The sequence below is a fragment of the Pleurodeles waltl genome, chromosome 12 (genome assembly GCF_031143425.1).
Source record: "Pleurodeles waltl isolate 20211129_DDA chromosome 12, aPleWal1.hap1.20221129, whole genome shotgun sequence".
Classification (NCBI taxonomy): Eukaryota; Metazoa; Chordata; class Amphibia; order Caudata; family Salamandridae; genus Pleurodeles; species Pleurodeles waltl.
Genome location: NC_090451.1, coordinates 272,158,789 through 272,735,504, shown reverse-complemented (window position 1 = coordinate 272,735,504; position 576,716 = coordinate 272,158,789). Strand labels below are relative to the sequence as shown.

Sequence of the window (576,716 nt, the reverse complement as noted above, 5' to 3'; positions counted from 1 at the left end):
AATACATCACCTTGCCTACGTTTTACGCAGCCCTACATCCTTGTAAGGAATAGAGACTCCATCTCCTGGACAGAAAAAGAGAACTGGCATTCTACTTTGATCGTGCAAAAGAGTTCCAGGTGGATGATCAGCTCATTGTCGGTTATGTGGGTGTGAAGAAAGGTTGGGCAGTGCAGAAACGGACCATCTCCAGGTAGGTTGTACTCTGCATTAATATCTGCTACACAGTGGCCAAAAATCAACCCCCTGCAGACTTGCATGCTCATTCTACTTGAGCTACAGCTGTGACCACTGCATTAACATTCAGAGTTCCAGTCCATGATATCTGTCAGGCGGCAACATTGGAATCCTTGCACACTTTTACCAAACACTACTTACTGGACAGTCAGGTCCTAAGCAACAGATACTTTGTCTGTTAGGTCCTGCAGTACATTCTAGAATGATTTTGGTTTGCAGACCTACCTCCAGAGATGGTATAGCTTGGGTATTTATTCAAAGGTAAGGAATCTGCAACAAGAAGTCCCTGTCAAATGAACAAGTTACTTGCCTTCGGTAATGCCTTATCTGTTAAGAGATATATGTATAATTTGCAGATTCCCATCCTCCATGCTCTGCAAACTGATGTCTAGGGGCAGGGACTCTCCTTTCAGGGCCTTAGTCCATGTTCTTCATGGCTCTTCGCTTCTGGCGTGGAAAGTTGTGAAACAAAACTGATGTAATTGCGCCATGGTGGCACCTATATAGGACCCTCAATGTCATATACTCTGCGGACAATGCTGATGACAGATGCGGAGCCGATCAACACCACCTAACGGCATGCAGGAGTTTTGCTCAGAATGTACTCCAGATGCAGTCTGATGCCTGGGGGAAATTCAAAGGTAAGGAATTTTCAACTAGAATATGTGTCTACCAGTTAAGGCATTACCAAAGGTAAGTAACTTGGTAATCTGGTCGCCACGTACAACACAACCACAAGGTGGCATATCTAATAGCCAAGGTGGTGTGGGCTCATGCCCTCTGCATCAAGAAGCACTGACGCTATAGATTTGGGCTCAGGCTCTGAAGATCGTATTTGTACAACAAGCAGGCTCCCTGAACACGAGGGCTGATGACCTCACTTGGCATCTTCATCTGAAAATGGTTGAGCCCATCATTGCCCTCTGGGGCACACCACTAGAAGACCTTCTTTCCACCCAGGAGAAAGCTCACTGCCTGCTGTTTTGCACCCTTGTGCCAAAGGTGAATGGGGAGCATCCATCCTATTCTAGGTTATCAACTGCTCAGTACATTCTTCCACAAAGGCAAGATGATCACTTTGGCCCATGTTCTTTCTGCTACTATGATAGAAACATCAGACCTGCAGGATGCTTATTTTCACATCCCCATCTTATAGTCCCACTGATGTTACGTGCTATTCAAGGTGGGTTACGAGCACTTTAAATTTGCCGTGCTCCCTTTCATCCTCACCAGTGCCCATTTGATGTTCACAAAGGTGATGGTGGTAGTCGACCAGCAGGATGCATATTTTCCTGTACCGATCCTGCCTGTGTCGTATGGTGGGTTCTACGCACCACCAGTCTGCAGTCCTTCTGTTTGGGCCGATACTGCACCCGGAATTCCAAGTTGATGGTGACACATCTTGGCACAGTGGAAATATCCTATTGCAGTACCTAGATGATTGGCTGGTAAAGGCAGCAGCTGTTGGATGGACTTGCAGACAACATAAATATTTCTCTGGAGGCTGCAAACAGACTTATGTAGTGGCCACTGGTGTGACATTTCGTAGGTGGGAAACCATTCTGTCCTCCACCAGCAGTGGTTGCAGTGGTGACAGATGACTGCACTCTAGGATGTGGTGGACAATAGGAGTATTTGGAGATTTGAGGAATCAGGTCTCTAGGTGAACTGAGGTGTCATGTCATGTCATGTCTTAGACTTGAGCCACATGTTATCTTCCTGACAGTAAAGGCGTTTTTCCCATCCCTTTCCTGTCAGTCATATCTGATAGAGACTTCCAGTTGCAGATTCCTTCCCTTAAATTTTTCGGCAGGTACAGGCTGGTTCTGGAGAATTTTCAGAGCAGTACCCCCGTGAGCCGTTAGGTGGTAATGATCTGCTCCACCTCCATCAGCTCTGCGTCCTATAGGATGTTGCAAGTCCTATTTAGGCGCCACCCCAGCGCACTGTCAGTTCTTTTATTTCTGCATCAGCTAGCGCTGATCCAAAGAGTGCTACCTCTGTCATTTTTTTGCCTGGATTTTTTTTTTTTTTAACTTTTGGTTGAAGAAAGATGTTTTCTATTTTTCACCTCCTTGTGCGATGAGGATGTCATTGAGGAAGACCGGGTTTAAGCCCTGCGGTTCCGGTCAGCAGCCAGTGTCCCTGACGGATTCATACCTAGCCTCTTTTGTGTCTGGAGCACGACCCGAAGTCGTGCTACGGGTGCCGGGCCATACATCTGAAGGCTTTGAGGGAGTGGTCCATAAAGCTGATGTTGCCCCGACGCTCGACTCCGCGTAAGTCGAGATCCCTGTCAGATGAAGATCCTGGCATCGGTTGCAGAGTCCTCCATCGTCACCGCCTCACTCCAAGTCCTTAGGTAAGTCAAGGCACAAGAAGGAAAGCAGAAAGTCTAAGCATTCTTTGACTTCTAGGTCTTGCTCTGTGGAGCCTGTGTCTGGGCCGACTGCGCTTCCGAGCTTGCTAGAGCCAGAGCAACCGCCTGCCCAACTTGGGGAGTTTTATGAGGCCATCATTTTTGGACAGTCCACACCGCTGGAGCTCCTTTAGGCCCTTTGGAGTCAGAGGGGTCCCCTTCGGGTTTTGTGCCGGCGGTTTCGGCGCTGAGGGCACCAGTGGATACAGTCTTGGATCTGGAGCGATGCCACACTGACCTATACTGATGCTCCCGGTGCCGCCCATGGGCGGCACCATCCCCATTCTCATTGCTGACTGACACAGAGCCGGATGGGCGTCGTATGATCCTAACTCAGACTCCGGCAGGAGCTTTGCCTCCTATGTTGGATCCTGAGCAATGGTAGGGGGCACTGGACCCTTTAGAATACCAGATCCAAGACCCTATGAACTGGCACACAGACATGGGTGAGGCCAGTAGACGGGATACTTCTCCAGATACTGTCTTGATTTCTCCCCCTACCACAGCTACAGAGGTGGTAGCTTCCTATTCCATGTGGTGGTAAGAGCAGCTTAGGCCTTGCACCTTGAGTTGCCTTCGGTGGCTGTCAGGACTAACATCCTGACAGAGGTGCTTCATCCTGGCACTTCCTTCTCGAACCTCATGCTCCCCTTTAATAAAGCCCTTACAGATACCCTAATGGGTACCTGGTCCAAACCCAGCACAGGGGCTCCCGTGAACAGGACCATTTCCATCGCCATCGCCCCGCTCCAGGTGACCCAAGTTGTCTGAAGCAACACCCCACCCCTGACAGCTTGGTTATTCAAGTCTCTGCTTCCCAGGGCGCGTTCCATTCCCTGCTCCCGGATGGGGAATCCAAAAGATTGGGCACACTTGGGAAGAAGATTTTTTCTTTCTCCAGCCTAGCATTGCGGTCCTTGAACACCATATGTCTTTTGGGCTGTTACTCCCACATGCTGTGGGATACGGTTGTGCAAGTGCTGCCACAGGTCCAGGAGGAGGCCCGGGCTGTACACTCTTAGGCAGTTGCAGATGGGAAAGACGCAGCACAGTTCACCATTAGTTGCGGATTGGACACAACCACTCACTAGGCAGAGCGGTTTCATTGACAGAGGCCACAAGGTGCCACGCCTGACTGAGGATGTCTGACTTTTCAGGGGATGTCTATTCTACTTTGTTGGCACCCGTCTCTTCAGAGACAAGCCAGACTCGGCGCTGACTGAGGATGTCTGACTTTTCAGGGGATTTCTATTCTACTTTGATGGCTTTTGATGGCACCCTTCTCTTTGGAGACAAGCCAGACTCTGCGCTGACGTTCTCATGCTACCGCCAGGTCTTTGTGTCTTGCGGCAGCCCCTCGTGCTCCTCAATCTGCCTTTCGCCCCTTTCCTGGCTGCGGACACCTCTAGAAGACCTCCTTTCCACACAGGAGAAAACTCAGTCTGCTGTTTTGCACCCTGCAATTTCTACTGCAGTGAGCATTATGGGACGTGTTTTATGTGAAATGGGGTTTTCCCGCTCCATAAGCGTTCCTTCCTATCCTTCTGATTCCTCCAGTTCTGAGGGAATTGTGTCGGGACTGGTCACAGCAGATTGATGATGCTGAACTGTCCGTAGAAGGTATGGTACACGGATCATGTATTTCTATGTCCTTTTCTCCCACTTCTGCTCAGAGTGGACTTCCTTTTGCGGTTGGAGGGGCAGGTTCTGCACCTCAACATCCAGAGCCTCCACCTTAATGTATAGAGACTGAGCATGGCCAGTAAGGTTCATTTGGTTTACCTGCAGAAGTATTTGACTTAATTCAGTTATCTTGTTGTTCCACCACTAAGTCGGTCTATTCTAGATGTTGTTCCTATTTTGTGTCCTGGTGTGCCATAGAGAATGTTGACCTCATTAAGGCACATCTATTGGATGTGTTGTTCTTTGCACATTATCTAGCCTGGCAAGAGTTTGTAGTCACACTGTGAAATGTTATCTTTTGGCCCTTCTTAGTTTACCTGACAATTCTTTGCAGTTCAAGTTGTCATGGAGTGTCTCAAATAATTGACCGATATATTTTCTCTACTTCATCATTCATCATGCCTCAGTAGCATTTTTGGTTGGTACTCTGTAAGGAAATGCCTCCTTGGCATGGTTGCCCCCTGACTTTTTGCCTTTGCTGATGCTATGTTTACAATTGAAAGTGTGCTGAGGCCTGCTAACCAGGCCCCAGCACCAGTGTTCTTTCCCTAACCTGTACTTTTGTATCCACAATTGGCAGACCCTGGCATCCAGATAAGTCCCTTGTAACTGGTACTTCTAGTACCAAGGGCCCTGATGCCAAGGAAGGTCTCTAAGGGCTGCAGCATGTCTTATGCCACCCTGGAGACCTCTCACTCAGCACAGACACACTGCTTGCCAGCTTGTGTGTGCTAGTGAGGACAAAACGAGTAAGTCGACATGGCACTCCCCTCAGGGTGCCATGCCAGCCTCTCACTGCCTATGCAGTATAGGTAAGACACCCCTCTAGCAGGCCTTACAGCCCTAAGGCAGGGTGCACTATACCATAGGTGAGGGTACCAGTGCATGAGCATGGTACCCCTACAGTGTCTAAACAAAACCTTAGACATTGTAAGTGCAGGGTAGCCATAAGAGTATATGGTCTGGGAGTCTGTTTTACACGAACTCCACAGCACCATAATGGCTACACTGAAAACTGGGAAGTTTGGTATCAAACTTCTCAGCACAATAAATGCACACTGATGCCAGTGTACATTTTATTGTAAAATACACCACAGAGGGCACCTTAGAGGTGCCCCCTGAAACTTAACCGACTGTCTGTGTAGGCTGACTAGTTCCAGCAGCCTGCCACACCAGAGACATGTTGCTGGCCCCATGGGGAGAGTGCCTTTGTCACTCTGAGGCCAGTAACAAAGCCTGCACTGGGTGGAGATGCTAACACCTCCCCCAGGCAGGAGCTGTGACACCTGGCGGTGAGCCTCAAAGGCTCACCCCTTTGTCACAGCCCAGCAGGGCACTCCAGCTTAGTGGAGTTGCCCGCCCCCTCCGGCCACGGCCCCCACTTTTGGCGGCAAGGCTGGAGGGAACAAAGAAAGCAACAAGGAGGAGTCACTGGCCAGTCAGGACAGCCCCTAAGGTGTCCTGAGCTGAAGTGACTCTAACTTTTAGAAATCCTCCATCTTGCAGATGGAGGATTCCCCCAATAGGGTTAGGATTGTGACCCCCTCCCCTTGGGAGGAGGCACAAAGAGGGTGTACCCACCCTCAGGGCTAGTAGCCATTGGCTACTAACCCCCCAGACCTAAACACGCCCTTAAATTTAGTATTTAAGGGCTACCCTGAACCCTAGAAAATGAGATTCCTGCAACTACAAGAAGAAGGACTGCCTAGCTGAAAACCCCTGCAGAGGAAGACCAGAAGACGACAACTGCCTTGGCTCCAGAAACTCACCGGCCTGTCTCCTGCCTTCCAAAGATCCTGCTCCAGCGACGCCTTCCAAAGGGACCAGCGACCTCGACATCCTCTGAGGACTGCCCCTGCTTCGAAAAGACAAGAAACTCCCGAGGACAGCGGACCTGCTCCAAGAAAAGCTGCAACTTTGTTTCCAGCAGCTTTAAAGAACCCTGCAAGCTCCCCGCAAGAAGCGTGAGACTTGCAACACTGCACCCGGCGACCCCGACTCGGCTGGTGGCGATCCAACACCTCAGGAGGGACCCCAGGACTACTCTAAGACTGTGAGTACAAAAACCTGTCCCCCCTGAGCCCCCACAGCGCCGCCTGCAGAGGGAATCCCGAGGCTTCCCCTGACCGCGACTCTTTGAATCCAAAGTCCCGACACCTGGGAGAGACCCTGCACCCGCAGCCCCCAGGACCTTAAGGACCGGACTTTCACTGGAGGAGTGACCCCCAGGAGTCCCTCTCCCTTGATCAAGTGGAGGTTTCCCCGAGGAACCCCCCCCTTGCCTGCCTGCAGCGCTGAAGAGATCCCGAGATCTCTCATAGACTAACATTGCGAACCCGACGCTTGTTTCTACACTGCACCCGGCCGCCCCCGCGCCGCTGAGGGTGAAATTTCTGTGTGGGCTTGTGTCCCCCCCGGTGCCCTACAAAACCCCCCTGGTCTGCCCTCCGAAGACGCGGGTACTTACCTGCAAGCAGACCGGAACCGGGGCACCCCCTTCTCTCCATTCTAGCCTATGTGTTTTGGGCACCACTTTGAACTCTGCACCTGACCGGCCCTGAGCTGCTGGTGTGGTGACTTTGGGGTTGCTCTGAACCCCCAACGGTGGGCTACCTTGGACCAAGAACTAAGCCCTGTAAGTGTCTTACTTACCTGGTTAACCTAACAAATACTTACCTCCCCTAGGAACTGTGAAAATTGCACTGTGTCCACTTTTAAAACAGCTATTTGTGAATAACTTGAAAAGTATACATGCAATTTTGATGATTTGAAGTTCCTAAAGTACTTACCTGCAATACCTTTCGAATGAGATATTACATGTAGAATTTGAACCTGTGGTTCTTAAAATAAACTAAGAAAAGATATTTTTCTATATAAAAACCTATTGGCTGGATTTGTCTCTGAGTGTGTGTACCTCATTTATTGTCTATGTGTATGTACAACAAATGCTTAACACTACTCCTTTGATAAGCCTCTGCTCGACCACACTACCACAAAATAGAGCATTAGTATTATCTCTTTTTGCCACTATCTTACCTCTAAGGGGAACCCTTGGACTCTGTGCATGCTATCCTTACTTTGAGATAGCACATACAGAGCCAACTTCCTACATTGGTGGATCAGCGGTGGGGTACAAGACTTTGCATTTGCTGGACTACTCAGCCAATACCTGATCACACAACAAATTCCAAAATTGTCATTAGAATTTCATTTTTGCAATTTGAAATTTTTCTAAATTCTTAAAAGTCCTGCTAGGGCCTTGTGTGTTAAGTCCCTGTTTAGCATTGTCTTTTAGAGTTTAAAAGTTTGTTAAAAGTTTGAAATTAGATTCTAGAAACAGTTTTAGATTCTTTAAAAAGTCTTCCAACTTTTAGCAAAATAATGTCTGATACAGAGATGAATGTGGTGGAACTCGACACCACACCTTACCTCCATCTTAAGATGAGGGAGCTAAGGTCTCTCTGTAATATCAAAAAAATAACCATTGGCTCCAGACCTACCAAAATTCAGCTCCAGGAGCTGTTGGCAGAGTTTGAAAAAGCCAACCCCTCTGATGATGACATCACAGAGGAAGAAATTAGTGACTTGGAGGCCAATGTCCCTCCTCCAGTCCTAAATAGGGAGAACAGGACCCCTCAAGTCCTGTCTCCAACTGTGTTAGTCAGAAATGGTGAGTCCCTCACAGGAGGGTCCCACATTTCTGAAATCACTGAGGATGCTCTCAGTGAAGATGACCTCCTGTTAGCCAGGATGGCCAAAAGATTGGCTTTAGAGAGACAGCTCCTAGCCATAGAAAGGGAAAGACAAGAGATGGGCCTAGGACCCATCAATGGTGGCAGCAATATAAATAGGGTCAGAGATTCTCCTGACATGTTAAAAATCCCCAAAGGGATTGTGACAAAATTTGAAGATGGTGATGACATCACCAAGTGGTTCACAGCTTTTGAGAGGGCTTGTGTAACCAGAAAAGTGAACAGATCTCACTGGGGTGCTCTCCTTTGGGAAATGTTCACTGGAAAGTGTAGGGATAGACTCCTCACACTCTCTGGAAAAGATGCAGAATCTTATGACCTCATGAAGGGTACCCTGATTGAGGGCTTTGGATTCTCCACTGAGGAGTACAGGATTAGGTTCAGGGGGGCTCAAAAATCCTCGAGCCAGACCTGGGTTGACTTTGTTGACTACTCAGTGAAAACACTAGATGGTTGGATTCAAGGCAGTGGTGTAAGTAATTATGATGGGCTGTACAATTTATTTGTGAAAGAACACCTGTTAAGTAATTGTTTCAATGATAAACTGCATCAGCATCTGGTAGACCTAGGACCAATTTCTCCCCAAGAATTGGGAAAGAAGGCGGACCATTGGGTCAAGACAAGGGTGTCCAAGACTTCAACAGGGGGTGACCAAAAGAAAGGGGTCACAAAGACTCCCCAGGGGAAGGGTGATGAGACAACCAAAACTAAAAATAGTAAAGAGTCTTCTACAGGCCCCCAAAAACCTGCACAGGAGGGTGGGCCCAGAGCCTCTTCACAAAACAATGGGTACAAGGGTAAAAACTTTGATCCCAAAAAGGCCTGGTGTCATAGCTGTAAACAGCATGGACACCAAACTGGAGACAAGGCCTGTCCCAAGAAAGGTTCCACTCCAAACTCCCATCCAGGTAACACTGGTATGGCTAGTCTCCAAGTGGGATCAACAGTGTGCCCAGAGCAAATCAGGGTCCACACTGAAGCTACTCTAGTTTCTGAGGGTGGGGTGGATTTAGCCACACTAGCTGTCTGGCCGCCTAACATGCAAAAATACAGACAGCAACTCTTAATTAATGGGACTAGAATAGAGGGCCTGAGGGATACAGGTGCCAGTGTCACCATGGTGACAGAGAAACTGGTTTCCCCTGGCCAATACCTGACTGGAAAAACTTACACAGTCACCAACGCTGACAATCAGAGAAAAGTACATCCCATGGCAATGGTTACTTTAGAATGGGGAGGGGTCAATGGCCTGAAACAGGTGGTGGTCTCCTCAAATATCCCAGTGGACTGTCTGCTTGGAAATGACCTGGAGTCCTCAGCATGGGCTGAGGTAGAACTAAAAACCCATGCAGCAATGCTGGGTATCCCTGAACTGGTGTGTGTGAAAACAAGAGCACAGTGCAAGGCACAGGGTGAACAAGTAGAGCTGGAGTCTGGAAGAATGGCCCAGCCTACCAAGAGAACAGGAAAGTCAGTTGGGAAACCAACTACAACACAGCAAAAGAAAGGGAACCTCTCTTCTCAGGAAGAAGTTCTGCCCTCTGAGGGAACTGAGCCTTTGGAGCTTGAACCTTATCAGGTTGAGCTCTTAGGCCCAGGGGGACCCTCAAGGGAGGAGCTGTGTAAGGGACAAGAAACCTGTCCCTCTCTTGAAGGCCTTAGGCAGCAAGCTGCTGAAGAGTCCAAAGGCAAGAAAAATGGAACGCATAGGGTCTATTGGGAGGATGGGCTCCTGTACACTGAGGCCAGAGACCCCAAACCTGGTGCCACTAGGAGAGTGGTAGTGCCTCAGCTGTTCAGGAAGTTCATCCTAACATTGGCCCATGACATTCCCCTTGCTGGACATTTGGGACAAACCAAGACGTGGGAGAGGTTAGTCAACCACTTCTACTGGCCCAATATGTCCAACATGGTTAAGGAGTTTTGCCTCTCCTGCCCCACCTGTCAAGCCAGTGGTAAGACAGGTGGGCATCCAAAGGCCCCCCTCATTCCACTTCCAGTGGTGGGGGTTCCCTTTGAAAGAGTGGGTGTGGACATAGTTGGTCCACTAGAACCTCCCACAGCCTCAGGAAATATGTATATCCTGGTAGTAGTGGATCATGCTACCAGGTATCCTGAAGCTATTCCCCTTAGGTCGACTACTGCCCCTGCAGTAGCCAAGGCCCTCATTGGTATCTTTACCAGAGTGGGTTTCCCTAAGGAGGTGGTGTCTGACAGAGGTACCAACTTCATGTCAGCATACCTAAAGCACATGTGGAATGAGTGTGGAGTGACTTATAAATTCACTACACCATACCATCCACAAACTAATGGCTTGGTTGAGAGATTCAACAAGACATTAAAAGGCATGATCATGGGGCTCCCAGAAAAACTCAAAAGGAGATGGGATGTCCTCTTGCCATGTCTGCTTTTCGCTTACAGAGAGGTGCCACAGAAGGGAGTAGGATTCTCACCCTTTGAACTTCTGTTTGGTCATCCTGTAAGGGGACCACTTGCCCTTGTTAAAGAAGGCTGGGAGAGACCTCTCCATGAGCCTAAACAGGACGTAGTGGACTATGTACTTGGCCTTCGCTCTAGAATGGCAGAGTACATGGAAAAGGCAACCAAAAACCTTGAGGCCAGCCAACAGCTCCAGAAGTTTTGGTATGACCAAAAGGCTGCACTGGTTGAGTTCCAACCAGGGCAGAAAGTCTGGGTTCTGGAGCCTGTGGCTCCCAGGGCACTCCAGGACAAATGGAGTGGCCCTTACCCAGTACTAGAAAGGAAGAGTCAGGTCACCTACCTGGTGGACCTGGGCACAAGCAGGAGCCCCAAGAGGGTGATCCATGTGAACCGCCTTAAGCTCTTCCATGACAGGGCTGATGTCAATCTGTTGATGGTAACAGATGAGGATCAGGAGGCAGAGAGTGAACCTCTCCCTGATCTTCTGTCATCAGACCCAAAAGATGGCACGGTAGATGGAGTGATCTACTCAGACACCCTCTCTGGCCAACAGCAAGCTGATTGTAGGAGAGTCCTACAACCGTTTCCTGAACTCTTCTCCTTAACCCCTGGTCAGACACACCTGTGTACCCATGATGTGGACACAGGAGACAGCATGCCTGTCAAGAACAAAATCTTTAGGCAGTCTGACCATGTTAAGGAAAGCATCAAGGTGGAAGTCCACAAGATGCTGGAATTGGGAGTAATTGAGCGCTCTGACAGCCCCTGGGCTAGCCCAGTGGTCTTAGTCCCCAAACCTCACACCAAAGATGGAAAGAAAGAGATGAGGTTTTGTGTGGACTACAGAGGGCTCAATTCTGTCACCAAGACAGATGCTCATCCAATTCCAAGAGCTGATGAGCTCATAGACAAATTAGGTGCTGCCAAATTCTTAAGTACCTTTGACTTGACAGCAGGGTACTGGCAAATAAAAATGGCACCTGGAGCAAAAGAGAAAACAGCATTCTCCACACCTGATGGGCATTATCAGTTTACTGTTATGCCCTTTGGTTTAAAGAATGCCCCTGCCACCTTCCAAAGGTTGGTGAATCAAGTCCTTGCTGGCTTGGAGTCCTTTAGCACAGCTTATCTTGATGATATTGCTGTCTTTAGCTCCACCTGGCAGGATCACCTGGTCCACCTGAAGAAGGTTTTGAAGGCTCTGCAATCTGCAGGCCTCTCTATCAAGGCATCCAAATGCCAGATAGGGCAGGGAACTGTGGTTTACTTGGGCCACCTTGTAGGGGGAGGCCAAGTTCAGCCACTCCAACCCAAGATCCAGACTATTCTGGACTGGGTAGCTCCAAAAACCCAGACTCAAGTCAGGGCATTCCTTGGCTTGACTGGGTATTACAGGAGGTTTGTGAAGGGATATGGATCCATTGTGACAGCCCTCACTGAACTCACCTCCAAGAAAATGCCCAAGAAAGTGAACTGGACTGTGGAATGCCAACAGGCCTTTGACACCCTGAAACAAGCAATGTGCTCAGCACCAGTTCTCAAAGCTCCAGATTATTCTAAGCAGTTCATTGTGCAGACTGATGCCTCTGAACATGGGATAGGGGCAGTTTTGTCCCAAACAAATGATGATGGCCTTGACCAGCCTGTTGCTTTCATTAGCAGGAGGTTACTCCCCAGGGAGCAGCGTTGGAGTGCCATTGAGAGGGAGGCCTTTGCTGTGGTTTGGTCCCTGAAGAAGCTGAGACCATACCTCTTTGGGACTCACTTCCTAGTTCAAACTGACCACAGACCTCTCAAATGGCTGATGCAAATGAAAGGTGAAAATCCTAAACTGTTGAGGTGGTCCATCTCCCTACAGGGAATGGACTTTATAGTGGAACACAGACCTGGGACTGCCCATGCCAATGCAGATGGCCTTTCCAGGTTCTTCCACTTAGAAAATGAAGACTCTCTTGGGAAAGGTTAGTCTCATCCTCTTTCGTTTGGGGGGGGGTTGTGTAAGGAAATGCCTCCTTGGCATGGTTGCCCCCTGACTTTTTGCCTTTGCTGATGCTATGTTTACAATTGAAAGTGTGCTGAGGCCTGCTAACCAGGCCCCAGCACCAGTGTTCTTTCCCTAACCTGTACTTTTGTATCCACAATTGGCAGACCCTGGCATCCAGATAAGTCCCTTGTAACTGGTACTTCTAGTACCAAGGGCCCTGATGCCAAGGAAGGTCTCTAAGGGCTGCAGCATGTCTTATGCCACCCTGGAGACCTCTCACTCAGCACAGACACACTGCTTGCCAGCTTGTGTGTGCTAGTGAGGACAAAACGAGTAAGTCGACATGGCACTCCCCTCAGGGTGCCATGCCAGCCTCTCACTGCCTATGCAGTATAGGTAAGACACCCCTCTAGCAGGCCTTACAGCCCTAAGGCAGGGTGCACTATACCATAGGTGAGGGTACCAGTGCATGAGCATGGTACCCCTACAGTGTCTAAACAAAACCTTAGACATTGTAAGTGCAGGGTAGCCATAAGAGTATATGGTCTGGGAGTCTGTTTTACACGAACTCCACAGCACCATAATGGCTACACTGAAAACTGGGAAGTTTGGTATCAAACTTCTCAGCACAATAAATGCACACTGATGCCAGTGTACATTTTATTGTAAAATACACCACAGAGGGCACCTTAGAGGTGCCCCCTGAAACTTAACCGACTGTCTGTGTAGGCTGACTAGTTCCAGCAGCCTGCCACACCAGAGACATGTTGCTGGCCCCATGGGGAGAGTGCCTTTGTCACTCTGAGGCCAGTAACAAAGCCTGCACTGGGTGGAGATGCTAACACCTCCCCCAGGCAGGAGCTGTGACACCTGGCGGTGAGCCTCAAAGGCTCACCCCTTTGTCACAGCCCAGCAGGGCACTCCAGCTTAGTGGAGTTGCCCGCCCCCTCCGGCCACGGCCCCCACTTTTGGCGGCAAGGCTGGAGGGAACAAAGAAAGCAACAAGGAGGAGTCACTGGCCAGTCAGGACAGCCCCTAAGGTGTCCTGAGCTGAAGTGACTCTAACTTTTAGAAATCCTCCATCTTGCAGATGGAGGATTCCCCCAATAGGGTTAGGATTGTGACCCCCTCCCCTTGGGAGGAGGCACAAAGAGGGTGTACCCACCCTCAGGGCTAGTAGCCATTGGCTACTAACCCCCCAGACCTAAACACGCCCTTAAATTTAGTATTTAAGGGCTACCCTGAACCCTAGAAAATGAGATTCCTGCAACTACAAGAAGAAGGACTGCCTAGCTGAAAACCCCTGCAGAGGAAGACCAGAAGACGACAACTGCCTTGGCTCCAGAAACTCACCGGCCTGTCTCCTGCCTTCCAAAGATCCTGCTCCAGCGACGCCTTCCAAAGGGACCAGCGACCTCGACATCCTCTGAGGACTGCCCCTGCTTCGAAAAGACAAGAAACTCCCGAGGACAGCGGACCTGCTCCAAGAAAAGCTGCAACTTTGTTTCCAGCAGCTTTAAAGAACCCTGCAAGCTCCCCGCAAGAAGCGTGAGACTTGCAACACTGCACCCGGCGACCCCGACTCGGCTGGTGGCGATCCAACACCTCAGGAGGGACCCCAGGACTACTCTAAGACTGTGAGTACAAAAACCTGTCCCCCCTGAGCCCCCACAGCGCCGCCTGCCGAGGGAATCCCGAGGCTTCCCCTGACCGCGACTCTTTGAATCCAAAGTCCCGACACCTGGGAGAGACCCTGCACCCGCAGCCCCCAGGACCTGAAGGACCGGACTTTCACTGGAGGAGTGACCCCCAGGAGTCCCTCTCCCTTGATCAAGTGGAGGTTTCCCCGAGGAACCCCCCCCTTGCCTGCCTGCAGCGCTGAAGAGATCCTGAGATCTCTCATAGACTAACATTGCGAACCCGACGCTTGTTTCTACACTGCACCCGGCCGCCCCCGCGCCGCTGAGGGTGAAATTTCTGTGTGGGCTTGTGTCCCCCCCCGGTGCCCTACAAAACCCCCCTGGTCTGCCCTCCGAAGACGCGGGTACTTACCTGCAAGCAGACCGGAACCGGGGCACCCCCTTCTCTCCATTCTAGCCTATGTGTTTTGGGCACCACTTTGAACTCTGCACCTGACCGGCCCTGAGCTGCTGGTGTGGTGACTTTGGGGTTGCTCTGAACCCCCAACGGTGGGCTACCTTGGACCAAGAACTAAGCCCTGTAAGTGTCTTACTTACCTGGTTAACCTAACAAATACTTACCTCCCCTAGGAACTGTGAAAATTGCACTAAGTGTCCACTTTTAAAACAGCTATTTGTGAATAACTTGAAAAGTATACATGCAATTTTGATGATTTGAAGTTCCTAAAGTACTTACCTGCAATACCTTTCGAATGAGATATTACATGTAGAATTTGAACCTGTGGTTCTTAAAATAAACTAAGAAAAGATATTTTTCTATATAAAAACCTATTGGCTGGATTTGTCTCTGAGTGTGTGTACCTCATTTATTGTCTATGTGTATGTACAACAAATGCTTAACACTACTCCTTTGATAAGCCTACTGCTCGACCACACTACCACAAAATAGAGCATTAGTATTATCTCTTTTTGCCACTATCTTACCTCTAAGGGGAACCCTTGGACTCTGTGCATGCTATCCTTACTTTGAGATAGCACATACAGAGCCAACTTCCTACATACTCATTTTCTGGTGGGATCTCCATTCAAGCCAATGCACCGCTGTCTGTTTTGGTGGTTAACTATTAAAACAGTGTTTCTCTTTGCAATTACCTCAGATCAGTGTGTTGGCAAGCCCAAGGCTCTGCTCATCCACCATTCACCACTTTTTTCTAAATAAACAGGTTCTGGAAATGACCGCTTCGTACCTGCATGCAATCCCACCTCCTCCCTTTACAGAGGCTGACATTCAAAGCTGCAGTATTGATTATGATCTTAATGAAAGCTTTTCCTTTTATTAAGAGGATTGCAGATATTAGACATAGAATTCTAATTCTTTCTAATTTTGCAGTTTAAGTTCAATATGCTTGTTGGACATGAAGGCTTTGTGCAGCCTGACGCCCTTTCAGTGTTGCCTAATATATCAGTGGCTTCATCATCAGGGGGAGTCTCTTGGACCAAGTGCAGATATTCCACTCTGACCTTCCAGACCTCCATTGGTAGTTGTGCCCTTTCAAGCCCAGTTGCAGCCTACCCTTATTAAGGACACCTCATTTGGCTGGGACATTCACCCTGATGACATAACAGCCAGGGCCTTTGCTCCTCATTGGGGCAACAGCTACACTTAATTCTGTTAGAGCTTCCACTAGTCCACCTGATCCTGAAGGCCTTTCTCCTTCCATCACCGAGAGTAACATTTAGGCCACATTGACAACTCATCCACTGTCCACGGTATAAACATGGTAGTTGGGTTCCTCGACCCTGTGGTGGGAGGCCTCACCCCCACTTTTAACCCTCGATATGAGGGTGAATGCACTGAGATGTGTCTCTAGAGGACCCGTGAGTGAGAATGCCATCAGATTTCGTATTCCTTGGCCAAGGCAGACTCTGGTTGGCATTTGTGCTCAAACCGCAAGGGCTATTGCTGCTTTACTTCTCTCATTAGTGGCATCTCAGTGTTTATTCTTAGTTGGGCTTCTACTTCATCTTGCTTACCTACATTTACTAATTAGTTTTGCCTCATAGCTCAAGCATGCAATGACAGATACTTTGCATAGCTGTGTCAGGTGACTTCTTGGTTAATGTGCACTGCTCTGTCCCACATTCTGCATAGTTTTACTTTGGGACTTCTACAGAATGTAAAAAATCTGCAGAATGAAGTGTCCATCCATGAAAAATTACTTAGCATTAGGAACAATATTTCTGGTTGATAATGTATCTTTCCTCACAAACCTCCCTCCTCCCCTCATGAGTCAGTGCCGTACTTAATAAGATCACAAGGTAGGCAGATGCATCATCTGTGATTGTTGCTGTTGTTAAAAGTTACAAGTCACACTTCCAGCCATCCCATTGCCTCCTCTTCATTGGCCAGAGCTGATTATGGTCTCCATCAAGGTCTTTCCAACTCGCCAGTGGTTTAAGGGTGTTCAGGTTATGATCATAGTGTTCCAGGAAGGAGCTCTGCTTCTGGACCTGACAGTGTGCCATCTTTTGGGCCTACTCGCCTTGTGTGTCACGCTGGTTACCTCACTCGATGGCACATGTGCACTCTTGTGGTGTTTTTTTAGTAACCCCAGCACTGTGGACACCTGATAAACAGCATTTCCAAATACCCAGAAGCAGCTAGAGATCCTACAGGAAACCCTTATGCTAGCCACAAAGGTCACTGATTCCTCTTAACCTGGGTGGATTGGTCATCCACCCAGGGTCCTGCCTTTGGGGCAGAGATTGCATATCAACCTGCTCAAGCTTTCGTCATTGTGCCTGGTCTTCAAGTTTTTGTTGCCTTCCGCCCATGTTCAGTGAGTTCAGGTCCTGATGACAATATGAACACAATCTGCTATGCCACATAGCAGGTGAGCATGTGTGTGCTTCCCTGTGCCTTCACGCACTGAAGCAGTGGTCTTGGGCTCTGGCTCTCAATGTCTTGCTGATCATGTGTGTTCATTGAACATGCATGCTGACGATCTCAGTTGGCGGCATCTTGCTGATCACGAGTGGTGTCTTCACCCGGAGGTGGTTCAACCCTTCTTCGCCTTTTAAGACAATCCTATGATGGACTCTTAGCTTGCAGTTCTGCTCCCTACAGTTTTCAGTGCAGAGACTCTGGTAGATGCACTCCACTAAGGTGGGATTCCCATCTCCACTATGCTTTTCTTCCCATCACTCTTATTTCTCAGATTCTGAGGAATTAGATGGATTTGCAATTGGCCTTAATAGTGCTAGACTTTTCCAGACAGGGTGTGATACTTTAATCTGCTCTCCCTGTCCTTGTGCCCTTCTGTTCCGCTTCCACTCATAGATTACCTTGCAGTGGTCCTGCATCCGAACCTCCTGAGCTCCCACTTTAATGCCTGGAGACTGAGTGGTGGCAGACGTCATTCTGTCAGCTTGTTGCTCCTCTTCTAAATATGTTTGCTGAAATCTTGGTTTTGTTTTATTTCTGGGTGTGCTGAGAATGAATCTGATTCCCTCTCCCCACCTTTTAAAGACATATTTATCTGATGTATTGCTCTTGGTGCTTTCCCTGGCCCAGCAAGAATTTGCTATGGGCTGAGCACTGGTAAAGGTTGTTTGTCAGCTCTTTGTGCTTTTTTTGTTTCTGGGATCAGCTGTGGTTATTCAAGTCTGCAATTAATTGCACCTTTAGGCAACCTGTGTACCCAGTTGCCCAACAGACAGTTGGGGAAGGAAGACAAAGCCCTTTAAGTTGTCACATATGTGGGAGATGACTACATTTCAGGCTCGACCGCAAGGTCCACATTTTCTTTCCTGAATGTGTTCCCTCTTAATTAAGAATCTTTGTGCCATCAGAATAATAAACAAAAATCCTCCTCCACTTGCTGTCATCAGAAAGCCTTGAGAGAATTTAACATAAAAAGAAAGTAAGAGATAATCTAAAGCCTTCTCATCAGAGAATGTAACACTTAATGCTAAATAAGTCTGACACGCCACCCTGGAACTAACCTTGATCTTTTTAGATAAAACAGGAATCTTATGCATGCCCTCTAAAGCATATAATCAGTCCATGGTGGAGATTTCGCTTCTTATCCATCTTATGACTGCTACATTGACTTCGACTCCCTTGATGCAGAAGTCTTCGTGACAGTTACATCTGTCCATCTCTAATCTGCCAAGAGTACAGCACTGTCAATGTTGGATATCTCATCTGGATCAGCTGAAGTAGTGTAGTGTTTGGTGTGGGTGGACCCGCCTTGCGGTATCTTGTCATGTCATTGTTTGGCCCCATTATTAAAACAACTATGAACAAATAGGTGGGCATTTCAACTACGGGTGAAGATGGCTTCTTAATTCCCATATGATTTAAACTGCGTGTACTCACGGGGTTTCTTGATGCTGCTAAAGGAAGCTGGAGAGCAACAAGTAAGGCAGTGAATGGAAGGGCCAATGTAGTTCATGCTATGACATCAAAAAGAAGTCTACATTTTTTCTAAGTGACAGACTATAGAGTAAATGGACCTCAGATTAGGGGATGGAGTTCTAGACCATGGAGGCTATCACACTAAAGGCTCTATCACCAACTCTAGCCTTTCTTGTTCTGAGATTAATGGAATACAGTGTGTATTAGGAGCGACCAGGCTGCTGAGTATAAGAAAATGTGTGTAAGGAAGAAGCTGAATGGTGCACTGTTCTGTGTACAAAGCAGATAGATGTGAACATTTTAGGTTTGTTAAAACAGCTTAAATGTTCCAGGGCTGGAGGCATGTAATCTCACAAGTTATTTTGTGGCTTTTTAAGTACACTGCAACTACAGCATCAACCATTTGGAAGTCCAGGAAATTCTGCTATTTCCATAGTGCATCAATGCTGGAAAAATCATACACTACCCTGACTGGACATGCTCTAGCTGTTGTAAGTGCATGAAACTGGTTTTAGTCACCAAATGAATTTGTATTTTCAGTCTTTATCCAAAAAGACTGCTAGCTTTTTGATACCTTCCACAGGAGCATGGCAGACACCAAGGCAGGAAAGCCAGCATACCCAGGCCCAAATTGAGCAGTCCAGATGTAAGATCTAATTTTTAGATGGATTTAATTTTAGGTTCTGTCGGCTGCATGAAAAATACTGTTATGATGCTATCATAATAATGTCACCAAAGGGATCATATAGAGATAGAATAATAGCTGCAAAAGAGATAGTCCATATGGGAAGCCCCTGATTGCATTTTTTGAAGAGGATTAAGAAGTTAGGATTATTACAATTTGAGACTGTCTATGAGAAAAAATGTCAGCCACTTGAGAGCAGAGTTGGTGATGATGGGTGTCCTTTAAACAACTACTCACAAGGGTGTGATTAATAGTGCCGAAGGCTGGCAAGAGATCTGAAGGTGAGAGCTTCAACACCAGCATAACCCAACTCCATTTCGAGCTCATCAAGGGCAACTGCGCAATACTCTTCCCAGCCCCAAAACCTATCTATCTGATAGAAACTTCTAGTTGCAGATTCCTTACCTTTGAGTTTTGCCAAGGCTTCAGTCTGGATCTGGAAATTTTTCTCGAGCAGCATCGCTGCGTGTTGTTAGGTGGCGTCAGATGGCTCTGCATCCATCGTTGGCTCGTGTGCACTGGATACAACATCGCAGAACCTATATAGGCGCCACCATGTGCGCAGACGTCAGTTCTTTTCTTTCCATGCCAGACAAGCGCAGATCCGAAGAAGAGGTACCCCTTAGTCACTTTTTGACTGGTCTTTTTTTCGGTGTGGCATCAAAGATTTTTGACTGTCTACACTCCGGGTGCATCGAGGATGTCATTGCTCAAGACCATGTTCAAGCTCTACGGATCCTGTCATTGGGTGATGTCTGTGACAGACCCGCACCTCGTGTGCTTGTGGTGTTTGGAGCGCGACCTGAAGTTGTGCTCAGAGTGCCAGGCCATGAATCCAAAAGATTTGAGGGAGCGGCCCATAAAACTCGTTGCGGCCCGGCACTTAGCTCCGCGTCGTTCTCTGTCGAGAGGAAGGTCGCGAGAACAATAGCGGAGCCCCCATTCTTCATCATCCCACTCCAGGGCCTCGGGACGGTCGGGTAAGTCAAGGCACAAAAAAGTTGAAGAAGAACAAGTGTTCTTTGATCTACCCCATCCGTCAGCCAACATAGGAAAAGGAGCATTGTCGTTCCAGGCTTCCATTCTCAGAGCCTGTATCTGGGTCGACTCCGTACCTCCCTGAGTTTCCATGAGCTGGAGTGACCCCTGCCCAACTCTGTGAGTTCTATGCGGACATCCACCTCATATTAGGGCATTCCAACTCTGCTGGAGTGCCTTTGGCCCTGTGGAGTCAGCAGGGGCCCCCTCGGATTTTGCTTTGGCCTCTGCTCAGTGGGAGGTGGGGGGGGGCACCCATGGATCCATTCCTGGATCCAAACAGACGATGGTTGTGCCAACTTGACCTTCCCCGATGATGATTCCAATGTCCACGTTCCTGACTGCCTGTGCCCACGTCAGCGTCGACCCTATCTTTATTGCAGACTCCAACACAGAGCTGGACCAGCGTTCCACAACGCAGATTCCGACTTCCACAGGGACCTTGCTTGGGCCCTGACTCTTATTCTCTTGAGGTAGGGGTACAGTGAGGACTGGGAGGGGTCGCTGGACCTTTTGGAATACTAGAAGATCTCATGGAGTTGTGGACGGACCTGGGGGTGAGGCCAGTGGTCTCGACATTAACCCTGACACTGGCATGCTTTCTCTCTCTACCATGGCTACGGAGGAGGGAGCTTCCTACTCCATGGTGGTGCGGAGAGCGGCCGATGTCCTGGGCCTCCAGCTGCCTTCATTGACAGTCAGGACTAACCTCCAGACAAAGATGCTTCAGCCTGGGGCTTCCACTTCTGAACACCTTTTGCCCTTTAATAAAGCCCTCACTGATATCCTGCTAGGGACCTGGTCCCAACGCAGCACAGGGGCTCCTGTGAATAGGACCATTGCCTGTTGCCAGAGACCAGCTCCAAATGACCCACTGTTCCTAACGCAACACCCAACCCCTGAGAGCTTTGTTATCCAAGCCTCCACATCCCTGGTCACATTTCCTTCCTCACCCCGGATAGGGAATCCAAGAAGCTGGATTAGCTTGGGAAGGAGCTGTTTTATTTCTCCAGCCTGGCATTGCTGTCTGTGAACATCCCTTGCTTTTTAGGCCAGTTCTTTAGGCCTCACAGCTGCTCCTCGTCCCCCTTGATCTGCTTTTCGCCCCTTTTGTGGCTTTGGCAGGGGCACCGAACCACGTCCAGTCCCCTCCATGGGATCCAACATCCTCATGCATCAGGGAGCCAGTAGCATAGCCAGTCCACTGCCCCCCTCCCCTTGCGGCAGCCTCCAAACCTTTCTAGTTTGACTCTTCCCCACCAGGGACCAGTTGGAGGCAGGATTCACCATCACCTGCCCTGCTGTCAGTCCGTCATGTCAGACAGGTGTGTTTTGCAAATAGTCTGAAGTGGCTTCTTCCTCCTCTTCAAGACTGCCCTTCCATCCATGCCACCGTCCTATGATTGAGTAATGGAGGATCTCTTGGCACTTCTCCGCGTGGAGGTTACAGCTCTCTTGGCCAAGGTAGCCATAGAGAGGGTCCCTGTGCCAGAAGTATGTTGTGGTTTTTACTCCCAGTACTTTCTGGTACCCAAAAAGGATAAGGTCCTCCACCCTATCTTAGACCTTTGGTCCCTCAATCTCTTCCTCAGGGAGGAGAAGTTCTAAATGCGTTCCCTGGCTCAGGTTCCATCTTCCCTGGACCAAGGAGACTGGATGTTAGTGTTGGACTTGCATGGTTCCTATTTCCATATACCCATCCTGCCTGCCCACAGATGTTGTTTGCGATTCACAGTAGGCCATGAGCATTTTCATTTCACCGTGCTCGCCTTTACCCTTACTAGATTCCCTTGGGTGTTCACCAAGGTGATGGCGGTGGTTGTAGCTCATCTGCACAGATCAGGGGTTTCAGTCTTCCCATCTCGACAACTGGCTGTTGAAGGCAGGCTCGCCCCAGGCTGTCATCTCCCATCTCTAGACTACGGCAGACCTGCATTCGCTGGGGTACTCTTTAAATTTGACGAAGTCACACCTGACTCCCTCTCAGATGCTCCCTTTCCTCTTGACACAGTGCAGTTTCGGGCTTATCCTCCCGAGTGATATTCAGGCAATGATACAGATATTTCAGCCTATACCCTGGATTTGAGTGAGGCTGACTGTGAGGCTGCTGGGCCTCGTAGCATCCTGCTAGTGTCACATGCCAGATAGCATATGTGGGCTCTGCTGTGGGACCTGAAGTTCCAATGGGCGCAGCATCAGGGGAACTTCTCCACCGTGATCCAGATCTCTAAGGGAACTGCTCTAGATCTGCAATGGTGGCTAATGAACCATTTTTTGCTGAGCTTTATGGGAATCCTCGCTGTTGGGAAGTAATTTCCAGATTCTTGGCCACGCTCAAATTGGCTTGGCTGCAGAATATAAGGAACAGTAGACCTGCCTATGAATTCCAATCAAATTTCCCAAACCATACAGTTGCTAAAGTATCTGAAAGCGCTTAGACATGGTGGCATCCCTGCTACCTTTTATAAAGTGTGGGCAGGCAACATTTGCCCTCAGATATTTGTCTTATCCCAAAATGTGAATGAACAAACTGGTAAATTCTAATTTCTAACGGTTACTTATAACTAAATATTCCTGGTGCTCTCTTATTCTGCATCTCAATGATCTTGTTTCTTTAAAATATTGTTTCTATTTTCATAAACCTCCTTTCTTCTCTGCTTTTGTAAATTTCTTATAATGTCTCTTAATAATATTTCTACATTATGACTATCTTTGGACAAAACTTTGATAATTTCTATATGATCATATCTTTCTCTATCAATGTTTAGGTTCTCAAAACGTATGTTTTCAAAACTTAGACTATTATGTCTAGTTTTTGTTGCTTTTCGTTCAATAGATCATGTCATTTTTGTTTGCTAATCTGCAATTGTCAGGTTTGTAGATGCTTTGTTATAGTACTGGTACAGCCTTCTTATGATTCTCTTTTAAATATTTGTGAGGCTTCAATTTTCCTGTAAATTTAATTGGGTCAATGCAAGATAATGCATAGTCAAAATAGGTTCCTGGGCAAGAGTTATTGCTGAGGCTTTTTATTCTGCTTAACATTTTCTGTGAATTGTTTTAATCTTTTTTTTTTATTTTCCTCATGCCCTCACCAGATCTGGTGCACCGTCTGATGTGGAAACAGATTTTTAGCTTGTGATCTTCTTACATAGCGGGAACGTCTTCCGTCGCTTGTGTTTTTTGCTTTAGACAAAAGTGTAGAAAGTGCATCTCATCTAAGCTATTGTGTCAATCTGATTCCATCAGCCTCTGAATTATGTTCTGTTGTAGGTAATTCTTGACTACCTGAATTGCTCATGATTTTCCTGCTTCTGAGAGACTCAAAATGCATGCAAGTTGTGTAAACACATTACTTTACATTGCCTTTCTGACCTGTGAGGCACGTTTGCTGTTTCCTAGCGTTAATTTCCTGTCTGTTTTGTGAATTGAATTTTCACCTCAGGATAATCGTTTTAATTTCATCAGCGTGTACTATTCAATTTACAGAGTCTTGAACGCGTCATTTAATCATGACAGCCTTTTCATGTTCTTTTCCGTCATAGACATTAAGTTTGCTTTTGTACAATGGCAAATGACCTCTTCAAGAAGGGGCAACACAAATAATGCATCTTTTTGGAATGTGACTGTTTAAATTTAATTAAAAAGAATCTGGGAAAGTTGCAACCAGTCGGTGGCAAATCATTGTGACTACTAGTGGTGATATGGCTCATAGTTCAGTGCTTATATCGGTAATACTTATATTTTATTGATAAAGAGCACAAGCAACCAATGGATTTCAATATTGATCAAAACTTGCATCAATTAATACATATATGAACTGAGTTAATACATGGTTCAGCTGTAGATAGAAATGCTGGGATTTATGTTTTACATTCCTGCCACACTAAGCTCACTTGGTTGTACTCATCTGAAATTTAGTATGTGCACGTGAGCAAAGACTGAACTATAATGATCTTGGACTAATCTGCAAAACGCAACAAACAAAAGGAGTTGGGGATTCCTGTGAGTTTCAGACTCATTAGGTAACAGATTTGTAGCAGTATTCCGAATACTTGAGTTACTCACTGAGGCACTCTATCTGTATTGAACGAAAAAACATTTCACTAGCGGTAGCTTTGGTTTGCGCTTCTCATGCACGCATTCCCCGGTGTTTAAATTTTTTTTTTTTGTTTTGTTTTAGGTCAAGCACCCAAGCGGTTTGACCTGTTGAATATACTGTGGACTTTTAACCACGTCCATCTCACGGCCATAACTTTAATTCGTTCCTGGGCTTGCCTTTCAAAAATCACTTGATGTAATTCGTAATTGCTTTATGTTTGTCCCGCCTTAAGGCCGTTTTTGTCATGCCTTGCGGACTGCTTCATTACATGGATTATTGGTTGATTGCCGAGATACTTAAGTGAGGGCGAACTATTTATTTTCTCTCCCCTTCATGCTGCATGGCGGCCATGGTGCACGTAGCACGAACAGGCACAACAGCTTGAACTCGATCAGCGTTATTGAAGTGTTGGTCATATTATTCATAGTTACCTAATCAGAGTAATTTCTTGTGGCTCTCCCCTTAAAACACTTGAAATTGGTAAATGCTTTACATAAAGCAGAAATTCTCAAAGGGAAAGTGGCTCTTCCAGCACATCCAGACAGCCTATACTACTATATTCACTGCACTCAGGAAAACTCAACCCATAATGCTCTGCAAGTATTCTTTTTCAGAACATTTTTGCCCATAACTCAGCCTGTGGTGGTCCTAGGACAATGGGACCACCACCAAAACGTTCAGCACAACATGCTCTTTCTGTCTAGGTTAGTGGGGACCCCAAGATAATAATCCTCTCACCATTTAGTCTACTTTAAAAGCATTCTTATTGCTGGGACTTTTGTTTTTTTTTAGCTGGGAATAGCTTGTGTTTTAAGGGCCTTGTTTATAATATCATCGTTATAGGCCTGTTACACCTGCAAATACATTATGCACTATGCTCTTAGGGGCTATACATGCGGTTACACTGTATTAATTATTTCCATTTTTTTGTATTCTTTATTGCCATTTTCTTTTCATGTGCTTATGCCCTCTAGAGGCTAACTGTATAGTTACATGACTGTGTTTCTTAAAAATGCTATTTTCATTGTGATGTCCTCTAGGGGCTCTTCTAAGCATTACGGTCATATCAACATATTACAATATTTGTGGCATGGAAACCTGCCCCATAATGCTTTGCAGGACATTACTTTTACAAAACATTTTTGCTCATAACAGCTTGTGGTGCTCCTAGGTCATTGGGATCACCTTGAAAACATTGACCACGTTGTGCTCTCTCTCTGTCTATATCATCTCTGGGTCCCCACACTATGTTAGTGAACGCTGCAAAATAATAACCTTGATCATTCAATGTCTTTTAAGCTTGGTCATAGCTAGAACTTTTCTTATATAGCTAGGAGAAGTTTTACTTTAAAGGCCTTGTTTGTGATATTGTAATAGGCCTGCTCGCTCTATAAACACTCTCTAGGGGCTACGTATATGGTTACATAGCATTATGTTCTCCAGTTTTTTCTTGGGGTTATGTCGTATAGGGGCTAACGATATGGTTAAATGACCATGTTTTATACAAATGATGTTTTGTTATGGTGCTCTCTCTGTGTTGTTTTGAGCATTACAGGCTAATACCAAAAGTTTATTTCTGATAAAGGTTTATGTGATAACTTTATGTGTTTAAATAGTCTCTCCTTATTACAATTATGGCCATATTTCAGGCCAATTTATCATCCTTATTATACTATGACTGAACATTCTTGATACGTTTGGATGACCCTGCTTGTTTATTTCTCCTCTGTGGCTGTCGTGTGTCTTTTTTTGGGGAACTGTGTTAGCCAGGCAGCAACTTTGATGGGGTGGTGAAAGTGGTATTTTATTGGAATTAGCATGGCAGATTTAAATTAGGATGCTAAATGACAACATTTTCATTGTTTGATGCAGATAGAGGAAGAAGCTAAATGGAAGTGCTTTAAAATATGTCAGGAAACGACAAAATTATGCAGCAGGGTTGAACAATGTATGTGGCAAAAAAAGTCCAGTTATGAATTTACAATGCCAATTGCTCTAACTCAAGCAAATGCAATACCTGTTGCATTGTAAATGCTTGTTTTTAATCTGGCATTAGTTTAAAGGTTTATTTTACTATACTTATTTTTTCAGAATATATCAAAAGTGAGGTATGGATGTAATGCCTGAGTTCATCTCAGCCTGCAGCAATTAATCAACTGCTCTCTGCACTTAATGAGCGATCAGAAGAAATCAAAAATTAGAAAGCTATGGCCTTACACACCCCCTGGGTGCCATGCTTCATCATCAACCATCCTACCGCGCTACCACATTCTCAAGTGGTGGGTCAGAAGATAGATTGACATAAGGTCTTGCATTGATCTTATGCAAACCCAATGGTAAGGTCCGCAGGCTCTCCCAAGATTGTGAAATATCCCTATGGTAACTTAATGGACAATGTATTGAGGACGTAGCAACATACACATACCTGGGGGTTAGGATTGACTCAAAAGGTACGTTCGCAGGCCATAGAAAGGTGATAAAGGAGAAGGTACAAGCTCTAAATCGTGCTTTTGGAAATCTAGCAAGGTCAATCCTTGTGCACCCTCTTAAGCCAATGACCATGATAATGAGAGCTAAATTACTTCCGACACTTTCTTATGGTACCGAAATAATGAGGGGGGCAGAGAAGGTTTTGTTAGATAAGCTAATAGTTAAATTGTATAAACTAGTTTTCTGGTTACCCAGGTCGGCCTCTCAAGCCCGTCAGACTAGAATTCTCCTTAGAAGAGCAATCAATGGCCAGGCCAGCAGCTTTTATCGAGGGCTGTTATAAACTATATCTTGCCACTATAGGGACTCTAGCCAACTTAGAATGGCAGGAAATCAGCCTTGAGAGGGGTAACAGCAGCTTTAAGGAGTACTTGGGAAAAAAGCATAGCACACCTGGTGCTGGGTGACCTGTGGGGTATTACATTGCGTCCCCCAGTCTTTAGGAAAGCAGTAAATAAAGCAGTTAAAATCCTAAGCTGGTTAGAAGATAAGGAAGCGTTAACCACATGGTCTCATGGGTGGTTGGTTTTAGATTCATATGAACTACGTAAGGAATCGCCCACCTTGCCTGCTCCTCTCTCCTTAAGAGCCAAGCAGAGGCGTTTGAGGCTACGATTAGGAGACATTCCAACCCTTGATTTTCTACCTAAATGGAAAAAGGATGCTGTGATAGAGTCCCAGGAATGCAGGCTATGCCATCAGACTAAGGGGACGCTGACCCATGTGGTCTGTATATGTCCAGTTCTGGCCAGCCAGTAAAAGGGAATTGCTGAGCAGGGAATTCAGTGCCCTCGAGGTCGTAATCTGTAGATCAGCCGTCATGACAGCACATGACCCAAGCAATGAAATGTTAAACATTAGGCTAGTCCAGTTTCTGAGAATGTTTGCCTCCTTGGTTGCTCCATCCCGCTCCCATTAATGAATAAGAAGGGGTTGTTCAGATAGAAAACTTCATCTCAGTTTTTAAGGTCATTGGCATAGGAGATGTTTTGTTGCCCGACAAACCAACCATATGTTTAGGGAAGCAAGGGCCATAGATGCTTTTTTAAGATAAAAGGGGATAAAGTTGGGAAACCATACTATCTAACATTTGTCCCCAGCCCTTCAGGTATCATGAAGTAATAAAGTGATTGCCGGACGATTTTTATATTAGTGCTGTCCCTGGGCACTGGGCAATTTTATGATGATTGTGTTTTATTATAATGGTGATTTATTGTTTTAGCATTGGGTGTTTTCTTGACACCTTCGTACTACATTTGATCAATATCTGTTTAACAGTCTTGTATGTCAGTTGTTAGGATCCAGATGGGTATGGGCGGGCTAATGGGCAACAATACTTATGGTTTCGACAAACAGGTCTGCCTCTTCTTGGATAAAAATGGTTAAAGTTTGGGAAACATCCTATCTAAGATCCCCACCTAGACCATCAGGCATGGTGAAGTAATAATGTGGTGAATAGGACGTCCTTTACAATGTATTGTCTCCGGGTATCAAGCTTTTTTACCATGGTGTGTTTTTATCATGATTGTGTTTTATTCGTTTTAGTATATGGCTGTTTACTCAATACTTTTGCATTGCACTTTAGCTAGACAATAGTTTGTATATTAATTGGGAGGTTTTAAGGATGGCTATGGGTGGCCAAATGGGCAAGAATACTCATGGTATTGTTAAACAAGTCTTCCTTTTATCGGAATGTTGTACTGTGATCAGAGTTTTATGGTTTTGATTAACTCATAAAATCTTTCCTAACTAAACAAATATCCCTATTGTAACTTGAGTGTGCCTTATGCGCCTTTTTCAGTTTTGCAGAACATTTTACAGCCTTTATAAGAACTTCCTTTAAGAAATATAAATTATGAGCATCTGAAAGTAGTCCTGGATTCACCCATTTACCTCAGAAGATTAGACTGTTCCCTGAATACTACTCAACAATAAAGTACAACCTGTTTCTGACAGTGACAGTGATTGTAACTTCCAAGAACCTCCCTCACCACTTGGACACCATCCACTTGGTGACTGCTAATGGAACCTTTGACCAAGGAAGTACATTGAACTTTCCCTTGAAGCAGCCAGCTAATGTCAGTAAAGGGGGTGACCAAGTGAAATTTTGTTTGTGAAATAAGTATATGTTGGGCTTCTGAAATTTGAATAACAATGCTTGTGATTTGATTCATCAATTTTCATGTCACTACGTTCTAATTTGTAAACATCAAATGTTTTTATTAGTGTGCATATTTTGTTATCTTTTGCACGTGGAAAGTTGAAATACATGATACAGTTTCAGTGACATCATGTTGGGTCGTACTACAACTGTACGATTTATCGTGAGAAAATATTTCTCTGCAGAACACATATTTTGCAGTACTTGAAAGCTAGTTTTGTATTGCTTTCACAGCTGAAGTATCTAGACTTTATAGCCTAAATAATTTCTATTTTCTCGCCATCCTACCAGTCGTGAGAGGTCTGGGCAGTTCTAGTCACTAGTCTCCGCCATCTTACTCTGCGCTGTTGAGAGAAATCTACTGACGTGAACGTATCTAACCCTGAGAGACAAGCAAGATGTCAGCCAAGTAGAGTTTGGAAAAGTGGGGCCCTCCCTGTGTACACACAGTCGAATATGAATGAGCTGAACAGAATCCTGCCAGCAAGAAACATTCTTCCAATCACTTGTCAGCATGGAATCGTAGAGGAAGGTAACTGAAATGGACGATGGGCGTGAAGGAACAGGCCCAATTCTGGTATTGTTGCTGCAGCTGGTGTTGTGAATCATGCCGACAAAGAACACATCATATTATTCGGCAATTTCACTACACCAGGGTTGCATCATACCATTCAACTTCAGCAAACAAGGCATGCTGGCATTCAACTTCTCTTCACCGCATGAGGTGGCCATGGAGGGGTCTGCTCTGCAGAGGTAAGAAATCTTCAGTGTTTGTGCGCTGTAAGTGTTTACAGGCTTGGTGTTTTATGGATTTGTTATCCAAATTTAACAGTGTTCGGATAAGTAAAGAAACTACACCCATTGTTGAATGTTCATCAATGTCTCCATAAGCAATGGATTCTATAGCTTTGTATGGGTGATACAGAATTGTAGAGGTTCGTAACATGGTGGTCTGGGGAGGAAGGAAAACACTCATTTAGGAAAGATGGCCATGAATATAGCTTGCATACAATTATGTAAGAAGAACAGTTGTGTAGTGTGACCTGGAGGGTGGGGTGCGTGAATTTTTCCAGGCTCCTCTCCCTTGCAGTATATGGACCTGAACACTCAACATATCAAATATCCTAGCATCATGTTTAAATGCAAATGGTCTAGTCTTGTAAGACTTGAGTGTATGAATATATCATACTTAATGCAGTCAAGCAATGTAATGTCCTCAAACCACCTCCCTTTGGGTCTGGAATTCCTGAAGCATATGCTCCTGCATACTGGCGGGGCTCTGTTGGACTTCACATTGACCCTGTGCCACCCCAGAAGTGACGGAGTAGAGCCTCCCCTCCTCGGTGATGTCAGTTCCTTTCTTTGAACACCCTTCAACATGGACCTGGACCTTCACTCTCAACTTTGTCAGTTCTACTGATGCAACCCAAAAAAAATGGTTTTCCAAGGAAAATGTCTCCCATTTCCACCCCACCCCCTACTCGGTAGAATGAGGTGAGTGGTTTTAAGATGTACCATGACTGCCGGAATCAGATGCTCGTCACAAATCCATGCAACATGTGCCTCAATACTGGCAATGACTTGTCATGCAACAAGTGCACTGTAATGCACTTGAAGGTGAATTAGGCAGCAAGAAGCAGAACACGAGGCCACACTAAAGGCATTGTTCCTGATCCTGCTCAAAATCAAGGGGCCATTTCCTCACCAGGCCGTGGTCGTGGGCAAAGTCTTCCCGTAGGTCTAAGGCATGTCACAAGAGCACTGGACTCTTACCAACCTTGTTGCTCTTGTACAAGGTGGTTGGAGTCCAAATAAACATCAGCTCTTCCTGAAGGTAGTGGCTAACAAAGACTTTCTTCGTCTTTGGGCAAAGAGGAGGGAGTGCTTTAGATACCCCTACTCCGAAGAAAGGCAGAGGGTCACACAGACTCCCCTTGCCATTGGGCGAGTTGTAGAGGGCCTAGGGCAGATAATACCTCCCTCCACTGTCGCACAAGTCATGGGGGAGAGAGGGGACATTTAACAAGACACCTCCTGTTCTTGGGCATGGAAGGACTTTAAACCCCTTCCCTCAGCATGGGTTTAGGGTCAAAGTACAATTGAAAATCTCCCCACACCATGTATGGCCCAAGCCCACTTTTTTAAAGTAAATGCTTGTTGTCTAACAACATCTCCTGCATGTTTTCCACCCATCTCTCCCAGAAAAGATATATATTCCCTTAAAAAATAAAGTTGAGGGGCACTTAAGGCTTCCAATGGTGTAATTGTTGCAACAGCACAAAACCTAAAAAGATATGAAGTTCAAACGTTAAAGTAGTACCATCATCTTGGCTCCCAGTGCCTTCCACCCTCACTGTAGTCAATCAGCTTTATCTCCCATTCCAAAATCAGGTGTGGGAAATGTAAATCATTTGCAAATGAGTAACTGAATAAGTATGTGGATGAGTGGGTAAGAGTTTATATGATGGTATGATATTTTATAAATGTTTTTATTTAACGTCTGATTTGGGTTTTTTAACAGCTTTCCACTCACCTGCTGTTCAGATCAACTCCATCAATATTCAAACATAAATATCCTCAACTGGAAAAACAGGCAGCAATCTTGGCAGAAGTTCATATATTCTTTACTACCAATTTACAAATATGTGTATTTATTTATGTTACTTTAAACCTGGCAGTCCTGGAAGCACTGTCACAGTACAGGGTGATGTGGTTGGGTTTCTGACAGTGCAGTGGACGTTTTGCTGGATGAAAAGGTGCTGGATGTGGCGGGGTTCTCGTTTGATAAAACAAGCAATTTTATATCATGATACTTTCAAGCCACGTTGGGCTTGAGGAGACCAAACTTGTAGTTTATAATAATATTTTTTCTTTTTTCTAGAGTTATACCGAACATGGACCAAACCTGTTCAACCATGGGGGCATTATACGGATTGATAGCTATTGAGAAATACATGTATTACAGTGTGATGTATATTAGGCAACATGCCATGCTCATCTGACCTTCAGTGGGCTACTCATGAAACACGAGTAAATCTGATTTGGAGTTTGATTTTCTTAAATTTACCATTGCTAATGCCTTGTTTATTTATTGTTTCAGTTGATTAAAACCACAACAATTTTGCCAGATTACATGGTAAAAACATTCTGAAGAAAGGAAGAAATTAAGATTGTAATACAGAGAAATTAGATGTAGGTTGAAAGTTAAGAGTTAAAAAAAAAAAAAAAAAATGTTTAAAAAACGTGACTCCTTTATGGTGGAAGATAAAAGATATACAGGCCGGGAGTTTGAGATGTCTTTAGATGGTAGAAATACATTTCTACTGTCCTGGCCTTAGGAAGTGTCATAAATGCTTATGGGTCTCCCGTGGTGTACGACTGCCTGACTCACTGGAGCTAAATGCCTGAATCGCTTTTTACGTAACATATATCAAGATCTTGATAAACTTACAGTTTAGCTGTGAGGAACAGTATGCATGGCGTGTTTCAAGAACTTGACAAACTTGCAGATTAGCTGGGGGTCGTGCGGATTGAAGCAGACTACTATGGCTCCCCTGCAGGTCCTGTTGCCTCTGTCGGTGAACATAATTTTAAGAAATCTCTTTCAGATATAGCAGGCCCGGACAGATGCAGATTGTGTGTATTAGATCTTCCTTTTGGCATGCACAGTGTCTGCACTGCTGCGAGGTGATGTTCTTCCAGGACGGAGCATTGGCCAGGGTTGGTAGGTTGCGTAGTCACGTTGTCATGAGATTGTTTCATGTGTGGTGCAAATGTTGTGGAGAGATACGAAGCCGGTTCAAGTTTGGCATAGTGTTTTATGGTCATCCATGCATGTGCCTGGGTGCTGAATTTGTCTTTGTCTTCTGTGAATGAAAGGATTTTAATGGCCTTAGAAGCCCCACTTGAAAAAGAATTGTATGTCAGGGCTGCCTCCCACAGATCTTTAAGTTGTAATTCCGACAGTTGATGATCCAAAGTACTTATGGTAGGCTGAGCGCTAGTCATAGTCTGGGGCCTGCCAAAGAGCCTTGTTCAGTTTGTCTGCAGAGTGACTGATTTTGTACCAGGTTTTAACCACCTCTGCTCTTGCGGCCAAGTCTTGTGGTACAATTCCGAATTCAAGACGGAGCTGCGCCGGGGAGGTGGACTTTGGTCATTTGAAGACTCGTCTGAATACTTTGAGCTATGCTTTGCCTATCAGGGGCTCATCTTGGCCGTGCATTGCTACTCTTGCATAGGTTAGTGTGGGAAGCAGTTTGGATGAAATGACTGTTAACAGAGGACGAAGTGTTGGACCATGTAGCCGTTTGGAAAGTAGGGAGAAAGCGTAAATTAGTGCTGGAACTCTTTGCGCAATGTATTTCTTCTATTGATGGAAGGAGCCCTGGGCGTCTAGAATTACTCCAAGATATTTGTAGTACAACACTATCTCTAGTGACACATTGCTTAAGGCCGCCCTTGATTTGAGGGTGTGCTTGCTGCCTACACACAATTGCGATTTTGACGCATTATTTTCCTGCTGGTTGGATTGAAAATAGTCTGCAAGAATGTTTAGGGGTCTTTGTAGCCCGACCTTAGTGCAGCTGAACAGTACCAGATCATCCGCTTAAAGTAGGTGTGTCAGTGAGAGCCCTCCCAGGCGAGGGGGGTGAATGTTTCCGGCATCCAGAGCAGGGCTTAGGTCTGCCATGAATAGATTGAACCGATTCGGGCGAGTATGCAGCCTTGTTTCAGGCCGAGGGTTGTGGAGATTTTCCTTGAAAGCCTTGTGCCATCGCCGATCTTTATGCGTACCCATGTATCTGAGTATAGAACAATTATTGCGTTGAGGAGGGGGCGCGGAAGGCCCCATTGCTTCAGCTTACTCCAGAGCAGATGTTTGTTCACTCAGTCGAAGGCGGCCTTGAAATCAATAAAACCAAGATGTAGTTTCCTGTGCTGCAGTTTACTCTGCTCTGCCAGGAGTAAAGAAGTTATTATGATATTTGTTGTGGTACCCACTCCTTTCCTGAAGCCTGTTTGGTTGTTTGGGATGATTTTATGTTTTTCAGACCATGTTGTTAGTACAGCAAAGAGCAGGGAGGCATAGGTCTTTGCCTCAACGTCAATAAGGGCGATTAAACTGTAGTTCCCCGGATTGGCTCTATTGCCACTCTTGAAGAGTGGATTGATTATAGAGCCTCGCCAGCTCTCAGAAATGCCTCCTCCTAAGCTTGCTTCTAGGTATAAGAAGGATAGCACTTCTGACCAGAACACTGCTTCTTTCCTAAAAATGGCTTGTGGAAGCCCGTTTGGCCCCGGGGCTACTTCCCTGCGGGCGTTTAGGAGTGCTCAGTATGTCCTATCAGGCGACTGGATGAGTTTGATCGTCCCCCCGTCGTCCAAAGAGATGTTTCATGTGGAGCCCATTCTGGCAGTTGAGGGGTGTTTCCACTGGGGTTGTGCTTTGCTGTGAAGATTGTCTTGAAGTGACTCACCCAGGTCTTTTCCGGGATGTTTGAGTTGTTAATTGAGTTCCCCCTTGTATTTAGATTATTGATGATACTCCAGAATTCCCTGGGATTTTTCCCTTTAGCGGCATGTGTTATTTTTATCCAAAAGGAGCTTGTGACTTCGGCCTTGTTTTTACGTATTTGTCTTTTGTACGCTTTCTTTGAGTTCTTCAGTTGTTCTCAGAGTAGCAGGCTGCCTGGCGGGCCTTCAGAAGTCTCACAAGCTTCCTTTAAGCTTTTTTTGAGGAGTTGAGCTTGTTTTGAGAGGCGGGCCGGAGTGACTTGCAGAACTGGCCGTGATGGGTTGTGATGGGAATATTGGTTCAGTATTTTCACTTGGAAGTCCTCCCAGGCATCCATTATGTGTTTGTGGGTTTTAAGGCTCTCCAACATCTGCAATTTTTCAGATAAAGATAAGGCTTCTATTGTGGCAGATGACCAACGTAGTCTCTTCAAGCTTGTTGACTCTATTGGCCCCATTTGTGGCCGGGCAGGTTCGTGAACAGGAAAGGAGGACTTTAGGGTCAAGATTTTATATGAATGGTCACTGGAAGTAGTATAGTGTATTTGAAATTGCTGTATCAAAGGGATCAGTGGTAGTGTGACTAGGGTGTAGTCTAGAATAGACCGTGAATTAGGGGCATTGAAAGTGTGGCTTGGGGGGAGTCACCAGTGAACCTCCTGTTTAATACCTGTAGTATGAGGTATTCCAGTGACGTCACCAACTGTGCTCCCTGTTGATCATGGCGTGGAAAGGTCGATGACATCTCTGTCTGGACGTTCCAGTAGGAGTTGTCGGCGCTTAGTATTTCATCTTCCTCTTGAGCCTTGAATAGATTTGAGTTGAAGTCTCCTGTCAAAATTAGGTCCCAATCAGGGTGGGTCTGGTGGTAGTACGTAATGATGGCTGTTAGGCTTTTTATTGCAGCTCGTTTGCTGGAAGAGCTGGGGTGTCTGTAGGCATTGACAAATAACACCAGTGGACTATTGGGGAGTTCTAATTGCAGGGTTTGAGCACTTGCAGTCTTTGTCCTCTTGTGGAAGCTGTTCTATGTCCATTTTCAGGGTTAATGAGAGGTAAACTGCTAGACCCCCACTTGGTCTCCAATGCTGCTTGTGCTTAACTGAGTTTTATTTTAAAGGACGTGAAGCCTGATGGCAGAAAATACCTGTTGTGACCAGGTTTCCTGGAGTGCACTTATATCCATGGTGTGCCAAGCTTTTGGTGGTGAGCCTGTTTCCAACAATGATTGGGCACCTCCTATGTTCCAGGATAGCAACCTTAGATGCTCCTGGTCTGGACATTCCCGTGATGGTTGTGATTCTCATGCGAGGCGGGGACATTAAGGGCTACCGGCAGCCACTCCCAGCTTGCTTCAGCGAGCGGAGTTTGGGTTTGAGTCGGGTGGTTTCTTTGATTACCAAAAGGTGTGGGAGAGACTTCTAGGGCGCCCCTCAAAACCGTTGTTGGAAGTTCGTCCACTACTATGGAAGCGTTAGTGCTCAAAAGCGGATGCAGATATCTGACCGGCTTTGGCCTGACTATAGAAATCCCCCAAGATTCAAAGTGCGGAGCAAACATCAGAATGTGATCTACTATTTGTGCTGATTCCCAGATTGTTAGGTTGGCTTCTGGTTGGTTGTTGTCCTTAGCTGGTTGGAATTCTACAGATATTAGTTCTGTGGAGGACAAGGTGTTGAGCTCTTGGATTGCTTTTAGGAGCCTCACAGTGTTCCCTCTATTCAGGATGTTGTGGTTCCCCTGAGAGGTATAGTGTGATTGGAACTGCAGCTTGAGGGTGAGTCCATCTTGCATTGATGGCTGTGAATGCTCTGATGATACATTATGTGCAAGTGCTGTGCTTGGTATTCTGTACCACGCAGGAGGGTATGGAGCCTTCTAAGTTAAGTGTGCTGTCGGGTTTTGCTGGGGCTTGGGATGGTGGAATTTGGTTCCAGTAAAGAACGGTGGCTGTGTGCGCGAGTGGATCTTGCCTTGGAAGAGTAGCTGGTTTTACCACAGCTGCGCAGCCATGGGTACCTGCGTTTACTGTTTACCTACTGTTTAAAGGCTGAGCAGTTGCTTGTTTCGCTGTTTTGGTTCTTAGGGCATCTGTGTTAGCGGGTCAGTGATTTAGGCCAGATTTATGGCCTGCAGCCAGTGGATTTAGATTTTTTTATCTGGCATAAGTTTGTTGGTCATGTGGCCTCTCAAGAGGGAGAGAACTGTGTGGTTTGGTTGTAATTACATTGCTTCGCACCTGACGAGGGGCTGGGAGAGGGCTGTAAACCTGGAGTGATTTTTGTTCCTACTGTGGTTGGTAGAATACAGTTGAGCAGGTATGGTCTGAGTGGGATTATGAGATGGATGTTACCCTTTTACGACAAGGGCAGATTGCTTGTCTACATTATCTTGGACTCTGGTCCTGTGATTTGAGATTGTGGGGTGTGATTCCGGTGGGGTGGCTTGGGGATGGGGATGGGCTGTCGGTAGTTTTTGATCCTCTTGCGAGCCTGTTATACTGCACACATGGTGGTGGGCTGGTGTCAGCTTGATCTTAATCTCGAGTTGGTTGGTTTTGGGGAGGGCAGTGGTGTCTAACATTGAGACTGACAGGGATGAGTCCGCCTGATTGAACAGGCTGCTGCAGTCCGGTGTGCTGGTGTCTTTATCTACCTTCTTTGGGACTGCGTTGGGAGGTTGTTTAGCAATAAGGGGGTATATTGTTTTGCATGTTCCATCTTTATGATAGGATTGCTTCTTCCTGGCTTTCCTTAAGTGTTTATGTTGTCTTTTCGTTAATTTTGGGTGGGCAATTTTGTTGCTGGTCTAGATTTGCCCTTCCGGTACTACTTCACTAGGGGATAGGTCAGAGGTAAGATTGGTCTGAGTGATGGGTACTTGTGAGTCACAGATCAGCTCGTGTTGGATGAAGTTCACATCCAATTTTTGGGTAGGGCTTACAGTAGGCTGTATCAGTATTACTTCCTGTTTTTTGGCAGGCTGCAGTGATTTTAATATGTTCAAAAAAATGTCTGGAAGTACAGCTAGTTTATCAATGATTGGGCAGCTGGCGCATTGCTCTTGGTTCGGTGTGGGGCCTGCTTGTAATTTCACTATGGGAGATGTGAGGGTTTCCATTTTTTGGTTTATTTCCGCAATTTGCTCAGCCATTAAGTTCATAATGTCGATCTGTGTGTCCAGTTTGTCCGGCTGGAAATTTAGGACTTTGATTAATGATTGCTGGGCTGCGAGTAGACAGTCCCACAACAACGGGACGGTTGGCTCTCGATTGTCTACATGATCAGGTGCTCGTATTAGGTGTTGTTTGATTATGCTGCCACAGAGGGGAAGTGGTTTTCTGAATGTTTGGTAGGCCCGGGTCATTGCCGTCCTGCGAGGTGTGCCCTGCTTTGGGTGGTAGACTGTGGGGGTCCTTGTGTCGGGGGGATGGCTGCATGACTCTAGGCAGAAGGGTTTCCAGCTTGTGATCCCCTTTGGTTGAGTCAGAAGATGACGGGGTCATCTTATGTTTGCATACACTGTGAGGATGGGCCATAATGTTAGCTGGGACCGGACTTCCTGGGTAGTTTGGGGGGTGGATGTCCTCAATATGAATAGTTTTGTCTTCTAGTGCCTGTAACAGATTTTCATTGTTTGAAAGAGAAAGCGAGCAGGACCAAAGTTGATCTGTGTGTGGGCTGTGCAAGGGCTGCTTTGCTGTGTTTGCCGCTGACGGACTGATTACTACTGAGGCCTGTGCTGGACCATGTGTTGAAGAGAGTAGATAAAGATTGTCATTTGCCGTTATGAAGGGCCGGTGAATTTGAGCTACTGTTTCTAGAGTTTTTGCAGAGACAGGTGCTGTGATTGGGTGGTGTGAAGTTTTGATCTTGTTTGGCTGCTAGTGGGTTTATAGGTTTCAACTGTGAAGTTAACATTTGACGTGAGCCACATAGACCACTTGTTTCCTGTGTAGTGCTCCTCTTGATTGGAATGATTGGACTGGGGAGGGCAAAAGTGTAATCTGGTATTGTGTATATTGCGGCCATTGGGTCTTTCCAGAAAGGGAACAGCTTTGAAGTTGGCGGCAGCGGAGGCTCCAACTCAGTGGTGTTGTTCACAGTTGTTCCCTTGCTGAACGCAGGGGGGAGCTTCATGGTGAGCTTCTTCTGTGGCTTGTTTGCAATTTGCAGCCGATTCTTGCCACATCTCATGATCCAACTCTTGGGATCTGCTGGTGAACTTTCAGAGTTGATTGGGGGTGGATTGAGGGTGGAGGTGAAAGTCAGGGCGGCGTGCCCCCGGCCACAAGCCGCACCAAGGCCTGGCTTGGCCGCTTCCGTGGCACAGAGCTCAACCTACTTATAGAGGGGCCAATGCTGCCTGAGCCCCACTGAGTCACCTTGGCTGCGGCCTGCTGTTACCATTGCTACTGCTGTTGCTTTGTTGCTCAGTGGAGTACTTGATAAATGCTTGGTAGTGCTTAGTGGTGCTTGGTAGGATGCTTGATGGTTATGTCAGGTATTATACCGCAAGCACGTACATGGGTCTGATTATTTATTTATATATTTATTTTGCTGTCCAAGCCCTTCTATTTCTGTGAGTCTCCTGGAAGTTTTCTGTTTTTTTTTTAGGGTTAGACCTTGACCTTAGTGTTTTAGCGTGCCCAAGGTGTTTCTCCGTGTTCCAGGAAGCACCTGTGCCACCTCACCTCCCCGGCTGCCCCTTTGCTGGAGAGAGGGTGGAAGGAACACAAGCATGCTGGTGCAGGGGCATCTTCAGTGTTATCCTAAAATTGGACCTTGACCGAGTGCTCCAGCACGTCCAAGGTGCTTCAAGGCTTCTGGGTGTTTCGGTCTCTTCCTATGTCGCCTCTCCTCCCTGTCTTTCTCCCTTTGCCTGTGATTGGGTGGGAGGGGCACGAGCACGCAGGAACAAGAGCTGGAGCACCATCAGTAGAGATCAATGGATTCAAGCGAGGTCAAGCAGGTCGGAGTTGAACCGAGGTTCTGGGTTCTAGATTCAGCGGGATTCAGTAGAGCCGATATGAGGCTACATAGGTAGAAGGTTGGGTAGAGGTTGAGCTGGTGTAGGCTGATTTGGAGTTAAAGTAAGTTTTGAGGAGGGAGGACTGTGAGTGTGACGGCTGCCGCGGGGTCAGTAGGGACGGCTGGGGTAGGCAGCACCAAGCAAGCACAGCCGGTGCGGGTGGGGGCAGTCAGGCTGGCAGTGTGTCAGCAGTTTTATCAGCAGTCTTAACCCCCTCCATCTTAATCCCGCTCAATAAGATGAAGGACAAGGATCAGGGTGGTCTGACTGGGGAGTCAATGCCACCACGGCCCGCCGCGGCACCCCTGACTCACCCACTTGGACCTCCTCCAGCGTCTTCTATCTGTCATCTGCCCGCAGAGCCATGGTGCCACTGTGTCCTGTAGTGCAACCCGCCAAAGAAGCAGGGAAGCAGACTGTTCCAGGCAAATGCTGAGGCCAACCGCGGGAGAGAAGATGTGGAAGCCGCCAGGGATGGAAAACTAAACCTACGGGGTGGAGTTGACTGGGGGAGCGAGCAGGAACATGGTCCGCTGGGGACATTGGTAGATACAACCTGGAAGGTGAAGCTCATACGAGGAGACAACATTGAGGAAGGAATGGTAGGCGAGGTATTGGTGATAAGGTGGCAAAACACCAATTATCAAAGCGACATGTCAGTATCATGATAAAGGCCAACGGTAAGAATGAAGGTGGTGAGGGAGGTGGTGGCAGCCATATAAACAAGCCCCAAAGGTCAAACTCAAGGGGAGAGAAGTATCAATCAAGATCCACCGAGTAAACTGGAGTCGGGGACGGAGGCAGCCTTCCAAGGTGCTTCATGAAGTAGGGGGGCCTCAAATGTCAGTCAATAAATGTTCATGGTCATTTAGCCGGTAGATTAGCGTTTCAATGGCTTTTGTGGTCGTCACACTTTCAAGCCAGTCCTCCTGAGTGGGAATGGCCTGGGTGGACCACTGTCGGAGGATGCACAGCTTGGCTGCAGTCAGTAGGGAGGCCACCCAGCGGACTTTATGTGAGGTGACTGCCGGGAGGCCCTGTGTGTCATAAAGGATCGCCAGCGTATTTGTTATTTAGTTGTGTAAAAGTTCTGTGAATTTTGCACAATTGATTAAACCTATGGACCTGATATTTAAAGCTTGCAGGATAAGTCAGAAATTTCTACATGTAGCCTCTTCCCACATTTGGAGTAACCTTCTGACTTTCCATTAATTTTTAGAGAATACCTTGATTTGTCTTCGTCCACTTACTGGCAGATTCCCAGAAGGAATGAAAGGTAGCAACTGTGTATTTCTGCAAGTGGATATGTGATGTGAATTTGGACTAAACACTTTCTTGTAATGGGGGAAATTATATTGGGCCCTGTATATAAATCCCTTTCCAAAAAGTGTTATCAATTTGGTGAGGTGTTTCCTTCCCTTTAAGGCACTCAATATGTATTTACTCAATCCTTTGACAGGAGTAAATCTACACGTGTTTTCAGGGTGGAAAACTACACAGAAATGTTCTGAGAAACCCGGAGCGCCCACAATCTTACCCCAGGTGTAATCTGATCTTTCATATACTTCATCATATTGCCACAATTTCTGTGTAAATCTAACTTACACAGGCAAAATCACACTATTATTCTTTCAAATAACAGAATTTTGTGCACCCGCTGTTTTATTAGGTCTCAAAAATGATTGACTTTTGGTCCTTCTGATTCTGTAAATCTGATAGTGCAATTATTATTTGTGCAGTAGCGTTGAACCTAAAGGGGCCGTCCAGTGAATGATGTCACAATAGGTCTCAAGACTCACACCAACATCATCAAACACAACATTCTATGAGTCCTAGTTTGGTGTATTTTTTTGTATTTTATTTTTTAGGCGATCCAGGGCTTTGCAAAGGAACTGTTTTTCACCAACACTGGCTGGCCCCTTCATATGAGCGAATTGCTTTGTTAATGGGTCTGTGTAGAATCAGATTTGCCTTTTTCGTCCTTAAACACTGCAGTCCTTCTCGGAGATATTATCGCTTACTATACAGCGCCCTCTTTTTCTCACTTTTAATTAAAACAGTTGCTCGGCCCGCACCGCAGGGGCCTTTGTTATGCCACTGTTCATGGATTGACTAGATCGCCACTGTTCATGGATTGACTAGATCGTAATGTACCAACTGGCAGGATCTAGCTCCAGCTGATGGTAGCCAGTATGTAAATCCAATTGGGAGAAGCATTGGGACCCATTAAGGTGTGCCACCTTGTCAACTTCTGTAGGTGTGATATGTCGTTCTCTCCAGATGGCTTTATTAGGTAGTTGCATGTCCACGCACAGCCTGATGGCTCCTGGTTGTTTCGACTTTGGCACGATCACCAGTGGTGGGACCCAGTGGGTTGGGCTAATGACCTTCTCGATCACCTCTTGCTACTCTAATCTCCTCAGCTTTTCCTGCACCAGCGGCCTCAGGTGAAAAGGGACCCTCAGGTGTCATCAGGCTGTTGGCCTCACAGTTTTGTCTATGTGCAATCAATCAAATCTTGATGACTTTTAGTCGACCTAGCCCTTTGAACAGTTGGGGGTACTCCATCATTTTGGCAGCAGTGTGTGACTCATGGATATGCCAGGCAAAGAAAATGAGTCCTAGGTTTTCCGCTGTGTGGCAAATCAGGCTTTTGTTGCTCTTCCTTTGCTCACAATTTCAACTTTGACTACACCCATCAAAGGCAGTGGCTCTGTGCCACAATATATGTAGATTTGTGCTTTAGTTGGTGCAAGCTTGGGGCGAGGTACCAACCGAACAAACTGAGACAAGTCCACACATTGACAGAGGCCCCAGTGTCAATCACTGCCCTGAAGAATGTGCTGCCAGTCTCCACCATGCACATTGGCGGGGCCTCTTTCAGTTGCCCTCTTGCCCCATGAAGGAGATGGTGAATACCTCACAGCCGTCCTTATCATCATCTGTGTATAGTCTGTGGCTGCCACTTGCCAGCAGTCCCTCTGTATCATCCTCCTCAATTGACAAGTGTCGCAAGGTGGGCCTCATCTTGCCCCTGCTCCCAGAGCAAGGCCCCTGCCCCTTACTACAGAACACCTCAGTGAAGTGGTTCATGCGCCCACGTTTGGAGCAGGACCGACCTCAGGCAAGACAGTTCTTGGGTATCTGGTGCACTAGGCCACAGTTGCCACACCAATCCTCTGATGGTGTCCCTCTGCCAGGAGCCTACTTGGACCTCTTTGGATGGCATTTTCTTGCTCCTTCATCTTGACGGTGCGGCCATGCATGCCTGGAAAGTCTTTTTTGCTAGGGCCATTTCCATTTTATCGACCCCTTTGCCAGCCAGTTCATGCGATCGCAACAGTACCAGTATGGCCTCCATGGTTATACCCAGTTGCCGCAGGATTAGCCAGCAGAGGGCTGCTGACTTGCAACCTTGTGAGAGGTGGGACCTGGTTTAACTCTGCTGGTTGATGTCTGTGCACGTGCTTGCCAGCTTCCTGAGAAGTGCATAGAGTAGGCTACTGATTTGTCTTCTTGTTGCCTGGCCTGGCGCAGCTTGAATTGCTCATAACCAGGATTGAGTTGGGGGTCAAAGTGTTGGTTCAAGGCTACCACTGCTGCGTCACAATCCGCATCAACTCCTGTGTTGGGCAGGGTTTCAAACAGGTCATAAAGTTCTGCCCCGCCGAAATGGAGCAATAGCGATCTTTTGACTGCACCATCTGTCTCTCAGGTGCTCGAAAGTGGTGCTTTTGGCGCCCAACCCACTGTCGCCATCGTCGTGCAGCAGTCACTGGGTCACTCAACCCGCTGAATGGAAGCAGCCCTGTCACTAAATAGTGGGTCGCTGTCTTTTGAAGTGCTTGGTTTGGCTGCTGCACTGGCATGGAGGGACAATGCAAGCGTCTGTCTGTGCTTGCATGCTGATGTTACGTCTAGACTAGTGCCTAACTGCTGTTGACCTCTCTTGGTCTTCGGCTTATTGTATTGGTGTCTTTTTAGGTCGAGCGCACAAGCGCTTTGACCTGTTGTAAGTATTGTGGGCTTTTAACCACGCCCACCTCAGGCCCATCACTTTCATTCGTTTGTGGGCTTTCCTTTAAAAAATCCCTTGATGTCATTGGTAATTGCTTTACGTTTGTCCTGCCTTGGGGCGGTTTTGTTACCTCCTTACAGACTAACCCTGTTAAATGGATAATTGCGCAATTGCTGGTATAATTCAGGGTGGATGAACTTTTTTTTTTTTTCTCTCCCTTTCAAGCTCCATGGCAGCCATAGCCCTCACAGCGCCAACAGCGCAAACTCCATTCGTGGTGTTGGAGTGCTGGTCAGCATTGTTCACCCTGTTACCTAATCAGAGTTGTTTCTTTTGGCTCTCCCCTTCACACTCCATAGCTTTCCCAAAAACACTTATAATTGATAACTGCTTTACTAAAAGACACAGAAATCCACATCTGCACTGCTCAGCCAGGACCCCTTGCGATGTCAGCTATGCAGTGCAGGTGAGCCTCTCGCTATCAGCTATGGAATGCGTAGCCATCCTCATTGCCATCGTAGACGGGGCCGGGGAATTCAATGGCGGTAGGCCCCAGTTCTCAATGGCGCTGTCCATAAATGGGGGCGCACACAGTACTGGGATCCGAGTATTGACCACGAGCGGTCGCTCCTCCGTTTATTTATGCCTTCAGGCCACACTCAACCCTTAGGATGCAAAAGTTTAACAAAGTATTTTAGAGTCTGAGTGGCACTCTACACATGGCACTATTGCCCCCTCCTTGCTTTCTCGGCTCGCTTGATCCATCTGGTCCTGTCGCCCACAGCTCCATTATACTATTCACTTGCAATGCAATGAATGAACTTCTACTTTTATGCCAATGCCCCCAATCAAACGAGCCACAAACAATGCAAAGGTTTTAGATAGCAGTCCTTCCCAGTGCTCCCACCCCAGCTCTAGCTGCTAAAGTTAGGGGTTTGTGACGCCCCTGATTATGTATCCCCTCCAGAGCTCTTGATTATCTCAGTACACCTTTGTGTATATAGTCTACGTGCACGTATCAGTGCATACATGAACGTGTGTACCGGGCAGCAGGATGCTAGTTAATGCCAGCCCGAGTCTGTAGAAAAGGAATTCAGATGATGGCTTTCAGTTGAAACGCAGCCCGAGGCTTTGCAGAAAACATAAGACATTTTCCATTAACTTTCCCTTGCCTAGGCGAGCAGCGGTAAATCCCGGTGTCCGGCAGGCTCCACTTTATTAACCTCTTTTTTTTATTGTCTAGAAAGATTGTATCTATTATGAGCCATTAATAGGCCATGTGATTCAGACCCTCACCCTAGGCAACAGCCCTTGAAAGACCGCGGGTGAACGTTTCACCTGGATGGTCTCTGGAAAATGTAATTTATCGATTTCACAACCTCGGGCTTAAATCTGTCAGTACTGCCTGAATAAGGTCTGTGCAGCGCTATAGCGGTTAGTGGGATCACAGCTATGTGGCTGAAACACATTAAGTAACAGAGTAAAGTTTTTTCCATGGGGTTTGCTGTAAACTGATTGCTTCTAGGCGCGTGGTTCCTATATAAAGTCAAATTAAGAGTGCTGCATGCGGCTGCCAGCCAAGATTTGCGCGCCACTTCACTCAAACATCTATTCTCAAAATATTTTCGATTAGTATGTGAGCAGTTGTGGTTTAAGACCAGAGCCACTGAAATTATGCAATTCCGCACGTGTGGGGTTTTCCACATGATTCTTGATTTGTCATATAATCCATCACCTGCTGCATAGTTGGTGTTTTTAACAAAAAATGTTTCTAGCTCAGAGACCAGAAATCACTAAAATGTGGTGACATGTTGCTACACAGTGGAAGACTCTACACGAATGTTTGCTGACCACCTTTCAGTTGCTTAATGGTGTATTTGGGGTTAAACTGGTTCTAATGAGCAAAAACCTTTGTCCAGACTGTTATCGTGTAAAATTGACACACTAATGAAGTAATACTAGCACAAAATGTGCTCATTATGCTACATAATTTGCCTTTTCTTTCTCGATAATTTGGCCCTTTCCTGTCGCATAGTTCCAACAGCCTTGCTTAAGGCGCAACCACACAAAGAAGCTTTGTGAGTCGGACCAATTGGGGCCACGAGGGAGGGCGGGGAGGGAATGACGGGGACGGGGTGTGCAGTATGGGAGGAAATGAGAAAAATTATATTTTAGAGCTGCTCTATTACTTACCTTCTGAACATCACACACACCTTGATTTCCTAAATTATCTAAGAGGTTACTCGTCTGTGAAAACCTTTGGGTAGATGTATGAGGACGGAGTGGGTCAAGTGCAACTTTGAAATCTTTCTCTGACACTGGCTACTTTGGGCTCTGCAGTGACACCCTGATTGTGTTTTATTTATCCACTGGTACTGTGGAGGACTATCCTAGGGGTAATGAAGATTTACCGGTAAGTAATGGGTGTATTAGCCCGCTTGGGAAGTCAATCAATCATAGTATTTGTAAAGTGCACTACTCACCCACGAGGGTCTCAGGGTGCTGAGGGGAGGTGGGGCTGCTACTGCTCGAACAGCCATGTCTTGAGATGTCCCCAAAAGGTAAGTAGGTCCTGTGTCTGACGCAGGTGGCTGGGAAGAGTGTTCCACATCTTGGCGGCAAGGTGGGAGAACGATCTGCCCCCAGCGGTCGTACTGTTGATGCGTGGAACGGTGGCGAGGGCAAGGTCAGCGGAGCAAAGCTGTGGGGTCGGGGTGTAGAAGGAGAGCCGTCTGTTGAGGTATTTTGGTCCAGTGTTGTGCAGTGGCTTGTGAGCATGGGTGAGGAGTTTGAACGTGATTCTCTTGTTGACGGGGAGCCAGTGTAGGTCTGTCAGGTGGGCTATGATGTGGCAGTAGTGGGGGATGTCCAAGATGAGGCGTGCGGAGGCGTTCTGTATGCGTTGCAGTCTTTTCTGGAGCTTGACCGTGGTTCCTGCGTAGAGGGCATTGCTGTAGTCCAATTTGCTGCTCACGAGGGTTTGGGTGACCGACCTGGTTTCAGTGGGAATCCATTTGTAGATCTTACGAAGCATGCGGATGGTGTTGGAGGAGGAGATGGAGTTGACTTGCTGGGTCATTGATAGTGATGGGTCCAGGATGAATCCCAGGTTGCATGCGTGGTTGGTGGGTGTTGGTGCGGTTCCCAGTGTGGCAGGCCACCAGCAGTCGTCCTATGCGGGGGGGGCAGAAGATGAGGACCTCAGTCTTGTCGGAATTCCTTTGTGGAGGTTGGTCTTGGCGATGGCGGGGTCATGGTGAGGGAGAGGATCAGCTGGGTGTCATTGGCGTATGAGACGATGTTGAGGTGGTGCGATCGGGCGATGTTAGCGAGCAAAGCCATATAGATGTTAGAGAGGGTCGGGCTGAGGGATGATCCATGGGTACGCCACAGATGATTCTGGGGGATTCAGAGCAGAATGGAGGGAGGCAGACTGTCTGAGTTCTGCCGGTGAGAAGATGCTCCACTCCAGGGCTCTGTCGCAGATTCCTGCGTTGTTGAGGCGTGTACGCAGGGTGTGGTGGCAGACGGGGTCAAATGCGGCTGAGAGGCCCAGGAGGTGGGGGCCACGGCTTCGCTGTTGTCAAGTATGGTCCTGATGTCGGTGGCGGCGATGAGGGTGGTTTCGGTACTGTGGTTGCTGCGGGATCCGGATTGGGACGGGTCCAGATTGTTCTCCTCGAGGAAACAGGTCAGTTGTTTGTTGACAGTTTTCTCTGACTTTTGCCGAGAAGTGGAGCAGGGAGATGGGCAGGAAGTTCTTGAGGTGCTTTGGGTCCGCCTTGGGTTTCTTGAGGAGGGCGTTGATCTCTGCATGTTTCCAGCTCTCTGGGAAGGTGGCGGTCTCGAAGGAACTGTTAATGATCTTCCGGAATTGGGGTGCATGACAGAGCTTGCTTTGTTGAAGATGTGGTGAGGGCAAGTGACCTGCTGGAGAGGCGTGGCAGCCTCAAACGTAAGTGCGATAATAATGAGGACGATGACCCATGGGGGGTTTGGTAATGAAGATAGATTGACTTAAGAATGTTTTCTGGACTCTCTTGAGGTCTAAGCCCTTAAATATATACCGTTTTAATAACATTACCACGTGCAAACAATGGACGGGTGATTTTATCTTTTTAATCTGAGCATTTAAGATCTTTACTCAAGTCACAAATGATATTTAGTTGATAGCTTTAGAATATTTCGATACTGGAAAAGAAGGTTTTACTAATGTTTACCATAGTGGAAGGGGCTGCTTTTTTTTTTTTTAAACAAATGTCTCCTTTGTCTGGCATCAACGTTTTGTGTATTACCCTTTGAGTTTGTAGCTTCCTTTTTTTGTCTTCCTCATCTTGTCACCAACATCATTTCTCTTCTATTTTTCTTGTCATCCTTTGGCTGTCATTTATTTGGCTTGAGTACCAAGGGTTAGAAGGTCTTAGATACTCTTTTTTTTTTTCTCTCAAAAAATGTATTGTTTTCACAAGAAATACACATAGAGGCCAACATAGAAAGAAACATAAAGCAATATAATAAAGTAACAAAAGGAAACATCTCCACACAGCACCCTCAGACACATTTCTAGCAATATGAAATGGAAAGTGTCCAGTAACCAGATTACTTGGTCCTTTCCTGCTCGACCCCCATCTTATCCCGTAAACAGACGACTTTCATCAATCACAAGTTGTCGTAACAGAGCAGACAGATTCCAGCACGAAGCCCTTGTAGTCTGCTAATGCCTGCCACATCTTCGGGTGCTTTTGTGGTCAGCCCCGGGCCTTCTGCACCGCCACCTCCAAACCCATACAGTGAACCATGCCTCTTTTTCACCTTGCTATGGACATTTTTTTTGGGGGGGGAGAAGGAGGGGAGGGACTGTGGCCTTCCACTCTCTTGGTATGTTACTTTTCACCACAGTTTGACCAGGGAACAATAAGGGCAGCTGATATCAATTACTTCCTAGTGTATCTGTGATGTGAAGGAGAGTGAGTTCTGGGTCCATTGCGATTGTCCAGCTCAAGACCTCACCCAAACAAGAAGTCTACCGCACCAGAACTGATCTAATGCAGGACAGCCCCATACCATAGTCAAAATTGTGCCACCCCCTGCGTCACAGGAAAACAGGTCGGGGAGGCAATCACCCTATCCGCTAAAGCCAGTGACAGGTGAAATATACCCTGTAGAGATATTTAAACTGGATCAGCCTAAGCCTGAGTACAATGGCCAAAGCCCTTAGCTCCCTTACCCCCCATGAGCCCCAGTCCAGTCTTCATTCTCCAGAGCCCCAACATCAGCCTCCCATGCCCATTTGAGGGCGATGAACGCGTCTAAATGATTGGAGATGAGGGTCTGGTAAATCTTCGCAATCTTGTGGTTGCCCAGATCCTCCATGACTGGAAGGTCAGTTAGAGCAACAATGTATGGGGTCAATGTATGGTGGAGCTGGAGGTAGCGATGAAACTGGCTACAATGGAGTGGTATTCTGCCTGCAGGTGCTAAACAATGTTGTGTGACACTGCCATCAGAGTTTGGAAGCTTGTGAACGCCGGAGATCAGTGGGACAGGGCATGCAGGACCAATGACTTTAGATGGTGACGGGCCCAACAAACCACATCAGTGCAAGCAGCTGTCAGATTCTGAATGCTCAACCATTGACAGGCTTGGAGCTAAGCTCAATTGGAGAGATTGCTGCAACTGGGATTGAAGGGTTCAGTGTCCTTGGTTCAAGGAGAAAGCTAGAAACTCACCATGTCTCCCAGAGTGCCGATCCCATTCAGGTCCCATCTCCTGAAATCCTCCAACACAGTCACCTGCGGCAGTAGACGGCCCTGCCATAGCGCTACCCCATCCGTTTGAGTTAGTGCCTCCACTGACTCAATACTACTCTAATTGCCAAAGGAAGACCACCACAGTCACCCACACCATATAGGTATGAGAGGAGGTGAGTGTCCCCCATTGCCAGTGTTTTGGACGCATAGTATTTTTAGTTCTAAACAAGCTCTTTTGTTTGCAAAGTTAGTGCCCGGATGTCCAGAGAGGATTAGTACCTCATCTATTTTGTGGTATTTTTTTTAACTTACTCAATAACAATCCCAAAGTGCGTCCGTCTCCTCCAGGGTGATGTGAACCTTAGTTTTTTTTGTCTTGGTTGTGAGCGTGTTGTGACCGGTTTTTGCAGGAGGGATTATTACGAAATTCATCGCTGAGTTTCACAGTTTGATAAAAGTTAGCAAGAAGATCGAAGTAGGGGCTGTGGGCATTAGCACAGCTCACCCCTGCAAACCCACTGCAGCAGTCTGGAATAAATATACAGTGCCCTCCTTGAATAGTAAAAAGTGTGCCTTGAACCCCTGCACACTCCCTACTCCACCCTTCCACACCCCAGTATGTCTGCTGCAAAGACCTAGCAGCAATTCTTAGAAGTCTGGTGTCTCGAGTGCTTAACTTGTCAAAAAAAGGAAGTGCCAGGGCCCTTGTCAGAAGGCCACTGCAGCTTGCACCTCCCATTACACCTACTATCGCTGCCAATGGCAGTACTATCACTACCAGCCATCACACTCATACAAGTGTAACAATTCAGACTTTAAATATACATTTAAATGACTGATACATGCTGCCCAGCTATTCTTATACCTTTGGGTGTCGGGGATGAGTGATTTTAATGTATGCTTAATTATTAAACAACCGTTGTGCTTCTCAATAAATAAGACAAGCAGCGCCACCATGTGTCAAGCTGTCATAAGAGCTGGTGTTGACAATAAAGTGCTGGTGCTAAACACTAGAAACCACAGCCTCAAATTAAGCGCTGGGTGACTCCGAGCATGAAATCTTTGGGTCCAGAGTTTCTGGTCCTGATAATTGCAGGCCCTAACTCTCTCGTAACTTTGACTGCCATTAATGCACATAGAGTTAACTCTCTGGATGATATAGCACTCCTCATAATGAGAGCCCTAAAGTGCTCCCTTTCGAACTAGCAATAAGTTGCACATTTCTACTAAGCGCTGAAGTGTGCAATAAATGTAAAAAACAGATATTTGTAACACCTTTGTATGACAGAAACAAGGGGGTATTTTGGAATATAATGTAAATGCAAGCACACCGACTCACATGAAGAAAGGAATACTGCCTTGCAAATGTAAAACAGACAGTGTCTGCCAGTTCAGGGGGCTTAGTCTCCCAATAAATAGGACTAACATGAAATTGTAGGCTTCTGCCTGCAATTTGTGTACTATAACTGCTGTTTTTGGGATTGAGACAGTTGATACGTCTATGTTGGGGAAGTTGCATTTTTAGTTTTCTACAAGTACACCCATCAGTTATAACCCCATCCCTCCCTTACATTTGCGTAAAATATAGAGACGTTCTATACCTTGTCCCACCATTAACAGCACCACTTACATGTAACTTTTGTAGGTCACATTTAGCACCTGCCTGCAAAATTCAAGTTTTGCATGCATACCAATCTCCCAATAAGCATTTTCCTAAATTACATTCCTAATACTCTTATTCTTAAGCAATCCCTAACTATCGCTGAGAACACACACTTTTGTAAGACATTGGGCCTTTACTCTTGGTTGGTAAATTTCTGTTGATTACATTTTCATTTGAATGTCCTAGCTAAATACAAGAAGAAAAACAAAAGCAGTTGTTTGAGACTTTCAATGGATAGACATGTAGTGTGATCTTGATCAAGTTTTGTTATTTTATATGTATTTGTAGAGCGTACGACAACCCAGGAGGGTTTCCTGGCACTGATAGCAGGAGTTGTGTCGGCGCAGCCTGGGGCGAGGCCAGTCAAAGAGCCATGACTTCAGTTTCTTGTGGAGTTCAAGATCTGAGAAGGTGACTCTGATATGACTGCAGGATCTAGTTCTGCAAATGGGGGGGATGTGTGAGAGTAGGAGTCTGGCCCAATTGAGGTGTCTGGTAGCTATGTGGAAGTTAATGCGATCATTGAGCTATGTGGAGCTGATGTTGTGCAAGGCTTTGTATGTGTGCATGAGGAGTTTGAAGAGTGCATCTGTGGATGGGGAGTGAGTGGATGACTTTGAGGTTCAGGGGGGCAGTCAGAGTGTGACTTTGACTGCTGAGTTCTGTATATACTGGAGGCTTCTGATACGTTTTGCATTAATTCCTACGTAGAGTGCATTGCCATAATCCAGATTGCTGGTGATGTTTCTGCAAGTGTTGCAAGGAAGTCTTGAGTGTGTGGAAGCAGGAGGTGAAGACTGCATTCACTTGGTCAGTAATAGCAAGTTGATTGTTGACCAATATTCTGAGGTTCTTCACATGATTGGATGGTTTGGGTGTGGATCCACGTTCAGATGATCACAGTGTGGAGCCCACAGTGAGGCCTCTTTGCCCAATATAATTATGTCCATCTTGTCTGTGTTGAGTTTGAGGCAGTTGGTTTTCATCCATCTGGCGACTTCAGTGCCTGCAAGCTGTGATGTTAGGCCAGATCTTCAGTATTTTGCCTAAGAGGGAGAGGATGAGCTGGGTGTCATCTGTTTAGATATAAGGTTGATGCTATCACACAAGTGATGCTGGCTACTGGAGCCATGTGGGCATTGAACAATATGGTGCTGAGTGAGGATCCTTGTGGTACTGTGCAGATGAGCTGTGGAGAAAGGAGTCAGGCTGACTGTCTAGGTTCGACCAGAGTGCAAGTCCTGGAATGCTGGCTTTGTGTAGGTGTTGAATGAGGATGCAGGGGAGACTGTGATGAAAGCTGCAGGCAGCATTCAGATGTTGCCGTGGCACAGTGAGGGTGGTCTCTGAGTGGGTCACTCTGAATCTAGATTGAGTAGTGTCAAGGAAGTGGTTGTTGTTAAGGTCAGCAGCCAGATGTTTTTAATGAATTTCATCACAGCTGGGAAAGGTTGTATTGATATAGGTCAGTAATTGGTTATATTCTTTGGGTCTGCTAACAGTTTCTTGAGAAGGGGGAGAAATGTGATGTATTTCCGGGCAACTGGGAAAGTGGTCTTGTTGATTAAATCATTCAGGGTCACAATGAGAGCAGTGCTGGTGGGGTCCAGTTATTTAGTGAAGACGTGATGAGGGCAGGGGTCTGAGGGTGATTCAGAGTTTATGGACAGCATAGTCACCATGGTTTCGTGTGTGGTGATGGTGGGCCAGGTGGTCAGGGTAGTAATCAGGGAGTTGGAAGTGATGGGTAGAAAGGGCGAAGGAGTCTGGTTAGGGCTCCAAGCTATCGTAGATGCTGATGCTCTTGCTACTGAATAAGGGGAACAGCTGGGTGCAGTGGTCCTGTGATGGAGTGATGTTGGTGGAGCTTGCTGCCAGAGAGCTCATGTCAGTGTCGTCCAGGCTGAATCTTCATCTTCATTCTAGTTGCTTGGAGTGGTGTTTGGTGAATTTAAACTCTTCTTTGTAGGACGTTGCTTGTCGTCTGGTTCTGATGGTCTTGGTGGTCCTGAGTAGGGTCAGGGTATCGGCGCAGGAGGCGATCCAGGCCTCAAAGTTGGAAGTCATTGATGCTTTGCCATTGGTGGTGTTAGAGCTCTGAGGACCAATATTATTCAGAGATCGTGTTCCAGTCACATTGTGAATATTTTACAATGATGTTACTGCAGTGGTGAGGGATGGGAATATCGAAGTGGAAGAGGGTGTGGTTGGACCAGTTGATGGGTGCAGGCTTGTCCTTTGTGATTTCATTGAAGCTGATATAATGGGGTTCAGTATGTGTCTGACGACATGGGTGGGGCCTTCCACTCTCTGGCTGCGTCTGAGGTAGGTTAGGTCCTCCAGGAGATTGGCAGTATTGGGATCAGTGAGGTCCTCCACGTGGTAATGAGGTCGAGGATGAGGGTGCTCCAGTCAAGTATCAGGACAACAAAGTTCACAGTTGTGCTTCCGGAGTTATGTTATGTTCCAGGGGAGTCGGAAGACAAGGGTACCACTATGGGTGTAGTTGACAGTGATGGTTAGTTTGAAAGTCAGGTGTTCCCTGTTGCTTTTGGCCAAGGTAGTGATGCCCTGGATGTATTCTTTGAGGATGATGATGAGTCCGCCAATGGGTCTGTTCGTCTGGTCCTGTCATATGATCTTGTATCCCTGGGGGCTAGCTGTGGCAGCATCGAAGGAGGACCGAGAGTCAGCCAGGTGTTTGCATGGAAGAGCAGGTCCTGTGAGTGTGCCAGATTCCCAGGTTCGTGTGGAAGAGCAGGTCCTGTGAGTGTGCCAGAGGTCCCAGATTCTTGCAGCATGTTTGGTGAGGGATCAGGTGCTGAGGAGAAGGCAGGATAGGAAGGAGTGGGAGCAGGAGTGGTGCTGCTCAGGTGATTTGGACCTTGTGTGAGATGTGTGTTGGTTGTGATGCGGGGGAAGAAATCGGGGTACACGAAAGCGGCAAGCATGGAATAAAAAAGGCAAAGAAAGAAAAAAAAGAGGAAAAGAATGAAAGGTAATGAGTGAAAAAGGAAAAAAAAGCAGAAAAAGGGTGATAAAACACAAAAAATGTAGCAAAGCCTAAACTAAATGCAGCAAAGAATGAAAGAAAGAGTGAGAAAAGAAGAAAAATCTGGCAGAGAGTGAATGAGAATAGGTGAGGTGGCACAAGAGCGGCAAAGAAAAACACAAAAAGCAGCAAAGAATGAGTGAGCAAAGCACAAAATGGGGAAAGAGAAAGGCACAAAAAGCGTTAAAGAATGAGAAAGGCACAGAAAGTGACAGAGAGAAAGAGCGGAAGGTCGAGGAAGAGAGAACGCAAGTTGGGTGTGGAAATGGGTTATTATGCAGGGCTTGTATGGCTTGTTATTCCACCGGACAGTTCTCTGGTGGGTTGGAGCAGGGAGTTGCCAGAAAAACATTAAAAAAAAAAAACAGTTGGACCTGCATCCTGGATAGCTGCGAACGAGGCCGTGTCTCTTTCAAAGGGGTATCTTTTCATATTTTCTACCTTTATCTTTTCACTTCCTTCTTCTAGCACTCCCTCCCTCTAATCCCCCTTTTCATCTCCTGTCCCTTCCTCATGTCTCCCGTCTCCTTTTATCTCTTCCCTTTCCCATTTACACCACTTACCCTCCTTTCTTTTCATTTCTTTCTTCCCTACAATCTTCCTATTTACTACTACCCCCTCCTTCACTCATCTCCCTCTGCGAGTTTTGGCCAATCTCTCACTGTCAATCACACATTTGTCTCTACCCTCACCTCTCATCCATCTTTCTAGTCCATTGGTTCTCTTCCCTTTTCTCTCTTTTCTCACCTGTATCGCATCATCCCATTTGTCTTTCTCTCCATCACACCCCTCCATATGGCCCTGTTTTTCTCTCTCATCCTTCCTTTATCTTTCACTCCCTCCCCTCCCTTCTGGACAGTTGAAATAACAATAAACATGTTTTGTGCAGTGTGGTACCCCTGATTTATGCCACATGTTTACTAATGTGGGTTGAAAAGTAATGCAGTTGAATAAAAGCAGGTTAGGCAAAATGATGGCATGTATGGTATTTTTCCTCCATACTTTGGGGGGGGGGGAGCGTTATATAAATATTAAAAATCAAACAATAGCCGTGACAGGTGCAAATGAAGTTCTAACGCTTTCTACAGGGAGCTGTATGCATTTCTGGTGTTATAAAAAAGTGTGATACAGTTTCTGCAGTCCTAAAAGCCTGGTAGTGGAAGATGTTTTCGGTATTATTCTCAGTTCTTATTTTTAACCTATTCATTACATAAGTATACTTTTAGTGCTTAGGAAGAGTAGAAATATGTTTTGAACCTAAAGGAACTGGGTTTGAAGAATGTAGGTCAATCGTCCTACATGGACAAAACACTCCAGCTGAAGCAGGTCATTAAAAACGAGGAGGGAGAATAGGCCCCTGTCCTTTTAAACACAACTTTTTTCCGACAGTGGTGCTGGGACAGTTTTCAGAGTGGGACTGAAGCCATCAATATACCATCACTAAATTCATGCAGATATTGAAAAATTCAAGTGTTACACAAAGACCAAGTGTACAAAATGAGCTATGTCTATTCAACTTGAGAGTGGTGTGGGTCTGGTATGTAGCTGGTGGTGTGTTTAGGATCACACTGTCACAAATATATTATTAAAGCATTGTGTGGTAGCACACTGTTATTTAGAGACAGCACATCCTCCATTGAAATTGCCACTTATTCATACAGACATTTCACTGCTAAAACTATATAGCGCACAAATGATAACACTTGGAATTCGGTTTCAGCAAATATTTTTCAGTTGCGCAACACCAAGTAATTGATTTGTTCTGAACCTATTAAAACCATTGTTTCCATCATACTTGGAATCAAACAAAAAACTGACTATTTTGAGCATTCGTGACTACTAATACATTTTAACCATTTGTACAGTTCATTTATAAGACACATACAGCCTTTCCTTTCACACCAGCAAGATTGACAAGTGCTTCACTTTTCAAAATCCTCTCACTTTGCAATGGAGGAAAAGTAAACGGCAAGTTGCATGTTCAAAGAATAAACATTAATTTGTCAGAAATAGCCTGTCATTTGACCTCTATCTTTTACAGCAAAAGTGAAGTGACAGGCTAAAACCAACATTTGAAGGCTTGTTCACTGCTCATTCACCGTGGTTGTTCTGGGCATGCTACAGAATCAATATTTTTCTAGAATTTGTGACAAGAATTTTCAATTCTATTAAGGACACCGAGGCTAATGCTTTCCCTTACTTCACTGTCAAGACACAGCAGCCAATTAAAAAACAATACTACATTTCCCAAGAACCCAACAGCCTCGATATGAACCCCAATTAGGGCCCACCGTCTACTATATAGTCCTTAAAACGTCCTCGTTCTTTGCTCAGCACAATCCAAAGATAACATATGAAAAGAACCAATCCCACCGACCAACATAGCTGTTAGAACCATTCCTTGGTCTGTTCTCTGTTGAGTGGTAACAAATCAGCACAACTGGTGCAACTTAGAACCCACTCTTCGTCATTTCGAACTTCCGGAAGAATTCTCCTGAGATTTCTTTAATTTGTTTTCTCATCTGCAAATGAAAATAATGCTGTAACATCTCAAAACTAAAGCATAATGCATATTGGTACATGGGGGGAGGGTTTGAAACATTTATCATAAAACAATATGATACTGACATGAAATGTTACCCTTGTCTTGGGCAGGATAATCCTCACGTCTGTGTCCTTAATAGAATTGAAAATTCTTGTCTCAAATGCAAGACATTTTTTGATTCTATGTCAGGACTGGAGGCTTCGGATTATGCTAGTTTAAAGTTGAGCGATAATACATTGTTCTGTAGGCTGAACCTTGTGATGCTAAATGGGACAAAAAATTAGCAATGATTTACACTGAGGCCCCCAAGGGATCCACACCCCTCTGACTGCACCAATCCAACCATAGATTACAGGCAGAGGAATATCTCTTATGTGTATTAGGCACCAGGGATTGAGAGAGGAAGAATCTAGTGTTATCTGAAATTTCTGAGATTTGCTCTGATCCCCTGAAATCCTCCATGCCATTAGCGACAATTGCTCCAGTAGAATTAGAGGATGTGGATGCCCCATCGGATCCTCTGATCGCAGGATCTGCACCGGGGGAGCACAGCACAGATCCAGTGCCACTGAAATCACAATTGAGGTCTCCAGCATAGGGTTACCAGAACCATCTCTGCTTTTTGACAAAGAGCATGGGAGAGAACTCTGTGAATCATGGAAAATGGAAGAAACGCATAACTCAATTACTGCATCCAGGATTGAAGGAAGGCATCTGAACTGACTGCCGGCGGATCTGGTCTCCAACTGTAAAACCATGGAAGGTGGGTATTCAGGTGGGACGCAAAAAGGTCCACCGCGCACGGGACCCAAAGATGATCGAGGGACTGGAATAATCTGGGGTGTAATCACGAACCTCTGGCATCCTGGAGACACCGAGAATTCCAGTCTGTGACTACATTCACCTTGCCTGGAATATATTCCACTGTTATTGAAAACTGATGCTCCAGACAGAAATGATAAAAATCCTTCACAATTTCCAATACCATCCGGGACCGCACTGCCCAAGCTTGTTGCTGTACCTTACTACCGATATGTTGTCCATCCTCAAAAGGATACAACATTTAGTCTTGACTGGGGACAGTGGCTTCACTGCAAAGGACCCAGGCAGAAGTTCTAGACAACTGATGTGCAGTTGAAGCTCCTCAGGGGGACCACTGTCCTCCCGTCTCCAGCTGTCCCCATCTGGCCCTCCAGCCCCATCTGCTGGCATCTGACTATTTCCGGAACTGAGGCGAAAATCGCCTTGCCATTCCAGGCATCCCTGTGAGTCAACCACCATTGAAGTTCCCTACGGGCTTCCTGTGACAAAACAATCAGTTCCGAGTAGGGGGGACCTCTACGTAGATGTAGAATCTTCAACCTCTGTAGAGCCTGATAATGTAACGGACTCAGAAATATGGCCTGGATGGACGAAGGTAGGAGGCCTACCAATCGGGCAAGTACCCTCAAGGAAATCGAATGAGCAGGCAAAGCTTTCCTCAGTTCCTTCTTGATAGCTAGCCTCTTGGTCAAAGAGAGTTTGAGTTGGGTCAAAATGGAATCCATCCTGAACCCCAGAAAGTCTATACGCTGGGTCAGCGCCAAGTGGGATTTTTCTATGTTTATAATGAACCCCAGATCCTAAGGCAGCTGAATTGTCCAGGAAAGATGGAGAAGAACAAGACGTTTTTCCTGTGCCATGATGAGAATATAGTTGAGATAAACTATCGGATGCACTTCCTTCTCCCTGAGCCACTGCAATAATGGATGCATAATCTTGGTGAAACACCAAGGGGCACAGGATAGACCGAATGGGGCTGACAACTCGTAAACTTGTCTTGCCAAAAGAATTGAAGGAACCAGCGAAGAGGAGCAAAAATAGGAATGGTCAGATTTGGGTCTTTGAGGTCCAAACGCACCATCCATCCCCCTTTAGTAATAGGTCTCGGAGGAGGTGAATGCCCTCCATTTTGAAATGCCGGTAAACAATCCAAGAGTTAAATTGTCGAAGATTGAGCACCAATTGAGAGCCCCCTCCCTTCTTTTGAACCAGAAAAATCGTACTCCTGAATCCTCTGGGATGGGGTTGAGTAGAGACATTGGCCCCTTTTTGAAGAAGAGCTTCTACCTCTTGATCTATCAAAACACTCTCTTGATGGGAAAAACTGAGAGGAGGTGGAATCGAAGTTTGGCAGGGAGTTGAATAAAATTCCAGACGATAACCTGCTGTCTAGGACCCATGAATCTTGCATAATTAGTAACCAGTTCTGTGCAGACATACTCACTCTGCCCCCCAGTATAACTTCCCCGGAAGGAATAATTGTTACCTGCTTGAGAGGAACTCTGGTTATGTTGTCCTCCTCTGTGCGACCCTCTGGGATTACAGCCTCTATAACCTTGGTCTCGCAATGGGTAGAAGTTGGAGTTGCTTTGAAAGCCGGAGTCCCCTCTGTGGTATGGTTGAGAGGTCTGGGGGCTGAAGCGGCCTGATGCTCGACCTCTGGAGTGTCCAGCCCTGTGAAAAAGGCCACTATTAAAAACCTTCTTGATTGAAATTTGGGCCTTATCCAAAGCTGAGAAGGTGGCCACATATTTGGCTAGGTCCTTTAAGAACTTGTCGCCAAACAAAAGCCCATTAGCCGCTGGACCCGCATCTGAGGGAGCCAATTCTGCCAATTTGGGATCAATGCATAACAAAAATGATTTTTTTCACTCTGTGGAAATAGAACAATTGGTATTTCTTAAAAGGCACATTGCTTTTTGGGCCCATTCCAACAGGACATCAGAGCAATGGATTCCTGTGCGTCTTTGGCTTGTAGGTCTAGGATCTTGGTGAAGCATCCTCACCAGACTCTATCAATGCCTTTTTTTAGGATCCTTAGCATACTTCGAGGAAGGTCACCATGTGAGGGTCTAACTCTGGGGTCTCTGCTACTTTGCCTGAGAGCGCAGCGCGAGGACACCCTGACCACATCGTGTTGTGAATGTCTTTCTCAAAACTATTTCTAAGGAGTGACTGAACATATACTGCCACTTCCGGACATGGGGTCTATTCTGTGGACCTGGGTGCACAATATTATCGGGATCAAATTGTAAATTCTTACTAGGAGGAGGATTAGGTGACTTCTCAGTGTTGCATATCTTGCACTTACGTTTGCCCTTTTGTTTCTCAGAAGAATCAAAAGAAGAGGACTCATCGGTGGTATGACAAGATGCCTATAAGGAAGAAGTGGCTTTCTGACTCAGAGAGCAACCATAACCATAGCCATGATCATTCAGGACCGACTCAATGGTCTGTTCAAGGGGGCAGAGTTTGAGAAGCCAGGCTCATTTATATTGACCTCTACTCGAGCGGGGGAACCCCGAGCCTGCGCCAATGCACCTAAAGCCAAAGTTAAATATAGGTTGTGCAAAAGCTTCCACTAGGTGCTCTACCATGTGCTGATCATCCTGTCCAGCAGCATATTCCCCATATTGCTCACCATCTGGGAATTGTTGGGCCATTTTTTTAAGGTGCAATATTTTCTTTTAATTAAAAGGAGGTCCAAATCTTATTGCACTGCAACTTTCGGGGGGGGGCACCCAGAAGCTAAGAGGGCAATAGACAGGCCCTTGCCAGTATTTATTCAATGAATCAGGAGAAAGGGGCACCAGAATTCCCTAGAGCAAGGCTCTTGAAGAAATATTGCAGCCCCTTTGGGCGTAAGGCAGGGGCGCATGGAGCACAAAGAATTCCCTTTCTGCCAGTGAATCGCGTTTGCACAACCCAAAAACGGGGCTGTGCACATGCGTAAGACGAACGGCAGAAAGAGGACTGCTCCACACTAGTCGCACGGCCTCCCCAATTCCGCTTGTCACTGGCTACACTTAATTTGGCAATGAACAGTGTGCCGATATGTAATGCCAAAGGTTGCGCGCTGAGCAAGCTATGGAAAAACAAGTAAATGTTAGGCGCCTGAAGGCAATAAGCCGCAATGCGATAATTAAACCTTATGAAAAGTATACTAAGCAAATAGAGGAAATTTACTTAGCTCTGTGTTAAGCAGTAAAGAAAGAGGATGGACTATGTCTGTTATGGACTGTATAGTAGATGTTGGGCCCTGGTTGGGGGTCATATCGAGGCTGTTGGGTTCTTGGGAAATGTAGAATTTGTTTTTTATTGGCTGCTGTGTGTTGGCAGTAAAGAAAGAGAAAGCATAATCCGAAGCCTCCGGTCCTTGCATAGAATCGTCTACCTTCCCGCACCTATGCTATTAAAACAAAGCAAGACTTCAGCTATGCAAGCTGAGACTGTGTTGGCTGTTGGAATTTGTCTCACAGTTTCTCTTGAGAGACTATCCGGCACGTATAGCCCCTCTGGGAGTTGTAGTTCCACACAGGCAAGCCTTCAAGAAGAGGAATGGGCTTATGGACTACGACCCCCCCCTAAACCTCACACACTGCCACAAACAAACCTAACAGGAGCTTTCGGTCAGCGTCAAGCTCCTGTCGGTTCGGCGCAAAGTGCCCTGTTTATCCAGTAGCATCTTCTTTTCCCCCCGTTCAAATTGCAGGAATGAGAGGTTCACAACTCAGTTGCTGGAACCCTCAGAGGCAGGTTTTGAAACCCCTAAGCTACCACTGCTGCTTCTGTAACTTTCCACAGCTTCCCGATGTTAGAAGACGAGGGATAGTGGAGAAGAGAAAGAAATCGGAGTGAGAGGAAGGGAGCAGCAGAGAATGGATGTATGGAATTTGAGGGCTAGAGAAGGGAGTGGGTCTGGTCTGAGCACTTTTGCCTGGGCTACTGTTGGTTTCCAAGCCCTGTTATTATGCACAATATTTCCAAGAAGAAACATATTAAATTGTAGTTTAAGCTGCATTGAACACCTTTTACATAAGCAGATATTACACCCACTGAGTGTAATTCCCCAAGTATTCAATCAATCAATCAATCAATCACTGCATTTGTAAAGTGCGCTACATACCCGCGAGCGTCTCAAGGCGCTGGGGAGGGGGGTGCTACTGGTCGAAGAGCCAGGTCTTGAGGAGTCTTCTGAAGGCCAGCAGGTCCTGGGTCTGTCGTAGGATGGTGGGGAGAGTGTTCCAGGTCTTGGCGGTGAGGTAGGAAAAGGATCTGCCGCCGGCGGTGGTTTTTCGGATGCGGGGGACTGTGGCGAGGGTGAGGTTGGCTGAGCGGAGGCTTCGGGTGGGGGTGTGGAAGCTGAGTCGTTGTTGACGTAGGTGGGTCCGGTGTTGTGCAGTGCTTTGTGCGCGTGGATCAGGAGCTTGAAGGTGATCCTTTTGTTGACGGGGAGCCAGTGCAGGCCTCTCAGGTGGGGTGTGATGTGGCTGCGGCGGGGTACATCGAGTATGAGTCGGGCCGAGGCGTTCTGGATGCGTTGGAGTCGTCTCAGGAGCTTGTTTGTAATTCCTGAGTAGAGGGCGTTCCCGTAGTCGACTCTGTTGGTGATGAGGGCCTGGGTAACGTTTTTTCTCGTGTTGAGGGGGATCCATTTGAAGATCCTGCGGAGCATACGGAGGGTGTTGAAGCAGGACGCGGAGATGGTGTTGACTTGCCTGGTCATGGAGAGAGTGGAGTCGAGGATGACCCCAGGTTGCGTGCGTGGTCTGTGGGTTCCGGGGCTGTGCCTAGTGACGTGGGCCACCAAGAGTCGTCCCAGGCTGATGGGGTGGTCCGAGAATGAGGACCTCCGTCTTGTCTGAGTTCAGCTTCAGTCTGCTGTCCTTCATCCAGTCGGCTACGGCCTTCATTCCTCGGTGGAGGTTAGCTTTGGTGGTGTGGGGATCTTCGGTGAGGGATATGATCAGCTGGGTGTCGTCGGCGTAGGAGATGATGTTGAGGTTGTGTTGTCGTGCGACGTGGGCGAGGGGGGCCATGTAGATATTGAACAGTGTCGGGCTGAGGGAGGATCCCTGTGGGACGCCGCCGATGATCTCGGTGGTTTTGGAGTGGAAGGGTGGTAGGCGGATGCTCTGGGTTCTGCCGGAGAGGAAGGATGTGTTCCAGGCCAGGGCCTTCTCTTGGATACCGGCGTCATGGAGGCGTGCTGATAAGGTGCGGTGGCAGACCGTGTCAAAGGCTGCTGGTAGGTCCAGGAGGATGAGGGCGGCTGTTTCTCCTTTGTCCATCAGGGTCCGGATGTCGTCAGTGGCGGCGATGAGGGCGGTCTCGGTGCTGTGGTTACTGCGAAAACCGGATTGGGAAGGGTCCAGGATGTTGTTGACTTCGAGGTAGCGGGTCAGCTGTTTGTTGACAATCTTCTCGGTCACTTTTGCCGGGAAAGGGAGCAGGGAGATGGGCCGGAAGTTCTTGAGGTCCTTGGGGTCCGCCTTGGGCTTCTTCAGAAGGGCGTTGATCTCGGCGCGCTTCCAGCTTTCTGGGAAGGTTGCTGTCTCGAAGGAACAGTTGATTGTTTTCCGGAGGTGGGGCGCGATGGCTGCGCTGGCTTTGTTGAAGACGTGGTGAGGGCAGGGGTCCGATGGGGATCCGGAGTGGATGGAGTTCATGGTTTTGATGGTGTCTTCGTCGCTGACGCTGGACCAGACGGTCAGGCGACTGGTGCGAGTGGTAGTCGCAGGGGTGGTGGACTCGGTGGTGGGTGCGGGGGGGGCGGGTTGAAGCTGTTGTGGATGTCGGTGATCTTGCGGTGGAAGAAGGTGGCCAGGTAGTCGCACAGGTCTTGAGATGGCGGGATGTCGTTGGTGATGGGGCTGGGGTTGGAGAGTTCTTTCACGATGCTGAAGAGCTCTTTGGTGTTGTGTGCGTTGTTGTCTAGGCGGTCCTTGAAGGCGGTCTTCTTGGCGGTCCTGATGAGTTGGTGATGTCTGCGGGTGGCGCTCTTGAGGGCTGTGTGGTTGTCTGGTGTTCGGTCGTGGAGCCATTTCTTCTCCAGCTTCTGACAGGTGTGCTTGGAGATCCGGAGGTCCTCGGTGAACCAGGCGGCTTTCTTGTTGGTGTGGTTGGTTGTAAAGGTCTTGAGAGGGGCGAGGGTGTTGGCGCAGTCGTTGATCCACTGTGTGAGGTTGGTCGCGGCGGTGTCTGGGTCGGTGGGTGGTCTCAGGGCGAGGGCGGTAGTCAGTTGGTCCTCGGTGACCTTGCCCCAGCAGCGGCGTGGTAGCTGTTGGGTGCGGTGGTGTGTGGTGGGTTTTCTGAAGGTGAAGTGGACGCATCTGTGGTCGGTCCAGTGTGGTTTGGTGGGGTGGTTGAAGGAGATGTGGGGGCTTGCGGAGAAGATGGGGTCGAGCGTGTGTCCAGCGGCGTGAGTGGGTGTCGTTACGAGCTGTTTGAGTCCAAGGTTGGCGAGGTTGTCGATCAGGGCAGTGGAGTTGTTGTTGTTCTCGAGGTGGAAGTTCAGGTCCCCGAGGAGGATGTAGTCCGTGGAAGCGAGGGCGTGGGTGCTGATGAGGTCGGCGATGGTGTTACTGAACTGTGGGCGGGGTCCGGGAGGTCTGTAGATGAGAGTTCCTCTGAGGGTGGTGTTGGGGTCGGTGTGGATCTGGAAGTGCATGTGCTCGGCGGTGGTGAGGGTGTCATCGGTGTTCGTTGAGATTTTGATGGAGTCTTTGTGGATGATGGCGATTCCTCCTCCCACTCGTTGGTGCGGTCTCTGCGGGAGATCTTGTAGCCCTGTGGGATGGCTATGGAAATGTCTGGTGCTGAGGTGGCGTTCAGCCAGGTCTCCGTCAGGAAGGCAACATCGGGGGCGGTGGAGTCTAGGAGGTCCCAAAGTTCGATGGCGCGCTTGCGAGCGGAGCGGGTGTTGAGGAGGATGCAGCGGAGGTGGTTGGGTTCTCTGGCTGGTGGTGTGGAGGGTTGGATGCTGGTGAATCTGCAGTTCCGGCAGGTGAAAGGCCCCTGGGTGCGTTTCGGGGTGGCCCGGTAGCAGGGGTGGTCTCGTCTGGTGTTGAGTGCGTGGAGGGTGCTTGCATCGTAGTGCAGTCTGGCGTTGCGGGGCTGTGGGTTCCAGGGGTTCTGGTGCTGGGTGCGGTCCAGGTGCGGACGGGCACAGGCGGGCTTGCCTTAGGTGCACCTTTGGCGCGCCCGCTTCGCAGCCTCCATATGAGGGCAGAGGGAGGGAGGGAGGAGCAGCTGGGAGGTGGGAGCGGGCGGCCAATGGGAGTGAAGGGGGCAGGGCAGCAGGGGCTCAGCAGCAAGGGAAAAACCCAGGGGAAAACCCGGGGAAGAAACGGCGGGAGAGGGACAACAGAGCACAGGAGTACAGAACGCAAAACACCGGGGCACAGAATGAAAAAACGAAGTGGCACAGAAGCCAAGCGCAGGGGTACAGAAAAAAGGGAGCGAGTAGTCAGGTGGCAAAAGCGGCAACGGAGGTTCAACCCACAGGGGGCTGCGTGGCAGATGGGGGGAGCGACCTCCCTGGTGACAGGGTCAAAGGTCGCTCTCTACCACCGCTTCGCGACCTCCATATGAGGGCAGAGGGAGGGAGGAGCAGCTGGGAGGTGGGAGTGGGGCGGCCAATGGGAGTGAAGGGGGCGGGGCAGCAGGGGCTCAGCAGCAAGGGAAAAACCCAGGGGAAAACCCGGGGAAAAAACGTCGGGAAAAGACGTCGGGAGAGGGACAACAGAGCACAGGGGTACAGAAAGCAAAACACAGGGGCACAGAATGAAAAGACGAAGTGGCACAGAAGCCAAGTGCAGGGGTACAGAAATAAGGGAGCGAGTAGTCAGGCGGCAAAAGCGGCAACGGAGGTTCAACCCTCAGGGGGCTGCGTGGCAGATGGGGGGAGCGACCTGCCTGGTGACAGGGTCAAAGTATTCAGCCCTAAATATTCCATAATCTTAGTTCTGTAATGATCGACCTTGTGGATTCTTCATGAAGCATTCCATGCCACACTACCAGTTGAGGTCTAAGATACCACGCTAGGATCTTTCAATAGATAGCCCAGGTCCAGTCCCATGTTTATTCCCCCTTAACAATCAGGGTAAACAAGTGAGAAGGGCAGATAAATGTTTTACAAGCGAAAAATGATTGTCAGGTTAAGGGCTATGTCCTAAACACAACACAATACACATAGGAAGAGTTACTCGCTGAATGTTTACATTCAACCTTTGTCTGAGCCCAGCAAAAGTTCAACTGCAAGGCTGGTGAAATAAGAATGTTTGAAAGTCTTGGGTAATGACAGTTCATAGCTGCTAATAAACACACTAACCGTGAATGGAAAACAACTTTATCAGTTCCAGTTTGGTCTATTTAGCAGAGTAACCTCAGTTGTTTTCCTATTGATGGATGAGCTTTAATGGGACTTGGAGGTACTGGAATCTCAGATTTGGGAAGAATCAAAGGACGGTTGTCAATTCAGACATGTAACCTAAAGTCTTGTCTCCCACAGGCCACTCTTAAGCCTGTGACCCAAGACCTGACTGCATGGCAGCAGCTGTCGAGGCAGACACACAGGACCTATGTAAACAAATCCCTAGAGCCTTCTGACACATGCAGACTCCTCTAGACAAACTGGGAGCTTCTATTTATCTCTTCTGCTGATAGTGTGTCAGTTGTTACCATCATATCAATGCCATATTTCATAGAAAATTCTGGAAGGCTCTTCCTTGCAATGACTACCTCATAATCACTTGGGCTGAATCATCTTGCCCAGTACACCTCCAAGGTCCTGTCTCTTGAGGCAAATACTAGATTGTTATAATAAGAAATTTTCTAATCCAGGAAATTACCAAGTACCGCTTTCATAGCCTATTGGATGTATTTATTTGAAGTTGAGAATATGGTCCACTTGTATACAGGCACAAGACACACCAGTATCACATAGGTATACATCTACTGTTCCCTTCCCTGCACTTAAGGTTGAAATCACGAATCCTACCACAACCTTGCCAGCTTGTTCTCCTTAACAGATGGTCCCAATACAGGCTGGCACCTAGAAAACCATGGATTAACATATAAAGCCTAATTTAGCAGGGCAGAAATGTATACCTGAGAAAGTTTGGTAACCACAATTGAGCACAGACCTGCGTCAATGGAAAGTAAACATGATGATCACAAAAACACAGCCATGTCCTGCAGATTAGAGGTCAATTACACACATAAACACAACACTGAGAATACACGGTTAAACAGCATACCAAAAAGTATAACACTGTGTATGGGAATTGTTGCATAACCATGAGGGCTTCTTGTCAGAAAGAACTTCAACCTAATATTAAACACAAAATACACACAAAATACACAACAGAGTGAATAACACACATACACAAGAATCCCACCAAAATGCTCTTTCCATACACCACAACTAAACTGTCATCAAAGTCAGCCTCCCATGTATGAACATTCCATACAGCGAGGTGTGCACATACCCAAAAAGCTGCTTAAAAACGAGACCACAATGTCAACAGACTACATTGCCCACTCTTGGACCAACTCTAACACGAAGAAACATTAATATGTACATGCAGCATCACAAGACAAAATATAGATAAACTTATTTTATTTACATACACAATTGAATTGCATATACACATCCAAATACCCCTATCAAAAAATATTAAAGGACAGAAAAAGTTTCAAAAGAACAAGTGCTCGTGTTCAAGAAGAAAGAGAAAAAAAGTCAATCTCGCACCTAACCAAATAAAACCGGAATTTGTAGGACAGCCTGTTGGTTCAACTTTTAACACATTGAATCTTGTAGTATAATTGTAGGAGTATTAAATCCTTAATATAGTCCTTCTTGTATCCTAAAAACAAAATACACATCCAGGCTCAAAACATCATCGTCGACGTTTCGACCCCCTCTGGCTCTCAGGCTACTTCTGGGCTCACATACGGGTCTTCATCAGGACTAAAAAGATAAGGGACCAACTTATTATATATTAAATATATATGTCATACCACAGTGTGTACTAATAACAGTATTAATGTAACTGCTGATCTATACACCAACTCTGGGACAGGGCAGCACATTTGTAAACAACTTGACCTCTACAATTCAACCAATGAATGCCCCTGTACTACTGACCTGAAGAAGCAATATGCCAAGGTTAGAGACTACTCCAACCAGAAAATAAACACATTAAAAAAACTAAACCTCTCCTAGTGAAGACCCAGAACATGTTAAACACCCTGAACACAATCTCATCACCGCCAGTTTTGTGTCTTGCACACATCTGCAACGCATAGCTCAATTGTAAGGGTAAGCCACACAAAAAAGCAATACAAAAAAATACCGAACAACCATTTCACACAAGATGCAAGATTAGTGATCTGAAAATTATGCGGATATGCCTGCTTGAGTCATTGTGAAGCACATGTGCAATCTTGAAAAATCACGTATTGCAGGACAATGTTTCTCCTCCCATAAAAGATTAGCACACCAGAAGACTAAGATGGTAGTGTCTGGTACCATGAGGAGTGATAGGAGTCAGAGCAGCCCCGACATCCTAAGGGATCTATGGACCTCTCAGATTCGGTGATTCCCAACAGGAAGATGCCTCCGTAGGTATCCTAGGAACTTACTGATAAAAAGGCTGACACCAGACCTGCTGTGGGGGAATGGACAAGGAAATCTTGAGTACGGACCTCGTCACACAGCAGTAAAAGGGAAATCATCTTCTGTGAGGCTCTCTAGGAAAGGCGTTCCCCAAAGACCGAACCAAAGAAGCAGTAGGACAGCCCTTTATTAGATGTCCCTGCGGATTTGTCTCAAACCTGTATGTAACCTGCAATTGCTATATGGCCCTCTGGAGTCAGCAGCGACATGCTAACTCCATAGAGACAACTTGGAACACCCTTTCTTATTGCACCTATTATTTTTAATAGATGCATGTATGTATGGAAAGACAGTAATACAAATATTAATTATGATAAAAATGACTGTGGAGCAATATTAATGTGTATTCAGCCATTTTTTGCATCATGCACTACGACCACAGGAAAATTGACACAGGATATGGTTGTAGGTCACACTGTGCCCAGAGCAACATCCTATATGCTCCGAGGGCTTGAGGGGCAGAGGGAGTGATCACAAGATATGACCATTGCAACTGGGCTCAGGGACAGGCTTATTAAGGGCATGACATGGTTCAAGGCTACGTCTTATACCTAGAGCCTACTTAGCCAAAGGCCGTGAGCAACGCTGTTTGGTGACTTGGGGAACCAGTCATATGGTGTGGCTGAAGGCCAAGCGAGTACAGTATATAACCAAATATTGTGCACAGTGGTTTCTGTGAACCGTCTGCAGCAGAACAAAATGTGAATTGGAAAGTTGCAAATTATGAATTTAAAGGAAAATGAAAAATTTTAAATCGTGATTTTGGCGCAAAGATCAAATTAGCTACATTAATAAGCATACAACTGGGCTGGAAGAAAGACTGTGTGTCCGGAGCCTGCTGGGCATGGTAAAAGGCTGCCCACAGTGGACTGCAGGGGTAAAGAGTAATTTCTATGTGCAGTCCAAATGCCACTGCAAGTGCTCAGAGCATAGATCAGGGAAACTGGATTGCGGGTAAGGCTAGATGTAAGATCCTGCACCCAGTGCCCATTGGCTATTGCAATAAGGAGCCAGCAAAACGAAATGTACTCTAAAAGGGGAACTGTGATTGACTACTGAGATCATAAAATAATGTATGAGGGGCTCCAGAGGCCCAGCGTGCAAGAGGGCCACACTTTGAGGCTCCTGTAGTTGGAGACAGACATCAACCAAAATCTGCCTCCACTGCCAAGCAACTGGGTTTTTTGCTGGGTGAATATTGGTGAATGCTGTGGTGAAGCAGGAAGCTGTACCAAAAATCAAAGAAGATGGCAGCCTGCTGTGGTGAATAAGGGAGCTGTAGGAAAAATTAAAGAAGATGGCAGCTGCAAGGAAGCACAGTGGTGGGGAGTGAGTGCCATACCACATGCCATTAGTGCCCGCTTGATGAGAGACAGTACCAGTGGCCACCCCATGCACAATCTGAGTGGCAGGTGTGGGCAGTCACGCTGCCTTTGGTGAAGGAGGACGGCACTGTGGCCATGTGTCCTTGACCAGCTGGAGAGGGCTGTGGGACGAAACCAATCGGTGAGTGCGGCCACTGCTTTGCAGGGGGCCCAGATCACTGGGTGACCCCCCTATTGCAGTGAGTAGCTGGACAGGGCTGCTATGGCTGATCATAGGGGGGGGGGGGTTGAATGAGAATGGTCGCCTCCCAAACAGGCCCTCTCAAAATCACCGGACATTAAAGTGCTGTGGCGGCTGGAGCTGTGTGAGTGACACATTACGCTCATAAGAAGAACCTGATGCGCTTTCTACCAGCTCACTTCACACCTTAAACATTATAGCAAGGACATGCCCATGGGAACCCAAATGATCTGCAATTTGGCAGTCCGAGAGGAGATACACAGGAATTAGGGTCTGCTCATGTCCCCCTAACCAATGAGCCAGCGAGGACAGGTGCAGAGATGAGGAAGGACTGCTACTAACTTCAGAGAAGATACGGAGACTACGCCCCAGTGTCCAACTTTCTGGTCTTCTGAGTGAGCAACTGGCATGTTCATTTTGGACTGAGTGATTGATAGTGGCGATTAGTGGTATTTTAAAAGACATTATCCTCCTCCCTGTGCCTAGAGCATTAGCAGCAGTCCTGCGTGGAGGTGGGACAGTTGGATGGGCATCAGCAGAAACTAACTTTTGAGTCACGGAGAGGCACAAAAAAGACTGCAGCAGAACAAACAGGGTCCAAGACGAGTGTCTGAGGATTGGGAGGGCTCATCGGGTCTCGACTGACAACAAAATGGTCAATACAGAAGGGAATCAATATCAGGGAAGCTCGAGAAGCATGACAATAGACTGAAAGGTGCAGAACACAGAATTTCCACAGCCGAGGAAACACTGATGGCCAAATAAGAAACAGGTGAACACTAGTGATATACAAGGTATGTGACAGCAGGATAACAACATATCTCAGTTTAGAGGTAGAGGACACGGTGTAGAGATAGATCAGAGTGGTAATGCGGTTGGTGTCCAGTCAATGAAGAAGCTGAGCCCTTGTCATGCCTGTGGTAGTTTAAGCACTGGAAACAGAATTATCTGTACAGTAATATGAATAATTTGGTGCAGAATGATGATGTTGCACGGACTGTGGACGATAGGCAAATTCCAATTCAGAGAATTCAAAGACCCCAAATTCAAAATGTGACTGTTACTACTGGTTTACAACAGATGCGGGTCCCGCAACAAGTTGAAGTCCCTCAGCAAATGCAGATTCCTCGTTCCTCAGCAAAACATGAATCAGAGAGCAAATGTAAATCAGTTAATCACAAAATACTCATTATTTGATTTCAGTGATGAAGTTTCAGAAACATACAACAGTGACAGTTCAGATGAGGGTGAATATGTACTGACTGTATCCTTAGCGGTGGACCAGCGTGGCCCCTATGTAAATACAAACATTATGGGACATGATGTTGCATTCCTGGTTACTCTGGAGCATCACGTTCTACTGTCAGAACTGCTCAAGTGCCAAATGTGCCCTTTTCAGGAAGACAAGTACGGGTGGTAGGAGTAGCAAATCAGCATTTAATTTACCCAATTACACAGCATATCCAGTAAAAATAGGGTCCTTTGTGGATTTGCATCAATTTGTAGTTTTCAATTCAAGTCCTGTAAGTATTTTAGGATTTGCAAATTAAATTGTTACACTAGTTGTATTCACAATGGAATAGCAATTCATACAAATAGTGATGATGAGAGGTTTAGCAAAATTGATGAAATGTATCCTCTCATTAAGTTTTTCCCAGTGATGACAGATAACGATTTGCCTGAAGAGTTGCGAGGAATAGTGATGGTTTGGGATTTTTCAGGGAAAGATATTAGACTCATCAGAGATTTTGAGCCATTCAAAATAACAAAACAGCCAAATGCAGTGTTTCCCAACATCCCTTAGTATAATGTGGCACCAGAGGTGATTGCAGAATTAATCCTGTAATTGAAAGGTTTGTTGAGTAGGGAGTCGTGAAGGAAGTAATGGAAAGCTCATGCAATTCTCCCATCATGGGACTGCTGAAGCCCAATGGAAAATACTGCACAGTCGAAGATTTGAGAAAGGTGAACAAAGTTGTTGTTCCCCGTTGTCCTGTGGTACCGAATTGTGCTGTGATTTTTTTTTCAGATTCCTTGTGAAGCAGAATGGTTTCCTGTCATTGACTTGTGTCAGGCATTCTTTTCCGTTCCACTCCATGAAGATAGCCAGTTCTTATTTAAGTTTGGAAGCCATATATATTCCTGGTGTCGTACCCTCATGGGTATACAGAGTCACCATCCATTTTTAATCAGATCCTGAAAAAGAATTTAGAGTCCCTGAACATGCCATTTCATTCAGTCCTAGTTCAGACCATTGATAATTTGATGGTCGCATCATCACACGTGTCTGTAGGAAAGTTACCATTGCCCTGTAGAACCATTTAGGTGGGAATGGGCATAACGTTTCCCCTACAAAACTACAGTATTGTCAAGGAGAAGTGAAATATTTGGGTCATCACATAAACAAAGGAGCAAGCAACATGTCCCAAGAGAGAATTGCAGCAATCATGCAAATGAATCCACCCGTGACACAGACAGATGTCAGAATGTTCCTGTGAATGGTTGGCTACTGCTGCCAGTGGATCCCAAATTTTTCAATGATTTCCAAGCCATTACAAAAGTTGACACACAAGGAAGTGTCTGTTCCGGTACCATTTCATGACATGCCTGAAAGCCTTCTCCGAGCTGAGAGAAAGCCTGTGCAGAGCCCCAGCTCTGGGAATGTCTTATTACAATAAATGTTTTTCATTGTTTTGCTATGAACGAGATGGTTGTGCACTTTCTGTTTTGCCGCAGTTACATGAAGGGGTCAACAGACTAGTGGCTTATTTTCTGCCACAATAGACCCTGTAGCTGCTGCTTTGCCAGGCTATTTAAAAGCTGTGGCTTTGGTTGGTTTCAGCATTGGATAGTGCAAAGGCATTGTCATGGGTCACCCACTCTGTTGAGGTCCCTTTGACCCAAACTAAAACCCAATATTTGACCAATGCTCGTTTGACCCATTATGAATTAGCAATCCTTGGTTCACCAGATGTTAATATCAAGAGATGTACTACTCTTAATGCTGCAAAGCTCTTGCCTGTGAATGTTGACAATGTTAATAATGAAGATGAAGTGGAACATGACTGTCTTGATGTTACTGAACAATGCACCAAACTTATACCTGATATTCAAGATACCCCCTTAGACGAAAATGACTATGGCCCTCAATATGACCCTGGCGGTTGGTGATAAAGTGGCAGTAATACGGTCAACATGCTGGCTGTAAGTACCGCCAAATTATGACCCTGGTGGTGATATTTCTGAAAGACAGCCAATGTACAACACCGACCGCCAGGGCAGAAACACAACAGCCACCACGGCGGTAGCCGCCTACAGCCAGGCAGAAGACAAACGTCCGCTCACTATATTATGATACAGGAAACCGCCACCTTTTCCGGGGCGGTATCAACGCCATCAAAAGCCTGGTGGAAACAGAGCACAGAAGTCAAACAACTCACCATTGGAGACACAGGGAAGAACCTCGCCGCCATGGAACCTGAACTGCAAGTCTTTCTGATGATCTTCTACGTCAAGCTCCACCACGAACACCAATGCCGGCGAAGACGACGACAGTGAGTACAGCTGCCTAGCACACAAGGGAGGGGGGGAGGAAAACGACACTGACACACACACGCACAACACACACCCCACACCCCACACTCACCCACCATACACACAACCAACTGCACAAGAAAACAATTTATTCCCCAAAATTGGCTGAATAATGCAAGGACACCAGGAATTGACTAAAGTGACTGTAATAAGATCAACATCAAAAATAATAAGTCGATGTGGCAATGCAACAGATATGTACAAATGTGCAAAAAAGGGATTCTGCCCAGTCCACAGTTCACAGGGGCCACATGGCCACAAGGCAAAGTCCAAGGCCCCACTCGATCCCTCACCAATACGGAGAGAACACTGCAGGGGCATTAGTTGGCAAATAGTCTGGCACCTTAGGGAGAGGTGGGACACCTCCGCCGGATGCAGAAACAAGACGACTGGTTCTGGAAAGGGCAACATGCTCATCGCTTGGTCCTGGTAAGTGCAAGGCCACAGTCTCTCAAGTGTGTGACTTGCCCACTGGTTCTGGATGGGGAACATGCCCTGTGATTTGTCCTGGGGAGTGCAAGGCACAATCTCTCAACTGGGTGTCTTTCCCACTGGTTCTGGAGGGGGCAACATGCCCTGTGCTTGGTCCTGGGGAGTGATGGGCGACAGTCTCTGGAGTGGGTATCTTTCCCACTGGTTCTGGTGGTGGCAGGCCGTACAGCAGCCCATGGAGGCTGGATCATATGGCGTTCGTTGGCGATGATGGCTGCACTGTGGTGGTGGTTGTGGGAGGCTCCAGCTCAGCCCCTGCACCCTCGCTGCACTGTGGTGGTGGGCGTGGGAGGCCCCAGCTCAGGCCCCTGCATCCTCCGATGGCTGCACTGTGGTGGTGGTTGGGAGAGGCTTCTGCTCAGCCCCTGCACCCTCCGATGGCACACTGTGGTGGTGGTTGGGGTTGGCTCCTGCTCAGCCCCTGCATTCTCTGACAGCTGCAAACCACGGCTCTGTGATAGCTGCTGGTGCAAGCTCCTTCCCCTTCTTGCTGGCTGGGGCAGGCTCCTTCCCCTTCTTGCTGGCTGGTGCAAGGGGTAGGGAAGAGGTCAATCGTGGAAAGGAAAAGCTTTTTAGGGACATTGGGGCAGGAAGAGGGAGGAGTAATGGGAGTGGAGGATGAAGGAGTGGTTGTTGGAGGTGTTTGTTTGCTGGGTTTGGGTGCAGGTTCATGGGTTGATATGCTGTTGTGAGGTGGATGGCTTTTGGGTGTCTGAGTGCTGGCATTTGTGTACTTTAGGAGGGGGGCAAACACAGTGCAAGAGGACACAGGGGACTTGTGCATGGATGTTGTGGAGGTGTCTGCCAGTGAGGTGTGTGTTCTGCTTGGTGTGGTGATGATGCAGGTGGTGGATAGTGATGTAGTGCATTTAGGTGTGAGTGTGGACGTAACTGGGTGGGAGGTGGAGGGGGAGACTATGGAAATTGTGGATGATGTTGTGTCTGCAACTGATCGGTGTTTGCGTGAGTGCCTGAGGGATGAAGTGTGGTGCTTGTGTTTGCCTGTGACACACTTGGGTGTTGTCTTGTGTGCATGCTCATCTCGCTGTGTCCTTGGGATGGGTTGGGGTTGAGAAGAATGGGACTGGGAAGTGGAAGTTGGAGGGGGATGGTAGAAACAGGGACAATGGCTGCCTTCAGAGAGAAGGCCAGAGCCTGGATTAATCTCTGTTGGGCCGCCAATCCACTGTGAATGCCCTCCAGGAATGCATTAGATTGCTACATCTGGGCTGCCAGCCCCTGGATGGCATTCACAATGGTTGATTGCCCTACGGAGATGGATCTCAGGAGGTCAATAGCCTCCTCACTCAGGGCAGCAGGGCTCACTGGGGTAGGACCTGAGGTGCCTGGGGCAAAAGAGATGCCCACCCTCCTGGGTGAGCGGGCACGGGCAACTCGCTGAGAGGCTGCTGGGAGGGCAGTGCTGGTATGGGGGTGGCGGCTGTACCTGTAGCTAGGGTGGTCACAGAAGTGTCTACCACCACCAGGGAGCTCCCATCAGAGGAGGTATCTGTGTCGGTGTTGCCTCCTCCTGTCTCCCCCGTGGTGCTCCCCTCACCCTCCGTCCCACTGGTACCCTCAGCGTTGGTGGACTCTGCCTCCTGGGTCCTGTGGGATGCAGCTCCCTACGTCGCCGGTGCCTCTGCTCCTCCGCCAGATGATGTTAATGCACATAAGGCAGGGTGACAAAACAAAAAGGGGAAGGAAAGAGTCAAAGGATACACTGGGTCAATGGCTGCACCAACACCACCGTTGGCGTACACAACACACTCACACACAGGGTACCGGCGTACTCAATATGCATTGCACTACCAGTGATATTACTGGCCACCAAGGCATACTGAGGGGCACACACCGCCAAATGCAGCACACCTGGGACCCACGCAGCCCTGACCAGTAGTGGATGCCTACGAGCTAGGTAGCAGGATTATCCATTCAGGACCATTGCCACCGGGGGACCTACTCTGCAATGTGAGGCCTGGCCTAGGGGCACCCACTGACACACATCCCCCACCCAGATACCACCCTACCATGCGTGGGTTGTGGTGATGGGCACTGTACTCACCCCCTTGTGGCTGCTGTGATGCCCTTAAGTGCCCATCCAGCTCTGTATAGGCCACCGCCAGTATGCAGGCTATCGGGGGGGGGCAGTGTCCGACAGGCACCCCTTCCTCGTTGGGATGCCATCCCCAGCTAGGCCTCTAAGGTCTTCCCTGCCCAGCGTCTCAGGTCCTCCCACTGTTTGCGACAGTGGGTGCTCTGCCTGCCATAGACCCCCAGGTTCTGCAACTCCTTGGCGATGGCATGCCATATACCCTTCTTTTGATGGGCGCTGACCTGCAGAGGCAATACAGACAGTAGAATACCATTAGACAAACAGTCCAGCCAGTAACACGAATGACCAACCATACCCGTTTCCATCACCATTGGCACACACATAGCCCAGCACTCAACGTGTACCCACCCAAGAGGACATCTCTCCCCCCTTACACGATACCTTCACACACATCTACATGCATTCATGCCACATGCATCGTGCCCACAGTATACTCATATGTTGGTCTGGAGGCCCATACAGCTGTCCGTACTGGGGTAGGACCCCATCCACCAATCTCTCCAATCCCTTTGAAGTGAAGGCTGGGGCCCTTTCCCCGGTCACACAGGCCATGGTAGGTTCCAGACACAGGTCACAGCAGCACCTGCAGTGTAGGTCCTCTCCTATGGAAGGTCAGGAAACAAGTGAAGAATCAGAAGAAAAATGGCGGTCACGTCTGCGGCGGTGCATACCGTCACCACCAGCGTAGATCACCATTGGCCACTGTACCCCATAGGCCCAATATTAACCAAAGAGGAATTGCACGGCGGTTCCTGACCGCCTCCCGCCATGGCGCCCAACGTCAGTGGCATTACCTTACTTACCCCTGTCCCTCCACACAGGACAGATGGACGCCATTTCAGGGGGGGGCAGGTCTATGGAATGATGCTGCGTCACAGGATAAATAGGCACATACTTGACAAATTACACTGTCCCATAACATGTTTACAGATTGCGGACTACTGACTGGATAGGGCCACAATCACACAGCTGTGTGCCCAATTGGAGCCTGACCTGATATCTGCTATCCGTCATCCCACTGGGATCCCCCCTCTTGTGCAAGTGCTATCATTTCCTGGCAACTGGTTCTTTCCAAGTGACAGTGGGCTTGGCAGCAGGAATGTCACAGACAATGTTCTCAATAGTGCTGACAAGAGTGTTTTCTGCCCTGATAAAACGCATCTGCAGCTACATTGTATTCCCCCAGGTTGAGGATTTGGCTACTGTGAAGGCTGTGTTTTATGCAATGGGATATATCCCCAATATAATTGGGGAGATTGACAGAACACATATTGCATTTGTCCGTCCCCCGCCAGAATGAACAGGTGTTCAGGAATCGTAAGAGTTTCCACTCTATGAATGTACAGATGGTGTGCTTGGCAGACCAGTATATCTCCCACGTCAATGCTAAGTATCCAGGGTCGGTGCATGATGCCTGTGTCCTGAGGATTAGCAGCATCCCAAATGTGATGGCCCAACTACAGAGGCACAGGGTGCATCTAATAGGTGAGCCTTGGTTCCCACCCAGTATATGTTGTTGTATGCCTATGGTGTTGGCCCTATAGGATAGTGTGTGGCTAAATGTTGTCCCTCAATATTTGCAGGTGACTCTGGTTACCCAAACCTATCATGGCTGCTGACCCCTGTGAGGAATGCCAGGACAAGGGCAGAAGAACGTTATAATGAGGGACATGGACGAACCAGAAGGATCACTTGAAAGGACCTGAATGTTTTTTGGAATGTCATTTTACTACCTTGCCCTTGTTTTTAAGTTCGACATGTCCTTGAGTCCTGAAGAGGCCCATACTTACACGGGCCGAAACGCGTCGACTTTATCATAAGGAGGTTGCCATATAAAAATTAATGACATATGGACGTTGATTATAGTTTACATCCCTCCGTTAATAAGTGCTTTGGGAAAGCAGGATTATTGGATGTGACCACATTTGCAACCATTTTTCCTCTATGTGGATTATAGTTTCAATATACTTTTAACCACATTTCTAAATTTTGATGGAGATCGATTAAGATATATTAAAGAAAATGTGTATAGGTGCAAACAAATTGTTGTAAATACTTGTATATAACTTTATGTAGAGAATTTTCAGTTTTTTTAGTTTGTTCATCACTTAGGGTGTTGTTGTCCTCAACATTTGTTACAAGTTTGCTGTAATTAAAATACATTACCAATGTTCAATTGAGAAGTTTATTGTGAGCAAGTCATTTGTTGTATCTGTCTCTACTATTCACCACTTGTGTTATTTTGAATCTAATGATTGCTGAAGCAGCTAAAGAGTCTGATCAAAGTGACAGAGAGAACAATACAGCAAGGAGACCAAAAGAAAAAGGGTGGCAAGCTGCAGGTACTCCGCACCCAAATGGACTTATTTTGATGCAAATGAATGGGAGAAGGAGTTAATTGCCTTTTGTTTTGACCATGCAGATTCAGCTGAGTATTCTGGAACTTGAAATTGCTCTTGAATTGAACTTTGAAAAAACTTTGCCAATTGATGAACAGACACTACATGCTGGAAGTGTTAATCAGTGATTACCAAACAGTAATTTATTAAAGACTTCTTTTTCCTTTCGAACATTGAGAACTTGTTAGTAAAAACTTGAAGTACTTTCTAGAAGTTTAAGAACTGTTGTAAATAAGTACAAAAAGAGTTTGAAGTATTTTTGATTATGTTTTTGCTTTGCTCATGTTAAGGATAAAAAACATTTAAAAGCTGCTTTACAGTTTCATTTTTGATTTTTGAATTTGGTATTTTTGTTCTGATTCTAGATAAGTCATAAATCCGGATCAGGATAAACTGAATAAATGTGTGTATTGGTTTAGTATAAGTATGGGTATGTGTGATTGTGAGCATTTTAGTGATTGTTGGATTGAGTGTGTCAGTGAAGGACAATTTAGAGAGCACAGTTACACCAGTGCATGAGGAGACACATACAAAACAAGATCAATTGTATGAGGATGAGAGATTGCTTCATCTTGACGACTCAAAGGAAGATGTATACTACAGATTACTGTATGAATACATTGAAACTATGGTTGGGCATGATTGTTATGTTTGTAAACAGATTCCTTCATCTGTACCGGAAGGAATTACATACCATTGTCTGCCTTTGACTTATGGTATTAGTTGCAGTTTATTATTAACACATCTATATAATCAAAAGGATATTCAGTATTTTTATTCTAACTTTGACCTCATCTTTCTCTTTGTGCCTAATAACAAGCATTTGAGTAGCACTGCTAAAGCTAAAAACATTGAAATAGTGGAAGGTTTCTTTGAACCGTCACTAACCATTGGTATGGCTTATGCGCATAAGAATACTTTAACCTGCATTCTTACACAAGTAGAGAAGAGCTTCATTTATCAAGTGGATGACAGGAGAAAGGCAAAGGAATCCAAAATAGAGAAGGGAATAGTTTTACAGGATTGGCAGAAAGATGCTACACATCTTACAGTTAGTAATGCACAAGGATGCTTAGCTTTAGATTGGCAACACGTAAGAGGCTATGTATATATAGGCCGCAATCAAAGACTGATAATAAGTTTGTAGGACCTAGTGAATGTAGACATTTATTTTTGTTTAAGAGAGTTTGGACTTTTATGCTAAATGGACAGGACCCTGCTGTACTTGGAATGTATTTCATTTGTGGGAAAAATACCTATTACAAGCTGCCGAAAGGCTGGTATGGTACATATTATTTAGGGGAAGTTTTTCTGAAAATCTACCATATGGACAATTTTTCCTGTCTGGAAAGGATAATCTAATTCCAGGACAAGAAGAGGAGCCAATGCAGCAGAGATTACCGTGACATTTTTGGTGCCATTATTCTGTCAGTTGGTGTGATCTTGAATGACATCAAGTTTAGAAAGTTATCAACTATTATAGATAAGATGTCAACTGATTATGCAGGTGCTATGCTTTTTGTGGACACAAACTATGAGATCAATGGTTTTGCAAAATCGTCTTGCGTTAGACATCTTATTTGCAAAGGAAGGCGGAGTCTGCAAAGTTTTGTAGGTACAACATTGTTGCACATACATTCCAGATAACAGTAAGGAAATAAGGAGATTTATATTGAACATGGAAAAATTGAAAAATTACCTGAAAGACCTGAAGGAAACAAACGTCTATGAAACAGTAGGTTAAGGAGTTTTGAATGTTGGATCATAGTTTGGAGATCTGGGGCAAGGAATAGTGAGAATGATCCTGAGCCCTTTGTTGATTGTGACTGTGTGTGTTATAGTCGTACTTGAATTTTACAAGCAATACAATTTCTGGAAGATAAAAAGAGCTAGGAATCAACAGAGGAAAGAGGAGATTGAAATAGAGGAAATGAGGAGCAGTTATTACAAGAACCTGAAGAGCATTGAGAGTTTCAGTAGACCAGGGCTCTTAAGTTATCAAACAACAAGGCTTTCAGTTGTTTCTTGTAAATGAGAATGTCCTTTTGTGACAGCATAATTTGCCATCATAGGAGGGATTGTTGGAGCGTACATTTTAGTAATGCTTTAGTGGCACAGAAATCAGCTTTAGGCGACTTTTATATTTGCATTTAAAAGTTCAACATAGACAACTGCACTAACATGTATTTTAAAAGTGTACGCGTTTTAATTTGTGGTGGACACTGTGCCTACCATAGTAAATGTTGTGCCTACCAGAAATGATAAAATGCTAACCTGATTTAACAGTGTTGAAATATATTAATCATTAGAATTAATTATGAGTAGAAATTGATATGATTTATGTTGAATTATGATTAATCAGTTTAAAGTTACAGGTGTGCAAAAAAATATATGCATCATCTCTGTCATATCTAGTGAAATGCTTTAATAAAGACTGCAATTAATATTGAAATGCTTTTGCATATTTTTATGATATATTATTAATGATGAATTTATAAGTTTGCATGTTGTGTGTTTTATTAATGATGATATTAAAGCATTTAAGTTCTTGCGTTAGCATAACTAGGCCTGAAGTTTTTATAATGCAGTAACATGAAAGTCATCTTCTTTTCTTCTAAAATGATTTTTTTATTATATTGTTTCACATGAATACTAAAGAGTCCTATTGTATTATGTGTGACCTTCATTCACAGCAACCTTGGGTGTTTCAATGTTAGAACATGATGACAGGAAAGTAAACCAGCACTATTGTTTAACTGGTAATTCTGATGAAAACCATTGGAACTTTCATGAGCCATGGGAAGATGTTAGAATGTATCAAGTAATGTATAGAGTTGTTAGTTATTGCCGGTGTCACACGGAAGGAGAGATGACTTCACCCAGACCTGGGAATCTTCATCGTTGTTGCAAATTCATCTTGTGTTCTCATTTTCATTGGATATTGCCCTTTTTGCATCATGTGGACTCATCATACTGACCAATCAAATCGTTTTACGAATTTTACAATAGGGATGGACATTCTAAGTTAGAGTTCAGTTTCCACTTGTCTCCCACTCTGCTAAGATGTCCTCTCTTGATTCTTGTCCAGTAGCAGATCGCTTCTGAAACATGCACTGTTAACTTCTCATCTTGGATCTTTTCAGTTTCCTATGTGCAGCCAGTGTTCTGCGCTCTCCTCCTGATGGTGCTTCTAGTGGACATTGCCAAATATTCCTTATTCTGCTGATGAATCTGAATTGTATGCTTATCCCAGGTGAGGTATATTCAAATGCAATGCTAATGGTCCCCTTGCCTTGCTTTTCTATTTAGAGTTAGGATATTGACACCTGACTATTTTATGTTGGGCTAACTTAGCTTGAGATAGATTACATTTCCAAATTACTTTTGTCTTCTTTTTCTTTTTGCACTTTGTGTTAGCCCATTCCCACACATGCTTGTCCTAATTTATGATAATAGTAGGTTGTCCCTAAACTTGTCCATCTAATTTGATATATTGGTATGTGAAATTGGCTTGACTAATGTCATCAACAAATGATTAAATATCTGTTTCCATTGCACAAATTGTTTCTTTGCTAGTATGTGTAATTCTTTTGGAATGGTTAAGGGTGCTGATATTGAGCAGATTAAACTTGTTTCATAAATTTGATCAGCCTAAGGGTTTCTTTTATCTGTATAACTTGATCTTGCACATAATTTGTGTTACTTTGGCTCTGTGGTTATAATACAGCTTTGAAACTTTTCACAGATTGGAGTTTTGTTTCTGTGGCCACATTGGTCATGGTGTTTAAATTTGTTGTTGTTTTTGATTGAGGTTGGAATGATTGTATGCAGTTAACCACACTCCTCACTGGGTGCAAAGATCCCATTGACCTCAAGGAAAGCGTTTTCGAATCCTCACTGGGAGGAAAAAACGCATTAGCACAAGCTTCCCCGGCACGCTGTGTTAGAGCAACACAGACACACAAATACGCTATTAAGATGTCTAACATGGAAAGGCAGAGGCTTTATTAATCCCTGAAACGTCTCACAGGGGCTAGTTTACCTTGACAGATATCACATAATCAATGCTCTGCTTCAAGAGACCCATTTCACATTCACATATTTTGCTAGCAGATGAGCATCCTGTTGTGTGTCCTCGTCTTCCTCTTTTTTGTCTGAAAGGCAACCATTTTAATAAAGAAGGGAGCCAAGTTAAGAATGATGGATTCTCTCTGTGATGAACCTGGCAGATATTTCATTGTGTGGGGGCAAATTAGGGCTTACCATTATTAATACCTATGCCTCAAACACAGGCAACCACGTATACTATGACACATTATGGGCTAGAAGCCTTACCACAGAACAACACTCACTGATTTAGGGTAGGTAGTAATTTTAATTGCACTCTACAGGAGTAGATGGAAAAGTCTCAAATCTACTCACTTGAAAGCTATTATGCATGATCATAATTTAATAGATATATGGAGCCACATGCAGCATCTAGTCAGTGAAGGTATGTTCCATTTGGCTGTGCACTATGTTTGGTCAAGGCTGGAACACTGTCTCAGACTACGCACCAGTACTCCTCTCACTGAAGACTCTGGGTCCCGCACTGTTGAGGGGTCTATGGCACCTGAGCCCAGAATCATTATTAGATAGGATTTTTTGCTGATGATTTTACATCAGACATTCTAGAATATTTTGAGATAACTCTAGGTACGGTAGAGCATTTTAATCCAATTTGATATGCTTTTAAGGCAACAATTAGGGGAAAATGTATTGTAAGCATAATGAGGTGTAGAAAACACTAGGTTTGCTCCCATACCTTCTGGAAATGGGAAGTAAGAGTCTAGAAAAAAACACAAGAGAGTGGCTGCCCTATAATGGAACAAATCAAGGCTAAACCTATAAAATACACCGAGCTGGCACTAGGGATTGTAAACATTGCTGTAAATGTGCACTAAATTTGCACATGCCAAGGTGTACAGAGAGAGAGGGAGGCCTGGCACATCTCTTGCCATCACGATCAAAAAGCCATGGAGAGCCAGTATTATTTCAGAAGTTAGGGCACGCATGGCACAGTTTGTCAAGATACAACCCAAATCCTTACTGTATTTTTCAAGTACTTTTTGAGAACTTATAGACATCCACGGGAACAAGAAACCTTACTCAGCTGAATACTTGGATAACTAGCACTATATTGACGGGGAGATGCACAATGCCTCCTCCTTGAGAAGCCTTTCACACTTGTGTGGTTGTCCTCAGACCTCCACTCTTGCAGTGGCTGTCAGACCTCCACGGTTGTGGTGGTCTGACCATCACATTACGAGGTTGGCAGGCAGCCCCTCCAACCTACTGCAGTCGCTGCCGGGAAATTCAATCCTGACAGACTGATGGTGGCGGAGGTCAGAATCAGCCATGGGGGCCCTGAAGACAGCACTGCCCTGCTGATTATGACCTGTTTTTTTCCCGCCAGCCTTTTCATGGCGGTTTCACCACCATGAAAAGGCTGGCAGAGAACAGCCCCTGCACTGCCCATGCACTTGGCATGGGCCCCCCTGCCCCACACCCTCGCAATGATAACTGTCTGCAGACTGTGGGCAGCAGCTTTACCGCCTGCTTGATTACGAGCCGGTGACAATGCTGCGCCACTTTCCAGCTGGGCTGATGGGAGGAAACCTTGGTTTCTGCCCGCAGCCCAGCAGGAAAGTCGTAATGGGCATAGCGGGGAGGTAGCCAGTATGACGGCAGCCTCCCTGTTAGAGGGTGGGGGGGACGGGTCATCCCGTCTGCTGAACTCAAAATCAGGCCCAAAATATTGGAGGTTGTTAGCTGACTCCCCACTGGCAAAATGCAATGCTCGGACAACCTTCAGCAGAATCGTACACACAATATGCAGATGTACTGGCCCTCATTGACTTACTGTGTTTGAGGAGGCCAAGGAGCAGCAGATTCTATCCCCATCAATGCGTGAGGCAATATTGCTGTGCCACTGAAGCCGGGAAAAACTGGGTATCAATGTGAGTTATATCCACTATTAAGATAACTGAATGACAGTGCCAAAATACTGACAAAACTGATTGCTAACAGGCTCTCCCTACTCATGACCAACCTTGTGAGACTGAACCACTCTGGATTTATTCCTAGTCACTCAACGGCCCACAATCTACGTACACTGTTCACTCTGCTACATGATAAGAGCCCAGGTCCTTATGCTGCTGCTGTGTTTTTTGGATGCCTCAAAGGCGTTTGTCTCCTTGGAGTGGGAATTCCTATTTACCATATCTAGATTGGCGTCACCTCCTCTATGTCTCTCATGTGGGACCTGACAGGGCTGTGCCCTTTTCTGGTGGCCCTGCAACTGCTGGCCGCCAGGCTCTGTCAACACTGTTCAGAGCTTGCACTATGATATACTAGCTGACACATCCTAGTAACCCTCTCTGCAGATGGCATGACCCTCTAGAGTAGAAAACCAAGCAAATGCCTAAATGCAATCCTCAGAGAATACATTATATATGGGGCATTCTCTGGCATCAAAATTAGGTGAATTAAGTCACACATTTTATGGCTACACTGCATAGGGAAATAGTCATGCATGAAAATTCAGGTGCAATGATAAGGGAATCGCAAAACCGATCGCACAATGGATTTCCTTTCTTTTTTCACTAGCTGTCTGGATATTGGCTAATGAAAATGGGATGCTTATGAAATTCCATTACGACTTAAGTAATATATCCCTTCCACTTGCCAAGTCACTCTTGCTCAATTGATTTGATTAACTTGGACTGATGAACAGCCCAGGATCAAATGGTACACTCTTCCTTTTCACTATGGTTGATTCGATGCACCAAACCCAGAGCCCTGTTATTTATGCACTCAAGCACACTTTGCCAGATACTGGTACAAGCCATCACCTTTCTTACTGCACTTAGCCATTGAGGCGGTTGAAGCTGCACCTGTCACACTTCCGTCAATGATTCGCACACCATTTCCTTGACACATCTGTGATATGGCCACCACTGCATGCACACTGACAGCATGGGATAGATTACGTAAGAGGGTGGCCCTAGACCTAGTATATTCTCCTCCTCTGCCCTTATGCCACCACCCACTAATACTTGTCTCTCAACAAACAAAAGCATTAGCCCAGAAACTCATGATGTGGGGGACCTGTATAAAATAACATGTATATTACATTGGCAGATCTTAATGGAATGATCCCACACACTCACCTTGATGTCCTCCCACATTACAGGCTAAGAGGTATGTGTAAATCTGCTTTCCCCAATTTTCCAGATAAAAAGGTAATTTCTTATACTTCAGAAAAGACTACAAGTACCAAACATTTAATATTATAATATATTACTTGGCCCATGAAGTGCTAGCTCTGACAACACTAACATCCCGAGCAAACTGGGAGGGAGGACTGAGAGTAGAACTGCAAGAAGAGGTATGGAAGTTCTAGTAGCAGACTGTTCTTCATACACAATAAATTCATAGTGCATGCATATCGTACTCTACTAGAATTTTGGAGGTTGGGTCCTAGAGAGGGCTCAGAATGTACTCAATGTTGGGTCCCAGATTTAGGACTTCTGCACTTGGCATTGGACTGTGCGGGGTTCCAGACATACTGGCCTGAGGTCTTGCCTACTGTGTCCACCATAGTGAAATGTAAAATATAAACGGATCCCAGTACTGCACTCGGACTAGGTGAAGTAATTGGAAACGCAGCACAAGAAGTTAATTGCACTGGTGCTCCCGCTAGCCAAGAGGTGGTTGGAAGATCATCCAAATGTAATAATGGTTAAACAACTTCAGGGCAAGGTTGTGCAGCATGCAGCATGCCACTATTATCTGGTAGACCTTCTTGGGTGAGTAGCACAGGGATCCACCTGTTAGATGGAGGCACCGAAACCTGGCCTTCAAGAGGCCAAAGGTTCTTTCTATGATCCTTCTGGTTCGCCCATGTGCCTCATTATAACATTCTTCTGCCCTTGTCCTGGCATTCCTCACAGGGGTCAGAAGCCATGATAGATTGGGGTAACCAGAGTCATCTGCAAATATTGAGGGACAGCATTTAGCCGCACACTATTCCATATGGCCCACACCATACCCATACACCAACATATACTGGGTGAGGACCAGGGCTCACCTATTAGCCACACCCTGTGCCTCTGTAGTTGGCCCATCACATTTGGGATGCTGCTATTCCTCAGGATAAAGGCATCATGCCAGAACCCAGGATACTTAGCTTTGACATGGGAGATGTACTGGTCCGCCAAGCACCCCATATGTCCATTCATTGAGTGGAAACTCTTACGATTTCTGTAAACCTGTTCATTTTGACGGGGGCAGACAAATGCAATATGTGTTCCATCAATCGCCCCAATTATGTTGGGGATATGTCCCTTTGCATAGAAGTCAGCCTTCACTGTGGCCAAATCCTCCCCCTAGGGAAATACAATGTATCTGCACATGTGTTTCATCAGGGCAGACAACACTCTGGTTAGCACTATTGAGAACGTTGGCTGTTGCATTCCTGCTGCCAAGCCCACTATCACTTGGAAAGAACCAGTTGCCAGGAAATGGAGCACTGATAGAACTTGCACAAGAGGGGGGATCCCAGTGGGGTGACGGATAGCAGATATCAGGTCAGGCTCCAATTGGGCACACAGCTCTGTGATTGTGGTCCTGTCAAGTCTATAGGTGAGTATTATGTGCCTGTCCTCCATTGTTGCCAAGTCCACCAGGGGTCTGTACACGGGGGTATGTCTCCATCTCCTGTTCATCCGCAGCGGTAGTAATCTATGGGACAAAAGAGTGAGGAGACTGTCACAAACTGAACAATGGGGCTACAACAGTACAAAGCATGCTGTCAAATTGTAATGGGTTAGTGAGAATTGTCCTGTATGTCTAAATTTAGACAGTGACGCAGTAATTATCTTGGGCCTGCCTCCCCCCCCCGAAATGGCGTCCACCTGTCCTGTGTGGAGGGACAGTTGGAAGTGAGGTAATCCTGCTGACATTGTGCACCATTGCGGGAGGCGGTCGAGAACCGCCGTGCAACTCCTCATTGGTTAACATTGGGCCCTACGGAGTACAGTGGCCAATAGTGATGTACGCCGGCGGTGATGGTATGCACCGCTGCGGACGTGACTGCCATTTTCTATCATATTCCTCACTTGCTACCTGACCTTCCACAGGAGAGGACCTACACTGCATGTGCTGCTTTGACCTGTGACTGGAACCTACCATGGCCCGGGTGACTGGGGGAATGGCCCCTGCCTTCACCTCAGCGGAGTTGGAAAGACTGGTGGATGGGGTCGTACCCCAATACAGACAGATGTATGGGCCCCCAGAGCAACAGGTGAGTACACTGTTGGAAAGATTCATGTGGCATGAATGCATAGAGTGGTGTGTGAAGGCCTCGTGGAAGGGGGATGGGTGGATGTCCCCTGGGTGGCGTACAGGTTGTGTGCTGGGCCATGTGTGTGTAAATGTTGATGTGAAGGGGTATGCTGGGCCCTAAGTATAACAAGCAGGACTGTCAGACTGATACTATTTTCCTGTGTATATTCCCTCTGCAAGTCAGCGCCCATCAAAGGAACGGTATCTGTTGTGCCACCGCCAAGGAGGTGCGGACCCTGGGAGTCTACGGCAGGCGGAGCACCCACTGTCGGAAACGGTGGGAGGACCTGAGACGCTGGGCACGGAATACGGTGGAAGCCCAGCTGGGGATGGCCTCCCAACGAGGAAGGGGTGCCTGTCGAACCATGACCCCCCTGATGGCCCGCATACTGGCAGAGGCCTATTCTGAGCTGGATGGGCGCCTGAGGGCATCACAGCAACCACAAAGGGGTGAGTACAGTGCCCATCATCACAACCTATGCATGGTAGGGTGGTATCTGGGTGGGGGGAGGTGTCAGTGGGTGCCCCTAGGCCAGGCCTGATATTGCAGAGTAGGTCCCCCGGTGGCAAGGGTCCTGAATGGATAATCCTGCTACCTAGCTCGTAGGCATCCACTACTGGCAGGGCTGCGTGGGTCCCAGGTCTGCTGCATTTGGTGGTGTGTGCCCCTCTGTATGCCTTGGTGGCTAGCAATATCACTGGTAGTGCAATGGATATTGCGTTTGCCTGTACCCTGTGTGTGAGTGTGCTATGTATGCCAACTGTGGTGTTGGTGCAGCCATTGACCCAGTGTATCCTTTGACTCTTTCCTTCCCCTTTTTGTTTTGTCACCCTGTCCTTATGTGCATTAGTATCAACTGGTGGAGGAGCAGAGGCACCGGCGACGGAGGGAGCTGCATCCCACAGGACCCAGGAGGCAGAGTCCACTGACGCTGAGGGCACCAGTGGGACGGAGGGCAAGGGGAGCACCACCGCAGAGACTGGAGGGGGCAGTTCAGACTCAGATACCTCCTCCGATGGAAGCTCCCTGGTGGTGGCAGACACCTCTGTGACCACCCCAGCTACAGGTACAGCCGCCACCCCCGAACCAGCACCGTCCTCTTAGCAGCCCCTCATCGAGTTGCCTGTGCCCGCTAACCTAGGAGGGTGGACATCCCCTTCGCCCCAGGCACCTCAGGTCCTGCCCCAGTGAGCCCTGCTACCGTGAGTGAGGAGGCTATTGACCTCCTGAGATTCTTCTATGTAGGGCAGTTAACGTTGTGAATGCCATACCGGGGCTGGCAGCACAGATGCAACAGACTATTGCATTCCCGGAAGGCATTCACACTGGCGTGGCGGCCCAACAGAGATCGATCCAGGCTCTGGCTTCCTCCCTTATGGCAGCCATTGTCCCTGTTTCCACCCTCCCACCTCCAACTTCCTCTCCCCAAACCCATTCCCCTCAACCCCAACCTATCCCAAGCACTAAGGCAGAGGAGCATGCACATAAGACAACACCCAAGAGTGTCACAGGCAAACACAAGCACCACACTTCCTCCCACAGGCACTCACACAAACACCATCCAGATGCAGACATACCAACATCCACAATTTCCACTATCTCCCCCTCCTCCACCTCCCTCCCAGTTCTGTCAACACTCACACCTGCATTCACTACACCATCGTCCACTACCAGCATCACCACCACACCTAGCAGAACACACACCTCACTGGCAGACACCTCCACAACAGCCATGCACATGTTCCCTGCGTCCTCTCCCACTGTATCTGTCCCCCCCTTCTAAAGTACACAGATGCAAGCACTCAGTCACCAAACAGCGATCCACCTCACAACAGCATCCAGCCCATGCACCTGCACCCAAAATCAGCAGACACCTCCTATAACCACTCCCTCTTCCTCAACTCTCAAACCTGCTCCCTCTTCCCGCCCCAATATCCCTAAGCTTTTTTTATTCACCATTGACCTCTTCCCTACACCTCCCCCCCGTCCTGCACGTCTGGCCAGGGTGGCAAAAACCCAGCAAGCACCTCAGCCACCCAGTCCACATGCCCAGTAATCACCACACCCACCCGTGGTAGGAAAGGATCCAGGGCACATGTCCTGCGGGTGAAGGAGCCTGCACCAGGCAGCCTCAAGGGTAAGGAGCCTGCTCCAGGTGCTGCCAGGAAGAGCAAGGAGCCTGCCTCAGCTGCTGCTAGGAAGAGCAAAGAGCCTGCCCCAGCTGCTGCCAGGATGAACAAAGAGCCTGCCCCAGCTGCTGCCAGGAAGACAAAGGAGCCTGCCCCAGCTGCTGCCAGGAAGACAAAGGAGCCTGCCCCAGCTTCTGCAATGAAGACCAAGGAGCCTGCCCCAGCTGCTGCTAGGAAGAGCAAGGAGCCAGGACCAGCAGGCAGTAAGGGCAAGGGGCCTGGGGCCGGGACTCTGACGGAGCCCCCACCACCAACCATGGTTGTGCAGCCATCCCAGGTTGCAGGGGATGGGCTGGAGCCTTCCCCCCACCAGCAGCAGCAGCACTACCACCACCAGTAGGCAGCCATCCGAGGCTGCAGGAGACGGGCTGGAGCCTCCCCCAACCAGCAGCAGGCAGCACAACCACCACTATTGGGCAGCCATCCGAGGCTGCAGGGGATGGGGTGGAGCCTACCCCCACCAGCAGCAGCACCACCGCCACCGCCACCAGTGAGCAGCCATCTGAGGCTGCAGGGAATGGGCTGGAGCCTTCCCCCAGCAGCAGTACCACCACCACTGAGGAGCCGTCACCGCCGGCGGGCGGTATGTAGTCCTGCCTCCATGGGCTGCTGTGCTGCCTGCCCCCTGCAAATCCAGTGGGTATGACACCCACCTGAGAGACTGTGACCTTGCGCTCCCCAGGATCAAGAGCACAGGGCACGATGCCCCCTCCAGAACAAGTGAGTAAGAAACCCACCAACCCCAGCTCCCCAGGATCAAGAGCACAGGGCACGATGCCCCCTCCAGAACCAGTGGGTAAGACACCCACCAACCCCAGCCTCCCCACGATCAAGAGCACAGGGCACAATGCCCCCTCCAGAACCAGTGGGTAAGACACCCACCAACCCCAGCCTCCCCAGGATCAAGAGCACAGGGCACTATGCCCCCTCCAGAACCAGTGTGGGAGACACCCACTCCAGAAACTGTGGCCTTACACACCAGGACCAAGCACAGGGCTTTTTGCCCCCTCCAGAACCAGTGCAGAAGTCACCCACTTGAGAGACTGTGGCCTTGAACTCCCCAGGACCAAGCACAGGCATGTTGCTTCCTCCAGAACCAGTGGTCTTGCTTCATCTCCTGGCTGAGGTGCCCCCCATCCCCCATCCTCCTGAGGTGCCTGCCTATTTACCAACTGATGCCCCTGCAGTGTTCTCTCTGTGTTGATGGAGGTGACAAGTAGGGCGTTGGACTCTGGCCTGTGGCCCTGTAGCCCATGCACACTGAGGACTGGATAATTGTATATATCTGTTGCATTGCATATTTCTTATTTTTACTGTGTTGATCTTATTACACTCACTTTAGTAAATCCCTGTTGTCCTTGCATTGCTCATCCGAGGTACGGGGTAAATATGTTTTAGCACTGCATCTGTATGTATGTATATTGTTTTCTAAATATAGTAGTATATAATATATTTTAATAGAGTTGTATATAATATTGTTTTTTAATTTATTTGATCAAAATAGTTATTTTAGTATTATAAGTTATTAGTATAAAAATAATATTTGTGTCTGTAAGCTTTATATGAAACATATATTTTTTTTATTTAATGGCGACTTGTAGGGACTTAGGTTAGGATTTTGTTTTTAAATGTAAACTATTGTTTTTAATTTATTGTTCATTTTCTTATGAAATTAATTGATAATTATGTGAATTCATTGGTTCATCATTATTTTATTTATTTGTATTTTTAAGTGTTAATTGGTTCACCAGTTTATTAAATTGTGTTGTTTTTGCCTATTCGTTGTTTTATTTTAATTGTTTTATTTAATAATTAATTTAGTATTCTATTATCACTATTTAATTTTTAAAATAATATGCTTTAAAATTATTTGTATTTGTTTTTTGGTTATTTGTTTTATATTTAGTTTATTTAAACCTTTAGGTGTGGCAATAGTACATTTGATCCTTCGAAAGTCCAGCACTGTCCTTACTGTTACTTTGAAGTATTTGTAATAGTAAACTTACCCCCTTTAAAGTCCAACACTTTCCCAACTGTTGCTCATATTTGAGTGAGAATAGTAAATCTGATGACTACAAACTATGACACATTCCCTCCCTTTGCTTACATTGGAGTGGGACTAGTAAATCTGACTTCTCCAAAGTCCAACACTTTCCCTACTATTGCTTATTATGGAGTAGGAATACTAAATCTAACCCCTCCAAAGTCCATCACTTTCTCTACTTTGCTATTGTTGGAAGAGGAATAGTAAACTTGATCCTCCAAAGTCCAACTCTTTCCCTACTTTTGCTTATTTTGTAGTGGGGATTGTAAATTTGAACAAAATCCAGCACATTTCCTATTTTTGCTTATGTTGATCTGTCTAAAGTCCAACACTTTCCCAATTATTGTCAGCTTACAGTGGGAATAGATAAAATGACAACTCCAGAATCCAACACTTTCCATACTGTTGTGTAGGATGGAGTGGGAATAGTAAACCTAAATGAGTCCATTTACTCAGGATTAACAGATGCCCACCCATTAGTGCTTGTAGGCATTATGGGGGTCATTCCGACCCCGGCGTGCGGCGGTCACCGCCCGCCGGGCGGAGACCGCCAGAAGACCGCACCGCGGTCAAATGACCGCGGCGGTCATTCTGACTTTCCCGCTGGGTGGGCGGGCGACCGCCAAAAGGCCGCCCGCACGTCCAGCGGGAAAGCCCCAGCAACGATGAAGCCGGCTCCGAATGGAGCCGGCGGAGTTGCTGGTGTGCGACGGGTGCAGTGGCACCCGTCGCGATCTGCTTTGCAGACACTGAAAATCTGATTGGGGCCCTATTAGGGGGCCCCTGCAGTGCCCATGCCAGTAGCATGGGCACTGCAGGGGCCGCGAGGGGCCCCACGACACCCGTTCCCGCCAGCCTCTTCCTGGCGGTGTAAACCGCCAGGAACAGGCTGGCGGGAAGGGGGTCGGAATCCCCATGCCGGCACTGCTTGCAGCGCCGGCGTGGAGGATTCCCTGGGGCAGGGGAAAACCGTCGGGAAACCGCCGGTTCTCCTTTTCTGACCGCGGCTTTACCGCCGCGGTCAGAATTGCCCCAGAAGCACCGCCAGCCTGTTGGCGGTGCTTCCTCCGTCCCCGGCCCTGGCGGTCCATGACCGCCAGGGTCGGAATGACCCCCTATGTCCTTAGATTTGGGACTGTGCATGCCTTGAAGGAAATTCTGGTCCTGTCTTCCAGCTGACTTTATATACTGATAATTGAAATTAATATAGTCATATGTTACAGTCCTGGTTTTTGTATAACTTGATGTGCTGCATTGTGGGTAAGTGGTGTGTGTATATATAAATATATAATAAAATGACTGCTTTCTATAACCCTTCATAAAAGGCTTAGGAGCTGGCTGAAATGTATCAGGCTAAATGAAGCACCTTTTTGACTTTGCACTTTGTAGATTCTTGATACTACTGTGGACAAATGTATTAAACAATTCAGAAGCAATTTGTTTATTTACCCGAACTTGAATGGGAACTGCTTTATTTACCTCCATCTGCTGCTATCAGTGATTTCACTGACTTACCCTATGATTGTGTTGTAGCTGCTGTCTTTGGGAGTGTTTGATTGTCTAAAAGAGATTTAAAGGCCTCTTTAAGATGTTCATTTTCACTAAAAAGTTAATTGGGACTTATAGCATGGATCTGCAAATACTTAAATTAATTTGAGCCCTTGTAAATGGAGAAATGCCCTTCAGTATCTGCACAATTCTACAACTTAAGGCCAAAGGCTTATGATTTCCAGTTATGTCTTTTAAATATCAAAGCCTTTTGAATAGCTTCAGCTCAATTAGCAGAGCCAGAAATTATTTGTTTAGGGCACTACTGAAATAAAGACATCTTCTACAAGCATACTAGCATAAAGGTTAGATGTACTGAGTGTCCTCTGAGACCACAACTTCAGAACACTTCTATACTGAGGACATTCTACCAGGAAGAAGAGCTAGATGCCGTAGGAGGGACTGCCACTCTGCCTGTTGCTTTGCTGTGTTGGCCTGCTGCTTGCTGCTTCTGCCCTGGAAGGAAGGGACTGGACTTTGATTTCTACATTCTGCTTTCCAAGATTCTCCAAGGTCTTGAACTGAGCTCGCCTCCTGTTAGAAGTCTCACGGACATCAAAGACACCATCTGCCAACTCCTGGGCTGTCTTGCTGAGATTCCTTACTTGCCAAGTGGTGCCAAATCCAGTTCCTGGGCCCTTGAGAGTAGGTTCTGGTGTAACCAAGAAGAAACCAAGGGCATCGATCCAGAGCAACTTTGGAACTGGTTGCGAATCACACCTGTCACCTGAAGAGTGGGGTTGAAAAAAAAAACATGAGTTTTCCCCTGCAGTCCCCAACCATTCCAAACGATGTACATTACCCAAGCCCTCAAATAACTATTTAGGAATAATTCTAAACAAGTGCTTTTCTGCCCCTGGTTTTCCATAGCTCTTCATTCCGAAGAGCTTTCACCAAAATGTTTGAACCGTTTCACTAAAGGGACATCACATCAATTGCTCTCTTTGATGAAGCTCTTTCTTCTCATAGTTCTGTTTTACTGTCTCGTTGAGCTCTTTGGTTACATATCCATCTGCCTGCAGCAGGTGAGTTGTGATCCTCTTCCTGCTTCTGCAATTCTCCTCCTCTGGAATTTTCAGTACCTCTGTGCCTTTCTGACACGAGGTCAAGGTAATTTTATTACTATCCTACCAAATTGCTTTCCAGTCAGGAGTAGCCATCTGTTCATGTTTCCTGAGTTCAGTTCAGTTATTACAGGATGGGCTTGCCCACTTTCAAACAGAATAGCCACCTCGCTAGGTTTTGATGCAACTTAACTTCATTACCTAGGAATCCATTTTTGCCCAGCATCCTAGCTTCCTTGAGAAAACTTTCTTTAATCGGGTGCAATTATATTTTTACGAGAACAGATGTAGGCCTGTCTGATGCTTTCATTCTTTTCTACCCTAATGGGCTCTTTCAGTTCAAATATAGATAGATGCATCATCTTTAATTATTCCCCTGGATAGATGTACACGTCGATCGTTCACTTCAGAGATTTCTTGATGTTTTGAACGCTAACATTGCCCCTCAAAGATCTGTTCTTCAGGTGTCAGCACCTGTGTGACTTGAGGGCAATTAGGCAACACCAATAACAAGTAATGCCCTTGCCCTTGGAACTAAATACTACTATGAGCTCATTAAATTACGAAGTATTGTCTATTTAGGCTTAGAGTTTAGAGATATTGAACATTCAAGGTTTACTCTTGGAGGTTGCAATTGGGTAATGTAATAAACTTAAGTCAGCTTGCATATATGTCTCTCATAACAAATATATTGTCCAAGCAGGGTTATTCTTTTTAACAAAGATATAAGACTTTATTCACGGGTAGACAAATAAGCTTAGTAACTTTGGGGAGTCTTATGGCATAAATCATAACTTCTAAGACTCTGTTAACTTGTACCAAATTCAGTGTCTCGGTTGATCTACATGCAGTCAGGGAGAGATACAATTGCAACAGGAAGTCAGGGTGCTACAATCAAAGCACAGTGTCAGATAGGGTGATCACGTAATCAGATATCTCACTGAGTCTCATCGCTATGCACACTGGTGCGGAAGGGAAGACAGACCGCTGGGTCACCACTGAAGCCCTCAGTTGCCTCCTGTCAGGTTAATGTGCAATTTAGTAATAGTCAGTATTGCAGTAGTGCCTCTGGGCCATTTTGAAAAAGTCATAGCCTTTGCAGCATTCAGAGGCGCATGCACCCTCAGAGTGCAAGATGCCTTGAGAGTCAAGAAACACTGGATGTGAAATGTGAAAGTACATAGTCCTTTCACTGGGTCAAAGTTGGTCACAGCAGTTCTTGAATGCAGTGGTGCCCTATAACAGTGATTCAAATGGAACACTTGTGAACTTTGCAGGCACATATGTCTGTCCCACGGGTCATGGTCAGTCACAACGGCTCACAGGTGCAATAAGTAACAAAAAAACACACAGGTACATAGCAGGGCGTTGTGGTCAGGCTGGGCAGTGGTCTGAAGTTTCTTGTCTCACTAGTCTTGGTTGTCATGCTCCTTGTAGCATCTCACAGTGATCACTGAACTCAAGCTCTGTCATAAACAAAGCAGATTCTCTCCATGCTGAGAAGTCTCCTCTCTCTCTTCCATTTGGTTCCAGCAGTCTTTCTTCAGTCCTAGGGATGTAATTCTTACCTTTTCAAAGATGGCTCCCAGCCTGCCTCTAAACAGATCTGTAGACTTTCCAATAGTAAAAGATGAACACTGCACTATCCAAAGGGATCAGCTTATATCCAGTACAAAGAAAAATGTACTGTGATGAAAGACCATTCAAGGACAGTGGTGGTTGGTGACATACAAAAATGGTGGGGCGCTATACAAGCATATATTTAAAAAAATGTTATAAAGTTAAAAATAAACATTTGACTCACCTTTGCCTGCAGCACGTACCTGATCTTCTCCAGTACCTGGCTCCAGACTCCTCTAAGTGTGAGGCATCACAACTGACTCCCTTATCCAATCCAGATACTGCTTTCATGCTGTTAAGCATCATGAGTAAAGCCCTCTGGATTTGCTGGAGCAGGCTGGCTCAGTGCAATACTCCTAAAGGCACTGGGGCCTATTCCTGCTCCTCACCCAGCTGCCTAAGAAAGCTGGGTTGGAGAGGTTTGAATTGGGCATGTTAGGCTTGCCTTCGCAAGATCGCCGACCAAACCAACATGCCACCATGGCAGATCTTACTCTTTGGATTACTCCTGATTCCCTCTTGGGTGTCCGCTGGCCCCAAGGAACCAAGAGGCCCTCCATATGGGATACCATCAATGGATCTACCCTTGGTGTCACTTGGTACTTCCAAACCCATCAGGGGCCTCCTCCAGTTCCTGCAACGGCTCTACTTCTGGCTCCACAATCCACGCCTGTTCCCAGAACGTTGATGCTGATGCAGACTTCATCTGCACCTGAAGTCGAAGTGCCCATTGTGCTTCCACAGGACAGATCTCATGCTTTGCACTCCTTGTTCTGGACAGATTCTGACATGACTATGATGCAGGAGATGTAATTGCCCAACCCTCCCATGAAGAAAACAGGTATAATAACCTCCAGGATGCCAATGGTCTTGACACCTCTCCTGATTCTGGCCTTCTATCACCCCTTGGTCCTACCGCTGATGAGAGTACTTGTTCTATGGTGGTTATGCAGAGGGTGGACGCTACCTCAGCTCCCTACATTAGAAGTCAAAGGTAGTGTCCTGACTAAAGTACTCCAGTGGGGGCAAGCCACTAATGAGCCCCTACTTCTTATTACTTAGGCCCTCTCTGATAACCTCCTAGGAGCCTGTGCGAATTCTTGCTCTGGGTCCCTAGTTTTCGCCAGTTTGCAAGACACCACTGACCTGCCACTGGTTACCGACCTTCTTATCTCAGCACCCCTCTCTTAAAAGCTTGGTGGTGCAGGCTCCCGATTATTGGACAAATCCAAATACTTTTCTGAATACTACCCTGAAAAGGGAGTTCAAGAGATTGGAGACCTTTGGGAAGAGGGTACTTTCTTGCACTAGGTAGGCTTTCTGGCCAGTCAATGCCAGTTGCCAATGCCAACTCCCATACTCTCTGGGATCCGTTGCCCATGTCCTCCCAGGTGTTCCATGAGACTTTGCCCTATCCTGTCCCAAGTCATACAGAATGGCTGTGATGTTGCCATATTTACAATTTGTTGTGGCCTGGATACCATAGATTCCATCAGGCGAGCCATTGGCACTAGTGTCGCCATTCATTCCCACGCCTGGCTGAGGTCTATAGGTTTCTTGGGTGATGTCCAGTCGTTCCTTAAGGACATGCCTTTTGACTGGACTTGCCTTTCCGGGGACAAGGCAGATTTTGCTCTGGAATGTTTCAAAGAAAGCAGGGCCACAGCACGCTCCCTGGGCTTACATTCTTTGCCAGCCACATCAAACCACCCTTCCCTTCGTGGTTTTGTCAGAGGGTCCCCATACCACCAGCTTCTTCGGCCTCAGCCAGGTGCGCAGCAATTTTGAAGTCTAGGATGTGGTAACCACTGATCCCACAGTCAAGAACGGGAGCACCAGTCAGTCTACTGCTCGCTCCTGTGACCCCAACTGCCAAACCCCTTTAGCTTGCAGTAGAGTACAGCCACCCAGTTGGAGACAGGATCCAATGATTCTTACTTGGATGGCAGGCCATAACATAGGACAGGTGGGTCTAACCGATTGTCTGAAAGGGATACACCTAACCCTCCATAGCCAATCCTCCCTGGAATGAGTGATAGAGTACCATCTGTCATTCTTACCGCAGGAAGAGTACGTCTTTTTGGCTAAAGGTGCTATCAGGAGGGTGCCTGTGCAGAGGTGGGTATTGGTTGTTAGTCCTGCTACTTTTTGGTGTCAAAGAAAGACGGAGGCCTTGGTGCTATTTTAGACCTGCACACTCTCAACATCTTACTCTGGAATGCCCACACTGGCCCAGCTCTTTTCTGCCCTCAACCCTGTTGACTGGATGGTGGTAGGGGATCTGCAGGATGCCTATTTACACATACTCATCTGGCCCCGTATCAACCTTCTGGAACTTTGGGAAATCCTCTTGCCATTGAAGCTCTTCCTTCTGTCCATCACAGAAGACTGGTACACCTGCTTACAGACACTACTGCCATGTGGTATTGCAACAGACAGAGTGGGGTGGTTTCATGGATCCTGTCCCACGAGGCATTATACCTCTGGAAATGGTTAGACCATCAAGAAATGTACTTATTAATGAACCACCTGGCAGAATTTTTAAATGGCAGGGCAGATTAGCTCAGCCGAGACACCTAGGGGATCACAAGTAGCAGTTGTACCCAGAGGCGCCTCAAAGTCTCTTAAGCAAATGGAGAGAACCTTTCCTCGATCTGTTTGCCACCACCGAGAATGCACAATGTTCTGCTCTGTGGCAGGCCGAACGGTATAAACTAGACTGAAACCGGATAGTATGGTAAATCAAAAAAATGAGGGTTTTATTTGTGGTTGTTCTCTTCTTTTCTTTAGTCCAATCAAAAGAAATTATAGTCCGCACTGGGGTTCTTTGGGGCTGTGGTTTCTTCACTCCTTGTAACACTGTATTCCTTCTTCTTCCCTAGGTCGGTGAATGCGGAGTACTGCGGCTGGTTCCAGTGGATTACCGGCAAAGGAAAACAAAACAATGCCAAGGTAAGTGATGGGTTGCTTTCTGGGGTACTTTTCTTGTGACGAGGGGGAGAAGGGTTGTGAGGAAATAAGGTAGGGTGTAGGGGTAACCGTGCACAGGACAAGGAATAGTGGTGACGGGGTTTTATCACGCACACCGGTTCCCACGTTACCTAGGAGAGTCTGTCCCTTTCCCCTGTTATCCTTGTGCCCCTTCCTTTATTGCCTTTCCCAACTCCCCGTTTCCCTTCCCCAGTGTCTTTTTGAATTTAAACTCTCCCGTTCCCAGAATGGACCGTACCTTGGTAAGCCACGACCCTCCGGGGTCGTGGCTGGCTCCTGGGTTTTCCGGCTCCGGTCCTTTCTCGTTCGTGTCTCCTCCTTCGGCTGTTTCCTCAACGTACTCGATGTTCTGCTCCTCCGTCTCTGCCCTCTGCCTGTCCTCCTTCTCTCTTTCCTCCCGTTCGTCTGGCTGTCCGCGGGCTCTCCTTTTACCCTCCTCGGCGTTCCGGATGTGTTCGAGCGTTTCCCCGGAAACAGGGAAACACGTCAGCAATGCCGAGGGCGTTCCCATGGCAACATGGGAACGCGGAAGTGCCGTCTCGGTCTCGTCCGTCCCGGAGACTGCTGCCTGTGCCAGAGGTGAGTTTGGGTCGGCCCGACCACACACCCCATCCCAAGATTGGTCCTGATCGAGGACCGGAGAAGAACAGGGAAATCGGGACAAGTAATCCGCAGGGCCCTGTTGTGAACCAGGGACATGGCAAACCTGGAAGGCAAAAGGCTGTAATTGAAGGAACCACCGTAAGATTCTAGAGTTGGAATCTTTGTGGGAGGCAAGCCAGGTAAGGGGAGCGTGATCGGTATATAATATAAATGGCCTGCCCAAAAGGTAATATTGCAGGGTCTCTACCGCCCACTTAATGGCCAAGCACTCCTTTCCAATGATAGGGTAATGACATTCACGGGAAAGAAGCTTCCTGCTTATGAACACAATCGGGTGATCCCTGCCTTCTTCATCAGGCTGGGCGAGCACTGCACCAAGTCCCACGTTCGAAGCATCTGTGTACAGGTGAAAAGGTCTAGTGAAATCGGGACATTGTAAGACAGGGTCCAATGTAAGAGAGGATTTCAACCGTTCAAAACTAGCCTTTTGACCTACCGAAAAGGGTTCTAACTTGTTAGGATGACGTTTGGATAACAGATCAGTCAGGGGGGCTGCAATAGTGGAATATCCTGGAATAATCTACGGTAGTAACCTACTAAACCTAGGAAGGAACGCAGGTCTTTTTTTGTTTTAGGGTTTGGGGCTTGGGTAATGGCTTCCACCTTCTTTACTTGGGGCTGTATGGTACCATTGCCTATCTTATACCCTAGGAACAGTATGTCGGTATTTCCTAAAATACACTTTTTGGGGTTAGCCGTCAATCCAGCTTCTGCTAGCGTGGTAAAGATTTGGTTGAGATGGTGGAGATGGTCTGACCATGTATCGCTAAAAATAACGACATCATCTAGATAGGCTGCAGCGAACTTATGAAAAGGTTTTTACAGTCTATCCATTAATCTCTGAAAGGTAGCCGGGGCTCCGTGGAGACCAAAGGGTAACACTGTGAAGTGATAAAGACCGGATTGTGTCGAGAAGGCCGTTTTTTCTTTATCTTCCGGAGAAAGGGGAATCTGCCAATATCCTTTAGTAAGGTCTAACGTAGATAAATATTTGGCTTTCCCCAGCTTCTCGAGGACATCATCCACTCGGGGAATGGGATATGTGTCGAACATTGATATTGCATTGAGTCTACGAAAATCAATACAAAATCGGACTGAGCCGTCCGGCTTTGGAATCAGGACTACTGGGGAGCTCCACGGGCTGCTGGAGGGTTCGATTACTCCTAGGGTCATCATTTTTTCTATTTCCTCCTCTATGACATGTTTCCTAGCCTCGGGAATACGGTAAGGACGTAGTCTGATAGTTAGTCCTGGGTTTGTTTTTATTTTATGACAGATCAGGGAAGTTCTCCCTGGTATTTCTGAAAAGACATGTGGGTACTGGTTTACCAAGGAGAACAGCTGTTGTCTTTCTGACATTGTCAGAGAGGTGTTGACAGAGGGCATATTTTCTTTTCCCTGCTTTCCAAAAGGGAACAGTTCTATGTCTAATTCCTTATTGTTAGAAACAAGACAGCCCGTTTCCACCATCTCAGCAACCTCCTCTACTGCTTCCCATTTCTTGAGGAGGTTCACATGGTAAATTTGGTTTTTTTGGGGGTTGATACTTACTTCTATAAGATAAGTGACGGGTAAGACGGCTCTAATAACCCTGTAGGGTCCTTGCCATTTAGCCAACAATTTTGTTTCCGAAGTGGGTCGCATTATCAAGACTTGATCATTCGGAAGAAATGTACGTAGTTTACTTCCCCTATCATAATATTGTTTTTGGGTCTCTTGGGCCTTTTCCAAATGTTGCCTTACATCTTCCCATAGGTCTTTTAAGTGACTTTTAAGTTTCTGGACATATTCTAACAAGGGCCTTCCTTCCTCTTCCTCTTCTTCCTCCCATGTTTCTAGGGCCATATCCAAAAGACCACGGGGTTGCCTTCAGAAAACCAGTTCGAACGGGCTATGTCCCGTTGAGGCCTGTTCATGGGTTCTAATAGCATAGAGGACTAACGGTAATTTTTGGTCCCAATCTCTCCCTGAGTCATCGACAACCTTTCTTAATAGGGTTTTGATGGTCCGGTTATAGCGTTCTACCAGTCCGTCTGTCTGGGGGTGATAGACTGACGTTTTTATTTGGGTAATTCCCAGTACCCGGCATATTTGTTTCATGAGGTTCGACATGAATGGAGTACCTTGGTCGGTTAGGATCTCTTGGGGAAATCCTATTCTAGAGAATACCGTTATCATAGCCTGTGCCACTGATTTGGTTGTCATGCTTGCTAGGGGAAGGGCTTCGGGGTATCTTGTAGCATAGTCTACCATAACCAAAATATAAGTATGTCCTCTAGATGAAGGAAGTAGGGGTCCAATTAAATCCATTCCCACCCTGCTAAATGGAATCTCAATGATAGGAAGAGGTATTAGGGGTGCTTTCCTGGGTCTGCCTGGTTCGGTAAGTTGACATCTAGGGCATTGTAAGCAATATTTCCTAATATGTGAAAAAAACCCTGGTCAGTAGAACTTCCTGAGGAGATATTCTTCGGTTTTCTCTCTGCCGAAATGTCCCCCCCTGGTTGATTGTGTGCTAGAAAGAGTACTTGGGTCTTATAAGCTTCTGGGACTACTAATTGATGTTTGCGGTCCCCTGTTCTGGTAGTAGTAACCCTATACAGAAGATTCTTTTTCACTAAGAAATAGGGACCCACCTCATCTGTCTCTTCGGATTTCGCCATTCTCCACGCATGTGTGAGTGTAGGGTCCTCTCTCTGATGTTGTCGGAAGCTGATGGGGTCGCTATGGTTCTCGGCTACTATTCTTATAGGATATTTGGTATCTTTGGTAGCCTGGAATTTCATTCTCTCATGCCTTTTCTCTCTGCGGGAAAGTTTCCTGCGTTGTGGGGGACACTCAATGGGGTTACCGAAAAAAGGAGCTTCCTTCCACCACCCGAGGTTCTCTGTCTGGGTTCTAGTACAGTCTAAGAGTTGTTGAAAATGTATATAGTCTGTGCCGATAATACACTCTTCAATCAATTGGTCCATAACTCCCATGGGAAGGAAGTCTCTATATTGTCCCCACTCGAGCTCCACTACCATAAGGGGGTACTGCTCTTTATCGCCATGTATACAGCAGATGGTAACCCATTGTCTGGGGTTCTCATCCACAGTACTTATCAGATTTTGGCGAATGATGGATTGACTGCAACCCGAGTCTATAAGGGCAGAGAGGGACCGTCCATTTATTCTTATTATCTGTTTAAATCGGGCATGCCCCCCTCCCGTGCATAAGACTCTGCGTCGGGTTAGACCTATCTCCATAGGCTCCACACCCTCTACTTTCCTGGGGCATGTGCGGGCTATATGACCCCATTCCCCACAGCTGAAACACTGGGGCCCTTGCATTGGGTGACCCTCCCCTTGTTTACGATGACTCGATTCCTCCAACGGATATCTCGGGACGGGTTTTGATGGTGGCAGGGGAGGGGGTTTTATGTTGAGACGAGGAGATGGTGGTCTCATGTCTGCGGACCTGTGAAAAGCACAGGCCAAGTCTATGGCAAGCTCTGTATCCACCTTTGGATGTTGCCGTATCCAACTTTTAGTATTAGGGGGTAGGGAGTCCAAATATTGCTCGAGAATGACTGTCTTTATGACATCTTCTCCATTGGTCCCTATCGGGCCTAACCACTTGAGTGCTAAATCTTTCACCCTAAAGTAAAAGGTTCGAGGATCCTCATTTTGTCCCCTTTTCACCTTTCGGAATTTTACTCTATAGTACTCCGTATCGTGGCCAACCCGTTCCAAAATCCTCCTCTTTATGTCATGGTAGGACGTGGTACCACCCGGATTGGCTGCTTGATAAGCTGCCTGCATAAGTCCTGTGAGTAGCGGGGCGATGTATTGCCCCCATCGTTCTTCTGGCCATTGGGCGGAGGAAGCCACCCTTTCGAAGTTGGTAAAGAAAGAGTTTGGGTCCTCCCCCTCCTGGAATTTTTGAAGAACTGAACTAGGGACATTAGGATGCACTTTGCTGGCGGCTATTGTTTCTGTTAACTTCTTCATTGCCGTCTCATGCACCAGTTGGTTGTTCGCTAAGATAGTCGCTTGGCTCTTTAGGGCCGTCTGTAAGGCTTCCCTGTCCTCCTTAGCCTCTCGTTGGTGAGCCTCCCATACCAACTGTAAGTGGCGCTGGCCTTCGGCTAGTTGCTTAATCATGTCCTCTAGAGTACGGCTCTCACTCATTGTCTATACCGTTCTTAGCCTGAGGGGGAAAAAAATCCCACTTCTGACACCACTGTGGCAGGCCGAACGGTATAAACTAGACTGAAACCGGATAGTATGGTAAATCAAAAAAATTAGGGTTTTATTTGTGGTTGTTCTCTTCTTTTCTTTAGTCCAATCAAAAGAAATTATAGTCCGCACTGGGGTTCTTTGGGGCTGTGGTTTCTTCACTCCTTGTAACACTGTATTCCTTCTTCTTCCCTAGGTCGGTGAATGCGGAGTACTGCGGCTGGTTCCAGTGGATTACCGGCAAAGGAAAACAGAACAATGCCAAGGTAAGTGATGGGTTGCTTTCTGGGGTACTTTTCTTGTGACGAGGGGGAGAAGGGTTGTGAGGAAATAAGGTAGGGGGTAGGGGTAACCGTGCACAGGACAAGGAATAGTGGTGACGGGGTTTTATCACGCACACCGGTTCCCAAGTTACCTAGGAGAGTCTGTCCCTTTCCCCTGTTATCCCTGTGCCCCTTCCTTTATTGCCTTTCCCAACTCCCCGTTTCCCTTCCCCAGTGTCTTTTTGAATTTAAACTCTCCCGTTCCCAGAATGGACCGTACCTTGGTAAGCCACGACCCTCCGGGGTCGTGGCTGGCTCCTGGGTTTTCCGGCTCCGGTCCTTTCTCGTTCGTGTCTCCTCCTTCGGCTGTTTCCTCAACGTACTCGATGTTCTGCTCCTCCGTCTCTGCCCTCTGCCCGTCCTCCTTCTCTCTTTCCTCCCGTTAGTCTGGCTGTGCGCGGGCTCTCCTTTTACCCTCCTCGGCGTTCCGGATGTGTTCGAGCGTTTCCCCGGAAACAGGGAAACGCGTCAGCAATGCCGAGGGCGTTCCCATGGCAACATGGGAACGCGGAAGTGCCGTCTCGGTCTCGTCCGTCCCGGAGACTGCTGCCTGTGCCAGAGGTGAGTTTGGGTCGGCCCGACCACATGCTCATTGGAGTTTTTAAGGCGTCTCTCACTAGGAGACACGTTTCACCTAGGGTGGAACTTGTGATTCTTGTACGACTTTCTGCCGATCCCCCTCCTGCCCCGAATTCTGAAAAAGATCGGGACTGGCCAGGCCCAAGTAATTCTAGTGACCCCGGACTGGGCACAGAGAGTAAAATATCCAGAGCTCCTGGGCATGTGCCTTTATCCTCCAAGCAGGCTGACTCCAGGAGAATCTGCTGTTGAATTCATGGGGCAGGGTGCTGCACCTGGGCCTTCGCAGTGTCCACCTTCATGCTTGGTGATTGCTGAACACCTTCCTTTTGTGCTGGTTCATATCACTTCGGTATCAAGGTGTCCTTCGAAATAGACAGTATATGACTGTTGTTGGGATAAATTTATATCTTGGTGTAGCACACCACAGATTGATCCTCTCAAGGCAAAGTTATCTGCTTTGTTGTTTGTATTGTCTCTCACCCAGCAAGGCTTTGCTCTGGGTACAGTTAAAGGGTATCTTTCATCCTTTTTGTGATTGCTGAATCAGCCCTCATGTGTAACACACCGCCTGTGACCTAATTTTTGAAAGGCCTACAACATCTGTTTCCTCCCTCTCCCTTTGTCATGCCACAGTGGGACTTTAATTTGGTCTTCACATAATTGATGTATACTGTCTTTGAGCCACTTCAATGCTGTCCTTTGTGGCTACTCACTCACAAGACAGTGTTCCTCGTCGCTATAACATTGGCGTGACGTGTAAGTGAGCTTCAAGCTCTCTGTGTCAACTCGCTGAACACCACCTTCTTCCCAGACAAACTGGTGATACTGATGCACTGGCAGCTACGTGGGTACCCCACCATGCGTTCACGAAGCACTAGTGCAGAATAGCAGGGTTCGCTGAGAGGGGCATTCACCTGCTCGGTCTTACAGGGCTTTTTTTTTTTAGTCCATTCACAGACCCGCCTTCAAACAGCACTATTCCCAAGTTGGCTTCTATATGAAGTCTAACAGTACCCATCATTTACATTCATTGCTTTGTCTCATTGGTGCTTCACTGAGCCCCACTGCAAAACTTCTCTTTCACTCTTTTTTTAAATTGCCCCTTTTCCAGACACCTCACTTTCCTCCGGTCACTCTACCTGTATCTTCAGACCAGCTCCCATCCCCCGCTCCCTCTTTACCCATGCAGGTCAAGAAATGATCGAGTTTAGTAGAGTTTTCTAAGTTGGGGGATTCCCCTTTTGCTACCAGTGTCCCTCCTATGGAGAAAATCAAAGAGAGATTAATTGGCACTGGGTTACCCAGAATGAAATCAATAATACAATTAGTGGTCGATTGACCCTCGAATTCACCACGTTCAAGTCACGCAGCTCCTATGAACCCTACTTCTGATTGCTGATCCCGTTGATAGAAAGTTTTACATACAGTTCAGATTTGGAACCCTACCCCTTAGCACATTCACAGCACAATGGATAGCTCCTATTGCATCTTCTATGGGCTGCCCAGCGTGTAACATCTCTAAGGAATCTACTGCACATTTCCTGTTTGCCTGCCCTGCGTATGCAAGATGAAGGTGGCTAAGATTAAGACCAATCTGCTAACGGATGGGCACAAGCAGTCATGTTGAAGCTTTGAGCATTTTAAAGACTGACACTAACTTGCTGTTCGTATGTGCAGTAGCTAAATTCTTGGACAAGGCCTGGCTCAGGAGGTGCAAAGCCATTCCATCAGCTTGTAACATCTAGCACACATAGTTACATTACGCCCTATGCAGGATTTTATGCTGATATTGCATTTCAGAACACCTATTGAATTAATGCACCGAACACTCTACGTAAACCTAATGGACCCCTTGAGGTTTATGTAGAATTGGGAGTATGCTTTGTTCCTGGTTTGTTTCTTTCTGCCTCCGTTTATAGGGTATATGTTTGATAGCAGAGGGTCAGCTTTCCATCTTTTAATGTTGAAATACATGCCATCTTGCTATTTTATTTGGTGTGCTGTAATTGATGTATAATTCTTGTCCAGTAGTAGCTTCAGCTCTTTATATTATGCTCTTTACATTTAGCGCTAGGCTTCTGTCTGGTTATAAAAAACATTTCCTTAGACAGAGATGTCTTGTTATTCAATTAGGATATTTGGTGGATGCTTTGCTAATGTCAACTGCAGCTGCAAAGAATGCTCAGACATTGTGTATAATTTGAACTCCCAAATAACTCTTAGTGCTTTGACTGTTTTAGCTCTTGTAATTTTCATGGACACTTTATATTTTGCACTTTGTTTCTCTGTATGAGATACTATGTAATAGAGGAGCCTCGTTATCGAATTTGGATACGAGCATGGAGTCTTGCTCCTGTTACTCGAAATTGTAGGAAATGTCACTTTTAAGCTGAAGGTTAGTTTTTAAAATGCTTTTCTGCTTTTAGTGGTCAAAATACTGTAACTTTTATAAAAATGTTTTAATTGTCCGGTGAAAACGTCGATGGCTCAAAATTGCTGAAAAAAAGTTTGAAATTTGGCAATGTGATATGTGATGCCACCAGTGGTTACTTTATACGTGATGTCATTTTTGATATTGTGTGAGACTATGGGTTGTGGGAATTATGGTTGCATAGCTCATCAAATATGTACATTTGGGTGTTATTTATGTTTGGGATTACAACCATAACGTCCCTTCAATTGGCTTTCTTTAAGGATATTTTATTTTTGTAAAATACACACTATATTATCTTGGGAGTAAATAACATTGCTTTCTTTTGACATCATTTTTTAAAAAACATTTCTGGTATACTTTCTCTTCTAACCAAGGTATTCATTCACCTTGACCGGTGACTGTCCCCAGTTCTCAATGGGTGTAAACTCTGCTCTTCAATCCTGTTCCGTACCTGGTATGGTCCCTCTACGCCTGCGCCTGCTGATCAACATGCTTCAGCCATGACCAGTGGGCTCTGGGTACATGCAGTGCCCTTCAGCTATTCCATGTGGGGAGCATGGCTTGGTGCAGCAACATGGCGGGCTTTCCATGTTGAGCTCCAAGGAGAGGGCCTGCATTCTGCCACAGTCAGGCAGCCTGGGGGTTGAGAGGTGCCTCTGGGGGCGACCTGTCCAGGGGCGCCTCTTCGAATAGCGGCGTTTCAGGCCCGAGCCCCCGGTTCTGGGCAGCTGGCCTGGGTCACGCCATACACATGAGACGGAGCCTGTGCATTCGGGATGGGCCTGCAGCCACTGAGGCCCATCACGCATTGGAGGTGCCCGGCTGCTGTTTTCCCATCTTCCTCTGCCCCGTTACACCAGATGAACATGGTAAGCCTGGGGGAGGGCATTGGGGCGGAGGGAGCTGGTGTGAGGGGCACGATGGATGGGGGCTAATGCTGGAGGGCTGCCTGCTGATGCAGGATTGAGACTCTTCTTCCTCCCCCAAAGGAGATTGAAGGAGGGCAGAGCAGTGCAGGGGCCACCACTGTGGAGGTGCCCCCCCCCTTGGCTTATTGACAGTGCTCTACTACTCACCTGCCGGGGACAGGACTTAGGGGCTTCCTGCTTGCTTATCCTCTCAACGGGCTATGTGGAGATACTTGCGGTGGCTTTACTACTCTTCCTTGTTGGCAAAGCCTATGTGGTCCTCAGAATTGGGGCTGCTCATGCCTCCACGGGATTGGGGAATTCCGGGAGCGACCTTGGGGGACAGCTGACATTGACTGCGGTGCTCAGAAGACTGGCCAGTCCAGTCACAGCCTGGTCAGTGTTGTAGAAAACCTGAGCATGGTGCGACCTAGGGCTGGAGAACCCTCAGTGCCTGCCTCGTCATCTGGGACATCACCCACCATGGCCACGATGGAGTCTGCGGGGAATAGCTCATTTGCTCTGGTTTTACCGAATGGGGCAGACTCAACACTGGTGACGTTGGACTCCATTTTGCAAGCTATCACTGAGACTGAGATGGATCTTGGGGGTGGGTAGATGAAGTAGCATTGGAGTTGGGACTTTTACAAGCTGACCAGCGCAAACTCTCAGACAGGGTTCAGTCTACGGAGGTAGCACCTTCCAACAGCAAACACAATCCTAGAATAAGTAGGTGGACCCTCTCACCCATAAGGTTAAGGCTATAGAAGAAAGGCTCATCGATCTTGAAGGCAGGCCCCGGCACAATAATGTTTGCACCCTTCGCTTCCTGGAGGGGTTAGAGGGTGGTGAACCCACTACTTTTTTCTAGGCTTGGCTCTCCATGGACATTGCTCCTGAGGGGCTGTCAACTAATTTCACTGTGGAACGTGTGCACAGGGAGCTTACCCGCAGGTTCCCCTGCGGTACACCTCCGCAACCAGTAGTGGCCAAGCTACTCAATTTCAGGAATAAGACGTAAAGCTCCAGGCTGCCAGAATATTGAGCTAGATCATCTATAGAAATGCACAAATCTACCTTTTTCTAGACTACTCTGTTGCAGTCCAGCATAGACAGGTGTCCTTTGTGGGAGTGAAGTGTAAGCTACAGGCTGGGGGCATCAAGTACTCCCTGCTGTTCCTTCAAAATTGAAGGTGATGGTGAATGGCAAAAACTTTTTCTTTACTGATACCGGGGATGCTTGGGACTGGGCCGAACATCGTAGACAGGGCTCTCCGGAGCCTAGTGACTATGCGTAGTACAAAGGAGAGGTCCCATCAACTAACCTGCGATGCGAGCACCGTGACTGTAAGTGCCCTGTTGTGGCCTACCATTAATAACTGCCCCTTGCAGGGTCTTGTACTGCTGTTCATAACATTCCTGGGCCCTCTCCATGGGCACTTGCCTGGATACATATGCTACTGACCCGTGCCAGGTGGTTGTTTCCACGCCCTCCTTGCTGCTCTACAGTGCTGCCTCATAGACTCCTGGGGCATTCTGTAGGATGACCTACAGTGTATCATATTTGCTATTCTTGTTGCTTGTGTTTTGTAAGATAGATCTTACTCTGCCACTCTGGGCTTGGGAAGTTTTGTTAATAGGCCTTTCTTATTTCCTGCGGAGTTGGATGTATTCACATTCGTATGACTCCTGTGTTTTGGGATTGTCCCACTCCCTTTCTGCATTGCCCCATGTTATCAGCAAACTAGATATGCCAACTTTGGTGACCCTCGAAAGTCCGTGGCATGACCACAATCAAAAAGTGGCGCTCAATATACCAATACATTAGGCAAAGGGATGAGGGGCACATAGCCTTTTTGCAATAAACTCACCTAGCCAAGGGGGAGGTTTCTCATCTACAGAGTTGGTGGCGAGGCCAATGTTTTGGCATTGACTACTTGGGTATTGCAGGGGATCTCTTATCTGGATCTGCCTGTCTATCTCCTTTTGGCCGTAACTGTACTGTAAAAGTCAGAGAATGACAACACTGCCTCCACAGGGTTCCTCGGATGGAATACAATGAAAACGGTAATTTGAGGGCATTGTATGCATGCTGTCCTAGGTGACAAGGCCCGGTTGCTTGTGAACTGGACCAGGTGGAGTGGGTTTCATCTGGTTTTGAGTGTGCTGCTTGTGAGTCTGAGGGGAGGCGGCGTGCACTGCTCAAGGCATGTGACCGCCATGCCCACCTGCTCAATTCTCTCCGTAGCTTGGCCTACAAAGCGTACCAGGCTAGAACACATGCAGAGGGGGACGAGCTAGGCCATCTCTAAGTGTGGCTCCTGAAACATGAGGTTGCGGCTATGGCAGTAACAGCAATTTGTATTGGTCCTAAGTTGGTTGCCTACAGCCAGGCAGATGTTCACGAAGGGTTTTGCACACACTGTCAGGCATTGTATGCTTCATGCTAGCCCCCTTACCTTACTGAGATAGATGACTTTGTCTCCATGGTTACTCTCCTCCATGTCTTGGCAAAACACAGCAAACTTCTATGTGGCCTCATCACAGAGTAGGAGAGAGATCTGTTGTGGTATACGGGACTCTACCATGTGTAAAACCCCTGGGATTGGATGGCATTCTCATCGAGTTCTATAAGATGCATTTGGATCTGTTGGTCTCCAAGGTTGCGAAACTGTACGTCACAGTTCTGGACGCTAGCATTTTTCTTGGCTCCCTGAGAAATGCACTGGTTGCCTCCTTGCCTAAGACAGGAAGAGGACCATTGGATCTGGGCTTCTAAAGCCCCCTGACTTTGATGGGGTCTGACTATAGGATCCTCAGTAAAGGATTGGTCACACGCTAACTGACTTGTATTCCGAATTTGGTCCATGAGGACTAAAACAGCTTTATTCCAGGGAGATCTAAGTCACTTAGTTTGCGGCGACTCCATAAAATGATTAAAGAGGCCTTGGCGCTGCATTCCCATTCTACTTGCCTGGTATTAGATTTTCTTTTTAGAAATGTTTTTATCAGAGTTTTACTTTATAAAACATAACATGACTGCAAAAAACAGTATGCAAGTATTCACTGAGATGGATAAGAGTGTGAGACATCGAGACATATCACATCGAGAAATACACGTATCAGCAAAATTCTCACTATTGTAAAGCAGTGTAAGATGGTGGGAGTGTGAAGAAGAAAAACTGTAGGACAAAAACTCGGGAAAGGGATGGGTTCGGAGGCAAACATGGTGCATGAGAATGGTCCAATGGGTCATAGGGAATGTAGCAGGTCATTCACGGCACAGGAAGGGTGTAAGGCAGGGAGAGAGCAGAGGTCTGTCACCCGGTAGTGCAGCATACGCCGGTAAAAGGATGAAAGTGGGAAATGGCATGCCAGGGGCAGGTAGGATGTGTATAGAGACCGGAGGGTGGAGTCATAGAGTGGAGTTGGTGGGGCTGTGGGGCCATGGAAGGGGATCATCTTGAGATATAAGATGTAAGAACTGTGTCATCAGTGTGCCCCATTCTGGGGATATGGGACGCCTGCGAATATGATGCTTCTCTTCGTAGCAGAGAGCAGTTCCCTCAGATGTTCTTCATTTGCAAACTGCACCCTGGCATGCCATTAACTGTGGATCAGAGGGGGCCCTCCAGTGCAATGTGAGTGATATCCAGGAATCTGCTACAGAACCCTGGACTGGGTCACCTCCTATCTCACCGGCAGAACCCAGAGAGTCCGCCTCCACCCATTCTGCTCGGAGGCCACCTAAATCATCTGCGGCGTCCCCCAGAGTTCACCCCTCAGCCCGACCCTCTTCAACATCTACATGGCCCCGCTCACTAACATCCCCTGTTCCCACAACCTCAAATTCTTCTCATACGCAAACAACACCCAGCTGATCCTCTCCCTCACCAAGGACTCTGCCAAGACCCACCGCCATGAAGGAATGAAGGCCATTGCCGAATCGATGAAGAGCAGCTGCCTCAAACTCAATTCCGACAAGACGGAAGTCATCATCTTCGGCTCCATCCCCTCCGCATGGGATGACTCCTGGTGGCCTGCCACTCTCGGAGCCGCTCCAACTCCCACCGACCACGCACGCAACCTAGGATTCATCTTGGACTCCTCCTTATCCATGATCCAGCAAGTCAATGTCTTCTCCTCCTCCTGCTTCAACACCCTCTGCATGCTCCGAAAGATCTACAAATGGATGCCCATTGAAACCAGAACCGTCACCCAAGCCCTCGTAAGCAGCAAACTAGACTACGGCAATACCCTGTATGCAGGAACCACGGCCAAACTCCAGAAGAGGCTGCAACACATCCAGAATGCCTCTGCATGCCTCATCCTGGAAAACCCCTGCCACATCACAGACCACCTGAGAAATCTGCACTGGCTCCCAGTCAACAAGAGAATCACCTTCAAACTCCCCACCCACGCTCACAAAGCGCTGCAGAACACCGGACCAGAATACCTCAGCAGACGGCTCTCCTTCTACACCCCGACCCGGCATCTCCGCTCCGCCGACCTTGCCCTCGCAACCGTCCCACGCATCTGCAGAATTACAACCGGCGGTAGATCATTCTCGCACCTCGCCGCCAAAATGTGGAACACTCTTCCCACCCACCTGCACCAGACAAAATACCTCCTTGCCTTCAGGAAACTTCTCAAACCCTGGCTGTTCGAGCAGTAGCGGCACCCCCAGCGCCTTGAGACCCTCACCGGTGAGTAGTGCACTTTACTAATTCCTGATTGATTGTTCTCGTAGCCAGCAACAAAGCCAAGCCAGCACAGCGTGTGCGGATGGTGTGCTTCTGTCTGCGTTTGAAAATACAGAGGTTGCATGCCCTCCAAGAGTCAATTTCAGTTTGACCTCAGTGAGTATGGCATGGATTCCTTGCCAGTAGGGGGGCAGGGTGGGGCAGGACCATAACACTTGTTGGAGGTCCATGTTTCCCAAGTTATAGTGGGGACAGTGCAGGTCCGCAATGGGGAAATAGTGGTTGAGTTGTTTGGGGGGGGGGGTCAGGTATGCGTGGTGGAGGATATGGAATTGGATATTTTTAAACCTGGCTTTCCTTGAGTAGCATGAGGAAATGCTTGTGTTTGGGTCCATTCTGAATCATTCAGTGCCCTCCCCAAGTTGTCTTTGCACTTGGCGTGAAGGGTTTTCTACGGAGATGCCAGTTTGGCTCCGGATCACTCTACAGAGCCACATGATCAAATGGCCGCCTTCGCCCATGGTGAAAAGTGCCTGTAATAGAGTGTGTGTAGGGGTTTAGTGTCTCTGGTCGACCACAGCATATGACAAGTATTGTAGAGCTGACGGTAGGTGAGGAGCTGTTGTCCAGCTGGGAGGTCAAAGTCTGTTTGTAGCTGATCAAAGGAGAAGAGATGGCCATCCGAGAAGGGGTCACCAGCTGCGGTTAGTAAGCAATCTAGAGAGCTCCATAGAGCTGTGACTGTGTACATGCCTGGAGAGCGTGGAATGCTCTGTAAAAGGAACCGAGGGGCATATCGGAAGACATGATGTGTGAGAGTGCGTACCCTGGTTACACATTTATAAACTACCTGTAGTTGCAGTGAGATTAGGAAAGGGTCTGGGGTTGTCCACAGGAGCAAGAAGCTTCTAACAGCACTGGAGGAGAGAGGTGGGGAGTGCTGACATGTTTCTGTTGGCTATCCATCTGGAAAATCATTGTAGTTGGGCCGCTAGAAAGTGGGTTTCAAAGGAGGGGGCACCTAGCCTGCCCTTTCAGTAGGTAACTGTAGCTTTCTCAGGGCTAACTGGCAGTGCCCATTTCCCCATATTAGTTTGGATAGCAGTGTTGAGTTCTTGGAACAAACTGTGTCGGGGATACCACTAGTAGATTGGTAAAGTAGTGGAGTCATGGTAGGATCACTATCTTCAACAGTGCAATCTTCCCCATCATTGCAAGTGGGAGTTTTTTCCAAAAAGATACCAGGGATTTCAATGAGGCCAGTACGGGTGGCAAATTACCATCAAAGAGGTCAGAGGGAGAGTGATATAGGTGAATGCCCAAGTACAGGACTGCTGGGAGCTCCCCTTACCTGGATTGCCAGGTAAGGGGAGCTCCACCCAGAGGGATCCCCTGTAGGATCTGACTGCCAAAAAAAGTGACACATGCAGTAATCATGAGCAGACTTGACTACGGCAACGCCCTCTACACCAGAACCACCAAAAAGACCCTGAACAAGCTGCAATAGATTCAAAACACCGCCGCTAGACTCGTCCTAAACATTCCCCGTTGAGAGCACACCACAAGACACCCGAAAAACCTCCACTGGCTCACTGTCGAGAAGAGGATCAACTTCAAACTCCTCTTGCATACTACGGCAGCGGACTTAGCTACCTCAACTACTGCATCACCTGGTACATCCCTTCAAGACCTCTTCGCTCATCCCAGAAGTCACTCGCCAACGTACACTGCATAAAGAAGTCTTCGGCTGGAGGAAGATCTTTCACATACCTGGCAGCTAAAGGTTGGAACACCTTACCTCTTCATCTGAGACAGTCGCCATCGCTGCCTCACTTCAGGAAGGTACTCAAGACCTGGCTCTTCAACTGATCTCTGGGGACACACCTCAGCGCCTTGAGACCCTATGGGTGAGTAGTGCGCTTTAAAAACACCTGATTGATTGATCAAGTCACTTTGAAGCAGGAAAATGGTTGATTTGTTCCAGTTGACCATTAAACTGGAAAGTTTGGCAAATGATTGAAATGCTTTCTAAATAAGGGTGAGGTTTGCATGGGCATCGCAGAGGAACAGTAGTAGATTGTCAGCGTACAGTGACACTGTGTGTGTCCGATTCACAAGAGAGATGCCCCAACGTGTACCATACTGGCAAAGCTGAAAGACCAGGGGTTGCATGGTGATCACAAAGAACAGGGGTGAAAGAGGACATCCCTGCCATGTGCCATGTTTGACCGGGAATGTCTCAGATAGGTAGTGACCCACCTGGACTTGCCAGCGTGTATTCGCATACAGGAGTCTTGTGTAGGTTAGAAGACAGTTTCCGGTGCCCATCCGTGTAAAGACATGAAAGAGATAGTCCCAATTCAGGGAATCTAACACCTTCTGCAGGTCCAGACCCAGGTGCACCTCAAAGGGATATCGTCCCTGGGCCTGTTCCTCAATGCGGAACAGGCATCGAAGGTTATGGGAAGTGGTGCAACCAGGGGCAAACCCATTTTGATCTGAGTGAATAGGCTCTGGTAGAATTTAGGCATGTAGGTTCGACAGGATTTTACCTCGGATTTTGTAGTCTGCCCCTAGAATGGCGATTGAGTGGTAAGAAGCGGCATCTGTAGGATCTCGGTTCGGGTGGGGAATGGAGACTAGTAAGGATTCCTGGAGGAAGGACAGTAGCTCTCCCAGTTAGAGGGCCTTGAAGTACATGGTGGCTAGTTGGGGTGCTAGAAAATCAGTGTAGGAGCTATAATATTCTATAGGGAGGCCGTCAAGCCTAGGGATCTTGTGCCGGGCCAGTTCTCAGATTGCTTATTTGACGCCTGCTGGTGTAACCATTGCATCTAAGTCGGGGATAGGTAATGAACTGGGGTGGGAATGCAACATAAAACATGTAGAGCCTTCCGGGTGTCAGTGATAGTTAAGCATTGTAAAGGTGGGGTGCCATAATAACGACCCAAGAGGGGGTGAGCGTGATCCACCCTATGTGTAAAAGGGTAAGTGACTCAAGCCCGGCATTGGGTGCTGAGTGTAGTGAAGCAGTTTAGTAGTAGGTGTAACTAGTTTTGAAGGTCATAAAGATAAGCACAAATCACATAAAATGTGAAATACAGAAAACAGAATTAAGTAAAAGTACAAGAGATGATCTATTGATGGTTTCTGCTGTTTGGGGTGTCACCATCTGGAGGGGCATGTGTGGTGGGGGAAGAAGCTGGAGATGAGTCAGCGTCACCATCTGAGGAGAAAATGCGGGGACCACTGTCCAGGTCCTAAGGTCCAGCCTCTGATCCCAAATTTGCTGCAGCTTTGAGAGCTTGCCTGTGGTTTTCAGTTATCAGTTCAGAGAGGTCGACCTCAGGGAGGGAAGAAGGGAGCCTCTTTGAGAGTGTTTTTCACACTTTCGGTTCATTCTGGGTGATTTACATGGTTCACGGCATGGAGGTATCAGAGTGAGTCTCTATCCATTCCCACTCCTCTTTGGGGTCCGTAAAGAAGTGGGAATCAACCTGGTGCTGGATCTTAGGCCGTGCCGGGAAGAGCAGGAAGTAGTGAACCCTCATTTGCCAGAGACGGTTCTTGATCTCAAGAAAGGTGGTTCGCTAGTGTTGCACTGTTAATGTATAATCTGGAAAGAGCATGAGGTGCTTATTCTCTAGCAGGAGGGGACCCTGAAGTCCAGCTGCCTGTATAATGGCATCCCGATCTCTGAAATGGAGAAGCTTGGCAAGCATAGGTCGGAGGGGGGTGATGTGCTGGGACTCAATGCGCGTTCCCCAGGGATAAGAAAGCAGTGAAATCAGAGGAGGGAACAAAGGATCGAAACCCTGTGTCCAAGAACATCAAGGGGTCTTTTCCCTCCACTCCTTTGGGTAAACCCAGGATTCGGATATTGCTCCTCCAGGAGCGCCCTTCATCGTCGTCAACTCGTGCCTCCAGCATGCAAACCTGCTCCTGCAAATCGTGGATGGCTTGTTGGTTGTACAAAGTTTGAGATTGTAGTGTTGTCAGTGTTTTCTCTCTTTCTGTTACCTGGTCAGAAAGCTTTCAGTGGTCGTCGCTAAGGAAGCTCAGCTCTGCAGCTAGGAATCCCAGGGCAGTCTCTATCGATTTTTAAGAGCTTTTGATAGCTGCTAAGACACGGTCCAACTCATCCTGCAGGGGTTCCAAAATGTTGTCTGTAGTTCCCTTTAAAGGGGTATCTGACACAATAGAAGGTGGATCCGGTTGTGTCAGCTTCATTGTGGATGCAGTGTTCTTTGGGTGGCCCATGGTAGTTCACGACTGGAGGCAGATCTCCCTTCACCTGGATGGCAGCAGGCTGGGGGGGGGGCGTTGGGGCTGATTTTCTGTGGCACATGGCACTTGCGATATTAAAAAGGGTGGTCAGGGGTCAGTGCATTAGTACATTTACAGCTGCAGGGTGTTTCCCCCACCTACAGCAGTGTTGTGGTGTGGCTAAGGTGTAGTGAAGAATGTCTCAGTCAATGTGGGGGAACTGAGGCAAATTCCGGGTCCAGTGACCCTCACACTGTACGGACCCAGGGGTAGTGCCTAGTAGTCTAGTTGTCACCAGGTGGGCCCCCCCCAGCCATGCAGGAGTAGCCAGGCTGAGTTCCGATATGGACCCTGAGGACCAAGGGTGTGTCATGTACCATGGTACCGGGCTATAAAAGTCCAGATCAGTTTGCTGGGGTTTGAGGGCTACTAGGGGTGGCTTGCAGAACAGCAATGGGCTGCGAGGCCAATAGTTCCCCACAGTCTTGTACCACCACGTCCATGGCCTCGGCGCGAGGGGGCTCATCTCCCTCACAGGTCAATATGTGTCATGAGCTCTGCTGAACTTGTGGTCCAGAATGCAGGTGGCTCTGCAGCACCCTGTCACCACAGGGGCCCTCAAGGGCAGATAGAGCGATTTGGTCCCTGACTGAGCCCTGATGCAACCATTGGTGTTCCCTGAACAGGGTGCATCCCGTCATCAGGCCCTGGAGGCCCTGAAGGTGTTTTTGAAGGGGTGTGGCCTCCCCCAGTTTATGTGTTGTCTATGATGCAGGCCAGTAGTGCCTGATTGTCCCAGGTTATAGAGGAGGCAATATGCAGGGAGGCGGGGGCACGCATCCCACAGGTTAAAGAGGCAAAGAGAGCAGGGAGGCCCGGGGTCCAACGGGGTCCGTCCTGGCAGGCTTGCAGCCTTGTACCTGCTGAACCCCAGATCAGGCGCCCCTGTATTCAAGGCTTAAAGGTTTCTGCTGCAGAGCCGGTGGTTCTAGTGCCTGCCCCCCACCAACAGAGCAGTCCAGGCATATCACAGCTGGGGTGTTTGAAGTGTGGGGTCCTGTGTCGCAATCTTTGCTCCAGGAACCTCACTGAAAGCCCAGGGTGAACCTGCAGCTCTCTGTGGAGCCATCAGAAGGCGCTAGTAAGGAAAACATGCCAGCAGGGCGCAGTCCTCCCATATGCAGCCAGATGAACTCCATAGAGCTGCTGCGTGGTCTCAGGTCCAGGCTGCAAGCAGTGTGGGGGTTGTGTCTGGAAAGTGCCCCAGGCGTTCCATGGGTAGTGACAGGGGTCTCGGCAGGAGACCAGGAAGGTCATCATTTAGTTGTAGCCCAACTGAGCAGGCCAAGTCGGCACAGGCGGCCGTCAGCAGGTCACAGCGCCCGCCATCTTCCCTCTCTCAGGGCAGAGCGTCTAGTGGCCATGGGCCCCATCCAGGGGCTTAGGGGTGCAGGAGCTATCTGCACCCTGGATAGTGGATGTACACCAGGTAGCGGCTCTTGTTGAGGAGAAAGCAGCATGGATGCCGGGCCCAGAGTGATGTTTCACTTCGGATGCAGAGTGGATGGCGCAGAGCACTGCTTATGCACGTCTGCCATCTTGCCATGCTTAGCCAAGCGGCCACAGCCCCCCGGCCCCCCAGCCCTCCAGTATTAGACCTTTAAAAGGCATTTGATATGCTGGAAAAGGGAATATATGTTTGCCGCTGTCCTGAGGAAGATGGTTTAAGGGAGGGGCTGGTCCACTGGGGCAAACTACTTTATATGGAGCCATCTGCCAGAGTTAAGATTGGACAGCTGATATATGCTCCGATTCCGGTGCGGCGTGGTACCCATTATTACCGCTGCTTTTGCACTGGCGATGGAACTCCTAGGGCAGAGTTTGCATCAGTCGGCGCAGGCCTGCGGACTGTCACCCCGAGGTCACACGCATGCAGTTGCACTCTATGCAGATGATGTCACAGATATACGGTATGGCATTTAAGAAGGTATCGGGACTGGATGTGAATTAGGTGAAAACATGCATATTCCCCCGCACACAAACTGGCCCCAGGAAACAGTAGTTGTGATCATCCATAGCATAAAGTGAGAAGTCTGCACGTTTAGGTACTTTGGCATCAATGTGTATCATTCCACTAAGGATTTCTTGGAGGACAACCGCATGAGAGCTGTGGCCTCACGGCATCCCCTAATCCCTTTTGGTGACCCCAATCCTCTCACAGCACAGAGTGGGATTGCCTTATCCAAAATGGTGATGTTGCCTAGACTCATTTATTATTTCATGAACCTGTCTGTTATTGTCCCACAACGATTGTTTTGAATGCTGAATGGCATGCTGGTGGGGCCTGCTCTGGAAGAAACGCATGCGTAGAGTTGCTCTGGCTAAGATTCAGTTGCCTACAGCCGCAGGGGGCCTTCGGGCCTGAACTTTGTAGACTACTTCCTAGGCGAACAACTTCAGTGGCCAGCTCGCTAGCTAGTAGGCTTAACCTGGCAGAGATCTTTCCCATAATGGGTGGGGAGGCATGTTGCAAGGTGCAAAAACTGTTTCTTCCGCAGTTATCACGGCCTGCTTATCCCAGTAGCCTTCTCTGCATAGCCTATGACTGTTACAGTAGGGCTTTGAGATACTCATCGTGCACCCTGCCGTATGCACCGGACATCCCACTGAGTACGCTCCTTGACTTTCATGCGGCAGCTGGCGGAAAGGGCCTGGTGACTTGGGTCCGTTTTTACTGCATTGGTTATTAGTTGCTGCAATAGAATGTCTCTGGGGTGCAGTGGCCACTGAGCCGACCATACACTCCTTGACTCAGGCACTGCTTACGCTGGGGTAAGGACCTAGTCTCATCACATTGATTGTGAGAGCCATTTGTGATTCAACTACAGATTTATTGACCAGCCTGAAGGGCTGGTGGAAACATGACGTGCACCACCTATAGGATCCTAATGAATGTCAGCGGATATTCCAGTACCCACGTATGGTCTCCTGAAATGCTTGATTCCAATATATCTAATTTAACATTGTGCCTATTTGATCCCAACTAAACTACATCACATTTATCCATCCTCTTCTCCAGAGCGCCCCAGGTGTAGACAGACTGACGCAGATATATTGCACATGCTCTGGGAATGCTCTATACTGCACCATTTCTGAAAAGAGGTTTGTGGAATACTTCCTAGAATCACAGGCCGTTCGGATATAGGTAGGGCAGAGTTGTGCCTCCTTGGACTCCATGGTCATCAAAGGGCAGGGAGCGAAGTTGTGCTTTATTAAGTTGGCACTCCTATTAGTAATTTTACTCACAACACAAAGGGGCAAGAGGTTTCACCCCTTCCCTTGTCCTCCCAAAACAATATCAAAATGCACACAAGAAAGAAAAGCAGAAAACTAAACAAAATCAACCTGCTCAATCTAGGAAACCCCAAGTGTTTTTTTTAAATTGCCCTCACCCAGTAGAAAGTGGCATGCTTCATCATAGGGCATGCTACAACATTCTGGCACAGACCAACGCTCAGGGTGGAGAAAAGTGTGTTGTATGGAGTCAATACCACCATCTTCCAAGGGATCCATTGTGCAGAATACATTTAAAACGGTCTAAGAGGGTAACCTCCCTAATTTTATTTTGTGTCCCCCTTGGCAGGGTTAAGAATTCCAGTTTGGGGTGTACCAGGGAAATTAGTGCCCTGTCCTCCGTTCTGCTGTAATCAACCTGTTTTGGCCCTCCTGTCGCCACTCTGTGTCATTGGCTTTCATCAGTATTTGGATCCCTTACCTCGCCTTCCTATGTTTCCCCTCTCTGTCAGTGACTAAGTAGAGGTAGGAATTCAATATATGGCCATACTTGCCATTTCTGGTAACACCCTCTGAGTTTCACTTTTTTCCTTCCAAAACCGGGGTAAGAGTGGAAGTGTCGCCCTGTAGTCAAACATTTATAAAGGGCCTGATGCCACCCTGCACCGCCACTTGCTGCCCTCCTCATAGCCAAACACACAATACCAATGCGCTGGAAGGCTGCGTCGCACTCTTGGCCGCTGTGGTGGCAGATGGCTTTCCTGCAATGGGCGAAGGCAGAATCAGCGGCATTACAGACAGGAGTTGTGGGGCCTTTGTCGTCGTCCCATAGCCACTGATTGAGTTGACTTTTTGCACACTTTTCGGAGTGACCCCGACTCTGACTCAGCGTCACCACCATCATGCACACCAGTACATGGGGGTCCATGGGGCAAGACTGTGTCCATCCTGATAGGGCAGGCACGTACTCATTCACACACCAAAGACATTGCGACAGACGCTTTGAAGTAGGCCTTATGTTCCTTGTTAGTTTACTCTTTTTTTTCTTTATATCCCATGTTTACAATGATAACTCGCCATTGAACTTATGCCTTTGACTCTGTATGAGTGACATTTGCTCCAACTGTACAGCTGCAAGCAATGGCTTTCTTGTTTATCATTTGAAGTGGCTATTTGTATTTTGTATTGTCTTACACATCAAGAACGATATGGGAAAAAAACAGGTAAGCCTTGCATCCAGTCCCCATGCTTACAGAGGCATGGCTTTCAGTCAGTTCACATCCGGCATCAATTCCTCCTGCCCTCAGAATGATGGGCACATACTTTGGCTCTGCCTTATAAGTTCTTGACATAGTACATGTCATTTGGCCACGTTATGCATGAAAGCCCTTAGCTTACTGAGCATGAAATTCAACTAGACTAAATAAGTACTTGGTGCAGGATTGGTCTTTGTCCAAATTCTTTGCCCAGTTCCCCTGTTCAAAGTCCCTACTAGCCATAGCCCTGAAATTAAAGATGCCCCAGGCAATGGCTCTGAAATTGAAGATGCTTTGGTGACAAATGGGCACTGTCTATAGGATGCGATGCCCAAAAGGCACTCTTCTTGCCCAAGTACTAAGTGAGCATGGTCCTTGGGGCACCTCTTGCTTTCTCTAATACCAATAAGTCAATATGGGCATTTCAATGGAAAAAGCAATTTATGAGGCATCCATAACTTACTCCATCCATGACAAATCTACCTGCAACTTTCAATGATCAAACTTAATTCGTCATGTAGTGCACTTGGAGCATTTTGTGCATGTTTGTCATATACATCCACACAGTAGGGCAACCAAAAAATCACTCGGGAGACTAGGTACAAATATACAAATAGTGGGTGATGTGGTTGTGTCTTTATGTGTAATTGAAAGTGTGTTACCTGCACAACCAGCTAATAGAACAGATTAATCCAATATTTCACCACTATATACAAGTAATTGTGTGCTATAGAGGGACGAGTTAATTATGTTAATCATAACTGACTACCAAACCACACACATGGTGAGGACCCAATGTGCACAGCATAAAAATTATAACATTCACAAATTTAACACTTTACATCAACTTTTCAAATTTTCATACAATATTTAATAACAAAACAAATTGGTTTCATTTCAACATGAGTCCAAGCTTGCTTCGTGGATGATTCAACACCAGGTGTACTTCAAAATACAACATTCACAGTTCCTTTAGCAGAACAACATCATTGCTGGTAAACAAAAACAATGAAACAAAAAAACACAAGGACAAGAAGGGAAGAACAGACAACGAAACAGAACATTAGTCATGATAACACCTGAATGACTTCAAAGCTTAATTCAATCAATTTCCAATACATCCAGTCCTTTATATACATGCCTTAGTGCAACATTCTAGTAGTCCACTACTAATAAAGAATCGGAAAACAGGTTGAATTCTCCAAAGTGAAGTTACAGTTTATGGTAGGATATATCATATACCCTCAGCAATGCGACCAATCACCATCCTAATTAATTTGGCTGTTTAGGATACACAAACGTCTGCACGCGTGATTGTTCTGTGGTGGGCTGAAAGTGTGTCACAGTTGAGTGCTGCAATACGTTGATCTTTAGTAACATTACTTAGGATGGTGATTGGTCCATTGCTCAAGATATATGATACATCTGACCTTATATAGTAACTTAATTTTGGAGATTTTGACCTGTTTTCGAGAGGCCATGTGCAGTGTCTGCTAGGGACGCAAGGGCTGGGTGCAGGAAGTGTCCGAAGACAGCAGCCAAAGGCGTTGCCCATCTTTTTCTTGCTTTGGTGATGGGACACAGTGTTTCAACACCAGACAAATTCACAGAAATGCTTTACCAAAGGGAGGGTCATAGTTCATTGGTCAGATGAAATATAATGTTTGGTATAAAAACCACTTATCCTTAAAGACTTCTTTTGGAGTAATGTAACGTTTGCAATACAAAACCTAAAGGCCAATGAAATTCCACAGTTACGATGAGCAACACAACTGTAACTCCACCCCCTACAATGCACTGCTCGTTACTAGCCACACCCCCTACAATGCACTGCTTGTCACCTGCCACATCATGTCTCAGAGAACCTCAAAAATTACTTTTATGTCAATGACGTTACATTAAACCTCACTGATGATTTCGCTGAGTCAACATTGATTGCCCTTTTGCTACTTTTTCAATGCCTATTTCTTTCTCTGTTGCTTTTATGTTCTATTTTCCGCACCTTTTGTACTATATTTCTTTCTCAGTTTGGCTGGTTCTTTCTGTCTCTTTTGCCTCCTCTGTTTTTCTGTGAAAATGTAAGGGCCTGATTACAAGGGGCCAGGTAATGCCATAAATGCTAGTAGTGGGATTTACCAGCTCCATCTGGGTTACAAGGTATGCAAAAATATTGCATCCTGGATAATCCTCCCTCCCGCTGCAAATTTCAGCTGCAAAAAACTGTGAAAGTCTCTGGGAGGGAAATGGGCCAAGACATTGAAATAACCAGTGCAAATTACTGTGTCAACTGATATTTCCCCTGGTATTCCCCAACTCTCGGGGTCCAACTTGCCACAACCCTGTAATACTGTATATCAGAATTATTGATGCAGCCGGTATCAGTAACTCGGGAGTGGAAATACAGTATCGGTGAACCTGATGCAATTTGAATGAGGACCTAAGTTTGTCACTTTCTCTGATTTTATGTCTTTCACTGAATCTTTTGTTCTTTCTCTCTTGGAAAGTAACACCTCTTGTGTGCTCTATTTTTTTTCTCTGTCTTTCTTTTATGGTGGATTTTTTATTTTGCTCTCTGTTTAATTATTCCTATTTTTTTGTGCAATCACTATTTGTGTGTTTCTTCTTGTCTGTTCTTTTGATCGCCTTCCTTTTATATTTCTTTATTTATTCTTTTTTCTCAATGTCTATTTTTTTTGGTCTTCAAAGCTGTCAATTTTTCTCTATTTCTGTAATTACTTCAGCCATTTTCTTTGTCTGTCTTCTTTTCCCTTTTCAATGTTTCTATTTATTTCCCTCTTTCTGTCTTTTTCCTTCTCTCTACAATGTCTTTGCTTGCTCTTTTTTTTACCCTTTTTTTCTGTCCTATTACGATTCTGTCACTGTTCCGTTTTTATGATGCTTGCCTCTATCTCTACTATTTTCTCTCTGTTTTGGTTTTTACTTCTCTTTTTCTATTGTTTGTATGATTTTCTTTCCTGTAAATCCATACTTTAATGGAAACAGTTAGCTCATCTTCTGAAGCAAAACAAGTATGCATACAGAGGTTAGCATCCAGTACATACACTCTTCCAGGATAAGTATAAATTATCATGCTGACACAATTCTCTCTAACAACTCAAAGCTGCTAAAAGTTAGTATCTACTACATATAATTATTTTTCCCTTGGAAACTTTTTCTGCAGAACTAAAACGTTGTGTGGAAAATAATGAATACAAGCCAACTGTCGCTTGCACACAGAGTTACTCTTGAATGTAAACATTTAGAATGTGTTCAATACTGCTACACAGCTATGCTACATTAGGAGCACACACATTTTGTGAACATTTACCCCCATTAGCTGCACCCAAGCTGTACAAAATTACGTAGAAAAGTATTATTGTAGTGACTCACCAGCATGTAAACTGTAAAACAAACATGCACACTCATTGGATGATGTCATTAGTGATTTCATCAGTGATATAATCAATTATGTTATTTGTGATGTCATAAATTATGTCAGAGAACATGTCATAAGTGATGTAAAATGTAAGGTCATAAGCAGTGCATAGTGGGAGCACGAGTTATAGTAAGTGCTGCTAACTGCATCCGCTGAATTTCTTTTTTTTTTTTTTTTTTTGCTCAAAAGCTTAACGTTGTCAGTGAGAAATTTACCTAACTATAATGTTACTTTAACCTTTGTTTTTTTTCAGTGAATTTTAAGTTTGTTTTAAACAAAAAAAGATCTTTTTATCACACCTTACTAAACCATTACTTTAACCTTTGTTTTTTTCTGTGAATGGGTGTGTATGTTGAGAGAGAGATAGATAGATAGATAGATAGATAGATAGATAGATAGATAGATAGATAGATAGATAGATAGATAGATAGATTTCCTATCCCAAACTTAGAGCTGCTTTTTGGTGGGTCACAAAAGTTGAAGCAATAAATAAAGCTGCCTTTCAATTCTGTATTTATCTTGCCACATTTGCTGTGCTTCAAAGACAGCTGTCTGATGCCAGGCTATGTCTTTTAAGAAATTGCTTTTTTTAATATGAGCATTGCTGTTTACAAACTTCTCTCACTTTGAAGTCAGAGAAAACAAAAAAGTTAAGTGAATTATGTGACAATCGTGCTAGAGTACAAGTGTGTGAAAGGAAAGGATGTAATTTCTTGTAATATGCAACCAAATTGAAATACCTGCAAGTGAACTGTACACATACAGCAGTTAGGGAAGCAAAATTGAAGCATGTTTGTTTTGTAAATCTGAAATGTGGTGGAAGTAAAGATTTTAATAGGATCAAAACATATTAAAACACTTTACTTGATAGTGCACAAATGATACATTTTCACTGACACCCAATCTTCACACATTATCATTTCAGTGTGGTATAGTTTTATCAGTAAAATTGTACGTATGTGCAAATTTAGTGGCAATTTAATAGAAAATGTGCAGTCTGTAAATGAGGTAAGTGGATCACAAACGTTGTTCTAAAAACTGGGCACTGGTCGTAAAACGTTTGGGAACCACTGGTCTAAGTAATACTTATTTGCTGCCCATGGCTGCTTCAGGGCGCTCACTTTGAAACATTGCAAGCGCACAGAAATACAAAAATGCAATAAGTCATTGCATGTGTCTTCAAATGCATCTCTTATTAGAAAGCATCACATCAAGTGATAATAGGATGGACAAGGTCGCTGTGGACTGCCCTTTATGTCTACCTGCAACAGCAGTTAGTGACCATTTCTTGTTTTATTTATCTGCATTTAAGTTTATTTGAAAGTCACTGTCTGTGCTCTCCATGTTCTTTACATATGGTGCATTTCCCGTCACTTACATAAATATATCTATATATAAAGGAAGACATAGCGTGGCAACAGACAGTGGTCTGATGTCCCCTGTTTTATTTATCTGCATTTAAGTTTTTTTGAAAGTCACTTTCTGTGTTCTCCATGCTTTCTAGATATGGTGCATTTCCCGTCTCTTACATAAACGCATCCTTATATAAAGTAACTCGCCCGATGGTAGGCATCACATGCCTTCCCCATTAACTTTATTTCTTTTTTCAACATTTGTAATTAGCGTGGAACAGCGTGTACTGTGGTTGGCTTGTGTGGCAAACACCTGCATTCCTCGTTTATCTGCTGCTGTAACTTAATCGAAAACCTGTTATCGGTGAGCGCATCAGTCGCCTGTGGTCAGGGTGAGCGGTTTGCGTGCCGTTTTATACCGCCCTGGGCTACAGCTCTCCTGATGGGGCCTAGGTAGGCCTGACTGGGCCTCGTTTCCTGGATCCTCGGGGTTTCAGGGCTGGTCGGTTCACTCCGGTTCCCCCTGGTATAAAACCCTGTTGCCCACCGGCTGCACAAACCACTTGCCCGGACCGAGGAGTAGGCCGCAGCCTGGGGGGAGGATGCAATGGCGGAACTGCCCATGACCGAGGTGACGGTCGAGCCCGCGTCGGCCCATGGCCGCTTCACCATCAGTACCCTGCTCAGCGCGGAGGACAGCGGCAAGGCCGCCTACGCCACGGCCGAAAATGTCCCCTACGACACCTTCCACGCCAACAACCTCACCCACAGCAACACCTTCTACATGCGGACTTTCGGCTACAACACCCTGGACGTCGTGCCCGCCTACGACCACTATGCCAACACCGAGGTTTCGGGCGAGACCAAGAGGGTTAGGCCCACCCTGGCGGACCTCCACTCTTGTCTGAAGGTAAGAAGGCACACGCAAGCCGGGAAGAGATCTCGGTGGGTTAATGCTCCTGCTACTCTGATCTCTGCACAGGCACTTAAATAGCTCAGTGCCCTGAGTATTTGCTACAAAGACCTGGATGAAGCCTGCATGTCACTCAAACAAGTCCCAGTAAGAAAGCTCAGTTTGGTGGGCACATGCTGCTACTAAGACGTGTGTGGGTACCTGCCCCCAAATCGTAGGTTTTATATATATAGGAACGTGATGGGCACGTCACATTTTTAAATGACAGCAAGAAAGCTCAGTCTGTCACGTTTCTACTGCGGACATCTGCATGCAACCTGGAGGTCATGGAATCAAGCAGCCAGTGACCTCTGTGTGCCTGATGGCTGCTACGCAGACCTGTGTGGTACCTGGGGTTACATGGATAGCAGTGGGAAAACTCAAGGCGTCTGGACTCTGGTCTAGAGATGGGTGAGTGCCGTGAAGGCCTTTGGCTCAAATACCACGAGGGCAGACTCATCCTCTCCCTCAACTCTCGGGTGCCATTGCATCGGGCTCTAGCACTACCCATCGGTTACGTCACGAGGTACTTACTATTCGTTTGGATGTACACGAAACGGAAGGATTGCTCTGTCTGGAAACGTTCAGAAATGTCTATAGGTCTCCCGTAAGGGTAGCACCGTGCCTAACGATACCGTACACATTGCAGTCTTAGACTCTGAAGACTTTTGCCATTTGTAACAATTACCGTCAGTGCTTAAATGGGAAATAGAAATGCTGGTGCTCACTGTCCAGAGGACCTGCGTGCTCCCGAGAGCGCCTGCAGCCGCCCATTAAGTGTATGGCAGCAGTGCAGAGAAGTGCAGGTACTCCCCCTTTCAAATTAAAGAAGTGCAGGTACTGAGCACCGGCACTTATTTTTGAGGCCGGGGATTATTCTTCTGCCTCAAGCATTTGCTGCGAGCAAAAGACACATATGGGAAAGACGGAAGAAGGGAAAAACGAAAAAGCGTCAAAAAGGGAGAAAGTAGAAAGCTGCTAGAGTGAGCTGAAGGGGCAGGGAGTGGCTGTAAATGGATTAAAGACCCCCGAGATGGTTTCAGGATTACGCCGCCTCAATATTCCGTGTTCTCAGATTTAATTGCAGAAGCCACTTGTTTAAGAGGAGGGCTTTGGGCACCGGCACATTTTTATTTACAAATTAAGCACTGTTGGTTATGGTTTCTTTTTCTTAATCATTTTTAAATCGTCGTGCAGCTGTGGTCGATGCCGCTATAGATCTTGTGCTTTTTATCCCGCAGGCTCCACTTGATGATGCTTATGCGAAGCATCACTATATTTAGCTTTTTTTGTGAATGCTGAAAGCTCATTTTGGTAATTTCAGTGTGGGGTCAATGGTGATTGCACAAGTGGACAGTTCCTCTGTGGAGGAGAGCGCTGGCAAGCGCTGCTTGGAGACAAGTGGTGCCCATGCGCATTGATCATTGGAGGTCCTAAACACTGTGCTAGTGGAGCGCGGAGGTACCTCCAAGGCCCTCAGCACAAGTTGGGCAGAATAGGGTGCGGTCTTTAGCACCAAAGCTAAATGCCACTATCACACAACTTGTAATTCCGATCCCCGTGCAACCAGAAGTTCACATTTAGGGCCAGATGTATGAATAATTGATTATCAATTGCGACCAGTGAAGAATTTTATGAGCTGACCTATGGGATGGATTGGTATATCTGAAAAAACATTTTTATCTTTGCAAACGCTGAATCAGAACATTTTTGATCGAAAAAATGCTTTGCACATCTGACCCATAGCCATTTACTTATAATGAGAGTCCATAAACCTGCTGCGGAGAAAGATATCTCACCCAGTGGAACTAGCTGAGACATGCATCCTACCGAAGTCAACACAATGAGTAGGACTTAATGCACAATACTATTGTTTATAGCAATTACATGTCTAAGTTATAGTGCTTACTAAAAACATGATAGAAATGCTGCCAAGAGTGTGGGGCGGGTTGTGATGTAGTGCCCAAGACATTTATACTCTTATCAGTGGAGTACCAAAGCTGACTCATGTTTCTCCAAGCAATATAAAGGTTCTAAAATGTTCAACTGAGTGTAAAAATTGTATATTTACTGCTCAGTGAGAGTAGGTTGGACCTCACATTCTAGGCCCAGGTTGACATCATGAAGAAATGAGTTTACCCCCAACTCGGACACTGACAAAGTGTTGTCTTTTGCATCCCTTGACCTCATTACTTGGCTGTACACTATGGCCCTCATTCTGACCTTGGCGGGCGGCGGAGGCCGCCCGCCAAAGTCCCGCCGTCAGGTTACCGTTCCGCGGTCGAAAGACCGCGGCGGTAATTCTGACTTTCCCGCTGGGCTGGCGGGCGGTCTCCTTCAGACCGCCAGCCAGCCCAGCGGGAAAGAGGCTTCCACGATGAAGCCGGCTCGGAATCGAGCCGGCGGAGTGGAAGCTGTGCGACGGGTGCAGTTGCACCCGTCGCGTATTTCACTGTCTGCGCAGCAGACAGTGAAATACATGTAGGGGCCCTCTTACGGGGGCCCCTGCAATGCCCATGCCAGTGGCATGGGCACTGCAGGGGCCCCCAGGGGCCCCGCGACCCCCCCTACCGCCATCCGGATCTCGGCGGTCCGACCGCCGGGATCTGGATGGCGGTAGGGGGGGTCAGAATCCCCGCGGCGGTGCAGCAAGCTGCGCCGCCGCGGAGGATTCAATGGGGCCGCGGTACACTGGCGGGACCCCGCCAGTGGTGCCGGTCCGACCGCGGCTTTACCGCCGCGGTCGGAATCCCCATTGGAGCACCGCCGGCTTGTCGGCGGTGCTCCCGCGGTCCTCCGCCCTGGCGGTCAAAGACCGCCAGGGTCAGAATGAGGGCCTATGTGTGCTTAGATAGTGCTAAGTTTTCAAGTGCCACCGAAAAGATAGCTCTGTGGGGAGAGTGCCTCTGATTTTTGTGGGCTCTATCTTGATCTCAGAGGTTCGAACTGCAGCATAGCCAGCTTAGCCTTTCACTCTTCAGAGGTTGATAAAATGGGTACTGTTGAGCTGGGCAACGGAAATGCTGCTTTTCAGATTCTAAAAACAGTTCAGCTGGGGTGTGTGTGCTGTAGGGGCAAGTCTCAGTACATGCGATGTATTGCCCAAGAGTACTTCATTTACATGTCTAATTGTGACATGCTCAGGGCTTACTGACCATTTCCCGAACTGCATGAATAACAGGTGGCCAGCTGCATCAAAGACGTCAGGGCCTGTCGCCTTCTGATTCTTGTCACTTCATGTGGACTCCGTCCCTCTTAGATCCTACATAGGTCTTGCTTCAGAAGTGATAGTCTATTACCTTCTCACCAACCTTTCTGGTCCCCTATGACTGATGGTCCTCACTCATAGATAGGGACTAGGGCCTGCAAGTTACGTTACGATATAATGAAGATTACCGGTAAGTCAGAGGACATTAACACTGATGCTTTATTAATATCATTGAAGTTGAAACTGCAACTGAGTCTGTGGTAGGCAAGACATCTGTGCTGTAGCACCTTCCCCCATCTGATGAAAACAAGCAACTGGGCCACTCACCAGGCACCTCAGTGTAGTGCATGTGCACTGTTCGGTTTTATGTCGCTCAGTTCTGTGTGCACTCAGGTGGCCTGTGGGTAGTTCCATTGCCTAATTTGTGCTGGTGTTTACCGGGGCTAGAGACTGGAACTTTTTTCTTAGCACCAGCACATTTTTGACATTCACCACATGGGGGCGCTGTCTAGCTAATTTTAAACAGAGAACATTAGTAGCAAGTTTAACAAGTCAATATATATATATTTTTAAAAATAATACTAGTGTGCCAACCATTCTTACAGCTTTCGTGACCTTGAATATTTCAAACTCACACATTTGTTGGAGTGTGATGCTTAGCAGGCAGTGTCGGTAGTGGGATTTGCTAGCGCTGGCAGGGACAGTGGATGGTGCAAGCTGCAGTGTACTTCTGGGGTATATATTGGGCCCTGGTACCTATTTATTTGGAAATTAAGCACTGGGTGGAGCTGGTAGTGAAATGGGCTGGTGTCATGGTTCATTAGACTGTCGTACGTATGTGGTTTATGAGGCCTCATTGTGCCCTCGAGAGTCTAAGGGTGCCAGTACAGTTAGTAATGCCTAATTGGGTTTTGACACTTCCTAGGGCATCCTTCACTAGGTTGACTACTAAAAGTCCAGGAGCACAGATCACCAGTGTTGTTTCCGGTTCATGTGCTAGAAGTTTTGATATTGCACATTTGTAAAGTTGAGGAGAGGCTGACTGATTCCTCCGTACCTATTGCTCTCCATATAGTTTACAATTACTATGAGTGAGTGACTAAGGCCATTTAAAATACACTCGCTGTCAGGCAGGGCGATGAGGGCTACATATGAGATTAAGCAATAAATGCCAAGCATGGGCCCTTGTGAAATAATGTGAGTAAAGTCTGGGGCCAAGTGTTTGTCTTTTGAGGGTATTCGAAGTTAATGTACCGGTATTTGTTTTATCTACTTAAACAAGTTCTATTGTAAAAAGGCCTTTTAAAAGTGGTGACATTTTTCTATGGCTAAGAACCAGTCACGCATTTGAATAATATCATTGACATTAAGGATATACTTTCCTTATCTGTCTGCATTGAGTTACAGGCCCTAGCGCCCGTTTCATCGCTTACACTTCTTTCCTTTTGAAAAGTGCAAACATTTCTTAGTAACATTGAACAGATTGGTCGATCCACGTGCATATTTGCTCGTTGCAATTTTGTGGCGCTACATGGTTCTATACATGTGAGTCTTTGCGATGATGTGAGCTTCCTCATGGAGCAATGCACTGAGGAGAGACAGAGATTGTGTGACCTTTGAGATGTGCATTACAGTCCCTAAAGAGGCTGTGCAGGGTCACCTTAAGAATTTTGAGGGCACGGGCAAGGCATATTTTGGCTGCCCTTGCACGGAACAAGGTTGAAATGTATTACCCATGTCCTGTTAATTCAAGCCTACATGGTGCCATACAATATTAAATTATATGGTACATTTTAACAAGGTCATATTAAAGCAGTTGAAATATGCTTTTCCCGGGATCCCAAAAATCCTTAATCTCAGTGGGAAGAAAGAATATCTAAGTGGTAGCGGTAAACAGAGAGGGAGAGGGGAATTTGATAGAGAAATAGAGCTCACATAAGAGAGAAAGTTCACTTCCCGTGTGGTCTTGGAATGTAGGGTACTTAGGCAATTGTCAACTTGTCCATTCCTTAAAACGTTTCTGGGTCTGTGGTATGGTATTCTGATGGTAGGAGGGAGGATTTCATTTTTCTGAGAAGCACCAATTGGTACCATACTGTTTGTGCTTTTTTCATGTAATGTGGTATTTGAAACAGAGACTAACGACTACATAGAAACTAAGGGGCTGCTTTAGGTCTTGGCGGAGGGGAATACACTGTCACAAAAGTGACGGATATCCTGTCCGCCATATTACGATCCCTTTATATCCTATGAGGGTCGTAATACAGCGGACGGAATATCTGCCATGTTTGTGATGGACTATTCCTTCTGCCAAGATCTAAATCAGACCCTAAGCGATTTCATGTAGGATCAAGACTTGGTAAAAACTCATTGAGTTTAATGTCATTAAGCCATGTTTGGGTGACCTCATTTTAAATCTCACCTAAGACACCGCGTGTGCTGTCTCTTACAAGATCTTATGTTACCTTTCAGTTGGCTTAGTGGTCACCCATTGCTTACCATTGGTTGGCTTCCTTGTCACTCTCATTTGCTTGCTTTTTTTATTCATCAGCCTCCATAGGCTTTCCTTCCTTTTCTTTTGTTGGCCCTCCCCTAGAGCATGGGCACCTTACTGTGTCCTTCCACTGCTTGCTTTTTTCAGGTGCTATTTTTTCCTTTCTGTTTAGGCACTCTATGAGAGTTTGTGTGTTCTTCAGCTGTCTCCCTCATGTACTCCCACCTCCCTGTCCTCTTTAATTCCCCTCCTGCCCACCTGTTGTCTGTGTGGTCCCCCAGCACCTCTCACCCACCCTCAACTGCCTGTATGCTTCCGCCAGTCCTTTCAGTCCAACCTCCATTGTCTGTATGCTTCTCCCAGTCCCTCCTGCCTACTCTCCTTTATCTATGTGCTTCCCCAGCTCCTCCTGCCCACTCTCCATTGTCCATATGCTCCCTCACCCCTTTTTTGCTTGTCCCCTCCCCTACCCATGTCTTTCTCTGATGCCTTCCCTCTCTGTTTGTTGCCTCACCCCATACTCACTCCTCAGTTAAACAGAATAGTCAGTTGTGGGACGAGGCAGCATGGAGAGAGAGTGGAAGAGAACGACACAAGGGGGGGAGAGGACAGCCAAGAGGGGATGGGTAGCACACATCTAAAATTAATTATTTAAGAAGTGCTATGATGTGGCCAACTCTAATGCCCTTTTAAAAAAAGCAAAAACAACAGATGATGGACAGAATGCAGAACAAATCAAACATTTACCCCCAGTCACAGGTCTCAGTTTAATCCATTAGTTTTTTTGTTTACCATGCCATTCCAGTTTGGATCCAGCCATATGCAAATCAGTCTAGACCCTGATCTCCATGGCAGTTTAGCCCAAACTGCCAGGCCAGGTCCTCTGTGGACCAGAAACGAACATCCTGGGACCGGTTTCAGGGTATCACCCTTCATCAGCCAGGCTAGCTTGAATCTGGTGGCATAGAAAGCACAAGACCCACGTCTGGGCATACCCTTCCTATTTTGGGCAACAAATGCAAAAACAACAGATGATGGACGACCCATCATTTGTGTTTGTTTGCTTTTTTTTTTTAAAAAGAGCATTAGTGTTGTCCGTATTATAGTTCTTTTTTAAAAATAATTTTTAGCTAATAGCTTTCATAAGTGAAACAATCCCAATGCTTGTTAGTTTTCATTTGGAGAACAGGAGAAACTAGAATGGATTAGGACAAGGCCAGACTTGCAGCCAGCCCCACTTCAGGCACAGCTGAACAAAGTGCGTATCGGGTGATTGGCTGCCTGCAGTTTGTTAAGCGTAAGGTTCCCCACTGGCCAGGCCCTGTAACGCAAGTGGCAAGGTTTGCCTTCTTGAGGTTGAGTGCAGGACCTTCCTGTCTATATAATAAACTAATGAGATTAGCCAATGCGAATCTGTTTCTCTGTCTTTCACGGGTACCATTGTACTATTTTTTAGGTACTGCGGTACAGCACAACACTGAAATTCCACCATACCGTGCAGAACACTTTTGTTATTTGCTCTTGTCAGAAAACCTCTGGGCTCAAAATTTAAATAAACCCCCCCCTTCGTAGTGAACACCGCTTTGTTTAAATAGTGGTATTACAGAGGAACCATGAGCAGGAAGTACAATCCACACAAATTGCAGTGGGACCCTCTCATTGGTTCTATGAGTATCCCGGTACCTAAGGGAGGTAAAACAAACAAAAAAAAAAAAATGAAAGTAGTCATTTGATTGGCCATTCAAGGGACACTACTCAAAAAGAAATCCCAGGCCCATTAGAAACAACCTGAAACGATTCTGTTAACCACCATTACTAGATTGAGGTTTAACAGGGACAGTTTGCAGGACAAGCAGTCTTAAGTCATCATGGTCCCAGACAGAACTGGAGACCAGCACACACCAAGTGCATAATCCACCACGTTTAAGCAAGGTTCACATCAGAAGATGTTGATGTCAGTGTGCTCTCAAGCACACTGGTGAAAAAATGAATACACAGTAGTTGAAGCATTCTTTTACCTGAAGACGCTCATAAAAAAGGGAAGACTGGCCAATATTTGATGGGAACTGTTAACCACTGGAATATGGAAATACCTGAGAACTATGTACCTAAAATCTAAAGCATGGGCAGAGGTACAGAAGAAATGAGCTGTCGAAAGACAGTCAACTGCCTTGAAGCAAGTCCAGCAACAAGAAGAGGAAGAAAATTATGACAACATGCAACATTTTGGGATGTACTGCAGTCACTGTCATAGAGCTGTAGCCTGTGGTTAAGGTAACAGAATAATATATTCAATGGCCATGGAACAGCATCTGCAAAAAGACTGCTAAGAATTATGTAAAAAATAAAAGAAGAAATAGAAAAGGTTAAAAACCAAATCAATCCTCTTTTCCAAAATAATAGTTAAAAACTGTTCAGAAATAAGAAAAACAAAAAAAGTTACAATGACATTAAAAAGCAGTAGTTGAGAACTGCAAAAAAAAAAGATACATTTTAAAAGTGAAAAAAACTAAAATTCCACTCTGTTCTATGGATGTAGTTGGTCCCTGAGGGTTGGATGCAAGGCCTTGCTGCAGGCCATACCATGCTCCCAACCCACCATGCTGCAAGAGGTTTTGCTGATTCTAGGGGCAAAGCACAGGGATTTGCTGCTCTGGGGCCACCCCGCAGCTTATGACCTAAGGCTCTGCCTGGCAGAGGATTGCCTACTCCTGGAGTGATGGATGCAGGGTATGTCACTGGGTACTCGTCGTTTATGTCTTTGGCCCACTGGAACTGCAGAGAGGTCTTGATCCTTGCAGGTTCTGCCTTGACCCAGTTAGATGCGGCCCTTTTTGGTAGCCAGGGTGCTGCAGACGGAGGAACGCCAAAAGCAGTCAGTGCCCTCCAGAAGGAGCCCCAGAGGAAAAAACCCAAAAGGGAAAAACCTCTAAGCAGGAACTACCTGGAACAAAAAGAAGCAAAAAAGGTAAGTCTTCCAACAGGAAAAATAATACTGGAAGAAGCAACAGGCGAGGAAAAAATAACTGGCGAAAAAGTAGCAGGAGCGAAGATCACCACCAAAGGAAGTGTTGCAGCGCAAGGAGAACAAGAATCACTCACCTTAAATATCCAAGAACAGGAAATGACCAACAGGAAGTAGAAAGTCATCATATTGGATTGGGAAAGAAACATTGGAACATATAGAGAAAAGACACCATGGTGAAAAAGGTTCCTAAATCATGCAGTGAAAAAGAAGGCATGCTGGGAAGAAAAAAGAACATGGCAGCTGAAGAAACACATAAATAAATGAGGAAAGGGAGAAAAAGAAAAGAATGAAAGAAAAAAAGACAGTCTCACCAAGTAAGTGAGGGGTGTGGGGGAAGGTGCCCAAGGAAATGTTGAGGGTGCGCCGCGCCCAAAACTCGCCAAGGGCCCATGCCCAATTTGGGGCCTTGAGCGAGAAAGTAAAGTACAACAGGGGTGTAGCACACCAGGCCGCCACAAATCGAGCCGCGCTCCGAGCCTAATGCTCGGCTTGTGGTGCGGTCTGCCGCAGCGCAACAGGGTGTAGCTGTAGGCCAGCCCTTTGGCCAACCCCCTGCTACATGTGGTCAAAAGCAGTGCTCAGTAGGAGAATTGGATGACAAACAAAAATGAAGAAATTCTCTGAAATAGCAAAGGTTAAAGTGAAATTATTGTTAGGTAATCTAATAAGATTTTAGCTCATGTTAAAAAAAAATCCTAGAAAATCACTGAAAAAAAGGAAGGTTAATGTGTTTTTATAGTTAGGTGTTGTAATAATATAAAAGCTAATTTAAACAGCCCACAGAAATTCCCCACCTAGTTTGTATTGAGCTAATTATAACCTCCCAAATTACATCATTCACGACGTGTTAAATCGTTGATCACTTCAATGATGACATCATTCAAGCTACTGTTCCACAAATAGAAACAGTGTAGTACTGGAGACTAGTCCATACATGGTGCACACTTTAGATACCCTTAGTTAGAAATGGGGTCTCTACTGGGCAGAGGTATACACCCTTGTCCAAGTAGGGACCACAATCCTATTTACGGTAAGTTACACACAATCCAAATGATCCTGTGCCCACCCTCTGGTAGCTTGGCATTGAGCAGTCAGGCTTAACTTAGAAGGCAATGTGTAAAGTATTTGTGCAATAAATCATACAGTAACACAGTGAAAACACCACAAAAATACACCACACAGTTTTAGAAGAATAGATCATATTTATCTGGTTAAATTAAGGTCAAATCGATAAAGATTCAATAAGCACAAGTTAAGATATCACTTTTGTAAGATTAAAAAGAGTCTTAAATCTTAGAAATCACCAGTTGTCTCTAGTTTAAACAAAGTACCTGTTTTGTGTCAAAAATAACACGCACAGAGACTGGAGAGGAGGAGATGTGTGGAAAAATAGGGTGCACATGGGATTTTCTGGCGTGGCACAGACGATGCGTTGTTTCTATCCACGCTGCAAGGGGCTTTGCATCAATTTCCGGCGCGCAGTCTTGGTTCCTCACTGTGATGCAGGGATCTTTTTGGCGCCCAGCGACGATGCTGGGAAATCCTGGGTGTGCAGGACAAAGTCACAGGCGTTGCATTGATCCGGTATGGAGATGCGTCAAATTTTCTGTCGCATGGCAGGCGCTGCATCGATTCTTCACTCGGGAAGTCAGGCTGCGTCGTTCCGGTTCGGCTGTGCATCGATCTGGTAAGGCTGTGTGTTGAATTTCTGGTCGCAAGGCAGGCGCTGCATTGAATCTTCACTTGGGAAGTCGAACTGCGTCGTTCTAGTTCAGCTGTGCAGTGATTTTCTCATCGCAAGGCAGGCAGTGCGTCATTTCCAGCAGGCTGTGCGTCGATTTTCGGCATAGAAGGAGTTTCCTCAACAGATTAAGTCATTTTGGCCCTGAGACTTAAGAAACCTGGAGGCAAGCTCAATCCAAGCCCTTGGAGAGCACTTCTCAGCAAAGTCAGAGGGCAGCAAGGCAGCAGTCCTTCCCAGCAAAGCAGTCCAGATGAGTCCTTTGGGCAGCCAGGCAGTTCCTCTTGACAGGTTGCAGGTTCAGGTCCAGAAGTGTCTGATTTGGTGGGGTCAGGGTCCCAGTTTAGATACCATAAATGCCTTTGAAGTGGGGGAGACTTCAATGAGTGGTTTTTAAGTGCACAAGGTCCCCTTTCAGTACAGGTCTGTCTGCCAGGGTCCCAGTAGGGGGTTTGGCAGTCCATTGTGTGAGAGCAGGCCACTAGCCTTTGGAATGTAAGTGTCAAGTCCGCCACCCTTCCGGCCCAGGAAGACCCATTCAGTATGCAGATGAGTGCAGGTGTGACTGAGTATCCTGTGTTTGTGGTTGTCTCTGTGAAATGCACAAGGAAGCTGTCGACCAGCCCAGACGTTGATTGGAGACAGGCTGTAAGACACAGATGGATTTTAAGTGCATGGAAATACTCACTTTTTTAAAAGTGGCATTTCTAAAATAGTATTATAAAATCCAACCTCACCAATAAGCAGGATTTTCTATTACCATTCTGTCCATACTAAATATGACCTGGTTACCCCTTTCTGATCAGAATCTACCACTCAAACAGCATATGAGAGGAGCCCTAATGCTATTTTATGAAAAGAGCGGCCTCACAGTAGTGGAAAACGAATTTAGGAGTTTTCCACTACCAGAACATATAAAACACACATGTACATGTCCTGCCTTTTACCTACATAGCATCCTGCCCTATGGGTTACCTAGACCGTACCTTAGGGGTGACTTATATGTAGAAAAAGGGGAGGTCAAGACTTGGCAAGTACTTTTAATTGCCAAATTGAAGTGGCAGTGAAACTGCACACACAGTCCTTGCAATGGCTGGCCTGACACATGGTTAAGAGGCTACTTATGTGGGTGGCACAACCAGTGCTGCAGGCCCACTAGTAGCATTCAATTTACAGGTCCTGAGCACATTTAGTGCGCTTTACTAGGGACTTACAAGTAAATTGAATATGCCAATTGGGAATGAACCAATGTTACTATGTTTAAGGGAGAGAGCATATGCACGTTAGCATTGGTTAGCAGTAGTAAAGTGCGCAGAATCCTAAAACCAGCAAAAACAGTGTCAGAAATGTGGAGGGAGGCAGGCAAAAAGTTGGGGGATGACCACACTAAGGCTGTCAGGTCTAACACCCATGAAGGTTTGAGTGCCAGGAATACTTTGATAAAGCACGGTAGAGACTGAACGCAATTGGAGTGAGTTGCAGAGGTATGTTTCAACTGGGTTGTGTCTTAATTCAAAGGTCTCTTGACGAAAATATGCCAGAAAAGCTAAAGCTTCTCCTTACGAAATATTATTATCCTGTGGAATTTTATATACATGCTTAAGTGAAAGAATTGTCATGTAGTCGTACAGAAGATTTCTATGAAAATGCGGATTTATAATATGGAGATATTTATTTCCAGTAGTTCACTGAAACTTCTGAGACATACATTTTTGTAAAATGTATAGTGTATTACGGACTTACTTACAGATAGTTCAAATCTCAATATGATTAAAACCGTTCTTAAAATGGTGTACACCAGGGGTCTCCATCCTTTTCTGTAATAAGAGCTACTTATGTACAATGAAAATCATACCATACTACTAATAATTTTAGTGTGGTAATTGCATTCACAGACAAGATTACATTAGTGGCCTCTCCATGCAAGATTACCAGCACTGAACAGTTCAGTGCATCAGGCAGGGTTACAACCAGTAATAGAAAAAGGCTTTATCAATTTTGAATGCCATATAGCTAATACATGACTGCAAGAGCTGCACTACTCCTGGCACAGCGCTAATTATATTTGTAATAAGCTTGCCCAGTGGCACTTGATTTATCACTCAGAAATCAGCTTTATATATATTAAATATATTTTGTAAATCTTTCTCCCATCTTCAGGTTATGAGCTCTGAAAATACATAACACTTTCGTCTTCAATACATGCTTTTCAGTTTTGATAAACATGTATATAATTCAACTGAGAAAAAGCTTCTAATATATTAGACTGGCTGGACACAGGAGAGCCACTTACAGGTATTTGGTGAGCAGCCAGTAGCTCACGAGCTATTTGTTGGAGATGCCTAGTGTACACCATTCTGCTAATTTCAGGAGCATGTTTAGGGTATTTGTAAACAATATGGAGGGTTGGCCATAGGGCTAGGTGGTGCATGCTGTATAACTGGATAATGTATAGAAGTGAATCGGTTGACTTAAAATTCTAGGTTAGATGATGTATTTAACAAGCACAATAAACACATTAAGTAAAATAATAACCAGCCTCTGATTTTTAACTGGAACAGTTGCTACTGCCATTAATTTCTACAGAGATATTACATTTCTTACTCACCTCAATACCAGTTAATAAAAAGAGTATGGCCCTCATTTCAACTTTGGCGGATGGCAAGCCCCGCCCGCCAAGTTGAATCCGCCGCGCGGCCGCCAATGCAGCCACACATCCCGCAGTGGCTATTTGGAGATCCCCGCTGGGCCGCAACACGGGAGCCGGCTCCAAATGGTGCAGTTGCACCCGTCGCGCTTTTCACTGTCTGCTATGCAGACTTTGAAAAGCTCCATGGGGCCGTGGCAGGGGGCCCCTGCACTGCCCATGCCAGAGGCATGGGCAGTGCAGGGGCCCCCAGGGGCCTCGCGACTCCCCTTTACGCCAACCTTTTCATGGTGGTTCATACCACCATGAAAAGGCTGGCGAGAGGGTGACTCTTAATCCCCTGGGCAGCGCTGCAAGCAGCGCTGCCCTGGGGGATTACAACCGCCGGGACCAGTGTGGCGGGAAACCAACGGTCCCGGCGGTGCTTCCGCCACGGTCGTAATTCCATGGGAAGCACCGCCAGCCTGTTGGCGGTGCTTCCGTCGAAACAGCCCTGGCGGTCTTTGATCGCCAGAGTTGTAATGAGGGCGTATATCTTCTTAATGTAGTTGATTTCATTAATATGCTTCATACTCTGCTTGTTGCAAACAGTGCCTTGTTCTAGGAAATCCACCAAACAGTGGAGGAACAAGCAAAAGATGATTTATGTGGTTCTGATAAACGTCCATTAAAACAGGGTCAGATCACCCTCTGGAGGCAGAACAAAGATTCCTGGGCTTAAAGTGCCTTTGTCTCACACCTTTGAATCATAGACTGAGATCTAGTCTTACAAACAGGAACTGTTGGGGGATGGGTTTAAGGATAAAGCACATCAAACAACAAAGGAGTTTTAGAATGCAGAAGGTAAGGCTCAATCAATCAAGTAAAAGAAAATAAGAAAAACAAATTAACTGCTAACTAGAAAAGATCTGGTGAAAAAAATACAATTGGAAAGTAGGAAAACTAGTTTAACCATTCCAATGAATGTCTATGTAGAAAAATATAGAAATGATGAAAAAAATCACTCACTGCCTCTATATCACTTCCTTAGTGAAAAGTAATCTGATTTGTGAGCGCACATGGTTGGTAGGTTGGGTTAGCCACAGTGAACAGAGTTCTCTTCAAAAGCAGCTTCTTCCTTCAAATAAAAATTTAAACTGCAAATTGGGCAATGTTACAGGTAAAAAAAAGCACGAAGGGGCAGAAGTTGTACCTTGATGACTGCTGCTTGAGTCAGTGTCTTGAATATGCTCAATACATTTTTTCTGTACCTGGAGACCACTGGCAATTTTATTTATTTATATTTTTTGGACTGTTTGGTTGCAATCCTTGGGTAAAAGTGACAGGAAGCAGAAAGAGAAGCAGCAGATAACTGCGGGCACAACCCCAAGCATTGACACAGTGAGTGGAGAAGATTGAAGGTAACAGTGATAATGGTGTAATGGTGTTGTAAAAATGGTGATGTAGTATAATATTAACATTGTATATCAACAAGTGTGGATCAAGAAAGCAAGTTCATATTGATGTTGGTTTCTTTCATTAAAGCAGGTGGTGGCTGTCTCTGGTTTAGTAAGTCTTCGAGTTTATGAGGAGTAGGAAGTGTTTATTTTTTGGTTAATTTAGTTTTGCATAAGCTGAAGGAGGGTGCCATTTAGCTATAAGCAGGTAGGAAGATCCACATTTATAGAGTGATACCTGAGAAGGCCATTTCTTAGACAAGCAGTTCTTGAAATTAGAGAGCACAAGATAAAACCCCTCATTATGAACATGGCGGTAAACACTGCACCGCCAGCAGCCGTGCGGTCCGAACTGCCAAATAATGAACCAACTGAAACACAGGCATCCTGAAAACCACTCACTGCCAGCAGAGGAGTGCCGTCAACGACGGCAGAGCCCGCCCACAGGCCGAATGAAAGGCCCTACCCACTCATCAAATAAGGAAGCACTAGACCGCCGTCAGTTCCAGGGCGGGAACCACCGCCACGCAAAGCCAGGCGGAAACGAACCAAATATAAGGTAACACTCACTGGAAGCTTACACAACACGCCAAAGCAGACATGGGTAGAGAGCTGCAGATCATGCCAGCCCTGCTCCTTGCCATATACCTCCACGACCGAGACCGCCGGCGAAGACGACAACGGTAAGTACCGCGACCTACTAAACAAGGGAAGAAAGGGCACAGTTACATACCCACCCACCCTGCAACGCTTCCACAACCCTTTGCAGCAGCACAAGCCATACACCCCACAGCAAGAGGTACTTACCCGACACAAGGCAAATCCAACATTCCCAAAGTACATACATATGCCCCACACCCACAAACAATGAAACGAGAGACCACGGATCCAGAGTGTGCCTCCAACAACACAGGCCACACATTAACCTTTATTATGCTCACTGAGCAACCAAAGTGCATATAAGGCTTATGGCCAGTCCGTCACAAAACAAGTCCGATGGGCCACAATGGCCCCAACCTGACTCCCACAAGTGCCACAGTACTCCACCTCATAGGGGCAACAATGGGGCATCCAGGCACCTCAGGGAACAGGGGCAAGGGGTGGTGGGGGTGGGGATTTATGAAAGGGTGGGGCTTAGATTTACGTTCGGAAGGTGGAGGGGGTTTGGGTTTGGCCTTGGAAATTGGGGGAGTGTGCTTGGACCGAGTGGTGGCAGATGGAACAGCTTCAGCACAGGACTTCTTCCTCTCTGGGGAAGGGGCACCGGAATGTGAAGGCGGACAGTGGCGGGCTGTGACGTGGAAGGAGTGGACAGGGCAAGGAGGTGAGCACATTTAGGGACGAGACAGGGTGGGCCAGTGGGTTGGAATAGGTCAACACAGGAGAGGAAAAGTTCCTTAGGTGCAATTGGGGTGGACCTGGAGGAAGGCGTGGGAGTGGAGGTAGAGGGAGTGGTTGTAAGTGGTGTAGGTGTGCGTGATGTGGGTGCAGGTGACTGGACAGTATGCTGAGGTGTGGCGGATCTGTGATGGGTGGGTGTTTTGGTGCGTTTGAGTTTCTTGGGAGGAGGGGGGTGGACACTGTGGGACAAGACAGGCTGCCCGTGTGAATGTATGTTGTCTGGGTGTCTACAAGTCTGGTGAGTGTGCTGCATGTGTCAATTAAAGTAGTTGTGGTGAGTGCAGGTGTGGTGTCTGACTGCAGGAATAGGGTCAGCAACAGTGAATGAAGGTGCAGTGCCTGGGTGTGTGCATGTACTGGGGACAGACAGGGAGGCGGAAGAGGTGGACATACTGGGGGAAGTGGATGTTGTTGTGTGTGCATGTGTATGTTGGCTGTGTGTATGCTTGTGGTGGGAGGTGTGGTGCTTTGAAGTGTGCTTCATGTGTGTTGAGGTGTGTGCCTGCGTGTCAGAATGTGTGCTTTGGACGGGTGAAGGGAGTGGGGTGCTGGAAGGGGTAGAGGAGGTTGGAGGGGGGATGGAATGACCAGGGACACTGGCTGCCATCCAAGAGGAGGCAAGAGCCTGAAAAGATCTCTGTAGGTCAGACACAGCACCGTGAATGACATCCAGACAGGCATTGGTCTGCTGCATCTCTGATGCTAGCCCCTGGATGGCATTGACAATGGTTGTCTGCCCTACAGAGATGGTTCTGAGGAGGTCAATAGCCTCCTCCTTGAGGGCAGCAGGGCTGACTGGGACAAGGGAGGAGGTGCCTGGGGCGAAGGAGACACCCACCCATCTCGGTGAGCAGGCACGGGCAACTTGGTGGGGAGCAAATGGGAGGGCGGTGATGGTATGGGGGTGGTGGAAGATGACACAGTAGGGGTGAGCCGACTAGGGTCCACCACCGCCAGGGAGCTCCCATCGAAGGAGGTATCGGAGTCACTACCTCCAGTGGTAGATGCCTCCCCCGTGGTAGTCCCCCAGCCCTCCAACCCACTGGTCCCCTTGGTGTCGGGCGACTCTGCCTCCGAGGATCCGTGGGCCGCTGCATCCCCACTCGCCGGTGCCTCAGCTCCCTCGCCAGATGATGCTGATGTACCCAGACAACACAAGAGAACAGGGATGGGGGGACAATACAGGACAGGTTTTGTAAATAGCTGAATGGAGGTACAATAGTGGTTCACACATACACCCACCCAGAAAACCCACCAACAGGCAGCACCTACCGCCATACCCATGGCTATGCCCCCGACTAGTGGCCAGCACCCCACTCTACAGCCATTCCCCAACTAACTTAAGGACTTGACGTGCAGTAGACCTGACCAAAACACCCCTACTCCCCACAGGGGCCATGATGTACATGGACATCAGTCATAGTCCCTGCAACTAGGCAGCATAAATCCGAATGCACACACACACACACATCCATCAAGGGTAAAAAAAAATGGTATGTGTACTCACCCCCTTGTGACTGCTGTGCAGCCTTCAAGCGCCCATCCAGGTCCGGGTATGCCACCGGCAGGATGCGTTGCATAAGGGGGGTCAGTGTCCGACAGGCACCCCTTTCCCATTGGGAGGACTTCCCCAGCTGGGCCTCGCAGATCTTTCGCGCCCAGCGCCGCAGGTCCTCCCACCTCTTCCTGCAGTGGGTGCTCCACCGTTTGTAGACCCCCAGGGTCTGCACCTGCTTGGCGATGGCATGCCAAAGTCCCCTCTTCTGGTGGGCGCTTACCTATAAGGGACACACAGAAATGTAACTGTAACACAGAGTTCAGACACTGGCCAATCATATACAGCTGGCTATAAGTCCACTACGGGACGGACAGTTCAAACCAACTAACAGCACACACACACGCAGCATGCCAGGAACCCTGGACCATCCAGTGTCAGAGATGCACACATGTATGCAGCCAACACCAACCACTACACACATCCATGGCCCCCAGTCCTCCTACTCACCTGTACCTCTGGCTGTCCGTAGAGCTTGGCGTACAGGGGCAGGACCCCGTCCACGAGCCTCTCCAATTCCTCTTGGGTGAAGGCCGGGGCCCTTTTCCCTGCAACACGTGCCACTTCCATGACCGGAGGCAGGACACAGCGGTACACTCAGTGGAGTACCTGCTTGCACGAGATCAGGGAGTCAAGTGAAGTTGGGGTTCCGAGTTTGCGCACGCACCGCAGCGGTGTGCACCGTCACCGCCGGCGGCGATCATGATACACTAAGAATCCCCATTGACATCCATGTTAACCAATGAATTTGCGCACGGCGGTAAACACCGCCTTACGCTATTACGTCAGCCGCTAGCGGTATGAGGTCACTTCCACAACAACAGTTCTGGATTACAGGGGGCAGACATTTTGGCCTCAACTATGCATTTGTAAAACTCTCATCTGCACAATGCAGGCCCTATTGTCCCCTAAACACCCATAGGCATGTAACAATAAACATTCCCTCACCTGACCATATCATTTTGGTCATGTTGCTGTTATGTCACACACACTATGCATTAGTGTCATGGACAATCATGGCAGTAGTGCTGAATGTGAAACAATGTGTGCATATGTATGTGTGTTCCTCACACGTGTTTTCATCTCCTCCCAGGTACAGACCCTTGGGGTGAGGAAGGGCCCCATCGGTGTATAGACCACTTGTTGATTTCGGATCATGGTGGAGCGTCACATCATTATCAATTACAGACTCACCCGTGCAACTATTCTTGAACTTTGTGCATTACTGGATCCTACACTGACACCGGCAAATAGTAACCAGCATGCCATCCCTACTGAAGTGCAGGTGCTCTCTGCACTCCATTTCCTGGCCACGGGCTCTTTTCAAGTGAGGTTTTTAACAGCCAATGTTTTTTATTATACTGTCAAGATTCCTGAATGCATTTGTACGACACCTACAGTCCTATGTGAGGTTTCCCCAAAGTGCTGACATCCCTGCCATCAAGTCAGACTTCTATGCCTTTGCCAACATACCCCATGTGATAGGTGCCATCGATGGCACCCACATAGCTATCATCCCCTCAAGAGTCAGTGAACAGGTGTACAGAAACAGGAAGAACTTTCATTCCATGAACATTCAGTTGGTGTGTACTGCAGACCAGTACATCACACATGTGAATGCCATGTTCCCTGGTTCAGTCCATGATTCATTTGTGCTGAGGAACAGTAGTGTGCCACACAAGATGGAACAACTACAAGATGACAGAGGGTGGATCATAGGTAGGTGTTTCTGTCACTTATTGCCACAGAGGCTGTCTGCCCCTGAGGCTTGTCAATGAAAGTTCTGTTTTGCACCTTTTTCTAGGTGATTGTGGCTATCCCAATGTGCGTTGGCTCCTGACACCAGTGAGGAATCCTGGAACAGATGCAGAAAGGAATTACAATGAGGCCCATGGACGTACTAGGAGGGTGATAGAGCACACAATAGGTCTCCTGAAGGCTAGATTTTGTTGCCTACATATCTCTGGCGGTTCGCTGGCCTATGGGCCTGAAAAGGTGTGTAGAATAATGGTGGCCTGCTACCTGCTGCATACTGCACAACGTGGCTGTGAGAAATTCTATCCCTCTCTTTGAAGAGGAGGGTGCTGCATATCCAGACCAGCTTCCTCAGAGAAGGGATGAGAGTAATGGTGATGATGAGGAAAGGAAAGATGTAAATTCCAGGACCCAACTGATACAACTCTACTTCCAGTAACTATGTGGGACAATTGGATGAGATTGGTGTCTGTGCATCATGCTGTCAGTGTGCCTTGTCATCTAGGGGGGTGTTGGGTATATACTAATTGCCACTGTGACTAGGTCTGCATAGGACAGATTACAATTTAGTCTAATATTTCAACACATATGTCAGCACAACAACATGTAAGGCGTGTGGTGCTTTTCATGCTACTCAGATACCAATAAAGGAGTTATCAACCAGTTGCATCCATACTTCACTTTGTTCAAATGTTATGACAGGGGACATTGTAACAGTTGAAAAGGTGATTTATTTGGTGCAGGGATTAAATCGTGCAGATTACAGTGATGGGAGTGGGCTAATGGTGGTTGTCCAATATGGCAACATGGTTGCAGCATTGTTGCAGCATTGTTGGCAGTAGTGGTAGGTCCATCCATGCTTACATGAGTTTGTAGTATTTGTAGCACTGTTTGGTGTTGGATTAAGTGGGACCCTTGGAGGACAGTTTTTGGCAGAGTCACTTCTTAGAGGGGGCCTTGTTCTTGGCAGGTGTTCCTGTGCCATATCTTGGCCTGAGGGTCCATTTGGGCACCTGTTGTTGGCCTGTAGGAGTTGAGATGGTTGTCCCCTGTGTGTCCTCAGAGGGTGGTAGATGTGAAGTTGCTGCTGAAGCTCTTGTTGTCCGTTATGTATCCTGTGCTGTAGTAGGGACTTCCTGTTCTGTGTGGGCCTCAGGCTGTGTTTGGACAAGCTGCAGCAGCACACCTGCTATGCTGGCCATTGTGGCATTGTGCAGTTTCCACTGCTCCATGGCCTCTTGGTGGTGTGCTTGCTGCATCCTCTGACTCTGCTCCATGGTGGATACTATCTGGGCCAATCTGTCCTGGGTATGGTGATATGCTCCCAGGACCTCAGAAATCACGGCATGGGCTGCAGCATCCATCCTGTGCCCCCCCCCCCCTGGACCAGTGATGCCCTCTCACTGGGCCTAGCCCCCTGTGCCTGTGTCCCCTGCACAGGTCTGGCGGTACCACTTGTACTGGGGCCATCGTCTTCTTGCCTGTTGGTAGGGGGTAACTGTGGCCTCTGTATTTGTGTTCCACCAGTCTGTGGCCTGGATACACAGGTGTGTGGACGGTTGCCCTGGGCTGATGTTATTGCCTGGGTGGTAGGGGTGTCAGTGATATCCTGGGTGGGGCTGCTGGATGGTGACAGTCCAGGACTGTGTGAGGGGCCAGGCTTATCGTCAGTGTCCAGGGTTCCATCCCCAGTGTCCTGTTAGGTGCCTCTGTCTCCCTCTGGGGCACTGGCACTCCTTGTCCTGTCTGTCAGGGTGGCATGGGTGGTGGTGCCTGTTGGGAGGAATGGACATGTCTGTTACATTAGCATGGTCGGATGGGGTGCACAGGCCTGGGCGGGTTTGTGCAGGTTACACACTTTGGGGCCATGCAGGATGCTTTGTTGAGGTTAGCATTGCTTTTAGCTTGGGATGTGGAGGTGCAGTGTGGGTGCTGTAGGCCATTGTGTTTCCTTGCAGGGGTGGGTGGCTGTGCACAGGAGGATGGATGTGGGCCTGTTAGTGGGTTAGTGGGCATGCAGGGGGACTGGATTAAGTGCTTGTGGGCTGGGTGGGGTAGTGGTCCTGGTGGATGTTGGAGGGGGGTTGGTGCACGCATTCCAGGTGTGATGGATATGGGGTAATTGTAGACTTGCCCGAGTCCATTCCTCCAGTGAGTCCCTCAGGGTGCAGGATGGCCAGTACCTTTTCCTCCCAGTGTAGTCGGGTGGTGTTGGTGGAGGTCCTCCCCCAGTCTTCTGGACTGCAATGTGGTGCCTCGATGCCATGGACCTTACCTTCCCCCGCAGGTTGTTCCATCTCTTGCAGATGTCATCCCTGGTGCGTGGATGGTGTCCCACTGCATTGACCCTGCTGACTATTGTCTGCCATTGCTCCATCTTCCTGGCGATGGGTGTGTGCTGCACCTGTGCCCCGAATAGTTGTGGCTCGACCGTCAGGATCTCATCCACCATGGTCCTTAGCTCCCTTTCTGTGAAGCGTGGGTTTTTGGGGGGTGCCATGGTGAGTGTTATGAATGGTGTCTTGTGTGGATCTAGGTGAGGGTGCTCTTGTGTGGTTGGGTGTAAGTATCGTGGATTGTGGCATTCGGTGTCTGCTTCTGGTGTTCTCTGTCTTAGTTGGCCTACTTTCATTACAAAGGATTATGGGGTGTGTCTGTGACTGTTTTATAGTGTTGTGGATATGTGTCAGGTGTGTGGGTTTCTAACTTATCCAATGTGTGCACTTCTTACTGTTGGTTCCACTTGCCGCCCGTGGCGGTCTGCACTGCCAATGGTCGTTCGGCTTCCACTGACCGCCGCAGTGATTTGTGCTTCATTATTTGATAGGCGGGTGGTGTGCTCGGCGGTGTAAGTTTGCCTTCGTCATTAAGGAGCTTAGAAGGAAATGAAGGAAATAAAGTAGATCAGACGTACCCGCCACTCACAGCCAAAACAACAAAATTAATCCCAGACTCCTACACTTCATGTAATTCACCATCAATATCCCCACTGAAATCTGTTCCGCGCTGAGAAAAAGGTGTCTGGGGGGGGGGGGGGAGGGGGAATTTTTTTTGGGGGGGGGGGGGGTAAATCTGTTCAGTAGCTTTGGAAATAATTTTTTACAGAAAACCAATTTTGAATATCTGGTGGTGTGAAGGCTTCAAGAATACTCCCAATCACGTGCAGAGATCTGATTGGCTGCCAGCACTTCAACCAGGAAGCGTTGGCAGCCATTATAAGACTCAGCTTCAGCCGAGTCTCTAAAAAAGAAAAATGTACTGTTACCCTACTCCCCTAGTCTTGGTGCAGTGGTTCCCAAAGGACGCCCCCAAGGCATAATAGTATTTTTTTTAAAGCACAGCAAAAATCACAACAAATCCGCAATTTTCTCCATGAATTTGAAAAAAAGCGGATCAACTCTGTGCTTGCTTTTTATTTTGCCCCCGGGTGGGCCAGGTCCCAGGAGCAGTGGAAAAATATGGAAGGGGCACACTGGATCCCCATCCTAGGGTTTATCAGAGCCCCGGGGACCTCCACCTCCCCTTGGCACTGCTTGTGATGTATGCGGGCAGGGCCTCTTGACCTGCCTGTGCCCCTGGGTCCGCCACCTCCTCGGGGCAAAAATTAATAGGTGGGGTCCACATGCCTCCCCCACCCGCAGCCCCAGGAACTAACACTTCCCCGGAGCACTGCAAATTGTGTATGCAGATGGAGGTGCTGGGCCCGTCCGCACCCCAGACACTGCCACCTCCTCAGGGCAAAACTGCTCAAATGAATGCAGGGGGGCCTGCACAGCCTCCGCTGTAGCCCTGCGGACCACCTCCTCCCCAGGGTTTAAGTAAAGTAATGTAGGGGGTCCTTTGCTGACCTCCGGCCCGAGGACCACCACCTTCTCGGGGCAATCAGTATAATATATGGGGGGGATGCATGGCCCGCCATTCTCCAAGTACTGCCACCTCCCTGGGGAAAGTCATACAACTTATGGGGGGGCTGCGCGACACCACCATGCCCCGGGACCGCCAACTACACGGGGATCAAATAAAATAATAAAGGAGGACCATCTTGGACTCCCGGCCCCATGGACCACAACCTCCCAAGGGCTAAAATAAATGCTGGAGGGGGGCCTCTTGGATCCATATATGGTCCTGGGCACCACCACCCCCCAGGGTGGGCTCCTGCTGTTTGCTTTTGTTTGGTGGGAGCTGACAGCTTCCACCAAGCAAAAGCAAACATAACTCCGCTGTCAAACAGCTCCCGCTTGCAGAAATCTGACTTTTCATCTATTTCCCTACACGGAAATATGCATGCAGGGAAATGGATAAAAACATTGCTCCTGCAAGTAGAGAGATGCTTTTTAAAGGATCTCCGTGCTTGCAGTAGCAATGCTGGTTCGGGACTTGCTGGAACCGCTGTTGCCAAAATGTTTAAAAAACCACATAATTTTCAAGGTGGAATGGGTGACATGCGATTCCACCTTGAAAATTATATGATGTAGATGCTCAGGGAACAGACTGCCAAAGTTACAGACTCACAAGGGCACTGGAGACATTTGATTAACATCCTTCACACAGCCGTAGTGTAAGAGATGCACTATACATGTACCCAAGGTAGTAGCACTCACTGATTAGCCAGTGGAAAGTATTCCAGTTGGGTAGACATTTTGCACAAAAAGCTGGCCTCTTCTTGAGTAAATACACATGGCAGGATTCATTCTGACACAATACTAATTTTACAGAAATTAAACCTCAGCAGCAAGCACTTACAAATTCAAACAAAGCTTGTGCCCATGTTGTCGTTCCACTTCTGTAAAGATCTAATCAGCCTAAATTTGTGTGCATGGCCAAGGCAAATCAAGTGTGTTTTCTCTGCAGTTCCACCTTGAAGAGCTATCTGTAATCCTTGACGGAGGTGTTTACATCCTTGCCTTTTTCGAGCGCAATATCTTGAGTGTGTTCTTCCTTGTCAACTGCTGCTTTGACACAACCCTGCTGTGCAAGGCCAAAGGCCATGTGAAATGCGGGTTTGGGTGGTTATAGGGGATTGGCTGCAGGCTCTGCGTCCAACCCACAGCCGTGCACAATGCAGGGTTGGGTGATTATAGGGGGTTGACTGCAGGGCCTGGCAGCCAACCCCCGCCACACATGGCCGAAGGTTGAATTAACATACATACATTACTTTATGTTAAAAAGCACATAGAAATTCACTGAAAAAAACAAAGGTTACAGGGATGTTATAGTCTCACATTTTAAACATACAAAACCATAGAAATTCACCTTTCATAGTTATAGTTATCACAAGTAGCTATGACTTGTGTCTTAAGGTAACTATAACGCACACCCTTGCCTTGCACTGCTAATAACCCCACACATTACAGCACAACTTTTTTTTTTGCTTGAATCTTTTTACTCATTTTCAGCTTTTAGACATTTACAATCAGTCCACGGTAACTGCAGAGAGGAGGAACCAGGGGCACAACCCTGGGTACATTCGGTGCAGTTTGAATATCTAATACTTCAACGTTTCATACATCAGTTGACAACAGGATTAATAAACAGAGCCAATAAAACAACTTATCAGCACCAAGAATACACATGTGCCTCCAGTCTTCAGAGTACGCAGCATTGTAAAACAGACAACACACCAGGACAATCCCTTAAAGAGCAGTTGTCTCTATTGTGCACAACAAGGAAGTAAAGATTCAGCATTATCATGTCATATTATAATACAACAACAAAACAACAACCATAACGGGAGTCTGTTTCCATAATTCCCAGGTGTCCACCTCCCTCTCCCATGTCCCCACCAGTTCCTTCCAACAGACAGCACGCGGCGCAGCAACAGGATCACACCAGGCATGCTTCTTCCTAAACCTTGTTAGAGGGGTAGACCAGATGTCAAGGGCCCTGACATAGTGCGAAACACACAACCAGACCACTGGATCTCTCCAACGTGATTCATGGGTCTGGAGTGTCTGCGTTAGCTCTGCGTTCCAACTCTCGGAGCTCAGACAGCATTTCCACAAATTACGGTACTCATGACATCTTTGATAACATTATTGATAATATCTATGTAATATTTACAGTAAAATTATTGATGAGAAAACTGCATGAGATAGCCATGAGTTATAGTTACCTTGGAACACGAGTTATAGTTAATTGAGATAACTCCATAACAGGTGAATTTCTATGGTTTTGTATGTTTAAAATGTGAGCCTAACTATAACACCTTGTAACCTTTGGTGTTTTAAGTGAACTTCTACATTTTTTAAAATTGTAATTCCGAACTATAACATTCCTGTAACCTTTGTTTTTTTCAGTGAATTTCAATGTTTTTTTGAGGGCAAAGTGATTTTAATTACTATATGTTAATCCAACCACCGCCGCACAGACCCCCCTGGGCCTCAGGGATCACCACCTTCCTGGAACTACATAACAAATCAAATCAAATCATTAGCATTTATAAAGCGCGCTACTCACCCGTGCGGGTCTCAAGGCGCTAGGGACAAAGGGGGTGGTTATCGCTGCTCGAACAGCCAGGTCTTTAGGAGTCTCCGGAAAGCGGAGTGGTCCTGGGTGGTCCTGAGGCTGGTGGGGAGGGAGTTCCAGGTCTTGGCCGCCAGGAAGGAGAAAGATCTCCCACCCGCCGTGGAGCGTCGGATGCGAGGGACGGCGGCGAGTGCGAGGCCAGAGGAGCGGAGGGGGCGGGTGGGGACGTAGAAGTTGAGGCGTCTGTTGAGGTATTCCGGTCCCTTGTCGTGGAGGGCTTTGTGTGCGTGGGTGAGAAGTCGGAAGGTGATCCTTTTGCTGACTGGGAGCCAATGCAGGTGTCTCAGGTGTGCGGAGATGTGGCTGTTGCGGGGTACGTCGAGGATGAGGCGGGCTGAGGCGTTTTGAATGCGTTGCAGGCGATTTTGGAGTTTGGCGGTGGTCCCAGCGTAGAGGGTGTTGCCGTAGTCCAGGCGGCTCGTGACGAGGGCGTGGGTCACGGTTTTTCTGGTGTCGGCGGGGATCCAGCGGAAGATCTTGCGGAGCATGCGGAGGGTGAGGAAGCAGGCGGAGGACACGGCGTTGACTTGCTTGGTCATGGTGAGAAGGGGGTCCAAGATGAAGCCGAGGTTGCGGGCGTGGTCTGCGGGGGTCGGTGCGGTGCCGAGGGCCGTGGGCCACCAGGAGTCGTCCCAGGCGGACGGGGTGTTGCCGAGGATGAGGACTTCAGTTTTTTCAGAGTTCAGCTTTAGGCGGCTGAGCCTCATCCAATCTGCGACGTCCTTCATACCCTCTTGTAGGTTGGTGTTGGGCGCTGGCGGGGTCCTTGGTGAGGGAGAGTATAAGTTGGGTGTCGTCGGCGTAGGAGGTGATGATGATGTCGTGCTTGCGTACGATGTTAGCGAGGGGGCTCATGTAGACATTGAAGAGTGTCGGGCTGAGTGATGAGCCTTGAGGTACGCCGCAGATGATCTCAGTGGGTTCTGAGCGAAACGGAGGGAGGTAGACTCTTTGGGAGCGGTTTACGAGGAAGGAGGCGATCCAGTCCAGGGCCTGGTCTTGGATCCCGGTGGAGCGGAGGCGGGTGATTAGGGTGCGGTGACAGACGGTGTCAAAGGCAGCCGAGAGGTCGAGAAGAATGAGGGCGACTGTTTCACCGTTGTCCATCAGGGTTCTGATGTCGTCTGTGACTGAGATGAGGGCGGTTTCAGTGCTGTGGTTGGTTCGGAATCCGGTCTGTGAGGGGTCGAGCAGGTTGTTGTCTTCCAGGAAGATGGTCAGCTGTTTGTTGACGGTCTTCTCTATTACTTTGGCTGGGAAAGGCAGAAGGGAGATGGGGCGGAAGTTTTTCAGGTCGCTCGGGTCAGCCGTAGGTTTCTTTAGTAGGGCGTTGACTTCGGCGTGTTTCCAGCATTCGGGGAAGGTAGCAGAAGAAAAAGAAGAGTTGATGACGGTCTGGAGGTGCGGGGCGATGATGTTGTCGGCTTTGTTAAAGATGAAGTGCGGGCAGGGGTCCGAAGGGGCGCCGGAGTGGATAGAGTTCATGATGGATTTGGTTTCTTCCGTGCTGATGTGGGTCCAGTTGTTGAGGGTGATGGTCGGGGATGTGGGTTCGGTGGTGTTAGGTTGGGTCTGGTGTCCGAAGCTGTCGTGGAGGTCGCTGATCTTGCGATGGAAGAAAGTGGCGAGGGATTCGCATAGATCCTGTGAGGGCGTGACGGCGTTGGCGTTGGCGCTGGGGTTGGAGAACTCCTTGACGATGCTGAAGAGTTCTCTGCTGTTGTGGCTGTTTTTGTCCAGTCTGTCGGTGAAAAAATTCCTTTTGGCAGTGCGGATCAGGTGGTGGTGTTTGCGGGTAGCGTTCTTGAGGGCGGTCATGTTGTCAGCGGTGCGGTCCTTGCGCCAGGCTTTCTCAAGTGCGCGACAAGTTTTCTTTGATTCTTTGAGGGTGTCAGAGAACCAGAGGGGTTTCTTGGTGTTGTTCTGTCGCTGCGAGCGTTTGAGGGGAGCAAGGTTGTCTGCGCAGTTTGTAACAAAAATTCTTAGGGGGGCCAGGGAGACCCCTCCGGTCCCAAGGTCAACCACTTCCCCAGAACAACATAATAAAAATATATGGAGGTGGACCGCCCACTACCATGTCTCTGGGACTATATTTTACAAACTATGTAGGGGGGGGCGGACCTCCCAGGTCCTGGGGCCCACCACCCCACTTGGACAACATTAAAAAAATATTGGGGCCTGCATGGACCCCCACGTGTCCCAGGGACCACCACCTCCCCGAGGCTACATTTTAAATGGGTAATTAGTAATTGCTATCTCATTGGATAAATGTGTAGTGCATATTCTACACTATAGCTGCATAAAGGATGCCCAGGTAATGTCTCCAGTGACCTTGTGTGTTTGTAATTTTGGCAATGTGATAGTTCCTCCAGGGTCTACATACAGAAATCTGTGATGACACAAATCTTGCTGAGGAGCAGACGACAAGACTACAAAGATTTAATCTATAACAAACAAGGCTACTTCCTCCTAATTATATGTAATAAGTGGTTCTTTGCTTGGTGGAGATGTGCTTATATCCTTCTTCATCTGAGTCCACAGGGGGCTGAATGTCCCCCAGTCCCTGCTGGCTGCCTACTCTCCTGCAGGAGCTGGCATTGCTCCTACACGCAAGGAGCTGCAAAAAACTGCAGCTCCCTGAGTGCGGGACCAATCCTTTCATCTGTTTTACTGTCCGTTTGGCAGCAGGCAGGAAAACAGATGAAAAGTCTGTCCCCCACGAGTGGGAGCAGTTTTCCTCCTCTCGCCTGATGGGAGCAGATTTACTGTTTACTTTCGCTTCGCTGGAGCTGCCTAATCTCCTGCCAAGCGACAGCAAACACTGCTATCTCCTGAGTGTGGCTACCTTTGGAGATAAGGAGCCAGGCCTGGGGGATGATGGTCCCCAGAGCCATTAATTGCTCCAGGAGGGGGGCAGGTGGACCCCTTCCTTTAGTTTACACAGGCCGGCCCAGAAGAGGTGGTGGTCCTCGGGCCGTATATGGCCCAGCTCCCCCTCCCACTTTTAATTTTATTAGAGACCCCTGGAAGGAGGTGGTCCCCAGGGCCTAGAGTCTGTGCTGCACCCCTTGCAAGAATTAAATTAAGGCCCAGGGAGGTGGTGGTCCCTAGGGCTCAAAAGAGAAAAGGAGGGGGGGGGTATGCTTGCCCTCCTCCAATATGTTAGAAAAGCCCCAGGGAGGTGGTGGTCCCTGGGGCTCAAAAGAGCAAAGGAGGGGGGGGGGTGTGCTTGCCCTCCTCCAATATGTTAGAAAAGCCCCAGGGAGGTGGTGGTCACCGAGACTCAAAAGAGCCTTTGAATCAGATCTCAGCATGTGGTCTCTGGGATCTGCGGAGCCACCCTGTCCCTAGATATATACATTTCTATTTGCAAAACTACTGAATGGATTTACACCAAATAACAAAAACCACGACCTGCGCACCAAGATCTAGCTTCCTGAAAATGTTGGTATAGTTGCATTCAGCTGTGTTTTGGGGCCCCCCTCCCTTTTCTCGCCACCCACTTAAAAAATCTTCCTGAAACTGTCAAGACAGCAGCTGAAGTGAATATCATACAAATTTTTTACATTTCACGAAGATTCATCAAAAGGTGCCAAAGCTATTGGGAAAACAAAAAATGCTTTTCCTATGGAAACTAGGTACTAACAATAACTCCCAATTGGTGACCACTGGTATTTAGGTAAAAAAAAAAAATATATATATATATATATATATATATATATATATATATATATATCAATATCACTTAAAAACCCAAGTCTTACAGGGACATTACAGTTATGCTCACATTTTAAACATACCAAACCATAGAAGTTCACCTGTTATAGTTATCTCAAGTAACTATAACTCGTGCCCTAAGGTAACTATAGCTCACCCCCCCGGCCAGCTCCCACCAATCCAAAGCAAATAGCTATGTCCTAGGGGTGGGCACCCCGGGACATAGCAGAAACTGGCCTGGGGGGTGGTGGTGGTCCCCAGGGTCATGTATGGCTCCTAGAGGGAGGCCGCGCAGCCCCCCTCCAACTAGCATAGCCACAGGAAGGTGGACCCGCTTCATTCTTCTTATTACAGCCCCAGGGTGATGGTGGTCTCCTGGGCTGCAGGGGGCCGTGCGCCACTCCCCATCATGTTTGTGTAAAGACCTGGGGTGGTGGCAGTCCTAGTCCTGTTAAGTTTATATATATATATATATATATATATATATATATATATATAACCTTCAACGCTTCCTTCAATGTCAGGAGAACCAGGACACCTCCAAGATGAAAATTCAATTTATTTCAGCACAAAAAATCCAACGCGTTTCGGCAACAGCCTTACTCATGGATACAACATTACTGGAGTGCTCCACATAAATAACCCAAATTAATCATAAACATAAAAAACAGACAAACCCTGATTTATCCAACAAAAGGCACGTAATGCAGTGGCCATCTTGAAAGTGCACATTTAAACCTAATACACAGTAGTTAGTATCATGTTAGTCTCTAAAGTTCATTCAGAATCTCTCGTAAAGTTATCTCTATCAAACTTTAATCCAACAAATTAATTAATCATGATGTTCCTATCCAGCAAATAATTACTTATTGCAAAATTATAAAAACATTTTTTGTATAAAAGACATTTTTATAAAAGAAGTTTTAGATGTTTAAATTATTACTTATGACATTAGGGTAAAATCATTATATATGTTTTCAAGTTAAAATCTAATATACTTCATGTAAACATTTAATACTCATACCCATGTCTAAATTGCTACCCTTGAATCTTCTGACACCTATGAGAACATACAAACTTGCAAAAAGGCTTATCTGGAGGATATTATAACGTTTCCAATGTTATTCACAAATAACTTTATCCTACTTATATATTGAGACTTCTTAACCCAAGTGGGTAGACATACAAACTCTGTTATAAAAAACCTACTAAAAACCCAACACCCAATTCTTTAAATACATAAATACCAAAATAACACCAACACTTGCAAATACTGTTCTACAAGAAGGCCACCACATTCCCCAACATGTTTAAAAATATATTGATTACCCTAGATGAATACTCAGCTCTTCACTCGAGTTCAGCCCCACAGGTGCCAATGACTCAAAATCTATTATATATTTGGACTCCAAAATACGCAGCAACCTTTCTCTGTTGCCGCCTCTTTTACTGATCTTCACTTGATCAATGACTACAAACTTCAACAAATTCTCATTGCCAAAGTGTTGAGTAAAAAAATGTCTGGCTACCTGATAGTTTTTGTCATAGTTCTTAATAGCTCGTCTATGTTCCAGAACTCTTTTTTTTGCGCTATGTATCGTACTCCCCACGTATAGTTTTTCACATGGGCATATCAGACAATAAACGCAATACGTTGTATTGCAGTTATAATTTCCTCTAATTACAAAGCTCTCTGTCCTTCCTGGAACATTCACAGTCATACAACTGTTGCTGGTTCTACAAGCCTTGCATTTCATACAACAGGCAAAACCCTCCACTCTGGTACTTCTCATATGTCCTTTCAACATTACATCATTCCGACATAAGTTATCCTTGAGAGATCTATTCCTCATAAAGGTTATTTGGGGATTATCCCCGATCCAGTTATTTAAAATAGGATCGGTCTGCAAAATATGCCAACTTCTGCTGAGAATGGACCTAATCTTATAAGACTGATTACTATAAGTTGTAATAAATCTGATCGAGTCATCGTCCTTTTTCTGCCTCTTATTCATCCCATACAGAACATCATCCCTACTTAAAGCCTCCACTTTCCGTCTAGCTTGGTCAATAGCTCTAACACCATATCCTCTATTCCTGAACCTCTCACACATCACTTCACACTCCTGTTGAAAATCAGCTGTCTCGCTACAGTTTCTCCGGGCTCTCAACAGCTCTCCAAATGGAATGCTACGTATCAAGGTCCCCGAATGTGCACTTTGGGCACACAACAGGCTATTGCCGGCCGTCGCTTTCCTAAACAATTTGGACACCAATTTGTTGTCCCTCACAGAGATTTCTACATCAAGAAACTCAATGCAGCTTGGATCCAAATGTTCGGTAAATCTTAAATTGCATTCATTCTTGTTCAGGTCCCGCACAAATTGTCTGGCTTCTTCCTCGTCACCCCTCCAGATTACAAAAATGTCGTCAATAAAACGACACCAGAGAACCACATTTGTATCAAATTGGGTGATCCCTTCTGACATCTGTTCCTCCTACCAGCCCATAAACAAATTTGAATAGCTGGGAGCAAAACAGGTGCCCATAGCTGTCCCTTGCAACTGCTTGTACAATTGATCCATGAGTAAGGCTGTTGCCGAAACGCGTTGGATTTTTTGTGCTGAAATAAATTGAATTTTCATCTTGGAGGTGTCTTGGTTCTCCTGACATTGAAGGGAACGTTGAAGGTTATATTAGGGCCTCTCGGAGCCCACCCAGGACCGCTGTGTTGAGCACCTGCATTCCGGGATTTGTGTTTGAAATATATATATATATATATATATATATATATATATATATATATTTTACAGTTAGGTGTGAAATAAATCTGTTTTTGTTTAAAAAAAAAAAAAAAAAACCTTAGAAATTCCCTGAAAAAAACAAAGGTTAAAGTAACAATATAGTTAGATTAATATGTCAGTGACAGCATTAAGGTTTTGAACAAAAAAAAAAAAATCCACCAGTTATAGTTAGCAGAGCTAACTATAACTCGCTCACCTGCAATGCACTGCTTATGGCCTCAGACATTACATTACTAATGACATGTTCTATGGGATCATTTATGACATCACTGATAATTTCTCAAACAACTCTTAGAGTATGCTGGCGTAATGAAGTAGAGTCAGCGATGGGGCAGGAGTAATGACATGTTAGTTGGGCATATTGTACCGTGATCATACTCTAACTATGCTGCTGCTTTTCAGAATGGTTACATAGTAGCTCTGGCAGAACAATGCTTTTCAATTTACATCATATAAACATATTGCTTTACTTGTATTTCTTCTATGTCTCCGTACTTCAGCAGGACCCCAGCCAGCTCCATCCTCCCATTTATGAGTCAAACGTAGACCTGCCAAATGGAGAAACCGAAGAAGGCCTTGAGGCAAAACCCCAAGGAGAGCCCGTCAGGTTTGGATGGATCAAAGGTGTAATGGTAAGTGCTCCTTCATTCCTCCTACACAGGTAGGAGTTTGTCAGAGGCAAAGGCTGAGGCTTCAAAATAGATCACCAATGCTTATTTATTTATTACTAGTGGTTGTAGGCCGTGGGCACCCGCACTCATTTTTGAGAACCAAAAGTTACCTTTCAGCATCAGACTTTGACCCAGAGCATGAAAAGAAATGGAAAAAAGAAAGAAAGAATGAGGAAGATAGATGAGAAAGGGAGAACGCATGGATGAAAAAAACCTGCAATAGTGAGATAAAGAGACAGGAAATGTAGGCTTGTGGATGAAAGAGGCATCAGGTGAAATCAAAACTAGGCATCCTTGGAATTTAGCGGCCCCAGTATTTGGCAGTGCTGATAATGGGATCATAAGAAAAGGTTGATTCTAAGAATCAATTATTTATTATTAATTTTAAAATTAAACATTGCATAGCCCCTGAGCACAGTACTTCTTTTAAAGGTGTGATTGAGGAATTGGGATACCAACCAGGACCTCCTTTCCATTAGCTTAGCGGAGGATGATCAATTCCTGGATAATTTTTCTAAGATTCTTAGCCAAGGTCCAGGATCAGCAGGGATAGTTGGATGACACAGGAGTGGTTCAGGGTGTTATCTGTGGCTTCAGTAGATTAAAATGGGTCTAGGGTGTGGGTCATGGAGTTATTCTGGGTTATAGAAACAGCTCTACCTCTAGCATCTGGTCATTGAACTTTAATGTCTAGTGTAGTCTTCAAATGCTCCGGCACAACTCCAGTCAATGTTGTTGTCAACAGACTTTCCTTTCTTGATTCAGAAAGATTTTACTGATTGAAAGAAATGTTTTGTGAATCAGAGTAGAGAGCTCATGTCTCATGAAATGTTAAGGTTACATTTGTGAAACCAAGCAGATGGATTCTGCCTTTTATACTTCTAGGGTAATTCGTTTTAATCAATGGTCTTAATACCCAGAACAGCCTTATAAAATGTTTGATCAAAAATCCATACTTTTTCGAAATATACAATCACACTTTAAATCGGAAAAATATAACATTTGACAGAGTTTGACACCTGCTTTTCAAGAATCTCATTAAATGCATTAGAACACACACCTTTTATGTATCTAGTTAAACATAAACTTCAGTTTCGGAAGCTCTAACATACAATTGTGTTAAAAAAGAAACTATTGCATGGAATGTTATTCTTTGACTTTTCACGATGCCAGTCAATTGAGTACTATTAAAATGGGCAGTAGTGACACCTATTAATTACACGCAGTGAAAGGGACAACAGCATAAAGTTGTGTTATTCTCATTGCGTATGATCTTGTTGTTTCCCATAGATCCGGTGCATGCTGAACATCTGGGGAGTGATTCTGTATCTGAGATTACCATGGATCACCGCACAAGCAGGAATAGGTGCGTAACCTGTAACAGTACTCTGCTGAAGGAACAACTGAGGGCTTTGCACATCTCCTGGATACGACTTCCAAATATCTAGATAAGTTATTCAGAAGCAGTGGCGGCTGGTAACTTTTGAAAGTGGTGGGGCATAAAAGTTGTTGATGAGTGTGATGAAGTGAGCAAAGCGAGAAAGTCCAACTGCAAATGAAGGGATTAAAGGGGACTCTACCCCCGAAGAAAAAAAAAGAAAAATAGAGGAAAAATTGGTGAATGTTGAGCAAATATTTCTTTGAAGAATTTGGTTAAAATCCAATATACTAAAAATGCATTTCTCTAGGGACACTCCCAGTGGTGGCTGATAACTGAAAGCTGTGGTGGGGCACAAATACAAGATGGAATTGCACCTTGTGAGTGAGCCTCACTACCCACTTATTTTCATTCACCTACTCACTCACTGCCTTTGGTCGCCTACCCACTCACTCATCCACTGCCATTCACACAACTCGTATACACAGACACCCACATTTTCTCAGCCACTCAGTCAAGCCCTGCAAACACTTATTCCAACAAACACTCATAGCCTCACCCATCCAGTATCCAGCAGTTTCAGTGATAAAAGCTACACTTTTATTTGAGCCGCAGATTACATTTTAATATGACACATAACGTCATTAGTCTGCAGAAGAAATAAAATGAGTATAACTTGCCATGATAAATTACTGGAACCATTACTGCCTTTGAGAGACGAAATCACTTACAGAGGCAGTGAAGAGAAGGAAGAGGAGAGCTGAGAGAACAGATTTTTTTCTTATTGTCTGTAAAAAGATAGAGCTCCAACTTACTTGTGTGCACAGATTGTCTTTGGCATATTTATGACTTGGAGTCTTCAGGTCACACTCCTGTCTCCCAGAGAGCCCTGGATGAAGTTATTTATTGTATTTATTCCATTTCTCTGCCACAGACTCCTTGAAATGCAGGAAAAGGGGATTTCTTTTGCGCAATGCCACATTCTCTTAATAAAATATGACCTCTAGTAACATGCTTCTCAACCGACCCTTACCCATTTCGTCATAGAGCGGGGCATGGTCAGTAAGGCCTTCTGATCACACCCCACCATTTGAGTATATAGGAAAGGGTGGAGAAATAATATCTGAGTGGCATGAAGTTTTTAGAAACCCGGGCTGAACAGAAGAACGCTCCAGGCTGTTTAATATCAGCGCTCCTGCTGGAGGAGGAGATAAGCCAGGGACGTCACTGCGTTCTGAGAAAACGTAAGGTCTTTGCGTGGGCGAGCCCTGTCAGCCCTACTGTGCAGCTGTCAGCCACATACTCACGCAGGGGGGCTTTTGAAAGTGCACAACTTTCACTCGGAAAATGTTGTGCAGAAAATGTTTTACTTTAAAAATGTATTTAAAGATATGCTTCACTAGAGAGGCCAGAAAAGCCGACACTGTTCAGAAGTATTAATCCTGATTAATTTCAGAGAATCTGAGCATGTAGCACGTCTGAAGGAATAAACGCTAACAAAGTGGTCACTGCAGCATTGACAAATGACTGCGTAAATTATTTGTTTATCTAATTTAACAGTTGATTTTTTCGATTATTGCATTTTAAATCACACAATATGATAAACTGCTCTGCAGGGCTTCTGTAGTTCCCTTTAGAGGTTTGTTCCAACTGGTGCTCTAGTTATTGGCCCTCTATTTTCCCTTCAAAAGATCAGATCTGATACTTTGGGCCCAATTCACAACGAAGTTGTAAATCTGCTGACGACTGGTATAATAAACATATGAGTTGCAGATATTTACAACTATTGTTTGATTCACAGAACTCACAGGCATTTAGGTCAGTTTCACAGAATTTTTCATAACTTGCATAAACGTTTGCTTCTCCTGTGCTACATGAGAAGACTTCCTGTGGGGGAAAATAGTGACGTAGACTCGTGTAGGTTGCATCATATTTACAAAACGCTCAAGAACTGGTGCAAGCCAGTGATGTCTGAGTGTGTATCTTATGCTCCTGTATGTAACCCACACTCTCGCAAGTTTTCTCATAAGTGCCACTTCTGGGTGATCCCCAAGGTGTGTCAAAGGAGTTATTGGGCAGCTGTATACAAATTAGGTGTAGACTTGCTCATATTAACTTGTTGGGTATTTCCCAGCATTTGTCAGTGCATTTCCATAATACTTACCTGCGCGTTAGAGTTAAAGCTGGAGGGCCCACACTGAACTACCACTGAAAGTGTGGAGGCCACTAACCACCAGTTATCACTGTGGTGGAGGGAGGAAGAACATGTTAAGAAATAAAATGTAATCGAGAGAAGAAAGGCTTTATCAAGGTAATTGAAAATGTGTCTATTTTCCTAACCCTAAATTTGTGCATTATACTTAGTGCATGAAATAGGCCCATTGAGGCGAGGAATAGAGTCACAAGTGTGTTTTATATGTGAGTCCCATACAATAAAGGCTGTTCCTTATAACAGTCATACTGTTTGTGCAGGAAAGGTCCGTAAATCCTCCACAGGTGAGTTTAAGTACCATGGTAAGCAAAACTTAAGAGTGGTAAGTTACACCAACATCAGTAAATTGGGCGGTAAGTTTTGGTAAAATTTTGTGTTAGAAAGGCAAAAACAGTGCTTTTGAAAACCGAGAAATTTAAGAATTTCGTGATCTTTTTTAATTCCTGACCATTTCTCGCCCATACACCCCCCTGCAACGACCACAAATACTCTTCTATGTAGCATTAATGAACACAAAAAGTCTGCAGGTGAAGCACAATTTTTGCTTGCATACATTTCACCACCGGAGGAATATTGGCACTGTGTACAATTTTATATGCAGTTTCAAACGTTTGCCATGCGCAAGTCTGACTCGCATATAGAAAAAAATTGTGAATTAGGCACTTCCTATCTCTATTAGTGATTTTTTCATCATTATGGACTGAGATCACATCTTGAAATTATAAAGCAGCTCTGCTCAAAGGCAATAAGCTTCCCCTGGGCATGCCACAGTGTGAACTCTTTATCACTTTGAGGCCTTGGTAAGATGACCACCTTCCTCCTGGTCCTTAAGGACACAGTTTCCAGTCCTCGATGTTTGTGCAGTAGCCTAATACATTCTGGGTGTCGTAGTCTTGTTTTGCTTTCACTGAATTAATTGAAATTAACCAAAAATCAATGATTTGTAGGTGAACTGTTCTGGACAGGAGATTGTCCATATCGACCTGAAGTGAGGTGGTCACTCTACGTCTTGATTCCTATCATATGAAACCTTCACATTATCACGGGCTAAAACATATGTAAATGTCCTCTTTTTTGTGAGCATCATATCAACTCTCATATAGCACTATAACATTAAGACAACCCAGGGTTGTGATGCCTGAATGAAACAGCACCTTGAGAGTCACTAGATGCAGGCACTGACTTAAAAGCAAACAATGACAACTCTGCAGCCAAGGGCAATGGAATCCTCAGTGGAAGAATGGCGCACAAAAATATGTGAATATTAAAAGAGGTTATGTACTTTAAGCTGAGACACGCCATGCACAGCCTGTGAATGGTGGAGGTCGGATTGTGGAAGTACCCCAAGAATCGGAAGGTGTTTGGGCATTCTTTTTGCTCTACTCGTGACAATTCCACATTAAAGAAGAGGCTGCAAATGCTTGCACAGCACCTTCTGTTGTACCGATTGTGTGGGCAAATATTTCAGATCTATGCAGTCTCAAGGGGGCGTTCTACCAGTTGCATGTTGGCATGGTCTTGTGCAAATTACATCACGGGTGCAGGAGCAGAGAAGCACTTGGGAGGTCTACTAACTGCATCAACTAGGAAGTGGCAAAAAGGTAGTCACCACTAAGGGTGCCTTTTGTAAGAGGGCAACATGGACCACCATTTACCCCTGTCAAAGGGATCTGTCATACACTTCACATGCCTACAGGAGAAAGGAAGGCATCCGTACATTCCTCCCAAATGCAGGCCAGTCCATTTGCATAATGGTGGTTTGCAACTGCTCATCCTTCATTCACTACTCTGATCTTTCCACCAAAGCAAGGTTTCCACCAAAAGCTCATGGTTTCGCACTTGCACCATTTTTTGTCAATTGTCTGACACACCCAATGGCAATGCTCACTGATTCTGAACATGACCATGCATCTTTTTTCAGAAATACAACATCAGATACCTGTTTATGAGCCTTGCCATAGGTGTTTGTAGTGTTTGCCTATGGATCATGATTCCTGCGTTTGTGACTCATCCTTAAGGGAGCGCCCCCAAGACGACTAGGGAAAGGGGTCAACCCATTTCTGACTCTCCATAGATGGGAGAACTCCTCCACACCACTTATTCTGACAGAGATGGCTCAGCATCATGACATTCTTGTAGCATCCATGCACTACTTGAGTTTGGGGTTGGACTGGTAGAAGGAACACAAGTTGCAATGGGTTGGGCACACCCAGCTTCTTCTTCCTTTGATGAGCCTCACCTCACTCTCAAGATGTTTGTTGTGAGTGTTTCTGCATTTGGACTGAGTTTGAAGATTTAAAGATCCCAGTGTAATGATGCTCCCAAGAATATGGCATCCTCCTAACTCATGGACGTCCTCAGTCTTTCATTGTATGCTGCCGCTCTGATTCTAGCCTATGCTGCGTCAAGGTGGGATTCACCTGGGTCTTTGGTTTCGCACCATACTTGGGCTTGTCTGTGGGTTTGGTGTTGACAGTGCTGGTTCTCCTCTCATGAGTGTTAGGATTTTGGTCCCTGCTCTAGGAGCTTTGACCCCAGAGGCAGTTCAGAAATTGAGATTAATTGTGAGTTAGATTTCAAAATCCTGCCTGATGAGGAGAAGACAGCAAATAAGGTCTATGGGCGGCAAGTCTTTTGATGGTTTCCTCTATTTACAAATCAAGCAGGAATTAAGAAGCATCTCAAGTGTTTTCTAATCCTTCTGCTACAGAAACAGGAAAATTGGTTGTCCTCTACGTGCCTTCTTTTCATACTGATGAGAGGCTGTATTTAAACTTGTACTCTGATTTCCTCAGGGGAGGTGTGGTTAACTGGTTAACTTAACAGATCCTATTTTACGTATTGGGAAGGTCCTCCTACTTTCTAACTGTCAGGGAAGAGAGGTAACAATAAATAGTCTAGCCCAGAGTGAACCTAACTTCTCTAGAGAGAGGCTAGTGGTGTAGGTATAATTTTCCTAAGTCAAAACCCATTTCTAATCTTCCCTCTGATTGGTAGTCAAAGAGGCTGGACTCTTTGGAGTGGATTGTATCTGTGATGGAAAGTTTGGAGGCTAGTGAGACTACACTACATAGCCAGATACACAATTTTGTGTGAGCTGATCACAACCGTCTTGAAGATCCTGCTTGATTATATGTAGTAAAGTTCAATAGGATTGCTTTGGATTTACCGGAGGTTTCTAAGTACATTCTTGCAACAGGGTAGTCAATGGTGGATGTTGTGGCACATTTTAAGGGGTCTGGTTTAGTGCTGAAAAGTCATACCTGGAGGCAAAGAATGGATTTTTTTCTACGCTTTGCGGAACAAACTACTGGAAATGCGCTTTGGACTCTTCTGAGTTTAGGTAGACAAGCTGTGTGAGAAATGTTAATCAGAGCAGGGCCATTGGGCTTCCTTACTTGAAGTCCTTTGCACACCAGTGTCGGACGTTTCCCCCGTCACAATAGTCAGTATCAAAGGCTGAAACAGACTCAATTAAAACAGGTAGATATGTTTTTTTTACTCCACATATGGAGAGGGTAGGAGGGCCTCAATAAGTGGCAACTGTGATTTCTACCCAAACTCTTACTAAACCTCTTTATTATATCACTCTTTATCTCCAGTTCTTCTCCTCTGTTGTGTTGGGATGATCAAATTCTTGAAACAGTAGCAGGAGATAACATTTGACAAGTGGATCTTACAGACCATAAAATCGGGGTACTTACTTTTGTTTTGAGAACAGTACTCAAAATTACTGTCCCTGTTATTCAAAGGTGGTATAGTCCCAGAACAAAAATTCAAGTTGAGATTCAGACACTACATCTTGACTGTTGCCATCTTAGAGAGATGCTTTACAGACTACAAGAGCCCCTTCCGTGCCACTCTGCAAACAATTGTGAGTTGCAGACACTGACCTTCTACACTGACCTTGTATCATGCTCAGTTGCCCTTTGCTGGGGTTGTGCTCTACAAATACCCAAATACATGCACACTCTGCCGGAAAGGAATATTTGTGAGGTTCTTCCTGGTCCCTAAAAAGCGAGAAGACTTGTATCTCACTTTGAACAAGAGGCATTTGAGCACATTGTGTGAGACAGAAAATTGGACAATAGTGGCTATCCAATCCCTGTATATGACAGACGTTAATCAGTACTTCCACAGCTCTATCTGGAACTGCACAAGGGCATCCCCTGCTTCCTAATAAGAGCATTGCCATTTTTAAATATTACTCTTCAGACACACCTCAGCTTGATACATTGTAGCAGCACACTTCAGTAGAGGACCAGGATTCAGGTCTTACCCTACCTGGATGAAAGTTGGTAAAGATCAGCTATCCACTGGTGGTAGAGCCTCACCTACTAGAGACAAGTAAAAAGATCCATGGCATGTGCTTCTTTCTGAATTTGTGAAGTGTCTGTGCATTCATTTGGAGTGGTTCCAATTTATACTGGTTGTCCTGGACAAAGTTAAAGGCTTCACATTTCCTTTAAAAGCAAAATTTGAAAGCATTCAAAATCAGATTCAAATCTTTGAGCCATTTTCAAGTCTTCCAGAGATGTTCTCTTTTCTCACCAGCAGCTGTGTGAAGGAAATAAAATTGGGTCTTCAGTATTTTATCAGGCTTCATTAAGGTTTGCCAGAGCTTGGCTCTGGGTATTTCATGTAATCCCCCTGTTTAACAACATAATAGAGTAGTTAAGGACTGAATTATGTTGCATTGACCAATGGTATGCCTTAGGTGGAGTTTGTAAACCAAATTACATGGCCATATATAACAACAGAACATACTGTCACAGGGTATTCACCCTTTCAATTTCAATTTCAATTGTTAAGATGAAAGAAACTTAGGATCACTTTAACCATTGGTGGTGTGGGCAAGAAAAGTAAAGATTATGTTGATGTAGAACAAAGAAGGGCTGGGAAAAACAGGAAGAATTCAAGAGGAAATAACTCCCAAAGTCAGAAGCAAGAAGGCTGAATGTAGAAAGGGTGCACAAGGTCAAAATAAAAAACCCTTGAATGGTATTGAGAGGGTTGTCTGTTTATTCGGAAACAATGGACGTTCTGAAAGTGGGAAGAAATTCCATAATCGTGAGAGATAGTTTGGCATAGAACAAAGAAAGAAGAGAGGTAGTTTGCAATGAAAATGCAAGAGGAAATGTTTTGAAAAAGGACAGGTCAGGTTAAAACATGGAAAAGGAATGGGGAAGAGATCAGAGGTAAGGTTGAGGATAGAGGAGTAAGGAGAAGAACAGAGCGATGTAAGTTCAAAGTTTATGTAAGATATTAACAGAATGTGCAATCTCATTTAAAAATTGTTACTGAATTTACTTACAGCAAATTGCTTCACTTTCTAATTAACGTGTCACTGATGGTATAGTGCATAGATGTTAATTGTTATATAGATCTGTTATATCTAGGCTATTTACATTGTTAAGAATACATATATAAGTTGCATAAGAAAGGAGATATCTAGTATGAAATGTAGTGGTTCCATAAGTTTATATTGATGTCATTATGGGATTGAATGCTGGATGGAGACAGACAGGGAGTAGGGTTTACAAAAGGAGGCACTGGCCCTGATGACTGCCTGGAGAGTTACTAATTAAACATGATTTTAAATGAAGAGCATTAATTACAACAGTCATCAGTAGTGCCCCCAGGGCTTCAATTTGCTGAACGAAAACCCATTTTGGCCTTTGGAACAGAAGCAATTATTGGTTACAGTCCTTCCTATTGAAATGGGAAGCCCATCTGCATGAATCAACATGATATGGTCTTAGGATTTACAAAATGATCTTATCAGGCTTGTGTATCTCAGAGTTATTATGCCAAGCCATATCAGGCAGAGACATATGGGTCCTAGTAGAGCAGAAGACCTCCCTTATGCACTACATGAACAAGAGATGCACTGTAGGCTGCAAGTGGTTGTGCATGGATTCGGCGTAGCCATGCCTTTGACGGTGCACCATTGAAATTCCCTTTAGGTTGCCCCTTGGGCAGAACAAGATAGCCTGGTGTTTTTCCTTTTCTTGTCATTCGGTGCCAACCCCTCTGCCCACTCAGTTGTCTGCAGAATGAATATACATCTCCCTTAAATTTGACTTAAATGTTTGCATTCATTTATTTCAAGGTGCCATGCTACTGCTCGGGTTGAATGAACTATCTGGAGTACGTTTCTAAAAAATATTATACTAGTAGATGTACATATAATATGATAGAATTATACCCGTAGGTACTAAAATATTTAGGATTTACTCCAACGATGCACAGTTAGTAATATGATGCAGACATCAACAGAGTGGTGCTGTGGCATCTGTTCGGGGGCCACACTCCATGATCATTCTCTTAACGGTCTACTGAAATAGCCAACTTGTTAATGAATATGCTTCACCTGTGGGTTAGTTCTACCAGTGCACCTCCTACAGGTTTGAAGTGTATCAGATTTGTAAAAAACAAGATCCCCATTCAGAGTTCACATGCACATGAGCCTGACCCTATCTACATTTAAAGCTTTCCATAGAGTACTAAGTGAGAGTTTATGGTTTATAACAGCCCAGAGTGCTGAAGGTCAGGATTCAAGCTTCAATGTCAAAGATGTTGATTTTTCTGCAATAAAACCCAACAGGAATCTGTAGAATGGTATCAAAAGCAAAGCATTTATGACCAATAATGAGGTTCCATCCTACACTTTTCACATAATCTAATACATACTAGAAGTCTAACTGTAAGATATCTGGCTTTAAAATTTGCTACAGAAGGATTATAGTTAGTATTGATGACAATTCCTAAATAAAGTTTATGCGGTTTTCACCTTCAGCCTGACAGCTTCACCTAACCACTGATGTGAGGCAGGTTGCTTTGCTCTTTTTGCAAGTACTCTAATTTGTGGAATATGGGAAGTTCCTTTCAAGATAGAGAGGGATAACTGCTCTACCACCTCCAGAATTGTTAGCCTCTCTGTTGGTACACTATTTCTCAAACATACACAGGCCAATTACTGAGAGCTGTGCTAACATTATCATCTGGTTTCCTATGTTCACCAGTAAATAACCACCAGAAGAAGTCAGAAGCAGACCAGATTATTTATAGGTGCAATGTTTATAACACAAGTACCAGATTTTGTAGAGCCACTATGCTTCCATCTTTCAACTTCAGTTCAGATTTTTGAATCCAAGTGCACAAAGCAACTGAGCTGGCCCCATGGTCGACTCCCAGATGGTAAGGGATGAGATCACTAGGGACTGTGTCAAGGAAGACTAGGGCTTTGAGTAACAAAGATCACCCCTTGATAATCAAGCCATTCTCTCCTTATCGGTCCTCCTTATCCTAGTCCTAACTAAGTAGGGATGTTCCAAAGCCTATGCAACACACAACTACATTGAACCCGGGAAAAAGACGCAGACTCCAAAAACAGTCAGTAGGAAGTGACGTCAAAATAGGAAAATTGCAAAATGTATCTCCTAATGTGAGACAGAAAAAAATAGGGCCTGTTTTTATGGTGGTCCCTATTTATGGTGCACACGAAGAGGAGGAACTGTGTAGCATTATGTGTAGTTGTTTGAAACATTTTTTCTTTGGGGATAAGATGGGTAAATCTTGTCTTTTGTACAAGGCAAACCTCATATAGTTAGTATTGGAACAAGAAAAACTGATAAGAAGGCAGTATACAGGAATAATAGCTTTGGTTGAGAGATGTGACAGCTTGTCCTACTACCAACATGAAACAATGCACCTTGTCCATTATGAGAAATGCCTATAAACTGTAACTAAGAATGCTAAAATAATATGTATCTACTTCTTAGGTCTGGTTTATCCTGGATTGTTTGATTTTACTAACATTATATACATAATATAAATAATATATTTTGTTATGGGCTTTCAGCCAACCCTCTTCATTCATTGGTCTTTTGTTGTCATTCATATTTTTCTTCTGCCTACTACAGCAAATGGCATGGCCAATAGTCCAGCTCGCTTCAACTGCTGGTTAACTTCACTATCAGTAATGGCATTCTGCTCTTTCGCAAGGAGCACATTTACACACAAAGTATTTCCCTTCAGTACCAGGGACTACTATATCAATGTGTGCTTTTAGAGACTGAAACAATATTTGTACTTTTAGTAAAAAAAAATTATTGACGAAGGTGCTGAAACAACCACAACCTTTTGCAAAGAACCATGACAAAGCAAAACAACTGTTGACAAAGCAAAAAAAAAAAACTTAGCCGATGCTAGAACATTTGATTTTGCCAACACGTGTTCTCTTAAGTGTTATGAACTCCTTTCTGGATGCACCTGCTCCTTACAATCAATTATACCTCCATGGTATTTTTGATAATTTCCATTTCTTTAAATCATGTTTAGAAATAGTGGCTCTATTAGATGCCATAAATGCATTTACTGCTTTTGTTATCCATAGTCCTTTAAGACTGCACCATGACTGCAGGAGTGTCTTCTTCCAGAATGAAAGTTAACACTAATGTGAATTTACCATTGCAGCTTTAACATGGGTGATAATCCTGATGTCTGTAACGGTGACGACCATCACAGGCCTTTCCATTTCTGCCATATCCACCAACGGGAAGGTGAAGTCAGGTACGGCACTATGTAGCTTTGCACACAAAATGTGGATTTATTGTACGAGATGATTTTATAAAGGCAACACTAATATCTCATTGTAAAAGAAATTGATGTTTTCGAGTTGTGGTTTGGTATTTAAGAACTGCCTGCTAGCATTTGTATGCAGTGCTTAATTTGAGCCAGTGGGGCCCACCAACACTCATTTCTGAGGACTGGGACTTATTGACAAAGTGCAAGAGAGTGAAAAACAAACATGGCGGAAGAAAGGAGGAAGAGAAAGACAGAAAAAATGGCACATACGGAGTAAGAAGGAACCTGCAAAAAAGACATAATGGACAGGAAGTGGTTTGGTAGAGGATTAAAGAGGAAGTTTAGTTGTGTAGCAGAGCATGGCAGATAAATAATGAAAAGTTCAATCACACTAATTGCCTCCTAATAACATATAGGCCATCATTACGACCCTGGCAGTCCTAAGACCGCCAGGGCAGCGATGTCAAATTAGTAGTTTGGCGGTATGGCCGGAGCTAATGCGCCAAGACTCCAGCTGTCCCGCCACATCACCTCATTCCGCCGGATTGTGCAGGATCAGCAAAGTATAATGGGGGAGAACCAATACCCCTAAGGAAGTAATATATATGTATACTATGGTGAAAGCTCCTGCACTCGAAGAAAAAATGGTGAATCCCTGATCAACAAGGTAATTTTTTGGGTTTGGGGCATGTGTAAATGCAGGGCTGTGATATACTCCTATGTTTTGAGGGCTATCCTCTGCTCAGTGCCTGGTGACATGTATGATAACATTGAAATCCTGTTATTATCACAAGCCTTGGTAGATGGCCTGGTAGCTATAGAGGGCCACTCAATGGCCCCTCATCTTCAACACTAATATTAGTCAAGTGCACATACACGAGCCCTCCCCAGTCATGGGCTGATTTAGTAAACAGTGCACCTACCACTGTCTCCACCTCATCTGGTTTAAAAGCAAGACAACTCGAATATACTTTGATGGAATACTGCATGGCTAAAATCAAAACTGTCAGACTCTAGTTGGGGGGATTTTATGCTTTTGATATATGCTTTTTTCAGGAGACCTGGCTTATGAGCTCAGTACGTTGATCTGGGTTTACAAACTATTACGTTGCTGCCGTCTCTCAGGGGCATGGTAGACAATCTGGGGGGCTTGGATATGGGTGAAAACCTCATTAAATTGTAGAGTTAAGAGGCTGCCAACACATCTTCAATGTTTAACATAGGAATGTAGGCAGGAACAAAGAGTCAGATATAATTTCCTGACTTTAGTTTGACATTCAATGTGATTTAGAAAAGGGACCATTAATTGTTGCAGGGGATTTTTAATACCACCTTTGAACCCCTGAACAATTTTGATTATACTATTATGGAGGATGAAGATGTTAAGTGGGGAATCCCAGAACTAGATTTACCACCTATGAAAAGATGGATGGTTTTGTTAACTGAGCTATTGGGAATGACCATTAACTTAGGTCTTAGAGCATGTAATTTTTGATCTCCCTCAGATCTAGTCAGTGCTCACACCTTTAAGAGGATAAATCAGTCGGGTAGGATATATTACATCATGTTAGATCTCCACATCTGACCTTGTATGGAGGATATGGTGGTGCTAGGGATGGGCGATAGTGATCACAATGCTCTTCTCCTAACAATTCAAGTGTATTTGTTACCTAGATCCATAGACATAATTCCTGTTCAATATGGTGAGTTAAGCCTCTTGAATAATAAACACATATTAAAATGGTCTGATGTTAAAAGCCAGCCAAATTGAATGTACCAAATCTACAATAAAGATGTGGGAAAGATGTGGGTATGCTAGAATTAATGATAAATTTGGGCAAAGCAGCTGAGGAGACTGCAGGTACCTTGACCACCGTGAGGACCTTTTTAATGCTATAAAAGTAATATTTTGCTGGAAATGTAAACCTATATTTAAGACGGGAGGTCAACAACCCTGGTTTAAAAAATAATGTAGTGAAGCTAAGTTGTCCCTCGTAGCCTCTGTTAAATCCAAAGACTGAGGGTAAATTAAATTAGTCAAAAAAATTTACACATATTCCCAAGCAGTAGCTAGATCTGAATGGGAGAAGGCGATTTGGAATGATCTGACTGTAGCAGCTAGAGTAGGGGATAATAAATTATACTACAACGTAGTAGCCCACGGAAGTTGACATCTTATACCCAAGGATGACTTTCAAAATTTTGTGAGGATTCATCAGATGGCGCTAAAGTTATTAGCAAAGCAAAAAACACCTTTTCTAGAGAAACTAGGTCCTAACTATAACTACCTAGTGGTGACTGCCACCAGGTAATATATATATCTATATCTATATCCCAGGGTCCAAATATAATGAAAAAGGGGAAGGGGCCACATGGCCCCCTTCTCTGAGCCTTATTAGGCCCCAGGACCCCATCCCCCAGGGCCCTATGTATTTTAAAGGGGGGGAGACCACATAACCCCCCCCCCCTCCCTGAGCCTTATTAGGCCCTGATGGCCTCACCTCACAGGGCCCTATGTGCTTTAAAGGGGAGGGTGGCACATGGCTACTCTTCTCAAGCCTCATTAGGCCTGGGGATCGCATCCCAGATGGCCTTTTTTCCTTAAAGAGGAGGGTGGCCACGTGGCCCCCTCTCACTGTGTCTCTTTAGGCCCTAGGGACACCTTCCCTGGGCTATTTTTTTTACTTGAAAGGGCGGGGGCCATGTGCCCCCCTCTACATGCCATATTTGGCCCTGGGAACCCCATCCCCCGGGCCGCATTAATTTAAGGATAGTGGCCTGGTGCTCACCCAGGGCACTCACCATACACTTGTTGGAGGCTGGGGGGAATCCAATGGCCCCCGTGATCCCAACAGGCACCACACATGCTGCGGGAGCCAGCATTGCTCCTGTCCGCAGGGAGCAGCTATTTATGCTGCTCCCTCCGAGCGGAATAATATAGTGATCTATTTCCCTGTCTCCTTCAGTGCGGGAATGAAAAAAAAGTCTGCTCCAAGCTGACGTAGCATTTTTTTAAAGCTTCTGCCAAGCCGGATCAAACACAGGTTTTCCTACCCACACCGGTGTTGGTAGAGAAACTGCTATGTCCCAGGGTGGGCTTTCTGGGACATAGCATGTGAGCTGGCCTCGGGGACGGGGTCCCTGGACCATTTATGGATCAGTGAGGTTGGCTGTTTGGCCTCCCTCCCTTTCAAGAAGTTTAACAGCCCTGGGGCATAGGGACCCTGGGGCCTTTAGAGGCTTGGGGGGAGGAGGATCGCCCTTAACAAACACAGTGGGCCATGGGGTTTGGGGTCAGTGGGGCCAAAACAGCCTGGGGGTTGTACTCCCCACTCAACAATAAAAATATAGGTGTGTTGCACCCCAGGCCCTGGCCCACCTTGGGTCTGGGGGGTTTAAAAAGAAGAGTGGCAGCCGATGCTTTTTTTTCAAAATGATGCAGTGTATTTGCACATTCTGGGCCTGATTACGACTTTGGAGGAGGTGTTAATCCGTCCCAAAAGTGACGGTAAAGTGACGGATATACCACCAGCCGTATTACGAGTCCATTATATCCTATGGAACTCGTAATACGGCTGGTGGTATATCCGTCACATTTGAGACAGATTAACACCTCCTCCAAAGTTGTAATCAGGCCCTCTGTGTGAATTTTTGGAGGAATATTTTAAAACAAAAAGTTTTTGGCCACAGGTGATGTCCTTCTGGGACCCCACCAGCAGCCCTAGGGGGCCAGGGTATCTCTACCCTGCCCCCTCATGCCATTTTTTTGTTTTTGTAGGGCTGGTTGTGGCAGCAGCCAATAAGATCTCAGCGGGGGATCTCTCAGATCCGCAGAGGCTCTTTGTCCACAGATATACAAAGGTTTTGAGAATTAATTGCTAAAAAAACTTCTGAATGGGTTTACAAAAAGCACTCCTTCTGGACAAAGATCTAGCTTCATGCCAAATTTGGTGTAAATCCGTTCAGCAGTTTGGGCTGTCGCGGTGTCTAAAGTTACTATGGAAAATTTAATGGGGAAAACTCATTTTGGGCCCCCCTATTTTTCTCGGAGCCTGCTTGATGGATAACCCCAAAGCTTTTTATGCACAAACTAGTCGAAAAGTAGCACTTTTTGTAAAGTGTTTTGGAGATTTATCAAACAGGGCCAAAGTTATTAACAACACAAAAAAATCATTTCCTTTACAAACACAATCGTAGCTACTAGGTAATTATAATTAGGTCAGCATTGTTTGTGTTGCTAATACTTTTCGCACCATTTGATGACTCTCCATGAAATTTTCCAAAAAGGTGGTACTTTTTGACTGACTAGTTTGTGCATGGAAAGTTTTGGGTTGATCTGTCAAGTGGGGGCTGAGAAATCAGGGTGGTCCCAAAATGCTAAATCCCCATGTATTTTCAATAGACTTCTTTATACAAGGCTGCAGCAAACACTGCTGAACAAAATTACACCAAATTTAGCAGGTAGCTAGATCTTGGTCCACAGATTGTGCTTTGTGTGATTTGGTGTAAATCCATTCAGTAGCTTTCAAGAAATGAAGGCACAAATGTAATGGGTATCTAGATGGTTGGGTCCGCAAGAGTCTCAAGAGAATCTTTCGGGAGCGCCAATTTAAAAATTAGTGAAGATAGTGTATGGGGAGGGGGAACACTAGGCCCCCTCCCCAAACCACCAGAGGTCCAGAAAGCACACCCCTGGGGCCAAAATCTTCTAGTAAGGGGAGGGACTGCATGCACCCTCCCTAAAGTCTCTAAAGGCACAGGGGAACCCATCCCCAGGACATGTTTCCTTGCCTGCACTGGTGTGGGCAGGGAAACTTGTGTTCACACTTGCTTGGCAGGAGCTTTTTTTAATCTCCCACCAAGCAGGACCAAACACCAAGTCCGCTGCCAGTGGGCAGGAGCTCTAAATATGCTCCAGCCCACTGGGGGTGGACTTTTCAATTGTTCCCGCACTGATGCGGTTAGGTAAACAGATCACAAAATTGCTTCCGTCTGCAAGGTGCAGCATTAGTAGCTGCTCCCTGGGGCGGGGGTATTGCCGGCCCCCACAGCATGTGGGTAGCTGGTTGGGGCCACGAGGCCCTTGAACCTCACCCCAGGCCCCCAACAAGAGTATGGTGGGTGCCCTAGGTAGGCACTAAGGCACCCACATTTTAGAAATGCGGGCCCTGGGGGACAGAGTCCCCAGTGCCTAACAAAGCTCAGGGAGTAGGGCCACTTGGCCCATCTCCCTTTAATGAAAATAAACATCTCTGAGGGATGGGTTCCCAGGGCCTAATAAGGTTAAAGAGGAGGGCAGTGCAGCCCACTACCCTGTAATGAAAATAAATGGTCCTGGGGGATGGGCTTCCCATGGCCTAAAAAGGCTCGGGAAGGTGGGGCAAGCAGCCTCCCTCCTTCTTAATAAAAAGGTCCTGTGGGATGAGGTCCCATGGCCCACTAAGGCTCATGGAGGTTGGCCATGAGTCCCCCTCCCCTTAATTAAAAAAGGTGCTGCTGGGGATGGGATCTCTAGGTCCTAATGAGGCTCAGGGAGGGGCCATATCACTCCCTTCCCCTTTAAAATATATAGAGCCCTGGGGGATGGGTCCCCAGGACCATAATAGGTTCAGGAAGGGGGTGTAATGCGCACCCACTCCCCTTAAAAAAACAAAAGGCATAGGGGATAAGGTCCTCAGGGCCAAGCCCTGTGGCCAACCACCTGCTGCACACTGGCGAAGGGCATGAGCAGTATGAGATTGGCTGCCTTTGGGAGGGTTAGCTGCAGCACCAGGCCACAGGCCAGTCCCTTTGGCGAACCCCCTGCCATGCATAACCAAAGGCCCTACACAATGTGGGGTTGGCTGCCTTTATGGGGGTTGACTGCATGCGGGAAATTGTCGCAGGGCCTGGCCACAGCACAGGCACTGCAGCCAACCCCCCGCCATGCATGATTGAAGGCAGTGCACAGGAGGTTGGATTTACGTATGGTAATTAAATATTACTTTTCATTTAAAAAACCCTAGAAATTCACTGAAAAAAACAAAGGTTAAAGTAATGTTATAGTTAGGTGTTATAAAAAGATCTTTAAAAAAAAAAAAAAACTAGAACTTCACTGAAAAATACAAAGGTTAAATTGATGTTATATTTAGGTGAATTTGTCTGTGACAACAATAATGTTTTGAAGTCATGAGTCATAGGGGATGAGGGATTTCCTATCAACCTAGCAAGCTGCCACAACATTAACAAATGCCCTTGAGTTTCCCACTTAGGTGTTACTGCAGTGCATTTCCAATAGTTCTGCTGAGCTCAGTGCAAACTCTTGCATAGAGTGCCATGGTGCAAATCTCCATATACAAAAAAAGCTAGTCCTTTTAAGGAGCGAAGGGGCCCTGACCCATTGCGTCCCTCCCACCCCGTGACGTTGCAGGGATTTGATACATGTTCTTAGCCAGACTCTACACGAACTCTCAAATTGAATGCTATGGTGCGGGTGTCAGTGTATACAGAGGCTAGGTCTCGATTTGGGGCAAAGGGAGTAGACATGTTTCACCCTAGCCACCTACCATGAAATCAGATTGACTGGATGGATATAGTATGACATGTGTCACCCTAACCACCCATCATTTTTTACCACATTGCATGCCAAATGATTCCTTGGAGGGCTCTGAGCAAAGTCTCCGATAATGTGCCATAGTGCATACATCAATTTATAAAAAAACTTACCTTCTATGCAACAGGATAAAAAAATAAGCCCTTAGACCACTCCATTGCCCACAGATGGGATAGGGGCTTAATGGGGCCTTCATTTCCCTAGCAGCCTGTTGTGACAAGGCTGGGAACCATGTACTCCTCTAGGAACACATTTTCCCATCACCTATAGCCTGGGGTTGGATTTTCAAGTTCGTATTAACTTGGACCTTAAAAATATCCAAAAACTTCACAAGACGAATGTTGAGCATCGTGTTCCTTGAATATATTGACTTTATCACTGCTGATCTGCATGCTCCGATCCCCATTACCTTAAACTCCTTCCTCAGCAATAGCCTCCTTTGGTGACGTGGGCGAATACAGAGTACATACATGTAGGATCGTCTAATTTGATTGGTGATACACGCGACATAGCATGTCTGTCTGTTGGGGCTTTTCCAGCCATTTTGATATAAAATCCAAGGTAGGGAGTTCTCCCAGTCTCAGTGACATAAACTTCTGTTTGAGTCTTAGTGAGAATGTGGCTTCTAAAAAAGACTGCTCCATTTGGACGTCATATGAATTCAACACCAGCCACCCATGAGAATGCTTAATCATTGCTCCTTTAGTCTCAAGCTAGCTTTGCATCTTAATGCTATTATTTAGTTTCCTCTTGAATGCTTGTGGAGATGTACCCAAGTTCCATAGCTCACCATGCCCGGGTTTTCCTATACTCTACTCCAAATATGTTTTATAGTAACCTTTTTCTCTCTGGAGGTTAATTTTGGTTCAGGACAAGTTGACTAGCGTGCCCTTGACTACAGAACTCAGCTTATGGCAACATTTTACAAATTCACCGGGCCTAGCGAGGGGCTGTTTTGTCAGTGAAAACTCCAGCCTCACTCATGCAGACAATGCAGTTCTTGGCAGCTGAAATAGTTGATTGTAGGATTTTACTAAACTTTTGTCTAGTAAAGTAGCATCTGCGCCCATCATCACTTCACCTCCATATGAAAGAGTAGGAATCAATTTTGCCCTCATTCTTGAAGACAGTGGTTGGAGATTGTGCCCTCAAATGGTTTTTGCAAGTGCTGAGGACGCAAAATTTAAGGGAAACACTTTTTCCTTCATCGCTTCTCTTTGGGGGGCAAACAAGGCTCTTGAATCGATCTTGACCTCTAGATAGACATATACTTGCGTTTTTTCTACCATAGCTCCATTGAGGGACCTTTTGCATTGATTCAGGATGCAACAATTTAATGCAATTACTTCTGTTTTCTTTAGGTTACTCTCCAACCCATTGTCGGCTGCATAAATTGCCAAGCAATTTATTAATCTCTGCAGACCAGTCCTGGTATTGCTAAGCAAAAGCAAATCATCTGCACACAGAATGTTCGATAGCTGAACACCGCAAAGACTTGGGGCATGTGATGCTATTTCATCAAGTATCGGGGATAGATCCAAGGTGTGTAAGTTAAATAGAAGTGGTGCGAGAACATACCCTTTTTTAAAACCCGTTGATGATCTCACTTCTCTTGATAGATGGGTACCATCCTCGACCTTGATTTTGACCCAAGTGTCCGCATAGAGCATCCTGATCACTCAGAAGCTTATGTGGGATTCCCCACTGGTGAAGCTTTGCCCACAATTTACCACGTGGAATGCGGTTGAATGCTGCTTTAAAATCCACAAAGCGCATATACAGTGAAGTGTTGGTGGCCTTTGCTCTGATCAGAATTAGATCTACTGCCATAAGGTTAGTTAATGTTGCCTGCTTTTTTGTAAACCCCTTCTGATTAAATGGCAGCCAGTTTGTATCTAACACCCACGCTTCTAGATCTTCAAGTAGTAATGTTGAAAAGTATTGACGATCCAAAAGGGCTATTAAAGGGTAGTTACTCTGTATTGAAGTGACTCCTCTCTTAAAGATTGGATGAATAATTGATCCTTTATAACCCCCCAGATTAGACCCTTTCGACAAAATCTTGTTAAACAGCATAGCCAAAACATCAGCCCACTTCAGCGCGTTTTGCTTGAAAACTGATTGCAGAATTCCATTTGGCCCAGAGGTACAATCGAGTCGAGATTTCTCTAAGATTTTGGTGATTGCCGTTACCGCATACTCCAGTGGTTCAACAATGGTATTTACCTCTTAGATCTCCTGATGCCCAGCTACATTTTATAAGCTTCCTGTTAGGTGCAACTCCAAATGAGCGACCCAGTCGTTCTCACTTATATTTGCATTATAGGCTGATCGTGCTTTTATCAACATTGTTAATCAACTTTCAAAATTTCCTTGAGTCTTTAAGTTTTGAGGCATGCGAGAACTTGGCCCATAGGGTTTCCTGACTATTTCTTTTTTATAGGCCCATACCTCTGTTTTTAATGACCTTCTCTCTTTGCGCAGTGAGTGAAGAAGCTCTTAGTCCTCTGGGGTACGTCACAGCTGCATAAGCATTCTGCCGATTTTCGCTCTCAACACACAGACGGATCTTGGAATTATTGGGGTCTTGCAGGGCCCAATATATGCCCCCTTATTCATGTTTTTAACCAGATATTTAGATGTAAGATGCTCAGTAAAGCTTTCTCAGGCCATTACCGGGATAGCCTCTTCTTGAGTAAGAAGCTTTAGGGTTTCCACAGCATCTTCTGCCAGGGTTTTAAAGGTAGTTGGACTCCACTTCAGCAGCTTCAGATTTTCCAAGTGAGCGTCTTCCAGGAAGGCCCTTATGGGCTCATGTTTAAATCTCCTGGTTCCGATAAATATTGTTTGAGGATGGTGATCACTCTCCAACTTGTGGATAACCTTGAAATCTACTACGTTGGTTATATATATTAAGATGCACCATCATATAGTCTACGTAAGAGACTAATTTGTTAGTTGATCTGATCCATGTTGGTATTATGTCACCGGGTAGTCAGCCGTTTAGCACAAAAAAGCCAAGCCTTCTCACATGCTGTTGCTAGCTTCTCCTCAAGTCTATCCCTTTGCTTAAAGTGGGGAAGTCTTTGATCTGGGAGGGACCCAATTACCTCAGTGTGTTCTTCACCTGAGCGGTGAAACAAATTCAAATTAAAGTCATCTGAAAATGCCAATTTGCTAACTGGCATGTGGTTTTTAAATGCAACATGTTTGTAATAAATGTATCCACTGGCTTTCTTCTTTGGATTAATGTAAACATTGACCAATATCAGCGACTTGCCTGGTTGGGGCACCCACCTCTGCAAGTACAAAGCCAGGAACCATGGATCACTCGTCGGTAGTTTTGTGACTTTTATTGTCGGCCAGGCCACCCCTCGCCCTTCCAAGGTGACTGCGCTTCTGCACTGGCTTACTAAAGTCGACAAACCTTACAAGGGGTAGTCTGGCCCGAGTCCATGTTTCCTGTATCAATATTATGTCGAAAGTACTCAAATATTCCACAAGAATGGAATCTTCCATTTTTTACTGCAGTCCTCCCATGCTCCTACGAGCAAATGGTTAGACTACCTCACTCCTTAACACTGATTTGAGCCCCTATACAGTCCTTGGAGCTTGTCATGGATAGAACAGAAGGCAGCCAGTCCCAGCCGACCTCAGTATCCTTCGGCGATCTGTGGATGCCCCCTCTCTGCTTATTTGTACAGTGAAACTGGGGTGATTCTCAAGGCTTAGAGGTTGGACAGCCAGTGGCCTACCCCTATTGAGTCTCGCAGCACAAAAATTGGGTGGACTGAGTCCTTGATTATTTGATGCTGCTATATCAATGGCGGAGGATACCGACCCCCCTGAAAGTGTACCACTTCTAATCTCCATGTCTTCGGCAGTTTCTTATTCTCTAAAACATTTGCCTTCAGAAAAAGATTGGTACATGTGCAGTGGATCGTTGGCGGTTGGAGGACTCAAAGTTGCAACTCGTGACCTACATGCTACCAGATATGGTGATCAAATCATGACTACTACAGATGCCTAGGATTTGAGAAAAAAGCACTATGTTCCGACGACATTTCTTGTAGCCATCTCTTCACAGATTATAAGTGGCACAGCAAGAACTTCATCTGTTGATTAACCAGAAAAAAACTGCTAGAGGGGCAGCAGAGACTCATCTTCTGCAAAGTAAAGTGTTCCTTGAGTTGGCCTGTTTGACAGCGAGTAAATTGAAACTATCCTTTTGTAATGATTATGTTGTAATGAATGTTCCGCAAGCTACGTCCCTGCTAAACTAAGTATTTTGCTAGAACAACTGGCGTGCATGCAGAATGTTATTTTTGAACCAGTGCAGTTGGATGGAGGGCCTGAATGCAAGTGGCTGTTTTTGGGAGTTCGTAAGTAAACAAAATAGACCCATATTGTGACTCTTTGTTTGAGGAGTGTAAGACCTCAACAGATCACTTCACAACATATGCACAAATATTCCCATGCAAAGGTCACAGCACTCTAAAAGAATTTGTTTTGTACACTACAGGGTGTCAGAAAAATTGCACTCTACCCTGGTCGAGACTAGGAGAGCAGGTTGATCAGGTCCGTATCCCTATAATTTCCAGGGTGGCTCATTGATGGACTGTTTCCACAAGATACATATTGGGCAACTGGAAGCCTCAAAAAAGTCAAATTGAGGCCAGCATGTAGCCGCCCAGTTGTACATCTACAACACCAATGTTGGTACAGATTCAACTATCAAGAAAAAACAAGATAGGAGATCAAATGGATTTCACCTGCATTTTGATTGAGTTCTATTACACCCCAGTATACAGGTTTTGCATGGATCAAGGGCTTAACAGTACTTCACCACTACCATCTCTCGGCTGTGGTATAACTGATTATGTCCTCCAAGCCAGTGCCTGAGCAGGAGGCCAAGCATCCAGTATTTAGAAGCCAAGTGCATCTACCCTTTCAAGAGAGGATTAAATCTGCAAAGGACTTCATCTATAAACATGAGACATCAGAATTGGACCCAAATGTGGATGATTTCCAGGAGTTTTTTGATTATGTGCCAGCTCAGTTGTCATCTCAACCTCTGTATATATGTTATATTCATAGAAAATGAGAACACTGATTAGACTTATCGTGACAGCTATTGACAAATCTGACACTGTGCTATCTGATCATCAAATGCCATAGTCTGCTCTAGATGGTAGGCAATGCCCTCCAGATATCTAACCACACTTCTAAAAAGGTGATAGGTGTCAGAGTCACCAGATCCTCGGGGTCTGTGCACGTTCCCAACACGTCCACCACTGAACAGCTCCAAGACTCTGATAGATAAATCACAGAGACTGAGAGAGTTCAAGAGGGGAAGAGGGGATTAGGAAGGGAACAGCTGGGAAGGAGACCTGTAGTAAGAAAAAGGTTAGAACACACAATATGAAAATTATATCTCCTGGAATCAATACTAGACTATGATTCTAAGCCTAGTCACTCTGAAAACATGAACAATCTAAGAGTTAAGTTTAAAATGATTAAGTTTCAAGATGGACGGATACCTGTAGGGGAATCAAGATGAATTAAATGAAAACTTTCTTATTCAATTACTTTCCTTTACATGAGAATCAGAAAAACATTCTGACTAAATTTTAAACCAGTCATATCAATCCTGTTTTGAGAATGTATACTAGGACCATACAATATTGCATCTAGAAACTCTGGCCTTCTGTGTACTCTTAAAATGTTTCAACACAAATTGCACATATTGCAGATATATATATATATATATATATATATATATAGCAAACACCATAAAAGGATTGTGCACCATGAATAACACAATATGAATTCAGGAAACAAATCACATAACTTGTCAACTCGAATATTACATAATAAATATCTTAGAATAGTGGCATACAATAAACAACATGAAATAAACTCGAGGAGAGAATCGTGCGTCTTGCCAATTCGAGTGTCACCATGTAAAATACCAAGAAATGGAAACGCGCAATGAATATCAAGGTCAAATCATCATTAATCGAATTGCGCGTCTTGCCGATTCGTAAAACACGATGTAAATGTCAAGAAATAACAGCTCACAATAAATAACAAGATCAAAGTACAATGAAACGAATCGCGCTTCTTTTGCCGATTCTTAAGCCACCATGTAAATGTCAAGAAATGGTAGCGCGCAATGAACAACAAAGTTAAATCCTCATGAAACGAGTTGCACGTCTTGTCAATTCGTAAAACTTCATGTAAATGTCAAGAAATAGTAGCGCGCAATGGACAACAATGTTTAAACACCATAAAACGAATCGCGCGTCTTGCCGAATCTTAAGCCACCATGCCAATGTCAAGAAATGGTAGCACGCAATGAATAACAAAGTCAAACCTTTATGAAACCAATCGCGCGTCTTGCCTATTTGTAAACTACCATATAAATGTCAAGAAATGGTAGCGCGCAAGTAATCTGTTACTCATTTAAGAATTAAACCAAGAATATGAAAATTCTCAAAAACGGTGTCGGGACAGTCCAACCACCATCTTACCGCCTGGAACAATGATCACCAATGAAGGATGAAGGGCAGAAGACTGGTAAATCCAAATAGGCCGCCGGAACAGGAGCTCAGGAAGAAGCTGCTGCTCTGCACCGGGACCTCTGAATAGTGAGCACTGATAGTTGGGCTGGCTCTCTTTTATAGAGTCTTGGCCCAGCCCAGAACCACGCCCAGGCATGTTGCAGGGAAAGTCTCTGGAAGGCCCTGGAAAGGGGCCACACCCTAACACACTCTGAAAACCTGCAGCAATACATTGCAAAGGAACAGTATTTGTAAGCATATTAAAAATAAGTTTTCAGGATTGAACTCTGCAATGCAAAAGGTTAAACCACAACATATCAGGACAATGCATAAATTACTTTGTTGTGAGAGTGCTGGGTTTTTGCATTTTTGACGCCAATAGAGCGCGTACTGCTCTGGTGTTAACAACAGGTTGTCACCCCTCACTCAACTATCTAGTCCTTTCATTGCAGGGTCCTTCATCCTGGCTTGGCCTCTTTTCCTTGCTTTCCCAGCTGCATCCTCCACCAGCCCTGCCTTTTTCCTTCAAATCAAGCCCAGATTTTGACTTCCACTCTAATAACATAACATAACATGATATATGTATGAAGTAATAATGTTTTTCTATCCTTCTCTACTTGTCTTTCCTGCATGACTTGAAGTTCCTGCCTGATGGTATTCTGTTTTTAAATGATTATACCAGTTTATTGGGTGTCGGATATCATGGAGGTATCAGGCTAGAACTATCCAGGTCCTTCAATATCCTCAATGAAGGTAGGAAAGAGAGTCCAAGTCTTCCTTTCTGCTAAATTATTACATACCTTGCACCTATAAAGATGGTCCTTCGAAAGCAGTACATGCAAATGTCAAAGTTGACAAAAATAGAAGAAGTCACTACTTGGCCTCATGATGGACAGTGGGAATTACTATTTTAGAGGAGAGTGAATAGTCCACTGTATACACAAATACACTTGCTAGTTCTAGGAAACCATTGGGCTATTGACTGTAATACTTATCCTTGTTGGCAAGATATGATGTCCACCTGGACACCTATCAAGAACTAGAATAACATTTGATAAGGGATAGTGTAAGGATGTGCTCCTCATGAGCAGCCCTAGGTCAGTATGAAGGTGTTTTATCTTCCAAAACAGGGAGCACACAGGCCCTGAGCAAGCCCCATCAACTTGCACCACACCTCTTACAACTCCTGGTACGTAGCTTTAATCAGGGCACCTCACAGTAAACCAGCAGTGTAATGATCATCCCTTAGCTTTCTCTGCTGGGGCGGGACAGGTAAAGAGGAAAGGAGTCAGCGCCCCATCATCGATGCCAACCTCGCCAACATAAGGGCTGGCCAGATCAAAATCCCTCCTAAGCACAGTCACTGAATGAAGGGGTCCAAAGCTCAGTCTATGCACAGAAGATGGTCCGCCACCCCTTCATTGCAACTCTGGTTGCCTTTCAGAGGGAAGAGACTGAGTCACCTGTTAGGGCAGCTCTGAAGCTTGAATAAATCCAGGTAAAGCATCACCCAGAACAGTCATGGTCAGGAAAATGGGGAGGGCCCCAAGCCCTCTTTTGTTTATTGCGCCTTGAGATCACCTTGTATGACCATTTTCACCAGAACTTCTCCAAAACACTGCACCCAGGAAGAGGATGTAATGTGAGGTAAACCTGATAGAGATTGACCTGATGAAGCCATCATCTATGGGGCTTGTGTGTCACAGATAGAAGTCACTCAGAAGGTGAGAAAGCATATTACACCTTGCAGTCAGGACACACTTACCCCACACACACATGACACCACCCCTATTGCTTTTTCTATCTAGGCTCAAGATGCATATCCCTCATTGGGGTTAGCAAACCAACAGTGGAGAGTGAGCTGAAATGCCTCTTACCTACTGGCAAGCAGGGTCGGCTTTAGGGCAATGCGATAAGTGTGTCGGTGCGACCAGTGCGGCTGCACTGGGTGCTGACCTGGAGGGGAGCACTGACCACAGGGCGAGTGCTGTATTTAACAATAATTTAGGATTTAAAAGCCTCTGCTGCAGAGTTCCTTGTGCGTCCAACTTTCAGGCAGCAATAAAAATGTCAAGATAACTCTTGAAATTAATGTTCCTGCTAGAGAGAGAGATCGGGGTTTTGTCGAGTGACAGTTTTGACTCACCATAAACTAGCACAGACAGTTAGTGTTCCTGCTGCAAAGAACAGATCTGTATTTTATGGGGCTAGCTGAGCGGATTAGTAAAGCCAACCTTGCCAGTGCTTTAAAACAAATGATCTGTATGTGGGAGAGGGGCTGTGGAGAGATGAGGGGCACTTTTGGCAGATGATATACACCAACCTGCTCTCTTTCTTAGTTTGAACATGCTGGCATATGCAGCGAGATAGTGCTATCAACTGAAAATTAATTTTGATTCTTTTTGTTTAGGTGGTACTTACTTTCTTATCTCAAGAAGTCTTGGTCCGGAGTTGGGAGGTTCTATTGGTCTAATTTTTGCATTTGCAAATGCTGTGGCTGTGGCGATGCACACTGTGGGTTTTGCTGAAACTGTGAGAGACCTGATCAAGGTAAGTGCTCTGGATGGTTTAAGTTTTCTACCGAGGAACACAGAGGTACAAAAATGACATAACATGAGCACCATGCAAAGCTCTCTCTCTAGATGAGTATAGACCTCAAGAAGAGACTTGATTTGTTAGGCTGCTTTTTGTTTTTTTGCAATCACTTTCATTCATTTTTTTCAAATTAATTTGTTGTGTACACACAGTATAACTTTCTGATATCTGGGGTTCCAGGAATCATATGGCAGAAGTGCCCCTGGGGCACCATGAATGTTACATCTACTTTCTGCACCCATAGTTCTCATCTGTATAACAGGCAAAGGAATATGTGGCCTGGTTTACATATTAGCGGATGGGTTACTCCTTCACAACAGTGACAGATATCCCATGCACCGAAATCTAAATCCCATCAGAAATAATGGGATTTAGATTTCAGAGGATGGGATATCCATCGCTGTTGTGATGGAGTAACCCATCCACCAACGTCTAAGTGAGGCCCATAATCTGTGCATCCTCTATTTGTGGTATCAGTTGAGTGAGTGCACATTTTGCACAAGCTGAAATCTGAAAGTGACATTGCCTCATTTGCATCTATGCTTAACCGCACGCAAATGAGGGAAAGCTTTTGCCATATTACTAACATAGGAACACTGGCAAACAGATGGTTTGGCGGGATCAAGTCATTACACCACCTAAGAGTGTCCTTTCAGGGTAGATTCACATGCTGCAACTGCCTTCAGGGGGAAGCATGTGCACTCTTTAAAATCAGGCTGGAGCATAAGTACTATTGTGTATTTGGGACCATCAGCAGAACTCTGCTTAGAATGAATTATAGATTCTTTAAATACTAAAGGAACTGTGTGAATCTGTCATACATCATTTTTTTAAATGAAACTACAAGGTACATCAATGATCCTGTCTCAGTCTTGATGAGTGGATTTTTTGGTACAGCCAACACGTTTCGCTTCATACTAGTTGGCTACAGAGCTTTTTCAAGAGAGAAATGTGGGATCTTTCATTTTGATAAGTAATGCTTATTGCTGTTGAAATTGCTTTTGTCAGTACATAGTATTACAGTAGTTTTATTTGGGTCTTCTTGATGCGCCTGCTCTAAAAGCTAGTTCAGAATTTTAAATCCACCTGTCTGTCTTTCAGTGATACTCTGTCCTCAGTACAGGTGTGAGTTCGTGACTACATGAAGACTGTGTTTTCTGTGATACAGTGCGTGGTCCTATTTTGCACACGGGGAGGACGCACCAGGCACAGACTGGGAACCCGCACTGTGTTAGTGTAATATGGCCCCATGTGCCTACTGCTGGCCTTTGTTCTGAATATTATAGCTAAATCACTTAAAAAATGTGGCATCTCCATTTTCTTGCTCGGGTATCGTCTGCCTTTAACCCTGTAATTATGGAGCCAAGGGTCCTGAAAAGGCATTATGCTGCATATGGAAAAGCAGCATTGTATCTGCTCAAGTGACAAATATACATTGAAAAGGAAAGTTTCCTTTAGGCGATAGTGATTTGTCTATAAAGACTTACAGACAAAATTAACTTGCCTAGGTCCATACATGGTTTCCTAAAGTGTACATTGCCCACAGTGGTTGGACAACTAAGGCAGGGAAATTTTACTACACATTTTCTCTCCTAATGAAACATTCCTTTACCAAGTAACATGTTTATATGATGCCACATATCATATGCTAGAATATAATAAGAATAGTTTGTAAAAAAATGCCTTTTTCCACCATAGGAAATACTTACCATTACTAGACCCAGAGGGGGCAAGGTAATTGTCTTGAAGCCAATGCAGTATGAAACTGTTTACAGGAGCCCAACGTGTGTTATCCTGTCTCTGGGTGTGCACTGTTTCCATCACAGGTGATGTGGTTTGAGGGTAGAACTCTCAGATGTTCAGGTACATGTGAGAAGGAGAATGAGTAGGTCCAGCTGCTAAACAGCTCAAGGAATGGCACAACAAGACCGGCTGATGGCCCACTACAAGCAAGGGGTGATGCATTGCATGTATCAGCAACAACATATCGCCTTGTTGGGGCTCTTCAGCAAGGTAGGCAAAAATCTTTGCACTCCCCATGCTTGTAAAAGGCAGCTTAAACTACAAGTCTTAAACAAAACCACACTACACAGGTAGAAGTAAGAGACTGAAAGATGTGCTACAAAATACCAGATAAACCATAGCTCTGTAAGTCTGAGTGTTATCAGAAATAAGACCTCCATGAAGAAATCATTATTGTTTAGTTTATTTTTTCTAATACAACTTAGCATTTTTTGTCATGGATAACTGTATTGTTTTCATTTATTTTCATTTTCATAGGAATCCGGTACATCTATTGTTGACCCAACTAATGACATCAGAATAATTGGAGTTATCACAGTGACTTTACTGCTTGGGATATCCTTGGCTGGCATGGAGTGGGAAGCCAAGGTAGGACTCAAAACTGCAAGATTCATCGATTGATATGACTTGGTTGTTGTCTTTCCGAAATTGGGTATTGGGAACTTGTTCAAAGTGAAGTTATTAAAGCCATTGTTAATTGCCAGCTAGTGTGTATTTATACTATGAACTCAATGGTGTCCTGGTCCTTTGGCAGAATTGAAGATTCTCAGACACCCAGGGTAATCTCACTGAAAATCCCATGCAAGGTGAGAGTTACCATTGCTCCCAAAAATTCATCAAAATTGCTAGGTAAGGGCCAAACAATGCAAAAATTATATATTTATATAAAACAGAGAAATAGTTCTTGCACTCTGTTATGACCTTTAGTGCTAACCTTGCATGGATTGGTGTGTGGTCAGAAAAGTTAGTTTCACCAGCATGTGGGTCTTGGACGAATAGACTGCCACCAGAGCTTAAAAATATGAGCTATCCAAGAATATATGATCTAAAGGTGTACACACCATGTAGATTCTCCTTTTGTAGAATTAATAAGAGTTCTTTGGATGATTACCCCTACAGCCTTCATTTTTGATTTCACTGAGTGAGGCATAATGAATAAGAAGCATAATTTTACAAATTTTGGTAGCATCTAATCAAACAATAAAATGAGATCTCCACTTATTCCACACCAACATGCTTTCATTACGTTATTTGGCAGATTTCCTTCATGAAATCTACCTTTTATGTTTCTGGTCTGTGTTGACTCTATGATCCTTTTGATCATTGTCGATCACCTTTTCTTATTCTTCCACCATCCCTGCAGGTGACCTGGTTAAAACTCTGCTTACCCGTAGTGCTGATTTACTATTGTAATGAAATGTTAATTGTTCCTTCATAGGACCCACATCTCATTCAGCTGCTGAATTAATTGAGTCCCATTCATTAAAATAATAGTTATAGTAGGGAATTGCATACCCAGTGTGAAAGGGTGGTAAAAGTAAAGATGAATAGGCCTTTTTCAGGGATAGATCCCAGTGGGGCTATTCACTTCAGTACAGGTTTGCTGAGATACATGAGCCCGACAAGTTGGTGGGAGTGACCCACAGGTAAATTAAAAAGGTAGGTAGTTATGCATCAACAAATTCTATGGTTAACAAGATAAGATCTGTGGTGTCTAGTTATCTGAAATTAATGAGGGGTTTATGATTGGGCCATAGCATTGGCACACCTCCTGTTTCAGGTAGAAAACAATAAAAACTTTGCGTTGGCAGAATTTTGATTGCCCCGAAGTAATCAGAGTAATTTCAGTAATTCCGCATTACTCTTTGATGCAGAATTACCAATAATTATGAAATTACTCCTGCTCACATAATCAAGAGTAATGTGAGAGAAAGAAATCATATTGCAAGAGCAAATTTGCTTGCTATTCGTGTTCTGTAGCATTTAGCGCTGTTTATTAGAGCAAAATGCATCTTCACGTCCATACAATTATGGAGGTTGTAGTAGTACAAAGAACCAGAAATGAATGATGTTCAGTGTGATTTTAGGGCAGAAAGCTGGCTGAGGTTTTTTGGGCGCTGTGTACATGGTGGATGTCGTGTAGAGATTCTGGGAGACAAAGAGGGACAGGTGAAATGTACAGCTGTAAAAATGAGGACAAGGTTTAAAAATGTCCTGTGATTAGCATAACAGCAGCTGGAGGAGATTTGGATGAATGTCTGTGGAGTGTTGAAAGTGTGTGGTAATAAAGGTGATAATGTTTTTCAGCAGGAGAAGGAGTGTTGTGGAAGATTGACTTGGAGGCTGCCACACTACTCGAGCTAACTCATGACTAAGGTGTTGATAAAGTATTTCAGTGTAGAAAGGAGCGTATGGGCAATTTGTTGGGGTGAACACAAAATGCATGCTGATATTTCTGGTGGAGGGAAAGGATGTGTCAGGCAATGTAATCTAAGTACTTAGAATTTCGTTGCAGAGGATGCTGGGTCATAAATATTTCAGTTATGGAGGAGTTGAGTTTGACTGAACCAAGTGCTATGCAGTGTCTGATAACTTTGAGACAGTAGTCATAGCTCACAAATTCAAGTTAAAAGTTACATACCTTTCAACATTTTGAAACACATAAAAGGGAAATTTACAAACTATGTATATTCCTTTCCCTAGCTAATATCGAAGGTCTCTTCAAAGAAAACTTGCACTGTTGAGCAAGAGGGAGCCAGGAGAATTATTTCTCATAGTTCGCACAACACTAGAACGGATCCTCTGTTTTTCACTTCATAAGGCTTTAGATGGCCTCTGTATCACAAGAGGAGGGGTCAGAATTTTGGTAAAAGAACTAGTGTCTTCCCTGGTGGCTCCCTCTATGTAATGAAACCCATAGCCGCCATTTGGCACATAGAGCCTGTGAAAACAACTTTAGTTGATTTGTGTTTATGTATATATTGTAAGCCTGAAAGCTCTTACCATGGTGGCCAACCTCCAGGTCTTTGTGTGGTGATGTCTTCATTTGCCACATGAAATATATGGAAATAATGAATTACATCCCGTGTCTCAAGAAATGTAAGCATAAGCATGTCAGTCAAATACGGAATGAAGCCTGGTAATGACAGCCAAGGGCCCTCAGTTTTTAAATATTCGATTAGGGGCAATGCAAATCTTGCCTAATCAGGAAAAGCAAGCACAGGTTTACAACAGATTGATAGATTTAGTAATTAGGATTAATACAATATGTATATTGTTTTGTATAAGAGGTTTTCACCAGCTTTTAGGCAGCAGTAAATGCCAGATCAAACAAGAGAGAGCACAGTTTGCTTTCAACTCCTAATAGGAGGGAGTGATAAAACCAATGAAAATACCGTTTGTGTAGGGGTGTTGCTCACATTAGTGCACAAAATTGGATTGACACTTTGTACATAGCATACTATCGCACCAAAACATGTTCTTTCTATTCTGACTAAACGTTTTTGATCTTCTAGGCACAAATTCTCTTCTACATTGTTATTATGATTTCCTTTGCTAACTATTTGGTGGGGACAGTCATTCCTGCATCAGAAGACAAGCAGTCCAAGGGTTTCTTCAATTACAAAGGTACAGTGTCTCCAATCCGGAAGATAAGTATATTAGTTTCAAGCTCGAAACTTGGACACAATCTCTTTTCTTTAATTCCTCTAGCAAAATTTTCCACAAGCGCTCGAGAAGGTGTCCGTAGTTAACAAAACCTATGTTTTCAATCAAAAAGATACTGAAATGTAACTCACAACTGTACTTTATTTGCTCATAACAAATCTTCCAATTAATTTACAAATGGAGTTTAGGCAAAGAGCAGCGATACAGCGAATCTCTAGATCAGAAAATAAAGAGCACTGCTCAAAAGGACATAGAAAACAACAAAGATTTCAAAATCTGGTTAATGTTGTGGTTTTCCAATTGGTTCCCATGCTGGAAATGTTGGCCATGAGAATAGACACCCAAATCGCTTATCATTAGTAAATCTCACGGTTTCCCGGCACTCAAGCTCATTCCACGGAAGACTAACATTTCTTTAAATTCTTTTTAAACTTGACAACATTAGGGCCTTAATCACCTTAAGTGTCCCTGATGTCTAGAAAAAGTTGGTTCTCAGTGGAGATTTTCTTCACAAGGCAAATTGGGCTGCAGTCCTACCCGTGCCTGGTTCATTGTCCACAAGAGGTCAGCTAAGGGTTCATTATAAAGCAAAGGCTGTGCATACTAGGGGTTTGTTAATAGAATGAAAACTGTGTGTAGTAGGTTTTAGCCCACCTGTGTCTGCTTGATTGACAACTTATGGTCTGCAGTCCAAAACGTGTTCAGAACGCAGCAAAGTGATGTTATAGTTGATGAAAATGTGAGTAAAAACGTTATATTTCAACCAAAAAAACACTTTAATTCACCAGTTATAGTTACCTGAAGTAGACAAAACTCACAAGCAACCCTACCTTGCTACAATATAATTACTCACATGTGAGCCTTGAAAGCACACAAACTAGATCTTAAATAAACAAACCAATCCACGCTGACACAAAGTAGCAGTCTCATACCCCTTTCCTTGAAAAGCAGGTGACACAAAGTAACAATTTTACATACAAACCTTGAAAAACAGATGACCCTATGAAATAAATGAGGAGAACATATTAACAAAGGGTCACATGAAAGTGCAGCCGGTTAACATCCAGGGCAACCCCAAGGATGCCATCCTGTCACCTGGTGTGTAAAGGAGGAGCGTCAGGGGAGAGACAGGTGAGGGGAATGGAGCTAGAGCAGTGGTTCCCAACCTTTTGACTTCTGCGGACACCCAGTTTATCATTACTGGAAACCGGGGACCCCCACTGAATCATTAATGGATTCCGGGGACAATGAATGAGTTATTACAGGAAGTCATTACTGGAAGCCAGGGACCCACACCTAAAAATTGTCGATAATTTGAACTGCTAAACAATACACAAAAATACAGAAACAAGCATTCCATTAAACACATACACAAATGATAACACTTTTTTTTTTATTTGCGGAAAAAATATAATTTTTTTAACTTTAATATGAAGTTTGGAGCTTTTCTAAATTCAATTGAAGCCACACATCCTCCAATACTATATTCTGTTTGATGCACCTGCACTGAATCTGAGGATACTAATTTAATTTGCAGCCTCCAATTTAACATTCCTTGACATTTGCAGTACGTTTTAAACATTTTCAATTGTACCTTTAGCCACTTTATTTCTATACACTTTATTTATCTGTTAATATTAGTTAATTTTCTAAGCAGTCACGGACCCCCTGAGGAGGCTTCGCGGACCCCCAGGGGTCCCTGGAACACAGGTTGGGAACTACTGAGCTAGAGGAAATGCATAGGCAGGAGTTCCATCATAGTAGCAGTGGAAGAAAAACCTTATCCAATAAAAAGCGAGGACAAAGAAGGTGTGCTCCAAGGATCGGAGATATACAGAATAGGGAGGAAAGCCATGCAATAAAGAGCAGGGAACAGAGATTGACATGAAAGTCATCTAATCCACAGATGTGGCGCATACTCTGTGTAGTAATTTTATGTAAAATTAAAACCTCAAAAACAATGCAAATGCTTAGAGATGAGCACATGCTCTAACATGGAGTACAAAAGTGGCCTGTTTTGCAACCTAGTTGAAATTACATGTCACCATTTGCAGCAACAGGGAATATAGGGGGTCATTACGACGCCAAGTTCTGACCGCCATGCGTCCGCCAATGCAGCCGCACCCCCACAGCGGCCATTTGGAGATCCCCGCTAGGCTGGCAGGCGGAAACCTGGTTTCCGCCCGCCGGCCCAGCGGGGATCACGGCCGCAACATCGGAGCCGGCTCCAAATGGAGCCGGCGGTTTTGCGGCCGTGCGATGGGTGCAGTTGCACCCGTCGCGCTTTTCACTGTCTGCAGAGCAGACAGTGAAAAGCTGCATGGGGCCCTGTCAGGGGGCCCCTGCAATGCCCATGCCAGCGGCATGGGCAGTGCAGGGGCCCCCAGGGGCCCCACAACTCCCCGTTCCGCCAGCCTTTTCCTGGCGGTGCAAACCGCCAGAAAAAGGCTGGCGGTCGGGGACTCGTAATCCCCTGGGCAGCGCTGCAAGCAGCGCTGCCCAGGCGGATTATCACCGCCGGGGCAAAAGTGGCGGAATACCACCGGCCACGGCGGTGCGACCACGGCGCTTCCGCCGCGGTCGTAATACGCCTGGAAGCACCACCAGCCTGTTGGCGGTGCTTCCGTCGTTTTAGCCCTGGCGGTCCCGTACCGCCAGGGTCAAAATGACCCCCATAAACAAATATGCATGGTTGCGGTCTGATACCAGATCACATTAGGAGAACTTTCATTTTGTATCGCTCGTTATATATACTTTCCCTGCAGTTGCATTCCTAATGATTACATCACATTTGTGAATGTCATAACATGGCTGGAAGAGCAACTAGCTCCACCAGTGTTATGTTTGTAGTTTGTGTTGTGCTTTTGCAATTTGCATTATTGGTGCTGTCTACACCGCTGTTATTTAAATTTGCACTGGACCAGTATAAAACTCTTGTCATGGCCATACTTGCATCTATTCTCACGCAGGCCATTATTTGCCCTATCATAGCACTTTTTTGCACCAAATTATGTGTGTTGTCTCAGCTAATGTTTTATTTAACTCTGTACTGCGCATTACAGTGAACACACAGGGCATTTATTTCTGTTTTCTGAGATTGGTGGATCTTTTACAAAGCTAACAAGGTCTGTTTTGTCTTTCCAGCTTCTATATTTGCAGAGAACTTTGTGCCAAACTGGCGAGGGGAGGACGGTACCTTCTTTGGCATGTTCTCAATATTCTTTCCATCTGCTACAGGCATCTTGGCGGGAGCAAACATATCAGGGGACTTGAAGGTAAGCTCTACATTTGTTGGGTGGTGCTGCAATGCCCCATATCATTTACCCTTTACTATTCTCTCTTGAGATAATTCTTCCCCAGAATATACAACAGTGAAAAGGGCAACATGCAGTTCTTCTAGATTTTCCAGATCTTTTCTGAAATGCTACTGTATGGTTTTTCTGTGTTGCACATACTGTTGGGCAACGTTGCATCCGCAAGGCAAGTTATGTTTCCGGAACTTGTACCTGTCCCTCCAAACTAACGTGAAATGATTGTCTCTGGCTGAGCACGGGAAAAGTTGTTAGGAAAGGAAAATGAAAACCTTAAATAATCTCACCTGCAAGGTTATATTTTGTTTTGTGTTTGAAACATGGTTGTTGCTCTGTGCTGGTTGTTTTTTTAGTAAGATCAAAAACAAAAAAGGAAAGAAAAAATGGGCCTGACTTGGAGTTTGGAGGATGGATAAGTCTGTCATGGTGACAGTGTAAGTCATTCCACCTCCCCCAGATCTAGAGATGTCTGCCAGCCCAATGGATATTTCTTACTATTGGCAGGATCTTGGGCAGCCGTCCCTCAAACTTTAATGTAATCTTATTTAAAAAAAAAAAAAAAAAATGGGATTTATTTTAAAGTAATAAAACTAATGGCCCCAACATCAAGTGAATTTTCTCTGGTGGGGGATTCATGTTTCTATTTTACTGTCCCTCACCAACAGGTGTTACCTGACCGTGATGGGCACCATAAAGAAGCCACCCGACTGCCCACTCTAAATTGGGCTTATGGTCAGATGGCTAATATCCTACTGCCCGTGCCCTGTCAGGCCACATATAGTCAATCGTCAACATATTGTTGGTCCACCTACTTCTAAATCAGGCAAGTGAGCCATCAAGTTGACAGAGAAGGTACTCTGTCTCCAGCCCCATAATATTTCTAGAAGTGGTAAATATTAGTAAAGCATGTCTTATCAGCAGTGGCAGCTGGCGACAGCTGAAAGTGGTGGAGCGAGCAAACTGGCACTGAGAGAAGCCAGGAATGCCTTTAGACTCAGTGCCAAAGCTCTCAATTGTGGCTCGTTATAAACAGGGTTCCTTACAAAGCACAACTGAGAGCTCTGGAGTTGCAGTTGAAGGCAGTGCCAGTTTCTCACTGTGCCTATCAATATGTCAAAAAGGTACAGACTGCGGATAAAACACTTGCATGCAACAGACAGTAACTATAATGCTGACATGCATTACATTACTGTTTTAAAGTTCAAAAGTTTAACTTTGAAACATTAATGTAATGCATGTCAGCTATTTTGTTACTGTTTATTTTACTTAAATATTTAAAAAGAAAAATGCAATGTTTGCTTACCCACTGACTGCACAACCTCCGGTCCTGGTATTCTTCTCCAGTCATCAATTTCCCTGACCAACCCACTCTTTGCTCTCATGCTAATTGGTAGGCACGGGCTGGCTCAGCACTCGTAGATCCACTGGGGGCCTGTGCCTGCTGCACCACCCGGCGGTCTAACACAGCTTGGTTGGAGAAGTTTAAAGTGCTCATGTCAGGCTGGCCTTCGCAAGACAGCCAGCCAAAGTCACATGTACACTTTAAGCTGGTGTTGCCAGCCAAAACTCTTCTCTGTTACCAATCAATAGCAATGGTCCCATGCTCACACTCAGCTCGGGCTGGCAGAGGACAAATTAAAATGATAATAAAGTAATTTTATTACCACTTACCTTCTTTTAATTTGGGGGAGGGGAAGGAATTGACTCTCCTCTGCCTAAATGGAGAAGCCACCCTTGCTTATCAGTAAGATTTTTTTTTAACTGTATCGGACGTCTGTCCTTGAGGTGTGGAAAGTTTTTATCATGCATGCTAAGTCTCACATAAACCCAAATTATTGGCCTACTTGTAGTGTCTTGTTATAGGTCTCCCCTAAACACCTTTTGTGAACGCACCAAAAACACACGGTGGGCTTAGAGCCCACCCGTTACTTACTCTTGGTTGACTCTATTGCCAGTCATACTTACTTGATTCGAATTCCATGGCTTGCCTTTCTCTTTTTGCACTTGTTCCTCGACTGGAGCACAGCCTGTTTACCATCCTTTTGATTGGTGACTTGTATACTTTCACTGTTCACATTTTGGGAACTCCTTTATACTTTTTCTTTTGGTGCTCAATCAGAGTGCGTGTATTTAAGTAGTTCTCTACCTCATATGCTGCTTTCCCCTTACAAACATTCGATTCCCTTTTCTCTGTGTTGCTTCCCCACCTAATCCTCAACCTTGTCCATTGCTTTCTGATTTTATTTATTTACTTATATATTTTTTTATCCCCAAGTCTCATTAGCATTCATTGTTCCCTCATTCACTTCCCATTGCTTCTACTAACCGGCTCCCCCACTTGCGCCTCCATTGCTTCCTCATCCTTGTCGGCATATACATTTTTGTTTAATTTAAATTTTTCGGAAGACCATGAAGCTCTGTATTGCTGCTGAGCTGCTTATGTCAAAATGCCCTTTTGCATAAGTGATTTTTTTAATTTTTATTTACTAATCCAAGTGGCAACCACAATCTTCGAGTAGTAAATATAAAAAAATAAATTAAAAAATGGTGCTCCATCATGCATGATGACTCATGTACGTGCTTAGACCATTACACATGCATGCCCCAAATAAATTATGTTACTGCAGCTGTGGCTATGTCATTTTTTTTTTTTTTCTTTTTTCCCATTGTACCTTCTTGTGTCTTTTTTGCTGATGATGCACATCATTGACAATTTTGTTTTTTTGCCAATGTTGCAAAGCATCAGCAAAAAAGCATTGGCAAAGCCATTAGATCAAAAAGTCACGACCCATTGGCTAGGTGCTACTTGGTGCTGAAAATGGATATCCCGTTTTTCTTTCATATGTTAACTATAATACTGTTTTCTTCGCAGACCTAAAACTGGGTGGATTTTGTAAATCTTTTAATTAAAAAAATGCTTTGAAAGTGTATTAATGTCACAATTTTATTGTGAAAATCCTTTTGAAACAAATGTTGTGAATTATGAGCAATAATCAGAGTATTTCCAAAAATTCTGGGAAGCTGGCGAGAAAGCACTTCTCAGCTTTGCACCCCTCTGAAGTACACCAGCTTTTAAGGTGCTATAGGTTCATGCAGGTTTAAAGCCAGGTGAAAGAGAGATCCACTAATGTAAATATGCACTTAATAGAGGACAGAAGGAGAAAGGGAAGGAGGGACTTCAAATCTCAGTGTCCAAGACAGATTTGGTCAAGTATTTTTTTCAATTTATTATATTTTACTCACAAACCTTATATACATGAAAACCGGTACTCTGGCTCAGTTCAGTTTATATTGATTATTTAGAATGTTAAAGCTGATGAAGGTATCAATGATAAAACAGTACCTTTTCAGTGTTTTGTGGCAAACTATGGCTTTCTAACAAGGTATAATTTGTTTATCCTGTTTAGGATCCAGCTGTTGCTATTCCTAAAGGAACCTTGATGTCTATTTTCTGGACTACAGTGTCATATCTTGTTATTTCTGCAACAATTGGTAAGCAACATATCATAATTCTCTTCCAGGAGAAGAGTTCTTTGTTGCAACATTCAAAGTAAAGCAACAGAAATATGGCATGCATACATAGAAGTGCTGTCGACTAGCCCAGTACATCATATTGAATCATTTTACCTCACTTGTACTACATTGTCAGTAAATGCACTAATGTGTTGAAAATGGAGGAGATCACTTTGTTATATTATATTTTTAAATTTGTGCAGCATTTTACTCCACCAAAGTCACCTCAAAGTACTGAGGGGAGGAGACAGGAGATTGAAATCAGGAAAGAGGAAAGCAAGAGAAAGCAAGAGAGAAGCTTGAGGAAAAGAGCCTTGTGGATGAAGTGGTCTTCACCAAAATGATAATATGTCACCATATTTAGTGATAGTGCATTGTGAGTAGCCACTCTTCTTGTCTTGTGAGCTTGTAGGGAGGGAGTGGCACATGTAATGGGGAGGGAGGAGCAGCAGAGGGCTGGATCAAACAAGTGAGGCAGTAGAAGATAGGTGTTTAGGGATAAGGGTAAGAAGAATCAGGGCATGATAGAGAGTAAGAGATGAAGGAGTGGCTCACTGACACAATATTGTGGTAAACAATACTGTAGACAAAAATATTGTTAAAAATATGGTTTACTGTGATCCTATACTTATACAGTATAAGTACAAAAATATCGAAAAATGTATTGTTGACACTAATATCATCGATAAATAGACACAAATATTGATTGTTCAATATAAATAGCTTTTAAAGTAGTTAATGGTAAAAATATTAGTATATCAATTTATTGTAACGCAAAATAAATAAATCTCACTAATAATATATATATGTGTGTGTGTATATATATATATATATATATATATATATACTTATATACACACATAAACACATGTATTTGTGTGTGTACATATATATAACCCAATATGAGGAGAGATATGAACAAGATATAGCACTCATAGAATAGTCCTCATTTCAAATGGAACTCACGAATTTAGATAAATGAGTATCTTTAATTAATATAGAAATGGTACTTTACCTGAGCAAGTAAAACTTCATAGGAAGTAAAAATATAATGATATGTTGATACATTGAAAAATTGGGTAGTAATATTTGAGTTATATCAGATTCATACATTAACTGAATGAGTAAAAATCATGTTTAGTATAAATGTGATTTCCATTCGAGACAAATGAATTGAATTTAGTATAGATGCCTCTTAAGTGATATAAAAGTGTCAGGGATTTTAATTGGTGAATGTTGGGTGATCACATGACTTAAATACACTGATCTCACGACCTACTCTATGGCTAGTCGAAGGCTCAGGCCGAAACGCATTGCCATAATTGTCTGGATAGCACTTTACTCTTTGTACTTCTCATGAAATAAGAAATAAAAAAACCTTTTGGTATGATGGATGGTGCTGGTGTCATTCTTGTCACTAGAAGCTGGTAAATATTGCCTCTCGAATGCTGTGTAATGACTCGTGTCCACATATATATTTATATATATCATATTTCCACAAAAGCAAAAGTGAAGCCATTCACTCGAGGCTGACAGCAAATGTTGGTTACGTAGACAAGGCTGAAACGTATCATGGTTTCTTTGGAGTGATACTAAACTGTATTTTGATATCTAATCACTGCCTCAAGTGACTGGTTTTGTGAAAATGTATTTTTTACTGTTTTTTTTTAATTTGGAGATGAGGAACGGTTAAATATATATATATATATATATATATATATATATATATATATATATATATATATATATATAAATATATACACTCCTAATTTAACAATTAATAAAAATATTTGCTTTACATTACAATATTTTAAATGTATTACTATATATATATATTGCAAAAACACAAGATAACGGCAACGCACTCCGTTGAGTCTTAATCCTTTACTTTTAATCAGGGCAGCAAAAACAAAACGGACGCGTTTCGACCAACCGGTCTTCCTCCAAGTTTACAAATCCTTTCACTCTGTTCACTTTTATTTTCTCACATAATTATTGCCAATACAATGCATTCTGGGAATAGTAGTGCCTAACAAAAGAAAACAAGTCTTTTATATGTAATCAATTCAAATATTGTAATACCACATAATATAATTGAAAATGTACCTAGCCACACAAATTACTTTTACAAAATTAAATTAATAATACATTTAAGAGTGAAAGCCTGTAAGATTCAAATGTTGTATCCAATATTCTCAAGAATGGTTTATTTGCTTATAATTCTCAATAGTTTTAAAGCATCTTTGATGTTTTTTTCATAGAGCCCAATATCCTTAATACTTATTTAAGAACCATAAAATATTATTAAAGTGTTTTTTCTCATTCCAACAATCCAATGGGTCGACATAGATACCGGTACAGTACCAAGATATATACTCCAAATAATTTTTCATGGTTCTTTTTATAAATGTACAAAAAGCTCCTCATCATTATTCAATCCATACGGTGTTTTTGTTCTCATTTGAATAATGTTTCTCGACTCTAATTGTCTTAACTTCCTGATTCTATCCCCACCTCTTTCATGTTCAGGAATGTGATCTATTCCATAATATCTCAAGGTTTTCCAATTGTTAGTTTCATGTGTTTTCAAGTGTTTAGCTACTGCATAGGTGAAATCATTATGTGTAATCGCTCTGATATGTTCCAAAATTATTTTCTTCAGCATGCAAATAGTGCTACCAACGTATGTTATTCCACAATGGCACTCAATTAGATAAACCGTATTTTTGGTGGTACATGTGATTCTATGTTTAATTTGAAATTCAGTGTCATTGGGCAATTTAATCATTTTGGTTGATTTACCAATCTTACATGCTTTCAGTTATTGCATTTAATAAATCCTTGTTGTTGTTCAACTAACCAGTTTTGTTCTCTTTTTGATGAAAAATGACTCCTCACTACATAATCCTTAATCAACAGTACTTTACGATATGTAACCAAAGGTGTTGAGCCAACAATGGGGCCTAAATCCAGATCTTTACAAATCACATTCCAATGTTTGCATAAGATATTTTTAATTAAACCGCTTTCCTTTGTATAATCCATTATCATTCTCACATTATTTTTATCTGCTTTCTCTTCTCTTTTTGGGAGTAATACCTCATCTCGACTTATCATTTTCATCCTTTCTAAATCTGAATTCAAAATTTTATGATTGTAACCTCTCTTTTTAAATCTCTGGATTGTTTCCTTACATTTTAATTGTACTTTCTTTTCATTTGAGCAATTCCTCTGCATCCTTTTTAACTCACCATATGTTAGACTTTTTATTAAGGGCTTAGGGTGAAAACATTTACCATGCAAAATACTATTAGTCAAAGTTTCTTTTCGACACACTGTGGTTTCTAGTTTGTCATTTTCAACATAAATATTGACATCTAAAAAGTTTATTGAAGTTTTGCTTATCTCACATGTGAATTTCAATCCAATATCATTAGTATTTAAAGTTGAGAAATATGTCATGAATTCCTCTTGTGACCCATGCCAAATGATGAAAAGGTCATCAATGAATCGTACCCACAATGCAATTTTATCAATATACCAGTCATTCCTTTTGCCCCATGCTATTTCTCTCTCCCACCATCCCATTACTAGGTTGGCATAGTTTGTATATATTCACTTAAAAAGCCAAAGGCTACAGGGACGTTATAGTTAGGTTCAGAATTTACTCACACAAAACCAGAGAAATTCAGCAGTTATAGTTAAGTTACTATAACTCCCACCCTGAGGTAAATATAACTTGCGCCGCTGCTATGCACAGTTATCTGATCAATAATAAAATGTTACAGTGACATTTTCAATGATGTTATCAAAGATGTCAGCAGTGCTGTAATTTGTGGAGTAATTAGCAGTGCATGGCAAGGGAGCAAGTTACAGTTATCTTAGGGTTCGAGTTATAGTTACTTGAAATAAATGTAACTATAACTGCTGAATTGTTCTGGTTTTGTACAAGTAAATTCAGAACCTAACTATAACGTCCCTGTAGCCTTTGGCTTTTTAAGTGAATTTCTAAGGTTTTCAAAAATTCTATTTCCTAACTATAACCTTTGTTTTTTTTAAGTGAATTTCTATGTTTTTTAAATGTAAAGTAAGTTTAATTACTATATGTTAATCCAACCACGCTGTGCACAGTCTTTTGCTGTGCGCAGCGGAGGTTGACTGCAGGGCCTGCAGCCAAGCCCCTATAACCTCCCAACCCCCTGCCACTGTGCCTGGCTCTTGGCCGTGTGCAGCAGAGGTTAACAGCAGGGCCTAGCTTGTGGCCAGTCCCTGCAGCCAATCCCTATAACCACCCAACCCTGCGCCACCCACAGCCTTTGGCTGTGCAGGGCAGGGGCTGCCAGCAAGGCCTGGCCAACTCCCTGTATCCACCCAAGTAAACTTTAATAAATGATATAGTTAGAATGATATATTTCATGACAAGTTGAAAAGAAAAATGTAATTGACTAGTAAAAAGAGTGAAATCACCTTTCAGTATGTACCTTAAATGTTTGAAGTTGAAAATAAATTAAATTAGATAAATGACAAGAGACACACTAAGGGCCTCATTACGAGTCTGACGGTCGGACAAGCCAACCACCAGACTTGCGGTGAGGAGACCACTGCGGAGCTGGCGGTCTCCCCACCAACTCCATTACAAAGTTTCTACTGGGCTGACTGGCGGAAACCTTGGCTTCTACCAGTCAGCCCAGTGGAAACTGTGCAACAGCATTGGTCTTGGCTCCACATGGGGTCGAGGGCAATGGCGTCGCATAGGGCCCCCCCCAGCACCATCGAAATGTGCACTGTCTGCCAGACACAACCCATTCGAATGGTGCTCGGCAGTGGGGCAGTGCAGGGGGCCCCCTTTAGCCCCTGGCATTGGCTTTCCATCAGCCTTTCCATGGCAGGGTCCCCACCAATGAAAGGCTGTCAGAAAGCTGATTTGTAATCAGCCAGCCTGAGCTGAGTTTAGCGCTGCCCTGGCTGAGTACAACTCTGACTGCTGTAACCCCATTGGGAACCATGTTCCTGGCAGTGACGGCAGTCCCCTGGCAGGTCTGCCAGCCAGGGTTGTAATGTGGCTGTCGGATCGCCACTGTTGCGGTGGTCCGACCATCATTGCAAGGCTGGAGGTCCTTGGGCCTCCATCCTCGTAATGAGGTCCTAAGACTGGAACCCTCAACCTTCAGTGTGAGAGCCAGAGACTTTAACCACTAGTCCATGGATGACCATGGATGACTCCTTAGTGTACAGCAACCAGACATGACTTTGACATTGAAACCAAAGATGTTGTTAGTGAAAAAGACTTAAATATTACATCACTAACAATGTTTTACATTCAAAACACTAGTAAATAAAATGACGCTCTGCATGAGTTTACAGGACTTGATCCTTCAGCCTACTGAGTGACAGTCCAATAGCTTTACTAGTAGGCCAGAAGTTACTTTTTTCTTCTTTAAAACCTAACTATAAGGTCTGACTCCAAGCATCTTGCTGGGGTGTGACTCTTTGAAGTTATTGTATGGAGAAACCATCACAATAACAATATTTCTCTTGCTCTCTCTTCAATCCCATAATGGGATGGAAGGGAGAAAGACAGTGACAGGGCTGCAGTGTGAGCCTCAAGGCCTCTGTGGTCCTAGCTGGCTCCCTGTGTCCTGCGGAAGCCGCCATTTCTCCTTCAAGCAGGGAGCTGCTTAAAAAACATTAACATAAATTTCAAAATAAAAACCGAAATTCAAAAATATAAAAAAAATTATTAAAACTATTGGAGACTAAGGCCCTCATTCTGACCCTGGCGGTTTGTAACCGCCAGGGCAGAGGGCAGAGGAAGCACCGCCAACAGGCTGGCGGTGCTTCCGGGGCAATTTTTCATATTTAAAATAAATTAAATAATTAATTGACAATTGTGAATTATTTATTAATTATTTTTTTAATTAATTTTTACTTAATAACTTTCCACCCTAGACTCCTACAAACATAGTACCTCGCGAATAAAATAAAATGAAAATAAATAAGTATTCCACAGCTTATACATTTAAAATTCAAATAAATAATTACTTTACAGTTAATACGGACAGTTAATTAAGTTATACTTCATTAACTTTCCACCCTACACCTCTTCAAACCTAGCAGCCTGCAACTAAATATAAGTATTCCATAAATTCCATAATTAAACATCAATTAAATAATGAATGAATGAATGAATTATTATTACTTAATTAACTTCCCACCCTATACCCCTACACGCCTAGCATCCCACAACTAAAATGTGAGTAGATAAAATCAGCATTCAATATTTTACATAGTTAAAAATCAATTAAAATATTAATTAACAATTAATAATAAATTGTTAATTAAGTAATACCTTATTAACTTTCCACCTCACACCTCTACAAACCTAGCAGCCTGCAACTAAAATATAAGTGAAATATGTAAGTATTGAATACATTCCATAATTAAAAATCAATTAAATAATTAATTAATTAATAAATTCTCACTTAATTAACTTCCCACCCTATGCCCCTACAAACCTAACAGCCCACAAATAACATACAAAAAAAGTAAATCAGTATGGCATAATCATGAATTACTGATAAAAATGAATAAAAAAAGTCTAAATCACTTACAGAAAACAATTAATAACATATATGCAAACAATAGATACACATACAATTAATATATCAACTAAATCACATTAAAATAAGTAAAAAACAATACTTTTAACCACTATATTAGTGAAAATGATATTAAAAACATCAATATCATTTGAAAAAATATTACTTATCTCAAAAAGCGATATTCATGTCAACAGTATCCCTGCATCACCATATTTGTGTGTCACAATATTTAATTTCTGACATTTCTGTCTCCTGATATTTTTAAGTCGATATTTTGTCCAAACACCAAAGGAGCTTTGTTAAGAGGTACAAGAGTAAGTCAGTGAATGGGACTCAGAAGACAGACTACCCCGCTTCTCAGTGTTAAAACTGAAAGCCCTTCATTCAGCTACTCTCTCTTAGATATGTGTACCTGTGTGTGCATATCTAAAGAAGGTACTGTAGAGCTTGGGTGGGGGCTCCTAATCTTCTTAGGTACTCTGACGTCCAGGTGGATGGAGGCATCTGCATGAGAGCATACCTAATTCACAAGGTGCTAAATGTCAGGCCCTATTACTTGCTTTTCATATAATCATGTGGACTGAGCATTCTGAAGCTGCCAACTTAGATTATATGCAAAATATGTGTCATGTTTCTTCTGGTGCCCCACACAATGGTGGAAATATCTCAAAGGTGACAACTGAGGTCACCAACAAAGTGCCAGAAGAAAACTGAAAGAATGAAACTGTAAGATAGAAGTAACACAAAGGGTCTGAATGTTGAGTCATGTTAACAAGTCAAACTAGTCTATCTCCCGCTTCTCCATGCACATTTTGGCAAAAAAGAGCTCACATTTTGAGTCTATCTGACTACAGATTGCTGGGGCACTTCAAAAGTCACCAAATGTGTGTCTCCTTCCTGCTAGTGTGGTCCAGTCAGCCTCTGGTGAACCCTTTCATTGAGCCACAATTATTTCACGTTAGTTTTGTGACTTACTCTGAAGCACTTCTTATGGCAGTCGGTGTTTTTCTTTGATGTTTAACGAGAGGATTCTCCATTCCTGTTGTTACTGAAGCCGCCCTGATGGAGTCGAGGGCCACTGTAACACAGAGAAATAGTGTTTGGGAGTAAATATGTGGCCCTGACCCGCCTCCTTCACGAGAGATAAGAGGATTAATCCTAAGACTACATCTCCCACAATGCATTGGTAGAGGTAGTAGGAGAGACACTATAAATAAGAGACATTGAAATGAGACTAAGTTCTTATGGCAGTCCGCAGCAACGCTTAGTCTTACCTAATGGCAGCCATACTGCAAGAAGGCCTCTGCTGTCTTGCTCAGCTGCCGCACAAGGACTGCAAGCCACACTGGTCTGTTCCTTGCGTGGTTACCTGTGAAAACTTGCTGCATCGCTTAGTACAGCTGCTGGTCACTTCCATACTGCTGCTTTCTCTATGTGTCATGTCTCTTCTGAGGACATGTGGAAACATACTATGTAACACCTCTCCCAAGTGGCATTTAAGTGCCCCTGCCCCTATATGTTTCCTCAAGATGTGCAGCTGTACATCTAGGAGCCACAAGCCCACCATCTATTTTACAGAGAGACTCACTCACTGGACGCAAAGCATATTCTTACATCTAAATGCACAATCCTCATTGGCTGTCAGTTGACATTTGAGGCCTTGGTTTGACTGTGTGTTTTTTATACATTGATGTTGAGTTATTGAATATGAAGGCAGGTTCCGCATTCTCAGCTGCAGGACACAGACACTCCTCAGATTATTGATTTGTTTAGTGAAGAGAGGAGAAGGAGTCAGAGAACCTCAAGGATTTTTATGGGTGCCTTATTGATAGGTCGGCCCTGCATGTTAAGGGGCTCATTAAGAGTTTGGCGAACGGAAACAGCCGTCTGCCAAACTCCAGACGGGGTGGTTGCCGCCATGTGGTGGACCACCCTGCCAGCCAGCCCCCAGTACGACATTCCCACTGACTGACTGATGGAAACCAAGGTTTCCACTGGTCAGCCCAGTGGGAAAGAGGCGGCAGAATTGTCGCTGGTTCATAATAGAGCCTTCAGCAAGCCTGCCACACACAGGGGACTCCACCATCTTCGAAATGCATGCTGTCTGCACAGCATACAATGCGCATTTAGAAGGTGGTGGTCAGTGGGACCACTTTACTGCCCATGCCATGTGCATGGGCCCCCCTGTGGCTATCTTCACCTGTTCTTCACTAGCCTTTACATGGCAGTGGTACCACCATGAAAAGACTGGCAGAGAACAAAGTTGTAATCAGCAGGGTGGCACTGACTTCACCGCCGCCCTGGCTGATTGCAACATGCACCGCCGTCAGCCTGTTGGGATCACTAATCTTGGTGGGTAAGGCGGTTGGTTGGCAGGTGTGCCCGCCAACCTCGTAATGTAGTGGTAGGACCGCCACAGCCACGGTGGTTCCACAGCCACCGTGAGGCTGGCGGTCTTTGGACCTCCAGCCTCGTAATCTGGTCCTTAGTCTCTAACATCTTCTGTTTGTCTTCAGAAGTAACACCGGTCCCTGTTAATCTATATCACTTTGAGACCTGAATGGGTCATCTAGTCCTTTTCAGTGCACCTTGCAAATGCACATTACTTGTACATCAGTCTATTAAGAATTAAAGACAGTCAGATGTCCTTATTTACAGAAATCGTGTGTGTTAGGATTGTAGCTTAGTTTCCACCCCAATACTGCAGGTTATCTTTGATTTCTAGAAATTCATTAATTGAAATTCTTACGTTCAACTGTCGAGTTTAGGCATAATGGGGATGGGTGGCATTAGCCTACCTCCAGCCCACGACTTCTTAACCAATGAACAGAAGGTCTTGAATTGAATGAACTCAGGCTGGCCAACATGTGGCCAAGACCGCTCTAGCTGAATTTCCAAAGCAGAGTCCATTGATGGATGTTGGAGAGAATAAAATGCGGGCAGGCTTAGGTGGCTATCATTTCTCTTCTGTGAAAATACTATAAAACTAACTGCATCTGTTCAAGAAAAGCACAAACACAAGGGATATCATTAGTAAGACAAAGGCCTTCCTTGTGGGATATATTTTAGGGATCAGATTTAACTTACAAAATGTAAAATAATGTATGTTTCAAGTAGGATGCAAGTAAGTCTGTTAAACATAATTAGATTGACAGTATTGGATCATAAATTGTGAACATTACCTTGATGAAAGTTAACAGAGTTCTTTCTTCCAGGATCCTGTGTAATCCGGGATGCCTCAGGCAGTCTCAATGATACAGTTCCTGTTGATTCCATGGACTGTGAAGGGCTGGGTTGCAGCTATGGGTGGAATTTCACTAACTGTGCTCAGAAGCAGACTTGCCAGTACGGACTGAGCAACCAGTACCAGGTAGGATGGGTGCATGAAGACAAGACGGCTTCCTTTATTATTATTCGCTGAACATTAACCCAATAACCATCTGCCTCTGCTCTGCCAAAGTAGCGTGCCCTTGGGCCCGAGCCCACCCGTACACCATTCTTTGAACACTGTGGACTCTGCAGGACTAGACACACACACTGAAATTCTGGTGCGGCACCTATTTTATTTCATTAAGAGGAATGCTTGTAGGCACTATTACTCTCACAACTATTTTCCTGCCAACATGTTTCTGTCTGTAAACTAGCCTAATATACAGTCTTGGGCATTCACCAGGGCTAATGAAGATAGAGATAATAAATCCCTCCTAACTTTTTTTAACACTTCTGTAGAAAATTAGTTGTGAAGGTCATAGTGCCTACAAGCATTCCTCTCACCAAAACACTATAGATGTGAGGGTCACAGTGCTCAGAAACAGTTCTTTTAACCACACTTGTGGCACCTAATAATAAATGGAATCCACATAGGGTCATCCTAATGTATTTGCATCTGAATCCTGGAATTACCCAGCATTTTATATATCAAGAACTCCCTCACACTCATGAGGTTGAGTCTGTCCTGGTAGTACCAACTTACCATGGTGGGGAGAGGAAGCCTATGATGAAGCATGTCACAGTTTGTGCTGAGGCATCGTCATTCAGAACTACTGGAACTGTTTTTGTCCACCTAGGAACACTTTACATGGAACACAAGGCTCTTCTGCACTCTTTTTGATACACCATACTCGTTGTGGTTATATGTGTTAAGTGTTCTGAAGGATGTAGGATGTCTTTCTTCTATTTAGCGCCCCTTGTGCTTGTATGTTAATTAGACAACATGTATGTTGCTTTGTCCCTCTCTCATACAGCTTAATCTTTGTGACGTGAATGTACGCTGAATATGTAGAATACCTTGATGCGTAACTAAATAAGAGACTAATGATTGTGACTCCACATTGTAACACTTGTTATCTGAATAGGCATGATTGAAGACATTCATAACCAAATAGCCAGTTATCAGGCTTAAGTCAACATGCTTGTAAAGTATGGAACTCTCTCTATGCATGACTAATGAGAGATAATCGATCTTGATTGCACAATGTGACATGATCTCGATCACAGTAGTCAAAGTATAAATGTAACACAATGAGGTGGCCACAATAAGGACTGTGTGTGGGGCAAATGAGCACCAAGAGATAAGACTCCTGAGTTGACGTTACATGAATGTGACCATTATTATTATTTAGTTATATATGACGGACATTGTGTTTGAGAACTACATTCTAGGGCTTTATTCTATGAGGCAGTTTGACATATTAATAGAAATAACAACTTACAATCATTCATGATTTTCCACCTATTTAAGTGTTTGAGTACAGAGAAAGCCCCCTCCTCCTAAGCATGACAAATGTCTAACCCATAGCTGCAGTAAGTTGTATAATAGACTATACCTGTGTAGGACAATCTCCTTCTCACTTTTTCATGTTTGCAGTATTCTCACTCCATTTCTCTCTGGCATCACTGCTTCTGCACTTATTGTTGGGGTGCAAAAAAAGCCACCATGAGTATAACCTCCATTTTTTGTGTTGCTAGGATTTTGCTAGATAACTAAGGGGTGTGAATATGTTTTTCTAATTTAGGACATTGACTTTGACTGTGTACTGCTCATATTTGGATCATGCTTAGCCCTGAGGAAGGACATTGACCCTTTGTAGTGTTGTGTAGGTTGAAACATGGTGCAACAGGGATTGCACCCCCTGTGCATTCTGACGAATATCTTTTAACATTACCCAGGGCCCCATAAATGAAATTATTTGTTTCTGGAGAGGCTTTCAGTGCCCTGCAGGCATTCCTATAGACAGGCTTTGAATACTGTGCTATGTCATAAGGTAGTGTGTACCTCAGTGTTCCAGAAGAATGGATGTGAATGATGTGATGAAGTTCCAATAGTCTGTGAGTATTGTAGAATGGCAGGAGATAGGATCTGAGAGTTGTCACATGTTAGCCGACATGTATTGAGTTCCCCTAATGTGTGCCAGTACACAGGCCGTTAACACTACAGTATGTTAGGCGACAAGACATGGGTGCTACGTTGGTGAGCACGAAATCAGTATATTAGAACTTAGAAGGTGCATCAGGAGACGGACTGTAATTAAATATTGTAGTATGCCAGGAGGTTGGCTGTGAGTACCTGGGTAGGAAGCCTGGAGATAAACTGAGAGTACCCCGGTAGTATGCCAGGAGACAAGCTATGACTTAGTACCATAGGATGCTATGGTAAAGTTTGTAAGTACTGCTGGCTGAGCTAGGCTACGAGTACTGTGGTGGTGTGTTATAAGAGAAGTCCCAATGAGTGCCATGGTGGTGTGTCAGGAAACAGACCGTGGGAGCACCTTAGTACTCCATGAAAACATGCGCTGCTTAGCATTGCAGAAAATAATCTATGTGTATTATGGTTTGCAATGGGAGAGGTAGTGAGTAAGATAGTTATCTCAGCTATCTAAAGGTAATCTGTTCCCTGGGAACACTGGGCTCAGTGTCGCATGAGCCGAACTGGCCATTGCGCCACACTGGAATTTACTGGTAGGCTAGGAGATACTTTCACTCCATCTGGATGGGCTTTAATGGCCCAAACATGCCACCTTTTTTATCTGTGGCCTACAACGTGGGGCTGGTTTGAACATGTTTACTTATGTTTTGAAAATACTGTTAGTTCCACAGCTTCAAGTACATCAGGATGGCGTCTGTAGCCACCTCAGTATTATTATATCATCCATATCTGGTTCTGAAGTGAAGCAAGTGATTGGGGCAGCATGGCTATACATGGCCAGAATTTAATAAAACATTAGCATCCTTATCCAGCCAATATCATCAGGAACACTCCATGTGTCTCATGGCAGGCAGGCACCTAGAGAGAGTCCTGATTTTTTAATTTGTGTGCTTTATGTCTAATTCTGAACGCAGAACTGAATGTATTCGTATGCACCATGCTTGACACAGGACAACTCCAGAATCCATCATTATCTGAAATGTGGCATGCTGCTTATATGCAGCAAATGAGTGCATATATTGGTATTTGTACAGTACTGTGCAATCCGGAGCAATGGAACACTCAGCATAGCAATGGTGCAGACGTGGGAACTCATTCTATGATATATATATATCACCACCCTTTGTTCAACATTTGTCTTTGACACAAGTGAGTCATATCCGCATAGTGTACCAGCGATGCCACCTTAACGATTATACCATTGGGCTAAACACAGATTGCCCTGTGCTGCAAATATTTTCAAGGCCACAGTAGGTGACATTATAGCAACTTATTGTGCCCTTCCTCAAACTCTTTCATTCTTGACTTCCACTTACTCCGCTCTACTTTTCCTTGTCTTCTACTCTGCTGTGTACCTCATATTAACTTCCAGTTCCCCCCTCGACTCTTCCACGTGCCCCTCCGTGTTGATTACAAATCCCCCACCATTTCACGAATGCACCATGTTGACGTCCATTCTTTCATGCACTCCGACCACTGTCCTGAGGCGTTGCTTCAGTTCTGCCTTCCTTCCCTTTTTCTGTTACCCCATCCATTCCTTTCCCTCCACTCTTCAATGCATGCCATCTTGTTCCCTCTCTGGTTTCCACAGAACCCCCATCTTGGCTTACACCCCACCCTGTCTGCTGTTCTGTGCACCCACTGTTGATTTCCATTTCTTCTGTTGTGATTTTCTCCTCGTCGGGATGTCCATCCAGTTTCCTGTGAGCCGCATTCTGACCTCCATTCCTTCCCCTCTGCACTTGCCAACTGGACTTCCGATCCTCCCTCTCTGAAACCCTGAGTAGTGACTTTCTTTCCTCTCTCTCTGCTCTCCAGAGCCCACAGTCTTGGCTTCCAACTTCTCCTTTCTGGTCTACAGTGACCGCTATCTTGATTTCCACTCTCACGCCCATTGGTCTACTTTCCTCCCCCTGTTCACTAGGTCTCTGAAGTGGACATGTACAATAAATTAACTTTTCGTCTTTAAAGATTGTTTTTGTGAATTGTGAATGCTCCACTCCTAGCCCTGTAACAATCTAGGTTTGGCTCTTTTGCAGACTTTGAGTATGGTGTCTGGATTTGCCCCACTGGTCACTGCTGGGATTTTTGGAGCCACTCTCTCATCTGCCTTGGCCTGCTTAGTTTCTGCCCCAAAAGTCTTTCAGGTAGGCGAAGGCTAATTTACCCTTTATATTTTTGTATACTCATTTTTCTTCTATCCTTCTTGAAGTATGTATAAGAAAGATATTTGCTATTAGAAAGTAGTTATTACATTGTGTTGTAGTACACAAATGCAGTTATTTATTATTAACTAGCTAGCTCTCAAGTTACATCCCAAATGAATAGGTGCAACTTCACCAACGTACTTTGGGGTTTTGTGGCCGGGCGTTGAGTTTAATGCTTACTTTCCACAGAACATGGACATGTGATGTCTAGCTTAATAACACATGGTTCACTCACAGGAAACCCATGCAAAGATCAAGCCAGTACTGGGGTTTTGTTCTGGCTTTGCATATATTTTTGGTAACAGTTTTGAATGGGACCACAAAGAGCTACTGGTTTCATCAAACGTTTAGAGGAAGACAATGTTTACTACTCTAGTAAACCTTTATTGTTAATTGAAGTCTTGCAACTTTCAGGAAAGTTATTAACATTATTGCCTGCGTTTCGAGTGTTAAGTGTCCCCGAGAGTCCTACCACACGTACCCCTTCATGGCTATGCCTTGACTGCTCCTTCCTGCTTCCACTGAGCGGGAGAGATGAAGCCTGCCCTTCAATTAACCTTGGGAGGGGTTTCATATTTTTTTTAAATATGACTTGCTTCCCTGTGAATAGTTCAGATGAACCATTTAGTGTATTATATTTCTTCCTGGTCAGAAACAAAAGGAACCGAAAATTGAAATTTGCTAATAAAAGGATGTTGGCTTTAATCCTTACTTTTAAATGTGTATTTCGTTTTAATGTTCTTGATGTTAATACGCGTAGGGGAGGGGCAGGTTCGCCCTCCCTGCACATCCTCCTCTTCTGGAGTTATGAACGGTACATGTAAAGCAAACTGCAGTTCTCAAGGTGTGTAATCTCTCTCCTCTGCTTGGTGTCCACAGTGCCTGTGCAAGGATAACCTGTACCCCATAATCGGGTTCTTCGGCAAGGGTTACGGGAAGAACAACGAACCCATCCGGGGTTATTTACTGACCTTTTTAATTGCAATCGCTTTTATTCTTATTGGTAAGATCATTAGATTGTGTTTTCATTATTTCTTTGATGCCAATTAAATGCTGCCTCTTTCATATGACGGCTAGGTCTAACTAGATAGTTTCAGAAGACCGACTTTTGCAGTGTTTAGTTTCCAAACCCTTTGATACAACAGAGCACCTGGGAGTGCTCATTTAATACAGGGTAAATAAGCATTGGCAATGCCATTAGGCCTGGTCTTGGCAAAACTGTGTTGATTTGTTTTTAGCAAACATGCAATAAATCTTTACAATAATAAAAAACAGTAAAAAGTAAAAATGCTGCTTTCTAAAGGTGTTGTGCGTATATTTTTTGCAAAATTAAGGAATTAAAATTGAACAATTGCAAAAGTAAAGAGAAACATGAAATGAGATCGCAGAAACCATCCTTGGCACTGAAGGGGACTTGTACAAGAAAAATGCCATCACTCAGATTGAATAGAGTCAAGCTGAAAGCTAAATGTGTAAGACTCTTGAAGAGACCAATGGATGAAGAGGGCTGATTGAAAGCCTGTATATGTGTTTAGTTATGTAAGTATTTTATCATGATGTTTTGGGAAAACATGAGATTGGAATGCAGTTAAAGCTGTGTCCAAGCCAGCCTAAAAAATTAATACTACACAAGAAATGAAGGAAGGAAGTATGTTTGGCCACGGATGTGTTATTATCCAAAAGTATCCAAATAAATCAATTGTGCAGCTGATGCTTTCAACCATAAAACCACAAACACAAAATATTTTTAGTGTAGTGTTTCGACAATATTTTACAGTAAAAAAACTGAATAACTTTGGGGAGGATAAGACTGCACCTGTTGATGCATTACTATGTGCATGTGATTTAGCCCACTAAGGGAAGACCAGTTGTGTACAGCACCTCTAGCGTGAATAGTGCAATGACTGGAACATGGCTTGTTGTGTATTCATTGGCTATCTCAGGAGGCAGTTCTTTCTTAAGCACAGTTGTTCTTGGTTATCTAGTGCTTTTTGCCAGGAGTAGGGCTAACATAACCTCCCTTTAAATATGCAAAAATCGAAGTGCAACAAATTATACATGACCATGGGTGATTTTATTCTTCATACCGTCTCCCTGCAGGCACCCACATCTTCAGATGACCAGGATTCAATTAAATAAACAACTTCTGTTTTTTCATCCCCACAGCTGAACTGAACACGATTGCCCCAATAATCTCAAACTTCTTCCTCTGTTCCTACGCCCTCATCAATTTTAGCTGCTTCCATGCCTCGATCACCAACTCACCAGGTAAGAGGCCCCCTGGCTCCACAAATGAAGACGAGATGATCCAGTGAGGCTCTCAGTGTTATCCTTCATCTGAATCTTCTTGATTTACACGCTTTATGATCTATTGTCTGAATGTTCTAAGCATACCTTTTAAATTCGGTGTTCTTAATTTATAGAATCTGATTGGTTGTTTTATTAGCTCTCTGCTTCTGTCTGCTTGATTACTATTCACGAGAATGTGCCAATCTTTGACACAAAACAATTTGGGTATTTATGTATAATTTTAATTTTCCTTTTTTCAATCCCTATTATCAGTTTGTAATCTAATTGATCCATTAGTGCAATTTGGGTTTTTATTGTAGATAATCAGCTTGGTGTATAAGAGCCACTAATAAGGGGATGGATAGATTGCTTGAATTAATCTAAACCACAGGTGATTGCTTGGGCCACATTCCTGTGCATCATTGTTTGCCCACCATGGCACTCTAGGCAGAGGCCTGCCTAATGCAAATCATTGCTGAACCTCCCCCCTCCGGGAGAAGTCCTTCCCAAACTGCCAGGCAAGGGCCCCTTCAGAAGGGAACACAAGGAACCTCAGATGTTTTCAACCTGTTTTGGCCTCTTCAGCAGGGTACAGGTTGAATCCTATAGCACAGTGAGCACAAGACCCACGCCCTGGCAAAACCATCACACTTAGGGCATCAATTGCAACAAACAAGGAGATGAATGGAATACTTGAATTAATGTCAGCCGCTAGCGATCACCCACAATGCTACTCTAGACAGAGGCCCACCTTATGCAAATGAGTACTGACCCTGCTCCTAATGCGAACTGTTCATCCTGAACTGCCAGGAGAGGCCCCCTCCAGAAGGGAACACAGGTAACTCCAAACAGGCTTTGGACTATTCTGTTCTCTTCATTAGGGTGCAGCATGAGTCCTTTGACCCCCTTGTCCATATATGTCTCCAAACTATTGCCACAAAGAAGTGGCAATTGTGACTGGTGCGATCTTTGACCTGTGAGCAGCTGCTGCGTGCATCCACCTTTTCATGTTGCTTGACATCTTACACTAGCAGTAGTGCAACAGAACTCATGCTAAATAATAAACCACATTCACAAATAATACAGTGAGAAAAATACCAAATTGAATAATAGCTGGAATTAAACACCTTCACATCAAAAGAACATATTGAAATAGCTTAGTGACTAATAGCGTTTGGGAGAGTAGATATCGGCAAATATGACATGAGTTTGAAAGGTAAGAGTTTCAATACGTTATTTTGAGGTTTAGCTATTTTGTCTAACCTTTTGTTTAAATTCCTTTTGCAGCTATTTGTAAAAAAAAAAAAAAACGTTTTGTGTACATTCTTCTCTGTGAAAGTAGATGGAGCTAATCAGAGTCGATTGTTCCCATGTTTAAACTTCCTTCATGCCACAAGATTAGTGAAGAACCACCGGCAAAGCCAATAGGCCTGGAATTAATTGGCCAATATATGTAAACACAAACATTCACGAACTCTGTTTACAGGCATTCCATGCACAAAGGTTGTTTATCACATTAAAGCCCCCGTTAGGTTTGCACGTTCTCGGACAAAGGGAATGCTTTCTGCCTATAATGCATATAGAAGATAAATAATTCAATGTGACAGAGTGATAATTGTACATTTCTCATATAAAATAGTTCCTCATGCAGTGCACAGGAAGATGAGAGGTTAAAAGTCCTCTGGGTGGCGCCAAAGCTCACTCCATGTATATGTTGTGAAAATGATAACAGTAGGTATTGCAAACGGCTGCACTGTCAAGTCAGACCTGAAAATCATACGCCTGCCATATGCTCATGGAGACAATTTCAGGCCTTTAGAGAACATATTAAATCTCTGTGCTGCACAGGAAAATACAGTACACAGGAAGAAGGAACATCCTATCACCTACAAACGCCAGAGATTTGGTAACACTCAGTGCAAACACAAATCACACTTTCCTCACAAAACATACAAAGTCCCTATCATCTTCAGAAAGAATGCATATACAGTATATTTAAAAACACATGCAGAATTGCTGCATTCCAGGGAAATCGTAAATAATTTATAGGAGGTAAACACGCTTTATAATAACGATATATATCGCTTGAGACATGTAATACCACAATTGTGTGTAAAACATTCACCTTGTGACACAATAACTTTTCTTATTCCTTTAAAATAATTGGATATTGACTACAAAATGAACAATTCAGGGCATAAGATGAAAATATGAAAATCCAAGGGGTCTAAAGGGAAAAAAATGTGGTTAAAAAATTGAGATTTCCCAGTCTCTAGAAGCACAAATACAGGGTAATTATTTTTAAAAGACTTTCCGTTAAGATTGTATGTCAGAATATCATATACAGAAATATTGTGTGACATAGATATTGGCCATCATTACAACCCTGGGGGTCGGTGTTAAAGCGGCGGTAATACCGCCAACAGGCCGGCGGCAAAAAATTGAATCATAACCACGGCGGAAACCGCCAACATAGATAGCCACTTTAACACTCCGACAGCTACGACGGTACAAACAAACAGCGCAGCGGTAACCGCCAACAGACAGGCGGAAGACAATGTACCGCCCACCCTATCACAACCCGGCAATTCCGCCACCTTTTCCGGGGCGGAACCAACGCGAATAAAAACACGGCGGAAACAGTACACAGATGGGAAAATCACTCACCTCTCCACACCCCACGAGGAACCAGGACGCCATGGAGCCAGAACTGCAGATCCTGCCGGCGATGGTCTTCCTGCTCCTCTATCAGGAGCTCCAACGACGGCGGCAATGACCACAGTGAGTACTGCACCTACAACACAGGGGAAGAGGGAGGGAAAAGAGAGTGACACACACACACACGCAACACGCAACACCCCCACCATCAACCACAATAAAATATACACAAATATATGCTGCAACATTACATTTACACACCCCACACCCCCTTGAATAATGCAAGGACAAAAGGAAATGATTTGAACAATGGTAATCAATAAAAATCCAGTAGTCAAAACTCAAAATCCAGTATATACAATTATGTACACCAACTACACAAGTCCGGATAGTGCACCAATCATTGTCCGTGGACCACTGGGCCCAAAATGCATGGGCGAGGCCCACACTACACACCTGACTCCAAATGGAGAGAACACTGCTGGGGCAACAGACCGAAAATATACAGGCACCTAAGGCGGAGGGGGGACACCTCAGCCTGATGAACGCATGACGCCACTGCTCCACGAGGGGGCTCCATGCCCATTGATGTATTCTGGGGAGTGCAAAGCCACAGTCTCTCAAGTCTCTCAAGTGGGTGGGTTGCCCACTGCTTTATCCTGGGGAGTGCAAAGCCACAGTCTCTCAAGTCCTTCCAGTGGGTGGGTTGCCCACTGCTTTATCCTGGGGAGTGCAAAGCCAGTCTCTCAAGTCCTTCCAGTGGGAGGGTTGCCCACTGCTTCATCCTGGTGAGTGCAAAGCCACAGTCTTGCAAGTCTTTTCAGTGGGTGGGCTGCCCACTGCTTCATCCTGGGGAGTGCAAAGCCACAGTCTCTCAAGTCTTTTCAGTGGGTGGGTTGCCCACTGCTTTATCCTGGGGAGTGCAAAGCCACAGTCTCTCAAGTGGATAACAGTCTCCACTGGTTCTGGAGGGGGCTTTGTGCCCAGAGTGCTTCATCCTGCCAAGGACAGATGAAGTGAATGTGATACTCCACTGGTTCTGGAGGGGGCTTTGTGCCCAGAGTGCTTCATCCTGCCAAGGACAGAGGTAGTGGATTTATCTCTCCACTGGTTCTGGAGGGGGCTTTGTGCCCAGAGTGCTTCATCCTGCCAAGGACAGAGGAAGTGGATGTGATACTCCACTGGTTCTAGAGGGGGCTTTGTGCCCAGAGTGCCTCATCCTGCCAAGGACAGAGGTAGTGGATGTGATACTCCACTGGTTCTGGAGGGGACTTTGTGCCCAGAGTGCTTCATCCTACTAAGGACAGAGGAAGTAGATGTGATACTCCACTGGTTCTGGAGCAGGCTATGTGCCCAGAGTGCTGCATCCTTCCAAGGACAGAGGTAGTGCATGTGATACTCCACTGGGTCTGGAGGGGGCTTTGTGCCCAGAGTGCTTCATCCTGCCAAGGACTGAGGTAGTGGATGTCTTTCTCCACTGAAAGTGATGCTTCATGGAAGCTGCCCAGGCTCCTGGAGCTCACCACCAGCCTTGGACGACTGACCACTGGGGATGGCAGCCATGTCTGCGGTGGTGCCAGTGGCTCAGGATGTCTCGGGCCGCTGGCGGTGCTTGCGGCGGTGTCAGTTGCGGCGGTGCTGGCGGTGGGCTCTGTGGCAGTGGTGCAGGTGGCAGTGCAGATGGCGGTGATCTCCGCCGTACAGGTTGGCGTCGACGTGGAAAGAAGGTGTGACACTGGTCCCTCAGTCGGTGCCACCATGCGCCCTCCTGACCTGCTCTTCAGTTTCTGGCGCTTCCCCACCTTTGATGATGGCACAGCTGTCTTTCCACTATCCCCTTTCGTTTTCCCTGACCCCTTGGTGGCAGGTGTTTTCTGCTTCTCCCTCTGGGATGTGGGCAACTTTTTTAGCTTGGCAGGTGGCGGAATGTCCTTGACCTCGCTCCGTGGCACACTGGCAGCCCTGATTGTTGGCGCACTCCAATAGCCCACAGTTGCTGGCACCACTGTGCCTGGGGATGTGGTGGCTAAGGTGCTGGGTTGGGACCTGGAAAGCCTGGCCCTAGTGGACGGACGGGGGGAGGTGTAGGGAAGAGGTCAGTATTACCCAGGAAAAGCTTTTTGGACACACTGGGACGGGTAGATGGAGGGGGTTTGGGAATGGAGGAAGAGGTAGTGGTTGTAGGAGGTGTACGTCTGCTGAATTTGGGTGAAGGTGCATGGGCTGGAGGCTGTTGTGAGGTGGATGGCTGTTGGGTGGGTGTGTGCCTGCGTATGTGAGGGCTCACTGACACACTGGGAGAGGACACAGGGGATGTGTGAATGGTAGTGGGGGTGGTGAGTGCACTTGAGCGGTGTGTGGTGATGGGCGTGCTGGTGATGGAGGTAGTGGCTGAAGATGTAGTGCATGCAGGTGTGAGTGGAGACGAGACTGGGAGGGAGGAGGGAGACATGGAGGAGGGGGACACAGTGGAGGCAGTGGATGTTGGTATGTCTGCATGGGTATGATGCTTGTGTGAGTGCCTGTGGGATGTGTGGTGCTTATGTTTGCCAGAGCCACTTTTGTGTGTTGAGGTGGGTGCATGCTGGTCTGATGGTGTGCTTGGGATAGGCTGAGGTACAGGGGATTGGATCTGGGTGGAGGAAGTTGGAGGGGGGAGGCTGGCCACAGGGACAATGGCTGCCATCAGTGCTGAGGCCAGAGCCTGAAATGCTCTCTGTTGGGCTGCCTGGCCAGAATAAATGCCCTCCAGGTATGCATTTGTTTGTTGCAAATGCCTCTCAGCACCCTGGATGGCATTCAGAATGGTAGACTTCCCAACAGTGAGGGATCTCAGGAGGTTAATAGCCTCCTCAATGAGGGCAGCAGGGCTGACTGGGGCAGGGCCTGAGGTGCCTGGGGTGAAGGAGATGCCCACCCTCCTGGGCGAGCGTGCACGGGACACACTCTGAGGGGCTGCTGGGAGGGCGGTGCTGGTAGGGTGGGTGGCGGCTGTGCCTTTAGATGCAGGGGATACAGAGGGACCCGCCACCACAAGGGAGCTCCCATCAGAGGAGGAGTCGCTGTCACTGCTGTCACCTCGTGTCCCCGCCGTGGAGCTCCCGTCGCCCTCCGTCCCACTGGTGGCTTCTGACTCCGTTGTTTTGCCCTCCTGGACCAAGTGGGATGCAGCTGCCTCCTGATCCGGTGCCACTGCTCCTCCTCCTGATGATGTTATTGCACACAAGAACAGGGAGACCACAAAAAGACGGGGGAAAGACAGAAGAAAGACATGTTCAGTGCATGCAACACCACTACCGTTGGCGAACACTACAGACACAGCAGCCCTCTGCACTACGCCATGCACTTATTGTTCCTAGATTATTCACATGGCCATGGGGTACAAGGCCTAAGCCTGATTGCTGCACACATGGAAGTCACAGGAGCCAGACTATGTGTAGATGGCACTAACCACTAGTGGGGTTGGGGTTCCACTGAACCTGCCTCTCAAGGGACCTTGCCTACCAAGCTCGCCCTTGCCTAGGGGAACCGACTGCCCACCTCCCCCACCCAGACACCTCGTAATCCGCACAGAGTCAGATGAATGTGACTGTATTCACCCCCTTGTGGCTGCTGTGATGCCCTCAAGTGCCCATCCAACTCAGGATATGCCACCGCCAGGATCCGGAACATCAGGGTGGTCATGGTGCGACGGGCACCCCTCCCACGTTGGGAGGCCATCCCCAGCTGGGCCTCCGCCGTCTTCTTGCTCCAGCGGCGAATGTCCTCCCATCTTTTCCGGCAGTGGGCCCTGACGCACATACACTCCCCGACCCCCCCATGTATCTTCCATCCACACCACTCCAAACAGGCATTGCCCATGCAGCATGCTCACAGAGTACTCACCTGTGTGTCTGGAGGACCGTACAGTTGTGTGTACTGGGGGAGGACCCCATCCACTAATTTCTCCAACTCCTCCGAAGTGAAGGCAAGGGCTCTTTCCCCAGACACATGAGCCATCGTCGCTTCCAGACTGAGGTCACAGCAGCACTTGCAGTGTAGGTCCTCTCCTGTTGAAGGTCAGGTATCAAGTCAGTGAACAGATAGAAAATGGCAGTCACGTGGTGCGCACCGCCGGCGTACATCGTCATTGGCTTCTCAGACCCATAGGGTTTACCTACCGCGACGGTGTAGATCGCCAGCGCAGTTACCTCATATGCCCTTGTCCCACCTTACAGGTCAGGCAGCCGCCATTTCAGGGGGCCACATGGCATTAATAATAACTGCGTCACACCTATCTAGGCCTTGCATACACACAGTAACAGGCACATTGTGGATTAATAAGTGTGTGCAAATGACATTTTGTGATACCTCAGTGTAGGCTGACTCTCTGCTCGCTGTTCTCCTCCATAGGGCACGTCCGGTGGGGCAGGTGATGAGATGGTGGCATCCTCCGGTGTACAGACCACTGGTGGACCTGTCGACAATGGAATGTTTAGGTGTTTTTATTTCTTAGTCTAGCTGGATCCCTTTTTCCAGAACCAGAATTAATTTACGCACTCCCTCCTGTTCCTTTAACAGTGAGGTTGAGTCCGCCCAGGTGGCATTGCCCTACCTGGGTGGGGCTAGGTGGTCATATGATGAAGCATGACACTATATAGTGTGTGAGACCACCTAGTCCGTAAAGGAAATTCCCCTCCTCCCCTCACCAGACCCCACACAACACCACAGTCCACCCATATCTCGCCTCTAGCTGAGGATAACGAGGGGTTCAGTGTTACAATTGATACACCATTGACCCACCCCCGGTACATCACAAGAACGCCGTACTCCCTGTTGTGATTTTGTATTGATTTTGGGAGCCGAGTACGGTTGTGTTCTTCGCTTGCCCCCTCTCTCCCATATATTCTCTCTCAGTGTGATCTCTCTACTACTCACCAAGGAAGGTGTGCCAGATCATCGTGGCCTGCTGTATGCTGCACAACCTGGCTTTGCGACAACAGGTGCCTTTTCTGCAGGAGGATGGTCCAGCTGGAGTTCTTGTGGCAGCTGTGGAGCCTGTGGACAGTGAAGAAGAGGAGGCAGAAGAAGAGGATATCGACAACAGAAACAACGTTATCCAGCAATACGTCCAGTGAGACACAGGTAAGATGTCACTGCCTCACACATCTCATACTATTGTTTGAGCTATCAGAAGTCTTTCATTTTCACCCAGTGTATGGACCCTGACTTCTCACTTTGCCTTTCCATTTAACAGATGTGGGTCCCACTTTGTGCCCTCTGCTATATTTCCTCCAGACCTGCAGCTGTGTTTCATCGGTATGTGGACAATTAAATTGACATTGCTATATTCCATAGTTATAGCAATTGCACATTAGTGAAAGCACAGACTGACTCCAGATTGTTTTGTGATTGATGTGTGTTTATTTCTGTGCAAATAAGTGGAGGGGGTTGTAAAATGGGCAGGGGTGATGGTGGAGGAATGTCCATGGCAGAGTCCAGTCTATTTGTTTCACAGGTGCATTGCCCAAAGGGGCATAGAAAGTGGAGCAAGGGCAGTTGAAGGATGGACAGGGTAACAAAGTGGGACAGAAGGGTGACATTCAGGGGGGTCTCATTTATTGGGGGGGGTCTTGGCAATGTTCTCTGTCTTGTTTCTGGATCTCAGGGATCGTTTGCGGGGTGGCTGTCCATCTGCAGGGGGTGGGGTGCTGGTGTCGTAGTCCTGTGGCGGTGCCTCCTGTCCACTAGCGCCGGCGGAGGTGGAGGGCTGTTCATCATCCAGGCTAGTGTCAGGGGCCCCTTGTTGTGCCACAGTGTCCCTCCTGGTGTTGACAAGGTCCTTCAGCACCCCTACAATGGTGACCAGGGTGGTGTTAATGGACTTCAGTTCCTCCCTAATCCCCAGATAGTGTTCCTCCTGCAGTCACTGGGTCTCCTGAAAGTTTGCCAGTACCGTTGCCATCGTCTCCTGGGAATGATGGTACGCTCCCATGATGTTGGAGAGGGCCTCGTGGAGAGTGGGTTCCCTGGGCCTGTCCTCCCCCTGTCGCACAACTGTCCTTCCAGTTCCCCTGTTTTCCTGTTCCTCTGTCCCCTGAACCGTGTGCCCACTGCTGCTGCCCCCAGGTCCCTGATTTTCTTGGGGTGGTGGGTTTGCCTGGGTTTCCTGTAGTGGTGGACACACTGCTGCTTGACGTGTCCTGGGGAGAGAGGGATGGGCCCGCTGTGTGGGTGCTGTGCTGTTGTTTCCTGAGGGGGGAGGCTCTGTGGTGGCTTGTGCCAGTGTCAGGGGAACCAACTGTCCAGAGGTCCCAGGTGGGCCGGGCTGGTCATCTTGATCCAGTTGTGCAGAGATGCTGTCATCACTGTAGGCCTCTTCTGTGGGGGGACTAGATATGTCTGGAACCTCCTGTCCGGTGACGTTGGGTAGGGTTCCTGCAGGGGTGTAAAGGCATGATTATTGCATCTGTGTGTGCCATCATGTGCAATGGGTGAGTGACCCTGTACTCCAGTGCTTGCATTCTTGTCTAGGTCCTTGTGTGATATTCGGTTTGGGGTCTGTGTGGGTATCTGTAGTGGACATGCTTTGGTGATGGGTGTCCCTGCTTTGGTGTTGCATGCAGGGCTTGGTGTTGGGATGGGTGGGTTGTGATAGTAGGACATATGTGAGGTGTTGGAGTGATGGGGTTAAGCGGGTGGGTGGGGGTATGTGATGGCATGCAGGTAGGGTGGAGGATATAATAGTTAAGAGTTGACTTACCAGAGTCCATTCCTCCTGCTACTCCTGCAATACCCTCAGGATGCAGTATTGCCAAGACTTGCTCCTCCCATGTTGTTAGTTGTGGGGGAGAAGGTGGGGGTCCACCACCAGTCCTCTGTACTGCAATCTGGTGTCTTGAGACCACGGAACTCACCTTCCCCCGTAGGTCGTTCCACCTCTTCCTGATGTCATCCCATGTTCTTGGATGCTGTCCCACTGCGTTGACCGTGTCGACGATTCTGCGCCATAGCTCCATCTTCCTAGCAATGGAGGTGTGCTGCACCAGTGATCCGAATAGCCGTGGCTATACCCGGACGATTTCCTCCACCATGACCCTGAGCTCCTCCTCAGAAAACCTGGGGTGTTGTTGTGGTGCCATGATGTGGTGTGGGTGAGGGGGGGCATGGCCAAGCTGCCAAACATGGCGGACGTGAGCTTTTAGAGCTCCGCATCGCGTCCGGATAATCCGACTCAAATCAAGGTGGGCAGGGGGGCATCTCACTCCCCCGAGGCTCGAAATGGAACAGGTGAGACTCAACGAACCGAAAGCGCCGTGAACGGACCCTCGGCGCTCCGCAGCGATGAATCGGCGCTGCAGCCGCGAAGGCCGCACTGGAGGCCGGGGCCCTGGGCCTTGGCGCTGGAAGAGCGAGGAACTCTTTAAATATGCACAGAATTGGCTTGCGACCCCCCGAGCCACACCTGACCCCTGAACTGTGAACTGGAGCGTCTACGAGAAGGAGGAGACGTGTGACGCGGGACCCCTCTGACTGCACGGACTCCGTCCGGAGCCTGGGAGTAGGATCGGACCCTGCGGATCTGGGGTGCTGGACATGCCGGCGGTGGATTCCCTGGCGCTTTACAATAACTGGATAGCGCTACACCCTCGCGGGTCAGAAGAAGAAGGAAAAACCAAAGCGTCCCTTACCGGGCTATGACCGGACCCTAAGCCGCGTGGACAACGCACGAGGGCCCGAGATCGGAGCGGAGCTACAAGGTTATAAAGAACGGAAACCTGAGGGCCTGCAGCGGGGCAACGATAGTCCACCCCTGAGGACCACACTACAGGCGAGTGATTCGAATTCTTGAGGAACCGGTGACCTCCTAGGATAAAAAAGGCACCTGAACCGGCTTTGTGTCCGCGTGGGCTGTGACCGGTCTTCGAGACACAACGGCTTCCAGGTGAGAGGCAACACGAGCTGAGTGAATGTACGTGTCCGCACGGGCTGCGACCTGATGTTGGGAGTTGGAGCGGGACACCTGGGGAAGAGGGGGCATTAGGAGCGGCCTGGGCGCCCTGGACCTGAGCTGAGGACCCCCCCCGAACTGCGCGTGAGAGGCAGATGCAAGCTTGGGCAATCCGGAGGGACGAGCGGCCCATCACAAAATCACCATATAAATGGACTAGACCCTGAAGCAACCCAAGCCAAAGGTGAAAACAAGCAATGCAGTCCTGGGCCAGAATATGGGCCTAAATTCCACCGGGAAACCCCCCCTGGAGACCAGCGAAATTGACATAGAGGGAGGAGGCAACACCCACCTGGCAATCAAGTAAGAAAAAGAACTAGCGTGCCCTATGCTGCCAGCACCACGCGCAAAAGAAGATTCTCCCCCCGGGCACCCAGGCGCCTCAAAGTGATAAATAAGCAAAAGCTCCTGTGAACTCATGGGAGTCATTCGAACCACCTAACCGGGCTGCTCGTGCTGTGCAGGGGGGCTGTCATCCCCTAGACAAGCGGGCCCGTCTACGCCCTTCCAGCATCCGGTGAACAGAAAATCCACCAAAGATCAAGTGCAAACTAACGAGCAAGGACGTGCAAACCACTACGCTGGAAGTGTCACAAACTGCGATTCCTTACTAGGTAGGCCACTAGGGGAGAATATTATCACGGAGTGGTGGTGAACGCGGGAGACGCGACTTGGAACAGATCTGTGTGATCCCATTGGCAAACTACTCACCTAACTCCCCCCTTGTCGGTCTAGATGAACCTAAACCAGAGCGTAAAGCTTATACGATATCCGACAAAACGGACATCAATGACCTGAGACTAAGCAGTACTTTCACTCCTCCCTCCCCAAATAAACGAGACCATGGCCGGAACGGGTCGACTGCGCTCAGGAGCAGGAACTGGGAAAATACAAGACTCGCCAAACCAAGACAGCCAAAAACTCGACGCAGTGCTGGCAGCAGTGGAACGCATCGGAGACTCACTGGAATGCGCCCGTACATCACTGGAAGCCAAAATTGATAAAGTGGCGGGCGACCTTGTCCTTCTCCACGCGGATCATCGCAATCTCACAGATAGAACCAAAGAGATTGAGGCCACAGTAAACGAATTAATACCCACGACCACCCAACTGAAGACAGGAATGGAAGACATGCAAGCCAGGGTCACAGCTCTAGAACGTCGAGTCGAAGACGCAGAAGGCCGCTCTAGGAGAAACAACATTTGGGTAGTGAATCTGCCAGAAGGCATTGAAGACCACGACCCTGTGACCTACTCCGAAAGCTGGTTGCGGGGATTGGTACAGGAGGGCGAACTGACTCCTTTCTTCTCTGTGGAACGTGCGCACCGCATCCCGGCCCGGCCAAGACCACCGGGCAACACTCCACGCCCATTCATCATTCGCCTACTCCACTACGCAGATAGGGACATTATACTAAGAGCGGTGAGAGGCGGCCCACCCCCCCAAATAGACAACGTGCAGATCTTGCTATTTCCTGATTATACCCTAGCGGTACAAAGAGATAGAGCCTCCTACCTGCCCTTGAAGCGCAAGCTGCGCTCCCTAGACCTGACTTACTCTCTGTTATTTCCAGCCATGCTACGTGTTGTGTCAGGAGGAAAAACACACTTCTTCTCCACCCCTGAGGCAGCATGGGAATGGCTTGAGACATCTGGGCTGTCACCTGGTGGAGCATCAGAACGAGCGGGACCACCACCTAGACCCAAGCGCAGCCGCATCAGGAGGGATCGGAGGAGAAACTCGATCCGCACTGACTTAACGAAATGCGCTCAAGACCTAGAAAAACTAATTCAGAAGAGAAGAGAAGCGATTCACACAGCAGCAACGATAAGTGCATCACCCCCGCCTTCGGGATCTGACACAGAACTTTCTCAACCAAACAGTGACCGCCCCCACACGCCGGAACAGCTACTGGAGCCAGATCATGCGGGAGGCCCCTCCATAACACCGGCAACTGCCGACGAAGTCTTTAAAAAAAATAAAGAGGGGGGGGGGGAAGGGAAAAAAAAGAAAAAGAAACTCAGAACAATGCTTAGAAATTATGCACAGCTGGAGTCACCAAGCCAATGATACTCATACTGGCGTAACTTAAGAGATGTGAGCCATTTAGCCTACTTCCTGTGCACACACACTAGCCAGCAACCAATAATATAGGCATCGGGTCCCTGGCCTCCGGCCCCTGGACACTATACCCGGGGGAGGGGGAGCCCCCCTTACATGTCCCCTATCTTCCCACCTTTAACTGCCACATCCGGACCGGATAAGGTGCACGCCCAAGACACTCCCCCCTCTCCTCCTTTTGGTCTAACTTTGACCTACCCCCAAGCTCCTACCAGTGGAGGCAAATAATGTACAGGTGTGTTTTGACACATTGGGGGTCATTCCGACCCTGGCGGTCCATGACCGCCATGGCGGAGGGCGGCGGAAGCACCGCCAACAGGCTGGCGGTGCTTCCTGGGCTATTCTGACCGCGGGGGTAAAGCCGCGGTCAGAAAAGGGGAACCGGCGGTTTCCCGCCGGTTTTCCCCTGGCCCAGGGAATCCTCCATGGCGGCGCTGCTTGCAGCACCGCCATGGGGATTCCGACCACCCTTCCCGCCAGCCTGTTTCTGGCAGTGTCCACCGCCAGAACCAGGATGGCGGGAACGGGTGTCGTGGAGCCCCTGGGGGCCCCTGCACTGCCCATGCCACTGGCATGGGCAGTGCAGGGGCCCCCTAACAGGGCCCCACAAAGATTTTCACTGTCTGCTTTGCAGGCAGTGAAAATCGCGACGGGTGCCACTGCACCCGTCGCACCCCTGCAACTCCGCCGGCTCCATTTGGAGCCGGCTTCCTCGTTGCAGGGGCTTTCCCGCTGGGCCGGCGGACGGCCTTTTGGCGGTCGCCCGCCGGCCCAGCGGGAAAGTTGGAATGACCGCTGCGGTCTTTTGACCGCGGTGCGGTCATTCGGCGGTAACCGCATGGTGGGCGGCGACCGCCGCCCACCGCGGTCAGAATGACCGCCATTGTCATTTCAGTTGGTTGGTTTGGGCGGTGACCTGTTGTCTATCTGCTCCAATGGCATTAGTTATGTTTTGGTCTTGCCGGCCGACACTTACTGAATCCTTTACACCTATCGGAAAAAGGGAAAACATTAACGAGTTCCGACTCGAAAGGACAGGGCAGGGAGTTATATCAGATAATCCAAAGTTTCCAGTATGGCTACACACACAACACTCACCTGGAACGTGAGAGGTATTCACACCCCCAAACAACAATACGCTATTTACTCCTACATCACTCTGTTCACATAGCTCTCTTACAGGAGACACACATAACGAGCCTCGAGGTCCCTCGACTACATCGGCGCTGGAGAGGACAATTATATGCTACAGGGCACCCAGCATACGCTAAAGGTGCGCTAATTTGGATTAGAGCTGGCACCCCCTTTAAGGTAGAGGACCAGATTGTAGACCCACAGGGCAGATTCGTGCTAGTTAGAGGAAAACTTGCAGGTCATATGGTTGTACTAGGATCAATTGGCGGGTTGGAGTGGCCTTCCATGGCTTCTCGGAGGGGATTACAATAGGGTAATCGACAATGGACCGCTCCTACCCCCCGCTGCCTACATCCCCAGTGGTAGCGGCCTCAAAGGACCTAGTGAACTGGACCCAACAATGGCAACTGGTAGATGTGTGGAGAGAGCGACATAAGTTGGACAGGGTTTACTCCTTCTACTCTGCAACACACTCCCTGCACGTTCGACTGGACAGAATACTTTGCACCATGAATCACGCCATGATAGTGACAGATTCGGAATACCTAGGGCGCACGCACTCTGATCACAATCCCCTAATTGCACGTTTGTGCTGGAGTTCCCCACGCGCGGCTATTCCCACATGGAGGTTGAGGCCAGAGTTACTGGAAGACTCTGCTTTCCGAGCATTGTTAAGCGCTGTAATCCCAGAATTTTTCGAACAAAACGACGGCACTGCCTCCACGGGTTTGATAGAATGGGACGCATTTAAGGTTTTCATACGTGGACACTGCCTGGGCACTCAATGCAGCCTGCGCCGCTCTGTTGAACGGGAACTGACTAAAATAGAGCGGGATCTAATACAACCAGAGAGGGAAGCAACCAACAACCAGCCTGATCACTCGAGACTGCCAGCAATGCGCGCTGAGCATCTATCACTATTAGAGCGTCTGCGTTGTTTGAATTACTCCGCACACTCTGCAAGAACACACACATCCGCTGATAAAGCAGGCAAGCTCCTGGCCTGGCTGATTCGACAGGACTGCGAGAGGAAACCAATATTGGAAATCCTCTCGCAAACAGGGGAATTACTATACACGCCACAGGAGATACAATCTGAATTTGCAAGGCACTACGAGGCACTCTATGCCTCGAGGGCAACCTCGGACAACAGCCCCGGCCTGGACTTCCTCACCGGAATAGTACTACCGCGCGTGGAGTATGAACATGCCAAAGCCCTTGAAGCACCCCTAGATCTGGAAGAAATTCGAACTAGTATCCGTGAGCTTACATCTGGCAAAACACCAGGCCCAGACGGACTCTATAAAGCCTTCGCTGTGCATCTGGCACCCAAATTACTCGATCTCTACAAGACAGCTGAGCGAGAAGGCCATCTCTCAGCCACTCAGAGAGAGGCACTGCTGGTCTCCCTTCCTAAACCTGGAGGTAACCCAGTAGACATGGGTTCATATAGACCATTGGCAATGTTGAATACTGATTATAAAATATTAGCTAAATTACTTGCACTGGCCGTACCAGGCCTGGTACACTCGGACCAAAATGGCTTCGTCCCGGCCAGAGATACCTCCCACAACATTAGAAGGTTATTCCGAGTTATGCAATACGCAAAACGGGACTGGCCACGAGCGGGCTGTCTTGTTTTAGACCTGGAAAGGGCCTTTGACTCCTTGGAGTGGCCCTACCTGTTCGGAGTCCTTCGACAATTCGGTGCAGGACCATTCTTCACTCACCTGACTAAGTTATTATATACCAGACCACTAATCCGAGTGAAACTGGGGTCTGAAATATCGGAACCAATTTGAGTGGGCAGAGGTACGAGACAGGGTTGCCCCCTTTTGCCACTGCTGTTCTCACTTGCTATGGAACCTCTGGCAATAGCCATGCGCAGAGCGGGAGATGGCTGGGGTATCCCGTTAGGAGATGATACTCAAATAATCTCAATATATGCTGATGACCTTCTTTTATATTTCTGAGACATCACGCGAATCCCTCCTGAGGCTGAGTTACTCCTACAACAATTCGCCCTCTCATCTGGCCTGAGAGTCAACTGGTCTAAATCCTGCCTCTTCCCATTCGACCCGGGTCTCCCTGACCCGAGACTTATTATTTTCGGAAACCCGTCCCATGGCAACCCTATACATTCAGATACCTGGGTATAGGAATATACCACCGCGAGGAAGACATATTTGAGGGCAATCTTGTAAGAGCAGTGTCCTCGGTTAAATCCCAAATGGTCTTCTGGAAAACACTACCGTTGTCAGTGGCAGGCAGTATAGCACTCCTGAAAATGGTGGTCCTACCCCGACTTCTATACTTCTTCACTAATCTTCCGCACTATGTTCCTCCTGGTTTCTTCAGGGCTCTGGAGTCGGGACTGAGGGAATTCATTTGGAACGATGGCCGCTGTAGGGTCACCTTAAAGAAACTGTACTTGCCACCAGATAAGGGCGGACTAGCAGTTCCTAATTTGGAACAATACTACCTAGCGGCTCAACTTCAATGGATAGCCAGATGGTTGGCAGATCTTCAGCGTGTAGACACGGCATCAGAAAGCAGACCCTGGACACTCCCACAGATACAACATTTATTTCACCCACTCACGCAGGCACAAGCACCCCGGCAACTCTATCTTAGGGTGGCTCACAAATGCTTTCGTCGCTCACTTCGCCTTACAAATACGCAGCTTCCCTTTGCACCGGCCTTGGCGATATTAGGCACACCAAGAGGTTCCAGAATCACGTCAGAATCAGAACTGCACATATGGCATGAGATAGAAATAGACACACTGGGAGACCTGTACGAAGACTCCTGACTGCTCCCCTTTGCCAGGCTCCAAGAAATGGGGCTACCATCAGGCCAATTCTTATTGCACCGCTCCTTGATAGAGGCACTGAGAACCAAATGGGGCGACATCTCTGTGGCTCCTCCCACTCACTTACTGATTCAATACTTACAGGTGATAGGCCGAGGGCATCATTTATTTGGCTGGCTAGCAGATGCTTTGAGATCCTAAACCGCTCTTGACAACGAAGCGCTGCGTATGGCATGGGAAACAGACTCAGGCGTGACAATCACATTACCACGATGGAAAACTGCTCTTTCAGGCCATCTTAACATACCCCGCAATTCCCGATTCCGCTTAATCCAATACTACATAGTGAATAGAGCATACCTCACACCGGCTCGAGAGAATAGATATTTTGCTCGCACAGATGCAGCCTGCCCCAGATGCCAGGTAATCGGAGCAGACTTACTACACATGCTCTGGTCCTGTCCTACCTTGAGCTCCTACTGGAGAGCAGTAAAGGAAAGCATATCCGACTGTACAGCGCTACAAATACCCTTTACATGGGAAGCATACATATTCGGTTTATTTCCCAGAAGCAAGCAACATAGAGCAGAAGTACGCTTCGCAGACCTGGGACTTATAGTAGCAAAACGATTGGTGACCTGCAGATGGAAATCACCTGACCCGCCACCGACACAGGCCTGGAAACGTTCTTTCGAGGTTTGGCCGGGAGCTGAAGGCACAGCACTGGCGCGGGAGGAGGTTTTGGGGCTGAGACAGTTTCCATTGTCTGCTAGCTGGGAGGGAATGCTACAGCGGCTGCAAGATGAGGGAATGCACCCAACAGAAGAGGAAGTGGAGTAATACAGGAGGACGTCCTCCTGACAAGAAAACACAATACATGGGGGAACTGAATAAGAAAAGTTAGCCAGATATACCTTGACACTGGAATTAAAAATGACAATGCTTACTTAACCTGTCACCTGACCCAACCCTCCTATCAATAAACTGCTCCGCAACAATATAATCCCATCCGACTGGAAATAATCACTTAAGTGTATTCCACATAAGTGTCCATTGCCGGCAATTGTTGAATGTTAATCTCTTTCTCCCCTATTGTTTTGCACCCTCCCCCTCAATCTCAAATTAGCATATATACGAAGCTCATGATTCCTTTCCTTTTCTCCTCTTTGTATCTAATCAGATCACTCCAATTGAATACACATACTAGAAATAAATTTAAATCAACATACACTGTATGAGCATGCTGATAAACATCAGAAACCATATGGGGCCCCCACTCCAGCAAATCTATAAAGGGTTGATAAAGCTAAAGCTTAACAAGTAACAGGTACAACATGATGTGATAACCATGGATGTCGTAACAACAGAAATTTATAACTGAATAACTACAAATGTATACCAAGTGATATGTTGCAGCAATGCATAATATATAAAATATCAGTTATGTAATGATTTAAGAACACATGCCATGTTGTATGAAGTGTAAACAAATGTAGAAGCATGAAGCAAAGTAAAGTTGAAAAATGCCAATAAACAAATTTGTGAGAAAAAAAAAATGATGTGGTGTGGGTGATGTGTGAGGTGGTGTGTGTTGTGATGTGTGAGGGGATGTGTTGTTGTGTGTTGTTTGAGGTGCGTGGATGTTGTGTGAGTGATGATGTTGTGTGTCTGTGGATGCTAGTGTTGTTTCTGGTGGTGTCTCTCTCTGGTCTTCTTTCTGAATTTTTGGTGGTAAGGGTTTGTGGGTGATGTGGGTGTGTGTTTTATATTGGATTGGATGTGTGGGAGTTGTGTGTGTATGTGTATCAGGTGTGTGTATTTCGATTTGTCTAATGTGGTTGTGTTTTGTAAATGTGTGTGTATTTTGAGCGCAGCGTGGATTCGTGGGTCGTGATAGTGTGGGCATATTCCTGTTGGCGTGACAGTGGAGGTTTTGTTTTCACCAGTTTATCACTGATCTTTGGTGTGGCGGACTTGTGTGGGTGTCTTTATTATGGAGGATTATGAGCTGTGGGTCGTAATAACTGTAGTGGAATTCCACCGCTGCAGCGGTGTGTTGGCGGTCTTCTGCACGGCAGTAAGCGGCATTTACCACCAATGTTGTAATGAGGGCCATCGTGTCTTAAATAACGTTGGTAAAAATGTTGTCCCATTGGGTGTAGATCTTCTATTATTAACTCCAGTGGTGTGATATTTTTGTAAACGATAAGTAAGATGATATTTTTCACAACGCTATTCTGTTACCACATCTATCAGAGACTCTCTTGTGTCAGAAACTGTAGTGAAGAAAATATATATCTTAAACTGTATAACATTAGCAAAATCGATCGATGCTTCTGAATAGTAAAATGTTTTCATTGCCCCTGGATTCTGCTGCTTAAGGCCTGTGGTTCCAATTCCTGCATTACTTCTGGGGAAAAAACAGGATCATTTAAAACGAGATTTGAGCACAGTTTCCTGGACCCCTGTCACAGCTTTTTAAGACCCTAGCAGCACCATTGTTTTCATTGTATGATTCTTGATTACGACCATATAGCAATTTAATTGTTTTAACCCCTTGGTTTCCTTTCACGAGTTGTTCTTGAATTGGGCACAATTGTGGTGATGCGTTCCCGCAGGTCTTATTTTAGGCAAAGTAAACTTTTGCTCCAGTAATGCCATTTAACCCTGACATAAAATGTTGGACAGCTTGCTCTCCTTGTTTTCCTTCCAATGACACTATCCTTACTCTCCATTGTCTGAGAGCCTCCTCTCTTGAGCACGGCCGACTCCAAGTACTATGCATTCTTGCCTTATTTTCTAATATTGTATTTATCCAAACTACCCACACTTGATTTCATAGATCATGGCAGATCACAACTTCTCCTTCTTTTAAACCATATCCCTACAATATAACAACACCTAGGGGGTCATTACGACCCTGGCGGCCGGCGGTAAGGTGGCGGTAACACCGCCAACAGGCTGGCGGTGTTCCGCCAGCAATTATGACCGTGGCGCAAAAGCCACGGCCATACCGCCGGCCCCTCCAATTTACCACCAGGTTTCCGCCTGGCGGTCATAATCCCCAGGGCAGCGGTGCAAGCACCGCTGGCCTGGGGATTATGAGTCCCCGACCGCCAGCCTCTCCGTGGCGGTAAACACCGCCATTGAAAGGCTGGCGGTAAGGGGACTTGGGGTGCCACTGGGGGCCCCTGCACTGCCCATGCACTTGGCATGGGCAGTGCAGGGGCCCCCGGGCATAGCCCCGTCACGCATTTCACTGCCCGAATTTCGGGCAGTGAAATGCGCGACAGGTGCTACTGCACCCGCTGCACATCAGCATTGCCGCCGGCTCTATTACGAGCCGGCTGCAATGTTGATGTGACATTTCCTCTGGGCCAGCGGACGGTAACACTGTTACCGTCCGCTGGCCCAGCGGAAATGTCATAATAGGGAGACAGGAATACCGCCGGCAATGGCGGTATTCTGTCTCCCGCGGCCTCAGCGGTCTTTTTCCAAGACCGCTGAGGTCGTAATGGCCCCCCTAATCTCTTCTAACCTATTTAGTAATGCCACAGTCATTTGTATGAACTCATGTCGCACCCAGTAATGATCACGCCAAACCCTATCAATTTGTTCTACTACAAGCTGGAGCAAATCCGTGGATTGGTCCCCTTCACAAGACTAACCCCAGTAGCCAACAATAACCAATAACTATTGGATAAACCACTAAATGTGGGTTCCAGAGTAGCATGCTGCCCGGCATAAAGCACTTCAATGCCTCGTAACATAACAAGTGTTTATAAAAGGGTTAGCAAGTGCTGTATAAAAGCAATTACAATACAGTTTGGAACTCACTGCCAGGGCCTGAGTGAGTTCTACTTGATTACATCATTCCAGCACACACTGCACTTCACAAACACACAGCAACCACCACCTACTGTACCTACACACTGCAATTCCCATGCACAGTGCAAGGAGCACACGCACTGAACTCCTACACACTACATTCCATACACTGCTTTGTGAGGTGCTGTAAGCGTGGTGCAGTTCCATTGTTTCCTTTAACAATGAAGTGGTGCGGAGAGTGTGAGATTAGAACTGGACATTGCACCAGCCCATAATGCATCCTCCACATTATACATTGTTGGGGTTATGAAAATTAAACACCTTTCAATTTTATTTTAACACAGCTTTCTTCCTTACAGCAAATATTTAAGTCACAAATGATGCCACCCCTCCTTACACATTTAATTTTGAACACTGGCTAAAGTTGTGCAGTTTGCTGAATTTTCAGCACTATGCACTACATGTTAAATCGGGTGTACCTCAGATAATTTTATGAAGTGAACTCCTAAACATTTGTGAATGTCCCAAAAGCTGCTGCTTTTTGGCTGGAAAGAAAGTGTGCATTGTGTGCCCTTTCCTACTTCTGTGACACTCCTCTGGGGATGTCCACTTGTTTACACCCTTCAGGATTTACACCCTTCAGGATTTACATCCTGTATAATGTACAGTCCCCACATACAGTGAACTAAGGTCGCGTAGTGGGCGAAAAACAATGGATTGGGATGTGGCCCGAATGATACACGGTGGCTAAGATTAATTCAAGCATTCATCCATCGCCTTATTGTTTTTGCAACTGATGCCCTAAATGCTCCAGGTATGCCCAGACATGGGTCCCAAACTCACTGTACCACTGGAAGCAAGCTAGTTCTGGCTGAAGAGCCCTAACTAGTGTGAAACCAGTCCTAGGCTGCTTGTTTACTGGTTCAGGGAGGACCTGACCTGGCAGTTCAGGCTGAGCTGCTCCCATGAGGAGCAGGGTCAAGACTAATTTGCATATCGTTGGGTCCAAACTGAGGTGGCATGGTGAGCAAAAAATGATGGCTTGGATGTGGCCTGAGCGATTGCCAGTGACTGAGATTATTGAGAGATCTTGAGCCACGGTCTATGGCTCTGCCTTCAATTGCTCATCTATTGAACTACTGGAAGTGAACATTCTAAAGGACAGGAATGATGAACCAAAAGCAGCTAACAATCCTACTAATAAAATTGATACCACGGACAATGTTCTCACAATACCCCTGACAGCCACAACAATGACAGTCAAGATAGGGCAGATCCTCCTGCTTCTAAGGAAACCTACACTAGATCTTGATGACCACGCCAACTCCAGGCCCATCACTCATCTGTCCATCATCGGAAGATTATTGAAAATGCAACCTATGTTCAAGTCTGTAGAATCATATTGATGCTAACCATCTCCAGCATGACTACCAGTCTGGCTTCAGATCACACTGCAGGAACGGTTACTGGTACTTTACACATGGTAGACGATTGCAAGAAGCTGAGATTAATTCACGCATTCCATCCATCACCTTGTTGTTTTTGCGATCTAGACAATGTCAAACACAGCCAAATACAATTACATCAGACGACTTGGATGGAAGTCAGCAATAATTCCAAAAAGGAATTTGCCACTATACAAATGGTGGCAAAGATCTGCACAAATTCACTATATATAAGATAAGCACTTACACAAGCACAATTTGTTTTTTTTGTGACTCAACTCTTTTCTAGTAGATGTATACTTTGCTATTCAGTTCCTGTCTACAGAGTGTATGGTTATAGATGTTAGTTTATATGTAATGTGACTTTGCTGCAATGTTCAACTGAGTAACTCTGTTTTATTATTTTGTCACTCTGCAGGGTGGAGACCATCATTTAAATATTACAGCAAATGGGCGTCCTTGTTTGGTGCCGTGATATCTGTGGTTATTATGTTCCTGTTGACCTGGGAGGCAGCTCTGATAGCTATTGGCATTGTTATCTTTTTACTGGCCTATGTTCTTTACAAGAAACCAGGTGGGTGAAAGTTATTGACTCCCCACAATAGACTTCTCGCCCACTTTTCCGAATCTCTTCTGTATCTTACATCATTTGATTAATTGCAATCTATCTATCTATCTATCTATCTATCTATCTATCTATCTATCTATCTATCTATCTATCTATCTATCTATCTATCTATCTATCTTATGCTATCATTTATATAGTGCTTCATATCCCCGGGAAGACTGAAAAACACTGACTAGCTTTAGGTTCCTAGCTACCTTTTGAGAGCGTACGTTTGGAAAGGGTGCTGGTAAATGTTTGATCTGTATAGGAAGTGTTGGGTGACATGAAGGGTGTTTGGTGATATAATCTAAACTGTTGGAGTACCTTTGCTCCCTTTAAGAATGATGAGTTGCAGAGAGTTTGAGAGCAGATGCTGCCATAAAAGCGGTCTCTTGCCAACTCTAGGCTGGACTGTAACATACAGAGCCAACCACTGTTGATGTGCACAAGTAGGTTCACATGTAATCCCTCTATGGCTCTACTCATAAGTGACAAAAATCCCACCTGGGGAACCCATTAAGTCACCAAAAAAAAGTATATGGAGTCTCCTCCAGAAGGACAGCTTCCCTGCCCCTGGAGGCAAGGTAATTCCACCAGAGAACAGTATACAGGGTCCAGACAGGAAGAGCAGAGCAGCAGCCATTACATACCTAGCTACGAGCTGAAGTAAAGGCTTTGTGGGTATCCATTCAGGTGACAGCATGGAGTAAAGCATAAGAATAAGCATGTATTAGACTGTGATATATGGATTGTAAGGTCAACCAGAGGGGGTGCTAGTCCAACTTCTTAGTGTGGGTGTTGTGGGGAAAACTGAAATGGATGGTACATCCCTGATTCTGTGAAAAAAAAACATTTAGGTTAGTGAAAGCAAGAGGAGGAGGAGGGCAGGTGTGTGGGTCAAGGAAGGATGTAAGGGATATAAAACAGGGCAGGAGTTTAGGCCCTAGCCCTCTGCCTTTCCTGGCCATAACAGCCTCAAACAAGGAAGACGCCATAGGGGCACCCTTAACCTCTCCACCCTCTACCTAAACTCCCTAGGTGGATGCTGTGGGAGGAGATGTTAAAACTGATAGAGGATTTGAAGTTGTGGGAGGCAAATGGATGAGAGACTAACTCAAGATGCCACATCCAAAGTGAAAGAGATGAAAAGCTTGGGGATTGAGGAGGGGCAAGGCAGATTGCTGGGTTACAATGCCAGGCTGTGAGGATGTAATTGGACAGAGCAGCACAGAAACTCAGATAACCCTGTCAAAGAAACAACAACACAGCCAGATGCAAACCCTTAAGAAGCAGTTCTAAATGCCCACACATACTTATTATATTTGGATCAATTATGATTCCTATAGGTGTAGTCAGTCTATCTGTCTATCTATCTATCTATCTATCTATCTATCTATCTATCTATCTATCTATCTATCTATCTATCTATCTATCTATCTATCTATCCATCTATCTATCTGACTCTTTGTCCCTTGATGTAAATGTATTGCATGCCATGTTCAGTCTGAAATAGGCAACAATTGAAATAATACAAATTGAAATGTTAACATTGTTCAGTTATTGAAAGATCTTGAGCTACTGTCTATGGCTCTGCCTTCAATTGCTCATCTATTGAACTACTGGGTGTGAACATTCTAAAGGATAGGAATGATGCACCAAAATCAGCTAACTATCCTACTAATAACATTGATACCACTGACAATGTTCTCACAATACCACTGACAGCCACAACAATGACAGTCAAGATTGGACAGATCCTCCTGCTTCTAAGGAAACCTACACTAGTTCTTGATGGCCACACCAACTACAGGCCCATAACTCATCTGCCCATCATCGGAAGATTATTAAAAATGCAGCCTATCTTCAAGTCTGTAGAATCATATTAATGCTAACCATCATCAGCATGACTACCAGTCTGGCTTCAGATCACACTGCAGGAATGGTTACTGGTATTTTACACATGGTAGTCAATGCCCTCTTGACCATAGTTGAAGATGACCCCTGCATCTTGATATTGCTGTGCCTCTTAGCTACCGTAGACACAGTCCACCAACGCACCCTCATATAAGTCCTCTAGTTTTGAATGGGATTCACAGTCAATCTCCTTCACCAATATGCCGATGATGCACAACTCTACTTAAAAGTCTGCTCTGCTTTAGACATCGAACACCTAAAACACTGGTTTCACATCATTAAGACCTAGATATCCAGCACCTACCTGAAGCACAGCCTAACCAGAACAAAAATCCTGTTACTTGCCAAAAACAAAATACAGTACAAACCTGGCTAAATAATATGAACCTTGATGGTTTCAAACCCCAACTTTAACTGAATACCTTACCGGTTGGATTCGCTCAGGGCACCAACGTCACCTTCAAGGAACACATTGTCAAAACAACAAAAATGGTCTGAAACCAGCTCTCTCTTTTAAAGAAAGCCAAACTGTTTCTTCCATTAAGCCACTTCAGAACTGCGGTTCAAGCCCTTGCTCTCTCAACTCAGGATAGTGGCAATGCCCTACTAAATGGCCTCCCAGACTCCACACTAGCACCCCTTAGGGGCACGCTACACCATGCAGCATGTCTATTCCAGAGCCTGAAGAATTATGATCACATCACTCCTACCCTGACAGAACTCCATTAACTCCCCTTGTTATTCTGCACCATCGTCAAAGCCAGCTGCCTCATTTACAGAGGCCTCACAACAGCCACCCCTGCTTATGTTGCAGACAAGCTCAGCATCTCTGGTGGTTTTTGGCACACATACAGCAGGATTACCGTCAGACTGCAGACAATGAACTGTAAAAACAAACAAACAAAAAAACCAAAAAAAACAAGAAAGCATGCATTTTACAGCTATGCACCCAGGACCTAGAACAACAGAATATATCCATCAGGACTGTCCTAACACTGCTCCAATTTAGGAAAGAGTTGAACTCACCTCTTTAAAGAACACTACATTGCAATGCAATATCCATCCACAACCCAGCTTTCCTTCCTAATATTTATGGACTTTAAAGTTGACTTTGGCCATTTCATTGCTCCGCTACCTTTTGGCTAGGTTTGTACTGTAGAAATACTATATACGTACATACATTCTTACAAAGACGTGGTGCATCAGCCTTGTGGGTTTGTAATGTCATAAATGTCAGGTGTTACTTTTACACATTTCAGTGGTACTTATTTAATTAACTGGGAAGCCAAAAGGCTGAGAAGGTCTCCTTTCAGGAGGCCAATGTACAGCACTGGTGTAAGATAGCAGGTGCAGAAATAACAGAAATGATTTCTAGGAAAATTCAGCAATGGGTGTTAATTGAGTTTAAATATTGTGGTCTTAGCTGCCTGACTGAACTGAGGTAAAAGTAGAGTTTTCTTAAAAGTGGGTTTGAAACAAGGCACGCTGGAGAGTGAAGGCCATTTGGCTAGGCAGTGCCGTTTGAAACTGCTCCTTATTACAATGAATGCAGTAGATTAACCTCATGTGTTTCCATTCAGAGGCAAACTGGGGCTCATCCGTGCAGGCAGGTTCCTACAACATGGCACTGAATTATTCTGTTGGACTCAACCAGGTGGATGAGCACATCAAAAACTACAGGTGAGGGCAGTTTGCAATAATCTGCTGCTTTTGGTTTTCACTTTACATTGGTGGAAGATGGCCATTTTGTGCATTGAGCAAGCACTGATGGGTCTTTATAAGTTGACATGCAGTCCTTGTATGAGTGAAGTAGGAGGGAACGGACTGCTACTTGTTGAAGGAGGATCTTATCAGAGAGGTTGAATCAGAAGGTATCAGAACATGCTTATCTGTTAACTCCTGAACAACAGTGCAAACTACTGAGAAGGCTGCTCTACGCTGGTGAGACTAGTAGCTCCCTGTTCCTCCAGGTCTCATTTACCGATCCTGGAAAGGATTGACTCTTGTTTGTATACTCACACTTGAACAATTCATGCCCCATTCAAGTATTTTGATTTTTTTCAACTATTGAGGTGCCAAGGGCACCGTTGTTCTTCAGCAAACCACAAGTCCTGAGCATGGTCCTATTGACATCTGCAACTTGGACTGAAATGTGGACACACAACCCATCTCATTACTAGCTCTCCATGAACAGTGGACTATTTACTGACAGAGTACTTTTCTGCATACTAGCTTCCTGAGTGGGTTACTCCCACATGGACCTTTGGTTTATGACACCCTGATTGGATTATAAGACTGGCGCCTAGTCCATTTTGGGTTGAAGGTTTTAGGTTGTGTACACCTTTATAATTGGATTTGGATATTTTCTCATTCTTTAAAATATATGATTGAATGTATTTCTATACCTGCTTCCTTAATTAGTTGGAGTGACTTATGCATTTAGTGTTGACTACTATAATTTGTTTTGATGTTATGCTTTGAACATCCTAAAACTAACATTAACTTAATAAAAAGTTTTCACTGAATAGGTCCCTTGTCATCACCTGTTTACCGTTATCAGTCATACCTACGCCTACAAGGGGTATACTGGGTTGTCCTTTTGTATTTACTACTGTCTGTTAACTCAGGCATTTATTGTGAGTTCTTGGAGTTATCACTTGCTTCACACATGACTACAGTATAGTTGTCATAGTGTGCTAGTGAGTCACACACCATTGTGTTACTTGGATCATGGAATCTTATCAGACCTTAGTCGCTAAGAAGTCCCCCATAATGCCTGGATAAATAGCCATCTAATATCCATGCAAGAAAATATAAAACATGGATAATTATATATTTAAGAGTCAGTGAGAGGCTTCTGATTTCACAAGGTCAGTTACGTAATTGTCAGATCACTGTGGTGCATGGCTGCTGCTTTGTCATGTTGGAAGGACGACATACAGGGTGCGCTCTCAACTACCCCTTAATCTCTGCCAGGGACTCCTCCACATTAACCTCGTTCCACTCTTTTCCTCTTCAGTTCACTGTGTCCTTCTTCAATCACCTTCCCACTTCTCATCCTCCCTGCTTATTTGTGGGATAGCATGGTACTCTGGCCTTGTCATTTCTGACATCAGATTGGTTGGGTGGTGGTAATGCCATGCTGTAGCATCATACAAAATATCTTGCTACTGACTCAATCATCCCAATTTTTTTTAAAAAAGACAGTAATTCTTCTGGCATAAGCATCCTAATTTGGTCCACTAAAACCAGTACCCAAACATGTGTAACAACACAAACTTTTATTATTGTAACAAACCATTGTCATGCCATATCAAGGCATTCGTTGTGTAATCACAATACAAAGAAGAACAGTTAGAAAAAGTGCACCCCAAGTGAAAAATACACTACATCAAAAAGCAATTAAGGAATTGCTGGTATTTTTCTATTTTCTGGTGTATCTCATAAAGACAGCCTCTTATTGAAATTTAGATACATTTATCAGTACAGTAGTTTTTCTTTAATCAAAATTCAAAACACAGCAAGAGAGGTCTGTCTTATTAGACTAATAACTTTTTCTTACTATTCTGCTTTGCATTGTGATGGACTGACGATATGTAAATCCATATGAGTTCAGGCACTTTGGGCCTCATTCCGACCCTGGCGGTAAAAACCGCCAGGGCCGCGGACCATGGAAAGCACCGCCAACAGGCTGGCGGTGCTTCCTGGGCCATTCTGACCGCGGCTGTAAAGCCGCGGTCAGAAAACCGGGTCCGGCGGTTTCCCGCCGGATTCACCCCGGTTGGCCCAATCCTCCATGGTGGCGCTGCAAGCAGCGCCGCCATGGGGATTCCGACCCCCTTCCCGCCAGCCTGTTTCTGGCGGTTTTCACCGCCAGGAACAGGATGGCTGGAACTGGTGTCCTGGGGCCCCTGGGGGCACCTGCACTGCCCATGCCACTGGCATGGGCAGTGCAGGGGCCCCCTAACAGGGCCCCATTAAGCTTTTCACTGTCTGCATAGCGGACAGTGAAAAGCGCGACGGGTGCTACTGCACCCGTCGCACACCTGCAACACCGCCGGCTTCATTCGGAGCCGGCTTCAGTGTTGCAGGCCCTTTCCCGCTGGGCCGGCGGGCGCTCCCTTGGCGGGCGCCCGCCAGCCCAGCGGGAAAGTCTGAATGGCCCCAGCGGTCTTCTGACCGCGGAGCGGCCAATTGGCGGTTCCCGTTTGGCGGGCGGCAACCGCCGCCCGCCAAACTTAGAATGACCCCCTTAGATTGTACATTGCCTTGGCTAAGCCCAGAGCAATATAGAATGCTATCTCTTGCCCTGCTCACTCATAAAAATGTGTCTTCTAATTAATATAAACCAGGTTACACCATGACTATTCTTAGGATCACAACATCAACTGCCACCTTCACATCTGTCCTCTTTATTGGGAAATGAGGACTTGAGAGGGGCTCTACTTCTGGATCGTCCAAGCTATGACTTGTAGTAATAACTGTTGTTCACACACTGGTTCTTTTCTCCTCACAAGTACATGACACACAAGGTGTCCCCTCCTTCCAAGACCAATTGATATACCTGATAAACCCAAAGTTTAAGAAAGTAGGAACACGGTTACAATAGTTGCATGCCTTTTTATTCATGATTGCAGTGTGTATGCAGTGTATTCACGTCTATCCCACAATAAAGTAGAATTAAAACATTTACCTGATAAACCATAAAGGTATTAGTGCATGATGAGTGAAAACAGTCATGCTTATGAATTATTGCATAATTTGCTTTGATGTGTGTCTTCTTAGGTATTAAGACATTTTAAACATTGGTAAGGTAAGACCCCTACATATTGCTGGTTAGGGCCTGATTTAGATATTGGCGTAGGGGTTACACTGTCACAACATTGAGGGATATCTCATCCATTAAAATCTAAATCCTATAGGACGTAATTAGATTTAGATTTCAGCAGCCAGGATATCCGTCACCCTTGTGACTCAGTAACCCCTTCGCCAGACTCTAAATTGGGCCCTTACTAATTAAAATATGATGTTGTGAGGACCTCTTGGGCCTGTGATGGTGCCCCCTCTTTTAGCCTTGTTTAGCTTCATTTTATATTTCATATTTCATTAGTTTTGGTAAGGCTTCTAGGAATATAGAGAACACACTGCTTGTTTAGTTACCCTTTGCACAACATGTAATATGTACTTTCTGCCAGTGCTACGAATATGGTACACGATATGCTAGTTTGTGTTGCCCACTCAGGAGATAGCTTCCAACACTGAAACACAGCATTACATCAGGACTGTGCTTTCTAGTCAGCATGGTTTTATTATATAAGTGATTCCTTACCCAGGAGGGGTAGAGGACATTCCAGCCACAATTGTTCTGGGATGATTGCTGTTTGACATGCTGTTCAGCTGGCACTAATCTACCAGCCCCAAGAGGATTGCCATCTACTTTGCAGGCCGACTCGTATCTATCTTCAGGTATGGGGCTAATCCCTTAGATCGGGTCAGGCAGAAGGGTACACCCGTTAATGCTCTCAATTATATGCTTAGGGTTAGGTATGAACCTCTATACCATCTAGAATCTCTATACCATCTAGAACCACATGCATCATGGTTGGACTGTTCATTTTCTTTACCATGTTTGTAATGTTGATTACTTTGCTTTGTGCCATCTAATTATTTCAGCTCACCGGCTATATACTATATTGTGATTGTTTCAACAAAATGTGTTGAAAACATCCCACATCTCCTTTGTGTCTCACCTGGGCATGCATGGGCAATACAATGAAAGGGAAAGATCTGTTTCCACCACTTCCCGGGAGTCAGTGTGTCATATTTAGGTTGCCATAATCACCTGCCACCCTGGTTGCTTTAGGGTTCAGGTGAGGCAACAGTTTCTGATGGTGTGAACAGACTTAGGCGGTCATTCCTACTTTGGCGGGCGGCGGTCGCCGCCCGCCTGGCGGGAACCGCCAGAAGACCGTACCGCGGTCAAAAGACCGCGGCGGTCATTCTGTCTTTCCCGCTGGGCTGGCGGGCGACCGCCAAAAGGCCGCCCGCCCGCCCAGTGGGAAAGCACCAGCAACGAGGAAGCCGGCTCCGAATGGAGCCGGCGGAGTTGCTGGTGTGCGACGGGTGCAGTTGCACCCGTCGCGATTTTCAGTGTCTGCCAAGCAGACACTGAAAATCAATGTGGGGCCCTGTTAGGGGGCCCCTGCAGTGCCCATGCCAGTGGCATGGGCACTGCAGGGCCCCCCAGGTGCCCCACGACACCCGTTCCTGCCAGCCCTTCACCGCCAGAACCAGGCTGGCGGGAAGGGGGTCGGAATCCCCATGGCGGCACTGCTTGCAGCGCCTCCGTGGAGGATTCACAGGGGCAGCGGGAAGCCGGCCGGAAACCGCCGGCTTCCCTTTTCTGAATTCAGAATAGCCCCAGAAGCACCGCCAGCCTGTTGGCGGTGCTTCCTCCGTCCCCTACCCTGGCGGTCTCGGACCGCCAGGGTAGGAATGACCCCCTTAGACTCTCGAGTCCTGTTGTCTTAATGCACAGTCCTATTACCATAACAGGAACTATATAACAAGAGATCCCATCAGCTCAATGAAGGCCCAAGATCCTGAGAGGGTTATTTCTGGGGACTGAAACTTGTTTGCACTTACAAGGGATGACTGAAACTTAATTCTCACTGTGCATCCTATTTCTGTTTTCTAATGCTGTCATATGTCCCTTGAATAAAAGTAATTATTTTGGGTACACTTAGAAGTAGTTTTAAAAGTGAAATGGATCCCTTGCTTATCCAGCAACATTTATTCTGAACTCCCTTTCATTGAGAGTAAGCCTGAGGAAATGTCACGTGTGTGCCTTGTGAGTTTACACTGGGCCTGTACCTCCAAACTTCACTTCACTGATGGCTTAAACAGGCTCATTCCATGACACACATAAAGCATCATTTAGATATTTCCATAAAGGTGCGGATTCAGCAGTGGCATAGCATGGGTGCCAGAGGCCCTAATGCAGGCCAGAAGCATGCCCCCATCACCCGATTTGGTAATAATAAAAAAAAGCAACCAGTGAGGCCCTCAGATCCCTGGGCGCCGATGTCACTGGGCCTGCTGCACTACTGATTGCTACACCCCTAAGATCCAAAGACTTTAGAGCTCCTCTTCAGAGCACATTACTGTGGCAGAGTCAGACAAGGCCCCTGCCTCCAAAAGTGGTGCACTGACACGCTGCCTCTGCTGCAGCCCACCCAGTACATGCCTAGAACGGGACTTGCGAGGCTTATAATGCATTTCCATATCTAAAATATGCTATGATATGGACCAGCTGGTTGGAGTTGACCCAAGTGGTTAGTAACGAATTATTACTTAAACTCCGTAAATCAATGATGGAGAAAAATGTTTTCCTCTGGTTCCCTGTGGCAGATCATAATTAACCGACGTACAAAAAAACTCTTACACATGGTATTTGGCATTAATGCTGAACAAACAGTTACCATTGTGTTGTGTTTTTTCTTGTGATTATAAATTGAGGCGGTTCCATTTTAATTACTGTGCTTTGCAGGGATGTGACAGATTCTTGGAGGGACTAGTTTACCAAGGAACGAGTCAGCAGACTGCACAAACGGAAGAGAGCCTTCTGCACATATACTGTTAGGATGTTCGAGGCCTATTGACCTAGGAAACCAGTATATTGTGCCACAAATTAGGGAGTTTGGCAAGTTATCAAATACAGAATTATTTGAAAAGCAATAAAGTATTATTAATATTGCTAAGTGTATACAACGCGTATTTATAAAAGTGTAACTTTTCTGTAACTTAAAAAGACATAAGTACCGTGCAAAGAGGTAACTGCTATTTAACGTACTGTCTAAACTAACTACTAAGTAAAATTGAAGCCATAACAACATACAACACAATAAATGTATGAAGCGCGCGACTGCCTCCAAGGAGGCATCCCGGCACTAGCGTCTCAGAAAGCACAAATCTCAGCAACGCCACTCAGAGGCAAAGACCTAATCAAACAGGTAGGTCTTAACACGTTTCCGAAAAACTGATTCAGAAGAGGCCAGACGAAGGTAGGCAGGTAAAGAACTCTATAAGAAAACTATCACCTGCCTCTCCTTGCACTGTTGACATAAGAAGCAGGTTTAGTCCACTAGACTGGAGCATTCTCTCCTACCAATAGGACAGCAGTTTTTTCCTCAGATATCCAGGTCCTTTCTGAGCGCAAGCTCTGTAAGCAATGGTGAGAGCTTTCAATTTAATATAGAGGCCAACAAGTAGCCAGTGCAGCCTATGCTGTGCGGTCATGATCGAAGTACAAGCTGGAAGCTTCAAAACCAGCTGGGCTGCCGCGTTCGGAATATCTGTAGGCGATGGAGGAGGTAAGCTACCGGCTATTGGCATAATCTAATTTGTATGTTATTGGGGCATAAATAACAGATTTGTGACAATCCTCAGGGACCAAATGCATCATCTTCCTGACCGATTTCAGCTCAGGAAACAGAGGCTGAGACAGCTCTAACCTGGGGTTCAAAGGATAGATTAGAGTCAAATTTGACCTCCTGTCTGTGTACTGCAGGGGGAGGAGGAAGCCCTAAATTGGAAGGCCACCAATTGGAGTCGTCCATATGTTGCTTAGACCTGAAAAAGTCTCAGTTTTATCCGAGTTCAATTTAAGTTAATTTGTACTCATCCAGGCTCCAACATCTCTCAGACAATCCTTGAACACAGACAGTGCCCCTCACTCCTTTCCTGGAAAGAAACCATCAGCTGCGTATCATCTGCCTAAGAGATAACTTTTATACCCCATGCTTTCATGAGGTTGGCCAGCGGGGCGAGGTAGATATTAAAGAGTGTCAGGCTCAGAGCTGAGTCTTGAGGGACTCCACCTCTAGATAAGAGAACTGCTCTCAAACATGCTACCTTTATGGGAACAACAAACAAAGGCCTAAATCAACCAGCAGGATCTTTGGTGAAAAGTGGGTTGAAATTAACCAGTTAATCTAAAAATCAAACGCTGTGTCTAAAATGTTGTCATACATGCAGAAAATGTGTTTTGTGAGAGGAAAAGTTTGATAAATTAAATAAGTGTAATTTATGTAACCATACACATATAAAGAATAAAGAGTGTAGGTCAGTTTAAGTGAGCAGAACTTGCTGTCTCTGAGTGCCTGGAGATTCTGGGATCTCTAGGAACATTTTTCCGCATTTAAATCTCTCTTGGTTTAACAATATTTTTATAATAATCATGACTTAGTTTTTACATAGCGCTTTGTGCTTCACTTACAGCTTTTTCAGGCACTTAAAAACATCAGGTGCTACTATTTACGAATGTAATAGTCCTCAGTTCAGCAAACTCAGAATGATGGAACACAATCAGACTTCTGGGGTTTGGGTCCCAGCTCTGCCTAATTCTGCCACAAGCGTTTACATCACTCAAACTTCCTGCAAGTTCAGTGACTAAGCAGCGTCTTAAGATCCAAACATTTATCCTTACTACCCTGATGGAATCTACATACTCCTTTCTTGAAGTCTTTACATTGAGAAACGTCCACAGATACAAAAATAAAAGTACTTTGTTTTTTAGATAACACACAATTGGTTACGTCGCGACCAAGCAAAACATTCTGAAAACATCTCAACTGGAGCTCAGTGACTGCTCTGCTCTGCTCCCCCACATTCCAAGACACAGATCCCAAGGCATAGGAGAAACACTGTGAGGCACCAATAGCATAGGCGTTCCATACCAGTGGAAAATACATTTTCACATTATTCTGACATAGAGGAAATTAAGACACAATGGGGGTCATTCTGACCCCTGCAGGCGGCGGGAGCCGCCCGCCTGGAGGGAACCGCCGAATGACCGCACCGCGGTCAAAAGACCGCGGCGCCCATTCTGACTTTCCCGCTGGCCCGGTGGGCGACCGCCAGAAGGCCGCCCGCCGGCCCAGCGGGAAACCCCCCTCAACAATGAAGCCGGCTCCGAATGGAGTGGGAAGGGGGTCGGAATCCCCATGGCGGCACTGCAAGCAGCGCCGCCATGGAGGATTCCCTGGGCCAGGGGTAAACCGGCGGGAAACCGCCGGTTGAACTTTTCTGAACGCGGCTTTACCGCCACTGTCAGAATGGCCCAGGAAGCACCGCCAGCCTGTTGGCGGTGCTTCCGCGGTCCCCGGCCCTGGCGGTCATGGACCGCCAGGGTCGGAATGACCCCCAATATATCTGTCTTTTACAACAAATATACAGTTTTCTGACACACAATGCAAACAATCGCAGCTGAAGAACTCAAGTAATCAAATCAAACTAGCCAACATAGAAACGTCAATCCGCACCCTGAGAGGGAGCACACAGATGCTCTCAAAAACACCACATTCATCAACCCTAACACGGAATCGCCTCGGGGTGACTGGCCTACTTCTGCTGAACCTGCAGATTCTTCCAACACAAGGGCTTATTGACCTCCTATGCACCAACATATGCAACCAAACAAAGTGTTCCAGGATCTCCTACTTTGAGACAGACCCTTGCTCTGTAACCATAATAATACTACTTACAACTCAAAAGAACAATCTGGAAACATAGAGTGAACTATTGGAAGGCTGCCATTTGACCAGGAAATAAGAGGACAAAGAGGCACAACATCAAACTCACGCACCACTTGTAACATAACCTCTGAAGAACACCAGCACGGACTGCAGTCTTATGTCTGTGTGATCTCTGGAGGTTTTAGTTTTGTTTTTTTTGTTTAGTTCATTGCTTGATATTGTGCCAACAATGTAACACAAACATACAACACATAAATAACATCATAAAACTTTAAGAACTATTACATTCTCTAAACACTTAATTCATCATTGTTATACTCTGCTATCAATTTAGCCAAATGGACAGACATTTATTGGAGACAAATACATATTCGAGAGCATAATACAATTTAAAATACAACACATCTAAGTACTAAAACTATTTTGGTCTTGAATGTTAGTCTTGAATGTTAGTCCAATGTTATTCCAATGTTAGTCTAATGTAGCCCAAATTAGGCCAATAAATAGGAAGGTCCCTCATATGATTAAATGCCTACTGACTGCTTACAATCCGAGTAGGACCTTAAGATCCTCTGACACGGGTCTTCTAACAGTTCCACACATTCAGAAGGCCAAATGGGGTGGGAGATCTTTCTCCTGTCTCTCCCCTAAATTGTGGAATACATTACCAGTCAGTCGAGAACTGAATTGGATTAGGCCAACTTCAGGAAATATCTTAAAACCTAGCTATATCCTAATTAACTATAGCTTAACTACAGATCGGTAGGTGCTTGTTTCTGACTCACAGCGCTGAGAAGCCTTAGGGTAGCTATGCACTTTATAAGTCAAGATAAGATAAGACAAGATTAGGTCAATTACCATCTCCACCTCTGGTAGCCATGATCACTTTATGTGATTCCTCAAAATATACTGAACTTGGCTTGGTGCTTATCATATTCTAATAACATGAATTCTTAAAAACTACAGGGTCTATAAAGCGAGATTAGGATCAGAATCAACAGAAAAGAGAAAAGTGCAAAGTGTCCACATTTCTGCTGGCTGTTCTTTAAAATCTCCATAATTCCTAAACCTCAGCCATCAGGTATATCAGTTTATCTGCTAAGATTATAGAAATAAAGTACAGCAATTCTAAAACAAAGGTGACACCTTAATAAAATACTATAAACTGCCATGTACCATGTTATATGTAAAAACATTATATTAGAATGCCACATACTCCTAAGCCATAAAACATACATTCTAAGAATTGTCTATACTTCCTTTTTCTCATGTTCAACAAGTTAGATAATAATCAAGGGTAAAGAGCAATGTCCCTGGAGTTGCAATAGTGAGTGTTCTTTCTTGTGTGTTTTATTTGTGAAGGATGAGAAATCAGTAAAGGATTGTGGCCTTAGGTGATTGACAGCTACAGCTCCTGGTGTGGTGAATGTATCTAAATACTGTAAGAAATGAGCAAAGATCTTTTTGTGTTTGTCTTCATCCATTCTCATCCCAACTTGTTGTACCTCGGAGTTTGTTTTTCTTACTATTGTGACACAAATGCCCTCAATATCGACCACAGCTGCAGCTCATTTCTTCTAGTTTCACTGTATTCCGGTTCTTTTTACAACACACTGCTCTCCTAGACATTTAGAAATCCTTCCATAGAGCAGAAGGAAGTCTGAAGATTTGGACTGTTGAATGTTACTCAGGTTTCAAAAGGATATTTCCCACTTCTTCCAATATTATTTTATAATTAGAGGAGGAATAAGGTAGTGGTGTGAGGAGGGACTTCCTGCCTTTATTAGGGTAGAAAAAGATTATTTGACAGGTGGTCTTGATCACTCGCTGGAAAATATGGCACAATCGGGGCAAGGAAGGAATGCAAGTACTTTTCTGTTCAGCTCTTTTGCGCCTTCATATTAACAATACCATTCTTCTTACTACATTATGCTGACTGTATTTTTTTAGGTGACAGAGGGTCATTTTAGAGCAAATTGAGGACACAAGCTTGTGAAAAACAATCCCAAAGACCAGGTCAACTGAGTAAATTGATCTCAATACTTAATTGGTGTCATAATAAAATACTTGCTAACATAGTTAACCTGGTCTGACTTAGCCATCTACATTGGATTGCAAGGAAAGACCAGGCCTGAGGCTGTGTAAGTCAATAATATATTTCAGGGTGCACCAAGACTGCATCTTCCCCCTAGATAAAGTTATCTTGTATATACACCAGACACAAAAAGGTGAGAAACCTTGAGTTGCAGCCATATGGAAATGAGAACCAGTGTTCATCCAGAATCACAGAACACTTGGAGAGAAAAAAATACCAATCCAAAGTGGGCAGTTTCCTCTGCAAAGCTCAAAAACTTTCCTGCTGTTGTGCTGCAAATGTGATTGACTGTAAGGAAAATACACGAAACAGTCTTGCTAGTGGGAACCACAGACAAGAAGTCACTGGTGTCCAAAGGATCCCAAAGGCCATGTGCAGGAACACCCCAAATGCAAACAATAAGTGTCTGTGCTCTGTGTAAGTGCAAAGCTCTCTAACATCCTATGTATTTTTTCTAAATTTAGGGTGCATTCATACACATTTACTCACATCATTCTTGGATTATTAATGCTGCTCGTTTTTGTCTTAAATATTTGGCTTTCCATCTTTAGAAATCAAATGAGTCCTCAACAGGGAAATTGGAAAATACACACACAGACCCAGAGTGAGCATATGTATTCACTCATAGAGTCTCACCGACTTCAACATCAACAGTAGACAAGGATCATATAAATTCATTGCTATAACAAATTTCTTAAGGAACAAATGATTCAGTTATTAGGTTCTACACATTTCATAAATGAATAATCATTTCTCCTAGTCTATTGATAATGACAATTGTTGCATACACTCCTAAAGACAGTAGTTTAATAGTTTAAACAGTTCATCATCAATACTCATACAGTGTAGGTTAAACCATCCAAACAACCTTTTGCATTAAAACCATGGCAGTAAAAAACCTTCACCAGTCCCATAGCATATGGTTTTACCAGTCCCATAAGATATGGTTTTACCAGTCTCAGAGGACATGGTTTCCCTTGTCCCTCAATTTGTGTGCAAATACGTCAGGAGCCAGAAGAACTGTTGCAGTTATGTCTGACTCATGGAAACTTGTATAGAATCATCTTAAACCACACAAGACTTTTACGTTTTTTATTCCAGATTTTGGCCCATATACTTTTTTTGCACCGCATTTGCGTCATTTTTTGACACAAAAGCGGCTCAAACTTACAAAATATAATTGTTTTGTAAGTTTGCGCCGCTTTTGTGTCAAAAAATGATGCAAATGCGGCACAAAAAGTATAAATATGGGCATTAGTCACAGTTTCACGTTATAAGACACTGGTTATGTTTTTTGTTGCCATGGGTTTAATTCAGAAATTCATTTCTATTGCTTAAGCTACTTGTTATGCCTATTGATTGTTTACAATGTGTTTTCTGTCTTTATGAGTGTATGCACAACTGTAATTATCAGCAGACTATGTGAAATAATTAATGAAAGTTATGGAACTTAACTGACTGAGTCATTTATACCTTCAAACATTTGTTATAGCAACAGCACTATGGTGGTAGTTTGATGTAACACATTATGATGCGGCCCGGCCACCACTGCTTAAACAAGGGACCATCCCATGATTGTGCTGAGATTTGTTTCAGAACTGGCTCAAGTTAAGAAAATGCATTAACTTTTAAATCACATCTATTTCATTTAAAGAAACATTACACATATGAGTCATTGTATTCAACGAAATTCAAACTGATTATTAAATTGTGTAAATGTAAACCTGTGAGATTATTCGATAATACTCTGTATCATGTTGCTGCTTTTAGATTCTCCTAATAAATTCCTTTTAAATCCATAAAGATTCCTAAAACTAGTATGTCTTTCTGGTTTCTGATGAATAATTTAGAGGTCATCATGCAGTTTAAAGGGCACTTCTATGAAAGCTAGCTGAAAAAGGTGAAGCTTAAAACATGTTCAAGTAGCAAGTAAATACATGCAGTAAGATAATACAAAAACCGTCAGAAGAAGGTAGAAAAGGAGCTAAGGAACAAGTGATGATAACCATATGTAGCGAAATGGAGGTGAAAATAGAGGTACGAAGTACGTTCTTGCGGAGGGACAGGGCAGAGTGGACTGGATGAAGTGTAGTAAGTTGATCCGGAATTGGGAGTAAGTAAGACATTTGATATGAATATGGCATTCATCGTCTGGGGTTGTGTCTAAATGTATTTATTGAATTACAGATGTGACAATAACAATAAAAGGTCAACACACTACACAGGCAGAATTACACCTCAATGGAAACATTAGAAAGATTCAGCACAACAGCCATCAGATGTAGGCATAGCTAGATGTTAAGAGGTTGTGTACATTAGTTATGTATGATGAAATATGAGTTAACATGAACATATCCGTCCCTCAAGTCCATCAGACTATCTCTTAATACATTATGAAGGCCACACCCAAAGCTATTGGTATATACAGCATCATCCCAAGTCTCTTCTGCTACAATACTATTTATATGAAAAGGATTCTGTTCAGCACAAATATTATTTGGCCTGGCATCACACGAACTAGGTTTAGAGAGTGTGTTCTCAGTACTCTTACAGAAGGCAATGGGGATCATGTATACACTGGCAGGAGGGCTGAAACACCTCGGGCTCTCAGAGGGGGCCTGCCTGCCATAGATAGACTTCCCTACAGCCCTGTAGGAGTTATTCACTGAAAGTGCATCTTTTGCCATGGTGTCAGTGTTTTCATAAAATTGTGAAACACCAGATATTCCACTATGCAACAGGAACATGACAGGCTGGTCAGCATTTTTTTACATTTGCCATGATCATATCCACAAAGCCAGGATTTCTTTTTGAAAATCTTAAATCAGTATCTCTGGCATGGTGGGAGTTACTCCCATGGCTTGAGGAGTACTGATTGTTTCTTGCTACTTAGAAAATAAAAAACACAGTCATTATGGAAGCTCCTCCCAACACAGAGCTGGCCTTTTTCTGAACTCTAAATGAGGCTTATTTTTTCTTTACCTGGCTTTCTGTGTTGGAGCTGAGCCCACCACTGTAAGACTTCTTCTTTCTAACATGAGAACTAGATGTGCAAATCTTTCTCATTTTAAGGATTTGCCTTGATCACTGTGAGTAATGTCCATTTTGCACACAGCCTACCTGTCCTTCAGACCCTTATGGGATAAGATATAGTTGACAGATACAAGTGGTAGCTTAAAAGTTTGAAAATAATAGAGCTATAGTTAAGAAAAACTCATCCTTTGGGTCAGTAGATTCCATACAAACTTCTCATTCCCCATATATTTATTTTTCAATTGACCAGTTATGTTGTTGCCGGAATAACTGATTCAAGTGCTGCCGGTGTAGTAGTTTGATATATAATACAATGAAGCCTGCAATCCCTGTATGAAAAACTTTCATCAATGTTCTTATTTCAGTCCAGTCACAATGTAAGCTACATAATGAGAAAATAACATAGCTGCCTAACTGTAACAATTTATTACTGCTCAGCTGTGATGTCACAATGCCTTTTTCGAGAGCCAGCAGACAATGTAAAATACATGACAGGGAGGAAATTACAAGTGGCTCGGGCCTATAACTTGGGTTCAGGGCCTTTAACAACCAGTATAGCCCTAGGCGGCAAGTTGTAGGCTATATTAAAACATTGAAAATGAGAACTATCTTCTCTGAACTGTTTCCCTAAAATGAACAGTCATTAGCAAAAATGCGGTATTCGTGGCACTATATTTATGCTTTGCATGGCTCCTGTTTACTACAAGAAAGCAAGGATTCCTATGCGTATTACAACATATAATTATAATTATTTTTAAAATTGAGCTATATTAAATTGTATATGTTTTTACGACAAACCAGCTCTATTTTTGTGTGTTTAATTTATCCCCACATATTTCATACTTATTCTGCATATTTTCAGCCATACTTGCTCATATTAAGGAGCAAGAGACAAAAGATTTAAGCTTTTGGAGGAAGATTATTGATGTAAACATGTATTATATGTAGGGGTGGGTGGTGAACTCGGCTCCGCTCACTGAGTTTGTGGAGTTTTTCCCACTCCGCTCTCCACTTAAAGCACGGTGCTCCAAAAAACTCAGCGGTGCGGAGCAGAGTGTTTTCCTCATTCACACTCTCCAACATTAAGTTGGTGTGCGCGAGCGCAGAAAATAACCACCTACCAGAGAGATTTTTCAATGCGGGCGGTGTGGATGGTCGCTACCGCCCACGTTGAGAAATCTTACTTCGCGTTGAGGAAGTTGCAGCTCGAGTAGAAAATGTACTCAAGAGGCAGAAAAGAAGCAGCGCCCTCTTGCGCTGCATATGGTGGCATTTGTGTAAATTTTTCAGCACAGGACAAACACACAGCGCTAAAGGTCAGCGTGACCTAACGCACTCTGCCGCTTGCAGAACTCTCCGTAGCGCAATGGAGTTTTTTGGGTCTCTACTCAGAACTCCGCAAACTCTGCCCAGGCCTAATTATATGAAATATAAATCATACTGCTGAATGTTGAATGGATATTGCAAGTCATCTTAAAATTCTCTGAGCTTGTAAAGAAACTCCTCTGTGACTTGCAGTGTCCTTATAATGTACAGTATCAATTCATAGATGCAAAATGACATGTTCAACGCAATTATGAACACGAGTGAACATTTAAAGTACAATTATGAAGAGCATAATGAAGGAAAGTGAGCAATCTATTTCTTTTACCAGCCTTCGCTGCAGTGTATAGCCTTGGTTTAACTAGCAGTTGCTTCGAGAAGGTGTACCTTCAAAGATCATAATCTCTCTGTTTACGGTTTTAATTAATAAACATTTTATTTTTAATAGGCCCCAGTGCCTGGTCTTGACTGGCCCACCCAACTTCCGCCCAGCTCTTGTGGATTTTGTGGGTACCTTCACCAAAAAGTTGAGTCTAATGATCTGCGGAAATGTCTTAATAGTGAGTGTGTTTCTTTTTGCTAGTTTGTATAATGTATCATAAGAATGTTGTTAATTACAACCCTTAAATGCATGATATGTACTCTCATATGCAATGATGCAGTTTTAGACATACATTTGTAGGTTTTTCCTTCAAATGAGCCATCAGGGAGGAGGATGGAAGCTAGCGGCCAGTACAGCTGACATTTATGGTGGGCACATTACTAAAATAAACAATTATGCAATATCTTAAAGACACGGAGGCAAAAATCCAAAGAGGTTTGGCTTTCTGAGGACATATTGCAACCAGGAAAGTAGACAGGATTTCTATGTAGCCAGGTGTCCAGCAAAACAGATCAAGAAACCATGGAGGCTGAACCTTTCAGCTTTAGTACAGTGTTCAAAGCCACATGGTTGAAGACACATGATCAAAGAAAGGCTTCCTGACTTTGGGACTTCTGGGTGTCAGTGGAGTGAAGGGCTAGCCAAGTAGAGGCAACAGAAGGTTGGGATGACTAGGATTCAGACTGTAGGAAAAAGATGGCCAAAAAAGGGTTGAAATGATCAGTCTTCGAGTGGTCTTTAGTGCCTTCTCTCGCAATGTTTCGGAAGCACTGGAAAACAAGTGGGTTTTTTGGGGAAATCACACTAACATTTGAGATAGCACTAGTGACCTCTCGAGAACTGAAGTTATAGTGAAAAAATATGCTATCTGGAAGATAGCTTTCAAAGGCACCTGGAAGTGCATTATTGTGCCTCTTTCTTTTTTAAAACCCTTTTTATTGGTTTTAGGAATAAAACAGTGTACAGCAAATCACAAGGTAGCAATTTGTCCCAAAACAATGCCTTTCAAAAACATTTCCAAGAGACATCCATATTGACCGGTTGAGAGAACCAAACAAGGGACCTATCAATGTGTACATTCTCACCATTGATTCCAAAGCTTGTAGAATTCCTGGGTGCGTCACACTGATGTGTAGACGTGTTTCTCCACTTTGGTGCAGTAGTCTATTCCTTCTGTCCATTCTTTGAGGGAGTGACATGTCTCTTGCAATGATGCATGTACAGCATGCAAGTTCCCGATTTGATTACTGGAAGGCCAATAAAATGGGTATTACTGTGTTGGGCAGTATTAATACAGTTCTTTAGAGTGATTGATAACGGAAAGTTCACAGCAAAAAGTGAAAATTACCAAATGGGTCTGCTCTTCATGCTACTTTTAATAATGTTGTTCCTTGTCTGCACAGCACACCCAATATAACAAGACTGAAAGGCATAATAATGAGGGGAAGAAGAGGGATCTTGGCTTTTTCTAAATTCCTACTCCTTGTTTCTTATCTCCTGGGGCAACACTAGGGCCCACGGAAGCAGAAAATACAAGAACTCACCAGCAGTGGACACATCAAGTGGCTGAATAAGAGGAAGATCAGATCTTTTTACTGTGGTCTGATAGCTGATGACTTGCGAAGTGGTGCCCAGATGCTAATGCAGGTAAAAGTATTTTTTATGATATACAGTGATTTACAGAATAAAGAGTGTTGGCACAAACTTCCTCCAAGGACATACGGATAGATTATATGCTGCTAACAACAGCTCCATGTTAGAATAATACGTGTTGGACTAATAGGCTCACTGACCCAAGACCTGTACTGGTGTCATCTCATTGTAACATCAGGCTGTCTTGCAATGCAGGAGGTTCCTCAGGGAGAAGGCGCCTTACCTGAGCTCAGCGCACCTGGGCTAGTCAAGCGCTAACCTGCTTGGTTAGACATACCACATGCTACGGCTTTGCTCAGCAGAAGTGGAAGTGGACGGATGAGTAATTGCCTGATCTTGCTTCAAGGGGGGGGCAGATGTTGCTGCACCCTGGTTTGGCGAGAGAAATGTCAGTTAGATAAGACATTTAAATATAATGAAGATGCACTGTACACTACATTATCAAGATGGCTTTGGGTATATGATTCTTCATGTCATGTTTGCTCCAAAGTTCAGTCCTTTCTAGGCTACCAGATATCAAGAGACTCTTTTCCTGCCCTTTTACAACAGTAACTCTCTGTTCGCATGAGGTGTGGGTGCACTTGGGGCACACAGTGAGATTGACAAGTGATCTTAAGGGTTTCAGACCTACACACAGAGGTCTCCTAAAGATGATGCTCTAGGGTCTTGAGTAGTGTTCAGCAGCCAAGACTCCCGTTTTACTGAATAACTCAAACATCCACAGCTTGGACATCTACACTTGGGAACTTCAAAATTGTGATAATTTTCAGAGTAGTATGTTGTGCTATACAAATTTAATGTAGCGCATTGTTGACTATTGTCCCTGTCTCATCCTGCTTCCCAGTGTCTTCTAAGGTTGAACTACAGCCCATGTCTGCATGTCCGTATCCTTAGATTGATAGTGCTAGAGGACCTTTGGAGTGGCTTGTTTCTCTTCCTTTGGGAAGTGTTTCTGTGTTACAGTTGTCGCTGTCTTCTCTGGGGGGCATCCACTGTTGGTCTTATACTTTGTGTGAATCCATTAACCCTCACAGTTGTCTGCATGTTGTAAATGAGCTTTATGGAGATTTCCTTGTCCCTTTCCAATAGCTTAAACACATTTACAATTTGATGCATAAATGCCTGTAGTATTGGATCTAGGGATGGATTTTGGTGTGTGTGTGTGTGAGAGTGTCATTCCGTTTCTTGAAGGTAATTTGTAACCCCAGTAGTGCTCAATTTGAGTCAATGGTTACAGCTTAGGTCTGGCTGCATTTGTTTTGAAGACCAGAGCTTAGTTCTAATCATCAGACTGACTCAGAAAAAGTGAGAAAAAAGACCGAAATGGCGAGAGAAAGAGAAAACCTGGAAAACAGTGACAAAGGGAGAAAGCATGGTTCAAAAGAACCTGCAGGCTTGGGATAAAGAGACCGGGAGTGGATGGCGGCGGGTGAAAGAGACTTGAGGTGGAGTCAAGAATAGATAGCCTTAGTGTTCATCCGCCTCAGTAGTGCTGGCGGTTAGCTCATGAGAAAACCTTTGGGCCCCAGCACCTATTATTTTAGAAATTAACCATTGAACCCAAGTGTGTTCAACATTGGTATACAAGTGCTGAATCAATCCCAGTGTTTGAGGATTCTCACATTGGATATTTGTAAGGGTTTGTGTAACGTTTCTTTTTCCTTTTTGATTTTATTTTTTCTGGAGAAACAATCACATGCTAACCTTATATTTCTTTACTTTAAGTAAACCTTTCCCTCTAACTCTAACCTTTAGTTTCCCCTAGCCCATTGTGCACACCCATGGGTAAAAATGGATGCCTACGTTCTTTAGTGAAAAAAAACCCAGATAAGGCACCAGCAAGAGGAAAACTGGTAGAGTGGTTTAAACCGATCTTGACTGATGTTCTGCAGATGCCTGCAGTGGCACTGCTTTGAAAGTGAGGAAGGCAAAGCACTGTCAGAGCAGGCATAGATAGTTGTAGCCTTATCCACGCCTTTCACTCTCCTTCCTTTTGCAAAGGAGGCGGTGCCCCAGCTGGCGAGGCTTAATGGGCGGGGTTGAGGGTCCTTCACATTGTCCATGGAGCAATAAGGAGTGGTGACTGCATTCTGCAGAGATGGACCCAACACTGATAGGAGATTTTTGACCTGTAGGTTAGTGCCCTGCATGCATCGTTTCCCCCGGCCTTCTTCCTGTGTGACTCTTCCCCCCTTACGTGAATAAGTGGGGCAGTGGGTTCTCTAGTACCTGATATCACCAAGTACCGTGAAGTGGGCTGTGCTCAGGGTTGGGGTGGTACTGTGATGTGGAGGCGGAGTGAGAAATGCAGCCTTTCCTTATCCTCACTCACAACGCTGCATGATGTGCAGTGTTTCCCTTTGCTTCTGGGCTCTCTACTTCTCATACATTGATACTCATGGACCTATTACCTTCTTGTCCGTACGTTCCCCTTTTAGGACTTCGGGCCTGGTCAATTCTTTTGTATCCACACATAGGAGCTCAGTCTTTGACTCTCACCCTCCATCAGCACGGCACTGGGTGGGTGGCTGGGTGATCTTACCCTCCCTCTCCATTATCTCTCTTCTTCTCTGCCCACCAGGTCTGTCCCCACCACCCTGGTCCAATCCAGTCCCTGTGTTCGGTCCCAAGGGGGACCCTCTGGGCCTGCAGTCTGTGTATTCCTCTGCCAGTAGTATGTTTCCTCATATGTAGATGTTTGGACTTAATGTGTAAACCTGAGGTGCAATGTGGCAGCTGTTCAAGTAGGCAGGGACTGATTCAAAGTCATGTCATGTTTGTGTTTGCATGTTTGTGCTTCGATGTCCTCATGCTAGCATACTCTTTGTAATTGTGTGATTAAATGTATGTATTAGTATTTGAGCTTCCTTTCGGTCGACATAGATTTCCTCCTGTCCCAGTATTGTAGTGTTCGCTCTTCCTGTGTATGTATGTACATTAACCTAGTGACTTTGCATTCCTGTTCCTTGAGTGAGTGTATTTGTCCCTTGAATCTGTCTGCATGTGTCTCTGTCCCCAACGTGTTCCAATATGGCATGATGTTGAGTGTGTCCCACAATAGTAGTCATAAATTGGTGGTGTCCCATTGCACATGACTCCTTTACCTAGCTGTAAGACCCACCTATTGGTTGCAATTCCCATATCCCAGTGTAAATGTATTCCCTTACAGGGTATGCATGGCGCCTTAGTCCCATGCTGGTGTCTCCTATTATCAGATTTTAGAGCCTCATTTCCTCTATTAGCCAGGGGTGGCTCCTCCGCTAGGGCAGAGGAGTGTCGCTCCCCCACCAGCAACCGCAGCTGCAACACATTCACAGTAAAACCATAATAAACTATGTTTATTATGGTTTTACTGTAAAAGGTGCGGGCCATGGGGCATGATAGAGACAGAGGGCCTCAGTGCACCTGTATGTTTGGCCGGCCGTCTCGGGCTGGCTAAACACACATGCGCACTAGGCTCTCTCCAACCCTGCACTGTGTTGCTGGGTGGGAGAGAGCAAGCAGAGACTCTCACTCTGCCTCAGAGCGCCCTGGTTGTGCGCTCCGTCCAGTACTAATGCTGCTTTCATGCTGGTGGCAGCATGAAAGCAGTGTTAGGATTGGACGTAGGGCAGGCTAAGTGCCTGTGCTTGCAGTTAAGGAACGGATCGAAGGGGTGCGGCAACAGAGGTAAGTATTTTTAAAAATTATTATATTTATTTATTTATTTTCGTCGTCCCCCTGCCATGTGCCGTGTCACCCTGCCCCTTTTCCCTCCGCGAGCCACGACTGTTATTAGTCACTTCTTTGTCCCACGTGTAAGCCTGTTTGCAGTGTACTACACTGTGCTTTTTTGCATCATTGCTTGTGCTATTATTCCTACTTCGTTCAGTGTCTTCTTGTACTCTTCCTCGTCGCCCCTGTTCAAGGCCGGACTGAACAAGATCTCCTTTTGATGATTAGGGACACTCACCTAAAGCTAGCTCGAACCTCTCGACCCTTACAAACTCTCATCATGCAACCACACATAGGGGGTGATTCTAACCCTGGCGGTCGGTGTTAAAGCGGCGGCCAACCCGCCAACAGGCTGGCGGTAAAAAATATGGGATTCTGAGCCTGGCGGGAACCGCCAACACAGACAGCCACTTTAACACTCCGACCGCCACGGCGGTACAAACAAACAGCGCGGCGGTCACCGCCAACAGCCAGGCGGCAGCCAATGTACCGCCCACACTATTCCAACTCACCAATCCGCCACCTTTTCCGGGGCGGGAGCACCGCCGATAAAAACACGGCGGAAACAGACTACAGACGGGAAAACGCTCACCACTACGCACTCCAGGAGGAAGGAGGACAGCATGGAACCCGAATTAAACATCCTACCTGCTCTCGTCTACCTTCTCATCTACCACGAGTACGAAGTCCGGCGCAGACGACAACGGTGAGTACTGCACCTACGACACACGGGAGGGGGAGGACGAAAGGTTACGGGCACACACATATGCGACCCCCCCCCAACTATGTACACACCAATGCAGAGCAACAAGTCACAGTGACACCACCCAAACACCCCTGAAAAATGCTAGGACATAATCAAATTTGGAATAAATATTTATGTACCAAAAAGCTCCAGAAAATTATCGTACAACCATGAAAGATATTCACAAGAAAACTAATGACATACACATCAGTGTATAACTGAAGTAACAAGTCCTGCACATCCTACGAATTCATCATGTCCGTGGGCCAAAGTCTTGAGAAATAAGGGCAAAGCCCACACAGGAGACCTGAGTCCTTTGGAGAGAACACTGCAGGGGCATCAGATGTAAAAACTACAGGCACCTCAGGGGGAAGGGAAGGGGGGGGGCACCACAGCCACATGAGTCCACGACGCCAGATCCACGAGGAGCCACCATGCCCACTGTACCATCCTGGGGAGTGCAAAGCCACAGTCTCTCAATGTCTCTACAGTGGGTGGGCTGCCCACTGGACCATCCTGGGGAGTGCAAAGCCACAGTCTCTCAATGTCTCTACAGTGGGTGGGCTGCCCACTGGACCATCCTGGGGAGTGCAAAGCCACAGTCTCTCAATGTCTCTACAGTGGGTGGGCTGCCCACTGGACCATCCTGGGGAGTGCAAAGCCACAGTCCATCAGGTGGATGACAGTCTCCACTGGTCAAGGAGGAGGCATGGTGGGCACAGTGAACCATAAACAGTGATTGAGACAGCGGTGCCCAGCGGAGCGGTGCTTGAGATGAAGGGCCCAGCGGAGCGGTGCTTGAGACGGCGGTGCCCAGCAGAGCGGTGCATGACAGGAAGGGCCCAGCGGAGCGGTGCTTGAGATGGCGGTGCCCAGCGGAGCGGTGCATGACAGGAAGGGCCCAGCGGAGCGGTGTTTGAGACGGCGGTGCCCAGCGGAGCGGTGCATGACAGGAAGGGCCCAGCGGAGCGGTGCTTGAGACGGCGGTGCCCAGCGGAGCGGTGCATGACAGGAAGGGCCCAGCGGAGCGGTGCTTGAGACGGCGGTGCCCAGCGGAGCGGTGCTTGAGATGAAGGGCCCAGCGGAGCGGTGCTTGAGACGGCGGTGCCCAGCGGAGCGGTGCTTCAGATGAAGGGCCCAGCGGAGCGGTGCTTGAGACGGCGGTGCCCAGCGGAGCGGTGCTTGAGATGAAGGGCCCAGCGGAGCGGTGCTTGAGACGGCGGTGCCCAGCGGAGCGGTGCATGACAGGAAGGGCCCAGCGGAGCGGTGCTTGAGACGGCGGTGCCCAGCGGAGCGGTGCTTGAGATGAAGGGCCCAGCGGAGCGGTGCTTGAGACGGCGGTGCCCAGCGGAGCGGTGCTTGAGATGAAGGGCCCGGCGGAGCGGTGCTTGAGACGGCGGTGCCCAGCGGAGCGGTGCTTGAGATGAAGGGCCCGGCGGAGCGGTGCTTGAGACGGCGGTGCCCAGTGGAGCGGTGCTTGAGATGGCGGTGCCCAGCGGAGCGGTGCTTGAAACGGCGGTGCCCAGCGGAGCGGTGCTTGAGATGAAGGGCCCAGCGGAGCGGTGCTTGAGATGGCGGTGCCCAGCGGAGCGGTGCATTACAGGAAGGGCCCAGCGGAGCGGTGCTTGAGGCGGCGGTGCCCAGCTGAGCGGTGCATGACAGGAAGGGCCCAGCGGAGCGGTGCTTGAGACGGCGGTGCCCAGCGGAGCGGTGCTTGAGACGGCGGTGCCCAGCGGAGCGGTGCTTGAGATGAAGGGCCCAGCGGAGCGGTGCTTGAGACGGCGGTGCCCAGCGGAGCGGTGCATGACAGGAAGGGCCCAGCGGAGCGGTGCTTGAGACGGCGGTGCCCAGCGGAGCGGTGCTTGAGATGAAGGGCCCAGCGGAGCGGTGCTTGAGACGGCGGTGCCCAGCGGAGCTGTGCTTGAGATGAAGGGCCCAGCGGAGCGGTGCTTGAGATGGCGGGGCCCTGTTCAGCGGTGCCTATCTCCACGGCGGGGCCCTGTTCAGTGGTGCTCTTCTGCACCGCGGGCCCTGTTCAGCAGTGCCTATCTCCACGGCGGGGCCCTGTTCAGCGGTGCTCTTCTGCACCGCGGGCCCTGTTCAGCGGTGCCTATCTCCACGGCAGGGCCCTGTTCAGCGGTGCCTATCTCCACGGCGGGGCCCTGTTCAGCGGTGCTCTTCTGCACCGTGGGCCCTGTTCAGCGGTGCCTATCTCCACGGCGGGGCCCTGTTCAGCGGTGCCTATCTCCACGGCGGGGCCCTGTTCAGCGGTGCCTATCTCCACGGCGGTGCCCTGTTCAGCGTTGCTCTTCTGCACCGCGGGCCCTGTTCAGCGGTGCCTATCTCCACGGCGGGGCCCTGTTCAGCGGTGCCTATCTCCACGGCGGGGCCCTGTTCAGCGGTGCTCTTCTGCACCGCGGGCCCTGTTCAGCGGTGCCTATCTCCACGGTGGAGCCCTGTTCAGCGGTGCTCTTCTGCACCGCGGCCCTGTTCAACGGTGCCTATCTCCACGGCGGGGCCCTGTTCAGCGGTGCTCTTCTGCAACGCGGGCCCTGTTCAGCGGTGCCTATCTCCACGGCGGGGCCCTGTTCAGCGGTGCCTATCTCCACGGCGGGGCCCTGTTCAGCGGTGCTCTTCTGCACCGCGGGCCCTGTTCAGCGGTGCCTATCTCCACGGCGGGGCCCTGTTCAGCGGTGCTCTTCTGCACCGCGGGCCCTGTTCAGCGGTGCCTATCTCCACGGCGGGGCCCTGTTCAGCGGTGCTCTTCTGCACCGCAGGACCTGTTCAGCGGTGCTCATCCAGCAGGTCAAGGGAGCCAGACCTGGCCTGGACTCCCGTCTCAGTCGCCCTCGGACCGTGACGTTTCTGGACCCTTCGGGGACGGACTCCTGGCCTCCTTAGTGTCCTCCTTCCCAGCTGGGATGTGGCATGTGGGGTCCACCTTCTCCGCGCTCCTGCTGCCCTTCCGCTCCTTTGATGGGCTCTCGGGCCCTTGCCTCCCCTAGATGGTGTGGGTGGTGAAGTGGCCGCACATTGCTCCTTGGGGGCAGCCCTGTCGGTCCTCGCACGGCGGCCCTTGTTTTTGCGGGTCCTCTTGCCGGGGGGGGCTGGACGTGTCCTTGCTGCTGATGGATGTGTCACTGCTGGCAAAGGGTGGGCTCCAGAACCCATGCACAACAGTGACACCCGAAGCTGGGCTGGTGGTGGCTGCGGTGCTCTTGGGACTCTTTGAAGATGGATGGGGGAGCTCATCGGGGGGAAAGAGGTCAAGGTTAGCCAGGAAAAGTTTTTTAGGGCCAAGGTAAAAGGGAGGAGAAGTGGAGATGGAAGTGGAGGTAGAGGAGGTGGTTGTAGGAGAGTCAGGTGTGCTGTCATTGGGTGAAGGTGCTGGTGCTGTAGGCTGTCGTGAGGTGGATGGCTGTTGGGTGGGTGGCTGCCTGCGTTTGTGTGTCTTGGAAGAGGGGGTGACAGACACAGTGGGAGAGGACACAGGGGACGTGTAAATGGCAGTGGGGGTGGTGACTGCACAAGTGTGGACTGTACTGGAGGGTGAGGTGGTGATGGAAGCACTGGCTGATGTTGGGGTGCATGCAGGTGTGAGTGTAGACATCACAGGGAGGGAGGAGGGAGACGAGGAGGAGGGGGATACAGGGGTGGGAGTGGCTGTTGGCATGTCTGCACCTGGGTGTTGCTTGGGTGAGTGTTTGTGGGATCTGTGGTGCTTGTGTTTGGATGAGCTGCTCTTGGGTGTTGAGGTGTGTGCAGGCTGGTCTGATGGTGTGGATAGGATAGGCTGAGGGACAGGAGACAGAGAAAGGCTGGAGGCAGTAAGAAGAGGGAGGATGGAAACAGGGACAATGGCTGCCGTCAGTGCTGAGGCCAGAGCAGTGAACGCTCGTTGATGGGCAGCCTGACCCGAATGAATGCCCTCCAGGTACGCATTGCTCTGTTGCACCTCCCTTTGCACACCCTGGATGGCATTCAAAAGGGTCGTCTGCCCAACAATGAGCGTCCTTACCAGGTCAATGAGCTCCGCACTGAGGGCAGCAGGGGCAACAGGGGCAGGGGCTGAGGTGCCTGGGGCGAAGGAGACGCGCGCCTTCCTGGGCGAACCGGCACGGAGCGAAGACTGAGGGGCTGCTGGGAGGGCGGGGCTGGTGCGCTGGGTGGCGGCTGTACCTGTAGAGGCGGGGGGCACGGATGTTGCCGCCCCCGCTCGGGAGCTCCCGTCCGAGGACGTGTCGCTTTCGCTGCTCTCACCAGCGGTCCCCGTCGTGGTGCTCCCCTCGCCCTCCGGATCACTGGTGCCCTCGGTGTCTGTTCCTGGGCCCACCGGGGCCTTGTGTCCTGCAGCTCCCTTGTGCTCTGATGTCAAGTCTCCTCCGCCTGATGATGCTAATGCACACATGCACAAGAAGATGAAGAGAAAGGGTGGGGGGAGAAAAAAGAAGACCAGGTTGAGTGCATGCAATGTCAACACCGTTGGCGGAGAGGACAGACACAGGAGCCTAATGCACTAAGCCGCGCATTCGGGGTACACTACTCAGTACTACTGACTAGGACAACAGGCCAAGAGACGTCAAACGCGCACATGGGAGATGCAGGACCTTCAATGGCTGTACTTGTCACCCTACCGAGGTGGGGGCCGGGGGCACAGGGCCATGCCTAAGGGAGAGGACTACACTACAGAAAGCGCCCTGGCCTAATGTCACCCACAGCCCTCCTCCCCCACCCAGACGCCTCCACTGCGCAGAAAGATAGGAGAATGTGCTGATACTCACCCCCTTGTGTCTGCTGTGATGTCTTAAAGCGCCCATCCAATTCTGGGTAAGCCACCGCCAGGATCCGGGACATCAGGGGGGTCATGGTGCGACTGGCACCCCTCCTAGGTTGGGAGGCCATCCCCAGCAGTGTTTCTGCGGTCTTCCTTGTTCCGCGGCGGATGTCCTCCCACCTCTTGCGGCAGTGGGTGCCCCGTCTGTTGTGGACCCCCAAGTTCCGAACTTCCTTGGCGATGGCACGCCAAATCTCGATCTTCTGATGGGCGCTGACCTATTTGACATGTACAGGGTGGAAAGGAGGAATTCATCAATGACCTGCATGTTAGATGTGATTGGCCCCCCCCACCAACTTTGCCATATGGCACATGCTCTCATGTGTCGGGCGTTGCACTCCTCATTCGCCCCCCACCCCACCAACTTAAATCCACCCCAATCCACACAGGCATAGCCCATTCCATGTGCACCCGGTGTACTCACTTGTTGGTCTGGAGGACCGTAGAGTAGCGCATACTGGGGGAGGACCCCATCCACGAGCTTCTCCAACTCTTCAGACGTGAAGGCAGGGGCCCTTTCCCCAGTCGCAGCAGCCATTGTATCTTCCAGACCGAGGTCACAGCAGCACTTGCAGTATAGGTCCTCTCCTGTGGATGATCAGGTCTCGAGTGATTAAGCAGATAGAAAATGGCGGTCACGCCCGCGGCGGTGCGTACCGCGACCGCCGGCGCACTTCGTCATTGGCTCCTGAAACCCATAGGCCTCAATGTTAACCAATGCGGCTTTGCGCCGCGGGCTTCGACCGCCTACCGCCACGGTGTGCCCCGCCAGCGCATTGACCTCACATCCCATTGTCCCACTTCACAGGTCAGGCAGCCGCCATTTCAAGGGCCTACATGGCTTAAATTTTGACTGCGACACACAGGCCTAGGCCTTGCATTGCCACACATACACGCCTTTCAACCCATTGCCATTCTTTAACTGTGCAAGCTGTCTGTACGTACCTGTGGTTTGGCTGACTCTGTGCTCCATGTTGTCCTTCCTAGGCACCGTCCGCTGGGACTTGCGATGAGAAGGAGGAATCCTCGCGTGTACCGCCCGCTGGTGGACCTGTCGACAATGGAAGAACGCCACATCATACTACGATACCGACTTGACCGAGCCACTATCCATGAACTGTGTGCCCAGCTGGAGCCAGCCCTGATGTCCCCCATCCGCCAACCCACAGGGATTCCCCCTCTGGTGCAGGTTTTGTCAGTCCTCCATTTTTTGGCGAGTGGGTCATTCCAGACCACAGTGGCCATGTCATCTGGAATGTCTCAGCCTATGTTTTCAAAGATTTTGAGTAGAGTGTTGTCTGCCCTGATGAAACTCATGCGGAGCTACATCATTTTCCCAGAGGAGGGTGACTTGCCTACAGTGAAGGGTGATTTCTATGCCCTTGGACATATCCCCAACATCATTGGTGCCATTGATGGGACACATGTGGCTTTGGTACCCCCAAAAGACGATGAGCAGGTGTACCGAAACAGAAAAAGTTATCATTCGATGAATGTCCAGGTGGTCTGTTTGGCTGACCAGTACATCTCCCATGTAAATGCCAAGTTCCCAGGGTCAGTGCATGACGCGTATGTGATGCGAAATAGCAGCATCCCCTATGTGATGGAGCAGCTACAGAGACAACGTGTGTGGCTAATAGGTGACTCTGGTTACCCCAACCTGCCTTGGCTACTGACCCCAGTAAGGAATCCCCGGACCAGGGCAGAGGAACGGTACAATGAGGCCCATGGGCGAACTAGGAGGATCATCGAAAGGACCTTTGGCCTCCTGAAGGCCAGGTTTAGGTGCCTGCATATGACTGGGGGATCCCTGATGTACTCACCAAAGAAGGTGTGCCAGATCATCGTGGCCTGCTGTATGCTTCACAATCTGGCATTGCGACGTCAGGTCCCTTTCCTGCAGGAGGATGGTGCAGATGGTGGTGTTGAAGTAACTGTGGAGCCTGCGGAGAGTGAAGAGGAGGAAGACTCAGAGGACGACACAGACAACAGGGACAGAGTAATAGCACAGTATTTCCAGTAGCACACAGGTAATGATCACCCATGCCATTTTACATTTCCTGAAAGCCTCCTGCATCTCAACTTTGTCGGTTTCCCCCCAGACCTATGGACATGATGTTTGAATTTCCCTTGCCTTTTCTGTGCTGTATGAGCCACTGCGTGACCTCGGCTTGGTTGGCCCATGGACTAATGCTAAGTTACCTCGGTATGTGTAATTCACAATGTTCACAATACGTAATTGATATGTAATGTGTCATACTTTTGTAAATAAGACAGCCAGAGTCCTGATTGATTTCAGTGCAATGTGTGATTTATTATTAGTGCATAGATATTGGTACATGATGGTGAAACAGTGATGGGTGGGGGTGGAGTAATGTCCATGGCGGAGTCCAGTTCTCAGTCTCACAGGTGCATTGTCCATACGCCTGTGGCAGGATGGAGCAGGGGCAGTTCAAGGTTTGACAGGGTGGCCATGTGGGACAGTGGGAGGACTTCAGGGGGTATGTGATGCTGGCGGGGGACTTGACATCCTACTCTGTCGTTTTTTTTTATCTCAGGCTCCTTTTGCGGGGCGGTTGTTGTTCAGCAGGAGGTGGGGTTCTGGGGGGCTGTCGTTGTGGTGGGGCCTCCTGTCCACTAGCACCGGCGGAGGTGGTAGGCTGTTCCTGTTCCTGGGTAGTGACAGGGGCCCGGTGTGATGCCACATGGTCCCGAAACGTGTCATCTATGCGGTTCAGGGCCTGGACTATGCTCCCCATAGCGGTTGAGATGTTGGTTAGTTGGTCGCTGAACCCCATGTAGCGTTGCTCCTGCTGTGCCTGGATCTCCTGGAACCTGGCCAGTACCGTCGCCATCGTCTCTTGTGAGTGGTGGTAGGCAGCCATGATGGTGGTGAGGGCCTCTTGGAGAGTGGGTTCCCTGGGCCTCTCCTCCCCCCCCTGTCGCACAGCAGCCCTCCGAGTTGCCCTGTTTCCCTGGGCCTCTGTCCCCTGGACGGTGTGCCCACTCCCACTGCCCCCAGGTCCCTGTTGTTGTTGGGTTGGTGGGTTACCCTGGGGGCCCTGTAGTGGTAGACACACCGCTGCTTGACCTGTCCTAGAGACAGAGGCATGGGCCCGCTGGGTGGGAGCTGTGCGGTTGTTCCCAGAGGGGGTTGGGTCTGCAGTGGCCTGTGTCTGGGTGAGGGGAACCGACTGCCCAGAGGTCCCCGATGGTCCGGGCTGGTCGTCAGGTTCCAGGTCGACAGAGCTGCTGTCATCACTAGTGGCCTGTTCTGGGGGTGGGATGGACATTTCTGGTCCCTCCTGACCGGTGTGTTGTCGTTCGGGTCCTGCATGGGGTAAGAGGGTATGGTTATTGTTTCTGTGTGTGCATTAGCTTGCGTTTTATAGGTGCCCTTGTCCCCCAGTGCTGGCATTCCCTTGGGGGAGGTGTTGTGAGGGTGTTTTGTGGGGGGGGGGGGGGGTGATGGGTATGTGCAGTGGTCATGCTTAGGTGATGGGTGTCCATAGTTTGGGGGTGGCATGCAGGGGTTGGTGTTGGGTGGGTTGTGCTGGGGAGACATTCTCAGGGAGGATGTGTGCTGGGGGGTTGGGGGTGAGGGTGGGGGTTAGCATGCTGGGGGTGGGGTGAAGTGGTTGGCCTTGTACTTACCAGAGTCCATTTCTCCGTGTACTCCAGCGAGGCCATCAGGATGCAGGATGTTGAGTACCTCCTGCTCCCATGTTGTGAATTCGGGTGGAGTGGGTGGGGGTCCCCCGCCAGTCTTCTGCACTGCGATGTTGTGTCGCGAGACCATCGAGCGCACCTTCCCCCGTAGGTCGTTCCATCGTTTGCGGATGTCCTCTCTATTTCTGGGATGCTGTCCCACCGCGTTGACCCTGTCCACGATCCGCTGCCAGAGCTCCGCCTTCCTCGCTATGGTGGTGTGCTGGACCTGTGAGCCGAAGAGCTGGGGTTCCACTCTTATGATCTCCTCCACCATGACCCGGAGTTCTTGGTCCGAAAAGCGTGGGTGCCTTTGTGGTGCCATGGGGTGGTGTGTATGAGGTGTGGGGTGGTGTATGTGATGATTTGTGTGTTGGTGTGTGGTGCTTTGTGCTTCTATGTGGTGTGTGTGATGTTGCGGTGTGCCTCTGTGTGTCTGGCTATCTATTCTCTGATGTGTGTCTCTCTCTCCTTCGTCTCTGGTTTTTGTTGGTAGGGGTTTGTGGGTGATGTGGGTGTGTGTTTTATATGGTATTGGATGTGTGGGAGTGGTGTATGTATGGGTTTCAGGTGTGTGCCTTTCAAATTGTCCAATGTGGTAGGGGTTTGTAAAGGTGTGTGTATTTTGACCGCGGCGGTGTGTACCGCCAATGGAATACCGCGGTTGAATGACCGCCGCGTGGATTTGCGGGTCATAATGGGATGGGCGTATTTCTGTTGGCGTGGCGGTGGAGGTTTGGTCTTCTCCAGTTTACCGCTGGCCGCTGATGTGGCGGACTGCAGTGGAGGGCGGATTTTCGGAGGTTTTGCAGTTGTGGGTCAGAATGTCCGTGGCGGCTGACCGCGGCCGCGGCGGTATTGTGGCGGCCTTCTGACCGGCGGTAAGCGGCTTTTACCGCCGAGGTCAGAATGACCCCCATACTCTTTCTTTCCTCCTAACCTCAGCTTTCGTGCAATTCATTTTTATTTTTCATATTTTTTATATGTATTGTAGCATATGTACCGCATTGAACAGAGAACTACAGACCAGGTGAATGGAGGCAAGAAAGGCAAAAATAAAAGGAAGTCTTTTGGGGGTAATTGTGTTTTGGACTATAAATTGAACACAAAATATACTACATGCGAGATCTGTGTGGTTGAGGCATGCCTGGGACTCCACTAGTTGGTAGACCTCCGCCCTCCCCCTCCTCACTTACAGGGATCAGATTAGCAAAGCACTCTCACCAGGATCCGCGCAGATATGATGCACACTTTGAGATATATTTTCCCTTGTGTCTTCAGTTTCCACAAAAATGATGGGAATGTTTTCATGCTTTTATTTGCGACCTCATCCTCACTGAGGAAACGAATTACTTTGCACACTCCTCACATGTACATTTTATGTTCAGGCATAAATGGCCGTCTGCCATAGTTTATATTTTTCATAGCTGAGGTGCCAGCACATCAGATTCTGGTGCTGGAGCCAAATGTAATAATCACGACTGTGCCTTTCCCTTACCAAATGTCAACCACACACTAGAGAGGAGTCCATTTACCTCTGGCTGGCATTGCGTGGACAAGCTGACCACTCAAGGACTTGTAAAAATTTCGTGCCCAACATACAGTGGAAACCTTAGCTAAACTAAGTGAATAAAAATAACTTAGTTTTCTTTGCCCTGAAATCAGTAAATTCGATAACTTAAATATTGATGAGATCTCTGGTCCTATTACAGTCCCCTTGCCCCCCCCCGTGTTTCCACTTGCTTATTGCACCGAAGGTCTACTTAAGTATTACAGGGTGCAGCCCCTTCTATAATTGTGGGTTGTGCGGATGCACATTTTGCCCTGCAAAATCGCAGAGGAGCATTTCAACATTTGCATGTGAGCAGGGACCCATGGAAAAGATGAAACATTTTGCCTCTGTGCCCACACCGCATTACAGATGCAGTTAAAAAGGGGCCATCAGGAAATGCACTGACTGTGTGCCACATAGAGGTGGGGTGGAGTTAGTGCAAACTTCCAAGGGCACCTTTGGAATGGGGAAAAAGGAGTTCCAGATGTGACATGCAGTTAGTAGACGGAATGAGGGGAAAGTGGTGCCATGCCCCCCCCCCCCAGACATTCACTTACAGTTGTGCAGTCACTCACTGCAGCTGCCTGACCCTCCTACACAGTACAGGCACAAGTTGTTATAGGGTGCACTGCTGGGGTCTGTGCCCCCGGATAAAGGGGCTCTGTGGTGCAAACAGGGACGTTGTGTCTGATATGTAATATGGGTCCTGATATTCTTTTATAGATGGTAATTAGGAGTACCCAGGGTAGAAGCTGTACCTTTGGTACCCCGGCACTTCCCTTGCTGGCACTGATCACTGAGGACCTTAACAGCACAGTGATGTGAATGGTGTTCAGATTACAGTGGTTCCCAACCTTTTGACTTCCGTGAACCCCCACTTTATCACTGGAATCTGGGGACCCCCAATGAATCATTATTGGGATCTGGAGACCCCTGAGTGAGTCATTACTGAAAACCGAGGACCTAATCTGTTAATATTATTTAATTTTCTAAGCAGTTGCAGACCCCTCAAGAAGCCTGCACGGACCCTCAGGGGTCCCCGGACCACAGGTTGGGAACCACTGGTTTATGATGTCACTCCTACTATCTCAATGATGAATCAACATTTATCACCCTTTGTGTCATAATTTCCTTTGTGATTCAATATGTACTTTCTGGTCTCTGGTTTCAAATGTTCTTTTTATTTTTAAATCAAAGGCATCGGGTCTTGGAAGAATGAAGCCAAATATCCTAGTGATGGGGTTTAAAAAGAACTGGCAATCTACTCACCCACGGATTGTTGAAAATTATGTTGGCATTCTACAGTAAGTCATAACATACATATTACACATAATGGGATTCAGAACATGGGACTGCCTTAACTCAGTGGGTGGGTCTCTGTTGATCTCTTGCATTGACTGATTTGCGTTGATTGCATATCCTCATTATTACCTGTCTTTTTAGCTGTGTTCAATGTGCCTGCTGCAACACCCTTCCCATGAGACATTTAGGGCCATATGTATGAACACATTTTCCCTTAGACACAGAATGGGTAAAACCCTTTAATACATCTGGCCCTTAATCACTTAAGCAGGTCTACACAGTAGCTGCTCGTGTATCCATAAACTCTTGCTTCCTAGGACACTCCACATTTCATGTGCGTGCGCCTGTGGTTGGCTGAGGAAGGGAAGCGAGGTGAGAGAGGAGGCTGCTGATCTGTGCAGGCTGTGGCTGAAGTATAGGGGTGTTTAATGCCAAGATATATGAAACTTGTCTGCTTCAGGACGGGCCTGGTCTTTTTCTTAAATGCACATGATTGATATATTAAGCTACTGTTTCACAAACACACTCTCAGGAAGAGACATTAAGGGCCTGATTGACAAACTTTTTTTGTCAATACTTGTGTCTTGCTGTTAATTATTCTTGATATTACAGTTTTGACTTATTTTCTGTGAGTAATGCTGCGTTTACAAGGCTTAAATGCCATATTCATATACATATTACTAAATGTTTCTGAATAGTGCTGTATTCGTTCCCTTCGGATTTTACATCTGGAACCCACGTAACCCTGCTGATGACAACTTATTTGTAAGTGGTAAACACAGGAAAGGGATGCAATACTTTAGATCACACCTATGATAAGTAGATTTTCACCTACAATCAAGCCTGAAATTCTCTATGTGTACATTGAGAACTGAATGGCATTATGTTTACATTCAAGACAAGCGAGGTTCATTGGGGCATTACCGTTTTGCAAAGTGCCTTTATGATAGAGTCAAAGTGACAATTTCGCCCTACATAACTGGTCCATAGTATCTGAGTATGGCAGTCAGTGAATAATATCTTTATTTGAGCCGCAAGCTCTTAAACAATAGCTCAGCAATACATCGTTTCCAAGATAAAAACATATCTAGAACTATCAAGATCCATCGGTATGAGCCTCATAAAACACAATCACGGTGCAAACTCTTTTAAATCATTAAGGGGGTCATTCCGACCCCGGCGGGCGGAGACCGCCAGAAGACCGCACCGCGGTCATATGACCGCGGCGGTCATTCTGACTTTCCCGCTGGGCGGGCGGGCTACCGCCAAAAGGCCGCCCGCCTGCCCAGCGGTAAAGCCCCAGCAACGATGAAGCCGGCTCCGAATGGAGCCGGCGGAGTTGCTGGTGTGCGACAGGTGCAGTGGCACCCGTCGCGATTTTCAGTGTCTGCTTGGCAGACACTGAAAATCATTATGGGGCCCTGTTAGGGGGCCCCTGCACTGCCCATGCCTGTGGCATGGGCAGTGCAGGGGCCCCCAGGGGCCCCATGACACCCGTTCCCGCCATCCTGTTCCTGGCGGTTTTTACCGCCAGGACCAGGATGGCGGGAAGGGGGTCGGAATCCCCATGGCGGTGCTGCGAGCAGCGCCGCCATGGAGGATTCTTTGGGGCAGGGGTAAACCGGCGAGAAACCGCCGGTTGCCCTTTTCTGACCGCGGCTTTACCGCCGCGGTCAGAATTGCCCATGAAGCACCGCCAGCCTGTTGGCGGTGCTTCCGCGGCACTCTGCCCTGGCGGTTTTCAACCGCCAGGGTCAGAATGACCGCCTAAATATCTTGCCAGGGCACAACTTAAATCCAAAGAATGCATTTGGAATAAAAAGCTTTCTCCTATCAGTCTCTAACTTACATTATATTTTAAAAAATAAGAATTTAACATGTTCTATTGAGGCATTAAAAGATACCGAAAATCTAGCCAGATATATTCTTTAGTAGAGTGCATCCTCGACCCACATCCACACAACCCTTCTGCGTTCCAAAATGATGACATTCTTGATGGATGAGCATAAAGTGGGTGAAGTCCTTATCCTAATGTTATTGTATCGTTGCACACCCGAGGGTTTGTGAGCTCGTGTAAATATGAGAAGGACATGTTAGCTTCTCAGGAATCACAGAACTCTAGCAGAGAAGGCATGAGGAGCATATACTTTCTCTCGAAGCTCTCTGACCCAGATAAGTTAATTCATTTTTTGGAGTATATTGAGCTTGAATGTCCAAGTGTGTTCACTTTTGATTATCTCACCTTTACAGAACGTAGCAATTTTGGGGGGGCTCCGACATTAATAAGTTACCCAATATCTCAGTAAGCGTACCAATGCAATGGCATACCGGTCTTGGAGTCCTGTTTCCGTTTGAATAGCGGAAACCATTGCACATTTCGGTTGTGATAGCAGGTTTTTGAGACAGACCCCTTCTCCCTCTCTAGATAGGAGCTCAGGCCCTAACGTCCACTACTGTAACGCTTGTGACCAGACCATTCACTGTAGGCCGCTAACACAGAATGGAGCGAGGGCACGCCATAATCCTGTTTGAATTTCCTCAATCTGCCAATACTTGAATACGTTTTGGACGTTAGACTTTTTACATGCAGAGACCAGAAGAAGGATTTATCAAAAAACATTCCTAAGTCCTTATATTCAGTGGTTTCCTAGATTCTTTTTGCCCTTATGACCAAATGAATTCATCATACTTCCTCCCAAAAGCAATAAATTTCGTTATATCGAAGTTAATTGTCAGTAAGTTCAGAATGCAGTATTTCTCGAATTCCACCAATTTCCTTTTCAGCCCAATGAGGGTTCTACCTATAGTAAAAAAAACTCATCGAATTTTAACTATGCCAAGGGACACAACGGCCACCCATCTAGAGTGAGTAAGTAGCATCTAGCATTATGAGGAGGTCTGCTAGGACAAGAGTAAAAAGCATGGGAGCCAACAAACATCCATGATGTAACCCATTGTTAATACCTATCTGTCTAGAGAAGCTGCCCCTAAAATCCAACTCAGCACATGCCCAGCTATTCCTGTGAAGTTCTTTTAGTATTCCAAGGATGCTACCTGGGATTCTCAGGGATTGTAATTTAGACAGCAGCATTCCCTGATCCACCAGATCAAAAGAGGTCTTAAAATCAACAAAGCATGTGAATACCTCACCCCCCACCCTCAAGGGATTTCTTTGCTTTCACCCAAAGGATAAAACAGTGGTCTAAGGTTGAATGCCCCTATTTAAAGCCACACTGTTCTATTGGAATTAGGTTGGCCTCATCTTGCCACTCTTTCAGCAGTTGCAGTAGTATATTTGCCTAGACTTTCACACCCAAGTTAATTAGACAATAAATTCTTAGGGTCTAATGGATCTCCCTTTTTGTGGTTGGATTTAATTTTGGCACTTTTTCAGCTTTTAGGGCATACTCCTGCCGGAGTAATCTACTTTATTTATGTATTATTTTTTAAATGGTATATAGCATAGACATTGGCTAGAGGCATCAGAGCGCTTCACAACACACAGAATGCAGGGTTACAGCGGGTTACATTAATAGTAGTTGAACACGGAGATTTACATCAGTGTATTTATACAGGAGTTACCAAAAGAGAGAGTTGTAACAATAAGGCAAAGGACATGAACAGTTGAACGAAGGAAGATCAGGGTGCATTGGAGAGAGTAAATAAGTCTAGTTGAGGGTGAAATAACCAATTTGTCTGTCAGATAGGAGGAGCTTGAGCTCCTTTTTAGGTTGAGCATAGCAGCGCGCAAGCGCTGCTTTTCCCACATGTTAGTATGTATCTGGGCTTTTAACCATGCCCACCTCATGCCCATCACTTTCACTAGTTTGTGGGCTTGCCTTTCAAAAATCCTTTGATGACATTGGTAAATGCTTTACGTTTGACCTGCCTTGGGGTGGTTTGTTACCGCCTTGGGGACCGACCCTGTTACATGGATAATTGCACGTTTGCCAATATGTTTCACTGCAAGTGAACTTCTTTTTCCTTTTGAGTCTCTCCTTCGAGCTCCCACTCATGGTGGCTGTGGGGCTTTGAATTGACTTACTTATGTCAACTGTTTTACTTTTCATTTTTTCTCTCTTGTGTTTCTCCTTCGCACTCATGCTCATGGCGCTTTGAATCGGCTCGCACCGCCGTTACCCAGCTTCTCCCTTCCATCCCTCACTTCCCGGCTGGTTTGTCGTGTTAGTTAGCAACTTATCAAAGTGGGTGTTCATAACCAACTGCTGCTAGCTGTCAGAGAGAGCTTTGGTTGCTTAGTTCACGGGTGTTGTTAACAGCAGCTATGTGGGTACTGATGCGTAGTCTCAATTTATTTCCCTTTGCAATAAGCATTGCTTTCTTCTACTTCTCTAGTGAACAAATATCTGCGCGTTTAACTTATTCCCTTTCATGAACCCTGCTGGGGTCACAAAGTGAATAAGTCATATTAGAATTCTTCAACTTAGTTTGATCGTATAAAATCATGTACTGTATTCTCACTTGAAACAACCACATCATGTTCAGTTTGCAGAGGTAAAGAAAGATTACTTGCTAAAAAGCTGCATGTTTTCAATGGCTAGACATAGTGACCTTCTCAGGAAGGCAATATAAATTAGAGGAAAACGAGTTTACAGTAAATACCAGATTTTCGAATTTGCGGCTAAATAGCTGTAAAATAACTGTAGTTAGTAGCGCTACTTTGAAGGCAGAATGAATGCAAATGGCCTGACATTGTGGGCTCACCAAACACCTGTAAAAAAAAAAAAAGTTCACTGGTTTGACCTTTATCTATTAATTTATTTGCTGCTTCTGCAAAATACCACAGAGATAGGCAGGCTGCGCTGTTGCCTAGCAACAAGCTCAAAGCTATGATGGAACAGCATACTCTATTCCATTAAACCTATTGTACGGATGACACAGATGCGCGATTGTTGCAGAGATGTGAACTATTTATGGCGACCTCATATCTTTAAGCAATCCATCCGCACAGTTCTTAATGTAGTCTCGAAGACGCCGTGTGTTGCCACTTTAAAGAATCTGAGGACATAATGTACATTATTAGTCCCAGTAATGTACATTATTAGTCCCAGTTTGCTTTTTGGTGTCTCTTGCGTAGTCCGTGCTACCCGACACCAGAAGGGTCACGGGGCAACACCAGCAACAGAAATTAAAAAAAACTTGTGTTTCCTACACATTATATTTATGAGATGGTGTTATGAGCATTACAGTCTAATGCCAAAAGTGTATTTCTAATAAAGCTTTATATGATAATTGTATATGTTTTAATAATCTCTCCTTATTACAGTTATGACCATGATTCCGGCCAACTGAACATCCTTATTAAACTATGACTGTTTGAACACTCTTGATACGTTTGGGTGACTCTTCTAGTTTATTTCTCCTCTGTATCTGCCTTGTGTCTTTTTTGGGGGAATTGTGTTAGCCAGCCAGCAACTCTGATGGTGGGGTAGTGAAAGTAATATTCTATTGGAATTTGCATGGTAGATTTAAATTAGGACGCTAAATAGCAACATTTTCATTTTTTTTGCTGCAGATAGAGGAATAAGGTAAATGGAAGTGCTTTAGTTATATGAAGGGCCACTGGAATTATATGGCAGGAAAAGATGAAATTATGAGGCAGGGTTGACCAATTTATGTGGCAAGAAAAGTCAATTTATTGATTTACAATGCCAAAAGCTCTAACTTAAGAAAATGCGAGACCTATTGCATTTGCATGTTGAAGGTTACTCGTCAGGTGGTTAGACGGAGTAAGGGTGGCAGAGAGTTCCATATTCTAGTGGTGCTACCAGAGAAAGACTGGCTGGTGTATTGTTCTTGCCTGAAGGTGGGGGGATCCAGGAGCAGGGAATGGGCACTTCTGGAACCCCTATTTGCTCCGGAGATTTTCAGTTTCTCTTTTAGATAGGATGAGGAGGAGTGTAGCGATCCCTGGGTGATGCAAGCAATTTTTAATTGGCCCCACGGTTAATGGGGACAGGAGAAATGTGTTCACATTTCTTGAGACGTAAGACAAAGCGTATTGCAGCATGTAGTGTTGCTCTTTGTGGGCCTAGGTGAACTTTGGGAATGCCTGAGAGAAGAGCAATTCCATAGTCTAGTCTAGAGAGAACGAGAGACTGCACAACTGTTTTGAAGTCTTGTTCCGAAAGTGCTCTGATGCCCCAAAGCTGCCTAAGTTGGTGGCATGCACTGTTGGCCATGGCTGCTCTGTGGCTATGAAGATTGAGACGATTGTCCAGGATGGTGCCGAATGACCTGGTACCCATGACAATGCTAGGGCAGCCTATGAAGGTGGGAAAGTTGGCCATTCATACTTGTACAAGTGTTTGTTCTTTCAGAGGTGAGTTTAAAAAAAATTCTGTATTAGTTGGGTTGAGTTTTAAATGGTGGTTGGACATCCAGTTTTGAATCTTTAAGAGTGTATTTGAAAGCAGGGCACTGTCCTCCCGGGATGAGATTTTCAAGTATGTTTGGGTATCGTCGGCGTAAAGGTGAAAGAGAATCCCAGAGTTTCTGAGAATCACTCATAGTGGTTATAAGTAGAGGTTGAGGAGGGTTGGGGAGAGGATCGAACCTTGAAGGACACCTTGGTGAATGCTGACTGGTCTTGAGAATGAGTTGCCCGTTTCCACAATCTGGGAACTGTTGGATTTAAATGTTATGGAGAACAAATGTGCCCCCCAATTCACTTTTGAATTTATCATAATGGCTGGAAGGACATCAGTTCCGGTGGATCTTGTTAGCTTAATTGAAACAATGAGACGTTTCACTGTTGAATCAGAAAAAAGGGAAAGGAGATTGTTTTTGTTCAGAGGGCCAGATGCCTTGGTCACCCCCATCTTCCCCCTTATACATTCATGACAAATGCTTCACCCATGCCTTTGGCATAACCAGGCTTCCAGCCCTTGTCTCACTGCTGGTCCCTGCTGTGAACTCCTCTTCTCACTAGTTTCCTGAATTTCTGGGCATTCGTGGTAGTGATTACATCCAGCAGTATCTCCCAATAATTCTTATAATAATATGCTTGAAAAACGTTTAAAAGTTTCTCAATAAGAGTTGCTGTCCCTATTTGAAGATTTTGGCCATTTGAGATTCCCTAGCTTCCTTTTCCATTCCAGGCATTCAGAATCAAACCACAGAATCTTTACTTTCCCTGACACCCAGGGAACATTTATGTGTGAGGTTGATTTTTGCCACTTCACTTCTAAGCAGCTAACTATATAATTTATTGTAACTGCTTGATGGTGGTTGGGTTCTAATGAAGAAAAGCCAAATGATTTAAGCCATTACTTTTGTGTAAGCCACACAATAAGTAGAGGTGGTGAGGACAGATGTTTGAGAACTATAATGGGGAAATTCACTATCAACTGGTCATTTGTGTCTTTGACAGCGATCCTAGATTTAATGTGGCTTTTAATGAAATGTGATCCCTTTTTGGGAAATTAAGTGGTTGGAAATTCAAAGCTAGAGGACAGTGCCATGCCTGAATGAAAATGTAGTTTATAGGGCCCCTTAAATTCCCATGCTTAAATGTCTATTGTACTTGGAAATCTGATTGAAAGTGGCTGCTTAAGGAGCCCCATCTTTAAAAAATGTTTCCCTGCAAACCTTGATCTTTGACACTTCCAAATGTTAGCCAACAGCACTGAGTATGAGTATGCTCTCATCAAATCCCAATGGAGGGCATCTTCATTTAGGAGTTTAAAATGCATATTAAAACTACCCAATATTTATACAATTCAAGATAAAAGTTGGCCAGAAGAGCCCTCAGATTGATTGAACTTAAAGGCCCTTACGATTCCTCATGATCCCTCTGTGCCCCGCTCTCCACAGCCCTGCAGTACCTTGTGGTGCATCTCATGATGAATTCAGAGTATTCCTTCCAGGCACCCCTACCCTTGGGAAGCCCACTACTGGAATCCCCAGCTAGTCGGCTGTGCCTGGCATGGAGCAGAGCCAACCACAGGGCAGGCTTCAGTGTAAAGGTGGCTACCAATACCCATAATGTCTACCACCACATTGCCAGCAAAGCAGCAGTCCAGCAAAACCTCAGCAAAACATCTACTCAATGAGCTTTGCTGCCATCCTATCCAATGCATAAATTGTGCCGATTTCAATTTCACTGATGATTCCATCAACATTATTCGTTCAAAATTTTGGTGTTTGGGAGCCGCAGATCGGAAGCGAAGGATAAATCCAGAAAGAGAGGCACAAGCACATGCCAATGATGGAAGAGTAGGAATATGAGCTATGAAAATGGACCACTTACTTATTGCGTGTGTACAGGCACTACCACACCTATACATAAAAACATTCAGGCAACCCATATCCATTTACAAAGTGGAAGAAATGGCCCTATTGCTCTACACCAGTGATTCCCAAGGTTTTGACTCCTGAAGACCCCACTGAACCACTACTGGAAGCCGGGGACCCCCAAGCAATTTGTATGATTTAAATTTCAAACGTTAAAACAGTAATTTGCAAGAAATAAACAAACAAGCACACGCCAAACAAAAACTCAAATGACTAAAGATATAATTAGTATTGAAAAAATATGCAAAAATCAAAATGTTTTAACGGGAAGGTTGGCACTTGTTCTTGGCGACTAACTTCAGCGTTTAGTTTTATTTAGGAAAGCTGAATCCTCAGGTCGCATTCTCCATTTCATAGGCAATTTCAATTTTTTTTAAGTACATAAGATCTGAGGAAGCTTTTTCACATAAATATGTGGTGGGGAAAGAAAGTAAAAACATAAGGGCCTCATCTCTCCATAGCCTCTCTGTCACATGTATTTAATTTGTTTTATAGCACCCCTCATACCAGAGTAGGGTGTCAAGCACTTTATAGGAGACTGCAAGGTGTAGGATTCACGTCATCCACACTGGTATTCATTTTCTAAGAGTGCTTGGTGTGGAGAAGCACAATCTCTTTAATAATAAGAATGTATTTCTTTGCAAGCAAACTTTTTTTAGCAGCATAAGGATAATGAAAGACTGGGAAAAAACATAACTTTCTAATTTGTGGCATGCAGTTTGCAAGCAGGTCTTTGATGGCAGTTCATAGCTCACTGTGCTAGATTACGATTTTAACTTATGAATTGCACCTGCAACAAAAGAATCTCTGTAACAAAAGCAGTAACCCAATATTCTATGCACATAAAATACTGTTCTTTGCATGATACTCATTCTTTGCAGCAGGCATATTAACCATCTGAGCTACCATAGGTGACTCAAAAATGCCACTAGACAAAACTTCCATCTCTCTCTCCAGCAGGTACAATAATCACCAGACTTATCTTGGAGCATTTATTTTTGCCTGAAAGCTGTTGGATGTACAAGGAACTTTGCAGTGGTGCATGAGCAAGCACCTTAGGCCTCATTTCCAAGGGCCCAGGACTGGCATGGCAAAACTTGGCAGGACAGGGTCACAGATGGCAGAGTTCAGGTGCAGCATTAGGTTGGTTGGAAGTCTTATATGTCCGTGAGACTTCAGATCAGGAGACCAATTGGCTGCCCCTTCGATTCACTCTGGGTTCAAGTGATGCAGTTCCAGTCCTTCTCACCCAGTCAGGGCAACAGCAGGAAGCAGGAAGCAGGACAGCACAGCAAGGCTGGAGTCCAGCAAAAGCAGCAGTCCAGCAAAGCAGCGGTCCTGAAGAGTGTCACTCCTTCAGCCGCACAGCGGTCTTTCTTCCTGGCAGAGTAGTCACAGGTCCAGAGGTGTACTGAATTGGTTGTGTCAGAGGTCCAGTACTTATACCCAGCTTGTCCTCTGAAGTGGGGGAAACTTCAAAGACAGGCCTTTGAAGTGCACAAAGGTCCTGACCTTCCTTTCATGGCTCTAGATTCACTACAGTGGGTTGTGCAGCTTTTTGTTTGGGGCAGGACACAGCCTATTCAGGTGTAAGTGAGACTCTGGCCAGCTCCTCTTTCCCATCCTGCCAGGGTGGCCCATCAAGGCCCATCAAGTAAATCTAAACTTCCATTCGGTGTGGCAGTCTACACAAAGCCCAGCTGTCACCCACCCCTGACAAGTGATAGGAGACATGTAGCAGGCACCAAATAGCTGAAGTAGGAAAATGCCAACTTTCTAAAAGTGATATTTTTAGAATTATGATTTAATATCTGACTTTACCACAAATTGTGTTTTTAAATTGTGATTCCAGAGACACTAAACTCAAAAAATGTATCTTTCTAGATTGTGAATTACAAGATGTAATGATGTAATCCCAATGTTATCCTGTGCAAGAGGTAGGCCTTGCTGTAGTGAACAACAACTTTAGAAGTTTTTCACTACCAGGATATGTAAGACCTAAAAGTACATGTTCTGCTTTTCAAATACATTGCACCCTGCCCTCTGGGCTGCCCATTGCCTACCTTGGAGTGACATATGTATAAAAAGGGAAGGTTTGGGCCTGGCAAAAGGGCTATTTTGCCAGCTCAACATGGGAATGAAAAACTGCACACACAAGCTGTGCTGTGGCAGGCCTGAGACAAGATTAGAGGGCTCCTTAAGTGGTGACACAATCAGTGCCTTAGGCCCACAAGTAGAATTTAATGTACAGGCCCTGGGCACCTGTAGTGTATTGTACTAGGGACTTATAAGTATAATAAATATGCCATTTACAGATAAGCCAATGTTACCATGTTCTAGGGGAGCGAGCACAAGCACTGGTTAGAAGTGGTAAACTGCACAGAGTCTTTAAGCCAGCAAAAACATGGAGGATGTAGGCAAAAAGTTGGGGGAAAGACCATTCTAAGGCTGTCAGGTCTAACACTCATGCCTAAAAAACAAATGTGACCTTGTGTAACTGGTAGTCATCTAAGGTGCCCATATAAAGCGCTCCAATACTGGTTGAGTTTCCTCTACATAAAATTACCCTGAAAGACCTGAGGAGGGGTGCCACAAAAGAAAGGGTAGCAGGGAGGGGGCCTGGTAAGACGGGGAGGTAAGTAGAGAGGAAGGCCCTGTGCATTTTTGAGGGACTGGCAGGGAGGTTACAGGTGAATTTAAGACCTCTGACGTCAGGTAGCCTGTTGGCTAACCTCCTTTTATTGGCTCAGTGCAGCACAGAGCTAATAAAAGGAGGATTATATACGTATCACAGAGTGGTTGTCTCCACTGTGTAGTTGCATATAGAACCTAGTTACCGTTAGAACATCACCATTTGATAAATCTTCACAAAATTTACCAGGGTGCCTCCACCTCAGCTCATTCCTGGAAAGTTTCTGGGTGTGCCATCAAGCAGCGGCTGATAAAAAAGGGTAGTCCCAAAACGCAATTAACCCATGCAGTTTTCCATAGGAAAATTGAACACCAATACCACGCAAATGGCTGAACAAAATTACACCAAATTTGACAGAAAGGTAGATCTTGGTTCAGAAAGCGTGATTTTTGTGATATAGTGTAAATCTGTTCAGTAGTTTTTGAGAAATGAAGGTTCAAAAACGTTTTATATATCGACAGTTGGGTTTGGGGAAGGCTTGCGAGAGTCCCACAATCATGCAATCTCAAATAACAGAACGATCTGATGGGCTGAACGGCTTATTATTTTCTGTTGGCTGCCTTGTTCCCGCAAATCATTCTGATTGGGCCCAACATGAAGAGAAATGCTGCCCATGCCATTTCAGGACACAGGAGCTCAGTCCTCGTAAAAAAAAGCAAAAAGTTTTTTTTTTTTTTTTTTTCTTTCGGTTTCCGCAATATGGCAGATGTCCTATGGGAGCTACCATGGCCATCTGGACTACCGCTGGAGTACGGTGGCCGCATTGTTTCCCATGAGGGGCTCTCGGTATCAGAATTTGTTTTTAAAAAAGAAGGGGGAAGCCGGGCCCAAGTGTGTGGTGGGTTGAACTGAACAAGTGAAGGCTATGTGCAACAGGGGGGTTTGACTGCAGGGTTGGACGCAGGGCCTGGCTGCAAGCCAGATACTGCAGCCAACCCCAGACCGTGTACTGTCAAAGGTTGGCTGCCCACGGGGGGTTGGGAGCAGGGCATGGCCGCAGGCAAATGCGTGGCAGAGAGTTGGCTGCCCAAGGTGGATTGAGAGCAGGGCCTGGCCATGACGGCTGTGCATAGAAGGGTCTTAGTGACTTGATGGGACTTGGTTGTGTAGTGTTTTATTGGGACTCAGGAGATTAGCTTAGCCTTTTGGCTTGCAGGCCTGTGCCCCCGTTACCTAGTGACTTTTAACCTACTTAGCCTGTTCTGTTTTAGCCTATTTATTTTATTATTTATTTTAAGATGACTGCCATTGTTTATAGTTAGAGAAATGTTTTTATTTGCATTATTAGTGTCACTGTGTGAAGGCGCCACTATCAGCATCATAATCAAGTAATGTACATCGGTATTGGCATCATGTCCCTTTCTCACTTACGGGTGACAGGAACATAATGTACACTTGTCGGGATTGTTTACATAATTGCCGCCACAAGTATGCCTTCTTATCTATTGTTTGGGAACATATCTGCATCAGGGGTCCTACATGGTCTGTAGAAATACAATTCACACAGACAAGATTATCAGAGGGATTCCTATCAGATGCCATCAAAGCCATCTATCCTGCACATCACCTTGCTGTAGAACTTAGCCTTCGTGTCACCATGGAGTCTGACCTAGTGATCTCATTCCAAGGTAACGAGGGTTGGGGGGCGTTTCTCATGGACATGGTACTGGCACATTAGGTTTATCACACCTAGCTGTCATTAGGTTAGAGATTAGGTTCTCCATGCTAAAGTTTTTACATCACATGTTTATTGCAAGATGGTGGGGGCCTTTGTACTCACGACTCTCATCTTAACAATTATGCTTCTTTTATTATTCATTATCCTAACCATTGCAGCTTCTGCATTTTAGTGTAGATTGCAGTCATTTCAATAAATATATTGAAAACTTTCCTGCATCTCCTTCATTGCCTGTGTGTGACGGAGACTTAGTATTAATGTGAGAAAACAGTAATCTCCGTTCCACCACGACTCCCCTGAGATGTCGCATTTTAGAGTCCATGTGTAAAGGCTGCCAGAAATCACATTTTAATGTTTGGGTTTTTGGTGAGGTACTGCTTGTGAGCCAGGACGGTTGGGCCGACAGTTGCGACTTGTTGTAGGATTGGCCTAGTCGCCTACAAACAAAAGTGCTGTCATCTTTAAATCATCAGTCTCGCCTAGAGCGAGAGTCCAGCTATGTTAGTTGTCTGGAGGGAATGAGCTCTCTGTAAAGAGTTGTGCACACGGTGAAGGCTATGAGTACTGTGGGCATGGCCACATAATGGGACTTGGATACTTGCAGGTAGTGGTCTCTCCATGAAAAGCTCTGCTCCGAGTGAAAGTTGTACAAATTATCAGTTTGCCCTCTTAATGGGCCATGGATGTCTGGAGGGACTGGGCTCTCTGTGAAGAGTTTTCCACAGGATGAAGGCTTTGTGTAGTATGAGCTTGGGCACCAAATGGGGCTTGGGTGTCTGGAGGTAGCGGATGCTCTGTGAAAATTTGTGCACATTGTGAAAGTTGCGCATAGTAGGGCTTGGCCACCTAATGGGGCTTTTTGTCTCTAGAGGAAGTCGACGCAGTCTAATTATTTTATAAGCACATGTGTACACTGGTTAGTCGAAACGCGTTGTTTCTTTTGTTTGTTGCACTTAATAAATTAAGTCAAGTTAATTCACCGTAACCGAGTGCGCTGCCCTGGAATTTTGGTTATTATATAAGCATATATCTTTATGTAACTTATTCTTTACATTATCCTGTGCCCTTCAGTGCTTTCAAAGGCTGTTCTGGTTTCTAAACTGAATTAAATAGCAGTATGATGGATGATGTCATGAATATTATCATTTGAGATGTCAGTGATGTCATTGACCACGTCACAAGTGATGTACTATGTGATGTCATGAGCAGTGCATGGCATGAGCGCAAGTTAGAGTGAGCACAGTAAACTAGGTGAATATTTTAGTTTAAAGTAGCATTTTTTACCTGGCACTTTCATCTAAATGTAACTTCACCATAAGATTTGTTTATTTTCAGTGAACTAAGTTTTTATTTTAATGTAACGTAAGATAATATACCCACCTAATGGTACTTGGGTCTTTGTTGGGAGTGTACTGCATGCACAGTCGATGCACTCAGTGCTGACTGTGCATCATAGGGGCTTACTCCCCTAATAGCATTTGCGTGTCTAGAGGGAGTCTGCTGTATGCATAGTCTTCTTCCTGAACGCAGAGTAGTAGTGGCTTGCCCAAACAATGGGTCTTAGGTCTCTGGGGGGACTGGGCTCTATGCACAATCTGTGCATTCATTGCTGACTCCGTAGTATGGGTGTGCTCACCTCATTGTGCTTGTGTGTCTGGATGGAGTGTGCTCAACGAACAGTCTGCGCATTGAGTGCAGACTGTGCATAGAAGGGCCTTGCCCACCTAATGGGGCTTAAGTCTTTGGAGGGTGTGGACTCTGCACACAGTCTGTGCACTGAGTATAGACTGTGCATAGTAGGGGCTTACCCATGTAATTGGGCTTCATGGTGTATTAGGAGTCAACTCTCCTGAAGGCTGTGCTTTAATATTCTTTTTGTTGGGTCTCTTCTGCAGGACCATGATGACATTTTGTTTTTTATTTTGGCCCCCGTTGGCAGGCGTGGGCTTCCACTGGTAGGTATCCCTACCCTGCCCACTTATGACCTTATTTTTTTTATGTTCAGGGCTCTGGACTGATTCAACAAGTCCTGTAATGGCAGCTGTCAATGAGGTCTTTCAATCCTGCATTACTCCTGCAGAACCAGCCAATAAGATTGTTGATTTTTCACACTTAAGTCCTGTGGGACTTCAGTGGCAACAAATATCTAAACATTTTGAAACTCAGTTTCTCAAAACTAGCTTAACAGATTTACACCAAATCACAAAATCAGGCATTCTTGATAAAGAACTCGCTTTCTGCCAAATTTGATGTAATTCTCTTCCACCATTTTTGCAAATATCCTATGGGAAATTGCTCAGGGAAAGCGCATTTTGGGACCCTCTTTTTTTCTTGGACCCTGCTTGGCGGATCACACTGAACTTTTCTAGGAAGAGGCTGAGGTGGATGAACTTTTAGCGGTGGAGCCGCTGCCGGTCTGGCCGGCGCCGGTGGCTGAGGCAACGTGCTCGAGCCTGGAGAGTGGGAGTGGCTTGGGCGCCTACTGTGGAGAGGCTTGCGGCCCCCGTGAGGCCGGTCGGCCCCATTTGCTGCACGGGAGAGCAGAGCCTGCAGGGCAGAGAATCAGGCCCCACCTGGGAGGACCAGCTGGGTGCCCACACGTGGCGAGCAGCTGGGGAGCAGTGATCCTGGCGCAGTGAGGCGCGGCGACATCAGGCCACTTGGATAGGTGCTCGTTTGCCCAGGTGAGGTAGTGGAGGAGAGGTTGGGGCCACCAAGGGGGGGGTGCCTTGAGGGCCCCATGAGGCCGGGCAGCCCCTCCCTTGAAAGACGATCCTCGGCCGGAGGGCAGAGTGCGTGGAGGGTGTTTGCGGGGAAGCCCGAGACAGAGGGGCCCCTCCCCCAAACTTCCTGACCCTGAGGTGCAATGCTGCGTGCGAGTAGGCGAAGAGATCCTGGGAGAAGTGGGCAATACGCTAGTAGAGGCATTGTGACGCTCCGGCCTGGTGAGACGACATGGTGAAGGACAGGGATGGCAAACAGCCTCTGGCTTCCCAGCAGCGCATCGATCAGTTCACCACACAGGCGGTCCCCCAGGGAATGAGTGATTCGACGTTAGGAAGACCCGCCGTGGAGGGGGTGGGAACGATCCTCCAGGCCATTCTGTCCTCACAGCTGGCAGTTGAGACTAAAATTGGTGAAGTACGTGAGGACGTGGGCCTATTGCGGCAGGATCTGCGGATGGCAGTGGGCCGCATCACGGAGGTCAAGGACCGGGTTTCTCAGGCGGAAGTCGAGCTCGCAGAGCTCAAAACGAAAGTCGTCTAGCTGATGACCCGCACAGCCGAGCTGCACCACCGAGCCGAAGATGCGGAGAACCGCTCCAGGCGTAACAACCTGTGCTTCGTTGGCTTCCCGGAGGGAGGGGAGGCGAGCTAGGCCATCAAGGTTTTGGAGAACTGGATTAGATCCTGAGTACCAGACCAGCATCTCTCCCCCTGGTTTGCGATTGAGCGGGCTCACAGGGCGCTCGCGCCCAGACCTTCTCCTGGGGGACCCAGGTGGTCATTGATTGCACGATTTCTTAACTTCAAGGATCGCAACACCATCCTTAGAGAAGCTAGAGCACGCTCGGGCCTCCGTTGGGACAACCACAGGATCTTAATCTTCCCAGACTACACCCGGAAGGTGCAGACCAAGCGCTGCTCCTACGAAGGAGTTAAACAAAAGGTCAGGGCAATACAGTTAAGCTATGTGCTTCTTTTACCCACATGCCCTAAGGTCCTCATGGGCGGGAAGACCTTCTTCTTTGAGTCACCCGAAAGGGTGTGGGGCTGGCTGATTGAGGAGAACCGGTTGGCCCGGAGGGGCCCCCCAGGCCCAGGGGGGCTCCCCAGGTCCTAGCCAAGTTGATCCCCCGGGGCGCAGACGCACCCTGTCCCGCCGAAGGAAACAAAGTGGTCCGGGCAGCCCGTCGGCTGGGGAACCCGTGGTCGGGGCTCCCCTGTCCTGAGAGGAGGGCCCCCTCAGACGCCCCAGAGGAGAAGAGGCCTGCACGGGCCGTGGAGGAGGACTGCCTCAGCCAGGGTCCCTCACTCTCCTGAAGGGCATTACTCTCAGACTTCCTGCAGCGGGCCCCGGGCGCTGCAGATCTTGGGACTGTTTTCGGAGGCCTCCGGCCTGATACTCAATCCCAGTAAATCTCTGCTAGTGCCACTGCACCCCGCAAGGGACTGCTTTGACTGGCAACATTCCATCCCTATCAGGCGTAACAGCTTCCGGTATCTTGGAGTAACCGTGGCTCTGCTGCCTGAAGTGGCCTGGGCACTTAGGGGGTCATTCTGACTCCCGCCGGCCGCGGTAACTGCGGTGCCGGCGGGAGCCGCCAGAATACCGCTGCGCGGTCAGAAGACCGCCGCGGTTATTCTGTGTTTCCCGCTGGGCGGGCGGGCGACCGCCAGAAGGCTGCCCGCCCGCCCAGCGGGAAACCCCTTTCCACGAGGATGCCGGCTCCGAATGGAGCCGGCGGAGTGGAAAGGGTGCGACGGGTGCAGTTGCACCCGTCGCGAATTTCAGTGTCTGCTATGCAGACACTGAAATTCTCAGTGGGGCCCTGTTACGGGGGCCCCTGCAGTGCCCATGCCATTGGCATGGGCACTGCAGGGGCCCCCAGGGGCCCCACGACACCCCATACCGCCATCCTGTTCCTGGTGGCCAAAGCCGCCAGGAACAGGATGGCGGTATGGGGGTCGGAATCCCCATGGCGGCGCAGCTGGAGGATTCCCCAGGGCAGCGGAAAACCGGCGGTACACCGCCGGTTTTCCGTTTCTGACCGCGGCTGTACCGCCGCGGTCAGAATGCCCTTGGGAGCACCGCCAGCCTGTTGGGGTTGCTCCCGCGGTCCCCGGCCCTGGCGGTCCATGACCGCCAGGGTCGGAATGACCGCCTTAATGTTTTGGCGCTCACTCGAAAAGTCAAGAATGACCTCCAGAGATGGCAGGCCCTGCCCCTCAACATATTTGGCAGGATAGCTCTCTATAAAATGATGGTATTGCCCCGGTTCCTCTACCTGCTCCAGAACTACCCCTACCCCGTGCCTAGGTGGTGGTTTAAGGAGATAGATGCTACAGTGCGACAATCTTTATGGTATGGCACCCCGGCCCTGGCTGGCACCCATCAAAGAGATGTGTATGAAGGAGGTTTGGGGATGTCCAACATTTACCCTTATTATATAGCAATGATCTACTGGTGATAAACGACAGGATGAGGGGGGGCTGGCCTGACCCTGCATACCAGCTAGAACTCCTGACGATGGGCTTCTCTGGCTTACTTGGGGTGCTATATGATAACCCCTTGCCTTGCACAATCCCGGAGGTGACCAGGGTGGTGCTGATGGGTTGGAGGGAGCACAGAAGGTGACAGGTTGGTGGCGCTGTCTTACCCAAAAGACCCCGCTGTGGCAGGGGGGTGGCTGGGGAGGTCTCCGCTTTTGAGGGATTTAAAAAATGGGACCTTGTAGGCATCTCACAGTTGGGGGATGTCTGGGGGGGGTCACGCATGCGGTCCTTCGAGGAGCTTCAGCAGCAATATTCACTCAACAAGACCCAATTCCATAAATACCTACAGCTCCGGCACACGTTAAACATGAACGTCCGGACCGGCATGGTCCTCCCTGAATTTAGTCCCATGGAGGCCAAGGTGCTGATGGGCAGCCTGGATAAAGGGGTAGTGTCGCAGATCTACCGCTCCCAGGTCACTAACACAACTCAGACGCTGGACAAACCCCGACAGTGGTGGGAGGTATGGGTGGGCCCCTTATAGGATGAGGACTGGAGAGATGCACCGATGGCCCCTAGAACATTGACTATGACCACCCGTCTTCGCGTGGTGCAGGTATACTACTTACACACGGCCTATCTCACGCCCACCAGGTTATTTAAGGCAGACCTCCAGCCCCATGCAGATTGTCCCCGTTGCGCTGGCCCCAACACTGGCATTTACCATATGGTGTGGACCTGCCCACACATAGCTTCCTACTGGCGGGCGGTGGCGACTGAAATCTCCAGAGTCTTGCAGGTGGAGGTGGAGACGGCCCAGTTGGCGCTTTTATTGGGGGTTATGGAAGGAGTGGGGTCCAGTAGAGCGGAACTGACCTTTTTGGGGGTGGCTTGCCTGGTAGTGAAAAGAGATATTGTAGCTGGCTGGAAGGTGGAGGCAGCGCCAACGATTATGAAGTGGCTTTGCGGAGTGGACTGGTGTGCCCAGCGAGAAAAACTTGTGTTCGAGGCAAGAGGGTGCCTGGTCAAATACGAGAGAGTGTGGGGGAAGTGGATGGCCACCTGGGGAGAGGATTCAGGATCTGGGGCTTAGGTGCTGTTGCTGTGAGGTGCCCTGTTCCTGATTGTTCTGACTAATGTCAATCATGTACCTATGTCACTTCTACTGAACTGTATGGTGCCATGTCAGAAGGGGCGGGGTGTGACCTATTCAGTGTATGTTTTTTTTTTTTTTTTTTTTTTACAAAACTAATAAAGTTGTTTATCAAAAAAAAAGGGAATAATTTGACACATGTGATGCACGATTCTCAAGATCAAATGTAAAGTCATGTTGCTCTAAACACTAATCTGGAGAAAAATTATAAATAAGATTACAGACGGTAAGAAGAAAACAGGAGGGGGGTGGGGTGGAGAAAGAAGAAAAAGAAGCAAAGGGTGGAAGGATCATTACGTCATGGTATGTTATCATTAACCAATAATCACATACAGCTCTTCATCAATGTTGAGCCCATATGGATATTTTGTGTTTAGCAATAATGTATTTTGATTCAAGACACTTCAGGATTTTTTCTCAGTCACCACCTAAGCAAGGCCTTGTTAATGCCAAAAACACAGGCATTTTCAGTATTGCCATTATGAGATTCTCTACATGGTATGAGGGAACATCATTTTTTATATCTCTGGTGTACTTCAAAATCCACTTGCATAGTGGAAATATGCTTCAAGATACCTTAAACTATGTTTACTTTTCCTCCAGTATTTTGATTTTTGTTTTATTTTTTAACAGCGTTTTACTAACACTGGCAAAGCCGATAACTTGATCCTGTATTAGTAAAGGCAAGACCTATTGACTTAGCTAATGCTGGTTTCATTTGTTAAGGCATGAAGATACATATACTAAAAATGAATATAATTTTAATTTAAGATATGGGAAATGCTTTCATCGCTTCTCACCATATTCAAAGAAAATATTCTGCCCTTTCCCAGTGAATTTGTCACATTCCAAATTAGACTTATTTTATCATGTTAAGGAATCTTTAAAAAAAAGTGGAGGGCATATGAATGCATGAAGTAGGGGACATTCTTATGGCTTTGTATTATTAAACATTACAATACCTCCCATGTTCATAATAATGTATCATCTCATGTCTTTTTCTCTTTATAGTGATGCCTTTGACTTCAAATTTGGTCTGTGCTTATTGCGAATGAAAGATGGACTGGACAGTTCACGAGTAATGCAAGCTCATAGTAAGTGTATGCAGAATTGTGAGCTCTGTACAGCCAGTGGTGTCACACAAGCAGGTAACCATTGACAACTACACCAGGGCCAGACTGAGAAAAGCAGACCTGGTATTGTTTTTTTAGACCGGCCCTCATACTGCACAGCGCAAGCAAGTGCAGTGAGCGACCCTTACTACCGCTATGGATGTTTTTGGGGGGTTTGCTCCAAGAAAGTTTAAAAATTGTAAATATGGTACCTTGTTCAATCATTGACTAGATGGACAGAGATTGAAGACATGGCTACAATGCTCAGTGAATGAATGGATTCATGGATGGAAAGAATGGATGACAATGAATAAAGATGTTTAGCTACATGGAGCAAAAGGTATCAATTCACTGATCAAGGGAGGGTGCTTTTGTTCTAATTCTAGCTGCTGCATCAAAACATCAACCTCCCCATATGCTCCCACCAACAATGAGTTTTACACAGTTCACTGGTTTAGCACCTCAAAGAATTAAACACAAAACATTAAGCTCTGATGGAAAACAGGTGAAACAGATAACCATGAAGAGGATGAATTGCACAACGTGAAACCAGGAAACCTGTCACCAATTCTGGCTTCCACTTGACCACATTGTGTGATCCTAGGCAACTACTTGTTCTCACAGTGCCTTCTATCCTCTCCCTGAGAAAAACAAAAGCATGCCCCTCACCTTGCTTTCCCCTAAAGCCCTAAAGGTCAGCACTGCTTGTGGCAACCCTGGTGGAAACAGGCACCAACCAAATGGTTAAGCAATTAGGTTTGAAGCATGCTCTAAAACCATTTGTATTCCATTGTTTGTAAAGTGCTAAAGCTAGGTAGGAAATGTGGCTGACTTCACTCCTAGCAACAAAAGCAGCCACCACCAAAATAAAAACTGGCCCGTTTCTGCCAGCCCACCGGGAAGAAGCCCAATGTTCAATGAGACTGAACCGCTCTCCAATGCTTTGTGTCTTTTTAATTTCATACCCCTGCTACTTCTTTCCCTTATGGTAATCCATTATGTATCCTCCATTAGCAGACTTAGTAGCATAGTGAGCAATGTCTGTTTAAAAAAAAATATCAGTACAAGGGCCACACATTGTTCGTAAAATACAAAAGAGGACTTCAAATTCTGTGAGACCTGTTTATGAAAAGAAAGACTTTGTAGTATACATTCGGGAACTTGGGGTTTTACTTCTCCTAATTCACAGACAGGATTTCCATAGGACACTGAAAGAGTTTGAAGACATTTTTAAAAATGTAATAAAATCTATTTCCCCAAAAAGATATCTGTGACAAAGTGGTATATGCTTTAGCACCACAGTATAGCAAATGCCTGTTAAATAAAAAAGCTAAAAAATCCATGAGTCACCTGTGCCCCAGTACAGCAGATTCTCATGTCCAAATAGCAAAGTGTCTGTACATGTTGATCTAGTGGAAGGGCACTTCTGTCCCTTGTCAGTGAAACACCTCATCAGTACACAGTTAGGTTGGATGGTGGAAGGCACCAAGGAATTAGATGCTTTCACAGCTGGGATTGGTACCACCACCACAAATGTACTGTGATGAATAAGGCACAAGGCTTTCTCACACTGAATATGGGCAGGGCAGCACAGAAACACAGTCGACATTTTGATATGAGTTCCAACTACAGTGCCATCAGCTCCACCACTGTATCACCAAGAAAGAATGTCTATGCAAGCCTCACGTTCAGTATTTGCTCACCAACATGGGCCATAGCACTGTGGAAGCCTCTTCTTGCACCCCAGCCAGCATGCAATGGACTAAAGTACACATCCATATCGGGATCCAGCAAAGTAAAAAACTGAGGTAACCACATACCAGTAGGTAAAACAGAAGCCACATCATGACATACACATGTAGATGATACCTTATCATTTTGGGGGAGGAGTACCTGGACCTGAAAGCTTTACAGACATAAATAGCTCAATTGAAACAGTCAAGTTATCAGCAATCTGTCTTTGTAGATGGAGCATTCAAACAATTGGGATTCACATACAGCCGTCACTAGCTTTAGTTCCTACAACTAACGTTAAGTCTTCCTTCTAAGTTAGTGTGATCAATGCCCATTTAGCCCAAAAGTGTTACCCCAGCATGAACAGACACATCATGGGCCTGATGTAAACCTAGTCTATTGATAAAAAATTATATAGTCATAATGAATTACTAATATGAGAATATTACAAGATAAACTCGGGACAAGAGCTGAGTGTGGTTTTATATGTCAAAGAGCTGCTCTGCACAGTGAGGCAGATGTCACCATGCATTTGTATCAAGAACATGGTTTAATGTGAAGTAAATATAAACATCTCCTTCTTAACAGCAGTGATTTACCAACAACTGAAATAAGACACCTCCTTTGATAAAGTATTTGATCTGACATTATTCCTGACAGGTATAGCTTAAAATAGAAGCCTTGACACTAGTTAAAGGCCCAGTTATACAGCCCGTTACACACTGGGCCTGCTTCTCATCTTCTAAATCTAGTGGTGCAATAGACTAAGGTCTGATCACCTTCATTATATCTCCTGAGCATGGTCTACAGCCTTCTTTCTGATAACAAGATCAAACTTATACCCTTCTGATTTCAGATTAATTAATTAAGTATACAAGACTTATGTAGTACTTCCCATGTTGTATGGATAAGACAGACACTTGAAAGAGTCATCCTTCCATTAAAGGCAAGGTCAAGATGAATATATTGCTTATTTGGGAAGTGTCATTTTCTATTTAGTCATCTTTAAGACCATTAAAGTATGTGTCACTCAACCTGTCAAGCATGTCCTAATCTCACAACTCTTCAATAATCTCACATCGGAAACCTCTGTCCTTTCAAATTGCAGGCATTTTTCTATCACCTGTGACATTTCCCTAGCCTATTAGATGATAAAAGACACCATCTTATTTAAGAAACGAGAGTATGGATGGACTCTCAGACTGTTTCAATTATATCCAACTATCTCTCCTCACCAGTAGGCAACTAATTTGAAGCAGACTAAATGCTCCTCTTGACCAACTTGAAATCCCTCACTGGAAAAGCACCCATACAACATCATAACATAGTCAATCCCTCCATCACACAAAACAATGTATCAAACACTCCAAAAAAATTCAATAATACCCCAATTACTTAATCAAACAATGACTTATCACCCACTTATGATACGTTGTAAAAATGAATGAAAAATAGTCACCACCTAATAAAAATCACCTTCAGCTGAATTAACACACCTGATTCACATGATACTGCAGCAACAGAACAGTCCTCATCCAGGTCTTAACACCTTCAACATCAAAGGCAAAAGTTATTTGGACAACCTATACACCCTGTTTGCTGTCACCCACTAAATTGAAATGCACATTTCAACCATAGCCACTTTTCTGGATGCTGCTAAGGCTTTCCATTCTATTGAACAGCTATATTTACTGTCAGTGATCTAGAGGATGGGTGTGCTCCAATGCATAAAAGTTATTTATAGTGGCTGAGCAGCCAGAATTAAAATGAATAACCAATTGTCCTCCCCAATTAAGACAGACAGTGGGACAAGGCAGAAATGCCCCGTCACTTATCCTATTTGCCTCGGCTGTGGAACCTGTCACCAGCATTCTTAGAGAATGTAATAATTTCTGAGGCATCAAGCTTGGATCTTGTAGGATTTGGCTCTTGATGTATGTGGATGGCATTCTCATATTGGTTAAAGGCTCAGAACAAAAACTGAACAATCTAAAATCATTACTTTTGGTAGATGGTATGATGTATTGATAAATTGATTCAAGTTTGTTATGCTTAGGGTCACTAGAAATATGTTTCTGCGGCCATTGCATTTTCTGCATAATTATGGATTTGGTGCATTTGCCACATAATCCATCATGTGGTGCATAATCTTCAGATTTTAACCAAAACCAATATTTTAGCTCAAACGTATCCAAAGTTACTAAACATGCCAAAATCTGTTCCTAAGCAATGGTACATCCTTCAGAAAGGTTGACTGGTCATATTTCACCTTCTTATTGTTGTATTTGATTGTTAAACTGGTACTAATGAGGCAAAAGCTTTGTTCATACAGTGTTATAATATGTTAAAAAAAATACAAAATAATGATACTGTCACACAATATTCTGCATTATGCCGCATAATTTGCCTTTTCTTCATATATAATTTAGTCAACCCTGCCATATAAATTGGTTCTCCCCTGCCTCATAACTCCTGTGGTCCTGGTTATGAGTCCCTTAACAAAAGACACCAAGATAAGCTCTGGAATTCCCAATAAAATGTTAGCTATACATTATCTGGGTATTCAATATCATCATGGCATGGATATCCTTATTAGGATGGATGTTTTTGTTAGTATTAAGCAAAGGCATGGAAGCTATAGCCTCCTTTATGGGAAAAGTGGATTAAGATGCCTTTGCTAATAGATGGTGGAGTGGAACTAATGAAAATGGTGTTGCTGCCTTTGCTACTATATCTGTTCCAGAATATTACTCTCCCACATAGCAGAGCATTTTTGACCAGCTGTAGGAAGCTGGCTCTCTACATGGTGCACTAAAAAGAAGTGCACCCTGCAGAGACTCCAGTGGACCCCCAGTTGGTTTGCAAAGAGAAAAGTAGATATGACTAATGCTCTAGTTTGTGGTAGCATGGGCGAGCAGTTATGCTTATCAGAGGGTAGTGCTAAGCATTTGTGGTACTCTCAGTGGCAATAAAGAGGCACACACTTAAAGAATACATCTGAGATCAATTCAGACAAATAATTCTTTTTATATACACTTAAAACCCAAGAGCTTCGTTATAAGGTAAGTGTATTTTAAGCATCAATACTTTTCAAAGGCAAGAATCAACAGTGCAATTTCAGAGTTCTTCAAAGGTAATCTCTAGGAGGAAAGCCCAATCAGCAAACAAGCACTTTACGATGACTCACAGGATCAATCTTGTAGACTTAAGGTGAGTACTGGGGAAGGGTCAGGACCACACCAGCAAGCCACTCCTGGTAGCACTGTGGCGGTCGGGTGCAGAGGTGCAGTACGCTCCAGGTGCCCAGTGTATTTCTATGGGGATTGGTCCCTGTGGATTTAGACTCGGACTAGGGGGCCAGTTGGGGACAACTAACAGATAGGTCACAAATGTGGGGTTCTCTGAGACATAGGTGCACCCTTGGTCCTCTTCTCCATGGCCCAGGAGTAACGGATGCAGGGGTGTCCTTTGGCATTGGGTTTCCTTTGTCCAGCAGTAGTCGCAATTGGGGGTCCTGTGATCTGAGGCTTCAGGCGGCGTCATGGAGTCCAGGAGGGGTGAAACCACAGTTGACTCAAGCTCAGGAGAGCTTGGGGATGTTGTTGACACCAAGGGTCTACTTCAACTTTGGTCGGCAGTGATAGGTGCAGTGGTTGCTTTAGGCATCAGGTTTCTCTCACCTCAGAAGTTGCAGGAGAGGGGGCCTGTGTGCAGAGGCTGCAGGCGACTTAAGGAAGTCGAGGAGGGGTGAACCATGATGGGCTCAGACTCTAGACAGCTGGGAAACCTTGCTGGCACTGATGGTCTGCTTCACCTCGGGTCGTGGAGGACAGGTGCAGTGGCAATTTCAGGTGTCCGGTCTTTGATGTTCTGGAGACTGCAGAGTCCTTTCGTTGGAGCTGGCTGGAGAGCATGTCTGTTGCTCATGGGAGACTTAAATATTTTTCAGACGCAGGCAGTCCTCCCCGTCCTCCCAGACTCCTGGAGGTTCAGCTGTGGGATGAGGCATCTTTCGGTGCAGAGTTTGTCACGGAGTGCACACAGGCCCGCGGGTTGGTACCAGGTCTGCTGCTTAGATTTAGGGTTCAGTGGTGCCACCTAATACACAATTTAGTGGTGTTATAGGGGGTGCTATGGGGCAACCAATGGGTTGCCCACCTTTAGGGTGACTACACCCTTTCTATGACCACTTCTGCTGGGAAGTGGGCATAACCCTAACTTTAGTGCCCTAATTCCTTCCAAACAAAGATGGAGGAAGGGGTATCCACTTCAGCTCATCCACCTTAGGGGTGGGACTGGCATGAAATTGGCACACCTCCTAATCTGCCTAATCTTCCCACCTGTTCTGCCACCAAAAGTGGAGTCAGGACAGGGGGGTAATCATCTCCACCATCTGGAGATACCTGGGTCACATTACAAAGGCGGCTAGACCTTTGAATCTTTCCGCCCTGGAACGTCCACCCTTCCTGGGTGAGGTGCTAACATCCCCACCCAGTGCAGGCTTTTGACTCTGGCCGTCTAGAGTGCAGGCTCTCCCCTTGGGGGGTCAGAAACGTGGCTAGTGTGGCTAAATTGGTCAGGACGAATCAGTGAAAACACTAGAAGCTGGTAGCTTTTCAGGAGGCACCTCTAAGGTGCCCTCTCAGTGCTTGTATTGGTGAATACAACACTGGCATCAGTGTGGGCTCACCAAACTGAGATGTTTAGTACCAAACACCCCTATCTTCAGTGAAGCCATTATGTAGTTGGGTAACTTGTATTGACCAGTGTCCAGAAATTGTATTTGAAATAGCTTCCCTGCTCACTGACTATGTCTGAGAATCTACAAAGACATAGCAGGGGCATATCTGCTCATACAGATATACCCTCACATGTACTATAGTGGCCCCTGCATTAGGGATGCAAAGCCTGCTAAATGGGTGACTTACATATAGAACATGCATTGCTTAGGGGAAATGGTACACAGACCGAGTGAATATTCTGTTTTCACTTTTGTTTGCACCAAGACACACAGCCTGCAATGGCAGCCTGTCATGTGCTTGGTGAGGGGTCTCTTAGGGTGGCACAATTCGTACTGCAGCCCTTAGGGACCCTCTTTAGTACGCCGGTCCCTAGGTACCAGGGTACCATTTACTAGGGGCTTACAGGGGGTGCTAAAGGTGTTGCCAATTAGGAAAAACAACTGTGCAGTTTTGGGGAAAGAGATCTGACATTGGGGAACTAGTTAACAGGAACCCAGTGCACTTTCATTTGAAATTACACGAGAACCAAGGCAAAGAGTAGGGGGGTGATGACCATGTCAGAAGAGGCACTTTCCTACACCAGCTCAGGCTGCTTATGGCCAGGCTTGCATCTAACTCTCAGCCTAGAATAGCATGGAATAAAATGAAGTTACCCTGTTACGAGGGTTGGTTTGCCATCCCGAATTTCGAAATTTACTATCCTATCACCCAAGTGCAATTTGCACATGGTTGGTTTCATAGGACTACGCATTGCCCTTCCCTTCTCTCCCCCTATTGAGACCTTGAGATGGGACTGGCTGCCCCAGTTCCCGGCAACACCGTTCTGATGTAAAAACCGCCGGGACCTAGAGAGAGATTCACACTTTGAAATGTACTATCTGGCGATGATCAAAGTTGGCTGCGTTGTCTAAGGTGAATGAGGTGTACTGTGAGAAACTGGGTTGTTGGGTGACTGGGGTGTGAACCCTAGTCAAGCAACAACCACAATCCCGTGCAGGGTGAACCAAAAAAAGACACTAATTTAGCCTGTGCTTAATCCTGGGAGCTTGGTACAAAAAGCAGTCTGGCTAAACTAAGAGACAATGTGTTAAGTATTAATGCAGTACACAAACAGCAATAGAGTGAAAACACAACACAATACAAATGCCAAACCAATGTATAAAAATAGAGAACATTTTAATAAATATTTGACACCAAAACCATCAAAATCCAATTAATAGACCCATAGTTATGATTTTTTTAATTATATGTGTAAAATAGCACTCAAAAAGCAAAAGGTGACGAACACGGGCATCTGGTCATGCTACACCGAGGCAAAGTCAAAGGTTAAGGCCAACCATGATGGAGTGCAGTTCAGATTCGCGAAGTGGATTGGGCACGGTCAGTGCTTACTGTCAGACTTAAAAAATCTTTGAAGAAAAAGTCTCTGTGAAGGTAGAAGTTCAGTGGGGCAAGGCTGCAAGAGTGTCAGAGGAGGGAGTGTCATTGTTGGATAGCTGTGGAGCAAAGCTGCGGTGAAGATTTTTACCTATGGACTTAGGCCCATATTTATACTTTTTTAGCGCTGCATTTGCGCCATTTTTTGATGCAAAAGCGGTGCAAACTTGCAAAATACAATTGTATTTTGTAAGTTTGCGCCATTTTTGCGTCAAAAAGCGGCGCAAATGCGGCTCTAAAAAAGTATAAATATGTGCCTTAGTCGTCAAGATAGAAGTCAAAAATCTCCAGTGGAGCGAAGCAGAAGGCTGTAGCCGAAGACAGTTCCACGAGGTTGGGTACCCCTTTGGCAAAGGATGATTGAAAAGGATTTGCTGCTGTGGAGAAGAAAGTAGCACAAGAAGCCACAAAGTCAATCTGACCATCGATGCACCTCGGGCAGATAGGCGAGCAGGTTGGTCCCGGTCTCCTCCTGGTTCTGAGATCATTTTTTGGCCAAATTTAGTCAAAGTTCTCAGTTTTGGGAATTGGGCATCTGGGCACCTTTAACACCACAACCTAGGGTCCAGGACAGATGGAGACTGCTTAGGGGTTCAGGTGCGGGCTCAAGATGGTGGGAGACTATTACATTCCTATGGCTCTGAGCAGGAGGCCAGCAAACTAGCCTTTGGAGTCACTTCTGGAGGTCCTGGGTGCAAGTGAAGATGCAGGGCTCAACAACAGGGCTGGCCTCTGAGGGTTTAAGCAGGCTCCAGGCAGCAAAGCAGTTCTTTCAGATACAGCAGCAGACTAATAGAGTGCCCAGCAGATCACAGTAGTAGGCGGTCCTCTGAGAGGACTTCGGCAGGTGCAGCAGTGAAGTGAGTTTATACCCTGGTGCCCTGCTCCTAGAAAGTGGGAGAAGTTTCCAGAAAGATTCTTTGAAGTTCCAGAAGTTTCCGGCCTCCCCTGCCCTGGCTCCCAGCTGGGTGCACTGACAATACAGGGTTGTTGTGTGGTGGCAGAACACAGTCTATTTAGGTGCCAGTGGGGCTGTGCTCAGCTCTGAGCCCCCCCCTGTGTGTGACACCCTGCCATGTGACCTAAGGCAGGTTGCAGGCGCAGAAAGGCTAAGGGCAGGAAATTGCCAACTTTCATACGTGGCATTTTTAAACTTCTAATTATAAATTTGACTTTACAATTAAAGAGGGTTTATCGTTGCAAGTTCATAGATACCAAACATAATATAGCTATCTCCTGGGGTTTAGGAATTACAGCTTACTAAATGTAATAAGGAATCCCGAATATTATTTTATTAGAGGTGTATGCCTCACAGTAATGAAAAACAAATTCGGAAGTTTTTCACTACTAGTACATATAAAACTTAAAAGTGCATGTCCTACCTTTTCATTACAAAGCACCCTGCCCTATAGACTACCTAGGGCACACCTTAGGGTGACATATGTAAAAAAAAAAGTTAAAGGCTTGGCAAGAGGTTTTAAATGCCAAGTCAGGATGGCAATGGGACACTGCAATCAGGATGTAATGGCAGGCCTGGGACATGTTCTAAAGTGCTACTTAGGTGGGTGGCACAATAAGTGCTGCAGGCCCACTGGTAGCATCTCATTTACACACCCTGGGTATATGGTGTACCACTCTACAAGGGACTTACATATAATTGAAATATGCCAGTCAGGTGTGTACCATGTTTAGGGTAGTGAGCACAAGCACTTTAGCCCTAGTTAGCAGTGGTAAAGTGCACAGGGTTTTAAGGCCAACAAAGCCAAAATCCAGCAAAAAGTAAGAGGAGGAAGGCAAAACGTTTGGAGATGACCCTGTAGAGAGGACTATTTCCAAAATGTACTCTTCATGGTTCCCATTGATTAATAACTATAGCATGGCAGTTGCCAAGAAAATAGGACTGGTTCGAAGATTTGGGAGTAGGCACCTATGCACATTAGGTAATCTATATCTCAAATAAAGGAGCAAGTCCTTTACAGAACAGCTGGATGCAGTGATGTGCACATTTCTTGATGTGCTGACATATCAGAGATTTCAACGTATGTTTGGGAAGAATTTCCATACAGTTCTTGACAAGAAGGCAGAGTGGGACCTGCCCACATGGATCATTGATCATGACAAACCATTATTCCGCCAAGCTAATCACAAGGAGGTACAATAGCATAATGCCTGACAAAGGTTAAGAAACGTCAGTATAGAAGTAAATAGGCTAAGAGTTTGAGGCACGAGATCTCAAATACCCAATGGACATATTGCTGATAGCAGACTAGGGATGTTTCTACTAACTGGAAAATTGTACTTATTCACTTTAAATCTATCCACAGTGCTTACTGCACCTGCTGGTGTGGTGCCATTCTACATGGCCCTTGGCTCAAACTGCTGGTGATCCGGCATTGTCCAGTAGTCAATATGTAGTGGTTATGGGTTCTTGGGGAAGTGGGGACGATAATTGAATCCTGTCCAGTGCTCTCTCCAATTATGGCAGTGCTGGGATATGTGAAACACATTCCTAAAATATCCAGGAAATTAGTCATAATGGCCATGTTGCTTGGCAAGCATCAGCGGTGGCCGCCGCATAACTCAAGGGGAGAGGCGGGGTGGGGGGCTGGAGATGAGGTAAAAGTACAAAAATAAATAAAAAGCACTTACCTTGCCTCCGTCCCTTCTGTCTCCTGCTGCCTCGCACTCCTCTTCTTCTGGTGTCCCTGCATTCACTGCCGGGACGCCAGCACAGGCTCCCCAGCAGTCCTGGCACTGCTTTCATGCAAAACCTAGCATGAAAGTAGCGCCAGGATTGGTCTGAGTGACATGACTGCCGCTCAGACACAGTCCCGGGATCTGTGCAGTTTCTACAGCCGGGCTGGAGAAGCTTAAGTGCACATGTGTGTTTGGCCGGCCTCAGACGGCCTGCCAAACACACATGTGCACTTAGGTGGACTCTGCTCTCCTCCCACCTCCTGTGGCCCTGCCCCGCCCCTCCCTACGCTTCTGGCTCAGCTAATGAGGCAACTTTCCTTCACCATAGTGAAGGAGCTGCCCCTGGCAAGCATAGAGTTGCTGTTGGGGAGAGATAACCCCCCACAGCTTGATGGTTGCTTGAAAGGGCTATCTATGTGTAATGAGCAATCACAAATGCAGGCATCCATGATCTCTTGTGCATCTCACCATAGGTATACTTAGGCCCACTTTGCCTATATCTTGCCAGAAATACCAACTTGAATCAAACCTACATTATGGGCCATGCTATAAGAACCTGCCTGCAGCTTGAATTTCTTGGAGGCTATATTGATGTATTGTGAGTGACATATTGTATTACAACATGTATTCACTACATTGATGAGGATTCGGGTAGTATGCACCTGGTCATATTGTTCTGATATTTCAAATGCCACACTATCTGGTATATATTGCCTCCTCCTACTTAATCTCCCAGCAGACATGGAGCACCACTGATCATCACACCCTGATCAATGCCATGTCAATGTGCATCAACACCAGTCTTCCTTAGTTCTTGTCCTGTCTCTATGAAAGATATCAGTTTGTCCAAGTGTGCATCTCCAGATCCCAAAAGCTATCCAGTAAACTTTGAGTCCTTCGAGTTTTCGTCTTCCTCGCTGAAATCTTCAACTTGTATAATAAACTATTTGAAATTCTCCTTGAAGAGGACTTCATGGTTCACCTATATGCAGATGCTGAACAGTTTTACTTTGAAGTCACCAAAGTCGAATGGCGACCCTAAAGTCTGCCCTGCTGTCGTCCAAGCATGGATGTTAAGTGTGCTGAACCTAAATAATAAGAAATTTGCCTGCATCACCAGTAACTCTAGACAAAAACAACAAATCAACAGCTGGCTTTTTTAAATGAATTTTGACAGATTCACACCTCAACTCGCTACAAATGCAAATCTTTGTCAAATTCACCATCAAATATATATTCGCATTCAATATTCACCTCTTTAAAAAATTACTATTGCTTGTTAACAGCTACCACTGTGCTGCAAAATCAAGTTATAGCTTCGTAAAACAGACTTACAAACCACTATCCAAATCGTAGTCCTCTGGTAGGTAATAGCGCCCTTCTTATCTGCTTTCTATATGCTGCCCTGACATCCTTGAAGAGCCCCCCCGCCCCCCGGGCTGCTACAAATCTCATTTAAAAATGAAGAATTATGATCCCCTCGGTGACACTGCATTCACTATATTGGGTCCACACTGGCTGACATCATTCAAGACATGCTGCATCACATTCACAGGATTGACTAACAGTAGCTCTCTTACATGGGGAAAATCTTAGCATATCCTTGGTATAATGCCATCTATTTAGACAGGACTTCCCTATGCTTGAAAAACATGAAAAATAGAGACATTGGTTCGTGATAGCCTCGAAAGGCTGTGAGACTCAGCATTAGAGACTCACAAGCACACTCAGACTTGGCATAATTGGTCTAGGTCCATGATTGCAAGAAAATTCTCCCGCAGATTATCTGGATCTGTTCCCAAAAGAAACAGAGCAGGCAGCAACACAGAGAAATAACCTGAAATGGGATCCAAAACCAATTTAAGGCTTTCTTTACTGTTTTCCTGGATGTGTCCCACGATTCTGAGAAGGTCAAAAGAGGCCTGAACTGCAGCCAGATTTTATCTGTCAACCAAGAGCGTACCTTTGGATGTAGTGCCATTTCCTGTATTATAGTTTAATATATCTGAGGATGATAAAGTATTAGGCATCTCCTATGACTCCGCTCAGTTATGCCTTCTGGGTAAAAGAGGTGCTCCCAGTCGAGCTTTGTAGCGAGGCTGGCATGCCTCTTCTCTGGTACAGTTATTGGTAAAAGGGGATATGACCACCACTGTCATGCTTTCCGTCCAAAAAATATCGCTTGTCCATATTTTGTTAAAACATGTATGTGCAGAAATTTTTCTTAGGAACCTGCTGATGCTGCGGAAAGCCCAGGCTGCAAAATACCAAAGCTTCCTAGTCTTGATTCCACAACATGCCTCGTTATCCAACCAGCTACACTTCCTGTGTCTGTATTTCATATTTGCAGGTTTTTAATTCTTGCGTTCTCTTTTTCTCAGAGTTGTATCTTCTTTTTCTTCCCTTACTCTCCTTTTCCTGCCTTTCTGTCTCCAAAACTGAGTCAAAGTCTGATGATGAAGTTTAGGTCTTGGACCCTAAAAATCAGTGATGGTGCACACCACCTGCAACCACCGCCACAAATTAAGCATTGGAGTTTGCTAAACATCTCCTTCCTTCCTCTAAAATGTTCTATTGGATTGGAAACAGTTACACTAGAATGACTGTGAAATGCTCACTTTGCTGCTGATAGAATTTATGTGGCATCAGACCGACAGTGCTACCCCCTCCCAACACCTCTAAACAGCTTTACCTATCCCAGTGTGTCCACGCGGTTTCACCCACTGGACCAGCCTGTTTTGGAAAGTCATGAACAGGGCAACTCATAGTCGGATATGTTTCTAAGCAGTAAAAGCAGAGAAGGAACCATCAGCCAGTTAAAAATGGTGGCTGCAACTGCCAGGGCCTCTAAGGTGACAGCACCAATTTCTGTAAAGTCCTGTCAGCACAACGTGGACCTTGGTCATATTTAAATTGCAAATCTGTAGGACAGAGCTGTTACGTGTAATGCCAAGTCCTGCCTGGTCATGTGCCACACCCTTAGCTAGTCTTTACGTTTTGGCCAAGAACACTTTGCATGCTAATATTTCCTGATGCCATACTCACATTGTTAAAAGCAAAGTTACAAATCCTCCAATGCAACATGTTTTAGGTAACAATGCGTAACTGACTGAATTGTCAAATAACATGACATGACACCGCTTGGCAGCTAAGTGTAACATACAGCTGAGCCAATCATGACAGTTGGTTAGTTTATGTAAGGCTACTTTTGGGGTCCATCACAAAAAGAGGCTATGCCTTTTAATAATAAATCTTCTAATGCAAGGTATCTTCCCTATTCCCAGTAAATCCAGTGTTTCAGCAAGACGATGCACCGAAAATAAAAGAAGATGGGGCGAATGGCGTGGGCCCCTCTGCCAACAATACACGTGAGTTACCAGCAGGAATGTCTTCAGAATATATTCTCTCTGCCATGTAACTTCTATGGAAATATCTAACTCTACATCAGCGGGCCGGATGCATGACTGGGATCGTATGTATAGTTTACAATAGAGGAAAATAGATGGGTACACGTTTTCTTTGTGGGAGAGATTTTAAAATGTTCTGGAGACTGCGAGAAAGAGCATACTTTCAGGCTAACTTTAACACGTACCAAACCTGTTTAACAGTAATAAGAGGTTTTTCAAATTACTAATCCTTCTGCGTGTCCAGCTGTCGTTTCACTAGTCTCTTTGCCTCATCTCTCCATCTCTCTGATCTGTCCCAAAATACATCCACCCACCCATACTACAATCCACTTGTCTGTCGGTCCGTGCATCCACGCACTCATTCACACACGTCTCACATCCTCATGGCCCACCCTCACATCTATCCATTCACCTGTCTCTGTTCCTGAGATGGACAGTATATGTACACATACAGTGCTTCCAATTTATTCACCTTTATTTCGGCCCATGCATCCACAAACATATCCGCCCGCTTGTCTACACACCATCATTGCTCACGAAGGTGTTTTATGCCTCGGTCCTGTCATTCTTTCACCCATTCCTTCACCAGTTAATCTATTCATCCTTCCACTTGAACATCAGTTCACCTGTCCACCTGCACTAAATGACACACAAATCCATCTATCACCTCATCCATTGATTCATAACACGATCTGTTCTTGTGTGTATATCCATCTATCCATCCATACATCTATCCTTCCACCAACCCACCTGCCCCCAGCCACCATCTGGGCATCTCTTTTAATCCTATGGTTACTAAGGTGGTCATTCCAACCTCGGCGGTAAAAGGCGCTTACCGCCGTTCAGAAGACCGCCATAACACCGCCGCGGCCGCGGTAAACCGCCACAGTCATTCTGACCCACAACAGGCAAACCGCCAAAATACAGACATCCACAAAAGTCCGCCACACCAAAGGGCAGCGAGAAACTGGCGATGACCAAACCTCCACCGTCACGCCAACAGAAATACGCCCACACTATCACGACACACGAATCCACGCGGCGGTCTCTCAACCGCGGTATTCCATTGGCGGTACACACAGCCGTGCTCAAAATACACACACACTTACAAAATACAACCACATTGGACAATTCAAAATACACACACCTGAGACACATACACACACCACTCCCACACACCCAATTAAATATAAAATACACACCCACATCACCCACAAACCTCCACTCCTAGAGATTTGTGAACACGCACCGAGAAAAGACATCCGAGCACCCAGACGCCCAATTCACTGTCACCCAGCAATATTTGCACGCACTTCACACAACACAACAATACACATCACCACACTTAGCACCACACAATCCACCCTACATATCACCCACACCACCCCATGGCACCGCAAAGACACCCCAGGTTCTCTGATGATGAACTCAGGGTCATGGTGGAGGAAATTGTATGAGTAGAGCCACAGCTGTTCGGGGCACAGGTGCAGCACACCACCATTGCCAGGAAGATGGAGCTATGGAGCAGAATAGTGGACAGGGTCAACGCTGTGGGACAGCACCCAAGAAATCGGGACGACATCAGGAAGAGGTGGAACGACCTATGGGGGAAGGTGCGTTCCATGGTATCCAGGCACAACATCGCGGTGCAGAAGACTGGCGGCGGACCCCCACCTCCTCCCCCAGAATTTACAACATGGGAGGAGCAAGTCTTGAACATCCTGCATCCCGAGGGCCTCGCAGGAGTAGGCGGAGGAATGGACTCTGGTAAGGCAAATCTTAACTACTTCTTCCCCCCACCCCACCTGCATGCCAACTCATACCCCCACCCTCACCCTCACCCCCATCACATCCTACTCCTTGCAACTGTCTCACCATCACAACCCACCCATCCCAACACCTAGCCCTGCATGCGTCCACAAAGCATGGACACCCATCACCTAAGCATGCCCACTGCACATACACATACAACCCCCCCCAACCACCGTCACAACAGCCCCCACAAAGGAATGCCAGCACTGGGGTACACGGGCACCCACCCATTGCACGCTATTACACACACAGAAGCAATAACCATACTTTTATACCCCTGCAGGACCCGAACGCAACGTCACCACGCAGGAGGGTCCACAAATGTGCACTCCACCCCCAGAAGAGGCCCACAGTGAGGACACCAGTTCTGTCTCCCTGGATCTAGATGACCAGCCCGGTCCATCGGGGACCTCGGGACAGTCGGTTCCCCTCACACAGCCACAGGCCACAGTAGACCTTCCCCCCTCTGGGAACACCAGCACAGCACCCACCCAGCGGGCCCATACCTCTGTCCCCAGGACACGTCAATCAGCGGTGTGTCCACCACTACAGGGAACCCAGGCTAACCCACCACCCCAACAACAACAGGGACCTGGGGGCAGTGGCAGTGGGCACACGGTCCAGGGGACAGAGGCCCAGGGAAACAGGGGAACTGGGAGGGCTGCTGTGCGACAGGGGGGGGACAGGCCCAGGGAACCCACTCTCCACGAGGCCCTCTCCTCCATAATGGGAGCATACCACCACTCCCAGGAGACGATGGCGACGGTCCTGGCCAGGTTTCAGGAGATCCAGCTTCTGCAGGAGCAACAGTATATGGGGTTCAGGGAGGAACTAAGAAACATCAGTTCCGCCATGGGTACCATCGTAGTGGCCCTGAATGAGGTAGTCACGACATTGCGGGACACTGTGGCACCTCAAAGGGCCCATGACACTAGCATGCACCAAGAACTGCCTACCACCTCCTCCGGCGCTAGTGGACAGGAGGCCCCGACACAAGACCAACAGGCCACCAGAACCCCACCCCCTGCAGAAGGAGAACCACCCCGCAAGCGGGCCCTGAGATCCAGGAAGAAGACAGAGTAAGATGTCAAGACCCCCGCCAGCAAAGGATACCGCCCTGATTGTCATCCCAATGTCCCACATTGTCACCCTGTCCAACCTTAAACTGCCCCTGCTCCACTTCCCACAGGCATTTGGACAATGCACCTGTGAAACTGATAGTCTGGACTCTGCCATGGACAATCCTCCACCATCACCCCTCACCGATTTGCAACCACCCATCTAATTTAGAGCACTTGAATAAAAACACTTATTGCACAAAACAATCTGGAGTCTGGCTGTGATTTAGAATAAATGTATTAGACATGACCGTGCCAAAATGTTCATTCACATTGTGATGCTAACAAACCGCTGTCACACAGCTGTAGTTCATGGGGAAACAAAGCAGATGTCACGCAGTGGGGCCCACATCTCTGAAAACGGAAGGGAAAGTCACAACACAGTTACCATACACTGGGGGAAAAAGTCAGACAGTAGAGAGGTAGGAGTCATTAAGTAAATGTAATATGCCGGTGTCTACTCTTACCTGTGTGTCACTGAAAATACTGCTGTATTACTGTGTTCCTGTTCTCTATGTCGTCCTCTTCGGCTTCCTCCTCTTCACTCTCCACAGCTGCTACAACACCACCATCTGGACCATCCTCCTGCAGAAAAGGCACCTGGCGGCGCAAAGCCAGGTTGTGAAGCATACAGCAGGCCACGATGATCTGGCACACCTTCTTTGCTGAGTACATTAGGGATCCACCTGTCATATGGAGGCACCTGAACCTGGCCTTCAGGAGGCCAAAGGTTCGCTCGATCACCCTCCTAGTCCGCCCATGGGCCTCATTGTACCGTTCCTCTGCCCTTGTCCTGGGATTCCTCACTGGGGTCAGTAGCCAGGACAGGTTGGGGTAACCAGAGTCCCCTAATAGCCACACCCGGTGCCTCTGGAGTTGACCCATCACATACGGGATGCTGCTATTCCGCAGGATGTAGGCGTCATGCACTGACCCAGGGAACTTGGCATTAACATGGGAGATGTACTGGTCAGCCAAACACACCATCTGTACATTCATGGAATGATAACTCTTCCGGTTCCTGTACATCTGTTCACTCCTGCTGGGGGGGACCAAAGCAACATGTGTCCCATCAATGCCACCTATGATGTTGGGGATATGTCCAAGGGCATAGAAATCACCCTTCACTGTAGGCAAATCCCCCACCTCAGGGAAAACAATGTAGCTCTGCATGTGTTTCAGCAGGGCAGACAACACTCTGGACAACACCTTGGAAAACACAGGCTGGGACATCCCTGATGCCATGGCCACTGTTGTTTGAAATGACCCACTTGCTAAGAAATGGAGTACTGACAGCACCTGCACTAGAGGGGGGGGATCCCTGTGGGTTGGTGGATGGGTGACATCAGGTCTGGCTCCAGCTGGGCACAAAGTTCCTGTATAGTGGCTCGGTCAAGCCTGTATGTCAGTATGACATGTTGTTCCTCCATTGTCGACAGGTCCACCAGCGGTCTGTACACGGGAAGATTCCTCCATCTCCTCGCATGTCCCAGCGGACGGTGCCTATGAAGGACAACAGCGAGCACAGAGTCAAGCAACCCACAGGTACGTAACCACAGCTTGCACAGAACACGATTCCCAATGCATTGAATGGCTTGTATGAGTGTTGGTGCATGGCCTAGGTATGTGTGACGCAGTTGGTAATTAGGCCATGTGGGCCCTTGAAATGGCGGCTGGCTGACCTGTGAAGTGCGACAGTGGGATGTGAGGTCAATGCGCTGGCGTGGCACACCGCGGCGGTAGGCGGTCGAAGACCGCGGCGCTAAGCCGCATTGGTTAACATTGAACCCTATGGGTTTCGGGAGCCAATGACGATGTGCACCGGCGGTCGCGGTACGCACCGCCGCGGGCGTGACCGCCATTTTCTATCTGCTTAATCACTCGATACCTGATCTTCCACAGGAGAGGACCTACACTGCAAGTGCTGCTGTGACCTCGGTCTGGAAGAGACAATGGCTCATGCGACTGGGGAAAGGGCCCCTGCCTTCACTGCGGAGGAGTTGAAGAAACTTGTGGATGGGGTCCTCCCCCTGTATGCGCTACTCTACGGTCCTCCAGACCAACAGGTAAGTACACTGGGATCATGCTTAGTGGGCAATGCCTGGGTTGAGTGGGGTGGATGAAAGATGGTGGGGAGGGGAGCGATTGAGGCACGCATCAAACGACAGATGAGAGCATGTGCCACATGGCAAGGGTGGGGATGGGGGGCCACTCACATCGAGCATGCAGAAGGTGATGACAATTTTTCTCTCCCTGTACATGTCACATAGGCCAGCGCCCACCAGAAAGTCGCGATTTGGCGTGCCATCGCCAAGGACGTCCGGACCCTGGGGGTCCACAACAGACGGGGCACCCACTGCCGGAAGAGGTGGGAGGACATCCGACGCTGGAGCAGGAAGACGGCGGAGGCTCAGCTGGGGATGGCCTCCCAACGTAGGAGGGGTGCCAGTCGTCATTTGACCCCCCTGATGTCCCGGATCCTGGTGGTGGCCTACCCCGATTTGGATGGGCGCGTGAGGACATCACAGCAGATACAAGGGGGTGAGTACAAATACATTCTGCTGACTTTGCGCGCAGTGGAGGTATCTGGGTGGGGGAGGAGGGCTGTGGGTATCCCTAGGCCAGGGCGATTTCTGTAGGCTAGGCCCCTCCGTAAGGCATGGCCCTGTGCCCCCACCCCCCACCTCTGTAGGGTGCCAAGAACAGGTATCCATGGCCCTGTGTCATCTATGTGTGCAGTTGTCGTCCATAGGCTTGTAGGCCATGTCCCACGGATTGCGTAGTGGACCCCAAGTGCGTGGCGTAGTGCAGGGGGCTTCTGTGTCTGTCTTGTCCGCCAACGGTAGCGGTAATCCATGCACTCAACATGTCTTTATTTCTCTTCCCCCCCTTTTTTGTGGTCTTCCTGTTCATGTGTGCATTAGCATCATCAGGCGGAGGAGAAGTGGCATCAGAGCACGAGGGAGCTGCATCTCATCTCACATGGCCATGGCGGGCCATGCAACTGACTCGGATTTCACCAGTGAGACGGAGGGCGAGGGGAGCTCCACAGCGGGGACTCGTGCTGATGTCAGTGACAGCGACTCGTCCTCTGAAGGGAGCTCCCTTGTGGTGGCGGCACCAGCACCGCCCTCCCAGCAGCCCCTCAGCGTTTGCCCCGTGCCCGCTCACCCAGGAAGGCGGGCATCTCCTTCGCCCCAGGCACCTCAGGCCCTGGCCTTGTCGCCCCTGCTGCCCTCAGTGAGGAGGTCATTGACCTCCTGAGGACCATCATTGTTGGGCAGTCTACCCTTTTGAATGCCATCCAGGGTGTACAAAGGGAGGTGCACCAGAGTAATGCATACCTGGAGGGCATTCATTCGGGTCAGGCTGCCCATCAGCGATCGTTCAACGCTCTGGCCTCAGCACTGACGGCAGCAATTGTCCCTGTCTCTAGCCTCCCCCTCCAACTCCCTCGACCCAGACCCAATCGCCTGTACCTCTGCCTATCCCAGACACACCATCAAACCAGCCTGCACACACCTCAACACCCAAGGGAAGCTCATCCAGACATAAGCACCACACATCACACAAGCATTCACACAAGCAACATCCACATGCAGACATACCAACAGCCACTGCCTCCACTGTGTCCCCTCCTCCTCGTCTCCCTCCTCCCTCCCTGTCACGTCTCCACTCACAGTTGCATGCACAACATCTTCAGCCACTACGTCCATCACCAGCACACCCACCAGAACACTCCGCACACGTGCAGTCACCACCCCCACTACCATTTACACGTCCCCTGTGTCCTCTCCCAGTGTGTCTGTCACCCCCTCTTCCAAACTACACAAACGCAGGCAGCCACCCACCCAACAGCCATCCACCTCACGACAGTCTCCAGCCCAAGCACCTGCACCCAAAGACACTAGACTTCACACTCCTACAACCACATCCTCTTCCTCCACTCCCATACCCACTACACCTACCCGTCCCTCTCTTTCCAAATTGCTTTTCCTTGCCAACCTTAACCTCTTTCCAACAACTCCCCCACCCCGTCCATCTCATAAGACTCCAATCAGCACCTCAGCCACCACAAAACCGGGACCTGTGAAGACTGTTGTCCATGGACGGTGGAGTCCCCCACCCTCAAGGGCATCCAGTTCAGCTAGGAGCCAAGGCACGGCCAGCCCACCACCGGAAAAGCATCCTAAGATTGCCAGTGCCCGGCGCGAGCGACCAAAGACCCCAGGGACAAAAATCCCTACATTGGCTCCGGCAGGAAGTCGGGTGCCACCTGGCACACCGCCAAAGGTGGGAAAGGGCCACAAGCGTGCAGGGAAGGGTGGGAAGGGCAGCACGCCCGACAAGCCCGGCAGCAGGCCAGCTGGCCAGGAGGGCCCCAACAGCCCCATCCCAGGTGTGCAGGAGGACACACACAGGCCCGGTACTGCAGCCCAGGAGGGCCCCGCAAGCCACGTCCCAGGTGGGCAGGAGGACACCCACAGGCCGAGAACTGCAGCCCAGGAGGGCCCCGCAAGCCACCAGACAGATGGGCAGGAAGGCCCCGCCAGCCACATGTCAGGTGGCGAGTGACATCCATGCCTGGGCCGGATCCGCTGACCAGGACACTCATCTTAAGCACCGCTCTGTTGGGCTCCGCCGTCTCAAGCACCGCTGAACAGGGCACCGCCGTCTCAAGCACCGCTGAACAGGGCCCTTCATCTCAAGCACCGCTCCGCTGGGCCCTTCATCTCAAGCACCGCTCCGCTGGGCACCGCCGTCTCAGGAACCGCTGAACTGGGCCCTTCATCTCAAGCACCGCTGAACAGGGCACCGCCGTCTCAAGCACCACTGAACTGGGCCCTTCATCTCAAGCACCGCTGAACAGGGCACCGCCGTCTCAAGCACCGCTCCGCTGGGCTCCGCCGTCTCAGGAACCGCTGAACTGGGCCCTTCATCTCAAGCACCGCTGAACTGGGCACCGCAGTCTCAAGCACCGCTGAACTGGGCCCTTCATCTCAAGCACCGCTGAACAGGGCACCGCCATCTTAAGCACCGCTGAACTGGGCCCTTCATCTCAAGCACCGCTGAACAGGGCACCGCCGTCTCAAGCACCGCTGAACAGGGCCCTTCATCTCAAGCACCGCTCCGCTGGGCCCTTCATCTCAAGCACCGCTCCGCTGGGCACCGCCGTCTCAGGAACCGCTGAACTGGGCCCTTCATCTCAAGCACCGCTGAACAGGGCACCGCCGTCTCAAGCACCGCTGAACTGGGCCCTTCATCTCAAGCACCGCTGAACAGGGCACCGCCGTCTCAAGCACCGCTGAACAGGGCCCTTCATCTCAAGCACCGCTGCGCTGGGCCCTTCATCTCAAGCACCGCTCCGCTGGGCACTGCCGTCTCAGGAACCGCTGAACTGGGCCCTTCATCTCAAGCACCGCTGAACACGGCACCGCCGTCTCAAGCACCGCTGAACTGGGCCCTTCATCTCAAGCACCGCTGAACAGGGCACCGCCGTCTCAAGCACCGCTGAACAGGGCCCTTCATCTCAAGCACCGCTCCGCTGGGCCCTTCATCTCAAGCACTGCTCCACTGGGCACCGCCGTCTCAAGCACTGCTGAACTGGGCCCTTCATCTCAAGCACCGCTGAACTTGGCCCTTCATCTCAAGCACCGCTGGCCCATTGGTGGAAGGTGGCAGGCCCGCATCTGTGTCGGGCAGGGCTGCACGAAGCACTCTGGGCACTAGTCCCCCTCCAGTACCAGTGGAGACTGTTATCCACTTGAGAGACTGTGGCTTTGCACTCCCCAGGATGGCACAGTGTGCAACCCACCCACTGTAGAAACTTGAGAGACTGTTGCTTTGCACTCCCCAGGATATGGCAGTGGGCAAGCCACCCACTGTAGAGACTTGTGAGACTGTGGCTTTGCACTCCCCAGGATGGTACAGTGGGCAAGCCACCCACTGTAGAGACTTGAGAGACTGTGGCTTTGCACTCCCCAGGATGGCACAGTGGGCACCCCACCCACTGTAGAGACTTGAGAGACTGTGGCTTTGCACTCCCCAGGATGGCACAGTGGGCAACCCACCCACTGTAGAGACTTGTGAGACTGTGGCTTTGCACTCCCCAGGATGGCACAGTGGCCATGGAGGCCCCTCGTGGATCTGGCGTTGTGGACTCATCTGGCTGAGGTGCCCCCCCCTTCCCTTCCCCCTGAGGTGCCTGTAGTTTTCCTATCTGATGCCCCTGCAGTGTTCTCTCCGTTGGAGGCAGGTATCCTGTGTGGGCTTTGCCCATGTGTTTTGGCCCAGTGGCCCACGAACAATGGCTGATAGACATATCGGACTGGACAATTTATGTATATAAAGTTATAGATGTGTGATATATTTTATACTCAGTCTTACAATATAATTCTATATTTATAATCATTTCCTTTTGCCTTTGCATTCTTCCGGGGGGTTTGGGGGTGTAACTGTGATGTGTTGCTATGCATTAATGTGTGTGTTGTAGTGGTTGAGGGTGAGGGTGGGTGTTTCGCATATGTGTGTCCCCGTAATTTTTTGCCTCCCCCTCCCCTGTGTCGTATGTGCAGTACTCACCGTTGTCTTCTGCGCCGGCGTTCGTGCTCCTGGTAGAGGAGCAGGAAGACAGTGACTGGTAGGATGTGTAGTTCGGGTTCCATGCTGTCCAGATTCCTCGTGGGGTGTATGGAGGTGAGCGTTTTCCGTTTGAAATGGCTGTTTCCGCCGTGTTTTTATCGGCGGGGCTACCGCCACGGAAAAGGTGGCGGATTGGTGGGTTGTGATAGGGTGGGTGGTACATTGTCTCCCGTCTGTCTGTTGGCGGTGACCGCCGCGCTGTTTGTTTGTCCCGCCGTGGCGGGCGGTGTGTTAAAGTGGCGGTCTCTGTTGGCGGTTTCCGCCAGGGTCGGAATTGCATTTTTTTAACCGCCAGCCTGTTGGCGGTTTGACCGCCGCTTTAACACCGACCGCCAGGGTTGGAATGACCCCCTAAGTGTCAGTCTGTTTGGTTATAAGGCTGTTTTTCTCTGAACAATCTTCTTTATTTACTGGAAATTATTTTTGAGGCAGAATATCAAACCCAAGTTTTCATCATCGTCTGAATTATTTTAGTTTACTTTTCCAGATCCAAATTAAGGTTTTCATAAAACAATTCTGTATCCTTACTCATAATTGGAAATCTTCCAGGGTAAAAGATATTGAATCAGCTTTTGGGTAGTTTGATGATATTTACTCTTATGGCCAGGCTTTTCCCCACATCCATCAGATCTCAAGGACCAATTACCAATATCCATATTTTCAATATCATTAGGTACTCATGGCATCCCGGGCTCCTCCCAACTCGCCAAGTTAAATACGTTGAGCAATACAGGTCTAGCTGAAGTAAGTGGTGTGAAGGTTGAGACTTCATACACTTAGGCCCTCATTATAAGTTTGGCAGGTGGCACACGCCGCCTGCCCGCCAGACTTTGCCACCTGCCAAACTCAAACCACCGAGAGACCACTTGTGTGATCCAAACACTGCCGGCCCTATTTGGAGTTCACCACAGGGCCGGCGGACGGAAACAGCATTTCCACCCACCGCCCACGAGCCGGCGGCAAAGTGGGGGTGCGGCGGGTGCAGCATTACCCGTCGTGCATTCCACTGCCCATAAACTCGGGCATTGGAATGCGCGATGGAGCGGTGCTTAACCGCCATGGAAAGGCTGGCGGTAATGGGACTTGTAATCCCCAGGGCAGCGCTGCCTTGGCAGATTACAACTGCCGGGACCGCCAGGCTGGAGGTAACCTGGCTGTGACGACGGTCCGACCGTGGCGGCTCCGCCACGGTTGTAATGTGGTGGTTGGACCGCTACAGACCGCGGCGGTCCGACTGTCGCCATGAGTCTAGCAGTCTCAAGACCGTCAGACTCATAATGAGGGCCTATATCCCAGCTCCCCTCTCTAATAATAAAGACAGAACTTCCAGAAAGTGTTGTTAGGTTGTACAAAAAAGACACTTTAATACAAGTATGTATAGTAAAAATTAGAATCAAACAATATAAATCACATGAATTGATTTAAAAAAATGCCATTACATACTATGGTACCAATACAAGGAACCCACTTTACACACAATGTGCATGGTTGGCGAACTCTAACTGATCTTCAAGGATGTGCTGTTCATAATTATTTGAGAGCAGGGATGAGCAAGATCTTTCTCAAACTCACTGTTGACACTGGGTCAAATGCTTGGAACATATCTTTAAACCAAAGGTGGGGAGGTGAGTATTTTAGTGGGACCCCCAGAGGAAATAAGGTTATGATCAACAAGGGTGCAAAAAAAGTCTGCATAGTCCTACCTTGAGCTTTGGAATCTGGCTTGCTCGCAAGCTTGTGGGCTGGGGGATCCCTGGTGTGGCTTTGGGCGTTTCTTCTGGGCCCAGGCAATCCAGGGTGGTGATGGGCCTTTGCACAGGGCTACTCTAATGGAGGCTTGTGGGCATCAGAAAGAGCATGGTGTCGCCAGCTATGCACTCCTCCTGGTCGTGGTGAATGGTACAGCTGACATGGCCTCGGAATACTAGTTATCACGGCACCACAAGAAAGTATTTACTTGGAATTCGTCAACATTGATTATTCAGTAAACAACAGTTCAACCAATAAACAATTTAATTTATTACATCCACCCCTTTTTGCCTTGTGTTTGAAGTTCATAATTCAGTCATATAGTATAATCATTAGAGACATTTATTTATTCAATGGCAAATGATTTTGATTGGCAAATGCATTTTGAGGCAGAGTTACTGTTCATCAGCACACCTATGAATTTGTGCACTGTGATTACAAACAGTATAGACAAACCCACCAGCATACGTATTGATAGCTCGATTGTGCATGTTGCCCCCAAAAGCGAAGAAAAAGGTCACAATGTTAACCAACTCAGGATCCAGGGCTTAGAATTAGTACCTCACGTGCTTTTGTGGGGAGAACGGATACCGCAATGGGAGATTTTATGGAATAAACTCCTGGCAACTGAGTTACCCCAGTGATTAATGGGAATTATGGGGGTCATTCTGACCCTGGCGGTTTTGGACCGCCAGGGCAAGAATGATGGAAGCACCGCCAACAGGCTGGCGGTGCTTCATTTCCCATTCTGACGCCGGGGACGGCGGTGTCCCGCCGATTTTCCGCCGGCGGTGATAATCCGCCAGGGCAGCGCTGCAAGCAGTGCTGCCCTGGGGATTATGACCCCCTTACCGCCAGCCTGTTTCTGGCGGTTTACACCGCCAGGAAGAGGCTGGTGGTAAGAGGTGTCCTGGGGCCCCTAGGGGCCCCTGCACTGCCCATGCCACTGGCATGGGCAGTGCAGGGGCCCCCTAACAGGGCCCCGGCCTGCTTTTCACTGTCTGCATGGCAGATAGTGAAAAGCGCGACGGGTGCAACTGCACCCGTCGCACCACCGCAACACCGCCGGCTCCATTCGGAGCCGGCTCCTGTGTTGCGGCCTCATTCCCGCTGGGCCGGCGGGCGCTAGCTTGGTTAGCGCCCGCCGGCCCAGCGGGAATGTCAGAATGGGGGCCGCGGAATTTTGCCCGCGTGGCGGCCAAATGGCGGTTTCCGCCTGGCGGGAGGCAGTAGCCGCCCGCCAGAGTTGGAATCACCCCCTATATTTCTACATTTGAAAGCGTTCCTTCCCAGTGATATCAATTTATATGTTAATATGAGACCTAGTGGTGCACATCTCTATATATATATATATATACATATATTCACTTAAAAAAACAAAGGGTACAGGAACGTTATAGTTAGGCTCACATTTTAAACTTACGAAACCATAGCAATTCACCAGTTATAGTTAGAGTTACCTCAAGTAACTATAACTCGTGCCTTAACGTAACTATAACTTGCACCCCCGGCATGCACAGTTTTTTCGTCAAAAAGTTTACTGCAAATATTATAATGATATTATCAATGATGTAATCAAAGATGTCACGAGTGCCGTAGTTTGTGAGGTCATTAGCAGTGCATGACGAGGGCGTGACTTATAGTTACCTTAGGGCACGAGTTATAGTTACTTGAGTTAACTCTAACTATAACTGCTGAATTTCGATGGTTTTGTACGTGTAAAATGTAAGCCTAGCTCTAATGTCCCTGTAACATTTGATTTTTTAAGTGAATTTCTATGTTTTTTTTAAAGTCTATTTCCTAACTTCAATGTCCCTGTAACCTTTTTTTTCTGTGAATTTCTTTTTTTTTTTTATATATTGGGGATCATTCTGTCCCTGGCGGTCGGTGATAAAGCGGCGGCCAACCCGCAAACAGGCCGGCGGTCAAAAAAATTGAATTCTAACCCTGGCGGGAACCGCCAACACAGGCCGCCACTTTAACACTCCGACCGCCACAGCGGGACCGACAAATAGCGCGGCGGTCACCGCCAACAGGCAGGCGGCAGACAATGTACCGCCCACCCTATCACAACTCACCAATCCGCCACCTTTTCCGGGGCGGGAGCCCCGCCGATAAAAACACGGCGGAAACAGACTACGAACGGGAAAACGCTCACCTATACACACTCAAGGAGGACAGCATGGAGCCCGAATTACACATCCTACCAGCTATTGTCTACCTGCTCATCTACCAGGAGTACGAACGCCGGCGCAGACGACAACGGTGAGTACTGCACCTACGACACAGGCGAGGGGGGAGGAGGAAAGATTACGGGCACACACATGCGCCATACACCCACCCCCCCACCACAAATACCTACACCCCAATGCCGAGCAACAAGTCAGAGTGACACCACACAAACCCCCCGGAATAATGCAAAGACACAATTTAAATGATCTATAAAATATATGTATAAATAGCTCCATTGAAGGAATGGCAAATATGCCATATAAAAGATACAAAAATAAGGAATGAACATAGTCAACAATATATCCATAGGCAAAAAGTCCTGCACATTCCGTCAAAGTTCCATAGTCCGTGGGCCAATGTGCACAAACACATGGGCAAAGCCCACACAGGAGACCAGATACCATTGGAGAGAACACTGCAGGGGCATCAGATGATAAAACTACAGGCACCTCAGGGGGAAGGAAAGGGGGGGCACCTCAGCCAGATGAGTCCACAACGCCAGATCCACGAGGGGCCTCCATGCCCACTGTCCCATCCTGGGGAGTGCAAAGCCACAGTCTCACAAGTCCCTACAGTGGGAGGCTTGCCCACTGGACCATCCTGGGGAGTGCAAAGCCGCAGTCCATCAGATGGATTACCGACTCCACTGTTATTGGAGGAGGCATGGTGCCCAGAGTGCTTCCTGAAGCCCTGCTCGACACAGAACCGGCACTGTCAATGGGCCAGCGGTGCTTGAGATGAAGGGCCCAGCGGAGCGGTGCTTGAGATGAAGGGCCCAGTGGAGCGGTGCTTAAGATGAAGGGCCCAGCGGAGCAGTGCTTGACAGGAAGGGCCCAGCGGAGCGGTGCTTGAGATGAAGGGCCCAGCGGAGCGGTGCTTGAGATGAAGGGCCCAGCGGAGCGGTGCTTGAGATGAAGGGCCCAGCGGAGCGGTGCTTGAGACGGCGGGGCCCAGCGGAGCGGTGCTTGAGACGGCGGGGCCCAGCGGAGCGGTGCTTGAGATGAAGGGCCCAGCGGAGCGGTGCTTGAGATGAAGGGCCCAGCGGAGCGGTGCTTGAGATGGCGGGGCCCAGCGGAGCGGTGCTTGAGATGAATGGGCCCAGCGGAGCGGTGCTTGAGATGAAGGGCCCAGCGGAGCGGTGCTTGAGATGAAGGGCCCAGCGGAGCGGTGCTTGACAGGAAGGGCCCAGCGGTGCGGTGCTTGAGATGAAGGGCCCAGCGGAGCGGTGCTTGAGATGAAGGGCCCAGCGGAGCGATGCTTGAGACGGCGGGGCCCAGCGGAGCGGTGCTTGAGACGGCGGGGCCCAGCGGAGCGGTGCTTGAGACGGCGGGGCCCAGCGGAGCGGTGCTTGAGACGGCGGGGCCCAGCGGAGCGGTGCTTGAGATGAAGGGCCCAGCGGAGCGGTGCTTGAGATGAAGGGCCCAGCGGAGCGGTGCTTGACAGGAAGGGCCCAGCGGTGCGGTGCTTGAGATGAAGGGCCCAGCGGAGCAGTGCTTGAGACGGCGGGGCCCAGCGGAGCGGTGCTTGAGATGAAGGGCCCAGCGGAGCGGTGCTTGAGATGAAGGGCCCAGCGGAGCGGTGCTTGAGACGGCGGGGCCCAGCGGAGCGGTGCTTGAGACGGCGGGGCCCAGCGGAGCGGTGCTTGAGATGAAGGGCCCAGCGGAGCGGTGCTTGAGATGAAGGGCCCAGCGGAGCGGTGCTTGAGATGAAGGGCCCAGCGGAGCGGTGCTTGAGATGAAGGGCCCAGCGGAGCGGTGCTTGACAGGAAGGGCCCAGCGGAGCGGTGCTTGACAGGAAGGGCCCAGCGGAGCGGTGCTTGAGATGAAGGGCCCAGCGAAGCGGTGCTTGAGACGGCGGGGCCCAGCGAAGCGGTGCTTGAGACGGCGGGGCCCAGCGGAGCGGTGCTTGAGACGGCAGGGCCAGCGAAGCGGTGCTTGAGATGAAGGGCCCAGCGGAGCAGTGCTTGAGATGAAGGGCCCAGCGGAGCGGTGCTTGAGATGAATGGCCCAGCGGAGCGGTGCTTGACAGGAAGGGCCCAGCGGAGCGGTGCTTGAGATGAAGGGCCCAGCGGAGCGGTGCTTGAGATGAAGGGCCCAGCGGAGCGGTGCTTGAGATGAAGGGCCCAGCGGAGCGGTGCTTGACAGGAAGGGCCCAGTGGAGCGGTGCTTGAGATGAAGGGCCCAGCGGTGCGGTGCTTGAGATGAAGGGCCCAGCGGAGCGGTGCTTGAGACGACGGGGCCCAGCGGAGCGGTGCTTGAGATGAAGGGCCCAGCGGTGCGGTTCTTGTCCCGGCGGGGCCCTGTTCAGCGGTGCTCCTCCCGGCGGGGCCCGTTCAGCGGTTCTTGTCCCGGCGGGGCCCTGTTCAGCGGTGCTCCTCCTGGCGGGGCCCGTTCAGCGGTTCTTGTCCCGGCGGAGCCCTGTTCAGCGGTGCTCCTCCCGGCGGGGCCCGTTCAGCGGTTCTTGTCCTGTGTGTCTAGGGAGCCAGACCTGGGCAAGACTTCCCGCTCATTCACCATCCAAACTTGCGGTCGCGGCGCCCTCCTGTGATGGAGTCCTGGGCCCGTGGGTGTCGTCCGTCACACCCGGAATGGGGCTGGTGGGGCCCTCCTGGGCAGCTCGCCTGCTGCCTGACTTCTCTGCCCTGCTGCCCTTGCCCTCCTTCGCTGGAGCTCTGTGGCCCTTGCCTCCCTTGGATGATGTGGCAGGTGACGGGGCAAGGCTACTATCCTTGGTGGCAGCCGTCTCAGGCTTGTCGCGCCGGGCCTTTTTCTTTTTTGTCCTCTTCCCAGGGGGGGGGATGGCTGTCCCCTTGCTGCTGGCCGATGTTCCTGCCCTAGGATCTGGTGGACTCCAATAGCCCTGCACTATGGTCACAGTAGATGCAGGGCTGTTGGTGGCTGAGGTGCTTTTTTTAGTCTTACCAGATGGAGGGGGTGGGTCAGTGATTGGAACGAGCTCAAGGTTGGAAAGGAAAAGGACTTTGGAAGGACAGGGACGGGTAGGTGTAGTGGGTTTGGGAGTGGAGGAAGAGGATGTGGTTGTAGGAGAGTCAAGTGTGCTGTCTTTGGGTGCAAGTGCTTGTGGCGGAGGCTGGCGTGAGGTGGATGGCTGTTGGGTGGGTGGCTGCCTGCGTTTGTGTGCTTTGGAAGAGTGGGTGACAGACACACTGGGAGAGGACACAGGGGACGTGTAAATGGCAGTGGGGGTGGTGACTGCACGTGTGCGGACTGTAATGGAGGGTGTGCTGGTGATGGAAGTACTGGCTGATGGTGGTGTGCATGCAGGTGTGAGTGGAGACGTCACAGGGAGGGAGGAGGGAGATGAGGATGTGGGTGACACAGAGGTGGTAGTGACTGTTGGCATGTCTCATCTGGATGTTGCTTGGGTGAATGCTTGTGGGATCTGTGGTGCTTATGTCTGGATGAGCTGCCCTCGGGTGTAGAGGTGTGTGCAGGCTGGTCTGATGGTGTGGATGGGATAGGCAGAGGAACAGGAGACTGGGACTGGGTGGAGGGAGTCAGAAGAGGGAGGCTGGAGACAGGGACAATGGCTGCCGTCAGTGCTGAGGCCAGAGCGTTGAACGATCGCTGATGGGCAGCCTGACCCGAATGAATGCCCTCCAGGTATGCATTGCTCCGATGCACCTCCCTTTCTACACCCTGGATGGCATTCAAAAGGGTAGACTGCCCAACAATGAGTGTCCTGAGGAGGTCAATGACCTCCTCACTGAGGGCAGCAGGGGTAACTGGGGCAGGGCCTGAGGTGCCTGGGGGCGAAGGAGATGCCCGCCTTCCTGGGCGAGCGGGGACGTAGCGAAGGCTGAGGGGCTGCTGGGAGGGCGGGGCTGGTGCGCTGGGTGGCGGCTGTACCTGTTGTGGCGGTGGGCACAGATGTTGCCGCCACCGCTAGGGAGCTCCCTTCCGAGGACGTGTCGGTGTCGCTGACGTCTCCACGGGTCCCCGTTGTGGAGCTCCACTCGCCCTCCGTCTCACTGGTGTACTCGGAGTCTGTTGTATGGCCCTCCGGGGCCATGTGAGATGCAGCTCCCTCGTGCGCCGATGCCACTTCTCCTCCGCATGATGATGCTAATGCACACATGAACAGGAAGACAAAGAAGAAAATGGGGGGGGGGGAGAAATGAAGACAGGTTGAGTGCATGCATTGGCAACACCGTTGTCGGAGAGGACAGAAACAGAAGCCCCCTGAACTAGGCCGCGCAATGGGGGTACACTACTCAGTTATTGTGACTAGGCCTACGGGTCTATGGATGACAAATGCACACATGGGTGAGGCCGGACCATGGATAGCTGTACTTGGCACCCTACAGAGGTGGGGGGCGGGGGCACAGGGCCGTGTCTAACGGAGGGGCCTAGCCTACAGAATGCGCCCTAGCCTGGAGATAGCCACAGCCCTCCTCCCCCACCCAGACACCTTCACTGCGCGCAAAGATAGCAGAATGTGCTGATACTCACCCCCTTGTGTCTGCTGTGATGTCCTCACACGCCCATCCAAATCGGGATAGGCCACCGCCAGGATCCGGGACATCAGGGGGGTCAATTGGCGGCTGGCTCCCCTCCTACGTTGGGAGGCCATCCCCAGCAGAGACTCGGCGGTCTTTCTGGTCCCGCGGCGGATGTCCTCCCACCTCTTTCGGCAGTGGGTGCCCCCTCTGTTGTGGACCCCCAGGGCCCGGACTTCCTTGGCGATGGCACGCCAAATGTCGATCTTCTGATGGGCGCTGACCTATGTGACATGTACAGGGTGGTAAAGGAAATCGCATCAGTTTTCTGCCTGGTCAATGTGAGTGGCCCCCCCCTCCCCAACCTTGCCATGTGGCACATGCTCTCATCTTTCGTGCGTTGCACTCCTCATTCGCTCCCCTCCCCACCATCTTACATACACCCCACTCAACACAGGCATAGCCCATTCAACGTGCACCCTGTGTACTAACCTGTTGGTCTGGAGGACCGTAGAGTAGCGCATACTGGGGGAGGACCCCATCAACAAGTTTCTCCAATTCTTCTGCAGTGAAGGAAGGGGCACTTTCCCCAGTCGCAGCAGCCATTGTATCTCCCAGACCGAGGTCACAGCAGCACTTGCAGTATAGGTCCTCTCCTGTGGATGATCAGGTCTCAAGTGATTAAGCAGATAGAAAATGGCGGTCACGCCCGCGGCGGTGCGTACCGCGGCGGTGCGTACCGCAACCGCCGGCGCACATCGTCATTGGCTCCTGAGACCCATAGGGTTCAATGTTAACCAATGCTGCTTTGCGCCGCGGTCTTCGACCGGCTACCGCCACGGTGTGCCACGCCAGCGCAGTGACCTCACATCCCACTGTCACACTTCACAGGTCAGGCAGCCGCCATTTCAAGGGCCCACATGGCATGATTTTTACTGCATCACACAGGCCTATGCCTTGCATTGCCACTCATACAAGCCGTTCCATGCATAGCGATTCGTGTACTGTGCAAGCTGTGTGAACTAACCTGTGGGTTGCTTGACTCTGTGCTCCATGTTGTCCTTCCTAGGCACCGTCCGCTGGGACTTGCGAGGAGAAGGATGAATCCTCCCGTGTACCGACCGCTGGTGGACCTGTCGACAATGGAAGAACGACATATCATACTTACATACCGGCTTGACAGAGCAACTATACATGAACTATGTGCCCAGCTGGAGCCAGACCTGATGTCCCCCATCCGCCAACCCACGGGGATTCCCCCTCTGGTGCAGGTTCTGTCAGTACTCCATTTTTTGGCAAGTGGGTCTTTTCAGACAACAGTGGCCATATCATCTGGAATGTCTCAGCCTATGTTTTCTAAGGTTTTGTCCAGAGTGTTGTCTGCCCTGATGAAATACATGCGGAGCTACATTATTTTCCCTGAGGTGGGCGAATTGGCTACAGTGAAGGGTGATTTCTATGCCCTTGGACATATCCCCAACATCATTGGTGCCATTGATGGGACCCATGTGGCTTTGGTTCCCCCCAAAGAAAGTGAGCAGGTGTACAGAAACAGAAAAAGTTATCATTCGATGAATGTCCAGGTGGTCTGTTTGGCTGACCAGTACATCTCCCATGTAAATGCCAAGTTCCCTGGGTCAGTGCATGACGCGTATGTCATGCGAAATAGCAGCATCCCTTATGTGATGGAACAGCTACAGAGACACCGTGTGTGGCTAATTGGTGACTCTGGTTACCCCAACCTGTCGTGGCTACTGACCCCAGTGAGGAATCCCCGGACCAGGGCAGAGGAACGGTACAATGAGGCCCATGGGCGATCTAGGAGGATCATAGAAAGGACCTTCGGGGTCCTGAAGGCCAGGTTTAGGTGCCTGCATATGACAGGGGGATCCCTCATGTACTCACCAAAGAAGGTGTGCCAGATCATCGTGGCCTGCTGCATGCGTCACAATCTTGCATTGCGACGCCAGGGGCCTTTTCTGCAGGAGGATGGTCCAGATGGTGGTGGTGTTGCAGCTGTGGAGCCTGTGGAGAGTGAAGAGGAGGAAGACGACGGGGACGACACGGACAACAGGGATACAGTCATACAACAATACTTTCAGTAGCACACAGGTAAGAAACAGCCACCCCAATTTACCTTTACTTGAGGCCTCATGCGTCTCCGCTGTCTGTGTTTCCCCCCAGTTCCTGTTAACTGATTTGTGACTTTCCCTTCCCTTTTCAGAGCTGTATGACCCACTGCCTGACTTCAGCTTTGTTTGCCCATGGACTAAAGCTTATTGAAATTGGTATGTTGTCATCACAAAGTAACTGGACATTATTGCACCGTTATGTGTAATACATTTGTTAAGAATACAAGCAGACTCCTGTTTTTTTAAGTGGAATAAGTGATTTATTTTAAGTGCTACATATAGGTAAATGATTGGGAAGCGGGGATGGGTGGGGGTGGAGTAATGTCCATGGCAGAGTCCAGTTCTCAGTCGCACAGGTGCATTGTCCATATGCCTGTGGAAGGATGGAGCAAGGGCAGTTCAAGGTTGGACAGGGTGACAATGTGGGACAGTGGGATGACATCAGGGGGTATTTTAGGCTGGCGGGGGTCTTGCAATCCTACTCTGTCTTCTTGTGAGATCTCAGGTTCCGCTTGCGGGGTGGTTCTTCTTCTGCAGGAGGTGGGGTTCTGGTGGCCTGTCGTTGTGTGGGGGCCTCCTGTCCACTAGCGCCGGCGGAGGTGGTAGGCTGTTCCTGGCCTGGGCTAGTGACAGGGGCCCTTTGGGGTGCCACATGGTCCCGCAATGTGGTGACGATCTGGGTAAGGGCCAGGACGATGGTCCCCATTGCGGAACCGATGTTCCTCAGTTCCTCCCTGAACCCCATGTACCGTTCCTCCTGCAGTTCCTGGATCTCCTGGAACCGGGCCAGTACCGTCGCCATCGTCTCCTGGGAGCGGTGGTATGCTCCCATGATGGAGGAGAGGGCCTCTTGGAGAGTCGGTTCCCGTGGCCTGTCCCCCCCCCTGTCGCAGAGCAGCCCTCCCAGTTCCCCTGTGTTCCTGGGCCTCTGACCCCTGGACGGTGTGCCTACTACCACTGCCCCCAGGTCCCTGTTGTTGTTGGGGTGGTGGGTCAACCTGGGTGCCCTGTAGTGGTGGACACACCGCTGATTTACGTGTCCTGGAGACATAGGCATGGGCCCGCTGGGTGGGAGCTGTGCTGGTGTTCCCAGAGGGGGTTGGGTCTGGTGTAGCCTGTGGCTGTCTGTGGGGAACCGACTGTCCAGAGGTCCCCGATGGGCCGGGCTGGTCGTCTGGCTCTAGGGAGACAGAGCTGCTGTCATCGCTGGGGGCCTCTTCTGGGGGTGGGATGGACATCTCTGGACCCTCCGTGGCGGTGTGGTGGCGTTCGGGTCCTGCAGGGGTATAAAGGTATGGTTATTGCTTCTGTGTGTGGCATTTCGTGTGATGGGTGGGTGTCCGTGTACCCATGTGCAGGCATTTCCTTGTGGCGGCTTTTGTGAGGGTGGCTTGTGGGGGTGATGTGTGTGTGCAGTGAGCATGCTTTGGTGATGGGTGTCCATGCTTTGGGGTCGCATGCAGGGCTTGGTGTTGGGATGGGTGGGTTGTGATGGTGAGCCTTTTGCTAGGGGTTGGTGTGATGGGGGAGGGGGTGAGGGTGGGGGTATGATTTGGCATGCAGGTGGGGTGGGGGTGGGAAGCAGTAGTGAAGATTTGCCTTACCAGAGTCCATTCCTCCGCCTACTCCTGCGAGGCCCTCAGGATGCAGGATGTGCAAGACTTCCTCCTCCCACGTGGTAAATTCTGGGGGAGTAGGTGGGGGTCCGCCGCCAGTCTTCTGCACCGCAATGTTGTGCCTTGATACCATGGAACGCACCTTCACCCGTAGGTCGTTCCATCTCTTCCTGATGTCCTCCCGATTGCGTGGATGCTGTCCCACCGCGTTAACCCTGTCCACTATCCTTTGCCAAAGCTCCATCTTCCTGGCAATTGTGGTGTGCTGCACCTGTGCCCCGAAGAGCTGGGGCTCTACACGGACTATTTCCTCCACCATGACCCTGAGTTCGGCGTCACTGAACCTGGGGTGTCTTTGGGGTGCCATGGGGTGGTGTGGTTGAGGTGTGGGGTGGCGTTTGTGGTGATGAGTGTGGTGCGTGTGGTGGTGTGTGGTGTTTGGTGCGTGGATTCTGTGTGGGTGATGGTGTTGTGTGCCTCTGTGTTGTGGGATTCTCTATTCTGTGCTCTCTCTCTAGCCTTCGTCAATGATTTCGGGTCGTAGGGGCTTGTGGGTGATGTGGGTGTGTGTTTTATATTGTGTTGGGTGTGTGGGAGTGGTGTTAGTATGTGTATCAGGTGTGTGTATTTCGAACTGACCAATATTGCTGAGTTTTCTCTGTGTGTGTGTATTTTGACCGCAGCGGTGTGTACCGCCAATGGAATACCGCGTTTGAAAGACCGCCGCGTGGATTTGTGGGTCGGAATGGTATGGGCGTATTTCTGTTGGCGTGACGGTGGAGGTTTGGTCAGTGCCATTTTTTCGCTGACCTTTGGTGTGGCGGATTTTTGTGGATGTCGGGTTTTTGGCGGTTTGCCAGTTGCGGGTCAGAATGACCGTGGCGGTTTGCCGCGGCGGTGTTATGGCGGCCTTCTGGCCGGCGGTAAGCGCCTTTTACCGCCGTGGTCAGAATGACCCCCATAGTAATTTTCATTACTGTACGTTAATCCAGCCACTACCGCTCATGGCCTCGGCCGTGCGCTGCAGCGATTGGCCACATAAGCCCCCTATAAGCACCCAACCTTGCACAGTCCATGGCCTTCACCCGTGCGCAGGGCATGTTGCCCGCAAGACCTTAGCCTGCAGCCAGACCCTGCGGCCAACCTCCCCCCCATCCACCCAACCACATGCCATGCACAGCCCTTTGGCTGTGCGCGGTGGGAGTTGGCAACGCCCTCTATGGGTTTGAGAATCGGTGTGAGAGGTTGTATCTGGGGGTGAGGGTAGCTGTCAGATTGTCTGTCTGGGTGTGGGAGTGCGTACATCAGTGTTTTAGTGGGTGCGTCAGTGTTTGTACGGGTCTGTGAATGGGTGTGTGACAGTCTGAGTGGGTCTGTGAGTGGGTGCACAACTGTCTGAGTGGGTCTGTGAGTGGGTGAGTGAAGGTCTGACTGAGGCTCTGTCTGGGTGCATGAGTGTCTGAGTGGGTGTGTGAGTGGGAGAAAGATTGAAAGAGATAGAGAGAGAGAGAGAATGAGGGAGAGAGATAGAGAGCTTTTCAGGCTTCCATATATGACATACTTAGAATGAGATATTTCTGGACAAATTAAAAAGAAAAATGTATTTGTCATTTAAAAAGAGTAAGATTACTTTTCAGTATAAGCCTTAAAGATTTGTAGTAAACAAATAAAAAAATAGCTGGAAATGAGTCCGGCTGGACTCAAACCCTAAACGCTCAGTGTGAAGGTCACACTATTCATTTCATTTTTTTTGCCATTCATTTAGCCCTTTATGGACTACCTGGGACCACCGGGGAATCCTCAAGGCCTCCCCAGTGGTTCCTGCCTCTATTTATTTATTTATTTAATAAAATGCCCTTATGGGCTACCCGGGACCAGGACACGCTTCTTAATTTATTTTTCCATTATCTGCCCTTAGAGGCTATTGGGGACTGCAGGGGGAGCCTCAAGACCACCCAAGCAGTCACATTGCTTCAGCAACCAAAGACCTGCTTTAAGAAGCAGCTCCCTGCTTGCTGAAGCAAACCTTTATCTCTGTGCCCTGCACGTGTATCTGCATGCAGGGGACAGAGATGAAAGCTTTGTTTTTTGACAGCGGGACCTGTTTGACATGCCCCGGTGTCAAAAATCTGTGGCTTGGCTGCAGCTGCAGCCAAGCCACAGCAAGCAGCTATATTTATATATCACTTTTAGATTGCACAATGTCCATGGGCATTGGAGCCCTTCACATGAGCACCAGATTACATTACACAAGGTCAGCTTCATTTTATTTCAAGCACAAGAGATTAAATGATTTACACAGAATCAAATGATTTTTGAGTAAACACCAGGAATTGAAGCTGGTTTCCCAAATCCAAGGTCAGCTGCTCTGACCGTTAGACCACATCTATACTTCTCAACTTATGTGTGAAAGTCATAGACAAGTGATATGATTGTGTATGATCATATATAGTTAGCACATTCTCTGTTGAAATAGCCTTGTGAAGTGAAAACAAAAAACAGCAGCAACAATTACTGAAAGTTCACCCACTTGGGAATACTTGCAAGGGTCTGTATTAAAACTGGACTTAGGGACACCATTCAGCACCTTTTCACTGCTGCACAAACAGGGCTAATCATTTCAGATATTACTTATATATAGACCACGACATTCACGACCACCAAAATACAATTTTGGAAATGCTGATCTAACAGAAGAGGAGTGTAATTAAAGGTGAGCAGCCCTTACAGTACTTGGAGAGGTTCAAAGTATCTAAGACTGATTCTCTTAAATGTGTCTCCTCACAGTAGACCCCGAAGCCCTGGCTGCTGAAGAACAAGCAAACACCATCTTCCAGACTGATCAAGGCAAAAAGACCATTGACATCTACTGGCTCTTTGATGATGGAGGTAAGGATGCATTTTACCACATGTAGGATTTCTACTGGTTACTCTGCATTGGTGTGGGCTCTCAGAAACAATCTAAATCTCATATTCACAACTCTCACTCTTTCTAGGATTATCAGTGCTATTTGTGGCCATGTCATTGGATGAAAGAATGCTGGATGTTGTGGACAGTTACACCTTGTATATCACCAACGCTAAAGGTCGTTCTTGAAAAGTACTTTAGGTTTAAGAACCAGGTCCTTCCCCTGCTGCTGAAACATATTGGGATCTGCTCTGAAAGGTGTATGTTTCCAAATGCTAATATGCTGCTCTATTTTTTTACTCATTTTGTCAATCAAATAAGATGCAATGCTACCTGCCACTTACAGCGAAAAATCCAAGCCACGTGTTTATTTATGATGAACACATCAAACAAAAATAGACATAGCAAAAGAATATACAAGCTCCAGACTGCAAAAAGAGAGCAAAGGCGGGAAATGAGTCCACCTCTTTCAAACATGGCTTTTACGTTGCACTTCAGGGCTGTCACAGTTCCCAGGAGCAATCTTTCTCTAGATTTTGCAATGATGGAAGTTTCTGAAGAAAACAGAACACACAGTAGGCAAATAATTATGCCACGGGAAAAGCAGGACATACCTGCTAAAGTGAGCGCAAATTGTAACATAATGCCCACCTTATCTTGTATCTTACACCAGCTGAAATAACTGAAGAACAGCTTTAAAAACTGTCAAAGGCAAAATGTGCAACTCTGTTCCTGTGCCAGGTAACAGCCAACCAGAAACTTTATGTGAGAAAATAGAATACAATTCAAAATAATTTCATTTTCTAGACTGCATCCATCATATATCTTGGTACATCCAATAAACGTATGATTATTGCTGTAACTTTCCAGGGTTAGGACCAGTAGTATCAGGGCGGTGGTCGACCCCCCTGGGGTGCTACCTATAATATTATGTTTAATATAGCAGCCTTTCTGGGTGCTGCTTAAATATGCCAAAACATTGCCCCAAATATCAGCATGTCCTTTTATCATTACCGATGGTCAGTTAGACAGGGCTGATCAATGTTCAAGAGACTCTTTCCCGTACCAAGGGGGTGCCCAGTTGCTGAAGGAGGAAACCGTGTTGCAGATTACTTATTATTATAACATTACGGGGGTCATTCTGCTTGACCGCCGGGGTCGGCGGTAGCACCGCCAACAGGCTGGCGGTGCTCCGCCGGGCATTCTGACCGCGGCGGTACAGCCGCGGCCAGAAGCGGAAAGTCGGCGGTGTACCGCCGACTTTCCGCTGCCCATGGGAATCCGCCATGGGGATTCCGACCCCCTCACCGCCATCCTGTTCCTGGCGGTTCCGCCCGCCAGGAACAGGATGGCGGTGAGGGGTGTCGTGGGGCCCCTGGGGGCCCCTGCAGTGCCCATGCCAATGGCATGGGCACTGCAGGGGCCCCCGTAAGAGGGCCCCACTTTGAATTTCAGTGTCTGCTCAGCAGACACTGAAATTCGCAACGGGTGCTACTGCACCCGTCGCACATCCTCCACTCCACCGGCTCCATTCGGAGCCGGCATCCTCATGGAGGGGTGTTTCCCACTGGGCTGGCGGGCGGCCTTTTGGCGGTTGCCCGCCAGCCCAGTGGGAAACCCAGAATACCCGCGGCGGTCTTTTGACCGCGCAGCGGTATTCTGGCGGTTCCCTCCAGGCGGGCGGCTCCCGCCGCCCGCCGGGGTCAGAATGACCCCCTATGTCTTTGATTTTATAGGCTAGGACCACAACAAACACCAGTGCTATCTATTTGGGCACACTTACAACCAGTATGCAAGGACTAACCTTGTCCAGGTATTAAAAGGACACATAGGTATGCCACTTCACACACTGTCAAAGCATAAATAACCAAGAGCACTATATAGCAATGTCAATAGTAGAGATAGACTGTAAGTATAATGTGAAGATGCTCTGGCAAGTATAGTACCAGGTACCATGCCAATGCCCACATATCCCCTAGTGTGTACTGCACCACTGTGATGGCATTTTTCACATTGCCACCTCTAACCACCACGTCTAGCAACATTGTAAAAAAAGTTTGCCTCTCCAGGTATGCAAGGCACCTATGTCATGCAGATATCTTTCCTACGAGTAAAGTACATTTGCAAACCTGACATTCACTTTCACTTGTTGATTAATATACCCTTGCAGTGCAGTTCTCTGCATGTTAAACAGCATGCTTGCTACCCAGTGGCATAATGCAAAATGATGGGGGCCCATCAGTGCTTAATTTGTGCTTGCTGTTTCCAGTGCTGAGCACCGGCACTTATTTTTGAGGGCCGGCGCTTAGTGTTCTGCCTCAAGCATTTGCTGCGAGCAAAAGGCACGCTTGGGAAAGACGGAGGAAGAGAAAAACAAAAAAGGTCACAATGAGAGAAAGCAGAAAGCTGCAGGTGTGAGCAGAAGGGGCAGGGAGTGGCTTTAAATGGATTGAAAAGGTCCGCGATGGCTTTGGGATTACGCTGCCGCAGTATTCCGTACTCGCACATTTAATTGCAGCAGCTGCGTGTTTAAGAAGAGGGCTTTGGGCACCGGCACATTTTTATTAACAAATTAAGCACTGGGGCCCATGCAAAATTAAGTCTCTCACATCTTACAGATATTCATTGGCCTTGGACTGAATGGGGGCCACCTGAGGGGCTGGGGCTCCATCAACCACTGCAAGGGCCCTCAGCATCCTGGTGACTGCAGTGGGGGGTCCACTTTTTCTATTGTACACACGCTGTGTAGGAAAATGGTAACCCTAACGCCTGTGCATACTCTTGCAAGAACCAAGCAGGCAGTCGGCCATTCTTGAGTGCCTCTCTGGCACAGGCCTAAAGATACTATGGAGTAGCATGTTCTTCCACCAGCCAGTCCATTTTGGTGCTACACTACACAGGCTCAATGGGGAGAAATCTCACTCTAAGACAGGGAAAGCATGCTTGGTGTGGGAGCCACTGTTCAGGAAAGAAATGGGGCCTTAGGGGCACCTCACACTCTGGCATGTATTGAGGATACCTGTTGGGTACAATTAGTGCACCTACCCAATGTGCTTTTCATCACTGGGGCAATGTAGGCCCTTCTTCCACCAGTCTTGCAGTACCAGATTGGTATTCTAGTCTGATGGTGGAAGAAGGTTGGGGATGCCTTTGCTGGTGACAGAACATACCTACCGCTTGTCATCGTCAGGCTTGATATAATAGGTGGTGTGAGCACCTGGTAGTAGCCTCATCTGTCCTAACAGTAAGACAGATCCACCCCTCTCCCTGTTAGAGGTTATGACCACCATATCTATCAAAATAACTTGCTGATCACAGAATGATCTCCATCATCAACTTGCACTAGGAACAAGGTGAGAGTGTCAAGCTTAGTTTAGGTCAATGGTCAGGCAGATACAAGTTTCCACTCCCTTGCGATCTCAGATATCAACCAATAGTCTCATCCGTCCAGCGAGAGGCTTTGGTTAGGGAACTGGAAAAAGTCACTACTTCCAGCAGGTAGCCACTGAGGGTGGTGATGGGCTTATGCTCAATGCCATGCCTGATGGAGACTAGATGGTAGTGAGAAAGGGCAATGTGAGGGCTCAACAAACATAAAGAAGCAAACATGAGCACAGGGAGACAGTGCGCCTACCAGGTACAGTAATCTCTCAGGTCACATGCACTTGAAGGCTGATCTTGGCCAACCCTTCTCCTAGTGCTGGAAAGCATTCAAAAGACTTCTTTGCGCTATGTGTCTGCTTCTCTCTACTCTTCGGGCTTGCTGAAGCTTCTGTGCAGGCAAGGGCTGCAGCAGGATAAGCCAGCAGAGCTTCAGCTGTGCATCAGGGTTACACCTAGCTGTGAGGAAATGTGCAGCACACAGCTCTGCATTCAGGAAACACTGCAGCAGAGTCCACACATGACTGATTTACTGGAGATCTTCCAGGCCCTCTAAAGGGACTCAAACTTATGTTCATAATCTTAGGCACTTAGGCAGCAGTGCACTGCCAATTATTGTAAGTGCATTCATTTTGTGGTTCTGTAGCTATGTCTTATTTAGAGGCATTGTGGATGTGTGGTTGTTGTGTAAGCTGTTGATTGAAAAGTTAATTGTTTATGCCATACTATGACTTAATTAGGCAGGTTTAATTTTGGCTTCATCAGTCACTTGGCTGACATTGTTTTACTTTGTGGAGATGTCTATTGGATAACCTTGAGCCACAAAGCCTTGTTTGGCATTCATAAAAAAAAATCTGTAACATTAGAATGAGTATAACATTCAGCGTCCAGAAAACATTATTTTAGTTTTTGTAAACGTGCTGCTGACCATAAGGATTTTAATTATAATGTGTACCCTTTTGTGAACCCTTTTGTGTGGAACACTTTAGATGTGAAAATAATCTTGAATTTATCAGATGGCAAAACAAGGCAAGGCTCAAATTGTATATCATTTGAAGGTTTTATGCTGGTTGTATCATTTTACTATAGTCTTCACCTTGTCATATTTATCCTGTGGTGAACTATGGGGGTCATTCTGACTTTGACGGGCGGCGGAGGCCGCCCGCCAAAGTCCCGCCGTCAGAATACCGCTGCGCGGTCAAAAGACCGCCGCAGTAATTCTGAGTTTCCCGCTGGGCGGGCCGGCGACCGCCAGAAGGCCGCCCGCCTGCCCAGCGGGAAACCCCCTTCCACGAGGATGCCGGCTCCGAATGGAGCCGGCGGAGTGGAAAGGGTGCGAGGGGTGCAGTTGCACCCGTCGCGATTTTCAGTGTCTGCAAAATCTTGGTGGAGCCCTGTTAGGGGACCCCACGACACCCGTTACCGCCAGCCAGGTTCTGGCTGTCAAAACCGCCAGAACCAGGCTGGCGGTAAGGGGGTCGGAATCCCCATGGCGGCGCTGCCTGCAGCGCCGCCATGGAGGATTCCTCAGGCCAGGGGTAAACCGGCGGGAAACCGCCGGTTTCCCTTTTCTGACTGCGGCTTTACCACCGCGGTCAGAATTGGCCTGGATGCACCGCCAGCCTGTTGGCGGTGCATCCGCGGTCCCCGGAATGACCCCCTATGTGTTTTACCCATGGTCACGTGCGTTTTATTCACTGGTGTGATTTGTAGGATGATTACCATGTAACCTAATGTTTTAGATCAAATAATCTATCCCAGAGCTGAATATTTTGTCCAGCAAGAAGGGGACCAAACATGCTGATGACTGTGCTGGAGAGGGTGGGATTTCTGCCTCGTGTCCACCAATGGTTTGGTACCAACATTGAACCTGCATGTACTCTTGGGATGCAAGCGCTGAGGGTTCACTATTAGAGCAGACATGATCTGTGGGCAATGGGCACATTCTGTAGCACATTTAGATACACTAGCTGCCAAAATTCATTGTGGCACAATGAAGACCACACTCTGAGGACATTAATGGGCAGCTCAGCTTATTTGACCAAATGATGAAGTTGCCCTGCTGCCCTGCCAGGTATTAGTAATAAGACATTGAGGCGAGATGCACACCCGTCTTACCAACAGTGAAGTGCAGCTACAGCCTGCTTCCTTCCAGCTCTAGCAGATAATAACATCCCAAATCATCCCTAGAAAAAACTCACGCCTGACTTTGCAACCTGGCCATTCGCTTTGCCAATGCATGTTTACTAAGTGAATGGTTTATTGAAGACTTGCAATTCTCTTGTGTGTCCAAGTTTCTAGTCATGACATTTCAATCAGTGTCTGCCTCTTGCACCATGGGAATATCCGTGGCAACTATTTCAATTTATATGACCGTCTTTCACAGCTGATTGCGAAGCAACATGGAGGCTGGGGACTCAGCAGAGGGGTCCCCTGAACTGCAGCACTGTTTTGTTACTGTGAGAGCTTCATTCCTGGCAGTGGCAGCCGGCAGCTTTAAGAGGGAGGGGGGCGGGCGGGAAGCACACACTCATTCTTTCACACACAGACACGCACGCACATCCATTAACAAAACTCATAACATTCAAACATGCATGCATGCACCATTCATTTTAAAACATTACACACACACACACACTCATTCTTTCACACACGCCCGCACGCACATCCATTAACAACACTTATAGCATTCAAACATGCACGTACGCACCAAACATTCATTTTAAAATATCACACACACACTCATTCTTTCACACACGCACGCACATTCATTAACACTCATAACATTCAAACATGCATGCACGCACCAAACATTCATTTAAAAAGGTCACACACACTCATTCTTTCACATACACACGCATGCACATCCATTAACAACACTCATAACATTCAAACATGCACGCACCAAACATTCACTTTAGAACATCACACACACACACACTTAGATTCAGCCTTGAGGTCCCAGGAGGGTTGGGACTGCTGCCTTCCCTCATTGGCTGATCTTAAGTCAACCAATGAGGGAAGGCAGCAGTCCCAGCCTCGTTACAGAGTGGGATGGGGTCAGTGAGACTACTGACCCCACCCCATGACGAAGTGCCACTGATTGACTCTCACCCTGGGCGCTTCAGGACTTAAACCTGAAGCGCCCAGGTCGAAGTCAATGGGTGATGCTTTCCTCGTCACCCAGGGGATGGCCTCGAGGCACCTTTGCTGAGCCAAGGAGGTCACGCGCATAGGAGCTGTGACCTCCTCAGCCCAGCAAAGTTCAGCTCAGGCAGCCATGAGTCTGCGCAAATCACGCATCTCTCACTCCTGGCTGTCTGAGCTGAAAATGAAGAGTGTCTGTCAGGCTGACCTTTGTTCATCCTGACAGACACTCTTCATGAGGGGCAAAAGGTGGAGGAGCGTGGCCCCTCTGCCCTACAGGACGGGCTGTGCCTGATTCCTGGAGAAAGTAAATTGACCCAGTGCTGCTTAAAACTGCTTCCGTGATACCAGTGCATAGCAGTGATTACTTCGGTATCTTTTCAAAAAAGTAGAACAATTTAATGTATTATGATTTAATATCTCATGTTGCCATCCTGATCCTGTCTAGCAGTGTATGCATTCACTTGAATGTAAGCCCGACCACCAGACTCATACTTGTCTCTCCCCATTCAAGGAATGGAAATATGTGCTGTGTGACAACTGATGCCATACTTACAGGGTCTCAGCCCTTCAGCATATAAAATAACACCTTTTTGTCCTCTGCCAGGTATGACCCTCCTGATCCCATATCTCCTCAGTCGCAAGAAGAGGTGGGGAAAGTGCAAAATCCGGGTATTCGTAGGTGGGCAGATCAACAGGATGGACGAAGAAAGGAAGGCGTAAGTTTCCTCCAAGAAGTGACTGTTCTGTGCAGGCGTATGCTCTTCTTAATGAACCAAAGATGCTGTAGGATGATGAATTTAGTGATGATTAAGAGATTAGTTTGACTTGTGTATCGCATCTGCTCATTTAAATATATATCAGTTGCTTTATTAATGCTGTTTGAAGGTTAGTGGGATCTACATTGGTGAAGGAAAACATGCTTAGTCCACTCCTTAACTTACATTTTCTTTTGTTGCACTTAATTTATTTTCCTATGATTATAGATTATAATCTTTAGAAAAGGGTATCACATTATTCATGCTTCTCCATCCCCGGACCCGTTCATTACTGGCCATTCCGATATAGGTCGAAGCTAAAACATACATACGTTTTACACCCCCCCACCCGCCGAAAAAAACACACCTAGAGGTGATCCATCTTCCGGTATGTGTCACAGAAATAAAGCATTATAATTGTTATTGCATTTAGTTAATAATAATCTTCCCTTATGTCAAACAGTTTGCTGACGCCAAACAGGGAATTAAACTAATACGGAAATATTGCATGTTTTAGCCTGGCCCTTTGCAAGCTAAAAGCTGGTGAAGGTTCTGGGTGGAAAATGTCTGGAAAAACTAGAAACTATAAAGGGAATCAGGTCAGATAATTGATTCCTAAAGTAGTTCCCCATTTCCAAGGCTACCCCCCGGGGTGAAAGTTGAAATATCACAACTTTCCCACATCCCAAAATTACTGACATGGATAAATTTGGGAGCGGGAATATTGTATCTGTATTTCTTACATTCTTGGATTGGGGCTGCCAGTGGTCAGTAGTGTAACCAGAGGTGGCTCCTCCATAACGGCGGAGGATCGTCGCCCTCCCGCCAGCACTAGCAGCTGCAAACCTTTTCCACAAAAACAACAATAAAATGTGTTGGGGTGGGGCCACGGGGGTGACACGCAATTTATGTTTGGCCGGCTGTCTAGGGCCTGCCAGACACACATGCACACAGGGCTCTCTCCAGCCCAGCAACACAGTTGCTGGGTTGGAGAGAGCCTACACGGGCTCCCAGCCAATCCGGACGCTTCTCTGAGCAGCATCAGGATTGGCGCAGGGCCTGTGCCTGCAGGCAGAGAAGAGGAGCAGCGCAGTCGTGAAGTGGGCGGCACAGGTAAGTGTTTTTGTTTTTTATTTAACCCCTTCCCTTCAGCGTCACAGGAGCACAGACTGGGTGTAACAAAGGCCCCGCAGCCTCCATGGTTGGGGGGCAAGCTCCAGGGGACTCCATAGCACAGTACCCTGTCCTGAGAGCCCCTGTGTGATTCCAGAGGGGGGCTCTCCATGTACTTTGCGGGGGAACTCAAGTTTTGTTACACCGCTGTCAGTGGTATGCGGGTCATATTTACAGTTATTTGGTTTTCATGAATCATTCATTCCCTGAAGCATCCAATTTAACTGCACTGTGGAACAAAGAAGACAAATAACTTGTTTAGCTCCTTGCCATCGCCCATATTTCATATCACCTCCAGTGTGGGTGCAACCTTCTGCAAATCCTACTAAAGTCCATTTTCCGCTGTGCTGGGTCAGTAGTCCGTTGAAGGGGGAATAGAACCCTGGGTTGCAAACCAAATGCAGTGCAAACACAGCAACTAGTTTGTCACTCAGGGTTTTGCACATCCGGTCCCCAGTTTTCATTAGACCAGTTTGTGATCTTCAAACTAGACACTGTAAAAACCTTCTGCTTAACACACTAACATAGAGAATTGAGCCTATAATGAGGCTTGGCCCTGCTACTGGCTGATTATCCCTCACAGATACTGACTGATTTAGAACCAATCAAAATGCAGCATTGTGGTATTGTACACCTATCTGGTTTACAATTTCTTTTGTGAACAAGAACAGCAATCAATAGTAAAATAGTACATGATGATACTTTACACTTACTGTGTCTGTTACACTTACCTACAGATTTAAGCTTTGCCATTTTCCTATTGTAGCACTATATTTTAACACTATAACATACCTACTACTATTCTTGTATAATTTTTGCACTGTTTGCTATCCACATCTTTATGTTGAAACAAGTGAGGAACAATATCTACAGGTAAGGCAGAAATAAGAGAGTAAACAAGAGAGGAAGTAAATCTCAAATAATACTTTACCCCTATAGCAGTGTGTAGGGGTAGAAAATGTGACTAAACTGTAGGTAGTGAGTTCTAGGGTGAGAAGAATATTCACATTAGGAGTTGCTGTGCACACATCAGTAACAGGTGTGTACACAGCTGCTAGAGGTGTGTTTTGAGGAGATATAAGTGAACGAAGAGAAGCAGGTAGGGTGGGCCAGGCTGGGTTCACGCTACATATGTAAATATGAACTACGCGTGTGTGCTCAGTACATTGATAGATTGTGTAAGTCTCCCGGTTTGCACTTCTTTATTGAAGAACTTTGGCTTTCTGAAGAATAGAAGTTCTGTTTAGAGAATATTCTGGGTGTAGCAGGTTAGTCCCTTGATATTCTGTCCTCGATATTCTTGCTTGTCGATTGTTATATGGCTCCTATGAATCAAGCAGGACTGTATATCTGGTCGACATAAAAGTCAGAGTACAGGGACTCAGTCTGCATATACCATCAGGAAATATTGACACAGTTTGTGGCTAGCTCCCAGTGCCCTGTCTGAACCACTAAACACACCAAGGCACCAGATGAGTTACACAACCTCAAACGTGACTACTCAGATTCCCAAGGAAATAGTGGAAACAGATATACCCTTTCATTGCCACTCAGCAAACCAAAGATGAGACGCAAGAAAGGTGTAAAAAAAATTTTTTTGAGCATTTACTGCAACAGTCTTATTCTTCCATAAAAAGCATGAGATGTGACTATTACGCAAACAATACAAAGCATGGCAACCTGCATTACACAGATGGTCAAAAAAAGATAACATTACGAAAAGGCCCATCCCAAAGAGATTCCACAGGGTGGACAAGAGAAAGAAAAAGGTTTCTTTTGTGTGAAAAACCCTCACCACCAGGGTTATCCCTTGGTGGCTTGCTTTATCATTGGGTTTCCTCCCGTTCCGCTGCAAAACGGGGCGTGCTACGACTGACGGAATACGTGGGAGCACTGTTCAACTGAACAATTCAACCACAGTTTGGTTGTTGTGTTGGTACACGCCTATCTGTAACTACCTATGCTACTAAGAGCATAGTGGATCATCCTCTATCAGATCTATTGGAAAAACCTGACCCCCATTCCTGTACCAGGAAGACAGGAAGCTGGTCTGGTGTAACGCCGGCTATTGATCCTTTGAAGGGTAGAGGTCAGATTCAGGACCTGAGTCAGCCAAGCTGCATTGCGGGCACTGCATGCTGCGTTCTAGAATAACCCCAGCGGACGTGGTCCTCTAATGCATGAGGCACAGAGGCAGCATTTGTAATACAAGCACCATTCGTGTCACACTGTGTCAGAGGTGCAAGATCAACACCGTTATGTCTACAAACATGGAGCTGTCTCCACAGACAATCGGAATGTTTAGGCATCGGGTTCTCCGCGCTCAGCCTTAGACTACATGACATCAATGCTTACTAGGAACAAGCAACATGTACAATGATTCTCAGTACATTATCGCATAAACAAAAAGCCATGTAAAAGGTTACAGACAAAATAAATTCTATGTGAAAAATGTGCGTTTAAAAAAGGAGGCTGTAAGCAGGCTCTAGTGTGCTTGACTACCAGATACTCAGGGGGTTGGTACTCAGTAGGGCAACCATAAGTTGATTAAGCTAAATACAGGTAGGATTCACAACACGGATAACACTGATAAGTGTCAAGCCCAGGGTGGTCTTTGTACATTGAGTGACAAGTTGACATAAAGTATGTCTTTCAACGGTGTACATGAAGGTAGGTGTGCTTACCATGTGTGTGCAGAATACATGCAGTGGGATGTGCTATCATATGTGCAGGTAAGACACTCAGGGGGTCATTCTGACCTCGGCGGTCATGGACCGCCGGGGCCAGGGTTGGCGGGAGCACCGCCAACAGGCTGGCGGTGCCCCGCAGGGCATTCTGACCGCGGCGGTTTGACCGCGGTCAGATGCGGAAAACCGGCGGTCTCCCGCCAGTTTTCTGCTGCCCAAATGAATCCTCCATGGCGGCGCAGCGAGCTGCGCCGCCATGGAGGATTCTGACACCCCATACCGCCATCCTGTTCCTGGCGGTTCGCCCGCCAGGAACAGGATGGCGGTATGGGGTGTCGTGGGGCCCCTGGGGGCCCCCTGCAGTGCCCATGCCAATGGCATGGGCACTGCAGGGGCCCCCGTAAGAGGGCCCCACTTTGTATTTCAGTGTCTGCTTTGCAGACACTGAAATACGCGACGGGTGCCACTGCACCCGTCGCACCTTCCCACTCCGCCGGCTCAATTCTGAGCAGGCGTCCTCATGGGAAGGGTGTTTTGCACTGGGCTGGCGGGCGGCCTTTTGGCGGTCGCCCGCCAGCCCAGTGCAAAACCCAAAATACCCTCAGCGGTCTTTCGACCGCAGAGCGGTATTTTGGAGGGGGGAACTCTGGCGGGCGGCCTCCGCCGCCCGCCAGGGTGAGAATCACCCCCTTAGCATGACTGCATATATGATTATTACTCTCACACATGGATCTGGAGGACACATACCCTGGTTTCAATAATTTGTACAAAAATAAAAATGAACACTGGGCTGTTTACATTGCACATCTCAGTTCAATAGCTTCTCCTAGTTTGGAGATGCTTTCTTGCGTGTGATGTCATCGGTGTTGTGAATGAAGATGTAACTTTTTCATTCCTGTTCGCCTGCGTGAGTTCCTTGAAGCATCTGAGCTGTCATTGCTGGGAGCTTGGTTTGTGAATGAAGGTTTGCTGGAGCCGGAGGAGGCGCTGCGGGCGGGTGCTGACAACCCGTTGCATAGGTTATATTTGCTGCGGGTTTATGCAATGCTTCGTGCGCGGTATCCTGGTCTCCCGCCTTTGCCTGAGACTTGTTGAGCACTGGAGTTGTTGTGGCGTGCGCAGTCTTCTCGGAGGCTTATTACTCGACTGTATGGGTGCATGCAGGAGCTGCGGAGGGTGGTGGTGGTGGCTGCTAAGACTAAATGGGAGCAGGATGTGGGGGAGGAGCTTACCGAGGAAATGTGGCGGAGCTGTTGTGCGCATATGCGAATGTTGTCGCCCAATTATAGGCTGCGGCTCATCCACTTTAAATTCCTGCATCAGCTATATTACACCCCTCGTAGCTTATGTGCCATGGGTCTGCGGGCTGATGCACGTTGCGAACGTTGCCATGCTCCGGACGCTGACTTCTTGCATCTAGCGTGGAATTGTGCTGAGGTGCGTGCCTTTTGGGAGGACGTGATGCGTGACATTGCTGGAAAGACGGGCCTGGTTATGCCTTTCTCTCCTGTGATGGCGTTGCTTGGCCTGCTGGATGGGATGCCACCGGCATGTAGGCGACTGGTGGGCATACTGCTTCTTCTGGCAAAGCGAAGGGTGGCGATGTGCTGGGGGCGGGATAGGGCGCCGCGTAGAATTGACTGGCTGCGGGATGCTGCGTTTTGTCAGGAACAGTTGTCAATTTTCTGGGAGCTGGCCCCTGCGAATTCTCGTCCCAGAGATATCTGGGCGCCTTTCTGCGCTTTTTTGGACTCAGGATTGACTGGAGTGAGAGGATGTTCTCTAGGTCACGCTACATTCTGACATTGCTTGGATTGGTTGGGATGTTCTGTGTGCCATGTATGAAACGTCTGATAGTGGACCCTTGCTGTACGTGCCCGCTCTGCCGCCTTTGCTTTGTTGGTTGGTTTGTGTTGGTTATGTTTGTGCCCAAGTGAATACTGACAGGACTTATTCTTGTGGAGTGCTCCTTGTGGTTGTGCTGCTGGATGGCTGGGAGGCTGCTGACTTCGGTCAAGCTTAATTAGCTGAAATGTTTGATCATTGCATTTTGCCTCTGATCGTTTCATGCGTTATATTTGGTACACTACTGTTTCTCCCTTGTTTGTTGTATGACTCACGGGCGGTTATTGTGTTGTATTGTAAATTTTGCATAAATAAATAAATTTAAAAAAATTAATAAATAAAAAAACTTTTTCATTCCTCCGTGATGCTACTGATACTATTAGCGATGACCAGATTAGCAGCTGAGCGGCCCTTGACAAGGCAGTTGCACGTGATCATTGTGGCAGTATAAATACGTTTCTTGTCCCTCATATAGGCAGTTAAAAAACCTTCTAATTTGACAGCAGAGTATCCGAGCTACGGAAATGGCTGACTGCAAGTGCAGAAAAACCTTTCACTCTCTAATAGCTGAGAGAATCCTATCCGACCCTTTTCCTCAAACTATATAAACATTAGTGGGAAGTGCTGGTTTGAAAGAATTTGAATAAGAACAATAAATAGCAATATAGTTGTTCTGCAAAGTAGCAGCCTCCTCCCATTCTCACACCCTCTCTAGCGCGAAGCAGCCCACACATGTACGGAGTTGTAGACGCAGAGGGGCGTAGTTTGCATTGAAGCAGTAGGTGCAGTGGCACCGGGGCCCAGAGGCCTTAAGGGCCCACTGATCCCTAACTATGGCTGTATTTCACAGTTCAAACAAAGGCCCGGGGGGGCATTTCCTTCCTGGCACCAGGGCCCATGACCCTGGCTACGCCACTGTGGGCGCAAAACACTTTAATATGAGATTGTAATGCCAATGATCGGGAGATTGAAGGCCATAGTGCCACAGAGCAGTGGCACAGCCGGTGACTCCAGAAGCCTCACACAAGGCAGACATCTGTGCGATGTGAAATGATGCTTCGTGTGGTGAATGTAGGGGCTTCTGGGGCCTGTGGCCTTGGCAGCGAGATGCCGCTCCCTTGCAGGATCCCTACTCGGGTGTTCCAACCCACACTGTTCACATTCATTAAGATGGGTGTTTCCTATAAGGGCTGTGCTTCTCGGCCATATTTAAAAGAAGAAGTAACACTGTGTGAGGTGCAGGGGTCCGCCAAATCCTTTTCTTTCAATTTCACGATAAGAGGGTGTGAAAATGAAGGCCACTGTGCTGTTTTCGCTTCTATCTGCCACGGACCTGAAAAAGGAAAGTCACAAAAGAATTTCCCGGCGGAACAAGAAGGTCTCGTTGCTCGCAACGGGGAATGCACAGAAAGAGGGCTTTTTGTTCAGTCCAACCCTGGCAGGCTCCACCCTATGTAGTTACTTTAATGGTGATTACGTTGTTACTTACACCGGTGGCCCCTGAAAGTGTTCTTTAAAGCAGTTTGGCGAGTAGGAGAGTGTGTGCTTGTCACCTGCCTGCTAGAGCGCCAAGAGGACCCTGAAGACGGGGGCGGCGCACAGACCTCCCTGTTGGGAATGTTACTTTGAAGTCATGGCTCCACGCATCACGCAGTTAGCATTAAGGTATTACATTGCCCCACTCTTCACTGTGCTTCTAAAAGCAACATTGAACTATTTATTTGCCTTTTAAGCAGTGGGTCAGTCCCAATTTCACTCCTTCGGTGGAAAGACAACTTTTTTGCGTGTCCTGCTTGAAAATGTCACCCACCTCTAGTCAGGTGAGGGCTCGAATGAACCCTGCATTCTGAAATGTGTTTACTTAAGGTACTTATATACTGACACGTCACCACATGGGCAACAGAGCACTTCACAAAAACTGCAAGGGAGCAAACGAGCGTGATTACACTGCTTGCACTATCTTGTTGCACTGATGCAAAAGATGGTGGAGCGGAAAGGGGAGAGTCACACACTGACCATGACGAGTTAAGAAGTCTAGGGCTACATTAATCTTAATTCAAAGGGGAAATGACCCAGAGGGCCCCGACTCACCGAAGAATGACAGCGAGGAAATGTTACATGCTGGTGTCTGGAGAAGCGCTGGACGTGCAGGCAGTGCTTAATTTGTGCTTGTTGTTTCCGGCGCGGAGCACCGACACTTAATTCTGAGAGCCGGCGATTAGTCTTCTGTCTCAAGCATTTACTGCGAGCAAAAGACATGTGGGAAAGACGGAGGAAGAGAAAAACGAAAAGGCGCCAGAAAGGGGAAAAGCAGGAATCTGACAGTTTGAGCTGAAGGGGCAGGGTGTGGCTTTAATGGATTGAAGAGGCCTGAGATGGCTTCAGCATTACGCCGCCTCAGTATTACGCCGCCTCAGTATTATGTGCTCGCACTTTTTACAGCCGCGTGTTTAAGGGGAGGGTTTTGAGCACCGACACCTTTTTATTTACAAATTAAGCTCTGTGTGCAGGGTGTCACACGTGTGTCGATGATTGAGTAGTCGGACACAGAACGCACTGTTCATATTTAGAAATCAGATACCTGCATTTCAAAGTGCTTTATCTGTATCCGTGCTGATACGTGGTGGGCACCGGCTTTTTATTTTTCATCACCAGAAACTGACTCACAGCAAGAGAGAGAAAAGCAGGAAAGGGAGAAAGAAGGATGAAGAAACAGATAGGAAAATAAGGAGAATGGGAGAAAGTAGCAGCGAAAAATAGAGCCTGTAAGAGAGAGATAAGTTGACACAAAGTGTGGGTCGCTGGAAGAAATAAGCGTGAGGTGCAATCAACACTGGGCAGGCTTGGCATTCTGTAACCCTGGCGTGCGGCAGTGCCGGCCACAGACTCCGAAGAAACATTTTGGACCCTTGAATTTAAGCTTTTAACAAATTAAGCACAGGTATTTCACTTACTCTCACAGCTGTGAAGCTCAGCCAGTCCTAGCTCTCGTAATGTCACCACGCCTGACAATCCTCAAGATGGAAGCCTGGCTGTGCTGAAGAAGGAATAATGGAAATGTGGGACCACTAGGAATAATTGTTATGTAATTTGTTGATCTTTTGTTTTTTATATTTTTCAGGATTATTACTTTATTAAGTAAATTCAGACTATCGTTTCACGAGGTCCATGTTCTGCCAGACATCAACCAAAAGCCCCGCCCAGAACAGTGAGTATTACAATAATATCTTAACATGGACAGAAGTGCTTTGCTTATTCTACATTTCTATTTTTATGTATTTATTTGGTAAGCCACCTAGAACAGAAATACAAAGGAAAGGTTACTTCAAAGTGGCTAGGACTGTGTCAGTGTTTGGGAACAGCAAATATTAACAGAACAATACAACGTTTTGGCATTTGTAGAGTACTATGCAAGATTTTCCTAGGTCTCACTCAAGCACAAGAACCACTAAAGCAGCCACGATGCAAGCTTCATCCACACATAATATAGGTGCGACCCGGCTACAGCAGTGAGATCTTCCCACAAAGGCACAAAGCAGGTATTCAGGGCCTACACCCGTAAGCTTCTCAGATATGCAGAACTAGTATAACACGGACAGGAGCTGGGCAAGCTTCCTTGCACCCACAGAAGGGCGCAGCACCTCACACGCAATCACGATCGCAGATGTCTCTGCAATGCCATGGGTGGTGGAAGGTGCATGAAGTAGCCTTTGACCACCTCCCTCCTCCCCAGCCCCACAGTGACGTCACAGGACTGCTCATCGCCTGACTCAGGGCTCGTCAACAACCTTGGTTGCTGCAGTAAGAGCAAGGTGTAAAAAATACAAAAAACTAGACAGGGCTCCTAAGGCACCGCTTACAGTGCTGAATTTCAGCATGTGCTTGCTAGTGGTCGGTGCCTACACTTATTTCTTAAGATCAGCATTTATGTTTTACAGTTCACCAAATGGTGGTGCTGTCTTTCTATTTTTGAGCAGAGCATCAGCAGAGTGTTTAAAATTCAATGTACACTATAATGAAAAAAATACCAGCTAGTTCTGGACATCTTTACAGCTTTGGGTGGCATGGAACAGCCCAAATGTCCATGTTTGTTGGAGTGTGATGATTAGTAGATAACAGTTAGTTGGCAAAGCTGTAAGAGATAGTGAGTGGTGGGCCAAGCTGCTGTGCCCTTTGGAGAAACAGCATTGACCCTACACTTTTTTGCACCAATTAGGCAATGACTGCTTATTATCTGTTCCTGCTGCTTTCAAGAGCTGTTGAAGCAGGGTTTGCAATGGCGGTGCCAGCGCTACTAAAGGGCAAGCTAGGGTTTGCAGCTGCTTTCACTGGTAACCCCCAAATTGATGTCCATGCAGATGACAAATACATCACAACCTGTGGAAAGAAAATCCATTCTCAGACAGTGCATCTTAAGGCTGAAAAAGCAGACAAGATCCCTCTTCTACCCACTTCTTTGTGTGCACAACCAACACTTTAGTGTACACGTTTCAGCGCAGGCCTCCCAGAGGCATTCAGGCAGCCATTTTTGTTTTTCTATGTCTGCTTGACAGTGCAGTTGTCTGCAAAACCTATTTTTACCAATTTTTTTAAAATATACATAGCCTGCGCTTTGACTCAGTCTAGACTCACAATATGAGCCATTATGAGTCATAGGGAGCAGTACTTGATCCTGATGGTGGCTTGTCATGTGAGTCGGCTAACATGAGCCAGCTAAGGAGGAAGGGTCACTAGCACTATTTAAGTGATCATCATGTGCAACTAACTGGTGCAATACCTACATGCTTTAGGGCGGATCAGTTCCACAGTATCTAAGCACAGTCTGCTCCTTGGCCTGACAAACTTGCAAACAGCAGTCATCACTCTTCCCTTGTAAGTTGCAGCATGTATGTAATCAAAGATGTAACCCAGCAGGACACTGATAAAATGCTCCCACTGCAGTGCTGCAACTGACATCTACGGAAGGGTGATGAACACAAGTTGTGTGAGAGAGAGCGAGTGAGCTGTGATGATGGGCAACAGATAGTAGGGCTAAACTGGGCCTTGCTTTCCTTTCCTTTCACTAAGCATTTGGTGATTGAGAGACACTACACTTCATCCAGACAGTTATGCCTTAATCTTGTGGCAAACTGAAGTGTAGCAGGAACTCATAACTCCAAACTTCTTTGCAAAGTCCAAAACAGTACAGTAAGCCGACAAAAACTCAAGAGGCTATAATACAGAAACACTGGCAAAGCCAATAGGTCTGACATTAGCTGATATCTTTAGGCTTTGGAAATGCTTATTTTGCTTGTGAATGTTTTTTGCATGAGGACATGTGACACATCAGTTCACCAGTAACAGTGTTGGGGGATCTGTTGGTCCCTCCTTTAATAAGTAAATCAAGTATTGTCTAGAAGCCAAAATATATATTGGTGTTTTTTTAATGTGTAACTACTTATTTCCAAACTAGCCTGCTAAAGAAGGGGACTACTAGAAGGGGTGGATAGACAAATTGTGCAGGAACACAATTCCATCATATACAGTCAATTAAACCAATTTCTGAAGAGGGGTTACCCTGTTACCCATGCTGTGTGCGTTGGTGGACGCAGAGAAACATAAATGCCGCTACAGCAGACAACTGAATGGACAGGAATGACTGAAAACCCCAGCCACTGCATAATTATAGTTAGGGCCATGTTTCTACAGGTTATGGAGTTTTCCATTTGCTACTAATTTAGACACTATTTTATGAATCTTTCCAGAAGTGTTTCATTGACCTCAGCTCCATCCTAGAACATTTCAGGGTGATTTGTGAGGTGGGGGCCAGGAGAAAGGGGGGGGCACAAAATGTGTTTTCCTGTGCAGTTTTCCATAGGAAAATTAAATCGTGCTGCAGCCAAACGGCTGAACAGAATCACACCAAATCCGACAGAATGCTAGATCTTTATCAAGAAAGTATGCTTTTTGTGATTTGGTGTACATCTGTTCGGTAGGTTTTGAGAAATTAAGGTTTAAAGTGTATAAATATCTGGATGGTTGGGTATGCAAGAGTCTTGCAAGATTGCTGCGGTCAATCAACTTCAAACATTAGAGCAATCTAATTGACCTTAGGGCCTTTTTCCCGTTGGCCATTTCGCTCTCACTGGAGTGCAAAGCTTCCAATAAAACGTTCAATTTGATTGGCTGGCTCCAACACAAACAGAAATGTTGCTGCCACCATTTCAGGACTCAGGGACTCAGTCCCCATGTCCTGAAAATTAAAAATAATTAATGTATAAGGGGACAGGATAAGCATACTGAGACCTCCTAGCCCTTGCAGGGGAGGTCCACGAGGGACCCATCTGGGGTCAGATTTGAACAAAATGATTTTTTTAGGGTACCACGATCCTGTGCGAGTCTCTCAGGAGCCAGCAGTGCAGGGCCCCCTGTTCTCTCTCGAGAGTTCTGCAGAATTGAGAAAATAATTTTAAAAAATGACTGTGTGAGTGGCGGGTTGGCCACCCATAGGGCATTGGGTGCAGGGCTGCCTACATGCTAGGCCCTACGGGTAACCCTATGCCATACAAGGCCAAAGGCCTTGCACATTGGGGTAGGCATAGTTACATATGGTAAATAAGTCTTGTTTTATGTTAAAACACATAGAAATTCATTGAAAAAAACCGAGGTTTAAAGTGACTTTATAGTAAGGCATGGTAATGTTATTTTACTTTACTTTAAAAAAGAAGGTAGCAATTCACTGAAAAAAAGCAAAGGTTAAAGTGATGTTTTTATGAGTGAAAATGAGTGATGTATGAGTGAAAATGTCAGTTAAAATATAACATTTTAAACTAAAAAAACACTGACTGTACCAGTTATAACTGAATGAAGAAACGACAATTCACGCCCTGCCCATGTGCTGCTTATGACCTCACATATTTCATCACTCATAAAATGTTCAATGACATCATTGATAACATCACCGATGACATCTGAAATGACAATTCTGATGAGAGTGTAGGCTCCAGAAATGCAACCTTTCACAATCAGAGGGTTGCTTCTGAAATAATTTGCTGCTGCTCCAGTAGATTTTCCACTTGAGCGGCAGCAAAATCATCTTGAATGGCCATGCACTCTTGTGCACCGCATGGTGCCGTTCATGCAGGTTTTTCGGCTTTGCTCACTCTACCAGTGCTAAATTGCACTGAGAGCAGTGTGACATACATATTTTCCACCCGTTGGCAGAACTCCATGGAATCTTGTGGAGATTTTATGTGATAGTGATTATTCTAAAAATGTTTACTAAAGTTTTAATTAAAAAATATGTTTCTGAGTCTTTCTTTTAACACGTTTTTATTATTGTATTTTGTGGGCTGAAAAATGTTAAACGAAAGACTCAGACACACATTGTTTTTTTATTTTAAATAAAACCAAAATGTTCATGTGTATTTCTTTTAACATTTTTCAGTCCACAAAATGCAATCATAAGATCGACCACAAAAATACCTTGCACTCTAGCTTGAAAGGCATAGAGCTTCAGCTAGGAGTTCTTTACAAAGATATGGTAATCTCTCTTTAGGTCATGGATTTAATGACGCAGGAGACATACTGATTTTTATGTTGCCTGGGGTCCTGCTGCTCTCCCGGCAGCCCCCAGAACATTAAAAAAGGCTTGGTGGTGCTCCTCCCTATTCTAGGGACCAACACCAAGCTCAATAAAACATATAAAAGAGGCCTAATGGCATTATGGGGCACTCCTTCATGGAGCAGAGAGTAATAAATGAGCTGCTCCTTCATTTTGATGTCCTGGTGACCACCCGGAATACCCTTTTTTCATAATTATTGGGGAAGGGGGTGTGGGGTTTCGTCCCCATGGGCCCCACCCCCTGGGGCCAAATGATATTTGTAAAGGGGAGGTACACGTGCCTCCCTCCCTGAGCCACAAGGGGCCCTGGGGCCTTTAAGAGAGGGGTATATGGTCCCCTTCCCAAGTCAATTGTGGCCTTGAGAATCCCATCCCCGGGCCGAATCATATATGATAAGGGGAGAGGCATATGCCCTAGGGATCCTATCTCCGGGGGGCAAAATATATAAAGGGGAAGGGCATGCAGTCCCTCTCCCTCAACATCTGAACATCAGTAGTTCCTAGGAACCCCATCTGTCAGGGCTGAATTCCAAAAGGGGAGGGGACCGCCGTGTGGCCTCCCTCCGTGAGCCTTAATAGGCCCCAGAGACACCATGCATTGGGACAGCACTTAATTTGAATGGGAGGGTGGCATGCCCCCCCAAGCTTGTTGTGGCCCCCAGGACCTTATTCTGTCAGTCCTGTCTTATTTGCACCCACCATGCATCAAATTAGGCCATTGTGGAGCCCCATTACTCCCTCTTCCCCTGCAGGCTTCCCACATACTGCAGGAGCCAACATTGTTCCTGCCCAGCAGGAGCAGCTGTTTCTGCATGCTCCTGCCAGGTACGAGCAATATGTATTTCTCTGCCCGCAGAAGCTTGGGCAGGGAAACCGTAGCCTGCTCCTACCTGGCATGAGCATTTTTAAATCTCTTGCCGAGTGAGAGCAGATATGCTTTCCCTGCTAGCAGTCCTGTGGGCAGGGAAGGTGTGTGTGTTCCCACACATAATGGCAGACCTAAAAATGAAAGGATGCTTTTTAACAATACAGTAGCATGTAATTTATACATCAGTCTTGGCCAGAACACAAACACTTAAGGGGCACGTGACATGTTAAAAGCTAATTACTTGAATTAGAGGTAAGTAGTTAATACTTTCAGTGTTTGAACGTCTAATCAAGGCATCATGTATTCCATGGTGGCTTTGTATTAAATCCCTTCAAATGTCCATACTGGAGGAAAACTCCAGACATGGTAGGAAAAGGTTTGATGTAGATACTGGAAATGCACTCTAACCTTGGTTGTACATTTTCAGATCCCACATTTGTAATGGCAGTTCCAGCATGCTACACAGGCATTTCAGTGACACGTTGTCTGGGATCAGCTCTCAACCGCTCAATAATGGACCCTAATGTCTTCGACAGGTTGCTGACTGGCTAAAACTGTGTTCACTTTGAGGAACTTCATTTGAATGGAGAACTTTTAGAACTGAATTATCTTTAGGCACTGTCAATAATGCAAGACAACTGAGGCACAAAGATACAAAGTAATTTACCCAGTCTTTCCTGTCCTGACCTAGTGAAGTCAATAAGATAACAAACAGAGGCCCTGATTCCAAACTTGGCGGGCGGCTCCCGCCAGAAGACCGTCCCGCGGTCAAAAGGCCGCGGCGGTCATTCTGAGTTTCCCGCTGGGCTGGCGGGCGACCGCCAGAAGGCCGCCCGCCCGCCCAGCGGGAAACCCCTTCCCACGAGGATGCCGGCTCCGAATGGAGCCGGCGGAGTGGAAAGGGTGCGACGGGTGCAGTTGCACCCGTCGCGATTTTCAGTGTCTGCTATGCAGACACTGAAAATCATTATGGGGCCCTGTTAGGGGGCCCCTGCAGTGCCCATGCCATTGGCATGGGCACTGCAGGGGCCCCCAGGGGCCCCACGACACCCGTTACCGCCATCCTGTTCCTGGCGGTGAAAACCGCCAGGAACAGGATGGCGGTAAGGGGGTCGGAATCCCCATGGCGGCGCTGCAAGCAGCGCCGCCGTGGAGGATTCCCTAGGGCAGCGGGAAACCGGCGGGACACCGCCAGTTTCCCGTTTCTGACCGCGGCTGTACCGCCGCGGGCAGAATGCCCATTGGAGCACCGCCAGCCTGTTGGCGGTGCTCCCGTCATTTTAGCCCTGGCGGTCGTCGACCGCCAGGGTTAGAATGACCCCCAGAATGTCCTACGGCTGTAGGGGGGTGGCTAAGTCGGTGAACATTATTATTCGGAGATCGCTATCCTGAAGGTCATTTATCATCTGGGATTAACCTGTGCAGGTGGTTACAGGTGATGGGCACCAGCTCTCACCTTTTGGGGATCATAACATATCATGACTGTTTTACTGGCTATGTGTATTTTAAAGTAAGAATTCTTTCAATTGTGTCACTCATTTTATAGTTCTTTCGAGGACAAAATCATGTGAACTCTCTAAAACAGCAACTTTAAAAAGGAGACGGGAAAGAAATCACCATTTAAATGTGCAGCCTAAGTGCAGGCAAAATAAAGTAATTTAAAGTTAATATAAAAAATAAAATGAAAAAAACATACTTTGAACCACCTTTCTCGCAGTAGTGCACATCCTTTGTGTAGTCCATCAAAGAGAAGGGAACCAATGGGTAAAGTGGGAATGCTCATAGTATGTTATGGAGGGTGGAAGCAAAGTGTGAATGGCAATTTAACACACTAATTCAGCCTACTGAACAGCAGCCCCTTTCTAGGTAGATCATAGGTACCATTTGTTTTGGGAAAATAATAGACTGGTAAAATAGCTTAATCTGTTTTAAAGGCCAGACTTAAATTTACTGATTAAAAAATTATGGGAAAGTGCACAGGATTTACGAGATGAAACATTTTCTTTCCAGCACCAAACGGTTTGAAGACATGATCGCCCCCTACAGGCTTAATGATGGGTTCAAGGATGAAGTTATGGTAAACGAAATGAGACAGGATTGTCCCTGGAAGATCTCTGACGAGGAAATCAAGAGGTACAAAGCAAAGGTAAGTGCAGGTCCCGGCACTTTCATGCTCATTTTTATACATTTCTATTTTGGTGTCCTGGAACTTCTCCCACAGGCCCAGAATATTACATTGAAAACATACAACATTTTCAAAAATAGACCTTGATCCAGGAGAGGATCCCTAATAATAGGCATGCTGGGTCTCTGAAAAAGGACATAGAGAGACAAGTATACACCCTGATCCGCGGGCAAAAATGCTGACGCTTTTCTTTCTTGCAGCTAAAAGTGGGGAAAGAAAGCGGTCTAGCTCCTCAGACCTTGATAGACACAAGCCACATAGAACGCAGGTTTTCATCCGATTTACTATGATCAGTCCTGAGTAAGGGGGCCACCTCATCCCAGGTCATTCCCGAAACTCTCTACAGTCCTAAATTTTTCATCCACAAAACATTCATCTCTCAGTGTGTTAGTTTAACTAGCTCAATGGAAGCAACACAAGACTAGGGCACAAAAGGCCATGCCTGGAAACAGAGTTTGTGCTGCCATGTAAGCTCGCACACACACACACACACACACACACACCCACACACACAGAGCCACATATGCACATAAAGCACACAACACACACACATCCAATGCGACTTTTGCATATTCTAGTAGTTATGTTGTTTTATATAGCGCACAGGTACCCCTGAAGGCTTCCCGGTTCTAGTAGTGATATCTTTATTGTGTAGATAATTAATACCATTATAAAAGAACACTCTAAAACATACTGATCTTTAAGCTAAAATAGGCGCATTCAAAACATGTTAAAAGAGAGCAGTACTTCATTTCGGACTATTAAGGTTTAGCAGTTTAGAAAAAATTGATTACTTTAACAACATATTACAGTAATAAAGTGTCCATTCCAGCTCCAGGACTGCCTGTGCTAGGGATGGTTACAAAAAACACACTTAAATTAGCTAAAACAACTTTTAGGAATTTTACAGAACCTCTTGTTAGCTGCATATCCGTGGGATTAAGACATTCGTTGATCACTGAATCAAAAATCATTCTGTTACGAGATGGCTTCCTTGAATGGCATAATTTTGCTGTCCCCTCTGTCTTGGTGCCCAAAGTAGCTGTCAGGGTTTGTCAGTTTGTAGGGCCGCCCCACTGTGCATGGCCTCTCGGTCATTCACCCAATGACGTTAATTTATGCATAGTGCAATACATTCAGAACCATAAGTACAGAAATTATATAAATCTTGTACTTGATTTAGCGCCAGATTTGTTCTAGACATGTTTTCCGGCTTAGAGTGCCATTGAAGCTTATTCATGTGCAAAAACCTCAGGACAATTTGATCCACTCCTTTCATATCTTAAATGCTCCAAAGAAGCCATAACTCTGATGAGGGATTCTGGGATGGAGTCCACGATTCTCTGCTGGCCAGAAGAATCTGGTTATGCCTTGATCCAGCAAAGATACATTAGCTTCTTAAAGCACTTTCCTTTGCCGTTATATCTTCCAATTCCCAACTGTTTATGATACAATTACAGGCATCACACAATGTAAATCGTTGGATGCACCCATATCTGCCATTTTTCAAGACCTCGGGGGGATAGATAATTAACTCCCTACCAATCAACTATGAAGCTAACAACATCTGATCTCCATTCAGGTCAACCTGTTGAAAAATACAATCCAATCTGAATTAATGTAGGAATGCAATAACCTGCACACACTTTCCTTCATTTATAAATAACTAGCAATGCTCCCTGTTCCTAGGTGCTGTAACTGTGCCGTAATAAATGTCGTCATTTCTACAATCATGGCTAAATAGATTATGGAATAATATTTGTTGTTTTAATACTATTTCTTGCAGTCACTTCGGCAGGTGAGGCTTAACGAGGTCTTACTGGACTACTCCCGGGATGCTGCACTTGTTGTCATGTAAGTAATCATGAATCATTGTTTGACTAAAGTAATTCAACTTTACTGCTGATATGATTGTTACTGTGGTATATATTAGTGCAGCATCAATGTTTTTTTTAAGCACCATGAGATTTAAAAGAATCTTCAATATTTCTGCAGAGTACTTAGTTTGAGGATAGAACTTCGCTTCTTTTGTGGCTACAGGTCTAAAACTGAAGAATAGTTGCTCACTCGTACAGGCAAGGGGCCTGGGGACGTAGTCATATGTTGCGACCCACAAGTTCACCAGGCCAGAGTTTCTTAATTTTCGCACCTCAGCACAGAGAGGATGCTACGAAGGATTTTTTTTTAAAAATTGAAAACTCATAAAAAACATAGACCTGAAAAGCTCCCAATAAGCTGTGCTACTAAGAACTTCTAAGATTAATTCGAAATAAGATAGGACTAGGAATCCATCTATAGGTTAAGACATCTGACTACACATACACAGTTTGCAAAACTCATTGGATATATACCCCCTACAGGAGTATGATGGTAGTCAAATAGCTCAGGGGGTCATTTAGACTACCCAAGTGGACTGTTTATGCCACCACGCGTGACAGAGGCCTCACATCGGCCCATTACACAGCAGGCCAGATGCCATACTTGTAAATGACAGCCACAGTTGCTTGGAATTAATTCCAAGCAGATGCCATGTTTCTCGGCACGGACAAGTAAATTCCCATGGCAAAAGTCTGTTTAAAATATAAAGAAAATCAATTGCCCCGATGCGCAATACATTTTCTTCCTGTGTTTTATCATTTTCCTTTCCCTGGACTAGGTAGAGAAAATGAGCAATTGTCATCTTGCCCTAAATAAAGAAGGGTGTCTACCACTGTGGCCTGAAGGCCAGTGAGGGACAAACTGTTGGGTAAGGGGTTCCTGACATCAGAGCCAACTGAAAATCTGCTGTAGGAAACTCTGCATTGCCCCAATGCCAATGTGTATACTTAAATGCAATAGCCTTTATGAGACAGGTATGCCCTGGCATGGGTCCCGTTCTCTCTGTACCACTGCAACCAAGCTATACCTGGCTGAAGAGCCCCAACCAGGTTGAAACATGTCTTGTAGTTGCTTGTGTTCTGGTTCAGGGATGCCCTGGCCTGGCAATTCGAGCTGGGCTACTCCCATTGGAGCAGGGATGAGACTGATTTGCATATTGCTAGGTTCAAACTGAGATGTCATGGTGTTCAAAATAGTGATGGGCTATGATGTGCCTAAGTAACTAACAGTGGCTGAGATTAACTCAAACATCCCCACCACCTTTTTTTGTACACTTCAATGAAGAAATACAGTGCATGAAAAAAGACTTAAAAACCTTGAAGTCAGTTGGACAGAAGAAGCAGGAGGAATTGCCAGAGGGTACAATTTGGAAGGTTTTGTGGCAGCCCAGCAAGGCTACTGTAATCCTTACTGGAAGAAACAGCAACAATGGCAAGAACACCAGCAACCTCCAAATAACATCTTTTTCAGAGGCAATGACATTCCTCCAAGCTAAGACTCCTCCATCATGCCAACACTGCAAAGCACCTTGCTAGGACAATTCCAACCCTATCCTCTGATGGCAGAGCAGAAACAAACGTAAGTCTATTAAGAGCTTAATATTTGAAGGACATGTACATAACCGTATTCTGTTCCTCTCTGATCGACATTCCACAGAGGAGGTCTGCACTGCTACGCTCTTACTCCTGAACTGGCTCACAGAGGAAGTTCCTTCACAAAAAAGGTTTGAATTGGTGCCCAAACTTCAGAAGAACAAGGGAATTTATTCCCCCTACTTCTTGGTGTAAAACAAAGTCCAAGTCTAGACTGCCAGACAATCTTAGACAAAAATATGTCAAAGAATGAGCATTCCTCAGCATTGGAACTACAGGACTGTCAATTTGCTTTGGACCTTCTCTTTTATCTAGGCTTATAGAGCAATTCCCCAAAGTTCACCTTCTATTCAAGTAATGCAGTACTTATCAGCAACACTCAACACAAAACTGGCAAGAAATTTTTCTTTGGAGAAGAGGTTCTCCTCTATTCAATCAAAAAGTCACCTTCTGAAGAACAATTTGATTTCCACAATCTCAAAAAAGTCTCATCGCTCCTGGAAAGTATGGTTTCTTGCACCTTTATTGTACCCAAACCCAGTCTGCATATGCTTCCCTTTGAAGAGGGCCTGGTAGACCAGTTATCTGAAGAGAAGGGGGTTGTGATGTGAAAATACTCTTGTCCACCTTCATTGTTTGATGGAGCAGTAAACAACATACAACAAGCAATTCCTTTCCAAAATTGTCCTTCAGCTCTGACTTTAATAACGGATATATAAATGAAAGGATGGGGAGATGACATAGAGAACCTCTCTGCTAAATGGAAATGTTCCCTATCGGAGCACAAATACCATATCAGTGTGTTAGAATTGAGAACAATCCATCCTTTGCTGAAATCTTTTATCAGAAATGTTCAATCAGCAAGAGTGTAACAACATAATGATCATGCACTTTATCAGAAGGTAAAAGGTAATCTGATCCCGAGGTATGAAAGAGAAGCACAGACAATCCGTCAGGGGCCATAGTTCAGGAATGTATCCCTGATGGTGGTACATTTCCCATGTCACCAGAAATTGAAGGTGGACAAACTCAGTAAACCTATAACAGAGGAGCAGGGTGAAGAACTACTTAATTATGTTAGAAGGCCCGGAACAGAAGGTAAAGTAAAATTAAAGGAGTAGTACCACAAAACAAAAAAAACAATATTGTGAGGGAACTGTCCCCTCCATGGTGCACAGATGTATCCCCTGCCCTCTGTGCCCAAACTATGAGTATGTGTTACCCTGTTATTTTGAATTTTGGCCTCAGCTTCACACTAATGTAGTTTGTGAGCTAAGGCCTAGGCCTTCCCTTGACTTTGAATGGCCGCTGGACTTGTCCTGGACCTGAAGGTATGCACCAGCGAGCCCTCATAGTGACGGAATGACTATTGTCCCAGTGTCAACATCAGGACAGTGCGCGCTCTACGGGCAATTAAAATGCAAAACCCCAGTCTTCATGCAAAGGCATAATTCATGCATTATGTTTATATGCAGTTTGTTAACCTTTTACATTGCAGATTTTAACCTTGAAAACCACTATCAATGATGTTTGCAATAACTGTTCATTTGCAATGTATTGCTGCAGGCTTACCGAGTGTGTCAGGGTGTGGTCCCTTTTTAGGACCTTCTAGAAGCTTTCCTTGCTCCATGACTGGGTGTAGTCTGTGGGTTGTGCTTGACTCTATATAATGGAGTCAGCCCAGCTCCATGTGCTCACTATTCAGAGGTCCCGGTGCAAAGCAGTAGCAACTTCCTGAGCTCCGGTCCCGGAGGCCTACAATGATATTTCCAGGCCTGCCCTCATTATATTGACGATCCTTTAGCAGGGCGGTAAGGCGGAGGTCGGGCGGGTCCCCCGACCCCGGTTTTCAAAGACATTCAAGTTTTTGGGCCTAGTTGTGAAACTCCTTGTGTGCGTGATTGTGTTTTCATGACATTTACATATTCTTGTTTGAATCGGCAAGGTGCGCGATTCAATTCTGAGATATGATTCTTGACACTCAGATCAGCAACAGGGTGCGCGATCATTTCGTGATATTTGCATTGTGTATTTCGAATCGGCAAGGTGCGCGAATAATTTCCTGGCATTTAACTTTGACATTCAGATCGGCAACAGTGTGCGCAATCATTTCATGATATTTGCATTGTGTATTTCGAATTGGCAAGGTGTGCCATTCATTTCCTGGCATTTAACTTTGACATTCAGATCAGCAACAGTGTGCGCAATTATTTCATGATATTTGCATTGTGTATTTCGAATTGGCAAGGTGTGTGATTCATTTCCTGGCATTTAACTTTTAACATTCAGATCGGCAACAATGTGCGCAATCATTTCATGATATTTGCATTGTGTGTTTTGAATCGGCAAGGTGCACAATTAATTTTCTGACATAAAAACTCTTGACATTCAGATCGGCAGTGTGCGCGATCATTTCATGACATTAGCATTGTGAAACTTCGAATCGGCAGCAAGGTGCGCAATTTGTTTCTGGCAGTAAACTCTTGATTTTCAGATCGGCTGTGCACGCGATCTTTTCATGGTATTGAATACTTTGGTGTGCAGTGTTTGTTGAGGTGCACACATTTATCCTGAGCTTTTGTTTTTCTCAAAACGCTTAATTCAAAGTGCGTCATTCTTTGTGCTAATTAAGCTCCTAGTACATTTCCTGTTGTTTTTTCAAGGAATGGTCAGATAGCCTTTGTCCTCCTGTAAAAATGCAATGTTTATCCTGAAACTATTTTGAAGAAGGTTCTTGTATTCTAGACAGTATATGATATTTCCTGAAAAGCTCAAATGAAACATTGAATTAACCCATTCTTGATTTTTCCAGGTATCTAGATTTCTTGAGGCCTAGTTATAGTCTTTTTCTAAGTGATCCATGATTACAGTATAAGAATTCTTAGAACCATAGTCTTTTGAAAGTCACTGTGATTATATCTTGACATTGGGTTGTTTAACCTCTTGCTTCCTACAGGTCTCCTTCCCAGCTCTTCCCTACCTAATCCCCTTTTCCCCCACTTGGACTCTCTCAGGCTCTGTGGTATATCTATTGGAGTTTTGGAGCTGTCTAGTGGTGGACATGTTGGGAACATGCGCAGGCCCCGAGGATCTGGTCTCCCCAACACCCAGTCACAAGTTTCACATGTGTAGCAGGGTGGTGACAGCATGCTGTGTTTTTGAGTAATTACAGTCTGACCAGGCCTTGTTCCCTGCTTTCATGTGAATGGGAGTTTACTGGCCCATTCTTCCAAAGTTGCGCTGCCAACTGTTGTAGGAAGCTGCTCTCTCTATGTAGTGCCCTAAAATGAAGTACACTGTGCAGAGTTCAGTGGATCCCCAATTGGTATCGTAGAGGCAAACGTAGATAGGACTAATGCTCTATTTGTGGTAGTGTGGACGAGCAGAGAGTAGTGTAAAGCGTTTGTTTTACTCACAGAGGCAATAAATGAGACACACTCAATGGATAAATCAGAGACCAATTTAGAAAAGTAATAGTTCTTTTTATTTATGTTTCAAACTCAAGAATTCCGTAATCAGGTAAGTTGACTTTTAAGCATAAATACTTAGCAGTTTCAAAAATAGATACTGTGCAATTTTTTGAATTCTCTTAATGTTATCCAATGGAGGAAAAACAATGTTCTGCAAACACAAGGTTAACAACGACACACACAGCCATTCTCAGGAAGTTAAGGTAAGTATTGGGCAATGATCACAGCCACACCAACAGGTCAAACTAGGCTGCACTGGGGCGGCCGGGTACAGCAAGGCAATGGGTGCCTAATGGTTTCCTATGGGAGTTTGGTCCTCGCGAAGACAGGCTGCAGGCTCTGGCTAGGAAGCCAGTCAGGGATGACAAGCAGGGAGGTCAAAGACTTGAGATGTCAAGGAAGGTAGGTGCAGCGTTGGTCCTTGTCTCCAGAGCCCAGGAGTGACGGATGCAGGGGTGTCCTTTGGTGCTGGGTTTCACCGTCCAGCACTACTTACGGTCTGGCAGTTCTGTGTGTTGAGGTGGCAGGCGTTGTTGGGTGGAGTCAGATGGGGGGGGACCAAAGGTGGACTTGAGCTCTTAGAAGCTGGGGGACGTCATTGGCACTGATGGCCCACCTTAGCTGGGGTCAGGGATCACAGGTGCAGACTGTAGGCTTTGGGAGAGGGGGACTGCGTGCAGTGGCTGCCGGCGATTTGGATGAGCCGAGGAGAGGTGACACTTGGGTGGACTCGGGCTCAGAACAGCTGGGGAGCCCTGCTGGCACCATTGGTGGGCTTCTCACCAGGTCGAGGTTCCCTGGTGCAGAGGTCACTTCAGGTGTCAGGTCTCCAGGCTGCAGAGTCCTTGTTGGATACTTTGTTGCTGAGCAGGTCCGCTGCTCATGGGAGTCTGAGTCTTTTTAGAAGGCAGGCAGGCTTCCTAAGTTTCTTGAAGCTGCAGTTGCAGGATGAGTCTTTTTGTGCAGAGTCCAGTGAGGTCAGCAGACAGGCCGGAAGGGTTGATACCGGGTCCACTGCTTCTTCTTCCTCTTCTTCTGTGGGGGTGACTCTTGCTTGTCCTTCTTGTTCGTAGGTAGTCAGGATCTGAGGTCTAGGGTTCAGGGGTGCCACCTAAGTACTCAATTTAGGGGCATTACAGGGAGCTCAAGGTGGTAACCACTAGGCTGACCACCTTTAGGGTGATTACACCCTTCCTATGACCACTTCCGCTGGGAAGTGGGCATAGCCCTAACCCTAGTGGGCTAATTACTTCCAAACAACAGGGAAGAGTTTATAAAGTAGTGTCTACTTCAGCTCGTCCACCTTAGAGGTGGGACTGGCATGAAGTGGGCACTTCTCCTAATTCAGCAAATTTTCCCACCAGTACTACTGCCAAAAGTGGGGTCAAACAAGGGAGTTGGTCATCTCCACCATTTGGAGCGACCTGGGTTGCATTTCACTGATGGCAAGGCCTTTGGAGCTTCCCGTTCTGAAATGGCCAGCCTGCTCTGGATGAGGTGTTATCACCTCCGCCCAGAGCAGGCCTTTGGTCTTGGCCTCCAAGAGCGCTGGCTCTCACCTTAGGGGGCCAGAATTTGAGGTAGGGTGGCTGCACTGGTTTGGACCAGTAAATGAACACACCAGTAGGTGGGTAATTATTCAGAGGGCAGTAAGGGTTTATTATTCTGAGATGTTTGACACCAAACATCCCAGGATTCAGAGAAGCCACCATGTTGCTTAGGAACTCACAATGACCAGTGTCCATCCCTGTGCACTTGCTATGTCTCAGAATCGACAGAGACATAGTAGGGGCATAGCTGCTCATACATACATGCACTCACATTTGCCTGGATGCACCCTGCCTTAGGTGTGACTTACACCTGTAAAACGCAGTGTTAGGAGACCTGGCACAAAGAGGTGTGTGACAGGTCATATTTCCAAATTTAGCCTGCACCAACACACGCAGTCTGTGATGGCAGCATTGTGTGGGTGTGGTGAGGGGTCCCTGAGGGTGGCACAATTGGTTCTGCAGCCAATCCCCCGACTTGTCCTCTTGGTAGGCGAAGCCATCTGATAAGTCCACGGAGGAGTGGAAAGAAAAGAAGGCGCAGTGGGACTAGACCCCATCCCATCACTCTATCTAAAGAGAAGTCGCAAGGGAATCAAGGTGCCACTCAGTCTAGTTTCTGATCCCCGATTGAAGAGCTCTTCCCCCAGTTGATCTCAATGTGCCCCAAATTTCCACAGTCATCACTGATTCTGCATCAGGTCAGTGCCTTTAGGGAAGTGATGCTGTATATTTTTGGCCCTCGTCTGGTACCCTCTGGTGAAGCTTTGGGTCCCAATGATTTGCAGGGTCCTCCAGTTGGGTTACTGCTGGTAGGTCAGTTCTCAGTGCCAGCTGAGCCCCTGGAGCCCATGTTGATGATGACACTTTGTATATAAATTCACAGGAGGCCAATGGGCTTGATACTTCCCCTGATACAGTCTTGATTCCCCCCTTGGGCTGCCAACGCAAGAGAGTGTTCCCTTTGCCATAAACATCAGGTGTACTGCTGAGGTTCTGGATTTACAATTTCCTTTCTCTGGGGATAAAACAAATGTGCTTACTGAAGTTTTTATGCCTGGCCCATCTCCATCCGAGCCAGCCCTTAATACCCCTCAATAAAGTCCTACCCGACATCCTTTTGAGTACTTAGGGGGTCATTATGACCCTGGCGGAAGGCGGAAAGCGGCGGTAAGACCGCCAACAGGCTGGCGGTCTTTTTTTTTGTATTATGACCATGGCGGTTACCGCCATGGTCATCCGCCGGTTCTCTGTTCCGCCCGCCATGGCGGAGACGACCGCCGGGCTGGAGACCTGGGTCTCCAGCCCGGCGGCCGTCACTATACCACCAGCGGTATTTTGACCCGGCTTACCGCCGTGGATTTCCTGCGGTTTGAACCGCCAAGAAATCCATGGCGGTAAGCACTATCAGTGCCAGGGAATTCCTTCCCTGGCACTGATAGGGGTCTCCCCCACCCCGACTCCCTCCCCTACACCCCCACCACCCCTGCCACACCCCAAAGGTGGCAGCGCCCCCCTCCCCACCCCGACCCTCAACATCACATCACCCATACCCACACGACACGCATGCAGGCACCACCTACACACTTACACGCACACACGCCGACATACATGCCTACATCCACACACACAGTCAGACACACACACCCACATACAAACATACAAGCACACATCCATAAAGACATACCCACAGACATACCCGCACTCATTCCCAAAACACGCAACACCCCGCAAGCATACACGCACTCACACTCCCCCTCTACATACAGATGCACACCCACATGCACCCACACAACACCCCCGACCACCCTCCCCTAACGGGCAATCGATTTACCTGTTCCGTCGATCCTCCGGGAGGGGACGGGAGCCATGGGGGCAGCTCCGCCGACACTGCACCCCCAACAGAACACCGCCACGGCGAATCACAGGACGTGATTCGCTGGGCGGTGTTCTGTTGGCGTGGCGGTGGAGGTGGAGCAACCTCCACTTCCCCGCCTCCCGCCAGTATGGCTGTTGGCGGCTCTCTGTCTGTAAAAGGACGGAGAGCTGCCAACGGTCATAATAGGCCGAGCGGCAAACCGCCACCACTGGCGGTCTTCCGCACGGCGGTCCCTCGGCGGTCTTGGAAAAAGACTGCTGATGTTGTAATGACCACCTTAGTCTAAACCTTGCTCATGCTCCCCAATGAACAGAGGCTTGGCTAGAGGCCATAGACTGGCACCTGGCAACCCCGATTTTCTTACGCAGCATCCTATGCCTGAGAGTTTGCTCAGTGAGTCCTAATTATTCCCCATAATCAACCCTCCCTCAAACCCCACTGAGAGGGAGTCGGAAAGGATTGATGTGTTTGGGAAATGGATGTTCTCTTCAACTAGTCTAGCCTTCAGGTCGACCAATGTCAGTTATCTACTTGCCCATTATATGCATGCCATCTGGGATATGGACAACAAAATCTTGCCTGCAATGCTGGAAAAGTCCATAGCCTCTTTGGCTCAAACCATTCAGGATGGTCAGGATGCAGCCAATTTTATAATTCATGGTGCCCTGATACCATCGACTACTTGGGGTTGATCATGGATCTCGTATTTTTGGTGAAAGAGCTGATTCCACCCTTGAGAGCTTCAAGGGAAGTCTAGCCACAGCACACTCTTTAGGCCTTACAACCCCTCATCAGTTCTGGTCATTCAGGGGCTACACAAGAGATTTGGCATACAACCAGCACCAGCTCCCCTGCATCCTCGCTGCAGTCACCTCAGCTCTTTCATTGCCAATGATGGGAATTTGGTAGACAACATGCAGGTCATAGGCAATGATCTTCCCAGTCCGCCTTCCTGTGGCATCAGCCTCCAGTTCACTTTAGTTTGCGCTTAGTAGCCCACAAGCACCCTCCAAGGGTGGCAGTCCATCACATCAGACAGATGGGACCTCCATTTCGTCCAGCACGCCTATGCCCTCCTGTTTCTTTAAGACCCACAACAGCTTTCACCCAAATCAGAATGACTCTCAGAGGAGCACCTATGGATTTTTCTGGAAGAGGTGCGTGCCCTACTGTCCAAAGAGGCCATCAAGAGGGTGTCTGCCTTGTAGAGGGGGACAGGTTTTAACTCTTGCTATTCCCTCATGACAAAAAAGGATGATGGCCTTCATGCAATTTTAGATATTCACCCTCTGCATGCCTCCCTCCAGAAGGACAAATTTAAAATGTTCACACTTGCCCAGATTCTGTCTGGCCTAGACTGTGTGACTGAATGTTAGCATTAGCCTTGGACCTGCAGGATGCATTCTTTCATGTGCCCGTCCTGCAGTCCCACAGATGTTACCTGTAGATCAAGGTCAACCAGGAGAACTTTCAATTTGTCATGCTCCGCTTAAGTCTTACCTGCGTCCCTTGTGTCTTTGCAAAAGTAATGGCTGTAGTTGTCTCCCAACTGGGGATAGCAGTTTTCCCCTACCTCAACAACTGGTTGTTGAACCCGGGCTCGCCATAGTCAGCCATAGACCACCTCCAGATGACAGCTAACCTTGTGATATCACTGAGGTTCTTGGTTAATGAGTGGAAGTCACACCTGACTTTCGCAGAAACTTCCTTGTGTAGGAACTGTTCTTGATACAGCACAGTTCAGATCCTTTATTCCATTGCAATGAGTCCAGGAAATTCCGGCTATGATCTTAATATTTTTGTCTTAGACCTGGATCCCAATGAGAGCAGCCCTGAGACTTCTTGGTCTGTTGATCTCATGCATCCTGCTTGTCCACTTCACAGGTGCACTGCACTACACTGGTTAGCAGTGGTAAAGTGCGCAGAGTCCTAAAACCAGCAAAAACAGTGCCAAAAAGTGTACAGAGGCAGTCAAAAAGTTGGGGGTGACCACCCTAATGCTGCATTGCTGAACCGGAACGATGCAGCCCAGATCGCAGAGTGGAGATTGACGCAGTGCCAGCGTTGCGACCTGAACTTTGACGCACAGCCCACTGGCTTGACAAATCGCGAGCTGGAACGACACAGCCCAACTTCCTGCGTGAAGAATCGATGCAGCGCCTGCCGTGCGACAGAAACTCCAACGCTTCGCCCACTGGATCGACGGAGCACCTGTGACTTCATCCAGCACGCCCAGGATTTCCACACATCGTCCCTGGGTGTCAAAAGACCCTGCATTGCAAAGAGGATTCAAGCCTGGGTGCCGGAATTCGACGCAAGCCCTTGCCACATGGAATAGAATCGACACACCGTCTGTGTGCGCCTGGAAATCTGACGCATACCTACCTTTTTCCACAAATCTCCTCCTCTGCGGTCTTTGTGCGTGTAATTTTGATGGACACCAGGTACTTTGTGCTTGCAAGAGACAATTGTTGCTTTTAAAAACTTTAGACTCTTTATCATTACAAAAGTGATATTTCAACTTGTGATTATCAAATCTTGATTGTTTTGACCTTAATTTACTAAGATAAACATCTTATATTTTTCCAAACCAGTGTGGTGTCTTTTTGTGGTGTTCTCACTGTGTTTTTGCATGATTTATTGCACAAATACTGTACACATTCCCTTCTAAGTTAAGCCTGACTGCTCAGTGCCAAGCTACCAGAGGGTGGGCACAGGATAATTTGGATTGTGTGTGACTTACCCTGACTAGGATTGTGATCCCTATTTAGTCTGCTAACTAGAGTCCCCAATTTCTAAAAACAGGTTTGTGTATGCAGGCTCTGCAGTGGGATATTAAGTCTCAGTGGACTCAGCACCAAGGGATCCTAGTATATATGATCCATGCATTGTACTGCAAAAGATCTTCAGTGATGGCTGCTGGATTGCAACCTGACCAGATGCAGACCCCTCTGCCATTCCCATCCAGAGTTTACGGTTTTTCACTGCTGGGGTGGGGAGGCAAGCTGGGAGAGGTAGAGGCCAGAGGGCTCTAGCCTCTGGCAGAAGCGTTGCTTCACATACATTTGTTGGAGCTGTGGGTCACACCCCTGGAATTAAAGACCTTCTGCTGTCCATCAGCAAAAGGCTGGTGCAGGTTCTCATGGACAACACCACTGCACTGTGCTACTTCAAAATGCATAGCAGAATGGTGCCCTGGGTCTTGTTGCAACAGGCACTGTGCCTCTGGAGTTGGCTGGAGCATTAGGGCATTTCCCTGATTGTGATCCACCTGGTAGGATCGTTAAACTCCAGGCTGAACAAGCTCAGCTGGCAACACCTGGTGGATCATTAATGGCGGTTGCACCCTTAGCTAGCACAGGGCATCTTCCAACAGAGGGTAGATCCCTAGCTGGATCTTTTTGCCACGTCTAAGAATGTTCAGTGTCAAAACTTCTGCATATTGGAGTTCTTTGCCATCATTGTTGGAGCTGCAGAATTTCTGAAGTGTGCCGACCAGTCTCCTCATTTTATCCTCATTGTCATCACCAAGGCACTTGTGAAAAGTATGCCCGATTGGCCAGCCTGACCGAAGCCAGGATAGACACCTGCTTCTTGGCACCTGCTGTGTGCCAGTGACCCAAGACAGCATGACCAGAGGAAAAATAATATTTTCTGGTGTAGTGATCCACCAAACGTTTCCTCTTCAGAAACGTGAGCCCTGTGGCAATGGGCCTGTAGCAAGACACTCTAGAAATTGAGAATGCTTAAACTGGTGATCTTGAATCTGACAGCCTGTCACAAATGAAACACAAAAATAGTGTTGTCTTTACTGGCATATGACCAAACAGTTGCACAGCTCGGCAGAGGCATCTAGAAGTTAAAGGCAGATTTGTCTAAGAACATATAACCGAAAATGCAAGTATTAAAGACTAGCTCGTAATTTATCTAATCATGATTTGATTTGATGATTCATTTAGCTTACCTGTGAATACCCATCAACAAGTTGAATGTTTTTTAATGTTATTTATTTTTTATTTGCGTTTAAAACCTTTACATATAATTGATTAGATTATATCAGTGGTAACAAAAATCTGTGATTGCGATGAAGGTTGACAGTCCCAGGCAATACATCCATTGCAGAGTATCCAAGTCCTTGATTTGGAGAACACGGTTTTGGAGGGCTCATTGATCGTTTTATTTCAATCAGATCTAAAGATGGAAAGGTCATTGCATTTGGAAGAGGTAGGACATGATTTGGAATGGGCATGGGGTTGTGCCAGTGGAGTTTTGGGGCTAGTAAGACAGTGCTGGGCTAGTGAGTGGGAAGAATGAGTCAGTGTCTAAAGACAGATGGCCAGTGTTCATACTAAAGCTACAGGGGGTGGTTTGGCTAGTGGGCAGATTTGAGTATTAGCACAAGCATTGGCAAAGGGATCTGAAGGTGAGGTACAGGCAGACATAGGATGCATGAAAAAGTTGCTCTTTCTTTAAAAGGGACCTGCGTTGACCACTGAGGACCTGTAGCATTATTTTAGAGAGTTAACAACTGTAAGAGCAGGGATATAATCGGTGCCCGTGTAAAACATAACACATTCAGCTGTAGTTTGCTCATAATTTCAACAGTGATGAAACCAGTTTATCACTATGCTCCGTATGATGTTACATAGCTAAAAGGGCTTCAAGTGATAAAGGGAGTTTTGCATGTGGATTGCATGTCACTGGCAAGGAAGGTGGTAACCCAATCAATAACAACTTGTGGGAGATGATAATTGGTATATTTAAAAAATCAGATAAACCAAAGTAATAATGCTTGAGCAAAACAAAGAAACTGTAATGTGACAAAGGACATGTGGTTGTACAGATTATTAAGAAGATTAATTAAAGACAGGATGTACATTGCACGTACAATACATATTTCTTAGACTTAGATGTGCAGCTACGTTGTTTAATTTTTGTGATATTAGGAAGAGCAAGAATAAACTGGTTAACATACACTGAGTTCAGTATAGCATGTTTGTCTTAGTTATAACCAGTCTGTTTCCTTATTTTAGAACCATGCCAGTTGGGAGAAAGGATAAATGCCCAAGTTCGTTGTATATGGCTTGGCTTGAAACGCTGTCACAAGACCTGCGAGCTCCAGTTCTTTTAACCAGAGGAAATCAAGATAATGTTCTCACATTTTACTGTCAGTAGTGTGTGATTCTTCTTTACAGTATAGTCCACTGCAATGTAAATTATGAAGGATTTGAAAATCACAAAGCTCTTTCATCAGATACGTGTGATGTATACATTTGCTAATGTTGCGTTTTTACCTGCTATATGTCGTCCGTTTTGGCTACAAAGCTTTTGGGCTAAAGCTAGTTTTGTCAAGGCAAATATTTTTAAGCACTACATTTAAACTGTATGTAACAAGCACTTTGTGGTCTATGTTATGATGATGCCAACAAAAAAATGTCAGGCTGCTAGCCGTAGAAGATTTTGCATTTCTTGTTATATATACATGGTCAGTTGAACCAATAATCCAATCTACCCCTGCAGCAATCAGAGGTTCTAGGGCGCGGAGTAGCAAGGATGGTACTACTCAGGTAGGTGAGCCTGGCAGGATGGATACAAAGACTTTACAGACGTTCAAAGGCAGTGTGGGCCCAAAGTGCAATAGAAATCATCTAGGCCCGTCCAGAAGTGGAAGTGAAGGGGCTGCCTGCTGCAATACCACACAGATTATCACTAAGGCGTGGTGTTGCACAAGTCATTCCCTTCAGCTAAACAACTCGTCAAGGCAAAAGGGCTTCCAGAATCCCATCGTCCAGCATCCCTGCTGTGTCCAGTGCTTTAAATGGAAATATAGAAGTGCAGGTACTCCCTCCTTGAATTCCTCTTTGCTCCTGAGAAGGGCCGATACTCTTCCATTACCTGTATTGCAGGAGTGCTGAGAAGTGCAGGTACTCTCCCTTTCATATTAAAAAAAAATGCAGGTACACAGTACTGGACAGTACCTGCCCATTTAAAGCACTGCCTGTATCATTGTAAAGTTTTTATGTTTAGACACCTGTGTGCTTTATTCAAAAGCCATGCCCCTACCAAGAAAGTGGCCATCTGTAGGGAATCCATAATGCCACCTTGTGACTTCTATTCGGTTGTGGGAATGGGACACCTAGAGGAAGCCAGTCAACCATATCAAGCCAGCTGTATGTTGGGGCATGATGAGTTCAATATTCCTAAAGTTGGGTTGCAAACAAATTGGTGTTTTTACCCAGAGAAGGGCCTGATTCACAACGGTAAACTTACACGCTGGTGTAAGCTTACGTTTTATCAGTATTGACAAAAATGTGTTACAAAACGTCAGGGGGGGGCTTCTGCAAAGTACATGGAGGGGCCCCCCTCCAGACCTATTTAGAAGCTCTCAGGCCCTGGTACTGTGCTGAGGGGGTCCCCTGGAGCTCACTCCCCCCACCGTTCCCCAGCACTGCGAGGGCTGCGGGCCTTCGTTATGCCATTGGTTCACAAAACTGCATTCGAAAAGTAAGTTTACTCGGGACATAGACTCCGACACCCTTATTTAGTGTAAAGGCCATTTATCAGGACAGGCTTGCTAAATAACATAACACATCAATGTAACCAGAACTTAAATAACAACATTTATTTTTAACCTTGTAACTCCCTTTCTTCCATTCTCATTTCAGTCCTCCACTTATCCTTCCCTCACCCAAATTCCACTTCCATTCCCGCACATCCCCCTTTTTCCTTTTATCCCTTGCCTGACTCAGACTGCCCCCAGTCTGTTATCCTTCACCTGCTTCTTTTTCCCCCCTGGAAGGCTGGACAAGCCTGCATCTGACTCTCCACCCTCCCCCATCTGCAGCCCACACCGAGCAACCTGCCCTAAAACTGGCAATGGAGCCCCCCCATCCTTTGTCGTCTGCTCTCACACCAGACCCATCCATCTCTCCTTCTTACATGTAGGGGGGCTGGTGGCCAACCTCTGTGCAGCGTGACTTGCTGGTGTCGAAGAGGCCGATCCTCCCGACCCCACCCCCCTTTGTACCCTCCCAAGCACCCTCCCCTGCCTAACTCGACAGCCTATCCTGCCTAAGGCTGTCAACTTCTGGCCCGAGAGCTCATGTGAAAAGACTGGACTGCGTCTAGCTCTTCACGGGGCCCTAAGTGCAGAAACTGCAGTCAGGACAAAGGACTCCGCACAAAAAAAGATAGAGGCCAGTCCTTTATTTTGACGTGTGTAGTCCTTTTCCCCGACTGCGGAGCCTCCGCACTTGTAAACTTACTTCTAAAATTCAGTTTTGTGGATAATGAAAAAACGTAAACTTACACAAACCTGTACATTTTCTTTTGTGAATCAGGCCCTGACTGCTTTGAGACCCGACCTTCATTTTCTCCTGCAATGAATGCACTAACTACTTCATCGCAGCGCAAATTAGATGTGACATCAGAGGGAGCTGCAGACTCTTCGTCCATTAATATTAATGAGGCTGGACTTTTTTTTTAGGCTAAGAGTGCAGGGATCAAGGGCAATAGAGGAGAGCAGACCTCCAACTTACCATCTGCAGAATGCTTACTTTTTTATTTCAGCTTCTATCCCTAGAAGGGACCGAGGCTGCAATGAAAAACACAACATGTGTATTCTTTGAAAGACATTGATTAAGAGCTTGCAGGGACTCTTGGACCACAGTGTGGTTGACACCCCCCACTCCCCAAAGTTCCTGCAGCTTACATTGACAACCTGGAAACTCTCCCCCACAGAGAGCTTCCATTTTGCGAAAGAATGCCATCCCGTTTTGGAGTCAGTATACAATCAGTGATTTGCAATTGTAACTGTGTTTGCAAACCATAGTGTCATTGCAGTGCAGAAGGAGGAGGTGACTGTCAGGCCTCATTCTATGTTTTGATGAGTTGCAAAGTGCACACCGTTTGTTGAAAAAATATTTTCCACTGGCAGCGTACCTTTAGCACACTGGGGCTTGCCTTTTTGGACCGCACAGTCTGTGATTTTGATAATCACAGGATTTGCTAGTGCACATTGGGACCTCCGGGCCCCAAGGGGCCGATTCACAAAAGGCCACCACACCCGTGGTGGTAGGGGGGCTGCAATATTTGTGAGGCCTCAGCAATAAGTAACTGCAGTATGGAGGTCTCACCACGAGTGTGGGACCCCTGCCACGACTGTAGGGCCTCGTCACAAGTGCGGAGTGCCTTTGTGAATCGGGCTCCCAAGTGTTTTGTAATAGCGTCTTATAACTACCAAGGTTATTAGTGTTGTTTTTTCATTCAAGTGCCTCAACAAAAATTTTACTGATTTATGTGAAGTTAATTCTGAGTGGCTAAATTTAGTCTTGGTGAAAGGTCCTCTACGACCTGTGGTTCGCACCCACAAAAAAGTCAAGGGAACAGAGCCAGACCTTTTGCGCAAATACATCTGGAAACATTTTAGCAGAATTCCATTTGTCTTCTTTGCAACGTCTCTATGTGTAACCTTCAGGAAATCCGTACTAAGGAGGTAGAACATTCTTTATCCTGTAAAACTGCAACTCTGATTCATGTTGCTTAAAGTTAATTGCTTCGGGGCAGAATTCTGGAACTGGAGGTGTTGTTCTTTTTAGAATCTATTGTAATAGATTTGTACAGTATACTTAACGTGTAAATGAGTTGCTAATTATAATATAAAATGAAAAATGGAAGGAAGAGATATTAAAATTGTCATTTTTTGAAACAATTGTGTCTAGCGTTTCTATAAATATGTAAAAACACATTAATTTGTTATACATCAGTGCACAAATGTTTTCGGTTTCCAGCTGGGATATTGCAGTTTAGAGCGTTCAGAGACATCAAACCTATTGAAGTTAAAGGAAATGATGTCACCATAGACCTCAAAACCCAAGGAGACGTCATTAAACAAAGCAAAATTCTAGAAGGCCTATTGTTAATGATAGTTAGAAATGTAGGACTGGGTAATTATATCTGCCCCCTGTAATGTATACGCTCCACCTGCGTCTGGTCATTTTTCCATGGCACTGGAGGCTTATTGTTACTTGGCAATGCTTGCGTTGTCTGTTACATTGAGACCTCAGGCGCGGGGTACCACCGTGCAGCTACTTGAAATGCCAAGATGATCTCAGTTGGGCTTGAACTTTCAGGGATGAACAGGTCGAGCGGTTAAGACTTGCTATTGGAGGATGATGAAGATATAGGAACATAGATACATTCATCGCTTGAATAACGCACAACAAATGTCTTGTCTCAGCGGAGTTTCAACAGGAGGACCTCAGTGCACACACAGTAGAGGGTCTAAATGCAACAGGGATTGGGCAAACCATGGTAAAGTTAGATGTTCATTCAGATGCTTTTTGAGCTCTTCTCAGTCGGAGTGAAGGGGCGGCGAGAGGGTTAGAGGTACAATCTCGGCAGTAATGCAGTTGCCCTTGGTTAGAACTGTACAGCAGCAGTGACACCCAATTCTTGTCTTGGTAGTGTGTTCTGGTAGTTCGCCACCCTTGTGGTAGTTTACCTCCTTAATCTAGCCTCTGAAGATTCTATTTCCATCCTAGGGCTTGTTCCAAGCTCTCAAGGAGGGCAGACATATTTTGTCCTTCTAATGGTCGAGTCTTCCTCTGTGGGTGCACTGAGCTTGCAAGAAGACCAGAGTGCACCTATATACACCAACCTACATGCTAATGTGGCAGCTCGTAGAAGGCCAACCAGCCACCCTGGTTTTGTGCTACACTAGAACACTTAGAGGGAAGTAACTAAATGCAAGTGCATCTTTCTTTCGGAGTTGTCAGTCCGTGGATGATAAAGAATCCCATAACCTTCTTGGTATCAGAGAATCCATGCCAATAGGAGCAATCAGACAACACTCTGTGCTTGTGATGTCTTACCATACAAACATACTGGTTCCAGCCAATGAGCTGATGTTTCTAGGGCTGTTACTCCTCCACCTGCAATGAAGATGGACCAGCAGCATCTTTGTTTCACATGTGAGCAAGTGGCTTTGTCCTCCCTTCCTTTGTAAATGGATATCATCTTGCAGGCTACAGAATGATGTTCTAGAACTCACAGTCATACCCCCATGTTGGAACACAAAGGCCTCTGCTCTGTTCCATTGTAGCTTTCTGGATCCAACCCAGAATTAACAGTACTGGGCTACACTGAAAATCGCAAGGAGGAGGTGCAACTGGGCAGCAGTAACAAGATGCATTAAATTGATAGAGAACACAGATAAACAGATACCAGAAAGGTCTGCTCATGTTATTGACCCCCTATCTTGGGGTTACTTCCACAGAGATCCCAGTAAGCAGGACTCCATCCCTTCTTGTAGACACATGCATGCAACCCCACATTTGTAGTGCAGTCTGATGGAAATAAAAAGTCCAACTTATGAAACACTGTGGGGTTGTCAACAGAGTGGCCATTAGCCACACTCCCTTTTGAGTACAGGTTTAAAAATGCCCAAGCTCTTGAATTGATAGTCAACAGCCACTTAAAGACATCATGGCCTAGTCAACAGCATAGCAATCTGCATTAATTCATATGAGTGATATATTGAATGTTAGCTATAATATTAAATTACTCATTATTGATGTAAATTCGTTTTGCTGTATGATCACAAGTAAGGCATTGGGAAGCATCCCGAACAACGAGTCCTGAACAACGAAGTTGTGGAAAACAAAAGCGAAACAACGCTTTCATTTTCCACGACTTCCTTGTTCAGGGCCTTAACCACGCATGTGTGAACCACGTACATGCGTGGTTAAGGCACAGAAGAAGGGAGTCGACGCGATCAAGGAGGAGGTAAGTTGGGCTGGGACTGGGGCTGTTTTTTTGGGGGTGGGGTGGGGGCTCGGGGTGAGTAAGGTTTAGGGGCGGGGAAGGGGGGTTAGGGTTTAGGTTTTATGGGTAGGGTGGGGGGTTGGGGTGCTTTAGGTTTTAGGGGCGGGGTGGGGAGTCGGGGTATTTTTAGTTTTTGGGGGGTGGGGGCTCAGGTGATTAAGGTTTAGGGGTGGGGGCCAGGGTTTAGGTTTTAGGGGTAGGGTGGGGGGTTGGGGTGCTTTAGGTTTTATGGGCGGGGTGGGGAGTTGGGGTATTTTTAGTTTTTGGGGGTGGGGTGGGGGCTCGGGTGATTAAGGTTTAGGGGTGGGGAGGGGGGTCAGGGTTTAGGTTTTATGGGCGGGGTGGGGAGTTGGGGTATTTTTAGTTTTTGGGGGTGGGGTGGGGGCTCGGGTGATTAAGGTTTAGGGGTGGGGAGGGGGGGTCAGGGTTTAGGTTTTAGGGGTGGGGTGGGGGGTTGGGGTGCTTTAGGTTTTAGGGGAGGGGGTTTGGGGTTGTGGTAATTTTGGTGGTGGGGGGGTCGTGGTAATTTTTAGGGGTGGGGGCTAGGGGGTGCGCATGCTGGAACCATGCATGCTGAACACTAATGCCTTTACCAGGAATGCCTTTACAACGAAAAATCGTTGTTAAGGCATTCGTGGTAAAGGCATTAGTGGTAACAACGAGGTCGTTGTTCTGACCTCGTTGTTCAGGCATGGGTGGTTGAAACACTCATTGTTTCGACATACTACCCTGGGAGTTGTTTATGTAGGCCAGCCCAACCTGCACTTTTAAACGTCTGCAGAAATATGACCACATATGACTCTTCACACACACAATCCCCATTCTCTTACTGAGAGAATTCGTCTTTACAACGTTCTCTTTTTGGATGAGAGGATCTGGGGCTGCAAAGGGATGGGGAACTCAGGTGTCAGCGTCAGAGTAAGTGGGTGACTTATTAAGGCCAACGTGTGTGTTTGTATCTGAGTGTGGGATGCTGATGGTAGTGAACAACTGGAAAAAATAGGTTAATCACTTATTGCAGTTTGGCCACTTTAAGTGAGCAAGTGGACATTGCATCCGCTGTCCTCTGACCACTACTGCCTTTCCCTCTCCCCACTGAATCAAAACACAAGATCAGTGTATTGTAAACTGTATTAAGAACTGAGTAAAAAAGTTTGACTAGACTATGAAATCTACTACATACGCTCAGCACATCCCTCTCTTTTGAAGCAATTATCTAGGTCTATTCGAGCCACGTGAATGCATCAAGTTGCTGCATCAAAAAAAAAACATACTTTGGGATTCAACATTGTACCCTACGGTGAGGACAACATGGTCCGTGTGCACCCTTGCTCATTTGATCAATGTGACATCCTTGTGATTAATTATTTGCTTGATCAGCCGTTTTACATTACGCTAACATGATCTACTCTGAATAGCTCTTTGAGATGCTGTAGGTATGTAAAAATGTCAAAACTGTATGATATTCAAAGTGTCGGGAAGCGTATCACGAATATGTTTTGCTGGGTGCGGTGCTCAAAACCTTCATGCGCCAGGGTAACAAGAGGTAAAGTAAAGCTGGCGGTGCTTGTGCATCTTTGAAGCCACTTGCCATAAGGCTTCACGCTTCTGAAGAGCACACCATGCATTGGTGTCTTTTCTGTAAACTACAAGTTCCAGAAATCCTAGACTTTCATAATGTTTGCAGATGGTGGTGATCCTCTTGAGTTACAAGGTATAATTTTCTTCACCAGTCCCATCATCTTTGTTAGACAATCGAGCAGCTATGTTGCTCCAGCTAGGACTAACAAAACCCTATTGAAGTTAAGGGGGCCATCAAAAAGAATTATTGTCATGGCACTATTTGTATAGTTATTTATAAATAATAATGTGCACTAAGGTATGAGTGATGTTTTATATGTGACGTATGTGTCATCAGAATAAAGATTTTAGGAGCATTAACAATTATTTAATTACTTACCAGTTATGCAAATGCTTACCAAAAAACAGCCAAATGATTCTAGAATGCCGACATGTATGAAATCAGAGGTTTTCTTACTATTAGAGAGGGGGATGAGTTAGCTTTTCATACTTAAAACCTCTTGTATTGCAGGTTTGAAAATTCTGTACAGAGAGTTGGTTACACGGAGATGTTCTAAAAGTTTATCCTTTCACTGTTAAAGTTAGATGCAGGATGATTATAAAAAATGAATAAATACTTATTTGTTTGCATTTACATTTAGATGTCCACATTCCAACTTTCAGTTGTCTGTACCCAGTGGACATGGTAGTCTTTTCATGGTTTTTCTTACCTCATTCCCCTTTCCCCACTTCTATTATTTGTCTCGCATTCATGCTGTATGTGGTCAGAAGTGGTTATGGTGAGTGATATAAGATTGTATCATTCCTATTGGATCCATACTAAAGGTTAGTCCTTTCTGCCACAGATAGAGTGAATAGAGTAAGGATAGTGCATCCAAAGGTACACACTGGCAGGTGATTCTGACTCCTTGGTGGGCCCGAAGCCCTACAGGTGGCCCTCAAAAGACCATGTCCTGCTACAGGTGACTAGGTTCTATGTGTAGCTAGGCTGCATGATATTAAAGACTCCGATAAGCAAAAACTTTGGTTTAAGTTTATTGGAAACAAAAATCTACTGACCAAGAGTCTTGTCACTGTGCAAGTGATGCAAGCAGCATTTTAGGGTGGCTGTGACCACTTGCTGCCACCACAGTTTTGCACTTGTGGGTCATCCAAGGAGCCTGGTGTTACCCACAATGGGACTGGAGTGGCCGGAAGTAAGCTGCAGAGTACTCAGCATTATGGTAATCACAAAGTTCAAATGTCAATGTCTCCAAAACCACCTGATCTGTGAACGATATTTCCACTTGGAGAAGAATCAAGGTGACCTCCTCTAGCTACATTAGTTAGTTCCACAGCCTGGGAAGAGTTAAGATGTCCTCAAGACACCTATTTTAAGTAGAGAGATACAGACAGGGTTCCACACATGAGGGTCAGAGATGAAGCAAGTTCACAATCATTGGTGGTAAGGTGTCAGAGCCTTCCCTGGTACCAAAGGAACAAGTTACTAACCTGTGGTAATGTTTTTCATGTCCAATTAGATATTCTTCACCTTGGAATAATCCCAAGGTACCAGGCTGGATCTGGAGATTTTTTTGTAGCAGTGCTCCCACGTGCCACTAAGTGCCATTATGTGGCTCTGCATTGGCTCCTTACCTCACCAGAAGTGATGGAGCAGAGCTGCATATAAGTACCACCCCTGTGTACTGTCATCATTTTCTTGTCTTTTCCTTTTCTGCACCTGTAGATGTGGAGCAGGAACAATTGTTGATTACAGTGTGCTGAGCACTACCTTAGGATCTTTTTAAATGTTATAAAGAGGCCACTACACAGAACAGTTTGGTGGAGGGGCAGCGATGCATATGCAATCAGACAGGGTATCCACCAGAAAAAGTGTTACGAAGGTAAGTACTTCTTCCGATGGAAACTTAATGCATGACTTTTCATGTTACAATTGCAGACCTGAGTGATAAGTGACCTTCTCACCAGACAAAGCAAAAGTACTTCATAAATATATGCTCCACCACCCGTGACAGCATGGCAAATATCAAGGACAGGCACTCCTTTCATTAATGCAGTGATAGCAGCCATAACTCTGGTGGAACAGGTCCTCAGACCTTCCAGGGGCTACTTCTTGGCCAGTGCATAACAGAGCTTAATTCAGAATTAATATTCAACTTTACAACGTCCTCTTGTGCACAATTTCCCTCGCTTTGCTCCAGAGAACCCCACAAAAACCTGATTGGCCACTCAATGATACTAGATCTGATCTGTGAAAAAGTTTAAAGTTCTTTTGGGGTCCAACTAATGGAGCCTCTCCTCCTCTTTCAAGGGGTGAGGGGAGCAAAGAACACTGGTAGAGTGATGGATTGCCCAAAGTAGTATGGGGTCATGACTTTTGGTAAGAAGAATGCCTGAGTCCTCAGCACCAAAGGACTGACAAGGTTTTACAATGCTCACTGCAAAGCCTTGCAAGGCTACAGACAAAACAATAAAAAGACATCTGATGCCTTTGCCTGTAAGGATCTTTGTCCCGCACCAGGTTACAAATTTAGCTCAGTGTCCTGGCATAAATGGATTTTGGCGGAGGGGTGTCTGCTGGTCAGGATGACTTCCACCACCTCAGGCAGCAAACTGATTGCAGTCAACTGCTGCCACTCAAACACCACATGTGCAGCTGTAAATTGTGTAGATTTGGGTGATGCATCCTGCCCTTTTGATGAGACAGGAGAATCTCACAAAGCCATACTCTGATAGGATGACAAATGCTCATGTTCAGGAGATCAGGGTACCACACTCTCCTTGCCCAATACGGGGTCCACCAAGATGATTCGGGCACGGTCATTGTTGATCTTCTTCAGAACTCTTAACAGGAGAGGAAGTGGAGGGAAGGCATGTAGAAGCCCTTTGTTGCAATCCAGCAGGAATGGTGCTCCAAACAAGTTTTCTTGCAAAAACTCCAATGTGCAATATTGCTGACACTGTGTGTTCAGAACAGTGGTGAAACTATCTTGGAAGGGATCACCCCACTGGTGGAGGACACCCTGCACCACCTCAGGATGTAGGCAATACTGGTGATCTGCCAGATGACTTGCGCTCAATTCATCTGCTGTGGTGCTCAGGGACACAGCGGAGTGGTTGACAACCAGAAAGATGCCCGGGACCTCCAGCCACCTGCAGAAATGCAAAGCCTCCTTGCACAGGGCACAAGACCCCACTCCACACAGCTTATTATAGTATCACACAGCAGTAGTGTGGAAAACCTGCACTAGCCCCCTTTATGAAAAGCAGGAAGGCCTTCAAGGCCAGACAACTGGCCCACAGCTCCAATAAATTGATTTGCAGGTGTCCCGCAACTGGAGACCAGGGTCATCTGATCTCCACTGGCCCCAGGTGATTCCACCAACAGAGCAGTGATGCATCAATCATCACTGTTATCTCCCAGTGGGGAAGGGAAAATGGCCTGTCACAGAAAGATCTGTGGTTGATCAGCCTCCTCTGCAGATCTTGAGGTGCCTCCTCCGAGATCTGAATGGTATCTGAAAGATGGTCTGATGATGAACCCATTGGGACTTCAAGTTGCACTATAGGGCTCACATGTGCCACCTGGCGTGGTTGACTGGGAGAATACAATGGCCAAGAAACCTCAGAGCCACCCTCACCTGAATCCTGGACCCAGTCTGATACATTGGAATCATAGCATGAATGTCCTGGATTGATTGCTGTGGAGGGAAAGCCTTGAACTCCATTGTGTCCAGGTTTGGCCCAATGAATCTGAGCCTCTGAGAGGGAATCAGGTAAGATTTTAACTCATTCATGGTGAAACCCAATAATGCCAGAAGATCCGCTGTCATCTGGAACTGGTCTGCGACCGACTGCGGCATGCCTGAATTCAGTAGCCAGTCTTTGAGGTATGGGAATACAGCAACTCCTGACCTCGGAAGGTGGACAGCTACCACTGCCAAGAGCAGTTCTCGACCCAGGTACCCATCAAAGTATCCATGAGAGTATCATTATAGTAAGTAATGGCTCAGATGTTGCTGGCCGTGGCTGCAGATTTTCTGTCAAAACATATGTGGATATGCTAGGCTTTTTCCTCCCAAGTGAATCTGAACTGACTTACGTGTAATATATAACTCAGAGTTCACTTAACCCTAGCAGAGGAACTGTGGCTTATTCAAAGGGGTGAACGCTACCTTGGCATCCACAGAGACAAATGTTTACAGGTTTCAACTAAGAAAAAACACAACTGGCAACCATTAGTGCAGGAGGTCTCCTATTAAAGGGAGAACCAAGCTGAACTGTACTCAGCCCTCTATGGGTGGATAGAGACATATGGGTCTGCTCATGTACAGTTGGTCATCTTGGAATGCTTTTTATTCTATTTTAATGTGAAAAATCAATCTAAGATGACTGATAGTGAGCCACCACACATGCATTCATGTTCTGCCATCTTGGAATGTATCATGATCTTTGGCTTGAGCTCACCCTCCTCCATTACTCCAAATTCACTGGTGCTGGGTTAATTCTGGGGAAAGAAAGGTTGGATATGCTTCTGGAATGTCAGGGTCACCTGGCAAAGGCCTTAAGGTCTCAATGTTTGTTATAATATAGCTTGAAGAAAAGGCAACCTAAAAGTATGTCAGAACCAGAGAGTGAGCACTTACCAAACCAGAAAGTTTTTACCTTTAGCTTCAATGAGAGTGATATTATGTCAGTGGCTGCATTAACATTGATTACATAGATATGATTTAGGCTCCAGTTCCAGGAATAATTTGAGCAAAAACAACGAACTGAGAAATTTTCGAAGAGGGCCTTATTACCTCCCAATCAATAAATGCATTCATCAAAACAAGATAAGGTGCCCTAATCTAAACGGATGGTGAGGAATGCCTCTACACAGACCAAAAACCCTGCTGAAGGAAATTCTTCTTAGGTTTTTAAAGACACTCTACTTCATGGTTTATTTGTGGCATGCTTCATCATTGAGTCCTTCACCCAGAATGGTGGTACATCTTGGTAGGCTCAACCTGCTTCAGCTGCAATGAGGGCTCATGGGTTGGAGGTTTGCCATCTTCCACCCCTGAGCCCTCATTGGCAGTACTTCAGTGTTTTCAGGTGAGTGCTCAGGAGTATGACTCCAAGGGTATGGATTTAATGGTGTGCTTCTCAGGAGAATGTGTAACAAGAGTTTGTGACAGCGGGATATATCCGCCTGATGTAATAAAACTGTCTATCCGTATTCCACTCTACCTCTTTTCTCTTTGTCATCCTTGGTCTGTTACTTCTCTCTTTCTGATTTGCTTTCTCAGCTCTCTCCATTTTACTTCCGCTTTCTTTCCACTACCTTTCTATCCATGCACTGCTCTCTGGCTCCCACAACATCTCTGGAGTTGTCCTTATTTTCAGCCATCTCTCTAGACTCTCCCTCCTGCCAGTTTATGGATCCCAGCACCATAGCCCAAGCAATACTTGAAGTACCCCAAGGAAAAAATGGCACGAACAGCCCTAGTTGGTCTCAGGCTAAGCCCAGGCACTTGATGCGACTCACTTAGTAAGGTCCTCATGGTATTGCAGCAGCAGGAGAGGAGATCATTGATGGTATTGGAGGTAAAAAGATATACTAATGGCTCTTGTAGAATAGCTGATCTTGCCTCGACCTTTGGCTCCTATGTTGAAAAGCTTGTTGGGCTGCAGAATGTTGCTTGCTTGGGGAGTTTGTGCTGAGCAGTGTCCATCTCACTATCCGCCACACTGCGGGGGCAAAGGGAGCAACTTGCTGTGCTATTGCTTTGCTACAAGCAGGTTTTGGGGCTGATGGTCTTGCCATTCCTCCTGGATTGCACAGTACACTCTTTGTTGTGGATGCTTTGTGTCTGTGGTGGTGATAGCTAACTATGCATGACTCTGTCCAGACCTGGTACTACACACTACTTCCTCCCTGGGCAGGACTTTGGTGCAGGCACAAGGTCTTCGAAGGCTCTGCACAAGATGTAGAAACTCATCTGTTGAAAACTCTCTCCCACCAAGCAGAAGAGACTTTAGACACAACACATTACCCTTCAGTGACACAGAGAAAACACCTTCTCTCATCACTGTACATTGCCGCCCCTGTGCCTCAATGCTCCTTCCTTGTCCAAACATAGATATCTGGGGGAAGGAACACTGCTTCTCCATCCTGCAAGGCATTTAGCTACAGTCCAGTCAGTACCTTTTGTTTCCATCTTGGTTACTGTCCTTCCCAGAAGGGCGATGAGGAGGTAGGTGCTCAGTGTGTCCGAACTTCAGACACATAGCTAGACATAGACAAAGGACAAAGGCGACAGCTAGACTCATAGTATGGATTAATACATGGAATAATGTAAAATGCAAATTTGTAGCTGTCTTGGACAACTGCATTTTACTCTTTGTTTGAAAAGGGTGACAACTCAAGGATGGAACTGAGATATTTGTTTATATTTTTTTTAAGGTAGCTGTCAAATTACAGAAGTTCATTTCCAACCATAAATGACATTTTCATACTTTACTTGAGAGGTGAAAGTATGACTGTCTGCAGAATGACATCCGTGTTTAATTTAAGCTGGCGCTTGCTGGTGGTCCGCAATGGCACTCATTTTTGGTTAAATATCTTTTTTTTATGATTAGACTTTAACCAGAGCAAAAGACAGAGACCAAAAAGGAGGGAGAAGAAGGAAGAGAAAGCCAGGAAAACAGTGGCAAAAGGGTGAGGTAGGGATGAAAAGGAACCTGCAATGGTGATATGAAGTGACAGGATGTGTAGGGTGGTGGAAGAAAGAGGCAAGCGATGCTATCAAGACCTGAAAGTCTTGGCATGTGGCAACCCCTGCATTCGGCAGAGATGTGGTGTGCTCCTAAAACAAAACTCTTGCCCCTCGTACATATATTGTTAGATAAATTAAGCACGGGATGACGACAGACATAGAGCTGCAAGTGACTGCATGAAGATCGGCCTCCAAAGGAGAAAGAGTAAACAAGATTTTGGGTAAGTCGCGGAAGCTACTTAAAATAACCAGAATGTGAGGTATTTACATAAAAGGGAGAACACATTTTACAAACAATCTGTTCAAACGCAGTAGTTTGGGTATGTATCCTTTCTATTAAGGGGACAAGTGACCTGCCTATTTTCAGAGTGTGAATTCACCTCATCCTGAAAGGACTATGATGGGAAATACAGACAGGTTGGTCGCATCACTCCTGAAATGTCATGTTGGTAGAAGACAATAATGACTTACTGCCAGATCAATTGAGATCATTGGTGCCACCTTCTTCTGCTCTGAGACCTTACTAAGATACTTGTAGAATGAAACATTCATTTTGATATCCCGGTGTTCTCAGTCCACTCTTCCACCCAAGAAACAGTAAACGCTGGCAAAGCCAATGGCTCTTGACTTTATTACACTGAGAAGTGTCTGTGCCTTGAGGTTGAATATGTGCTCTGGCTAAACTGTTATAATATAATATATGTCAATATGTACTACCCTTCTGAGAATGTGCAAAGTAAACCTTACTCACCAGAGTGAGGGAGGAAGCAGAAGAAAAGAAATACTAAATAAAATGACTCCTCATATCTATCCAGCCTATATGCTATCACAAATCAGGGAATAGGGTACAAAAAGAATCTTAAAAGTACGCTTAACATGGTTTGCACAGTTTTTGGAGAGGGAAATAGGCAACACAATACACACAATATGACATCACTGATCCCGATGGATCAACCTCCTGGCAGTTTAATGTCATATATACAAGTTATTGCAGCCAGCCTTTTAGTAGGAACTTGTGCAAATATCATTGTGGAAACTAAACTGATCCGAAGTTGTACAATGACATTTACAACGTGGAGAAGAAAGATAAACTTTCTGCTTTGTGTAAAATGGAGCCTACAGAGATGTTTTTAGAAACACAGCAGACTAAATACAACTTGTGTATAATGCATGATTGATTAATTGAAAACTCGCTTAACTGAATGTATTTCGTACTCGACATACGGTTGGCTCACTTCAGGGACATCCATTGATGACGATAGTATCTGTGTGTTGTATTAGAACGAACTGCGTTGTCTGACTCAATATATATGGTGTTTTTATATTAAGAAGTTTTTTCAATAAAGTCTAGTTTATGAAGTACCTACTTAAAGCGGACATTAAAGTGACTGGGAATGTCAACATTTTGGGCCTGATTACAACTTTGGCGGAGGGGATTAATCTGTCCCAAATGTGACGGATATCCCCCCCACCGTAATACGAGTTCCATAGGATATAATGGACTCGCAATACGGCGGGCGGGATATCCGTCACATTTGGGACAGATTAACCCCCTCTGCCAAAGTTGTAATCAGGCCCTTTGTGTCTTAACATTCAAATCATACAGTAGTAATTAAGTGATTCTCCCTTTTAGGAAAACATTTTACATTCACCATGGGCTAGTTTATTCGAGTTATGTACTGAGCCTTTCCCCAAACAGAGTCAAAATGATGAGAGAATCATCTCTTTTGTAGTTGTGTGCTGGAGTAGAATAATAACCCAAAATAAAGATGATGTCATATTGTGTATAGTAGATCGTGAAATACCCTTCCTTATAACAAAGAAGAAAAAGGAAATATTAGCGAGGTTTTCCAGATATAAATGAAAAAATGTGTTGGAATCTTCCACACAAGTCAAATTTATTGACACTTGTTATTAGGTATATAAGGGTTATGATTTCCTCTGATCTTAATACTTCGGTTCAAGCAAATATTAATGAAGTTACTTCAGTGGTAAAAGTTCAACTTGCACTCTAGACCCATTACAGCACAACAACATAAGAAGGATAACTCATAAATTGGCATTCCTGCCTAAAACATTTTCTGTTTAGGGCAATCCCTGTTCCTCTTAACACAAATATGATGGGCCCCATTCAATCAAGGCTTGCAAGCATTTCTAGAGGGTGACTGTCTTTATTACCCTCCCCGGTAATCACTAAGGGACTCACTTGGGACTCCTGCCTGTTTCAGTGATGCTTTAAGTTTTACCTTGCGAGAGACAGCTGTACAGACTGCAGCAGATATTTTGAATGATCAAGAAACTAGTATCTGATGAAAGCAAGATCTATGGAATACAAATTACAGAACGCTCTCTAATGTTAGAGGTATTACGGCTGTGACTTTGGTAGAGAGACTTCAAACACCAAACATCTGGACTGATTTGCAAAGGACGCTTCAAGTTATGACAGGCAAAGGCAACTGGGTCGCAAGTATTTATTGGAGACTCATCAGACTGCGAGAATGCTTTAGACCCACTTTAGAAGACCTGGCAGGAGCTTCTACAAGATGCACATATGGAAAGTTTATAGCAAGCATCTTTCAACTTGTTCCAGTTTAAAGTGCAGCTCGTTTAATTAAATGAGCACCACATTCACACTTTAAGCAAGTTATTTTGAAGCCCAACAAAAAGAACTAAGTTGGATCCTAATGCTCTTACTTTCGGCCCCATGGGAAAGAATTCCATTGTGGACTTAAAAGGAATACCATGGTCCGCTGTAGGGCAAGCTTCCCTCTTATATCATACACAAGTACAAGCCGGCTGATGCTCCCACCTCAGCAGTCATTGAATTCGGACCAAAGTTCACAGTGCTGTCATTCCACAAGGCTGAAACACACACCACACATCTGCAGGGTGCATGGAGGTGATGCAGGTCCCGCACATTTGAAACATCAAGCGAGACAGAAATAGAGAGTTAATAATATCTCTATTCTTAAGTCTGAGTGGAGGTCCTTCACTCAGTGGGACTCTGTCAGAATGCACTAGCCTGAATTGTGGATCCAGTGGGAGCAATGAACTTTTCTGCACTTCTCTGTAACCACAGAAAAAACATACAGAATAGTAATATGTTAGCAGTAGAATTGGGGGAAGGGGCATGTCATAAGAGAGAAAATGGCGCCACTGAAAATAACCAGCCACCCTGACTCATCCTCTGCTGGGCATTGAGGTCTGGTCTGCGGATTTCTTCTGGATTGTAGTAAATATTTAAAGACAATACTGAATTCCTTAATTTCTTAACTTTGTAAGGAATCATCTACAATTTGCTACACGAAATGATACTCCTCCAGGAAAGCTCTAGTCTCAATCTCTTTTTGGATGTTAGTGGACATTTGTGGAAGTGAAACGTAAATACAATCTATGTAATTGATATTAGAGGTTTGACATAACCTCACTCCTGATTATGACAGAAGCAATTCTAGATGTGTAACTGTCTATTGACTGTATCCTTTCGGAGATTTAATCCGTAAAACAAATTCTGACAGCAGAAAGGTAGATGTGTAGCACAGATTATGACAGACACAATGTAAATGATGTTTTCCATTTCAGCGTGGTGAAGGTACTAATGGTGTGTGTAACATTAAGGGGGTTAAATCGTAATCCTGATTGCAGTTAGGGACTATCATGGAAATCTGTCATGGATTCGGGCCCCATGGACCAAAGTTGAGCGTCCCTCAGGTACAGTTCTTTAAGGCAGTGAACATGAGCTTTCTAAATAGAGATGAAGTGGCTAAAAAGTGCAAAACCATGTTTAAAGGATATTCACATGAGAAGCATCCACATACAAAGAAATCTAATTAGAAGATATATATGCATAGTCAGTGGATATCCTTTCAATCATGCATGGTCCTGACCTTGGTGCCTAAACTGGGCAAACGTCTACAGTTGCTTTTCTTATTTACGGCAAATGTATTTCCTAATTACACTGTTAAGGCTTATGTTTTTATCAAACTCTGTTTGCACTTGGGTGTAAAAATGACAGCAGGGGATAAGGGCAGGCCTCGGCCTGTTGGTAGGGAGCACAGTCTCCGGCAGGGGCCGGGTTGAGCTGCAGACCCTGCCCCTGCAAAAAGGTCCGGTGTCTCGGGACCTGGAATTACTGGGTCTAGAGTTTGCAGGCTCATAATCCTGGGCCCGAAAATGTTAAAAATTGCAGGTGGCCGAATTCCACCTCGAGTTATCACTTCAGGTCAAATTCTGCCACGTGTAAGGAGGTTCTATTCCTCATCTTTCGCTTCTGAAAAGTACGTTAAAGTATATGTCCCCTGTTTCGTTTTAGTTAAATACAGCAAAAATAACGTAAATCAGTTAGCTCGATTTTGTTTGCTCCAGTGCATATCTATTATATGAGGCAACTTTGTCTCCCCCTTTGGCAATTATGCAAGAACCACAAATGATAACAAATTAATCTGCCAATTTTTCACCTTGTGGATTTTTTGTGTGACCACCCTTCCCCCCACTCTCCCCACCTCAAGTAAGAATTGGCAAGATTAGTGGTCAGCCTTTTGTAATGTAGCTTGTTGTATTTCTTTATCATTTTCTTTCACATTCTTGCCACGAAAAGATCATGACACCTACAAATTAGTGTCTACGTGAAGATTCTATTTGACCACAAACCCTTTCCTTCTCTTATTGGACTGAGAAAAATTGTATAGATGTATATAATTTTGCATTATATGCTCCAATTTATCAGAGGGTGAAGCTCTGCTTCATTGAAATGGCAATTTGCACTTAGCATATTTTATGTAAAAAACCACAAGCCTCTCAGGGTAGCGCATAGAAATGTTTCAAAGGAAAAATATCTGGCAAGTATTCACAATAAGCAAGGCAATTGCCTAATCAATGGACAAAACCTTCTACTCCAATAGCTCGGAGCATCTCATGATAAAATTGATACATTTTAGCAATACATTTCTACATTTTTTTCCAATGCTACTGAATTAAAATAAGAATATGTGGCAAGACTAAAACCTACAAACAGGCACAAATGGTTAGGTGTCAGGCTCTTCTTGTGTGAAGAATACATGAAGACTTTGTCAGGAAGATACATCCATCGCCGTCAAGAGGTGATTCTTCTAATTTCCGAAATCATTGCTTTGGTGTGCCAAGTTCAGAATGAGATTACATTTACTAGAATGCATAGCTGCCACGTTTCCCAGGTCCATGCATGATGTGCTGCTCCAGTCCAGTTTTTAACGGTCAAGCGCAAACCGCTCCGTCCCTGTTGTTATCTCTCTATGGGCTTTTAACCACACCCATGTCACGCCCATCAGTTTGGTTGTTTAGTGGGCTTGCCTTTTAAAATTAGCTTGATTTAATTAGTGAAAGGCATGCGTATGTCATGCCTTTTCTGGTGTTTAGCCCTCCTCGAGCACACAGGCCAACTTCGTAGGCAGCGCGATCTCGCTGGGCAGTAATCTAGTGCTTTGCATGACATCGACCCTGTTACATGGATATTTGCACTTTTGCCGGTTACATGGATAACTGCACTTTTGCCGATACGTTTCACTGCAAGCGAACTTCTGTTTCCTTTGTGCTCATGACGGCCATCGGCTCGTTCACGTGAAACTGTTTTACTTTTCAGTTTATGTGGCAAGAAAAGTCCGGTTAGGAGTTTACAACGCTAATAGCTTTAACTCAAGTAAACACGAGACCCATTGCATTGCAAATGCTTGTGAAATAGATTCTATCTGAGTCCCATTGTTTTATAAGGCCCTAGTCTGCTGAGTAAAAATGAAACAAATGAAGATGTTTACCTTTAGATGATGATAGTGCCCCTCAGGAAGTCGCTTTAGATGAGTATGGTGACCCTCAGGAAGGCGCTGTGCTGTACTCAGTTCAGAGGTCCTTTTTCTCGCTGAGTAGGAAGTAGTTTCAAACATATTCCTCAGGGAAGCGCGTTATACACAGAAAATGTTTGAGCATTATTCACACGCAAATGCAATAAACATATCAGACCGAGGACCCACCTCTCAGCGTGCAAGAGCACGAAGGGTTGTATGTCACCACCTAAAATACAACAGAGTACATATACTGATACATAGAATCTACTACATTGAAATGAGCCCCTCTGAGATTAACACTGCAGGGATTACCACTCCTGAGGTTACCACTACTGTGATTACTACCTCTGAGATTACCCGTGCAAAGATGACCTCTTTTGAGAATACCACCTCTAAAATTACCACTGCTGAGATTATCACTATTGTGATTACTATCTCTGAGATTACCACTGCTGAATTACCACTACTGTGATTACTACCTCTGAGAGTACCACTGCAGGGATTACCACTGCTGAGATTACCAATACTGGGATTACTAACTCTGAGATTACCACTGCTGATATTACCACCACTGTGATTACTACCTCTGAGATTACCCCTGCTGGGGTTACCTCTGCTGTGGTTACCACTACTGTGATTACTACCTGTGAGATTACCCCTGCAGGGATTACCTCTGCTGAGATTATCACAGTTGAAATTATCACTGCAGGGATTATCACTGCTGAGATTACCACTGCAGGGATTTCCACTGCTGAGATTACCACTGTTGTGATTACTACCACTGCCTCTGCCTGCTCTCCAACCTGGCAACACAGTGCGAGTTGGACAGAGCCCAGTGTACATGTGTGTTTGGCCGGCCCGGCCGGCCCGAGACGGCCAGTCAAACATACATGAGCACTGTGCACTCCCCCTCCGTCCCTATCATCGCCCATGACCCCGGCTCCTGAAAAATAAAAATAAAAATAAACACTGTTTATTATCATTTTAATTTTTCATTTTGCAGCACCTGCCGCTGGCGGTGGGGGTGCTCCTCCGCCATAGTGGAGGAGTGGCGCCTCATACCAGCATTATTTTTACGGAAATCTGAAGCTCACCACTTACAGACCAAGCAACGCTCCTGCTCTCACTCACTACTGATCACACAAACATATTCATACTCACTGGTTCTCATTCTCACTTACATTCATTCTTACACACACTCAACCTTTCACACTCACTGACCCTGGGCCCTGGTGCAGCTGCATCTACCGCACCACTGCTAGGTTCACCCTCTGACACACTTCCACTCCCTCTCACAATCCTACCCACTCACTCCATCTAATGTACTCCCTCTCCTACACTCACTACTTTGTACTCACTTTCACTTATCCATACATTCAAACTCGGATTCTCACTCACTTTCATTCTCATTGACACTCACAAACATACACACATTTTCACTCCATCACATTCACTTTCAATCACCCATAAGCACACTTAAAAACATTTGTATTACTTACCTTGCTTCTTTTGCATCAGAGCAGGAATCTGATGCTGGATATTGGAACCAGAAAGCCATAATTCCCAACTAGGAGTCAGCCAAGGCAGCAAGGGCAGCTTTGAAAAGAAGAGAACCCACCTCAATCCCCCTCCCACCTTCTTGATAGGACTGGAAGCACAGCTCTATAGGAAGCTGGGACAGAGCTGGGGATCCTGCCCCTGCTGCAGTGTGTGGCTCCTCATGGCCTCAGATTTGCACTGACATGCTCTCTGACATCCACATTTCAGCAGTTGTACTGTGCTTCCTGAGGCATGCGCAGTATGTCTGCTAAATAAAATAGATTGTGCCTGTGTGAGGGGACCGTAGATGAACTATGCGTCTCAAACATCAAATCCAAAAACCCACCTACATAGTTTTGTGTTTTAACAGCGCTCTGTGGCTGGATCGTGCCTTAGCCCTCTCCTCCTCCTGTCATTGGGGGCCTGGTGCATGGCAGTGTTTTTCGAAAACACAAAAGTCGTTGTTAATAAATTTTGCTAAATTAAACAATTCACAGTGTCCGGACTCAGAGGCAAGGTGCAGAAAGTAGGGCCAAACAGAAGACAAGGGAGGTGCGCCCTGGAGCTCCTGACAAGAACCTGCGACTGAGTGTTTCTGAATGTTATTCTTGCGACTGATGGATAAAGTGAATTGTGGGGATGTACACTTAGAACAATAGCCATTGCTCTTACACTTTTGTGAGCCATTTGTATTGTTTTAAGAATGCACTTCTGTATACAAGTTGTGCCTCAGTCCAAGTGCACACTGTCAGCATGTGTGCTAATTATCTGTGTGTGTTTATAGGTGTGATTCTTAGCAACAAATACTGCCTACATCTGTGTTGTAGTTGGTGATTGAGTGCATATGTAGTGAGGGCATTCAAATGTACATAAACTTTATGTACAACGAGGTCAAAGTTGTGGTTGCTATCTGCAACTTCGGTTTGATATTTATGCATAATTTAGGAGACATACTGCTTATTTTGATTGCTTGGTGCCAAAGGCACTTGCTAATACAGCTGCAGTTTCATAAGTTGTGTGAATACATTTCATCCTCACTGTGGGAAAATGATCCTGTGATGGCACTACTGCAGCAGGGCCTGAACATTTAAGACCAGGGTAACAGTTATTTTCTTTGATCCTGGAAGCTCTGTGTGAGTAGAAACACTGAAGTGCGAGCCCTCTTTCCATCTAGGTCTGCTGTCAAAGCACATGTTTGTGAGATTGACAGATCTTTTGATTTCTCAACCCTCCCCCTTCCCAGTGATTCTTGGAATTTGCATGAATGGGAAGGATGGAAAATGAAATGCATATATACATTTGCTAAGCGATCGGCCATGTGAAAATGTATAATGACATTAAGGGGGTGATTCTAACCCTGGCGGGCGGCGGAGGCCGCCCGCCAGAGTTCCCCCCTCCAGAAGACCGCTGCGGTTATTCTGGCTTTCCCACTGGGCTGGCGGGCGACCGCCAAAAGGCCGCCCGCCAGCCCAGTGGGAAACACCCTTCCCACGAGGAAGCCGGCTTATTCGGAGCCGGCGGAGTGGGAAGGTGCGACGGGTGCAGTTGCACCCGTCGCGAATTTCAGTGTCTGCAAAGCAGACACTGAAATTCTTTGTGGGGCCCTCTTACGGGGGCCCCTGCAGTGCCGTTGGCATGGGCACTGCAGGGGCCCCCAGGGGCCCCATGACACCCCATGACACCCCATGACACCCCATACCGCCATCCTGTTCCTGGCGGGTGAACCGCCAGGAACAGGATGGCGGTATGGGGTGTCTGAATCCCCATGGCGGCGCAGCAAGCTGGGCCGCCATGGAGGATTCATCTGGGCAGCGGAAAACCGGCGGGAGACCGCCGGTTTTCCTCTTCTGACCGCGGCCAAACCGCCGCGGTCAGAATGCCCTGCGGGGCACCGCCAGCTTGTTGGCGGTGCTCCCGCCGACCCTGGCCCTCACCCCCTATGTTATTATCTGTCTGAACAACATATTGTCCTTTAGTGAATTTTTAAAAACATTTTACCGGAAAACCTGCTGTGTTGCCACTATATTTGAAAGACCTCTTGGGGAGGGATAGTCATGCTTAGTACACAACATAAAATTATTAGAATGTTTCAGTAGTGCACATATAGAAACTCTGGATTTTCAGTCAATCTATGTAAAACAACTATGTTGTCAAATTCACCATCTTTAGGGTTGAGCTTAAAGCGCTCTGTCCCTGGTGTAATCTCTCTTTGGGATTTTAACCTCACCCATGTCAAGCCTATTAGTTTGGTTGGTTTGTGGGCTTGCCTTTTAAAATGAGCTTGATTAAATTAGTGAAAGGCATGCATACGTCATGCCTTTTCCGGTGTTTAGCCCACCTCGAGTGCACCGGCCTACTACTGAAAACATACAAGGCTCCATGTTTTCCGTGTGGTTTCTGCACTATTTTTTCTCTTTATTTCATAGCAGTAGTAGAGCGCTTTGCATGACATCGACCCTGTTACATGGATATTTGCACTTTTGCTGGTTACATGGATAATTGCACTTTTGCCGATACGTTTCACTGCGAGCAAACTTCTGTTCCTTTTGTGTGTTTGCTTTGCGCTCATGGCAGCCGACGGCTCACTTATGTAAACCTGTTTTACTTTTCAGTTTTTGTGGCAAGAAAAGTCCGGTTAGGAGTTCACAACGTTAATAGCTTTAACTCGAGTAAACGCGAGATCCATTGCATTACATTCCAAATGCTTGTTTCCTTTGCATTCCGGGACTTGTAGTCCTATTTTGTAATGGGATAAACAAAACTGCATGTCCCAGAATGCAAAGGAAAAAAACCTGGACTGGAACAGCACATCACGCATGGACCCGAAATAGAGAACAGCTCAGTTAAACAGTTCAGTGTATAACACAGGACAACAAAAAGGAGACAAATTCAAAATGAATATAAGTCTACAATACTGCTAACACATTCTGGAATGAAGCAGGAACAAAAATGGAACTGAAATTAATAAAATATAGCAGTACATGTTAAGGCACACGTGCACATTTACATTTTCATAGCATGCAAGCAATCAGTAAGGCGCACGGGAAAGTGAATTTACGTTCTCAGATGTTTGCTGACTATTTTTGCCTTAGAAATGTTTAACAGGTTCAAGCCCATTACAGATGATGCAGTCCCTCTTTTCAGGTTGGCACTGAGCTCATCCTTGTGCGGAATGGTCTCACGTGAATTTCCGTGACTACCAATCAAGCCAAAGAAGTAATGATGCAGAAAAGCACACACTTGTCCAGGCAAAGGATTTGTTTCTAAGCTTGTAAATAATACCTCCTAGTCTCACTAAGTAACTATACAAGGATAAACATAGTAAACAGTAACAATTGTGTAACTGGCACAAGATGAAAATCAGATACTAATCTGTCTACAAAGCGCAACAGTACCTGGTTATCTCAGCATCACCGCAGAGATCTTAGGGCCCTATTTATACTCCGTTTGCGCCGAATTTGCGTCGTTTTTTTCGACGCAAATTCGACGCTAAACTAACGCCAACTAACGCCATATTTATACTATGGCGTTAGAGGCGTCTAGCGCCAAAGTTCCCGGAATGTGCGTCATTTTTTAGCGTGAACCCCTTCCTTGCGTTAATGATATGCAAGGGAGGCGTTCCCGTCTAAAAAATGACTCCCAGGCCTTTACGTGGTATTTATACTCCCGGGCAAAAGAGACGCCCGGGAGTGGGCGTGGCTAAAAACGGCGCATTTGCGCCGCTTTTTAACGCCTGGGTCAGGCATGGCGTTAAGGGACAAGTGGGCTCAAAATGAGCCCAGAGTGCCCTCCCCTGCCCCCAGGGACCCCCCCTGCCACCCTTGGCCACCCCAGGAGGACACCCAAGGCTGGAGGGACCCACCCCAGGGACATTCAGGTAAGTTCAGGTAAGTATTTTTTTTTTTTTTTTTTAATAATTTTTTTTGGCATAGGGGGGCCTGATTTGTGCCCCCCTACATGCCACTATGCCCAATGACCATGCCCAGGGGACAGAAGTCCCCTGGGCATGGCCATTGGGCAAGGGGGCATGACTCCTATCTTTACAATGATAGGAGTCATGTTGATGGGGGATGGGCGTCGTTAAAAAATGGCGCAAGTCGGGTTAAGACGATTTTTTTGCCTCAACCTGACTTGCCCCATTTTAAGACGCCCTAACGTCATTTTTGCCCAACGCCGGCGCTGCCTGGTGTACGTGGTTTTTTTCCACGCACACCAGGCAGCGCCGGTCTGCTTGCGCCGGCTAACGCCATTCCATAAATACGGCGCCCGCATGGCGCTTCAGAATGGCGTTAGACGGCGCAAATTTTTTTGACGCTAAACTGCGTTAGCGCAGTTTAGCGTCAAAAAGTATAAATATGGGCCTTAGTCCATTGTAGCCCGGTTTACTCTCCCACCATAGGAGCCCAAGGGAAGGCACAGCAAACATGAAACACACGGCGCTGCTCACGGCTGAAAGGAGCAGGTTTTCACGAAGATATTTGCACAGGATGCCTTGACTTCCAGTCCTAAACATGTTACATAATAAACAAACAAACAAAAAGACCTAAAATAAATAAATATGTAATAAGAATAAGTGCAGGGAGTTCAAAGGGTTTCTTAGGAGCCCGCCCCAACATTGCCAGTGCTTAATTTGTGCTTGTTGTTTCCGGTGCTGAGCACCGGCACTTATTTTTGAGGGCCGGAGTTTACTCTTCTGCCTCAAGCATTTACTACGAGCAAAAGACGCATATGGGAAAGATGGAGGAAGGGAAAAACGAAAAAGCGTCACAATGTAAGAAAGCAGAAAGCTGCTAGAGTGAGCTGGGGGAGGGAGTGGCTTTAAATGAATTCAAGGGTCCCGAAATGGCTTTAGGATTACGCTGCCTCAGTATTCCGCGCTCGCAGATTTAAATGCAGCAACCACGTGTTTAAGAGGAGAGCTCTGGGCACCAGCACGTTTTTATTAACAAATTAAGCACTGGACATTGCAAACTAGTGGGTTTGCCAAATACCAAGGGGGCCTACTTTTGATTCCATCCCATGTCTCTTTCTTCCGCCCGCTCACCCCCTTGTCTCCTTATCTCATTGTTTTGAGCTAATTTTCGTCCCTTCTTTCTCCCTTGTCACCGTTGTAGTCCTGCCTCTGGATGGAATGATGCAGCGTAGCATTACCGAGACATGTATGTTTGAACCAGCCTTTCACTTCATGCCAATCTATAGCCATTGAAGTGCTTTGAACAGAACCTGTCATTTTGCAAGAAATATAAAACCTATATTGTTTTCAAAAGCAAAAAATAAGTCTACATATGAAGTAGTTATAGCTAGTATATAGTGATTGCTACTACGTTCCTCTAGTTATTACAGAAAGGTGTCACCGTTGCCCAGTTTAAAGGCGTTTTAAGAGTGGATTCAACTCATCATATATCGATTACAGGGAATGCACATATACATCAGCAGAAGGTACATCCATCTCTGAGTTATTTAGACATTACTTTGTATCAAGCAAACTTACACCAACAACCAAAGGTGTAGCCTTGGGCCTCAATGCCAGCCATGGAAATGGGCTTTCAAGCCCCTGGCCCGGTAGTAAAAAGCGCTAAATGGGGTGCAGTGGGCACATTAAACTCCTGCGCCCAAGTGCCACTGCATGTACTTTTTCGTTGATGGCTATGCCCCTGACAATGCCTTCATGGCACTAGAAAACAACGAATTACAAAGCTTTTTCAAAGAGTATGCCCAGAGTCATATGCAGGAAACCTTTCTGCATAAACAGACTGGTCTTTAGTTGTGTGGATCTGAATTCCACAATCAGAAAAGTCATATCCTCTAATCCAGATGTTCTGACATTTCCAAACTTTTCACTGTTCCTTGTTCATTGAGCTTACTGAATGGAGGGGAGCCTGCCATTCATAACTGTTGTCACAAAAAGATGCACTCGTATCCAGGACAGACTTGTGCACATCAGAATGAGAATTAAACTTGACTTTTTGACCAGCTAGGAGGGTGTATCACTGCTTGTGGCTACGCATATAAATATACTAGCACATCCCAGTGGATACATAGGCTTCTGTGTTTTGCAGCTAGTCTGCTTAGTATGGGAGAAAACCCAAAAGAAGTCTTCACATTAATGAAATATAGGGGAAGTAACTGTGGGCGGAAGTATTCTCCTTTTTGACAAGGGCAGTGGGCAATCAGACTCTTTATATTGGGGACTTTGCAGAGGGAAGAACTACCCACTGCTTTGACTTGAATAACTGTCCTGTTACATCTTTCTGGCTCCCTTGACTTGCTCAATCAGGCCAGAGTGGGCAAACACAACTTTGTAAAAGTTTTAAGAAGTTTTCAAGGTACCCACTAACAGTGGTAGTTGCCAGTGCTTGTTTCTATTCAGTGTGAAAAGCACTGATTTACCGTTTGCTTAAAAATTCATATCTCTGGAATATTTCAGTGGATTTTGTTTGTCTTGGTGTCTAAAAGTTATTAGAACATTGGAATTTGGCAGCTCCATTGAAAACAATGGAGTGCTGCGGGCTTTTACTGGCCGGTAAAAGCCCGCAGCGCCAACATTCCAATGGGCTTTGTTCACAGCAGCAGCTGTGAACAAAGCCTCATGGAGCCCGAGGGGATTCTAATCCCCTCGGGCTCCATGAGCAATTTGTTTTTTTTAAGAGAACATTCTGCCCTGAGTGGCAGAATGTTCTAATAGCCTTAGAACCCGCCATAGCGGGCTCTACCGGCTATTAAAGGCCCTTTCCCTTGTTAAATGCCCTTGCCTTCGGCTCGGGCATTTAACTCGGGAGCGGGCCTTTAATAGCCGGTAGAGCCCGCTACGGCGGGTTCTAAGGCTATAATAAAAATAAGATCTATTTTTATAAATTGATGTCAGATTTCTTTTGTGTCACATTGCTTTCTTAATCAATTGTTTTGGTACTTCTAAATGCTTCGCATTAGTACCTTTGTCAAAGCCGCACTTATCCAGGGTTGAGCTAAGACTTTACAAACAAGCCTGACTGGACCCAAGACAGGTTTGTGAGTTTGTTACATGGTGAGGACACACAACTACACCATATTAGAACATTGGAAGTTGGCAGCTCCATTGAAAACAATGGAGTGCTGCGGGCTTTTACTGGCTGGTAAAAGCCCGCAGCGCCAACATTCCAATGGGCTTTGTTCACAGCAGCAGCTGTGAACAAAGCCTCACGGAGCCCGAATCCCCTCGGGCTCCGTGAGCAATTTGTTTTTTTTAAGAGAACATTCTGCCCTGAGTGGCAGAATGTTCTAATAGCCTTAGAACCCACCGTAGCGGGCTCTACCGGCTATTAAAGGCCCTTTCCCTTGTTAAATGCCCTCGCCTTCGGCTCGGGCATTTAACTCGGGAGCGGGCCTTTAATAGCCGGTAGAGCCCGCTACGGCGGGTTCTAAGGCTATATAATAAACAGCATTTATGACAGGCACTGAAGCACTACGGGCATCACTATGAGACCTACTTTAATTCCATTGAGGTTGATATTGGGACTCACTCATCTGATTGGAATTACAAGACCAGCGCTTTTACAGTTTTGTTAGGTATACTTCCCCCGAGGCTTCGCCAGCTTCAAGCTGGTAAAATCTCCAGGTGAAACACCACAGGAAAGGAGCACTAATGAACGGAACTAGATGTGGAGTTTCTGATTCCTCAGGGGGCACCTCAGTTCCTACAGGTGTCTTCACACTTCAACCCAGAGATACCACTGCTCCTTGCATCAGTAATTTGCTCCTCGTTTGTTATATTTGTTTAAGAGTTATTTTTATTTGATGTTAAGAAATAAAATACAGGAAGGACTGATACAATAAACAATAACAGTGTGCCCACCCACCATATATTTTACGTATCACTAAAATGAATGACTATCCAGCTTCACATTGCCTTTTGATCCCCACCTATCTGTTGTGAACAGGTAGCACATACCCTTAGACCAGCATCATAGGGATCACATTCTGTTCAGGTGTTGACTCGAATCGCTGCCAGCACCCTCAGGTCTTTTCGTGCTTCCTGGAGCATCACTGGGTTTCATAGATATGTTTTTCCATTTTACAACACAGGTTCATCCCTGCCTCAATGTTGCGATGGAGGGGGCCCTAGATTGTCTCCATTCATGGGCTTAATCATCTATATTATGTATAGCCATTTTGAGAGTAATGTCCAATGGGTGACAAAGGGCTGCACCAAGTGCTATGCTGATGGGGTACCAGAAGATATGAAGGGTTGATCAGTTCCACAATGTATGTAGGAAATCACCCTTTGCCACATTCCAGAGGAGGTAGGTAGGGTCTGCCGCTCTTGTCATTTGCCATTGCTTTAATGATGTTAAAAATATTATGAATGGATTTAAAACGGGTCAGGTGGAACCCCACAGAAATCACTGATTCCTGAGAGCCAACCAAGGCCATTGCCCATTCAAATTAGTCCAGTTGCCCAGGATCACATTCCCATTTCGCCCTCTGTGCAGGAAAGGAATGTAGAGTGTTGATTACGAATGGCCTACATACAATCAATAAACAGCCCCGTTCAGGAAGGGCAGTTATGGTGAGTTTAGCCTCCAGGGGACTATATAAAGGTGTGTAATCATCAGCCGGTAGCTATGACTGAAGTGCATGTTTCAACTACAAGTATCTACAAAATTGTGATCTTTCTAGTCTGAATTACTTCTAGTTTATAAAAAGTTCTCACACCAGTGCTGCCGATGACATGACCGAGAGATGCTATGCCCAGGGAATCCCAATCATGAAAACCCTCAAGTGCAGAGACCTGAGGCATAAGATTGCCGTGCCATAAGGAGATTTCCTCCATGATCCTGCCTTATCATTGAAGGACCTTAAGTGATGCTTTCCAAATTTACAGGGGTTTCAAAGTTGATGGTGGTGGGTTATGTTATGGCATTTTACCCCCGCAAATGTAGTGGCAAGGGGGGTTTACCCATTATCCAATGCTCAATTCTATTCACAGAGTCGTTGGCAGCAGCATGGATAGAGTCATTCCGAACCAGTAGGTGTGAGGCTCTGTAATATGACGTCAGGTCAATCATCTCTATACTCCCATCACAAGCTGAATTTGCAGTATTTAATGAATACCACGCAGTGGGGACCACTACCCAAGAGAAACAATGTGTGAGCAGAAGTAGGTCAATGTTGCTTTGGATATATAATATGGATCTTTCGTATTGTGTAGAGTATTTTGGGATAGGTAATCAGTTTAAGCAGAGAGATGCACCTCAAAGAGGATAGAGACAGTGAGGACCATCACTACCTGTCCCCTCATGATGCAGTCAACAGCTGTGTAATATTGTCAGTTTTGGTCAAGATAACAACAGGAAGCGGCCTTAACCACGACTCCCGAACAACAAAGTCGTGGACAACAAAGGCAGAAAAACGCTTTCGTTAACCACGACTTCCTTGTTTGGTGCCTTAACCACGCATGTGCTGAACCACGCATAAGTGTGGTTAAGGCACAGAAGAAGGGAGTTGGCTGAGGAGGACGACGTGATCAGGTAAGTAGGGCTGTTTTAGGGGCGGAGGTCGGGTATTTTTAGTTTTAGGGGGTCGAGGTGGTTTATGTTTAGGGGTGGAGGAGGGATTTCGGGGTATTTTTAGTTTTAGGGGCGGTTTAGGGGCGGGCGAGGGGGGTCGGGTATTTTTTGTTTTAGGGGCAGGGTGGGGGGGTCAGGGAATTTTTAGTTTTAGGGGTGGGAGTCGGGTGGTTTAAGTGTAGGGGTGGATGAGGGGGGTCAGGGCATTTTTTATTTTTGGGGGTGGGGGGTCGGGTTGTTTAGGTTTTAGGGGTGGGGTGGGGAGTTGTGGTTTTAGGATTTAGGGGCGGGGGTGGGGGGGTTGGGGTTGTTTTAGGTTTTAGGGGTGGGGTGCAGTGGGGGTTGGGGTGGTTTTAGGGGTGGGGTGGGAGTGGGCCGGGGTAATTTTAGGTGCAGGGGTTGGGGTTGAGGTGGTTTTAGGTTTTAGGGGTGGGGGTTGGAGTAGTTTAGGTTTTAGGGACAGGGTGGGGGTTGGGGTTGTTTTAGGTTTTAGGGGCGGGGTGGAGGGGTTGGGGTCGTTTTATGTTTTAGGAGCAGGGTGGGGGTTTGGGGTAGTTTTAGGGGCAGGAGTGGGGGGTTGTGGTTGTTTTAGGTTTTAGGGGTGGGGTGGGGGCGATTGTGGTAATATTTAGGGGTGGAGGTGGGGAGCCACGGGGACGCATGCTGGAACCATGCATGCCGTTCACTAATGCCTTTACCAGGAATGCCTTTACAACGAAAAATCATTGTTAAGGCATTCGTGGTAAAGGCATTAGTGGTAACAACGCGGTCGCTGTTCCAACCGCGTAGTTCAGGCATGCATTGTTCCAGCATTCGTTATTCCGACATACATTTGGTAACAGCGGCACAGATCTGGATTCCTAAGTACAGAAACCCTGTGGCTGTCACTGTCAACTTGGCCTGCTGTGCCCATTCCATTGTTCATTCTGGTTGGCCTATAGGTCACGCCTAGTTATTATAAGGTGTCAATAATAATTGGGTCGGATGTATGGGGACTGCCAAAGTATAATAATATATAAAAATAAAAAGCTGCTTTGGTCTTTCTGTATCATGTCAGTTATGACGATTTTAAGGCACATCACTAAGAGGGTCATACTGACAGGAACCGCCAAATGGACGCTCCGCGGTCAGAAGACCGCGGATGCCATTCTGGCTTTCCCGCTGAGCCGGTGGGCGACCGTCAAAAGAGCGCCCGCCGGCCCAGCGGGAAAGGCCCTGCAACAAGGAAGCCGGCTCCGAATGGAGCCGGCGGAGTTGCAGGGGTGCGACGGGTGCAGTTGCACCCGTCGCGATTTTCACTGTCTGCTAAGCAGACAGTGAAAATCTTTATGGAGCCCTGTTAGGGGGCCCCTGCACTGCCCATGCCAGTGGCATGGGCAGTGCAGGGGCCCCCAGGGGCCCCACGACACCCGTTCCCGCCATCCTGTTCCTGGCGGTAAAAACCGCCAGAAACAGGATGGCGGGAAGGGGGTCGGAATCTCCATGGCGGCGCTGCTTGTAGCGCTGCCATGGAGATTCAGCCCATGCAGGGGAAATCCGGCGGTTTCCTTCACTGACCGTGGCTTTACCGCCGTGGTCAGAATGGGCTGGGAAGCACCGCCAGCCTGTTGGCGGTGCTTCCGTGGTCCCCGGCCCTGGCGGTCTTGGACCGCCAGGGTCGGAATGACCCCCTAAATTTTGGCCTGTATTTTAGTTTCACTATTGATCAGTGATATTGGCCTATGGGCAGAGCATAGATGCATAGGTTGATCTGCTTTTGGAATGGTGACAATATGGGTCTCCTCTAAATTCTCTGGGAGACATCCTGTCATTCGACTCTAAGTGTATAAATTCAGCAGCGGCTCAGTGAGGATGTCAGTTTGATATTTAAAAAACGCGAATGGTAGCCCATTACAAACCTGGGATTTTTGCAGTAGACAATGGGGAGATAGCACCTGTAATCTGGTTTGCCGTGATGGGCTCGTCAATGGTACATCAGTGATCAGCGGTTAGTCTTTGTGACTGGGTGGTGGAGCTATAGGCGTGCACATCTTCGACTGGGGAGATGTGGGAATTTGCATAAAATAGCACATAGTAGACTGCAAACACATTTGCCATTCCCTTGGGAGTTGTGCAGATTGCACCTGTTGAGTCTTCTATCTGCGTCCTGTGCCTACTTCTGACATTGTATTGACTCAGCCAGTGCAGCAGTTGAATTTACTTAAGATCCAGAGAGACCTTTGTGAGTGCATATAGTGTTAGTCTGAAGCATCTCTTGTGTGTTTTTGTTCCATGGTCTGTAGCGTATGATCAAGGGAGGCGGTCATGTGTAATTCCTCTTCCTTCCTATAGGCCAGTTATGAGATTAGGCTTCCCCTCAGCGACTACTTAGTTTATCCACTTGGACACAATTCTAGTTCTTTCAGTCTTTGGGGTCATGCTAGTGTTTTATCTCAGTTAGCCCAGTATACCAATGTTGCTGTCAAAATCATGTATCATAATCAATCTTCCAGAGTTCGATCAGTATGTGGTGCTGGGATATTTATTCCAAGTAGTATGCAAAGATTGCTTTAGCATTTACTTAACTTACTATGCAGTGACTCCCTGTGAATTCCCTGGCGCCACCTACATGGAAGCAATTCATTTTGACATTATTATTAAAGAACCTGACTGCAAATGCAAACATTTGAAGTGATTATTGTTCAGGTTTGCAGCTGCCGTTGCTGATAACAATTTTGGTAAAGAATGTAAATGTACACATTTTGGCTTTCCTGGATCAGAATTTTGACTTGGATCCGACTCTTTTGAGTGCAGATCTCTCAACAGCACCAAATTAGCATTGATCATTGTGGTGAATGAGATAAGGTGGATTTTATATATGGGTGGCACAGCAAAATTGATTTCACTCGATCTCTCCACTGCTTTCAATACAATATATCATAACATCCTAGTCATTAGTCCTCACAGGACTGACACTGGAGATCATGCGATGGCTGGGCAGCCATCATATCTAAAAAAAAAAAAAGGCATAAGATACTTCTGAGTATTCTGATGTCAAGGCAGTGGAGCGAGGCATGTTGCAAGATTGGGCATTAATACTTACACAGTTTAAGACTTATGTTGCTCCTTCAGCACTTTTGATTAGATCCTTCAGATGCACTTTTTTTTAACTTAGGATGACACCCAACTGGTGAATCACTTAAATGACCCGTCAAGGCAGCTGAAAACAAATCAAAAGAAGACTGTCTACAGTGACGTGTTGGAAAAGGCATAACACACTGTAGATTAATTTGGACAATACAGAGATCCTCGTACTAGGGAGTTGTCAGGCTGTGGGGTCCAATAGTTGTTGGCCAGGAGAGTGAGGCTCCTACCCGAGTACAGTCTGGGAGGTGATGGCAACAAGTTATCTCAAGTTAACATAGCAATACTGGCCTGTTTTTATTGTTTGAAGAAGCTGAAATAAATCTCTCTATACTGCCCAAAACTTTGTCGAAATGTAGTCTTTCAGGCAATAATTCTGTTGAGGGTAGACTATTGTAATGCACTTTATCTGGGCATCTCCAAAGACTTTAAATCTAGACTCCAGCTGATCCAGGACCTTATGACACAATAATATTGGACCTGACTAGGCATACTAACATGTCAGCTGTCTTGGTTGAATTTCATTGGCTGCTAATTAGTTAATGAAATAGAATGAGAAACTTTCCAATACTCACAGGACCTATGAAAAACTTGGGCCAAGATATATTCAAATAAATGTTAACTCTATATTCCAAATGGAAGTTTTGGATCTTCCTGTACTACATTCTGGCGCCCTTGCTATAGGAAGGAAAGAGCTGGGGGCAATCTTATTCAGTAGGATCAGCCAAGGAGTGGGTGAAATCCCACGTTCTTTAAGGTAGGAGACAACCGATCTTTCTTTTAAAAAGCGAGTACAACCGTGCTGTGTGCAAATTAAGATTCCTGCCACTAGAGACATGCTTCAGATTTCTTCTCATGGACTTTCAGCGCCAGGACACCCTTAGGGTAACAGACACACAATAGAATCAGTTATTAACCACTGTTTCACCCATACATGGTATGATCCCACCCAGATTGATGATGCTGTTTTGTAACATATGCTTACACTGTTCAGCATTTCGAATAAACGATATTGCTCCCCAATACATATAAATGCAATGTTTCCCCAGACAGGCACCCAAACTACCAACTCTTCACTGCATTCTCAATAAACATCACTATTTACTCTTGCAGAGAAGCCCGCATCCTCCACCAGCAGCACGGTTGCCGAATACACGTCATACGCTGAGTATGGCGGCTGGAGCCTGCTGTGTCTGTGTATCGAGGTGTGAGGTGGTGAAATACTCGGATGCTTGGGGTTAAGAGAGTTATTTTAGGTTGGGCTACTGTAATTTGTAAAATTAAGGTGCCCGATATCTGCATTAGTTGCTAGGGTAAATTTTCGGGTTTCACAGCAGTAAACTAGATACCACTGGTGACCAGGTAGGTCTAAGACCAAGGTTTGCAGCAACGTCCCACTGTTTTTCAGATTCTTGTATTTCTCTGGGCATATCTCTAGCGTGCTGGGGGCTCTCTGAACCACCACGTCAGGTTCCTATTCAGAGAGTCATGGACCACAATAACTTAAAGACTAAAAAATATTGTATGAAAGGAACTTTTATTGCAATGAATGATTTACTTGCTTCAGATCTTAATATATGTGGGTGTGAAGTGTTTAAGTTCTAAAATGAGGTAGTAGATCCAGAAAGCCAGTCGCAGCTGGCTTAGTGGTGCCCAGAAAGTTCATGCTCGCAGCTGCAAACTTATTTATGTCCAGCATCAATTTCGGCGGGGGAAGGGGGTGCTTTTGCATGCTCGAGTGATCCGCACACCACACCAGAAAGCAGCCTTGCCTTTTCTTGTTTCTATATGAAGGTGAAGATCGTCAGCAGCCTTGGTTGCCTAGGTAACAACAAAGCCGCCCCCCCCCCTTTCTCTGTGCAGCTTATGTAAGAAAGTTAACGTGGAAGACCACAGTAAGCACTAAGGATGGCAAAAAGCAGCCTCCTTTTTTTTAATAAAAATGTTGGAAAAACATTTTTAAGGGTATTAATGGGGCATTTTTGTACCAAAAGGATTCTGGACAATCAGAATGTTGTACGTCTTGAGCATTTTTGGTGAAGGAACGTGTCCATGCTCAGTCCAAATATGCAGGCTCATTTCATGCTTTGGAGTCCCAGAAACTTGCAAGGGACTCCAAGGAGGAAAGAGTGGAACCCCTTTTTGGCATCATTCTGCATTGGCTGGACATTCTTTTTTCTGCCAGTAAACTGGAGGGGCTCTAGAGCATGAAATCAGAACTGCTTTTACCAACTTCCTTGAAGACAACTTCCTTGAAGACAACAACCTTCTCGACCCCTCACAATCCGGATTCCGAGCCAACCACATCACTGAAACCGCCCTCATCTCAGTCACAGACAACATCAGAACCCTGATGGACAATGGTGAAACAGTCGCCCTCATCCTCCTCGACCTCTCGGCTGCCTTCGACACCGTCTGTCACCGCACCCTAATAACCCGCCTCCGCTCCATCGGGATCCAAGACCAGGCCCTGGACTGGATCGCCTCCTTTCTCTCCAACCGCTCTCAGAGAGTCTACCTCCCACCTTTTCGCTCAGACCCCACCGAGATCATCTGCGGCGTCCCTCAAGGCTCCTCGCTCAGCCCGACACTCTTCAATGTCTACATGAGCCCCCATCGCCGACATCGTACGCAAGCACAGCATCATCATCACCTCTTACTCAGACGACACTCAACTTATACTCTCCCTCACCAAGGACCCCACCAGCGCAAAGACCAACCTGCAAGATGGTATGAAGGAAGTTGCAGATTGGATGAGACTCAGCCGTCTGAAACTGAACTCAGACAAAACGGAAGTCCTCATCCTCGTCAACACCCCGACCGCCTGGGACGACTCCTGGTGGCCCACGCCCTTGGCACCGCACCGACCCCCTTAGACCACGCTCGCAACCTCGGCTTCATTTTGGACCCTCTCCTCACCATGACCAAACAAGTCAACGCTGTGTCCTCCTCCTGCTTCCTCACCCTCCGCATGCTCCGTAAGATCTTCCGCTGGATCCCCGCCGACACCAGAAAGACCGTGACCCACGCCCTCGTCACTAGCCGCCTGGACTACGGCAACACCCTTTATGCTGGGACCACCGCAAAACTCCAGAAACATCTGCAACGAATTCAAAACGCCTCCGCCTGCCTCATCCTCGACATACCCCGCAACAGCCACATCTCCGCCCACCTGAGACACCTGCACTGGCTTCCCGTCAGCAAAAGGATCACCTTCCGACTTCTCACCCACGCACACAAAGCCCTCCACAACAAGGGACCAGAATACCTCAACCACCGCCTCAGCTTCTACGCCCCCACCCGTCTTCTCCGCTCCACCAGCCTCGCTCTCGCCGCCGTCCACCGCATCCGCCGCTCCACAGCGGGTGGGAGGTCCTTCTCCTACCTGGCGGCCAAGACTTGGAACACCCTCCCCACCATCCTCAGGACCACCCAGGACCACTCCATATTCCGGAGACTCCTCAAGACCTGGATTTTCGAGCAGCAGTAACCCCTTCCCCCTAGCGCCTTGAGACCCGCACGGGTGAGTAGCGCGCTTTATAAATGTTAATGATTTTGATTTGACTTTAAGTTTGATGCTCTTCTCTCAGGCTCATTGAGATGATTCATGGAGGCTGCAGGCAGCAAGTTATTTCCTGGCATAGGGTTCTTCAAGGACTTCATGATGGGTTCTCAAACTACTGAGTGAACATATATACTAGGGTCGGTAATCTGCACCTTGGACTTGACACAGCTGTCTGTAGCTCCATGTGAGTAGAGTTGGCATCAATACTTTGTAGAGGAGTGTACCCACTGTGGCAAGGTGGGCACCACCAGAAAGTGTGCACAGCTGTGCTAGAAATGCCTAGGTGCTGCTCAGACAGGGCAGCACCATTCCTCTGTACCCTGTCAGAAAGGATGCAAATAGGCAATGCAGAAGCAATGGCAACTGCTTCTCGTGAGTTGTTAACTTTTCTCTCTTAATGCACATCTCTGTTCGAGCTATGGTTTCTAGGATGACTGCTCCCTCCTATACATTGTGAACACTGTTTCCAGCCCTGCACGTTTGTGTGATAATATAATGCATTCTGTGTTGCATTCTTACTTTGTATCCATTGGACTAATTAGACCTGTACACCTGCAAACAATGATTTATAAGTGAAAAGATCAGGACTGAAGACACTGTCTGCAATGACCTAGATAGTGGTTATTAAACTGTAGTTCGGGGACACTTAGGGTTCTGAAAAGCCTACTTAGGGGTTCTGCAACAGCTTAGAAAATTAAATAATATTAACAGATTAGTAAAGTATACATAATTATAGAAGCAAAAGAACGATTGGAAATTTTAAAACATTCTGTATTGAAAGGAATTTGAATTCTAAAACATAAGTCAGTATTCTAAGATTGAATCACGGGAGCAGTGCAAGTGCATCACACAGAATATATAGTATGGACGATGCGTGGCCTCAATTGAATTTAGAAAAGCTTCAATCTTCCTATTAAAATTTTGATTTTTCTAAAATATTTGTGTATTAAATAAAATATTTATCATGTGTATTTTTGTTTGATGAAAGCTTGTTTCTGTTTTTTTGTATTTTTATTTATGGTTCAAATGATAAAAAATGCTAAGATTGGAGTCCCTGGTTTCCAGTAATTGCTTACTGGGGTGAGCCCGGATTCCAATAATGATGCTGTGGGGTCCCCGGGACCCAGTAATGATTAAGGGTTGGTCCACAGAAATTAAAAGGTTAAGCACCACTGATAGTGTGAGGTGATCACTTTAATGGTTATATTTGACATAGGAGAGATACCACGCCGAACGTTCCTATTAGCCCTCCTCGAATCAACATTACTTTAACTATATGGTGCCTGCCTCCTCCAATCCAGTGTGGAAAAGTCCTGGAAAGGATGCCCAGCATTGTTTGGCTATGGTTATGCAATTCATACAAGGCACACCTTTTGATATGGCCCTGGCTTCCCACCAGCATATCCCTAAACTGGAAATGACCTGGCCCTCCAAAGCTAGTAGCTAGTGTTCAGTTTTGGACCCTAAAGGAACAAAGCAGCCTCAATTCAGAAGGCATCTTGTTAGAACCTTAGGGCCAGGTGTATCATTATTTTAAATACCAATTACCTAATTGCGATTCTCTGCGAGTCGCAATTATGTAATCGCTGTTTGAATGTATGAAACTCTATGAGTTCCATTTAGCGTTTCCTAATGGGTTGCAAATCGACCTACCTCGTTAATATTAATGAGGCAGGTTGCAATTTACGACCCATTAAGAAAAGCTAAAATCACAGGGGTGATGGTCTGCTGAGTTCAGCAGACCACCATGTCTGTGATTACTTACAAATAAAGCATTTTTTTTTTAATGCAGCCCGTTTTTCGTAGAGGAAAACAGTATGCTTTTAAAAAAGAAAAACACAAAGGGGGTCATTCCAACCTTGGCGGTAAAAGCCGCTTACCGCTGTCAGAAGACCGCCAACATACCGCCGCGGCCGCGGTAAACCGCCACGGTCATTCTGACCCAGAACAGGCAAACCGCCAAAATACAGACATCCACAAAAGTCCGCCACACCAAAGGCCAGGGAGAAACTGGCGATGACCAAACCTCCACCGTCACGCCAAAAGAAATACGCCCACACTATCACGACCCACGAATCCACGCGGCGGTCTTTCAACCGCGGTAATCCATTGGCGGTACACACCGTTGCGCTCAAAATATACACACACTTACAAAACACAACCACATTGGACAATTCAAAATACACGCACCTGATACACATACAAACACCACTCCCACACACCCAACACAATATAAAACACACACCCACATCACCCACAAATCCCCACTCCTACAGAATCGGGACCACGCACTGAGAAAAAGAGAACTGAGCACCCAGACGCGCATTTTACTTTCACCCAGCAATATTTCCATGCACTTCTAACAACACACCAATACACATCACCACACAATCCACCCCACACATCACCCACACCACCCCATGGCACCGCAAAGACACCCCAGGTTCTCCGAGGATGAACTCAGGGTCATGGTGGAGGAAATTGTACGGGTAGAGCCACAGCTCTTCGGGACATAGGTGCAGCACACCACCATTGCCAGGAAGATGGAGCTATGGAGCAGAATAGTCGATAGGGTCAACGCTGTGGGACAGCACCCAAGAAATAGGGACGACATCAGGAAGCGGTGGAACGACCTACGGGGGAAGGTGCGTTCAATGGTATCCAGGCACAACATCGCTGTGCAGCGGACTGGCGGCGGACCCCCACCTCCTCCCCCAGAATTTACAACATGGGAGGAGCAAGTCTTGGCGATCCTGCACCCTGAGGGCCTCGCAGGAGTATCTGGAGGAATGGACTCTGGTAAGTCAAATCATCACTACTTCATCCCCCCCACCCCACCAGCATACCAACTCATACCCCCACCCTCACCCTCACCCCCATCACATCCTGCTCCTTGCAAATGTCTCAACATCACAGCCCACCCATCCCAACACCAATCCCTGCATGCGACCACAAAGCATGGACACCCATCACCAAAGCATGCCCACTGCACATACCCATCCCCCACCAAATCACCGTCACAAAAGCCCCCACACGGGAATGCCAGCACTGGGGTACAAGGGCACCCACCCATTACACGCTATGGCACACACAAATGCAATAACCATACTTTAATACCCCTGCAGGACCCGAACGCCACGTCACCGCGCAGGAGGGTCCACAAATGTCCACTCCACCCCCAGAAGAGGCCCACAGTGAGGACAGCACCTCTGTCGACCTGGATCTAGATGACCAGCCCGGCCCATCGGGGACCTCGGGACAGTCTGTTCCCCTCAGACAGCCACAGGCCATAGCAGACCTTCCCCCCTCTGGGAACACCAGCACAGCACCCACCCAGCGGGCCCATCCCTCAGTCCCCAGGACACGTCAATCAGCGGTGTGTCCACCACTACAGGGCACCCAGGTTAACCCACCACCCCAACAACAACAGGGACCTGGGGGCAGTGGTAGTGGGCACACGGTCCAGGGGACAGAGGCCCAGGGAAACAGGGGAACTGGGAGGGCTGCAGTGCGACAGGGGGGGGACAGGCCCAGGGAACTCACTCTCCACAAGGCCCTCTCCTCCATCATGGGAGCCTACCACCACTACCAGGAGACGATGGCAACGGTCCTGGCCAGTTTTCAGGAGATCCAGCTTCTGCAGGAGGAACAGTATTTGGGGTTCAGGGAGGAACTACGAAACATCAGTTCCGCCCTGGCCACCATTGTAGGGGCTCTGAATCAGGTAGTCACCACATTGCGGGACACTGTGGCAGGACAAAGGGCCCCTGACATTAGCATGGACCAAGAACTGCCTACCACCTCTGCCGGCGCTAGTGGACAGGAGGCCCCGCCACAGGACCAACAGGCCACCAGCACCCCACCCCCTGCAGAAGGAGAACCACCCCGCAAGCGGGCCCTGAGATCCAGGAAGAAGACAGAGTAAGATGCCAAGACCCCCGCCGGGAAAGGATACCTACCTGATTGTCATCCCACTGTCCCACATTGACACCCTGTCCATTCTTATACTGCCCATGCTCCACTTTCCACAGGCATTTGGACAATGCACCTGTGATTCTAATAGTCTGGACTCTGCCATGGACAATCCTCCACCATCACCCCTCACCGATTTGCAATCACCCACCAATATAGAGCACTGAAATAAACACAGTTATTGCACAAAACAATCAGGTGTCTGGCTGTGATTTTGTACTAATGTATTAGACATTACCGTCCCAAAATGCATATTTACATTGTGATGCCAACATACCACTGTCACACAGCTGTAGTCCATGAGGAAACAAAGCAGATGTTACGCAGTATGGCCCACATCTCTGAAATTGGAAGGGAAAGTCACAACTCAGTTACCATACACTGGGGGAAAAGGTCAGACAGTAGAGAGGTAGTAGGGGTTAAGTATATGTAATATACCGGGTTGGAATCTTACCTGTGTTTCATTGAAAATACTGCTGTATTACTGTGTTCCTGTTGTCTATGTCGTCCTCTTCGGCTTCCTCGTCTTCACTCTCCACAGGCTCCACAGCTGCTACAACACCACCATCTGGACCATTCTCCTGCAGAAAAGGCACCTGGCGTCGCAAAGCCAGGTTGTGAAGCATACAGCAGGCCACGATGATCTGGCACCCCTTCTTTGGTGAGTACAATAGGGATCCACCTGTCATATGGAGGCACCTGAACCTGGCCTTCAGGAGGCCGAAGGTACGCTCGATCACCCTCCTAGTTCTCCCATGGGCCTCATTGTACCGTTCCTCTGCCCTTGTCCGGGGATTCCTCACTGGGGTCAGTAGTCATGACAGGTTGGGGTAACCAGAGTCACCAATTAGCCACACACGGTGCCTCTGGAGTTGACCCATCACGTAAGGGATGCTGCTATTCCGCATGATGTACGCGTCATGCACTGAGCCAGGGAACTTGGCATTAACATGGGAGATGTACTGGTCTGCCAAACACACCATCTTTACATTCATCGAATGATAGCTCTTTCTGTTTCTGTACACTTGTTCACTCCTGCTGGGGGGTACTAAAGCCACATGGGTCCCATCAATGGCACCTATGATGTTGGGGATATGTCCAAGGGCATAGAAATTACCTTTCACTGTAGGCAAATCCCCCACCTCAGGGAAAACAATGTAGCTCCGCATGTGTTTCAGAAGGGCAGACAACACCTTGGAAAACATAGGCTGGGACATCCCTGATGATATGGCCACTGTTGTTTGAAATTACCCACTTTCAAAGAAATGGAGTACTGACAGCACCTGCACTAGAGGTGGGATCCCTGTGGATTGGCGGATGGGTGACATCAGGTCTGGCTCCAGCTGGGCACACAGTTCATGAATAGTGGCTCGGTCAAGCCTGTATGTCAGTATGACATGTCTTTCCTCCATTGTCGACAGGTCTACCAGCGGTCTGTACACGGGAAGATTCCTCCATCTCCTCGCATGTCCCAGCGGACGGTGCCTATGAAGGACAACAGCGAGCACAGAGTCAATCAACCCACAGGTACGTAACCACAGTTTGCACAAAACACGATTACCAATGCATTGAATGGTTTGTATGAGTGTTGATGCAAGGCCTAGGTATGTGTGACGCAGTTAAAAGTAAGCCATGTGGGCCCTTGAAATGGCGGCTGCCTGACCTGTGAAGTGTGACAATGGGATGTGAGGTAAATGCGCTGGCGTGGCACACCGTGGCGGTAGGCGGTCGAAGACCGCGGCGCAAAGCAGCATTGGTTAACATTGAATCCTATGGGTCTCAGGAGCCAATGACGATATGCGCCGGCGGTCGCGGAACGCACCGCCGTGGTACGCACCGCCACGGGCGTAACCGCCATTTTCTATCTGCTTAATCACTCGATACCTGATCTTTGACAGGAGAGTACCTACACTGCAAGTGCTGCTGTGACCTCGGTCTGGAAGAGACAATGGCTCATGCGACTGGGAAAAGGGCCCCTGCCTTCACTGCTCAGGAATTGGAGAAACTCGTGGATGGGGTCCTCCGCCAGAATGCGCTACTCTACGGTCCTCTAGACCAACAGGTAAGTACACTGGGACCATGCTTTGTGGCCAATGCCTGTGTTGAGTCGGGTGGATGAAAGATGGTGGGGAGGGGAGCGAATGAGGCATGCATCAAATGACGGATGACAGGATGTGCCACATGGCAAGGGTCAGGATGGGGTGCCACTCACATTGAGGGTGCAGAAGGTGATGATTCTTTTTCTCTCCCTGTACATTTCACATAGGTCGGCGCCCACCAGAAGATAGACATTTGGCGTGCCATCGCGAAGGACGTCCGGGCCCTAGGGGTCCACCACAGACGGGGCACCCACTGCCGGAAGAGATGGGAGGACATCCGACGCTGGAGCAGGAAGACGGCGGAGGCTCAGCTGGGGATGGCCTCCCAACGTGGGAGGGGTGCCAGTCAGACTTTGACCCCCCTGATGTCCCGGATCCTGGCGGTGGCCTACCCCGATTTGGATGGGCGCGTGAGGACATCACAGCAGACACAAGGGGGTGAGTACACTGTCATTCTGGTGACTTTGCGCACAGTGGAGGTGTCTGGGTGGGGGAGGAGGGCTGTGGGTATCCCTAGGCCAGGGCGATTTCTGTAGGCTAGGCCCCTCCATAAGGCATGGCCCTGTGCCCCCGCCCCCCACCTCTGTAGGGTGCCAAGTACAGCTATTCATGGCCCTGTGTCATCTATGTGTGCAGATGTCGTCCATAGGCTTGTAGGCCATGTCACACGGATTGAGTAGTGGACCCCAATTGCGCGGCGTAGTGCAGGGGGCTTCTGTGTCTGTCCTCTCCGCCAACGGTGTCACCAATGCATGCACTCAACATGTCTTTATTTTCTCCCCCCCCCTTTTTTGTGGTCTTCCTGTTCATGTGTGCATTAGCATCATCAGGCGGAGGAGAAGTGGCATTGGAGCACGAGGGAGCTGCATCCCACATGGCCCTGGAGGGCCATGCAACGGATTCCGAATACACCAGTGAGACGGAAGACGAGGGGAGCTCCACAGCGGGGACTCGGGCAGACATAAGTGACACGGACTCGTCCTCTGAAGGGAGCTCCCTTGTGGTGGCGCCAACATCCGTGCACCCCGCAACAACAGGTACAGCCGCCACCCAGCGCACCAGCACCGCCCTCCCAGCAGCCCCTCAGTATTTGCCCCGTGCCCGCTCACCCAGGAAGGTGGGCATCTCCTTCGCCCCAGGCACCTCAGGCCCTGCCCCAGTCACCCCTGCTGCCCTCAGTGAGGAGATCATTGACCTCCTGAGGACGCTCACTGTTGGGCAGTCTACCATTTTGAATGCCATCCAGGGTGTCGAAAGAGAGGTGCACCAGAGTAATGCATACCTGGAGGGCATTCATTCTGGTCAGGCTGCCCTTCAGCGATCGTTCAACACTCTGGTCTCAGCACTGATGGCAGCAATTGTCCCTGTCTCTAGCCTCCCCCCTCCAACTTCCTCCACCCATACCCTATCACCTGTACCTCTGCCTATCCCAGACACACCATCAGACCAGCCTGCACACACCTCAACACCCAAGGGAAGCTCATCCAGACATAAGCACCACACATCACACAAGCATTCACACAAGCAACATCCACATACAGACATACCAACACCCACTGCCTCCACTGTGTCCCCCTCCTTCTCGTCTCCCTCCTCCCTCCCTGTCATGTCTCCACTCACACTTGCATGCACAACATCTTCAGCCACTACGTCCATCACCAGCACACACACCAGAACCCCCCGCACACGTGCAGTCACCACCCCCACTACCATTTACACATCCCCTGTGTCCTCTCCCAGTGAGTCTGTCACCCCCTCTTCCAAGATACACAAACGCAGGCAGCCACCCACCCAACAGCCATCCACCTCACGACAGCCTCCAGCCCAAGCACCTGCAGCCAAAGACACCAGACTTAAGACTCCTACAACCATAACCTCTTCCTCCACTCCCATACCCACTACACCTACCCGTCCCACTGGTCCTAAATTGCTATTCCTGTCCAAACTTAACCTCTTTCCTACAACTCCCCCACCCCGTCCATCTCATAGGACTCCAGTCAGCACCTCAGCCACCACAAAACCGGGCCCTGTGATGACAGTCTGCCATGGACTGTGGAGTCCCCCACCCTCAAGGGCAGCCAGTTCAGTACGGAGCCAAGGCACGGGCAGCCCACCCCCGGAGAAACACCCGAAGATAGTCAGCGGCCGGCGCGAGAGGGTGAAAACACCAGGCACTAAAATCCCTACCATGGCTCCGGCACGAAGTGTGGAGACAAGTGGCACACCGCCCAAGGTGGGGAAGGGCCACAGGCTAACAGGGAAGGCTGGGAAGGGCAGCACGCCCGAGGATACCGCCATCAGCCCAGCTGGCCAGGAGGGCCCCGCCAGCCCCATCCCAGGTGGGCAGGAGGACACCAACAGGCCCGGTACTGCAGACCAGGAAGGCCCCGCCAGCCACCCGACAGATGGGCAGGAAGGCCCCGCCAGCCACAGGACAGGTGGCAAATGACCTGCACGCCATGGCCGGATCCGCTGAACTGGGCCCTTCATCTCAAGCACCGCTGAACTGGGCACCGCCGTCTCAAGCACCGCTGAACTGGGCACCGCCGTCTCAAGCACCGCTGAACTGGGCCCTTCATCTCAAGCACCGCTGAACTGGGACCTTCATCTCAAGCACCGCTGAACTGGGCACCGCCGTCTCAAGCACCGCTGAACAGGGCACCGCCGTCTCAAGCACCGCTGAACTGGGCCCTTCATCTCAAGCACCGCTGAACAGGGCACCGCCGTCTCAAGCACCGCTGAACAGGGCCCTTCATCTCAAGCACCGCTGCGCTGGGCCCTTCATCTCAAGCACCGCTCCGCTGGGCACCGCCGTCTCAGGAACCGCTGAACTGGGCCCTTCATCTCAAGCACCGCTGAACTGGGCACCGCCGTCTCAAGCACCGCTGAACTGGGCACCGCCGTCTCAAGCCCCGCTGAACTGAGCCCTTCATCTCAAGCACCGCTGAACTGGGCCCTTCATCTCAAGCACCGCTGAACTGGGCACCGCCGTCTCAAGCACTGCTGAACTGGGCCCTTCATCTCAAGCACCGCTGCACTGGGCACCGCCGTCTCAAGCACCGCTGAACTGGGCCCTTCATCTCAAGCACCGCTGAACTGGGCACCGCCGTCTCAAGCACCGCTGCACTGGGCACCGCCGTCTCAAGCACCGCTGAACTGGGCCCTTCATCTCAAGCACCACTGAACTGGACCCTTCATCTCAAGCACCGCTGAACTGGGCACCGCCGTCTCAAGAACCGCTGAACTGGGCACCGCCGTCTCAAGCACCGCTGAACTGGGCCCTTCATCTCAAGCACCGCTGAACTGGGCACTGCCGTCTCAAGCACCGCTGAACTGGGCACTGCCGTCTCAAGCACCGCTGAACTGGGCACCGCCGTCTCAAGCACCGCTGAACTGGGCCCTCCATCTCAAGCACCGCTGCACTGGGCACCGCCATCTCAAGCACCGCTGAACTGGGCACCGCCGTCTCAGGCACCGCTGGCCCATTCGCGGCAGGGGCAGACCCGCATCTCTGTTGGGCAGGGCTGAACGAAGCCCTCTGGGCACCAGTCCCCCTTCAGAACCAGTGGAGACTGTCATCCACTTGAGAGACTGTGGCTTTGCACTCCCCAGGATGGCACAGTGGGCAACCCACCCACTGCAGAGACTTGAGAGACTGTGGCTTTGCACTCCCCAGGATGGCACAGTGGGCAACCCACCCACTGCAGAGACTTGAGAGACTGTGGCTTTGCACTCCCCAGGATTGAACAGTGGCCATGGAGGCCCCTCGTGGATCTGGCGTCGTGCACTCATCTGGCTGAGGTGCCCCCCTTCCCTTCCCCCTGAGGTGCCTGTAGTTTTCCTATCTGATGCCCCTGCAGTGTTCTCTCCGTTGGAGTCAGGTATCCTGTGTGGGCTTTGCCCATGTGATTTGGGCCCAGTGGTCCACGGACAATGCCTGCTACAATGCTCGGACTTGTACATATATGTATATAAGTGTTTTTGATGTGTAGATATATATATATATATATAATTCAGCCAGTAATACAATATATTCCAATGTTTAGAATCATTTCCTTTTGTCTTTGCATTCTTCCGGGGGGTTTGTGGGGGGGTAACTGTGATGTATTACTGTGCATTGATGTGTGTGTTGTAGTGGGTGAGGGTGGGGGTGGGTGTGTTGCGTATGTGTGTCCCCGTAATATTTTCTCCTCCCCCCTCCCCTGTGTCGTAGGTGCAGTACTCACCGTTGTCTTCTGCGCCGGCGTTCGTGCTCCTGGTAGAGGAGCAGGAAGACAATCGCTGGGAGGATGTGGAGTTCGGGTTCCATGCTGTCCAGATTCCTCGTGGGGTGTATGGAGGTGAGCGTTTTCCGTTTGAAATGGCTGTTTCTGCCGTGTTTTTATCGGCGGGGCTACCGCCCCAGAAAAGGTGGCGGATTGGTGTGTTGTGATAGGGTGGGCGGTACATTGACTCCCGCCTGTCTGTTGGCGGTGACCGCCACGCTGTTTGTTTGTCCCGCCGTGGCGGGCGGTGTGTTGATGTGGCGGTCTCTGTTGGCGGTTTCCGCCAGGGTCGGAATTCCATTTTTTTTACCGCCAGCCTGTTGGCGGTTTAGCCGCAGGTTTAACACCGACCGCCAGGGTTGGAATGACCACCAAAGTTTTCTTCTCCATTTTTTTAAGGGTAGGGAGACCACTGCCTGCTCTCAAAATACATGTTCACTACCATTCACAAAGGGAAACAGGTCCCTTGGAGACACCTTCCTGTTCGCGAATGGGTTCCCATTTACTTTAATTAGGTGGTAAAATGGGAATGTTTTGTGACCGAATTTCGGTCACAAAACATTCCTACATACCTCTGCGATTCGGTATTGGGAAGGGACGTCCTGAACAAGCCCCTTCCTAATACCGAATCGATATGTATGCACAATTCCAAATTGCAATTCGGTAGAATGTACGAAATTGCAAATTGGAATTCAAACATACCAGTATGCATTTTTGCGGTCGCAAACGGCCCAATAGGGCCGTAAAATGCATGCTACATATGGCCCTTAGTCCATTTTTTTCTGGAAGCAGCACATGCAGTTCTAATTGTGGTTTGTCTAAATTGTCTGCATTTTGTGATCCTGTGAAAATCATTTTAACGCTTTGTTTTGTTTCTCAGTCGAAATTTGGAGTGGTAAGTAAAAGGCTAATCGCTGCATAAAAAGCTAACAATTTAGATTTTAAAGAAAAAACAATTCGGTTCTTTAGCTGTGCACGTGGAAGAGTGTGAAATATAAATTTAGCAGCAGGTGGGGGGGGGGGGGGGGGGGGGGGGGAAGTCCGGGGGGGAAGTCCCCAGTGGGGATTCGAGGTTGCATTTTCGTCCAAACCGCATTCCATTGCCACACAGAGTTAAAAACAATTATAGCAGCTGCTCTTTTCACGCAGTCAGTTAATGTACAAATAGAAAAGCACACAACGTTTACCCATAAATGTTCTCGGTGGAGAGGACAGGTGCAGCGCACTCCCTTGAAGGGGGAGGTTTCGGCTTGCCACACAATAAATATATTACTTTCTAAAGACGTTCTGGACCACGACGTATTAATTTTAAAACTGGGCGTGCCCTTGTTTAAGTTGTGCTCATGTTTTAGCCGGGTCCTCTGTAGTCTTTCAACTGATTCTTGTATTGTGTTATGGTGCTTGTTTATTGTGTAGAGTTCCACTGGCTAATTTCCTTGGCCTATTGACGTCTTAGGCTAATGATCAACTAAATGGGATTGATAATGGGTCATATGGCCCTCTGCTAGTCAGAGTAAGGACCTGTTTAGAGTTTGGAATGAACTGAACACCCTACAATGTCTGGGGGAAACTCTTAATAGGGAATAAAAACCCCGGCCAAATGTCTTTCACTATGTAGCTCTATGGTGGTGGAATGTAGCTCTTGCCTTGAACTAAGAATTATCCCCTCAAAAATGGAGAATTGTCAGTAGCCTCCAGAGTTTACATTTTTTCCTACCTGATGCATTGCAGGGTGTGTGTCTTAGAACGACCACCCAACACATGACAGCACGAACTATGTCCTCCTTTTCCCTGCTGGGTGTTCCAGTGAGGATTGGGCGTTTGCCAGGCAGTACCGAGCACCAGGCATTTCCCCTAGAGGCTGGAGGGGTGGAGCTGTTTTTGGTTGTTGGGGGAACTGTGTTGCAGGCCACAGCTCACTTTAAACTGGCCCACATTCCAGCCTCATGGGGGTATTAGGCGTCCATGCACTGCTGCCTGGCTGCATGGCCACATCGGCCGCACTGCCATATGCCATATGCACTGTGAGTGACAGTCCGAGTCAAACCAAAGTAAGCACCATTGTCTGTCTTTCATCTCCATGATGTCAATAGTCATGGAAATAAAAGATAGACCATGGCTCTCTGCGAAGCTCTTGTGGTCGCAGATGGGTAGAACAGAATATGCAGTAGACCAGTGAAATTTGGATGGTGGAGATACCACTGCAATTGTCTGATAGGACTGCACAGTAACTCAGTTTAGGGGATGGGTGGTCTGCTGGATGGTGCATGGACTGGCTCTCCTTTGAGTGCTACTGGGGTATTGTACTACTGAGCCAGGGTTAGTGCTCTATGGAATTCTGCCAGATGCGTATTTGCAATGTATCAACCTTAACATCGTTCATTGCCCCCTACGGACCCTTCTCGTGCGTGAGCCAGCACACTAGTGAATGCAGAACAGGGATTTTGTGTTTTCGCATGACGGTAGTGGGCACCTCTTACAGCGCTGTGGTGTGGGCTGGACCAGAATACTATCTGAAACATCATTCTTTTCATTTCACTCTTGCCAGGCTTTGCTACCAATATGATGCCTTAGGAATGGTAGGCCAATTTAGAATACACCAAAAGATCCAAGGGGGTGTGAATGTACTATACCCTGCCGTATCTATACAATTCTGGCCACCCTGAAGAGATTCATATTTCTTTTTAAAGGATTCACACCCACTGATGGTTTTGTTAGTGACATGCTTCATCATTGAGTCCTTGCCCAGACACAACTAGGTGGGCTCAACCTTCAAAAAGTTGACGGAGCTCTTGTTGGTAAATATATTTGTGATGTGCATGATAAAATTGTCTACGGGTACTCAGACCAGTATCAATTTTAATTTTAGTTTTATTAGTGATTTAGATTGCTGAACCCTAGTAAGATTAAAAACAATCAGTGATGTCTATCGAGTTAATAATGTACTCTCACATCATCAATCAGGTCTAATTGCTCCAGCCTTTATGGAGCCAAACGTTGGTCAGAGGCTTTCTTCAGGATCAAAACTGAAGGTAGATCCCGAGGGATATATTGGAAGCTGTGTATATGCTCTTCCAATGCTTCTGCCTCCATTTTGTGATGTAAAGAATTTAGAAAACAAACATGATTTTTTTTCCCAGTGATGTGTTGAGGTATATTTTTCATACACTGAGTGAGTTGTTTATAGGTCAGTTCAGGGTGTGCATGGGTGTATGCGACTGAGATCTCTGGGGGTGGGAGGGGGGGAGGTGAAGGTACTGCTAGTTTCTCACAGTTCTTTTCAAGGTTTCGGAGTATAAAGCCCATCCATTCCTTGACCTCTCCGCACACAGCCCGATGGTGATGTATGTACTAATTGTAATTACAATTGTATTGGATAGTTTGTGAAGGGGATACATGGATGTCGATTTATTGACAGTGCTGAAGGAAAAGAAAATGCTAAGTGTGAGACACCAGCACCATCATGCGTGACCCAGAGGAATGGGTCTGATAACTGATGTTCCCTGCCGAAGTGTGTGCGGATATTCCCTTTCTGCCCTCTCCAGTCCATTCCTGTGAAGAACGCCCTTTTCCTGTCCTCCCATGCGTGGCCAATCTTTCTAACCCGGCTGACCTCTGCAGTACAGTTTGTCCTTGCTGACCCAGACACAGCGCCATCTCAGTCTTCTGCACAGCTGCCGCCCGGACACCTGAGAAATCCATTACGTTCCAGGAACGAACAGGTCATTTTGCTTATGAAAAGATACTGATGGCTTTTTTGACATAACAAATCGCAACGTTTAGAAACTACGCCGTGGAAGGTACGAGCACCACTAAATTCAGGATGTGCAGAACGGAGGCTGTCGCTTACCTTATTGGTCACAACTAGGCTTAAAAGGTTAAACCAGTGACTGCTGAAATCTACGTGTGTAGCAAGCCTCTGGGTGTACTCCTGTTAACGATTGCTCGGGTGGTTAATGTGCTTGCCACAGAGGTGCACGTTTTCTATTCATGACAAATTCAATGCGGTCTAAAATAGCTTAGATGATATGTTTTAATGTGATGTTCATCGGGCTTAATGCTGTGTGATATTATTTCCAGTGATTACATCATTATAGGAATTAGTGCTTTTAAATCTTGAAAAGCTTCCTCTTTTGGGCACGGAATTGTGACAAGTACGAAGCCAGTATTGGGTAATGAAAGAGAAACCTAAAGCAGTGGGCGAAGGAGCAGGGGTGGTTGGCATGTGTACGCCCCATGGCACTTCCTGCCGTCCATTTATCGTCCTCCAGAGAGGCCTATGCGAGAGGCAGCAGAAACTGCTGAAAAGTGCGCGGCATCCAGTGTTCAAGATCAGCAGAGAAATGAATAACCTGCTGCCTGGATGTATGTCATGAACTGTTCGTCAAGGTGTGTATTTACATGAATAGCGGCAATATGTATAGCGAGCAGCATCACTGTTTCCTAGAGCTTGACAACGGGTGAGGATCACCTTGCAGCTCAACGGGACTCATGTTATCAATCACAGAACACGAAAAGCTAACTTTGCACCCACTTAATTAGAACGTGTCAACCTATGGCAGGTTCGACAGACCTCAGCAGGAGATGTACCCCTCGGCTCTCTTACCAGAGCAGAGGGTTTGTTTCAGCTCCCTTCTAAAACACAATGAAAACAGTGAGCCTTGTGGCCCGTGTCATGTGAGAGACGCTCGTGCAGCCCTTGCTTCTTCGCCAGTTGCATGTACTTCCGGTGGTTATTCGCTAAGCCAGTGCATAGAACTGTAAAATAGAAACGACAGCTTCCTGGACTTGAGGCGCTGCTGATTAGAAATCTAGAACTGGGTGGAGCTACGAGAACTGTGCAGCTTCGAGCCTCTGCACTAAGATCGTATCTCACACTGCGAGTCAGAACTAAGATGTTTCGCCGGAGCTGTTGGGTTGCTTCAGTACTGATAATACTGTTCCTGGATGCAAAGATAAAGGCATATTGTAAGAGCCTTGTGGATGTTTAGCCCAAAGCATATTGTAAGAGCCCTGTGGGTGTTTAGCCCAAGGCATATTGTAAGAGCCCTGTGGGTGTTTAGCCCTTCAGTAGAAGTGCATGTTATCTCAGCATTGAGGTGCATTTTGAGAGCCCTGTGAATGTCTCAGTAATGGTATAAAGACGATGGCCAATACAGAGGAGCATCCCGAGAGCCCTGTCAATGGCTTGGTACTGGTCTACCCAGAAGATTGGTGTGGATGTATCTCAAGAGACCACTGCTGTTCACATTGCTGAAATGTATAGCAGGTTGGAACTGTTTCTTCTTTGGCACAAACATATCTTATAGTTTACACACTATTTTGTTATGGGCACACACACGGTTTACTGCTATAGAGAAATGGTACTCCTTGACACTGAGGAAGACTCTAGTATTTGAATAGTTCCCTTCAAGGCTACATTTAAATATGTAATAAAAAAGTACTGCAAAATGCACAACGTTAGCCATTTTTGTTAAATTTCCGTGGGTGGAAGAAGTACCATCCAGACCCCTATTGTAGCGGTCCGGCTCGCTTGCTGCGCTCACTCGCTGTGCACTGTATGGGAGCTGGTCTGACAGTATTTGCCAGGGCTGCTTCGAGATCCCAGTCTGGCACTGGTGTTACCTGGATCACTCGGTTAACCACCTAACCACCATCAGATATGGAAGTGTAATCAGTTGTTTATAGAGTCCCATCATGACCTCTGTGGGTAGCAGGTTTGGTTCCGTAGGACATATTTAGCTAAGTGCCAAGGTTCACCTAATGCAGTGTTTATGACTCTGATTTTTGTTGGTACCATTTAGTTCTGAATTAAGTTATATTATTAGTTATCTGTGAGCGATCCAGAACCCACAACCCTACAAGATCTCACCATATATTGCCTGCTGCCAGTGTTCCTAAAGTCCTGCATAATACCAACAGCAACTGTTATCCACAAGAGCAGTCAACTCTCTGACCTGGACTCGTCATCAGGAACTCATTATAAGGGCATGGCTATCACTACGTGATGGACACTCATCTAGGCTATTCATGGTACAGTATGATCTAAACGTTTCTCTTTTTAGGGTCGAACGTGCAAGCGCTCTGGCTTGTTGTAATCTCTCTGCGGGCTTTTAACCACGCCACTCTAGCTATTCATTCTTTGTTGTGATTGTCTTAAATGCTTCATTTTTATTGGTGCATTTTGTGAAATGTCCCTCCTTTGTATGCTGAGTTCCCTCTCAGGCGATTTCACTAAGTGAATATTTTTGTTGCCCATCACACTACATCATGCTTCTTCCTGTTACAGGGTGTGATAGCCCCCTCCTCCGCTTTCGGTTTGCTTTTCATCCCAGCCAGAATCCATTCTGGACATTCATGCAGAGAGCTAATAACTCTCGCGCTTGCGCTCACTGCAACTGTGACGCTTTGCATTGACTTGCTCATGTCATCTGTTTTACTTTGCATTCTCGATTTATGTGGCAAGAAAAGTCCAGTTAGGAATTTACAATGCTAATAGCTCTAACTTGAGCAAATGTGAGATGCATTGCATTGCAAATGCTTGTTTTAGATTAGTATAATACACAGATTTTGGCTGCCACTATTTTTTGCTGTGTCCTTTATAGTTCCATGTGTAGTAGCTAATTTCCTCCAAGTATCCTGTGATGGCCCCTGCCTAATCTTCCTCACTCATCTAACCTCAGGCCCATCTCTAAGAACTGGAGAGACACAGTCAACCAGACAAGCTCTCATTGGATCAAGAGTCCCTTCCCCAATACTTCCAGGGGGGCACCATCAGTCGTTTTATGTCATTGCCAAAGGATCTAACCTGCCTCCAGTGATGGACCACTTGAGGACACATCACCACCAGGGGGCTGCAAGGGAACCTCCGGTTCACAACCAACCATCACACAATAGTGTCACTTGGACTGCAAACCCTACTGTTCAGCAATGCATGGTTTCCTCATTTACGCAGCAGCCCTGTGGAAAGCATCACACTGTACTCCATGTTGGATCAAAATTGTTCCGAAGTTTTAATCAAAATACAAATTTCCTCCATTAATATTGAAAAATATCTCAATAAATTAGTAAGGATGGGGTCTTTTATGATGTAAATGGAACAGTTACAGCCCAGCTCTCAGTAACCACTTTCAATAGGCAAAGGAAATTCATGCTCGATGTTTGCAGCTTTACATGATAGGAACGAGGCAAGTCTGACATGGAAACCAAACTCAATGTACTATGTAGAACTCAGGAATAAAATGCAAAATGGATCTCCTGAGGGAATCAGCTTAAAAAATAAGGACCCAAGACATGTATGCCTCTTTGTATGAAAATTATAAGTGTTAAGAGTCACACAAAACACTTCAATACTACCACTAGTTCACATAGCAGAAACAAGTACATGCGTTAATGAACCATGAATGATGAACCAGATGCTGAAAAGGAGATAGTCCATCCAGTGACCGCTTCACCTGCAGTCATGCAGTGCCTATGTGAAGGTCACACTGACAACCACTCTATTCAGCACGTTAGAGTGTACAGTGCGGTCCCGGAAGTCTCTTGTCTGCTGTCACCATATAGGCCACCCCTCCCGATTCAGCAGGGAGACTGCTGATTTCAAGGCTAGTCTCCATCCTCCCGATTCCTGCATGCAAAAACCCCCAGAGCTTTCTGAAACTTGCGAAAATAAAATGTTTGTCACGCAGAATCCAATCTCCCCCTTCAAGAATGACCTGACATCAAATGTTAAGCCTTTGTCCTGAAATCTTGAAGGGGGAGATTAGATCATTTAACAGACTTCAACATTTTATTTTTGGCAGTTTTATATAGTGGAAACAAAAACAGAGTTTAGAACTCTGTTTTTGTTTGTGCTATGCCATTAAACTGCCAAAATGAATCATGACACACACATTACTGCACTCCAGAATAGTGTAAAAGGCCATGTATTAGGACAGGATTGCAATTAATAAAAAAAAACATTTGAATAAATTTGAACATTCTAACTTTCCAGCTTCTTTTCTGTACCACCCCTTTTGAAATGCCCCACTTTTCACTTTCCATTGCATTCCCCCACCTTTGCCTCCATTCACCCAGCCTCCACCTTCATTCACCTACTATCCACACTCTCCTTTCATACACTGCCTCATTCGGGCATCTCCTACACTGTCATCCTTCACCTGCTTCTTCTCCCCCACAGAAAGGTGGCCAGGCCAGCATCTAACACTCCACCCTCCCCCAGCTACTGCACACTCACTGCAGCCTGCCCTAAACTGGTGAGTGGAACCCAAACCCAACCCCCCCACCCTAATCTCTGTCTAAATGCTCAACCTATGCATGGTGGGTCGGTGGCCAAACTTCCGACAGCGGGTTCAGCTTTTGCGTGGAACAGGCCGACCCCTCCCTCCCTATATATACCCACCCTTAAAGCCCTCCCCTGCTTCCCAACCCTCCAATCCCTGCCCCATGATGCCTTATTTATCACGAAGGATCCTGCAAAGAGACTAGACTGTGTCTTTCCTCTCCACGGGGCCCTTCAATGCTGATTGTCTCCATACATACCATTACACCCGATTCAGGCAGATTGCCTCTCCTTCAATATAAATCAGTGGGGAAAAATGCATTCTCCCATCTATTTTTTTTTTAACTTCCCGCTTGTCAGCTCTAAAATGTTGGCTTGTATTTGTCACGCTTACTTTTCCGATGGGAAGTCTAGAAAGGGAACTCTCCTCCTCCTGCCTTATAATGACGAAAATATGTCACCACCTAACGCATACCACCCTTCCATGCTTTGAAGGAAACAAGTGCATACTGTGCATCCAGGGTAAATCCGCACACTGGACACCCCTTTCTGCCACACAGTTCATTGCCGTCACAGACCAGTTGCACCTCTAAATCTATACAGTGAATAACCCCTCTCCTCTTCACAGTGGAGACAGAGGATGATCAGCACAACCATCCTTTAGTTGCTTAACTCTGTTGAGTGAAAGGTCTTTGTAATGTCACTGCTCAACAAAACAGGTGGTACCTCATGTATGTTGTCTATCATGCTTGTCTTTAACTATTAAAGCATATTACTATGGACCTGCATCCAGAAGTAGTAATGGTAGATTTGCAAAAAGAGGTTGCAGTATTTAGGAGTTGTAATATTTGGGAGTTTAGGGTTCACCCAACCACCCCAGGAGGGGTTAACCCCCCCCGACTGGCATGACCTGTGACCATGTGCACCTGGGGTTGGTGGCTTGCCGTACAACAAATCCAAAACGGAGCATCTGTACAGCCTATGGGTCTTCACATATAGTCCTGGGGGCATGGTGTACCGGTGCTGCATTACAGAAATAGCTCAGAAGAGAAAAACGTTTCACGATCAATCACATTAGAGTATTTTTGGAATTTTGGTACTAGAGGAGTACCACAGTACTACAAAAGAGCTGTTATAAGAGCATTTTTAATACATATGGTGCCATTTGATGAAACATTTGAAAAGAAGTTAATCCACTGCAGATCTATCTATCTATCTATCTATCTATCTATCTATCTATCTATCTATCTATCTATCTATCTATCTATCTATCTATCTATCTATCTCTACAGAAACATACACACATATAGTCATTACATATATAATGTCTATTGGTGTGCTAATCATTTTGGTACTGTTTGACAAATCTTCACAAAGCTTTCCTAAAAAAGTCCCATTCACCTCAGCTCTGTCCTGGTAAAGTTTTGGAGTTATCTGCCAAGCATGGGGCGAGAAAAAGGCGGTGTCTCAAAACACGTTTTCCCCATGTCATTTCCCAAAGGAAAATTGAACTGCTATATCCCAAAAATGGCTAAACAGAATTACACCAAATTTGGCAGAAATTAAATCTTGGTGTAGATATGGTGTAAATCCATTCAAAACATAGGTATGTATCTGCTGACCCAACAGAACTAAAGATAAGATCTGATTGGCTGCCACCTAATCAGTCCCTTGTGCTAGCAAATGAATAAAAAGCATATGTGGAGGCAGGGTAGGGATACCATGACCCACTAGACCTAGTGGGGCTGGCCCAGCGGGCTGCCTTTGTGGCAAAACTGGTATTTTTTTTTTTATTAGTCCGAGGATCTGTAGAGGACCTACCTTTTTTATATTTACCCCCCACCATCGGGTGACCAGGGTTATTTATATTATAAATGAAGGGGAAGGGCCTGCGGCTTCCCACTTCAAGCCATTACTAGGCCCTTAGAACCCCATCCTTTAGGGCACCATTACATTTTTAAAGGAAGGAGATGAGGGGCCCCGTCTCCGAGCTATTGCCAGGCCGTGTGGACCCCATACCCTGGAGTTGCACTACATTATTAAAGGGCAGGCATATGCAGCCTCCTTTCTTGGCCATTACGAGGCCCCAGGGATCTGATCCCCCTGGACCACAAGAAATTAAGAAATGCAGTGGGTTCCCTGGGCCCACAGGGCCCTCCCAGAGCAACTGCAGCCCTTAGGTATGCAGGGGAGACCCAGGGGGCCCCGTGGCTCCTGCCGGCTGCCTTGCCTGCACCCAGCCTGGGTGCGGTTGGAGCCAGCTGCATTTGTGTGCTCCCACCCTGCCTGAGCAGGTCTTCCCTGCCCCTGTCGGGTCAGAGCAAACCTATGTTCCCTGCCTACAGAGAGCAAGCAGAGGCATCAGGGTCTGGGGCATGGGTTCCTTGGGACCCTTGCAAGCCTTGGGGAGGGGGTCCCGTGCCCCATTCACCGAAAAAAACTATGCTCCTTGGTGTGAGGTCCCAAAGACTCTTCTCAAGGCCCGAAAGTGGGGTGCATGCCCCCCTTCCCCAATAAAAAAGTTATTAGCCCGAGCATTGGGGTCTACTGGGCCATACTACAGCTCATGGAAGAGTCGCATGCCATCATCCCCATTAAGAAAGTTATCTTCCCCAGCAGATGGGGGCCCCAGGAATTTTGAAAGACTTGCGGAGTGTGACCCTTACCATGCACTGCTAATTACCTCACGTTACATCTGTCGTGACATATTCTATGACATTATTGATAGCATCACTATAACATCTGAAAGAGCATCATTGACAACAACATTGTGCATGGCGAGGGAACAATTTATAGTTACTTGAGGGCACGCTTTATAATTAATTGACATAACTATAACTAGTGAATGTCAGTGATTTTGTTAGTTTAAAATGGTACGCCTCTGAGGCCATAAAGTGCCCGCTCTGGTGCATCAATTTCAGTCCTCTTTTTTCCACGTCTCTGAAGTGGATCTGGAACTTTCATGTCTGAGGACATTCTTCACACAAAACCTTTACTAACAGCATTACCTGGCATCCTACCAGAAATCTGATTTTAAATCCTGTGGGGTTGTGAGGGACAGATCCATCACAATCCCCCCACTCATTCGACTTGCGACATCTGAGGTCTGACCATGATTTCAATGTTTGCTCCTTATACTTCTGCACACATTTTGCCTCCCTTGCTGTATTTTCTCATACTTTCTCTCCTCCCCAAAGGATCCCGATATTTGTTTAGTTGATCACTTTAAAGGATCATGATACATTAACTGACTTTATATACTCTGAGTGAATTTGTTTTTTTCCTCCCTTTGATTTTTCGCTAGGACCATTTTGTTGTATGTACCACATTGTACCCAAGCCCTTCGGCTTTTTAGGTTACATCATTATTTTGTAATGCATCCTGTAGGAAGTTGGCTCTGTATGTGCTATTTCAAAGTAAGGAATAGCATGCACAGAGTCCAAGGGTTCCCCTTAGAGGTAAAATAGTGGTAAAAATAGATAATACTAATGCTCTATTTTGTGGTAGTGTGGTCGAGCAGTAGGCTTATCCAAGGAGTAGTGTTAAGCATTTGTTGTACATACACATAGACAATAAATGAGGTACACACACTCAGAGACAAATCCAGCCAATAGGTTTTTGTATAGAAAAATATCTTTTCTTAGTTTATTTTAAGAACCACAGGTTCAAATTCTACATGTAATATCTCATTCGAAAGGTATTGCAGGTAAGTACTTTAGGAACTTCAAATCATCAAAATTGCATGTATACTTTTCAAGTTATTCACAAATAGCTGTTTTAAAAGTGGACACAGTGCAATTTTCACAGTTCCTAGGGGAGGTAAGTATTTGTTAGGTTAACCAGGTAAGTAAGACACTTACAGGGCTTAGTTCTTGGTCCAAGGTAGCCCACCGTTGGGGGTTCAGAGCAACCCCAAAGTCACCACACCAGCAGCTCAGGGCCGGTCAGGTGCAGAGTTCAAAGTGGTGCCCAAAACGCATAGGCTAGAATGGAGAGAAGGGGGTGCCCCGGTTCCGGTCTGCTTGCAGGTAAGTACCCGCGTCTTCGGAGGGCAGACCAGGGGGGTTTTGTAGGGCACCGGGGGGGACACAAGCCCACACAGAAATTTCACCCTCAGCGGCGCGGGGGCGGCCGGGTGCAGTGTAGAAACAAGCGTCGGGTTCGCAATGTTAGTCTATGAGAGATCTCGGGATCTCTTCAGCGCTGCAGGCAGGCAAGGGGGGGATTCCTCGGGGAAACCTCCACTTGGACAAGGGAGAGGGACTCCTGGGGGTCACTTCTCCAGTGAAAGTCCGGTCCTTCAGGTCCTGGGGGCTGCGGGTGCAGGGTCTCTCCCAGGCGTCGGGACTTTAGGTTCAAAGAGTCGCGGTCAGGGGAAGCCTCGGGATTCCCTCTGCAGGCGGCGCTGTGGGGGCTCAGGGGGGACAGGTTTTGGTACTCACAGTATCAGAGTAGTCCTGGGGTCCCTCCTGAGGTGTCGGATCTCCACCAGCCGAGTCGGGGTCGCCGGGTGCAGTGTTGCAAGTCTCACGCTTCTTGCGGGGAGCTTGCAGGGTTCTTTAAAGCTGCTGGAAACAAAGTTGCAGCTTTTCTTGGAGCAGGTCCGCTGTCCTCTGGAGTTTCTTGTCTTTTCGAAGCAGGGGCAGTCCTCAGAGGATGTCGAGGTCGCTGGTCCCTTTGGAAGGCGTCGCTGGAGCAGGATCTTTGGAAGGCAGGAGACAGGCCGGTGAGTTTCTGGAGCCAAGGCAGTTGTCGTCTTCTGGTCTTCCGCTGCAGGGGTTTTCAGCTGGGCAGTCCTTCTTCTTGTAGTTGCAGGAATCTAATTTTCTAGGGTTCAGGGTAGCCCTTAAATACTAAATTTAAGGGCGTGTTTAGGTCTGGGGGGTTAGTAGCCAATGGCTACTAGCCCTGAGGGTGGGTACACCCTCTTTGTGCCTCCTCCCAAGGGGAGGGGGTCACAATCCTAACCCTATTGGGGGAATCCTCCATCTGCAAGATGGAGGATTTCTAAAAGTTAGAGTCACTTCAGCTCAGGACACCTTAGGGGCTGTCCTGACTGGCCAGTGACTCCTCCTTGTTTTTCTCATTATTTTCTCCGGCCTTGCCGCCAAAAGTGGGGCCTGGCCGGAGGGGGCGGGCAACTCCACTAGCTGGAGTGTCCTGCTGGGTTGGCACAAAGGAGGTGAGCCTTTGAGGCTCACCGCCAGGTGTGACAATTCCTGCCTGGGGGAGGTGTTAGCATCTCCACCCAGTGCAGGCTTTGTTACTGGCCTCAGAGTGACAAAGGCACTCTCCCCATGGGGCCAGCAACATGTCTCGGTTTGTGGCAGGCTGCTAAAACTAGTCAGCCTACACAGATAGTCGGATAAGTTTCAGGGGGCACCTCTAAGGTGCCCTCTGGGGTGTATTTTACAATAAAATGTACACTGGCATCAGTGTGCATTTATTGTGCTGAGAAGTTTGATACCAAACTTCCCAGTTTTCAGTGTAGCCATTATGGTGCTGTGGAGTTCGTGTTTGACGGACTCCCAGACCATATACTCTTATGGCTACCCTGCACTTACAATGTCTAAGGTTTTGTTTAGACACTGTAGGGGTACCATGCTCATGCACTGGTACCCTCACCTATGGTATAGTGCACCCTGCCTTAGGGCTGTAAGGCCTGCTAGAGGGGTGTCTTACCTATACTGCATAGGCAGTGAGAGGCTGGCATGGCACCCTGAGGGGAGTGCCATGTCGACTTACTCGTTTTGTCCTCACTAGCACATACAAGCTGGCAAGCAGAGTGTCTGTGCTGAGTGAGAGGTCTCCAGGGTGGCATAAGACATGCTGCAGCCCTTAGAGACCTTCCTTGGCATCAGGGCCCTTGGTACTAGAAGTACCAGTTACAAGGGACTTATCTGGATGCCAGGGTCTGCCAATTGTGGATACAAAAGTACAGGTTAGGGAAAGAACACTGGTGCTGGGGCCTGGTTAGCAGGCCTCAGCACACTTTCAATTGTAAACATAGCATCAGCAAAGGCAAAAAGTCAGGGGGCAACCATGCCAAGGAGGCATTTCCTTACACAACCCCCCCCCAAACGAAAGAGGATGAGACTAACCTTTCCCAAGAGAGTCTTCATTTTCTAAGTGGAAGAACCTGGAAAGGCCATCTGCATTGGCATGGGCAGTCCCAGGTCTGTGTTCCACTATAAAGTCCATTCCCTGTAGGGAGATGGACCACCTCAACAGTTTAGGATTTTCACCTTTCATTTGCATCAGCCATTTGAGAGGTCTGTGGTCAGTTTGAACTAGGAAGTGAGTCCCAAAGAGGTATGGTCTCAACTTCTTCAGGGACCAAACCACAGCAAAGGCCTCCCTCTCAATGGCACTCCAACGCTGCTCCCTGGGGAGTAACCTCCTGCTAATGAAAGCAACAGGCTGGTCAAGGCCATCATCATTTGTTTGGGACAAAACTGCCCCTATCCCATGTTCAGAGGCATCTGTCTGCACAATGAACTGCTTAGAATAATCTGGAGCTTTTAGAACTGGTGCTGAGCACATTGCTTGTTTCAGGGTGTCAAAGGCCTGTTGGCATTCCACAGTCCAGTTCACTTTCTTGGGCATTTTCTTGGAGGTGAGTTCAGTGAGGGCTGTCACAATGGATCCATATCCCTTCACAAACCTCCTGTAATACCCAGTCAAGCCAAGGAATGCCCTGACTTGAGTCTGGGTTTTTGGAGCTACCCAGTCCAGAATAGTCTGGATCTTGGGTTGGAGTGGCTGAACTTGGCCTCCACCTACAAGGTGTCCCAAGTAAACCACAGTTCCCTGCCCTATCTGGCATTTGGATGCCTTGATAGAGAGGCCTGCAGATTGCAGAGCCTTCAAAACCTTCTTCAGGTGGACCAGGTGATCCTGCCAGGTGGAGCTAAAGACAGCAATATCATCAAGATAAGCTGTGCTAAAGGACTCCAAGCCAGCAAGGACTTGATTCACCAACCTTTGGAAGGTGGCAGGGGCATTCTTTAAACCAAAGGGCATAACAGTAAACTGATAATGCCCATCAGGTGTGGAGAATGCTGTTTTCTCTTTTGCTCCAGGTGCCATTTTTATTTGCCAGTACCCTGCTGTCAAGTCAAAGGTACTTAAGAATTTGGCAGCACCTAATTTGTCTATGAGCTCATCAGCTCTTGGGATTGGATGAGCATCTGTCTTGGTGACAGAATTGAGCCCTCTGTAGTCCACACAAAACCTCATCTCTTTCTTTCCATCTTTGGTGTGAGGTTTGGGGACTAAGACCACTGGGCTAGCCCAGGGGCTGTCAGAGCGCTCAATTACTCCCAATTCCAGCATCTTGTGGACTTCCACCTTGATGCTTTCCTTAACATGGTCAGACTGTCTAAAGATTTTGTTCTTGACAGGCATGCTGTCTCCTGTGTCCACATCATGGGTACACAGGTGTGTCTGACCAGGGTTTAAGGAGAAGAGTTCAGGAAACTGTTGTAGGACTCTCCTACAATCAGCTTGCTGTTGGCCAGAGAGGGTGTCTGAGTAGATCACTCCATCTACTGTGCCATCTTTTGGGTCTGATGACAGAAGATCAGGGAGAGGTTCACTCTCCGCCTCCTGATCCTCATCTGTTACCATCAACAGATTGACATCAGCCCTGTCATGGAAGAGCTTATGGCGGTTCACATGGATCACCCTCTTGGGGCTCCTGCTTGTGCCCAGGTCCACCAGGTAGGTGACCTGACTCTTCCTTTCTAGTACTGGGTAAGGGCCACTCCATTTGTCCTGGAGTGCCCTGGGAGCCACAGGCTCCAGAACCCAGACTTTCTGCCCTGGTTGGAACTCAACCAGTGCAGCCTTTTGGTCATACCAAAACTTCTGGAGCTGTTGGCTGGCCTCAAGGTTTTTGGTTGCCTTTTCCATGTACTCTGCCATTCTAGAGCGAAGGCCAAGTACATAGTCCACTACGTCCTGTTTAGGCTCATGGAGAGGTCTCTCCCAGCCTTCTTTAACAAGGGCAAGTGGTCCCCTTACAGGATGACCAAACAGAAGTTCAAAGGGTGAGAATCCTACTCCCTTCTGTGGCACCTCTCTGTAAGCGAAAAGCAGGCATGGCAAGAGGACATCCCATCTCCTTTTGAGTTTTTCTGGGAGCCCCATGATCATGCCCTTTAATGTCTTGTTGAATCTCTCAACTAAGCCATTAGTTTGTGGATGGTATGGTGTAGTGAATTTATAAGTCACCCCACACTCATTCCACATGTGCTTTAGGTATGCTGACATGAAGTTGGTACCTCTGTCAGACACCACCTCCTTAGGGAAACCCACTCTGGTAAAGATACCAATGAGGGCCTTGGCTACTGCAGGGGCAGTAGTCGACCTAAGGGGAATAGCTTCAGGATACCTGGTAGCATGATCCACTACTACCAGGATATACATATTTCCTGAGGCTGTGGGAGGTTCCAGTGGACCAACTATGTCCACACCCACTCTTTCAAAGGGAACCCCCACCACTGGAAGTGGAATGAGGGGGGCCTTTGGATGTCCACCTGTCTTACCACTGGCTTGACAGGTGGGGCAGGAGAGGCAAAACTCCTTAACCATGTTGGACATATTGGGCCAGTAGAAGTGGTTGACTAACCTCTCCCACGTCTTGGTTTGTCCCAAATGTCCAGCAAGGGGAATGTCATGGGCCAATGTTAGGATGAACTTCCTGAACAGCTGAGGCACTACCACTCTCCTAGTGGCACCAGGTTTGGGGTCTCTGGCCTCAGTGTACAGGAGTCCATCTTCCCAATAGACCCTATGCGTTCCATTTTTCTTGCCTTTGGACTCTTCAGCAGCTTGCTGCCTAAGGCCTTCAAGAGAGGGACAGGTTTCATGTCCCTTACACAGCTCCTCCCTTGAGGGTCCCCCTGGGCCTAAGAGCTCAACCTGATAAGGTTCAAGCTCCAAAGGCTCAGTTCCCTCAGAGGGCAGAACTTCTTCCTGAGAAGAGAGGTTCCCTTTCTTTTGCTGTGTTGTAGTTGGTTTCCCAACTGACTTTCCTGTTCTCTTGGTAGGCTGGGCCATTCTTCCAGACTCCAGCTCTACTTGTTCACCCTGTGCCTTGCACTGTGCTCTTGTTTTCACACACACCAGTTCAGGGATACCCAGCATTGCTGCATGGGTTTTTAGTTCTACCTCAGCCCATGCTGAGGACTCCAGGTCATTTCCAAGCAGACAGTCCACTGGGATATTTGAGGAGACCACCACCTGTTTCAGGCCATTGACCCCTCCCCATTCTAAAGTAACCATTGCCATGGGATGTACTTTTCTCTGATTGTCAGCGTTGGTGACTGTGTAAGTTTTTCCAGTCAGGTATTGGCCAGGGGAAACCAGTTTCTCTGTCACCATGGTGACACTGGCACCTGTATCCCTCAGGCCCTCTATTCTAGTCCCATTAATTAAGAGTTGCTGTCTGTATTTTTGCATGTTAGGCGGCCAGACAGCTAGTGTGGCTAAATCCACCCCACCCTCAGAAACTAGAGTAGCTTCAGTGTGGACCCTGATTTGCTCTGGGCACACTGTTGATCCCACTTGGAGACTAGCCATACCAGTGTTACCTGGATGGGAGTTTGGAGTGGAACCTTTCTTGGGACAGGCCTTGTCTCCAGTTTGGTGTCCATGCTGTTTACAGCTATGACACCAGGCCTTTTTGGGATCAAAGTTTTTACCCTTGTACCCATTGTTTTGTGAAGAGGCTCTGGGCCCACCCTCCTGTGCAGGTTTTTGGGGGCCTGTAGAAGACTCTTTACTATTTTTAGTTTTGGTTGTCTCATCACCCTTCCCCTGGGGAGTCTTTGTGACCCCTTTCTTTTGGTCACCCCCTGTTGAAGTCTTGGACACCCTTGTCTTGACCCAATGGTCCGCCTTCTTTCCCAATTCTTGGGGAGAAATTGGTCCTAGGTCTACCAGATGCTGATGCAGTTTATCATTGAAACAATTACTTAACAGGTGTTCTTTCACAAATAAATTGTACAGCCCATCATAATTACTTACACCACTGCCTTGAATCCAACCATCTAGTGTTTTCACTGAGTAGTCAACAAAGTCAACCCAGGTCTGGCTCGAGGATTTTTGAGCCCCCCTGAATCTAATCCTGTACTCCTCAGTGGAGAATCCAAAGCCCTCAATCAGGGTACCCTTCATGAGGTCATAAGATTCTGCATCTTTTCCAGAGAGTGTGAGGAGTCTATCCCTACACTTTCCAGTGAACATTTCCCAAAGGAGAGCACCCCAGTGAGATCTGTTCACTTTTCTGGTTACACAAGCCCTCTCAAAAGCTGTGAACCACTTGGTGATGTCATCACCATCTTCAAATTTTGTCACAATCCCTTTGGGGATTTTTAACATGTCAGGAGAATCTCTGACCCTATTTATATTGCTGCCACCATTGATGGGTCCTAGGCCCATCTCTTGTCTTTCCCTTTCTATGGCTAGGAGCTGTCTCTCTAAAGCCAATCTTTTGGCCATCCTGGTTAACAGGAGGTCATCTTCACTGAGAGCATCCTCAGTGATTTCAGAAATGTGGGACCCTCCTGTGAGGGACTCACTATTTCTGACTAACACAGTTGGAGACAGGACTTGAGGGGTCCTGTTCTCCCTATTTAGGACTGGAGGAGGGACATTGGCCTCCAAGTCACTAATTTCTTCCTCTGTGAGGTCATCATCAGAGGGGTTGGCTTTTTCAAACTCTGCCAACAGCTCCTGGAGCTGAATTTTGGTAGGTCTGGAGCCAATGGTTATTTTTTTGATATTACAGAGAGACCTTAGCTCCCTCATCTTAAGATGGAGGTAAGGTGTGGTGTCGAGTTCCACCACATTCATCTCTGTATCAGACATTATTTTGCTAAAAGTTGGAAGACTTTTTAAAGAATCTAAAACTGTTTCTAGAATCTAATTTCAAACCTTTAACAAACTTTTAAACTCTAAAAGACAATGCTAAACAGGGACTTAACACACAAGGCCCTAGCAGGACTTTTAAGAATTTAGAAAAATTTTAAATTGCAAAAATGAATTTCTAATGACAATTTGGGAATTTGTCGTGTGATCAGGTATTGGCTGAGTAGTCCAGCAAATGCAAAGTCTTGTACCCCACCGCTGATCCACCAATGTAGGAAGTTGGCTCTGTATGTGCTATTTCAAAGTAAGGAATAGCATGCACAGAGTCCAAGGGTTCCCCTTAGAGGTAAAATAGTGGTAAAAATAGATAATACTAATGCTCTATTTTGTGGTAGTGTGGTCGAGCAGTAGGCTTATCCAAGGAGTAGTGTTAAGCATTTGTTGTACATACACATAGACAATAAATGAGTTACACACACTCAGAGACAAATCCAGCCAATAGGTTTTTGTATAGAAAAATATATTTTCTTAGTTTATTTTAAGAACCACAGGTTCAAATTCTACATGTAATATCTCATTTGAAAGGTATTGCAGGTAAGTACTTTAGGAACTTCAAATCATCAAAATTGCATGTATACTTTTCAAGTTATTCACAAATAGCTGTTTTAAAAGTGGACACAGTGCAATTTTCACAGTTCCTAGGGGAGGTAAGTATTTGTTAGGTTAACCAGGTAAGTAAGACACTTACAGGGCTTAGTTCTTGGTCCAAGGTAGCCCACCGTTGGGGGTTCAGAGCAACCCCAAAGTCACCACACCAGCAGCTCAGGGCCGGTCAGGTGCAGAGTTCAAAGTGGTGCCCAAAACGCATAGGCTAGAATGGAGAGAAGGGGGTGCCCCGGTTCCGGTCTGCTTGCAGGTAAGTACCCGCGTCTTCGGAGGGCAGACCAGGGGGGTTTTGTAGGGCACCGGGGGGGACACAAGCCCACACAGAAATTTCACCCTCAGCGGCGCGGGGGCGGCCGGGTGCAGTGTAGAAACAAGCGTCGGGTTCGCAATGTTAGTCTATGAGAGATCTCGGGATCTCTTCAGCGCTGCAGGCAGGCAAGGGGGGGATTCCTCGGGGAAACCTCCACTTGGACAAGGGAGAGGGACTCCTGGGGGTCACTTCTCCAGTGAAAGTCCGGTCCTTCAGGTCCTGGGGGCTGCGGGTGCAGGGTCTCTCCCAGGCGTCGGGACTTTAGGTTCAAAGAGTCGCGGTCAGGGGAAGCCTCGGGATTCCCTCTGCAGGCGGCGCTGTGGGGGCTCAGGGGGGACAGGTTTTGGTACTCACAGTATCAGAGTAGTCCTGGGGTCCCTCCTGAGGTGTCGGATCTCCACCAGCCGAGTCGGGGTCGCCGGGTGCAGTGTTGCAAGTCTCACGCTTCTTGCGGGGAGCTTGCAGGGTTCTTTAAAGCTGCTGGAAACAAAGTTGCAGCTTTTCTTGGAGCAGGTCCGCTGTCCTCGGGAGTTTCTTGTCTTTTCGAAGCAGGGGCAGTCCTCAGAGGATGTCGAGGTCGCTGGTCCCTTTGGAAGGCGTCGCTGGAGCAGGATCTTTGGAAGGCAGGAGACAGGCCGGTGAGTTTCTGGAGCCAAGGCAGTTGTCGTCTTCTGGTCTTCCGCTGCAGGGGTTTTCAGCTGGGCAGTCCTTCTTCTTGTAGTTGCAGGAATCTAATTTTCTAGGGTTCAGGGTAGCCCTTAAATACTAAATTTAAGGGCGTGTTTAGGTCTGGGGGGTTAGTAGCCAATGGCTACTAGCCCTGAGGGTGGGTACACCCTCTTTGTGCCTCCTCCCAAGGGGAGGGGGTCACAATCCTAACCCTATTGGGGGAATCCTCCATCTGCAAGATGGAGGATTTCTAAAAGTTAGAGTCACTTCAGCTCAGGACACCTTAGGGGCTGTCCTGACTGGCCAGTGACTCCTCCTTGTTTTTCTCATTATTTTCTCCGGCCTTGCCGCCAAAAGTGGGGCCTGGCCGGAGGGGGCGGGCAACTCCACTAGCTGGAGTGTCCTGCTGGGTTGGCACAAAGGAGGTGAGCCTTTGAGGCTCACCGCCAGGTGTGACAATTCCTGCCTGGGGGAGGTGTTAGCATCTCCACCCAGTGCAGGCTTTGTTACTGGCCTCAGAGTGACAAAGGCACTCTCCCCATGGGGCCAGCAACATGTCTCGGTTTGTGGCAGGCTGCTAAAACTAGTCAGCCTACACAGATAGTCGGATAAGTTTCAGGGGGCACCTCTAAGGTGCCCTCTGGGGTGTATTTTACAATAAAATGTACACTGGCATCAGTGTGCATTTATTGTGCTGAGAAGTTTGATACCAAACTTCCCAGTTTTCAGTGTAGCCATTATGGTGCTGTGGAGTTCGTGTTTGACGGACTCCCAGACCATATACTCTTATGGCTACCCTGCACTTACAATGTCTAAGGTTTTGTTTAGACACTGTAGGGGTACCATGCTCATGCACTGGTACCCTCACCTATGGTATAGTGCACCCTGCCTTAGGGCTGTAAGGCCTGCTAGAGGGGTGTCTTACCTATACTGCATAGGCAGTGAGAGGCTGGCATGGCACCCTGAGGGGAGTGCCATGTCGACTTACTCGTTTTGTCCTCACTAGCACATACAAGCTGGCAAGCAGAGTGTCTGTGCTGAGTGAGAGGTCTCCAGGGTGGCATAAGACATGCTGCAGCCCTTAGAGACCTTCCTTGGCATCAGGGCCCTTGGTACTAGAAGTACCAGTTACAAGGGACTTATCTGGATGCCAGGGTCTGCCAATTGTGGATACAAAAGTACAGGTTAGGGAAAGAACACTGGTGCTGGGGCCTGGTTAGCAGGCCTCAGCACACTTTCAATTGTAAACATAGCATCAGCAAAGGCAAAAAGTCAGGGGGCAACCATGCCAAGGAGGCATTTCCTTACACATCCTTTTGAAAGGGGCGGTGAAGCTAGTAGCAGACACAGAAATAGGCAAAGGTTATTACACCACTGCTTCGTGGTGCCCACGAAAAATGATTGTCTGCGTCCCATTCTCGACCTCAGAAACCTGAACTTCTTTCTCAAAAAGGAGATATTCAAGGTTCTGACCGTAGTTCAAGTTCTTGAACTGGCATTTTCTTGCTGATCACGAGTGATTTGTTCTACCAGAAGTAGTCCAGAACATCTTCGTCCAGTGGGGCACACCTCAGGTAGACTTATTCGCCTCCTTGAGAAATGCCCAATGCTATCAGTTATGCGCACTGTGTCCCCATTGAGGGGAGCCCTGGGGGAAGCATTTCAGTTGAAGTGGAACTTTCAGCTGCATTACACATTTTCCCTCCGTACCCTTGATTTCACAAGTTCTGAGGAAGATTTACCAAGACCGGGCCCAAGTGCTTCTCCTAGCCCTGGATTGGCTGAGAAGTGTGTTGTATGCAGACCTCATGTGCTTCACCATGTGTCCTCTGCTCCACCTGCCATTCAGGCTGGATCTTCTCTCCAATTCAGGAGGAATGGTTCTGTACCCCAATCTCCAAGACCTCCACCTACATGCTTGGAGATTGACAGGTAACAACTGAGCTCCTTTTAGCTGCCACCGGAGGTGGTAGATGTCATTTTATCTGTGTGTCACCCGTTTACGAAGTCGGCCTATTCCGGCAGATGGAGCAACTTTGTTACATGGTGTGCAATCAATGGTAAGGACACCTTGCAGGCTAAATTATCCCAAGTGCTTCAGTGTGCTGTTGGTACTATAAAGGTGTATTTAACTGTCTGTATTCCTCTGTCTACCTGATCAGCGATCCCTATTTAAGTCCACTGTTGTCATGCATTTTCTTGAAGACCTGACAAGCCTTTTGCCTCCCATTCCATTTGTATTTCCCTCAATGGGACTTTAATTTGGTTCTCATGTTCTTAATGGGGACTCTATTTGAGCCCCTGCATATACCCTTCACATGCTGATTCCCAAAATGCTATTTTTGGATCCCATCACATATGCTAGAAGAGTCAGTGAACTACAGGCCCTTAGCGGTCGTCCTCCATTCACTACCTTCTTTCCAGACAAGTTGGTGTTGCGAGCCAGGGTTGCTTTCCTCCCTAAGGTGAACACACCATTCCACCTTGCCCAATCCATCACCCTTCCAACCTTTTTCCCCCTACTCATCCTATGAAGGAGGAGGAGTGGTTGTATTGGTTGGACAGCACAAAATAATTCTGGTCAGATGACCAGCTCTTCGTGGGCAATTGTAGAGCCATCAAAAGGTTCAGAAGAGGACTCTTTCCAGCTTGATTATCCTACGCATAAGGACAGGTTGGAATTCAACCAAAAAGGAGATGCCAGAAGGGATTAGGGCCCATTCCACTAGGGCTAAGTGTACCAGAAATATGAAAAGCTGCAACATGTACTTCCCTGCATATCTTTCACTTATTTGCGCCTCTGATCAGATCTCTGGTTCTTTATATAATGCTGCCAGATGATCACATAGCATCTCATTAATACCTATCTGTGTTGACACAATAGTGGCATCTGACCAAACTAGGACAAGTGTCAAGAGTGGTGGTTGCTCCCTCTTCAGTAACCATCCAGGCAGTCGCTCCAATGTGTCTTCTTCTCTCCAATATGTCTCCCGCTCATCGCTTGGCAAACAGTTGCTGGGCTGCTCCCATCAGCCAGTCTGATGCAAGGCTCTGTAGCCGTTCTAACTCATTTTTACAATTCTGTATCTCCCTTTCCAAGTGTTGATAAGTACAGTACATTTTTGTGAGGCATTCACCCCTCGTCACCGGCTAAAGAGTCTTCTTCCTCTCATTCCCACGTGTTCCAGTAGTATTCCAATTATTTGCAAGATAGTTTCTCAGCCCCTCCCCTAATTCCTTGCGTCGGAGGAGCTCCCAGGTGCCGTAGTTTCAACTTCCAGTAGGACCAAGGTCTCCCCCAAACAGAAGCTACATCCTGAGAGAGCACCAGTCTGCGGGCCAGCAAACTATTCCCACCCTCACCTATCCAGTGCCAGTTACACTAAGCCATCTTCAATCTCTCATGAACTGCCCACAGATGTCCTCCACTGCAATCCTGTATGTCAAGGGTACTCCAGCCGCTTCAAAGTTGCAAAACTTCCAGTAAATGCAGCCCCCCAACCCTCAGCTGAGGGGTGCAGTACCACAAAGTCCTACCAAATCTGCACCACTCATTCACTTCTCACCCATCAAAAAGGGAGGGGGGCTGGCAAGCCATCGCCCCAGCCAGGACCACAGGCACAATTAGTCCGATGATTATGGCAAGTAGTAGTAGAGGGGGGTCCTGTGCAATATCGGCCAGTAGAATTTATTCATTTGTGTCCAGATCACCCTGCCACCCCGTCATTGTTCTACTAGCTTTATTCCTCACTTCCTTTCATCTTCACTGGTAGTTGAGCTCCACAAACCAGGGTAACCAAAGCAGACCAAGGTCTACATGCACCATCAACAGAGACCACACAAGCCACCAAAGCAGTGGCTCCTTTCATCACTTGTAGAATATTTCTCTGTGGCAGACCACCGGGAGGTAACAGGCAGCAGAACAAAGCACAGCCAGTTGCCAATCCTTGGGGCTCTTGTGGGTCTCCAACTCTAGTTTACAATTGCCTTATGTCCTCACCAGGCTAATCTCCTTGGCCACTGTATTCAGGCTGCTGGAGCATGTGGCCCCTATCACCAGGGAAGATGTAGTCAAGTGGGCATTTGGGAGGTAGTCGGTAGCAACCACCTCGGAGGCACCACCTTCCACTGCCAAGCGCTCCAGGTCCCCGTAGATGCAGTCTTCTCCAGCCACTCCAACCCAGCAGTGAGCGTCAGTTAGGGCAGGGTCAGGACTACAGGGGGTTGAAGAACCTCATTCATTCAGATCAGGTGACCACTTGTATCCAGTCGCAGCTCATGGGAGGCTCACAGGATGCTCACGCGGCTGGGCAGCACTCCCAGCCTGCCCTCCGTCCAATCCTAATGCTGCTGGCAACATGAAAACAGAGTTAGGATTGGACGGAGCATCCAGCCAGGGCGCTCCGAGGCAGAGTGGGAGCCTCTGCCTGCTATCTCCAACCTGGGTTGGAGAGAGCCCAGTGCGCACGTATGTTTGGCTGGCTCGAGATGGCCAGCCAAACATGCATGCGTACTGTCATGCCTATGGGCCAGCCCCTTTTGCAGTAAAAACATAATAAACATAGTTTATGTTTTTATTGCAAATATTTTGCAGCTGCTGCTGCTGGTGGGAAGGCAACGCTCCTCCACAATAGCGAAGGAGCCACCCCTGCTTGTATCCCCGTTGTACGGCGTGGGGCAGTTACACACGTCAGCCCATTGGTGGCGGCCATTTTGTTTTCACTGCCCATCTCCTTCGGCTGCCGGTCAGAGCTAGGTTTTGGGAGGGGGGCTCAAAAAGGTGTCACCATTGTTGCAGTAAATTCAGGAAGCAACGGTGGAGCCTCTCCTGCCATTTGCACCTGGGGAATTAAGGATCAGGCGTGGGGTGTCTGGATACTCTAACTCAGTGATTGTAGTCAGCCATTGAGCTGGCTATTCCTCTTAATATTGACACATCAAGGACATTATCATTTGTTGTTATACATGTTGATAAAACGAGTTGTTAAATCTTCTTATTTATAAGTATAAGAATTGAGAAGCCACAAGCATTACATTTGAGGTATTTCACAATGCAGATGGGAAGGATCACAATGTTAATTACGCTCTCTGCACACAGTGAGGTCCAGATAGGGGCGTAGCTGCAGAGGGTGTGTGGGGGATGTTACACCCCCTAATAAATGCATTTTGTGATAAATAGTTGGGTACAGACACTTTCAGTTGGGTATGATGAGGTGTCTGGTGGATTTCACCAGGAAGATTTGCTCACACAGACAAAAACGCACACACAGGCCCTCATTCCTAGATTGGCGGGCGGGAACCGCCAGAAGACCGTACCGCGGTCAAAAGACAGCGGCGGTCATTCTGAGTTTCCCGCGGGGCTGGCGGGCGACCGCCAGAAGGCCGCCCGCCCAGCGGGAAACCCCCTTCCATGAGGATGCCGGCTCCGAATGGAGCCGGCGGAGTCGAAGGGGTGCGACGGGTGCAGTTGCACCCGTCGCGATTTTCAGTGTCTGCCACGCAGACACTGAAAATCTATGTGGGGCCCTGTTAGGGGGCCCCACGACACCCGTTCCCGCCAGCCAGGTTCAGCTGCCGGGAAGGGGGTCGGAATCCCCATGGCGGCGCTGCTTGCAGCGCTGCCGTGGAGGATTCCCTGGGGCAGCAGGAAGCCGGCGGGAAACTGCCGGCTTCCCTTTTCTGACTGCGGCTTTACCACCGCGGTCAGAATGCCCCCGGAAGCACCGCCAGCCTGTTGGCGGTGCTTCCTCCGTCACCTACCCTGGCGGTCATAGACTGCCAGGGTAGGAATGACCCCCACAATCTCTCCCGCTCTCTGTTTGGAAAGACTTGAAAAATGTTGGTTATTTCACAAAATAATGCGCTTTCTCCCACTTAATACACTTACCAATCCACATTCCTCTCTCTTTCCACTGCCTCTTAAGTCCCTCTCGTACCCCTGCTTGTCATGTATTTCAACATTATGGGGGTTATTACAACTTTGGAGGAGGTGTTAATCCGTCCCAAATGTGACGGATATACCACCAGCCGTATTACGAGTTCCATAGGATATAATGGACTCGTAATACGGCTGGTGGTATATCCGTCACTTTACCGTCACTTTTTGGGACGGATTAACACCTCCTCCAAAGTTGTAATAACCCCCTATGTGCCAGCGTGATTGTCGGGAAATCTGAAGCTAACAACCTCAACCCCCTGCCCCCCAACACACACACACACACACACACACATTCCCCCCCCCCCCCCCCCAATCATACTGACCAAGCAAAGCCCCTGCAGATAGTTGTTCCCTAAGCTTCACACTGCAGAGCAAAAGGTCCTTAAAGTGATTGCTTGGTCCAGAGAGTGCACGAATAATAACCCCTCTCTGCTGCACACCTCTGAGAACAGAGAGGCCGACTCTTCTTTGCACAGCAAGGTCTGTCAATTTTTAATAGACAGAACGACCACTGTATTATAGTTTTCACCAATATAAACAGAGAGAGAGATTGATTACAAACAAATGTTGAAAAGGGTGCGCGGAGGAACACGCATTTCAAACTCCTGGATGTGGGCGGGCAGGTCGGCCTACATTCTGCTGTAGAGGTGCGCCAGCTGTCACAGCGCGAGAGGAAAACAAAGGGAGCAGGATCTTTATTTTTAGAAATCCTGGTACGAGCGCGCGGATAGTTTGAGGTGGAGCACAACTGCCCTAGTTATGTGAACTGTTGTTTTTAATACAACTTCTTGATCAATGTACCCAGCAAAGAGTCCGTTTTTGACAGGCACGCTGATCTCTAATGTAGCTTTAGGAATGAATATATGGTGTTGGGCATTCAAGGAATTACTGCTGAAATCGGTGCCTCACCCTTTATTATCTCCTTTTTGTCCCTCTGGTCAATGCGCCCTTAGATGTTAGACTGTGAATAAAAAGATTTGGGGCCAGAGTTATCATGCAACATAACAACCAAATTTGCTGAACTGTGTTATACAGGGGGATAAAAAACAGCGCAGAGCCATATCTGGTAGAATTGGCCTGGTACAGCCTTAATCCCTGTGCTGGCACCTAGCTGGAAGCACAGCCTCCCACCCTGGTGCAGAGACAAGTGTGAACTGTCTGGCATAGGTTTTGTACTGGAATTATATCCTTTGGGTGAAAATGTCTTGCTTAGACCATGGGTACTCACAAACATTTTCCCAGGGGCTGCACTGTTTGGTCTGTGAGGTGACTGAGGGCAGCATTGATGCCAGCAGGGCAGCGGTCTGAAGGCTGGGGGTGGGGAGGGGTAGTGGTAAAGTGGTTGTAGGGTAAGTGAAGCATAAACATCTAGGTGGTCATTTCAACCTCGGCGGTCTTTTCACAAGACCGCTGAGGAACCGCCGTGCTGAAGACTGCCAGTGCTGGCGGTCTTCCGCTCGGCGAATTATGACTGCTGGCAGCCCTCCGTCCTTTTCCGGACGGAGAGCCACCAGCAGCCATACTGGCGGTCGGCAGGGAAGTGGAGGTTGCTCCACCTCCACCGCCCCGTCAACAGAACACTGCCCACCGAATCACGTTCCGTGATTCGGCGTGGCGGTGTTCTGTTGACGGGGTGCTGGCGGCAGAGCAGCCCCCATGGATCCTGTCCCCTCCCGGAGGTTCAACGGACCAGGTAAGTTGATCGTCCGTTAGGGGAGGGTGTGGGGGGTGTTGTGTGTTGTGTGCGTGCATGGGGGTGTGCGTGTGAGTGTGTTGAGGGGGTGTGTGAGTGCGTGTATGAATGCAGGGGGTGTTGTGTGGCTGAATATGTGCGTGTGTCTGCCTGTTTGTATGTCTGTGAGTATGTGTGCGTGTATGACTGTGTGTGTGTATGTTGGCATGTATGTTGGCATGTGTGCGGGTATGAGTATCGGGTGTGTCTGTATGCGTGTAGGATGGGGGGTGCTGTAATGTTGGGGGGTGTGCGTGTTGGGGTGCGTGAATGAATGTTGGGGGTGTGTGCGTGTTGGGGTGCGTGAATGAATGTTGGGGGGTGCATGTTGGGGTGCGTGAATGAATGTTGTGGGTGGGGGTGAGGAGGGGTGCGTGAATGAATGTTGGGGTGGGGTGAGGAGGGGTGCGTGAATGAATGTTGGGGGTGAGGAGGGGTGCGTGAATGAATGTTGGGGGTGGGGGTGAGGAGGGGTGCGTGAATGAATGTTGGGGGTGGGGGTGGGGAGGGGGGTCCTGCCACCTTTGGGGGGTTGCCAGGGGTGTGGGGGGGGACTCGGCGGTGGGGGTGAGGGGTAGGGTGACCCCTATCAGTGCCAGGGAAGGAATTCCCTGGCACTGATAGTGCTTACCGCCATGGATTACATGGCGGTTCCCAACCCCATGAAATCCATGGCGGTCAGCCGGGTCGTGATACTGCTGGCGGTATTGTGACGGCCGCTGGGCTGGAGACCCAAGTCTCCAGCCCAGCGGTCGTTACCGCCCTGGCGGTCGGATCGGAGAAGTGGCGGATGACCATGGCGGTAACCGCCATGGTCATAATTCCAAATTTTTTACTCCCGGCCTGTTGGCGGTAAGACCGCCACTTCTCAGCCAACCGCCAGGGTCGTAATGAGGGCCCTAGTGTCTTAATTGGGTAATGTGAAACCAGTAACTTAGGTATAAATCCCAGCTTCTCCACTTAACCAAATTGTGTGATCCTAGGCAAATGTTTGACTTCACTTTACCTCCTTTTTTCTTTATCTCCACATATAAAAACCTTGAAATACGTCTTCAGGATGTATGCTGCGTAATACCTTCTGTGTCTGATTTAATAAAATATAATATTGATCATGTATAATAGAAACCCTGCCCTCCCTAAGAGTTCACATAACAACTGGCTTGCCTTTTAGTTTCACATTGTTGTCAGGGTGTGAGGGAGAAAGGGGGATGAAAGTTTCTAAATTTATGTTTGAAAACTATCACTCTAAAATACTTTTCAATGCAGTGATAGAATTGTGTGTACTAAGGTACACACAGTTCTGCAGTACCTGCAGTTCTGCAGGTTAATGAAATACTCTTTTTGCATTTCAAGCAGATCATACTTTTATAATTTTTCTGCACGATGTCTTTAATAATGAAGGTCTTTCTAAAGTTGAGCTCCAGGACACCCTAGTTACTCCCTTTATAATTAGCCTCCAATTAAATACTTGCCCGTTTATTTAACAATTTTTAGTGCTGGTGGCAAGTCAAACAGCAGCACAGTGCTGTTGATGAACTGGGGCCCGCACGTAAATGTCAGGAGGGCCACCTGCGGCCCCCGGGCTGTACTTTGTGTATCACTGGCCTAGACAAACTCAGAAGAATCACACATATTATATCCTTAGGGTTTTGTAAAGAAATGAGCACACCTCCCCTGGTTAACGCTTGTTTCCAGGAAGCGTTATGGTTTTGGCACAAAGCGTGGTCCGACTATCTTAGTAGATCAGGTTTACATCAAAGTCTATGGGCATTTGTGTTGCTCCACCGAACTCACAACCAGTACCATTCCCTTGACGCAAAGCGACAAAAAGCAGTGCAAAAGGCTTTTTGTGCTTAAAAAGGCCACTTTTCCAGCACAAACCATCCTTTTGCATCTCCGCGCCGTTATGTGTACCAGTACGACAGGGCAGAGCCACATTTAACCGGGGAATTGATTAACTATAATTACAGAGAGCTGGAGAGATGCAGGCATCAGATTAGATAAACTACCAGGGTGGTGCTAATTCTCAGCGAGGTTATTAGAAGCAATATTACGTATTTGGAATATGTGACTTTTGTTGCTCTATTTCGTTTTCTAGTTAAAGGCTGATTTAGGTCAGTGAACAACAATGTTTGCATTTTGTCTCTGTAGGCGAAATACGAACGCTAATTTTCCTGCTACAAAACAGTGCCCAACGCTGCAAAAGGAAATGCAGAACAATGTTAGAAATTACATGTGTAATTTGGTGCCAAGAGCTACCTTGGTGCACCCTACCACTGCTGAGGAAGTTCATACCCTGCAGCCCAGGCGGTGTACAGTTTTCACTGATGTTCAGCCCATTTCCTTCTGGTTAGACCAGCACAGTGCAGTCACAGAATCAAATATGTGATTGCTTAACAAAAAGTATTGAAACTAAAATTTAAATATACTTGCATGGACGAATGCAAATAAGGTTAGCAGGGCAATCCACCCACACCGCGTTAATAATAAAAAAAATAAACTGAATAAAACATCTGAAAGTTAAATCCAGTAAGGCACATACCACACTATTTTTAGGTCTTGCCTGAGACAGTGTAAGTGATGTCCCTTGTGAGACATTTTGATACAGATTTATCCGGGCCTAGCGCCATTCCAACACCACATAAGCATCATTTTCTTTACACTAATGTGGTGCTGGAAGGCCAAAAACGCTGCCCTTTGTAACTCCTTGAGCCACATTATGCTTGTGCCAGGTATAATGTATGCAAGGGGGTGCTCCGACGCTAGAGGGGCCAAAAAAATGAAGGAAAGAAATCTAAGAGATTTCGTTGCATCATTTTTATATGCATTTTTTAACGCCTGCTAAGAACAGGCATGGAAAAGAGGCTCCCATTGGGTTCAATGGGCCTCTGGGTGCTTTGAAGGATTAGTGCCATAATTTTTTACGCTAATCCTGCAAAGCTCGGGAATAGTGTCAAAGATTCTGAGGCTAGTCCCCCTGACTATCATCATGTTGCACCATATTTTAAATACGGTGCACACATGGTGGTGATAGGGGGGTGCTAAGGGGTGCAAGAGAAGTGGCACTGCACTAGGTGCAGCACCACTTTTCATAAATCTGCCCCTTTGTTTACTCAAAGTGGCTTTGAGCCCACCCGTTGCTTTACCATTCATTGACTTCATTGTCACTCTTATTTGCTGCCTTCTTATTGGTCAGTGTGTGCCGGGTTCACTTCCTCTTCTTTAGCTTCCTCCTTCCATTGAGCATAAACTAAAAACTGATTGCTTCATTTTGATTAGTGTCCTACTGCTTGCGCTTTGATTGAGGTACTATTTTTTTCTTCTTTCTGACATGTTGTTGTTGCTTGTTCCCCTGCCCTGTGTACTACTTGGTTCTTGCCTATCACCCTGTGGCCTCATGAGGCTGATGGGGGCTGGGGAGCTCCTACTGAGCCCTCTAAGCTGCTGACAGGCAGAATTGAGCAACTCTATCATTGGTAGACAGCCGAGCTAGGTTCGCACCTCCCAGTGACTTTAACCCACAAGCAGAACATCCTTCTCTAGAGGGCCTTTTTCGACTGCTTTTGTGAGTGATGAGTGCAGAAGGGCCTCGCTTTTCCTTTCCACATTACACACCACTCAACATCACACTGGATGCGAGCTCCACTCATTTGTTCAATGTTTTTTTCCTCTCTCGTTAGGAATAAAATTAAACTAAAGGCTTTTGCATTGTAAAATGTACTGCTGCACACCAAACCTGGATCTCTTTACATATGAGGCTGAATTATACAGAATGGTTAATTCTAATTCTTTCCCGATTTTGCAGTTGAAGTTGAATGGAGAAAGCTTTGATATATGCCCAGCAAATTTTTGAACTGTGCTGTGCCAGCCTGTTATCTGAAAATAATAGTTTTTGAGTGGCCGAATTTCCCTTAACAGGTTTCTGCCTTAAATGATGAAAAATCCAAGATATTTGTCTTCACAGATTGGAATTACTCAGGGTATTTTGTTGGAGATATGTAACAAATAATAATTTCATATGCGGAGGTTGCTGAATTTCTAACTTTGAGAAATTGAAATGCGAACACAGGAGTGGATGAATGCAGATTAGATGTGTGATCTGGTTATATTAGTTAGATGCACCATTCAATGTTTAAAGTTAGTCAGCACCAGGGGTGGCTTCTCCATTAGGGCGGAGGAGCATCGCCCAGCACCCGTCAGCAGCAGAAGCTGTAAACCTTTGACCACGAAGGGATAATAAACTGTGTTTACTATCCCTTTGTGGTGAAAGGGGCAGGGCCATGGGGGGTGACAAGTTGAGGGGAGTGCACACACGTGTTTTTACCCGGCTGTCTCAGGCCAGCCAAACACACATGCGCTGTAGGCTCTCTCCAGCCCAGCAACTACAGCCTGCACAGGCTCCCAGTCTGCCTGGGAGCACCCTGGCTGGGCGCTTCCAGACAATACTGATGCTGCTCTGAGCAGCGTCAGGATAAGCTGCAGGGCAGACTGGGAGCCTGTGCGTGTCTGCAGCGACAACGAGGGAGCGGCACGGCAACGGCAATTTTTATTTGTTTATGTTTTTTAATTAAATGTTAAAGCCCCCTCCACCCCCACACGCTGCACGTGCCCCACCCCTTCACAGTTAAGTGAGCCGGGACTGGTCAGCTCCACATTCTTGGAAGGAGCCCACAAAAAAACATGTGGAAGGTCAGCCTCTATGAGTAGACCCCCATTGTTTTGAGCACTCCTCAACAAATGCCTGGAAAACATGAAGCTTTTTGCTAAATTCTTCAATAATTATACTGTACAAAGCACACCATGTGGAACTTGCCTAGGTAAATTTGTGCTTGCACAAATACCATGTTCGCTCACTTAAGGTCGTGCCAAACCTGGGTTACAGTGGGGAGTAGGTTTTTTTCTGGCTACTCCCCTGTTCCCATCCTCCTATTGTCTGTTGTGCTTCTCCCCTCCCACCCTCCCTCTGTCACGGTGTAGGTACTCCTCAGACTCGGTGTGATGCAAACAAGGTCCACCTCCTGACACCACCAAGTCACCGATAAAAAACCACAGTGCATTGGAGTAATCAGGCGAGGGAAGGAAGGGGAAGGATCAGCAGGGACGGGATAACTGTAAAGAAAAATACACAGTGTTAATTATCACATTGTCTGTCTATTCTCATAAGGTCTCACTAAAACCAAAACGACCTGGCCTGCCCATAACTCATAAGGGCAGAACTAGTCCAAAGCCTGACTATGTTCCATCAGTATCACCAATGGATGCCCCAAGCCAACTACGGCCACTAATAATCACTTAAGGGTCTCACCGCCCCTCCTCCTAAACAATACTACAATACGTATAAAGAAACAAACATGAGGAGAAAGAATAAGGTGAAGAAAATCTATTTTGCACTTCTTCCTATGATTCAGTTAACACACTGAGCCTTTTGTTAATGTCACGTATATTTGAAGAAGTAACTCGTTCATATTTCATTGAATATTGACAAGAATCATTTGTCCCGGCTGTTTGGAATCCTGCAAACAGTAAATCTCATTCTGAATTGCTGCCAAAAAAGCCAAAAGATTATGTCTCATAAGATCGCCGTTCCTTTATTATTGTATATCAAAAAGTAAAGTGCTCCAGTATATGACAGTCACTCACAACCTGGCCATAAGGAATGCAGAAATAAAGAAAGGCGATAGCCTCGGGCAAGTAGCACAGCTTGCCGCTTACCACCTCCTTAGTACTTGGATCTTGAACGGAGGAGCAGCTAGGAACTCCTTCTGCCGGTAAAATGTCAGATTCCAGGAGGGGGGCCCTGATGAATCTCATTCCTCTTTTCCGGCCGCCGATGATTTCCCCCTTGGGAACGCCGTCCGCTCCGACCTCGTTGAGGCTCCGACCTGCCTCATTAGCACAGAATAACGCACACCCTTTCCGGGGTGTGCTGACTCTTACGCGATCTCTACCGCGCTGGGCTTCATGGGAGATGTAGTCCCTAATGACTACAATCTCCCGATCGGCCCTGTAGGCGCCGGCTAGCACCTGACAGTACGCCCACCTCCAAAGCGCCTCCTAGGGCCAGGTTTAGTGGGATGACAAGCATGAAACCGTTGCACCGCCCTAGGGGCATGGACATTGCCTTCCGGCTCCCATGAATCCTCCTCGGCCTCATACCCCTTCCACGAAACCAAGTACCATAACTTACCCCCCCGTAGTTTGGAATCCAACACTTTGCGCACCTCATACTCCAGCTGCCCGTCTCTAACCACCGGAGGCACCGCCCGCCGGGTCGCTGACAGAGCTGGCTTCAAAAGGCTGCAATGAAACACCGGATGGATTCTTAAGGAAGCAGGTAAGTTGAGACGGTAAGCCACAGGGTTTATCTTGCGTACCACCTCATAAGGACCAATGTAACGAGGATGAAAGATGCTACGCATCTTAAAGCGTATATACTTGGTGGAAAGCCACACTCGATCCCCTGGCTGATACACCGGCCCCTCACGCCGATGTACATCACCCCATTTCTTATACTGTTCCTTGGCTTTATCCAAATTAAGTCGTATTTTTTTTTGCATGGATTGTAGGTTCTTAACCATAGCATGGACAGTAGGTTGATCCGTGACATCCCGAGGTATGATTATGGGCAACATCTCCGCGTGGAACCCTGTGTTAGCACGAAAAGGAGACTCCCTTATCGAGCTATGCCAAGCATTGTTGTACGATAGTTCGGCCAGCCATAGCAATGACACCCACGATTCCTGGGCGTCCTTTGCATAGCACCTCAGATATTTCTTCAGGGTTTGGTTGAGGCGCTCCGTCTGGCCATCGGTTTGTGGGTGGAAACTGGTGGATAGGGCGGATTCAATGCGCAGAACCTTGCACCACATGCGCCAAAACCTAGCAATGAACTGGGGGCCTCTGTCTGAAATAATGGTTCTTGGTAAACCATGTAACCGCACCACTTGAGACAGAATTAGATGGGCGGTCTGACTTGCTGTAGGTAGTTTTCTACAAGGGAGAAAGTGACCCATCTTGGTAAGACTATCGATTACCACCATGATAGCATTGTACCCCTGATCCATTGGCAATCCTACCACAAAATCCACGCTGATGGTTTGCCATGGTTTTTCCGGAGTGGGCAAAGGCATCAGCTTGCCCTGGCTCTTCGCGTTTTCTCCCTTGGATCGAGCACATATCTCACACCGAGCCACCCATGTCGCAACGTCCTTAGCCCAACCTTTCCACCTGAAATGTCGTTGAACTATTTGCGCAGTTTTGGTGTACCCCGGATGACCAGCTGTTACCGCATCATGACACCAATTGAAGGCTTGCATTCGAAGTTCATGTGTTGGTAAATACAAACGATTACCTTGCAACGGTATTCCATGCTTAAGGGTACGGTCCTGACTTACTTCGGCCCACTCCTTCCACTGAGCAGCAGACTTATGCTTAGAGACCTTTTCTAGGAAGTGAGAGATATGAAGGGCACAAAGCACTTTTTCCGGTTGGATGATTGCTTCATCAGGTCTTGAAGCGATGTTCCTCGCGTCCCTTTGTCTAGACAGTGAATCTGCCTTGCGATTGTCGACCCCAGGACGGAAGGTTACTACAAACTCATATTCTGAAAAGAACAGCATCCACCTCATTTGCCGCTGGGTAAGCTGTCTAGCCTTCTTCATATACTGCAGGTTTCGGTGATCAGTATATACCGTGACCGGGTGTTGGGCCCCCCAGAGATAGTGTCTCCATTCCTGAAATGCCTTTTTGATGGCTAGTAGTTCTTTTTCTGCCACCGTATAGTTGAGTTCCGCAGCAGATAGCTTCTTAGATAAAAACGCAACCGGATGAAGCTGTCCCGAGGTCTTGTTTCTTTGGGATAACACAGCCCCAATGGCTATATCCGAGGCATCTGCTTCGACTATAAAAGGTACTTCTGGCTGTGGATGCTGAAGTATAGGCGCTGAGCAGAAGGCCTGTTTTAAGAAGCAGAAGGCCTCCTCTGCCTCCTCTGACCAAACAAAAGACACACCCTTTCTTAGCAACCTTGTTATAGGTGACACAATGTGGGAAAAATGACAGATGAATCTTCTGTAGTAATTGGAAAACCCCAGGAAGCATTGCACGTCTCTCACACTAGTGGGCACTGGCCACTCTTGAACCGCCTGTATTTTTCTTGTCGACATGCAGAACCCTTCCGGGCTTAAATCCACCCCCAAGAACTCAACCTTCTGTACATGGAACTCGCATTTGCTCAGTTTGCAATAAAGATGGTGCTGTTGCAATGCTTGGAGTACTAGGGAAACATGTTCCATGTGCCGCTCTAGGGAGGTAGAATACACCAATATGTCATCTATATAAACGATCACAAAGTGGTCTACGTATTCTTTGAGAACATCGTTCAGAAAGTACTGGAAAGCCGCCGGGGCGTTACACAACCCGACCGGCATTACCAAGTATTCAAACAGGCCATAACGGGTCTTGAACGCCGTCTTCCACTCATCCCCTTCACGGATTCTGACCAGATGGTAAGCCCCCTTCAGATCCAACCTTGTATAGATAGTTGCCTCTTTCACCTGTTCCAATAACACAGGAATGAGGGGAAGAGGGTATCTATTCCTTATCGTGTTCTTGTTCAGCATTCGATAATCGATGCAGGTTCTCAACTCTTTATTCGCTTTAGCTATGAAAAAGAGTGGAGAAGCTGCCGGAGAACAAGATGGTCTAATGAACCCGATTTCCAGGAAGCGGTCCAGATATCTTCGCAAATGTTTGGTTTCTGGGTCTGATAGAGCATATACCCTACAAGAAGGAAGGAGTGCTCCCGGAATCAGATCTATCTTGCAATCGTATATACGATGGGGTGGCAATGTCTCCGCCTGACCTTCGTCGAACAAATCCTTGAACTTGGCGTAAACAGAGGGCAATATCACAGCTTTCTCCACCACTGTGGCCAACTGTAACCCTTGAGCCAACGCTAACGCGGGGGGGGTTATCGTATAAGAAACAGACTTTCTCACTCCTTAAGGACTGAAAACTAACCGTCTTGGTTTGCCAATCGATAACAGGATTGCTTTTTCTTAGCCAGGGCATTCCCAAAATTATTTCATACTGAGGAGCCTCTATTATATCTAGCCTGATCATTTCTCTGCGTGCCGGAGATACTCCATTGAAAACCAACCCCACATCCTCAGTTTGTTCAGTAAGGGGTCCAGACTTCAGGGGTGTACCGTCAACTGCCAACACTATTTCGGGGTTCTTTCTTGGAATTCTCGGAAGTCCCAGTCTCTTAACCACCCCTTCATCTATGAAATTTCCCGTGGCTCCTGAGTCTATCATTGCCCACACAGGATGGTTTTGATCTTGGGACACCAGCTCTACGGATAACAAAAGGTGTGACGCCTTTTCTTCTTGTGGCAAGAGGGTTAAAGAAGTCAACCGGAACCCCGATAGGGGTTCTATAAAGGGCAAATCCTCTTTCTCTGATATCTTCCCTGACGTCACCGCGGCCTTTTGAGTGGGGGAGTAGGAGAACCTTTTTCTTGGTTTTTGGGGACACTCTCTCACATAATGACCCTTCCTGCCGCAATACATGCACAACCCCTGTACCCTCCTACTCTCTTTTTCGGCCCTTGACAGAGGTGCCCTAACGGCTCCCACTTCCATAGGTTCCCCGCATAAATCATGGGAATTAGGAACTGGTCGCCCCTCCCTTTCTGGAATGCCGGGCCGCCTATCACCCGCTCTACGCTCTCCCCTTCTCTCTGCTAGCCGGTGATTCAATCTCAAGGTAAGATTCACAAGTTCAGTACACGTGGAAGGCTGTGGATCTATTTGGGCTAGGATATCCTTCATGTCGTCTCTTAATCCTTGATAATAGAGAGACATTCTCTTCTCCTCTGGCCACTCTGATTCCGCCACCAGTCTATTGAAGGTCGTAAGATAAGTAACCAGGTCAGACCTCCCCTGTCTCAGCTCCAGCAATTCTCTATCAGCACTAAAGGTGGTTGTTCTGTGATCAAACACCTTCTCAAAGGCCGACCGAAAGGCATTCCAATCCGATAATAAGGGGTCATCGTTTCTAACTAACGGCACTGCCCAGTTAGCTGCATCTCCCGAGAGATAAGAAATAGCGAACATTACCCTGGAAAGGTTAGAGGGAAAAGACGCCGGTCTACAAGAGAATTGAAGAGACAACTGCGTTAAAAAAGCCTGAACTTTCCTGGGGTCCCCTGAAAACCGTTCCGGACTGGCCAAAGGGATTGGAGGGGAGACGTTCACGGTTACCTGCGGTGTAGATGCTGAGGCATCGAAGGGATTCCTAGTAAGCCTTTCTACCTTGTCCCTTAGGGCCGCTGCCTCCACCCTAGAATTTGCCAACTCTTGCTGCACTACCACTAACGCCTGTAATACATCATCCATAGATGCCATCTTTGCATTACACCGAGCAGGAGGAGTATTATTCGTGGGTGCGTTATTCTGTCACGGTGTAGGTACTCCTCAGACTCGGTGTGATGCAAACAAGGTCCACCTCCTGACACCACCAAGTCACCGATAAAAAACCACAGTGCATTGGAGTAATCAGGCGAGGGAAGCAAGGGGAAGGATCAGCAGGGACGGGATAACTGTAAAGAAAAATACACAGTGTTAATTATCACATTGTCTGTCTATTCTCATAAGGTCTCACTAAAACCAAAACGACCTGGCCTGCCCATAACTCATAAGGGCAGAACTAGTCCAAAGCCTGACTATGTTCCATCAGTATCACCAATGGATGCCCCAAGCCAACTACGGCCACTAATAATCACTTAAGGGTCTCACCGCCCCCCCTCCTAAACAATACTACAATACGTATAAAGAAACAAACATGAGGAGAAAGAATAAGGTGAAGAAAATCTATTTTGCACTTCTTCCTATGATTCAGTTAACACACTGAGCCTTTTGTTAATGTCACGTATATTTGAAGAAGTAACTCGTTCATATTTCATTGAATATTGACAAGAATCATTTGTCCCGGCTGTTTGGAATCCTGCAAACAGTAAATCTCATTCTGAATTGCTGCCAAAAAAGCCAAAAGATTATGTCTCATAAGATCGCCGTTCCTTTATTATTGTATATCAAAAAGTAAAGTGCTCCAGTATATGACAGTCACTCACAACCTGGCCATAAGGAATGCAGAAATAAAGAAAGGCGATAGCCTCCGGCAAGTAGCACAGCTTGCCGCTTACCACCTCCTTAGTACTTGGATCTTGAACGGAGGAGCAGCTAGGAACTCCTTCTGCCGGTAAAATGTCAGATTCCAGGAGGGGGGCCCTGATGAATCTCATTCCTCTTTTCCGGCCGCCGATGATTTCCCCCTTGGGAACGCCGTCCGCTCCGACCTCGTTGAGGCTCCGACCTGCCTCATTAGCACAGAATAACGCACACCCTTTCCGGGGTGTGCTGACTCTTACGCGATCTCTACCGCGCTGGGCTTCATGGGAGATGTAGTCCCTAATGACTACAATCTCCCGATCGGCCCTGTAGGTGCCGGCTAGCACCTGACACCCCTTGTGTATATTGCTGTACAATATAGCTAAAAGACATTGGGGGTCATTCTGACCTCGGCGGTAAAAGGCTCTTACCGCCGGTCAGAAGACCGCCATTCTACCGCCGCGGTAAACCGCCACGGTCATTCTGACCCACAACTGCCAAGCCGCCAAAAACCCGACATCCACGGAAGGCCGCCTCATCAGCGGGCAGCGATAAACTGGAGATGACCAAACCTCCACCGCCACGCCAACACAAACACGCCCATGCCATTCCGACCCACGAATCCACGCGGCGGTCTTTCAACCGCGGTAATCCATTGGCGGTACACACCGCCGCGGTCAAAAAACACACCCAGCTCCAAAACACAGCCACATTGGACAATTTGAAATACACACACCTGATACACATACAAACAACACTCCCACACATCCAAGCAACTATAAAACACACACCCACATCACCCACAAACCCCCACTACTAGAAAATCGGAGAGAAGGCAAGAGAGAGAGAGAGAGAGAGAGAGCACAGCAATCGAAAACCCCAACACACACAGGAACCCAACATCATCAACCACACCACATCTACGCACACATCACCACACACCACCACGCACATCACCACAAACACCACCCCACACCTCATCCACACCACCCCATGGCACCCCAAAGACACCCCAGGTTTTCGGACCAAGAACTCAGGGTCATGGTGGAGGAAATTATAAGGGTAGAGCCCCAGCTCTTCGGCACACAGGTGCAACACACCACAATAGCCAGGAAGGCGGAGCTATGGCAAAGGATCGTCGACAGGGTCAACGCTGTGGGACAGCATCCCAGAAACCGGGAAGACATCCGAAAGCGCTGGAACGACCTACGGGGGAAGGTACGGTTGATGGTCTCAAGACACAACATCGCTGTGCAGAAGACTGGCGGCGGACCACCACCCACTCCACCCGAATTCACAGCATGGGAGCAAGAGTTCTTGAACATCCTGCATCCTGCGGGCCTCGCTGGAGTAGGCGGAGGAATGGACTCTGGTAAGTCTAATCTCAATTACTTCCCCCCCCAACCACCAGCATGCCAACCCACACCCCCACCCTCACCCCCAACCCCCCAGCACACATCCTCCCTGCCAATGTCTCACCAGCACAACCCACCCAACCCAAAACCAAACCCTGAATGCCAACCCAAACCATGGACACCCATCACCTATGCATGACCACTGCACATACCCATCCACCCCCACAAACCACCCTCACAACTCCTCCCACAAGGGAATGCCAGCACTGGGGGACAAGGGCACCCACAAATCGCACGCCATGGAACACACAGAAGCAATAACCATACTCTTTCACCCCTGCAGGGCCCGAACGCCAACACACCGGCCAGGAGGGTCCAGATATGTCCATCCCACCCCCAGAACAGGCCCCCAGTGAGGACAGCAGCTCTGTCGACCTAGAACCTGATGACCAGCCCGGACCATCGGGGACCTCTGGACAGTCGGTTCCCCACACACAGACACAGGCCACAGCAGACCTGACCCCCTCTGGGAATATCAGCACAGCTCCCACCCAGCGGGCCCATGCCTCTGTCTCCAGGACAGGTCAATCAGCGGTGTGTCCGCCACTACAGGGCACCCAGGCTGACCCAACACCCCAACAACAACAGGGACCTGGGGGCAGTGGTAGTGGGCACACCGTCCAGGGGACAGAGGCCCGGGGAAACAGGGCAACTGGGAGGGCTGCAGTGCGACAGGGGGGGGAGGACAGGCCCAGGGAACCGACTCTCCAAGAGGCCCTCACCACCATCATGGGAGCATACCACCACTCCCAGGAGACGATGGCGACAGTACTGGCCAGGTTCCAGGAGATCCAGGCACAGCAGGAGGAACGGTACTTGGGGTACAGAGAGGAGCTCAGGAACATCGTCCTGGCCCTGAACCAAATAGTCAGCACATTGCGGGACCATGTGGCACCCCAAAGGGCCCCTGTCACCAGCCTGGACCAGGAACAGCCTACCACCTCCGCCGGCGCTAGTGGACAGGAGGCCCCCACACAACGACTTGCCACCAGAACCCCACCTCCTGCTGAAGATCAACCACCCCGCAAGAGGAACCTGAGATCACAAAGGAAGACAGAGTAGGATGCCAAGACCCCCGCCAGCATAAAATACCCCCTGATGTCATTCCACTGTCCCACATTGTCACCCTGTCCAACCTTGAACTGCCCCTGCTCCATCCTTCCACAGGCATATGGACAATGCACCTGTGCGACTGAGAACTGGACTCTGCCATGGACATAACTCCACCCCCACCCATCACCGTTTTACTTTCATGGACCTATATGTAGCACTTTAAATAAATCACTAATTGCACTTAAAACACTCAGGAGTCTGCTTGTATTCTTAACAAATGTATTACACATAACGGTTCAAAAATGTTCAGTTACATTGTGATGACAACATACCAATGTCAATGTGCTTTACTCCATGGGCGAACAAAGCAGAAGTCACGCAGTGGGTCATACAGCTCTGAAAAGGGAAGGGAAAGTCACAATTCAGTTGAAAGGAACTGGGGGGAAACACAGAAAGTAGAGATGCAGGAAGCCTGAAGTAAATGTAAAATGGCGTGGGGGATTCTTACCTGTGTGCTACTGAAAATACTGTTGTATGACTGTGTCCCTGTTGTCTGTGTCGTCCCCGTCGTCTTCCTCCTCTTCACTCTCCACAGGCTCCACAGCTGCTACAACACCACCATCTGGACCATCCTCCTGCAGGAAAGGCACCTGGCGTCGCAATGCAAGATTGTGAAGCATACAGCAGGCCACGATGATCTGGCACACCTTCTTTGGTGAGTACATTAGGGATCCCCCTGTCATATGCAGGCACCTAAACCTGGCCTTCAGGAGGCCGAAGGTCCTTTCTATGATCCTCCTAGATCGCCCATGGGCCTCATTGTAACGTTCCTCTGCCCTGGTCCGGGGATTCCTCACTGGGGTCAGTAGCCACGGCAGGTTGGGGTAACCAGAGTCACCTATTAGCCACACACGTTGTCTCTGTAGCTGTTCCATCACATAGGGGATGCTGCTATTTCGCATAACATACGCGTCATGCACTGACCCAGGGAACTTGGCATTCACATGGGAGATGTACTGGTCAGCCAAACAGACCACCTGCACATTCATAGAATGGTAATTCTTCCTGTTTCTGTACACCTGCTCATCGTCTTTTGGGGGTACTAAGGCCACATGGGTCCCATCAATGGCACCAATGATGTTGGGGATATGTCCAAGGGCATAGAAGTCACCCTTCACAGTGGCCAAATCCCCCTCCTCAGGGAAAACAATGTAGCTTCGCATGTATTTCGTCAGGGCAGACAACACTCTGGACAAAATCTTAGAAAACATAGGCTGAGACATCCCTGATGACATGGCCACTGTAGTCTGAAAAGACCCACTTGCCAAAAAATGGAGGACTGACAGAACCTGCACCAGAGGGGGAATTCCTGTGGGTTGGCGGATGGGGGACATCAGGGCTGGCTCCAGCTGGGCACACAGTTCATGTATAGTGGCTCGGTCAAGTCGGTATCGAAGTATTATATGACGTTCCTCCATTGTCGACAGGTCCACCAGCGGTCGGTACACGGGAGGATTCATCCTTCTCCTCGCAAGTCCCAGCGGACGGTGCCTAGGAAGGACAACATGGAGTACAGAGTCAAGCAACCCACAGGTACGTAACTACAGCTTGCACAGTACACGAATCGCTATGCATTGAATGGCTTGTATGAGTGGCAATGCAAGGCCTAGGCCTGTGTGACGCAGTAGAAATTAAGCCATGTGGGCCCTTGAAATGGCAGCTGCCTGACCTGAGAAGTGTGACAGTGGGATGTGAGGTCAATGCGCTGGCGTGACACACCGTGGCGGTAGGCGGTCGAAGACCGCGGGGCAAAGCCGCATTGGTTAACATTGAACCCTATGGGTTTCAGGAGCCAATGACGAGGTGCGCTGGCGGTCGCGGTACGCACCGCGGCGGTACGCACCGCCGCGGGCGTGACCGCCATTTTCTATCTGTTTAATCACTCGAGACCTGATCATCCACAGGAGAGGACCTATACTGCAAGTGCTGCTGTGAACTCGGTCTGGAAGAGACAATGGCTGCTGCGACTGGGGAAAGGGCCCCTGCCTTCACTACAGAAGAGTTGGAGAAACTTGTGGATGGGGTCCTGCCCCAGTATGCGCTACTCTACGGTCCTCCAGACCAACAGGTAAGTACAATGTGTGCACGTTGAATGGGCTATGCCTGTGTTGAGTGGGGTGGATATTAGATGGTGGGGTGGGGAGACAATGACGAGTGCAAGGCACGACAGATGAGAGCATGTACCACATGGCAAGGTTGGGGAGGGGGGGCCAATCACATCTATCATGCGGAATATTGATGATATGTCCAATTCCACCCTGTACATGTCAAATAGGTCAGCGCCCATCAGAAAGTCGACATTTGGCGTGCCATCGCCAAGGAAGTCCGGAACCTGGGGGTCCACAACAGACGGGGCACCCACTGCCGCAAGAGGTGGGAGGACATCCGCCGCGGGACCAGGAAGACCGCCGAGTCACTGCTGGGGATGGCCTCCCAACCTAGGAGGGGTGCCAGTCGTACCCTGACCCCCCTGATGTCCCGGATCCTGGCGGTGGCCTACCCCGATTTGGATGGGCGCGTGAGGACATCACAGCAGACACAAGGGGGTGAGTACCAGCACATTCAGCTATATTTACGCGCAGTGGAGGTGCCTGGGTGGGGTAGGAGGGCTGTGGGTGACATTAGGCCAGGGCGCTTTCTGTAGTGTAGTCCTCTCCTTTAGCCATGTCCCTGTGCCCCCGCCCCCCACCTCTGTAGGGTGACAAGTACAGCTATCCATGGTCCTGCATCACCCATGTGCACGTTTGTTGTCCCTAGACCTGTTGGCCTAGTCACAAGTACTGAGTAGTGTACCCCGATTGCGCGGCTTAGTGCATGAGGCTCCTGTGTCTGTCCTCTCCGCCAACGGTGTTGACAAAGCATGCACTTAACCTAACCTGTTTTTATTTCTCCCCCCACCCTTTTTCTTTATCTTCTTGTGCATGTGTGCATTAGCATCATCAGGCGGAGGAGAATTGGCACCGGAGCATGAGGGAGCTGCAACTCACAAGGCCCCGGTGGGCCATGGCACAGACACCGAGGCCACCAGTGATAGGGAGGGCGAGGGGAGCACCACAACGGGGACCCGTGGTGACACCAGCGACACCGACACGTCCTCGGATGGGAGCTCCCTAGTAGTGGCGGCAACATCCGTGCCCCCCGCCTCTACAGGTACAGCCGCCACCCAGCGCACCAGCTCCGCCCTCCCAGCAGCCCCTCAGCCTTCGCTCGGTGCCCGCTCGCCCAAGAAGGCGGGCATCTCCTTCGCCCCAGGCACCTCAGGCCCTGCCCCTGTTACCCCTGCTGCCCTCAGTGAGGAGGTCATTGACCTCCTACAGACCATCATTGTTGGGCAGTCTACCCTTTTGAATGCCATCCAGGGGGTAGAGAGGGAGGTGCATCGTAGCAATGCATACCTGGAGGGCATTCATTCGGGTCAGGCTGCCCATCAACGATCGTTCAATGCTCTGGCCTCAGCACTGACGGCAGCCATTGTCCCTGTTTGCAGCCTCCCTCTTCTAACTGCCTCCACCCTGTCTCTGTCTCCTGTTCCTCAGCCTATCCCATCCACACCATCTGACCAGCCTGCACACACCTCAACACCCAAGGGCAGCTCATCCAGACATAAGCACCACAGATCACACAAACATTCACCCAAGCAACACCCAGATGCAGACATGCCAACAGCCACTACCTCCTCTGTGTCTCCCACCTCCTCGTCTCCCTCCTCCCTCCCTGTGATGTCTCTACTCACACCTGCATGCACACCACCAACAGCCAGTACTGCCATCACCAGCACACCCTCCAGTACAGTCCGCACACGTGCAGTCACCACCCCCACTGCCATTTACACGTCCCCTGTGTCCTCTCCCACTGTGTCTGTCACCCCCTCTTCCAAGACACACAAACGCAGGCAGCCACCCACCCAACAGCCAACCACCTCACGACAGCCTCCAGCCCATGCACCTTCACCCAAGGACAGCACACCTGACTCTCCTACAACCACCTCCTCTTCCTCCACTCCCATAACCACTACACCTACCCTTTACCTTGGTCCTAAAAAACTTTACCTCTCCACTCTTGACCTCTTTCCCTCACCTGACCCACCCCCTCCATCTGCTAAGAGTCCCAAGAGCGCCTCAGCCACCACCAGCCCGGCTTCAAGGGTCACCGTGGTGCATGGATTTTGGAGTCCCCCCTTTGCCAGCAGTGATACATCGGTCAGCAGCAAGGGGACAGCCAGCCCCCCCCTGGAAAGAGGACCCGTAAAGTAAGGGGCCGCCGCGAGAAGACTGACACGGCTGCCCCCAAGGACCAAAGTTCAGCCACTTCACCTGCCACAACATCCAGGGGAGGCAAGGCCCAGAGAGCCACATCGAAGGAGGGCAAGGGCAGCAGGGCGGAGAAGTCAGCCAGCAGGAGCGCGGACCAGGAGGGCCCCACAAGCCCCATCCCGGGTGTGAGGGAGGACACCCAAGGGCCCAGGACACCGTCACCGAAGGGTCCAGCAACTGCACGGTCGGAGGGCGACTGAGCAGGGAGTCCTGGCCAGGTCTGACTCCCTTGACTTACAGAACAAGCACCGCTGAAGAGGGCCCCGCTGTCCAGAAAGGCACCGCTGAACAGGGCCCCGCCGTCCAGAAAGGCACCGCTGAAGAGGGCCCCGCCGTGCAGAAAGGCACCACTGAACACGGCCCCGCCGTGCAGAAAGGCACCGCTGAACAGGGCCCCGCCGTGCAGAAAGGCACCGCTGAACAGGGCCCCGCCGTGCAGAAAGGCACCGCTGAACAGGGCCCCGCCGTCCAGAAAGGCACCGCTGAACAGGGCCCCGCCGTGCAGAAAGGCACCGCTGAACAGGGCCCCGCCGTCCAGAAAGGCACCGCTGAAGAGGGCCCCGCCGTGCAGAAAGGCACCGCTGAACAGGGCCCCGCCGTGCAGAAAGGCACCGCTGAACAGGGCCCCGCCGTCTCAAGCACCGCTCCGCTGGGCCCCGCCGTCTCAAGCACCGCTCCGCTGGGCCCTTCATCTCAAGCACCGCTCCGCTGGGCCCCGCCGTCTAAAGCACCGCTCCGCTGGGCCCCGCCGTCTCAAGCACCGCTCCGCTGGGCCCTTCATCTCAAGCACCGCTCCGCTGGGCCCCGCCGTCTCAAGCACCGCTCCGCTGGGCCCCGCCGTCTCAAGCACCGCTCCGCTGGGCCCCGCCGTCTCAAGCACCGCTCCGCTGGGCCCTTCACCTCAAGCACCGCTCCACTGGGCCCTTCATCTTAAGCACCGCTCCGCTGGGCCCCGCCGTCTCAAGCACCGCTCCGCTGGGCCCTTCATCTCAAGCACCGCTCCGCTGGGCCCCGCCGTCTCAAGCACCGCTGAACTGGGCCCTTCATCTCAAGCAGCGCTCCGCTGGGCCCTTCATCTCAAGCACCGCTCCGCTGGGCCCTTCATCTCAAGCACCGCTCCGCTGGGACCCGCCGTCTCAAGCACCGCTGGCCCAATGACAGTGCCGGTTCTGTGTCGAGCTACTGTTCACGCTGCACTCGGGCCACCCTGCCTACTCCATTGCCTGTGGAGACTATTATCCACTTGATAGACTGTGCACTCCCCAGGATATGACAGTGGGCAAGCCACCCACTGTAGAGACTTGAGAGACTGTGGCTTTGCACTCCCCAGGATATGACAGTGGGCACCCCACTCACTGTAGAGACTTGAGAGACTGTGGCTTTGAACTCCCCAGGATATGACAGTGGGCAACCCACCCACTGTAGAGACTTGAGAGACTGTGGCTTTGCACTCCCCAGGATATGACAGTGGGCACCCCACCCACTGTAGAGACTTGAGAGACTGTGGCTTTGAACTCCCCAGGATATGACAGTGGGCAACCCACCCACTGTAGAGACTTGAGAGACTGTGGCTTTGCACTCCCCAGGATATGACAGTGGGCACCCCACCCACTGTAGAGACTTGAGAGACTGTGGCTTTGCACTCCCCAGGATTGAACAGTGGGCATGGTGGCCCCTTCGTGGATCTGGCGTCGTGGACTCATGTGGCTGTGGTCCCCCCCCTTCCCTTCCCCCTGAGGTGCCTGTAGTTTTATCACCTGATGCCCCTGCAGTGTTCTCTCCAACGGACTCAGGTCTCCTGTGTGGGCTTTGCCCATGTGTTGATACACTTTGGCCCACGGACAGTTGATATTTCAGTGACTGTGCTGGACTTATGGCCTCTATTTATCGGTTACGCAATGTTTAAAGTTGATTTTTTTTTATTCATTTTCCTATTTTACCATGACTTCAATGAACCTATTTTATACATAAATTTAGTTTCTCACTTTAATTATATCATTTCTTTATTCCGGGGGGTTTGGGTGGTGTCACTTTGACTTGGTGCTCTGCATTGGTGTGTAGATAGTTGGGGGGTGGGTGTATTGCGTATGTGTGTGCCCGTAACCCTTCCTCCTCCCCCCTCCCCTGTGTCGTAGGTGCGGTACTCACCATTGTCGTCTGCGCCGGAGTTCGTACTCGTGGTAGATGAGCAGGTAGACGAGAGCAGGTAGGATGTTCAATTCGGGCTCCATGCTGTCCTCCGTCCTCGTGGAGTGTATGGAGGTGAGCGTTTTCCCGTTCGTAGTCTGTTTGCGCCGTGTTTTTATCGCCGGTGCTCCCGCCCCGGAAAAGGTGGCGGATTGGTGAGTTGTGATAGGGTGGGCGGTACATTGTCTGCCGCCTGCCTGTTGGCGGTGACCGCCGCGCTGTTTGTCTGTCCCGCCGTGTTTTTATCGCCGGTGCTCCCGCCCCGGAAAAGGTGGCGGATTGGTGAGTTGTGATAGGGTGGGCGGTACATTGTCTGCCGCCTGCCTGTTGGCGGGTTGGCCGCCGCTTTATCACCGACCGCCAGGGTCAGAATGACCCCCATTGTCAAAGCCAACAGTCTTCGCATAGGTAAGACCTACTGGCTTTGTCAATACTTGTTAAATTATCACAGAATCACTTTTCTGCTTCCCAGTCCCCACATTATGAGGCCCTGTTTAGCCCTGCCAAGAATTCAGCTGACACCCCTAAAACTGGCGCACAAGTCACTCACATAAAAAAATGAGATTATCAGTGGCCCCAAAAGTAGGGTGACATAACTGTTAAAACCAAAAACCAGGACATTCCACAAACGGAAGTACGAATACAATTTTGCATCACACAACAGCACAGACTAACACAGGAAACACAAAGGTGTATTAGAGAATAATTAAATGCCAATTTTTCAAACTGTGTCATCTGTATTAACAGCACTGCTTTCTGATAAGGGCTGCTCACTAATCGTGCACTGTAACTTGTGAAAGCTTGTCTCCCCTAGAGTTCAGTCGACCCGCTCTGAAAACTGGAACCTGTTCTAAGTTTACTGAAATGTGTGGGACAAGTGGTAGAAAAACTGGACTGTCCCAACAAATCTGGAACGCCTAGACACCCTACCCAACAGTCATTTCATAAAAACAAATGACTGAAGGACCAACAGACAAAGAGCAGGGGGACAAAAACACATCACAAGCTCATACTGGAAAAAGACAGACAGAAAAAACCATGCAAAGCCTTCTCAGAGTTTCAAATGACCGAGCAGAAACAAGCTTGGCATAGTGAAACATTGGTGATCAGGAGACCAAAGAAATAAAATTCAGAAGAATAAATCAGACGAATTACCTATGAATGAAACAAACCAACAGATTAAAAACTGGGAGTGAAGCTATCCCAAGAAAATTCTGAGATGACGTAGATCCACATAAGAAAAGAAGACGAATTAGCGGTGTGGAAAGAAGGAAAAATATATAATAATATTGAGGATACATGAGGTAAAAAGGAGCAACGTGGGGACCGTCCTCATCTGTGAGCACCAACACTCACTCTTACCGCCTCACCCCAAGCTTTTACCCATACACCTCAGCATTCTCACACACAGGCATGCATTCTACATCCCATTCTTACTGTTTCATAAACCGCACACATCCTTTCAACAAGGCGAGAGCTATGGTGGCCGAAGGCATGGGCGTAGGAAGTGTGGGGGACGCAGGGGACGTATCCCCCCCAGATTTTGGAGGGTGGGGGACACGGGGGACGAAGGTGGGGGGGACAAAATAATTTCCCCTTTTATATCTATTATTCAGAGGGCCATTAGCGCACAAAAGGGCCACTTTTAATAGCCCTGTAGGGACCATCCTCCAATCTGATGGTAACAGAATGAAGGTGAGTCAGGAGGCCCTCTGCCATTTTGTTTGTCCTGTTCACAGCTGTGGGCATTAAGGGTGCTCATAAGAACAAAGGGCACGAGGAGGAGAAGAGTTTTGGACGATTACTGTCTGCATCACCTGCCGCCTTGAAGAGGAGCACTGCAGGAGGCCTTTAAGAGGAGCTGCAGAACAATGAGGAAGATCTAAAGAGGAAACAGAGTCCCACTCAGCCTGGTGCCTGCAGGCTAGAAAGGAGACTCTGTGCGCCAGGCGGGAACCGCCATTTGGCCGCCATGCGGCCAAAATAGCGCTGCCCCCATTCCAACATTCCCGCTGGGCCGGCGGGCGCTAAGCAAGTTAGCGCCCGCCGGCGCAGCGGGAATGAGGGCCGCAACACAGGAACCGGCTCCGAATGGAGCCGGCGGTGTTGCGGCGGTGCGACGGGTGCAGTTGCACCCGTCGCCCTTTTCACTGTCTGCTAGGAAGACAGTGAAAAGCTTCATGGGGCCCTGTTAGGGGGCCCCTGCACTGCCCATGCCACTGGCATGGGCAGTGCAGGGGCCCCCAGGGGCCTCAGGACACCCCTTACCGCCAGCCTCTTCCTGGCAGTGAAAACCGCCAGAAAAAGGCTGGCGGTACGGGGGTCAGAATCCCCAGGGCAGCGCTGCCCTGGCGGATTCACCCAGCCGGGGCAAAAACGGCGGAAAACCGCCGGCCCCGGCTGGGCGACCGCGGCTTTACCGCTGCGGTCAGAATGACGTCTGAAGCACCGCCAGCCTGTTGGCGGTGCTTCCGTCATTCGTGACCCTGGCGGTCCAAGACCGCCAGGGTCAGAATGACCCCCAATATTTGTATTTGCCTAAGATCACACCAGTTGGTGAAACAGTGAAGACGAAATTGGGCCCAGATTTTACCCTTTCCCACAACAATTTAGGTATTAGAAGGGTATATTTTTCTAAGATTTATGCGTAATGCTTTTTTATCTAGGTAATGAAGGGCTTGATTATAGCGTGGCTAACAGGAAGAAGCCATATTTAATTTTGGGTGTAATGCCTAGCGTTATTATTTATGTTGTTGTTATCGTTACATACTTAAGCATATTGAAGTATATTATCTTTTCTTTCTCTTTTCTTCACTCTACTCTGAAACAATCTACCCTATGCCACTGCACCCTACACCACTTTTCTCCACTCTGTGGTACTCTACGCCACTGCAATCTATGCTGTACCACTCCACTCTACATCACTCTACTCTGCAGCACTCTACACTATGCCACTGCAATTTATGCTATTCTACTCTAACCATTGTACACTACACACCTGCACTCTGCCAGTGCACTCTTCACCACTTTACTCAAAACCAATGCACTCTATGCCACTGCACTCTATGCCAGTCTACTCTGCACCACAGCACTCTATTCCACTGCTTTCAATGCCACTGTACTCTGCGCCACAGCACTCTAGGCGACTGCACTCTATGCCACTCTACAATACACCACTGTACTCTGCGACCCTCTAATCTGCAACATTACACTCTGCCACTGAACTCCACGCCACTCTACTCTGCACCACTGCATTCAATGCCACTGTACTCTGTCCCAATGCACTCTTTTCTGCACCACGGCACTCTAATCTACTCTACTCTACACCACTCCACTGTAGGCACTTCACTCTACTTTGAAATCATCGCCTCTATGCCACTGCAATCTACGCAATTCCACTCTTTGCTATGCCAGTCTAATCTACCCTGCACCACTCCAATGTACCCTGCACCACTCCAATCTGCTCTGCACTGCTCTATGCTACTGCACTCTACATCACTATGCTCCACTCTGCAACAATCTACTCTTCACCACTATACTGTACTCTGCAGCAATCTACTCTATGCCACGGCACTCTATGCAACTCTATTCTACTCTGCACCACTGTACTCTAAGCCACTCTTCTCTACTCTGCATTACTCTACATCACTGCACTCTACACCAATGCATTCTATGCCACTCTACTCTACACCACTGCCCTTTATGACACTCTGCTCTGCAACACTGCACTCTGCCACTGAACTATACTCCTCTCTACTCTGCACCACAGCACTCTACTCTGCACTGCTCAACTATATGCCCCTCTACTACACTCTACACCAATGTACTATATGCCACTACACTCTAAGCCACTCTACTCTGCATCACTGCACTCTACACCAGTCTACTCTACCTTGCACCACTCCACTTTACCATGCACCGCATCACTCTATGACACATCACTCTGAACCACTGCAATCTATGATGTGCCACTCCACTCTGCTCCCCTCTACTCTTCACCACTCTACGCTACTGTGCTGTACGCTAAACCAGTGCAGTCTTCCTCAATGCACTCTACACCACTATACTCAAAACCAACGCACTCTATACAACCACACTCTACACCAATCTACTTAGCACCACTGTACTCTATGCCACTTCACTCTATACCACCCAACTCCACCCTATGACACTTCACTCTGACATTACACTCCATGATACTAGACTCTGACACTCTATTCCATTAAACTCTAACACTTTCTCCACTCTGTAACTCCCTACACAACTCCCTATACGCCACTCCATTCCACTTTACTCCACTCTATGCCACTCCACACCACTCTATGCCACTTCAATCTACGATACTCTACTCAACGCCACTGAACAACCCTCTAAGCCACTCCACTATACAACAATGTACTATGCCCAACAGCACTCTACCCAACTTTATCTATGCAAGTTCACATTACTTTACTTCACTCTACTCCAGTTCACTCATATTTATGCCTTTCCACTCTACGACACTCTGCCACTCCACTCTATGACACGCTATTACACTGTGACACTACTCCACTCTACTACTACTTTATGGCATTGGCGCTTGATTAGAGATTCAGATCTCCATTGATTGCCTTGTCACTCATATGAGACGTGAGTCAGATTTAGCTTGGCCGTTTTTGTTACAAGCACTCTGTAACCCTTTTAACTCAAGCTTAACAAAGGCTTAGGATGATCCTGATACTTGTCTAGGGGATCGAAATATCGTCGGCCAAAGTACCTTGACTTTGTGATATTGTACATAAGTTGGCATAAGCATAGGTACTATGAGCTAATGACTTCTTGATTCACTATTTGAGTCATTCATGTAAAAGTGGGTGCATAAAAGCTTGTAAATCATTATTGTGGATGCTTACGTTGTAGGAAAGTAGACTCTTTCTAGCTTGGTTACCCCCACATTTGGCCTGTTTGCCAGTGTGTTTGAGTGTGTCTACTGGGATCCTGCTAATCAGGACCCCAACAGTTATCCTCTCTCCCTTAAATTATGGTTGTTGCATACTGGTAACTCAGTATTTCACCCAAGATTGGCATACTGGTGCCCCCTTATAAGTCCCTATTATATGGTACTTGGGTACCCAGAGCATTGGGGTTCCAGGAGATCCCTATGAGCTGCAGCATTTCTTTTGCCACCCATAGGGTGCCCATGCAAAGGCTTCTGCAGGACTGCCATTGCAGCCTGCGTGAAAAGGTGCATGCACGCTTTCACTGCCAGTTACACTGCACCAGGTCACTTATAAGTCACCCCTATAGCAGGCCCTCCAGCCCTGAGGGCAGGGTGCAGAGTACCTGTGTGTGAGGGCACCCCTGCACTAGCAGAGGTGCCCCCACGACCTCCAGGACCATTTTCCCAGACTTCAGGAGTGCGGGATGCCATTTTACACGTGTACTGGAAATAGGTCACTCCCTATTCCAAGCTACATAATGGTAACTCCGAACATAGGTATGTTTGGTATCAAACATGTTGGAATTATACCCCAAGGCTTTTGCAAGCATTGGTTGTATGATTTCATGCACTCTGGGGGCTCCTTAGAGGACCCCCAGTATTGCCATTCCAGCCTTCTGAGGTTTTCCAGGCAGCCCCAGCTGCTGCCACCTCTCAGACAGGTTTCTGCCCTCCTGTTGCTTGAGAAGCTCAAGCCCAGGAAGGTAGAACAAAGGATTTCCTTTGGGGGAGGGGTGTTACACCCTCTCCCTTTGGAAATAGGTTTGGAAGGGGTAGCTTCCTTCCCCAGGCTACTGGAAATGCTTTGAAGGGCACATTTGGTGACCTCCTTACATAATCCAGTCTACACCAGTTCAGGTACCCCCAGTCCCTGCTCTGGCACGAAACTGGACAAAGGAAAGGGGAGTGACCACTCCCCTGTCCATCACCACCCCAGGTGTGGTGCTCAGAGCTCCTCCAGAGGGTCCCTAGGTTTTGCCATCTTGCATTCCAAGTTGGCAGCAAACTCTGGGAGCATCTCAGTGGCCAGTGCCAGCAGGTGGTGTCAGAGCCATCCCCTGATAGGTGCTTACCTGTTTAGCTGACCAATCCCCCTTTCAGGGCTATTTAGGGTCTCTCCTTTGGGAGGATCTTCAAATTCAGATTGCAAGACTCCATCAGGAATCCTCTGCATCCTTTATTTCACCTTCTCACCAAAGAAATTGCATCTGGACCCTCCAGGAACTCCACAAACTGCAACAACGAAGCAAAGACGACTTCTGCAACATTGTAACTTCAGCTCCTGCTAGCAACTGCAGCTGTTTCCCGGTCGTGCAGCCTCAGAGGACAGCCTGTCTTCAGGCTGCACCAGAAGAATGAACGAATCTCCCTTGGAGTGAAGGAGTCACTCCCCTGCTTCAGCAGGCATCTCTCTGCAATGATGACCATCTGCATGGGTCCCCTCTCCTGACAAGTTGCATGGATCCTGCATCACGGGTGGTAGACTGAAGTGGTCCCGATGGTCCTGACGTCCTACCGTCCAACTTTGGTGGAGGTAAGAGCTTGCCTTCTCACGTAAGACAGTACCCCGTGCACCACGTGTTTTTCAGTTGCCAAGGCGTGTGGCATCCTTCTATGAAATTCTTTGTGCACAATGTAGCTCCGGCCCCCAGCACTCCTTCCTGAGATGCACAGCTTCCTGAGTGGTTCTCTGGCGGCGTGGGATCCTTTGTTTTTGTGCTGCGTTGGCCTCCTTTTGCAACTCCTTTGTCCCTGTGCTGGGGGACTCCTGTGTGTGCTGGCTGGTATTCTGTGGGCTCTCTGAGTTGCCGAGAGCCCCCTCTGACTCCTCCTCCTGGGTAGAGTCCACCAGGTCCCTCCTGGTCCCGGGCAGCGCCATTTTCCACTAACCATGAGCTTTGCCTGTGCCAAGGCTTGTTGGTGGAATCCATCGATGCAAACCAGACTGCAATCATCCATCCGGTGTGGGATATCATCTGCACCAACCCGCATCCATCTTCTTGGGTGCAGTACTGACTGTTGATCTTCACCAGTTGTTCTTCTTTTGCACCTTGATTCGGGTTAGCGGGGGCTCCTGTCCTCCCTGGACTCTTCTGTGATTCTTGGACTTAGTCCCATTCTTCCACAGGTCTTTAGGTCCAGGAATCCACCCTTTGTGTCTTGAAGTATCTTCTGGTTCTTGCATTATCTTCTTTCTCGTGTTCTTGTGTGTTCTGGGAAAGTTACTGTGATTTACTCCTGCTTTCCTGGGCTCGGAGGTGGGTTCTATTACTTACCTTTGGTATTTTCTAGTACTCCCGGTGCCCCTCTACACACCACACTTGCCTAGGTGGGAACCCGACATTCGCATTCCACTTTCTTAGTACATAGTTTGTGTTTCCCCTAGGCCCAGTTCTAACCATTGTGATTTTCACTAATTGCACTGTTTTCAGTTTTTATTGCTATTGCTGCATACTAGTGTATATAATTTGTGTATTACTTACCTCCTAAGGGAGTATAGTCTCTATGGTATTTTTGGCATTTGTGTCACTAAAATAAAGTACCTTTATTTTTGTAACACTGAGTATTTTCTTTCGTGTGTGAGTACTGTGTGACTACAGTGGTATTGTATGAGCTTTGCATGTCTCCTAGATAAGTCTTGGGTACAGCCACCCCTAGAGAGCCTGGCGTCTAGGCACTGCCTACATTTCACTAATAAGGGATAACTGGATGTGGTATAAGGTGTAAGTACCATAGGTACCCACTACAACCCAGGCCAGCCTCCTCCAAACCACTGCACTATATAGATTACTTTTTTAATTTTTCTTGTAATTGGCGACATTGGGTCATCCAGATAACTTGTGTAATGCCCGAATGCCAGTCTTTCTTGATTTCCCCTGTTGATGTTTTCCCACTAAATTTTATCTTTTATATTTTGATTGAATAAATGCATAAAACATTCCATTTGTATACTACTTTATATAATTGTTTATGGGAGTGGTGTTGCATTTTTTCCAGGGACCCCTGTTCCTTCAAAGTTAAGTTTACTGCTCCATTCTAGGACACTCTACTTACTCCATGATACTATGCCACACCAGTCGATGACACATCATTCTCCTTTATGCCATTAACTTTGAGCCATGCTGAATAGTAGTCTCACTAGTGTACAGCATGGCTAAAACACATTGGCAAAGGCAATAGAACTTACATAGGCGAGACCTATTGGCTTTGCCACTGCTTGTTTATAAGGTATGAACTTTAAGGTGACTTGCAATATCCTTATGTACACAGGGGGTATTTTACCCCATATAATACATGGTCATACCACCAACTTTCCCACAAACCACTTAAAACCTTAGTGCATAGGTTCTGTCATTCCAAGCTATTAAAGTAGAGCAGAAGAAAGAAAAGCAACATTTAATTTTTTGCTTTAAAAAGCTTTATTAATTATGCTCTTTGACCTGATCTGCCTTTTACCTTTGCTGCTAGATCTGGCAGAATGCATTGTAATGTCAGAACTCGACTGTAATAACCCTATCATAGTCATTTTCTGATGGCTTTCCTTTATAATCAGTGAATGTCTTTTCTTTACACGCTGTGACTTGGTGCATCACAAACAGCCGTTTCTAAAGAAATTAGTGACTGCAGTTTAAACAGAGATTAGAGAATCCATGTTTATATAGACTGTAACTCCAAGAGTTTCTTCAGTTGAAATGCTTCTAGTTATGACTGATGTGGAGCTGAGCTTCCCAAGATCACACACAGGAGTAGAAGTGTTATTAGAACTATGGTTTGCGAGCACAGTTTACAACTATTGCACCTAATCGCTTTTGATCTCTCCAGTGCGGTTCCAATTGGCATGAGGCGAAGGGCATGATGGGTGTGGGGCGCAAAGGGTATATTCTTCCTTTTTACCCTCCTACCTTGATTTGCTTGGTGCATGAAGATGCAAGGTTAATCAAGATGTTATTTTCACATTTGAGCTAATTACTTTGTGAATATAAATAACAATAAAAGATACTTTAAGACTGTGTAAACATGCCTTCCTTTCACCCTATTTCACTTCCAATATATATGATTGTGTATATTTATCGGAGCCTGCAGATCGTAAACAATGAGCGATTTGTATAGGGTTGATTGAAAGTCCCCAAGGCTGTCCCTGTCCCCCCCTGGCCGAAGGAGGACAGTCCAAGTTGGATTCCGCAAAATTTGGCAGAGGAAGCCATTGCTGCGAACAGAGCTATCTGGAGGAAGAAAAAAATCCCTCACATGGGGGAGGGGGAGGACAACAAGCTGGGATTAAAAAAATGTGGTTGTGGAATTCAAACATGCCTTTTTGTAAAAGGTGAATTGGTTAACATGGCAACACCTAATCCTGATTGACCAGCTGTATCTCGGAATGCAATGAAATAAAAAAATGTAAACAAATGTGACCATAAGAACAGTAACACAATTGAAGTGGTATTCACCATTGACAGAGGCACGTAGACGACTTAATAGAGCCTTCTGCTTAAAGGCAAGGTTAGCTCTCAAAACCGGAAAAGGCTTTTTTATATTTGTTACACTTGTACAGCAGTTGATCGCATAAGTCATGAACATGATTTAACAATTGGTATTATTATTAGCCTGCGAAGGTTATTGTTAGTCAAATAAATTACTCTTATTTTATCAACCACGTAAAGGAGAGAGGCTGTGTGTACACATCAGCAGTCATTCAAATCTGTGACCTTCAGTTTATAAAACGATCACCGCAGTGGGTTCATTTCCTTCTTATCTAGTTTACAGGCACTCAGAAAAGGCACGAGGTTGTACAGGAAAACCTAACGTAGGCTCAGACTGGCGCTACTAGGCACCTGGAGTTTTCCCAGTGGGCTGGCAGGGCGGGTGCCAATATTTTTTGCTCGGGCAGGCCGACCTCACTTCATGTCTGCAGTGCTTCTGCACTTTAACCCTTTCACTGCTAAGCCTTTATCCCCCCAATGCTGAACCCTTTGTTTGCTATTTGGGGTAGTTTGTGCTTAGGCCTCCATTACTTTTTGTACACATAAGGGATCCATGCTAAATTTGGGTCCTTTTTTTTCCAACATCCTGGGGATTTTAAATGTGCCCAGGGTTTGTGGATTCCCCTGGAGTGGACTGAGAAAATGGTTAAAATATAGCAAAATCTTGAGTTTAAAAAAAAAGGGAAAAAGTGCCCCAGATAGAAGTGTGTTTTATTCCCTGAAAATGGCATCCATGAACAGTTTGCTGTAAAGTCACCATCTTCCCAGCCTTCAAGAACATAGAGCTGAATCAAAAAACCTAATTTTGTACCAAAGTTTTGGCAATTTCCCAAGAAGTAACCTATTTTCCCTATTTTTTATGCTCTGAACCTATTTCCAGTTTGTGGTGAAAACCAGTATAAAACCCATGATCCAGAAAAGCTATAGATTTCTGAAAAGTAGACAAAATTCTGAATTCAGCAACGGTTCATATGTGTATACCCCTCAAGATTTTCTCAAGGAAGATAACTGTTGAAAAAAAGAAATATTAAAATGACTAGCAAAAAACGGGTATTTGTGACAACATTTTCATCTGTAACTTTTTGTCATGATGGCAGATTGACAAAAGAAATATATCAGTACGTCTGCTAGACCCTTTTGGTTGTGACAATATATGGGTTTTGTAGGTTCTCTAAGAACCCAAGCTACCCAAAGCAAACAACTGAGCAGCACCACACAAAGGCTTTTCATTGAGTACCGAATATGGACCAATTCTTATAGTGAAATAGGCAGAGAGAATAAGGGTTATTAAGGAAACGTATGTATTTCTGAAGTGTTCAAAAGATATGGAGTTTTGGAACAGTGGTTATTTCTACATCTTTGAATTTGTAGGTACCCTCTCCTAGCGTATGATTTGGAGGGTATTTTTCAAAATGTCATCTTTCTTGTACATTGGTTTAAATTTGAAAGGCACAAATGCAGTAAAATCCAATGGTAATAACAAATGCTCTACTATCCTATGCTTCTACAAGTCTCCAGATAAAAATATTACCTCACTTGTGTGAGCAGGCCTAGTGCCCGTGCCCATGGCAGGAAACAGCCCAAAACGCAACAAGGACGCAACACATTTTTCAACCCAAAACTGGCCCTCTTTCCGACATAGGTAGGTCTAGATTTTGGACCTCAGATCAGCGGACACCTAGGGAAACCTAGCCAACCTATACAGATTTAAAAACTAGACACCTAGGGGTATCCAGGGTGGGCTGGCTTGTATGGCTCTCACCACATTTTTATACACAGGATCCCTTGCAAACCTAAAATGTTGACTAAAAAAACTAATTTTCCTCACATTTCTGTGATGGAAAGTTCTGGAGTCTGCGGGGAGTCACAAACATCCTTCCACCTGACATTCCACCAAGTTTGTAAAAACAGTACCTCAGTTGTGTGGGTAGACCTAGTGCCCATGACATGAAATGGCCCAAGACGCAACATGAACACAGCACATTTTTCCATCCAAAACCGACCCTCTTTTTTTCAGTGTGGTTAGCTCTAGATTTTGCACCCTAGCTCAGCCGGCACCTAAGGAAACCTAGTAAACCTGTACATTTTTGAGAACTAGACACCTAGCAGTATCAAGGGTGGGCTAACTTGCATGGCTAACACGCATTGTCTTTACCCAGAATCCCTTGAAAACCTTAAACTTTGACCAAAGAAACACATTTTTCTCACATTTCGGTGATGGAAAGTTCTGGAATCTGTGGGGAACCACAAACTTCTTTCCACTCAAGGTTCCCCCAAGTCTCCTGATAAAAGTGGTACCTTACTTGTGATGGCAGACCTAGTGACCCCAACAGGAAATGGCCCAAAACACAACATGGACGCAGTTCATTTTTCCAACGAAAACAAACTCTCTTTTTCCGATATAGATTTAGGACCCTAGCTGAGCCAGCACCCAGGGAAACCTAGAACAAACTGTACATTTCTGAAAACTAGACGTGTAGGGAAATCCAGGATGATGTGGCTTGTGTGGATCCCAATATGCTTCCTTACCCACAATGCCCTGCATACCTCAAACTTTTCCTGAAATCACACATTTTCCTTACATTTCTGTGATGGAAACTTCTGGAATCTGCAGTATTTCACAAAATTCCTACAATCCAGCATTGCCCCCCCCCCGTGCCAATAAAAATGCTGCCACACTTGTGTGGCTGGGCCTAGTGCCCGACAGGAAAGGATCAAACCAAGGACAATGGGAGCAATTGCGTAGAGACTCCTATAGACCTCAGTTGGATCCGTACCTGTCACTGGCACTAGGCCCAGCCACACAAGTGGGTCAGAGTTGTTTTAGGCACAGATGGGGCAATACTGGGTGGTAGGAATTTTTAGATTCCTGCAGATTCCGGATGTTTCCATCACAGAAATGTAGGGAAAATTAGTGACTTCAGGCAAAATTGGAGGTTTGCAGGGCATTGAGGGTAGGAAAATGGTGTGGGTGCAATTGTAGCACACCACCCTGGACTTCCTGGAATGTCTACTGTAAGGAAATGCCTCCTTGGCATGGTTACCCCCTGACTTTTTGCCTTTGCTGATGCCAAGTTATGATTTGAAACTGTGCTGAGGCCTGCTAATCAGGCCCCAGCACCAGTGTTCTTTCCCTAACCTGTACTTTTGTTTCCACAATTGGCACACCCTGGCATCCAGGTAAGTGCCTTGTAACTGGTACCCCTGGTACCAAGGGCCCTGATGCCAGGGAAGGTCTCTAAGGGCTGCAGCATGTCTTATGCCACCCTGGGGACCCCTCACTCAGCACAGACACACTGCTCGCCAGCTTGTGTGTGCTGGTGGGGATAAAAAGACTAAGTCGACATGGCACTCCCCTCAGGGTGCCATGCCAACCTCACACTGCCTACAGGTATACATAAGTCACCCCTCTAGAAGGCCTTACAGCCCTAAGGCAGGGTGCACTATACCATAGGTGAGGGCATAAGTGCATGAGCACTATGCACCTACAGTGTCTAAGCAAAACCTTAGACTTTGTAAGTGCAGGGTAGCCATAAGGGTATATGGTCTGGGAGTCTGTCATGCACGAACTCCACAGTACCATAATGGCTCCACTGAAAACTAGGAAGTTTGGTATCAAACTTCTCAGCACAATAAATGCACACTGATGCCAGTTTACATTTTATTGTAACATACACCCCAGAGGGCACCTTAGAGGTGCCCCCTGAAACCTTAACCGACTACCTGTGTAGGCTGACTGGTTTTAGCAGCCTGCCACACACCAGACATGTTGCTGGCCACATGAGGAGAGTGCCTTTGTCACTCTGTGGCTAGTACCAAAGCGTGTACTGGGTGGAGACGCTTCTCACCTCCCCCTGCAGAAACTGTAACACCTGGCGGTGAGCCTCAAAGGCTCACCCCCTATGTTACAGCACCACAGGGCACTCCAGCTAGTGGAGTTGCCCGCCCCCTCCGGCCACGGCCCCACTTTTGGCGGCAAGGCCGGAGGAGATAATGAGAAAAACAAGGAGGAGTCACTGGCCAGTCAGGACAGCCCCTAAGGTGTCCTGAGCTGAGGTGACTCTGACTTTTAGAAATCCTCCATCTTGCAGATGGAGGATTCCCCCAATAGGGATAGGAATGTGCCCCCCACCCCTCAGGGAGGAGGCACAAAAAGGATGTAGCCACCCTCAAGGACAGTAGCCATTGGCTACTGCCCTCCCAGACCTAAACACACCCCTAAATTCTGTATTTAGGGGCTCCCAGAACACAGCAAGATAGATTCCTGCAAACTAAGACGAAGAAGGACTGCTGAGCTGAAAAACCCTGCAGAGAAGACGGAGACACCAACTGCTTTGGCCCCAGCTCTACCAGCCTGTCTCCCCACTTCTAAAGACACTGCTCCAGCGATGCGTTCCACAGGGACCAGCGACCTCGGAAGCCTCAGAGGACTGCCCTGCATCTAGAAGGACCAAGAACTCCTGAGGACAGCGGCTCTGTTCCACAAAGACTGCAACTTTGCAACAAAGAAGCAACTTTGAACCAACACACGTTTCCCGCCGGAAGTGTGAGACTTTGCACTCTGCACCCGACGCCCCCGGCTCGACTTGTGGAGAACAAACACCACAGGGAGGACTCCCCGGCGACTACAAGACCGTGAGTAGCCAGAGTTGGCCACCCTGAGCCCCCACAGCGACGCCTGCAGAGGGAATCCCGAGGCTCCCCCTGACCGCGACTGCCTGCTTCAAAGACCCGACACCTGATAAAGGCACTGCATCCGCAGCCCCCAGGCCCTGAAGGATCCGACCTCCAATGCAGGAGCGACCCCCAGGTGGCCCTCTCCCTTGCCCAGGTAGTGGCTACCCCAAGGAGCCCCCCCCTTGCCTGCCTGCATCGCTGAAGAGACCCCTTGGTCTCCAATTGAATCCTATTGCGAACCCGATGCTTGTTTACACACTGCACCTGGCCGCCCCCGTGCCGTTGAGGGTGTACTTTTTGTGTGGACTTGTGTCCCCCCTGGTGCCCTACAAAACCCCCCTGGTCTGCCCTCTGAAGACGCGGGTACTTACCTGCTGCAGACTGGAACCGGGGCACCCCCTTCTCCATTGAAGCCTATGCATTTTGGGCACCACTTTGACCTCTGCACCTGACCGGCCCTGAGCTGCTGGTGTGGTAACTTTGGGGTTGCCCTGAACCCCCTACGGTGGGCTACCTTGGACCCAATTCTGAACCCCGTAGGTGGTTTACTTACCTGCAAAAAATAACAAACACTTACCTCCCCCAGGAACTGTTGAAAATTGCACTGTCTAGTTTTAAAATAGCTATATGTCATTTATGTGAAAACTGTATATGCTATTTTGCTAATTCAAAGTTCCTAAAGTTCCTAAGTGAAGTACCTTTCATTTAAAGCATTACTTGTAAATCTTGAACCTGTGGTTCTTAAAATAAACTAAGAAAATATATTTTTCTATACAAAAACCTATTGGCCTGGAATTGTCTCTGAGTGTGTGTTCCTCATTTATTGCCTGTGTGTGTACAACAAATGCTTAACACTACCCTCTGAGAAGCCTACTGCTCGACCACACTACCACAAAATAGAGCATTAGAATTATCTATTTATATATGTATATATGTACACATATGTGTTCACTTAAAACAACAAAGGTTACAGGGCAGGGACGTTATAGTTATGCTCACATTTTAAACGTACAAAACCATAGAAATTCACCAGTTATAGTTACCTCAAGTAACTATAACTCATTCTCTAAGGTAGCTATAACTCACTCCATTGCCATGCACAGTTTTAATGGTGAAAAACTTTACTACAAATGTTACACTGATATTATCAATGATATTATCAAAGATGTCATGAGTGCTATAATTTGTGGGGCAATTAGCAGTGCATGGCGAGGGTGGTGAGTTATAGTTACCTTAGGGCATTAGTTATAGTTATTTGAGATAACTCTGACTGTAACAGGTGAATTTCTATGGTTTTGTACGTTTAAAATGCAAGCCTAAATATAACGTCCCTGTAAATTGTTGTGAATTTCAATGTTTTTTTAACGTAAAGTAATTTGAATAACTGTGCGTTTATTCAACCACTGCTGAGTACGACTTTTGGCCGTGTGCATCAGGGGTTGCCTCAGGGCCAGGAGCAAACCCCCTATAACCACTCAACACTGAGTCGGGCACAGCCAAGAAAGAACCCACTCGTCACAGTCACTACATGAGACATTGCGCTCAAAAAATGCAGGGATGCAAACACCTCCATAAAGGATTACAGATAACTTTTGAAGTTGGAAACACAGAGAAAACACACTTGCTTTCATCTTGCCCATGCACATGAAGTTAGGCTGGATTAGTACTTAACAGAAGTGGAGCTTCAACGTGGGCACCTGCTTTGTATCTGTAAGGCTTGCCGCTCAGTTTAATTTCTGTAAAATGAGCATTGTGCCAGAATGAATCCTGCCATGCGCATTTATCAAAGATGCATGCGGCCACCGTTTTGTGTAAAATGCCTACCCAACTAGAGTACTTTCTACTGATTAATTAGTAAGTTCTACCTCGTTCGATAAATGTATAGTGCATCTCCTACACTACAGCTGCATAAAGGACGTTAAGGAAATGTCTCATGTGACCTTGCGTCTCTGTAAGTTTGCCAAGGTGAATGTTCCTCGAGTGTCTTCATCATATAATTTTCAAGGTGGAACTGCAAATATGCATATTTGCATGCAGGGGAACAGATTAAACTTAGCTTTTTGCAATTGGCAGAGTTAGTTTATGCTGACAGCTCCCACCAAGCAAAAGCAAACAGCTCGGGAGGTAGCAGGAGCCGGCCCTGGGAGGTGGTGGTTCCCAGGGCCATCTATGGTTCCACGAGGGGGGCCGCATGCCCCTCTCTATTGTTTAATTTAGCCCGGGGGGTGGTGTACCCTAGGACCCCCGGTTCCGCAATGGTCCCCCTATCTTAATTTATTTCAGCCCTGGGTGGTGGCGGTCCCTAGGGCTGTGGGTCCCCCCATTAAACTGTATGAATTTTCCTGGAGAGGTGGCAGTCACCCTGATGATGGGGGTTGTGCGGGCCCCCCACATTAAGTTTAGAACTTTGACCCAGGAAGGTGGCGGTCCCAAGGGTGCCCTCCCAAATATCATGCTGATTGCCCTGGGAAAGTGGTGATCCCCGGGGCTTTGTGGGGGCTATGTGGCCCCCCCACGTTAAGTTAAGAACTTTGGCCAAGGTAGTTGGCAGTCCGCAGGGCGAGGGTGGGCCCAGACGGTCCGCCCACAAACTTATTTTTCAGTGCCCCAGAGCAATGGCGGTCCTCGGGGCTGCAGGGAAACCATGCAGGCCCTTCTGCATTAATTTATAAACTTTTGTCCGAAGGACGTGGCGGCCCCCAGAGCATAGGGGTGTCGTATGTCATGCAGACACCCCCACATAATACATAAAAAGCAGTGCCTCTGGAAGGTGACTTTAGTAAGCCCTGGGGGGCCCTGTGTGCCCCCTCCATTTATCAACCTCCAATGCCCTTGCGACCTGGCCGACCCACGGGCAAAAAAAATAAAGAGTGCAGGAGACTGTGCTTTTTTTTGGGAATCTCAGAAAAATCAAAGGATCCATCTGTCAATTTTTCTGATATTTACAAAACAAATAATGCTTTTTAGCCCTGGCGGTGTCCATGGGGACTCCTGGACCAAGGCTAGGGGCTCAGGGTATCCCTATCTTGGCCTCTTTTTAATGTTTTTTTGTGGGACTCAGCAAAGGACGAGTCCCAAAATGGCTGCCAACACTTCCTTATTGAAGAGTTAGCAGCCAATCGGATATCAGTTCAGGGACAGTTGGATCCGTGGATCCTTTGCATTAATATTTAATATCTCAGAAACTACTGAACGGATTTACACCAAATTGCAAAAAGCACAATCTGCGCACCAAGATGTAGCTTCCTGCCACATTTGGTGTAATTCCGTTCAGCGGTTCGGGATGTAGGCGTGTCTAAAGACTCTATGGAAAAATGAATGGGGAACCCCTTTTTCTTGGCCCACGCTTGACGGATGATCCTGGAACTTTCAAGACAGCAACTGAATTGTTGTATTAATTTTGAAAATTTAATGAAGATTTATCAAGCAATGCCAAATTTATTGGGGAAACAAAAAACGCTCTTCCTACGGAAACTAGGTCCTAACTATAACTACATACTGGCGATCACTAGTAGGTAACTTATATATATATATATACTGTATATATCATACCGGTGATCACTAGTAGGTAATATATATGTATATAGAAATAAATAAAAAATATACCTATTGGGAGCAAGAGTATAGATATATGTTAGAAATTAGGTTTCTGGTTCGCAGAGGTATGCACCCTATCCTAGCAGGAACCATACTCATAGTCAGGGTAAGTCACAAACACACACTAAATTAACCTGTGCCCACCCCTTGGTAACTTAGCACAGAGCAGTCAGGCTTAACTTAAGAGGCAATGTGCTAAGTATTTGGGCAACACTTCAAACAGTAAAACAGTGAAAAAACACACAAAAATACCACACCTGGTTAGGGAAATAGGACTCAATTTAAGGAATACAACAAGACCAAAATGACAAAAATCCAATAAGTAGAACTTGAGATATGAGTTTTTAAAGAATAAACTGAAATGTAGTGCTTAAAAGCATAAAGCACCAACTGGGGCTATCGGGTCGCACTAGACCGGGTAAATATGAAAGTTCAGGCCAACCATGATGGAGAAAGGGTCAGATACACGGACTATCCTTGGCCCTTTGCGACAGTACCTTGTTTGCCTGGAAGTCGAGGGAGGTGCCAGGAGAAGGGGAGGTGATACATCATCGTTGATCCATAGGATGTAGGTGATGCGTCAGTTCTGAGCTGCACAAAGTTGGAGATTCATTGGAAATGGAGGCAATGAGATGTGCTATCTATGATATCTTCGATACCCGCAGCAGCAGTGATGCGTTGACGTCAATAAAGATGCACTGATGCAGAGTGGCGCAATGGTGTTGATGCATTGATAGTGACTTGTGCAGCACTTTATACCCACTTCCAAGTGACCAGGACTGTATTGGCACCGAGTGGCAGGGCAAGACTCACAGAGGGCTGAGTCCAGGTGCTGTAGCAGCTGAGTTGCAAGTTCTGGCACACCTGGTCCTTAGTAAGTAAACTTACAAGGGAACGCGTATAGGTCGATGAACCTTTTGAATCGCATGGAGTATCCTAGTCATACAGTGACTGCTGAATCGATAGCTAACATCAATAATCAAGAAACATTCTATGAAAAACACATTTAAACTATCTTACTCAAGAATAACCACTACTCAGGAAGAAGTTAACAATTTTTATTTCCCTATTGATTACAATTCTAGATCACCCGTTAGTTCAATCTTTATTCAAATCAATTCATTAATAGAAGACATTGGGGGTTATTACAACTTTGGAGGAGGTGTTAATCCGTCCCGAAAGTGACGGTAAAGTGACGGATATACCACCAGCCGTATTATGAGTTCCATAGGATATAATGGACTCGTAATAAGGCTGGTGGTATATCCGTCACTTTACCGTCACTTTTGGGATGGATTAACACCTCCTCCAAAGTTGTAATAACCCCCATTATTTCTTAAAGAAAACTATTGCGATACTGCTATGCCATGAGCTATGAATACCAGCATTAATAATGAAATTCAGCAAGTGTTTGTCAGTCATTTGTCACTGTCAACGTCACCCCTAACAACCTACCTAACCAAGATTAGCATTAGCATGGGGGTCTTCATGCGAAAAACAATTTAGAGAAAACATCAATTTGGAAAATACTACCTAAGCAGGAATTTCTATAACAGCGCAGTTGGTACCTAGCAGAAAAGGCATAAAAAATAGTCACATTTTCATAGCTACCTATCCAGGATGGATCAGCAACAAGTCATCAATTAGTACACTACGGATCAGGCTCACGGATCATGAGCCTAATATCAGCAGCTTGGACAGCGTCTCCTGACGTCATCAAATTTCCTCCCGTAATTCTGATTTCATGCCCCTTGTCATTACTTTTTATTAGAGTCTCCCAGTCCATCCCACTAATTGATAATTGGTCAGTCAGTCGGCAGATATGACTCTAACTTATAGTTTTTGTTTACCAAATCTATTAATTTTCATATGTCCCTATTCCCAAGAAGCGAATTGGTTTTCCATGCGATGTCCTCATCTTCCAGCCTTCAGGTATCAAAATTGTTGCATATGGCTCTTCAGTCAGTGCCTCTATTGCTCAAGTCCTGGGAAAGTACATTACGTCTATTCTACACATAATTGTATCAAATTGTCTTCATCATCTCCTGTTCGCCGGTACATTGCAGAAAATTATTAACTAAGTAAGTTGTGATTTTAAATTGTGATTCAAGAAACACCAAACTTGGATGTCCCATCCTTTTCCAGTTGAAAATTACACTTATAAAATGTAATAAGGCAAACCCAATGTTAACTAAAAAGAGAGAGATTTGTCTTGCAGTAGTGAAAAATGTATTTAAGAGTTTTTCACTACTAGGCCATGTAAAACATAAAAATACATGTCCTACTTTTTAAACACACTGCACCCTGCCCTTGGGCTACCGGGGGCCTACCTTAGAGGTGACATATATATTAAAAAGGAAGCTTTGGCTCTGGCAAGAGGGTTAACTTGCCAGGTTGATATGGCATGTCAAAACTGCACACACAGGCTCTGCAGTGGCAGGCCTGAGACATGTTTCAAGGGCTACTTAAAGAGGTGGCACAGTCAGTGCTGCAGGTCCAATTGAAGCATTCAATATACAGGCCCTAGGCTGTTCTGTATTTTTTGAGAAATCAAGGTTCATAATAGAACAATCTGATTGAACAAGGAGACTTGTTTTCCCCATTGGCTGTCTCCTCGTATGGCAACAAAAAAGATCTTGTGAACTCCCATGGGAGTTTGCGCTAGGATTGGCTGGTTGAGACATGAAGAGAAGTTTTGCAGCTGACATTTCAGGACACGGGGACTCTGAAAACTGAAACTGAAATGAAATAAAGTATAATAGGGCAGAGTAGGGGTACCTTGACCACCCCTGGCCCATGTGGGGTTGGCCCAAATTTAAAAAGAATATTTTTGTGGAGGTTTCTGCAATCCTGAGGGTGTCCCACTCACGGGAGCAAGCGAAGCCCTCTGGACTCCAGCTGGAGTTCCACTGGAAATCATAGGGCCTCGCTTGCTCATTGTATTAAAAAAAGAGGCTGGGCCTGAGTGTCTGCAGTGGATTTACACAAACAGGTGTGGCCATGTGGTCTATGGCCGTGCAAGGTAAGGCTCTCTGGCTGCCTGCGGGAATACCCACACCGTGCAGAGCCAAAGGCCGGGCATGCCGGGGGATTGGCTGCCTGTGGGGGGTTGGGTGCTGGGCCTGCCCATGGGCAGTGAGGGCGGTGGCTGCCTGCATGGGTTGTTCTGTTACTCTATCTATCTATCTATCTATCTATCTATCTATCTATCTATCTATCTATCTATCTATCTATCTATCTATCTATTAATTAATATTCACATAGGTGTGTCAGAGTATAGGCTTGACACATGAGATTTCATTAACATAAAATTGTCAGGTAGTTGTCCAGCAAAAATCAGTTTATTTTTATATTGTACAACAGATAAAAACGTAGAATGCTTTATACAAAAAGCTGTTAATATGTAAAGGAATTCTGATGTTTCTGCCCTTCCAACTAGTAAAGTGCTCACAAGACACACTGGAGGTACTAAGGCCCTCATTATGACATAGGTGGTAAATGCCTCCTACCGCCATGGCGACGGCCGTCAAAAGACCGTCGCCGTGGCTACCAGCCAACTGCCATATTATGACCGTAGCCGGAATTCCGCCACAAGGCTACTGGTGTCTACTGGTGTAGCGCTGCTGCTGGCAGCAGCGCCTCCTTACCGCCGTCCTCCACCATGACCGTATCATGATCCATGATACGGCCTGGTGGTGTTCTGCTGGCAGACGCTTCTGCTGGCAGGTAAGTCAGGTGCTCTGACAGGGGAGGGGTGTGGGGGGTGTTGTGTGTGTGTGTGTGTGGGGGGTGTGTCTGTCTGTGTGCGTGCATGCAGGTGTGGGGCGTGTGGAATGCGTGTGTGCATGAATGGATGTGAGTGTGCATGTACGTTGTGATGTGTGAATGCGTGTGTGCTTGTATGTATGTCAGTGTGTGTGGATGTGTGTGCATGGATGTATGCATGCGTGGGTGAATGTGGGTATGCGTGTGTGTTTGCATGTGTATGTCTGTGTGTGTAGGTGTTTGTATTTCGGGGGATGGAAGGGGGAGGGTGGGGAAAGACTCTGGGGAGAGGGCAGGGGTGACCCCTATCAGTGCCAGGGAAGGAATTCCTTGGCACTGATAGTGCCTACCGCGATGGTTTTCGTGGCGGTAAAAAAGCCACGGAAGCCATGGCGGTGGGCGGGGTCATATTACCGTGGGCAGCCTAGTGACGGTCACCAGGCAGGAGACTGTAGTCTTCAGCCCTGCGGTCGTTACCGCTGTGGCGGTCGGTGTGGTACATTTTGTCAAACCGCCAATGTCATAATATGGCAGTATGTAATGCCAGCCTTTTGGTGGTACTACCGCCACTGTAACACCGACCGCTGGGGTCATAATGACCCCCTAAGTGTGTTTTTCTCCTGGAGATACATTTTTGCGAACAAAATCTTATCCTTAAAAATCAGTGAACATTGTAGAACATGTCTTGTGTAAAAAGAATAATATCCCCTCTATAGGTACTCCTATTCAGTGATAAGTGTAGGTTTGCTTGCCACACAACCAAATCGAAGACGTAAAACAGGGGTGCTGGAGTGTGGTGTCCTAGGTAATGTGAATATCACACATTTGCATGTTTTATGAACATCGTATCATGTAAGTCATGCAGACAAGGGCAGCTGGAGGAAACAGCCAATCAGTATTCCCATTTTTGTATGGATTCTCTGTGACAGAGCCGGGTTAACGCCGGCTGCAACTGTGGGATACAGGCCAAGGATGTAGTTGAATGTAAGGCTGCCACAGAGCTAACTGGTGAGGGCAGCATCTATAACCCAAGGCCATGTCACTCAAACTGATTAGTGACTGATACACAAATGGGCCTCTTAAGGCCACCGACACTCCCTTTCATTGTTTTTATTGCTGTCGGTCACTAAATTCTAGTTCTGGCCTTTGGTGTTTTTATTTTATTTTCAGGAGCTCCACGTCCTTGCAGTGCGCGCAACCTCCTGTTAATTAATAATGCGTGCTTGATTATAAGACCTTAAGGACATTCTGTCGGTAGTTTTGGACTTATATTAAAAGTGCTATCTAGAGGGGTCTGCTGAGCCCACGGATGTTTATTATTATAAATTGTTTTGTTTAATGTTACGAGTTTTAATAGCTTTCACAAATGTACTTTATTATAAATATCTACATGCTTGAGTCCATTGTTTCAAAAATGTATATTCATTATATGACTCGCGTTACATTTGCTTTTTTGCTTGCGGGCGCCTACTCTATTATCAACAGGTTGCATTCCTTTTGGGTATTTACCCTTTGAGCATGCGCAAGGCTGTGCTGAGTGTGGCCTTTGACAACAATCTCGCACGTAGTTCAGTAGTTTCATGCTTCATGACGTGGCTTGTCGAAAAGGCAAGGAAATGTTTTGCCTACACAAAAACTAAATTCAATTCTTTGAAAATAATCAAATTAAAAAATAATCTTACAAATAATTAATAAATTCTCAAACGGGAATCATCTTATCCCATTGGTTACATGTTTTTCTGCACTCCTGTTGTTTAAAACTATACTTTCTTGTAATCATTACTAGTTGTTGCATTTCCCTGCCTGCCTTTATATACCGTGGGATGGACTTACTGGAACAGCCCCCCTTAACAAGGGTAAACAATAGATCCCACAGGTGACATAGGCAGTGGCGTAGCGTGGGTTGTCAGCACCCGGGGCAAGGCAAGTAATTTGCGCCCCCTAACCCGGGGCAAGGCAAGTAATTTGCGCCCCCTAACCCGTGGATTTAGTCTCTTCCAAGATGTTGCGCCCGGTGCGGCCGGCCCCCCCTGCACCCCCCACGCTACGCTACTGGACATAGGCTGGCGACTGGAGTGGTCTATTCGTGACTTATTACACTTTGATTCCTTTGTTGTGGTTTATGTCCTCCTGTTCTATCCAAAGATCACCGGGTGCCTTTGCAGGTTATCATGATCAGTCTTCGGTGATTTTATGTTTTGTGATGGCGGTTCTTGTCAATGCTTTAGAAATGACCACCAGATTGGCGGTCATCGCTAAACTTGGAGGGTATAGTAGTCTCTGCTGGCAGACATTAATTCCTCTGCCATGCAAACAGAGATTATTCCATCTACAAAATAAGAAACTGGGCCCTCAGTCACCTGTGTATGGCAAAGCACAACGTGAGAAACATCCCTCACACAAAACTGTACCACTTGTGGTTTGAGCCTCAAAGACTGTACTGGATGAACACTACAGCAAGCATACATGTTTTCATATCCTGTCACAAAGTGCTGGAATATTGCAGCCATGCTCTTTTCAGGGACTATTCATGTTTTGGAAATTAATCTCTGGTTATATGGAAGACTCTGAGCCAAACCCTAGAACAAAGAGGCAGGCTGCTAAACACCTCCACGGTTTCCATCACAAACCGACTGAATGAAGAATCCGAATGAATATTCTGCTCTGCTAGATAGATTTTCCCAGATAAATCCCCACCCAATCGATTCACTCCTTTACCCACAATTTCTGTTCGAAGTTATTTGTATTTAATTAATGAAATTAAGATGGTTCACCTAGGTAACTCTTCCCATTGACATCTCTAGTAATTTGATGGTCACAGGTTCGAATCCTGTCATGACAGACTCAGCCTTCCATCCTTGAAGTTAACGAATTTTGAATTATTACATTTAGTAATAGCAATATGTGCTATTTGCATCGTTTAGAAATGGCAAAAGCCCTCTAAGTGACGCCATACAAAATTGATCTCTTATAATTTTGTTTATATTTTTATACTAAATCTGCGAGGCCTGTATGATTAATCCTTGAAAGTTTAAACTAGTAAGTGACCTTAGTGACAGCAGTGAGCTGCTAGTGAAATTAGATCTAAACCCTCTTTCCCATTCTGCAGTTAGACAAACCTAAACTAAGTATGGTTGTTGCAATTAGGGCAGCTGCAACTATTAAAGGCCTACAGATGATGTGCTGTTGACTTGAGTGGACCCATAAATGTCTATACTTCATCTTAAATACTAACTAAACGCCTTAAAGAAAGCAGTCGGTTATATGATAACTCTGGCAAATTCTGAGATATTAAGCTAAACATTGCTACCAGACACCGTGGTTAAAAGTGCAAACTACTTTCTGGACGTTTCACGCTCTTGTCAGCATCTGTGGACCTATATTACTCAAAGCTTGAAAACCATATATAGAGCTAGTTATCCACAATTGGTCGCTGACTTTTGTGAGAACTTTTGGAGATCGTCACCTCTCTTTCTCTAGCAGAAAAACAAGGCTAGAGTAGCATAGAGGTGCTATGCCTCTGTTAGAAATAGGCTTCTTGGTTGGCTAGGTTAGGCATCTCAGCCAGGCAGAGACCACCACTCTAGTCAGGGTAAGGGAGCTACACACCCAAGATAACCCCTGCTTACCTCCTTGGTAGCTTGGTACGAGCAGTAAGACTTATCCCAAAGGCAATGTGTAAAGTGCTTGCACAACACACACAACACTAGTGACACAATAAATACACCACAAAGAAAACTCCACAGTAGCTTACAGAAAAATATACTGTATTGCATAAAACATCATTAGACCAAAAACATCATGTATCAGCAATTCCGAAGCAGTTGTCAGAACAACACGCAGGTTACTAGTACTCTGCGAAAGCAAGCAGTAGTCAGGTAAACACATAGGTTACTAGGCTTCTGCAACACAAGCAGTAGTCTGGTCACCATTATCACTAAAAAGTCTCATGCCATAATAAACACATTACCATGAATGCCAAGACATCCTCATGAATGCACATAGACGAGAAACATTCCCATAAGGCAAACCACTATTATCACCAAGCTAAAGGCACATATCATGAAAACATTTCCTAACTTGTCATAAACAGGCACATTACCCTCCCAATGCAGATCAGACAGACCCTGAAAATATGCAGGTTACTCCCAACATGGCAAAAATGTCATGAAGAGTACAACATACACGATAGGGGGAGAAATGTCATGGTGAAAGGCAATTATGGCTAGAATCACTCAACACATTTTCGGTATAAGGCTCACAACGCTCATGTGCTTCTCCCACGAAGAATGCAGTGACTGGGACACATTCCATCCCTCCAGGAGCTCCCGCACTTCTACTACCATAAATGTGGTATTTTTTCTCCAGCGGGAACGGGCCTCCACCGAGGTCTCTGTCCTGTCCCATGAAGGCTAGGAAGGGGAAAAGGGCCCCCAACAAAGGTACGCTGCCAGGGTAGGTGGGGGAACACACACAGACACTGCCAAGAATGGAGGGGGGAGACCCCGCTCTGTCACCCCCGCGTTCCAAAATGTTGCAGCCCTCTGATGCATGGGAGGATTTACACTCCCTTCCTGCACTGGTCCCCGCACTCACCCGCAGCACACCAGCTGCCCGCACGCAGCGAGACCCTATCGGGTCCATCCCGCTTAGGAAAGGACATTGGGCGGCCGCCTGCGTCCTTGCAGCATGGCTGTTACCTTCAGGGTTCCTTACTCCTGGGGCTGGCTGCCTGCAGTGCCACCGGGGGAGTCACCCACACTGCCCCCATCGTCAATAAGACCTCTCTTGGTCTCCCATGCTGGGCACAGCTCCTTTAGTCCGCTCGCCTCCCAGTGGGAATGCAGCTGGCCATGTCGCACGAAGGGCGACAATAGGGGGGACAGCTCCTTAGCGTCGCTCCCCTGCTAGGGATGCAGATAGACAAAAGGGGCCACCATACTTGGAGAGGGTTGTCCACCCCCCTTGGTTTATGGACCTTAGGTGTCAGGAGGGAGGAGTGAGGCCAGGAGGTCTCATATGGGGTGACCTCGCAGGGCTGGGGCCTCTTTAGACGAATACCGATAACGTGGGCGGCAGCGGATACCTGGCTGAGGGCACCCGGAGAGAGTGAAGTTTGAGGTTAGTGAGAGGAATTTGGGGCCAGGGCGCTGCAAGGGTAGGGGAATGCTCCCACTGCCTGCAATCCGGTGTTGTTTAATGTTGTTTATATGTGATGTGTTGAATCGCCTACGTTCTGCGGGGGATACGGCGGTAACACAAGTGGGGCAGGTGGGGAGTTCACAAGGACTTGATGGGTCGGTTCAGTAGGGGCACCTTTGCAAGCGACTACTGCGTTAATAAAAAATAAAAAAACACTTTTGCCTCGCAGAACGTGAGCTCCGTTTCATGCATCTTGAACCGCCTATTGATTCCCCGTGTTGCCATCTGGCTTGCCGCCAAAATATGAGGTCGAACCGATTGCCGATTTACCCCCTGCGTTGCCATATAGCTTGCCACCGGAAAGGTATACCACCCGCCGCTGCGACATTCAATGAACTAAACCCGCCTCCCCCCCGCCTGTCCGTCGGGCCCAGGCCACCCGGGAATGCAGGTCCAAACTGGTGGGCGACGCAACACACTATACCACCCCCGCCTCCATGCCCCTGCTCCTTAACTTCGTTGCGCCGGCTGTCATCGCTTCCGTCTGGGCGGTGGCGGGTGCCATCCAGCACCAGTGGGACGCGCCTGGGTGCGGGCACCGGGACATGGGGGGGCTAGGAGTTCCATCGCGTAAGTGCCCCCCCGCCAACGGCGGAAATTAATGGATCCGGAAGGCGGGCGCGCCCAGTGGTCAGACGCACTAGCGGACCGCGCGCATGCGCAGCAGAACGCGGGCGGGCGGGCGTGCAGGTGCCTCCCGCGCCACGCCCCCTCAACGAAAAGTACATGCAGGCGGGCTGGGAAGGGGTTGTACCCAGCGTCAGGGGGGGGAGAAAAGACGGGCACGAAGCACCGGGTGCATAGCAGGGCAACCTGATGACACTTGTGCGAGCGGTAGCTCCAAAATAAAAATCCTCTTTGCTGTCCTCGAGGATTAGTTACAAGGGGTCAAATGGCGCATGCAATAGGCTATGGAGCTGCAAGATAGGCTGCGTAAAGAGAGAGGGTTAGCACTCCCCATGACAAGGAGGGATGAGGCATTAGTGGCCTCACAACACAGACGTGGTTAAGGCCTCTAAAGATATTAAAAAAAAAAAAAAAAACTTTTAGGTTGACTGGAACTCGAGGTTTATACCTCCCCATTCGCGGCGACCAACTGTGGGATATACATATTTATAATGATAAATATAAGATTTAATAGCTAAATGTGCACAAATAAAAGAGGAGAAACAAGAGAAATTATCACTTGTGATGCTTTGGTGTTAATTGTCTATTTGCTTCCAGGCGGCCAACGAACGGTTAGGGAATTCCCACGGTTGGCCACATGAGGCAATTACGAGGCACAGGTGCTAGGCCACTGAGGTGGAGTAAGGTACACAGTAAGCAGGGAAAGGGTACCCGGGCGACTGCCGCAAAAGGTGGGGGCAGGCGACAACAGCGTGGCCGGGCCTGACCGAGGAGCACAATAGCGAGGTTTCCAATGGGTGGGAACAGGTCTCAGGCGTGGGTTGTTGAAGAGGTTTATTTGCCAGGTCCTCCCGTGGCATTAGAGTCATGCGCGTAAGAGGGCAGCGGCTGGTAAGTCCCGCCAGCGGGCGAATATCTTATAGCGTCAGAAGGTTACTCGCCTGGGGTGCCGCCTTAACAGTTGAGGAGCGGCCAAGAGGGCCAGCAGGTAGCAGTGGCAGCACAGAACTGGGCTGGAGACCATTGGACTGGGGCAAGCGAATACGTGGCGGTGCATCTCCAAGGGCACAATATTAAAGCTGTCTTCTCTCAATTACAGACCTAAGATCCTAACCCGCACGCACATCGAGTACGATGGAAGTCCACGGGTCGCCTTCACTTTTTTCCCCCGAGGAGAACCAGGAGGAAGCTGATATCTGGGCGAAATTCATGGCCATGGGACAGGCGAAAGATCTCGAATGGGCAAAAAAGATGGTTGCGGCACAAGGAGCGCAGCAGCAGACAGGAGCTTCCGCCGCGATGAACACTGACGAGGTACAGCCTTCAGACTCAGGCCTCTGTCTCCTAAGCGAGGAGAGGGTGGCAGCGCCTGCCGAAAGGAAGAGGCCTGCAAGGGCCACTGCTGGGAGCAAACTCAAAAGAGACAAAAAGGGCATGGCGGACAGCATTTTACCAGAAGGGCCATCTACTTCCCAGAAGGACAGCGGGCCAAGGAGATCCAAGAAAGACAGTGAGGAACAAGAGGCTGCCGGCGCGAGTGGGGTTCTGCTCACCGCTATGGGGCTTGCCCCAAGGACGAGCACGCTGATTACTCAGGAGCAGGCCGGACAACCTACGAGGGGTGGGGCAGGCAGCCCCACCCCAGGAGGATCGGGGCAGGGTGCTTCAAGTAGGACTGGGTAAGATGATGGAGGAGATGCACAGCTTCATGGCCTCAGCGACAGCGCTAGCGGGTTTGGGCTCGGACGAACAGGGCACTAGCGACAGACGAGCATGTGCAGGGCAGGTGTGGGGCCGGGACACAAACTCTCCGCCAAAGGTACAGGGTGAGGCTTTGGCGCCTGGAGCTGAAGTGTCGGTCAGGGCCGCATCATACTCTAGCAAGCGGGAGCGACAAAAGGACGTTGTTAGGCCTGATCCCCCCTTGCTGTCCGGAAGGTCATCACTGGCGTGGAGGGTCCCTTTAGAAACCAGGGAGAGAATATGGAAGAGGGAATTCATTGACATTTTCTCGCTGTTCACATTTGCCAAGGAGGGAGCAGACATAACAGTACCCAACAAGGAAGTAGAGAAGCATAAATGGAAGAGGAAGGTGAAGCCAGAGGAGTCAATAGACAACTGGTTAGAGGCATTCGCAATGCTGTCCACAGTGATCATGGAGAAGTTCCCTGAACAGGGACCGGCTCTCTGCAAATACAACCGGGTCATATACGAGGAATATACCCGCAATGGGGGCACAGGGTGGCTGAACTACGACAGGGAGTTCAGGCAAAAGATGGAAAAGCACCAGAGATGGCATGGGACTGTTGCGAAATTGAACTCTGGGTGCAGTACATGGGCAATGGCAGCAGGCCAGCAAACAGTGACACCCGTTTCGCCGGACACAAACAGGCAAGGTCATACTATTTTAAGTAGCAGATTAGACCCCCCTTTCGAGGGAACCCCTGCAAAGGGGGAGAGGGGCTTCTCAGTATAGGTTCAACAATAATTCATGCAGGCTATACAACACTGGGGCATGCTCATGGGGCGCAGTTTGCAAATTCACCCACAACTGCTTCAAGTGCGCCGGCTGGCACCCAGCTGCAAACTGCAACAAAGGGACCAGGACAGATAAGCCATCGGCTACCAATGTCGGTTCCAAGCAGCCCTGATTGTCTGGAGTCGCAACACAACACAATAGCACCTTCTCCCATAATTTTTAGCACCTTGGCCCACATCCTCAAAGGCTACCTCAGACCAGTTGAACGCGAGTTATTGTTCAGAGGTTTTAGTGAAGGTTTTAGGATCCCATACTTCCGCCCGGCAGTCACTAGGGGAGCCAACAACTTACAATGAGCTATGGAAGCCCCAGGAGTGGTACAGGAAAAGCTGGCGAAGGAGCTCCAATTGGGGAGGGTGGCCGGCCCATTTACACAGCCACCCCTTCCAAATTCCACTGTGTCACCCGTGGGGATTGTACCAAAGAAAGAACAGGGCAAGTATAGGATGATCCACCATCTCTCTTACCCCAAAGGGTCATCCGTGAACAACTACCTGGAGGAGGGAACGTGCTCAGTTTGTTATGTGTCATTTGACGAGGCGATTGACCTGATTCATACAGCAGGCAAGGGGGCGCTCATGGCAAAGGCAGACATTGAGTCTGCGTTCCGCCTTCTCCCAGTTTCCACCTCCTGGGGATGCAGTGGGCTGGCCAATATTTTTACGACAAATGCATGCCGATGGGTTGTGCGGTGTCATGTTCCTTATTCTAAACTTTTGCATGCTTCCTGGAATTGGCACTGAAGGAAATCAACCCCCCGGGGAGTTCACTCCACTACCTAGACAACTTCCTCTTCATAGGAAAGGCAGGTTTTGGCGATTGTAGGGCTACCCTCAATGCATTTGAACACCTGAGTAAGTCACTGGGGGTGCCTTTGGCTCTGGGAAAGACTCAGGGACCGGCAGAGTGTTTGACATTCCTGGGCATTGAGATTGACTCAACGAAAGGGATGTGCAGATTGCCGGAAGACAAGGTCATGGCTCTGCAGGCTGTCATTCGGCAGGTGCTGAGCAAGGACAAAGCAACCCTAGCCACGATTCAGATTCTCCTAGGCTGGCTAAACTTTGCAGCAAGAATTATACCAGTGGGCAGAATATTTGCCAGGCGGCTAGCAAGGGCAACGGTGAAGGTGAGTAAATCTCACCACTTGGTGCGCCTCAGTGCGGGCATGAAGGAGGACCTGCGCATGTGGCGGTCATTTCTGGAGAATTTCAATGGTACGCTGCTGTGGCGCACTCCATGGTGCACCAGTCAGCAGCTCCAACTCTTCACCGATGCTTCAGGGAGAGAGGGCTTTGGGGCTTTGGGGCCATACTGGACCGTCACAGGACCGTCAGTGGGGTGCGGTGAAATGGCCCAATGCATGGACTCACAAAAAACATCACAGTACTAGAAATGTTCCCAATTGTCCTATCTCTCCATCTGTGGCCACTAGTACTAGCCAACAAAAGGATTACATTTTGGTCAGACAACATGGCCGTAGTACAGGCCATCAACGGCCAGTCCGGGAATTGCCCGGTGTTGGTGGGGCTGTTGAGGGAGCTTGTGAGAGGTTGTCTGTTAAGAAATGTGGAATTTCGTGCACGGCATGGGCAAGGGGTGAAGAATGTAGCTGCTGATGCTCTTTCTCGTTTTCAGTGGGAAAAATTCCGGGCAGCTTGCCCCCAGGCGATGGAGGAGATGACTCCGTTCAATGCGGAATGGTGGCAACTGGTTCGGTGGAACAAATGATAGTGGCGCTGGGAGAGTTATCACTGGCCCCGGATACCCGAGCCAGATACAGGGCGTGTTGCAACAGGTTTACGTCAGTAGCAAAGGCCTGGGGTGCTGGGGAGGCCCATCCCCCGGCCAGAAGAGTGCATATCTTTGTACTATGGGCAAAAGATAATGGGAAATCACACGTGTGGGTCTCAAGACACTTGGCGGCAATCGCCCATTTTGCAAAATTAAACGGGGAGGGAGATCCAACTGCGGGCTTCTCAGTGAGGGCAGCACTGAAAGGTTGGGCTAGACAAGAAGAGAAAACACCCGACCAGAGGGCACCCATCGATCTAGACATGCTAAAGGGACTGGTGGGGGTACTCACAGTCATTTGCAACACACGGTATGAGGAGTTGTTATTCACTGTCACATTTTCCCTAACCTTTTTTGGGGAATTCAGGACTTCAGAGTTAGTGGCAAAAGCAAAAAGCGACGCATCCAATAGGGCACTAAGGTGGGGGGACCTCAAAATGGGTCAGGACATGGCTGAGCTGAGAGTGCGGCGCTCCAAAGCTGACCAGAAAGAGAAAGGTGCGGAGGTGCATCTGAGAAGACTAGAGGACCCGACGTGTTGCCCAATAGAGTTGCTCAGGAGGTACACAGCATGACGTCCCACACAACCAGGATACCTATTGCTTCACCAAGATGGTCAGACGCTCACACAGTTTCAATACAGAAGGATCCTGAAGTGGGCAATCGTAAAAGCAGGGTACCAAGGGCGCAAATGGTCAACCCATTCCTTTAGAATTGGTGCAGCCACAACGGCCTTTGAGGAAGTGCTGCATGCGGGGGCTATTAAGCGGATCCGGAGGTGGCAGTCAGACAGATACAAAATGTACATTCGGTCCAGAGACAGGGAAGGGTTTTCATCGCAACCTCCCCAATCACGGAGCTATTAGTGCAAAGGGGCAGGAGGCTGCAAGGGGCCGAGATGGGAAGAAGGCTTTGCGCTGGGGCTGAATTTGATGACTGTAGTAACATTGTTTTGCCATAATTGTATATATGGCGTTCACAGATGTCAATAAAGTGTGTGTTAATAGTTACCTTCACGTTCATCTAGGGGCTACGACGGTATGGGTGATGGGCCACTCCTTAGTGACCAGAGCAGAACACCGGGCCAGGGAAAGTGGCTGGAACCATGGTTTCAGTAACGTCGAGCTCTCCTGGATGGGAAGCCCGGGACTGAGATGGGCCATGCTGGAACCGAGAGTTGGCCAGCTGGTGGGGAAGAGAGGTTTTAAGCCGGACATACTTTTGATCCATTTGGGTGGAAACGATCTAAATACTTGTGGGAGGGGCCCACTGTTACAGGCCATGAGGCAGGGTATCTCTAGGCTCGCCGCCCTGATGGAGGACGGGGAGATAAATTGGTCTGAGATTATCCCGCGGGTGTGACAGGGAGCCAGGTCAGCAGCCGCCATTGAAATGTCCAGGCGTAGAATCAACAGGTCCCTGCAAAAAATTGCGAAGCAGCAGGGATTTGGCTTCATCGGACATACCCTGCTGAGTAGACACCTGAGCTGTAATTTTGCGCCAGACGGGGTACACTTGTCTGACGCAGGCACAGATATTTTTCTACTAAATATTAGGGACGCTCTAGAAAGAGCGTTCTATACGCAGGATAAGGGACAAGCACAGGTGGGGGGGGCTCGGTGATCGCGAGATGCCATCCCCGAGGCCTGGCGGATTTACAGGGCGATCCTACAGCGTTAAAATGATTAAAAGGCCTCCAGATGGTGATTCCTGGAGCCAAAAGCAATTCCTAAGGCCGCTGGGATGACGCTACGGTGCTCCTTAATCCCGCAAGGGACAGTTGGGACCCTGAGCAACTGTGGAGACTGGCCTGGGTCTCGCTCTGACTTGTCAGGAGCATGACACATAAATAAGGAAGAGAGTGGTAAAACCACGATAAAGGAAAGAGCTGTAAGAATCTAAGTACGTTGGTGCAAAGAACAGCAGACAGAACAGCTCTAGCTTTCTCAGGATGGGTGTCGGCCAGTGTTAACGAACTCATCTCTGACACTGGGATCGCCCGTAAGGTAACCCAACCTGTGTAATCAATAAACTTGTGACATATTATACCCACAAATGGTGTCCCAGGAGTTTTTATCCAGTTCTCAGATTACATCTGACAGCCCATCTAATGTAGCCACATGCCTGCACCTGATTGGACATTCCCATCCTGTTCACAAAAAATCCTGGAACATTTAGGCAGATGCACAGTTCCTCTTTGATATACGAAACAGAAGAATGTAGTTCTCTATAGTATTGTGCTACTTGGGCTCCAGCTTAAGTAGTTTTAATTAGGAAAACAGCAGCTTATGACTTTTACATCTGGTCTTTCTAACATGTTTTTTTTTATTCTGTGTATGCAAATGGTACAGGTACAGGGAGGTGTCACACGTGGCACTGACCCAGTTGGCCACTACAGTCTTGTATGTAAGGGTGGGCAGAACTCTCAGATTTTCACTCTGTGGAAGTCTGCAGAGTTAGATACAAACTCTGTGAATTCCGTAAGCGGGCGGAAATCAGTATGTTGTTCTGCCCACCGTGATTTTTAGTGGTGGGAGCTTGTTCCGCACTGAGAAATCAAAGTGAACGGCACCTCACACCCAGACAGATGGTGCTGCTGCTCTAGTTGATTTTGCTGCAGCTCAAGTAGGTTTTCTACTCGAGCTGCAGCTTTTCCAATGCGAATGGTCATGACCGCCTGCAAATGCCTGTGTTGGGAAAATCTTGCAGAGAGAGGACCAATGTAGGACTGCACTACTGCCCTTGGATTAGCACAAAGAGAGGCTGCACTGTCTGAATCGCTGCTCCTGCTACACTTTGGGCTAGCAACGTTTGGATTGTGCTCGCGGCTCCTGGCTCAAAATAAAGTTGGATCCTGGTCCCAAACTACAGCAGTGACTTCAAGGATCAGTCGGCTGATCTCCTGGAACTATCTCCAGGGACCTAGGCACTGAAGAAGCCCAAACCAACAAGTTGGTAGCCACTGCAGACATTTTGCTGCTATCAGTTGGCAGGCACTCAAGAGGAAAAATTTGAGATAGCCAAAAGTGACACTCAAGTCTGCCTGACCTGGGAGTGCTACCCAAGTCTGGATTTGTCACATCTAAGGGACATTAGCCCCCACCTAAGGATTTTGCCCCAATTGTGGTGCATACTGAGCAGTAGTCCAGCATCTGCTAGACTGCTACTGCAAGATAGAGGCCTTCGAGAGACCCCCATCTATATGGCCAAGTTTGCCCCCACTTCACCTGTGGACCGAGGATCAACCACAAAGATACCTCCCAGTTAGCTGGACCATAACTGGAGGATCCTTTGAGCATTTTTTACCCCTATCCCTAAGAATCAGGACCACTACTTTGATGTCTATGGTGATCATCATGAAAAGTTTGGATCTTGCTTTAAGAACACTCTGTTGGCCAGGTAGTTGTCCAAAGTGTCCACTCTGCCCTTTTAGACCTCTGTCCCGCTGGAATTGGATGTTCAGCCCAGCAAGAGTAATCAAACTGTTTCAAACTTTTCAAAAGTTTCCAAAGTTGACTAATGCTCATTTGCAGTTGCATTTAAAAGTGATCATATTTTACAAGATCTGTATCGCTGGAACTCCCTGGTGGATTTTGCTCATCAAGGACTCTAAAAATTCATCAAAATATAATCTATTTTTATAAATTGGTGTCTTATTTCTTTCATGTGTTGTGACTTTATTTCGTTGTTTGGTGCTGTTAAATGCTTTACACATAGTTCCTTGCATTTATATAGTGCTTACTACTCAAGATAAGGCATTCACGTGCTATACACTGAGCAGCATGTTGCTCTGGAACCCAATGCTAGTGTTTTTTTTTCTTCAGTTGTAGGCTGTGCTCAGAGAGAGTGGGTATGAAGAGAGAGGAAAGTAAGTTGAGATTCATTTTGAAGCAAAGGGAGAGATGCAAGAATTCAAAGTTTTAAGTTTAGGTCAATTTTCATGGGAATACAGAGGAGGGGGTTTTGAAATTGCATGCAATCTGAGGATAGAAAGCTGTAGGATGAAACAATATTATTTGCATGTGAGAGAGTGCTATAGTAGGTACCTTTGCTAAGCACTAGAATTAGGGGAATAGTTTGTACCTTGAAAGGCTACTGCTACACCACCGCCGCTTGAGCCTGAACAGCTCACAGTTCTAGGACTGGAAGCATAAAGTAATAACTGGACACATATGTTGAGAGATATTGGGGAGCTTAGGCTGAGCTCAAAGGTAGCAGAAACCTGATGCTCATAGCAAGGCGAGAGAGTGTATGGGTACATAATGCAAACATTGAAAAGGATACTCTGCAAAAGCTGTAGCAGATCTCTTCCTACATATACCCTAAAATATTGGCTCAGACTATGAACGACAAAAGCAGAATGGGATCCATTTGGGTGCCCCTGAATGTGGCAAAGCCCAAGATGGAGGTGAGGATAGCTTCCCTAGACAGTAGAAGTGTACTGCTTGCATTCCTGTGCTGGAGAGCATACAGTGAAGTGAGTAGGATGTAGACAGAGCTAATTTAGCAAATTCATGAACCTTGTAAGCAAAAGGGCAAGGTTTATTTCTTCCTGAGCCCTGCTACTTGTTTGATGGTAGGGGTGAAGTGTCGGACTGTGGTTTCTGTTGTTCAAAGTGAGGAAGTTTCAAGGCCCAGCCTATGCTTTGTCTCTCCCTAATTTCAGCTTCAGAGATCTCACACTTCACTGTGCTCATGTTGTGGGTACTTCGGCCTGGAGCCAGCCCCAGTGCTACTATCCTTTTTTATAATGAAATGGAGATGATGCGGATTGTGGAATACATGAGGGAACACATGCATAAGACGAGTGTTAGACCCACTGAGACTGCCACCTCACACTGATGAGCAGCAAAAGACCAAAAACTGTCAATAAGGCAGTTTAACTTGCTAGAAATTAGTTATCACCCTTGTTCCACAGCACATGGACAAAGAGTTGTTTATTTGCTTGGGTGGGAGAGCTAATAGTCAATGCTGGAATGTCAGTCCCTCCTTCTTCTACAACAGAAGGAGCAGAGACATCAGATTCTAGGTTCTGGGGGGAACTCTGACTGAGATCCAAATTTCTATAGACCTTTGTGTCTTCACAAAATGAATGAGCAAATTCTAAGTGGCTTGCAGTTGCTGCAAATAAGCTGCTTGTGAGTTTTACAAGTCTAAAACCACACATTCCCCATACACATAAAAAATACAGTGTTCACTGGAGCCTAAATAAACAAGTACCTCTAAATAAGCATTTACATTGTTTTCATTAATGTGTCAGGGCTGCCACTAATGCAGCCCTCGTAGAGACTTGTCTCACTTAAAACGTAACACAGCAATGAACCATCCCTCCCTGTTGGGATGAAAAAGTCCTCTGTATAGTAAGGGACGTGTACCCATGCCATGAGTGCCCAACTGAGGTGTTGTCTGGATCTCTAATGCTGATTCTTTGTCATAGACGAACATGAATCATGCCTGTACACCATGACATAGGCCTTTCTCACAGACTGCGATCTTGTTCGACCAGGGGGGGTGCCCAAAACATTGCCCTCACAGAGGTAGAAGGCTACCACCTTTACCAGGAGTTAAGCAGCACAAGCGCGGGCGTATTAGCATACAGTGTTGTGATCAGTAGTTGTGAACAAGTCTATTTTACCTTGTGTCTCTGGCTCACTCACCTTCTTAAACGTTCTGCTGCTTTGAAATTATGTGGGAAACTGGCACTTTGTTGCAGTACACCCCCTCTCTTTCCCCGGTTTCTTGATGCAACTTGGACTGGAGTGCACTGGGATCCTGCTAACAAGGTTCCCTGTGCACATGTTCTTTCCCCAAAAATTGCAAAGGTAATTGGCAACACCATTAGCTGCCACTATAAATCCCTACTAAATGGTACTTAGGTACCCAGAGCCTGGGGTACTAAGAGTAGGCCCCTGAGGGCAGCAGCGCTGATTATGCCACCCTCTATGGCCATGCATCCAGATGCACCCAGCACTGACATTGCAGGCTGAGTGTCCTGGTGCAATCCCAAAATGCAAACTCGATATAGCGCACAGCCTCTGTGCCCTATCCACTATAAACTGTATGCCTTATAGGTGAGTCACCCCTCTGGCAGGCCTTCTAGTCCTGAAGCAGGGTGCACTATACTGTATGTGGGAGCACAGTTGCATAAGCAATATGCCCCTACTGTGTCCTTGCCAAACCTGGGACATAGTAAGAGAATAGGGCAGCCATTTTAAATGCATGTGCTGGACACTGGTCAGTACGAGTTTCCCAGCTACATGATGGCTACTCTAAACCCTGGGTTATTTGGTATCAAACAACTCAGAATGATAAATCCAAACTTGTACCAGTATTGGATTTATTACAAAATGTACCCAGGGGTCACCTTAGAGGTGCCCCCTGCAAAAGCTAACTACCCTGGCATGGTTGCTGGCTGGTCCCAACCAGCCTACCACCACCAAAAAGGATTCTGGACCCCTGGGGAGACAGCCATTGCTCTCTTGGGCCCGAGAAAAAAGCCCTTCCTGGGTGGAGGTGCTAACACCCAGTCCCTCAGGAATGAGCACTGCCCTCGTGGCAAGATTCAAAGGGCTTACCGCCTTTGAAACTCGACCCCCAGGCATTGCAAGCCTGCACTTTTGGCAGGCGCAATGGCGGGAAAACACACAAAGGATAGTAGGAGTGGCCCCACCTGGCATGAACCACCCCAAGGTGTTGTCTGTGAGGTAGACCCTCCAGTTCATTTTCCTCCATCTTGGATGGAAGTAAAATAGCCAATCAGGTGTAGGGAAGTGACCCCTGCCCACATTAAGTGGTCAGTTAGTGGGTGTAGCCACCCTAACGTAGATGACCCATTGGTCACTACTAGGTTGCCCCTATAATACCCACTAGATACGCTATTAGTGGGCATTCCAAGACCAAGAAATCAGAATCGATGGACAAAAGAAGACCAGCACCAATAACATTCAAAGCACGAGAACTGTGGTCTTGCTGCACCAAAGAAAAGGCGCCAAACCCTGCCTGCTCCACTCAGAACCTGACAATTGCTGCTGAGGGGCTGCTGGACAACTCATCAACTCTACAAAAACCCCAGAGAACATCCAGGCTTCACTAATCATCAGAAAACTCCCTTCAGAGTGGAGGTATCAATCTAACACCACAAGAAACCAACAAACTAATGAGGGTTACTTCACTGACCAGCCGTTAAATCCCAGACCTGATGCCACAGCAAGACCAAACTAGACACCAATAACCACAGGGAGAAACCCTGCCAGTGTGCCAAGTTTGGTGGTACTGCACCCTCCAGTGGCCAAACCATGCAAATACCCTGGGTATTGGTCTGCTGACAATGGACATCCAGAAAAACAGCCTGCCTGAGGCTGCAAAAGGACCAGGAGGAACTCCCAGTCGAGGGACTTCAGAAACAACCTGGACCTCCCACTGTGTGCCCCCGTTGTCCTGTAAGCCACCCTGGAACCAACCTACCTCCTGCTTCTGAGGGAATCCTCGCACACAGCTCCTGAATCATCAATTTGCTCGGCACCCACTGCCCAGTGCCCTGAAAAACCTGCAGCACTCTAAGGGTCCCCCACCCCTTGCGACCTCGACACTCCATGGGGGCCCCAAGGATCCATCTTTGAACTTGCTGATATAGTGCTTTTCCAATTGGTCCCCCACAGTGGCCCTGCACGAGCTCCATAGACATTCTCCCACTGCCCCTGCTGGAACTGGGAGCCGCCCAAACTTCTCCAGTTGGCACAGTGTGCCCACCGATGACCTCGACCAACCTGCATAGGAAGAACTTGGTAAACCAACTGTATGATTTTATATGTATTTTACCTTTGGTGCATAATTACGCCTGAAAAAGACTATTTTCATTAAACAGCAAAAATTCATGTGTCAAAAAGTACTTCACCAATTTTGATAGTCTTGGTCTTAACAATTATATAAAAATCTGAAGTATTTTTATAAATTGGTCTTGGGTTATTCCTTTGAGTGTGTGAGTTGCAAGATTGACGCTGTGAGTGCAACAAATTCTTTGCACTTCTCCAAGATTGGCCTAACTGCTCGACCAAGCCTCCTTAAAAGTTAGAGCATTAGGTGATCTAGTTTTTACTCCTGTGAACCAACGTGTGGTTGCTTGGACCCCCTGCAAAGTGTGGCTAGTTTTTCACACTGCATAGAGGGCAAACTTTCTACAGTTTAACTCACCCCTGGCCTACATCAGGTTGGTGGGTGATGGAGCCATGTCCTAATGCATATGGACTCGCAAAAATACACTACACTAAGGGTGGTAAATGTGTGTGTGCTGGCAGTGTGTGTTTTTAAACTAACACTCTGGTAGAGTACAAGGAGACTGCAGTACTGAACAGAATGAATGTGTGTGCTGCATGTGAGTATGCTGACAGAGGCATAATCCATGAGGATAACAGTACTGGGCAGTGAGTGTGCTGTGGATGTACACTGAATGCAAAACTGCCTGCACTGGTACATTATATGGAGGACTTTGGGTTCCACCTTGGGAAGCCTGGCCTGCTTGGAAAAAACATGAGGTGAAGTGGAAACCTCCCCCCCTCCAGACAGATTTGTGTAGTGCTGCATTCCTGTGAGCTGGGTGGGACATGCACTGGAGGATGGGCGAGCCAGGCCCTCTCTTTGCATTTCAAAGGGATCTTTGATTCAGTGATTAATCACAAGGAAAGGGCTGGACACATCTCAGGAGGCGAGAGATGGGGCAGGTAAGGGACTCATAAAGAGTGGTGCCTGCTGTGATAGACATTCTTCAGGAAAAAAGAAGAAAGGGGAAATGTTAGACCTGACAGCCTTACGGTGGTCACCCCTAACTTTTTGCCTGCCTCCCTCCACTTTTTGGACACTGTTTTTGCTGCTTTTAGACTCTGCGCACTTTACCACTGCTAACCAGTGCTAAAGTGCATATGCTCTCTCCCTTTAAACATGGTAGTATTGGATCATATTTGGACCATTCAATTTACTTATAAGTCCCTAGTAGTGTGCACTGTATGTGCCATGGGCCTGCAGATTAAATGCTACTAGTGGGCGTGCACCACTGGTTGTGCCACGCACTTAAGTAGCCCCTTAACCTTGTCTCAGGCCTTCCATTGCAAAGCCTGTGTGTGCAGTTTCACTGCCAATTCGACTTGGCATTTAAAAGTACTTACCAAGCCTAAAACTCCCCTTTTTCACCCCTAAGGTGTGCCCTAGGTAACCCCTTTGGCAAGGTGCTGTGTGGGTAAAAGGCAGGACATGTACCTGTGTAGTTTACATGTCCTGGTAGTGTAAAACTCCTAAATTCGTTTTTACACTACTGTGAGGCCTGCTCACTTCATAGGCTAACATTGGGGCTGCCCTCATGCATTGTTTTGAGTGGTAGCTGCTGATCTGAAAGGAGTAGGACGGTCATATTTAGTATGGACAGAATGGTAATACAAAATCCTGCTGACTGGTGAAGTTGGATTTAATATTACTATTTGAGAAATGCCACTTTTAGAAAGTGAGCATTTCTCTGCACTTAAATCTTTCTGTGCCTTACAATCCACGTCTGGCTGGGTTTAGTTGACAGCTCCTTGTGCATTCACTCAGACACACCCCAAACACAGGACACTCAGCCTCACTTGCATACATCTGCATTTTGAATGGGTCTTCCCGGGCTGGGAGGGTGGAGGGCCTGCTCTCACACAAAGGACTGCCAAACCCCCTACTGGGAACTGGCAGACAGGATTGAACTGGAAGGGGACCTGGTGCACTTCTAAGCCACTCTTTGAAGTCTCCCCCACTTCAAAGGCACATTTGGGTATAAAATCAGGGCTTCTGCACTTCCACCTCAGACACTTCCTGGAGAAGAAACCTGAACCAGAACCTGCACCCTGACAAGAAGAACTGCCTGGCTGCCTAAAGGACTCACATGACTGCTTTCTGAAGAGGACTGCTGCCTTGCTGTTGCCCTGCTCTCTTGCTGCTCTCTTGCTTTGCTGCAGAAGTGCTCTCCAAGGGCTTGGATAGAGCTTGCCTCTTGTTCCCTGAAGTCTCAGGACTAAAAAGACTTCTCTCCTGCAGCTGAAATCCCTGTGCGGTGAAAATTCGACACATCGCCTGCCAAGAATGACGCACAGCCTGCTTGCCGTGAAAATTTCACCGCACACTGAGTCCGGAACGATGCAGCCAGACTTCGCAACAGAAGATCGACACAGTGCGAGCGACGCACCCGGAACTTCAACGCACAGCCCTACTGGATCGACGCAAGCCGACTCAGAACGACAACGCCAGACTGAATCGACGCAGCGCCTGCTGTGCAGATGAAAGTTCCACGCATCGCCTACTGGAATCGACGCAGTCGCTGGGTCTTCGCTCCAGAAGCCCAGGATTCCACGCATCGTCCCCGGGGCGTCTGAAAACCCCACAACCCGAAGAGGATCCAAGTCCGTGCGCCGGAAATCTTCCCCCGCGCGGAAAATAACGGCGCAAGTCCGTGTGCGAAGGGGCGAAACCGATGCACACTCACCGTTTTCCAATGCATCTCCTCCTCTGCGGTCCCTTGCGAGGATTTTTCAACGCAAACCAGGTACTCTGCCCTGCAAGAACTTAAGACACTTTTTATTGCTTTTACAGTAATCTTTGAACTCTAAAGACACTTGATATCACTTTCAGTAATATCCCTACATTTGCTTATTTCAACTTTAATCATTTTGACCGGCATTTATTCAGATAAATATTATATATTTTTCTAAACACTGTGTGGTGTATTTTTGTGGTGCTATATTGGGTTATTGTATGGTTTATTGCACAAATACTTTACACATTGCCTTCTAAGTTACGCCTGACTGCTCAGTGGGTGGGCACAGGATAATCTGGATTGCGTGTGACTTACCCTGACTAGGGTGAGGGTCCTTGCTTGGACAGGGGGTAACCTGACTGCCAACCAAAGACCCCATTTCTAACAGGAAATATGTCCATTTCAAAGAAGCAGAACCTCAACATAAAATGTCAAAGTCCTAAACACTAAATTACATTTTTGGCTGGAAAAGGACTGTAAGTAGGAGAATCAGAAACCCCAAAACTTTGGCATCTGCCAAGCAGCCAGCCAGGCTGTGTGAGGAGGGGAAGCTATGCAAGACTTCTGCCTGTGACCAGGACTAGAGAACCAAGCCTGCTAGTCTTCCTTCTGAGTGAGGGGACATCACCCAGGGTAACCAAGACCATCAGCCCTGGAGCTCTAGTGTCTGACTGCTTTCCAAGACTGGTGTGCCTCGTGAGGGAGTGGAGAGAGTTGGAGAGAGCTGACGTGAGGACTTCCCGAGCGAGGTGTGAGAAAGCCGCACCGGCACTGATTGGGCCATCACCCGTGTGCCAGATTACTTCGCAGACCCCATATGCCAGGAGGGGCTGCCATGGATGCCAACATCAGGTCAGTGTGACCAGACTTGTGAGTGCCATGTTAGTGACCCTGAATGCCAGGAGGGGCTGCCGGAGAAGCTGAGACCAAGGGTCTGGGCTGTTGCCCGAGAAACTGCTGCTGTGAGCAAGGCAAGACTACCCTGCATTCTGTGGACTGCACTGAACGAGGCCAAAGGCTCAACAGGACACAGCCGGAGCCCTGCCAGAGCAAGGAGACCGCCCCCAACACTGAGGAGGGAAAAGTGACTCACAACGCGATCGCTGGAGCAAAGGCAACCCCGATTGTAGAAACCAGTCCGTAGCTGGCCTTGAAGCAGAAAGCTGGTGCCTGCCAGGTGCTACAGTGTGTGACCATGTGCAGCCAAACTTTGCCAATCATAGAAGGACTGTGCTGCACCACTGAAGGGTTTGATACTGACAGGGTAAGCCAAGAATTGGGCATTTGGGGCCCAAGGGGACATATGACCAGTGGTGTTGAAACCCCACAGACTCTAGTGACTGAATTTATGAAGAGTCCAAGGCGAGAACTCTTGAGTATGGCCTAATAGTTTACATTCCCTGGATGCGGTCATCAGTGAATGGGCATTAGCACTGAATTCATTGCACTAGAGGTGGGAAGACAGAGAGTGGCCTGACAACTACTAGAGCCTTGATCTCAAGGGATATAGTGTTATTGCTTTTGAATATCGTTTACCTTTGCATATTTAGAGTTAAAATGTAAATACTTATTTTTATATAAAAACAAGTATTTCATTAGATATATGTATTTGATTGGATATTGATTTATTGTTTGCACTGCTTGAACATTGAGTTATGAGTCATGTTCATTGATCTGTAGCTGCACTTCCTCTGAGGGAGCTTTGACTGCTCGCCCTATGGTACCCATATGAGAGTCAGGTGCAGAAGGAGATGCTAGGCCGAGTTGACCGGGATCGATAGTAGGGCAGGCCCTGGGCCACCAAGAGAAAAAGGCCTCAACCATCAAAGTTAGGCCCAGTAATTCCTGCTTGACCTGTGGCCCTCTTATCGGAGTTCTGACACTCCTCTTACACAACCTAACACATTACAACTTCTGTGCTCTGGCATATATATATACATATATATATATATATATATATATATATATATATATATATATATATATATATATATATACAGTCAATCAATCAGGTATTCATAAAGTGCGGATTATCACACGGAGGGTCTCAAGGCGCTGGGGGGAAGGATGCGGATCAGTCAAAGAGCCTGGTCTTGAGTAGGGGTGGGCGGCGCTCACGAAGTTTAACTCTGCAGGATTTCACTGAGTTGGTTTACAACTCCAAAGAATTACGTGGACTTCCACAAGCGGAGGAGTGCCGCCTGCCCTCTCCTGAATGCACCGGATCTCGAAAGTGCTAAGCAGGGCCCGCCCTGCTTGGCACTTCTGAGATCAGGCACATTCAGGCCAGGACAGGCGGTAGTGAAAGCTGCTGTTTTCAGGCCTCTTGTGAACTGGCCTGCCCCATGTGCAGTCAGTGAGTGCACACGGGGCAGGCCGGTGCACAAGAGGCCTGAAACAGCAGCTTAGGCATTGCACATGGGGCAGGCTGGAGCACAAGAGGCCTGGGCAGGCAGATGCACAAGAGCCCTGAAGCATCCTGAGGCATCTCACGGAGCAGAAAGAGACAGAGAGGTGGGTGCGTTGCGCTCTCATTGCCCACCCACAGTTCTTCTCCTCTCGCTCCCCACCTTGAGCTGCTCCTGTGCCTCAAGCTGCACCAGAGTGTTATCTGCTGGTTCCCTGCACTAAATGGAGCTGCTAATTGGAGGCATTTGAGGGAGAGTGTGGTGGCTTTAGACAGCCCCTGCTGAGTGTGTGCCCTAGTCCTCACAGAAGCGACGCAGCTAGGCCTTGGTTTGGCTTGCTGGGGCCCGTCCCTCGCTCCAGTTTCCTCCCCCATATCTTCAGGACCTCAAGCATACAGGCCTCTCTGACAAAGGTCCAAGGACTAAGAGGCTGTAAGCCCTGTTAACCTACTACACCTGCTAACTGCGTCCCATGCCTCAGGTCCTGTTAAAGTTGGAGCCGGTGCTCCACGCGCTCCACACCAATCTGTGCACTTCGCAAGGTTGCAAGGCTGGCCTTGGTTAGGTAAGCCATCTAGAGGCGGAAAAGGCAGAGGAAGTGTCTTTGCCACCCCCTAACAGGGCTGCAAATAGCCCCAGCCTCCACCAGAAAGGTAAGGGGGTCGCCCCTTCCTATACGTAAATATCCAGATTGTGCCTTACTCACACATGAAACAACATCTTCAGCTTCTCAGCCCTTGAACAATTGCCCCATGAAGCACAAGCCAGAGGAGCTTACAGGGGGAGTTCACAGACTAAACTCCACTATTGGCACCATGCATAGAAGGAAACCCACCACCTTCTCCAATTTAGCCACAAAGAGGAAAGTTATCCCAGGCACAGCCACCACTAGAAACACTCAGAGCACTGCACAGGCGCACCCACTCCTGAAATCATCCTCTAAGGCTCCTTAAGTGGGACTTATTACACAGTTCTTTTTAGCCCCCTCTAACCTTGGGGCTTCATTGGTCACACCTAATGCTGGCAACCCAGAAGGCTCTGAAGGGGTTTTCCCACGGTCGGCCCATGTAAGTGCTCAGACCATCACAACCCTACCATGCCAATGCAAAGCGTAGGTCACATTCAAGTCCTAGGCTCCATGGTGCACCTGGGTACGAAACAACAATTTTTTGGCATCCTTTTAACTTTTCCTTCAACCCCTAGGCTCCGGAACCAGTCCTGGGAAAGCTGTGAATCCAGCAGAGCTCCTGAAAAATGTGCAAGTAATCACTGCTCAGATACATCACTATACTCCCCTTGCTTCTGAGGCCCCCAACTCAGTCCACTCCCCCTGCATTACCCAGGCCCATCTTGCACATGACAAGTGTAACTGACAAAATTTCGACATAAGAAATCTCCCTGTTTCCTTCCTTCAGAACCTGGAGTTCAAAATAGAAAAAACTCTGAAGCTCACTCTGAAGTCGTTTAGAACACCAGACCCAATGATAGAATCACTCCCAGACACACAAGATTCTAACAGGTTGAAGGATTTGCACTCGACCGCTATAAGCGCAACACAAAGTTCCATTGTCAGAGCACTAATATCGCAGTCCACAAAAATTGAGTTACAAACAGATCTCCTCCAGTTGACTGCGCAGCACCTGGTGAACCTGAGCACTAAGTTGGATTCTATGGAAAACAAAATTCAAGGCTGTCTGGATGCCAAGACGTGCTCCTGTTCCATCACAGCCATAATTGACAGGTTGGCAACCCTCCTCGAGGTTCTAAGTGAGCTTGTTAGCACAGTTAGGGGCAAAGTTGGCACTTGAGCACCAAGCAGCTCAATGGCCCATGGTAAACAAATTCTGGAGTCATCAAACGCTGAGGGGCCACTCTTCTGCTCAATTATAAATCTAACTGACAGTCCGCAGCCAAATCAGGGCACACTTTGCCCCCTTGCACAGGTCAACTGATCTCCCCATCCTATGTCAGCCAGTCCTTGTATTGCCGTCCATAGTGAAGGTTAACAAGGGGGCTCAATCTAGTCCCACGCCGTTCAGGAGAGCCCCTTTCTAGGAGGGCCAAGAAAAAGTTAAGAAAACAGCATAAGAAAGCCACCAAAATTAAAAGAGCTGCATTGCTGCCAACCACCCAGAACCGGCATTCTTCGGTTGCAAACGACCATGTGCCACTATACCCAATCTGCAACTCCAAACTGGGCTCAAACAATCAAACAACAACCAAAGACACGGGACCTGATCCCAAGACTCCCCTCTGCCCCAGGAACACACAGGAAGGTCTGGCCGGAGTATGGCAAGCCTGGCCCCCAAGTCCACAGCCTCTCAGTTGGGCAGCAAGAACAGGGTGGAGGGTGAATACCGGCACTCAGGTCATCCTTGCTAACAAGCCATGCACAGATTCTAGTGAGCCTAAAGCATGCCCCCCCAACTTGCATTCATTATCCCACAGTCAGCCCAATGCCCTGGTAATCTAGGGTCCCACCCAAAACACGCACATCATTATAGAGCCTCTGGGCACCAGTGCACCAAGTTCCACCAAATAGTTTAATTTTTTCTTTTGTATTGCAACTCGTTTTCCTCTGAGGAGAACGGGCTGCAATACAAAAAAAAAACTGCTTTATTAAAAAAGCAGTCACAGACATGGAGGTCTGCTGTCTCCAGCAGGCCACCATCCCTGTGAGTGCAGGGAATCGCAAGGGGGTCGCAAATTGCGACCCACCTCATTAATATTAACGAGGTGGGTCTTTGCGACCCCCTTGCGATTCGCAGAAGGTGTCTGAGACACCATTCTGCATATGATTTTGTGACTCGGAAATTGCGAGTCGCACCGACTCGCAATTTTCGAGTTGCAAAATCACATCTTACTACATCTGGCCCTAAGTCTCAGTGCTCAGGGTATCACCACAGCTGGGAGAAAGGGGTATAAACATCAACCTCCCCCTCTCTGAGAAATATCCCCACGTCCTCTAACCTTCTCGCCACAGGAAAGGGGTACACTCTGTCCTGCGTGGCACAAAGAGTATCAACAATGAGAGGAATTACCAAACCCAGCCTAGGATCTCCAAGGCTCTCAGTATAAAATGCACAAATAATCTTAGGGCTGCATGCCTCCGGTCTCCCTTTGCAGACACCGCAACAAGCTAAAGTCCACTTCAACGGCATTCCTAACACTAGCCCTAGATTGATGCAAGGTAAACATTCTAGGGAGGAAGGCCTCTGCCAACAACTTTCAATTATCTCCTGGAACATGGTAGACCTCAAGAAACTCTCCAAGGATAAATCAGCCCTTGATTATCTTTACAATGGAAATACATTATGCATATATGAGACATGGGCTACTGAAACCATTCCACTTGGAGGGTATTATGATTTAATGTGGCTGACACAAAATGAAATATATGTGGCCACCCATCTGGCTCAGGGAATCGCCACAGCTGGCAGAAAGGGGAATATGCATTAACCTACCCCTCTCTGAGAAATATCCCTACGTCCTCTACCGTTCTTACCAGAGTAGGGGGTCTCACTCTGTTCTGTGTGGCACAAAGAGTATTGACAATGAGAGGAATTACCATACCCAGCCTGGGATCTCCAAAGCCCTCAGAATAACATGCACAAATGATCTAAGGGCTGTGTGCCTCCGGTCCCCCTTGGCAGACATCGCAACAAGCCACAGTCCCCTCTAACTGCATTCCTAACAACAACCCAAGATTGACGCAAGGTAAATATTCTAAGGAGGAAGGCCTCTGCCAACAACTTTTAATCATCTTATGGAAGGCCTCAAGAATAAATTAGCCCTCGACTATCTTTTAAATGGTGACACACTATGCCTATATGAGACATGGGCTCCTGAAACCATGCCACCTGGAGTGTATTATGAATTCCATGTCGCTGCCACAAAACGCAATATATTTGGCAACCCGTCTGGCGAAATTTCTATTTTCATGAAGCATGCCTGAAAAATTGAGGCCACTGAAATATTTACCAACTCACACACTCTCCGAGTCCTGCTCATCAAAGGCCTAAAGCTTAACTGCTGAACAAATATGATTCCCCTCAGCCAACCATAGTAGGGGACTTTAACATCAGGGCCCTGAGAATGTTATCTAAATCTCACAGTTTGTCAGTCGACGTCGCACCTATATGTACTCTCCTTCATAAACAGAAAATAATTTCTGTCCAAACCCTAAACGAATATGGTAAACCCCACTGGCATTCGAACCCTACTTTCAGAAACATAGCCACTATTGATTACATCTTTGTCAGTGAAGTGCTGGTGCCCAAACTTCAAGACTCTGAAGTAGACAACAGGGATGAAGGCAACCATAGATCCCTGCATGCAATTCTGCAATTAGTCTCCCAGGACGCGCAATTACTAGTACTGCTCGGGGACCATCTGGGTAAGACCACCTCAAGGTCCTTGTTAGACCTGGCAGCTCTTGGTGTGGTTTCTCTGCACTTTTTGCTTCTGACCCCTGTTTTTGGACCCTATGCTGTAATTTGTTTTTTCTGGTTTTGATACTCTGTCTAACGGACACAAACACATCCATTGATTTCTAAGCAGTAAGACTCATTTTACTTTTTTTTAAATCATATCTTTGCTTGTGTATGTTAGATTTTTGTCGTTTTGGTCTTGCTTGATTTAGATAAATATTGGCTATTTTTCTAAACTGGGGTGGAGTCTTTTTGTGGTGTTTTTATTCTGTTATTTTGTGTGTTTATACAAATACTTAAGACATTGTCTCTGAGAGAAGCCTGACTGCTTGTGCCAAGCTACTGAAGGGGTGAACAGGGGTTATCTGAGCTGTGTATCACCCTTACCCTGACTAGAGTGAGGTCCCTACTTGGACATGGAGTAAACTGACTGCCAACTACAGACTCCATTTCTAACATTTCGTGATCAGCGGTGAGGATAGGACTTGTATTTGTACTTGACATACAGTGATTGATGTACACTACTGTTTTTTGCAAACCATTATAATTGGTTTTCCATGATTGGCACATTTGGTTTACTGGTAAGTCCCTAGTAAAGTGCACTATGGGTGCCCGGGGCCTGGAGATCAAATGCTGCTAGTTGGCCTGAAGCACTAGTTGTGCCTATCATAGTTTGACTCTTCTGCTAGGCAAGACTGCTGGTTTAACCCCTTCGCTGCCAGGCCTTTTCCCCCTCCTGTGCCGGGCCTTTTTTTGCCTATTTGGGGCAGTTCGCGCTTAGGCCCTCATAACTTTTTGTCCACATAAGCTAACCAAGCCAAATTTGCGTCCTTTTTTTCCAACATCCTAGGGATTCTAGAGGTACCCAGACTTTGTGGGTTCCCCTGAATGAGGCCAAGAAATTGGCCAAAATACAGTGAAAATTTCGTTTTTTTCAAAAAAATTGGAAAAAGTGGCTGCAGAAGAAGGCTTGTGGTTTTTCCCCTGAAAATGGCATCAACAAAGGGTTTGCAGTGCTAAACTCAGCAGCTTCCCAGCTTTCAGGAACAGGCAGACTTGAATCAGAAAACCCAATTTTTCAACACAATTTTGGCATTTTACTGGGGCATACCCCATTTGTGCAATTTTTTGTGCTTTCAGCCTCCTTCCAGTCAGTGACAGGAATAGTCATGAAACCAATGCTGGATCCCAGAAACCTAAACATTTCTGAAAAGTAGACAAAATTCTGAATTCAGCAAGGGGTCATTTGTGTAGATCCTACAAGGGTTTCCTACAGAAAATAACAGCTGAAAAAGAAAAATATTGAAATTGAGGTGAAAAAACCATCAATTTTTCTCTACGTTTTACTCTGTAACTTTTCCCTGCAATGTCAGATTATCGAAAGCAATATACCGTTACGTCTGCTGGACTCCTCTGGTTGCGGGGATATATAGGGTTTGTAGGTTCATCAAGAACCCGAGGAAGCCAGAGCCAATAAATGAGCTGCACCCTGCAGTGCGTTTTCATTCTATACCGGGTATACAGCAATTCATTTGCTGAAATATAAGGAGTAAAAAATTGCTATCAAGAAAACCTTTGCATTTCCAAAAAGGGCACAAGATAAGGTGTTGAGGAGCAGTGGTTATTTGCACATCTCTGAATTCCGGGGTGACCATAGTAGCACGTGAATTACAGGGAATTTCTCAAATAGATGTCTTTTTTACACACACTCCTATATTTGGAAGGAAAAAATGTAGAGAAAGACAAGGGGCAATAGTACTTGTTTTGCTAATCTATGTTCCCCCAAGTCTCCCGATAAAAATGGTACCTCACTTGTGTGGGTAGGCCTAGCACCCGCGACAGGATATGCCCCAAAACACAACGTGGACACATCACAGAAAACAGAGCTGTTTTTAGCAAAGTGACTACCTGTAGATTTTGGCCTCTAGCTCAGCCGCCACCTAGGGAAACCTACCAAACCTGTGCATTTCTGAAAACTAGAGACCTAGGGGAATCCAAGGAGGGGTGACCTGTGTGGCTCGGACCAGGTTCTGTCACCCAGAATCCTTTGCAAACCTCAAAATTTGGCTAAAAAAACACATGTTCCTCACATTTCTGTGGCAGAAAGTTCTGGAATCTGAGAGGAGCCACAAATTTCCTTCCACCCAGCGTTCCCCCACGTCTCCCGATAAAAATGATACCTCACTTGTGTGGGTAGGCCTAGCGCCCGCGACAGGATATGCCCCAAAACACAACGTGGACATATCACAGAAAACAGAGCTGTTTTTAGCAAAGTGACTACCTGTAGATTTTGGCCTCTAGCTCAGCCGCCACCTAGGGAAACCTACCAAACCTGTGCATTTCTGAAAACTAGAGACCTAGGGGAATCCAAGGAGGGGTGACTTGTGTGGCTCGGACCAGGTTCTGTTACCCAGAATCCTTTGCAAACCTCAAAATTTGGCTAAAAAAACACATGTTCCTCACATTTCTGTGGCAGAAAGTTCTGGAATCTGAGAGGAGCCACAAATTTCCTTCCACCCAGCGTTCCCCCACGTCTCCCGATAAAAATGATACCTCACTTGTGTGGGTAGGCCTAGCGCCCGCGACAGGATATGCCCCAAAACACAACGTGGACATATCACAGAAAACAGAGCTGTTTTTAGCAAAGTGACTACCTGTAGATTTTGGCCTCTAGCTCAGCCGCCACCTTGGGAAACCTACCAAACCTGTGCATTTCTGAAAACTAGAGACCTAGGGGAATCCAAGGAGGGGTGACTTGCGGGGCTCGGACCAGGTTCTGTTACCCAGAATCCTTTGCAAATCTCAAAATTTGGCTAAAAAAACACATGTTCCTCACATTTCTGTGGCAGAAAGTTCTGGAATCTGAGAGGAGCCACAAATTTCCTTCCACCCAGCGTTCCCCCACGTCTCCCGATAAAAATGATACCTCACTTGTGTGGGTAGGCCTAGCGCCCGCGACAGGATATGCCCCAAAACACAACGTGGACATATCACAGAAAACAGAGCTGTTTTTAGCAAAGTGACTACCTGTAGATTTTGGCCTCTAGCTCAGCCGCCACCTAGGGAAACCTACCAAACCTGTGCATTTCTGAAAACTAGAGACCTAGGGGAATCCAAGGAGGGGTGACTTGCGGGGCTCGGACCAGGTTCTGTTACCCAGAATCCTTTGCAAACCTCAAAATTTGGCTAAAAAAACACATGTTCCTCACATTTCTGTGGCAGAAAGTTCTGGAATCTGAGAGGAGCCACAAATTTCCTTCCACCCAGCGTTCCCCCACGTCTCCCGATAAAAATGATACCTCACTTGTGTGGGTAGGCCTAGCGCCCGCGACAGGATATGCCCCAAAACACAACGTGGACATATCACAGAAAACAGAGCTGTTTTTAGCAAAGTGACTACCTGTAGATTTTGGCCTCTAGCTCAGCCGCCACCTAGGGAAACCTACCAAACCTGTGCATTTCTGAAAACTAGAGACCTAGGGGAATCCAAGGAGGGGTGACTTGTGTGGCTCGGACCAGGTTCTGTTACCCAGAATCCTTTGCAAACCTCAAAATTTGGCTAAAAAAACACATGTTCCTCACATTTCTGTGGCAGAAAGTTCTGGAATCTGAGAGGAGCCACAAATTTCCTTCCACCCAGCGTTCCCCCACGTCTCCCGATAAAAATGATACCTCACTTGTGTGGGTAGGCCTAGCGCCCGCGACAGGATATGCCCCAAAACACAACGTGGACACATCACAGAAAACAGAGCTGTTTTTAGCAAAGTGACTACCTGGAGATTTTGGCCTCTAGCTCAGCCGCCACCTAGGGAAACCTACCAAACCTGTGCATTTCTGAAAACTAGAGACCTAGGGGAATCCAAGGAGGGGTGACTTGTGTGGCTCGGACCAGGTTCTGTCACCCAGAATCCTTTGCAAACCTCAAAATTTGGCTAAAAAAAAACATGTTCCTCACATTTCTGTGGCAGAAAGTTCTGGAATCTTAGAGGAGCCACAAATTTCCTTCCACCCAGCGTTCCCCCACGTCTCCCGATAAAAATGATACCTCACTTGTGTGGGTAGGCCTAGCGCCCGCGACAGGATATGCCCCAAAACACAACGTGGACATATCACAGAAAACAGAGCTGTTTTTAGCAAAGTGACTACCTGTAGATTTTGGCCTCTAGCTCAGCCGCCACCTAGGGAAACCTACCAAACCTGTGCATTTCTGAAAACTAGAGACCTAGGGGAATCCAAGGAGGGGTGACTTGTGTGGCTCGGACCAGGTTCTGTTACCCAGAATCCTTTGCAAACCTCAAAATTTGGCTAAAAAAACACATGTTCCTCACATTTCTGTGGCAGAAAGTTCTGGAATCTGAGAGGAGCCACAAATTTCCTTCCACCCAGCGTTCCCCCACGTCTCCCGATAAAAATGATACCTCACTTGTGTGGGTAGGCCTAGCGCCCGCGACAGGATATGCCCCAAAACACAACGTGGACATATCACAGAAAACAGAGCTGTTTTTAGCAAAGTGACTACCTGTAGATTTTGGCCTCTAGCTCAGCCGCCACCTTGGGAAACCTACCAAACCTGTGCATTTCTGAAAACTAGAGACCTAGGGGAATCCAAGGAGGGGTGACTTGCGGGGCTCGGACCAGGTTCTGTTACCCAGAATCCTTTGCAAATCTCAAAATTTGGCTAAAAAAACACATGTTCCTCACATTTCTGTGGCAGAAAGTTCTGGAATCTGAGAGGAGCCACAAATTTCCTTCCACCCAGCGTTCCCCCACGTCTCCCGATAAAAATGATACCTCACTTGTGTGGGTAGGCCTAGCGCCCGCGACAGGATATGCCCCAAAACACAACGTGGACATATCACAGAAAACAGAGCTGTTTTTAGCAAAGTGACTACCTGTAGATTTTGGCCTCTAGCTCAGCCGCCACCTAGGGAAACCTACCAAACCTGTGCATTTCTGAAAACTAGAGACCTAGGGGAATCCAAGGAGGGGTGACTTGTGGGGCTCGGACCAGGTTCTGTTACCCAGAATCCTTTGCAAACCTCAAAATTTGGCTAAAAAAACACATGTTCCTCACATTTCTGTGGCAGAAAGTTCTGGAATCTGAGAGGAGCCACAAATTTCCTTCCACCCAGCGTTCCCCCACGTCTCCCGATAAAAATGATACCTCACTTGTGTGGGTAGGCCTAGCGCCCGCGACAGGATATGCCCCAAAACACAACGTGGACATATCACAGAAAACAGAGCTGTTTTTAGCAAAGTGACTACCTGTAGATTTTGGCCTCTAGCTCAGCCGCCACCTAGGGAAACCTACCAAACCTGTGCATTTCTGAAAACTAGAGACCTAGGGGAATCCAAGGAGGGGTGACTTGTGTGGCTCGGACCAGGTTCTGTTACCCAGAATCCTTTGCAAACCTCAAAATTTGGCTAAAAAAACACATGTTCCTCACATTTCTGTGGCAGAAAGTTCTGGAATCTGAGAGGAGCCACAAATTTCCTTCCACCCAGCGTTCCCCCACGTCTCCCGATAAAAATGATACCTCACTTGTGTGGGTAGGCCTAGCGCCCGCGACAGGATATGCCCCAAAACACAACGTGGACACATCACAGAAAACAGAGCTGTTTTTAGCAAAGTGACTACCTGGAGATTTTGGCCTCTAGCTCAGCCGCCACCTAGGGAAACCTACCAAACCTGTACATTTCTGAAAACTAGAGACCTAGGGGAATCCAAGGAGGGGTGACTTGTGTGGCTCGGACCAGGTTCTGTTACCCAGAATCCTTTGCAAACATCAAAATTTGGCTAAAAAAACACATGTCCCTCACATTTCTGTGGCAGAAAGTTCTGGAATCTGAGAGGAGCTACAGATTTCCTTCCACCCAGCGTTCCCCCAAGTCTCCCGATAAAAATGATACCTCACTTGCGTGGGTAGGCCTAGCGCCGGCGACAGGAAACACCCCAAAGCGCAACGTGGACACATCCTAAATTTTGGAAAAAAACAGAGGTGTTTTTTGCGAAGTGCCTACCTGTAGATTTTGGCCTCTAGCTCAGCCGGCACCTAGGGAAACCTACCAAACTTGTGCATTTCTGAAAACTAGAGACCTAGGGGAATCCAAGGAGGGGTGACTTGCGGGGCTCGGACCAGGTTCTGTTACCCAGAATCCTTTGCAAACCTCATAATTTGGCTAAAAATACACATGTTACTCACATTTCTGTGGCAGAAAGTTCTGGAATCTGAGAGGAGCCACAAATTTCCTTCTACCCAGCGTTCCCCCAAGTCTCCCGATAAAAATGATACCTCACTTGCGTGGGTAGGCCTAGCGCCGGCGACAGGAAACACCCCAAAGCGCAACGTGGACACATCCTAAATTTTGGAAAAAAACAGAGGTGTTTTTTGCGAAGTGCCTACCTGTAGATTTTGGCCTCTAGCTCAGCCGGCACCTAGGGAAACCTACCAAACCTGTGCATTTCTGAAAACTAGAGACCTAGGGGAATCCAAGGAGGGGTGACTTGCGGGGCTCGGACCAGGTTCTGTTACCCAGAATCCTTTGCAAACCTCAAAATTTGGCTAAAAATACACATGTTACTCACATTTCTGTGGCAGAAAGTTCTGGAATCTGAGAGGAGCCACAAATTTCCTTCTACCCAGCGTTCCCCCAAGTCTCCCGATAAAAATGATACCTCACTTGCGTGGGTAGGCCTAGTGCCGGCGACAGGAAACACTCCAAAGCGCAACGTGGACACATCCTAAATTTTGGAAAAAAACAGAGGTGTTTTTTGCGAAGTGCCTACCTGTAGATTTTGGACTCTAGCTCAGCCGGCACCTAGGGAAACCTACCAAACCTGTGCATTTCTGAAAACTAGAGACCTAGGGGAATCCAAGGAGGGGTGACTTGCGGGGCTCGGACCAGGTTCTGTTACCCAGAATCCTTTGCAAACCTCAAAGTTTGGCTAAAAAAACACATGTCCCTCACATTTCTGTGGCAGAAAGTTCTGGAATCTGAGAGGAGCTACAAATTTCCTTCCACCCAGCGTTCCCCCAAGTCTCCCGATAAAAATGATACCTCACTTGCGTGGGTAGGCCTAGCGCCGGCGACAGGAAACACCCCAAAGCGCAACGTGGACACATCCTAAATTTTGGAAAAAAACAGAGGTGTTTTTTGCGAAGTGCCTACCTGTAGATTTTGGCCTCTAGCTCAGCCGGCACCTAGGGAAACCTACCAAACTTGTGCATTTCTGAAAACTAGAGACCTAGGGGAATCCAAGGAGGGGTGACTTGCGGGGCTCGGACCAGGTTCTGTTACCCAGAATCCTTTGCAAACCTCATAATTTGGCTAAAAATACACATGTTACTCACATTTCTGTGGCAGAAAGTTCTGGAATCTGAGAGGAGCCACAAATTTCCTTCTACCCAGCGTTCCCCCAAGTCTCCCGATAAAAATGATACCTCACTTGCGTGGGTAGGCCTAGCGCCGGCGACAGGAAACACCCCAAAGCGCAACGTGGACACATCCTAAATTTTGGAAAAAAACAGAGGTGTTTTTTGCGAAGTGCCTACCTGTAGATTTTGGCCTCTAGCTCAGCCGGCACCTAGGGAAACCTACCAAACCTGTGCATTTCTGAAAACTAGAGACCTAGGGGAATCCAAGGAGGGGTGACTTGCGGGGCTCGGACCAGGTTCTGTTACCCAGAATCCTTTGCAAACCTCAAAATTTGGCTAAAAATACACATGTTACTCACATTTCTGTGGCAGAAAGTTCTGGAATCTGAGAGGAGCCACAAATTTCCTTCTACCCAGCGTTCCCCCAAGTCTCCCGATAAAAATGATACCTCACTTGCGTGGGTAGGCCTAGTGCCGGCGACAGGAAACACTCCAAAGCGCAACGTGGACACATCCTAAATTTTGGAAAAAAACAGAGGTGTTTTTTGCGAAGTGCCTACCTGTAGATTTTGGACTCTAGCTCAGCCGGCACCTAGGGAAACCTACCAAACCTGTGCATTTCTGAAAACTAGAGACCTAGGGGAATCCAAGGAGGGGTGACTTGCGGGGCTCGGACCAGGTTCTGTTACCCAGAATCCTTTGCAAACCTCAAAGTTTGGCTAAAAAAACACATGTCCCTCACATTTCTGTGGCAGAAAGTTCTGGAATCTGAGAGGAGCTACAAATTTCCTTCCACCCAGCGTTCCCCCAAGTCTCCCGATAAAAATGATACCTCACTTGCGTGGGTAGGCCTAGCGCCGGCGACAGGAAACACCCCAAAGCGCAACGTGGACACATCCTAAATTTTGGAAAAAAACAGAGGTGTTTTTTGCGAAGTGCCTACCTGTAGATTTTGGCCTCTAGCTCAGCCGGCACCTAGGGAAACCTACCAAACCTGTGCATTTCTGAAAACTAGAGACCTAGGGGAATCCAAGGAGGGGTGACTTGCGGGGCTCGGACCAGGTTCTGTTACCCAGAATCCTTTGCAAACCTCAAAATTGGGCTAAAAAAACACATGTCCCTCACATTTCTGTGGCAGAAAGTTCTGGAATCTGAGAGGAGCTACAAATTTCCTTCCACCCAGCGTTCCCCCAAGTCTCCCGATAAAAATGATACCTCACTTGCGTGGGTAGGCCTAGCGCCGGCGACAGGAAACACCCCAAAGCGCAACGTGGACACATCCTAAATTTTGGAAAAAAACAGAGGTGTTTTTTGCGAAGTGCCTACCTGTAGATTTTGGCCTCTAGCTCAGCCGGCACCTAGGGAAACCTACCAAACCTGTGCATTTCTGAAAACTATAGACCTAGGGGAATCCAAGGAGGGGTGACTTGCGGGGCTCGGACCAGGTTCTGTTACCCAGAATCCTTTGTAAACCTCAAAATTTGGCTAAAAATACACATGTTACTCACATTTCTGTGGCAGAAAGTTCTGGAATCTGAGAGGAGCCACAAATTTCCTTCTACCCAGCGTTCCCCCAAGTCTCCCGATAAAAATGATACCTCACTTGTGTGGGTAGGACTAGCGCCCACGAAAGGAAAGGGCCCAAAACACAACGTGGACACATCACATTTTTTTATAAAAAGCAGTGCCTACCTGTGGATTTTGGCCTGTAGCTCAGCCGACACCTGAGGAAACCTAGCAAACCAGTGCATTTTTGAAAACTAGAAACCCAGGGGAATCCAAGATGGGGTGACTTGCGGGGCTCTGACCAGGTTATGTTACCCAGAATCCTTTGCAAACATCAAAATTTGGCCCAAAAAACACTTTTTCCTCTCATTTCGGTGACAGAAAGTTCTGGAATCTGAGAGGAGCCACAAATTTCCTTCCACCCAGCGTTCCCCTAAGTCTCTCGATAAAAATGGTACATCACTTCTGTGGGTAGGCCTAGCGCCCACAAAAGGAAATGGCCCAAAACACAACGTGGACACAACATATTTTTTCACAGAAAACAGAGGTGTTTTTTGCAAGGTGCCTACCTGTGGTGTTTGGCCTGTAGCTCAGCCGGCCCCAGGGGGGGGGGGCAGAAATGCCCTAAAATAAATTTGCCCCCCCAACCCCCACCCTCCCCCGCCGGGAGCGACCCTTGCCTACGGGGTCGCTCCCCCTGCGTGACATTGGCACCAAAAAACAAATCCCCAGTGCCTAGTGGTTTCTGCCCCCTTGGGGGCAGGTTGACCTAAACTCAGCCAATCTGCCCCCAAGGGGGGCAGAAATGGCCTAAATACAATTTGTCCCCCAGGGGAGCGACTTTTGCCTGATGGGTCGCTCCCCATCTCTAAAAAAAAAAAAAAAAAAAAAAAAAAAAATTCCCCTGGCGCCTAGAGGTTTCTGCCCCCCCCCGGGGGCAGATCGGCCTAATAATAGGCCGATCTGCCCCCCGGGGGGGCAGAAATGGCCTAAAATAAATTTGCCCCCCCAACACCCACCCCCCCCCCGGAGCGACCCTTGCCTACGGGGTCGCTCCCCCTGCGTGACATTGGCACCAAAAAACAAATCCCCGGTGCCTAGTGGTTTCTGCCCCCTTGGGGTCAGGTTGACCTAAACTCAGCCAATCTGCCCCCAAGGGGGGCAGAAATGGCCTAAATACAATTTGTCCCCCAGGGGAGCGACTTTTGCCTGATGGGTCGCTCCCCATCTCTAAAAAAAAAAAAACAAAGAAAAAAAAAAAGAAAAAAAAGAAAAATTCCCCTGGCGCCTAGAGTGTTCTGCCCCTCCCCCCCCGGGGGCAGTTCGGCCTAATAATAGGCCGATCTGTCCCCCGGGGGAGCAGAAATGGCCTAAAATAAATTTGCCCCCCCAACCCCCACCCCCCCCCCGGGAGCGACCCTTGCCTACGGGGTCGCTCCCCCTGCGTGACATTGGCGCCAAAAAACAAATCCCCGGTGCCTAGTGGTTTCTGCCCCCTTGGGGGCAGATTGACCTAAAATTGGCCAATCTGCCCCCAGGGGGACAGAAATGGTCTAAATACAATTTGCCCCCCCAGGGGAGCGACCCTTGCCTGATGGGTCGCTCCCCATCTCTAAAAAAAGAAACAACAAAAAAAAAAAACACAAAAAAAAAATTGCCCTGGCGCCTAGAGTGTTCTGCCCCCCCCCGGGGGCAGTTCGGCCTAATAATAGGCGGATCTGTCCCCCGGGGGGGCAGAAATGGCCTAAAATAAATTTGCCCCCCCAACCCCCCCCCCCCCCCAGGAGCGACCCTTGCCTACGGGGTCGCTCCCCCTGCGTGACATTGGCGCCAAAAAACAAATCCCCGGTGCCTATTGGTTTCTGCCCCCAGGGGGGCAGAAATGGTCTAAATACAATTTGCCCCCCAGGGGAGCGACCCTTGCCTGATGGGTCGCTCCCCATCTCTAAAAAAAAAAAAAAGAACAAAAAAAAAAACACAAAAAAAAATTTTGCCCTGGCGCCTAGAGGTTTCTTCCCCCCCTGGGGGCAGATCGGCCTAATAATAGGCCGATCTGCCCCCAGGGGGGGCAGAAAAGGCCTTCCCAAAAAATTGCCCCCCCTGGGAGCGACCCTTGCCAAAGGGGTCGCTTTGTTGCGTGACATTCGCGCGCAAAAACAAACTCCCTGGTGTCTAATGGTTTCTGCCCCCCTTGGGGGCAGATTGGCCTTATCAAAATAGGCCAATCTGCCCCCAAGGGGGGCAGAAATGGCCTAAATATATATTGCCCCGTAGGGGAGCGACCCTTGCCTAAGGGATCGCTCCCCACCTAAAAAAAAAGAATTCATCACAAAAAAAAAAAAAAAAAAAAAAAAAAAGGTCCCTGGTGCCTAGAGGTTTCTGCCCCCCCTGGGGGCAGATCGGCCTAATAATAGGCCAATCTGCCCCCAGGGGGGGCAGAAAAGGCCTTCCTAAAAAAATGCCCCCCTGGGAGCGACCCTTGCCCAAGGGGTCGCTCCCTTTTGCCAATTTCAAGAAAAGAAAAAAAAATCCCTGGTGTCTAGAGGGGTTTCAAAAGCCGGATTGCTTGCCTGTGAGAGACTTCAAAGGGAAGGAAATACATTTCCTTCCCTTTGAAGCCTCTCGGGGCCTCCCCCATGGGATTGAAAAAGAAATGCAAAAGCATTTCTTTTTCAATCGCGCTGGAAGCTCTGCTTCCAGCGCGATGGGGGAGACCCTGTGACTAATCAGCGCGCGCTCGCGCGCTGACGTCACAGGGGGGGTTGGGGGGGTCGGGGGTGGGAGGGGAAGGGCTTCCCCTTCCATCCCTGACTTGGGGGGGTGGGGGGGAACCCCACAGAGGGAGCGAGAGCGCTCCCTCTGGGCTCTGTGCACAGGACGTAATGGTTACGTCCTGGGCACAGCAGCACTGTGCCTCAGGACGTAACCATTACGTCCTGGGCACAGATGGGGTTAAGGAGGACAGTACTTATGTTTGTAGGCGACTAAGCCAATCCTACAACAAGTCGCAACTGTAGTCCAAACCCTCCCGGCTCACAAGCAGCACCTCACCCAAAACCCAAACAGTAAAAGGTGATTTAAGGCAGCCTTTATGCATGGACTCAAAAGTGCGACATCTCAGGGAGTGTTGTGGTTAAACAGAGATTACTCCTTTCTCACATGAACAACATGTCTCAGTCAAACAGGCAATGAAAGAGATGTAGTAAAAGTTTAATAAGTTTTTATTACCAATACTGTAATCTACAGTAAATTGCATGGGCTGAAATGATAAGGATTGTGAACAGTGCAAGAAGCAGAATTTTGAACACGAGAGTCATTAATACAAAGACCCCCACCATCTTGCAATAACATAAAATGACATGAGATATGAAATATGTCCTAATACCCTAACATGATTAACCTAACCCCTAACCTAAAGGGAGCTAGGTGTAATAAACCTAATCCTCCACTACCATGTCCATGAGAAGAGCTTCCCAACTCTTGTTACCTTGGAATGAGGTCTCTATATCAGACTCTGTGGGGACCCGAAGACCAGGTCAGCATCAAGGCGATGTGCGGCATTGATAGCGTCAATGGCATCTGGTAGGAATCCCTCTAACTGTCTGTGTAAGGTGCATTTATACAGATCTGCCGGACCCCTGACGTAGGTCTGTTCCCAAATAGTAGCTAACAAGACATGCTTGGGGCGGCAATTACATAAACAGTTCCCTCGAAAGCACAAAGAGGGAAAGTACCTAATATGAATACCTACAGTTGATTATCTTTGGTGCTGATAGTGACACCTTAGCACAGTGGCACTGATAACATGAAGCTAAAACATTTTCCTAATTAGAAACAATGCAGCCATCTTGGGAAGATATAATTAGATAATTGTACTATAACAGAGCAAGTTAAGTAGGGTAAAAGAAAATGGCTGACAGGGACACAAGTCTGCAAGTCAGAAGGCTAAGATAACTCCTGCTTCCCATTAAAACAAGATAGGATTCCCTACATGCCATCTACATATGTAGCCCTGTAAACATGTCTCAGACCTGCCACTGCAGTCTCTGTGTGTGCAATGTTTGCACTGCCAGTTCGACCTAGCAGGAGTACTCACTTACCAGAACTAAACCTTCCCTTTTACTACATGTAAGTTACCCCAAAGGTAGGCCCTAGGTAGCCCCATGGGCAGGGTGCAGTGTACTTAAAAGATAGGACATGTACTGGTGTGTTTTACATGTCCTGACAGTGAAATACTGCCAAATTCGGTTTTCACTATCGCAAGGCCTAGCTCTGTCATAGGTTAAAATGGAGAATGCCTTTAAATATCATTTAAGTGCAGTTTCTTCTTGGGAGTAGATAGAGATTTGAAGTTTGGGGTCTCTGTGCTGTAAAATACATCTTTTGATAGAGTTGGTTTTTAGATTGGCTGTTTGAAAATGCCACTTTAAGAAAGTGGGTATTCTCTTGCTTACCCATGCTGTGTCTCTGCCTGCCTGTGGAATCCACGTCTGGATCAGACTGACAGTTGGGCTCTTTGTGAATTCCCTCTAGACAGTGTCACAAAGGGAATTGAGGGGTGTCATGCATATCTTGATGACTCTCCTGAGCTACAGTGGGGAGGGAGGAGCTGACACTTACACCTGAAAGGGCTATGCCTGTCCTCACATAATGTAGTCTCCATTCCCCTGGTGTGTGTCTGGGGCCAGGCCTGGGCAAGGCAGGATCTTGTGAACAACAGAGACTTTCCTTTGATGTTTGCCTACTTCAAAGGCAGAAATTAGTATAAGTAGTGGACCTAAAACCCCAGATTTTCAGATTATTTCTGGATCAAGAGGAACCACTCCCAAGGAGAAGAGCTTGATGCTTGAGGAGGGCCTGCCACTTTGTCGGTTGCTTTGCTGTGCTGGCCTACTGCTTCTGCCTGAAATGGGAAAGAACTGGACTTTGCTTTCTGAATTCCTGCTTGTGAAGTTTCTCCAAGGGCTTGGACTGAGTTTACCCCCTGTTCTGAAGTCTCAGGGACATCAAAGACTTCATCTGCCACTGTCTGGGCTCCTCTGCCGAGAGTCCTGACTTGTTAAGTGATGCCAAATCCAGGTCCTGGGCCCTTAGAAGTGGAAGCTGGGAACCTGCGGGGGGAAATCAACACACTGCTATGTGCGGGTCAGAAAAATCGACACACTGCCTATCCTGTGGCCGAAAATGCAACGCAGTGCCTGCCGCGCGGCTGGAGAAACAATGCAGTGCCTGTTCTCAACGCGGACTCTTTTCATAGCATGTCAAAAATTTCCACGCACGGATCCTGGTTGGCAAAATCTGGAAACATCACTGCACAGACCCGAGGCTGCTCACTTGGAATTGATGCACGGCCTCCCTTGTGAGTAAAGAATCGACGCACGTCCATTTCTGATGCACTGCCGCCCTTGTGGCTTTATTTTTTATGCATACCAGGTACTTTGTGCTAAAACAAACACATCCATTGATTTCTAAGCAGTAAGACTCATTTTACTTTTTTTTAAATCATATCTTTGCTTGTGTATGTTGGATTTTTGTCGTTTTGGTCTTGCTTGATTTAGATAAATATTGGCTATTTTTCTAAACTGGGGTGGAGTCTTTTTGTGGTGTTTTTATTCTGTTATTTTGTGTGTTTATACAAATACTTAAGACATTGCCTCTAAGAGAAGCCTGACTGCTTGTGCCAAGCTACTGAAGGGGTGAGCAGGGGTTATCTGAGCTGTGTATCACCCTTACCCTGACTAGAGTGAGGTCCCTACTTGGACATGGAGTAAACTGACTGCCAACTACAGACTCCATTTCTAACATTTCATGATCAGCGGTGAGGATAGGACTTGTATTTGTACTTGACATACAGTGATTGATGTACACTACTGTTTTTTGCAAACCATTATACCACCACATACTGTTTTTCACCTGAATTTTTTGATTTTTTCTTTTTTGGATTTCCTTTGCCTTCTGAAACTCTGCACCTTTGTCAAGGCTTACTCACAATCATGGCTCAGTCTGGTGAGCCATCAGTTGGAGCTGCATAAGTAGTGTTTGAGCATGAGTGGTTGGAGACCTATACGGTGCCTCAGCTGAAAAAGTTCTGCAGAGAGTTAAAGTGTCCTATTAAAAACCTCACTAAAAAGGAGGAGCTGCAAAAGGTTCTGAGGTCTAGGCTGTCAGCAAAGGAGGCTGATGGGCCCACAGAGAAGCAGAATGTTTCAGCGGATGTGGAGGTGCAGAGCATCTATAATAATTTGTTGACTAACCAAGGCGTGCCTGGAGGGAGGACCTCCAGGGCAGGTAGCAGTGTTTCTTCCAAAGGCCTGACTCAGGAGGAACTGGAGGACAGGAGGGAAAACAGGAGGTACCCCCTGGAAATGGAGAAGCTCAAGCTGCAGCATGAAAGGGAGCTTCAGCTGGAGCTAGCTAGGATGAAAAGGGATGAAGAGAAAGACAAAATTGCTACAGAAAAAGAGAGAATCGCTATGGAGAAGGAGAAATTGTGTTTAGCTCAGGGGCTGAACTTGAAGGAACTGGATTGCAGGAGCAGATCCAGCACATATGGTGGCAGCAGTTCTTCAGTGCAGTCTGAGAGGAGAGTGCACCCTCCCAAGAGTGTAGAGAAAGAGTACACTAAGGAAGATGACATCCACAGGTGGTTTCAGGGCTATGAGGCAGCTCTCCACATGCACGGGATCCCTGAGAGAGATTGGGGGAGGGCCTATGGAACTACTTCACAGCAGAGGGGAAAGTCACCTTGTTAGCACTAGGGTCAGCTAGTGAGCTCATCTACTCTAACATGAAGGAGGCCCTTATCACAAGGTATGGCCTGACACCAGAAATGTACAGGAAGAAGTTCAGGGACAGTAGGAAACTTGATTCCCAGACCTGGCTTGAATGTGTGGACTCATTTTTCAGAGCACTGCATGGCTGGGTGAAGGGCAGTGAGGTAACAGTTTACCAGGGGCAGCAAAATTTGTTTGTATGGGAGCAATTGTCTAGTCTGTATTTTACAGAGCTGCGCCAACACCTGGTTGACAGCAGGCTTACTGAACCCAGGAAGCTTGCTGAGGAGGCAGACTTTTGGGTGAGCACCAGGATCCACAGGAAGTTGTATGAGGGAGACTCCGCCAAGGGTGGCCAGGGTCCCCAACTAAAGAAGGGGGGGCGACAAGGAGGAGTTCTCTAAAGGGACACAAACGAGTTACCAGGGTAAAAATTCCCAGTCACCCGCTGAGAAGAAGAGTTGGTTCCCTTCAGGTAAGCCTGCGGGGAAGGGACCCATCAGGGCTTTTCCTGTGGTCATGGAATGCACATCAGAGGGAGTCCCAAGTGTCCTAAGCGGGCACAATTCCCCACTGGCAGGCAGTACTCGGGGTGGACAGTGTAGCGCTTGGGGAGGAGTTGGCTCCAGTTAGTGGTGGGGAGCCAGCTGAGTTAATCCTAGTCTCACTGGGTGAGGTGGTCCAGAGAACCCTCATACCTGATGATACAAAGAAGTACAGGCAGTGGGTGACCATCAATGGGAAGCGGGTAGAGGCTCTTAGAGACCCAGGAGCCAGTATGACAACAGTCCGCTGTCATCTGGTGTCGCAAGAACAGGTAGTCCCTAATGTTGTCCACCAAGTTCTAGCAGTAGACAACAGTGAGTGCCAATGCTTGGTTGCTCAGGTTCCCTTTGAATGGGGGGGGTCTCAGGTTCATTGAGGGTAGCTGTGAGTCAATCCATGCCTGTTGACTGTCTGCTAGGGAATGACTTAGAGCATAATGCCTGGAAGAGAGTGGAGCTCAGGTCCCATTTGGAAATGTTGGGATTGCCAGAGTGGGTCGTGCATGACCACACGGTCCATGGCCGCCAGAGAGGGTGATCAAGAGGACCCCGAGCCTGAAGATGTGCCCCAGGTCCCTGCCAGGAAAGGAAGGAGCAAGGGGCATGGGAAACCCGCTCCTGAAATTCCCACGGTCTGGGAGAAGGCTGAGTCTGAGGGGGACGCCAAGGAACCTACAGGGGAAGGAGTGGCTGAACTGGGGAACTGCCTGAGCTGACCCATTGACAGCAGGAATGAGCCCCCACCAGGGAAGAGTTCTGCGCAGTACAGAAAGCATGCACCAACCTTGAGGGTCTACAGAAATAGGCTGAGGCCCAGGCAGCTCGTGACAACTCTGGAACTCACCTGGTTTATTTGTAGAATGATCTCCTGTACAGTGAGCCTAACGTTGTTGAGCCTGGGGCAGCCCATGTGCTAGGGGTACTGTAGTGTTTCAGAGTCTTTCTACTGGGTCTGGCTCATGATGTACCACGGGCAGGTAAGAAATTTCCACGCACGGATCCTGGGTGGCAAAATCTGTAAATATCACTGCACAGACCTGAGGCTGTGCACACAGAATCGACACACGGCCTCCCTTGCCAGTAAAGAATCGAGGCACGGCCTCTGGTGCGAGTAAAGAATCAACGCAAGGCCTCACTTGCAAGTAAGGAATCAATGCACTGCTTACTTTTCTGACGCGCTGTCACTCTTGCGGCTTTAGTTTTGACGCATACCAGGTACTTTGTGCTTAAACAACGCATCCATTAATTTCCAATGGATTAAGACTTTTTTTACTTTAAAAATTCTAATCTTTGCTTGTGTATGTTGGATTTGTGTTGTTTTGGTCTTGTTTGATTTAGATAAATATTGCCTATTTTTCTAAACTTGTGTGGAGTCCTTTTGTGGTGTTTTCACTGTGTTACTGTGTGTGTGTACACAAATACTTTACACACTGCCTCTGAGATAAGCCTGACTGCTTGTGCCAAGCTACCAAGGGGGTGAGCAGGGGTTATCTGAGCTGTGTATCTGTGGACAGGGTGTAAACTGACTGCCAACTAGAGACCCAATTTCTAGCAGTCCTTAATAGAATCAAATGGTCAACGAACCTTGGAGGCATTCTTCTAACCTGGATAGGGAAAAAAGAGTCAGCCACCAAGTCACCCAGTACACTACATTCCCTGGGACACTGTGAGGAACTCATTGAAGATCTCCAACAGGCTCTGGGGAATGGGCAACGGAAACCCCAGAGAAGGAACTCCTCCACCTCAACAGTTGCTCACATTCGCAAAAAGGAGCTCACTGCCAGCAAGCACACCCTTTGTAGGGCCCTGGCTGCCAGAAGAAGAGGCTGCAAAATACAATCTGTACAAGCATTAACCGTACTTAGAGCAGCTCACAAGCGGAAAGTATGGAAACAAAAAAACAAGCACATTTAGGCAGAGTGATTTAGGATCTTCTCTCTTTTAAAAGAAAAGAACCTTTCCCATCTCTGTAACTACATAAACTGTCTTTGTAATTTTGCGCAGACCAAAGAAAACGGTGTGGCAGAAAGGATCTGGATCAGCTATTGACAACAGACCAAGCTGCAGAAACAATATCTCTCCTACCTTACCACCTCAGATTTCTGGGCCCAATATGTCATCCCTATCATAGAAGCTGCAGTAATGGTCGTCCTCAAAAAAATGAGGAATGATGGGGCACCAAGGCCTAACGAGATCCCTGCCTCTGAGTTTAAATTTGAACACTATGGCCCTCATTACATCTTTGACGGGCGGCGGAGGCCGCCCGCCAAAGTTGCGCCGCAGGAATACCGCACCGCGGTCTGAAGACCGCGGCCGGCATTCTGAGTTTCCCGCTGGGCGGGCGGGCGGCCGCCTTAAGGCCGCCCGCCAGCCCAGCGGGAAACAACCTTCCCACGAGGACGCCGGCTCGGAATCGAGCCGGCGGAGTGGGAAGGTGCGACGGGTGCAGTGGCACCCGTCGCGTATTTCACTGTCTGCAATGCAGACAGTGAAATACAAAGTGGGGCCCTCTTACGGGGGCCCCTGCAGTGCCCATGCCATTGGCATGGGCACTGCAGGGGCCCCCAGGGGCCCCACGACAAGCCATACCGCCATCCTGTTCCTGGCGGCCGAACCGCCAGGAACAGGATGGCGGTATGGCTTGTCAGAATCCCCTCGGCGGCGCAGCAAGCTGCGCCGCCTTGGAGGATTCAAACGGGCCACGGGAAACTGGCGGGAGACCGCCAGTTTTCCTGTTCTGACCGCGGCGTTACCGCCGCGGTCAGAATGCCCTGCGGGGCACCGCCAGCCTGTCGGCGGTGCTCCCGCGTGCTGCGGCCCTGGCGGTTCTATACCGCCAGGGTCGTAATGAGGGCCTATATTTCTGGGCTAGGATCTTTCACCACTTTATAATCATGATTTTGCTACTACTATGACACCGACTTCATGAAGGGGGTGAATCCTCTTTCCAATACTTAAAAAACGCTCCAACCCAGCTAATTATCGGCTCATCGCCCTCCTAGATCTGGAAGCAAAAGCCTACGCCTCTATTCTTTTGGAGGAGCTGGTAACATGAGCCTCAAAAACAAAATCTTCCCCTTTTTTCAATTATGATTCAGGCCTGAATGCTCCACGGTGGACAATATCAAAGCACAGGTGTACCTATCTCATCGAGACATAAGGAGTAAGCAACCCCCTTGTTCTGCTGCTTTGTTGACTATAGCGCAGCTTTCGACAGGGAGGACCAGCAAGGGTTATGGGAGAAGCTAGCAGCATGGGAGATTTCCCTCTTCCCCCGCTCCTCAATGCGATAATATCCCTATACAAGGGTCTGGGTAAAAACAAGTCCTACCACAGCTACCGCCAAGGTGTCAACTAACAATGGGTTTAAACATGGCTGCGTTTTGGCCCCTCTCCTCTTTAACTTCTACACTGCTGACCTGAGCACTGGACTGGAAGATGCCAGTTTAATAACACCAATGGTGGGCAGAGTGCACTTTCCTATCTTGCAGTATGCAGATGACATTGCAATCATGGATCACTCCAGAGCTGGCTTGCAGAGAGCCCTTAATGCCCTCCATCACTACAACCAGGAGAACAAACTCTAGGTGAAACAAGGTCATCGTTTTCATCAAATATCCATACAAAAAAAGAACTTCACTGGTTGCTAGGGGACTTACAAATCACAACAACTCAAACCTATAATATCTAGGCGTCTGGTTTTCGGAAGGGGCCAAAATGCCAGCCTACTTAAGGCACCTCAGAAACAAATCACCAGTGTCAACTACAGCCTGACACATCTAAGCAACCACTTACAAAGTCCGACTGATGACCCAATGCTTAAAGTTTTGAGGGCAAAATTGATCCAGGCTCTTAACTATGGCCACTTATCCTTTCCCGGTACCTTTGACACACTTCTTTAGAATTCTCAGATCACAGTGTATTAGAAAGTCTTGTCCGTTCCCCGGCAGGCCAGACGAACAAGGCTGAGACTGGAGCTGTGGGTCGCGGTAGCCCAGACCTTGTGTGTCAGTGTGATTTAATAAAATACTACATTAGGGTCCTGCGGGCTCCAGAGCACTCTCTCAAATTTCATCTTAAGTTAATCTTTGAAGGGAAGGACACCCCATGGCAAACCTAGTTAGCAAAGGCAATCAGTTGTCTTAACATTGTGGCTACTAACCTGCACACCTAAGAAATACCATACTCAGCCTGGAAAACAGCTGTGAACAGGCAGGTCATGCAAACCTCATTTGAGCGCGACATAAAAAGGCTACAGCCCAGCTCTAGCACTGAGTCATTGGATGCTTCGTACACCCTGACGAAGGCTCAGCCCTACTTTCAACACGGTCTCTTGGCCTATTCACATAGGAATTTTTTTTACATGGGGCTAATCACTTTGCCAATCTTGGACTTAACTCCATCTGGGCATGGCGGGCTGAGGCATCCACTTGCAGGTTATGTAACTATCCACAGGAGTCTTGGCTCCATCTACTGTGTTATTGCCCTAAACTTGCTGATGATTGCTGATGGCTGTTGCTTCCTCTGCTCCTGGACAAAGGCATCAGACAGTGCAGAGAGGCCTCGGATCTGTCCGTTTCTGACAACACGCCAAGGATCTTAGCTACACTTAGAGAATTCACAGATTCCATCCATATTGCCTTCTTCAACGCCCCTACAGGGTGACACTGACTTTGTTGTAACACGCTACAGGCTGTTCTTCCTTCCCCCGGGGGTCATAGTCAGCCCCACTGACTACCACAAGGGTCACATGAAAAACGCACTTTGCCCCTGCGGACTAACGTCAGAGAAGAATGACTGCCCTGTATCTTCTATCTTCCTGGACCTCATCCAGTGGGGCTAAGATGTTAAATCAATCTAAACTAACACCCGGGTGCCCCCATTAGCTAAGCACCTAAAGCCCAAAACCTGCATAAGGGCCAACTTGCTGGGCCTGGCAAGCCAGCGATTTCCCTTCAATAATCAACCCTGGGGTACCAAGTGTAAACAGAATTGGTGCCTGGCGATCGCACAAGACTATGCCCTTTTTTTCTTTCTCCCGGATGCTATGTCCACAGCAGAGAACTGTTAAAACCTCTACGGACCTGTGTTTATTTTCTTCTTCTTCTTTTTTTTTAATAATTGTAACCAAACCTTCCTTAGTGGGCGTTGAGCCCTTTTTAGAAACATTATTATTCACATTGTATATGTCCCTACTTGTTTTTAACCATACTCGCCGGTTATTCTATTATTGTGCAATTACACTGCATGGCTGTTTACATGAAATGATTTTAACCAAACATGAAATAAATAAATAGACTGAACGAACCTCTTGCTACAGCTGATACTATATCCATTTTAGAAAGATAAATGCCCAGCTAGTAGGAGACAAACATTACAGTGAAAAAGTTAATGTGTGGTGTTTTGTATCGTCAATGTTTACTGTTTCTGTGCAATATACAGATACAAATAAAATACTGTTTACATTGCATAGAACACGCCCTATTCAAGCTCTTGCGCCAGCCTTGCACAAGCTATTCTCATCTCATCCAGGAATTGCCTCTTTTTCATGCTCCGCCCCAAAGATGAATGTGTCCCGCCCCCCATCGTGGAAATGAAAAAGTGACAGGAAATGCCGTTAAGGTGTGACGCTTCTAGATAAAACCACGTTGCCCGCATGCCTAAGAGTTAATTAAACATTTGTGTTATGACTAACTTCAAGAAAAGTTTCAACTACCCCCAAATATCTACGCACGTATGATATATTTAAACATAAAAATATTAGTAAAATGTATTTTGACAGTTTTAATTAAAGTATGTCGGATATTGATACCTCGTAAGCTTGTTATAGTTTTTCGAATGCGTGCAGCTTATACATAGAGAGTTTATCTTTCTCTGGGGAAAGCATGAAAGATGGGCAGTGAACAAATAGCGAAATCCAGAAGGTTTTGGCACTTTTTCTGTTTTCCATTTCTATGGTATGCCAGGCTTCCGTCTCCCTTTCTAGGCGTCGTCTTTTCCTGGGCCGTGATGTGTGCGTGTTCGACACTTGGCAGACGAATGAGCCTGTGATAGGTCCACGCTATTGCTCATAGCCAATCAGCAGCAGCCACACAATTGTCGGTCTTGTCACGTCAGGTATAAATACTGCCTAGTTGGCCGCGCTCTCGCGTTAAATATAACCCCTATAACGTGCACTCGGCAGTCAACACCTTGTTCAGCAGCTATGGAGGCAGCGCAGGTCACTCTGCTCATCCGCAGCCCCAGCCAGAAACAGCAGGACCAGCTCGTCCAGGCGGAGTGGGACTGGACCGTGCGACGGCTTAAAGGACACTTACGGGAGGTGCTGCCTGGGGGGCCGGTGAGTAGGAGAGAGGGGTCCTTGGGGTAGGCGAGCCGTGAACGGGGGCGGTGGGGATTTGTGGCGGTTTTAAGATGCGAGGGGCAATGTGGCAGGTTGGCAGGGTGTTTATGGCGGTGTTAGCTCAATGCAGCGGAAAATTACTTCGACCAGAAAACTACACTTCCAATTGGACATGCGCAGTTGTCTCTCGGGGTGTGGGAAGTGTGGTTATAAAACAAGATTCTCAAGGGTGTGTTGGATTTGAGACAGGGAAGTTATTGTTTAGTCTTAATATTTATTTCGCACTGGGTCGCCTTACATTGTCTGGCGCGCCCGGTGTAGCTCTTAAGGGACAGTGGTTGTCTCTGTTTATTTTTCCAATAACTCTGTCGCTGCCTCTCCCTTCCCGGGTGGCTGATCTCTTTTAGGCTTGCTCGCAGTGCAGTAAAGCTTTTAATAGACCAGATTTGTCCAACCCAAAGTGTAGTTTTAAAGTTCAGGCAAGATTTGGTCATAAAGCTGTTATACTTAATTGTTGCATGTCCAATTTGGAGCCACAGAGAATACGTTTGAAGGGCATTTGCGGCCACTGTCCTTTCTCACTTCTGGCTTTGAGTGTACTTTTTTGTGTGAACTAGTTATCGTAGTTGTGCTAGTTTGTATTGGCGGCTTAAAAGGCACGAGCTCTTACAACAGGCACTGCTGAGGTTCGAAACATGCCTCAGAGTAATCTTGAACTAGCTACATTTCAAGTGCGCCCTTAGTCCAAACTGAAAATGATGGAGGGGTGAGGGAAAGGGATGGAAGCATGGATAATTTCGGTGGGAGGCGACATCCTGGAAAGTGAACCGCGTTCGTGGTGTGAGTGTTTAGCTGTAAGTGACTCCTTAAGTAAATGAAGTAATCAGTTAAATGATGTGCCTAGGACAGAGTAATAGGCTCAAAGAATTGTATTGTGTACTGTTAACCGGAAGCATTGCATTTAAAGTTATTGCATTATATCTGTAGTTAAATTTAATGAACGGCTATCACTTTACAACTCTAAATAATTTGATATACTGCATCTCTCTAATTTGGCTTGCATCATGCACTGATATCCCAGTATTGATTTCCTGTTCTCTAACAAAGCACACATGTCCTTACATGCAGACCTGTCCCATCACTGCTTGTTAGAGACTTGCACCATGCATGTATAACCCAGCACTCACTGATTAGTCACGGGATTTTACGTGCACTGTTCTCAGGGCTGAAACATCCTAGCCGTTTTGAAAGTACATTGCTATCCCAGATTGTTGTACTTTGCCTACCCCGTTGCTCTTCTGCAGTTCTAAGCCGGCTTGCATTACGCTCTGATATTTTAGTGCGGAGATATTTAAAAAGGATATCACGGGGCACATTTCAGCCGTGCAGGTTGATGCTGAGGTGCTGGTTAGTCAGGGGAATGGACTTTACAATCACAATAAACTGCCTGTGATTATTTTTCCAGAAGCTACGTGTACCCTGACCATCACAGGTTATCCTTCGGTTGAGTAACTCGACATTTGAACCTTTATAAGTATATTTGGTTGCGCTGTAAGCTGTTTCTGGAACTGAGGACGACGCGCGAGGGTTATTTCTGGATATAAACGCCACATGAGCGCTAATTATACACCCCTTTCTTCACCCTTATGAAAACGTAGCATTGGAGTCGAGCGTATTATGCAGTACTCTATTTACCCTGCAAAGTAGAGCTGTGTGGATTAAGTGTATTAGTAGTCCTAACCAGTCCACCCTTCCCAGTCACAACATGTATTTTGTGTAGACTTCAGTTAACGATCTCAAAAAGCAAATACATGTTTCTCATGAGGGCAGAAAGCAATAGAGTTCTGTTTTAGCTTCCAACGGGGCATTACCCAGAAGTTGGTAAACCGCATGAAACCCCCCTTCTGTTTTCCATCTCCCAGTTTTCTTTTTAGACTCTCAGCCCTCACTTCTACCTCTAGCCGTTTTTTCCAACTTCCACTGACATTTCACCCCGTTTGTCTTGTTGCGCTCCCTAGATGCGGCAAGGATTGTTTGCTTTAAGAAGATTGGGTACACTTTTAGTAGCGTCGTCCACATTTTTCCTTATCTGGTGAGATGCCTAAGACAGGATCGTTATTGTTTTAGGTCCTCAGGGTCCTATTTCGAAGGCCTTTCTATATTGCAGGTGGGGACGCCGAAGTTCCTGCGTTCTTTGAGACCTCTGCAGTACTTATCCCTTATTCTTAGGACCTGATTACAGGATATCTGTTAAATCAAGATCCTTGCACACACACTTGTTGGAGCAGGGATCACCATTCAACAAGTGCAGAAGGCGCGGTATTTACCAGGTATGCAGTTTTAGTCTGGTAAGCAGCAACATATGCCTATTATTCCCCATAAAGTCGGAATAATAGATAATTATTGCATCTGATTAATCCAGACACTTAAGTATCAGATTTTTTTGGTTGTGATCACTGTTGCATAAAAAGGGGGGCGCTCATAATCAGACTGTTCATGTAATGGTGTAGCTTCCAATAAGGTGGTGATGTACAAACTGCACTCGTCCATTCATTTTAATAATTTAGGAGAACGTTTGCCAGTCATAGTGCACTTGAAGAAAATGTATCACACATTCTTAGCAGAAGTTTCAATGATTCTAAGTGGGAGTGCATGTCCAAGACTTTTAGATTTTTGTTTTCGTTATGGAGAACAGCAGAGGCTGATATCATGATACTCAGTGTCCTGATGAGCTGTATCCTGTAGATAATGCAACTAGCCTTAAAGTGCTTCTGTTGCTCGACACAACGCACTCACTGCATATGTACTCAACTCAAGCGTTTCCCGAGTGGTGCACAATCCTGCAATATCAAGACGTTTCCAACACTCTAAACATGCAGTACCGTTCTATAACGTTCATTTGAATCAGTGGAATCATTCCTAGGGTTTCTGAATCTTCACTTCCCGTCTGAAACTAGGTTTATTCCATATGTAGACATTAGGTTACCTGAACCGGCATGGCTTCAGTGATAATACGTGGCGGTGGTTGGCAGATAGTGTCTAAAATTACAGATGTCAAATTCTTTTGTCCAATTTAATTCGATTTGAATGGTACATAGCAGAACGTTTTGTGGTCACTTTGGATAAAATAAGTATGCTATAACTGAAGAATAACTACAAAGCTATTCTGCAGCAGAGAGCTGCCACTGACATTGTATTCTGGTACAGTTACTGCATTATCGGCGGTATATTGCATCCTAGCTGTTGTGAAGAGATTCTGTGTTTTGGGAGACGCTTCATAATACACTGTCTGAAGCAAGTTAGTCATCAACTGGGATTTGTGGTTAAGTTTGAACTACTGTCATAATGTAAACCAACAGACACTCAGCTCATTCAACAGGAACCAACGTTGTTTACATTATCTTAGTTGTGGTAGTGGTACACCGCTTTAAACAAGGGGTTGTTTCATAATGCAAAAGTAATTAGTTGTCGCTTCCACTTTTTAAAATGCGTATGTTTCAGTTTTATCGATTTTAATTGTGATTTGTAAATCACATTAATGTCTCTGTATAAAAATTCTGAACGTCTTCCTAACCCGTGATTTCATTTTCAGATGATGACATATGTTTGAGTTCTTACATTGAGATGATTCCTGCCACTGGGGACATTTTGTTGTGGTTTTTAGAACTGGTTTGGTAGGTCATCTGTAGAGGGAATAGTTAGACGTTGCAAAAACAGTTTCCTTCGGGCTGTTCCGTTTGTATGGAAAGTGTCGTAGACATGGATCAACCAGACTAATTTAGAATCCTAAATTTGCTTCGCTTGTCCGAGAACAGCATTCACCAAGCTGTATTGATAGGTTTGCATGTATTGCGAGCTGCCTTTCTGTGGTTTGTGCGCATGGTGACACAGCTCCCCAGGCATAAAAAGCATGACACTAAGCGGCCACGCATCTTAAACATTTAGAGACCTGTTCTTAACACCTCGTTTGCAAATTTGCTAGGAACTATATTTGCATAGAGTATGGTATGATGCAAGGGCATTACATTATTATACCACACAATTCGAATCGAGTATAATCCAGGATTGAAATGCTGTCAGAAGCATAGGTGGGGCGCTCAGTGGCGACAGTGCCTGGCCCCCTCAATGTTTTATGAATAAACCTATTAGATGTAGCAGATGTGATTTGAAAGCTGTTCATTTACCTGTCTTTGCGGAAGCAAGCCGACTGTCATGTGAAGCATCAGTTTTTACAAGCCTTTAAAAGACTTAGCAAATTATTACTACCACTAGGAAGGGATAAAGCAAGCTTTGCTATTAAATAATCCCCCAGTGCTAATGTAGAGTCAGACATGTTTTGATCCACCCCACACACACTCATACATGTTAATACAGTAATGTGTAGTTCACGCCTGTTGCACAGCAGGTATTGTGCATTAAAGTTTTTGCCACAGGCCCTCCGACCCTTTTGCAAATCTTTACTGTTTTATTACCCTGCGAGGACCCCCACTGAATCATTATTGGAATCCCGGCCCCCCTCCCCCATTAACGCATTACTGAAAGCTGGGGACCTAGGGCCAGATGTAAGAAGGCTTTTGCACCTCGCTAACAGCGAAAAACACAGTTTGCGAGGCGCAAAAGCCCATACGCAATGCTGAAATACATTTTGCGAGTCGCACCGCGATGTAGTTGATTTGTGACTGCGAAAGCGGTCGCAGATCAACTCGCAGTTATCATCCACTTGAAGTGGATGGTAACTCATTCGCAAACGGGAAGGGGTCCCCATGGGACCCCTTCCCCTTTGTGAATGCTCACAATATTTTTTCAGAGCAGGCAGTGGTCCTCTGGACCACTGCCTACTCTGGAAAAAAAACAAAACAAAAAGGTTTTGGTATTTTTCCATTTGCAGCTCGTTTTCCTTTAGGGAAACGGGCTGCAAAGAAAAAAAAAACTGCTTTATTGCAAAGCAGTCACGGACATGGGGGTCTGCTGTCTCCAGCAGGCCACCATCCCCGTGAGTGCCTAGACTCGCTATGGGGTCGCAAACTGCGACCCACCTCATAAATATTTATGAGGTGGGTCTTTGTGACCCCATAGCGAGTCGCAGAAGGTGTCTGAGACACCTTTCTGCAAAACATTTTGCGAGGTGTAAATTGCGAGTCGCTGGGACTCGCAATTTGCACCTCACAAAATGTTTTCTACCTACATCTGGCCCCTAATCTGTTAATAATATTTAATTTTCCAGGTAGTCGCAGGCCCCCTGAGGAAGCTTCGCAGACCCACAGGGGTCCCTGGAACACAGGTTGGGAACCACTGGCCTAGTGCAAAGTTCTGTTTTTGAAAATCATGACACTTCTTAGTTCTTTGATTCTTAACATGGGGAATTGTTTCAGTGCAACCCCTTTCAATGTGAACTAGTATGAAATCCACCAGGAATTGATAAATTAGCTTTCTTCAGGTCAGTACGGCATAATCGTGCAGCAAAGAATCCTGTTAGTAAATTATTCTCTATACCTGTTCCTTAGCATTGCTCTGAATCGCCTTATCGGGGAGTGCAGTTCTTGTTTTCACATTTTTGCATGTGTTGTGGTGTCTGGCCAAGCCCAGTTAATATCTCCAACACAAATAATGTAGTAGAATCTGCTAAGCCGGTAGCAGTTGTACGGTGGCAGGACTTTAGTTAATGGACTTAAAGAACATCAGAAAATACTGTCATACAATGACTTCTAGAATCACTGGGTAGGCCACCAGTATAAGTTAACAGCACCAGGAGTCCACTGTGAATCCCAACATAAGTGTTAAAGACCGGCTCTAGATAAAAAAGCAGAACGCATGAGAAAATAGCATTGTTGAACAAGCATTGGCAAAGCCAATAGGTCTCACCCACCCATGCAAGAAGTATTGGCTTTGTCAATGTGTTTTAGCCCTGTCTTTCACCAGCATGGCTGCTGTTCATCATGGCTAAAAGTTAGTGACATGGAGGATAGTGACTTGGAGTGTCAAAGTGGAATGGCAAGAGTGGAGTAGACTGCTGTGGAGTGGCAGTGTTGTGTATTGGAAGGGCATAGAGTGAAGTTGCTTATAGTGGCATGAATAGACTGGTGTAGAGTGCATTGGTGTAGTGTTCAGAGTATAGTGGCGGAGAATGCAGTGACATTGAATTTAGTGGTATACAATGCAGCGTTGTAGAATGCAGTGGAGTATATTAGAGTGGAGTGGTGCTGGGTAGAGTGAAGTGGCATAGTGGAGTGAAGTGGAGTAGAGTGGTGCAGGATAGTGAAGTGTTGCAGGGTAGGGTAAAGTTGCGTAGAGCGCCATAGACTAATGGTGTAAAGTGGTATACAGTGCAGGGACGTAGTTTGCAGTGGTGTTGAGTAGATTAGAGTGGTGTACAGTGGATAGGTGTAGAGTGCAGGGGCATAGTTGAGTGTTAAAGTGCATTATAAGGATATTGACAGAGCAGTGGCGAAGAGTGCATTGGCCTGCAGTAGAGTGGTATTGGATAGAGTAGAGGCGTAGCATGAAGTGGCATGGAGTGAGGTAGAGTACAGTGGTGTAGCGTGGAGTGTCAGTGTAGTATTCATGTTGTGGTAGCACACTGCCATTAGGCAACACATTTTCAGTTGAAATGACCATTACCTTTATACAGCCATAGTTTTACCAGCAAAATTATACAGTGCACAGACAAAAATGTGGCAAATGCATCATGTAGATTATTGATTCGTTTAGATCACATTGAAGTATTTATTTCCATCTCACTTCAGGAATAACAAAGGCGCTTCATTTGTGCATTCATAATTCTGATCTGTTCTGAAATACTTTCACAATTTGTTCAAACATTGTGTTAGAGAAAAAACTCTTTACTACCCCTAGTATTCAGCAAGATTGTCACATAAATCCTCCCACTTTGAAGTCAGAGAAAGAAAAGTAAACAAGCGTCTTTGGAAGACAGTGCCTGACATTTGACCTTGGTCTTTGAATGCACAGCAAATGTGACGAGGTAAGAACAAGATTTAAAGACCTGTTAACAGAAAGCAAACTCGTGGAAGGTTACCGAAAACATGGTTTAGCCAACTGGGGAGGGATGAACTGAACCTGAAGAGCCTGATGCAAATAAAGCCTGCAAATGAAGACAGAAAGTGAGTCAAACCACAAAGCGAGTGGTAATCAACAAGCAGAATGCATTCCTAGGTCAACTTTCTGAAAGTTCCTAAGATGTATTTAGTAAACCAGATGGACGTGGTGTCTGATAGGCTGTGACACAAAAAGGACAGGTTGCAGCGCAATCACCAATAGTGGCAATGGATTCCCATCTAAAAACCTAGTGATCACACAGATCAAAAAGTAAGTCATCAGTTACTTAATTCGCTAAATGTATCATGGTTACTTGAATCTTATCTCACTCTCATGGAAAAGAGACAGATTTTCTGTGTTTCTGGAATATCTTAATACACTTCTTGGTCTATCAATTAGCATGTCAACAGATGTACTCTAGCTTAGTCTGAGAATAGCGGTAGTATATTTGACAGAAATAGAGGACTGTATTATAAAACTATCTTGCTGGTAAAAGCTACATGTTTGCACACAGTGAGGGAGTTGTGGGCAGCAATTCCTCTAAAGTCTTGCAACTCCTTACTGGACGTTTATCTGTCTACCCATAATATTTAATTCACAAAAGTAAAATGTGATTCCCTGCCTCATTTTCAGAAGAGAATAACAAGACTGAGTTTTGTAGAATTTTTTATAACAGGGTCTTTCTTCCTAACCCCACTCGAAAACCCACATGTTCTTGTTCATGTATTCAGGGCTTGAAAAATCTACTGGACCACTCACTGAGGTCGAGATACTTTTATATTCCACTCACCCTTCTGGCAAGTGGACAAAGAACAGGTGTTCTGTTCAGTCTGTAACTGAATTAGCAATTTAGATGCCTTTAAATCTTATTCTCACATTTGCTTTGTGCTCAGAGACAAAGGTCAAAAGTCAGTTTGTCTTCTTGCAGTGCAAATACTTTTCCTTGTGACTGCAGAGTTCCAGGATTTTGTAAGGTAAACTGACCTATGTGAAATGAAAGGCTTTTGGTATCAGGTGTTTCCTAAAACATTTATATAACTAAGTCAACTTTACAAACATTTCAAAATATTTCAGTGGCTGAGAGGTCATTTTTTATATTTCTATGATGAACAAAAAATATTTTAATAGGATGAAAGTCAGAACACTTTGCTTAGTCTTGTGCAAATGATAAATGTTTTCTGAAACCCAATTTTCACAGATTAATTTTAATACACTATAGTTTTATCAGTAAAGCTGCAAGTTAGTGGGAAGTTTTTTGGACATTTCTTGGAAATGTACTGTCTAAGTGACTGTGCACTACCACATCATGCTTTAGTAATATGTTTATTAAAAGTGAATGTTTAAACATAAACTGAGAAATGCTCCTGCCCTGATGGCAACACTATTAGTAAATTAAGAGGCAAGTCATGCATGGATCATGTGTACCCCATGTGTTAGCTATATTTATTATACATGGAGCAAATGTTTAGTGTATTTAAGCAAACAGGGATTTTTTTTTACAGCAGAAATGCTGAACTCACATATTTGAAGGTGCACCCATATGTGAGAATGAAGAAAAAGGCGACTGTAAAATACAATATTTGTCTAGGATCACTCAATTTGAGATCAGTTTCCAGGTCAAGTACATTAGTTAGGTCGTAGATTATTCCTGTTACTCGACCTGCAGATCTAGTAACATTTTAATGATTTTTTTCGAGGCGTGTGTAGAACAAGTAACATACAGCGTGTGTAAAGTGCTCTATGCTGATTTGCGCTATATAGAACTGCTAAAAGTAACTAGAGTACAGTACCATTTACTGCCATTTTAGCATGAAATGTAGTATAATATACCACAGCCATGATGGATCAGACATCCGCGTGCATGCTTACTTGTGTACTGCAGTGCTACAGTGATAATTCTTTGCATTCTTGGTTCATAGCCAGGAGCACTAATGATTCTTTTTTTTCTCTTCACAGCTGGAACAAGATCAGAGATTGATTTATTCAGGGAAGCTCTTAAGTGATGATCTTCACTTGGATCAGGTGCTGCCTAAGGTAACTTTATAATCCCTGCTGCGGCTTCAGAACGAAGTTAAGATCTGGCGGGCTACAGAGTAAATATAACTTGATACGTTTGTCTACTTAACGTTGACAAGTTAAGGTAGCAATCATATGCAGCCAGGAAGCTCTGCTGTACAGATTTGAGTGCCGGATTTTTAAAGATTTCTTCTCTCCGGTATATTGGTTGAATTTAGGTTGCTGATTTTTAATGCTGAATTGGTGTGAATCAGTTGTAAGACTATTCAATTTGAATGTAGCTGGATAGTCAAAACAGGTGCGCGTTAAGCGATAAATAACCAAACCTGTGCCTTAGTCACATTACACTGACCTGCTTATTTTATTTGCTTGGGAAGGCCACTTTAGTTTTCTACCAAACTCTTATTCACTTCTTTTTAAGTATTTTTATTTTAATATATTATCGGCATTATGGTGCTCAGTAATGTGTTTTTGTAGTTGATCCAAGTGTGCTTACTTAGCAGTCTATAACAGCATGCAATTGAACAACCTTACACCTTGTGTAATGCCGAATTCTCTTATAACGCTATTCAGTTTCAAAAGTTGAATGTTAATGTGTTTGTGCATGGAATTACTGATCGGTTTGTTTTGTGTTCAGCACGAATCTAGGCATACTCTACATCTTGTTTGTAACTCGAAGAACTCACCATTGCAGCCAGTGAAGGTAAGAAACATTTATGTCTTGACCTGTCAGCTTAGTGGAGGTGTGCCTATGTAGAACAGTTTCACGCCGAGCACTCAACATATATTTAGAATTGTTCAACAGGATGGATCTAGTTATGAAAACTTGAAGGCTGTGCAAACAATTGGTAGTGTCTCAGTGAAAGGTTAAACTCTGCTGTTTGGTTTAAAACAGGTTCTATACTGTAAATGAGCAGTTCTTTGTTAGACATTGAGGACTCATGATTCTGCACATCAGGAATGAGGCATATGCAGTAGTTTGAGGATCACAATCTCACGTATGGGAGCCAGGATTAGAATTTGCTATCTGAACTTGAGTGTTTAGTTTGTTCTTGATTGGGGCACATTTCATAGGTTTGACATGTTCAGTTTGTCTACAGTTGTCACTATGCAGTTGTTTCTTGCAACAGAAGGATTACCTTCTCTGTAGCTCCACATTTAACCTTTGTTTTCATAAACAATTGCTCCTTGTTTCAGTGTTGGCATATTAGTATTTTACTTCCTGCTGTTGTTTAATTGTTTTTTCGTGACTGCGTGAAAAAGGTTTGGTTACATGCATTTTGAATGATCTTGTGGTGCAAATCTCACATACAGTTGGGTTTTTCATTACACGTTTGTGTGCCTGTGCCCTTCTCCTAATAGAAGTAATCCACCTAGCCAAAGTCCCCTGGCAAATGTTTTGCTCAACTGCCTCCTTTCACTGTGAATAGAACCCACTTGGGTTTTGCCCATCATCTAGCCTCACCGATTAGGCCTCTTTTACATTTTCAGCAAGTCTGCATGGTCTTTCCTATTAACAGCTGCTGGGGTTAACATTTACTAGCACTTGGACTCCGCTCTCATCAGGACTTTCATCACTAGTGAAGTTGTGTTGTGCGGAATGCTTGTTTTCTACTCCTGTAGCATGTCTTCTGGCTGTGCACGCACCTTTGCACTTTATGTAAAAAGCACAGATTGCATCATTGGGCCTATATTTTCAAAGACCATCCATTATGATCATCTGTATATGATGCAGTTTTAATGCGTGTACATGGCGGAAGACCAGAGTCATGTTTTCTTAACAAATGCAAGCGAAGTCTGTCATCTCTTATCCGTGAAACCTTGTATAACAAGAACACACTCCTGGAGCTTACCATACTTGCTTTATTAGTGAAAGCAGTCACTTTGGGAGACACTGAATGTTTTCTTTTGTTTTTGTACGCCCCATATAGTCGAGTCATTTACTGTCCTCACTAGTTAAAATAGTTTGAATTCTTTCCAGTATTTTAAATACAAAATAAGGTCTTCGTTTGGTAGGACCTTTATTTGTATGTCTTTGTAACGGATTGTATCACTATATATTTGCCATGGTCACGCTTTATTCATCCTTTTTTTCCTTTCAGACACCAGAAGTCCAGCAACAGCCAATACGTCAGCCCACAACCGGACCGTACCCTTCAGCGGTGCCTACAACTGATGGCCTGAGGCAAAGGGATCTTCCACAACGCATGGCTCCTCCCCATAGCAATCCGTAAGTCATGGTATCCTGAAGCTCTTGCTATACTGCATTAAGGGATTAAAACACATCTGAATTGGATTGCCAGATGTGGTCTTCAAGTGTACATGTCATGTAATTTACTAGTTTCTATATCACATCTCATTGACTTGTTGCTGAAGTCATGCAATCTAACTCTTCCTTCATGTAAAGTGATACATTTGGAGTACCAGCTCTGATGTGATAGTATCTGCAGCCAGTGCTGTTGGGTTCTGTATACTCTTTAGACGTACTGCCAGTTTGCTTTGATTGCTAGATAACTATGTAAGCACTAGCACAATGGTTGCCAGTGCAGTTTGCACACAGCTAAGTCGGCTTGATCTTGTTGAATGATTTTCTGTTTTCGGGTTTCTTTTTTATTTGAAATCTGTTAATACATTCCTTTTTAATGCAGCATCCCAAGTAACCCTTTTATCGGCTTTCTTTTCCAAAGGCCTGCTGCAGAGCAAAACATCCCTGGAACAGCTGCAGGTTATGCACCATATACTGCGTACAGTCCACAACACATTCTCTGGTTCCAGCAGCTTTATGCAAGGCAGTACTACATGCAGTAGTAAGTTACTCCTATGTCTTTGCTAAATGTCCTAGGGTTTAAGAATCCATTCTGTTTGTTTGAAATTGTAATTGTGACTCCTTCCTATAAAAATGGATTTAATACCAGTTTCCCACTTTCAGGCTATTTTACGAGGACATGGTTTTGTGTAGGCCTAGGCAGAGTTCAAGGAGTTCCAAAAAACTCTGCCACGCTACGCGGGGTTCTGCAAGCTGCAGAGCACGTTAGATCACACAGTTCGTGCTGATTTTTAGTGCTGGGTGGTTTTCCTGTGTTGAAAAAGCAATGCAAACGTCACCACGTGCAGCGCAAGAGGGCGCTGCTTTTTTTCTGCCGCTCGAGTAGATTTTCTACTCGAGCGGCAACTTCCTCAACACGGATGGCAGATTTCTCAAAGCGGGCGATAGCGACCATCCACAACTGCCTGTGTTGAGATCTTGCTGGTGGAGATTTTCCTCGCTCGCTAACTTAATGTTGGAGCACGATTGTAAGAAAAATTCTGCTATACAGAGCTTTTTGGTACTCTGCCCTCTACTCTGCAAACTCCATGAGCGGAGATTACCGCCCACCACTAGTTTTGTGGTATGTAGATAAACTATAGTGTTAGGAAATGGTGATGCAAGATTTTTACTACAGCACAAAGCGTTTAGTTTAAAAAAAAAAAACCTTATGGTAAATGCATCCTAGAAAATACCCCTTGTTGCTAGTGAAAAACACCTGTTTTAGAGTCGATATATTAGATGCGCTCTTGAAGAAAGTACCTTATGTATGCTTCCTTAGAGTTGGTTTCAGTGATGCTTTAGCACCATTTATGTTCGGTCTGTGGTGAATTCTCGAGCTCGTAAAGAACACATGTGTTTTATGATTGATTGAGGAAAGAGAGTATGATGTGTGAAGTTCATTGTTGCACCATTAGTTCTTGATTACCTTATGCAGTTGGTACCATAAACGTACCTCCGTAGTGAAAGAGCTCCAGGATGGAAATTTCCCATTTCGTGGGCAGAACAATCCCTGCCACCCCCCTCAGCAGAGTCAGTGCATGAAATGGTGCATGGCAACAGTGCTCCCGACCTGCTGGCGGCGCAGTCAGTGCAGCCGGCATTGGCTTAGGCTCTCTTGGAGCTGAAGCCAATGTCGCTGCACTGACTGCTCTGCCAGCTCCGGGGGAACCTCGTAATGCGGCTGGTAGGGAAGCCCAGCTTGGCTGCGTCCTCCCGACTACCACCTTGGTGGTATGTTGGTCCTACCGCCAAGGTCATAATCAGGCCCTTAGTTTCTTCGTATGTCACATTAAACTGATGTAATGTTTTTTCTGTTTGTGGTACCCACTAAGGCATGACCATTTAAAGTCTGTGCTTTTGTGGAGAACAAAGACAACGAAAGACGCAGAAAACAGTTTATGCGTAGTCAACACAAACTACTACAGGTCAATAGCAAACAAAAATCGATTGAAACCAGCAAAACTAATTGATTTGTTGACACAAAATCTATGTATTTTCCTTTAGTCACCCACATAATCAGTCTGTCCAATGTCCCACCCTAGCCCACCACCCACTGAATAATTTATTCCACACCTACACCCATCTGTGTTGTATTTATTTGGCATTCATGAACTGTTGGACGAAACTTGTTGGATTTGCTCTAATCCTTAAAGCCACTGACAGAATGACCATAGCATTTAACTGGTTTTGCTGTATAAAGTTTTTGTGCAGTTATACATTGTCTGCAGAATCTGTAATGTGGACCAAATTAATCACACAACTCATGTACTACATTGTTTAATTCATTTTTTTTGTTTTAGTTGCTCTTATTGCAGATAAATATGTATTTTCTACCTTCCACCTTTTCTTTTAGCCTGGCAGCAGCTGCTGTTGCTTCACCTTCTCGAAGAGCCCAAGAAATACCTGTTGTACCAGCTGCTGCTGCCCCACCAGATCCATTACCCGACCCCTTCCCTGTGGGCAATCAACCGATCAATCCGAATGTCCAGCCACAGGTCGTCCCAGGCGCCAATCAGAATCTGCGAATGAATGCCCAAGGAGGCTTAGCAGATGAAGAGGAAGATGTAAACCGCGACTGGTTAGACTGGATTTATACTGCTGCAAGATTTTCCGTGTTCGTCAGTATTCTGTATTTCTACTCCAGCTTGAGCAGGTTCATGATAGTCATGGGAGCCATGATCCTCATGTGTCTGTAAGTTGAGTTCCTTCATTTTGGTTTAATTTTAAAGTTAGTTAATGCTTTGTGAGACTGCAGTTCACTCGTGCACAAATATTGACCAAATATTTGAGTGCTACATAAGGAAGCATAAGTGTTGCACTGCAGTTTTCTATAGAAAGTGACGTTGAAAATGTTCTGTTTATTCTTCTGTATCAACACTTTGGTGCCTTAGACTTGGATAATGTTAAACCGTATTTGGGAGGGCTGATCCAGAAATTTGCACAGAAAATATTGTCTGTCAAGTAATGATTTTGTGACAGTCAGTTGCTAATTGGTTTAAAAAAGTTACGTGTAGAGATCGGCCAGGTGTATACTCAGTCCTATATTCATTGATTATACCATTGTATGTTTATTTTTACCCAGCCAAAAACTTCAGCTGGAAACGTGTTCTGAGCTGCATTGTAATAACATCACACTTCCCATGTTAGACTTTAAGGTCTGTACTGTGGTAACGCAGTTGACCCAGAAAAATGCAGAACGTGAAACTCCGACGACAGAATAGCTTCAGCTGCCTCTAAGAGACCGGCACCTGTGCTGAAATACATAATACTGTGTAAGATCTAGTCAGGTGCATATCATTTGTCATATTTATACTTACATTTTAATATTTCACATAGCAAAACGTACTTTTGAGATACTAAGGCAATGCCACAGGTTATGAATGTGTGATCGTCAGTACATCGATCTAATGCTGTATGTAGAAAGCAGGTTTATTCACTCAAGGATATCAAACAATTGCAACATCAGATTCAGAAAGAAGGCACACAGTCCCCCTGTTTTTTCAAAGACCACAGTAATGATCAATTTTTGTGTGAAATGTGGTTGGTTTTAAGGTGAAGATGGTAAGAGACGCTTGTCAGGACTTTGATAGATCAGTAACCTTAAATGAGAAGTTCTTGTCAGAAGTGTTTAGGCTTTCCTGACCACTTTGAAGCTGAGTGGTAGCGTAGGATCAGCCTTTAGGCTGACCGCCTTTGAGTCGCTCTTACACCTGTAATTGTCTTCAAGTGTTAGTTTGAGTGAGGCTGGTAAACTTCAGACTAAAGTACACCAAGATATACAGGTTTAAATAGCTCTTTTAAAGTGAGTGGTATCTTCTGGAACGTTGAATTACTCTTGTTGCATAATGCCGATCCGTAAAACACACAGGTTTTAAGACTATTCAGAAGCTGTGAAATCTGCATTTATTTAATTACTTGATAGCTAACATACCTATATCTTAACTGAACCTGTGGTATGGAGCCAGGTGGCTGTGGCAAAGCGCACTATTTGCTTAGGCAAGTAGCTGTCACTTATTTTGTGAAAGTACCTAAAGGTAAAAACTAGTGGAGATTGTTGCCTGATCTTCCTTACATATTTAAGGTGATAAATATTGTGTATTATTGCCTCATTTCTATAGTGCCTTATCTTTTCAAGGGCCTCAAAGTGCTTTGCTGAAAAAGGATTGTGCTTCTGAGGTATATGGTGTGAGAAAATGGCTCGGGCAGGTTTACACCCAAATATCCAACTTCAGCAACAAATCTGAAATGTCTATGTGCTGCTCTTATTTTTACCTTCAAACATTGCTTTGCTAGGGTTTAATTTTAAGCCTTGCCCTTCCTAACTTGAGTTTAACTAAGGAGAACCATATATGAAGCAGATGGTGAGGTGATTCCCCTCCTCCCTCATACCCCCCCCCGTCTGCACTTGTTCCTGTCTTCTGATTAATCAGCACTATTTTGTTCAGTTGATCTCCCAAACAGTTTTCTAATTGGTCTTTTATTGTTTAGTTTTCTTCAGAACTAACCACACCTGTCCCCCCCCCACTACTAAAAAGTGACTTAAGTTGTGTTCTGGTTTCTAAGTCTTAGGCCTTTCAAATAACTTCCCAGTTGATTTGTTTTGTGGCTAGCCAGAAAACATGTAAAACATTGTTTGGATGTGGCTTTGTTTAAAGGTGTTGTGCCCTTTTTATGGGCAAGCACAAAGTGCTCCGTCCATTCTGTAATCTCTTTGGGCTTTAAACCACGCTATTGCCACGTCAGTCACTCACATTGCTTTGTGGGCTTGCCTTTTAAAATCCGCGTGCTTTCATTTGTGAAAGGCATGCATATGTCATGCCTTTTCCGGTGTTTAGCCCACCTACACAGCACCGGTAAAGTACCAAAAACATACGAAGCTCGATGTTTTCTGCCTGGAGTCCGGACTACTTTATCTGTTTATTTTATGAGCAGCGCGATCATGCTGCATTTTACATAGCGCGATCGCGCTGCGTTTTTTTGCCTTACACCCCTAATAGCTCTAACAAATGCGAGACCTGTTGCATTGAAAATACTTGATTGAAAGTATGCTCTGAGCTTGTCGTAGGCATCTGTTTGCTGTGAACGCCCTTGAGCCTTGGCCCTTGCTTGCTTTTTACACGTTATCAGATTTTAAATGTTTACATTCTTTCTTTTCCGCGTAACCCTTTTTCATCTGCTTTGCTAGTGGTTGTTAACCTTACGTGCTAAACCAGTGGTTCCCAACGTTTGGACTTCTGTGGACCTCCACTTTACCATTACTGGAGCCCAGGGACCCCCACTGAATCTTTATTGGAATCCGGGGACCTCACACTGAGTCATTCCTGAAAGCTGGGGACCTAATCTGTTAATATTATTTAATTTTATAAGTAGTTGCAGACCACAGGTTGGGAAACACTGTGCTAAACGTTTAAAAAATAATTTTTGTACTTGTTTTTATTGAATGCCACAAATAAAAGGGAATTTTCTAATTGACTGATTAAGAAAAAGTAGGACATTGGAAAATATGTATAAAACATGGCACAATTTGGATATAGGAAGGCAAACGTCACATGCTAACCTACATTTTTGGTAAGTAACCTTGCAACCTACGTTGCAATGTTTTCTGGTAATTAAGTTGTAGGTTTAGTAACAAGTAGGCATACATTTGAATCATGGATTCCCAAATGTGATCAATTTGGGTAAAATGAATAATTCATTTAGCTTTCTGCTAAAAAAAATGAGTGACGCTTAAAACTGTGTATACTCTGAGAAAATGTCATTAGTCGAATCAACAAACCTGGAGAACGATAATTGTAATCTCGATTCTGAGCAGTCCTGTTCTGGTTACAAGCTTATTGCATCAAAGTATTTGAGCCTTTCAAAAAGCTTATCTTGGGTCAAGCCTACCGTACAACGAAATCTGTTTGGTTGTAAAAGACCAATTGCCAGCCTACTATGATTCTACAGTGGGTTTAAAACCTTCCCACTGCTTATCTTTGGCTGGCTTTGTGATTCCATCGCTTCCCTCATATTTGATGGTTTGCTTAGTTACCTTGTATGATCCTCTCCAGGATAATTGGCTTTTTACTTATGTACTTCCACTGCCCACTTTTAGGGAATTCCTCTTTATTTTTTTGCGTCTGCAGTCCACAAGTGTGCATGTTTGCCAGCAGGTTCCCTCGTGTGCTTCTCTCCACAGTTGTGCATCGTGTTGCTCTTTCTCGTCAGTGTGCTTCTCTTGCCTCCTGCACAACTCATCTGTATGCCTCTGCCCCAACCCCTGCTCCTTGTTGCTCTCTTGTCTGTGCGGTTCTTTGGTATTCTCCCTGTTCTCCTTTTACTACACGCTGCTTTTCCCTTCTACTGTGCCTTCTCATGTTTACTCCACCACAAAAAAATTGATCCTTTCACTCCCCCCACTCCTCCCTTCCCCACACCCAACCACACAGAAAAATTATGTAAATAAAAAAGCATTCGTGTTCTGGCTCATGCATGTCAGAGGGCTGACCTGACTACTAGTTTTTATTTTAACAGTACTGTGCAGCACTGCCAAATCAATTGCCAAACCCAATGGGTCTAGAAAGTGGGACCTAATGGCTTCACCTTTGCCTACGACCTCTTGTATACTTTTAATTGTACTTCTGTGGGCTTCCAGCTATTCCATTTGTCATTTAAAAATCCTTTGCATGCTAGTGGTCAGTCCATGCCTCTTTGTCCCTCCTCCTGTGTGGGAGCAGAGACCAACCACTATATAATTACGCTTTGTCCTGTTTATCCGGTCTGTAGAGGACTTCTGTTTTTACTTTGTTTCCAGCTCTTGTCCATGGAAGATTCCCTGTTAATTTCCAGAGCATTTTTCCTCTGATCTTAGCTGTAAACAAGGCTATAAATCAGGTTGTTATCCTGGTTACATTTGTTCTTTGTGGGCTTTCTGCACCCTCTCTCAGCTGTCTGGCTCCCACCCTTCCTTTGCTTGGATTTTCTTTATCAACTGTGTCTGCCTGTGTGCTGATAGCAAAGGCAGAGGATCACTTGTAATTGCTTATAGCCTACGCACCCTGCTCTACCAGGGCTCCCCAATGCTTAGAAGACAGTGCCCACTTCTGTTTCATACTGGGATCCCACTCGCAGCTCCATCAGTGCACCGCAGTTTGCAGGCCCTCAGCTGTGCAAGTGCCAGAAATCCCACACATGGGCTGCTGGAGCACCTCAGTTCTTGCAGTCAGTATTCTGCTGCTCCAGTACTGGGACCTCCGGCGCAGCTCCATCAGTGCACCTCAGTTCACACACTCCAAGCCCTCAGCTGTGCCTGTGCCAGAACTGCACACACGTCGTCTGCCCATTCAGTACACTTGGCTGTACCACTACTAGGACCTCGGGTGCAACTCCATCAATGCACCTTAGTTCTACCCTGGTGAGGTCACTTCCTTTCCTATACTTGGACCCTGCTCACATACAGTTCCATTACAGCAGCTCAGTTCTAATATTCAGTCCCACTGTCAAGCCAAAGAGCAAAACACAGCTCAGCTAGTGCACCTCAAGTCTAACATCCAACACCACTGTTGATGGAAACCACCACAGCTCCACCAGAATCCATCAATTCTAACATTCAGGGCAAATTTCTTCTCAGTACTAAAGCTCACACACATGCCTTTCAGGACTCCTTGATTCTGTTGTTCAGAGGAAATGCCAATCCCATACTGGGCCCAACTCGCAGCTTCACCAGGGCACCTTCAGGGTAACACTCTGCATCACTGGCACACCAATACTAGGTTCACACATAGCTTCATTAACATACCTCACTTCTGACTTTGTGTGCCTGTTGCTATTCCAGTACTACAGCGCACATACAACTGTTAGTGCACCTCAACCCTAACCTTTTCATTCCTCTCCCGCTGCCTTTGTTGTTCCAGCACTGGGCCAGGACACAGCTCTGTCTGCACGCCCAATCCTGATTTTAAGTGTCCCAACATTGCTGTACTGGGGTTCATGTACAGCTCTGCTAATGCACCTCCTGCTGTTCCACACTCTGACTTCTGTTTGAGTACATGGGAGAGCCAATTAACTCTATTCTTAGCTGCCATCTTTATTTGGGAGGGTTAATTACACCTGTCTTACTCGGTTCTTTCCTTTGTTTTCTTTCTCCCCCACTTTTCTCTTTCCAGCTCTTAAAATCCACACCTTAATGGTTTCGCTCTTTCGTTCAACTATTTATCTCTGCTCCTCACCCTTTTTTTATTTTCTTTTGCTACATTCTCTTTCAAACTCGCAAAAACATGGTTATCTTTCCTTGTTTCGTTCCTTTTTTCTTCATCAGGTGTTCATTCTTTCACTATTTTTCTCTTCCTTTCTTTCTTTGTCTTTATTTGCTCTTTTGACCCAGTATTCATCCTTTCACCTTTTCTTTTGATTGATCTTCCTTCCTTTGGTGTTTTTCTTATCTTTGTCAATTCACATTTTACTTTTTCCTGTCTGTATGTGGGAGCAACCTCACTGACCTAGTCAGTGAACTGCTCTGCCACCGCCTAGCTCCAACAGCAAGTGAAGCCCATCTGACTTGAACTCTGACCTCGGTCAGACGTTCGAGGCCCTCCTCCACCACCCACAGGCTTCTGCCTGCACCTCATACCTGGTGTCTATTGGGAGAGCTCTGCTCCTCTACTGGGCTGCCCTCAGGCTCTTTTCTCGTTTTTCTTTTGAGTGCTGTTTTTGTGCCTCTTTTCCTGTTCTCTCTATCCTCTCATTCTCGCTTCTCTCTTCTCTCTGCTGCTTCTGCCCCCGCTGCCCCGCCCCCTCCTCTCTAATTCACCCTGCCCCCCGGCACCCCCCTTTTTTTCGTGCCGTATCGCACCTCACAACTCCCCTCCCTACTTAATGTTGGCCGCTGCACAGGAGATAGAGCAACCTCACTGACCTAGTCAGTGTACTGCTCTGCCACTGCGTAGCTCCACCAGCAAGTGAAGCCCCTCTGACTTGAACTCAGGCCTTGGTCAGAAGTTCGAGGCCCTCCTCCACCCGCAGGCTTCTGCCTGCACCTCATCCCTGGTGTCTAGTGGGAGAGCTCTGCTCTTCTACGAGGCTGCCCTCTCCACCTCTTTTCTCTGATCTCCTCTTTTTTTTTTGTGTGCTGTTTTTGTGCCTCTTGCTTTCTGTGCTTTCTTCTCTTTTTCTAGTCACTCCTCTCATTCTTGCTTCTCTCCCTCTCTCCTCTCCCCGCTGTTGCTGAGCTGACCCCCATGGCCTCTTCCCCTCCTCTCATTCATCCTGACGCTACTGCCCCCGTGGCCCCACCCTCTTTTTTGTGCTGTTTCCCACTCCTGCCCCCCAGCTGTCCTCTCCTCCCCCTCCCTACTTAATGGCGGCTGCTGGCACGCAATGGCACCCGTAAGGCAAGCCTGTCTGTGCCAGACCGCGATCAGTGCCAGGACCGTTGGACCTGCCTCCGCTACACACAGCAGCACTCATTGATCATTGCACTCAACCCGGGACACAACAACAACTTAAGCAGGCATCACCAGCGGACACCCTAGGACCTTTCAGCTGCCTCTGCTGCCGCCAAACCCACACCTCCAAGACCTGGGGCCCAACACAACCCATTCGCAACAACACACTGACTCCAAAAACTCTGAAGTGCATCCTCCTTAACATCCGCTCCCTCCACAAACACGCCACAGAAATGTGGGACCTCCTTGACAGCACCAACCCGGACGTTGCTTTCCTCACTGAGACCTGGACCAACACCACATCAGGCCCGGACATCGCTATTGCCATTCCCCAATGATACAAGATCACCCAGAAGGACTGCCCAGAGGTAGGGAGGGTGGGTGGGTATCACTGTTTCCCACAAATCCAACATCTGATTGAGCACACACTCTGAAGACTCCACTAGACTGATAGAACACCTCCATTTGAAACTACCGACCAGCTCACCATCCACCCTCCGAGGAACCCTTATCTACTGCCCACCGGTGGGACCCCACACACCCATCTCCGAATCCATCACGGACTGCATCACTGTACAAGCCATCACAGCCGCCAACTACATCCTGCTAGGAGACCTGAACTTCCACCTCAACCTACAGGACCCCAACACCACATCCGTCCTAGTCAACCTCCACAGCCTAGGACTCTGACAGATCGTGACAGAACCAACGCACTTTCACAAAAGGAACATATGTCTTTAGCCACACCTCCAAACTTCCATGGACAGACCACTGTTGCATTCACTTCACTTTCAACACATCCTCCATCCTCAGTCCACAGACCAACCATCTTGCAGAGACGGGGCAAGAGTCACCGACCAGCTCACCAACACCCTCGTTAACCCCCCCCCCCCGCACACTGCAGCATGCACTTTGCACAAATGGATCGCCGACTGTGCCAACAACATAGCCCCCCTCAAGAAAAACAGCACCCGTGCAAAGAAAGCCAGTTGGTTCATTGAAGAACTCAGGGAATCCTGTTGACACGAGAAAATCTGGAGAAACACCAAATCCACAGAAGCCCAAAACAACTTCAGAACAGCCACCACCACACACCACCAACTCATTAGAAGCACCAAAATAAAAGCAATACAAGACAGGATCTCCTCACATTCACACAACAGCAAGGAACTTTTCGGCATCATCAAGGAGTTCATCCAACAGTGAAAGACACCCCACCCTCACAAAACCTTTGTGACACAACACCTACTTCCACCACAAAGTCGAGACCATCTGTGACAGCTTCAACGAGGACAACTCATGCGCAGAAACCCCTCCACCAGACCCCAAAACCAACAATCACTAACTGGACTCCCCCCCCCCCCCCCCCCCCTCCCCCCCCCCCCCCTACCGAAGCCACTCTGAAGACTGAGTCCATACACTCTGGGGTCCCCACAGACCCATGCCCCCACCACATCTTCAACAGAGCCGCTGACATCATCGCCCCCCGAAGCTCTGCCTCATCAACTGCTCCCTATCTGACAGCTCCTTCCCTGGCGACTGGAAGCAAGCCGAGATCAACCCCCTCCTCAAGAAACTCTCTGCAGACCCAACCGACCTCAGAAACATCAGGCCCATCTCACTGCTCCTGATCCCAGCGAAAGTCATTGAGAAAGCCATCAACAGCCAACTTGCCAATTTCATCAAGGACGCCTCCCAGTCCGGATTCAGAAAAAAACACAGCACCGAAACAGCCCTCCTGGCTTCGGAATCAACATTGTCTCCTACGCTGACACCCAACTCATCCTCTCCCTTTCCAACGAACCCAACACAGCCATAAGCAACTTCCGTGAAGGCATGGGGGCAGTAGCCAACTGGATGAAAAGCAGCTGCCTCCAACTCGACACAAACAAGACAGAAGTTCTTATCATGGGCCCACAACCTGATGCATGGAACGACTTATGGTGGCCACCCACCCTTGGAAACCCGCCCACCCCCACGAACCAAGCCCCAAACCTCTGGATCATCCTGGATGCCAAACTCAGGATGGACCACCAAATCAGCTCAGTCACATCCACCTGCTTCCCCACCCTCCGCCTCCTACGCAAGACCTTCAAATGGATCCGCCTGGAACACAGACCGTCATACACACCCTTATCACCAGCAGACTGGAGTATGGCAACGCTCTCTACGCCGGGATCAGCAAGCTTACCCGCAGACTACAGAGCATCCAGAATGCTGCCGCCAGACTGGTCCTCGACCTGCTCCGACACTGCCACATATCTCAGCACCTGCGAACACTTCATTGGCTTCCAATAGAAAAAAGAATCACCTTCAAGATCCTCATCCATGCCCATAAAGCCCTCCATGACACAGGACCAGCCTACCTGAACAGCCGACTAAACTTCCACGTACCCCACAGGACCCTTTGATCAGCCCAGCCCTCCTTTGCTGAAGTATCCTGCATTAGGAAATCAAGAACAGGAGGACGCTCTTTCTACCACATTGCAGCCATGGCCTGAAACACCCTTCCACTTCACCTAAAAGAACCTCCCACCTCAACTTCACGAAGGAGCTGAAGACATGACTTTTTGGAGAACCACATCACTGATGGTAGATTAACCTCACGCCCCCACCACGCCCCCAGCGCCTTGAGACCCTTACGGGTGAGTAGCTGTGCTATATAAGCAATGCCAGATTGATGGGAGCCACAATTTGATTGTCGGGAACCAAAGTGTCAGTGGTTTTCCCATCCTGTCTCTGTGGAACATGTCAGTTTTCACGCCTCTCATTACTTTTTACTCTATCTTTCATTCGCTATCTTCCTTCCCCTTTTTTCTTTTGTCTCACACGTTTGCTCCATTTATTCTTAGTGTGTTCATTTTCTTGTTTTTTTCTTTGAGACACCTTCTTTCTTCCTTTTGTCTGTTGTATTCCTTTCTCTTCTCTTTTTCTGCCCCATCCGCTTTCTCTCCTGAGGCCTAGTTCTCAATGGAGCTACAGGTGCTGCATTTTCCTTTTTTAATGCAGGGCTCACTGTTACTGTGCCACTTGTCCTCTCCATCTTTACTCCATATCCCTCTTTCCTTTCATCCTCCAATCAGCCCCAAATTATATTTTTGTTATGGTAGTTTGAGCATTACACTCTAATGCCAAACGTTTATTTCTGATAAATGTTCATATGATTATTGTATATGCTTTAAGATAGAGGAAGAAGGTAAATGGAAGTGCTTCAGTTAAATGCTGGGCCACTGGAATTATATGACAGGAAAAGACGCAAGTATGAAGGGTTGACCAGTTTATATGGCAAGAAAAGTCCAGTAATTAATTTACAATGCCAGTAACCTTAACTCAAATAAATGCGAGACCTATTGCATTGTAAATGCTTGTTTTTAGTTACGGTTTATTTAAAATTGTTCCAGTGCTGTTTCCCTGACTATCGATTGTTTATATTCTGTATTTCAAATAATTTGCTGCAGAGGTGGTTTACTGCTTCACCAAAAAGAAAACCATTGCTAATTTATGGGGATTGTTTTTCTTTTTTTGCAACACTCAAACTTTTAAGTAATCAAATTCTTCCTTTAAAAAAGGGTTTGCCGGTTTAAAAAAAATCAAATGTAGCAAAATAAAATGGGGGAAGTCAAGACAACCACCGTAGTAAAATGATTTAGGTTTCTTGTGAACTTTACTATCCTTTACGAGATGGCTTGCACAATTATAGCTCTGTGTGTTGGTCTGTGTAAACAGCCGCTGACCATTTCTTTTGCTTGCAGGCACCATGCTGGGATATTTCCATTTAGGCAAAGGCCAGCTCAACCAGTTCTCAACAACCCTCCGCAAATTGCTCAAGACCAGAACAACAATTTACAGGTTTGTCATTTCACAGCTTGCGAGCAGTGTCAAAAATAAAAAGTAATACACTATTTTTTGGCAAATTTCTTTGGATTTTGGACGAGGAGAGGTAGGGGCTTTCAAAGGTTCAGTGCACATAAAGTAAAACTCCTGCCTAGGCCATGTATTTGCAGATTAACTTTGCAAAAGATATTTAACGTGGATGAGTGGATTCGTTATATTTTAACCAATCGTTATATTTTAACCAACCTCTTCCCTGAAGTTTAACCTAGATCTGATTTCTGCAGCAAGTGATTTATCCAAGTATATGGTAGCTTCTTAGTGGGTTCTTAATTCCACTCGAAGAGGTAGTAGACTAACATAGCACAAAGTGAAATCCATTTGTTTGACTGTTTCTTAATTAGCGAGAGCAGTTGACTGTATTGAAACAGCTTTCTGTGCTCAGACTGGGGTCTCATCCAAGTTCGTTATTTGTATATGTGAATTTCTACAGAGCGTGTGGTTTAGAAACTTGTCAATATGCTAAAGTATTTGTGCACTAAAATTTTGAAAAATAGTATATGTAGAAATTGTCCTGGCGTTGAATGGCATTGAAATAACTGGGAGATATTAGAACTTACAGATTGACTGTAGTACAAGGAACTTCAATTGGTCAGAGGGGGGGTCGTGTGTTAAGGTGATCCAGAGTGGATTTCCTCCTAAAATTCTTTAATCTATCTTAAATTATTTCTTTGGAAATAAGTCATGCTGATAATTGACCTCAACATTCTTTTGACAATGCTTTTTTTTCTTAGCAGGAGCAACCAGTAGAAGAAGGTAATGAGGTAGAGGGCTCTCCTAATGAAAGAGAGGCTGGTGACTTGCACACCCCCAGGTTTATAAATACAGCTTGGGTATTTTTCAAAACGTTCTTCGCATCGCTGATACCGGAGGGCCCTCCTGGTGTAGTCAACTAGACACTTCGGTGAGCGTTGGGAGATAAATTGCAGACTGTAGCCTACAAGAAACGATGTGAATCTCAGAAGAAAATGTCCTTCCTGTCTTGTGCACCATGTGGCACTCATACTTGTATGTTATCGACTTCCATGGGCAGCAGGTTACTGGCAGGACTCCACCTAACATGCAGCAAGAAAGAAGCACTTAATCCTTTCACTTCGTTCTCATCTTGGATACAGAGACACCTTCTTCTACACGCTGAGAAGTAAGAGTGTCCTTACTCAAATAGAAAAAAAAAATTGAGGTTTTACAAACCTAACGAACTAAATCTAGAACTGTTTTCTTACAATTTTGTAAGTACATTGTATATGGTGTATATATAGCATTGCACTGTTGCACTTCTCTGATGTGGAGTTACAGAAGCTGATTGGCGTTAACGGAATATACTCAGTGTTGGGCCCATACATGAGTATATTGGTTATTGGAAGTGCAGCCTTCATTTTTTGGTATTGTCGTGCCTACTTTAAAATCTTGCTTTTCCTTAATTGTCCCTTTATAGGCATTGAAAAGTACTGTGCATCTATGCATTTTGCCATGAATTCTGCATGTGCATCTGTCAACTTAACATTGAAGAGGCAGACAGTACTTGCAGAGGTTTGTGGATTACTGTAATTCTCTTGATGGTGTAATATAACCTCCCAAAATCATAGTGTTTTAATGAAAATGTGCTCCACATGTTAAAATGGATCTGTATGTAAAATGTATATACACGTTGCACACTATAGAAGCGGAATTGTTCTGTTGGTGCAATTTTATTCCTGTTGGAATGTTTAAAAAACAATTCACATTACACTGAGTGTAGTACCTTATTGTTCAACTTGCTATATATGTTTTAGCAGACATTTGTAGCCTACATTTATGCTCAAGTTGCATACATGTTGCATTCTACTCATTTAAAACCTTTGTCCATGGAGTCCTCCTCATGTATGTGTATTCAATTGAAAGGAAGACAGTTGTGATTCATGATGGTTAACATGGTAGGCCTCCTATTATGCAAAAGTTGAGAAGTGTTGGATCTCTGGAAGCTTTCACTTGGATATTTGTGAACTATTAATTTAAAATGACAACTTGATTTCCTGGGTCAAAGCTCATAACTTATCAGCAAAAGGTACAAAATCATGATTGTTAAACATTTTAGTTTCGTCATTGCTGAACGTTGCCTTGCCTGTTCAATAATACAAGGAGTTTTTTAGTTCAGTTTCTTTGGTGACATTTCTGTTGCCTATTAAGATTTCAGCTTGTACATTTACCTCATGTCGTTATCCTAATATACATTGAAAAATATTTGTTTAGTTGAATAAGAATGGACAAGTCATTTAAGTTGAGATATTAGTAAACAAACCTATCTAAAAACTTACTTTGTTATGTTGTCTTTTTTTTACTGAACGTAGAGAATGTATCATTTTTAGCTGGTGCTTCTAAAGAATATGTTCTCTAGTCCCTTTTATCGAGTGTCTGTTTTATCTGAGGACTTGGTCTCAAAAATGTGACTGAGCAGAGGCTGTCAAACACAAGTTGATGCGGGTCCCTGCACTTATGTCAGCTAAAGTAATTTGTTCTGAATATGAGTAAATTATAAAGAATATATAAAGCAAGCATTTGAGTCAGTAGTTACGGATTTTTACTGTTGAGCAGGACCAATTACTGTGGGTATAATTTGCTAAAACTCTTGGAGATGCTGGCACCTTTTGTATATTCTCAGCCTTTTTTGTGTTTTAGTAGGCACTCTATCCCTCCCTTCCCCATCACTCCTGAACAGGTATAATCCCCACTGCTGGGTTGTATTCTGCCAGTTACTCTTCAAAATATGGTTGCAATCTTTTGAATGCCATACTGACAGCTGGGCTACTATACTTGCATCTTAATTACTTTGCAGGTCATTCTTGTATGTACCTGGCCTGCTGGGGTGTCTTTTGCACTATAAATTTCCTGCCTGATCATGTATTATAACCCACCTGTCACTAAAACTTTGATCCGTATTCTCACTCCACAGCCTACCTCTTGCACTTTACCCACGCTTCCCCACAGTCCACCTGATGTACTTTTTGAAATGAGTCTTGCAGTGCATCATCCAGATTGCCATGCCTTACCACCCCTGCTCCCAGTAATTCTGTGATTTCCTCTTCCATGTATCAAACCGCGACCAACCACCCGATATTGCCCACATAGCCCTCTGGCATCCTTCTTTGAGACCTCAAACGTTCGAGAACTCGAAATATTTGCAATATTTAATTACAGGACTTGCCGTAGTGGTGTTATGCGTTGTTTCTATTGGCTGATTTTCAGCATCATAGGTTCAAAAGGCAGCGAAAAGGAGCCAGAGATGCTAATCAAAGTGTTTCCCATCGTTGAAGAGAGATGGGGATAAAGGTGACCTTAATCTGCCGGTGTATGGTCCAGATCTTTAAGCAACAGATTCTTCAAGTTGAGTAAGCTAAGATATTTATAGCATGTGTAGTGGAAAATATTGATCCATCAGCCCTTCCAAGCATGTCATTGCCATTTTTACACCCCTAGCACAACAGCTAGACAGCAATCACAAACATGAAGACAGCCCGTAATGAGATGTAGAGGTCAGTGTAGAGTTACTGAATAATTTGAGCCAAATATAACATGAAGCGGAAAAGTCTTGATGGCAGAAATAAGATCTGTAAATTTAGTACAAGATTTAGAACGTTACAAAACTAAACGGAAAAAAGTAATGGGAGTTTGAAAAGACCGTTCTGGTTGATTTGTGCCAAGGACCAATGAGATGAAGTTAAAATGTTTAGTCCAGCTAGCCTCTTTTTGGAGATGCGGTTTCAGATCAGGGATGCAAATAACACGTAAGTACAGGGTCTGCAGCACTCCGCATAATTAATCTAGTGGAACATTTATCAGGTAGCCAGCCATAAGGCCAACTTGAAGTTAATAGTTAAAATCAATTCTAAATTTAAACATTCTGATAAGTTCAACGTTTAGATCAGGTGTCTCCAACCTGTTTGTGAGCTTCCAGTAGATCCTAGGCACGTTAGGTAGCTCCTGCATTTTAGCCAGGAAAATAGACGCTTTTAAAACAGAACAAGCATTTGAAATGCAATAGGTCTCGAATTTTCCTGAGTTAGAGCTATTGGCATTGTAAATTCATAACTGGACTTTTCTTGCCACATAAATCGGTCAACCTGCCTCATAATTTCATCTTTTCCTGACATATAATTCGAATGGCCTGGCATTTAACTAAAGCACTTCAATTTACCTTCTTTCTCTATCTTAAAACATATATAATTATCATATAAACCTTTATCAGAAAGACATTTTTGGCATTAGTGTGTAATGCTCAAAACACCATAACAAAAATAATTTGGGACGGATTGGAGGGTGAAAGGAAAGAAGAGTCTGGAGTAAAGATGAAGAGGACAAGTGTGGTAGTAATGGTGTCATGAGCCCTAGCGTAAGAAAGGAAAATAGTTGACTGCAATTTCTGTAGGAAAATACAGCAGTAATTAGAGGTGAGTGAGGTCCAGAGGTCTCTGGCCCCGGTGTCACTGCACCTGTTGCTCCATTGATAACTAGGCCTTGAGAGAAAACGGATGGGGCAGAAAAAGAGAAGCAAAAGGAATACAACAGACAAAAAGAAAAGAGAAGGGGTCGCAGAGAAATGAAAGAAAGGGAATGAAAGAACAAGAAAATGAAAACTCATCTAAGCGAAGAAATAGAGCAAACGTGAGACAGAAGAAAAAAAGGAGGGAAGATAGCAAAGAAAGATAAAGAAAAATAATGAAAAGTGTGAAAAGAAAGAAAAATGAACATTAGAGAAAGAGATGGTGTGAGAAGCAGCGAAATAACCAGGGCATGTATGTACTGACAGGTTTCCCACAGAGACAGAATGGAAAAAACACTGACACTTAGGGGACTGACAAGTAACTTGTGGCTTCCACATACAGAGGAGAAAAAGAGGGATTTATAGTAAAATGTGAATTGACAGATAAAGATAAGAAAAACACCAGAGTAAGGAAGGAAGAAACATCTGAAAAAAAAGTGAAAGGACGTATACCGTTTCAGAGGAAAGAGCAACTAAAAGACAGAATTAAGGGAAGAGAAACGAAACAAGGAAAGAAATAACCACATTTTTGCAAGTTTGGAAGAGGAGGTAACGAGAAGGAAAGGGAAATTCAAAGAAGGAAAGGGAGCAGAAATACAGTTGAAAGAGCGAAACTTAACGTGTGGATTTTAAGAGCTGGAAAGAGAAAAGTGGGGGAGAAAGAAAACATTGAGAGTAAACAGAGTAAAGGAAAGAATGGACTGAAATAGGTGAAACAGACCCTCCCAAATAAAGATGGCAGCTAAGAATAGATTTAATTGGCTCCCCCACATCCTCAAACAGCAGTCATTGTGTGGAACAGCGGGTGGCACTGCAGAACAGCAGGAGGTACATTAGTACAGTTGTATGTAAATGCCAATGCAGCAATATTGGGGCACTTCAGGTCAGGTTTTGGGGTATAGACAGAGCTGTGCTGGCCCAGTGCTGGAATAAACAGTTAGGAGCGCACCTGCCTGACATCCCAGCAATTAATCTGCCCCATTGCATCATGGTAGATGTAGTATCTTCAAAAAACGAACTCCATTAATTTTTAAATATTTCACCTTTAAGTAGGTACAGCCTTTACTGTGCATCTCTGGACACATGTGTTTCTGGGTTAGTCCCTTCTTCAGCAGAGAACATATTTGCGGGGTGCTGGGAACGCTGCCATAAATCACCCGGTTTCAGTACCTCTTCCCTGGCCTGCTGGTGCCTGCTCCAGAGCTCGTCAGCCCAATAGCTCAAGGGAGCCTTTAAAGTCACAAACAGTTAGGAGCGCACCTGCCTGACATCCCAGCAATTAATCTGCCCCAATGCATCATGGTAGATGTAGATTAATTGCTGGGATGTCAGGCAGGTGCGCTCCTAACTGTTTGTGAGCACCCCGCAAATATGTTCTCTGCTGAAGAAGGGACTAACCCAGAAACACATGTGTCCAGAGATGCACAGTAAAGGCTGTACCTACTTAAAGGTGAAATATTTAAAAAGTAATGGAGTTCGTTTTTTGAAGATACTACGTCTACCATGATGCAATGGGGCAGATTAATTGCTGGGATGTCAGGCAGGTGCGCTCCTAACTGTTTGTGACTTTAAAGGCTCCCTTGAGCTACTGGGCTGACGAGCTCTGGAGCAGGCACCAGCATGCCAGGAAAGAGGTACTGAAACCGGGGGATTTATGGCAGCATTCCCAGCACCCCGCAAATATGTTCTCTGCTGAAGAAGGGACTAACCCAGAAACACGTGTCCAGAGATGCACAGTAAAGGCTGTACCTACTTAAAGGTGAAATATTTAAAAAGTAATGGAGTTCGTTTTTTGAAGATACTACATCTACCATGATGCAATGGGGCAGATTAATTGCTGGGATGTCAGGCAGGTGCGCTCCTAACTGTTTGTGACTTTAAAGGCTCCCTTGAGCTACTGGGCTGACGAGCTCTGGAGCAGGCACCAGCATGCCAGGAAAGAGGTACTGAAACCGGGGGATTTATGGCAGCATTCCCAGCACCCCGCAAATATGTTCTCTGCTGAAGAAGGGACTAACCCAGAAACACATGTGTCCAGAGATGCACAGTAAAGGCTGTACCTACTTAAAGGTGAAATATTTAAAAAGTAATGGAGTTCGTTTTTTGAAGATACTACATCTACCATGATGCAATGGGGCAGATTAATTGCTGGGATGTCAGGCAGGTGCGCTCCTAACTGTTTGTGACTTTAAAGGCTCCCTTGAGCTACTGGGCTGACGAGCTCTGGAGCAGGCACCAGCATGCCAGGAAAGAGGTACTGAAACCGGGGGATTTATGGCAGCATTCCCAGCACCCCGCAAATATGTTCTCTGCTGAAGAAGGGACTAACCCAGAAACACGTGTCCAGAGATGCACAGTAAAGGCTGTACCTACTTAAAGGTGAAATATTTAAAAAGTAATGGAGTTCGTTTTTTGAAGATACTACATCTACCATGATGCAATGGGGCAGATTAATTGCTGGGATGTCAGGCAGGTGCGCTCCTAACGGTTTGTGACTTTAAAGGCTCCCTTGAGCTACTGGGCTGACGAGCTCTGGAGCAGGCACCAGCATGCCAGGAAAGAGGTACTGAAACCGGGGCATTTATGGCAGCATTCCCAGCACCCCGCAAATATGTTCTCTGCTGAAGAAGGGACTAACCCAGAAACACATGTGTCCAGAGATGCACAGTAAAGGCTGTACCTACTTAAAGGTGAAATATTTAAAAAGTAATGGAGTTCGTTTTTTGAAGATACTACATCTACCATGATGCAATGGGGCAGATTAATTGCTGGGATGTCAGGCAGGTGCGCTCCTAACTGTTTGTGACTTTAAAGGCTCCCTTGAGCTACTGGGCTGACGAGCTCTGGAGCAGGCACCAGCATGCCAGGAAAGAGGTACTGAAACCGGGGGATTTATGGCAGCATTCCCAGCACCCCGCAAATATGTTCTCTGCTGAAGAAGGGACTAACCCAGAAACACGTGTCCAGAGATGCACAGTAAAGGCTGTACCTACTTAAAGGTGAAATATTTAAAAAGTAATGGAGTTCGTTTTTTGAAGATACTACATCTACCATGATGCAATGGGGCAGATTAATTGCTGGGATGTCAGGCAGGTGCGCTCCTAACTGTTTGTGACTTTAAAGGCTCCCTTGAGCTACTGGGCTGACGAGCTCTGGAGCAGGCACCAGCATGCCAGGAAAGAGGTACTGAAACCGGGGGATTTATGGCAGCATTTCCAGCACCCCGCAAATATGTTCTCTGCTGAAGAAGGGACTAACCCAGAAACACATGTGTCCAGAGATGCACAGTAAAGGCTGTACCTACTTAAAGGTGAAATATTTAAAAAGTAATGGAGTTCGTTTTTTGAAGATACTACATCTACCATGATGCAATGGGGCAGATTAATTGCTGGGATGTCAGGCAGGTGCGCTCCTAACTGTTTGTGACTTTAAAGGCTCCCTTGAGCTACTGGGCTGACGAGCTCTGGAGCAGGCACCAGCATGCCAGGAAAGAGGTACTGAAACCGGGGGATTTATGGCAGCATTCCCAGCACCCCGCAAATATGTTCTCTGCTGAAGAAGGGACTAACCCAGAAACACATGTGTCCAGAGATGCACAGTAAAGGCTGTACCTACTTAAAGGTGAAATATTTAAAAAGTAATGGAGTTTGTTTTTTGAAGATACTACATCTACCATGATGCAATGGGGCAGATTAATTGCTGGGATGTCAGGCAGGTGCGCTCCTAACTGTTTGTGACCAGTGCTGGAATAACAAAGGCAGCTTGTGAGGAATGAGAAACGGAGCGCCGTATAATTTCTGGTATTGGAATAATGGGGCACTGCAGGTTAGGGTTGAGGTGCACTGACAGTTGTATGTGGGCTGCAGTACTGGAATAGTAACAGGCACACAAGGTCAGAAGTGAGGTATGTTAATGGAGCTGTGTGTGGAACCTAGTATTGGTGTGCCAGGGTTGCCGATTGTTAGCCTGGAGGTGCCCTGGTGAAGTGGCGACTGGGGCCCAGTATGGAAGTGGCATTGCCTCTCAACCAGAGAAGCGAGTAGTCTTGAAGGGTGTGTGTGAGAGCCTTAGTACCGAGGGGAAATGTGCACTGAATGTTAGAATTTATGGATTCTAGCAGAGCTGTGCTGGTTCCCATCAACAGTGGTGTTGGATGTTAGACTTGAGGTGCACTGGTTGAGCTGTTTTGCGCTTTTGGGCCCAGTATTCGCTTGGCAGTGGGACTGAATATTAGAATTGAGCTGCTGTAATGGAACTGTATGTGAGTGGAGTCCCATTGTAGGGAAGAAAGTGACCTCGCCGGGGTAGAACTGTGGTGCACTGATGGAGCTGCAGCTGAGGACCCAGTACTGGAACAGCAGTGTACTGACTGTAAGAACTGAGGTGCTCTGGCAGTGTTGTGATGTTCTGGCACAGCTGAGGGGCTTACGAGTGTGAACTGAGGTGCAGTGATGGAGATGTGCGTGAGGTCCCAGTACTGGAACAGCAGTGTGTACTGACAGAACTGAGGTGCTCTGGCAGACCCCATGTGGGGTTCTGGCACAGCTGAGGGCTTGTAGCGTGTGAACTTAGGTGCACTGATGGAGCTCAGGTGGGATCCCTGTATTGAGCAGAAGTGGACACTATCTCTAAGGATTGTTGAACCCTGGT

At 46.8% G+C, this 576,716-nt stretch overlaps 2 protein-coding genes and 1 pseudogene across 3 annotated transcripts; all 3 read left to right on the top strand.

Annotated features, from left to right (window-relative positions):
- The first annotated feature begins 127,148 nt into the window (after positions 1-127,148).
- Positions 127,149-378,197, top strand: SLC12A3 (solute carrier family 12 member 3). The gene is made up of 26 exons (XM_069215813.1): positions 127,149-127,490; positions 160,344-160,475; positions 161,805-161,880; positions 172,583-172,678; positions 188,259-188,398; positions 190,724-190,834; positions 193,762-193,873; positions 197,057-197,187; positions 200,631-200,715; positions 210,554-210,708; positions 214,803-214,910; positions 215,850-215,973; positions 217,137-217,238; positions 239,666-239,821; positions 243,349-243,448; positions 259,203-259,314; positions 260,649-260,783; positions 276,540-276,646; positions 296,711-296,793; positions 310,706-310,789; positions 335,376-335,477; positions 342,632-342,743; positions 351,609-351,695; positions 358,969-359,104; positions 360,930-360,997; positions 374,543-378,197. Exons 1-26 carry the CDS (start codon positions 127,188-127,190, stop codon positions 374,682-374,684), a joined length of 3,099 nt encoding a protein of 1,032 aa, XP_069071914.1. The 5' UTR covers positions 127,149-127,187; the 3' UTR covers positions 374,685-378,197.
- A 120,704-nt stretch (positions 378,198-498,901) lies between these two features.
- LOC138268916 (U6atac minor spliceosomal RNA) lies at positions 498,902-499,018 on the top strand (annotated as a pseudogene).
- Positions 499,019-542,640: 43,622 nt separating this feature from the next.
- Positions 542,641-569,840, top strand: HERPUD1 (homocysteine inducible ER protein with ubiquitin like domain 1). 2 transcript variants are annotated; one of them, XM_069215812.1, is made up of 8 exons: positions 542,641-542,857; positions 551,870-551,947; positions 552,567-552,632; positions 554,032-554,159; positions 554,617-554,736; positions 556,591-556,929; positions 567,412-567,508; positions 568,285-569,840. In XM_069215812.1, exons 1-8 carry the CDS (start codon positions 542,723-542,725, stop codon positions 568,444-568,446), a joined length of 1,125 nt encoding a protein of 374 aa, XP_069071913.1. In that variant the 5' UTR covers positions 542,641-542,722; the 3' UTR covers positions 568,447-569,840. The 2 variants fall into 2 exon arrangements, with proteins under 2 accessions (XP_069071913.1, XP_069071912.1); XM_069215811.1 differs by having other exon boundaries at positions 542,645-542,857; positions 568,288-569,840.
- The last annotated feature ends 6,876 nt before the right edge of the window (positions 569,841-576,716 follow it).

Coding starts and splice junctions, on each gene's coding strand:
- SLC12A3 (XM_069215813.1), top strand. CDS start 127,188: ATGGCGGAACTGCCCATGACCGAGGTGACGGTCGAGCCCGCGTCGGCC. Junction 127,491..160,343: donor ACCTCCACTCTTGTCTGAAG/GTAAGAAGGCAC, acceptor TCCGTACTTCAG/CAGGACCCCAGCCAGCTCCA. Junction 161,881..172,582: donor CACCGCACAAGCAGGAATAG/GTGCGTAACCTG, acceptor TTACCATTGCAG/CTTTAACATGGGTGATAATC.
- HERPUD1 (XM_069215812.1), top strand. CDS start 542,723: ATGGAGGCAGCGCAGGTCACTCTGCTCATCCGCAGCCCCAGCCAGAAA. Junction 551,948..552,566: donor TGGATCAGGTGCTGCCTAAG/GTAACTTTATAA, acceptor TTTTGTGTTCAG/CACGAATCTAGGCATACTCT. Junction 556,930..567,411: donor GCCATGATCCTCATGTGTCT/GTAAGTTGAGTT, acceptor TTTTGCTTGCAG/GCACCATGCTGGGATATTTC.